Source organism: Eschrichtius robustus, chromosome 17, assembly GCF_028021215.1.
Source record: "Eschrichtius robustus isolate mEscRob2 chromosome 17, mEscRob2.pri, whole genome shotgun sequence".
Classification (NCBI taxonomy): Eukaryota; Metazoa; Chordata; class Mammalia; order Artiodactyla; family Eschrichtiidae; genus Eschrichtius; species Eschrichtius robustus.
In genome coordinates, this window is record NC_090840.1 from 40,667,831 (window position 1) to 41,185,378 (window position 517,548).

General features: G+C 36.6%; 4 protein-coding genes across 7 annotated transcripts; 2 read left to right on the plus strand and 2 right to left on the minus strand.

Moving 5' to 3' along the window:
- The first annotated feature begins 23,167 nt into the window (after positions 1-23,167).
- NECAB1 (N-terminal EF-hand calcium binding protein 1) lies at positions 23,168-260,605 on the plus strand. Its single transcript, XM_068525486.1, has 12 exons — positions 23,168-23,249; positions 47,284-47,392; positions 102,988-103,013; positions 143,323-143,420; positions 174,970-175,106; positions 186,834-186,955; positions 197,594-197,670; positions 216,024-216,074; positions 247,250-247,362; positions 254,774-254,851; positions 256,148-256,239; positions 260,580-260,605. Exons 1-12 carry the CDS (start codon positions 23,168-23,170, stop codon positions 260,603-260,605), a joined length of 1,011 nt encoding a protein of 336 aa, XP_068381587.1.
- A 1,614-nt stretch (positions 260,606-262,219) lies between these two features.
- On the minus strand, positions 262,220-310,025 carry C17H8orf88 (chromosome 17 C8orf88 homolog). 2 transcript variants are annotated; one of them, XM_068525673.1, is made up of 6 exons: positions 309,897-310,025; positions 303,149-303,247; positions 300,945-301,018; positions 287,005-287,077; positions 266,151-266,257; positions 262,220-263,981 (listed from the first exon to the last, which is right to left on the minus strand). In XM_068525673.1, the coding sequence occupies exons 2-6, from the start codon at positions 303,219-303,221 to the stop codon at positions 263,958-263,960; spliced, it is 351 nt and encodes a 116-aa protein (XP_068381774.1). In that variant the 5' UTR covers positions 303,222-303,247; positions 309,897-310,025; the 3' UTR covers positions 262,220-263,957. The 2 variants fall into 2 exon arrangements, with proteins under 2 accessions (XP_068381774.1, XP_068381775.1); XM_068525674.1 differs by lacking the exon at positions 309,897-310,025 and adding an exon at positions 309,792-309,885.
- Positions 310,026-322,307: 12,282 nt separating this feature from the next.
- PIP4P2 (phosphatidylinositol-4,5-bisphosphate 4-phosphatase 2) lies at positions 322,308-412,938 on the minus strand. Its single transcript, XM_068525832.1, has 7 exons — positions 412,806-412,938; positions 383,784-383,932; positions 368,396-368,502; positions 359,732-359,855; positions 344,715-344,767; positions 323,267-323,357; positions 322,308-322,587 (listed from the first exon to the last, which is right to left on the minus strand). Exons 1-7 carry the CDS (start codon positions 412,909-412,911, stop codon positions 322,444-322,446), a joined length of 774 nt encoding a protein of 257 aa, XP_068381933.1. The 5' UTR covers positions 412,912-412,938; the 3' UTR covers positions 322,308-322,443.
- An 81,565-nt stretch (positions 412,939-494,503) lies between these two features.
- On the plus strand, positions 494,504-508,814 carry OTUD6B (OTU deubiquitinase 6B). 3 transcript variants are annotated; one of them, XM_068525878.1, is made up of 7 exons: positions 494,504-494,694; positions 495,363-495,514; positions 498,109-498,189; positions 502,683-502,995; positions 504,604-504,665; positions 507,263-507,369; positions 508,159-508,814. In XM_068525878.1, the coding sequence occupies exons 1-7, from the start codon at positions 494,613-494,615 to the stop codon at positions 508,241-508,243; spliced, it is 882 nt and encodes a 293-aa protein (XP_068381979.1). In that variant the 5' UTR covers positions 494,504-494,612; the 3' UTR covers positions 508,244-508,814. The 3 variants fall into 3 exon arrangements, with proteins under 3 accessions (XP_068381979.1, XP_068381980.1, XP_068381981.1); XM_068525879.1 differs by having other exon boundaries at positions 494,665-494,740; XM_068525880.1 differs by lacking the exons at positions 494,504-494,694; positions 495,363-495,514; positions 498,109-498,189 and adding an exon at positions 499,522-500,982.
- Positions 508,815-517,548: the final 8,734 nt, after the last annotated feature.

The window sequence follows — 517,548 nt, forward strand, 5'->3', positions numbered from 1 at the left end:
ATATCAAAGCAGTAGGCATTGATTTTTAAAGTAGTTCTGTCATATGCAAGTTGTATAACTTTGGGTAGGTATTTATACCTTTATGCCTGGCTTATAGGGTTGTTGTGATAATTAATTAAATCACACAATTAAAGTACCTTACATGTGACAAATACATAACCAATAAATATTTTGCCTGAGTACCCACCACTCTCTCCAATTACCACATTATACTGAATAGTTTGTGGGTATGCTCCCCTACCTTCTATGAGATTGTAAGCTCTTTGAGGTCAGGGACTATACATCTTTACATAATTAGTGAGTAATGCTTGATTCATGGTTAGTATTTCATAAACATTACTAAATTCCTATGGGGAAATAGAGGAATATAAGTCTAATTCTACCTGGGATGTTGTGGAAACCTCCAGTTGAGTTGTAATTCATTCGAGTAAGTGTGGGTTAGGCAGGGATCAGGTAATTCCAGGTAAAGGGAAAAGCAAGTACAAAGGCACACAACTTGAACAAATTCATGGGAATTTGTTACTGAACTCAATTTCAAAATTTGTAAAAATATATATTGAATACCTACCATGCTCGTATCTCAAACAACACTCTTAATCCCAACTGCTTGACTTGCTCCTTCAGCAGCACCCTCCATCTCAGGAAACGGCACCACCATTCAGCAATTGCTCCAACCAAAAAGTTTCAGAGGCTTCCATGATTATTCTCTTTCTCTGATAACTACACATCTAATCCCTTTTGTCTCTCTGTTAAAGTATCTTCAAAATCTAATCACTTTTCACTACTTCCAAATCTCCACCCTATTAAAGCCTCCATAATCTTGCATCTGAACTACTGCAAAACCCTCCATGTTAGAGCTATTGAAGGCTTCAATTAAGTCATGATAAAGGTAAAAACCAAATTTGATATTATTTGTTGTATAATTAGCAAAAACTTGGAAAGTAATTGGAACTATTTAATGAATAAGATGAAGGTATTTAATGGCATGCATTTAAATGGGGAGGAGGGAGTCAGATTTCTAGTTTCTGGCTTGGGTAAATGCATGAGTAATGAGACTGTTAAATTCTTTATGTTGGGAGTGTTTTATGTATTAATAGCTTATTTTTTTGTAATATTGAGGTCACTTTTAGTTATGAGAACTTGCTTATGAATATCTGTTGCTCTGGTGACATTTCTGTCTTTTCCCTTAATATTCTAAATCACTCCTAAATTGTTAAAAATATAATAGCTTGTACATTACCAAGACTTATATGGCCGTGAGAAAATTGATTCAGACTTCAAAAGAAAATAATATTATAGTAATAAGAGTAAATAACCCTAACAAAGGATTACAATAGGCCAGATGATATACTAGGCATACTTTCATTTAATCTCCATAATAATCTTTCAAGGGAGATGATATCATTATCTCAGTTTTATCAATGAATAATTTGAGACATAAGTAACTTGTTCAGTGCCCTACAGTAAGTAAATAGAATTTATATCCAGATTCCCCTCTAACCCCAAAGTCCTAGTATTTAACCCAGGATGCTTCATTTATTGTGGCTCATCTCTGTAGTAGGGTTATGCTGTTGAAATCTAGAAATATCAGTCTTTCCACATAAATAACACTAAGTGATTCAATGTAATTTAGAAACAAAAGACAAAAATATATGGAATTGTTTTGGCTATGATCCAGTTTGAAGGAAGCACGGCATAATGGAGATTTGAAACCAAAATGGGCAATCTTTAATCTTAGCTCTACCATTCATTATTTCACTTATTCATTTGCCTAGTATTTTATAAGTGTCTTTTATATGCCAGACACTGTGTTAGGTGGAGAGATTAAAAAACAAACAAAATAAAACAGCTTCCCTGGTGGTGCAGTGGATAAGAATCTGCCTGCCAATGCAGGGGACACGAGTTTGATCCCTGGTCCGGGAAGATCCCCATGCCGCGGAGCAACTAAGCCCGTGCACCACAACTACTGAGCCTGCACTCTAGAGCCCATGAGCCACAACTACTGAAGCCTACGCACCTAGAGCCCATGCTCCACAACAAGAGAAGCCACTGCAATGAGAAGTCCGTGCACCGCAACGAAGAGTAGCCCACGTTTGCCGCAACTAGAGAAAGCCTGTGTGCAGCAATGAAGACCCAACACAGCCAAAAATAAATAAATAAAAATTAAAATTAAAAAAAATTTAGTATACATTGATTAGGATGTGATCTTGGACAAATTAAACCCCCTGAGCTTATTTTCTCATTTTTAAAGTAGGAATAATAAGGCTAAATTAACACAATAGGTAAGGATTAAGCAAGGTAAATACATTTAAAGCCCCAAGGACTTTGTTTAGTATATTATGAATAATCAAAACATATCAGTTCCATTTTGCCTTTGTTAATTTCGTGCAGGTCCTAAAGATATGATTTCTTCACTTGTGGATCAATTATGGAAGGCTGACTGAAAACTGTGAGCCCTTACAATGCTTTGTGTTACTAGGACAAATTACATGTTTGTGTAATGAAAGTAACTACCCTTAGATTTTTGCACATAGATCTGGAGAACACTTAATTGATCACCTCTAAACTCTTAGGGACCTGAGGTGGGGAAGAGATATAGGACATGTTGTCCTCTGAGAGCTTAGCATCTTATTGATAAATGAGTGGTAAACACAGAGAAAATTGAATGATAATGTCATCAACAATGCAAAAGGTATCACTATGTTGAATGGTAAATAACTAATGTATAAGAGTTCAGAGGAACAGGTCTCTGGGCTTTGGGTGGCCTAGGTAATCTTATGGAATAATTGTCCTCAACTAAATCTCTGAAGATGAGTGAAAATTGAGATAGCTATTAAAAAAGAAAGATGGTTATCAATCAGGACCAATTCACTTTAAAGTGACAAAACTCCAATTCAGATTAGTTTAAGTAAAGTTGGGAGTTTGCTGGCTCTTGTAATTGAAATACTCAGGAAATGGTATAGCTTCAGGCCCAGCTATATCTGGGTGTTCAGGAATCACTCTTTTCCTGTCTCCCTCCCTCTTTCTCCATCTCCGTTTTGGTTTTCCTCTGGTTGGTTTTACTTTCAGGTAGGTTTTCTTACTAGGAGTGACAATATGGCTTCTGGAGTGGCTCCTACCAATTCAACAAGTCAGAATAGAGAGAGAGCATCTCTTTTAAAATGATTTTTGCAAAAGTCTCAAGATTTTCTCTGAGTGATCATCTAGAGTCATATGCTTATCCTTGAAGCAATAACTGAGAGATGGAATGAACTGATTTTCCAGGCTTGGATTACATACACCCCCAGAGTAGGATGGGGTGCATAAATCCTCACATAAAATACTTAGAGTGAGAGAGAGGGCAGGTGATATCTCAAGTGAAAATCAAAGTATTTTAACCAAAATAAGGGAAATTAGATGTTGATCAGGCAGAAAAAACAGATAATCTTATTTTGGAAGTTAAATTAACTTGGAAAGCAGTGATTACCCACTGGGAATGAAGGTATAGAGGAGGGGGAAAGAAAGCAATTCAGTTATGTATTGTATTCCTTTTTCTATATCTAACACCGTATTAAAACATTTAATTTTTTATTTTGTAGCAAAATTTGCCTACAAATGGAGTATTCTTTACATTGCTAATTTTGAATCTACATTCTTTATAAATGACTAAAAGTTCCTCCAACAAACGTTTCCTCTGTCATTCTACGAAGAGGCTGAGTAAATGGGGGTATGTTTTCTTGTTGTCTTTCTCCCAGTCTCGCATAAAATATTATTGTTAACTCTCCATGGAAGTGACATTAAACATATATATATATATATATATATATATATATTTTTTTTTTACTAAGTTAGGAGCACATCCTTTCCAGTCATGAAAAACTAATAGACACTCATTTCCTCAAGGTGAAGACAGGTTTTTTTCATATTCAGAGCACAATTCTGAGTGACAAAACTATTTTGATGAAAGAAATAAGCCTTCCTGATAAACTGTCTAAATATTTGGTATCAAGTCAGTGAAGAGCCAGACATTTGACTCAATTATTTGATTTTCTACCCAATTTCTGGGTACTTGGTATATTTTAAACTGAAGACAGCTTTAACGATCAGCTTCCAGAAATGTGTCACAGGAATATGCTTTCAGGGTCCATGTTTAACCTAGTTGTATTTGTTTTCTTATGCTCCTAAAAAGAAAAGTTATAATATGAAACTACTTCAGGAAATTATTGTGGTGGATATAGTCAATAAAATTTAGAGTAAAATCCTTTTCAAGATAACAGGTCAACATTGTTTACTAGTATAACTCTGATACATAAAGCACAATTTATTCCCCCAAATACTCTGTAGAGAACATGGCAACCAGGGTAGATGTCTAGAGTTAAGAAAATTAATCTGTTGAGTTGATTGAGTTAAATGTGTTAGATTTCAAGATGTAATATGAATAAACATAACTGATTTTATCATGTTGATAACATGACAAGTCAGTTTTTAATAAAGTATTTTAATTCTATATAACTTATATTCTATCATATATATTTTTTTAAATAAACTTTTTATTTTAGAATAGTTTTATATTTACAGAGAAACTGTGAAGCTAGCATAGAGAATTATTGTATATCTGACATCCAGTTTCCCTTAATATTGTAACATTTTATGTTAGTGTGGTACCTTTGTTGCAATCAATGTGCCAATATTGATACATTAATTAAAGTCCATACTTTATTAGATTCCCTTTGCTTTTACCTAATGTCCTTTTTCTGTTTCAGGATCCCATCCAGGATGCCATATTACATTTAGTAGCCATATCTCCTTAGATTCCTCTTGGTTGAAACAGTTTCTCAGACTTTCCTCATTCTTGAGATCTTGACAATTTTAAGGAGTAGTAGTCTGGCATTTTGTAGAATGTCTCTTGATTGGGGTTTGTCTCATGTTTTTCTCATGATTAGACTGGGGATATATGTTGTAGGGAGGAAGGTCACAGAAATAAAGTGCCATCACATCATATCAAAGGTATACACTATCAACATGATTTATGATCACTTAGCTGAGGTAGAGTTTGTCAGGTTTCTCCACTGTAGAGTTTACTCTTTCCTCCCCATTCCATGACTTGACTCTTTGAAAGGAAGTTATTTTGGGCAGCCCACATGTAGGGAGTGGGTAGTTGTGCTCTACCTCCTTGAAGACTTAGCATCTGCATGAATTATTTAGAATTCTGCATGGTTTTTTTTTCTATTTTTTCTATTTATTGATTGATTAAATATTTACTTATAACATTATGGACATATGGATTTTTATTATGAACATTGTATTGTAATCCAATACTACTCAAATTATTTTGTTGTTCAAATATTTCCTATATTGGCCATTGGGAGCTATTTCAGTTGACTCCTATGTGCCTTTGACATACCTTCATAATTTGAGTGTTTTTTAAGCACTTCCTTACTTTCTGGAACTGTAAGAAGCTCCAGACTCATCTTTTATAAGTCCTGCCCCAGTCCTAGAATCAGCCACTTCTCCCAGGAGCTCTGATCTTTTTTATTGGAGAATGGCATTAGAAACCAAGATCTGAGTGATAGATGTGCTCATTGTTACTGGGGTGCTTCTAAGCTCTCTCAGCTGATGGAGCAAAGAAATATATGTATATACTAACCCATATATATGTACATTTCTATAAATATTTCCATTGAACCCATATACCCATATGTATCTATATTAAGGTAAACATGAGTTCATATCAATATCTCAGACTCTGAACGATTACCACATGAATTATTCTAGCCTCCTCTCTTTGCTTATCAGTAATGTCTCTCTCCAACAGTGAGAACACTGACTCCCCTATTCAGCCATTTATTTACACCTTTTCAGACTGGCTTTTTTCAGTTAGCAATACACATTTAAGATTCAGCTTTTTTTTTTTTTTTTTTTTTTTTTTTTTGGCTGCATTAGGTCTTTGTTGCTGCACACAGGCTTTCTCTAGTTGCAGCAAGCCGGGGCTACTCTTCGTTGCAGTGCACAGGCTTCTCATTGCGGTGGATTCTCTCATTATGGAGCACAGGCTCTAGGCACGTAGGCTTCAGTAGTTGCAGCATGCAGGCCCTAGAGCACACGGGCTTCAGCAGTTGTGGCACGTGGACTCAGTAGTTGCAGCATGCAGGCTCTAGGGCACGTGGTCAGCCATTTCTTTCCATGGCTCGATAGCTCATTTTTCCTTTTTAATTTTTATTCAAGTATAATTGATTTACAATGTTGTGCTAGTTTCAGGTGTACAGCAGTGAATCAGTTATACATATACATATACCCACGCTTTTTAAGATTATTTTCCCACATAGGCCATTACAGAATATTGAGTAGAGTTCCCTGTGCTATACAGTAGGTCCCTATTAGTTATCTATTTTATATATAGTAGTGTGTATATGCCCATCCCAATCTCTCAATTTATCCTCCCCCCACTTATCCCATGGTAACCATAAATATGTTTTCTACATCTGTAACTCTATTTCTGTTTTGTAGATAAATTAATTTGTACCCTTTTTCTAGATTCCACATGTAAGAGATATCATGTGATATTTGTCTTTCTGTGTCTGACTTACTTCACTCAGTACGACAATCTCTAGATCCACCCATGTTGCTGTAAATGACATTATTTCATTATTTTTAATGGCTGAGTAGTATTCCATTGTATTGGTTAGGCCAAAGAGTTCATTCAGTTAGTGAACACGTTGTTCAATAAAGTTCTTTGTGAAAATGAAAAATGTGTCCTTTATTTTTACTTAAAACCAAACGACCTTTTTGTCCAACCCAATATATATGTACAACATCTTCTCTATCCATTCCCTTGTTGATAGATGTTTAGGTTGCTTCTGTGTCCTGGTTGTTGTAAATAGTACTGCAATGAACAATGGAGTGCATGTATCTTTTTGAATTATGGATTTCTCCAGATATATGACCAGGAGAGGGATTGCTGAATCATATGCTAGCTCTATTTTTAGTTTTTTAAGGAAACTCCATACTCCTTAGTGGCTGACCAATTTGCATTCCCACCAACAGTGCAGGAGGGTTCCCTTTCTCCATACCCTCTCATGTATTCATTGTTTGTAGATTTTTTGATGATGGCCATTCTGACCAGTGTGAGGTGATACCTCATTTTGGTTTTGATTTGCATTTCTCTAATAATTAGTGATGTTGAGCATCTTTTCATGTGACTCTTGGCCATCTGTATGTCTTCTTTGGAGAAATGTCTATTGAGGTCTTCTGCTCATTTTTTGATTGGGTTGTTATTATTTTTATTGATATTGAGCTTCATGAGCTGTTTGTATATTTTGGAGATTAATCCCTCGTTGGTTGGTCCATTTGCAAATATATTCTCCTATTCCAAGGGTTGTCTTCTTGTTTTGTTTATGGTTCCCTTTGCTGTGCAAAAACTTTTAAGTTTCATTAGGTCCCATTTGTTTATTTTTGTTTTTATTTTCATTACTCTGGGAGACAGACGAAAAAGACATTGCTGCACCTTATGTCAGATAGTGTTCTGCCAATGTTCTCCTCTAAGAGTTTTATAGTATCCGACTTTACATTTAGGTCTTTAATCCATTTTGAGTTTATTTTCATGTATGGTGTTAGGGAGTGTTCTAATTTTATTCTTTTACATGTAGCTGTCCAGTTTTCCCAGCATCACTTATTGAAGAGACTGTCTTTTCTCCATTGTATATTGTTGCCTCCTTTGTCATAGATTTGGTGACCATAGGTGCATAGGTTTATCTCTGGACTTTCTACCCTGTTCCATTGATCTATATTTCTGTTTTTGTGCCAGTACCATACAGTTTTGATGACTGTATGTTTGTAGTATACTCCGAAGTTAGGGAGCCTGATTCCTCCAGCTCCATTTTTCTTTCTCAATATTTATTTGGCTATTCATCGTCTTTTGTGTTTCCATGCAAATTGGAAAATATTTTGTTCTAATTATGTGAAAAATGCCATTGGTAATTTCATAAGGATAGCACTGAAACTGTAGATTACTTTGGGTAGTATAGTCATTTTCACAATATTGATTCTTCCAATCCAAGAACATGGTATATCTCTCCATCTGTTTGTGTCATCTTTGATTTCTTTCATCAGTATCTTATAGTTTAGTGAGTATAGGTCATTTGCCTCCTTAGGTAGGTTTATTCCTAGCTATTTTATTCTTTTTGATGCAATGGTAAATGGGATTGTTTTTATAATTTCTCTTTATGATCGTTTGTTGTTAGTTTATAGGAATGCAAGAGATTTCTGTGTATTAATTTTTCATCCTGCAACTTTACCAGATTCATTGATAAGCTCTAGTAGTTTTCCGGTAGCATCTTTAGGATTGTCTATGTATAGTATCATGTCATCTGCAAAGAGAGACAGATTTACTTCTTCTTTTCCAATTTAGATTCCCTTTATTTCTTTTTCTTCTCTGATTGGCATGGCTAGGACTCCCAAAACTATGTTAAATAAAAGTGGTGAGAGTGGACATCTTTGTCTTGTTCCTGATTTTGGAGGAAATGCTTTCAGCTCTTCACCATTGAAAATGATATTTGCTGTGGGTTTGTTGTATATGGCCTATATTATGTTGAGGTAGGTTCCCTCTATGTTCGCTTTCAGGAGAGTTTTTATCACAAATGGGTGTTGAATTTTGTCAAAAGCTTTTTCTGCATCTATTGAAGATGATCATGTCGTTTGTATTCTTCAGTTTGTTAATATGGTGTATCACATTGATTGATTTACATATATTGAAGAATCCTTGCACCCCTGGAATAAATCCCACTTGTTCATGGTGCATGATCCTTTTAATGTGTTGTTGGATTCTGTTTGCTAGTATTTTCTTGAGGATTTTTGTATCTTTGTTCATGAGTAATATTGGCCTGTAATTTTCTTTTTTGTTATATCTTTGTCTGGTTTTGGTATCAGGGTGATGATGGCCTCGTTGAATGAGCTTGGGCGTATTCCTTCCTCTGCAATTTTTTGGAAGAGTTTCAGAAGGGTAGGTTTAACTCTTCTTAAATGTTTGATAGAATTGTCCTGTGAAACCATCTGGTCCTGGATTGCTGTTTTTTGGAAGATTTTTAATCACAGTTTCCATTTCAGTCCTTGTTCACATTTTCTATTTTTTCCTGGTTCATTCTTGGAAGGTTGAACCTTTCTAAGAATTTGTCCATTTCTTCCAGGTTGTCCATTTTATTGGCATATAGTTATTTGTAGTAGATTTTTATGATCCTTCGTATATCTGTGGTGTCAGGTGTAACTTCTTTTTCATGTGTAATTTTATTGATTTGAGCCTCCTCCCTTTTTTCTTAATGAGTCTGGCTAAAGATTTATCCATTTTGTTTATCTTTTAAAAGAACCAGCTTTAGTTTCATTGACCTTTTCTGTTGCTTTCTTCATCTCTATTTCATTTATTTTTGCTCTGATATTTATTACTTTCTTCTAATAACTTTGGGTTTTATTTGTTGTACTTTCGTTAGTTCCTTTAGGTGTAATGTTAGGTTGTTTATTTGAAATTTTTCTTGTTTCTTGAGGTAAGATTTTATTGCTATAAACTTCCCTCTTAGAACTACTTTTGCTGCATCCCAAAGGTTTTGGATCATCGTGTTTTCATTGTCATTTTTCTCTAGGAATTTTTTGATTTCCTCTTTGAGTTCTTCAGTGATCTCTTGATTATTTAGTGACATATTGTTTAGCCTCTATGTGTTTGGGTTTTTTACCTTTTTTCCCCTGTAATTTATTTCTAATCTCATTGTGTTGTGGTCAGAAAAGATGCTTGATAAGATTTCAATTTTCTAAATTTACCAAGGCTTGATTTGTCACCCAAGATGTGATCTATCCTGGAGAATGTTCTGTGTGCTGTTGAGAAAAAAGTGTATTCTGCTGCTTTCAGATGGCATGCTCTATAAATATCAATTAAGTCTATCTGGTCTAATGTGTCATTAAGCTTTGTGTTTCCTTATTAATTTTCTGTCTGGATGATCTGTCCATTGGTGTAAGTGGGGTGTTAATGTCCCCCATTATTATTGTGCTACTGTCAATTTCCCCTTTTATGGCAGTTAACATTTGCCTAATATATTGACGTGCATATATATTTACAATTGTTATATCTTCCTCTTCCTTGATCATTATATAGTGTCCTTCTTTGTTTCTTGAAACAGTCTTTAATTTAAAGTCTATTTTGTCTGATGTGAGTATTGCTACTCCAGCTTTCTTTTGATTCCCATTTGCATGGAATATATTTTTCCATCCCCTCACTTTCAGTCTGTATGTGTCACTAGGTCTGAAGTGTGTCTCTTGTAGACAGCATATATACTGGTCTTGTTTTTGTATCCATTCTGCCCATCTATGTCTTTTGGTTGGCTCATTTATTCCTTTTACAGTTAAAGTAATTATCGCTATGTATGTTCCTATTGCCATTTTCTTAACTGTTTGCGTTTGTTTTTGTAGGTAGTTTTTCTGCCCTTCCTATTTTATTCTCTGCTCTTGCTGTCTGATGACCATCTTTATTGTTGTGTTTAGGTTGCTTTTTCTTTTTTTGAGTGTGTATCTATTGTAGTTTTTTTGTTTGCATTTCCTATGAGCTTTTGATAAAGCAGCATGTATATACAAGGTTGTTTTAAGTTGCTGGTCTCTTAATTTCACATGCAAACCCCATTTCCTGCATTTGTACTCTCCTCGTCTCATGGTTGCTTGTTTTTTGTTTGTTTGTTTGTTTTTAAATTTTACTTATTTATTTATTTATTTATGGCTGTGTTGGGTCTTCGTTTCTGTGCGAGGGCTTTCTCTACTTGCGGCAAGTGGGGGTCACTCTTCATCGTGGTGCACGGGCCTCTCACTATCGCGGCCTCTCTTGTTGTGGAGCACAGGCTCCAGACGCGCAGGCTCAGCAATTGTGGCTCACGGGCCTAGTCGCTCCGCGGCATGTGGGATCTTCCCAGACCAGAGCTCGAACCCGTGTCCCCTGCATTGGCAGGCAGATTCTCAACCACTGCACCACCAGGGAAGCCTGGTTGCTTGTTTTGATATCATATTTGTGTATGGATGATTTCCTGCTTTTACTGTTTCATTGATCTTTTTTACCTTTACCAGTGAGCTTTCCCTTTAGTGATTTTCTTGTTTCTAGTTGTGTCCCCTTTTTTCCCTCTTCCTAGAGAAGTTCCTTTAACATTTGTTGTAAATCTGGTTTGGTGGTGCTGAATTCTCTCAGCTTTTGCTTGTCTGTAAATCTTTTGGTTTTCTATCAAATCCGAATGACAGCCTTGCTGGGTAGAGTATTCTTAGTTGCAGGTTTTTCCCTTTCATCACTTTAAGTATATCCTGTCACTCTTTTCTGGCCTGCAGAGTTTCTGCTGAAAAATCAGCTGATAACCTTATGGGGATTCCCTTGTATGTTATTTGTTTTTTTCCCTTGTTGCTTTTAATATTTTTTCTTAGTATTTAGTTTTTGTAATTTTGATTAATATATGTCTTGGCATGTTCCTCCTTGGTTTATCCTGCCTGGAACTCTCTGTGCTTCCTGGACTTGGGTGACTATTTCCTTTCCTGTGTTAGGGAATTTTTTGACTATAATCTCTTCAAATATTTTCTCAGGCCCATTCTCTTTCTCTTCTTCTTCTGGGGCCCTTATAATTCAAATGTTGGTGCATTTAATGTTGTCCCAGAGGTCTCTGTGACTACCCTCATTTCCTTCTTTTTTCTATATTATGTTCCATGGCAGTGATTTCCACCATTCAGTCTTCCAGGTCACTTATGCATTCTTCTGCCTCAGTTATTCTGCTATTGATTCCTTCTAGTGTATTTTTCATTTCAGTTATTGTATTGTTGATCTGTTTATTTGTTCTTCATTTCTTCTATGTCTTTGTTAAACATTCCTTCTATCTTCTTGATCCATACCTCCATTCTTTTTCCAAGATCTTGGATCATCTTTACTATCATTACTCTGAATTCTTTTTCAGGTAGACTGCTTATCTCCTTCATTTAGTTGTTCTTGTAGGTTTTTATCTTGTTCCTTCATCCACAACATATTTCTCTGTCCTCTCATTTTGTTTAACTTACTGTCTTTGTGGTCTCCTGTCCACAGGCTGTAGGACTGTAGTTCCTCTTGCTTCTGGTGTCTGCCCACAGTGGGTGAGGTTGGTCCAGAGGCTTGTGCCGTTATCACCTCGATAGGGGGTTTGACTGGTGTTTTGTTGACCAGAACCTGCCCTATATAGTGAGCCAGGCCTCCCCTTTGCTCTGTGGTTGTCACTGCTCTGTCAGGGGTGGAGTCTGCTCCCTCGTTTTTGGAGTAGAGTCCCCCAGATATGTTTCTTAGCTGTGTTTCTGATCTGTGATGCAATATAGGCAGGACTGGAACACTCCCACTGGGAGAGAAGCCCCTGAGTATTCCTCCTCTGGAGCTGTTTACCTGTGACTGTGCTCTGTTGTGCCCCCTTTCTCCTGTTGTGCAGGCTCACAAAGTACACTATTGTTGGTGCTTGGCCCCACCTTAACTATGAGTATGCCAGCAGTTGGCCCTGGTATTTCTCAGGCATTGTCTTCACCAGGCCACCAGTGCAGATCCACTGAGGTCAGGTCCCAGGACAGCAGTAGTCATGCACCTTGACCTGCTGTTGGAGCTATGGAGGAAGCTCAGACTCTTGTCTGGCCCAATCTCCATGTGTACGTGCCCACAAACCTACAGCTGCTAAAGCCAGATGCATCTCTACTGCAGGAGCACTTATTGTCTGTACAGATGTTCTGCAGGCACTGAATTTAGGAAGCCGTCAGCAGAGGTGTAACTCCACGGTTCACACAGCTGTGAGGAGAGATTTCAGCTCTTCTTCCTTAGTCACAGCTCAGCTTAGCTCAGCTGTGGTTTCCACCTCAATTCTGCATGTGTTCCTCACACTGGAGTCTGCTCCAGAGGTTGCTGGGACACATGAGTTCATCAGGTGGGAGGGGGCTAAGGTGGTGATCAGAGCGAATGGGCTGTCCAGGCGGTAGCATGCGGGGGTGGTGATCCAGACATGCTTGTCCTTTAGGCGGGAAGAAGCCAAAGTGGGGATTGGGGTAAATGGGTTGCCCAGGCAGGGATGGGTGCAGAGGAGGCATTGGTGGTGTTGCATGAGCTAGCTCCAGCCTGAGCTCTTTCTAGTGCCCAAGGAGGCTGGGGCCAGTGTGTGAGGAGAGAGGCTGCAATGGCGGCCCCGCCCTTTGTGTGTCACTCAACAAAGGTGCTTCACTTCTATGGCGGTCTCCACTTCTGCCATGAGCTTTCACATTTGCAGAGCTCCTCACTCCCATCCCCTCAGGCTGTCTCCTTGCAGCCAACAGCAGTCCCCTCCCTGGGTCTGCTCTCCAAACCCCATGTTCCAGCCCCCAGCCCCCATGCACACTGGCAGACAGCCATTTCAGGCTGCTGCATACAGGGCTGTGGCATGGACCATCTGTGTAGGTCTCGGTCTGTCCTACCTGCCACTGACAAGTTGCTGCACTCTCTTCTGAGCCCCCCGAAGCTCCCCTTCTGTCCCAGCTGGTCTCCCTGCCAGTGAGGGGGCTTCCCCAGAGCAGAAACCTCTCCTCACCTTCAGCTCCCCACCAATGGGTCCCATCCCACTTCCTCTCCTCTTCCTTCTCCCTTCTTCCTTCTTTCATCCTACCTGGCTACATGGGGATCTTTCTTGTCCTTTTAGGTTTCTGAAGTCCTTTACTAGTGTTCAGCAGGTGCTCTGTAAGAATTGTTCCATTAGTAGATGTATTCTTGAGGCGTTTGTTGGAGAGATGAGCTCCACATCTTCCTACTCCACCATGTTGAGAATCTCTTCTTTCAACTTTAATAAGCCATTTTTATTTGGGTGTGTCTCAGGGAGGACACATCCAAGGTCTTGTCTGAAGCAAGGTTTAATTCCAATTTTCACAAAATAGAGAGGCTGAGTCCGCTGATCCCAGCCCCCACTGGAACAGCCTCAGGAGCTGGAACAGCCTTGGGCTTTCAGGAGCTCAGCTGCAAGGAGTTGAGGGAGAAAATGAAGTCAGAGAATTTGTGGTGGTAAAACAGCTACCATTCTCCCCCCCCCACCCCTTTTTTTAAACTAACTTTTCTTTTCTTTTTATGATATGGTAAAAGTTTCCATCTCCTTGATAGCTCATTTTAAAATCACTGAATAATATTCCATTATGTGGATGCACCCAAATTACTTTTTCCATGTGCCTAATTAAGGATATCTTGGTCACTTCCATTTTTGGTGATTATGAATGAAGTTGTTTAAACATTCATATGATGGTTTTTGTATGGTCATAAGTTTTTAATCAGTTGGGTAAGTATGATTGCTGTATAAGAAAATGCCAAAATGTCTTCCAAAGCAGCTGTACAATTTTATTTTCCCACCAGCAATGAATGATGTTCCTGTTGCCCCAGATCCTAGCCAGGGATTGGTGTAGTCAATTTTGTTTTGGGTGGGAGGGGTGAATTTTAACTACTATAATGGGTATGTACTAGTATCTCATTAAAATTTAAATTATTAACTCCCTATGACAAGCTATTAAAATATTTTCAAATGATTATTTAACATCTGTATATCGTCTTTACTTTTTGTTATATTCACTAGTTTGTTGTATCTTTTAGATTCCACATATAAGTGATATCATACAGTATTTCTCATACATATGTACATCTTTATCCATTCATGTCTTGATGGCACTTATGTTGCTTCCATATCTTGGCTATTATAAATAATTCTGACATTGGGATGCACAAATGTTTCTGAATTGGTGTTTTTGTTGTCCTTGGATATATAACCAGGAGGTAGGTTGTCTTTTCAGTTTCTCAATGGTTTCCTTTGCTGTGCAAAAGTTTTTAAGTTTAATTAGGTCCCATTTGTTTATTTTTGCTGTTGTTTCCTTTGGCTTAGGAGACAGATCCAAAAATTATTGCTATGATTTATGTCAGAGAGTGTTCCACCTATGTTTTCTTCTAGGAGTATTATTCAAGAGACTGTCTTTTCTCCATTATATATTCTTACATGTTTTGTTGTAGATTAATTGATCATAAGTGCATGGATTTATTTCTGAGCTCTCTATTCTGTTCCACTGATCTATGTGTCTGCTTTTGTGCCAGTACTATGCTGTTTTAATTACTGTAGCTGTAGTTTTGTAGTTTAGTCTGAAGTCAGGGAGCATGATACCTCCAGCTCTGTTCTGCTTTCTCAAGGTAGTTTCAGCTATTCAGCCTTCTCTGTTTCCATAAATAAAATAATTCCAAAAATTATTTCTTCTAATTTTGTGAAAAATGCCACTGGTATTTTGATGGGGATTGCACTGAGTCTGTAGATTGCCTTGCGTAGTATGGTCATTTTAAAAATATTAATTCTTTTAATCCACAAACCTTTCCATCTGTTTGTGTGGTCATCAATTTCTTTCATCAGTGTCTTATAGTTTTCTGAGTACAGGTCTTTTACCTCCTTAGATAGGTTTATTCTAAGCTATTTTATTCTTTTTGATGTAATTGTAAATGAGATTGTTTCATTAATTTCTATTTCTGATAGTTTGTTGTTAGCATATAGATATGCAACAGAATTCTGTGTATTAATTTTGTATCCTGCAGCTTTACCAAATTTATTGATAAGATCTAGTAGTTTTTTGGTAGCATCTTTAGCATCTTCTATGTATAGTGTCATGTCATCTGCAAACAGGGATGTTTTAATTCTTTATTTCCAATTCGAATTCCTTCTATTTCTTTTTATTGTCTGATTGCTGTCGCTAGGACTTCCAAAACTATGTTGAGTGGTGAGAATGGGCATCCTTGTCTTGTTCCTGATTTTAGAGGAAATGCTTTCAGCTTTTCACCATTAAGTATAATGCTAGCTGTGGGATTGTCATATATAACCTTTATTATCATGAGGTTTGTTCCCTCTGTACCCCCTTTGTTGAGAGTTTTTATCACAAATTGATGTTGACTTTTGTCAAAAGCTTTTTCTACATCTATCAAGATGATCATATGGCTTTTATTCTTCAGTTTGTTAATGTGGTGTATCACATGGATTGATTTGTGGACAATGAACCATCCTTGCATCCATGGGGTAAATCCCACTTGATTATGATATATTCTTCTTTTATTGTACTGTTGGATTTGGTTTCCTAACATTTCGTTGAGGATTTTTGCTTCTTTGTTTATTAGTGATATTGGCCTCTAATTTTTTTTGTGTGTGATATCTTTGTCTGGTTTTGGTATCAGGGTGATGGTGACCTCGTTGAATGAGCTTTGGAGAACTCCTTCCTCTGCAATTTTCTGGAAGAGTTTCAGAAGTGTAGGTGTTAACTCTTCTTTCAATGTTTGATGGAATTCTCCTGTGAAGCCATCTGGTCCTGGACTGTTGTTTGTTGGTAGGTTTTAATTACTGATTGAATTTCATTAGTAATAATCGGTCTATTCATATTTTCTGTTTCTTCCTAGTTCAGTCTTAGGACATTGTACATTTCTAGAAATCTGTCCTTTCTTTAAGGTTTTCCATTTTATTGGCAATTGTTCATAGTAATGTCTTATGATCCTTTCTATTTCTTCAGTGTCTGTTGTAACTTCTCCTCTTCCACTTCTGAGTTTATTAATTTGGGCCCTCTCTCCTTTTTTCTTGATGATTCTGGCTAAATATTTTTTCAATTTTGTTAAATTCTTTTCGAAGAACCAGCTCTTAGTCTCATTAATCTTTTTTTTTTTTTACTTTTGTTTTGAATGATTTAATTTCATTCCATTACTACTGAGTAGATGACAACCAATCTAGAATACCCTGTTTTGCCTCATTCCTATATTGTTTCCCTTCTGACTTGTCACAGTTTTATAGCAAAAGTTAAGTATACCTGTACAGGTTAATATGGCCTGTTGAAAACATCTCTCACAATAAAATCTGTAATAAGCATATGAAGTTATAAAATCTTTTCAAGCATTCAACCAAAACACGAAATACAGAAAAACAAATATTAAACTTTCAGTTCCTGATAATAAAATTTTCAAAAAGATATTTATAGCTCTACATTTTAAAAATTCAAGGTAGGTTTTAGTCTTTGGTAACAGAATTTTTTTTTTAAACATCTTTATTGGAGTATAATTGCTTTACAATGGTGTGTTAGTTTCTGCTTTATAACAAAGTGAATCAGTTATACATATACATATGTTCTCATATCTCTTCCCTCTTGCATCTCCCTCTCTCCCACCCTCCCTATCCCATCCCTCTGGTGGTCACAAAGCACCAAGCTGATCTTCCTGTGCTATGTGGCTGCTTCTCACTAGCTATCTATTTTACATTTGGTAGTGTATATATGTCCATGCCACTCTCTCACCCTGTCACATCTCACCCCTCCCCCTCCCATATACTCAAGTCCATTCTCTAGTAGGTCTGTGTCTTTATTCCCGTCTTGCCACTAGGTTCTTCATGACCTTTTTTTTTCTCCTTAGATTCCATATATATATGTTAGCATACTGTATTTGTTTTTCTCTTTCTGACTTACTTCACTCTGTATGACAGACTCTAACTCCATCCACCTCACTACAAATACCTCCATTTCATTTCTTTTTATGGCTGAGTAATATTCCATTGTATATATGTGCCACATCTTCTTTATCCATTCATCGGATGATGGACACTTAGGTTGCTTCCATGTCCTGGCTATTGTAAATAGAGCTGCAATGAACATTTTGGTACCTGACTCTTTTTGACCTATGGTTTTCTCAGGGTATATGCCCAGTAGTGGAATTGCTGGGTCATATGGTAGTTCTATTTTTAGTTTTTTAAGGAACCTCCATACTGTTCTCCATAGTGGCTGTATCAATTTACATTCCCACCAACAGTGCAAGAGTGTTCCCTTTCCTCCACACCCTCTCTAGCATTTATTGTTTCTAGATTTTTTGATGATGGCCATTCTGACTGGTGTGAGATGATATCTCATTGCAGTTTTGATTTGCATTTCTCTAATGATTAATGATGTTGAGCATTTTTTCATGTGTTTATTGGCAATGTGTAAATCTTCTTTGGAGAAATGTCTGTTTAGGTCTTCTGCCCATTTTTGGATTGGGTTGTTTGTTTTTTTGATGTTGAGCTGCATGAGTTGCTTGTATGTTCTGGAGATTAATCCTTTGTCAGTTGCTTCATTTGCAAATATTTTGTCCCATTCTAAGTGTTGTCTTTTCGTATTGTTTATGGTTTCCTTTGCTGTGCAAAAGCTTTTAAGTTTCATTAGGTCCCTTTTGTTTATTTTTGTTTTTATTTCCATTTCTCTAGGGGCTGGGTCAAAAAGGATCTTGTTGTGATTTATGTCATAGAGGGTTCTGCCTATGTTTTCCTCTAAGAGTTTGATGGTGCCTGGCCTTACATTTAGGTCTTTAATCCATTTTTAGTTTATTTTTGTGTATGGTGTTAAGGAGTGTTCTAATTTCATTCTTTTACATGTAGCTGTCCAGTTTTCCCAGCACCACTTATTGAAGAGGCTATCGTTTCTCCACTGTATATTCTTGCCTCCTTTATCAAAGATAAGGTGAACATATGTGCATGGGTTTATCTCTGGGCTTTCTATCCTGTTCCATTGATCTATATTTCTGTTTTTGTGCCACTACCATACTGTCTTGATTACTGTAGTTTTGTAGTATAGTCTGAAGTCTGGGAACCTGATTCCTCCAGCTCCGTTTTTCTTTCTCAAGATTGCTTTGGCTATTCGGGGTCTTTTGTGTTTCCATACAAATTGTGAATTTTTTTGTTCTAGTTCTGTGAAAAATGCCATTGGTAGTTTGATAGGGATTGCATTGAATCTGTAGATTGCTTTGGGTAGTAAAGTCATTTTCACAATGTTGATTCTTCCAATCCAAGAACATGGTATATCTCTCCATCTATTTGTATCATCTTTAATTTCTTTCATCGGTGACTTATAATTTTCTGCATACAGGTCTTTTGTCCCCTTAAGTAGGCTTATTCCTAGATATTTTATTCTTTTTGTTGCAATGGTAAATGGGAGTGTTTTCTTAATTTCTCTTTCAGATTTTTCATCATTAGTGTATAGGAATGCAAGCGACTTCTGTGCATTAATTTTGTTTCCTGCTGCTTTACCAAATTCCTTGATTAGCTCTAGTAGTTTTCTGGTAGCATCTTTAGGATTCTCTATATATAGTATCATGTCATCTGCAAACTGTGACAGCTTTACTTCCTTTCCAATTTGGATTCCTTTTACTTCTTTTTCTTCTGTGATGGCTGTGACTAAAACTTCCAAAACTATGTTGAATAATAGTGGTGAGAGTGGGCAACCTTGTCTTGTTCCTGATCTTAGTGGAAATGCTTTCAGTTTTTCACCATTGAGGACGATGTTGGCTGTGGGTTTGTCATATATGACCTTTATTATGTTGAGGAAAGTTCCCTCTATGCCTACTTTCTGGAGGGTTTTTATCATAAATCGGTGTTGAATCTTGTCAAAATCTTTCTCTGCATCTCATGAGATGATCATATGGTTTTTCTCCTTCAATTTGTTAATATGGTGTATCACATTGATTGATTTGTGTATATTGAAGTATCCTTGCATTCCTGGGATAAACCCCACTTGATCATGGTGTATGATCCTTTTAATGTGCTGTTGGATTCTGTTTGCTAGTATTTTGTTGAGGATTTTTGCATCTATGTTCATCAATGATATTGGCGTGTAGTTTTCTTACTTTGTGACATCTTTGTCTGGTTTTGGTATCGGAGTGATGGTGGCCTCATAGAATGAGTTTGGGAGAGTTCCTCCCTCTGGTATATTTTGGAAGAGTTTGAGAAGGATAGGTGTTAGATCTTCTCTAAATGTTTGATAGAATTCGCCTGTGAAGCCATCTGGTCCTGGGCTTTTGTTTGTTGGAAGATTTTTAATCACAGTTTCAGTTTCAGTGTTTGTCATTGGTCTGTTCATATTTTCTATTTCTTCCTGGTTCAGTCTTGGAAGGTTGTGCATTTCTAAGAATTTGTCCATGTCTTCCAGGTTGTCCATTTTATTTACATATACTTGCTTATAGTAATCTCTCATGATCCTTTGTATTTCTGCAGCGTCAGTTGTTACTTCTCCTTTTTCATTTCTAATTCTGTTGATTTGAGTCTTCTCCCTTTATTTCTTCATAAGTTTTGCTAATGGTTTAACAATTTTGTTTATCTTCTCAAAGAACCAGCTTTTACTTTTATTGATCTTTGCTATCGTTTCCTTCAATTCTTTTCTTTTTCATTTATTTCTGATCTGATCTTTATGATTTCTTTCCTTCTGCCCACTTTGGGGTTTTTTTGTTCTTCTTTCTCTAATTGCCTTAGATGTACGGTTAGGTTGTTTATTTGAGACTTTTCTTGTTTCTTAAAGTAGGCTTGTATAGCTATAAACTTCCCTCTTAGAACTGTGTTTGCTGCATCCCATAGGATTTGGGTCGTTCTGTTTTAATTGTCATTTGTTTCTAGGTATTTTTTTGATTTCCTCTTTGATTTCTTCAGTGATCTCTTGGTTATTAAGTAGTGTGTTGTGTGACCGCCATGTGTTTGTATTTCTTACAGATTTTTTCCTGTAATTGATATCTAGTCTCATAGCGTTGTGTTCGGAAAAGATACTTGATATGATTTCAACTTTCTTAAATTTACCAAGGCTTGATTTGTGACCCAAGTTATGATCTATCCTGAAGAATGTTCCATGAGCAGTTGAGAAGAATGTGTACTCTTTTGTTTTGGATGGAATGTCTTATAAATATCAATTAAGTCCATCTTTTTTAATGTATCATTTAAAGCTTGTGTTTCCTTATTTATTTTCATTTTGGATGATCTGTCCATTGGTGAAAGTGGAGTGTTAAAGTCGTCTACTATGTTTGTGTTACTGTCGATTTCCCCTTTTATGGCTGTTAGTATTTGCCTTAAGTATTGAGTGCTCTTATGTTAGGTGCATAAATATTTACAATTGTTATATCTTCTTCTTGGATTGATCCCTTGATCATTATGTAGTGTCTTTCTTTGTCTCTTGTAATAGTCTTTACTTTAAAATGTATTTCGTCTGATATGAGTATTGTTACTCCAGTTAACTGTTTGGCACTAGCCCCCTTCAGGTTATGTTCACACAGCCAACCCCAGTCATCTCCCTGGGATCCGACCGAAGCCCAAGCCTCAGCTCCCAGCCCCCACCCATCTCGGTGGGTGAGCAGACAAGCCTCTCGGGCTGGTGAGTGCAGGTCGGCACCGATCCTCTGTGCGGGAATCTGTCCACTTTGCCCTCCGCCCCCCTGTTCCTGTGCTCTCTTTCATGGCTCTGAAGCTCTGCCCTCTGCCACCAGCAGTCTCCCCCTGCAAAGGGGCTTCCTAGTGTATGGAAAGTTTTCCTCCTTCACAGCTCCCTCCCCCTGGTGCAGGTCCCGTCCCTATTCTTTGTCTCTGTTTTTTCTTTTTTCTTTTACCCTACCCAGGTATGTGGGGAGTTTCTTGCCTTTTGGGAGGTCTAGGTCTTCTGCCAGCATTCAGTAGGTGTTCTGTAGGAGTTGTTCCACATGTAGATGTATTTCTGATATGTTTGTGGGGAGGAAGGTGATCTCTGCTTCTTACTCTTCCTCTATCTTGAAGCTCCTCTCACTTGATATGATTTTAATTTTCTTAAATTTACTGAAGATTGTTTTATGGTCCAGTATCTTGGAGACCATAAAAAGATCATAAAAGTGCACTTGAAACGAATACATATTCTGCTGCTTTTGGATGGAATGTAGTATATACATATTCAGTCCATCTGGAATTGAATGTCTGTTTCTTTTCCCAGGTTAGGGAATTTTCCAGCTATTATTTCTTCAAATATGTTTTCTGCCTCTTCCTCTCTCTCTCCTTCTGCTGGGACCTCTATAAAGTGAATGTTAGTATGTTTGATGTTGTCCCAGATTTCTCTTAAACTGTCCTCATTTCTTTTTATTCTTTTTTTCTGTTCAGCTTTAGTGATTTCCACTATTGTCTTCGAACTTGCTGATTCATTCCTCTGTATCATTTAGTCTACTGTTGATTTCTTCTAGTGTAGTTTTCATTTCAGTTATTGTATTCTTCATCTGTTTGGTTGTTCTTTATATTTTATAACTCTCTGTTAAAAACATCTAACTTCTCATTCTGTTCTTCCATTCTTCTCTCAAGTTCTTTGATCATCATTACAATCATTACATTGTACTCTTTCTTGGATAGATTGGCTCTCTCCACTTCATGTAGTTCTTCTGGATTTTATCTTGTTCCTTCACTTGGAACATGTTCCTTTGTCTCTTCATTTTGCCTAACTTACTATTTTTATTTTTGTGGATTTGGTAGGTTGGTTACATTTCCTGACATTGGAGAAGTGGCCTTTTGTAGGATACCTCTTATGTGTCTCAGCAGTGCACTCCCCTCTGGTTGCTAGAGCTTTATGTTCTAGGGGTTCCACCTATTTCAGCTGCTTGGGTCCTTCTGTTGTTTCAGGCTGATTATTGTGAACACTCTTATAGGCTTGGCTGGCCCCTGGTCTGGTTGCTTGCTGGGCCCTGCCTTGTGCGGAGGCTGCTAGACACTGCTTGGGGGTGCTGGGTCACAAGGCAGCTGGCTGCAGAACTCCAGGGTCTAGAGCTGGCTAATTGGCAGGGAAAGCTGGGTCCTGGGATTTGGATGCAGGGCTGAGGGGTACCAGAGCTTGTGTTGGACCACTGGTGGGTGTGGCCAGTTCCAGATACAGCTGGCTGCAGGGTCTGGGGTTCTCAAAGTTTCTGTTGGTCTGCTGGTGGGCAGGGCTGTCGTCCAGCCAGTCCCAGGGCTAGTGCTGGTCTGCTGGTGACTAGACTGCATTTGCAGGCTGCGAAGCTGTGATTTTCCTGGGGCTGGTGTCTGCCTGCTTGTGGGTAGATCTGAGTCCTAGGGTCTCTGGCTGCAGAGCCCTGAGGGTCCTGCATCTAGTTCCTGCACACTGGTATGTGGGGCCTGGTCCTTGCCCCTCTAGTGGGCAGTGCTGTGTCCAGGGGTGGATGGTGGCTCAGGTCATCTTAAGGTAGCCTGTCTGCTAGTGGGTGGGGGCTGAGTCCCTGTCCAGTTAGTTGTTTGGCTTGAGGTATCCCAGTACTCGTACCTAGGGGCTGGTGGGCATGGGTGGGGCTGGGTCCTGAGGCTAGTAAACTAGAGGGAGGCTTCCAAAATGACACTTGCCAGCACCAGAGTCCACATGGTAGAACAAGCTCCCAAAAATGGCTGCCACTAGTGTCTGTGTTCCCAAGGGTGACCTCTATTTGCCCCCTGCCTCTCTGGGAGACTATCCAAGATCAGCAGGTACGTCTGACCCAGACTCCTTTCAAATTACTGCTTCTTCCATGGGTTCTGGAGCATGTGAGATTTTGTGTGTGCCCTTTAAGAGTGGAGACTATTTCCCATGGTTCTCTGGCTCTTCTGAAATTAAGCTCCTCTGGCTTTCAAAGCCAAACATTCTGGGGGCTTGTCTTCCTGGTGCAGGACCCCCATGCTGGGGATCATGATGTGGAGCTCAGATCCCTCACTCTGTGGGCAGAATCCCTCTAATTGGAATTATTCTTCCATTTGTGGGTCACCCAACTGGGGGTATGGGTCTTGACTATACTGTGACTCTCCCCCTTCCACCTGACTGATGGTTTCTTCTTAATATTTTTAGTTGTAGCAGATCTTTTCTGGTGGGTTCTGGTCTTTTCATTGATAGGTGTTCTGTAAATTGTAATTTTGGTGTGCCTGTGAAAGGGGGTGGGCTCAGGGTTTTTCTACTCCATGATCTTGGCCCATCAGTGTATATCTTCTTTAAAGTAGTGTCTATTCAGACTTTTTCCCCACTTCTTAATTGGCTTTTTTTCCCCTTGTTGTTGAGTTTTAAGAGTTCTTTGTATATTAAGGCTACAGTTCCTTAATTAGATACATGTTTTGCAAATATTTTCTTCCACTGTGTGACTTCTCTTTAATTCTTTTAAAAGTAATTTTTTTCCCACAGAGCCATTTTTAAAAATTTTAATAAAGTCTACTTATCCGTATTTTTTCTTTTGTGGATTGTAATTTTGATGTTGTATCTAAAAAGTCATTATACAACCCAAAGCAGCATAGATTTTCTCTTTCTTTGCATTTTACACTTAGGTCTATATTCTATTTTGCATTAATTTTTATTATATTTCAAAAGATCAAGGTCTGTATCTAAGTTTATATTTTTGCATATGAGCAGGCAATAATTCCTGTGTCATATGTTTGAAATGACTAGTCTTTCTCTATTTAATTGCCTCTGCTCCTTTGTCAAAGATCTTGACTCTATTTGTTTGGGTATCTTTCTGGGTTCTTCATTCTGTTTCACTGATGTATACATGTATACTTTTGCTAATACAATACTGACTTAATCACTGTAGCTTTATAGTAAGCCTTGAAATTCTGTAGTGTATGTCTTTTGTTTATCCTCTAAATTATTGTTTTTGTTATCAAGGTCTTTTGTCTTTCATATAAAAACACGATACTACAAAGTATCTTGCTTAGATTTTGATAGATATTGCATTAATAAACAGACAAAGATGAAATGAATTGACATCTTAATATTGAGTCTTCCAATCCATGAACATGGAATCTCACTTCATTTATAAATAAATCTTAGAGCCAAAATTCAAGATGGCAGAGGAGTAAGACATAGAGATCACCTTCCTCCCCACAAATACATCAGAAATACATCTACATGTGGAACAACTCCTACAGAACACCTACTGAAAGCTGGCAGAAGACCTCAGACATCCCAAAAGGCAATAAACTCCTTACGTACTGGGTAGGGCAAAAAGAAAAAGAAAAAACAGAGACAAAAGAATAAGGACAGGATCTGCACCTCCAGGAGGAAGCTGTGAAGGAGGAAAAGTTTCCAAACTCTAAGAAGTCTCTGCAATGGCAGAGACAGGGGGTGGTGGTGGGGAAGCTTCATAGCCATGGAGGAGAGTGCAGCAATAGGGGTGTAGAGGGCAAAGTGAAGAGATTCCTACACAGAGGATCGGTGCCAACCAACACTCACCAGCCTGAGAGGATTGCTCACCTGCCTGGGCAGGTGGGGGTTAGGAGTTGAGGCTCTGGCTTTGGAGGTCAGATCCCAGGGAGAGGACTGGGGTTAGCTGCCTAAACACAGCCTTAAGGGGACTAGAGTGCCACAGCTAGCCGGGAGGGAGTCCAGCAAAAAGTTTGGAACTGCCTAAGAGGCAACAGACAATTGTTTCATGGTGCATGAGGAGAGGGGATTCAGAGCACCACCTAAACGAGCTCCAGAGATGGGCATGAGCCACAGCTATTAGCGTGGACATGAGAGACAGGCCTGAAATGCTAAGGCTGCTGCTGCAGCCATCAAGAAGCTTGTGTGCAAGCACAGGTCACTAGGCACACTTCCGCTCCTGGGAGCCTGTGTAGCCCACCACTGTCAGGTTCCCATAATCCAGGGACAATTTCCCTGGAAGAACGCACGATGTGCTTCAGGCTGTTGCAACGTCATGTTGGCCTCTGCCACCACAGGCTTGCTCCCCATTCTGTACCCCTCCTCCCCCCACGGCCTGAGTGAGCCAGGGCCCCTTAATCAGCAGCTCCTTGAACCCTGTCCTGTCTGAGTGAAGAATAGACACCTTCAGGCGACCTACATGAGAGGTGGGGCCAAATCCAAACCTGAACCCCAGGAACTGTGCGAACAAAGAAGAGAAAGGGAAATCTCCCATTAGCCTCAGGAGCAGTGGATTAAAGCTCCACAATCAACTTGATGTACATTGCATATCTGGAATACCTGAATAGACAATGAATCATCCCAAAATTGAGGCAGTGGACTTTGGGAGCAACTGTAAACTTGGGGTTTCCTTTTTGCATCTAAATTGTTTCTGGTTTTATGTTTATCTTAGTTTGGTATTTAGAGTTTATTATCATTGTTAGATTTGTTTGTTGATTTGGTTGCTCTCTTCCTTTTTTATATATAGATATATATTTTTATTCATTTTTCTCTTTTTATCAGTGTGTATGTGGATGCTTTTGTCTTTGATTTTGTCTGTATAGCTTTGCTTTTACCATTTGTCCTAGGGTTTTGCCTGTCCGTTTTTTGTTTTTTATTTGTTTGTTTTTTAGTATAGTTTTTAGTGCTTCTTATCATTGGTGAATTTGTTTTTTGGTTTGGTTGCTCTCTTCCTTCTTTCCTTTTTTAAATTACTTTTTATTTTTTTAAATAATTTTTTAAATTTTTTATTTTGTAATAACTTTTTTATTTTATTTTAATTATTTTTTCTTTCATTTTTTCACACTTTTCTTCTGGGCGATGTGGCTGACAGTGTCTTGGTCCTCCAGCTGGGTGTCAGGTCTGTGCCTCTGAGGTGGGAGAGCCTAGTTAATGACATTGGTCCACCAGAGACCTCCCAGCTCCATGTAGTATCAAACAGTGAAAGCTCTCCTAGAGATCTCCATCTCAACACTAAGAGCCAGCTCCATTCAACGACCAGCATCCTACAGTGCTGGACACCCTATCCCAAACAAGTAGCAAGACAGGAACACAAAACCACCCATTAGCAAACAGGCTGCCTAAAATCAAAATAAGGTCACAGACACCTCAAAACAAACCGCCGTACACAGTCCTGCCCACCAGAAAGCCAAGATCCAGCCTCATCCACCAGAACACAGGCACCAGTCCCCTCCACCAGGAAGCCTACAGAACCCAATGAACCAATAAGAACCTGCAGCCTGAGAAAAAGAGACCCCAAACACAGTAAGTTAAGCAAAATGAGAAGACAGAGAAATACGAAGCAGATGAAGGAGCAGAGTAAAAACCCACCAGACCAAAAAATGAAGAGGAAATAGGCAGTCTACTTGAAAAAGAATTCAGAGTAATGATCCAAAATCTTTGAAAAAGAATGGAGAAAATACAAGAAACGTTTAACAAGGACATAGAAGAACTAAAGAATAAACAAACAATGATAAACAATAAATGAAATTTAAAATTCTCTAGAAGGAATCAATAGCAGAATAACTGAGGCAGAAGAAAGGATAAGTGACCTGGAAGATAAAATAGTGGAAATAACTACCACAGAGCAGAATAAAGAAAAAAGAATGAAAAGAATTGAGGACTGTCTCAGAGACCTCTGGGACAACATTAAACACACCAACATTAGAATTATAATGGTCCCAGAAGAAGAAGAGAAAAGGAAAGGGACTAGGAAAATATTTGAAGAGATTATAGTTGAAAACTTCCCTAATATGAGAAAGGAAATTGTCATTCAAGTCCAGGAAGTGCAGAGTCCCATACAGGATAAATCCAAGGTGAAATGCACCAAGACACATATTAATCCAACTATCAAAAATTAAATACAAAGGAAAAATATTAAAAGTAGTAAGGAAAAAGAAACAAATAACATACAAGGGAATCCCTATAAGGTTAACAGATGATCTTTCAGCAGAAACACTGAAAGCCAAAAGGGAGGGGCAGGACATATTTAAAATGATGAAAGAGAAAAACCTACAACCAAGATTACTCTAACCTGCAAGGGTCTCATTCAGTATTGATGGAGAAATTAAAATCTTTACAGCCAAGCAAATGTTAAGAAAATTCAAAACTACCAAACCAGCTTTACAACGAATGGTAAAGGAACTTCTCTAGGCAGGAAACACAAGAGAAGGAAAAGACCTACAATAACAAACCCGAAACAATTAAGAAAATGGTAATACGAACATACATATCAATGACTACCTTAAATGTAAATGGATAAAATGTTCCAGCCAAAAGACATAGATTAGCTGAATGGATAAAAAAACAAGACCCGTATATATGCTGTCTAGAGGAGACCCACTTCAGACTTAGGTACACATACAGACTGAAAGGGAGGGGATGGAAAAAGATATTCCATGCAAAGGGAAATCAAAAGAAAGCTGGAGTAGCAATTCTCATATCAGACAAAATAGACTTTAAAATAAAGACTAATAGAAGAGCCAAAGAAGGATTGATCCAGGGATCAATCCAAGAAGATATAACAATTGTAAATATTTATCCACCCAACATAGGAGCACCTCAATACATAGGCAAATGTTAACAGCCATAAAAGGGGAAATCGACAGTAACACAATCATAGTAGGGGCCTTTAATACCCCACTTTCACCAATGGGCAGATCATCCAAAATGAAAATAAATAAGGAAACACAACCTTAAAATGATACATTAAACAAGGTGCACTTACTTGATATTTATGGGACATTCCATCCAAAAACAACAGAATACACTTTCTTCTCAAGTGCTCATAGAACATTCTCCAGGATACATCATATCTTGGTTCACAAATCAAGTCATGATAAATATAAGAAAATTGAATTCGTATCAAGTATCATATCTGACCACAATGCTGAGACTAGATATCAATTACAGGAAAAATCTGTAAAAAATACAAACACATGGAGGTTAAGCAATATGCTACTAAATAACTAAGAGATCACTGAAGAAATCAAAAAGGAAATAAAAAAATACCTAGAAACAAATGACAATGAAAACACAATGACCCAAAACCTATGAGATGCAGCAAAAGCAGTTTGAAGAGGAAAGTTTAGAGCAAAACAATGCTACCTCAGGAAACAAGAAACATCTCAAATAAACAGCCTAAACTTACAGCTAAAGCAACTAGAGAAAGATGAACCAAAAAACCCCCAAAGTTAGCAGAAGGAAAGAAATCATAAATCTCAATCAGAAATAAATGAAAAAGAAATGAAGGAAACAATAGCAAAGATCAGTAAAACTAAAAGCTGGTTCTTTAAGAAGATAAACAAAATTGATAAACCATTAGCCAGATTCATCAAGAAAAAAAGGGAGAGGACTCAAATCAATAGAATTAGAAATGAAAAAGGAAAACTAACAACTGACACTGCAGAAGTACAAAGGATCATGAGAGATCACTACAAGCAACTATATGCCAATAAAATGGACAACCTAGAAGAAATGGACAAATTCTTAGAAAAGCACAACCTTCTGAGGCTGAATGAGGAAGAAATAGAAAATATAAACCGACAAATCACAAGCATTGTAATTGAGACTGTGATTAAAAATTTTCCAAAAAACAAAGCCAAGGACCAAGTGGCTTCACAGGCGAATTCTACCAAACATTTAGAGAAGAGCTAACACCTATCCTTCTCAAACTCTTCCAAAATATAGCAGAGGGAGGAACACTCCCAAACTCATTCTATGAGGCCACATTCTCCCTGATACCAAAACCAGATAAAGATTTTACAAAAAAAAAAAAACAAAAAAAAAAACTATAGGCCAATATCACTGATGATCATACATGCAAAAATCCTGAACAAAATACTCACAAACAGGATCCAAGAGCACATTAAAATGATCATACACCATGATCAAGTAGGGTTTATCACAGGAATGGAAGGATTCTTCAGTATACTCAAATCAATCAATGTGATGCACAGTATTAACAAATTGAAGAAGAAAAACCATATGATCATCTCAATAGATGCAGAAAAAGATTCTGGCAAAATTCAATACCCATTTATGATAACAACCCTCCAGAAGAAAGGAATAGAAGGAACTTACCACAACATAATAAAGGCCATATATGACAAACCCACAGCCAACATCGTTCTCAATGGTGAAAAACTGAAACCATTTCCTCTAAGATCAGGAAAAAGACAAGGTTTTCCAGAGTCACCACTATCGTTTAACATAGTTTTGGAAGTTTTAGCCACAGCAATCAGAATAGAAAAGAAATAAGAGGAATCCAAATCTGAAAAGAAGAAGTAAAGCTGTCCCTGTTTGCAGATGACATGATACTATACATAGAGAATCCTAAAGATGCTACCAGAAAACTACTAGAGCTAATCAATGAATTTGGTAAAGTAGCAGGATACAATATTAATGCACAGAAATCTCTTGTATTCCTATACACTAATGATGAAAAATCTGAAAGAGAAATTAAGGAAACACTCCCATTTACCATTGCAACAAAAAGAATAAAATACCTAGGAATAAACCTACCTAAGGAGACAAAAGACCTGTATGCAGAAAACTATAAGACACTGATGAAAGAAATTAAAGATGATACAAAGAGATGGAGAGATATACCATGTTCTTGGATTGGAAGAATCAACACTGAGAAAATGACTATATTACCCAAAGCAATCTACAGATTCAATGCAATCCCTATCCAACTACCAATGGCATTTTTCACAGAACTAGAACAAAAAAATTCACAATTTGTATGCAAACACAAAAGACCCCGAATAGCCAAAGCAATCTTGAGAACGAAAAATGGAACTGGAGGAATCAGGTTCCCGGACTTCAGCCTAGAGTACAAAGCTACAGTAATCAAGACAGTATGGTAGTGGCACAAAAACAGAAATATAGATCAATGGAACAGGATGGATGGCTCAGAGATAAACCCATGCACATATGGTCACCTTATCTTTGATACAGGAGGCAAGAATATACAATGGAGAAAAGACAGCCTCTTCAATAAGTGGTGCTGGGAAAACTGGACAGCTACATGTAAAAGAATGAAATTAGAACACTCCCTAACACCATACACAAAAATAAACTCAAAATGGATTAAAGACCTAAATGTAAGGCCAGACACCATCAAACTCTTAGAGGAAAACATGGGCAGAACCTTCTATGATATAAATCACAGCAAGATCCTTTTTGACCCAGCTCCTAGAGAAATGGAAATAAAAACAAAAATAAACAAAGGGGACCTAATGAAACTCAATAGCTTTTGCACAAGAGCAAGATGAAAAGACAACCCTGAGAATGGGAGAAAATATTTGCAAATGAAGCAACTGACAAAGGGTTAATCTCCAAAATTTACAAACAGCTCATGCAGCTCAATATCAAAAAAACAAACAACCCCATCCAGAAATGGGCAGAAGACCTAAATAGACATTTCTCCAAAGCAGATATACAGATTGCCAAGAAACACATGAAAGGATGCTCAACATCACTAATCATTAGAGAAATGCAAATCAAAACTACAATGAGGTATCACCTACCCCAGTCAGAATGGCCATCATCAGAAAATCTACAAGCAATAAATGCTGGAGTGGGTGTGAAGAAAAGGGAACCCTATTGCACTGTTGGTGGGAATGTAAATTGATACAGCCACTATGGAGAACAGTAAGGAGGTTCCTTCAAAAACTACAAATAGAACTACCATACCACCCAGCAATCCCACTACTGGGCATATACCCTGAAAGAACCGTAATTCAAAAAGAGTCATGTACCACAATGTTCATTGCAGCTCTATTTCCAATAGCCAGGACATGGAAGCAACCTAAGTGTCGATTGACTGATGAATGGATAAAGAAGATGTGGCACATATATACAATGGAATATTAGCCATATAAGGAAACAAAATTGAGTTATTTGTAGTGAGTGGATGGATCTAGAGTCTGTCATACAGAGTGAAGTAAGTCAGAAAGAGAAAAACAAATACCACATACTAATACATATATATGGAATCTAAAAAAAAAATAAAATGGTTCCAAAGAACCTAGGGGCAAGACAGTAATAAAGACGCAGACATAGGGAATGGACTTGAGGACATGGGGAGGGTGTAGGGTAAGCTGGGACGAAGTGAGAGTCTGGCATGGACATATATACAGTACCAAATGTGAAATAGCTAGCTACTGGGAAGCAGCTGCATAGCACAGGGAGATCAGCTCAGTGCTTTGTGACCACCTAGAGGGGTGGGATAGGGAGGATAGGAGGGAGAAACAAGAGGGTGGAGAGGAAGGAGATATTGGGTTATATGTATATGTATAGCTGAGTCACTTTGTTATACAGCAGAAACTAACACCATTGTAAAGCAATTATAGTCCAATGAAGATGTTAAAATACACACATAAATAAATAAATAAATAAATAAATAAATAAATACGAAACAAATCTTAGATCTTTTTTTTTTTTTTTAATGTCTGAAACATTTATATTAACATATTTCCATGCAAATAACCCAATGAAAGTTTAGTATTAGTTGTTTTCTTTGTTTTTTTATACTGCAGGTTCTTATTAGGCATCAATTTTATACACATCAGTGTATACATGTCAATCCCAATCGCCCAATTCAGCACACCACCATCCCCACCCCACCGCAGTTTTCCCCCCTTGGTGTCCATATGTCCATTCTCTACATCTGTGTCTCAACTTCTGCCCTGCAAACTGGCTCATCTGTACCATTTTTCTAGGTTCCACATACATGCATTAATATACGATATTTGTTTTTCTCTTTCTGACTTACTTCACTCTGTATGACAGTCTCTAGATCCATCCACGTCTCAACAAATGACTCAATTTCGTTCCTTTTTATGGCTGAGTAATATTCCATTGTATATATGTACCACAACTTCTTTATCCATTCGTCTGTCGATGGGCATTTAGGTTGCTTCCATGTCCTGGCTATTGTAAATAGTGCTGCAATGAACATTGGGGTGCATGTGTCTTTTTGAATTATGGTTTTCTCTGGGTATACGCCCAGTAGTGGGATTGCTGGATCATATGGTAAATCTATTTTTAGTTTTTAAAGGAACCTCCATACTGTTCTCCATAGTGGCTGTATCAATTTACAGAATAGCCATCATCAAAAAGACTACAAATAATAAATGCTGGAGAGGGTGTGGAGAAAAAACCCTCCTACACTGTTGGTGAGAATGTAAATTGGTGCAGCCACTATGGAGAGCAGTATGGAAGTCACTTAGAAAACTAAAAAGAGAGTTATCATATGACCTAGCAATCCCACTCCTGGGCATATATCTGGAAAAGATGAAAACTCTAATTCGAAAGGATACATGCACCCCAATGTTCATAGCAGCACTATTTACAATAATGAAGACATGGAAGCAGCCTAAATGTCCATCAACAGATAAATGGATAAAAAGTTGTGGTATATATATACAATGGAATATTACTCAGCCATAAAAAATGAAATAATGCTGTTGCTGAGTCCAAGCTCACTCTGCTTGCCACACGAAAGGCCAATGAATCGGAGTTGAGATGTTGAGGCAAGGAATAGGACTTTATTTCGAAAGCCAGCAGATGGAGAAGATGGCAGACTAATGCCTCTGAAAAACCATCTTTTCAGGGTCTGGATGCCATTTTCTTTTATATAATCAGAGAGGGAGAGGCAGTGAGGAAGTAAAGTAAAAAGGCAGAATAGAGAGGGAGAGGAGGTGAGGAAGTAAAGTAAAAAGGCCATCAGTCTTGCAAAACATGTCCTGGAATGACCAGCCTTGGTGAGGGGATGTGTTAGTTTCTTTTTTCTTTCAACCATCCACAGGTGAGCAGGGTCAGATTGTCTCCCTGTAAGCTGAACAGCAGAGGGGCAGGGTTCCCTGTGGCAGGCCATTATGTATGATTATAATGACAAAAGCAACAAAAAGCAAAGGTTAAAGTCAAACAAACAGATCCAACGTGGAGTCTGATTTAACTCTTCCCTGTTAACAATGCCATTTGCAGCAACGTGGGTGGACCTAGAGATCATCATACTAAGTGAAGTAAATCAGACAAAGACAAATATCATATGATATCACTTATATGTGGAATGTAAAAAAGATACAAATGAATTTACTTATAAAACAGAAATAGACTCACAGACATAGAAGCCAAACTGATGGTTACCAAAGAGGATAGTGGGGGTGGTGGGGGGAGACAAATTAGGAGTTTATGATTAACATACACACACTACTATATATAAAATACGTAAACAACAGGACAGGGACCTAGTGTAAAGCACAGGGAACTAAATATCTTGTAGTAACCTACGATGGAAAAGAATCTGAAAAAGAATATATACATATAACAATTTTGCTGTACACTTGAAACTAACACAATATTGTAAGTTAACTATACTTCAATAAAAAAAAAAGAAAAAGAAATCCTCAAAGATTTCCAAGGAGCTATGCCTAGTGTGTCAGAATATTAACCCTTTGATCTTTGTGTTGAATTTTATAAACTTTCAATCAACAATAAATCTTATTCACTTCCATATTATTTCCTAGGATGGCACGGGCACTAGGTTTTTATAATGTAGTCTTACTTATGATGTAAATATTTTCAGTGTCTCTTAAGTCAATAAAATATAATGTTAAGAAAAAGAAGCATCTACTTTCCCACTGTTTAGTATGTTGTTAGCTGTAGGGTTTTTGTAGATATTCTTTATCAGGTTGAGGAAATTCCTTTTTATTACTAGTTTGCTGAGAGTTTTTTTTATTATTAATAGGTGTTTGATTTCATCAGATGCTTTTTCTTCAACTGATATGATCAAATGATTTTTTCTTCTTTAGCATGTTGATATTGTGAATTATATTGATTGATTTTTGAATATTGGCCCCACCTTGCACAACTGAACTAAATCCCACTTGGTTTTGATGTATAATTTTTTAAAACATTGTTGGAATAGGTTTGCTAATCTTTTGTTGAGAATTTTTGCATCCATGTTCCTGAGCAATATTCGTAGAGAGTTTTCCTTTCTTTTATGTCTTTGTCTAGTTTTGGTGTTAGGATGATTCTGGATTCATAGAATGAGTTAGTAATGTTATTTTTGCTTCTATTTTCTGGAAAAGATTGCAGAGAATTGGTGTCATTTGTTGCTTAAAAGTTTGATAGAATTTACCAGTGAATCCATCAGAGCCTGGTGCTTTACTTTCTGTGAGGCTATTAATTATTGATTCCATTGCTTTAGTAGATATAGACCTCTTGTGATTAACTGTTTTTCCTTGGGTGAGTTTTGGCAGTTCGTGTCTTTCAATTAATAGTTCCATTGTATGTAAGTTATCGAATTTGTGGGCATAGAGTTTTTCATAGTACTTCATTATTTTCCTTTCGCTGTTCGCAGGAGTAACAGTGATAACTTCTTCATTTTTGATGTGGGTAATGTGTGTCTTCTCTCTTGTTTTCTTGCTTAGCTTGGTTAAAGCTTTATTTTATTGATCTTTTCAAGGAATCACTTTTTTACTTCTGCTGATTTTCTCTATTGTTTTTCTGGATTCAATTTCATTGATTTGTGCTCTAATTATTGTTGTTTACCTTACATTTATTTTCTCCTGCTTGTTTTAGGCTCAAATTACTCTTCTCTTTCTAGTTTCCTAAGGTGGAGGCTTAGATATTGATTTTAGATCTTTCTTCTTTTATAATATATGCATTTAATAGTATAAATTTCTAAGCACTGCTCTCACTGCATCCTATAAATTTTGATTTGTTGTATTTTCGTGTTCATTTAGTTCAAAATATTTAAACATTTTTTCTTGACACTTCTTAACTCATGTATTATTTAGCAAGGTGATATTTAATTTCCAAATACTGGCAGATTTTCAGCTATCTTTTAATTATAGATCTCTAGTTTACTTCTATTGTGGTCTGAGAACATACTTTGTATGACTTCTATACTTTAAATGTGTTAATGTGTATTTTATGGCCTGCACCTTAACAAGATATGTGGCATCTCTTGGTGAATGTTCCATGTGTGTTTGAGCAGATTACATATACTGCTGTTGTTGGAAGCAGTATTCTATAAATAAATATAGATGAAGTAATTGATAGTGGTGTTCAGGTCAACTGTATCCTTGCTGATTTTCTACATGTTTGATCTATCAATTATTTAAAGAGGCATGTTAAAGTCTCCAACTATAATAGTGGAGTTCCTGTTTTTATTTTCATTTCTATCAGTATTTGCCTCATGTATTTTGACGTTTTATGGTTAGATAAAAACACGCTTAGAATTGTCTTTTAGAAGTATTGACCCCTTTATAATTGGGTAATGTGCCTCTTTATACTTCATTATTTTGCTTGTTTTGAAGCCTACTTTGTCTGAAATTAATATATCTACTTCAGCTTTCTTTTAATTAGCATTATTATGGTATTTTTTTAAAGGGAAAGAAAAAGTATCTTGTTCTATCCTTTTAGCTTTAACCTGTATGAGTGTTCATATTTAAAGTGGGTTTCTTGTAGACAACATAGTTGGCTTTTTCTTTTTTTTACTGACTTTCACAGTCTCTATCTTTTAATTGCTGTATTTAAACCATTCACATTCAGAGTAATTTTTGATATTGTTGGATTAATATCTACCATGTTAGTAGTTGTTCTGTATTAGTTGTACTTGTTCTTCCCCCCCTCCCCTTTTTCTGCCTTATCTGGTTTTAAACAGTATTTTATCTAATTCTAGTTTACTGTCTCTCTTAGTAAATTAATTATATATATTTTTTTAAAAATAGTGGTTACTATATACATTTTTCCCTAATGTAAACTTGCGATATTCATTTTTCCCTAATCTAAATCTACCTTCAAATAACACTGTACCACTTCATGGGTAATACAGGTACCTTATAACAGAATATTTCCAATGTCTCCTTCTGTTCTTTATGAAATTGGCATAATTTATTTCACTTATCCATATGCTATAATTACCAATATGTTGTTTGTATTATTACTTTATACTGTTATCTCTTAATTAATTCAGAATAAGAAAAATAAAATATTTTATTTTACTTTTATTTATTCTTTCTCTGACATTCATCTTTTCTTATGTGGATCTGTGTTTCTGACCTATATCACTTTCCTTCTCCCTAAAGAGTTTCTTTTAACATTTATTGCAGAGCAGTTCTGGCAATGAATTCCTTCAGTTTTGTTTGAAAAAGTATTTATTTCTACTTTATTTTGAAGAATTATTTCATGGATATGAAATTCTGGATTGTGGTGTACTTTCTTTCAACAATAAATATTTCACTCCACCTTTTTCTTGCTTGCCTGGTTTCCAATGAGAAGTCCACTGTAATTGTAATTCTTATTCGTGGCCCTATATAGATGATATTTTTCCTCTACCTCTTTCTAAATTTCCTCTTTGTCTTTGGTATTCTGCAGTTTGGATATGATATGCCAAGATACAGAGTTGCTTTGGGTGTGGGTGTAGAGGGGAGAATTTATCCTGTTGGGTGCTGTCTGAGCTTCCTGGTTCTGTGTTTTGGTTTCTGACCTTTGGAAAGTTCCTGGTCATTATTATTTCAAATATTTCTTCTGCTCTATTCTCTCTTTCTTCTTCTGGTATTCTAATTATGTGTATGTAACACCTTCTGAAATTTCTCAGAGTTCTTAGATTTTTTTTTTTTTTTTTTTTTTTACTATGTACTTCAGCTTGAGACGTTTCTATTGACCTAGCTCAAGCTTACTGCTTCTTTCCTTAAGCTGTATCCTCCACTGATGAGCCCATCAAAGGCATTCATTTATGTTAGTGTCTTTTATTTCTAGCGTTTTATTTCAAGTTGTTTTAGAGTTCCATCTGTCAGCTTACATTACCCATCTCTTCTGCATATTGTCTACTTTTTCCATTATTGTCTATGTTTTCCATTATTCCCATAACATATTAATCATAGTTATTATAAATTTCTTGTTTGATAATTCCAATATCTGTGTCATAGGTGAGTCTGGTTCTTATGCTTTTTTGTCTCATTAGACTGTGCTTTTCTTGCATTTTATCATACCTTGTAATTTTTGTGTGAAAGCCAGATGTGATGTATCAGGTAATAAGAAGTGAGATAAGTACTTAGGCCTCTAGCGTGAGGATTTATGTTAACCTGACTAGGAGTTGGGCTGTATTTAATGTTTTCTCTACTAGTAGGTGCCAGAGGCTTTAAATTTCTCTTGTCTTTTTTATTGACTTTGGCCTTCCCTAAGCACTCTTTCTCTGGAAGCATGACAGTTCTTTCAGCTGTCATGTACTATTATTATATGGCAGTCCTGTTGGTGTGATGGTAAAGAATGGGGGAGCAGATGTGTTCTATACTATTATGATTAAATGCAAGTTTTTCAGTGGTCCTGTGTCCCTGGGCTGTGACCTTCCCAATGCTTTTTAGTTCCTCCTACTCTTAGTTGAGACAGGTAGGCTAGAGGGGACTGCAGTGGGGAAATGCCCTTCCCCCAGGTGGGATATGTCTCTGGTAAAATCTTTGCCCCTGGAGAGTAGACCATTGTCATGGAAAACACTCATGTACATTTCACAATTACTCTTCCCCTTCCACTTCCAGATCTTTCTTGTCTCCTCAGTAAGAGCCTGGTAGGGCTCTTGGAGGTAAAACCCATTAAAGTATGGAGGCTCCCCAAAGACTAAAGCCCCAAAGAGTTTCCTCCTCTCATGCTAGTTTACACTCGGTCTCCAGCATTTCATCAAAACTACCGTTTAACTGTTCCTATCAGTATATGGCTCCCATAGCTTCTGCTCTGGGGAAACAGATCTTGGCTGTGATTCTCTGGTTTTGCCTATTTTTCCAGATTTTGACTAGTAGTTTGCCCTTGACCTCACTTCTCCAAAGAGTCCAAGAAAAGTAATTGATTTTGAGTTTGTTCAGCTTTTTGTTGTTTTAAGGACAGAAGTGATGATGTCTAAGGTCTTTATATATCAGAGCTGAAATTGGAAGAGTTTCTATTTTATTTTTATTTATATAATGGCAGTAAATCATTTTAAATATATATATATATATATATATATATATATATAAAACTAGAAGGTTGGAATAATAGAGGCTTTCATTCAAAGATGAGGAAGTTAATGCATAATGATACTAAATGACTTGTGCAAGGTGACATGTACATTTAACAGAAAGTATTTAATCTTTAAATTTAACAAAATAATAATATATTATTAATTTTTCTGAATTTACAATTTAAGAACTTCATTTTAGAATTGAGGTTGGTATTTTTAATTTCTGCCTCTAAAATTTGCATCCACATGCAAAGTATATGCTGTCCTTTGTGTATTAAACCCAGTAATGCTTTCCAGGTGTTCATTTTGTACCAGGATGCTGTTATTATTGAAGATGATCATTTTTTTTGTATTTTAATCTTGACAAACTAAAATATTTAGAGTGTTCAGAAATGTTGTAATACATGAAAGAAAAGCCAGTGTTTTGAGAGAATAGTCATTTTAAATACAAAGACGATATTTAGCTTGCAATAGAAGGAGGGGAAATACTGAGATTAGAACTCTAGTTGTTGGCATATTTGTGGACATGAAACTTGAAGGAGAAATTAAATGAGTGTTTAAAGAATCTCTTTTCACAGAAGTACCAATTTTAGGATTTTCAAAACCTGATTACTTAAGAAAATAAATAGAAATTTCTATTTTTAAACAAACATGTTAAATATCGATTATCTGTGTAAGGACTTTTCAAGGAAGAGAAGAAAATGGGAATTAAAAACACATAGATGATTTTCACTTACCAAGACTGAACTAGTAAACCTGTTCCCCAGATCACTATTGTTGAACTAAGTGTTAGTTACCATGCTAAATGTTTTGTATATAGCCTCTCAGTTAATCCTTGCAACAGTTAAACATTTATACAATCTGAAACAAAGAATTTAGTTGATATTTCCAAAGTCTGTTCTGGGGCTTTTTCTTCCTCACTGTAGAAATTCTTCTTGGGAGAATGAATTCCCTTACTTCCAGGACCTTAATTCCTATGCATTGATAGCTCCCAAGCATACCTTCCAGTCGGCCTTTCTCTTTCTTTCTCTCTACCTCTCTCTCTCCCCCTTCTTTTCCTCCCTCCTCCTCCTTCCCTCACTCCTTCTTTCCTTTACTCCTTCCATCCCTGCCCCATCCTCTCCTTTTCTAGACTTGTATGATCCTTCTGCTCACTGGGTGCCTCTACTTATTCCACAGATACATCTAATTTTAACATGTCCAAAACAGCAGTTTACTTCACCCCACACTTTTTGCCCTGTGTTCTCTTTTACAATGGTGATATCGTCCATGTGATTGCTCAGTCCTGGAAAATGGGTATAATTCTGTATTTATTGTTCCCTCTTACCCATCACCTCTAACTGATCATCAGTTCCTGTTGATTCTTTTTCCTAAACAGATTGTAAATCTGTCTACTTCTCTTTGTTTTTACTATCACCACCAAAGTTTATGCCAAATTGATTCTTGTAGGAATTACTACAATGTCCTCTTATGGGTATTCTCTTCTAGTGTCTTACCTCTGCACTCCATTTTACTCACTGTAGCCACAGTAAGCTTTCCACTATGACAGTGGCTCTTTGGGTAAATTCAAAACTCTACCATGATTTTTAAGGTTTTTCATGACATTGACTCTCTGTGTCTAACTCTCTGGCTTCTCCTCCTCTCCTTCCAATATATATTCATTCTCTTCCCCCACCACCCCCAGCTTTATTGAGGTAGAGTTGACAGTTTAAAATCATATAAAGTATGCAACTTGATGATTTGATATACATATACATTGTAAAATATTCATCACTATCAAGCTACTTAACATACACATCACCTCACATAGTTACCATTTTCTTTTTTTGTGTGTAGTGAGAACACAATCTCTGCCCTCTTAGCAAATTTCAAGTATACAATACAATATTGTTAAGTATAGTTGCGTTGTTTACTTTAGATCTCCAGAACTTATACATCTTGCATATCTGAAATTTTGTACCCCTTGAACAACATCTCCCCATTTCCCCTTCCCTCCAGCCCCTGGTAACCACAATTCTACTCCAATATATATTCTTTGAGTACACTGATTTTTCTTTTCAGTTTTCAACCCATATTCTTTCTTGCCTCCTACCTTTGTAGCTGGCATTTCCTCTGCCTGGAATACTCTTCCTCTTTACAGATCTTACCTCACTAACCCTTATTTTTCACTTGTGTCTCAGTAGAAATGTCACTTCTTCTAAGAAGCCTTCACTTCTTCCAAGAAGGTTTCCCTATGTCCCTATTCCCCTAATATGTGGATTAGTTTTCTTTTCTACATTCTCTCACATCACCCTATGTCCCCTAGAATTGCCCTCATCATACTGTATTTGGCTGTTCAATTGCTACATCCTCCATCAAAATTATAAGATCAATAAGGAGTTGTCTACATATATTCTTAACACAAAACTGTATGGGCACATAGTAGGATCTTGATAAATATTTGATGAAAGAATGGATGAAACCGTTATATGTTAAATGGCAAGTCATTTTTTTTTTTAACTGAAGTATAGTTGATTTACAATATTGTTAGTGTCAGGTGTATAGCAAGCAAAGTGATTCAGATATAGATAGATAGATAGATAGATAGATAGATAGATAGATAGATAGATAGATTCTTTTCTGTTATAGGTTATTACCAGACATTAAATATAGTTCCCTGTGCTATACAGTAAATCTTTGTTGTTTATTTTATGTATGGTAGTGTGTATGTGTTAATTCTGTACTCCTAATTTATCCCTCACCCCCAATTTCCCCTTTGGTAACCATAAGTTTGTTTTCTATGTTTGTGAGTCTATTTCTGTTTTATAAATAATTTCATTTGTACTATTTTTTAGATTCCACATATGTTATATAATATATAATATTTTTCTCTGTCTGACTTAGTATGATAATCTGTAGGTCCATCCATATTGCTGCAGATTAACTTATTTCATTCTTTTTTATGGCTAACATTCCATTTTATATATATATACACACACACAATATCGTCTTTATTCATTCATCTGTCAATGGACATTTAGGTTGCTTCCATGTCTTGGCTATTGTAAATAGTGCTGCTATGAACATTTGGCATGCATGTATCTTTTCAAATTAAAGTTTTCATCTTTTCCAGATATATCCCCAGGAGTGGGATTGCTAGGTCATATGATAGCTTTATTTTTAGTTTTCTAAGGGACTTCCATACTGTTCTCCTTAGTAGCTGCACCAAGTTACAGTCCCACCAACAGTGTAGGAGGGTTCCTTTTCTCCACACCCTCTCCTGCATTGATTGTTTGTAAACTTTTTAATGATGGTTATTCTGACCAGTATGAGGTGATACCTCATTGTAGTTTTGATTTGCATTTCTCTAATAATTAGCAATAATGAGCATTTTTTATGTGCCTGTTGCCCATCTGTATGCTTTCTTTGGAAAATTGTCTCTTTAGGTCTTCCTCCCATTTTATGATTGGGTTGTTTCTGTAAAATTGAGTTGTATGAGCTGTTTATATATTTTGGAAATTAAGCCCTTGTCAGTTGCATCATTTGCAAATATTTTCTCCCATTCTGTAGGTTGTCTTTTCATTTTGTTTATGATTTCCTTTGCTGTGGAAAAGTCTTTAAATTTGATAAGGTCTCATTTGTTTATTTTTGCTTTCATTTCTATTGCCTTGGGAGACTGACCCAAGAAAATGTTTGTACGATTTATGTCAGGGAATGGTTTGCCTATGTTTTCTTCTAGGAGTTTTATGGTGTCATGTCTTATGTTTAAGTCTTTAAGCCATTTTGAGTTTATTTTTGTGTATGGTGAGAGGCTGTGTTCTAACTTCATTGATTTACATACAGCTGTCCAACTTTCCCAACACCCTTTGCTGAAAAGATTGTCCTTTCCCATTGTACTTTCTTGTCTCCTTTTTTGAACATTAATTGACTGTGGTGTGTGGGTTTATTTCTGGGCTCTCTTTCTGTTCCATTGATCCATATGTCTGTTTTTGTGCCAGGACCACACTGTTTTATTACTGTAGCTATGTAGTATTCTCTGAAGTCTGGGATGGTTATGCCTCCTGCTTGGTTCTTTATCAAGATTGCTTCGGCAGTTCTGAGTCTTTTATGGTTCCAGATGAATTTCAGGGTTACTTGTCCTAGTTCTGTGAAAAGTGCCATTGGTAATTTGATAGGGATTGTGTTAAATCTGTAGATTGCTTTGGGTACTATTGCCATTTTAACAATATTAATTCTTCCAATCCAAGAGCATGTGATATCTTTCCATTTCTTTGAATCATCTTCAATTTCTTTTATTAATGTTTTATAGTTCTCAGCTTCTGAGTCTTTCACCTCCTTGGTGAGGTTTATTCCTAAATATTTTATTTTTAGGGTTGTGATTTTAGAAAGTATTGTTTTTTGGTTTTCTTTTTTTTACATTCTTTCTGATATTTCATTGTTGTTGTAAAGAAATGCAACTGACTTCTGTATGTTAATCTTGTATCCTGCTACATTATCGAATTCATTTATCAGTTCTAATAGTTTTTGTGTGGAGTCTTTAGGGTATCATACAGTGTATCATCTGTATATAATTATAATTTTACCTCTTCCCTTCCAATTTGGATATATTTTATTTCTTTTTTTTTTTGTCTGATTGCTGTGGCTAGGACTTCCAATACTGTGTTGAATAGAAAAGGTGAGAATGGGCAACATTGTCTTGTTCCAGATTTTAGCAGGAAGGCTTTCAGCTTTTCACCTTTGACTATTATTTTGGCTGTGGGTTTGTCATAAATAGTTTTTACTATTTTGAGATATGTTCCCTCTCCATTCACTTTGGTAAGAGTTTTTATCATGAATGGATGTTGAATTTTGTCAAATGCTTTTTCTGCATCTATTGAGATGATCATGTGGTTTTTGTTTTTTCTTTTGTTTATGTGGTGTATCACATTGATTGATTTGTGTGTGTTGAACCATCCTTGTAAACTTGGGATGAATCCCACTTGGTCACGGTGTATGATCATTTTCATGTGTTGTTGGATTTGGTTTGTTAATATTTTGTTGAGAAGTTTCACATCTATATTCATCAAAGATATTGGCCTGTAATTTTTTTTTTTTCTGGTGGTGTCTTAGTCTGGTTTTATTATCAGGGTTATGGTGGCTTCATTAAAATGGCCTTGGGAGTGTTCCCTGCTCTTCAATTTTCTGTAAGAGTTTGAGAAGAATTGGTATAAATTCTTCTTTGTATGTTTGCTAGAATTCACCTGTGAAGCCATCTGGTGCTGGACTTTTATTTGTAGGGAGTTTTTAAATTACAGATTCTATTTCAGTTCTAGTGATCAGTCTGTTCAAATTATCTATTTCTTCTTGATTCAATTTTGGAGGGCTTTATGTTTCTAGAAACTTGTCCATTTCTTCTAGGTCACCGAATTTTTGACATATAATTATTCATAGTATTCCCTATTTTTTTTGTTATTCTGTAGTATCAATTGTTATGTCTCCTTTTTCATTTCTTATTTTGTTTATTTGGGTTTTCTCTCTTTTCTTCTTGGTGAGTCTGGTCAGAGGTTTGTCAATCTTGTTTATCTTATCAATGAATGAACTCCTGGTTTTACTGATTTTTTCCTATTTTTAAAATTTCTATTTCATTCATTTCCTCTCTAGTTTTTATTATTTCCTTCCTTCTTCTGACTTCAGGTTTTGTTTTTCTTCTTTTTCTAATTCTTTTAAGTGGTTGGTTATGTTGTTTATTTGAGATTTTTCTTCTTTTTGGAGGAAGGTCTGTATTGCTATAAACCTCCCTCTAAGAACTGCTTTTGCTGTATCCCATAGATTTTGTATGGCTGTGCTTTCATTGTCATTTGTCTCAAGGTATTTTTAAATTTCCTCTTTGATTTCATCATTGACCCATTGGTTTTTTAGAAGCATGTTGTTTAGTCTCCATGTAATCATTTTTTTTCTCATTTCCTTTTCTGTTGTTAATTTCTAGTTTCATGTTGTTGTGGTCAGAAAAGATTCTTGAGATAATTTCTATAGTCTTAAATTTGTAGAGGCTTGTTTTGTGCCCTAGTATGTGGTTAATTCTAGAGAATGTTCCATGTGCACTTGAAAAGAATGTGTAATCTGGTTTTTTGGATGTAATGTTGTGAAAATATCAATTAAGTCTAACTGTTCTATTGTATCACTTAGGACTTCTGTTGCCTTATTGAGTCTCTGTCTGGAAGATTTGTCCATTGATGTGAGTGGGGTGTTAAAGTCTCCTACTATTATTGTATTCCTGTCAATCTCTCCCTTTATGTCCGTTAGTATTTGTTTATATATTTGGGTGCTCCTATATTAGGTACATATATGTTTATAAGTGTAAAATCCTCTTGTATTGATCCTTTTATCATTTATAGTGTCCCTTCTTTATCTTTCTTTATGGCCTTTGTTATAAAGTCTATTTTGTCTGATATGAGTATTGGAACCCCCACTTTCTTGTCATTTCCATTTGCATGAAATATCTTTTTCCATCCCCTGGCTTTCAATCTATTTGTGTTCTTTGCCCTAAAGTGCATCTCTTGTAAGCAGCATACTGTACACTCTTGTTTTTTATCCAACCTGCCACTCTGTCTTTTGACTGGAGCACTTAGTCCATTAACATTTAAGGTAATTATTGATAGATATATATTTATTGCCATTTAAAACCTTATTTTTCCATTGATCTTATATTTCATCTTTGTCCGTTTCTTTTTCCTTTTGTTTTTCCTTTCATCATTTGATGATTTTCCTTTTGTATTATACTTATGTTCTCTTTTTGGTTTTTGTGAATTTATTGTGTGTTTCTGACTTGTGGTTACACAGTTTTTCAAGTATGTGAACCTCTTCCTATACATACTTGCCTTCGACTGGTAGTCATATAGGCTCCAAAACATTCTAGGGAAAAAAATCCACATTTTCTTACTCTCCTCCCCCACATTTTATGATTTTGATGTCCTCTCTTACATCTTCATGTTCTTCCTTTTGCTATTCATTGTGGTTGTCATCACTTTCACAGAAAATGTTTTTGATTTTAAAATATTTTGATTAAAATTTAAAACATTCTGATTAATTTTGATTAAACATTTCATTAAAATGTTTTAATCTGTGTACTTTAAGTGTACTTCTTTAAGTGATTTATTTTCCAATTGTAATTCACTTTTGGAAATAAATCACTTCTTAAATAAATCACTTCTTAAATAAATCACTTCTTTAAGTGATTTATTTTCCAATTGTAATTTTCTTTTTCTTATAGATTCTTACTTCTTTTCTATTTAGAGAAGAGCTTTCAATATTTCCTTTAGGATAAGTTTAATATTGCTGTATTCTTTTAGTTTTTGCTTGTCTGGGAAGTTTATTATCTCTCCTCTTCTAAAGGATAATCTTGCTGGGTAGAGTATTCTAGTTTGCAGATTTTTCCCTTCCAGGACTTTAAATATATCTTGGCACTTGCTTTTGGCCTGCAACTTTTCTGTAGAGGAATCAACTGATAGTGTTATGGGGGTTCCCTTGTAATTAACTCTTTGATTTCTCTTACTGCCTTTAGAATCTTCTCTTTGTCTTTAGCTTTTCCTATTTTTAATGTAGAATGTCTTAGTGTAGGTCTGTTTGGGTTTATCTTGTTTGGGACCCTCTGTGCTTCCTGTACCTGGATATCTGTTTCCTTCTTTAGGTTTGGGAAGTTTTCAGCCATAATTTCTTCAAACACGTTTTTGATCCCCTTTTTGCTGTCTTTCCCTCCTGGAATCCCTATTTTGCATAGGTTGGCATAGTTTATATTATGCCATAGGTCTCTTGTATTACTTTCTTCTTCTTTTTTTAATTTGGCTTTCTGTCTTCTGTCTTGATTGGATGATTTCCATTATTCAGTATTCCATTATTCCAGGTCACTTATTTGTTCTTCTGCATTACTCATTTTGCTATTCATTGACTTTAGCTCAGCTTTCATCTCGGTGAATGAGTTTTCTAATTTTTCTTTGTTCCTCTTTCTAGTTTTTAGTTTCTTTTTTCTCTACTCTGTATTTCCATTGATACCCCTTCTTAATTCCTTCAGTATTTTCATTATCTCCTGTTTGAAATCAGTGTCTATCATATTGAAGAGGTCTGCTTCATTGTTTGTTCTTTCAGGGGAATGCTCTTGGTCTTTTAACAGAGAGTGGTTCCTCTGCTTCATTTTACTTTTATTTCTCTCTGTGAGTTTAGGAGAAGCAATTATGTACTCTGGTCTTGGAGGGCTATTTATAAGTGGGAGCATCCCTGTGTAGCTTGTATGGATTTAGAATATTTAGTCTGAGGGCTATTTTTAGTATGCATGCCTGGCACCTCCTTCCTCAGCATGTGCTGGTCATTATCCCCTTGATAGGGGGTATGCAGATGTGGCTGCTGGTGCCTAGTCCTGGGGTTCTCAGTGGTGGCAATGGCTCAGGAATGGCCCTGGGACACAGGATGGGAGCAGAGGTGGCTCACAACCACTCCTGGAGTTTGGGCAGGTGGCAGTGGGGGCTCTCAACCACTCCTGGGGACTGCAAGGGTGGCAGTGGTGGCTTGCAACCACTCTTGGCTTGCAATAACTCCTGGTATCTGGAAGGGAGGTGGCAGGGGCCCACAACTACTTCTGGATTCCAAGAGGGAGACAGCAGAGACCCATGGCCACTCCTTGGGTCTGGGAGGGAGGAGGTGGGGGCCTGTGACCATTCTTGGGTCTGGGTGGGTAACTTTTTATTTTAAACACCTGAAATTGTTCTTCCTTTTTGAATACATGTATGTATGCACAGACAAACCTGTTCAAGCATTTGAGCAAAATGTTAAAAATTAAAAGATATAATAACATACAAAATTGAAATGATTTGCTTCTCTTTTGTTTGCTCTTACCATTTTAGATGATGGAAAATTGTCCTCTGAAGAATTCAAAACATATTTTGCAGATGGTGTTCTGAGTGGAGAAGAGTTATGTGAGCTCTTTCATACCATTGATACACATAATACCAAGTAAGGAACTTTTTTTAATCACTAGATTCTGTAAACAAAGTAGAGAGGGCATAAACAAGAACATACCAATGAAACAGAGAGGGAGTAAAGGTGCAGAGGACACATTTTGTAACACACCTATGTTCAGTTCTGAGATAGCTTCTAACAATTGAAATGCTGTGAAAAACTGAATTTTGAACTGGAAAATAAAGATCTTCTGTAAGAAGTTCTCATAAAGAGTTTGCAGAATTAAAACAAAGCATAGGTTATAAATAATTCTAATTCTATCATTAATAAGAAAGTAGAGGGGCTTCCCTGGTGGCACAGTGGTTGAGAATCTGCCTGCCAATGCAGGGGATACGGGTTCGAGCCCTGGTCTGGGAAGATCCCACATGCCGTGGAGCAACTAGGCCCGTGAGCCACAATTGCTGAGCCTGCGTGTCTGGAGCCTGTGCTCCACAACAAGAGAGGCCATGATGATGAGAGGCCCGCGCACCACGATGAAGAGTGGCCCCCACTTGCCACAACTGGAGAAAGCCCTCACACAGAAATGAAGACCCAACACAGCCATAAATAAATAAATAAATAAAACTTTAAAAAAAAAAAAAACAATTAGGAATTTCTTAAAAAAAAATAAAGTAGAATTTAACCTTGTTTCTTAGATTTCATCTCAGTTTGCTTCATTTAAAAATTGTCCTAAGGCCATTTTTATATAACTGTAGTAAAATAGGAAACTGCAGCAATTATCTGGACAATTCAGATGTGCTGAACTCCAAATCAGTGTTACCTGAGAGATGTAGGCAATGTAGGAAACAGAATTTTCTCTGAACAATCAATGTATATAGTGATCTACTTGATTTATTTTCAAATCTAGCAAAATAAAATATGAGCTCTGAAAATTTGTAGGTTTAGCTGATGGATTTTTTGAATCATTTTGCAAGAAATGATTTACTTAATTTTTGAAATTTAAAGTGCTTTATTATGTTGCACTATAGGCACAGCTATGATTACATTTCTAAAAAATATTTGCTTCTCATGATCAAGCAAAACATTTTAAGAATATTATTTATGTGACGAAAGAGGAAAATTTAACTTGTAAGTTAAAGAGGAAAATTTAACCAACAAGATACATTTTCAATGTTTTCCTTCTTTCTTTCCAAATATTTTCAAAGCGGTTATGTCACTATATTTAAAGTGACAAAAGGAAAAAGTATATAATGAAAAATATTCTACCTAACCAGGGCAACATTCAGATTTGAAGGAGAGATAGTTTTAAGACAAGCAAAATCTAAAAGAGTTTGGTACCACTAAAATGGCTGTACAATAAATGTTAAAGGGAGTTCTCTAAGTGGAAAAGAAAGACTACAACCAGAAATATGAAAATTATGAAGGTAAAGATCTCATCAGTAAAGGAAAATACACAGTAAATGTGGTATATCAATCACTCACAAAACTAGTAGGCAGTTTAAAAGACAAAAATAATAAAATCATCTAATCCACCATAAGTAGTTAAGGGATATTTTTTAAAATGCAAAATGTGAAATAAAAAATATTAAATGAGGAGTGGGGGTGCAGGATTGTTAGAATGCATTTGAACTTAAGAGATCAATAAAGTATAATAATCATGTGTGTGTGTGTGTGTGTGTGTGTGTGTGTATATATATATATATATATATATATATATATATACACACACATATATTGTTATATATAAACCTCATGGTAACCACAAACACAAATCTATAATAGATACACACAGAAAATAGAGAAAGGAATCCAAAAATAACACTAAACATAGCATCAAATCACATTGGAAGAGTGCAAAAGAAAAAGGAAAGAACAATAAAGAACTATAAAAATGAACTGAAAACAATTAACAAAATGGCAATTGATACATACTTATCAATAACTACTTAACACACTAAACGTAAATGGATGAAATGCTCCAATCAAACAACACAGAGTGCCTGAATGGATACAAAAATAAGACCCATATCTATGCTGCCTACAAGAGACTCACTTCAAATCTAAAGACACACAAAGACTGAAAGTGAGGGGATGCAAAAAGGTATTCCATGCAAGAGGAAATGAAAAGAAAGCCAGGGTAGCAATATTTATATCAGATAAAATAGACTTTTAAACAAAGACTTTAACAAGAGACAAAGTAGGACATTTCATAATGATAAAGAGATAAATCCAATAAGGAGATATAACATTCATAAATATATTTAAATCCAACATGGGAGCACCTAAATATATACAGTTATATATACTAAGTAACTAATGAGCCACTGAAGAAATCAAAGAGGAAATCACACAAATGAAAATAGAAACACAACAATCCACAATCTATGGGACACAGCAAAAACAGTTCTAAGAGGGAAGTTTATAGAGATACAAGCCTACCTCAGGAAAGAATAAAAATCCCAGATAAACAGCCTAATCTTACACCTAAAGGAACTAGAAAAAGAAATGCCAACAAAATCTAATGTTAGTATGAAGAAAGCAATAATAATGATCATAGGAGAAATAAAGGAAATAGAGACTAAAAAAGAGACAAAAAAAGTCAATGAAACTAAGAGCTGATTCTTTGAAAAGATAAACAAAATTTATAAAACTTTAGACAGAGTCATGAAGAAAAAAAGAGAGAGGTCCCAAGTCAATAAAATAAGAAATGAAAGTTACAGCCCATGTTATAGAAATAGAAAGGATCATAAGAGATTGCTATGAACAATTATACACCAATAAAATGGACAACCTAGAAGAAATGGATGAGTTCCTAGAAACATAAATCTCCCAAGACTGAATCAGGAAGAAATAGAAAATATTAACAGACCTATTACCAGTAATGAAAAATAATCAGTAAAAAACAAACAGAAGTTCAGGACCAGATGGCTTCACAGGTGAATTCTCTCAAACATTTAGAAGAGTTAATGCCTATCCTTCTCAAACTATTCCAAAAAAAAAAAAAAATTGAAGGGGAAGGAATGCTTCTGAACTCATCCCAAGAGGCCAGCATTACCCTGATACCAAAACTAGACAAAGACCCCACAGAAAAAGAAAATGATAAGCCCATATCTCTGGTGAACATAGGTGCAAAAATCCTCAACAAAATTTTAGCACATTGAATTCAACAATACATTAAAAGGATCAAACACCATGACAAGTGGTATTCATCCCAGATTTATCCCCAGGATGCAAGGATGGTTCAATATCTGCAAATCAATTAATAGGATACATCATGTTAACAAATGGAAGAATAAAAATCATATGATCATCTAAACAGATGGAGAAAAACTTTTGACAAAATTCAACACCAATTTATGATTTTAAAAACTCTCAACAAAATAGGTATAGAAGGAATATACCTAAACATAATAAAGGCATAAATAACTAATGCACAGCTAACATCATATTCAACAGTGAAAGGTTGAAACTTTTCCCACAAAGATCAGTAACAAGAAAGGCATGCTCACTCTACCACTCCTATTCAACATAGTACTGGAAGTCCTAGCCACAGCAATTAGACTAGCAAAGGAAATAAAAGAATCCAGATTGGAAGGAATAATTACAACTGTCGTTGTTTGCAGATGACATGATACTACATATAGAAAATTCTATATAGTATAGACACTATATATAGAAAATTCTAAAGACACCACCAAAAAACTACTAGAACTTTCAATGAATTCAGTAAAGTTGTAGGATAAAAAATTAACATACAGAAATCTGTTGCATTTCTGTACACTAAGAACAAACTATCAGAAAGAGAAATTAAGAAAACTATCTCATTGACAGTTGCATCAAAACTAATAAAATACCTAGGTATAAATCTAACCAAGGAGGTAAAAGACCCACTTGGAAAACTATAAAACATTGATGAAAGAAATTGAAGATAACAACGTACAAAGGGAAATATATCCTGTGCTAAGGGATTGGAAGAATTAATATTGTTAAAATGTCCATACCACCCAAAGCAATCTACAGTTTTAGTGTAATCCCTATCAAAATACCAATGGCCATTTCCACAGAACTAGAACAAATAATTCTAAAATTTGCCTGGAAACACAAAAGACCCTGAAAAATCTAAACAATTTTGAGAAAGAAAAACAACACTGTTTGTATCCCACTCCCTCATTTCAAACTATACTACAACTTACAGTAATCAAAATAGTATGGTACTGGCATGAAAACATAGATCAGGGGAACAGAATTAAGAGCCCAGAAATAAACCCATGTTTATATGTTCAATTAGTCTACAACAAAGGAGGCAAGAACATACAATGGAGAAAAGACAGCTTCTTCAATAAATGGTGTTGGGAGAACTGGACAGCTACTTGCAAAATAATCAAACTGGACTACTTTCTCATGCCATATAAAAAATATACTCAAAATGGATTAAAAACATAAATGTAAGGCCTTAAACCATAAAACCCTTAGAAGATAACACAGGCAGTATGCTATTTGACATTGGTCTTAGCATTATTTTTTTGGATTTGTCTCCTCAGGCAAGGGAAACAAAAGCAAAAATAAATAAATAAGACTACATCAAACCAAAAAGCTTTTACACAGTGAAAGAAACTATCATCAAAATGAAAAGGCAGTCTACTGAATGTGAGAAGATATTTTCAAACTATATATCGGAAAAGGAGTTAGTATCCAAAATATACAAGGAACTCATACAACTTAACCTCAAAAAAACAACCAAATAAAAAAGGGCAGAGGACTTGAATAGATATTTTTCCAAAGAAGAAATAAAGATGGCCATCAGACACATGAAAATATGCTCAAGGTCACTAATTATCAGCAAACTGCAAATGAAAACCACAATGAGAGATCACCTCACACCTGTCAGAATGGGTACTATCAAAAATACAACCAATAGCAAATGTTGGTCAGGATGTGGAGAAAAGGGAAACCTTATGCACTCTTGGTGGGAATGCAATTTGGTACAGCTACTATGGAAAACATAGTGTAGAGGTTCCTCAAACAATTAATGATAGAACTACCATACAATCTAGCTATTTCACTTCTGAGTATTTTTCTGAAGAAAACAAAATCAAAAAGATACATGCACCCCACCATGTTCACTGTAGCATTATTTACAATAGCCAAGATTTGGAAGCAACCTAAGAGTCCATCAATAGATGGATGAATAAGGAAGATGTGGTATATACATACAATATAATACTATTCAGCCACAAAAAGAATAAAATTTTGCCATTTGCAACAACATGGATGGACTTTTGGAGGATATAATGCTAGGTGAAATAAGTAAAATAAGAAAGACGAATACTGTGTGATATCACTTATATGTGGAATCTAAAAAATACAACAAACTAGTGAATATAACAAAAAAGAAGCAGACTTACAGATGTAAAGAAAATAGTGGTTACCAATGGGGAGAAAGAGGGGAGAGGGTCAATATAGGGTTGGGGGACTAAGAGGTACAAAATACTATGTATAAAATGAATAAGCTACAAGGATATGTTGACAGCACAGGGAATATAGCTAATATTTTATAATAACTGCAAATATTGTTAAAAATTGTGAATTGCTATGAGTCATGGGGATGAATTGTACTGCATGGGGAATACAGTCAATAATATTGTAATAACATTGTATGATGATAAATGGTAACTTGATTTACTATGATCATTTTGTAATGTATAGCAATATTGAATCACTATGTTGTACACCTGCAACTAATCTAGTCAATTATTCTTCAACATTAAAAGAAGTGTTTTCACTCATCAGAAAGCCAGCTTGTCTACATTTTTCAGTCAGTTAGAGGAATACATGAAGAAATTAGCATAATTCCTTGTAGAAGAGATTCACAGCACAGGCAGGGGGAAAGATCCCCTGGAGGCAAAAATGATTCTTCCAGTATAGCAATTTGGAGTTCCAGATTGTCAGGATAGACCAAAGAGTAGACCAGACGGAAGTTTTGCTGTTATATCAGACAGTGAACACACAGGAAATTTTCCCGGGGCCTGCAAATGGGAGCCTGTGATAGAGATGGACAACTGATGTCTTCAGATCAAGTGTTCCTTATTCCAGACTAAAATAATTTTTTTGGATGCTGAGCACTGGGATTTCAACCCAGTACTTGTTAAATCACTGAAGCACACCAAAGCAAAAAATAAAAAATAAAAAAGAAATTACCACCTACGAAAAAATCGTAGTCCATCTTGAGCTAGATTTGAAAGTTTAAAATTCTCTTTCTTAACCTAAACTGAAATTTTTCTCTCTAAAGTTTCCCTTAATATGTTCTATTTCTTAGGGCCATGCAGAATATGAATATTTTATGTCTTTCTAATATTTGAAGGCAGTTTTTATGCACCAATAATGAGATAAAGCCCCATAATAATTGGAGAGTAATAATATCAAAGGGTTTGTTTTAGATGACAGAATTTTATTCCTTCTGAAACAGGAAAATTCGTTCATCTTGTATTTGTGCATAACAGTTAAATTTTAAAGTTTGATTAGTTGGTTGGCGAAACTGCCTTCTCCCTTGAGTTATCCATTGCCCTCCTTAAGTAGACACATTTTATGGGCATTAGGAAAAGAAAGCAGGATCAGTAACCAAGGAATAAGTATTTAGTAGGTTGGTCTGAAGACCGAAGCCTGCACTGCATTATGACTAGAAAGGTCATTGCAATTCCAATAGTTCCAATAGTGGGTAAGAGAGATCTCCCTATTAACGTAGCCTATACATCTTCAACTAGCACTGAACACTAAGAGAGCAGCACCAAGTGCCTGGAGGATAGGGCAGACCACAATCCCAAGTGCTAAGCTAAGGAAGTATGGCATGACTTAGAGTCATGAAATCAGAAAATGGAAAAAGGTGGTGTAGCTGTATGTCAAGAGAGCACAGTGAAAATCAAAGTCCAGAGAATAACAGGCTAAAGTGTGATGGACACACTGTGTGTGTCAGGGTTGAGTTTTAAGCAATATAGATTGGGCAAAGGAACACTGGCAGAAGAGTACTCCAAGTATTCAGACAAAGCCCAAACTGCCCATGAGCAAACTCACAGAGAACAAAGAGTCCAGATGGAGCATTTTATGATCAAGACTTACCTGTTAGAACTAGATGGCAGGCTGACCTCTGTCCAGGCATTAAGTTGCCTCTTTGGCATAAGAAGACAAAGCCCAACAGATGTACACTGTTTTCCACAGAGAAGCACAAGTTAGCTGACACATGTGGTCAATGATGTTAGTTTAGCATGCTTATATGCCAAATGAGGCATGGAGCCAGAGGAGCCAAGGATACTAAGGAGGGAGAGAATAACATTCTTTTTATAGATTTTCCTCAACTTCTCCTAAGCCTTACTTAGCAGAATTCACAGCAGGGTAGAAGATGCACTAGGCAGGACTTTACTAGTTGTGAGTGACAGAAACATATATTAAGCTGACTTAAAGAAATAATTATCTGGTTCATGTATCTGAAAAGTCCAGAGGTAGGCTTCATGTGTGTTGGAGCAAAGTGCTCCAACAGTGGTGCTAGGAATCTGTCTATCATCTCTCACCTCTTCTTTCTCTATGTTGGCTATTCTCTTGTGCAGACTCTCTTGCTGAGAGGTCAAGATGGTTACGAGATGCTCAAGGTTCATATTGCCACCACCTTGGAAAACCCCAAGAGACTGGTTTTCTTTCAGAGTAGTACCAGCAAAATTCTGGTCTTGAATTATGTTAGCCTGGCTTGGAGCTCATGCACATCTCTGGAAAATCACTGTTTTCAAGGAAAAAATAAAGTGAAAGGGAACCAGGATGCTGTTATCAAAATAGGGGGGAATAAATTCTGGGCAGGCAAAACTTGAGTCCCCTGTAGATCAAATAACCACCTACTCAGCCTCAAAGACTTCCACTTACCATCTCATATTTTAGAGGACAAGGGGCTTGGTAGAGTTTGAACTCCAGAGAGTTCCTACAAAGTGTGGAGTCAATCCGGAAAATCTGAAGCTATCTATATGGGAAAAGATTGAAGCCAGGGAGAAGTCTTTGTTTTAATAGGTATCCTATCCAGGGACCTAGCCCTCTACACCTGCCTCTCTTCTTGACCATCTGATTGTGTCTATTCTCAATGTTCCTGTTTTCCCATACTCCACTAGAATCATGCCTATAATCCCCCTTCTTTTTCCTTATGGTCCTACAAAGTCTCTGTATTTGCAGATACTGCAAAAAACTTAGGCAGACTTAGTAAGTAACACCTGGTCTTTATTCTCTTAGTATTTCTCCATAATCACCTAATATAGATTTTCTGGGCAGTTCTCACATATCACATTATCCTTATTTATTTTTAATTTAAAAATTAGAAAGAACTGAGTATATAACTAAGAGAAGCACTATTTTATTACATCCTATAGAGGTACACTTTTTGCCACATCCTTAGAGACTGAAAATAGAAGTCTTACGACCTTACCAGGACTCACTCTAATCTATAACCAGTTCTCCAGTTATTGATTCCATTTCATCATTGGAACTAACCTGTAGCCATCAAACTTCCTTATTATTCACTCAATTTTTAAATGTGCCTTTCACTCCAATAATTTCTGAAATCCATTTATTTTCTTTGAGCATATCTAGCTCATGAAGATATGGAGAGAATAAAACAGGCTATTTCCTAAGAGTTACATTTAAAATTCTTTTCTTTCCGATGAAGGCATTTCATTGGCACCACCACAATTTCCTCCTAAATCAGAGCATTCCACAATTTGCATTGCTGATTGGGGCTGAGGACTCTTCCTTGTAGGGAGAGTGAGGAATCAACAAAGTCTACTTTATAATTAAGAAGATTAGCATAGTTTGGGGGATTTATAAAGAAGACAATTTTAAGGAGATTTTCTTTAAAGTGACAGGAAATGGTTTCTCCTTAGTTATAATTGCTGAAAAAATAATTGGTTCTAATTTTCTCTGACAAAGATGATAGACAAGCCAAATTTTGTATCAAGACAGTATGTACATAATTTCTAAAAAATATGTAATTTCTAAAGGAAATGTTTAATTTTTAATTAAATAGGGAAATACATTTATTGAATGACTATATGGCAGGCACTTACTTGCATCATCTTATTTAATCTTCACAAAAAACAAAAACAAAAAACAAAAAGCATTATTATTAGTCACAGCTTACAGTTAAGGAATCTGATACAGAAAGTTAAATGATTTGACCAAGGTTACACAGACAGTAGTGTAAGGCCTGGAGATTATTTCATGGCGGCCTGAAAACAAAACTCAAATCTCTTTCCATTGTCATGCCACCTCAGTAAATTTTCAGATTTTTAGCTATTTATTTTGTATATCAGAAATCAAAAGTTTCCAAGGCCAGTTTTTAAATTCACTTTCAGGTGTTTCATTCTTGATGAAAAGGTGCTTGATTCTTTCCAGCAGTAGAATATATTTGGATGTACAGTATAGAGGTAATTGCTTTAATTGCTGCCTTTATCTCTCCTCTTTTTATATCCATTATGTAGGATTTTTACAGTGTGGGAGTTGCTACAATGTAGCAATGTTATTCTTTTTCTCTGTGGACATTATTTTCTTTCTTGGAACATTTCCCTCCCTCCATCCTACCTTTACGTTTGGAATTCATCTTGTGCTTTTGGACTTACTCCTCTTACTACTCTCCATCCCATCACTCTGCACTTGCCTCATTTTCTCCATTGTTCTTCAGAGCACTCACAGAGTTTTACTGTTTCAATTAGTCATTTTTATTAAAGACCTTTGCTTCCAAATTTTTTCAGATATTTTATATTTTTAATATTATCTAGAGAATTATTCTCTGCTTGTCATCTCTTCCTCCCAATAAAGAACTTGAATTCTCTTTTTATCTTTTGTTTTTTTAATAAATTTATTTATTTATTTATTTATGGCTGTGTTGGGTCTTCGTTGCTGCACGTGGGCTTTCTCTATTTGCGAAGAGCGGGGACTACTCTTCGTTGCGGTGCGCGGGCTTCTCATTGCAGTGGCTTCTTTTGTTCTGGAGCACGGGCTCTAGGCGCGTGGGCTTCAGTAGTTGTGGCATGCAGGCTCAGTAGTTGTGGCTCGTGGGCTCTGGAGCTCAGGCTCAGTAGTTGCCGCGCACAGGCTTAGTTACTCCTCGGCATGTGGGATCTTCCCGGACCAGGGGTCGAACCCATGTCCCTTGAATTTGCAGGTAGATTCTTAACCATTGCACCACCAGGGAAGTCCCCTCTTTCAATCTTAACTGTATTCTGTCTTCCCATCAGCCATGATAAAATTGCTAATGGTGAAGAAAAATCTATTACTGCTTAAAATAAAAATTGTCTACTGAGGAATCAAGGCGAATTATTTATTCACCTAACTGCAGTGTTCTTTCTTACCTTGCCAATACCCAACAAGTGGGTGAAATCAAATCAGTAAAATGTTAACCCCAATCTTTAAAAAATACATGATGCTCACTTGTTGGACAAGTCTCCCTCTCTCATCTCCCATGTCCAATGCACCAATAAATTCTGTCCTTATTCCCCTCCAGTTTATTTATCCTATGAATCCATCTATTCCCTTTATTGTCACCACATTCCTTAAGTACCTGCTTTCTCTCTTTTACAACTATATTATGCCCAAAATGATCTGTTTGATGGAACAGTTACAATTGTTTTTCTCTATGACATCTTGAGATTTTAAAATTCTTGAAATAAATACAAATAACCTGAAAGTCATTGCTTACTTCTTACATGAATATTTTTAAAGAGCAATTTCTTTAGGAAAATACTTTCCCTCCACAATAAAAATTATATAAATAGCATATGCTTCCTATAAAAAAGAATTCAAACAATATAGAAATCATAAGAAAGAGCAGGAAAAAACACCTGAAATTTCATCACCTTGAGATAACTACCCATAGCATTTGGTTACCATTACTTCTAATGTGTGCATTCAGTTTGTTTTTTTTTTTCCAAAAATGACTTTATTTTTTTTAACGTCTTTATTGGAGCATAATTGCTTTACAATGGTGTGTTAGTTTCTGCTGTACAACAAAGTGAATCAGCTATACATATACATTTATCCCTATTTCTCCTCCCTCTTGTGTCTCCCTACCACACTCCCTATCCCACTCCTCTAGGTGGACACAAAGCACCGAGCTGATCTCCCTGTGCCATGTGACTGCTTCCCACTAGCTATCTATTTTACATTTGGTAGTGTATATATGTCCATGTCACTCTCTAACTTCGCCCCAGCTTACCCTTCCCCCTCCCCTTGTCCTCAAGTCCATTCTCTACAACTGCATCTTTATTCCTGTCCTTCCCCTAGGTTCTTCAGAACCTTTTTTTTTTCTTTTTTTAGATTCCATATATATGTGTTAGCATACGGTATTTGTTTTTCTTTTTCTGACTTACTTCACTCCGTATGTCAGTCTCAAAGTCCACCCACCTCACTGCACATAACTCAATTTTGTTTCCTTTTATGGCTGAGTAATATTCCATTGTATATATGTGTGATATCTTCTTTATCCATTCATCTGTTGATGGACACTTAGGTTGCTTCCGTGTCCTGACTATTGTAAACAATACTGCAATGAACATTGTGGTACATGACACTTTTTGAATTATGGTTTTCTCAGGGTATATGCCCAGTAATGGGATTGCTGGCTCGTATGGTAGATCTATTTTTAGTTTCTGAAGGACCCTCCATACTGTTCTCCATAGTGGCTGTATCAGTTTACATTCCCACGAACAGTGCAAGAGGGTTCCCTTTTCTCCACACCCTCTCCAGCATTGACTGCTTGTAGATTTTTTGATGATGGCCATTCTGACTGGTGTGAGGTGTTACCTCATTGTAGTTTTGATTTGCATTTCTCTAATGATTAGTGATGTGGAGCATCCTTTCATATGCTTGTTGGCAATCTGTATGTATTCTTTGGAGAAATGTCTATTTAGGTGTTCGGCCCATTTTTGGATTGGGTTGTTTGTTTTTTTGATATTGAGCTGCATGAGCTGCTTGTAAATTTTGGAGATTAATCCTTTGTCAGTTGCTTCATTTGCAAATATTTTCTCCCATTCTGAGGGTTGTCTTTTCATCTTGTTTATGGTTTCCTTTGCTGTGCAAAAGCTTTTAAGTTTCATTAGGTCCCATTTGTTTATTTTGGATCTTGCTGTGATTTATGTCATAGAGTGTTCTGCCTATGTTTTCCTGTAAGAGATTTCTAGTGTATGGCCTTACACTTAGGTCTTTAATCCATTTTGAGTTTATTTTTCTGTATGGTGTTAGGGAGTGTTCTAATTTCATTCTTTTACATGTAGCTGTCCAGTTTTCCCAGCACCACTTATTGAAGAGGCTGTCTTTTCTCCATTGTATATTCTTGTCTCCTGTATCAAAGATAAGGTGACCATATATGCATGGGTTTATCTCTGGGCTTTCTATCCTGTTCCATTGATCTATATTTCTGTTTTTGTGCCAGTACCATACTGTCTTGATTACTGTAGCTTTGTAGTATAAGCTGAAGTCAGGGAGCCTGATTCCTCCAGGTCCGTTTTTCTTTCTTAAGATTGCTTTGGCTATTCAGGGTCTTTTGTGTTTCCATATAAATTGTGAAATTTTTTGTTCTAATTCTGTGAAAAATGCCATTGGTAGTTTGATAAGGATTGCATTCAATTTGTAGGTTGCTTTGGGTAGTATAGTCATTTTCACAATGTTGATTCTTCCAATCCAAGAGCATGCTATATCTCTCCATCTGTTTATCATCTTTAATTTCTTTCATCAGTGTCTTATACTTTTCTGCATACAGGTCTTTTGTCTCTTCAGGTAGGTTTATTCCTAGGTATTTTATTCTTTTTGTTGCAATGGTAAATGGGAGTGTTTCCTTAATTTCTCTTTCAGATTTTTCATCGTTAGTGCATAGGAATGCAAGTGCATTCTGTTTTAATCACAGAGAACTACTTTCTTTTGACTTTCTTCTCTTCCACTGTCTACCCCTAACCCACTCTCCATAACCAATCTTCACCAGCACCTAAAGTGTGATCTTCTGCATCTTTTTTCCATGCTTGTGTAATTGTATATATATCTATATGTCTCATGAAAGCATTCCCTGACCTTCATTATTAGGTTAAATTTCTCATTCTGCCTTCTCATTGTAATATGTATCTCTTCTCTTCAGCTCTTGAATCAGCTACAATATTATATTTGTTTTGTGTTTGATTAATACTCATGTCGCCTGGCCTAAACTTCATGAAGGCAGAGGTCATTACTCTTTTGCTTTCCACTGATTCCCAGGACCTAGCATAGCATCTAGCACATATTACAAGTTCAGTGAGAAGGGAGAGATTTCTCCTACCCCATACCTTATACTATGCATTTTGCTTGATTAGCCCTGCCCCTCCCCTCTGCCTAGTAAAGTTGTCCAGGCATCAAGGTCCACTGAACTCCACGAAAAGCAATACTGCAACATGGAAAGAACTTAGGAACTGGCCAAGGTTAAATCCCTTGACTATCCAGCTATGAAGACTATGGGTGGTCATTGTTCTTCATTGAACCCTAATTTCATTGGCTGTAAAATAGAGCCAATATAAAAACCCAGCTTTCAAAGTTTAGCAGTAATGTATATAAACACCACAAAATAATAATTACTATTATGATGTAATCACTCACCTTTTCTTCTTTCCTGTTCATCTTTTTTCTCCAAATTTCTATAAGTATGGTTTATACTTTCATAAGGTACCACTTAATTATATGCCATCTCTTATATTTTGCTAATTGTTTCACTAGCATATTAATCTTGTCTCCAAATCTAAACTATAAACTCCTCTGAGGCAAGGACATTTTTCTCACTACTGCAGCAATTACTGGAATACATTCAATACGTACTTGGTTACTTGATGGATTGTTATAGAAGTCGGATATATTGATTAGCTATAAGAAAGGCATGCAAAGGTACATTGCTTGTGACTTTTAGACTTTAGAACCTGGCTGACTGACCACAGAAAGTGTGATGCCCCTGACAAATCCTGTTGAATAAAAAAGGAGAACTGACTCTTCTCGTTGGGGACAGAGTAAATGATAAATCTGGCTTTGGACTCTCAGTTAAACAGTTTCAAAAGTTGTTTCTTTTTAAAAATAGTTATCTACTCCTATGAATTAAAAAACATGAAATACAGTATTAAGATGTAAATGTGGATTATTTCCTTACTCTAACAGATTCAGAATATGTTCAAATTAAGAATTTTTTTTGTCCCAGTATATTTAATACATTTATATGTAAAAAAAGTTTTCAATGCTTAAAAAGAATCTCCTACTACATAAAATAGTATATTCTCTTTTATGATCTTAGAAGGTTTCTCATGGAGAAAAAATAGACTAAATAGCAATAGCTTTTAGCAGTTAAACTGTAATAGGAAGAAAGCTGAGCATGGGTATCAGCTGAACATTATTGTTCTTTTTCATTCACTAATGGATTTAATGGTTTAATTTTATTTTTAAGTTTCCCTGGGAACCTATTTTTAATCAACTTTAGATTAAAAACAGTGATTCAGAATAATTAGCAGTCTACTTATGGAGGGCCATAGAATTGTGATCATTTGCACAAATAATTTTTCCTCTATCATCCCATCCTCACTGCCATCAGGTAGAAATTAGTAGATATAGACTTGAGACTGGCAAAAAGAGTTTCTCTTTTCTCTCTTTCTTTCTTTGAATTGTGAATAGTTACTAAGTGAAAACTCGGATTATCAAACATGACAATTTTATTCCAGTTGAGATCATTGCTTCCAAGAAATTAGTCATTTTTTACCTACTTATTCATTTTTTTTTAGATTCCATATATATGTGTTAGCATGTGGTATTTGTTTTTCTCTTTCTGACTTTACTCTGTATGACAGACTCTAGGTCCACCACGTCACTACAAATAACTGAATTTCATTTCTTTTTATGGCTGAGTAATATTCCATTGTATATATGTGCCACATCTTCTTTATCCATTCATCTGTCGATGGACACTTAGGTTGCTTCCATGTCCTGGCTACTGTAAATAGTGCTGCAGTGAACATTGTGGTACATGACTCTTTTTGAATTATGGTTTTCTCAGGGTATATGCCCAGTAGTGGGATTGCTGGGTCATATGGTAGTTCTATTTTTAGTTTTTGAAGGAACCTCCATACTGTTCTCCATAGTGGCTGTATCAATTTACATTCCCACCAACAGTGCAAGAGTGTCCCTTTTCTCCACACCCTTGCCAGCACTGATGGTTTGTAGATATTTTGATGATGGGCATTCTGACTGGTGTGAGGTGAAACTTCATTGTCGTGTTTTTTTTTTTTAATCTCATTAATAGGTTTTTTCAATATGATTTTTTAAAATTAATTAATTAATTTATTTTATTTTATTTATTTATTTATTTATTTATTTATTTATTTATTTATTTATTTATTTTGGGTTGCGTTGGCTCTTCCTTGCTGCGTGCGTGCTTTCTCTAGTTGTGGCGAGCGGGGGCTACTCTTCATTGCTGTGCGTGGGCTTCTCATTGCAGTGGCTTCTCTTGTTGCAGAGCACGGGCTCTAGGCACGCGGGTGTCCGTAGTTGTGGCTCACAGGCTCTAGAGCACAGGCTCAGTAGTTGTGGTGCATGGGCTTTGTTGCTCCACGGTGTGTAGGAACTTCCCGGACCAGGGCTTGAACCCTTGTCCCCTGCATTGGCAGGCAGATTCTTAACAACTGTGCCACCAGGGAAACCCCATTGTAGTTTTGATTTGCATTTCTCTAATGATTAATGATGTTGAGCATTCTTTCATGTGTGTCTTAGCAATCTGTATATCTTCTTTAGAGAAATGTCTATTTAGGTCCTCTGCCCATTTTTGGATTGGGTTGGTTGTTTTTTGATATTGAGTTGCATGAGCTTTTTGTAAATTTTGGAGGTTAATCCTTTGTCAGTTGCTTCATTTGCAAATATTATCTCCCATTCTGAGGGTTGTCTTTTTGTCTTGTTTATGGTTTCCTTTGCTGTGCAAAAGCTTTTAAGTTTCATTAGGTCCCATTTGTTTATTTCTGTTTTTATTTCCATTTCTCTAGGAGCTGGGTCAAAAAATATCTTGCTGTGATTTATGTCAGAGTGTTCTGCCTATGTTTTCCTCTAAGAATTTTATAGTGTCTGGCCTTACATTTAGGTCTTTAATACATTTTGAGTTTATTTTAGTGTATGGAGTTAGGGAGTGTTCTAATTTCACTCTTTTACATGTAGCTGTCCAGTTTTCTCAGCACCACTTATTGAAGAGGCTGTCTTTTCTCCATTGTATATTCTTGCCTCCTTTGTCAAAAATAAGGTGACCATATGCACGTGGGTTTATCTCTGGGCTATCCATCCTGTTCCATTGATCTATATTTCTGTTTTTGTGCCAGTACCATACTGTCTTGATTACTGTAGCTTTGTAGTATAGGCTGAAGTCAGGGAGCCTGATTCCTCCAGGTCCGTTTTTCTTTCTTAAGATTGCTTTGGCTATTCAGGGTCTTTTGTGTTTCCATTCAAATTGTGAAATTTTTTGTTCTAGTTCTGTGAAAAATGCCAGTGGTAGTTTGATAGGGATTGCATTGAATCTGTAGATTGCTTTGGGTAGTAGAATCATTTTCACAATGTTGATTCTTCCAATCCAAAAACGTGGTATATCTCTCCATCTGTTTGTATCATGTTTAATTTCTTTCATCAGTGTCTTATACTTTTCTGCATACAGGTCTTTTGTCTCCTCAGGTAGGTTTATTCCTAGGTATTTTATTCTTTTTGTTGCAATGGTAAATGGGAGTGTTTCCTTAATTTCTCTTTCAGATTTTTCATCATTAGTGCATAGGAATGCAAGAGATTTCTGTACATTAATTTTGTGTCCTGCTACACTACCAGATTCATTGATTAGCTCTAGTAGTTTTCTGGTAGAGTCTTTAGGATTCTCTATGTATAGTATCATGTCATCTGCAAACAGTGACAGCTTTATTTCTTATTTTCTGATCTTGATTTCTTTTATTTCTTTTTACTCTCTGATAGCTGTGGCTAAATCATCCAAAACTATATTGAATAATACTGGTGAGGGTGGACAACCTTGTCTTGTTCCTGATCTTAGTGGAATTTTTTCAATTTTTCACCATTAAGAACGATATTGGCCGTGGGTTTGTCATATATGATCTTTATTATGTTGACGTAAGTTCTCTCTATGCCTACTTGCTGGAGGGTTTTTTTTTTCATAAATCGCTGTTGAATTCTGTCGGAAGCTTTTTCTGCATCTATTGAGATGATCATGTTGTTTTTCTCCTTCAATTTTTTAATATGGTTTATCACACCTCTTGATTTGCATATATTGAAGAATCCTTGCATTCCTGTGATAAACCCCACTTGATCATGGTGTATGATCCTTTTAATGTGCTGTTTGATTCTGTTTGCTAGTATTTTGTTAAGGATTTTTACATCTGTGTTCCTCAGGCACTTCTACTTGTATTTAGTTTTCTTAATAACAGATTTTTGTTTTTTATAGTTTATATTTCAAATATAGTTTATATTTTATATTTAACTTTGTTGCCCATGAAGCTAAATGTGTTTATGTCCTGGGTGGTCATGAACACTCAATGGGATTATGTCTTTAAAATAGTGTGTATTCAGAGCGACCAGTCCAATAAAAAAAATCAGGGTGTGTTTTTCCTTTACTTTTGATAAATGTATGAAAAGTCATTATTGTCATTGTATTTGATTAGAACTCTTCTTTAGTGTGAAGAAAATAATTGGATTTCAAAGCCCACAATAGAAATCCCCCTGTCATAGACCACATAACAAATTTCTGTCCTGGATTTATTACTTAAAGTTTTTGGCACAATATTTCTTAATCCAGGTAACATTAATCCCTGAAAATTTAGTATAAAATTTTATAGATATAAAGTATTTTTATTTTGGTAGGAAGGAAAGTGGGATGATTGATGCATTGTATCACACATTCAATGTCCAGTGCCAAAACAGCAAAGAAATCCTACATGAGATTCATCATCCCTCTTAATTTCTAAATCAGATGTCATCAGTTTTTTGAAAATAATTTTATATCAACCTTGATACAGTAAAAAGAAGAGTTTAGGTATTGTAAGAGGCTACCACAAAAAACCACTAAATGTTCTTGGGAATTCTAGGAAGGAGGATCCTGGAGATTAGGGCGAAAAGCCTATTAAGTTGAACTCTGAAGTCAACCCATGTCTAAGGTTCTGTCTTGCCCATGCAAACTGAGCTTGCGTTCTTTCAACAGAGTAACTGAGTGTTTACTAAGTGCTAGATATTGTGCTAGGTACTGGGGATATAGTGGTGAACAAGAGATTTGTAGTTTAGCAGCAACATAGAAAAGTAATAGCTTGATTAATTTTGACAGGGAAATACAACTGTCTTGGGGTTGGGGAGTTAGGGCAGACCTGGTCTAAAAGGTCAGTCAAGACCTCATGGAAGAAGTGACTTCTAAACTAAGTCATGAAATATTATCAAGAAGAGGTGTGGACATCAATGGGGATGCAGATGAGAGAAGTTTCTAGCCAAAGAAAATGGCATATGTGGAAGTCTTTAGGTGAGAGATAGTGTGGCATGTTGGAACAACTGAACACATTCAGCATGCCCATAACATCAAATTCAAGAGGGTGATGGTAAGAGGAGCTAGAGAGACAAGCAAGGAGCCGAGTTGTGAAAGTCCTTGTAAACCAGTGGGGCTTGTGAATTTCCACCCTCAGGTCAGTGTGAAGTTGTCAAAAGGTCTTAAACATGGAAGTGACTGGATTAGGTTTATGTTTTATAATAGAAAATTGGATCCCCTCAAAATGAAGAGAATTGATGACAGCTGACAAGTCTGGAGACAGAAACACCAATTAAGAGGCAGCTGCAGCTGTACTTGAAAAGTGTTTATATGAACCATCATTTTGGGAGTCTGTACTCTAGTCTTTCTGAGTTGGCTTAAATCTTCCTGATCCAGAAAGATTTTGGATGATATTTACCCTGATGCTACAGAGCAATAACAAACCTATGATTGAGCCCATTTTGCACATGAGGAAACTGAAACACAGAGAGATCAAGTAAGTGTCCCAAAGTCACACAGAGAGTAAGGGGTAAGGCTAGCCACTCTAGCTCTTAACCACTGCACTATACAGCCCCCTGTTAAATCAGTCTTTGTATGTACACTGCCTTGGTGTCTGGCAGAGTGGTAATCTTCATTTTGTTTCCAAAGTCCCTGGCCAAGCAAACTTTTCAGTGTTTTACCATCTTTGAATATTAAGTGGGGCTAATAATATTTTCTGGCAGTAAATTGTAAAAAATTCATGACACAAATGTTAAGAAACAGTTTAGTCTGCCATCCAAGGAAGGTTCTACATAAATATGTGAAGTTTGTTTGACTTGGGTTAGTAGTACTTGTGAGTACAGAAGTACTTGTGAGTGCAGAACCACATGAAGCACCAATTCATTGCTCATTGCCACTTCCTGGGATTTAGACAGGAGAAAAATGATGGCAGCTGTGAAGCTACACTTTCATTCAGTTCTCTGCACACTGCCCTAACTCTTCTTTGGGAGATATTGCTGATATCTGTGGTGGGGGCACTCTCAATAAATAGAAATCTAATATTTCAAGAGGTGTTACCAAAATGGTGGTGATGAACCTATCAATTTAGTGACCAAGTAGCTGAAATAGCTGGCTGGAAAATGTGTGTAGAAATGAACTATCTTTGGGAGAGAGCCTTTTGAGATTAACATCTCTCTTTCTGAAGAGCCTTAGTAATGTGAACTCCTGTTGACAGGAGTTACTTTTTTCCTAATCATGGTTTCAGGATGTGATAGTAGCTTGGAAAATATCTTTTGAAAAAAAGATATTAGCATGGTATAGAGATAGATGGGGGTCAAAAAGACGTTGACTTAGTAATAATAGAATACTGGAGGCCACTTCAGCCTCTGGGTATCATCTAAGAAAGGGATTTAAAAACTGTTTGGGACTGTGCCTCCATCTCTCTTCTCTTAGTGTTTAATTTCTCAGCTGTGAAAATAGTCTGGGGACTTGTTTTCAAAGATTGCAAGGAAAGGAGGGGAACTGAGCAGACCAAAACTGGGTTTTGATCTTGAGAAAGAAGAAACTTCTTGGTGGATAATGGGGTTGTGGCAGTTCTGAGAATTAAAGGAAAACAGTCTGGGTAGCTCAGGCCTGAGAAGTAATTTGGGACACTTAACAGTCAGGACCCCATGCAATTCTCTAAAAGGTAGAGACTAAGGAATTCCACAAGGTGGGCCACAGGGAGCCTCCTAAAAAGTCCATCCACCCTGACCTCAAAGGCCAAATTTTGTCCTTGAGCTTGAAGTTATATCCAGTACAAATCTATATGTCTAACAAATACATGCAATGCTACTTTTAAAGTTTTTCCATTGTTTCTAATCCCTTAAATACAAGTGCTAGGTAGGAGAGAAGATTGGTTAAGCTGCACCTCACATTGTAGAAGCTGTCTGCAGTGGAAACACATCAGCAGGCTCTCCAGGGCCTGGCTGTGTGTGGGGGGTTGCTTGGTTGCTGTTCACTATTTGTTTGATGTAGGCTGGAACAACTTGTCTGCTAGAGCTCTTTGCTCTTCATACAAGTCCTAGGCTGTCTAGCCCTGCATTGTGCATGATTAGAGCTTTTTAACCACACTCAGAGGCTTTTCTAATGTAGGAATTTTCTATAAAGCCACAGAATGCTGAGACGATGCTATCACTTAGATGGCTAGAGGATTTCTTTGTTGTCTTGCTCGATGGATCTCAGAACTTTACACCTGATTTTTATGGTATGTGCTTTAAGAGTTTTGTTAAAGGTGCTAATGCCTTTGGGGGCAGTATAAATGGTACATGACTGTAAGTGCTAGAAAAGTTGCCTTGGAATGTGGCAGATGAGGATAGACAGAAACATGTACATTTTACTGGTTTGTACCCCTTCCAGAATCATTCCTTTGGTTGAATGAGTGGATAATTACTGGTCTTCTTTTCTCTTTCATATCCAAGAGAGATATAGGTAAATACTTCCCTAATTAAAAGAAGGAGGAAAAATCTTTCTATGTTTCCTCCTTGCATTCTTTTTTATAATTTATTTCTGAAGCAGCTAAGATTTGCAGGATCGTGAGTAGAAAATCTTTAATATTTTCTCAGCATATAGCAGAAAAAATGAATTTGATGATTTTTCAATGGTCCTGTTGTCTATTGTTAGTGGAAACTATTTACATGCTCACCAATCAGAACAGTGACAAGACCCTGAGGATAATTTAAACACTGAACCCTGGAAATTGTTTTATTTCACTCAAACAGATGTTTATCAGTACTGACTATGGGCCAGGAACTATACAAATGCAAAATCTCGCATATTTTTGGACAGAAGTGCTTCCTTCTGAGCTGGATGTTTCCTCTTACATTTTTAGATCACTGACAATGTATGTCAAGGAAAAGAAAAAAAAAAAAAAAACTTGCTTCTGCAGGGAACTTCTAGTCTAACTCTTTCATTTTACTTTCAAGGAAACTGAGTTCAAGGAAGATAATTATGACTGAATAAGCCTGGACTAGAACACATGTCTCCTGAACCCATCCCTCCCTCTTCTCTATTCTCTACCGCCTCCCTAGCAGACTATGAAACCCAGGTGGATGGGAAATGTAAGGGGTTTTTTCCTATGACTTAATTTCTATTTTGAGCATCCATTCTGCCAGGTGGTAGAAATTTAATGTCAGTCAGTACAGGGTAATTCTCTTCCATTTCTGGGTGCTGTGCAAAAGTCTGGGGCCTTACCTAGTGCAAAATCACGAGTGAAGAAGGGCATCTCTTCCTCTCTGTGTTCACCTTTCCATGATTCATCTGTAGTATTATCTTCCTTTCCACCTGATTTTTGTTCATTAGTCAGGAAGGTCCCCTGCATTCTCTCTTTTTCTCACCCCTAACCCTTTTCATATCTGCCAGCTCTCTGGGCCATGTCTCTGCTGCTTTCAAATCCTGGGAGTCTCTGTAGTATTCCAAAATCAGTCTCTATGCAGGTAATTCTGTGAAACTCTTTCAGATGATTCTGCTCAAACATACCACGTAGGTGTGTTGGCTTGATGCTTCCCACCATGCCAATCAAGGAGAACACGGACTTTCTATCTGGAGATACTAGATCTCAAACTTCTCTATGGTTCTACCACCAAACCACCTTTTTCACCTTACAGACTTAGCCTTGAGGAGAAGACAGGGTAAATGACCTCAGGGAAGATGGCCCCTGAATCACTTTCCCTATGTCTCTTTTCCTCTTCTACTCTAGGGAATCTTATCCAGTTAGGGGGTGGGGAGGATTAACTATTAATGAGTTGTAGTCTTCTAAATCTTTCATCTTACCTAGGTCTAGACTTTTGAATTTCAAAAGTCAAGAGTCTGATCCCTTGTATTAGTCAGGGTTCTCCAGAGAAGCAGAACCAATAGGATATATATTAATATAGAGATTTCTTTTGAGGAATTGGCTCTTGCAATTATGGATGCCAGTGAGTCCAAAATCTGCAGGGTGGGCTGGAGGCCCAGGAAAAGCTGATGTTGCAGTTCAAGTCAAAAGGCCACCTGCTAGAGAATTCACTCATGTTTGGGAGACGTCAGTCTTTTTTTTTTTTCTATTCAGGCCTTTAGCTGATTGGATGAGGCCCACCCACATTATGGACGGTAAACTGTTTTACTCACAGATTATTGATTTAAATATTAATCTCATCCAAAAACTGTCTCACAGAAATATCCAGAATAATGATTGATCACATATCTGAGTACTGTGGCCCAGCCAAGTTGACACATAAAATTAATTCTCACACCCTCTCTTATTTATGGTCTGCCTTGTCCTTGCTTCTTCAAGACAATAGAAGCTTAGTCAGTAGGAAGAAATAATGGCAGGTACTGTGGAGGTAGAAGCAGATCGTGAGACTGTTTCATATTTTTAAAATACCTACCTTGCATAGTTTTAGTATTTATATATTTACTTTGACTGTTATTAATTAGAATTTTTCAATATGCTACTTCATAAGTACATTTTCATTTTCACATACACTGGTTTATCTTCAGTTGATTATAAATTTTTTGTATGTTTCATCAATAGACAATTAATGAATTCCATTAATTTAAAAAAAATTGTTTTTAAACCACAAGGTAGGGCACTATATATTTAAGTGGAAACTATGCAATTTTTCATTAATATTTGTCACTGAGAAAATTGAAGCATAATTTCTTTCACTTAACTTGATTTTTAAAATTTTTCTTGAGGTTTGCATATTTTGTCTTTATGCAAAATCAAAGGACACTAGTCTGGTAAAAGTTCTAGGCAAAATCTAAACTGAGCAATGTTTTTTGCTCCAAACAGCTGGGTGTTTTTTTTTTTTTCTTTGAGTGTCATCTATGTTCTAATTTTTCAGTAGATTTTCCCTGAGTGATTTTTGAAAGCCAGCAAAGTAATGCTTGTGACTCCCTTTGAGCTTCTGGGAGACCACAGGGTTTTCCAGAAGTTCCACTGGGTACATCCTAAGTTCTGTGAAGTGGAGATCAAGCTGGGCTAAGTGAACAAAAATGACATATCCTTAATTACCACAAAATGATACCTAATTACCTTCCTGCCAGATTTAATGTAACACTGAATATAGCTAAGATGGTGTTTGCTTTCAATGTCTCTTACAAAAGATAATCTTTTAGAACTGGAATGACTTCACCAATTTTACAACTTGCATTTTAATAGGTGTCCTTTGGGTATGCATGCTATTGATTACATTTTGGCCACTGATATCTAATGCTTTCCTAAGACTGTTATTACAACAAAATAGCTTTTTGTTTAACACCGAAATTGCAGGAGCAATTATTTTACTATGTCTTTAAACTTGCTTTTGATACCTTAAAACGAAAGAAAATAACAGACATTTTAGTGTCATCAAAATGGAAACTGCAGTAATTATTTCATAATAGATTTATTCTATGAACTTTGCTTGATCTCTATTTAGATGGAACTATGATAGTTGTAGAAGCCTCAAAAAGCTTCTTCAGTGAATGTTTTAGAGTGTTCTTATTATAAGAGACTAGCTATGACTGGTCTTCCATCTTTTAGAGCAAAAGATTCAAGACAGAAAATTTAGTTTTAAGTACTTTCAATGATGAGAATGCTTCGATCAAACATCAAGTATTTTTTTCAGTTTATGCTATTTTCTACTTGTTCATTTATTCTACAATTATGTGAATGCTTACCAGAACCCAAACTGTCCAGACTAGAATTGACCTATAGTTTAAAATAATATAATAATTTATTTATAATTATTTTTTCTTCCAACTTTATTGAAATATAATAGACATAATTGGCATACAGCACAGTATAAGTTTAAGGTGTTCAGCATAAAGATTTGACTTACATATATCATGAAGTGATTATCGTAATAAGGTTAGTGAATATCCATTATTTTATATAGATACAAAATTAAAGAAATAGAAAAAAATTTTTTCCTTGTGATGAAAGTTCTTAGAATTTACTCTTAACAACTTTTACACATAACATACAGCAGTGTTAATTATAGTTATCATGTTGTACATCACATCCCTAGTACTTATATATCTTATAACTGAAAGTGTGTACATTTTGACTGCCTTCCTCCAATTCCCCCAGACCCCACCCTCCACCTCTGGTAACTACAAATCTAATCTTGTTCTATAAGTTTGTTTGTTGGTTGGTTGGTTTATGAAGTATAATTGACCTACAACACTATGTTACTTCCTATTACACAATATAGTGATTTGATATTTCTGTATATTTCAAAATGATCACCACAATAAGTCTAGTAAAGATCTGTCACCATACTAAGATATTGTTTATTGACTATATTCCACACACTGTACATTATGACTCATTTAAATATTTTGTAACTGTAAGTTTGTACTTTTTAATCTCCCTCACCTATTTCTTTCCTCTTGCCATCCCACTCTCCTCTGCAACTACCTGTTTGTTCTCTGCATCTATAGTTCTGTTTCTGTTTTGCTTATATTGCTTATATTACATATAAGTGAAATTATGTAGTGTTTGTATTTCTCTGTCTGACTTATTTTACTTAGCATAATGCCCTCTAGGTACATCCATGTTGTTGCAAATGGCAAAATTTCATTTTTCATGTCTGAGTAATGTTCCAGTGTGTGTGTGTGTGTGTGTGTGTGTGTGTGTGTGTGTGTCTCACATATTCTTTTTTTAACATCTTTATAGGAGTATAATTGTTTTACAATGGTGTGTTAGTCTCTGCTTTGTAACAAAGTGAATCAGCTATACATATACATACATCCCCATATCTCCTCCTTCTTGCATCTCTCTCCCATCCTCCCTATCCCACTCTTCTAGGTGGTCACAAAGCACCGAGTTGATCTCCCTGTGCTATCTCACATATTCTTTATCCATTCAGCTACTGCTGAGCACTTAGGTTGTCTCTGTATCTGGGCTATTGGAAATAATACTGTAATGAACATAGGGGTGCACATATCTTTTCAAATTAGTGTTTTCTTTTTCTTCATATATATATACTCAAGAGTGGAATTACTGAATAATATGATAGTTCTATTTATAATTTTTGAGATTTATCCATATTGTTTTCCATAGTGGCTGGACCAAATTACTTTTCCACAAACAGTATACAAGGATTCCCTTTTCTCCACGTTCTTGAAAATACTTGTATTCATTGTCTTATTGGTTATAGCTATTCTGAATGATGTGAGGTGATATCTCATTGTGGTCGTCATTTGCATTTCCCTAATGATTAGTAATATTGAACATCTTTTTATGTGCTTGTTGGCCATCTGTCTGTTTTCTTTGGAAATTTTCTATTCAGATTCTCTGCCCACTTTTTAATCAGGTTATTCTGATATTGAGTTGCATGAGTTCTTTGTATATTTTGGATATTAACCCCTTATCAGATATATCATTTGCATATATTTTCTCTCATTGAGTAGTCTGCCATTTCATTTAATTGATAGTTTCCTTCACTGTGCAAAAGATTTTTAGCTTGAAGTAGTCCCATTTGTTTATTTTTGCTTTTGTTTCCCTTGCCTGAGAAAACAGAGTCCCCCAAAATTACTAAGATGAATGTCAAAGACCATACCATCTATGTTTTCTTCTAGGAGCTTTATGGTTTCAGGTATTACATTTAAGTCTTTAATCCATTTTGAATTTATTTTTGTGCATGGTCTGAGAGAGCAATCCATTTTGATTCTTTTGCATGTAGCTGTCCAGTTTTCTCAACACCATTTATTGAAGAGGTTGTCTTTTGTTCATTGTGTATTCTTGCTTACTTTGTTATAGATTAATTGCCCATGTAAGTGTGGGTTCAGTTCTGAGCTCTCAATTCTGTTCCATTGTTTTTGTGTCTGTTTTTGTGCTAGTATTATAATGTTTTGATTACTTAGCTTTGAAGTATACTTTGAAATCAGGGGACATGATACCCCCAACTTTGTTCTTCTTTTTCAAGATTGTTTTGACAATTCAGGGTCTTTTGTATTTCCATACAAAATTTAGAATTATTTGCTCTAGTTCTGTGAAAAAGGCCGTTGGTAATTTGATAGGGATTGCATTGAATCTGTAGTTTGCCTTGAGTAATATGGTTGTTTTAATAATATTAATACTTTCAGTCAACAAGAACATTGTATCTTTCCATCTGTTTGTATCATTGTCAATTTCTTTCATCAGTGTCTTTTAGTTTTGCAAGTGCAGGTCTTTACCTGCTTAGTTAGATTTATCCCTAGCTGTTTTATTCTTTTTGATGTGACTGTAAATGGTATTGTTTTCTTAATTTCTCTTTCTGATAGTTCATTGTTAGGGTATAGAAATGCAACAGATTTCTGTATATTAATTTTGTGTCCTGCAACTTTACTGAATACATTGATGAGTTCTAGTAACATTTTGGTGGCATTGTTAGGATTTTCTATGTATAGAATCATGTCATCTGCAAACAATGACAGTTTTACTTCTTTCTATCCATTTTGGATTCCTTTCATTTCTTTTTCTTGTGTGACTGCTGTGGCTAGGTCTTCCAATACTATGTTAAATTAAAATGGTGAGAGTGGGCATCCTTGATTTGTTCCTGATCTTAGAGGAAATACTTTCTACGTTTCACCATTGAGTATGATGTAGGTGGGATTGTCATGTATGGCCCTTTATTATGTTGAGGTATGCTCACTCTATATCTACATTGTTCAGAGTTTTTATCATAAATGGCTGTTGAATTTTGTCAAAAAGTTTTTATGCATCTATTAAGATGATCATATTTCATTCTTCTATTTGTTAATGTGGTATATCACATTGATCAATTTGCAGTTATTGAACCTTCCTTACATACTGGGATAAATCCCACTTGATCATGGTATGTAATCCTTTTATGTATTGTTGAATTCTGTGAATTCCATGTGCTAAAATTTTGTTGAGGATTTTTGCATCTATGTTCTTCAGTTATATGGGCCTGTAATTTTATGGTTTTTGTGATATTTTGGCCTGGTTTGGTATCAGGCTGATGCTGGCCTCATAGAATGAGTTTGGAAGTATTCCTTCCTCTGCAATTTTTTGGAATTGTTTTAGAAGGATAGGTTTTAACTCTTCTCTAAAATGTTGGCTAGAATTCTCCTGTGAGGCCATCTGGTTCTGGACTTTTGTTTGTTGGGGATTGTTTTATTACTGATTCAATTTCTTTTTTAAAAAAATATTTATTTATTTATTTAGGCTGTGCTGGGTCTTAACTGAGGCAACTGGGATCTTCACTGCAGCATGCAGGATCTTTTAGTTGCAACATGTGGGCTTCTTAGTTGTGGCATGCAAACTCTCAGTTGCAGCATGCATGCTGGCTCTAGTTCTCCAACCAAGGATCAAACCTGGGCCGCCTGCATAAGGAGCATGGAGTCTTACCAAATGAACCACCAGGGAAGTTCTCCTCAACCTCATTAAAAGTAATTAGTCTGTTCATATTTTCTATTTCTTCCTGGTTCATTCTTGGGAAATTGTACATTTCTAGGAATGTGTCCATATTTTGTGTCCATTTAATTGGCATTTAATTGTTTTTATTGATATCTTATGATTCTTTGTATTTCTGTGGTGTTGGTTGTAACTTCTATTTCATTCCTGATTTTATTTATTTATGCCCTCTCTCTTTTTTTCTTGATGAGTCTGGCTAGAGGTTCATCAGTTTTGCTTCTCTTTTCAAAGAACCTGCTCTAGGTTCACTGATCTTTTCTATTGTTTCTTTTAGTGTCTAGTTCTTTATTTTTTTTTTTTTCTGCTCTGACCTTTATGATTTATTTCCTTCTAACTTTAGGTTTCCTTTGTTCTTCTTTCTCTAGTTGCTTTAGGTGTAAGATTAGGTTGTTTATTTGAGATTTTTCTTTTGTTGTATCACTATAATCATCCCTCTTAGAACTGCTTTTGCTGCATCCTGTAGATTTTGGATTGGTGTGTTTCCATATTTAGTTGTCTACAGCTATTTTTAAATTTTTAAACTTTCTTTTATGATTTTTCAGTGGTTCATTGGTTGCTTAGCAGCATACTGTTTAGCATCCATGTGTTTATGTTTTTTTTGTAGTTTTTTCTTGTAGTTGATTTCTAGTCTCAGAGCATTATTGTCCAAAAAGGTTCTTGATGTGATTTCAGTTTTCTTAAATTTACTGAGACTTGCTTTGTGATCAAGCATGTGATCTATCCTGGAGAATGTTCCATGTGCACTTGAAAAGAATGTGTATTCTGCTGCTTTTGGATGAAATGTTAAAATATATATGATCATGATGTAATGTCCTTCTTTGTCTCTTGTTACAGTCTTTGTTTTAAATCCATTTTGTCGAAATAAGTATTGCTACCCTGGCTTTCTTTTCATTTCCATTCTCATGGAATGCCTTTTCCCATCCCCTCACTTTCAGTGTGTGTGTCTTTAGATCTGAAGTGAGTCTCTTGTAGGGAGCATATATATCAGTCTTGGGTTTGTATCCATTCAGGCTCTCTGTGTCTTTTGATTGGAGGATTTAGTCCATTTACATTTAAAGTAATTTTGGATAGGTATGTAATTATTGCCATTTTGTCAGTTGTTTTGGTTTATTTTCATAGTTCTTTATTGTTCTCTTCATCTTTTGCTCTCTTTGTGATGGATGAATATATTTAATGTTATTTTTGGATTCCTTTTTCTTTTTTGTGTCTGTATCTATTATAGACTTTTGATTTATGGTCACTGTGAGGTTTATGAGAAGCATTATATATATAATATATATATGATTATTTTAAGTTGCTGATCTCTTAATTTCAAATATATTTTAATAACCATTCATTTTTACTCCCCTCCCCCAGCCAGGTTTACTGTTTGACATCATATTTTACATCTTTTTGTCTTGTGTATCCCTTAACTACTTATTGTGGATATAGATGATTATACTAATTTTGTTCTTTAACCTTCCTATTAGCTTTATATCTGGTTGATTTACTAACTTTATTGTATATTTGCCTTTACCAATGAGATTTTCTTTTCCTATTTCATATTTCTAGTTGTGGCTATTGTTTTTCACGTAGAGAAGTTCCTTTAACATTTCTTGTAAAACTGGTTTGGTGGTGCTGAACTGTTTTTGCATTTTTTTATCTGTAAAACTTTTCATGTCTCCTTCAAATCTGGTTGAAACCCTGGCCAGATAGAGTATTCTTGTTTTAGGTTTTTCCCTTTCATCACTTAAAATATATCATGTCACTCCCTCTGGCCTGCAGTGTTTCTGCTCAAAAGTGAGCTGATAGATTTGTGGGAGTTCCCTTGTATGCAACTTATTACTTTTTCCTTGCTGCTTTTATAGTGTCTCTTTACCTTTAATTTTTGCCATTCTAATTACAATGTGTCTTGGTGTAGTCCTCATGGGTTGATCCTGTTTTGGACGCTGTGCTTCCTGGACCTGGATGTCTGTTACCTTTCCAAGTTAGGGAAGTTTTCAGCTATTATGTCTGCAAATATATTCTCTGCCCCTTTCTCTCTCTCTCTGTTCTCCTTCTGGGACAGCTAAATGTGAATGTTAGTATATTTGATGTTGTCCTAGAGGTGTCTTACACTGTCCTCATTCTTTTTATCCTTTTTTTTTCTTATGTTCGCCTTTAGCAATTTCCATTACTCTGTGTTTCAACTCACTGATCCATTCCTCTGCATCATCTAAACTACTGTTGATTCCTTCTAGTGTATGTTTATTTCAGTTATTGTATTCTTCATCTCTGAGCGTTCCTTATATATTCCAACTCTTTGTTTAAAACCTGTAACTTCACATTCTGTGCATCCTTTCTTCTCCCCAGTTTTTTGATCATTTTTACCATCATTATCCTGAACTCTTTCTCTGTAGACTGCAAATCTCCATTCACTTAGTTCATCTTCTTGGGTTTTAATTTGCTCTTTCATTTGGAATATGTTCCTCTGTCACCTCATTTTGCCTAAGTTGCTGTTTTTATTTCTGTGTATCTGGTAGGTTGCTTATGTTTCTTGACCTTCAAGAAGTTGCCTTTTGTAGGAGATATTCCATGTGTCCCAGTAGTACAGTCCCCTCTGATCACCAGAGCTATATGCTTTAGGGGTGTCCCCTATGTGGGCTGCATGGGTACTTCTGTTGTGGTGGGCTGACTACTGTAAGCAGTCTGGTAGGTGTGGCTGGCCCCTTGTCTGGTTGGTTCAGGTCATGTGTTGTGCAGAGGCTGCAGGACAATGGTGGGCATTGGTGGGTCACAAGGTGGCTCTTTTTTTATTATCACTTTTATTTTATTTTTAATTTGGTTTTATTTTAATATAAATTTTTAAAGGTTACTTTCCATTTACAGTTATTACAAAATATTGGCTGTGTTGTACAATACATCCTTGGGCTTATCATATACCCAGTAATGTGTACCTCCCACTCCCTCATTCCTATATTGCCCCTAACCACCTCACATTGGTAACCACTATTTAGTTCTCTATATCTGTAAGTCTGCTTATTTTTTGTTATATTCACTAGTTTGTTGTATTTTTAAGATTCCACATATAAGTGATATCATACATTATTTGTCTCTCTCTTCTGAGGTATTTCACTCAGCATAATGTCCACCAAATCCATCCATGTTACTGCAAACAGCAAAATTCCATTCTTTTTTATGGCTGAGTAGTATTCCACTGTGTGTATATGTGTGTGTGTGTGTGTGTGTGTGTGTGTGTATGCCCCATCTTATTTACCCATTCATCTCTTAATGGACACTTAGGTTGCTTCTGTATCTTAGGATTTGTAAATAATGCTGCTATGAACATTGGGCTGCATGTATCTTCCTGAATTAGTGTTTTTGTTTTTTTCAGATATATAAATAGGAGTGGAATTGCTGAATCATATGGTTATTCTCTTTTTTTAAAAAAATCTTTATTGGAGTATAATTGCTTTACAATGGTGTGTTAGTTTCTGTTTTATAACAAAGTGAATCAGCTATACATATATGTATATACCCATATACCCTCCCCCTGTGACTCTTTCCCATCATCCCAATCCCACCCCCCCCCAGGTGGTCAAAAAGCACCGAGCTGATCTCCCTGTGTTATGTGGCTGCTTCCCACTAGCTATCTATATTATATTTGGTAGTGTATATATGTCCATGCTGGTCTCTCACTTCATCCCAGCTTACCCTTCCCCATCCCTGTGTCCTCAAGTCCATTATCTACGTCTGCATCTTTACTCCTGTCCTGCCCCTAGGTTTTTCAGAAACTTTTTTTTTTTGATTCCATATATATGTGTTAGCATAAAATATATGTTCTTCTCTTTCTGACTTACTTCACTCTGTATGACAGACTCTAGTTCCATCCACCTCAGTACAAATAACTCAATTTCATTTCTTCTTATGGCTGAGTAATATTCCATTGTATATATGTGCCACATCTTCTTTATCCATTCATCTGTCAATGGACACTTAGGATGCTTCCATGTCCTGGCTATTGTAAACAGAGCTGCAATGAACATTGTGGTACATGACTCTTTTTAAATTATGATTTTCTTTGGGTATATGCCCAGTAGTGGGATTGCTGCGTCATATGGTAGTTCTATTTTTAGTTTTTGAAGGAACCTCCATACTGTTCACCATAGTGGCTGTATCAATTTACATTCCCACTAACAACGCAAGAGGGTTCCCTTTTCTCCACACCCTCTCCAGCAATGATTGTTTGTAGATTTTTTGATGATAGCCATTCTGACTGGTGTGAGGTGATACCTCATTGTAGTTTTGATTTGCATTTCTCTAATGATTAGTTGAGCGTCCTTTCATGTGTTTCTTGGCAATCTGTATGTCTTCTTTGGAGAAATGTCTATTTAGGTCTTCTGCCCATTTATAGATTACATTCTTATTGTTGTTGCTGTTTTGAGCTACATAAGCTGCTTGTAAACTTTGGGGTTTAATCCTCTGTCAGTTGTTTCATTGGCAAATATTTTCTCCCATTCTGAGGGTTGCTTGTTATGGCTCTGGTCTTGTTTATGGCTTCCTTTGCTGTGCAAAAGCTTTTAAGTTTCATTAGGTCCCATTTGTTTATTTTTGTTTCTATTTCCATTTCTCTAGGAGGTGGGTCAAAAAGGATCTTGTTGTGATTTATGTCATAGAGTGTTCTGCCTAGGTTTTCCTCTAAGAGTTTTATAGTTTCTGGCCTCACATTTAGGTCTTTCATCCATTTTGAGTTTATTTTTGTGTATGGTGTTACGGAGTGTTCTAATTTCATTCTTTTACATGTAGCTGTCCAGTTGTCCCAGCACCACTTATTGAAGAGGCTCTCTTTTCTCCATTGTATATTCTTGCCTCCTTTATCAAACATAAGTTGACCATATGTTCATGGGTTTATCTCTGGGCTTTCTATCCTGTTCCATTTATCTATACTTCTGTTTTTGTGCCAGTGCCATACCGTCTTGATTACTGTAGCTTTGTAGTATAGGCTGAAGTCAGGGAGCCTGATTCCTCCAGCTCCGTTTTTCTTTCTCATGATTGCTTTGGCTATTCGGGGTCTTTTGTGTTTCCATTCAAATTGTGAAATTTTGTGTTCTAGTTCTGTGAAAATTGCCATTGGTAGTTTGATAGGGATTGCATTAAATCTGTAGATTGCTTTGGGTATTATAGTCATTTTCACAATGTTGATTCTTCCAATACAAGAACATGGTATGTCTCTCCATCTGTGAAATTAACCATCCTTAATTTCTTTCATCAGTGTCTTATAGTTTTCTGCATACAGGTCTTTTGTATACTTAAATAGATTTATTCCTATGTATTTTATTCTTTTTGTTGCAATGGTAAATGGGAGTGTTTCCATAATTTCTCTTTCAGATTTTTCGTCATTAGTGTATAGAAATGCAAGAGATTTCTGTGCATTAATTTTGTATCCTGCTACTTTACGAAATTCATTGATTAGCTCTAGTAGTTTTCTGGTACAGTCTTTAGGATTCTCTATGTATAGTATCATGTCATCTGCAAACAGTGACAGCTTTACTTCTTTTCCAATTTGTATTCCTTTTATTTCTTTCTCTTCTCTGATTGCTGTGGCTAAAACTTCCCATACTATCTTGAATAATAGTGGTGAGAGTGGAGGTCATCTTCCTGATCTTAGAGGAAATGGTTTCAGTTTTTCACCATTGAGAATGATGTTGGCTGTGGGTTTGTCATATATGGCCTTTATTATGTTGAGGAAAGTTCGCTCTATGCCTACTTTCTGGAGAGTTTTTATAATAAATGGTTGTTGAATTTTGTCAAAAGCTTTTTCTGCATCTATTGAGATGCTCATATGGTTTTTCTCCTTCAATTTGTTAATACGGTGTACCACATTGATTGATTTGCGTATATTGAAGAATCCTTGCATTCCTGGGATAAACCACACTTGATAATGTTGTATGATCCTTTTAATAGGCTATTGGAGTCTGTTTGCTAGTATTTTGTTGAGGATTATTCCATCTATGTTCATCAGTGATATTGGCCTGTAGTTTTCTTTCTTTGTGACATCTTTGTCTGGTTTTGTTATCAGGGTAATTGTGGCCTCATAGAATGAGTTTGGGAGTGTTTTTCCCTCTGCTATATTTTGGGAGAGTTTGAGAAGGATAGCTGTTAGCTCTTCTCTAAATGTTTGACAAAATTCTCCTGTGAAGCTATCTGGTCCTGGACTTTTGTTTGCTGGAAGATTTTTAAACACAGTCTCAACTTCAGTGCTTGTGATTGGTCTGTTTTATATTTTCTGTTTCTTCCTTCTTCAGGCTCGGATGTTTGTGCTTTACTAAGCATTTTTCCATTTCTTCCAGGTTGTCCATTTTATTGCCATATAGTTGCTTGTAGTAATTGCCCATGATCCTTTGTATCTCTGCAGTTTCTGTTGTTTCTTCTCCTTTTTCATTTCTAACTCTATTGATCTGAGTCTTCTCCCTTTTTTTCTTGATGAGTCTGTCTAATGGTTTATCAATTTTGTTTATCTTCTCAAAGAACCAGCTTTAAGTTTTATTAATCTTTGTTATTGTTTCCTTCATTTCTTTTTCATTTATTTCTCATCTGATCAATATGATTTCTTTCCTTCTGCTAACTTTTGGGTTTTTTTTTTTTTTTGGTTCTTCTTTCTCTAATTGCTTTAGGTGTAAGGTTAGGTTGTTTATTTGAGATGCCTCTTGTTTTTTGAGAAAGGATGTTATTGCTATGAACTTCCCACTTATAACTGCTTTTGCTTTATCCCATAGGTTTTGGGTCATCGTGTTTTCATTGTCATTTGTTTCTAGGTATTTTTTGATTTCCTCTTTGATTTCTTCAGTGATTGCTTGGTTATTTAGTAGTGTATTTTTTATCCTCTATGTATTTGTATTTTTTACAGGTTGTTTCCTGTAATTGATATCTAGTCTCATAGCGTTGTTGTTGGAAAAGATACTTGATACGATTTTAATTTTCTTAAATTTACCAAGGTTTGTTTTGTGACCCATGATATGATCTGTCCTGGAGAATGTTCCATGAGCACTTGAGAAGAATGTGTATTCTGTTGTTTTTGGATGGAATGTCCCACAAATATCAATTAAGTCCATCTTGTTTAATGTATCGTTTAAAGCTTGTGTTTCCTTATTTATTTTCAGTTTGGATGATCTGTCCATTGGTGAAAGTGGGGTGTTAAAGTCCCCTAATATGATTGTGTTACTATCGATTTCCCCTTTTATGGCTGTTAGCATTTGCCTTATGTATTGAGGTGCTCCTATGTTGGGTGCATAAATATTTACAATTGTTATATCTTCTTCTTGGATTGATCCCTTGATTATTATGTAGTGTCCTTCTTTGTCTCTTGTAATAGTCTTTATTTTAAAGTCTATTTTGAATTATATGAGAATTGCTATTCCAGATTTCTTTTCATTTCCATTTACATGGAATATCTTTTTCCATCCCCTCACTTTCAATCTGTATGTTTCCCTAGGTCTTAAGTGGGTCTCTTGTAGACAGCACATATACAGGCCTTGTTTTTGTATCCATTCATCCAGTGTATGTCTTTCGGTTGGAGCATTTAATCTGTTTACATTTAACGTAGTTATCGATATGTATGTTCCTTTTACCATTTTCTTAATTGCTTTGGGTTTGTTATTGTAGGTCTTTTCCTTCTCTTGTGTTTCCTGCCTAGAGAAGTTCCTTTAGCATTTGTTGTGAAGCTGGTTTGGTGGTGCTGAATTCTCTTAGCTTTTGCTTTTTTGTAGAGATTTTAATTTCTCCGTTGAATCTGAATAAGGTCCTTGCAGGGTAGAGTAATCTTGGTTGTAGGTTTTTCCCTTTCATCACTTAAAATATGTCCTGCCACTCCCTTCTGGCTTGCAGAGTTTCTGCTGAAAGATCTGCTGCTAACCTTATGGGGATTCCCTTGTATGTTATCCGTTGTTTTTTTTTTACCCTTGCTGCTTTTAATATTTTTTTCTTTGTATTTAATTTTTGATATTTTGATTAACATGTGTCTTGGCGTGTTTCTCCTTGGATTTTTCTTGTATGGGAGTCTCTCTGATTCCTGGACTTGACTATTTCCTTTCCCATATTAGGGAAATTTTCAACTATAATCTCTTCAAATATTTTCTCAGTCCGTTTCTTTTCCTCTTCTTCTTCTGGAACCCTATAATTTGAATGTTTGTGCCTTTAATGTTGTCCAAGAGTCCTCTGAGACTGTCCTCTATTCTTTTCATTCTTTTTTCTTTATTCTGCTCTGCAGTAGTTATTTCCACTCTTTTATCGTCCAGGGCATTTATCCATTCTTCTGCCTCATTTATTCTGCTGTTGATTCCTTCTAGAGAATTTTTCATTTCATTTATTGTTTTTTCATCCTTGTTTGGTTGCTCTTTAGTTCTTCTAGATCCTTGTTAAATGTTTCTCGTATTTTCTCCATTCTATTTCCAAGATTTTGGATTATCTTTACTATCATTACTCTGAATTGTTTTTCAGGTAGACTGCCTATTTCCACTTCATTTGTTTGGTATGGTGGGTTTTTAACCTTACTCTTTCATCTGCTATGTGTTTCTTTGTCTTCTTATTTTGCTTAACTTACTCTGTTTGTTTTCTCCTTTTAGCAGGCTGCAGGTTCGTAGTTCCCATTCTTTTTGGTCTGCCCCCAGTGGCTAATATTGGTTCAGTGGGTTGTGTAGGCTTCTTGGTGGAGGGTACTGGTGCCTGTGTTCTGGTGGATGAGGCTGGATCTTGGCTTTCTGGTGGGCAAGACCACATCTGGTGGTGTGTTTTGGCATGTCTGTGACCTTATTATGATTTTAGGCAGCCTCTCTGTTAATGGGTAGTGTTGTGTTCCTGTCTTGCTAGTTGTTTGGCGTATATTGTCCAGCACTGTAGCTTGCTGGTCATTGAGTGGAGCTGGGTCTTAATGTTGAGTTGGAGATCTCTGGGGGAGCTTTCACCATTTGATATTACATTGAGCCGGGATGTCTCTGGTGGACCAATGTCCTGAATTCTGCTCTTCCACCTCAGAGGCACAAGCCTAACACCTGGCTGGAGCACCAAGACTGTGTCAGCCACACGGCTCAGAAGAAAAGGGAGAAACAAAGAAAGAAATAATGAAAAAATAAAATAAAATAAAGTTATTAAAATAAAAAATAAAAAATAGTCTTAAAAAATAAAAAAAATTAAAAAGTAATTTTTAAAATGGACAGGCAGAACCCTAGGACAAATGGTAAAAGCAAGGCTATGCTGACAAAATCACACAAAGAAGCATACACATACCCACTCACAAAAAGAGAAAAAGGAAAAAGTATATACATATGTATACACAGAAAATAAAGGAAGAGAGCAACCAATTCAGTAAACAAATCTCCCAATGATAATAAACTCTAAATACTAAACGAAAGTAAACATAAAACCAAAAACAGATTAGATGCAGAAAGCAAATCTCAAGTCTAGATTCGCTCCCAAAGTCCACTGCCTCAATTTTGGGATGATTCATTTTCTATTCAGGTATTCCAGAGATGCAGGGTACATCAAGTTGATTGCGGTGTTTAATCCACTGCTCCTGAGGCTGCTGGGATTGATTTCCCTTTCTCTTCTTTGTTCTCACAGCTCCTGGGGTTCAACTTTGGATTTGGCCCTGCCTCCATGTGTAGTTGCCTGAGGGCATCTGTCAAAGTAGCAGCTGATTAGAGGCCTCTGGCTCAGTCAGGCCAGGTGGAGGGAGGGGTACAGAATGCAGAGTGAGCCTGCGGCGGCAGAGGCCAACGTGACGTTACAACAGCTTGAGGCATGCCGTGTGTTCTCCTGGGGAAGTTGTCCCTGGATCACGGGACCCTGGTAGTGGTGGGCTGCACAGGCTCCTGGGAGGGGAGGTGTGGATAGTGACCTGTGCTTGTACACAGGCTTCTTGGTGGCTGCAGCATCAGCCTTCCCATTTCATGCCTATCTCTGGTGTCTGCACTGATAGGCGGAGCTTGCGCCCACCTCTGGAGCTCTTTTAGGTGGTGCTCTGAATCCCCTCTCCTCACGCACCCTGAAACAATGGTCTCTTGCCTCTTAGGCAGTTCCCAACATTTTCCCAGACACCCTCCAGGCTAGCTGTGGTGCACTAGCCCCCTTCAGGCTGTGTTCATGCAGCCAACCCCAGTCCTCTCCCTGGGATCTGACCTCCGAAGCTCAAGCCTCAGCTCCTAGCCCCCACCCGTCCCTGCTGGTGAGCAGACAAGCCTCTCAGGCTGGTGAGTGCTGGTTGGCACCGATTCTCTGTGTGGGAATCTCTCCACTTTGCCCTCTGCACCCCTATTACTGTGCTCTCCTCTGTGCCTCCAAAGCTTCCCCCCTGCCACTCCCCTCACTGCCGGTGAAGGGGCTTCCTAGTTTGTGGAAACTTTTCCTCCTTCACAGCTCCCTCTCAGAGGTGCAGGTCATGTCCCTATTCTTTTGTCTCTGTTTTTTCTTTTGCCCTACCCATGTACGAGGGGAGTTTCTTGACTTTTGGGAAGTCTGAGGTCTTCTGCCAGCATTCAGTAGGTGTTCTGTAGGAGTTGTTCCACATGTAGATGTGTTTCTGATGTATTTGTGGGGAGGAAAGTGATCTCCACGTCTTAATCCTCTGCCATCTTGAAGGTGTCTCCAACATGGTTGTTATATTTTTTGCTTTCTGAGAAACTTCCATACTGTTTTCCACAGTGGCTGCAAGAATTTATATTCCCACCAACAGTGTTCCATTTTCTCCCCATCCTTGCCAGCATTTGTTATTTGTGGTCTTTTTGATGAAAGCCATTCTGACAGGAGTCAGGTAATATCTCATGGTTATTTTGATTTGCATTTACCTGATAATTAGCAATGTTGAGTGTCTTTTCATGTGCCTGTTGGATGTCTACATTTCGTCTTTGGAAAAATGTCTATTCAGTTCTTCTCCCATTTTTTAATTGGGTTGTTTGTTTTTTTGATGTTGAGTTGTGTGAGCTGTTTATATATGTTGGATGTTAATCCTTTATTGGTCATATCATTTGCAAATGTTTTCTCAAGTAGGGCTACTTCTGACTCACTGGTGAGTGGAACTGAGTTCTGGGGTTGATGTTTGTGGGGTTGAGGGTCCCATGTGTAGTGTTGGCCTGCTGGCTGGTAGGGTGGTTCCTGACACTGCTAGCTGCGGGGTCCATGGTGTCTCAGAGCTGTTGTTTGCCTGCTGTTGAGTGAGGCTGGATCCCTAGTTGACTGACTGATTGGTCCAAGTTGTCCTAGAGCAGGTATTGGCCTGCTGGTAGGCAGGGTTGGGGTTCTTGGGTCCAGGAGCTATTGCCAGCTCACTGATTGGTGGACCAGGTCCTGGGGTCTTGGCTACAGGGCCCTGGGTGTCTAGGAGCTGGAATTGATCCTTTGGTGGGCAGGACCAGTTTTGTACAAGGCTGGCTGCAGGGTCCAGGGTTTCCCAAAGCTGGTGTTGGCTCACTGGTGTGTGGGGTTGAATCATGGGTAGCTGGCTGAGGTGCCTAAGGTATCCCAAAGTTGGTATTGGCCTGCTGATTGTCCCTGCTGTGGTCCAGATGGTCCTGGTGCTGGTACCTGCACACTGGTTTGTGAGGCTGACCCTGGAGATAGTGCCAGCCCACTGGTGGGTGAGGAGGGGTCTCAGTGGCTGGCTGTGTGGCTCCAGGTGCCCTGGGGATAGTGCCAGTGAACTAGTATGAGGGGCTAGGTCCTGGGCCCTCTGGTAGCCTGGACTGGGCTCCAGGGTGGCTGTGGACTCAGGGGATCTTAAGGCAGCTAACCTGCTCTGGGTGGGGCTGTGTCCCCACCTAGCTATCTTCTTGGTCTGAGGCATCCCAGTATTGGTGCCCACAGGCTGGTCAGTGGGGCCAGATCCCAGTGCTAATAGGCTAGATGGAGGATTCCAAAAGGGCACTTGCCAGCACCAGTGTCCTCATTGTAGTATGAGCTCCCCAAAATAACTTTGGCCAGTGTCTATATACCCAGGATGAGCTCCAGTTTCCTCTTGTCTCTCCAGAGGCTGTCCAAGAGCAGCAGGTGGGTTTGTCCCAGTCTTCTTTCAAATTACTCCTTCTGTCCTGGGTCCCAGGGCATGTGAGGTTTTTGTGTACCCCTTTTAAGAGTGGAGTTTCTATTTCAAACAGCCTTTTGACTCTCCCGAAAATAAGCCTCATTGGCGTTCAAAGCCAAGTGTTCTTGGGGGTTCATCTTTCTGGTACAAAGTTCCCAGTATGGGGGGCTCTTTGTGAGGCTGACTCCTTGTTCCTTGAGGGGAACTTCTGTAATTGTAATTATCTTCCCATTTGTGGGTCACTTACTCAGGGATTGAGTCTTGACTATATTGTGTCTCCACCCCTCATATCCATCTTCTTGTAGTTCCTTCTTTACATCTTTAGTTGTAGAATATCTTTTCTAGTCTTCAGTCTTTCTCATCAATAGTAGCTCTGCAAATAGTTGTAATTTTGGTGTGCACATGGAGGAGGTGAGCTCAAGGTCTTCTTAAGCCTCCACCTTTGGCCACTTCTCTTTAGAATAATTTAGATTATTACTCAGATTTGTTATTTTATGGTAGAATACTCAAAAAACAAGTTAAAATTTCCCTGTATTATTCATTTTTAATAAAGCTTTTAACAAAACAGCCATAGTTGATCATTGCGTGTAGTAATAATTTCCATCTTTGTAATAAAATTATTTTCTTTTGTGTTTGAACTCTCCAAAGCAGAGAGAGAAGGGACTAGAATGAACCATAGTCTAGAATTGATTTAATATGCCAAAATTATACAAGGAAAAAGGGAATTCAGTGTGACCTGTCAAATAAAGTAGTTGCTAATTCACTTCAAATCATTTAAATTTTCTCTTATGGATGTCAGAAAGGAACAGAGAGAGGAAGATAAAAATGGAGATGTGGAAGGGAGAAACTAGATGGTTTAAAAGAAAGGTAAGTAAGGTAAGAAAGGGATAGGAAAAGCAATGCCCCTTGATATTTATTTCAATAACTTAAATATGGCTTTGTGCACAAAGCAGCACATTTCCCCAAAGCATGTTATAAATTAATGGAGAATAGGAAGAAGATTTAAGCTTGAAGAAATCTGGCATAATGTCAAAGAGGCCGGGGGAACTGACAGTCTGGAGCAGATAGTGAATCCTGGAGAGAAGGGAAAAATGAATCATGTAAAGATCATTTGTTATAAATACAGAGAGCTGATAAATGTGTAATACATGATACAGAAACACCATAAAAATCACAATGTATGCTTTATTGGACAGCTCAGAGGAAAGAGCACTGGATTAGGAAACAGGAGATCTTGGGTTTTGTTACTTTGTCTATATCTTATTAGTGGAGTTCAAGTCTCTTTTTTCCATTGAAATCATTAAATTCTTATTTATTTTTTAATTGTGTTTATTTCTTTCCTTCCCCAGTACACAAGATCCAGTGTCGCCTTCATTAAATTTAGTTAAAATGAATGAATATACTTTCGTTGTTGTTTATAGTTTTATTGCTGGGGAAGGAGTGTTCTGAGAGAAATGTATCCATTAAAGTCTCTCCTGGATTCCTTACTTGCATTGTGGAGAAATATCTGATTTCACCTTAAATGAATGTTTGTCAGGAAGAGTACAAGCTAAAATTTGGCAAATTCCTACTTTTTGCAAAGCACTGTTTTAAATGTTTTATGCTTTTACCTCCTTTTAAATTACCACCGCTTATCAAGGCCCTGAAAAGTTCAATGTGACCTTCAAAAGTTCAAGGGTCACATAACTTGTAAAGGATGGATCAGGGAATCAAACCAGAACTTCGTGGTTTCAAAATTTAAATTTTCTCATAATAACATGCTTTCCCACTCATCCCTCACTTAACCATTTTAAACAGAAAATACTAAGGCTGTGAATGATTGACTAATTTGCCTAAGCCATGTTCTTTCATTCATAGCAAGACACTGATACTTCTTAGAGTATTTTTTAAAGTTTTTTGGGGAGGGGATACAAGATTAAAAACCATACTTGATTTTATTATTTATTTTTTTATTTATATTTTAAGATTTAATTTTATTTATTTTTGGCTGCGTTGGGTCTTCATCACTGCGCATGGGCTTTCTCGAGTTGTGGCGAGCAGGGGTTACTCTTCTTTGCGGTGCACATGCTTCTCCTTGCGGTGGCTTCTCTTGCTGCGGAGCACAGGCTCTAGGCACACAGGCTCAGTAGTTGTGGTGCACAGGCTTAGTTGCTCTGCAGCATGTGGGATTTCCTGGACCAGGGATTGAACCTCTGTGCCCTGCATTGGCAGGCAGATTCTTATCTACTGCACCACCAGGGAAGTCCCTGATTTTATTTTTTAAATTACATCTATAAAGAAAGCTATTAGGAAACTAGCATCATTCAACCCAACTGAAACAAAGATCACATTTTTTTCTAATGATGTGTGTATTTAATATATTATTTCTTTGTCTGTTCAAATTTGCAATTATCCTAAAACATAGTACCATTTGAAGCTGAGAAAAACATAGTTATACATGGATTATTATTGCACAAAAATGTTCCCAAGGAATTAATCTCCCCTGAAGCCAAACTCCCACAGCAAAATGCTTAAAGGAGGAATCTCAGAGAGCGCTATGAAGGCATGTGCTCCGTGAATACACCTGCTGAAGTTCATTTGGTGGTATCATCAAGTCAAAGATGCTAACTCAGATAGACCATTACAGTCTATATTGTACCTGTCCCAGCTTCTTTCACTTATTATCTCCATTGGAGCTTTCTCTGCTGTTTCTACTGCCTCACCCAGAAACAGGATCTTATGATATAGCTGAGCTGTAGCACAAAAACATGGAAACAGCTCTCTGGGAATAATGGCTAGAAGGATGGCACTTATAATTAAATGGGAACCACCTGTGTTGTTTCCAAGAGGGTAAGGCACTTAGGTCTTTGTTGTGAGGTGTATACCAAAGTATCTGTGTGTGTATGTTTATTATTTAAAGTAATAGTAGCAGCTGATATCTATTGAGTGCTTACTCTTTGCCTGACCCTGTCAAATGTTTCAAGATTTATCTCCTTTAATTCTCAGAACAACCTGTAAGGCTAAATTTATCATTATCTTCACTTTACAATTGAGTAAACTGAGCCTCAGAGCAGTTAAGTAACTTGGCTAAGATCATGCAGCTACAATGTGTAAGAGTTCGATTCAAACCTAATCAGTCTGATTCAGGAGAGTTTACTATTAGTCACCTACTGGTGGATCTCAACCTTGTCTGCCTATTAGAATTACCCTGGAAGCTTTTTAAAAAATTACTAGGCCAAGGCTGTACCCAAGACCAAATAAATAAGAACCGGTGGAAGGGCTTTGGCATCAGTATTTTTTAAGCTTTCTAGGTGATACTAATGTGCAGCCAAGGGTGAGAATCACTGCACAATGACCCATTGCTGTTCCTGATATGCCACTCCCTTCTGGGAGGCACCTCTATTTGAGATATTTATAGAACACTGAGAATGATACCAATAAGTTAAGAATTTTACTACCCATGTGCTCAAGAATTTACTAACCTAAGAGGGAGATAATACATGCATTACATTTACCAGCTAAATAACAATACAAGGCAGTACCAAGTGGGTTGATTCGGAGAAAAATGCTAAGAACCTAGGATTGCAAGGATAGGTCTTGAGGGTTCTCAAACTACCAATCTAGTTTTGCGTATATTTATATGCCATTTCTAGGTGGCTAAGTAGTTGGAGATGGTTCCTGGTTTTAAAGATTCTCAATAGGGTCAGTATGCAGAAAAGGCTAAGAACGACAGTTGACGGTTCAGAAGAGTGAAAGTCAAAGATTGGCTGGAGTGGTCAAAAACAGCATTGTAAAGAAGATAGAACACACGCAGGGCATTGCAGGGTCTAACATGATGATATGAGAGGAAGAAAGTTGTCTTTCCAGGTCCAGGGAAGAGAAGGAAAAATTATGGAAGTAGGAATATGTCTGCTAGTAGAAGAGTATTACAAGAGAAGTTAGGCTTTGGGCTCTTCGGGAGAATTTTTTAATTAAACATCAAGGATGATTTTTTTTCTTCCTTATAGATCTCGAACTAATTAATAGCTTCCATTTATGAGACTGTGAGTAAAAATTTCAGAATTCTAAGAAGATGCCGTCAGTCAGCCCACAGGGGTTTCTACAAATCCCTTTATTTTCTGTTCAAGATAGCATTCAGTAACAATCAGGTATCACCCTGACTGGCTCTTCAGATTTCTACGATGGTGAGGTCTCTGTTGGAGCTGTTTTTATGCCCAAGGAGAATTGAGTACACTCCCCACAATGTCTTCTCTGATCTTAGGAGAGACAGTCAAGGAGAGTTTCACCCACAGGCAAGCTCTGAAAACAGGAACTTCTCTCCCTCAAGGTAACCCAATGTGACTGACAATGATGACATACAATTACACCTTTCTCTTCTTCATTTGAGCTTCTGGCAAATAAACAAGCATGGAAAATTTCCCTGACATAGGGAAAGATATAAAGTCTAAAGAGTATCTCATGCATTTATCCTCTTTCCCTTGTCATAATATCATAATATTACTTGGAAATAGAAAGACCCAGCCCTTTAAAATGGTGTCATTCTCTCCTAATAATAGGTAATCAGTTCTATATGGTTAAGGGTAAAGGAAATGCTGGCACATGGTAAATGACTAAGATCCTTCACCCCTTTGGTCTGCTAAAGCATAATTATCTAAGTGCCCCTTGGAATGAGAGCTACCACTTTGGGGGATACTAGTTATGTGCCAGGCAAGGGGCTAAAGGCATTATATATATTAGGTTATTCAATCTTCACAAACAATCTATTGAGAAAGGTATAATTATTTCTATCCCTAATTTATACATGAGGGAACTCTAGCTTAGAAATCTAAGCAACTTATTTAAGTTCAGTAGCACATCTAGTCAATGGTGGATCCAAGCAAAAACTCACATCTCCTGATTCTCTGCTGCTACAAGATACAGTCTCACAGTACAGAGTTAAACCCAGGTTTCAAACATGAGACTATATATTGAGAATGGGATGTCATCTGATAGCAATGAATTGGAGAGGGAATTGCCTGGACTTAGGAGGAGTAGTTAGAGATGAGCGCACTGATGTGGGACTTCTTTATACGTAAAATTACCTTTCAGTTAGTTTGGAGGTAGCCTGTCTTAACAGTTATACTCATTGAGTAGGGCTTTCATAAATAATTTACTGTACGTTCATTTGGTAGAAAACCACTATAATAAAATAGTGAGACAACACTATAAATAATGAGACAACACTATATATATGGATAAGAAAGTTGTCCAAGATATATTGTCATTAAATCAGCAACATATAGAATAACCTGTACAGTATGCTACTTTTTGATTAAAAAAGAAAAAAAAAATATGCATGAGTTTGTTAGTTAATATAAGAATATTCTTGGAAAGATACACGTGAAACTGGAAATAATATATGCCCTACCAGAAGTGAGCTGTGTGGCTAGGGGTTGAGGTAGGAGGAAGACAGACTTTTCACTGGCGAATCCATTTTACCTTTTGAATGTTATGTCTTGTACGTATAATTATTACCTGTCTAAACAAACAAGGACACTGCCTGCATGATGACAAAGACAAAGTTCTCAATGGCAACAGGGATATTTGAAATAAGCTTGCAAATTTGAGTTTTAGGAATCTTATTAAAATGAAATATTTTATAAGGCAAACCAGTGAAACAAGTTCATGTACTGGTCCTGAAGGGGGATAAGCAGGCCATTGAAGGAATATATTGCTCAGCACATGTATGCAGACATTTACATGTGATTCTGTTTAAATTTGTATGGATTTTCTTTGAGTCTGATTTTTTAAAATATAGGATCACTACCCAGACATGTTTTTGAGTGGTTAAATTAATCAGTGGAATGGAAGAGATTATATTGGATATAGGTGATATAAAATGTATGCAAAGTCCAAAATATTTCTACAAAGTATTTATTTTCCCTCCCCTAACTCACATAGAAAATTCAGAACATCATATAATTGCTAATAGTACCTCAGAATGTTGGAATAGATCCCATATGTCTTGGTTCCACATAATAACCTCCCTCTTTTTTCACTTATAATTAACATTTTGCTTAATTTTTGTAATTTCTGCCCTTTCCAATAACATAAATATATATGAACTCCAAAACAACTTATTTTCCCCTCATGTCCATATCAAGCACTTGAATATATTTTGATGAAAACACAATATTGATTTTAAGAAAAAGAAAAAAGAAAAAAGGGAAGAATTCATTTTTCACTAATAAAGCTTTCTCCACTGTATTGAACAATTTTCTGGAATGTTTCTTCTTGCCTTTCTTATACTGTCTGTCTGATGGCAAAGACTGAATTCTCAAAGCAAAGTGATATTTGAAATAAGCACTCAAGATTGAATTTTAGAAATATTAGTAGAAAGATCAAGGATTTTATGAGGCATGCTAGAATTATGCATAACAATGCATTTCATTGCATAAAAAGAAAGGTATAAACATGCTCCAAACCCATCATTTATCCTACTCTCCAAAGTAACCATTCTTTCTCTCTGAATTTTTTTTTTCATTTTTTGAGAATATTGAAACATTGCTAGTTATAACAAACTTTCTTAAATTTGGACCATTTCCCAATGTTTTGTATATTTACAAAAAAGCGTGTGCTAGTTTTCTAAGAAATAGTTTATTTGATTTGAGAGAAAGTGTTAAAGGTAGAGTATTGAGAGGGAAGGACTGACTACCAAAATCACCTTGGCAACTTCTTTAAAGAGATTCCTAAGTCACACCTTGAACTTTAAGGGTTTGGCCTGGAAATCTGCATTTTAAAAATTCCTCATGTGGTCCAAATGCTCAGCCAGATTTAGAAAACTCTAAACTAGAAAATAGACATGGTTATGAACTGATTAGATTTCTGCCTTTAAAAAAAGTTTTTTTAGGCTAGGAGAAAGGACTATGCCTTCTCGGCTTTGAGGTTACAGCTGTGCTTCAAACCCCTCCTTCCTGTCTCTGCTTGGCGTCTCTCCATCTGTTACCTCCTCTTTCCTCTCAGTGTCTTGGTTCCAGTCTGTAAATATAACTTCCTCCCTTCATTTGACTCCATCTCCCTATGTCTCCACAACCCTACATTATTTCTTCCTTTCATGCCACATTTCTCCAGAGAGTGATGGTTATACTATGTTTGCATTGCCCTGGCTCCAATTTCAGGAAAGGACTGAAACTATTGTTTCAAAAGTTGCCAAAGACAGTAAGTGTAAATTGCAGTGGTTCTTCTTCATACCTTATTGTGCTTTTCTTCAGTATAGTGAACTCCTGGAACTCTCTTCTCCTTGACTTCTGAGACAACAATCTCCTCTGGCCATTCTACTTAGGCTACTTCCCAGTAGATCTTCCACTGAGGATTTGTTTGTTTGTTTGTTTTAATCACCATAGCTCATTTTTCCCCAGTTTTATAGAGAAATAATTGACACACAACATTGTATTTGTCCAAGATGTATAACATATTGGTTTGATATGTGTATATATTGCAAAATGATTACCATAAGTTTAGTTGACGTCTATCACCTCGCATCATTACACTCTTTTTTTCTTGGGTATAATTTCAAATATACAATACATTTTTGTTAACTACAGTCACTGTGCTATATGTTACATCCCCTTAACTTAAATCTTAACTGGAAGTTTTTACCTTTTGACCCCCTTCACCCATTTCCCCCACCCCACACCGCTCACTCTGGCAACCACCAATCTGCTCTCTGTATCTAAGAGTTTGGGTTTTTTTTTAGATCCCACATATAAGCAGGTATTTGTCTTTCTCTATCTGACCTATTTCACTTAGCTTAATGCCATCAAGGTTCATCCATGTTTTTGCAAATGGCAGGATTTCTTCTTCTTATAGTTGAATAATATTCATATATATATGTATGTATACATACACACACACATCACACTTTCTTTTTTCATCCTTCTACAGGCACTTAGGGTGTTTCCATATCTTGGCTATTGTAAATAATGCTAAATTGAACATGGAGGTGCAGATATCTTTTCAAGATAGTGATTTCATTTCCTTTGGATATATACCCAGAAGTAGAATTGCTAGATTATATAGCAGTTCTATTTTTAATTTTTTGAAGAACCTCCATTATGTTTTCCATAATGGTTGTACCAGTTTACATTCCTACCAACAATGCACAAGGATTCCCTTCTCTCCATATCTTCATCAACACTTATTTCTTGTTTTTTTGATGACAGCCATTCTGATGGTATGAGGTGATATCTCATTGTGATTTTGACTTGATTTCCCTGATTAGTGAGGTTTAGTACCTTTCATGTACCTGCTGGCCATACGTGTGTCTTCTGTGGAAAAATGTAAAAGTCCTTTGATGACATTTTAAACAGATTTTTTTTTTTTTTTTTTTTTTGCTGTTGACTTGTATAAATTCTTCATATATTTTGGATATTAACCCCTTATGTATATACGATTATATATAATATATCATGATACACGATTTACAAATATCTTCTCCCATTGTGTAGATTGACTTTTCATTTTTTCATGGTTTCCTTTGCTCTGCAGAAGTTTTTTAGTTTAATGTAGCTCCATTTTTTTCCTCTTTTTTTCTTTTGTTGTCTTTGCATTTGCATTTTTTAATTTGTCAAATTAAAAAAAATCATTGCCAAGACCAGTGTTTAGGAGTTTACCCCGTATGTTTTCTTGCTGGAGTTTTATGGTTTCAGGCTTATATTCCAGTCTTTAATACATTTTGAGTTGATTTTTGTGTATGGTCTAAGATAGTGGTCTGGTTTTGTTCTTCAGCATGCCATTGTCCAGCTTTCCCAACATCATTTATTGAAGAGACTGTTGTTTCCTCTTGTATATTCTTAAACTCCTTTATCACAACTTAATTGACCATATGTGCACGGGTTTATTTCTGGGTTCTCTATTCTGTTTCATTGATCTACATGTTTGTTTTTATGACAATACCATACTGCTTTGATAACTATAGCTTTGTAATATAGTTTGAAATCAGGAAGTGTGATACCTCTAACTTTGTTCTGTCTCAAGATTGTTTTGGCTATTCAGAGTCTTTTGTGGGTCTATACAAATTTTAAAATTGTTTGTTCTATTTCTGTGAAAAATGCCATTGGAATTTTGATAGTGATTGCACGAATCTTTTTTCCCCCTTTTTAACATCTTTATTGCAGTATAATTGTTTTACATTGTTGTATTAGTTTCTGCTGTGCAAAAAAGTGAATCACCTATACATATACATAAATCCCCATATCCCCTCCCTCTTGTATCTCCCACCCACTCTCTCAATCCCACCTCTCTAGGTGGTCACAAAGCACAAAGCTGATCTTCCTGTGCTATGCAGCTGCTTCCTACTAGCTATCTATTTTATATTTGGTAATTTATATATGTCAATGCCACTCTCTCATTGCTTCCCAGCTTACACTTCCCCCCCCGCCCCCGTGTCCTCAAGACCATTCTCTACGTCTGTGTCTTTATTCCTGTTCTGCCCTTAGGTTCTGGAGAACCATTTTTTCTTTAGATTCCATATATATGTATTAGCATGCAGTATTTGTTTTTCTCTTTCTAACTTACTTCACTCTGTATGACAGACTCTAGGTCCATCCACGTCACTACAAATAACTCAGTTTCGTTTCTTTTTATGGCTGACTAATATTCCATTGTATACATGTGCCACATCTTCTTTATCCATTCATCTGTTGATGGACACTTTGGTTACTTCCGTGTCCTGACTATTGTAAACAATACTGCAATGAACATTGTGGTACATGTCTCTTTTTGAATTATGGTTTTCTCAGGGTATATGCCCAGTAGTGGGATTGCTGGGTCATATGGTAGTTCTATTTTTAGTTTTTGAAGGAACCTCCATACTGTTCTCCATAGTAGCTCTATAAATTTACATTCCCACCAGCAGTGCAAGAGGGTTCCCTTTTCTCCACACCCTCTCCAGCATTTATTTTTTGTAGATTTTTTGATGTTGGTCATTCTGACTGGTATGAAGTGATACCTCATTGCAGTTTTGATCTGCATTTCTCTAATGAATAGTGATGTTGAGCATCCTTTCATGTGTTTGTTGGCAATCTGTATGTCTTCTTTGGAGAAATGTCTATTTAGGTATTCTGCCCATTTTTGGATTGGGTTGTTTGCTTTTTTGATATTAAGCTGTATGAGCTGCTTGTAAATTATGGAGATTAATCCTTTGTCAGTTTCTTCATTTGCAAATATTTTCTCCCATTCTGAGGGTTGTCTTTTGGTCTTGTGTATGGTTTCCTTTGCTGTGCAAAAGCTTTTAAGTTTCATTAGGTCCCATTTGTTTATTTTGGATCTTGCTGTGATTTATGTCATAGAGTGTTCTGCCTATGTTTCCTCTAAGAGTTTTATAATGTCTGGCCTTACATTTAGCTCTTTAATCCATTTTGAGTTTACTTTTGATATGGTTTTAGGGAATGTTCTTATTTCATTCTTTTACATGTAGCTGTCCAGTTTTCCCAGCACCACTTATTGAAGAGGCTGCCATTTCTCCATTGTATATTCTTGCCTACTTTGTCAAAGGTAAGGTGACCAAATGTGTGTAGGTTTATCTCTTAGCTTTCTATCCTGTTCCATTGATCTATATTTCTTTTTTTGTGCCAGTGCCATATTGTCTTGATTACTGTAGCTTTGTAGTATAGTCTGAAGTCAGGGACCCTGATTCCTCCAGCTCCATTTTTCTTTCTCAAGATTGCTTTGGCTGTTCGGGGTCTTTTTTTGTATTCATACAAATTGTGAAATTTTTTGTTCTAGTTCTGTGAAAAATGCCATTCGTAATTTGATAGGGATTGCAGGGAATTTGTAGATTGCTTTGGGTAATATAGTCATTTTCACAATGTTGATTCTTCCAATCCAAAAACATGATATATCTCTCCATCTGTTTGTATCATCTTTAATTTCTTTCATCAGTGTCTTATAGTTTTCTGCATACAGGGCTTTTGTCTCCTTAGGTAGGTTCATTTTAGGTATTTTATCCTTTTTGTTGAAATGGTAAATGGGAGAGTTTCCTTTGCACTGAATCTTTATATGGCTTAGGTAAACAGCTCAATAAGGTAATGTTTTAGGTGAGAAACACTTTAGTACTTTAATAGTATTTTAGTATGGAACCATTGGGGACCTAGATATTGGCTGCAGCCTTTTCTTGGAGCCCATTCTACCACAAAGTGCTGGCAAGAGCCCTCTTGGAATCCTCTGTCTAGCTTTTTAGCAATGGGACCTGACCCACTGTCAAGTCTGTGGCACCAGTACTAGCAGATCTCAAGAAAAAAAAAAATATCCAGTTGGAGAAACAGCCCCACCTACCAGGAGGCTGGTTGCATTAGGACACACACCAAGACACGTAATTAAAATGACAAAAATTAAGAGATACTATTAAAAGCAGCAAGGAAAAAGCAACAAGTTACATACAAGGGAACTCCCATAAGTCTATCAATCAGTTCACTTTTAAGGAGGAACACTGCATGCCAGAAGGGAGTGGCATGATATATTTTAAGTGATGAAAGGGAAAAACCTACAACAAGAAACTCTATCTGGCCAGGCTTACTCCAGATTTGAAGGAGAGATGAAAATTTTTAGAGACAAGCAAATGCAAAAAGAGTTCAGCACCACCAAACCAGTTTTATAAGAAATGTTAAAGGAACTTCTGATAAGGGCTTAATATCCAAAATAACAAAGAATTCATACAACTCAACATCAAAAGAGCAAACAACCCAATTAATAATAGGCAGAGTATCTGAATCGACATTTTTCCAAAGAAGACATACAGATCACCAACTTGTACATGAAAAATATTCAACATCAAATCATCAGGGAAATGCAAAGCATAACCACAACGAGATATCACCTCACCCCTGTCAGAATGGTTATTATCAAAAATACAATAAATAACATGTATTGGTGAGGATGTGGAGAAAAGGGAACCTTCATGCACTGTTTGTGGAAATGTAAACTGGTGCCGCCACTGTAGAATACAGTATGGAGATTCTTCAAAAAATTAAAAATAGAACTAACTCCACTCCTGAAGAAAACAAAAACACCAATTAGAAAAGATATATGCATGGTCTCCCAGACCCACCCTGGTGTAACGTGTGAGGGCACTTACACAAAATGTGAATACCAGGAGGCAGGGGTCAGGGGCCACCTTGGAGGCTGGCCATTAGACTCCAGGGTTTGAATCACTCAATAACATTTGCCTCAGTTTACACATATGTAAAATGGGAATAATAGTAGTATCTGCTTTTGATGACTAAAATAGCTAATATATTTTAAAAGTTAAGAATGTATTTAAGATATTTATGAGTGAATTATAGGACATCTGGCATTTGCTTTAAATACTCCAGAAAAAAAAATTGAGGGAGGAGAATGATGGTGGTTAATAAAACATATATGGCAAAATGTTAAAATGTTGATGATAATGATTTAAAGTGGGCAATGCATACATAAAGTTTTTTTTTAATGATCTTTAATTTTTAAAAAAATTTATTGATGTATGGTTGATTTACAATGCTGTGTTAATTTCTGCTGTACAACAAAGTGACTCAGTTATAGATATATATATATATTCTTTTTCAGATTCTTTTCCATTATGGTTTATCACAGGATATTGAATATAGTTTCCTGTCCTATACAGGAGGATCTTGTTGTTTATCCATAATGATCTTTCCTTTATTTCTTAAGTTTAAAATTTCCCATAATAAAAAGTTACATAATTTTTTACATAAAATGTTTATAGCAGTACCTGGAACATAGTAAACAGTCAATAAATGCTGGTTATTATTTTTGGAAAAAAGAAAAGATATATGCATCCTTATGTTCATTGCAGCATTATTTACAATAGTTAAGATATGGAAGCAACCTGAGTGTCTATTGATAGACGAATGGATAAAGGATGTGACATATATACATAAATATACATGAATATTAGCCATTTAAAAAGAATAAAGTCTTGCCATTTGAGACAACATGAATGGACCTAGAGAGTATTATCCTAAGTGAAGTAAGCAGACAGAGAAAGACAAATGTATGGTTTCACTTATATGTGGAATGTAAGAAACAAAACAAATGAACAAACATAATGAAACAGAAACAGAAACAGATGCAGAGAACAAACCGGTGATTGCCAGGGGGAGGGAGTGGGGGGAGGAAAGAAATAGGTGAGGGAGATTAGGAGGTATAAACTTCCAGTTGCAAAATTAATGAGTCACATGTATGAAATGTATAGCGTGGGATATATAGTCATTACTTATATAATATCTTTGTATGGTGACAGAACTTAACTGGACTTATGGTGGTGATTATTCTAAATGTATAGAAATACTGAATCACTATGTTGTGTAACAGGAACTAACATAGTGTTGTAGGTCAATTATACTCCCAAAACAAACAAACTCATAGAAAGAGAGATCAGTTTTGTGGTTACAGAGGCAGGGTGTTGGGGAAGGGGGAATTGGAGGAAGTCAGTCAAAAAGTACAAACTTTCAGTTACAAGGTATATAAGTACTAGGGATGTAATGTACTACATGATAAATATAATTAACACTGTATATTATATATGAAATTTTTTAAGAGAGTAAATTCTGAGTTCTCATCACAAGGAAAAAATTTTAGTTTCTTTAATTTTGTATCTGTATGAGATGATGGATGTTCACCAAACATATTATGATAATCATGCCCTGATGTATATAAGTGAAATCATTATTCTGTATACCTTAAATTTATACAGTGCTATATGTCAGTTATATCTCAATGAAACTCTAGGAAAATAAATAAATAAATAAAATACATTTTTCCAGAAAAATAAAAAGTATTTCTTCTTGCCCCCGTGGATGGTCTTGAGCACTCCTTGCCACATTCTTGCCCAGACTGTAGTTCATACCATTCACCTTTAAATTCTTTGATTCCAAATAGACAAAAAGAAAAAGTAGAAATTTCTTAGACTATCACATGAGGCTTTTCATTTTTTAGTTTGATTTTTTTTCATAATGAGCTATGTTCTAGCCACAGGAATTACTCAGTTTTCTGAGCAGTTTAGTAATTTAGAAATTTTGTAACATACTCTTAACACTTCAAATTTTTATTGCAAATGGTATTTCTCTAACTGGAATTTTCCTCCTTTCTTTGTCTTTTTTACTTGTATTTAACCTTTGAGAATTAGTCTTCAAATTTTATCCTCTATTATATAGTCCCTGATAACTTTTGCCAGTTAACCACTTCCCCCCTGACTATTTTATTGCATTTTATCTATTTATTGCATAAGTCTACCTCTAAGTTGAGCTGCTAGAGACTAGTGATCTGAGATATTCATCTCAGTAGTTCTTGCAACCTATTTATCTATGGCAGTTAGAACAATGCCTGACACATAGCAGTATATGTTTGTGAGATAAATAAACGAACAAAGAGGAGTCCACACCAAAGCTATTACAGAAGGCTTTGCATATTCTATCTGATGGCAAATACTACTCTACAAAAAGACTTACTCTAGTATGGAGATGTCATTTGCCCAGGATCAAATATTCAATGTCCTAAGATAAAGTCCTGAATTTAAAATTATATAACAAATTTAGTGATGGAACTGGTAAAAGGACTGGTGTTTGAAATGCTTACACCAGTGTCCCTCTTGTCTATCAACCTGACTACTTCTTAAAGGAAGACTGAATTATGAAGTTTATTTACATTGAGTTTTGACATGTACCATCTGTGTGTAGTCAAAGATTTTCAGTTAACTGTTGTTTGCAGTTGGTTTTTATTAGTCTTCATCTTCAAAAGGTTTACTTGTATTCCTATTTCACTTAAACTTTAAAAAATAGGAATGAATGTTGAATTTTATTAAATTCCCATTTAGTATTTGTTAATATGATGTTTTTTCTCCTTTAAATTATGATGTAGTGTTATATTGATGTATTGCTTGATATTAGACCATTCTTGAATTCCTGTACCATATCTTCCTTGGTCAAGACATTATTTTTCTGATAGTAATGTATTATATCTGCTAACAGTTCATCTGGCTCTTTTGAAGTTATTTTCATTATAGTAATGTGTTTCTATTGTTTACATGTAAATATTAAGCAATGTAACTCTTCATTATATTTTAGAAATCATTTGAAATAAGCATTGAATCAAACTTAACCCAGAAGTTGAATTTAGATATGGAAGTTCTAGCAGTTCTACCAAGTCAGGAATATGACAGCTAACATTTATTAAGTGTTTAATTTGTGCCAATTACCTTTTAACTGCTTTATATTTATTAACCAATTTAAATACTATGACATTCCTATGAAACAGAAATTATTATTATCCCCGTATTGGGACTGAGGAACTGAGACACATAGATGAAAAGTACTCAGGGTCACATAGATGGTAAATGGTGGAGTTAGGATTTCAACTCAAGCGTTCTGGCTTCAGAGCCTACATTCTTTAAAATTATGCAGTATTCCCCCAGCATGACCTGGGGGAAACACAAATCCCAAGAATTATCTGTTTAAAGACAAAATCTGATAATCATTGCTAATATTTGGTTGACTACTTAAACAGTGTAGAATCTATAAGAGAAAATACCATAACTACATATCATCTATTAATATAACAATACAGATTGGGGAATAACTGTATTTAACTATTTAAAAACTTAAATATTACCTAAATAATAATACTTTTTTTCATCTTTTCAGCAATCTTGACACAGAAGAACTATGTGGTAAGTTTATTTAAAGCCAATCAAACCCATTACTTGCTTTAGAATAAAAAAGAACACTGTCTTACATATTTCTACAAACCCTGAAATTAATGTCATAGATTAGGAGTTCTGGAATAACATAAAAGATAGTTGAGATCTCAAGGAATTTATCTTTATCCATGAGTTTTGCTCAAGCATGTATTTCACTGATGAAAGAGTTGGCCCTTATTAATTTGTTCATAGCATGAGAATTGTAATTAGTACAATAAGTTTCACAAGAATATATTCCACCAGCTTGAATATATTTTTAAATTGTTGTTTAATACAACTTCATTATTGACTTCAAATATACTGTGCAGAGACTTTGATTATTTTATTGCAAAGCTGATCCCTTGGTATGTAAAAACAACTTTGTCCCATACCTTGCCTAAACCATTCTGGAATGTCACTTGCAAAACAAGTGATTCAGTGGGGAGAGATGTCTTAACAAATTCCTGATTTAGTGGCCTCTTCATTTATTTTCTTCGTTTTTGTGGGTGGAAACAAAAGTAATAGGCTAGAAATATGAAAAGGCAAATACTTTTGAGGTTTATTCTTCGTTCTCAAAAATGTGTCTTCTCTAATAATAGAACAAGATTAAGGACCTACTCTATATTTATTTTAAAAGCTTTGACTATGATTTTCCTGCATAATTTTAGTTAGGGAACTAGTTAAGGGGTTTTAATTCAACAGAATTGCTCTATATTTTTAAACCCAGTGATTGTACTCCTAATTGTGTGTTGTAATACTTCCCCTCTGTTCAAGAATATGCATTTTAATTTCCAGAGTGAAGTTTCATTTTTCATTATTTTGTGAATATAAAGTAAACATATTCTAATCAAAATGGATTCTAATTAAAACCAAAATTTTCAGTGTTAGCAAATGAAATATGTAGACTCACACCCAGCAAAAATACTCCCTTTTATGTGGGAGGGGCAGTGTTTGACATGGAAAATGGATTTCTTGTGCTCTTTAGTAGAAGCCAATTAACGGGTCCAAGTATCTAAAACTTTCATTCTGTTGCTTTTATTTAGTTTGTCAGTTTACTAAATTATAGACCTAGTATTCAAAATACTTTAATAAATCCTTTATTAAAATAAAGTATAGATATTTCTTATTTTATTTATGGAAGTAATATTTAACTATTTTTTAAAATTTAGCAACACAGAATTATATAGGTGTATAAGAGAAAATGTCAAAGGCTCTCACTCACTTCTCTTTCCCCTGATACTGATCTCCACTGCTAATTTCTTGGAATGTATCCTTCCAAACATATTTACACATGTAATGACATTGGTATATATGTGTATGTTTCTTTCCAACAATGTGTATACTATATGATCAATACAAGTGCACACTGTTCTATATCATTTTATTAAAAAGGCTGCATAGTGCCCCATTTACCTTAAAATTTCTAACCAAATCCCTTTCAGTTGTTTTGGATTTTCAGGTTGTTTCCAAATTTCCACTGGGACAAACAGCACTGAAGTAAACATCCTTGTTTGTATTCTCTTTGCGCTCTTATACAAGTAGTTCTGTAAGATAGATTCCCAAAAGTGTAGTTAGTCAAAGATTCTTCCAGTGTGCACGCCCAGCAGCCGTATATAGGCAAGTCAAGATTACTCACTTTCCTAAATAGCAGCTTTAGGCCATAACTTATTCCTACCAGTCAATACATAACTTGACTTTAATTAGGTAATTGTGTATGAACTTTAGCATTGAGTCTTTGGTTTCCTATTTGTGCCATCTTTAGCTATTATCTAATATCTATTGAGAGCAAAATTATTACTTTCCTAATCTTATGCAGCTTATAACTGTTTTTGTACTCTTACTCAATTTTTTATTAGCGTATAATTGCTTTACAATGTTGTGTTAGTTTCTGCTGTACAAAGAAGTGAATCAGCTATATATACACATATATCCGCTCCCTCTTGGACCTCCCTCTCACCCCGGCATCCCACTCATCTAGGTCATCACAGAGCACCGAGCTGAGCTTCCTGTGCTATGCAGCAGGCTTCCACTAGCTATCTATTTTACATATGGTAGTGTATATATGTCAGTCCTAATCTCCCAATTCATCCCACCCTCCCCTTCCCCCTCTGTGTCCACATGTCCATTCTCTATGTCTGCAACTGTATTCCTGACATGGAAATAGGTTCTTCTGTACCATTTTTCTAGATTCCACATATATGCATTTATATACGATATATGTTTTTCTCTTCCTGACTTACTTCACTCTGTATGACAGACTCTAAGTCCACCCACATCTCTACAAATGACCCAATTTCATTCCTTTTTATGGCTGAGTAATATTCCATTGTATATGTGTACCACATCTTCTTTATCCATTCATTTGTTGTTGGACATTTAGGTTGCTTCCATGTCCTGGCCATTGTAAATATTGCTGCAATGAACATTGAGGTACATGTGTCTTTTGAATTATGGTTTTCTCACGGTATATGCTTATACTGGGTCATATGCTAGTTCTATTTTTAGTTTTTAAAAGGAACTTCCATACTGTTCTCCACAGTGGCTGTATCGGTTTACATTCCCACTAACAGTGCAAGAGGGTTCCCTTTTCTCCACACCATCTCCAGCATTTATTGTTTGTAGATTTATTGATGATGGCCATTCTGACCTGTGTGAGGTGATAACTCATTGTAGTTTTGATTTGCATTTCTCTAAACATCAGTGATATTAGCATCTTTTCATGCGCCTTTTGGCCATCTGTATGTCTTCTTTGGAGAAATGTCTATTTAGGTCTTCTGCCCATTTTTGGATTGGGTTGTTTTTTTTTAGATATTGAGCTGCATGAGCTCTTTGTATATTTTAGAGATTAATCCTTTGTCCGTTGCTTCGTTTGCAAATATTTTTTTCCCATTCTGAGGGTTGTCTTTTTGTCTTGTTTATAGTTTCCTTTGCGTGCAAAAGTTTTTAATTTTAATTACGGCTCATTTGTTTATTTTTGTTTTTACTTTCATTACTCTAGGAGGTGGGTCATAAAACATCTTGCTGTGGTTTATCTCAGAGAGTGTTTTTCCTGTGTTTTCCTCTAAGCATTTTATAGTGTCCAGTCCTACATTTAGCACTTTAATCCATTATGCGTTTCTTGTGTATGGTGTTAAGTAATGTTCTAATTTCATTCTTTTACATGTAGCTCTCCAGTTTTCCCAGCACCACTTATTGAAGAGGCTGTCTTTTCTCCATTGTATATTCTTGCCTCCTTTGTCAAAGATAAGGTGACCACATGTGCATGGGTTTATCTCTGGGCTTTCTATCCTGTTCCATTAATCTATGTTTCTGTTTTTGTGCCAGTACCATACTGTCTTGATTGCTGTAGGTTTGTAGTATAGTCTGAAGTGAGGAAGTCTGATTCCTCCAGATACATTTTTCTTTCTCAAGATTGCTTTGGCTATTCGAGGTCTTTTGTGTTTCCATACAAGTTGTAAAATTTTTTGTTCTAATTCTGTGAAGAATGCCATTCGTAATTTGATAGGGATTGCAGGGAATTTGTAGATTGCTTTGGGTGGTATAGTCATTTTCACATTATTGATTCTTCCAATCCAAGAACATGTCATATTTCTCCATCTGTTTGTGTCATCTTTGATTTCTTGCACCAGTGTTTTATATTTTTCTGCATACAGGTCTTTTGCCTCCTTAGGTAGGTTTATTCCTAGCTGTTTTTTTCTTTTTGTTGCAGTAGTAAATGGGATTGTTTCCTTAATTTCTCCTTCTGATCTTTTGTTGTTAGTGTATAGGAATGTGAGAGATTTCTGCACATTAATTTCATATCCTGCAACTTTACCAAATTCATTGATTAGTTCTCATAATTTTCTTTGGCATCTTTAGGATTTTCTATGTATAGTATCACGTCACCTGCAAACAGTGACAGTTTTACTTCTTCTTTTCCGATTTGTATTCCTTTTATTTCTTTTTCTTCTCTGATTTGCATGACTAGGACTTCTAAAAATATGTTGAATAAGAGTGGCGAGAGTGGTCATCCTTGTCTTGTTCCTGATCTTAGAGGAAGTGATTTCAGTTTTTCAGCATTGAGAATGATGTTTGCTGTGGGTTTTTCTTATATGGCCTTTACTGTGTTGAGGTATGTTCCCTCTATGCCCAGTTTTCTGGAGAGTTTTTATCATAAATGGGTGTTGAATTTTGTCAAAAGTTTTTCTGCATCTATTGACATGATCGTATGGTTTTCATTCTTTAATTTGTTAATATGGTGTATCATATTGTTTGATTTGCATATATTGAATAATCCTTGCATTCCTGAGATAAATCCCACTTGATCATGGTGTATGATCATTTTAACGTGTTGTTGGATTCTGTTTGCTAGTGTTTTGTGCAGGATTGTTGTGTCTATGTTCATCAGTAATATGGATCTGTAATTTTCTTTTTTGTGATATCTTTGTCTGGTTTTGGTATCAGGGTGTTGGTGGCCTTGTGGAATGAGTTCAGAAGTGCTCCTCCCTCTGCAATATTTTGGAAGAGTTTGAGAAGAAAAGGTGTTAGCTCTTCTCTAAATGCTTGGTAAAATTTGCCTGTGAAGACATCTGATCCTGGACTCTTGTTTGTTGGAAGATTTTTAATTACAGTTTCAATTTCATTACTTGTGATTGACCTGTTTATATTTTGTCATTCTTCCTTGTTCACGTTTGGAAAGTTGTACCTTTCCAAGAATTTGTCCATTTCTTCCATGTTGTCCATTTTATTGGCATATAGTTGCTTGTAGTAGTCTCTTATGATCTTTTGTATTTCTGCTGTGTCCATTGTAATTTCTCCTTTTTCATTTCTAATTTTATTGATTTGAGTCCTCTCCCTTTTTTTCTTGATGAGTTTGGCTAAAGGTTTATCAATTTTTTTTTAATCTTCTCAAAGAACCAACTTTTAGTCTTAGTGATTGTTGTTATTGTTTTCTTTGTCTCTATTTCATTTATTTTTCTCTGATCTTTATGATTTCTTTCCTTCTACTACCATTGGGTTTTGTTTGTTCTTCTTTCTCTAGTGGCTTTAGCTGTAAGGTTAGACTGTTTATTTGAGATTTTTCTTGTTTCTTAAGATGAGGTTGAATTTCTATAAACTTCCCTCTTAGAACTTCCTTTGCTGGATCTGATAAGTTTTCAGTCATTGTCTTTTCATTGTCATTTGTTTCTATGTATTTTTTTTTTGTTTGTTTCCTCTTTGATTTCTTCAGTTATCTCTTGGTTATTTAGCAGCACACTGTTTAGCCTCCTTGTGTTTGTGATTTTTACAGGTTTTTCCTGTAATTGATTTCTAACCTCATAGTGTTGTGGTCAGAAAAGATGCTTGATATGATTTCAATTTTCTTAAGTTTTCTGAAGCTTGATTTGCGACCCAAGATGTGATCTATCCTGGAGAATGTTCTGTGTGCACTGAGGTGAAAATGTCTTCTGCTGCTTTTTTGTGGAACGTCTATAAATACCAATTAAATCTATCTGGTCTATTGTGTCATTTAAAACTGTGTTTCCTTATTTATTTTCTGTCTGAATGATCTGTCTTTTGGTGTAAGTGGGGTGTTAAAGTCCCCCACTACTACTGTGTTACTGTTAATTTCCTCTTTTATGGCTGTTAGCATTTGCATTATGTATTTAGGTGATGCTATGTTGGGTGCATATTCATAATTGTTATATCTTCTTCTTGGATTGATCCCTTGATCATTATGTAGTGTCCTCATTTGTCTCTTGTAAAATTCTTTATTTTAAAGTCTATTGTCTCTGATATGAGAATTGCTACTCCAGCTTTCTTTTGATTTGCATAGAATATCTTTTTCTGTCCCCTCACTTTCAGTCTGTATGTGTCCCTAGGTCTAAAGTGGGTCTCTTGTAGACAGCATATATATGAGTCTTGTTTTTGTGTCCATTCAGCCAGCCTGGGTCTTTTGGTTGGAGCATTTAATCCATTTACATTCAAGGTAACTATTGATATGTATGTTCCTCTTACCATTTTATTAATTTCTTTGAGTTTGTTTTTGTGGGTCTTTTTCTTCTCTTGTTTCCTGCTTAGATAATTCCCTTTAGCATTTGTTGTAAAGCTGGTATGGTGGTGCTGAATTCTCTGATTTTGCCTGTCTGTGAAGTTTTTGATTGCTCTGTCGAATGTCAGTAAGATCCTTGCTGGGTAGAGTAATCTTGGTTACAGGTTTTTCCCTTTTAACACTGTAAATATATCCTGTCACTCCTTCCGGCTGCTGAAAAATCTGCTGATAACCTTATGGGGATTCCCTTGTATGTTATTTTTTGCTTTTCTTTGCTGCTTTTAATATTTTTTCTTTGAATTTAATTTTTGTTAGTTTGATTAATATGTGTCTTGGTGTGTTTCACCAAGGGTTTATACTGTTTGAGACTCTCTGCACTTACTTGACTTGGGTGGCTATTTCCTTTCCCATGTTATGGAAGTTTTTGACTATAATCTTTTCAAATATTTTCTCATACCCTTTCTCTTTCTCTTCTTCTGGGACCCCTGTAATTCGAATGTTTGTGCATTTAATATTGTCCCAGAAGTCACTGAGACTGTCTTCAATTCTTTTCATTCTTTTTTCTTAATCTATTCCTCAGCAGTTATTTCTACCATTCTATCTTTCAGCTAACTTATTTGTTCTTTTTCCTCAGTTATTCTGCTATTGATTCCTTCTAGTGTATTTTTCATTTCAGTTATTGTTTTGTTCACCCCTATTTGTTTGTTCTTTATTTCTTCTAGTTCTCTGTGAAACATTTCTTGTAATTTTTTTATCCATGTCTCCATTGTATTTCTGAGATTTTGGATCACCTTTACTCTCATTACTGTGAATTCTTTTTCAGGTAGGTTGCCTATTTTCTTTTCATTTATTTGGCCTTGTATGTTTTTACCTTGCTCGTTCGTCTGTAACATATATTTTTGTTGTCTCATTTTTTTGATGAGTGGGGCTGTGTTTCTTCTTATTGGTTGTTTGGCCTGAGGCCTTCCTCACTGGAGTTTGCAGGCAGTTGACTAGAGCCAGGTCTTGGTGCTGAGATGAGGACCTCCAGGAGACCTCCCTCCAATTAATATCCCCTGGGGTCTGAGGTTCTCTGTTAGTCCAGCAGCTTGGACTCAGCGCTCCCACCAAAGGAGCTCAGGCACTACCCCTGGCTTGCTTATCATTGAATTCCTTAACTGAGAGTTGCCACTTTATTTTCACCTTGCAGAGTTATTCTCAGAAGACACATAGAATGTAGTTTCAGACTCTCTTGAGTGATTGTTTTAAAATCTTGAATATCTTCTGTTCATAAACCAGTGCAGTTGCACTTCTCTCTCAACCAAAAAGTTCTCTCTACTCTTACTCATTTTTATTGAACTATTTTGCAAATCTTCAACTTGGTACCTGAGTATTTTAAGATACTTATGGATGGGTGATGAATAATTGCAATGAAAGTTCATGTAGCTAGAGTGCTTGATCTGAAAGCATATAGAAAGCTTTATGAGCAAGTTTGAGTATATTCAGTAGTCTAAGTTTTCATCTAGTTAGTTTTTGCCAATTACCAATTACTTTAAAAGTTAGCTAAATTCTGTAAATAAGATTGATAAAACTGAGGAAACTCCCATAAAAATTGTATAAGCCTTATATGCAAGGTTTCTTTAAGTTGCTGTGCCCAAATTCCCCCTAGTCAGACTGTATAGGAGCACCACCTTACATTGCCAGATCCTGGGCAGTGCTGAGGGACTTGTGCCAGCTGAGTCTGGGTACTAGAAAATGAAGTCTCTACTCCAGACTTTTAGAGCTGTGACTACTTGGCACATTTATAAAATCACCTAAAAGAGTTGTAAAACAGTTTGAGTGACACTGATCTGTAGCCCCTCAAAATAACTCATTCTTAGATCACCAACTGATGCCTTTATTCACAACATGGGTGTTCTAACTCTCTCTTTTTATCTTGGTCATCTCAGTTATTTTCTTTCCTATCTAATACAATTCTTGGGAAGTTACAGCAAGGTACACACTGTGGGCCTCATCTAAACTCATGAAAATGCTTTGTGAGATCAGTTCCCAGTGTGATCTTTGTGGCAGCTAGTTCTCTGGTTCTGACTTGGAATTCTTGGGTCAGATCCCAAAACTCAACAACTTGGAGGACTGAGATGCAGAATAGAAGAAAACTCTGTAATCTGGTGATGTGACACAACCAATTAAGTACAGTAGTGGAGGAGGAAGGGAGAAACTAACCTTTGGTTAGCATTTCTTTTTTTTTTTTTTTTTTTGGCCACGCAGCTTGTGAGATTTTAGTTCTCTGACCAGGGATTGAACCCATGTTCTCAACAGTGAAAGCGCAGAGTCCTAACCACTGGACCACCAGGGAATTCCCTTGTCAACATTTTAATAGAGAAGATGTTGCATTGAACATCCATGAGGAGAAAATTTCCTTTCTTACAGATAATTTATTAAATGCATCTGTTTATAACTCTTGCTCTAGTTTTTAATTATACTCAATATCCAGACTCTTACTTTTCAGAACCTCTTCACTTAAACTGAGGAGAATTGGTTCTCAAACATTTCCATATGTGCTATACAGTTCTGTTTTGCTCCTGCCCATGAAACCCTATTGGTTTGCAAATTGGCCCTTGTACACAGAGGGCACAGGGAAACCAAAGAAAGAGGCAAACCACTCCACATTGGTAGGAGGCAGGTTTAGTAGACAAGGGAACTTACCCTTCCATACAAGGTTTACATACAAGGCTTGTCTTGGGCAGCTAGAAAACGAGTAGATCTCTGCACCCTTCCACCAGAATCTTAAGTTTATATAGAGGTCTTAACTGGATTCAGTCACATACAACGTCCAGATTGCTCTCTCAAGGTAGTGTCCTTGAAAATGTCTCCCACTGTGGGAATGTTGGGGAAAGCATACATTCCAAGGACAAGAAAGTGGATGAGGAGCCTCCAATTGCCTAGGTATAACTTGCAGTTCAACCAGTGGTCACGTCCTCTACATGACCTTCTCCAAACCCATATACAGGTTTCAATAAAAGTAGGTCTTTTCTCCTGGAGGTTATCCCAGTTACAAAGGACAAGAGTTTGAAAGAGTAAATATTTGTTCTAAATTTTTCTCTCTCTAATGCTAAACACATTTGCCCAGCTCACATTGGTAAAATGATTCAAATAAGGAACATGAGTCGTAGTAACAGGAATAAAACATTAATTAGTTCAAGCTTAGCCACTTCCAAAGCCATCCCTGACCTTCCCTCCCTGCTTGCCATATCTTGGGGTATACAGATGTACTGCTGAAATTTCAGGCTCCTACCCACTACCACCTCAAAGCTTTGATATAACCTATGGTCCTTTTTCTGTGACTAAATTACTCCTGGCAATTGATTCTACTCTTGTCTCTCCTGATGGTGTATCACTAGTATTCCCCAAACCTTCCATAGTGTGTTCAGATAACACTTTTAATAGAAAAATTTGAGGATGTCATTCTCCTTTTCAAAGTTGCTCCATGGCTCCCCATTTCACATAGTGGTTCTCAAATCTAATATGCCATATAATCTCCTAGTGAGCCTGTAAAAAAAAAAAAAAAGAAAGAAAGAAAAATGATGAGGCCTGGGCCTCAACTGAAAGATTCTGATTTAATAGATGAGAACTATCAATAATATTCATTTCTAACAAGTACATCAAGGCAGTGCTTCTCAAACTTCAATGTGCCTATAACTTACCTGGGGGTTTATTAAAATGCAGATTCTGACTCAGTAGGTCTGAGATGGCATTCTAACAAGTTCCCAGATGATGTTGATGCTGCTGGTCTACAGGCCAAATTTTGAGCAGTGAGGTTCTAGGGAATTCTCTGGAGGATCTGATGAAGATGGTCAAAAACACTGACCTAGACTTCAGGATAAAATTTAGAGTACCTAGCAAGGAATATTTCCAAACATTCAGCTTCCTCTCTCATAACTGATTTGTAGCAACCTGCTTCCTTGCTGTCTCTTCTCCTTAAATATCTCCCAATCCTGTCCCTTATATCTTACCAATGCTGAACAACATATACTCCTACAAACATGAGAAGATATCATCTGCTTCCATGCCTTTGTTTACCCTCCTTCTGATTATCCAGCAGATTACTATTTATCTGTTAATTCAGGCCTTGTTGATGTCTCCTCTGTGAAGCTCTCTCTGACTTACTCCACGTGAACTTGGGCATTCTTTGCTCTGTATTTAGATTGCACACTATACCTGGCTCTTGAACCATTGTCTTGAACAATGATCATGTGTATGACAGTTGCTTGTTGGAGTGTTTATTTCCCCTACCTGATTGTAGGCTTCTTAAAATAGAGGCTCTGTATTTTTATCATTGTATTCCAAGTTCCTAGTATAGCACTTGACACATAGAAGGCACTAAGTGTGTGTGTTAAGTCATAGAATGAGTAAATGAACCCTCGTCATGAAGAAGTGGAGAGGGAATTATCTCCTTTTATCTATGTTAAATGTCTCTGACTTTTTCACCTAACTTCCCTCTTTGAGTTCATTGGACCCCTACTTGCCCTGGCACATGTCCTGCAGTGTGTAACTTTAAAACAGTTTGAATGATACTGCACTGTACCACCTCAAAATAAACATTACAATTAGATTCACAACTTAAGCTCCTGTTCAGAGCTTGGGTGTTGTAATTCTCTCTTCTCAGTTACTTCCTTTGTGATTGGGGAGTGATTTTTTTTTTTTTCCCAGCTACTTTGAATAGGTGAGAAGGACAAATGAAGAAAGGAGGGAAGGAAGGAAGGAAGGAAAGAAGGAAGGAAGGAAGGAAGGAAGGCAGGCTACATAGTCACCTCCGAATCCTCTAATCATTGTCTTCTCATGTGCTTTATCAGTACATGCCTGCATAGATTTGATTTCAAATTGGAAAGGCAACTTATGTTCTTTCCAGGGATCTTTACTGATTGAGTCAAATGTCTTCTATATGAATTGAAATATTTATTTTATTTATGTTTTAATTGAAGTATAGTTGATTTACAATATTGTGTTAGTTTTAGGTGTACAGCATAGAGATTCAGTATTTTTGCAGATTATATTCCGTTATAGGTTATTAGATGATAATGGGTATAATTCCTTGTGCTATATGTCTTTGTTGCTTATCTATTTTATATATAGCAGTTTGTATCTGTTAATACCATAACCTTAGTTTGTCCCTCCCTGCTTCTCTCTCCCCTTTGGTAACCTCAAGTTTGGTTTCTATGTCTGTGAGTCTGTTTCTGTTTTGTATATGGATTCATTTGCATTATTTTATAGATTCTTAAGTAAGTGATATCATATAGTATTTTTCTTTCTCTAACTGACTTATTTCACTAAACATAATATTCTCTAGGTCCATCCACATTGCTGCAAATGTCAGTATTTCATTCTTTTTTATGGCTGAGTAATGTAGTACTGTATATATATGTGTATATGTATATAAATATATATATATATATATATACACACACACACATATACACATATATATATATACACACACATCTTCTTAGGGCAGTTGTCTGTTAATGGGCATTTGGGTTGCTTCCATGAATGAGTTATTGGAGACAGTGCTACCATGAATATTGGGATGCATGCATCTCTTTGAATTAGTGTTTTTGTTTTTTCTGGATGTATATCCAAGAGTGGAATTACTGGAGCACATGGTATTCTATTTTTAGTTTTTTAAGGAACCTCCATACTGTTTTCCATAGTGGCTACACCAATTTACATTCCCACCTGCAATGTATGATGGTTCTCTTTTCTCCACATCCTCTCTAACATTTGTTATTTGAAGACTTATTGATGATAACCATTCTGACAAGTGTGAGGTGATACCTCATTGGGGTTTTGATTTGCATTTCTCTAATAATTAGTGATGTTGAGCATCTTTTTAAATGTTTTTTAACCATCTGTGTGTCTTCTTTGGAGAAATGTCTGTTTGGATATTCTGCCCATTTTTTGATTGGATTGTTTGTTTTTTTGATATTGAACTTCATGAGCTGTTTGTATATTTTGGATATGAACCCCTTGTCAGTTGCATCATTTGAAAATATTTTCTCCCATTCCATAAGTTGTCTTTATGTTTTGTTGCTGGTTTTCTTTGCTATGAAAAAGCTTTTAAGTTTAATTAAGTCCCATTTGTCTATTTTTGCTTTTATTTCTTTTGACTTAGGAAACTGAACCAGGAAAATATTGCTATGATTTATGTCAAAGAATGTTTCGCCTATGCTCTCTTCTAGGAATTTTATGGTTTCATGTCTTACATTTAGGTCTTTAAACCATTTTGAGTTTATTTTTCTATGTAGTGTCAAGAAATATACTAATTTCATTGTTTTACACGTAGTTGTCCAGTTTTCCCAGGACCACTTATTGAAGAGACTGTTTTTCCTTCATTGTATATTCCTGCCTCCTTTGTCATAGATTAATTGACCTCATGTGAGTTTATTTCTGTGCTCTCTATTCTGTTACATTGATCTATGTCTCTGTTTCTGTACCAATACCACACCCTTTTGATTACTATAGCTTTGTAGTATAGTCTGAAGTCTGGGACGGTTATACCTTCAGCTTTGTTCTTTTTTCTCAGGATTGCTTTGTCTCTGGGTGTTTTGTGATTCCATATAAATTTTAGGGTTATTTGTTGCAGTTCTGTGAAAAATGTCCTGGTTATTTTGATAGGAATTGCATTATATCTGTAGATTGATTTGGGTAGTATGGCCATTTTAACAATATTAATTCTTCTAATCTAAAAGCATGGGATATCTTTCCATTTCTTTGAATTATCTTCAATTTTCTTCATCAACTTTTTATAGTTTTCAGAGTATAGGTATTTCACCTCCTTGGTTGAGTTTATTCCTAGTGGTTTTTTTTTGATGTGATTATAAATGGAATTATTTTTTACTTTAACTTCTGTTAGTTCACTATTAGTGTATAGAAACAGAATAGATTTCTGTATATTAATTTTTTATCCTGCTACCTTGCTGAATTCATTTATTAGTTCTAATAGTTTTTGTGTGGAGACTTTACGGTTCTTTAGATAGGGTACAATGTCATCTGCAAATAGTGAGAGTTTTACCTCTTTCCTTCCATCTGAATTCCTTTTATTTCTTTTTCCTGTCTGATTGCTGTAGCTAGGACTTCCAACACTATGTTAAATAGAAGCAGTGCAAGTGGGCATCTTTGTCTTTTTCCTAAATTTAGTGGGAAGGCTTTCAAGCTTTCACCATTGAGTATTATGTTAGCTGTGGGTTTCTCATAAATGGCCTTTATTATGTTGAGACATGTTCCCTCTGTACCTACTTTGATGAGGTACATGAATCATCATGAATGATGTTGAATTTTGTTAGATGTTTTTTCTGTGTCTATTGAGATGATCATGTGGTTTTTGTTTTTCCTTTTGTTAATGTGGTCTATCACATTGATTGATTTATCATTATATAATGCCCTTCTTTGTCTTTTGTTATAGCCTTTGTTTTAAAGTCTATTTTGTCCGATATAAGCATTGCTATCCCCACTTTCTTGTCATTATCATATCTTTTCCCATTCTCTCACTTCAAGTCTGTGTGTGTCTTTCTCCCTGAAGTGAGTCTCTTGTTGGCAGCATAATGGAGGGTCTTGTTTTTTTATTCAATCAACCACCCTGTGTCTTTTGACTGGATCATTTAGTCCATTGACATTTAAAGTAACTGTTTATAGGTATGTACTTACTGCCATTTTTTTTTTAAACATCTTTATTGAAGTATAATTGCCTTACAATGGTGTGTTAGCTTCTGCTTTATAACAAAGTGAATCAGTTATACATATACAGTATGTTCTCATTTCTCTTCCCTCTTGCATCTCCCTCCCTCCCACCCTCCCCATCCCACCCCTCTAGGTGGTCACAAAGCACCGAGCTGATCTCCCTGTGCTATGCGGCTGCTTCCCACTAGTTATCTATTTTACATTTGGTAGTGTATATATGTCCATGACATTCTCTTACCCTGTCACATCTCACCCCACCCCCTCCCCATATCCTCAAGTCCATTCTCTAGTAGGTCTGTGTCTTTATTCCCGTCTTGCCACTAGGTTCTTCATGGCCTTTTTTTTTTTTTCCCCTTAGATTCCGTATATATGTGTGAGCATACTGTATTTGTTTTTCTCTTTCTGACTTACTTCACTCTGTATGACAGACTCTAACTCCATCCACCTCATTACAAATACCTCCATTTCATTTCTTTTTATGGCTGAGTAATATTCCATTGTATATATGTGCCACATCTTCTTTATCCATTCATCTGTCGATGGACATTTACGTTGCTTCCATGTCCTGGCTATTGTAAATAGAGCTGCAATGAACATTTTGGTACATGACTCTTTTTGACCTATGGTTTTCTCAGGGTATATGCCCAGTAGTGGGATTGCTGGGTCATATGGTAGTTCTATTTTTAGTTTTTGAAGGAACCTCCATACTGTTCTCCATAGTGGCTGTATCAATTTACATTCCCACCAACAGTGCAAGAGTGTTCCCTTTCCTCCACACCCTCTCCAGCATTTATTGTTTCTAGATTTTTTGATGATGGCCATTCTGACCGGTGTGAGATGATATCTCATTGTAGTTTTGATTTGCATTTCTCTAATGATTAATGATGTTGACATTCTTTCATGTGTCTGTTGGCCATCTGTATATCTTCTTTGGAGAAATGTCTATTTAGGTCTTCTGCCCATTTTTGGATTGGGTTGTTCGTTTTTTTGTTATTGAGCTGCATGAGCTGCTTGTAAATCTTGGAGATTAATCCTTTGTCAGTTGCTTCATTTGCAAATATTTTCTCCCATTCTGATGGTTGTCTTTTGGTCTTGTTTATGGTTTCCTTTGCTGTGCAAAAGCTTTTAAGTTTCATTAGGTCCCATTTGTTTATTTGTGTTCTTATTTCCATTTCTCTGGGAGCTGGGTCAAAAAGAATCTTGCTGTGATGTATGTCATAGAGTGTTCTGCCTATGTTTTCCTCTAAGAGTTTGATAGTGTCTGCCCTTACACTTAGGTCTTTAATCCATTTTGAGTTTATTTTTGTGCATGGTGTCAGGGAGTGTTCTAATTTCATACTTTTACATGTACCTGTCCAATTTTCCCAGCACCACTTATTGAAGAGGCTGTCTTTTCTCCACTGTATATGCTTGCCTCCTTTATCAAAGATAAGGTGACCATATGTGCGTGGGTTTATCTCTGGGCTTTCTATCCTGTTCCATTGATCTATATTTCTGTTTTTGTGCCAGTACCAAACTGTCTTGATTACTGAAGTTTTGTAATATAGTCTGAAGTCAGGGAGCCTGATTCCGCCAGCTCCATTTTTCATTCTCAAGATTGCTTTGGCTATTCGGGGTCTTTTGTGTTTCCATACAAATTGTGAAATTTTTTGTTCTAGTTCTGTGAAAAATGCCAGTGGTAGTTTGATAGGGATTGCATTGAATCTGTAGATTGCTTTGGGTAGTAGAGTCATTTTCACAATGTTGATTCTTCCAATCCAGGAACATGGTATATCTCTCCATCTATTTGTATCATCTTTAATTTCTTTCATCAGTGTCTTATAATTTTCTGCATACAGGTCTTTTGTCTCCTTAGGTAGGTTTATTCCTAGATATTTTATTCTTTTTGTTGCAATGGTAAATGGGAGTGTTTTCTTAATTTCACTTTCAGATTTTTCGTCATTAGTGTATAGAAATGCAAGAGATTTCTGTGCATTAATTTTGTATCCTGCTACTTTACCAAATTCATTGATTAGCTCTAGGAGTTTTCTGGTAGCATCTTTAGGATTCTCTATGCATAGTATCATATCATCTGCAAATAGTGACAGCTTTACTTCTTCTTTTCCAATTTGGATTCCTTTTATTTCTTTGTCTTCTCTGATTGCTGTGGCTAACACTTCCAAAACTATGTTGAATAATAGTGGTGAGAGTGGGCAACCTTGTCTTGTTCCTGATCTTAGTGGAAATGGTTTCCGTTTTTCACCATTGAGGACAATGTTGGCTGTGGGTTTGTCATATATGGCCTTTATTATGTTGAGGAAAGTTCCCTCTATGCCTACTTTCTGCAGGGCTTTTATCATAAATGGGTGTTGAATTTTGTCAAACGCTTTCTCTGCATCTATTGAGATGATCATATGGTTTTTCTCCTTCAATTTGTTAATATGGTGTATGACATTGATTGATTTGCGTATATTGAAGAATCCTTGCATTCCTGGGATAAACCCCACTTGATCATGGTGTATGATCCTTTTAATGTGCTGTTGGATCCTGTTTGCTAGTATTTTGTTGAGGATTTTTGCATCTATGTTCATCAGTGATATTGGCCTGTAGTTTTCTTTCTTTGTGACATCTTTGTCTGGTTTTGTATCAGGGTGATGGTGGCCTCGTAGAATGAGTTTGGGAGTGTTCCTCCCTCTGCAATATTTTGGAAGAGTTTGAGAAGGATAGGTGTTAGCTCGTCTCTAAATGTTTGGTAGAATTCACCTGTGAAGCCATCTGGACCTGGGCTTTTGTTTGTTGGAAGGTTTTTAATCACAGTTTCAATTTCAGTGCTTGTGATTGGTCTGTTCATATTTTCTATTTCTTCCTGGTTCAGTCTCGGCAGTTTGTGCATTTCCAAGAATCTGTCCATTTCTTCCAGGTTGTCCATTTTATTGGCATAGAGTTGCTTGTAGTAATCTCTCATGATCTTTTGTATTTCTGCAGTGTCAGTGGTTACTTCTCCTTTTTCATTTCTAATTCTATTGATCTGAGTCTCCTCCCTTTTTCTCTTGATGAGTCTGGCTAATGGTTTATCAATTTTGTTTATCTTCTCAAAGAACCAGCTTTTAGTTTCATTGATTTTTGCTATTGTTTCCTTCATTTCTTTTTCATTTATTTCTGACCTGATCTTTATAATTTCTTTCCTTCTGCTGGCTTTGGGGTTTTTTTGTTCTTCTTTCTCTAATTGCTTCAGGTGCAAGGTTACGTTGTTTATTCGAGATGTTTCCTGTTTCTTAAGGTATGCTTGTATTGCTATAAACTTCCCTCTTAGCACTGCTTTTGCTGCGTCCCATAGGTTTTGGGTCATCGTATCTCCATTGTCATTTGTTTCTAGGTATTTTTTGATTTCCCCTTTGATTTCTTCAGTAATCACTTCGTTATTAAGTAATGTATTGTGTAGCCTCCATGTGTTTGTATTTTTTACAGATCTTTTCCTGTAATTGATATCTAGTCTCATAGCGTTGTGGTCAGAAAAGATACTTGATATGATTTCAATTTTCTTAAATTTACCAAGGCTTGATTTGTGACCCAAAATATAATCTATCCTGGAGAATGTTCCATGAGCACTTGAGAAAAATGTGTATTCTGTTGTTTTTGGGTGGAATGTCCTATAAGTATCAATTAAGTCCATCTTGTTTAATGTATCATTTAAAGCTTGTGTTTCCTTATTTATTTTCATTTTGGATGATCTGTCCATTGGTGAAAGTGGGGTGTTAAAGTCCCCTACTATGATTGTGTTGCTGTCGATTTCCCCTTTTATGGCTGTTAGTATTTGCCTTATGTATTGAGGTGCTCCTATGTTGGGTGCATAAATATTTACAATTTTTATAGCTTCCTCTTGGATCAATCCCTTGATCATTATATAGTGTCCTTCTTTGTCTCTTGTAATAGTCTTTATTCTAAAGTCTATTTTGTCTGATATGAGAAGTGCTACTCCAGTTTTCTTTTGATTTCCATTTGCATGGAATATCTTTTTCCATCCCCTCACTTTCAGTCTGTATGTGTCTCTAGGTCTGAAGTGGGTCTCTTGTAGACAGCATATATATGGGTCTTGTTTTTGTATCCATTCAGCCAGTCTGTGTCTTTTGGTGGGAGCATTTAATCCATTTACATTTAAGGTAATTATCGATATGTATGTTCCTATTCCCATTTTCTTAAATGTTTTGGGTTTGTTATTGTAGGTGTTTTCCTTCTCTTGTGTTTCTTGCCTAGAGAAGTTCCCTTAGCATTTGTTGTAAAGCTGGTTTGGTGGTGCTGAACTCTCTCAGCTTTTGCTTGTCTGTAAAGGTTTTAATTTCTCCATCGAATCTGAATGAGATCCTTGCTGGGTAGAGTAATCTTGGTTGTAGGTTTTTCTCCTTCATCACTTTAAGTATATCCTGCCACTCCCTTCTGACTTGCAGAGTTTCTGCTGAAAGATCAGATGTTAACCTTATGGGGATTCCCTTGTGTGTTATTTGTTTTTTTTCCCTTGCTGCCTTTAATATGTTTTCCTTATATTTAATTTTTGACAGTTTGATTAATATGTGTCTTGGCGTGTTTCTCCTTGGGTTTATCCTGTATGGGACTCTCTGTGCTTCCAGGACTTGATTCACTATTTCCTTTCCCATATTAGGGAAGTTTTCAACTATAATCTCTTCAAATATTTTCTCAGTCCCTTTCTTTTTCTCTTCTTCTTCTGGGACCCCTATAATTCGAATGTTGGTGCGTTTAATGTTGTCCCAGAGGTCTCTGAGACTGTCCTCAGTTCTTTTCATTCTTTTTTCTTTATCCTGCTCTGTAGTAGTTATTTCCACCATTTTATCTTCCAGGTCACTTATCCTTTCTTCTGCCTCAGTTATTCTGCTATTGATCCCATCTAGAGTAGTTTTAATTTCATTTATTGTGTTTTTCATCATTGCTTGGTTCCTCTTTAGTTCTTCTACGTCCTTGTTAAATGTTTCTTGCATTTTGTCTATTCTATTTCCAAGATTTTGGATCATCCTTACTATCATTATTCTGAATTCTTTTTCAGGTAGACTACCTATTTCCTCTTCATTTGTTAAGTCTGGTGTGCTTTGACCCTGCTCCTTCATCTGCTGTGTGTTTTTCTGTCGTCTCATTTTGCTTATCTTACTGTGTTTGGGGTCTCCTTTTCACAGACTGCAGGTTTGTAGTTCCCGTTGTTTTTGGTATCTGTCCCCAGGGGCTAAGGTTGGTTCAGTAGGTTGTGTAGGCTTCCTGGTGTAGGGAACTAGTGCCTGAGCTCTGGTGGATGAGGCTGGATCTTGTCTTTCTGGTGGGCACATCCACGTCTGGTGGTGTATTTTGGGGTGTCTGTGGCCTTATTATGATTTTAGGCAGCCTCTCTGCTAATGGATGGGGCTGTGTTCCTGTCTTGCTAATTGTTTGGCATAGGGTGTTCAGCACTGTAGCTTGCTGGTCATTGAGTGATGCTGGGTCTTGATGTTGAGATGGAGATCTCTGAGAGATTTTCACCGTTTGGTATTACGTGGAGCTCGGAGGTCTCTTGTGGACCAGTGTCCTGAAGTTGGCTCTCTCACCTCAGAGGCATGGCCCTGATGCCTGGCTGGAGCACCAAGAGCCTTTCGTCCACACGGCTCAGAGTAAAAGGGAGAAAAAATAGAAAGAAAGAAAGAAAGAAAGAAAGAAAGAAAGAAAGAAAGAAAGAAAGAAAGAAAGAAAGAAAGAAATAAAGAAAGAAAGAAAGAAAGAGGCTATAATATAGTGAAGTAAAATAAAGCTATCGTAAAGCAAAGCTATACAGACAAAATCTCACCCAGAAGCATATACATATACACTCACAAAAAAAAAGGAAAAGGGGAAAAATTAATATATCCTGCTCCCAAAGTCCACCTCCTGAATTTGGGATGATTCGTTGTCTATTCAAGTATTCAACAGATGCAGGCACATCAAGTTGTTTGTGGAGTTTTAATCTGCTGCTTCTGAGGCTGCTGGGAGAGATTTCCCCTTCTCTTCCCTGTTCGCACAGCTCCTGGGGTTCAGCTTTGGATTTGGACCCGCCTCTGCGTGTAGGTCGCCTGAGGGCGTCTGTTCCCCGCCCAGACAGAACGGGGTTAAAGGAGCTGCTGCTTCGGGGGCGCTGGCTCACTCAGGCCGCGGGGAGGGAGGGGTACAGAGGAGGCGGGGAGAGCCTGCAGCGTCAGAGGCCGGCGTGACGTTGCACCAGCCTGAGGCGCGCCGTGCGTTCTCCCGGGGAATTTGTCCCTGGATCATAGGACCCTGGCAGTGGCGGGCTGCACCGGCTCCCAGGAGGGGCGGTGTGGAGAGTGACCTGTGCTCACATACAGGCTTTTTGGAGGCAGCAGCAGCAGCCCCAGCGTCTCATGCCCGTCTCTGTGGTCCGCGCTGATCGCCGCGGCTGGCTCCCTTCTCTGGAGTTCGTTTAGGCGGCGCTCTGAATCCCCTCTCCTCGCGCACCAGGAAACAAAGAGGGAAGAAAAAGTCTCTCGCCTCTTTGGCAGCTGCAGACTTTTTCCCGGGCTCCCTCCCAGCCAGCTGTGGTGCGCTAACCCCTTCAGGCTGTGTTCACGCCGCCAGTCCCAGTCCTCTCCCTGCGATCCGACCGAAGCTGAGCCTCAGCTCCCAGCCCCACCTGCCCCGGCGGGGGAGCAGACAAGCCTCTTGGGCTGGTGAGTGCTGCTGGGCGCCGAGCCTCTGTGTGGGAGTCTCTCCACTTTGCCCTCCGCACCCCTGTGGCTGCGCTCTCCTCCGTGGCTCGGAAGCTTCCCCCCTCTGCTACCCGCAGTCTCCGCCCCCAAAGGGGCTTCCTAGTGCGTGGAACCGTTCCTCCTTCACGGCTCCCTCCCACTGGTGCAGGTCCCGTCCCTATTCTTTTGTCTCTGTTATTTCTTTTTTCTTTTGCCCTACCCAAGTACGGGGGGAGTTTCTTGCCTTTTTGGAGGTCGGACGTTTTCTGCCAGCGTTCAGTGGGTGTTCTGTAGGAGCAGTTCCACCTGTAGATGTATTTCTACTGTATCTGTGGGAAGGAAGGTGATCTCCGCGTCTTACTCTTCCGCCATCTTCTCTCCTCCCTCCTTACTGCCATTTTATTCCTTTTTTCCAGTTGTTTTTGCAGCTCTTCTTTGTTCATTTCTTCTTTTTGAGTTTCTCATTGTGGTTTAATGACTTTCTTTTGTCGTATTCTTGAGGTCCTTTCTTTTTGGTTTTTGTGTACCTATTGTAGGTTACCATGAGTTCCCCATAATTATACCTACTTGCTTTAAACTGATAATCGTTTGGTTCAAGCACATTCTAAATACATTTTGTTCGTTTTTCAATATACCTACTAGCTTATCTAAGTGATCTTCAATCCTTACTACACATTTGCCTTTCCTATTGGAATTTTCCCTTTCCTATAGATTCTTCCTTCTTTTCCATTTAGAGAAGACTCTTCAAAATTTCTTTTATGGTATTTTTAATATTGCTGAATTTTTTTAGTTTTTGCTTGTCTGAGAAATTATTTATTTCTCCTTCTATTCTAAATGATGATCTTGCTAGGTAGAGTATCCTAGGTTGCAGGTTTTTCCCTTTCAGGACTTTGAACGTCACTATCTTCTGACCTGCAAATTTTCTACAGAGAAATCAGCTTATAGCCTTATCGGGGTTCTCTTGTAACTGACTCTTTGTTTTTCTCTTGCTGCCTTTAGAATTCTCTTGTAACTTTTACCATTTTAATTATATGTCTTGGTGTGATCTTTGTGTTCATCTTGTTTGGGATCCTCTGTGCTTCCTGTACCTAGATATCTGTTCCTTCTTTAGGTTTGGGAAGTTTTCAGCCATAATTTCTTCAGATACATTTTTGATCCTTTTTCTCTCTCTTCTCCTTCTGGAACCCCTATTATGTGTATAGTGGCACATTTTATATTACTTCATAGGTCTCATATATTGCTTTTGTTTTTTTCTTTTTCATTTGTCTTTCTGTCTGCTCTTCTGATTGGGTGATTTCCATTATTTCATCTTCCAGATCACTTATGTATTCTTCTGTGTCATTTAGTTGGCTATTCATTACTTCTAGAGTGTTTTTTTATCTCAGAAATTGAATTGTGTATTTTCGATTGGGTCTTCTTTATAGTTTACAGTTCCTTGTTAAAATGGTCTGAGTTTACTCTTTTTTTTTTAATTTAATTTAATTTATTTATTTTTAAACAGCAGGTTCTTATTAGTTATCTATTTTATACATAACAGTGTATATATGTCAATCAAAATCTCCCAATTTACCCCCCACACACACTTTACCCCTGGTAACCATAAGTTTGTTTTCTACATCTGTTACTCTATTTTTGTTTTGTAAATAAGTTCATATGTACCATTTTTTAGCTTCCACATATAAGTGATATCACACATTTGTATTTCTCTCCTGGAGTTTTTTTTTTTTCTTTTTTTTTTTACTCTTAATCAATACTCTTTCTTTATTCAATTAACATTTTTATTACCAACTTTTTAACTCAGTGTATGGTAGACTGATTATCTCTGTTTCATTATTTATTTTTTTCAGGGTTTTCTCTTGCTCTTTCAATTGGAACTAGTTCCTCTGCCTTTTCATTATACTTAACTTTCTCTGTCTTGTGCATTTAGGAGAAACAGTAAACTATTGAGGTGTTGAAGGAGTGTTTTTATGTGGGAGCATCCCTGTGTAGACTCTTTGTGTCCACTGTCTTTTGTGTAAGGGCTGGTTTTGATATGGGTGCCAGCCACATCTTTCCTCAGGGTGTGCTGGCTGCTCTCCCCTTTAGAGAGGGTGTGTTTGGTGTTGGAGTATATAAAGCCTGTGCAGAGTCTGAGGCAGGACTTCCTCTCTGCTCCATGGCTTTCTCTGCCCTGTCAGGGGTGGGGTTTGCTCCCAAGTTGCTGGAGTAGAAGCCTTGAGGTTCAGGCTGGAGCTGGCTCTCTTCCCTTTAAGTGTGTGTTTTTCCTTATCCCTGTACTGAGGCCTTTGCCTCAAAGAAGTGGAGTGCTGAAGTAAGTGGGACTCATGTGCTTATAATGGTCTGGTATGTTGCCTGTGTGTGCATCTGCAGCTCCCCTCATCAACGTGTTAAAGTCACATCTTTTCCCCTGCTGTGGTTATCTCAGATCTAGTGCAAGTTTGTGGTTAGGATTGCATGTGACAGGAGAATTCACTAGGTTAGGACTGGGGGTACGGGCATTGTGGTTAGAGGAATTGAAGTGGCTGAGCTGCTGGTAGAGGTCTGGATTGCTTCTGGGGCACTGTTTGGGTAAGTGGCAATGCTGGCTGCTGCCGTCCCACCTGGACCACACCTCAGGCCCCCAGGCAATCTCTGTGTTGCTAGATCAGGTCTTTACTCAGGACCTGGCTGCCCTAGGAGCCAGGTCCTATACCAAGCTCAGAGCCTGTACCAAGGCTGTGGCATGGAGTGAGTGGGCTGGGATATTCACCTAACTCAGATTGGGGAGTATGGTGAGGCATCAGCTGCTAGGGCAGACTTCTCTCTGACCTGTCTATTGGCAAGCCAGCACACACACCCTCTTTGTGAGTGGAGTCTAGGCTTCTCCAGCCTTTCTATCTGTCCCAATGGCTCTCCCAGCAGCCAAAGGAAGATAAGATGTGCTTATCTCCTCCACATCGGACCCAGGACGGGGACACCCAGTCTGTGGCTTGATCCCCTCACTCCCCAGGGCCAGAGTCTGCCTATGTAGTCTTTCTTTTCCTCTTAAATCCTTCCCAGGGGCACAGGTCACAACCAGATGATATTTTTCCCATCCTACCCAGTTACATGGGACTCTTTCTTGAATCCTTGGTTGTATAAGAGTTCTTCTGCCAGTTTCCAATTAGTTTTTTATGAGAATTTTTCCAAATGTAGGTGTATTTTTGATGTGTTTATGGGGAAGGATGAGTTCCATGTCCTCTTATTCTGCCATATTGATCCTCCTCCCTGAAATATCTATTTTGAAAGATGGTTTCCTTCTTTTTAAAAATAACCATGCCTTTTAGCACCAAATTATTTTTTTGTTTTCACTTTATATATTTCTGCTTGTTTTCATTTAAAATCCCCATTACAATCTTCCTTGAGTCTTTGTATATATTAAAATTAAAATGTGTTAACAACATCACCTTTTCACATTTTTCTTTACACTTGTGCTTGTTTCCATTGAGTATGGACTCTACTATGATAATTATTATTTTTCCAACTTAGGAATACTCTATAGACACATTAACTGCTTACTGGTTTATAAAGAGTTTTGTTCACAGGGACTACATTTATTATGAATAATTGAATGGATAAGGTCAGACATCTTTATCAACACTATCAGAATGTCAACATCATAACCAAGAATTAAAATGTTATTTTAGAGTAGGTATCTGCTTTCTTGTTTATCTTCCAACTAATCCCTTCCTAAAAGATCCTTTATATGAGATATGTACCACAGTGTTTTTTAAGGAATGCATAATCAGGAATGTATTTGCCTTTCTCAAAAACCTGTCATTTGTTTTTAATCCATGTGTACACAGACTATATTTTGACAATCATAATCTAGAATGTATTGCTTGCTTGTTTGTTTGTTTTTTCTTTTTTTCTCAGGAGAAGTCTGAACATTTACTAATAAGTCAAGCAACAGTACTTCTCATTTGTTATTAATATCAATGTTAACAAATAATTCCACCTGCAGTATTAAATAAATTAATTAAGAAAATTTCCCTCAAACATGCTGAAATTTATTCCAGAGATATTCAGTGACTTATATGTGATTATACTAATAATTCTATTTAATTACATAGATACTTAGGGCACACTGAAGAGAGACAATAATAAACTACAGTTCATTCAAAGATGAGTTTACAGAATGGTGAGGGCTATTGATGTTCTAGTAACTGGAAGTTCTACATCTTTTCAATATATGAATTTCTGGTAGCCTAGATCTCTGGTATTTCAGAAAAACATTGATTTCTATAAGCAAATATAAGGTTTTTCATTTATGTCTATTATATTTCAACTTACTACGTTGGGATCAATATGTATTCCATATCTTTAATTTTAATTGTAACATCCAATGTAATATTTATTCTAACCAACTGAAAAATGTGTTAACCATGCCTTTTCCTCTGTCTAAATTATTTAAAAATAATTAGATAATGACAGGAATAATTACATGGAAGGTGCCATAGGAGACTGCCCTTGTGTTTAAATTCTTATCTTTGAAGAGAGCATACCTTTCTAAAATGTCTCCCAGAAGAAGCAATAACATTTTACTTAATTTTTTTAAAAATTACTGTCCTAGAGAAGTTTATAATGATATGCTGTTGGAAACAGCTTTTTTTTTTTTTTTTTTGTCTAACATCTTTACTGGAGTATAATTTCTTTACAATGGTGTGTTACTTTCTGCTTTATAACAAAGTGAATCAGCTTTACATATACATATAACCCCATATCTCCTCCCTCTTGCATCTCCCTCCCATCCTCACTATCCCACCCCTCTAGGTGGTCACAAAGCACTGTGCTGATCTCCCTGTGCTATGCGGCTGTTTCCCACTAGCTATTTATTTTACATTTGGTAGTGTATATATGTCAATGCTACTCTCTCACTTCATCCCAGCTTACCCTTCCCCCTCCCCGTGTCCTCAAGTCCATTCTCTAAGTCTGCGTCTTTATTACTGTCCTTCCCCTAGGTTTTTCAGAAATTTTTTTGTTTGTTTTTTAAGATCCCATATATAGGTGTTAGCATACAGTATTTGTTTATCTCTTGCTGACTTACTTCACTCTGTATGACAGACTCTAGGTCCACCTACCTCTCTCCAAATAACTCAGTTTCGTTTCTTTTTATGGCTGAGTAATATTCCATTGTATGTATGTGCCACATCTTCTTTATCCATTCATCTGTGAATGGACACTTAGGTTGCTTCCATACCCTGGCTATTGTTAATAGTGCTGCAATGAACATTGTGGTACATGTCTCTTTTTCAATTATGGTTTTCTCAGGGTATATGCTCAGTAGTGGGATTACTGGGTCGTATGGTAGTTCTATTTTTAGTTTTTGAAAGAACCTCCATACTCTTCTCCATAGTGGCTGTATCAAATTACATTCCCACCAACAGTGCAAGAGGGTTCCCTCTTCTCCACACCCTCTCCAGCATTTATTGTTTGTAGATTTTTTGATGATGGCCATTCCGACTGGTGTGAGGTGATACCTCATTGAAGTTTTGATTGGCAGTTCTCTAATGATTAGTGATGGTGAGCATCCTTTCATCTGTTTGTTGACCATCTGTATGTCTTCTCTGGAGAAATATCTGTTTAGGTCTTCTGACAATTTTTGGATTGGGTTTTTTGTTTTTTGATATTGAGCTGCATGAGCTGCTTGTAAATTTTGGAGGTTAATCCTTTGCCAGTTGATTCATTTGTAAATATTTTTCCCATTCTGAGTGTTGTCTTTTCACCTTGTTTATGGTTTACTTTGCTGTGCAAAAAATTCTAAGTTTCATTAGGTCCCATTTGTTTATTTTTCTTTTTATTTCCGTTTCTCTAGGAGGTATGTCAGAAAGGATCTTTCTGTGATGTATGTCACAACAAGAGTGTTCTGCCTATGTTTTTCTCTAAGAGTTTAATAGTGTCTGGCCTTATGTTTAGGTTTTTAATCCATTTTGAGTTTATTTTTGTGTATGGTGTTAGGGAGTGTTCTAATTTCATTCTTTTACATGTAGCTGTCAGGTGTTCCAGCACCACTTATTGAAGAGGTTATCTCTTCTCCATTGTATATTCTTGCCTCCTTTATCAAATATAAGGTGACCATATGTGCATGGGTTAATCTCTGGGCTTTCTACCCTGTTCCATTGATCTATATTTCTGTTTTTGTGCCAGTACCATACTGTCTTGATTACTGTAGCCTTGTAGTATAATCTGAGGTCTGAGGCTTGATTCCTCCAGCTCCTTTCTCAAGATTGCTTTGGCTATTCGGGGTCTTTTGTGTTTCCAAAAAAATTGTGAAATTTTTTGTTCTAGTTCTGTTAAAAATGCCATGGGTAGTTTGGTAGGGATTGCACTGAATCTGTAGATTGCTTTGAGTAGTATAGTCATTTTCACAATGTTGATTCTTCCAATCCAAGAACATGGTATATCTCTCCATCTGTTTGTATCATCTTTAATTTCTTTCATCAGTGTCTTATACTTTTCTGCATACAGGTCTTTTGTCTCCTTAAGTAGGTTTATTCCTAGGAATATTATTCTTTTTGTTGCAATGGTAAATGGGAGTGTTCCCTTAATTTCACTTTCAGATTTTTCATCTTTAGTGTATAAGAATGCAAGAGATTTCTGTGCATTAATTTTGTATCCTCCTACTTTACCAAGTTCATTGATTAGTTCTAGTAGTTTTCTGGTAGCATCTTTAGGATTCTCTATGTACATTATCATGTCATCTGCAAACAGTGACACCTTTACTTATTCTTTTCCACTTTGGATTCCTTTTATTTCTTTTTCTTCTCTGATTGCTGTGGCTAACACTTCCAAAACTATGTTGAATAATAGTGGTGAGTCTGGACAACCTTCTTTTTTTCTGATCTTAGAGGAAACGGTTTCAGTTTCTCAACATTGAGAACAATGTTGGCAGTGGGTTCGCCATATCTGGTCTTTATTATGTTGCCATAAGTTCCATCTATGCGTACTTTCTGGAGGGTTTATAATCATAAATAGGTGTTGAATATTGTCAAAAGCTTTCTCTGCATCTATTGAGATGCTCATATGCCTTTTCTACTTCAATTTGTTAATATGGTGTATCACATTGTTTAATTTGCGTATACTGAAGAATCCTTGCATTCCTGGGATAAACCCCACTTGATCATGGTGTATGATCCTTTTAATGTGCTGTTGGATTCTATTTGCTAGTATTTTGTTGATGCTTTTTGCGTCTATGTTCATCAGTGATATTGGAACGTAGTTTTCTTTCTTTGTGACATCTTTGTCTGTCTTTGGTATCAGGGTGGTGGTGGCCTTGTAGAATGAGTTTGGGAATGTTCCTCCCTCTGCTATATTTTGGAAGAGTTTGACAAGGATAGGTGTTACTTCTCTAAATGTTTGATAGAATTCGTCTGTGAAGCCATCTGGTCCTGGGCTTTTGTTTCTTGCAAGATTTTGAATCACAGTCTCAATTTCAGTGCTTGTGATTGGTCTATTTATATTTTCTATTTCTTCCTGGTTCAGTTTTGGAAGGTTGTGCTTTTCTAAGAATTTGTCTATTTCTTCCAGTTTGTCCATTTTATTGCCATATAGTTGCTTGTAATAATCTCTCATGATCCTTTGTATTTCTGCAGTGTCAGTTGTTACTTCTCCTTTCTAATTTCTAATTTTTTTGATTTGAGTCTTCTCCCTTTTTTTCTTGATGTGTCTGGCTAATGGTTGATCAATTTTGTTTATCTTCTCAAAGAACCAGCTTTTAGTTTTATTGATCTTTGCTGTCATTTCCTTCATTTCTTTTTCACTTATATTTCTGATCTGATCGTAATGATTTCTTTCCTTCTGCTAACTTTAGGGTAATTTTGTTCTTTTTCTCTAATTGCTATAGGTGTAAGGTTATGTTGTTTATCTGAGATGTTTCTTGTTTCTTGTGGCAGGATTGTATAGCTATAAACTTCCCTCTTAGAACTGCTTTTGCTGCATCCCATAGGTTTTGGGTCATCGTGTTTTCATTGTCATTTGTTTCTAGTTATTTTTTGATTTCCTCTTTGATTTCTTCAGTGATCTCTTGGTTATTTAGTGATGTATTTTTTATCCTCCATGTGTTTGTATTTTTTACAGGTTATTTTCTGTAATTGACATCTAGTCTCATAGTGTTGTGGTTGGAAAAGATACTTGATATGATTTTAAATTTCTTAAAATTATCAAGGCTTGATTTGTGACCCAAAATATGATCTATCCTGGAGAATATTCCATGAGCACTTGAGAAGAATGTGTACTCTTTTGTTTTGGATGGAATGTCTTATAAATATCAATTAAGTCCATCTTGTTTAATGTATCATTTAAAGCTTGTGTTTCCTTATTTATTTTCAGTTTGGATCTGTCCATTGGTGAAAGTGGGGTGTTAAAGTCCCCTACTATGATTGTGTTACTGTCAATTTCCCCTTTTATGGCTGTTAGCATTTGCCTTATGTATTAGGTGCTCCTATGTTGGGTGCATAAATATTTACAATTGTTATATCTTCTTCTTGGATTGATCCCTTGATCATTATGTATTGTCCTTCTTTGTCTCTTGTAATAGTCTTTATTTTAAAGTCTATTTTGACTGATATGAGAATTGCTATTCCAGCTTTGTTTTGATTTCCATTTGCATGGAATATCTTTTTCCATCCCCTCACTTTCAGTCTGTATGTTTCCCTAGATCTGAAATGGGTCTCTTGTAGACAACATACATACGGGTCTTTTTTTGTATCCATTCATCCAGTCTATGTCTTTCAGTTGGAGCATTTAATCCATTTACATTTAAGGTAGTTATCGGTATGTATGTTCCTATTACCATTTTCTTAATTGCTTTGGATTTGTTATTGTTGGTCTTTTCTTTCTCTTGTGTTTCCTTCGTAGAGAAGTTCCTTTAGAATTTGTTGTAAAGCTGGTTTTGTGGTGCTGAATTCTCTTAGCTTTTGCTTGTCTGTAAAGGTTTTAATTTCTCTGTCGAATCTGAATGAGATCCTTGCTGGGTAGAGTAATCTTGGTTGTAGGTTTTTCCCTTTCATCACTTTAAATATGTCCTGCCACTCCCTTCTTGCTTGCAAAGTTTCTACTGAAAGATCAGCTGTTTACCTTATGGGGATTCCCTTGTATGTTATTTTTCCCTTACTGCTTTTAATACATTTTCTTTGTATTTAACTTTTGGTAGTTTGATTAATACATGTGTTAGCATGTTTCTCCTTGGATTTATCCTGTGTGGGACTCTCTGCACTTCCTGGACTTGATTGACTATATTTCCTTTCCCATATTAGGGAAGTTTTCAGCTCTAATCTCTTCAAATATTTTGTCAGTCTTTTAGTTTCTCTCTTCTTCTTCTGGGAGCCCTATAATTTAAATGTTGTTGCATTAAATGTTGTTCCAGAGTTCTGTGAGACTGTCCTCATATCTTTTCTTTTTTCTTTATTCTGCTCTGAGGTAGTTATTTCCACTGTTTTATCTTCCAGGTCACTTATATGTTCTTCTGCCTCAGTTATTCTGCTATTGATTTCTTTTAGAGAATTTTTAATTTCATTTATTGTGTTTTCATTATTGTTTGTTTGCTCTTTAGTTCTTCTAGGTCCTTGTTAAATGTTTCTTGCATTTTGTCTATTCTATTTCCAAGATTTTGGATCATCTTTACTATCATTACTCTGAATTCTTTTTCAGGTAGACTGCCTTTTTCCTCTTCATTTGTTTGGTGTGGTGGGTTTTTACTTTGCTCCTTCATCTGCTGTGTGTTCCTCTGTGTTTTCATTTTGCTTAACCTAGTATGTTTGGGTTCTCCTTTTCATAGGGTGCAGGTTCGTAGTTCCTATTGTTTTTGGTGTCTGCCCCCAGTTTCTAAGATTGGTTCATTGCGTTCTGTAGGCTTCCTGGTGGAGGGGACTGGTGCCTTTGTTCTGGTGGATGAGGCTGGATCTTGTCTTTCTGGTGGGCAGGACCACGTCCGGTGATGTGTTTTGGTTTGTCTGTCACCTTATTATAATTTTAGGCAACCTCTCTGCTAATGGGTGAGGTTGTATTCCTGTCTTTCTAGTTGTGTGGCATAGGGTGTCCAGCCCTGTAGCTTGCTGGTCGTTGGGTGGAGGTGGGTCTTAGCATTGAGATGGAGATACCTTGGAGAGCTTTTGCCATTTGATATTATGTGGAGCCAGGAGGTCTCTGGTAGACCAATATCATGAACTCAGTTCTCCCACCTCAGAGGCACAGGCCTGATACCCTGGCAGGGCACCAAGACCCTGTGAGCCCCACAGCTCAGAAGAAAAGAGAGAAAGAAGGAAAGAAAAGAAAGAAAGAAAGAAAGAAAGAAAGAAAGAAAGAAAGAAAGAAAGAAAGAAAGAAAGAGTTATTAAAAATAGAAAATTAAAAAATATAAAAATATTAAAAATTTAAAAATTAAAAAGTAATAAAAAAAGGAAAGAAACAAAGAAAGAAGAGAGAAACCAAATGAAACAACAAATCCACCAATGATAACAAGTGCTAAAATCTATACTAGAAAAAAAAAAACAACCAAAAAACAGACAGACAGAATCCTAGGACAAACGGTAAAATCAAAGCTATACAGACAAAATCACACAAAGAAGCAAACACATACACACTCTTAAAAAGAGAAAAAGGAAAATATATATATATATATATATATATATATATATATATATATATATATATATATATATATATATATATATATCTTAAAAAAAAGGAAGAGTGCAACCTAATCAACAAACAAATGTACCAATGATAATAAAGTCTAGATACCAAACTAAGATAAACATAAAACCAGAAAAAATTTAGAGACAGAAAGAAAACCCCAAGTCTACAGTTGCTCCCAAAGTCCACTGCCTCAATTTTTGGATGACTCGTTGTCTATTCAGGTGTTCCAGAGATGCAGGGTACATCAGATTGACTGTGGAGCTTTCATCCACTGCTCCTGAGGCTGCTGGGAGAGATTTCCCTTTCTCTTCTTTGTTCGCACAGCTCCTGGGGTTCAGCTTTGGATTTGGCCCCGCCTCTGTGTGTAGGTCGCCTGAGGGCATCTGTTCTTCACTCAGAGAGGATGGGGTTAAAGGAGCAGCTGATTAAGGGGCTCTGGCTCACTCAGGCCAGGGGGGGAAGGAGGGGTACAGACTGTGGGGTGAGCCTGCGGTGGCAGAGGCACAGCCTGAGGCACGCCATGTGTTCTCCCAGGGAAATTGTCCCTGGATCGGGGGACCCTGGCAGTGGCAGGCTGCACAGGCTCCTGGGAGGGGAGGTGTGGATAGTGACCTGTGCTTGCACCCAGGCTTCTTGGTGGCTGCAGCAGCAGCTTTAGCATTTCATACCCATCTCTGGGGTCCGCACTGATAGCTGCGGCTCATGCCCATCTCTGGAGCTCATTTAGGCAGTGCTCTGAATCCCCTCTCCTCACACACCCTGAAACAATGGTCTCTTCCCTCTTAGGCAGTTTCAGACTTCTTCCTGGAATCCGTCCCGGCTAGCTGTGTTGTACTAACCCCCTTTAGGCTGTGTTCACACAGCTAACCCCCATCTTCTCCCTGGGATCTGACCTCTGAAGCCAGGGCCTCAGCTCCTAGACCCCACAGGCCCCGGTGGGTGAGCAGACAAGTCTCTCAGGCTGGTGAGTGCTGGTCGGCACTGATCTTCTTTGCGGGAATCTCTCCGTTTTGCCTTCTGCACCCCTATTGCTGTGCTCTCCTCCGTGGTTCCAAAGCTTCTCCCCCACCACCCCCCGACTCTGCCCATGAAGGGGCCTCCTAGTGTGGGGAAACTTTTCCTCCTTCACAGCTCCCTCCCAGAGGTGCAGGCCACATCCCTATTCTTTTGTCTCTGTTTTTTCTTTTTTCTTTTGCCCTGCCCAGGTACATGGGGAGTTTCTCGCATTTTGGGAAGTCTGAGGTCTTCTGCCAGCGTTCAATAGGTGTTCTGTAGGAGTTGTTCCACATGTAGATGTATTTTTGATGTATTTGTGGGGAGGAAGGTGATCTCTACATCTTTCTCCTCTGCCATCTTGAAGGTCTCTCTGGAAAAATTTTTATTGAAGCAGTTGTGTAGGTAAATCCAGCTTCATTTTTTCCCCATTTTTGTAAGATAAAAAGAATAATGGTAACCCTCCAGGGTCTTCTTTTTTTTTTTTTTTTTTGGAAGATTTCTTTTTTTTTTTTTTTAAACATCTTTATTGGAGTATAATTGCTTTACAATGGTGTGTTAGTTTCTGCTTTATAACAAACTGAATCTGTTATACATATACATATGTTCCCATATCTCTTCCCTCTTGCATCTCCCTCCCTCCCACCCTCCCCATCCCACCCCTCTAGGTGGTCACAAAACACCGAGCTTATCTCCCTGTGCTATGTGGCTGCTTCCCACTAGCTATCTATTTTACATTTGGTACTGTATATATGTCCATGACACTCTCTCACCCTGTCACATCTCACTCCTCCCCCTCCCCATATCCTCAAATCCATTCTTTAGTAGGTCTGTGTCTTTACTCACATCTTGCCACTAGGTTCTTCATGACCGTTTTTTTCCCTTAGATTCCATTTATATGTGTTAGCATACTGTATTTGTTTTTCTCTTTCTGACTTACTTCACTCTGTATGACAGACTCTAACTCCATCCACCTCACTACAAATACCTCCATTTCATTTCTTTTTATGGCTGAGTAATATTCCATTGTATATATGTGCCACATCTTCTTTATCCATTCATCAGATGATGGACACTTAGGTTGCTTCCATGTCCTGGCTATTGTAAATAGAGCTGCAATGAACATTTTGGTACCTGACTCTTTTTGACCTATGGTTTTCTCAGGGTATATGCCCAGTAGTGGAATTGCTGGGTCATATGGTAGTTCTATTTTTAGTTTTTTAAGGAACCTCCATAAGGTTCTCCATAGTGGCTGTATCAATTTACATTCCCACCAACAGTGCAAGAGTGTTCCCTTTTCTCCACACCCTCTCCAGCATTTATTGTTTCTAGATTTTTTGATGATGGCCATTCTGACCGGTGTGAGATGATACCTCATTGTAGTTTTGATTTGCATTTCTCATGATTAAGGATGTTGAGCATTCTTTCATGTGTCTGTTGGCCATCTGTATATCTTCTTTGGAGAAATGTCTGTTTAGGTCATCGGCCCATTTTTGGATTGGGTTATTTGTTTTTTTGATATTGAGCTGCATGAGCTGCTTGTAAATCTTGGAGATTAATCCTTTGTCAGTTGCTTCATTTGCAAATATTTTCTCCCATTCTGAGGGTTGTCTTTTGGTCTTGCTTATGGTTTCCTTTGCTGTGCAAAAGCTTTTAAGTTTCATTAGGTCCCATTTATTTATTTGTGTTTTTATTTCCATTTCTTTAGGAGCTGGGTCAAAAAGGATCTTGCTGCGATTTATGTCATAGAGTGTTCTGCCTATGTTTTCCTCTAAGAGTTTGATAGTGTCTGGGTTTACACTTAGGTCTTTAATCCATTTTGAGTTTATTTTTGTGTATGGTGTCAGGGAGTGTTCTAATTTCATACTTTTACATGTACCTGTCCAATTTTGCCAGCACCACTTATTGAAGAGGCTGTCTTTTCTCCACTGTAAATGCTTGCCTCCTTTATCAAAGATAAGGTGACCATATGTGCGTGGGTTTATCTCTGGGCTTTCTATCCTGTTCCATTGATCTATATTTCTGTTTTTGTGCCAGTACCAAACTGTCTTGATTACTGTAGCTTTGTAATATAGTCTGAAGTCAGGGAGCCTGATTCCTCCAGCTCCATTTTTTGTTCTCAAGATTGCTTTGGCTATTCGGGGTCTTTTGTGTCTCCATACAAATTGTGAAATTTTTTGTTCTAGTTCTGTGAAAACTGCCTGTGGTAGTCTGATAGGGATTGCATTGAATCTGTAGATTGCTTTGGGTAGTAGAGTCATTTTCACAATGTTGATTCTTCCAATCCAAGAACATGGTATATCTCTCCATGTATTTGTATCATCTTTATTTTCTTTCATCAGTGTCCTATAATTTTCTGCATACAGCTCTTTTGTCTCCTTAGGTCGGTTTATTCCTAGATATTTTATTCTTTTTGTTGCAATGGTAAATGGGAGTGTTTTCTTAATTTAACTTTCAGATTTATCATCATTAATATATAGGAATGCAAGAGATTTCTGTGCATTAATTTTGTATCCTGCTACTTTACGAAATTCATTGATTAGCTCTAGTAGTTTTCTGGTGGCAGTTTTAGGATTCTCTATGTATAGTATCATGTCATCTGGAAACAGTGATAGCTTTACTTCTTCTTTTCCGATTTGGATTCCTTTTATTTCTTTGTCTTCTCTGATTGCTGTGGCTAACACTTCCAAAACTATGTTGAATAATAGTGGTGAGAGTGGGCAACCTTGTGTTGTTCCTGATCTTAGTGGAAATGGTTTCAGTTTTTCACCATTGAGGACAATGTTGGCTGTGGGTTTGTCATATATGGCCTTTATGATGTTGAGGAAAGTTCCCTCTATGCCTACTTTCTGCAGGGCTTTTATCATAAATGGGTGTTGAATTTTGTCAAAAGCTTTCTCTGCATCTATTGAGATGATCATATGGTTTTTCTCCTTCAATTTGTTAATATGATGTATCACGTTGATTGATTTGCGTATATTGAAGAATCCTTGCATTCCTGGAATAAACCCCACTTGATCATGGTGTATAATCCTTTTAATGTGCTGTTGAATTCTGTTTGCTAGTATTTTGTTGAGGATTTTTGCATCTATGTTCATCAGTGCTATTGGCCTGTAGTTTTCTTTGTTTGTGACATCTTTGTCTGGTTTTGGTATCAGGGTAATGGTGGCCTTGTAGAAAGAGTTGGGGAGTGTTCCTCCCTCTGCAATATTTTGGAAGAGTTTGAGAAGGAGAGGTGTTAGCTCTTCTGTAAATGTTTGATAGAATTCGCCTGTGAAGCCATCTGGTCCTGGGCTTTTGTTTGTTGGAAGATTTTTAATCACAGTTTCAATTTCAGTGCTTGTGATTGGTCTGTTCATATTTTGTATTTCTTACTGGTTCAGTCTCGGCAGGTTGTGCATTTCTAAGAATTTGTCCATTTTTTCCAGGTTATCCATTTTATTGGCGTAGAGTTCCTTGTAGTCATCTCTCATGATCGTTTGTATTTCTGCAGTTACTTCTCCTATTTCATTTCTAATTCTATTGATTTGAGTCTTCTCCCTTTTTCTCTTGATGAGTCTGGCTAATAGTTTATCAATTTTGTTTATCTTCTCGAAGAACCAGCTTTTAGTTTCATTGATTTTTGCTATTGTTTCTTTCATTTCTTTTTCATTTATTTCTGATCTGATCTTTATGATTTCTTTCCTTCTGCTGGCTTTGGGGTTTTTTTGCTCTTCTTTCTCTAATTGCTTCAGGTGCAAGGTTAGGTTGTTTATTCGAGATGTTTCCTGTTTCTTGATGTAGGCTTGTATTGCTATAAACTTCCCTCTTAGAACTGCTTTTGCTGCATCCCATAGGTTTTGGGTCGTCGTGTCTCCATTGTCATTTGTTTCTAGGTATTTTTTGATTTCCCCTTTGATTTCTTCAGTGATCACTTCGTTATTAAGTAGTGTATTGTGTAGCCTCCATGTGTTTGTAATTTTTACAGATCTTTTCCTGTAATTTATATCTAGTCTCATAGCGTTGTGTTCAGAAAAGATACTTGATAGGATTTCAATTTTCTTAAATTTACCAAGGCTTGATTTGTGACCCAAAATATAATCTATCCTGGAGAATTTTCCATGAGCACTTGAGAAAAATGTGTATTCTGTTGTTTTTGGGTGGAATGTCCTATAAATATCAATTAAGTCCATCTTGTTTAATGTATCATTTAAAGCTTGTGTTTCCTTATTTATTTTCATTTTGGATGATCTGTCCATTGGTGATAGTCGGGTGTTAAAGTCCCCTACTATGACTGTGTTGCTGTCGATTTCCCCTTTTATGGCTGTTAATATTTGCCTTATGTATTGAGGTGCTCCTATGATGGGTGCATAAATATTTACAATTGTTATACCTTCTTCTTGGATCAATCCCTTAATCATTATATAGTGTCCTTCTTTGTCTCTTGGAATAGTCTTTATTTTAAAGTCTATTTTGTCTGATATCAGAATTGCTACTCCAGCTTTGTTTTGATTTCCATTTGCATGGAATATCTTTTTCCATCCCCTCACTTTCAGTCTGTATGTGTCTCTAGGTCTGAAGTGGGTCTCTTGTAGACAGCATATATATGGGTCTTGTTTTTGTATCCATTCAGGCAGTCTGTGTCTTTTGGTGGGAGCATTTAATCCAATTACATTTAAGGTAATTATCTATATGTATATTCCTATTCCCATTTTCTTAAATATTTTGGGTTTGTTATTGTAGGTGTTTTCCTTCTCTTGTGTTTCTTGCCTAGAGAAGTTCCTTTAGCATTTGTTGTAAAGCTGGTTTGGTGGTGCTGAACTCTCTCAGCTTTTGCTTGTCTATAAAGGTTTTAATTTCTCCATCAAATCTGTATGAGATCCTTGCTGGGTAGAGTAATCTTGGTTGTAGGTTTTTCTCCTTCATCACTTTAAGTATATCCTGCCACAGCCTTCTGGCTTGCAGAGTTTCTGCTGAAAGATCAGCTGTTAACCTTATGGGGATTCCCTTGTGTGTTATTTGTTGTTTTTCCCTTGCTGCTTTTAATATGTTTTCTTTATATTTAATTTTTGATAGTTTGATTTATGTGTGTCTTGGCATGTTTCTCCTTGGATTTATCCTGTATGGGACTCTCTGTGCTTCCAGGACTTGATTCACTATTTCCTTTCCCATATTAGGGAAGTTTTCAACTATAATCTCTTCAAATATTTTTTCAGTCCCTTTCTTTTTTTCTTCTTCTTCTGGGATCCCTATAATTCGAATGTTGGTGTGTTTAACGTTGTCCCAGAGGTCTCTGAGACTGTCCTCAGTTCTTTTCATTCTTTTCTCTTTATTCTGCTCTGCAGTAGTTATTTCCACTATTTTTTCTTCCAGGTCACTTATCCGTTCTTCTGCCTCAGTCATTCTGCTATTGATCCCGTCTAGAGTATTTTTAATTTCATTTATTGTGTTTTTCATCATTGCTTCGTTCCTCTTTAGCTCTTCTACGTCCTTGTTAAATGTTTCTTGCATTTTGTCTATTCTATTTCCAAGATTTTGGATCATCTTTACTATCATTATTCTGAATTCTTTTTCAGGTAGACTGCCTATTTCCTCTTCATTTGTTAGGTCTGGTGTGTTTTGACCCTGCTCCTTCACCTGCTGTGTGTTTTTTTGTCTTCTCATTTTGCTTATCTTACTGTGTTTGGGGTCTCCTTTCACAGGCTGCAGGTTCGTAGTTCCCATTGTTTTTGGTATCTCTCCCCAGTGGCTAAGGTTGGTTCAGTGGGTTGTGTAGGCTTCCTGGTGGAGGGGACTAGTGCCTGTGTTCTGGTGGATGAGGTTGCATCTTGTCTTTCTGGTGGGCACGTCCACGTCTGGTGGTGTGTTTTGAGGTGTCTGTGGCCTTATTATGATTTTAGGCAGCCTCTCTGGTAATGGATGGGGCTGTGTTCCTGTCTTGCTAGTTGTTTGGTATAGGGCGTCCAGCACTGTAGCTTGCTGGTCATTGAATGAAGCTGGGTCTTGATGTTGAGATGGAGATCTCTGAGAGATTTTCGCCGTTTGGTATTACGTGGAGCTGAAAGGTCTCTTGTGGACCAGTGTTCTGAAGTTGGCTCTCCCACCTCAGAGGCACAGCCCTGATGCCTGGCTGGAGCACCAAGAGCCTTTCATCCATACGGCTCAGAATAAAAGGGAGAAAAAAAAATAGAAAGAAAGAAAGAAAGAAAGAGGATAAAATAAAATAAATTGAAACTATTATAATAAAAAATAAGAAAAAAAATTAAGAATAAATTTATTAAGAAAATTTTTTTTTTAATTTTTAAAAATCGGTTTATTAATTTTTTATAATAAAAAATAAGAAAAAAATTAACAAAGAATTTATTAGGAAAAAAATTTTTAATTTTTAAAAATAAAACATATGAAAAAACTTATTAAAATTTTTTTTAAATTTCTATAAATAGGATATAAGGAAAAAATTATTAAGAAAACATTTATTAGGAAAAAAAATTTTTTTAAGTAAAAAAAAGAAAAAACAAAAACGGACGGACCTAACCCTAGGACTAATGGTGAAAGCAAAGCTATACAGACAAAATCTCACCCAGAAGCATACACATATACACTCACATAAAAAGGAAAAGGGGAAAAATTAATATATCCTGCTCCCAAAGTCCACCTCCTGAATTTGGGATGATTCGTTGTCTATTCAGGTATTCAACAAACGCAGGCACATCAAGTTGTTTGTGGAGCTTTAATCCGCTGCTTCTGAGGCTGCTGGGAGATATTTCCCTTTCTCTTCTGTGTTCACACAGCTCCGGGGGTTCAGCTTTGGATTTGGACCCGCCTCTGCATGTAGGTCGCCTGAGGGCGTCTGTTCCCCACCCAGACAGAACGGGGTTAAAGGAGCAGCTGCTTCGGGGGCTCTGGCTCACTCAGGATGGTGGGAGGGAGTGGTACGGAGGAGGCGGGGTGAGCCTGCAGCGGCAGAGGCCAGCGTGACGTTGCAGCAGCCTGAGACGCGCCGTGCGTTCTCCCGGGGAAGTTGTCCCCGGATCACGGGAGCCTGGCAGTGGTGGGCTACACCGGCTCCCGGGAGGGGCGGTATGGAGAGTGACCTGTGCTCGCACACAGGCTTCCTGGTGGCGGCAGCAGCAGCCCTAGCGTCTCCTGTCCGTCTCTGGGGTCCGCGCTGATAGCCGCGGCTCGCGCCCATCTCTGGAGTTGTTTAAGCGGCGCTCTGAATCCCCTCTCCTTGTGCGCCGCGAAACAGAGGCAAGAAAAAGTCTCTTGCCTTTTCGGCAGCTGCAGACTTTTTCCCGGACTCCCTCCCCGCTAGCACCTAAGCCGGAGCCTCAGCTCCCAGCCCCTGCCCGCCCCGGCGGGTGAGCAGACAAGCCTCTCGGGCTGGTGAGTGCTGCTCGGCGCTGAGCCTCCGTGCGGGAATCTCTCCTTTTTTCCCCCTGCGGCCCTGTTGCTGGGGGATCCGCGCTGATAGCCGCAGCTCGCGCCCGTCTCTGGAGCTCGTTTAGGCGGTGCTCTGAATCCCCTCTCCTTGCGCGCCGCCTCACAAAGAGGCAAGAAAAAGTCTCTTGCCTCTTCGGCAGCTGCAGACTTTTTCCCGGACTCCCTCCCGGCTAGCACCGAAGCCGGAGCCTCAGCTCCCAGCCCCCGCCCGCCCCAGCGGCTGAGCAGACAAGCCTCTCGGGCTGGTGAGTGCTACTCGGCACCGATCCTCCATGCGGGAATCTCTCCGCTTTGCCCTCCGCACCCCTGTGGCTGCGCTCTCCTCCATGGCTCTGAAGCTTCCCCCCTCTGCCACCCGCAGTCTCTGCCCGTGAAGGGGCTTCCTAGTGTGTGGAAACCTTTCCTCCTTCACGGCTCCCTCCCACTGGTGCAGGTCCCGTCCCTATTCTTTTGTCTCTGTTATTTCTTTTTTCTTTTGCCCTACCCAAGTACATGGGGATTTTCTTGCCTTTTGGGAGGTCTGACGTCTTCTGCCAGCATTCAGTGGGTGTTCTGTAGGAGCAGTTCCACGTGTAGATGTATTTCTACTGTATCTGTGGGAAGGAAGGTGATCTCCACGTCTTACTCTTCCGCCATCTTGCCTCGTCCTTGTCTCTTTTTTTTAATCAAAGTATATTGATACTTTAGTCTCATTTGAATATTTGTCAGTTTCATCCACTTGTTTTACTCATTTATTGTGTAAATCATCAGTTGATATTTTGTTTTTATCATTACCTAAAGGCAAACTTGTATTTATTTCAATATTTTTACTTTTCAGAATATTTTTCTCAGCATTTGGGCGAGTATGAGAATGTACTCGCAGCACTTGAAGACTTAAATCTTTCCATCCTGAAGGCAATGGGAAAAACAAAAAAGGTAAGGAAATTTGATTATTGTCTATAAAATCTCTTCAAAATATCTTTCTCTTGAAAATCATAACTAGTTCCTAATGTATCATAGAAGTATAGATTTGTTTTTGTGACTGATAATTTATTTTTTTGATATAAATGAGCTATTTTATTCATTCACAATACAATTACAAAAAACTTACCAGATGCCAGATACTGTGCTTCATGCTAAGGATACAAAGAGCTGTTCAAATGGCTTATTCTGATGGGGAGATAAGTGTGTAAACAAGTGATTACAATATAGCACAACAGAGAGAATTACAAGATAGAATACCTTATTCGTGCTGGAGGAGATGACATCTGTGCAATCTGAATTAAAAGAAATAGTTATAGCTAGGCCAAGGAGAACCAGATACAAGTAACATCAGGTACAAAGGCCCTCTGTCAGGAGGGACACAGGGCATTCTCGGAATTGAAGATGGCCAATAAGGCTAAAATACAGAAAATCCAAGAGTGGCAATGTGTGAGGTAAAACTGGTATTGTAGGGAGGGGTCGCATCTTTCACAATGTTGTTGGTAAACCTAAGGATTTAGAGTTGTATCCTAAATGCAAGTAAATTTGCCATTTTAAGCAGAGATATAAAAACTCATGTAGTCTTTTGAAAAGACTGTGTAAGAATTAGCTTGCGATTAGGGTGGAAAATGTGGAAGAACAGAATTAAGAAGATGAGTAGGAGGCTAGTTCACTAATCCAGATGAGAGATGTTGGTAGTTTGGCAGTACTGGCAGAACAAATGGAGAAATATAAGTGAATTGCACATATATTTGAGATCCCATCAATAGAATTTGGAGAAGGGTTGAATATGCGGACTGGGAGAGAAGGAATTGTCAAGAATGAATCTTAGTTTTCAGCTTGTGTTCCTGGACAGTGGCACTATCTAGACAGAGAATGCTAAAAGAGGACCAAGTTTAATGAGATAAGATCATAAGTTATTTTTTAGACATATTGGATCTAAACTACATTTGAGACATCTAAGGAAAGTCAAATAAGCCATTGGATACATAGATATAGACCTGAGAAATGAAGTCTAGACTGGAGATATACAATATGTGAACAGTTAGTGCTTAGGCAAAGAACTTGAGTGATATGTCATCTGAAGAGAGACTATAAAGTAAAAAGAGGAGGGAACCTAACACTGAGCTTTAAGGAACTTCAGCTTTGATGGTGAGTAGAGGGGAAAGAGCTACCAAGAGTGTCTGAGACAGAATGGGAAGAAAGGTAGGAGAAAAGACAGGAGAGTATAGTGTCCAGAGTTGAAGAAGAGAGTTTCATAAAGCAGGAGGTGGACAATAGTGTTGACTTCTATGAAGAGGTCAAGAGAGATGAGAATTATTTCCATTATCGGTAAGTCAAAAAAGACATTTTAGCATATAGAGTGCATAACAAGAAATTTAAAAAATTAAGGAATATACAGAACTTCTGGATAAAGACACCAAAGATTAATACATACAAGTAGTTCAGCTTGCTCTTGAAGCTCCATGAAAAAGACTGAAATTAGATTTTTTAATGGGGAAATTTATAGCAGCAAAATTTGGAAACTGAAAAGCAAATAGACAACCAGTAGTTGATAGAAGGCCTGAGATATTTGACTGCTTGGCCTGGAGTGAGCAAAAGGAGAAACCACCAACTTGATTTGTAGAAAGGCTCAGGAATTAGTGTCACTAGCTGCCACTGGGAAACAAGGGGAATAGTAGGGCTAAAACAAGGTGACCTATTAGAAATCTGAGTAGGAAGCAGTTAGATTCCCCCGATCGCCTGTTCTTCTAAGCAACTGCGTCTTTATCAATCCAGGTAGAAAACATACTCTTGTTCTCTGAAAAGGTAAAAGAGAGCCCTGAGGTGGCGTCCGTCATAGCTGAGGGATTAAATAAAAGTTTATATACTGCATGAAAAGACATCCAGCTCTTTTCCGTAAATTAACTCCGAGTGTGGCAACCAGAAATATATCCTCCTGGCAGAAAGGAAGAAGTTGTCTCTGAGAAGTCTAACCAATACAAGAGAAAAGACCTACGAATCCTCCAGTGATGGAGCTTGACCTGATCTCTCCTCCCATTGTGTAATCAGCTTGTTTGTACACCATCCTTAAATATGCAGTCAGCCAAGTGCCATCAAACTTCTTACAGGAAAGAAAGAGACCAAAACAAACTGAAAAAGAAGAAGGAGGGAGGGAGGGACTAAGACAGTGTTCTATGTAGGAAGATGAAAACTTCAAGGTAATGTCCTCAATCTCTTCCAAGAGATAAGAGAAGATATAGCATTCATGAAGCAAGAATAGTATGACAAACAGTGGGCAGCCAGAAAATAAGAAAGTGCTTTTGGAAATTTAAACAAGAAAGCAGAAATAAAGACAACAGAATTTTGGAAAATAAAGTTTAAAAAGTCTGCCAAAAAGTAGAGCAAAATAGTAGATGAAAAAATGGAATATCAGTCTAGGATGTCCTATATCCAAACAACAAATTTCAGAAAAAGAAAACAGGAGAATGAAAATGAAATCTAAATACTTTTTCTCTTGACCTCTTAAGGAGCACTTGGAAACTGCATAAAATTTTATCCCTTGGGACCTTCTCTCCAGAAATGGTAATTTTTCAAACCTCTGCTTGATATGGCTGGCTTCTCTTTGTTTAGATCTTATCTTAAATGCAATGTTCTCATAAAGGTCTTCTCTATCTTATCTAAGAGAGGCTGTCTTTTTAGAGTAACTCATTTGTTCCTTGCTGGCAATTATCAGCATGATAACTATATATTTTTTTGTTTATTTGCTGTGTATAAGGAGGGAGAAAGGCAGTGTCTTTTTTGAATACCCAGAGTCTAGCAATTGAAATGAACCTGACAAAATGAACTCAATAAAAATTTATTGATTGGCTAAATAATTGATGAAATAGATATTCATACAGCTCCAAAGGCTAAATAATTTTTCTCCTAAAAGAAAAATTGTTCCTAAGTTCATTTCAGAAGCTTTCAAATTTCTACTTAATCAAGAATAAGCTCTTTGGTTTAAAAAAAAAAAGAAAGAAAATCCGAAATAGTCAAAAATAAAATTAGAAAGGTTACTTGCATGATATCTCAAAATGAGTGAAACACAGGAGTATTGACATTTTTCAAGCCACTGTTAAACTGACATTTTCTCCATACTGTCTAGCACAAAGAACGCTTCTGACTGAGAAATCCAGTATTTCTCTTTTGAGAGTCCTTATATATTTTTACCCAGATGAAAAGCCCTGTCTCAGTAGGAAGGGCTGACTGTTCTAGGTTTTTAAGAAAAATGAAATGCAAGCCATTTGTGGTCTATCTTCACTGGCAATACATTTGTCTGCTGTGTGAGAGAATGGACAAAATGGGTTCCAGCTGCTTAACTTAAATTCCAGGAGGTAACTCAGGACAGATATAATCTGTTATCATTATTTTCCCTTCCTCCTCCTCTTCCTTTAACCCCAGGCCTTCAATAGATCCTTAAAGAGTTACCTGGATTATTTTACTTTGCTTATTTTTCTGGAACAAGCACCACAGGTCAAATTTCAAATGGTCTTGAAAGCCTTGAAGGTAGCTAAAACCAGAACTTCCTGAATTTGAATTACACACACACACACACACACACACACACAAATTGGATTTGTCAATTTGTTTTTCTTCTTTATATAGTCGGGTGATAAGTAACTTATACCATCAGTATGTGAAGTGCTTGTAATCTCAAAGCACATGTAGAATTCTGATGCTTAAGCTAAAATTAAAATGGGATATCCTTAAGGCTTATTAGTAAGGCTCAAAAGGAGATTATCATAAGCTAAAATGAAGAAAGGTGTTCTTAAAATAATTATTTAGGGTGTGATGATCATGTTGCTGAGTGAAGTTGCATCTATATATAAAATGCATATATATATTATTTAGTTTTCTCCTAAAAGTTATTTTTCAAATAAGCACATCATCCAATACATCATCAATGATTTTAAGAAAAAATAGACTTGAGCCCTAGCATTGCTGAGCTTCTGTCTCTCCCTTGCTTCTTACATCTGCCTTTGGGATCCAAATTGTTTGTCTCCCTGGCATCTGTAGAAGTCTTCATTTCAACCTTTCTATCTCTCTTCTATCCCTATTTCCTTATATTTAGCATCTGACCCTCCCAGGGCTCCATAATCCTTTCACTAGTTAAAAATTATAATCATTTCCTTTACGAGAAGTCTTATTATAAAAAAAAGAAGAAATAGCAATAGGTCTCAGAATTCCTATCTGGGGAAAACATCATTAATTACTATTTTTATATTGGATTTATCATTATAAATTTCCCTTATTTCAGACAAAGTATAGACGCTGAAATACTACCATGTATGGAATAGTGAAACCCTCTTAAGCTCATAGAAGAAACACCCTCTTAGGTTTATAGAAGGCAGGCACTTCTATTCATCATTATAGTTTCATTACAATCCTTTTAAGTATTCATTAAAAATAAAATGAAAAATATATTCTTAGACGTCAGAGCAACCATAGGAAAACATTTTCCAAAAAGCTTATTTGACATCCCATTTGCTCTATAAAATGATCTTTAGTGTAATGTGTTTAGGGAATGGGAGTAGAGACTCAGGGCATGGAAAATAGGAGAGAAATGTCTTGAAGTTGCAAATTTGGCTCTATAGCAGAGAAGCCCTCTGTCAGGCCTAAGCCTTAGGATCTCTTTCAAACTTGGCCAGATTTTGCCCAGCCTGGCAAAGGGGAATCCCAGGTCCTTGGAAAACCTGCTTCATTAAGTCATGGAGGACAGAGTCCTCTAGGAGACCCAGGTCTCCTGAAGGAGTCTGAAGTATTTCCTGACTTATAGAGTGGGAGTCCTGGGTAGAGGAACTTGCCTTCTCTGTCTGGGGAAGGAGGGGGCAGAACTGAGATCACCTGACCCAGTTCATGTGAGTATGACTTTTGGGGTAATTTAAAGGTGAGATTACAGGTAGGGTACAGACCATGGGGTGGGTGATTAGTTCAGGCAAAGAACATAACAAGGTGGTAGTTAGGAAGGTAAGGGACAAAAGCTCACAGTGAAGTCTGAGCAGGCTCAGAACTTGGATTGGCACCCACTTGACAACCGTATCATTAGTTTTTTCTATTGCTGCAGCCCTGCCAAATTACCTGACCACTGACTGACTTCCCTGAACCAAGTTACCAAAGCCTAATGTGTCTTCTTTCCTGTTAGTTTAAGGCTAGAGTAGCTTTGACCAAAAAGGGAATGAGAATTAACAATAAGTGCCAGCTAACATTTATATAGTGCCTTAGAGTTTTCAGCATCCTTTAATACACATTATTTCATTTATTTTTCATTTATTTTTTGTAACATCCTAGTTATCCTGGAATGTTAGGCAAATGAAAATATACTTATTTCAAAAATGTGGAAACTGAGTCACAAGGTGCTTAGTTGATTTATTAATACCATAAATTAAGTGAGATTTAAGCCAAGTGATTTTCATTTGAAATTTTTTGAGGTTTATGTGGCTCCATATTAAACGTATTACAAACATGTAATTCTAAGTTGTATCATGGCACAAAAAATTTCTGTTGTTAGATAAATTTTCCCTTTGAAACAATTAAACTCTTCAGCATTTGGCTGTGGATCAGCAAAGGCTGGAGACTTCCAGCTTCTCTGATAAAGTTATTTTCAATTTTGAAAGTGAACAAATAGGTGCCCAGAGCTTAGGGTAATATATGAAGAAGGTATGTAAGAAATTATAGTCAAAAAAAAAAAAAAAAAGAAAGAAATTATAGTCAGAAGTAGATGATAATTAAATGCTAAAATAATTAAATGCTAAAATCAAAAGATGAATGATACATATGCAACATTCTAGACAAGGGAGTTCATACATTTTAAAATACATAGTCTAATGTCATCAGAGAAATAGATGGAGCTTTAATTGGAAAACAAGGGAAGTTACATGTCATATTTAGCTTTTTACTTGGAGAATAAATATATCCAAAAGAAAAGCTAATATACCTGAGACCAATAAGCAAAAATATTGGTGGCCCTCTGAGCTCTGGATAGATTTATAAAGGCTCCAATAGCATCCAAGTAGAAGTCCAACTGAGTTTTTTCCAAATAGCCACCTAACTATTTCAACGTTTTTCATTCTTTATCTACTCACTTAAAATACCACATTTACCATTTGCTATATACATATTTATACTTGAGTCTGTGTCCAAGCTAAATGTCCTGTTCCACTGATAAAACTGTATATTCTAGTTTTATTAACACATTGAATTCTTGCTTGAATACTTGGGTATATTTGAAAATGTGAAAGTGCAAGTCTACCCTGGTTGTTCTTCTTTACCAAAGAATTGTCTTTTTTTGGTTTGTTTTGGCATTATATAAGTTTTATATTGTTTTTTTCCAATTCTAAGGAAAAATTTCATGGGAATTTTTATTGGATTTGCATTCCTTTTGTAAAGTGATTTTGAGAGATTGTCATCTTATGCTTTCCTGTGCAGGTACATACATATTTCTTCATTTATCCAAGCTTCCTTTTAGGTCTCATTAAATTTTTGATACTTCATATAGTTTCAAAAAATATCTTGTTCAATCAACTTATAGATATTCTATATTTTTGTCGCTTTTATAAATGGTCTGCCTCTCCATATCCCTACCTTTATATTTGTGGTATATTGGAAAATGATTGATGTTTTTGTATATAAATTTGGTAACTAGGTTAGCTACTATCTTGAGTAGCTGCTCCATCTGTGACAGCCTATTTATCTTCCTTAACTGATATTGCAGGCTTGAACACTGAGATCCATTGCCACTTAGTGAAAGGACCAACCTATCTCATGTGTCTTCCAGAAAAATCTAACCAGTCGCTACATTGTCTTGAGCTTTCTGGCTCACTGTATCCCATTTTTCTAATCTGAACTTTAAAGCTTCACCTTATGCCTATTGTTATTATATAAAGTTTCAAAATCTTCTTCAGTGCCACAGGCCATAATAAGTTGTGACTCTACATTTAAAATCTTATATCTTAGTGGAACGAGATAATTTCCCAGATTATCAAATAAAGCTTTAAAATGGTTTAACAAAATACTACAAATACAAACTTGTAGAAAACATAAATAGATTCTTTATATTTTTATTGGAAGAGGAAAAACAAATAATAAAACAGTGAACAAATAACATATTTAATTAACTGCTAATGCATTAATATAGGCTATGAATAAACTTGATGTTCAAAAACAATAGTCAGGTAAAACTTCAGTGAGTGGAGGTGAGACTTAAGCAAGAAGGTGAGAATGGGCAGAACTTTAATAGAGAAAGAAGCTAGAAGAGCCTGCACGTCTTTGACCCTTTAAGTAGGCAGTTTGAGAGCCTGGTTCTGACAAAGGCCTTCACTCATGTCCAGAAGAGGCTGTGGTTTATCAGTGGATAGGGTCTGGTTATGTTGACTGCAGTTTGTTACATTTTACCTTATTTACTGTTTCCTGAATGAGTGTGTAAACAGCAAGCAGTAACCTTGCATATAATCTTGAGTTGAGAGGACTTGAAAAAAACAACTCAGCAAATTCCTAGAACTGTGACAGTTAGAGGCTCCAGGTAAATCTCTGGTGTAACCCAATGCCATAGCGATCCTTATAAATAATCTCTTTTTTTCATGATCATTTTTTATTTTTAGACAATCTTACCAATCCTTTCAACTCTACTCCCTTTCCTTCACCAAACCAGAAAAAAGATATGGTGAGAAATTATTGTATTTTGTGTCATGTACTTCTTATAGTTTTGGAGCTGTTTATTTCCTTCATGGGAATCTTTTAAAATTTATCTTTATTAAATTGCTGACTGGAACACTTATGTTCTTAATAGAAGTTGGGAGTGAATTTTCTGCCTAACAAAGTAATGAGTACAAAGTATACTACTTTATTTAAACAGAAAAGGAGGTTTGCTTAAGGATATATCTCTGAACTACAGTTGCCTTCATGAAGTAATAGCCCTATTTCTGAGGAACTGATCTTTGAAATGTTCAAAGCTAGATAAGGTAAAGAGAAATTAATACAAACATTTTTAGGGGGTACACAGATCAGCATGTGACTCCTTCTGTCATGATAATAAAATTTGATATGACTCATTTCTTTTGCCTAAAGTGTAAAAGTGCAGAGAGAGAGATTAAAACTTGGTCTGTGTTGTATTTCTCAGATCCAACAAGCATTTGTTATTATCATGTTGAAGTTGTTCTTTCGCTTTCTTGTTTGCTATTGCATACAAAAAATGCTAAATATTATTTGAAGAATATTTACTTTTTCCAAAGTCCTTATTTGAATAGTATATTCAAAAACAAAATAAATATGTGGTACATTATACCTGTGCTTCCTGTGTGGCTACAAGGTAATAAAGCTCATGGCCACATAGTGTTGTATGATGTCCCCTTTGGAATGATTTATTTAGTGATCTGACAGTTGTGTGCTAGCACATGGCCTGTAGCTCTAATGGCCCTACAGAGCTGTAGCATGGTCTGAGATCTCTGGTGTGGTTCAAAAGTGACACACTCTTAGAGTTTCTTTGAACTTGGACAGTATTCAGTTTGAATTTCTGTTATAGATCATATTCACTTTTCAAGACTATCACTGGCCCTGTAAGTGGCTTGACTTCTGACAGTATGGGAAGGAGTTTGTTTTCATTAATTTTACACTTATGTGTCTGAATACTAGCTGTGTGTTTTTACTCTGTGAGATTGAATGTCTATTCATGCAACCTCTTAGCTTTTCTTTTTAAACCAGAATAATAATAATAAAGCTAACATTTATTGAGTAATTACAACTTACCAAAGACTATGCCAACATTTTAGTTTAGTATCTTATTTAATTCTAATATTTTATTAGGTAAGTTCTGCTTTGTTCCTATAGTGAATAAAGAAACTGAGGAAAAAAGTGTTAGGTCATACAGCTAAGATGTAGACAGTAATCTCAAAACTGATGCCCTATGAATTTCTTCCTAGCTTTCTTAGTTTGAATCTACCATGGTTTCTAGTCAATTTCTTGAAAAGATGACAAAAAAATATGATTGGTTAGAGAGAAAAGAAGAACTATTTTAGGACTTGTTAGTTATAACAGTTATCTACTGCTGTGTAACAAATTTTTCCCCTAAATTACCAGATATTTCATGCAGTTTTTGAGGGTCAGGAATTCAGGAGTTGCTTAAATGGGTGATTCTGACTCAGAGCTTATGGTTAAGATTTGAGTTGAGACTGCAGTCATCTGCAGGAACTTGGAGAACTGCTTCTGAACATCTGTTGGCATATTCAGAGGGAATAGAGAGTCAGTCATGTAGCTTTAGTTCCTCATCATGTGAGCCTCTCCTTAGTGCAGCTCATATGACATGGCAGCTGGCTTTCTCCAGAGCAAGACCCAAAAAGAGGAAAAGACAAAGACAGTCAGGCAAAGAGACATACAGAAAGAGATTAAGATGAGAGAGAGACTATGATTATAATATAACCTTGGCAGTAACATCCTATCACTTCTACCACACTCTGTTCATTAGGAGCAAATCATTAAATCTAGCCCTCCTCAAGGGGAGGAGAATTAAACTCCACTTATTCAAGGGTAAGGTATCATAGAGTATGTGTACATATCTTTAAAACCACTGCACTGTAATAGTTAACTTTTAACTGTGTTTGTGTGTGTGTGTGTGTTGCGATGGAGTGGTGAAAGGGAATCTTTCCTAGTTTTTTTCTCTATTAATATTTGCCTCCATTAAAAGAAACCAAATTGATTTTTTAAAACCGACATACATGTCCATTCCTCATCTTAGTTGAGTATTAATAATGCTGAAAGGTAGTGAGAATCAATTACGTTTTTAGAACTGTGCCTCAAGCCACATATACAAATGCATGTATAATGAAATAGGTATCAAAAGAGCCAAAACATGCATAACAAGAAAGGAAATACATTTTTATGTGTTTGAGTCAATATTAAAGATGACTAGTCTAAAATAAGCTTTTAAGGAAGTACTTCATGGGTACCAGCTTTCAAAGAGTGTTTCAGTTTTTTTTTAATAACTGAAAATCCATGTCTTTTAGGAATGAATCCATTCAGTCACTCATTCAGCAGAAATGCTGTGCTAGGAAGTAGAAAGGAATCTAAGTTTTACCACACAATGTCCTCAAGAGGCTTACCATAGAGTAGAATGGGTAATGCAGGACTGTCTGTAATGCAAAACTTTGAACAGATTTGATAAGAATGGTTCAAACCACATGGTAAGAATAGAAAATAGGAATGCATCTCTTTGTCCAGCTAATCTGGAAATTTACCAGGAGTAAATGGCATTTCAGCTGAACTTCAAAGAACAGAAATCTCTGTCTATGGGTAGAGATTGCTGGAGCAATAGTGGGAATGGAATTCACTTTCAGGAAAACAAATAACATAAGCAAATGTGTGAGAAACAGTGTATTTTCATGGAAATACAGGGAATAATGCATGTTTGAAGCATAAGGCTATTTTGGTTGCTAGTGGGTGTTCAGGCTGAAAGGCAAACTGGTTGGAAATTTAGTTTAATTGTTAAGCAGTGGAGGGACATTGAAAATTTAACAGAGGGAATAGTCAGTACAGTGGAGGTCAATTTAGTGAGCTCTTACTTCTCTCATATATATTTATTTGGTTTCTCAGCTGTAACCTCTAAATTCAAGATAATATTTACTCCAGTCATAGTATTGATTTTTATTCTTTTAAAGAAAAGTTACTGTGTCCATTCTGCCATTTTGTGCATATATATGTGTATGTGAATTTAGGTGATTTTTATGAATTCTACAAATTTTTCAACAAGAATTACATACCCACACAGAAAAAATATAATGCAACTATTTTTAAAAATAACTATTTTAAAAAAGTGTTATTCTTGATCTGATTATTTTTTTTGTTGTTAACAGTCAAAATGAATTAAGACAAGGTTGCCAGCACTGTTTTCCTATTTGGGTATATTTTTGTGTGCTCCAAAAGTAGTGGATAAAGACCAAGAATTTTTGGCTTACAACAGCAAACAGTTATGCAAAATATTCAGAAAATATTTATGTGAAGATTTTTCTTTCTTTTCTCAGGAATATCAAAATATGTAAGTGATCATTCTTTCTTCCTCACATGGTCATATCATTTTTCTGTATTACTCTGAAAATCAGTATCTCAATTACATGAAATGCGGGTAGGTGAGGGAGTAACTCACAGGTATTATCTCTATTAAAGCAGAGAAATGCATTTTGATTTGCCTTATGATTCAGTCAAATATGGGCAATAATAACAATCTTATTGTAGTAAATGTGTTAGCATCATGACTTCTATCTTAAGAAAAACATTATATCACTAAATATCACACCTTTCAAATTTTCTTTGTAATATATACAATATTTCAAATGACATTATAACAATAAAAAAATAGTTTAAATGAAAATAAATCACCCATATGACTAACACTCAAATAAAAAGGCTAATTTCAAATTTGTGTCCCCTTCAGTTCTTTGTCACCTTCTACTCTTTCTTTTATCCCCTGTGGTAGAATCAATCACCTAGTCCCACTGATTTAATCTCTTTAATATTGTTCACATCCTCTTCTCTCTCAACTCACTGTCTGGGCCATGGTCGGCGAGTTGCCATGATTCTCACTGGAATTATTTGCCACAGACACCAAATTCATTATTCTGCTCCCAATGTTGTCTTTAGATCATGCTCCATCCTGCAGGATGAGAAATCTTTCTAAAAAATAAGACTTTCCCTCATCTGCCTAAAACCTTGCAATGGCTCTCCACTGCTCTCAGGAAAAAGTCCAGACTCTTTGTCCAGGGCACACAAGACTTGGCCCTCTTGTCCATCTGGCACTGCTGCTCATCTCTCCACGCCCACCTTTAGCCAGTCCTATGTGATTTCTGTCCCAACCATACTCAGCCATTTACTATCTTGAAGTATCTTATAGTGCTAGGGCTAGTTAAGCCACTCAGTAACATTTTTTGAAATATATTAGATCACAGGAAAGGCAAGGATATGCCGCAGGTCACTGCTGATCTTGCATCAGCTGGAAGGAAAGAGGGGCTCAGTGACTGCAATACAGTTCTTGTCTAGCTGGAGGGCCAAAGTGACTGTTCATTCCAAGGAACTAGGGAAAACGTGAGGAGGGAGCAGATTCACAAAATTTCCACCAAAAGCTGTTTCTAAAATTTGGAATGTTTAGCTGCCCAGGGCAGCAACATACTATTTCTGAATTTACCAAAGTGTGAAGTGAGAACTGCCTATCTCTAGCCTGCTTGGGTTCCATTGGTGCCAGAGACATTCAGGGCTCCCTGGCAAGGGGCCAGAGGCATTTTGTAGCCAGCTGGAGAGGACTGAAAAAAAGAAAAGGATTAGCAGTTTTAATTATAGTGCTCATACAGTTTGTATTTTATAAAGGATGCTTTTTTTTTTTTTTTTTAATTAAGTCAACATCAAGTTTTCTCATGGTTGGATTTTTTTCCTTAGTCCATTATGTTGAACATGCCTTTAAAACAGTTTTGTCTATGACACATCTTCAGTTCATGATCTTCTGTTCTGACATTTGAGAACTATAACCAAGATTATAGTGTGGCAGAACAGGATAGGTGCAGGTGAGCAATATTTTTAGAGTTTCTTATAAACAGAAGCCTCATTTTCATGCTGATAAAGAGCAAGGAGGAAAAAGAGACATATAGCATAAATTTCATATAAAGTACATTGATAACATATTTAGTTATATATTTCTTAACAGTTCTAAACACTTTTTTCCCACATAAATATTTTTAATAATGCTGAAGCAAAATGAGCTTGTTTCTGGGAGAACTTCAGTCTGGTGAATGCATAGAAGTGCATGTATATCCCTGAGTGACAGGCCAAACTGCTACTTATGGGTAGAGACGCACATGATTATGTGGAGGCACAAATGTCTGTCAATAACAGAATTATCAAAATCCAACAGAAATTAATTCATAACAATATAGGAGAATAACTGAAAAGGAAGCACAACTCTTAGTCAGCCATCTCTTCATTTATGTGATCAAAACAGATCATTTGCAGTGATAGATTATATACTCCTACAACCCCCTTGGAAGTACAAAGGATATAAATAGCTTCAGGAGCAGAATCCAATGCCTCTGAATCCTAGAGAGAAAACAGGAAAAGTAGCTTCAACAATAGGAAACACAGACTTCTTTTGAAAAGCAATAAGCAAAGAAACAAACAAAAAAAGGGTGTGGTGTGAAGGGCATAAGGATGCTTTCTCAATCCAATTTAATAAGCACACGAAGAGCACATACTACATTCAAGGTGTTACCAGGTCTTAAGCACCAAGAAGACTGTAATAGGAAACAAAAGTTACCCAGGAGTGATGATAACAAAAACTCTTTTATTAATAACTATTCCACTATCTTGATCATTGTGTTGCCAGATTTTTTTGGCTGAGAGAAAAAGTGATTGTTGAGAAAACCATAATTCAAAAAGAGTCATGTACCAAAATGTTCATTGCAGCTCGATTTACAATAGCCAGGACATGGAAGCAACCTAAGTGTCCATCAACAGATGAATGGATAAAGAAGATGTGGCACATGTATACAATGGAATATTACTCAGCCATAAAAAGAAATGAAATTGAGATATTTGTAGTGAGGTGGATGGACCTAGAGTCTGTCATACAGAGTGAAGTAAGTCAGAAAGAGAAAAACAAATACAGTATGCTAACACATGTATATGGAATCTAAGAAAAAAAAAAAAAGGTCATGATGAACCTAGGGGTAAGACGGAAATAAAGACACAGACCTACTAGAGAATGGACTTGAGGATATGGGGAGGGGGAAGGGTAAGCTGTGACAAAGTGAGAAAGTGGCATGGACATATATACACTACCAAACGTAAAATAGATAGCTAGTGGGAAGCAGCCTCATAGCACAGGGAGATCAGCTCGGTGATTTGTGACCACCTAGAGGGGTGGGATAGGGAGGGTGGGAGGGAGGGAGATGCAAGAGGGAAGAGATATGGGAACATATGTATATGTGTAACTGATTCACTTTGTTATAAAGCAGAAACTAACACACTATTGCAAAGCAATTATACTCCAATGATGTTAAAAAAAAAGAAAAAGATTCATCAGAAAAAAAAAAAGTGATTGTTGATCTAATAAAGAGAAACAGTAGGAAATTTTGTAATCCCCCTTCCCTGTGCCACAAAGTATTAATGCAAAATAGTCAACTCTTCAGCCTCTTTGCAAAGATGAGACTACTGTGAGGATGGACCTGTGGCCATAGGAAAAAGGCAGTAACTGGAAGGAGCTGTTTTCTTCCTTTAATTCTTACTCTCCACTCCTTTTTATATTTTCTCATGCATATCAGAGGCACAAGTAAAACTCAATGAGCTGATTATCAGTAAAAGAATAATTCGTCCAAGTTACTCATTTTAGACAAAGCATTATGTAGAGAGTCCATATTTTATGTAGCCTAAGAGAAATTTTGAAAATGAGTCTTATAGAATTAACAGGTAGAAAGCAGCAATAAATGTCCCCTACTTCAATTTCAAGCTAAATTCTTGGCAACTCTTTCTCTTCTGTTCCCACAATCTTCATGGAGAGTGTTTGAGGAGGAGTTAGGATGCAAATTCACTACCACTCCTATTTGCAATTCCAAAATCCACAAAGTTCTGAAAACTGAATGTTTTGGCTTTCTTTTTATTGTTGTTTGTTGCTGATGTTGTTTGATAAGCTTAGTACCTAAATTCACTTGGTAGCAAAACCTATTTTAATATTAAGTATTGTGCTGCAAAAATATCAATATAGTCATTGGGTGCTGGGTGCTGCCCCAGACCCTGATAAGGATCTTATATGATACATGGTATATACTGAGTATTACCTTTCTAGATTCTGAAAATTTCTGAATTTTGAAACACATTTGGCCCTGATAGTTTCAATAAAAGATCAAGTTGAGATGGCTATATCATTGTATATGGTATGGTAATAGATCTCCTAATTAGTCTTTCAGACCACCAGATTGTATATTTCAGCAATGCTGAAATGCAATACTATCTTACATTAAAAACAAACTACCAATTATTTGAGATATTCATTGCATTTCAAGAGCAGCAGAACACATCATGAATAGGCAATTGAAAACTGACCCCTGGGGCATTGGGGAAAGTATGGATGGATTTATTAACCTTTCAAAAATGACACCCTTATGAGACTGGACTAATATTTGTGGCAGGTGTACTGGCATGTAATGAATTAAGAATGCTTTCACTTGTAGGCTTAATTTACTAAGAGGAATCAGGAGCTACCTTCTGAAAGTCACTGATGACAGATCACTTAGATGGCTTTGAGCATAATCAATTGGTCTAAAGAATAATTCCTTTTATATTGCTACAAGATGAGATTAATTATTGCTTCTTTACAACCTTTTTATCCTCTGTAGTGTTCTGGAGGAACTTTTCTACTTATAACCTATATCTTCTTAGGAGGTAAAGAATGTGACCTCAAAATTTTGTCTTACATCTGGAAAGTCTCTTTAATCAAACTACAGTTAAGAAAAGCCCATAATCACACACCTAACTATGGAGTTGCATTTTAAGCAGATGAAAAAGCTTACTGCTAAGCCTTGGAGTTCTCAATGAGAATAAGTTCAGATAGAAAGGAAGTCAAGATTTCACACCAAGGCCCTGTATGCTCTCTCTTCCCCTCTTCCACCCACCACCATTCAGGGCCCCAAATCCAAATTTAAAACTACAGCCTTGTAGGACCACTTATAAATTGATACCAATAGTTCCTCATTCACTGAAATCAGACACTATATTAACCATTTAGGGACCTGCAAAACCACAGAACCCTGAAAAATGAAAAAAAAATTAATATTTGGGGCCACCAAGGGTGAATATCCCCAGAAGACCTAAAACTTCATTAGTAACAGCAGCTCCTAGGGAGTTCTTCTCAGCCATGCCAAGATGACTGATCCCAGATTACTGCTTGGACTATGTTCCCTTCAGATCCCTGACCTCTTTTCTTGCCTGACTCTTTGCCTCTTTCATGATTCTTGATATCTCATACCCACTTGACCTTTTCATACAGAATCTAATGTAATTCTTTATAATAAGGATATCTGCTATTTATTGAGCATTTAATACATATCAGTTACTGAGCATACATTATCTCAACTAATCTTTTAGTCCAACTGCATGAGATTCTCTTACAGCTAAGCACCTGGCAAATGGTAGGTACTCAATCTTGTTTCCTCACTGCTCTCTTCACCTCCTCTAATAGTTCATGTGTTTCATCCTGAGATTCCTTTATCTGACCCAACCAATATTTATGGAGTGCTGTGTCTGCTCAAATCCTCTGGAAAGCAGATGCCAAGATGGATCTAGGAGTGCAAGAAATTTGTTGGGAGAAATGCCTCTGAAGGGTAAAGTGGAGAGGAAGCAGGAATAGTGGGAAGAACCTTTGCACTGTGATGCTTATGTGACATCTGGAGAAAGACATGAAAGTTGAGCAGGAAATACCTCTAAGAAAGCCCTGACCAGGCCAATGGGGAGCCCCAGAGCAAAGCCTGCCCATAAAGGAGTTCCACATCAGGCAGAAATGGCCCAGCTCTTGAACCTTCACTATGTTTAATATTAGTTAGGAATAGCCTGGAGAGAATGTGGCTTCAGCATTAACATTTCAGGGGATTCCTAAGGTATAGTAGCTGGAGGCTGTCAAATAAGTATGTTCTTTTGACAGGTTTTCTCTGATAGCACCTCCATGGCTGCCATAGTACCTACTATATACCAGAATATGATTTCAGGATCATGGGCAAAGATTCACAAATCCTTAAAAATTCACCTTTAATGATCCATTTCTCTAAAGTCTCAAAAGGAAATGTCCATGGGAGGGGAAAGACCTAATGTCTTTGTTATCTAATAACTTAGCAAAGGATAGTGGGAAGCTTGCTAAGAGTGAAAGGATGGGATCCAAAATTTCTGAGCTGGAGAAAGGTGAGAAACTCTGAGACAGAGAGAGATGTGCAGAAAGGGATAGTGACTGCATCAAAAAACAAATTGCCTAGGTCTATATATACTGGTGCTCATATATCATCCTTGGTGTATATAATACTATATAGTACATTTGATTTTTGTGTATATTTATTATACCCTGGTTTGATCCAGAAAGGTTTACAACGCTTTTTTTTCTTTGTCATAGGAAATATGTAACTCAGGTAGGTCCTTATTCTTGATAGAGTTTTATAATGAGGCTGAACATTATAGTTCTTAGAATATTCTGGAAATATTCTGAGACCCAGAGTTGACAGTACGGGAGAAGGAAACCTAACATTCCTCCCTAGAGTCAGATACACTAGTAAGAATAATCAGTGTTGCTACACAAACACTGAGTACCTGATGTGAAACTTTGAAGACAACATTAGTATTTAACTGGGTACTGTAAAGGTATCCTCTCTAATTAAAAGGAATAAAACCTTCCCTGTGCTTTTCTCTGGGATTCTACTGTTTCCACATTTTCATTATTAGAATTATTTTCTTCATTTCATTAAGAAAATAAAAAGTTGCTCATCAGCAAAGCAGCTGACTTTAGTTCTTATTTACCTAAGTGGCAATATTCAAGGATCACGTGAAATATCAAGATGCACGCAGCAGAATGATCATAATTCGGTAAGCTCTGTATCTCCCTGCATTGACCTTTTTTGAGACCATAGAGCAAGAAAAGAAGGGTAGAGTGGGTACCAGAGAATTGCTTCAGCTATGCAAAGAAGAGGAAAAATCGGTTCTTTTCTTTCCAACCAGCATTAGACGAACCAGTGAACACAGACTTAGTCTGTCTGGGGTGGAAGCTGAGCCCAGTGTTCCCATTTCATAGATTTGAGGAAACAAACACATGAGAGTTAATGGACTTACCCAAAGTCACACTATGAGTTCATGGCCAAGCCTGTCAACATGGAATCACATCCTCCATGAGGATCAAAAAATATTATTCAGAATTGGGTAGAAATACTCAAATCAGTTCATTGCAGTCCAATCACTAAACTGTTAACATGGGGCCACTTCTGAGCATAATGAAGGTTATCACTGTAACCTTCCAACTACAGGACTCTACATCGGTTGTCATGGCAAAGGAGCAAACTCTAAGCTTCCGATTAAAATGTATCCTTTTGTAAGAAACCATCAAGATTCTTATGAGTTTCATCACTGTCTTATAGTCTTTTCATTTTCCATAGTACCCCAAGTCTGGAGCTCAAAATGCCTAATCGAAATTTGCTTTTCGTTGTTTACATAAAAAATGAATTAATTTTGCTCTATCAGTTTCTTGATTTTTTTTCAGCAACATAAACATACTTTAATCATTCTAAATATTTAAATGTTTTGATTTCAGTGATGAAAAATAGTTTGATGGATAGTAAGGTTATAACTTATTCATTTCTTCTAAAATCTAAATTTTACCTTCTAATATTAAAGTTTTTGAGTGTTTGATTCAATACAGAACACAGAAAATTTATCTCAAATATGAAAGAAGAATATAAAATTATAATTGAAATAACTGGCAGCCTGGAGATACTCAGTTCAGCATGGACTTTGATGAATCTTTACGTGAAGGTCTTAAATGTTTCTGAGAAAAACCTTCTGAAGATGACATGATTTGTGTCTGTGATCAAGAAAAACTGATTTTCAGAAATTTATGCTGCCTTTTTGCTACTATCAGTTTAAATAGAAGTTCAGCTGCAATTTAGATGACATTTCCCCTCCATTTTAATTGTTCATTCTTTGCTCTGAAAAGCTTTCCTTCCAGAAGTGCCCTTAAGGGCAGTTTTAGAGTCAAGAGCCTCTGCCCTTCACAGCCTCAAGAGGCTGGAAATTGCTGTTTCTCTCCACAGACCCAGAAATGATCAAGAGGATTTTTGTGTTTTAAACACTTTTTGATGTGAAGCAGCAGGAAAAAGACAACTGTATTCTAGTCTACTCTAGGAGGGCTGTGTGAGCTTGAACAAGTATCCTTAATCTATACCTCATTTTGGAAATGAGGAATTTGTATTCAGTGTTCCCTTCTAGCTCTATAATATGTTGTCTTTGATTAGCTGCTTGCCTATGAAATTCAGTGACTTTCTGATACTGAAGTTTGTTTCTCAGATCAACAGACTATAGATACCATGTTCTTGTTAAAAATTAAATACTCTCTGTCATGCCAAGTGAGACTTTTAGTAGTTATATTCATTTTGTAGGGGAATGGAAATGTGTCCCAATTAGTAAACCCTATGTGTATTTAGTGTTTGGCTAAAACCTTATTTGTACTTTATCAGTGTTTTCTGTGTGTTAATGTAAGATAAGTGTTCGTGAAATGAATGCATTTTAACCTATAACAACTGCAAAATCAGGCTGTTTTGTTTTATTTCCTTTTTAAATTCACCTTACACAGTTGTATTTACAAAGGGATATTCAGTAAATAATAGAGTTACTAATCTACAAATTTTATTCTTTTTTTCCCCAAAGTAAAGATTAATCAATGAGCTTGAAAGTAAAGCTTTACTTTTTTAAAAAAAGATGCTCTGTGTGTGATAAAATCAATTTCAAAATAGAGATTTGGAAATGTTTGTTCTTTTTAGTGTTTCTCAGACTTTTAAAAAATGTATCCACTTATTTATCTATTTATTTATTTTATTATGTTAGTAACATGGGATCTATCCTCTAAAATTTTTAAGTACACAGTACATTACCATTGACTATAGGTACAATGTTATACAGCAGAACTCTAGAATTTAATCATCTTGCTTAACTGAAACTTAGGCCTGTTGACTAGTAACCCCCCATTTTCCTCTCCCCCCCTCCAGCTCCTGACAACCACCATTCCACTCTTTCATTATTTTAATTTGCATATTTTAGATACCTCATATACATGGTGTTTAGGAGGAGACAAATTACAAGTGAATGTTACCCTTGAGGTATTTCATGTGCTTAAAAATGACATTCAAAGGAAAGTGTGTGAGCAGTAAGGTGGAAAGCATCCTTTTTTGGGAGAAGAAATTTTGGTTATATTTTATTATCAATATCAACAAACATATTGAGCTCAATTTATGCAGAAATATAGCTCTGGGTTCTTTATACTGAAAAAAAATTGACATTTGTTTCTGTGTTACACTCCAGAAAAATGCAGACCAGAAGTTGAGAAGACAGTATATGAGAACTGATAAAAATTACTAATTTGTATGTGTTTCTACTGCTTGCCAAACAGTCCTGTATTTTACAGCCCATATCTGTCTATTCCCACAACCTCTCAAATATGAGAATAGTGTACCTCCACCAGACTGGTTTGTACACATATCTTAACCTTTTTGTTGTAAAATAAAATGAGAAAGAGAAAAGCCACAGAAATCAAATGTGGAACTTAATAATTATACCCAAACACTCTTAACTACCACTCAGATCAAAAATACAAACTTACCAACCACCCTAGACCTTCCATGTGCCTTGTCGCAGTTATAATCTCCTCCCTCCCCTGTAAATAATGACCAAACTGATCTCTCTAGTAATCATTTCCTTGCATTTTATTATGGTTTCATCATACAAATGTTCATCCCTAAAAACTATAGTTTATTTGTGCCTATTTTTATGTCTGTTACATCTCTTTTAATTTGCAGGTTACCTTGAAATCCTTTAGAGAGATGCTCACCATCTAGACTGCTGTTGCCTTCTCATGGTACAATTCATCATGTTCTTCCGAACTCTGTTTTTACTTCAAATTGTCAGCTGAATCCAAAGTCTCATTTGACAAGACTATACCTGATAGTGTGTTATCTCATCAGGAAGCACATACTATCTGATTGTCTCTTTTGATGTTGGCCGCTTTTGATGTTCAGTGCCCAAATTAGGGGTCAGAAAACTTCAACCATCTGCCAAAATCTGCCAAGCACATGTTTAATATGGTCTACAAACACAGCCAGACTCATTCATTTAATAATTATCTATGTCTGATTTCATGCTATATTGGCAGGATTTGTGGCCTCTTGGTTCATAAAGTTTAAAATATTTACTGTGTAGGCCTCTCCAAAATAGTTTGCCAATACCTGGTCTACATCATTGGTCTCTATGTTGAACACTCTAGTAATTTTGGCTGTATGAAGCTCATTCTCTAGTTGATTCCTCAGGAAGAGCTCATGGGAACAATTTAATCTAAGTTTTTCATATTGACAATTTTTCTGTGCCCCTTACACTTAGAAGTCAATTCTTCCTGATGTAAAATCCTTGGCTTCATTTTCTTATTTTGTATACCTGAAATATGTTTCTGTACTTTCTTCTGGTAAAAAAGCATTGCTTTTGGAAAGCCTCAACATAATCTAGGTTTTTTTTTTAACTCTGGGACTCATTTGCTCTTTATGTGTAAGTGCACAAAGACTTTTTGCTTCGCCTTTTAAAGTCCAGTAATTTTACTAAAATATGTCTTGATGTGTTTGTTCTGAGTTGATATTCTTACACATGTAGTATGGCTTTATACCTAATTTCAAATCTTTTTATTTCAGAAAAGCATTCTTGAATGTTAGAGTCTAGTATTTGTTCTGTTTCTTTGTTGACTTCTATACTTATTCTTTAGGAACTCTATTTTTGGATCTTCTTTGCATATCTACAATATTTGTTACTTCCTCTCAAATCCCTTTTGTTCCTTTTCCTTATTTTCTTTTTTCTTCAATTTTTTATTAATGTATTTTTCTCATTTTAAAATACTTGGTTATACTTTTGATCTGTTTGGTGGGCTTGTCTTTCTGGTGTGCATTCACTATCTACAGGAATGTTATTTTGCTCATATCCCTTTTTTATAATAAAATTATATAGAATTTGACCTTAATAATTTTCTATTGATTATTTTTTTTAAAAAAATACTAATTTTCCTAGATTTTCCAAAGAATGTTGTATTCAGAATAGTTTTTCTGAATTCAAAGACCTCCCTCTTGGTTATCTTGTGGTATTGAAAACTATAGTGTCTTTCCTTCTGAGATTTCTGGCTCTGTACCTCTCCCTGACTTTTATTTGAATCTTCTCTTCTTGATCTCTGTGAACCTGTCCTGCTCAGTTTTGATTTGACTCCCTGCAGTTTATCTTCAGTGTGGGACACTCCTAGCATACCATCTTAGCTAATTAATTTCAAGAGTTCACAGGGGATCATGGTTCCAGCCTCTTTAGACTTTACTAAGATTTTTATGCTCACCTACTTTGGGATAAAAATCCTCCCAGGTTTAGCTGTTCTCAAGCTAGCTAATTATGCTTTCTTGTGAACATTTGTTGGCTGTTTTGGAGTTCTCTCGTCTTCAGGTCTGTCACATATCCCATTGCTTCCCTTTGTTTCTTCCTATACATCCAGCCAGTGATACCGTGCAATGCAGACCTTCTGGCTATCAGTGATTTTGTCCTTAACCACTTGTAACTTGTGGTTCATGATGATACCTTAAACTCTAGTTTTGTTGTTATTTGTTGTCTATGGAGTTTTGCTGTTGTTGTTATCTATTTGCATTATTGGTTTTTATGTAAGAATTCCTGGAGTTTCAAAAACAATGCCACCAACATGGACATCTTCCCCAAATCCTCCTGCTATTATTTTTCTGGTTTCTATGTTCCTATGAAGCAGAATAAAGGAATGGGCCCAGATGAATTGAACCACACTCATAATGACTTGAGGAGAAGGGAAGAAATCTTAGCCAATATACATAAAAAGGTGTGGGAGAGAAAAGAAAAGGAGGGAGTAAAATCACACTAGAGACTGAGAAAGAATTTTGAACAGATTCTGGGAAATGAAATGGTCTGGAAGAGGATATGGTTGACAGAATTCAGAGTAGATAAAAGAGATAATGCACGAAGGGTTGTTTAGATTTATAAATTGGATCTCATATACTATCCTTGATGAGAAACAAGTCAAGGACAGAAACACTTTTAAATTAATTTTGCAGTTGAACTATACATTTGTAACTCTACATTGTAACTCCTCAAAGACCAAATTTCATGGGCCACAGCTTCAATGTGGTAACAAATATGCATGTAAAAATTATACATTTCTGAACAATCAAGGTAACAGATGTGCAGTACTAACTATATGTAGAAAGAACTCAGAAAAAGTAATATTTGTGGAAAACGTGTTACATACCAAACGAACCATATATTTATCCTAGCAATAATTGTGAACTGAACTATTATCACACCATTTAAACCCAGGTCTTGTGAATTTTAGGTCAATGATCTGTTCATTACACTTTGTAATATCCTTCCACCAATGGATTCATAACAATAGTGAACATTCATTTATCAAAAACTACAAGCTAGACATCATACAGTGCACTTTACACGCCATGTATTTTTCATTTACTCCTCACAACAAGCTATGAGATTGATACTGTTCTTATCTTACAGTTAGGAAAACAGGAACTTAGAAATTTTTAATTTTAATTTTTTTTTTTAATTTTAATTTTTCCCAAGTTCACAATGCTGTTAAGTGGTACAAGCACATATTAGAACTTCAGTGTAAATATCTTCAGACCCAGTTTCTTTTTATTATTATTTATTTATTTAATTTATTTTTGGCTGCATCAGGTCTTAGTTGTGGCACACGGGATCTTCTTTGATGCATGTAGGATCTTTCATTGTGTCACACAGGCTCTTTGTTTTGGCTCATGGGCTTCTCTCTAGTTATGGCATGAGAGCTTTCTCTTCTCTAGTTGTGACACACAGGCTCCAGGGTGCATGGGCTCTGTAGTTTGCAGCATGCAGCCTCACTAGTTGAGGTGCGTGAGCTCAGTAGTTGTGGCATGCGGGCTTAGTTGTCCCGTGGCATGTAGGTGTTGAGTTCCCCAACCAGGGATCGAACCTGCGTCTCCGGCATTGTAAGGTGGATTCTTACCACTGGGCCACCAGGGAAGTCCCCAGACCCAGTTTCTTAACTACCACACTATGTTGTTAGATGCACATGAATGTGATCTGTGTCTTCATCTGTTATTAATCTACAAGTTTGGGTTAACTCCATATATGTTCCCATCTTCATACCCATGCATATTTTCCTGAAATTCTACTTTTTTGAAGAGGGTTACTTTGAGATTACTTTGGCATTGTTCTTTGAGCAAAGACATTCAAGGGGCCATATGTTCTTGTTAGGGGCTGCTTGTGTGAGACAGAGCAATAGAAGGAGCCAGAGGAAAGAAATCTACATGAAAAAAATCCTTGACAATTCCAGGATGAGCCCTTTATAATGGAGTTTGTCAACTTAAAAGTCTTAAATAATATAACATCTCTACAGTATTTTCTGATTTCAAACTAGAAAATATCTAGTTATGATAGGATTTAGATTTTTTTAATTTCTTGGTTATTTAATAACATTTTATTACAAAATTAGAGCCTTGTTTCCTCTTTCACTAAACTGCAAAACTATAATTCTCTTAATACACGGGGATCTGCAGTTTGAAAATATTTTAATCTCTTGCTCTGTCTTTAAGCTTTCCAAAGACCTATCTGGAATTAACCTCAGTCCATTTTCAAGACACTTAATTAAGGACCAGTTTTCTTTTTTCTTAATTGTATAAGGATTAAACTTGATATGGTGTTCTCCTAGTTTAAAAAGTGTATCATTTAAAATGAAAGACTACTGCGATTTATGTCTAAGGGTGTTCTGCCCATGTTTTCCTCTAAGAGTTTTATAGTGTCCAATCTTACATTTAGGTCTTTAATCCATTTCGAGTTTATTTTTGTGTATGATGTTAAGGAGTGTTCAAATTTCATTCATTTACATGTAGCTGTCCAGTTTTCCCAGCACCATTTATTGAAGAGGCTATCTTTTCTCCATTGTAGAGTCTTGTCTATTTTGTCACAGATTAGGTGACCATAAGTGTGTGGTTTTACCTCTGGACTTTCTATCCTGTTCCATTGATCTATATTTATTTTTTGTGTGTCTGTACCATAATGTTTGGATGACTGTAGGTTTGTAGCACAGTCTGAAATCAGGGATCCTGATTCCTCCAGCTCCATTTTTCTTTCTCAAGATTGCTTTGACTATTCATCAGCTTTTGTGCTTCCATACAAACTGTAAAATGTTTTATTCTAATTCTGAGAAAAATGCCATTGGTAATTTGATAGGGATTGCATTGAATCTGTAGATTGCTTTGGGTAATATAGTCATTTTCACAATATTGATTCTTCCTATCCAAGAACAGGGTATATCTCTCCATCTGTTTGTGTCATCTTTGATATCTTTCATCAGTGTTTTATAGTTTCCTGAGTACAGGTTTTTGCCTCCTTAGGTAGGTTTATTCCTAGGTATTTTATTCTTTTTGATGGGATGTTAAATGGGATTCCTCGTTCTGATCTTTTGTTGTTGGTGTATAGGAATGCAAGAGATTTCTGTCTATTAATTTTGTATCCTGCAACTTTACTGAATTCATTGATGAGATCTAGTAGTTTTCTGGTAACATCTTTAGGATTTTCTATGTATAGTATCATGTTATTGCAAACGGTGACAGTTTTACTTCTTTTCCAATTTGCATTCCTTCTATTTCTTTTTCTTCTCTGACTGCTGTGGCTAAGACTTCCAAAATTATGTTGAATGATAGTGGTGAGAGTGGACATCCTTGTCTTGTTCCTGATCTTAGAGGAAATGCTTTCAGTTTTCACCATTGAGAATGATGTTTGCTGTGGGTTTGTCATATATGGCCTTTATTATGTTGAGGTAGGTTCCTACCTCATAGAATAATGAAAATAAAAGCAAAAATAAACAAATGGGACCTAATTAAACTTAAAAGCTTTTGCACAGCTAAGGACACCATAAACAAAACAAAAAGACAACTCTCAGAATGGGAGAAAATATTTGCAAATGAAGCAACCAACAAGGGATTAATCTCCAAAATATACAAACAGCACATGCAGCTCAACATCAGAAAAACAAATAACCCAATCAAAAAATGGGTGGCAGATCTAAATAGATATTTCTCCAATGAAGACATACAGATGGCTTAAAACACATGAAAAGATGTTCAACACACTAATTATTAGAGAAATGCAAATCAAAACTACAATGAGGTATCACCTCACACCAGTCAATGGCCATCATCAAAAAATCTACAAACAATAAATGCTGGAGTGTGTGTGGAGAAAGGGAAACCTTCTTGCACTGTTGGTGGGAATGTAAATTGATACAGCCACTATGGAGAACAGTATGGAAGTTCCTTAAAAAACTAAAAATAGAACTACCATGTGATCCAGCAATCCCACTCCTGGGCGTATATCCAGAGAAAACCGTAATTCAAAAAGATACATGCACCCCAATGTTCATTGCAGTTATTGACAATAACAAGGGCATGGCAGCAACCTAAATGTCCATTAACAGAGGAATGGATAAAGAAGATGTGGCACACATATACAATGGAATATTATTCAGCCATAAAGAAGGAAATAATGCCATTTGCAACAACATGGATGGACCTAGACATTGTCATACTGAGTGAAGTAAGTCAGACAGAGAACGACAAATATAATATCACTTATATGTGGAATCTAAAAAAACAGGGTACAAATGAACTTAAGTACAAAACAGAAATAGAGTTACATATGTAGAAAACAAACTTATGGTTACCAGGGGGTAAGGTGGGGAGGGATAAACTGGAAGATTGGGGATGACATATACACACTAATATAAAATAGGTAACAAATAAGGACCTACTATATAGCACAGGGAACTCTACTCAGTACTCTGTAATGGCCTATATGGGAAAAGAATCTAAAAAAAAGCATATATATATATAACTGATTCACTTTGCTGCACACTTGAAACTAACACAACATTGTAAATCAACTATACCCCAATAAAAATTTTTGTTTTTTTAATTCAAACAGAAAGTCACAAAAATTATAATCATCCTCATCAGTTCACTCAGTCCCATGTAATTAATTTTTTTCATCGATCTTTTGTTAGCACTTTTATGAGTTCATCAGTTTTTCATTAGTGTTCTGAAAATGCTTATTCATTCAGTTCAGCAGTACAGTCAGTTACCAGAAACCTGTACTTGTCAGAGCCTTTTCCATGAATTCCTTGAAGATGAAACCCTTTTATACATATTTGCAAAAGCATCACAGTACCCCCAATAAAATTTTTTTTTAAATAAAAATAATAAGATGAAAGCCTAAGAATGTTTAAAGAAATAGGACGTAGGTAATAGTGTAAGCCAGTTAGTATTTAAAAAGTAACAGTTTGGGGGAAAGTAGGAAAAGAGAATAAAACAACATTATATTTGTAAAAGTAAATTTCTTCCTGTTATAGAAGCTGGCACAGATGTCTGACACAACAGGTAGAGCAGCAGGAGCTTAGATTAAAAGGCAGTCAGAAGCAGTATCCCCTGCTAAGTGTGATTGTATCTGATCTCATAAACAAGAAGACACTGAGACTGGTTGTCACTGACTTGATTAATTTTCAAGTAGGGCAAATACAAACAGGGAAGACTATGCTCTTATTTTCATCATAAACTGAGATGATTCATAGTGGGTTAATAGCTAAGATTTCCACTCTTCCATCACCCAGATGGGAAAGAGCTTGCTTTCTGACGATGACCTGACAGTAAAAATGCACAGGCAGTCCTCTAAGGAGCCTGCTTTTCAAAGTACCATGCTTCTAATGCTAAGGATTTTACTTGAATGACTCCTAGCCTTGTTCCAGCTCTACACAAAGGAAATACGTGTATTGAAATATTTACATTCTGACTTTCCAAAGGCACAAATGGAAATATTAATGCTACTTTATTAATAATTTCCACTTAATTATCACTTGAACAATTATCAGTGAATTCAGTGAACATTATTGGAACCTGAGAAACATACTCTAAGCCTTCATTTGCCCATATCCTTTTTTAATATACATGAAAGAATAACCTGTGTTTGGAAAAAGAGGCAGAATCTGGATATCAGGTACCATCTGTACATTATTTTTACTGCTTTATTAGTTCTTTCTACCAATCTCTCAGATTCCAGATTTTGCCCAAAGGAATACATGCCTTAAGCCAATATATCAGTCTTCTGGGAGTTCAGTATGAAAAGATCCCTTTCTGTACCTTCTCAGCCAACACATTTGTTGAGAATAAAAAGGGCCAGGCTTTGACATTTTCCAGCTTGTTATCTATTTAATTTTCCATCTGCTTCTTTTGCCACTGCCTTCCAAAGGAACATCTGCTGCATCTCTGAGGGAAGGAAAGGAAGATTGGATCGAAGCCACCTGGGTCTACAGTCCTAAACCTTGGAATCCAGATTAAGGGAAGGGAAGAAGACGAACAAATGGTCTAGAGAATAAAATGAGGACAATCTGTTAAAAATAAAGCTGTATTTCTCTTTATTCTAGAGCCCACATGACTGGACAAGCTGCACAGCAGCGTCTACCACCAGCAAGGGCTAGATGCAGGGGAAGGCATCTGGTAATTGGGGAGAGGCAAGAACAGTTTCTAGAGCTCAGACACTCCCTCTGGTGCCTGAATCTCCATGTGATTCCCTGTACCTCATGTAGTCTTTAAGCATTTAAGGATCAGCTGCTGTGAGCCAGGCTTTGTTCTGGGTATTCTGGAGGCAGAGATGATCAAGACATGTTAGTAAACAACATATTACAATATAAAATGATAAAATTATACCATAGGTAAGGAAACGTTGTTACAAGAGCACACAGAGCGAAAGGATGTGTGCCTAATCCTGTGAAAAGAAATAGTGGTTCAAGAGGAGGAAAGGCAATACACAGATGATACCATGAGCTGAGTTTGGAATGATAAATATTAGAAAACAAGCTCTTTTTTCTCCTTATCATCAAGGGCAGCACATAACAGCAAATCTTCATAATTGACTCAAAAAACCTAATCCCCCAAAGTCTTAAACCCACCCACCATCCTCTCAATGTCAAGGCACCAACATTTCTGTCAAATGTACCATTTGGGTTGTGCCATCTCTTAATGTTATCTGGAGAGTTACTAATGAGGATAACAAATTCTCAAGGTAAGATGCAAGTCTCAGCATAACAATTTCTTAATTTGCTATGATAGAAAATGACAGAGTAGCCAGTTGACTGATTTTAACTGTCCTCAAAACTCTAACATCACCACAGTCTTTATATGTAAGACCAAAATAACAAACACAATCAATTCTCAGTTAGCTTATCTGCAAACATTCAAGTGTTGGATGAACATTTGCTCTGGGCATCATGGGGCATACAGAAGAGTAGACCTTTGTGTCTCCGAAGCTAAAATCTAATCTCAATGACCAGAGTGTTTAAATTGGATAATCCAAAAAACAAAATCTCCTTTCTATAGATAGTTCTGACATGACAAATATTTAACATTTAAATGAGAAAAGAATAAGGCCAATGTAGTGCTGCATACCTCAATAAATGCATAGTTCCTTCACTTTTACCTGCTGTCCTCAAATAAGTACATTATCATTTGCTTTAGATTAGTGCAATGTATACTGAGGTGCAAATACAATTAGCATGATCTCTGACTATACAATTACATCTTCTCATCGTCTTAATACATTTTATTTTAAAAATATGTTTTAGCAAAATGGAATAACTGTGGGGAATGGATCAAACACAATTTTTTTCTGTCATCACGTTTCTTTTTCATCTCAAAGTAAAGCTTTACTCAATTTTAAAAAACACATTGAGAAATAATTTTTGAATCTTTTATTGCTGCTGAGTGGCAAGCTATTTGATCAAATTAAATATTTTGTATATTTTTTATCTTGAATTAACTCACCAAAAATCCTAATGGTTATTATAGCATGTAATGTTTCATTTTATGGTTAATTTGTTAGATGGAGTTTAAAGACATTAAAATTTTTAATTTTTAAATAAGATATGGTGATAAGAAAATCTCCTGTGTTGTTCAGCTGCAAAAAAAAAAAAATGAACTTAAAAAAGAGGCTGATGATCAAAACCTTTTATGATTTCAAATTAGGAAAGAAATGAAGTTTTCTGCAACATTAGGTTGTTCCGTTAACAGAAGAAAAATAACAAAATAACTTGTATCAGGAGTCCAGAAGCTCAATATTTCCTAATTTAGAATTGATAGAAGTACAGAATATTTTTGAGTTGGAATGTATGCCAGAGTGCTTAGTCTGATTTGTAAGTGAGAAAGCTGAGACCCAGAGAGATTAATTAAATCTTGTTTGCTTGGGTTTGCAACCATGCCCCAAGATTCCCCAGCACGCTGTATTTCCTAGCATTATCTTGTCACCATCATTCCTTTCAGTTTTGTATTTTCAATCATGAAATAATCATTTTGTTTAGGAATGGAGCCAAATAAATCCTTTCCTTGGCTGAACTTTTGTCTATTGTTCCCACCTGAGACTCTAGGAAATCAGGTTTAGCTGGCTGGTCCCACGACCTGAAAAAGTGGTTCTGTCACCATTCCATTCCATGCCAACCTGATTTTATTTTCTGCCTTGGTTCTCTCTGAGACTTTAGAAGACAAGAGTGGGCTTCCCTGCTGGCTCAGTGGTTAAGAATCTGCCTGCCAATGCAGGGGACACGGGTTCGAGCCCTGGTCTGGGAAGATCCCACATGCCGTGGAGCAATTAAGCCCATGCGCCACAACTACTGAGCCTGCGCTCTAGAGCCTGCAAGCCACAACTACTGAGCCCATGTGCCACAACTACTGAAGCCTGCGTGCCTAGATCCCATGCTCCACAACAAGAGAAGCCACCGCAATGAGAAGCCCATGCACCACAACGAAGAGTAGCCCCTGCTCGCCACAACTAGAGAAGGCCCGTGTGCAGCAAAAAAGACCCAATACAGCCAAAAATAAATAAATAAAATAAATAAATTTATAAAATAAAAAAGAAGAAGACAAGAGCAACAAGTAGCACCATCCACAACCCACCTGTATACCTAGACTAAGTTTGGCAGGTATAGTGATTATGTTTCTGATGATCTCTGTGTAGACTTGGGGTTGTTTGAGTGAAGGTGCTTTTGTGGCTGAGGTGTTGTACTAGAAGTTAGATGCAGCTGAGCTTCAGGTAAATTTCCTGAAGGAGGGACGTAAGCAGATTTAGTAAAGTGTTTAAATATTCCAAGCCTAACATTTTCTGAATTTTGAAATAACAACACATAAGTTCCTTTGGCTTCAGTGTAATACAGATCAAGCATAATAAATACATCAAGAGGGAATTAAGCCAATTGTCAACATGTGAGTACATTTAGTTGGTAAGAGAAAAAAAAAAAAAACACCCAGAATTAGTCACATTCCAACCTTTTCTCCAGGTAATTTTTTTCCTTTTCTACAGATGTCTGTTCCATAATTTGACTGGGTTTTGTCCTTTTTTCTAATCTTGAAGCAGGTGCAATTGGAGATGAGATATTCAAGTCATTTCTGCAGCTCTCTTAATTCAACTTCTGGTGGGTAGATAGAGTTCTGCCCCAACTTCCAGGACCCAACATGTTTTCTCTCCTCTTTGTCTATTTTTCTCAAGGATTAATCTGAGATTGATGGGTACATGGGGGAAAAAAAACACTCCTGGCTATTTTTTCCTACCATATTTCTAATTGCATTTGTTTTGTCATCCTTAGGACTACCAAGAGGCCTCCAATTTGGAACAATTTGTAACTCGATTTTTATTGAAAGAGACCTTGAATCAACTGCAGTCTCTCCAGAACTCTCTGGAATGTGCCATGGAAATTACTGAGGAGCAAACTCGCCAAGAAAGGCAAGTTAAATGCTTTCATATGATGTCTCTTTAGTGACTCCATGTTTATGAAAAACCAGTTGAAGGGCATTATACTTAAACTAGTAAAAACCAAAATGAGAATGAATAGATTTAAATGGAATGGCAGGGACCTCCAATGGATACTAGCCTTATATTTGCCTCTAGAAAAGACCATTCTCCTTTTTCTCTTACTATCTATCATTTATTCAACAAATTTTAATTGAGAATTTAGTAGATGGAGAAGACTTTACAAGCCACTGTGATAATGTAAAGATACATTTTACAAAGTCCCAATTCTTAAGGAGGCTAAAGTCTATTACATAAATAAAATATGAACACTAAAACTATAATGCAAGGTACAAGTGATAAATACCACAGAGAAGGGGAAATATATTGCCAAGAGATTTCAGAAAAGTAAAAGATTTAATATAGATAGACATGAAAGACAGTTTCATGGAGTTTCCTGATGACATTTGAGCTAATCTTAATGAGTATACTTGAAAATACAGAAACGATGGGGGAAAATCTTACAGGCTCAGTGAATCTAGATATAGCAGGAGAGTTGAGAATTCAATAAGCCTAATTATTTAAGGAAATAGAGAAAAGTGAATGATGGGAAAAAATTTCAAAATTCAATGCCACCAATTGAGAAGATAAGTAGTGATAATATAGTAGTTGTATAAATAATGGCACTAATGTTAAAGACAAACTTGAATTAGAAATGTGTTAAGCAGACATCAGAATAATTCCAACCAACAGTTGGTAATTTCTTGAGTTATAATTTTTACCTTGCAAGCCAGAGAAGAGCTTGGCAAAACTCTTGCTTATGCAACAACTTTTTGCACATGCAATGGCTTATCTAACTTCTGCATTTTAAGTTATGGAGAACCACACAGTAAGTTTTTTGAACAGGCTGATAAGAGACTGCTCAGTAGGCCAATTTTTTAAGACAAATTAATGGGTACATAATTATTAGGACATCTCAGAAAAACAGTGGAATTTTCAATTTTATGTTTATAATGTCAAAATGAGTGAGCACCACCAAATTCTAACAAAAAAGACTGTAATCTCAGATCTAATGAGCTTGTGCAGCTGAAGAACATTGATATGCACTCTCCAATGGATCTGCGTGGCATTTCACTTATAAACTTAGTATTTTCTTCACTGTATTGGGTGATTCAATATCAAAGGGTAAAGTGTAACAATTGGCTTTAGAGAAGCAACAACCCATCTCGGGTTTGAACAGAGGATAACTGAATGTCTTGAAGCACAATGAAATTGATTTCATGTTCCTGATGAGAAAATGAGGCCTGATTTGTTGTCTTTTGTTCAGGTTTTCTTGACATAAAACGGATTCTCCATTTTTAGACTCAATCATTTGCCACCTGAGAAGAGGCTTGAAAAAGGGTTATGTTCCCTTTCTTCACCTGCACTTTGGTTTTATTTTCACTTTGTACAAACTTGCATTCTGCATTCACCACCATAGAGTGAATGCATAATGAACAACTATTTTTTGTGTTAGGTCACAGGCTAGCCTTGAACTCCTGCTACTGCTGCCAACAGCTGCAGTGCAGCTGTGTTTAATGAGAAGGAGCATGAGAGTTTAAGGAAATTAGAAGACACTAGAGAATTAATGAATCTTTTATTTCTAGGTTTCTAGCTCAAAAACAGCTTGGAAGAATGGAGAACATTACAGGTCTAATATCAGTTTGGGAGAGTGCTATTGAATAGAATTTGGCTAAGGTACCCAGAGATGCCCAAATCCCACCACAAATCCACGATACTCTTCCCAAAGAGGTTTCTAGAAAAAAATACACAAACAAGCAAGTAGAAAACAAGGTTCCACTATGGGTTTGTGTCCATAATATCCAACGTGAAGTCTCTGGTTACTCAGACTGAAGCATGCGAATTAGGCCCAAGCATATAGGGACTATATCTCTGTTCCCAAGACTCCATCTTCCTATCAGCTAGCCACCAGAAACCAAAGTGAAGAGAGCCCCAGGGGCCTCATCATTGGAAAAAAGACAGAGGGAAGAAAGATGGCTGCCCTTTTTCCTATGATATCAAATAAGAAACCAGTGAAGAAGCTTCATGGGGAGATAAGACTTGAATTGGATCTTTTGGGTAGATTTAATGGCAGAATGATATCTCCCTGAAGGGAGGGGTGTCCTCATCTACCCTATATTATCCATCTTCTTTTATCTGGCTAACTCATCCTCAAACAAACTAGGTTTCTAGGAACACAGTTTAATTATATGTGAATTTCTTTTTTATAATGAAATCTGCAAGTTTGTTCTATTTTCCAAAGTTCTTCTTTATTCAGAAAGACAACTAATTCCTTCTGGCTTGGAAGTTATTTTTCTCCTTTTCATGGTTGTTTATTACAGAAGTAAGGGAAGGCTAAAATTTCACATATAGGTGATTATAAAGTTCAGACAACTTAAATTCCCTTAGCTTGAACATAAAGAAGGAATGCTCTAAATCACTTCCTCCTATGTAGTAAAGATTTGGGAGAGAGGAGAAGTCACTAGAAAGTTGATTTTTTTTAATATGCCATAGGAAAATCTAGAGGGAAGGTGTAGTTAGATTGGAGAGCAAACATAGAATATTAGTTTTGCTCCCTCCCTAAACCCTTCAAAAATGGCATTAAGAGAGTCTGGATAAAAAGGAGTCATAAACCCACAAAGATAAGAAGGATAGAAGAAAAATGGTATAGAAGCTTAGAACATGAAAAAAAGGTGAATCTAGCGGTAACTGATTTAGAAGGTCTGAGAAAGCTGAAGCATAAGCAGGTAGTGTAAGAAGCCAAGATGCAATCCAACTGGTATCACAAAACCTCGGAAAGCCTCAAGAATTAGCTTCACCATGTGCAACTGATAGTGGGGATGAAAGTGAGGTTGACATACTGTTGAAAGCTCCACCAAATGCTTTATATTGACTGCCTCTCCCCAACCCTTGAGGAAGCCTGGAGGTATACTCTCTGGAGTAGGTGAACAGATATACACTGGCACAACAGGGTGTCAGAGCACAATACTAAAAAATGAGGCACTAAGTAAAAGTCTCCATACTGAACAGTGAGATTTCAAACCCCCTCAGAATCCTATGTTCCCAGAGGACTGGCAGTTGGGCTTATTCCTTCCAGTTGGGACCTCCTTCTTTTAGCGATCTCATCAGTCTTAGAGAAAAGACTTAAAAGTACTGGGAGTCAGTGTCCTCCAATGAACAGGCCAAGCCAGGCCACCCTACAATGGAGGCTGCAAGTTGGCTGTCCCCAACATACACATACAGATTCCAATCATTCCTGTGGTTCCTTCATCTGAGATAGGCAGGGACAACCAAGAGAACAAGTCAAACACAAGAAACAAAACTTGAAACAGAAATACCCAGGGAGCAGAAAACTTCCAAAAGTAAATCATCAATACCCTCAAAAATCAAAGAGAAGATATTGCATTTATGAATTAAGGACAGGATGTTATTTAAAAAAAAGAATATTGAAAGCACAGAAAACAGTTCTTGGAAATTCTGATTGTAGAAATGAAAACCTATGAGGAAGATTTGGAGATAAAAGTGTGATGACATTTTCTAGAAATAGAACACAGGAGAGACATTATCAAAGAAATAATTTTCAGAACAAGAGCATGAGTTTCCAGGTTGATAGAACAGACTAAGAGCCATTATAATGAATAATAAAAGTCACATGCCAAGGCATGCCATTATGAAATTTCAGAACACTGGAGATGAAGAGAAGTGTCTAAAAACTCCCAGAGAGAAAAACCCAAATGATAAAGAAAACACTGTATTTTTCAATAATGAGACTGGAAGCTAAAATTCAATCAAGCAACTTCTTCAAAATTTGAACGGAAAAGATTTGCAACCTAAAATTCTTTACTCCATAAAACCACTAATAATGCTGGAGGATAAAATTAAAGTATTTTTATACATGCAGTGTCTCAAGAATTTTGCCTCTTATGGTATTCCATTTCTTATGAAGCAATTAGGCATTTTCTCTCCAAAACAAAGGAATAAACTAAGAGAAAAATGAAATCCAGTTTAAAAAAAAAAGAAAGATAAAGGTCAGAGGTGGGGTGGGGAGGGAGAATCCAAAATAAGAGAGGCTAAAGGAATCTTCCACAGCTGATAATAAATTAACATTAAATTTTGGGTGGGGGGGGTTGCATATAACAGAGGGGGAAAAGTGGCTTAATCACATAAGAGCTTATTATTTCCTGCTAAAGAGCCTGGTGGTGGGCAGTCTAAGGCAAGTATGGAAGCTCTACAGATTTATCATAGATTTCCTATCTTTTTCACATCTTCGTACATGACTTTCAATTGCAAGTTTGCCTCATGCCAAAGCTGGTTGTTGGAATTCCAGATACCATGTTCATATTCCAACCAGGAAAGAAGTATAAGGAAAGAATAGGCAGCCTCTCAGCTCAATTCTTCCTTTTAAACAGCCTTCCTGGAAGTTCCTTACATTTCCATGTATATATCTTTGGCCTGAGCTTTTCATATAGGGAATTTGATAGCTAAAGCCTGAAACTGAAAAAGAAAGAGATAGCAAAAAGATCACCACAATAAGTCTAGTTACCATCTGTCACCATACTAAGTTATTACAATATTATTGACTATATTCCCCATGCTGTACATTTCATCCCTGTGACTCATTTATTTTGTAACTGGAAATTAGTAATTCTTAATCTCCCTCACCTATTTCACTCTTCCCATCCCCCCTCCCCTCTGGCAACCACCAGTTTGTTCTCAGTAACTATGAGTCTGATTCTGTTTTGGTATGATTGTTCATTTTGTTTTTGAGATTGCATATATAAGTGAAATCATATGGTCTTTCTCTGACATACTTCACTTAGCATAATTCTTTTCTGATGACTGAGGAATATATTCCATTGTGTGTGTGTGCGTGAATATATATATAAACACACACAAATATATATACATATGTATGTATATATATACACGTATATCATATATGTAAATAGACACACACACAGACACACATACACACACACATATCCATTCATCTACTGATGGACACTTAGGTTGCTTCCATATCATGGCTATTGTAAAAAAAAATACTGCAGTGAACACAGGGGTGTGTATATCTTGTCAACTTTTTAAAAAATTAATTAATTAATTTATATTTTATTTTGGGCTGTGTTGCATCTTCGTTGAGGTGAGTGGGGGCTACTCTTCATTGCAGTGCACAGGCTTCTCATTGCGGTGGCTTCTGTTTTTGTGGAGCATGGGGTCCAGGCATGCAGGCTTCAGTATTTGTGGCTCACGGGCTCAGTAGTTGTGGCTCACGGGCTCTGGAGAACAGGCTCAGTAGTTGTGGTGCATGGGCTTAGTTGCTCCATGGCTTGTGGGATCTTCCTGGACCAGGGCTCGAACCCACCTCCCCTGCATTGGCAGGCAGATTCTTAACCACTGTGCCACCAGGGAAGTCCCTCTTTTCAACTTTTCAAACTATAGATTTTTTTTTCCTTTGGAAAACATTCAGATGTGGAATTGATAGATCATATGTAGTTCTATTTTTAATTTTTTGAGGAGCATCTATAATGTGTTCCATAGTGTCTGTACCAATTTGCATTCCCACCAGCAGTGCACGAGGCCCCCCTTTTCTCAACAACATTACTAACAATTGTTTTTTGTTGCCCTTTTGATAACAGCCATTCTGAAGGGTGGGAGGTGATATCTCATTGTGATTTTGATTTTCATTTCCCTGATGATTAGTGATGTTGAGCATCTTTCCATATGTCTGCTGGCCATTGCTATGTCTTCTTTCAAAAAATGTCTGTTGAGGTCCTCCATGCATTTTTATTGACTTGTTTGTTTTTCTGATGTTGAGGAGTTGTACGAATTCTTTGTGTGTTTTGGATATTAACCCCTTATTAGTTGTATCATTTTCAAATATCTTCTCCCATTCAGTAGGCTGCATTTTCATTTTGTTGATAGTTTCCTTCACTGCAAAAGTTATTTAGCTTGTTGCAGTCCCATTTGTTTATTTTTGGTTTTGTTTCCCTTGCTGAGGATACAGGTATGAAAAATATTGCTAAGACTGATGTCAAAGAACTTACTGCCTATGTTTTCTTCTAGGGGTTTTATAGTTTCGGGTCTTGCATTTAAGACTCTAATCGATTTTCATTTTTCTTTTTTTTTTTTCTTTTTGGTATATGGTGTTATAAAGTAGTCCAGTTTGATTCCTTTGCACATAGCTGTTTTCCCAAAATTTACTGAAGAAGCTGTTTTTTCCCCATTGTATAGTCTTCCCTCCTTTGTCCTAGGTTAATTAATCATGTAAGGGTGAGTTTATTTCTACCTCTCTATTCTGCTCCATTGATCTAGCTATCTGTTTTTGTGCCAGTACAATATTGTTTTGATTACCATAGCTTTGTAGTACATTTTGAATTAAGAGAGCATGACACCTCCAACTTTGTTCTTTCTCAAGATTGTTTAGGTTATTCAGTGTCTTTTGTGTTTCCATACAAATTTTAGAATTATTTATTCTAGCTCTGAGAAAAATACCATTCTTATTTTGATAGAGATTGCACTGAGTCTTTATATTTCCTTGGGTAGTATGGTCACGGTAACAATATTAATTCTTCCAATCATTGAGCACAGTATATCTTTTCATTTGTGTTGTCTTCAGTTCATCAATATCTTACATTTTTCTGACTGTAGTGCTTTTACCTCTTTGGTTAGATTTATTCCTAGAAATTTTAATCTTTTTGATACAATTGTAATAAATGGGCTTGTTTTCTAAATTTCACTTTCTGATAGTTTGTTGTTAGTATATAGAAACATTGTTAGTGTATAGATTTCTGTATTTTTTTTTTTTATCCTGCAAATTTACTAAATTCATTTATTAGTTCTACTAGGTTTTCTGGTGGCATCTTTAGGATTTTCTATATATAGTATCATGTCATCTGCAGTGAAAGTTTTCCTTTTTCCTTTACAATTTGGATTCCCTTTCTTTCTTTCTTTTTTCTTTTTTTTTTTTTTTTTTGTCTGATTGCTTTTGCTAGGATTTCCAATACTATATTGAATAGAAGTCGTGAGAGTGGGCATCCTTGTCTTGCTCTTAATCTTAGAGGAAATACTCTCAGCTTTTCACCATTAAGTATGATGTTAGCTGTGGGTTGTCATATATGACCTTATTTTGTGGAGGAATATTCCCTTTATACCCACTTTCTGGAGAGTTTTTATCATAAATGGATGTTGAATTTTGATAAAAGACTTTTCTGTATCTATGAGATGATTATATGAATTTTATTCTTCAATTTCTTAATGTAGTGTATCACATAGATTGTTTTGATATTGAATTATCCTTGCATACCTGGGATAAATACCACTTGATCATGGTGTATGAGTCTTTTGTTGAATTTAGTTTGCTAATAAGTTGTGAAGGATTTTTGCATCTATGTTCATCAGTGATATTGGCCTGTAATTTTCTTTTTTCAAGGTGTTTTTGGCTGGTTTTGGTATCATGGTGATGCTGGCTTCATAGAATGAGTTCAGAAGCTTAACTTCCTCTGCAAATCTTTAGAATAGTTTGAGAAGGATTGGTGTTGATTCTTCTTTAAGTGTTTGCTAGAATTCACCTGTGAAGCCATGTGCTCCTAGACTTTTGTTATTTGGGAGGTTTTTTTTTTTTTTTTTGATTGCTGATTTAATTTTATTACTGGTAATTGGTATGTTTATATTTTCTATTTTTTCCTGATTCATACTTGGGAGATTGTATGTTTCTAGGAATTTGTCCATTTCTTTTAGGTTTCCCAATTTGTTGGCAAGTATTTGTTCTAGTAATCTCTTATGGTCCTTTGTATTTCAGTGATGTCAGTTGTAGCTTCCCCCCTTCTTTTTCTTCTGATTTTATTGGTTTTATTGATTTGGGCCCTCCCTTTTCTTCTTGATGAGTCTGGATTAAGGTTTATCAATTTTGTTTATCTTTTCAAAGAACCAGCTCTTACAAGTTCCCTAGTATTATTGTATTACTGTCAATTTCTCCCTTTATGTTTGTTAATATTTGCTGTATGTATTTAATTGCTCCTATGTTGGGTGTGTATGCATTTACATTTACTATATCTTTTTTGAATTGATTATTTTATCATTATGTAATGTCCTTCTTTGTCTCTTTTTTATAGTTTGTTTAAAGTCTATTTTGTCTGATGTAAGTACTGCTAACCCAACTATCTTTTCCTTTCCATTTTCATGGAGTACTTTTTCCATCCCTTCACTTTCAGCATCTGTATCTTTAGATATGAAGTGAGTCTCTTGTAGACAGCTTATACAGGTCTTGTTTTTTTTAATCCATTAAGCCACTCTCTGTGTTTTCATTGGAGGATTTAGTTCATTTACATTTAAATTAATTATTGATAGATATGTACTTATTGCCATTTTGTTAATTGTTTGGGGGTTTTGCATAGTTCTTTTTAGTAACTTAGCTCTTTCGCTATTTTCCCTTTTGATTTGATGACTATTTTAATGTTATGTTTGGATTCCTTTCTTTTTTGTGTGTGTATCTCTATTATAGATTTTTGGTTTGTAGTTCCCATGGCATTTATATATAACAACCTATATATATCCGTGATTATTTAAACATGCTGATCTCTTAAGTTGAAACACATTCTAACAACAATGCATTTTTACTCCCCCTGCCACATTTAATGTTTTTGACTTTATATTTTATATCCTTTTCTTTTGTAAATCTCTTAACTACTTATTGTGGTTATAAATGATTTTACTACTTTTGTCTTTTAACCTTCTTACTAGCTTTATAAGTGGTTGATCTACCACGTTTACTGCATATTTTCCTTTACCAATGAGGTTTTCTTTTCATAATTTTCATATTTCTAGTTATAGTCTTTTCTTTTTCACATAGAAAAGTCCCTTTAACATTTATTGTAAAGCTAGATTAGTGATGCTGAACTCTTAGGTTTTGCTTGTCTGTAAAACTCTTTATCTCTCCTTCAAATATGAATAATAGCATTGCCGGGTAGAGTCTGCTTGATTGTAAGTTTTTTCTTTCATCACTTTAAATGTATCTTACCACTTGTTTGTGGCCTGAAAAGTTTCTGCTGAAAAGTCAGCTGATAGTCTTACAGAAGTTCCCCTGTGCATAACTAGTTGCTTTTCTCTGGCTGATTTTAAGATTCTCTTTTTATCTATAATCTTTTGCCATTTAAATTACAATTTGTCTTGGTGTGGATCTCTTTGAGCTCATTTTGTTTGGGATCCTCTATTCTTACTGGACCTGGATGTCTGTTATTTGTCTCAGATTATGGAAGTTTTTAGCCTTTATTTCTTCAAGTAAGTTTTCTTCCTCTGTTTCTCTTTTCCTCTGGGCCCTCTGTAATGGTAATGTTAGTTACCTTGATGTTGTTCCAGAGGTCTCTTAATCTATTTTCATTTTTGAAAATTATTTTTCCTTTTTTCTGTTCAGCCTGGGTGATTTCCACTACTCTGTCTTCCAGGCACTGATCCATTCCTCCTGTATCATCTACTCTACTGTTGATTCCTTCCGTGTATTTCTATTTCAATTATTGTATTCTTCAGCTGTGTTTAGATTTTTTATCTAACTCTGAAATTTCTCACTGTGTTCATCCATTATTCTCCTGAGTTTGTTGAGCCTCTTTATGCTTATTAGCTTTAACTCTTTATTGGGTAGATTGCTTATCTCCACTTTGCTTAGTTCTTCTTCTGGGGTCTTATCTTGTTCCTTCGTTTGGAATATATTCCTCTGTCACCTCATTTTGCCAAATTCTTTGTTTTATTTCTATGTATTAGATAGGTGAGTTATGTTTCCTGATCTTGAGGAAGTGGACTTCTATAGGAGACATCATATTGGGCCTGGCAAAACACTTCCCTCTGTTCACCAGAGCTATATACTCTAGGCATACCCACTATGTGGGCTGCATGGGCCCTTCTGTTATGGTGGGACCAATTACTATGGGTGTGCTGGCAGGTGGGGCTTTTCTCTGGTCCAGTTGGCTACTAAGCCCAGCTTTGTAGTAGCTGATGGGCAGGCCCAGGTCCCAGTGTGGCTAACTGCATGGTCTGGGGAGTCCCAGGGCTGGTGCCAGTCCACTGTTGGGCAGCGTTGGGTTTCAGGGTGGCTAACTGTGGGGTCCAAGGTTCCTGGGACTGGGACAAGCCAGGTCCTGGGGCAGATGGTGGGCAGAGCTGGGTCTCTTGTGGCTAGCTGCTGGGTTTGTGGTTCCCAGGACGAACGCCAATTTGCTAAAGTACAGGTAAACCCCCAGCACTAATATGTGAGAGGGAGAACTCCAAAATGGTGCTTGCCAGCACCAGTGTCCTTGTGGTAGAGTAAGTTCCTAAAAATGGCTGCTACCACTCTCTGTGTCCTCAGGGAGAGTTGCAGTTACCTCCTGCCTCTCTGGGAAGCTCTCCAAGATCAGCTGGAGAGCTTGGGTCTGACCCAGGATTCTTTTAAATTACTCTTTCACTGCACTGTGGATCTCAGATTGTGTGAGATTTTGTTTGTGCCCTTTAAGACTGGAGTCTCTGTTGCCTAGAGCCTTCCAGCTCTCCTGTATGCAAGCCCCACTGGCCTTCAAAGCCAGATGTTCTGGGGGCTCATCTTTCCAGTACAGAACCCTCAGGCTTGGGAGCCCAATGTGGTAGTTGGACCCCTCATTTCTTGGGAATAACCTCTGCAATTGTGGTTTTCTTTCTCTTTGTGGGTTGCCTACCCAAGGGTGTGGATCTTGACTATACTGCATCTCCATTTGTCCTACCCATCTCATTGTGGTTCCTTTAGTGGTGGAAAATCTTTTCTCATAGTCTTCAGGTTGTTGCTCTCAACAGTGGCTCTGTAAATTGTTGTAAGTTTGTTATGCCCATGGGAGGAGGTGAGCTCAGTGTCTCCCTACTTTACCACCTTGGTCACACCTCCCCAAGAGATAGTATTGTTATATATAGATAAACACAAATAAACACTTGTTGAAAAGTGTTGTCTTTGTGTAAGGAGAATGAGGGTACAATATGGTGAAGGGAAGAACCTGTTTGTAGGAATAAGTTTATAGAATTATTTGACTTTTTAACTATTTGGATATTTAGCTTTGATTTAAGCAGTTAAGTTAAAAATTGAATAAAAGGAAAAAAAAAAAACTCCATAGGTGTTCTCAAACTAAACAAAATACAATGGAAGCATACAAATAAACATTCTTTCCACTGATAATTTGGCAATAAAAGAAAGTAGTTTTTTCTTAAATTACAAATCAAGGTATGGTTTTTTACTCAAACTTTTAAATTACAAGAATAAAAAAAGCCCAATGTCTTTTCTTTTTTTTTTCTGCTTAATAACTTTAAAAATAATTTATTGAAGTATAGTTGATTTACAATGTTGTGTTGGTTTCAGGTGTACAGCAAAGTGATTCGGTTTTATATATATATATATTTTTTCTTTCTCAGATTCTTTTCCTTTATAGATTATTACAAAATATTGAGTTTAGTGAGAGGAGGTGAGCTCAAGGTCCTTCTACTCTGCCATGTTCCCCCCTCTTTTCCTTAGTTTCACTTATAATGCCACGTTACCATGTATCTCTAGACCACGTTGCCAAGCCATAGTTCTCATAAGTTTTCATTTCACTACACTAGAAAATCTTTGTGACTGATCTTTGAAGATCTGTTCCTTGAGGTAAAAGACTGAAGCCCTGACATTGAGGTTAAATATTGTCTTTGTTGTTCAAGACAAGGGCCAACCAAACCAGAAGTCCTGTCGATTCAATGGCCTGGAAAACGATCAAGTCGTCGAGTCCAGAGACACAACAGCTTCTCTCCCAACAGCCCTCAGTTTAATGTCTATGGTGCAGGTAATGAAGTTTTGTCATTTTTCTTGAAGTTGACTCAATTGTATCTTCATATTGACTTATTTAAAAAGGACCAAAAGGCAGCTAAAATTATAATCACGGAATGCTTTTCTTACACCAAACAAATTTGTTTGAAAACCAAAGTGGTAAAGAGTCTAAGATATTAAGGACTAGGGTGGTGATCCTAATCATCAGCTCTGTCAGAATCCTAGCAGTTGTGCTTGGGCAGTACGCAGAGACATGATAGGTAGGGAAGAAAGTGACTCAATCACCTAAAATGTGAAAGACTTAAGACCTATAGAAATCATCATCATCTCCAAACAAAGGAGGTGCCCTTTAGTCTGCACCCTAATCCCAGATCCCCAAGCCTGGTTAAGCATACTCTAAATTCATTTTAGGAAAAGGTTATTGGTTCCTTTCATAACAGGACTAAAGTTATGGTGGCTTTTGAAGTTCATAATGTAGTGTATGATTTATGAGACTGAGACCTTAATAATATTCATTAGGTCATCATATTTTAACCATGTAATCTATGTTAATTACTTTAAAATCAGTTTGAAATATGAAAACTTATGTTGCTAAATAGAGTAATTTTTATAAAGTATGAATATATATGCATATGTATGTATATATGTATCTGTATGTACCTGCACATATCACTTGAACATGTCATTTTAACATAAATGAATATTTAAATATCTACCATTTCAGAAAATCAATGTATAGATATAGCCTGTATTTACACAGATTGTATTTGAAAGATTTCAAAGTGCTTTCTTGAACACTGTCTTATTTTATCCTAACACCTTACAAGATAAATGTTAGTATCTCCATCTCCCCAGAAAGTAAAGCTATTTGTCTAGGGGTAATGGATTATTAGTCATTTTTTACAGTGAAACAACCTCAAAATCTCAGTGATTACAACTGGAAATATTTGGTTCTTTTCTCTCATGGGTCTATGTTTGACTGTGATTTGAATGATCTCAGCTGGATGTGGCTCCAGCCTGCAGGTTGGATTCAGCTCTACTCCTCATGTAGTTTCTTAGGATCAGGGACTACTTGGGGCAATATCTTCTCCTGATCAGTATCAAAAGTACAGGAAAAATCATGAAGCTCATTTAGAACCACTGTAGGAGTGACCAAGATGGTGGAATAGGAAGACCCTGAGCTCACCTTCTCCCATGGTCACATCAGAATCACAGTTATTTACAGAGCAACTATTGATGAGAAAGACAAGAAGACTAGCAGAAAAGATATTCTGCAACTAGATACATTGAAAAGGAATCACAGCAAGATGGGTAGGAGGGGCAGAGAAGTGGTATGGTCAAGATCCATATACCTAAGAGGGTGACCCACAAATGAAAGGATAATTACAATCACAGAGCTTCTCCACAAGTGAGCAAGGGGTTCAAGCCCCACATCAGGGTCTACAGCTTGGGGTTCTGCACCAGGAAATCAAACCCCTAGACATTTGACTTTGAAGGCCAACAGGGTTCACCTTGAGGAGAGCCAGAAGGCTGTGGGATATAGAGACTCCACTCTTAAAATGTGCACAAAAATTCTCACATGCTCTGGGATACAGGTAAGAAGTAGTGACTTGGAAAGAGAATGGGTCAGACCTACCTGCTGATCTTAGAGAGCTTCCTGGAGAGGCAGGAAGCAACTGTAACTCATCCTGGGGACATGCACTGGTGGCAGCTATTTTGGGGAGCTCATTCTACCACAAGGACACTGGTGCTGGCAGGCACCATTTTGGAATCCTTCTTCTAGCTAATTAGTGCTGAGACCTGTCCCTGCCCACCAGCTTGTGAGCACTAGTACTAATATGCCTCAAGACAAGCAGCTAGTCAGGTGGGGACACAGGCTCACCCACCAGCAAGCTGGCTGACTTAAGAATCCCTGAGTCCACAGCTGCTCCAGGACCCAACCCTACCCACCAGAGGGCTCAGGACCTGGCCACACCCACCAAAGCACTGGCACTAGCCCCAAGAAACTACAGGGTCCCACAGTCTGCCATCAGGACCCAACCTCACCCACAGTGGGTTGACAACAAATCTGGGATCCCCTCCCCAGGGGTCTTCAGCCAGAGACCCTGAGACACAGTTCTACTGACCAATGGGCTGGCACTAGCCCTAGGACTAGCTTTACCCTCCATTGAGCAGGCACCAGCCCCAGGATCCCCTGGGACTTAGACCCACACACCAACAGGCCTACACATCAACTCTGGTACCCTCAGGACCCAGCATTCAGAGAACCTGGAATCCGGGTCTGCCCACCAGTGAGCTGGCATTAGGATTGGTATGCTCAAGGCCTCAGTGCAGCCCACTAGTAAGCTGTCTCCAACACTTTAGGCCCCGGCTCTGAGACACCAGCTCTGAGACACCTTGAACCCCTCAGCCAGCTGCCCTGGGATCCAGCCCCACTCACGAGCAGGCTGACACCAGCTTTGGGACACCCTGGACCCTGCAGCAAACCATGTCTGGAACTTGCCTCATACACGAGTAGGGCAAGACTAGATCTGGCACCTGTGGCCCTACAGCCACCCACCCCAGCACCAAGATCCACCTGCCACTAATCCAGCACTAGCCCCAGGAATCCCAGGACACTGCAGTCAGCCATGTCATGACCAGCCCTCGCCCACAAGTAGTTGGCATCCTCTGCCCAAGGCAAGACCTGGCACTCAACCAGACAGGGGCTAGCCACACCTACCAGACCAGCCACAGTAGTCAGTCAGCCAAAATGGAAGTACCCACACAACACAAATAGGGGGCACCCCTAAAGCCTGTAGCTCTGGTGACCATAGAGGAGTGCACCACAGGTACACATAGGACACCTCTCCAAAGTCAGGAAATGTAACAAACCTACCAAATACTTAGAAATAAAAACAGCAAATTAGGCAAAATGAGGTGATAGAAGAATTAGTCCCAAATGAAGGAACAAGATAAAACTCCAGAAGAAGAACTAAGTGAAGTGGAGGTTAGTGATGTATCTGATAAAGAGTTCAAGTTAATTATCATAAAGATGTTCAAAGAACCTGAGAGAAGAGTTTGGATAAACAGAGGGAAATATCAGAAGTTTTTAACAAAGAGATAGAAAATATAAAGAAGAACCAAACAGAGATGAAGTATACAAAACTGAAATAAAAAATGCACTAGAAGGAATCAACAATAAATTGGATACTATAGAGGAACAAATCAGCAAGCTGGAAGACGGAGTAGTGAAATCACTCAAGCTGAATGGAAGAAAAGAAAAAAAAGAAATAGAATTATTTATGAGACCACTGGGACTACATCAAGTGTACTAACATTTGCATTATAGGGGTCCCAGAAGAGAATAGAGAGAGAGAAAGAGGCAGAGAACATAGTTGAAGACAGTACTGAAACCTTCCCTAATTTGGGAAAGGAAACAGTAATTCAGGTCCAGGAATGATAGAAAGTGCCAAACAGGTTCAACCCAAAGTGACACACTGAGAAGCATTATAATAAAATGGCAAAAATCAAAGATGAAGAGACAATATTAAAAGCAGCAAGGGAAAAGCAACAAATTACATATAAGGGAACTCCCATAGGCTATCAGCTTACTTATCAGCAGAAACTCTGCGGGCCAGGAAGAGTGGCATGATATATTTAAAGTGATGAAAGGGGAAAACCTGTAAACAAGAATACTCTATACAGCAAAGCTTTCATTCAGATTTGAAGAAGAGATCAAAAGTTTTACAGACAAGAAAAAGCTAAAAGACAGCATCACCACCAAGCCAGCTTCACAAGAAATGTTAAAGGGACTTTTCTAAGCAGAAAAGAAAAAGCCACAACTAGAAATATGAAAATTATGAAAGGAAAAATCTCATTAGTAAAGGGAAATATATAGTAAGATAATAAATCAACTGCATATAAAGCTAGTAGGAAGGTTAATGGATAAAAGTAGTAAAATCATCTATATCCACAACAGTTAGGGGATATAAAAAACAAAAATGTAAAATATGATGTCAAAAACATTAAATGCGGGCATGGGAGTAAAAATGCAGAGTTGTTAAAATGGGTTTGAACTTAAAAGATTAACAACTTTTAATAGTCACCGTTATATATATCAATATACCAGTGTGTGTGTGTATATATATATATATATATATATACACATATATGTATATATATATATAGGTATATATGTATATATATAAAACTCATGGTAACCACAAGCCAAAAATCTATAATAGATGCACAAACAAAAAAAGAGAAAGGAATACAAACATAACATTAAAGATCAAATCACAAGGGAAGTCATCAAATCATAAGGGAAGGGAACAAAAAACAAAGAAGTAAGGAACAAAAAAGAACTTTAAAAATCCCAAAACAATTGACAAAATGGCAATAAGTACACACCGATTGATAATCTCTTTAAATGTCAATAAGTAATTGCTCCAATCAAAAGGCATAGAATGGCTGCTTGGAAACCAAAACAGGATCCATATATATGCTGCCTATAAGAGACTCACTTCAGATCTAAAGACACAGACAGACTAAAAATGAGGGGATGGAAAAAAGATATTCCATGCAAAAGGAAATGCAAAAAAACCTGGGGTAGCAATACTTATATTAGACAAAGTATGCTTCAAAACAAAGACTGTAAAAAGAGAAAAAGGACATTACATAATGATCAAGGGATCAATCCCAGAAGAAGATATAACAAAAGTAAATATATATAAACCCAATGTAGGACACCTAAATATGTAAAGCAAATATTAACAGACATAAAGGGAGAAATTGATGATAACACAATAATACTAGGGGACGACATAAACACCCTATTTACATCAATGGACAGATTATCCAAACAGAAAATCAATAAGGAAACACTGACCTTAAACAACACCTTAGACAAGATGGACTTAACAGATGTATATATGGGACATTCCATCCAAAAGCAGCAGATTACACATTCTTTTCAAGGGCACATGGAACATTTTCCAGGATAGATCACATGCTAGGCCACAAAATAAGTCTCAGTAAATTTAGGAAGACTGAAATAATATTAAGCAACTTTTCAACCACAATGCTATGAGACTAGAAATCAAGAAAAAAAAGTGCAAAAAAACACAAACACATGGAGGCTAAAGAATATGCCTATAAAAACCAATGGGTTGCTGGAAAAATCAAAGAAGAAATCAAAAAATAAATGGAGACAAATTAAAATGGAAACACAATGATCAAAAATCTACAGGATGCAGCAGAAGCAGTTCTAAGAGGAAGTTTATAGCAATACAAGCTTACCTGAGGGAACAAGAAAAATCTCACATAAATAACCTAACCTTACACCTAAAGGAACTAGGAAAGGAAGAAAAGACAAAACCTGAATTTAGTAGAAGGAAAGAAACATAAAGATCAGAGAGGAAATAAACAAAACTGAGACTTAAAAACAGTAAAAACAAAAAGAAAGGACCAATGAAAGCAAGAGCTGGTTCTTTGAAAAGATAAACAAAATTGATAAACCTTTAGCCAGACTCATCAAGGAAAAAAAGAGAGGGTCCAAATCATTAAAATCAGAAATAAAACAGAAGTTATAACTAACACCAGAGAAATACAAATGATCATAAGAGCTTACCATGAACAATTATACACCAATAAAAAGGACAATGTAGAAGAAATGAACATATTCAGAAGAAACAGAAAATATGAACAGACCAAATACCGGTAATGAAATTCAGACAGTAATAAAACAACCCCCAACAAACAAAAGTCCAGGCCCAGTTATCCTCACAGATGAATTCTACCAAATATTTAGAAAAGAGTTACCACCTATTCTTCTCAAGATACTCCAAAATATTGCAGAGGCAGGGACACTTCCAAACTCATTCTATGAGGTCAGCATCACCCTGATACCAAAACCTGAAAAGATATCACACACAAAAAGAAAATTTCAGGTCAATATGAACATAAATGTAAAAATCCCCAATAAAATGTTAGCAAAAATATTGAGCAATACATGAAAGGAATCATGAGTGATGATCAAGTAATATTTACCCCAGGCATGCAAGGATGCTTCAATATCTGCAAAACAATCTATGTCATACATTATATTAAGAAACTGAAGAATAAAATTCATATAATCATCTCAATAACTGTAGAAAAGTTTTTGACAAAATTCAACATCCATTTATGATAAAAACTCTCCAGAAAGTGGGTATAGAGGGAACATTTCTCAACAAAACAAAGGCCATATATGACAACCCACATCATACTCAATGGGGAGAAGCTGAAAGCATTTCCTCTAAGATCAGGAGCAAGACAAGGATGCCCACTCTCACGACTTCTATTTAACGTAGTATTGGAAGTCCTAGTCACAGAAATAAGACTAAAAAAAGAAATAAAAGGAATGCATATTTAAAAGTAAGAAGTAAAACTGTCAATATTTGAAGATGATATGACACTATACATAGGAAATCCTAAAGACACCACCAAAATGCTACCAGAACTCAACAACGAATTTGGTAAGGTTTCAGGTTACAAAACTAATATACAGAAATCTGTTGCATTTCTATACACTAAAAACATAGTATCAGAATAGAAATTAAGAAAACAATTCCATTTATGGTTCCATCAAAAAGAATAAAATATCTAGGAATAAATCTAACTAAGGAGGTACAAGACATGCACTTCGAAAACTGATGAAAGTAATTGAAGATGAGACAAACAGATGGATAGACATTTCTCCAGAAAAGATATACAGATTGCCAACAAACACATGAAAGGATGCTCAACATCACTAATCATTGGAGAAATGCAAATCAAAACTACAATGAGGTATCACCTCACACCAGTCAGAATGTCCATCATCAAAATATCTACAAACAATCAATGCTGGAGAGGGTGTGGAGAAGAGGGAACCCTCTTGCACTGTTGGTGGGAATGTAAATTGATAGAGCCACTATGGAGAACAGTATGGAGTTTCCTTAACAAACTAAAAATAGAACTACCATATGACCCAGCAATCCCACTACTGGTCATATACCCTGAGAAAACCATAATTCAAAAAGAGTCATGTATCACAATGTTCACTGCAGGACTATTTACAATAACCAGGACATGGAAGCAACTGAATTGTCCATCAACAAATGAATGGATAAAGAAGATGTGGCACATGTATACAATGGAATATTACTCAGCCATAAAAAGGAATGAAACTGAGTTATTTGTAGTGAGGTGGATGGGCCTTGAGACTGTCATACAGAGTGAAGTAAGTCAGAAAGAGAAAAATAAATACCATATGATAACACATATATATGGAATCTAAAGAAAAAAAAAATGGTTCTGAAGAACCTAGGTGCAGGACAGGAATAAAGACACAGACGTAGAGAATGGATTTGAGGACATGGGGAGGGGGATGTGTAAGCTGGGACGAAGTGAGAGAGTGGCATGGACATACATACACTACTAAATGTAAAATAGATAGCTAGTGGGAAGCAGCCGCATAGCACAGGGAAATCAGTTTGGTTCTTTGTGACCACCTAGAGGGGTGGGATAGGGAGGGTGGGAGGGAGATGCAAGAGGGAGGAGATATGGGGATATAGAATATGTATAGCTGATTCACTTTGTTATAAAGCAGAAACTAACACACCATTGTAAAGCAATTATACTCCAATAAAGATGTTAAAACAAAGAAAGATATAGAATGTTTGTGGATTAGAAGAATTAATACTGTTAAGATGACCATATTACCCAAGGCAATCTACAGACTCAGTGAAATCCCTATCAAAATATCAGTGACATTTTTCACAGAGCTAGAACAAATAATTCTAAAAGGGGATGGAAACACAAAAGACCGCAAATAACCAAAACAATCTTGAGAAAGAAGAACAAAGCCGGAGGTATCACACTCCCTGATTTCAAACTATGTTACAAATCTACAGTAATCAAAACAGTATGGTACTGGCACAAACCCACACACATAGATTAATGGAACAGAATAGAGAGCCCAGAAATGAACCCACACTTTTATGGGCAAATAATCTTGCCTATGACAAAATAGGCAAGATTATACAGTGGGGAAAATACAGCTTCTTCAATAAATGGTGTTGGGAAAACTGAACAGTTACATGCAAAAGTATTAAACTGGACTACTCTCTCACACCATGCACAAAAATAAATTTAAAGTAGATTAAAAACTTAAATGTAAGACCTTAAGCCATGAGACTTCTGGAGGAAAACACAGGCAGTGTACTCTTTGACATTAGTTTTAATAATTATCTCTCCTCAGGTAAGGGAGACAAAAGCAAATATAAACAAATGGGACTACATCAAACTAAAAATCTTTTGCACTGTGAAGAAAGTTATCAACAAAATCAAAAGTCCATCTACTGACTGGGAGAAAATATTTGCAAATGATGTATCTGATAACAGGTTAAATATGCAAAATATACAAAGAACTCATAAAACTCAACATCAAAAGAAAAAAAAAAAACAAACCCCAACAACCAGATTGAAAAATAGGCAGAAGCCCTGAATAGACATTTTTCCAAAGACGGCATACACGTGAAAAGATGTTCAACATCACTAATCATCAGGGAAATGTAAATCAAAACTGTAATGAGATATCACCTCACACCTTTCAGAACGGCTATTGTCAAAAAAACCCACAAATAACAAATGTTGGCAAGGATGTGGAGAAGAGGGAACTCTAGTGCACCATTAGTGGAAATGTAAATTGGTGCAGCCACTATGGAAAACAGTATGGAGTTTCTTCAAAAAACTAAAAATAAAACTACCAAATGATCCAACAATTTCACTCCTGGGATTATGTCTGAAGAAAATGAAAACACTAATTCAAAAAGGTACATTCAATATTCATAGAAGCATTATTTACTATAGCCAAGATATGGAAGCAAACTAAGTGTCCATCAACAGATGAATAGATAAAGAAGATGTGATATATATATATATACATACACACACATATGTATGTATACAATGGAATATTACTTGGCCATGAAAAAGAATGAAATATTGCCATTTGCAACAACATGGGTGGAATTGGAGTGAAATAAGTCAGAAAGAGAAAGACAAATACTGAATATTATCACTTGTATGTGGCATATAAAAAATTAAACAAGGGATATATGTTTATGTATTGCTGATTCACTTTGTTATACAGCAGAAACTAACACACTATTTAAAAGCAATTATACTCCAATAAAGAGGTTTAAACAATTTTTTTAAAATTAAACCATAGATTGTTCTTTCCATTTTAGTTATTTAGAAAACAGTATTAAGCCCAAAATATCCTTCTGTGGGACTTTGTTGTGATAGCTGCCTTAAATTCTTTTAGGAGCAACCTAGAATGGAAAGATGTTAACTACTTTGCAAATTAAAATATAAACATAAACTTTGTTTACATATTTATAATATTATTTTTATTGTAAAAGCACTCATTTTTAGTAGCCACTTCCTTGTGGCAATGCTACTGCTTCTTTTTGCATCATAATTTATTTGGTGGGGTTTGAGAGGAGCTTCACCGAAGACAGCAGGTGGAGAATTGAATTCTAATGTAAAGTACTACCCCCTTATAATTTAGGTCTTATCTTCCTAACATTCAAAGCTAAAACAAGGTTTTAGAGTCTTAAATTCAATCACATTCTCCTATCAGGAAATATTAAAAAGTATTACTTCAGCAAATGTCTGTGAAAATATTTTGAGCAAGCTGCCATAAGGATACACAAGGATCCCAGGATGTTTGTGCAGGGGCTTAGACCACAACTTACTCCTTCTTGCCTTTGCATAATAACATATATAATAGCAACAATAATAGCAGCAGAACTTACATAATGTTTAACCTGGTGTTAGATAGAGATGTGTGTGTGTATACAGAACATATTAAAAATACTACATACATAGTACATGTACGTTTGTGTGTGTATATATATATCTACACATATGTATGTATGCATATGTGTATATATACACAATCCTCACAGTGAGGCTTGTGATATTATTATGCCCATTTAAAAATAAGAAAAGTGAGACCAGAGATGTTAAGTAATTTGACCAAAATCAGCAGGCTCCAGAGTTTGTACTCTTAACTGCTATGCCATGACCATAGTGTCCACTCAGGTTAGTCCCTAGGGAAGGAGATACCAGCTACCTTGCCCTTATACTTCTTTTTGATTAATAATTTATCCGTTGCTGTGTTCATGGCTGTGATTTCCCTGGCTCCTGCCACTGCCCCAGAAGTAAGTTTAGAATTGTTTCTTGGTGCTTTCCTTTTTCTAAAAGAAAAATCAGCTACATTATGTGGTGGTAAAAATGGCTCAGCAGGATCTGTTCTTTTGAATATCAAAGGCCCGTATAGGCAACAACATAAACAAAATAGACTTGTAAAAATTAACCCACTGGGATACATGGATCTATGGAAATCAATAACTTAGAAAGAACTCATGTAAATATATATATATATATATATATATATATATATATATATATATATATATATATATATATATATATATATATATATTTATTTATTTATTTAAATGTGGTGATTAGCCAATGACACTGTGTTCTTCCTTCAGGGTAAAAGAAAAGCTCTGAGACACCAAAGCATTCCTGATCTGTCTAGAGTTTAATATATTGCCCTCATGGTTTTCCCCTCAAGGCTTATTAGAAGAAGATAACCAATGGATGACCCAGATAAACAGACTCCAGAAATTAATTGATAGACTGGAAAAGAAGGTGAGTGCTTCCTTTTCTTTCTTCTCCCTCTTAGTTTTCAGTAGATTATGACTCATTATTCCTTATTGCCCCAATATTCATGTCTGCCTGTATAGAATAGCAACAAGGATCTCCATTATACTGCTTGATAATTATTTGGGACTTTTGTTAAAGCAAATATAATGTTAATTCTCATCCCCCACCATGCCAATCCCTAATTATAGTTAAAATAGGATATAGGGTTTAAAGTTAAATAAATCTACTGCATTGTCTGACTTTTAGGTTATCAATCATGTAAGGTAGCAGTGTGCTTGAATGATGCAAATGGCAGCTCTTAGGAATGACCTGGTTGATGTCTTGGGAATGTTTCAAAGTGATTCAGGGAAATGGCTGTGTGGTACACTAAAAGATGATATTGCACACTCAACTTCTAGAAATTAGCATCTTAACTGATGATTTTTAGCATGAAAACTACCAAGTTAGCAAGCAAGTTAGGATATGATGAAGAGTTCTTCAGAACTATATTTTATGTTTCCAGTTATTGTATTTTTATTGACTAATTCAATTAGTACCAAGTAGTCCTAATATTATAGTTATATTCCTCTTAAGCAGCTTTAATGGAAGAGGCTGCTTTTGTTAATCAGTAAGAATATGTGTTTTCTGTGCATGCCAAGCACGAAGGAAGGAACGTTTATGCTTGAGAGAGAGTTTCTGACTTTGAAGAACCCAGAGTCTACCCGTAAAAATATTCTATATTCAAAAAATGAGTTAACAGATTTTTAAAAATATGCATTTGCACAAAACCAAGCTCGTTGTTAATGCTCAGTAAATACTTAGTGACTGACTGAAGGAATGGAATGTGACTGCCAAAGGAATGAAGCATATACTAAAACCTACAGTTGCTAACCTGAAGGAATGATCACTGCAAGCTGGGAAAGACCTCTTGTGGCAGGAAGGGCTTAAGGAGCCTTTAAAAATGATGACAATTAGGAATTTTGAGTGCAAGTAACAGAAATTACCTCTTTAATAAAAAAAGAAATCTCTAGAAGGAAATGGGAGTGTTCACAGAATCAACAGACAGTCTAGAATCTAGACTTAGGAAGTCAGTAGACAAGATAAGTCTAGAGATGAAGGTAAGCAAGAAATACTCACCAGTCTTTCAGGTTGTCTCCACTGGAATAAATGAGTTTCAACAATTTCCAGTCTATGGACATTCTGCTCAAGATTCCACTTTCCAGGAGGGAGAGTCTGGTTTGTCTTGTTATGGTTGCATGCTGGTCTCTTAGATAAGGAAGGAGAGAAAACCTTGGTTAACAGTCAAGTATTAAAATGAGATGAGATCATTCACTGAAGGAAATTATATTGTCATTAAAATCAGAATAAATGTTAGTCAGCTAACAAACTAATAAGTATTTGCTATAGGAAAATAAATTTTTAGTAAACAGAGAGCAGTTGGAGAGGGCATTCAGGTAAGGTGATGTCATGAGCAAAGGTTAAGTAGACCAACCTGGTTAGAGTCTTCCATTTAGGGACATAGTGACAAATAAGATTATATGAATGGATGGGGCTGAATTATGGATGGCCTTAAATAACAGACTAAGGAATTTGGACTTGATCTTGGAGACAACACGAGGCATTTATTATTTTTCAATAGATAAGTGACATAAAAAAGATCCTTTAGATAGAAAATTGGACAGTAAGAATATGAAATGGATTCAAAGTCAGAGCCACCAAAGCCAGCTATAACAGTGACATTAAAGGGCAGGCTGTAAACCTGAGCCCACTGGGATCAAGTATAGTAAAAGATGGGCCTGGACTAAGTGACTAAAAAAGAAAATGGTAGATTTGAAAGACTTGAGGTGAAATTAACAGGACTGTTGAATGGGTATGATGAGTAAAAGACAGGGTAGTTTCAAATAGGAGTCTAAGGATTTGAGCCCAAGTGTCTGAGACAATTATACCACTAACAGACAAGGGAGAGACAGTGAGAGATAATTGGTGAGGTGAGGTGAGGAGGTGAACTGGTTTATTAAATTTCAAGATATAATAGGACATCTAAGCAGAAATACCCAGTCAGATTAGTATTTAAGAAGCCAGGACAACAGATTGAGATCTTGAGAGCCATCTCTCAGAGGTGAGACATCAAGTCCTGAGGATGGGTAAGGTCTCTGAAAAGGAGATTCTGTGCAAAGAAGAACCACGTCTAGAGGAAACAACTTTGGAGAGTTCCAGTCCCTCTGCCACCACATCATTGTTCACTAAATTTAAATTGACCACTTATGGGGACAAATAACATAAACTAAGAGTTTGCTGCAAGTCAATTTTCCTCCTTTCTAATTTCATTAATTGATGCGTGAATTGAGACTAAAATGATTGATAATAAAAATAGTGGCCATAAAAATTAGTTTTCCAATGGTGGAAGTCTTGGAAATGCAGGACCCTATTTAAAAACCAAACCTCATTAAAACATAAGGATTCAGCTGTTAAATAAGTTTGGATTCTTTTAAAGAATACAAATACCTCTTTTTTAAATGGTTTGGAAGTCCTTGGCAAAGCTGTCTTTCTTCTGGTGTCATAAATGTATGTCATTCTTTTTAAAGGGGTAGCTCAAACTCAGGTCATGGCTCTTTTTCCAACTGAAAATCAAAGTATTGTCACGTCTCCTTCTTTCCTAGGCTTTTTTCTCCCTTCATTCCTATGAAAGCATTTCATTATGAGAACAGTGGCTGAGAGGTTTGCTGAAAGTACAATGTGATGGTCTTCAACATGGGGATCCAACTGTGTGGGGCTGAGCATGATCTGTCTTAATGAAAGGAGAAGCAGTGCAAGTTGGGTTTTTTTCTACAACTTGTTCTGTACTGTGCTGAATTAGGTTTTTAGAGGAAAAACTATCCAATTGCCAAACAGAAGCTAAGTGCATATTATATTTTACTGCTGGCTGTCTTGTCTAGTTGTTAGCACTAGGTTTGATCTCCACATTAAAAGGGAATGTAGTTACAGTGGAAGCCATACTGTCTTTTCTCACCACTAAGTATCTATGATAAATCTTTCCTGCACTGTAAACCAAGCCCAATACCATTTATGTGGGGGAACAATAACCTTTGAAATTTCTACAAGTTTCTTCAGACATTCATTTTTTCCACTTCAGCCTCTCTGAGTATTTATAGGATATATTGAGATTATATCTCATGTTTTGCTTGAACTCTGCAGAAACCAGTGTTCAATGCTTAAACAAAACAACAACAAAGTCCCTTTAATCTTCATGAAGTCTTAAGTATACCATCAAATCACAGGATATCCATATTTAAAGGGATATAATTAAGAATGTCACACTCATACAACTTGTTTTAAGTTGTTTTACCTTAGGTTAAAAAAGTAGAACTGAAAAGTGTGCCTGAGTTGTTATTAGGGAAACAGCAGTCAAAGAGATCACTATTGTTACAGTTTCTATATGCAGAGTACTTTTAAAGATTCAATTCACATCTATATGCGTTATATAAGTTTGTCTTTACAGAAGAGCTAGGATTTAAATGGGCATTCATTCAGCCCCTTGTTTATTTAACTAACATTTATTGAGTACCCACTTTATGCAAGGTACTACTCTGACAGTGAGAATATAGCAGTGCTCAAAACAGGTAAGGTCCTTGGTCTCTGGAGAGACAGACAAACCCCAAGTAAACAAATTCATGAAATGAAGTAATTTCAGATAGTGTAAAGTACTATGAAGAAAATGTAGGACAATGTGATGAAGATGGAAGGTTGGATACTTAAAGTGAGTAATCTGAGAAGGTCACTTTAAGGATGTGATATTTGAGTTGAAGTTAGAAAAATAAGAAAGAGCCAACTAGAGGAAACCCTAGGGATAGAGAATTTAAGGCAGTGGAAATAGTAAAAGTGAATTGCAGAGAAGTTAAATAACTTGCATAAAGTTCACCCACAAGAGAACAGCAATAAAGACACAGACCTACTAGAGAATGGACTTGAGGATATGGGGAGGGGGAGGGGTGAGACGTGACAGGGTGAGAGAGTGGCATGGACATATATACACTACCAAATGTAAAATAGATAGCTAGTGGGAAGCAGCCGCATAGCACAGGGAGATCAGCTGGTGCTTTGTGACCACCTAGAGGAGTGGGATAGGGAGGGTGGGAGGGAGGGAGACGCAAGAGGGAAGAGATATGGGAACATATGTATATGTATAACTGATTCACTTTGTTATAAAGCAGAAACTAACACACCAGTGTAAAGCAATTATACTCCAAAAAAGATGTTTAAAAAAAAAAAAAAAGAGAACAGCATAGCTAGAGCTATGTAGCTCTGTTATTAACAGGCTTATACTATTTCAGGCAGTCCGGATTTCTATAACTTTCTATTTATTTCTTATCTATTTGAAGGAATTATTGTGCATAATCCTCACTTGTTTTCCAGTTTTGAGAAATAATTGACATACATCACTATTTAAATTTAAAGCATACAGCATGATGGCTTTACTTACATATAAGGTGAAATAATTACCACAAAACGTTCGTTAACATCCATCTTCTCATACAGATAGAATAAAAAGGAAAGGAAGAAAAAAAGAAGGGAAAAATGTTTATCTTCTTAGGATTTACTCTCTTAACTTTCCTACATGCCATACAGCAGTGTTAACTATTATCATGTTGTAACATTACATCGTTAATACTTATTTATCTTATAACTGGAAGTTTGTACCTTTTGACCATCTTCATCCTATTCCCCTCCTCCCACTCTCTACCTCTGGTAACCAAAAATCTGATCTCTTTTTCTATGAGTTTGGGGTTTTTGTTTTTATATTTTTAGATTCCACATATAAATTAAATCATACAGTACAGTATTTGTCTTTCTCTGTCTTATTTCTCTTAGCATAATATTTTCAAGGCTCATCCCTGTTGTCACAAATGGTAGGATTTCCTTGTTTTTTGTGGCTGAATAATATTCCATTATATATGTATATATGTATATATATATATATATATATCTCATAAGTTCTTTATCCATTCACCCATCGATGGACACTTAGGTTGTTTCCATGTCTTCGCCTCTATAAATAATGCTGGTATGAACATAGGGGTGCAGATATATTTTCAACTTAGTGTTTTCATTACCTTTGAATATACTTCCAGAAATGGAATTGTTAGATCATATGGTAGTTCAGTATTTAATTTTTTGAGGAACCTGAGAAAGCCATACTGCTTTCCATAGTGGATGCACCAATTTACAATCTACCAACAGTGCACAAGCATTCCCTTTTGCCACATTCTTGCCATCATGTTATCTCTTGTCTTTTTTGTGATGGTCATTCTAATAGACATGAGTGATATCTCAGGGTGGTTTTAATTTGCTTTTCCCTAATGAGTATTGATGTTGATCATCTTTTCATGTACATGTTGACCTTTCATATATCTTCTTTGGAGAAATGTCTATTCAAGTCCTTTGCCCTTTTTTTTTTTTTTTTTTTTTTTTTGCTATTGAGTTATATGAGTTCTTTATGTATTTTGAACATTAACCCTTATCAGATATATGGTTTTCAAATATTTTGTTCCCTTTCCAAATTTTGTCTTTTCACTTTATTGATGGTTTTTTCCTTTGTTGTTGTTTACTGTGCAGAAGCTTTTTAGTTTGATGTAATCCCACTTGTTTATTTTTCATTTGTTTGTGCTTTAGGAGACATATCCAAAAATCATTACCAAGAATCATGTCTGGGAGCTTTATTACTATGTTTTATTCTAGGAGTTTCATGGTTTCAGGTCTTACATTTAAGTCCTTAGTCCATTTTGAGTTAATTTTTTGATTGGTGTAAGATATGGGTCCAATTTCATTCTTTTACATGTGAATATCCAATTATCCCAGAATCATTTATTAAAAAGACTTTCTTTTCTCCACTGAGTATTCTTCCCTATTAAATATTAGTGGATTGTATATGCTTGGTCTTATTTCTGGGCTCTCAATTCTATTCCATTGTTCTTTTGTGTGTTATTATGCTAGTAGCATACTGTTTGATGGCTTTAGCTTTATAGTATAACTTGAAATCAGGAAGTGTGATCCCTCCTGCTCTTTTCTTCTTTCTCAGCATTTCTTTGGCTATTCAGGGTTTTTTGTGGTTCATATAACTTTTAGGAGTGCTTTTTCTACTTCTGTAAAAGATGCCATTGGAATCTGGATAGGGATTTTATTGAATCTATAGATGGCTTTTGGTAGTATTGATGTTTTAACAATATTAATTCTTCCAATTCATGAATACAGAATACCCTTCTACTTATTTGTATGTTTGTATTTTCTTTGATTTGTTTCATCAATGTCTTTCAGTCTTCAGAGTAGAGAAATTTCACTTGCTTAGTTAAATTTATTCCTAAGTATTTTTTTTATGCTATTGTAAATGGGATTGATTTCTTTATTTTTTTCAGAAAATTCATTGTTAGCATATAGAAATGCTACTGATTTTTGTATGTTAATTTCATATCTTGAAACTTTACTGAATTCCTTGATTAGATCTGACAGTTTTTTTTTGTTTCATCTTTACGATTTTTGTATATAAAACCAAGCCATCTGCAAATAGAGATGGTCTTACTTCTTCATTTACTTTTATTTCTCTTTCTTGCCTTATTTTTTTAGGTAGGATTTCTAGTACTATTTTGAACAGGAGTGGTGAGAATAGACACCCTTGTCTTATTCCTGATCCTTAGAGGAAAAGCTTTCAACCTTTCACCATTAGTATGATGTTGAGGAAGCTGTGGGCTTGTCATATATGACTTTTATTATGTTGAGATATGTTCCTTTTATGACTTTTTGTTAAGGGTTTTTATTATGAATTTATGTTAAATGTTATCAAATGATTTTTCTGTGTCTATTGAGATGATTATATGATTTTTTTCTTTCTGTTAAGGTGATGTATCACACAGATTTATTTGCATATGTTGAACCATCCTTGCATTCCAGGGATAAATCCCACTTGATCATGATAAATGATCCTTTTAATGTACTGCTGAATTTGGTTTGCTAGTATTTTACTGAAATTTTTGCATCTATAATTATCAGGGGTATTGACCTATAGCTCTCATTTCTACTAGTGTCCTTTTCTGGTTTTAGTCTCACGATAATGCTGGCCTCATAAAACGAATTTGGGAGTACTCTCTCCTCTTCTATTTCTGGAAAAATTTGAGAAGGATTGGTGTTAATTCTTCTTTAAATGTTTGGTAAAATTCACTAGTGAAGGCATCTGGTCCTGGACTTTTGTTTGTTGGGAGGTTTTTGATTACTGATTCATTCCCTTTACTAGTAAATTGTCTATTCAGACTTTATATTTCTTCCTAATTCAGTCTTGGTAAATGATATGTTTCTAAGAATTTTTCCATTTATTCTAGGTTGTCCAGTTTGTTAGCATATAGTTGGCTGTTATGATCCTTTGAATTCTGTGGTATCAGTTATAATGTCTGCTTTTTCAATTATAATTTTGTTGATTTGTGTCCTTTCTCTTTTTTCCTTGGTTAGTCTAGCTAAGGGTTTGTCAATTTTTCTTATCTTTTCAAAGAACCAACTCTTAGTTTGGATAATCTTTCCAATTGTTTTTCTGTTCTCTATTTCATTTATTTCTGTTCTAATCTTTATTATTTTCTTTCTTCTGTTAACTTTGTGCTCTATTCTTCTTTTTCTAGTTTTTGAAGCTGTAGAGTTAGGTTGTTTATTTGGGATCTTTCTTACTTCTTAAGTAGGTGTTTATTGCTATGAACCTCCCTCTTAGAACTGCTTTTGCTGCATCCCACAGGTTCTGGTGTATTGTGTTTTCACTTTTGTTTGTCTCAAAAATTTTATTTCCTCTTTAACTTCTTTGATCCATTGGTTGTTTAGGACAGTGTTGTTTAATTTCCTTGTTTTCATGAATTTTTCAGTTTTCTTCTTATTATTGATTCCTACTTTCATGCCATTGTGGTCACAGAAGATACTTGGTATGATTTTAGTCTTCTTTAATTGCTAAGACTTGATTCATGGCCTAACATATGGCCCATTCTAGAATTTTGTTGTACACCTGAGAATATATATTCTGCTATTGAGAGTTAGAATGTTCTATATATGAATATTAGGATCATTTAGTCTTTAATGTTGTTCGAATCTGTTGTTTTCTTACTGATTCTCTGTCTTGATGAAACGTCCATCGACAGATGAATGGATAAAGAAGATGTGGTACATATATACAATGGAATATTACTCAGCCATAAAAAAGGAACAAAATTGGGTCATTTGTAGAGATGTGGATGGAACTAGAGTCTGTCATACGAGTGAAACAATTCAGAAAGAGAAAAACAAATACTGTATATAAACGCATATATGTGGAATCTAGAAAAATGATACAGATGAACCTATTTGCAGAGCAGAAATACAGACACAGACATAGAGAATGGACGTGTGGACATGGGGTGGGGGAAGGGGAGGGTGGGATGAATTGGGAGATTAGGATTGACATATATACACTACCATGTGTAAAATAGATAGCTAGTGGGAACCAGCTGTATAGCACAGGGAGCTCAGCTCTTTGCTTTGTGGTGGCCTAGATGGGTGGGATTGGGGTGGGGGAGTGGGAGGGAGGTCCAAGAGGGAGGACATATATGTATACATATAGTTGATTCACCTCGTTGTGAATCAGTAGAAACTAAAGTAACATTGTAAAGCAATTATACTCCAATACAATAAGTAAATAATTAAAATAAAAGTAGGGTAATAAAGCCCCCAACTAGTATTGTATTACTGTCTATTTCTCCTTTTAGCTCTGTTAGTTGGCTTTATATATTTAGGTACTCCAATGCTGGGTGCATAAATATTTACAGTTGTTATATCTTCTTAATGTATTGATCTTTTTATCATTATATAATAACATCCTTTGTCTTTATTCACCATTTTTCATTTAAAGTCAATTTTGTCTAAGTATAGCTACCTCTGCTTTTTGCTGTTGTTATTATTTGCTTGAAATGTCTCTTTCCATCCCTTAACTCTCAGTCTATATGTGCTTTTAAGGCTAAAGTAAGACTCCTGTAGGCAGCATATTATTAGATCTTGTTTTTCTTTAATCCATTCAGCCATTCGATGTCTTTGCTTTTTTATCAGATTATAATTGGCTTACAATGTTGTGTTAGTTTCTGTTGTACAATGAAGTGAATCAGCTATATGTATACACATATTCCCTCCCCCATGGACCTGCCTCTCACCGCCCCATCCCACCCATCTAGGTCATCATAGAGCACCAAGCTGAGCTCCCTGTGCTATAAAGCAGGTTCCCACTAGCTATCTATTTTACACATGGTAGAATATATTTGTCAATCCTAATCTCCTAATTCATCCCACCCTCCCCTTTCCTGCCTTGGTGTCATATATATGTTGTCTACATCTGTGTCTCTATTTCCGTCTTGCAAACCAGTTGATCTGTATCATTTTTCTAGATTCCACATATATGCATTAATATACGATATTTGTTTTTCCCTTTCTGACTTACTTCACCCTTTATGACAGACTCTAGGTCCATCCACATCTCTACAAATGACCCAATTTCATTCCTTTTTATAGCTGAGTAATATGCCATTGTATATATGTACCACATCTTCTTTATCAATTCATCTGTTCTCCAAAGTGGCTGTATCCATTTACATTCCCACCAACAGTGCAAGAGGGTTCCCTTTTCTCCACACCATCTCCAGCATTTATTGTTTGTAGATTTATTGATGATGGCCATTCTAACCAGTGAGAAGTGATACCTCACTGTAATACTGATTTGCAGTTCTCTAATAATTAGTGAGGTTGAGAATCTTTTAATGTGCCTCTTGGCCATCTGTATGTCTTCTCTGGAGAAATGTCTATTTAGGTCTTCTGCCCATTTTTTGATTGGGTTGTTTGTTTTTTTTTTATATTGAGCTCCATGAGCTGTTTGTATATTTTGGAGATTAATCTTTTGTCTGTTGTTTCATTTACAAATATTTTCTCCCATTCTGAGGTTTGTCTTTTTGTCTTGTTTATTGACTTTGCTGTGCAAAAGTTTTTAAGTTCAGTTAGGTCCCATTTGTTTATTTTTGTTTTTATTTTCATTATTCTAGGAGGTGGGTCAAAAAAGATCTTGCTGTGGTTTATGTCAGAGAGTGTTTTTCCTATGTTTTCCTCTAAGAGTTTTATAGTGTCTGGTCTTATATTTAGGTCTTTAATCGATTTTGAGTTTATTATTGTGTATGGTGTTAGGGAGTGGTCTAACTTCATTCTTTTACATGTAGCTGTCCAGTTTTCCCACCCCTACTTATTGAAGAGACTTTCTTTTCTCCATTGTATATTCTGGCCTCCTTTGTCACAGATTAGGTGACCATAGGTGCGTTGGTTTATCTCTGGGCTTTCTATCCTGTACCATTCATCTATATTTCTCTTTTTGTGCCAGCACCATACTGTCTTGATTACTGTAGCTTTGTAGTATAGTCTGAAGTAAGGGAGCTGATTCCTCCAGCTCCGTTTTTCATTCTCAAGATTGGTTTGGCTATTTGGGGTCTTTTGTGTTTCCATACAGACTGTAAAATTTTATGTTCTAATTTTGTGAAGAATGCCATTGGCAATTTGATAGGGATTGCATTGAATCTGTACATTGCTTTGGGTAGTACAGTTACTTTCACAATACTGATCCTTCCAATCCAAGAACATGGTATATTTCTCCATCTGTTTGTGTCCTTTTTTATTTCTTGCAACAGTGTTTCATAGTTTTCTGACAACAGGTCTTTTGCCTCCGCAGGTAGGTTTATTCCTAGGTGTTTTATCCTTTTTGTTGTGATGGTAAGTGGGAGTGTTTCCTTAATTTCTGTTTCTGATTTTTCATTGTTAGTGTATGAGAATGCAAGAGATTTCTGTGCATCAATTTTGTATCCTGCACTTTACCAAATTCATTGATTAGCTCTAGTAGTTTTCTCGTGGCATCTTTAAGATTTTCTATGTAGAGTATCATGTTATCTGCAAACAGTGACAGTTTTACTTCTTCTTTTCCAATTCATATTGCTTTTATTTCTTTTTCTTCTCTGATTGCCATGCTAGGACTTCCAAAACTATGTTGAATAAGAGTGGTGAGAGTGGACATCCTTGTCTTGTTCCTGTTCTCAGAGGAAATGGTTTCAGTTTTTTACCATTGAGAACAATGTTGGCTGTTGGTTTGTCACATATGACCTTTATATGTTGAGGTAGGTTCCCTCTATGCCCACTTTCTGGAGAGTTTTTATCATAAATGAGTGTTGAAATTTTTCAAAAGCTTTTTCTGCATCTATTGAGATGATCATATGGTTTTCATTCTTTAATTTGTTAATATGGTGTAGCACATTGATTTGCATACATTGAAGAATCCTTGCATTCCTGGGATAAATCCCACTTGATCATGGTGTACGATCCTTTTAATATGTTGTTGGATTCTGTTTGCTAGTATTTTGTTCAGGATTTTTGTGTCTATGTTCATCAGTGATATTGGTCTGTAATTTTGTTTTCTGTGATCTCTTTTTCTGGTTTTGGTATCAGGGTGATGGTGGCCTCGTAGAACAAGTTTGGGCATGCTCCTCCCTCTGCAATTATTTTGGAAGAGTTTAAGAATGATAGTTGATCGCTCTTCTCTCAATGTTTGATAGAATTTGCCTATGTAGCCATCTGGTCCTGGACTTTTGTTTGTTGGAAAATTTTTAATTACAGTTTCAGCTTCATTACTTGTGATTGGTTTGTTTATATTTTCTAATTCTTCCTTGTTCAGGCTTGGAAAGTTGTACCTTTCCAAGAATTTGTCCATGTCTTCCAGGTTGTCCATTTTATTGGCATAGAGTTGCTTGTAGTAATCTCTTATGATCCTTTGTATTTCTGCAGTGTCTGTTGTAATTTCTCCTTTTTCATTTCTAATTTTATTGATTTGAGTCCTCTCCCTTTTTGTCTTATTGAATCTGGCTATAGGCTTATCAATTTCTTTTTCTCAAAGAAGTAACTTTTAGTTTTATTGATCTTTGCTATTGTTTTCTTCATTTCTGTTTCATTTATTCCTGCTCTGATCTTTATGATTTCTTTCCATCTACTAACATTGAGTTTTGTTCGTTCTTCTTTCTCTAGTGGCTTTAGGTGTAAGGTTAGATTGTTTATTTGAGATTTTTCTTGTTTCTTGTATTTTCTTGTATTGCTATAAACTTCCCTTTTAGAACTGCTTTTGCTGAATTCCATAGTTTTTGGGTCATTGTGTTTTCATTGTCATTTGTTTCTGTTTATGTTTTTGGTTCCCTCTTTGATTTCTTCAGTGATCTCTTGGTTATTTAGCAGCACACTGTTTAGCCTCTGTGTGTTTGTGTTTTTTAGTTTTTTATTTTTTTCCTGTAATTAATTTCTAATCTCATAGGGTTGTGGTTGAAAAAGATGCTTGATATGATTTCAATTTTCTTAAAATTTCCAAGGCTTGATATGTGATATATCCTGGAGAATAGTGTGCACTTGAGAAGAAAGTGTATTCCGCCACTTTCAGGTGGAATGTCTTATAAATATCAATTAAATCTACCTGGTCTACTGTATCATTTAAACTTTGTGTTTCCTTACTTATTTTCTGTCTGGAAGATCTGTCCATTTGGTGTAAGTGGGGTGTTAAAGTCCCCCACTGTTTCTGGGTTACTGTTGATTTCCCCTTTTATGGCTGTTAGCCTTTGCCTTATATATTGAGGTGCTCCTATGTTAGGTGCATAAATGTTTGTAATTTTTATGTCTTCTTCTTGGATTGATCCCTTGATCATTATCTAGTGTCCTTCCTTATCTCTTGTAACAATCTTTATTTTAAAATCTATTTTATCTGACATGAGTATTGCTACTCCAGCCTTCTTTTGATTTCCATTTGCATGGAATATCTTTTCCCATCCCCTCACTTTCAGTGTGTCTGTGTCCCTAGGTCTAAAGTGGGTCTCTTGTAGACAGCATGGGTCTTGTTTTTGTATCCATTCAGCAAGCCTGTGTCTTTTGGTTGGAGCATTTAATCCATTTACATTTAAGGTAATTATCGATATGTATGCTCTTATTACCAATTTCTTAATTGTTTTGGATTTGTTTTTGTATGTCTTTTCCTTCTCTTGTGTTTCCTGCCTAGAGAAGTTCCTTTAGCATTTGTTGTAAAGCTGGTTTGGTGGTGCTGAACTCTCTCAGCTTTTGCTTGTCTATAAAGCTTTTGATTTCTCCTTTGAATCTGAATAAGATCCTTACTGGGTAGAGTAATTTTTGTTGTACGTTTTTCCCTTTCATAACTTTAAATATATCCTGCCACTCCCTTCTGGCCTGAAACGTTTCTCCTGAAAAATCTGCTGATAACCTTATGGGGATTTCCTTGTATGTTATTTGTTGCATTTCCCTTGCTGCTTTCAATATTTTTTCTTTGCATTTAATTTTTGTTAGTTTAATTAATATGTGTCTTGGTATGTTTCTCTTAAGGTTTATACTGTTTGGGACTCTCTGCACTTCCTGCACTTGGGTGGCTATTTCCTTTCCATGTTAGGGAAGTTTTTTACTATAATCTCTTCAAATATTTTCTCATATCCTTTCTCTTTCTTTCTTCTTTTAGGACTCCTACAATTCGAATGTTGGTGCATTTAATGTCCCAGAAGTCTCTGAGACTGTCCTCAATTCTCTTCATTCTTTTTTCTTTATTCTGCTCCTCAGCAGTTATTTCCACCATTCTGTCTTCCAGCTCACTTATTCATTCTTTTGCCTCAATTATTCTGCTATTGATTCCTTCTAGTGTATATTTCATTTCAGTTATTGTGTTGTTCATCACTGTTTGCTTGTTCTTTAGTTCTTCTATGTCTTTGTTCAACAGTTCTTGTATTTTCTCGATCCGTGCCTCCATTATATTTCTGAGATTTTAGATCATCTTTACTGTCATTACTGTGAATTCTTTTTCAGGTAGGTTGTCTATTTCCTCTTCATTGGTCTTCTAGGTTTTTCCCTTGCTCCTTCATCTGTAACATAATTTTTTTGTTGTCTCATTTTTTTTGATGGGTGGGGCTATGTTCCTGTCGTACAGGTTGCTTTCCCTGAGGCTTTCCACACTGGAGTTTGCAGGCAGTTGCGTAGAGCTAGGTCTTGGTGCCAAGATGAGTATCTCCAGGAGACTTCACTCAGATTAATATACCCTGGGGTCTAAGGTTCTCTTTCAGCTTAGCAGTTTGGACTCGGTGGTCCTACCACAGGAGCTCAGGCCTGACACCTGGCCTGTGAACCAAGATCCTGCAAGACAAGCAGTGCAGCAAAAAAAGAAAAAAAAAAAGGAGCAGAACAATAACAAAGAATAAAAAATAAAATAAAAATAGAAAAATATATTAGAAAAAATAAAAATATAAATGAAACAACACCACCAAGGGGGGGCGGGGCTTAGGCAGGGCAGGGTTTAGGTGGGGGTGGAGGCTAGTCTCAGAATCCACACAGCCAGAAAAGGCCTTGGGGTTTTGGGGGGCAGGGTTTAGGCTCAGCGTGGTCCATTCTATCTCTTTTCATTGGAGAATTTAATTCACTTACGTTTAACGTAGTTATTGATAGGTAAGGACTTACTATTGCCATTTTGTTAATTGTTTTCTGGTTGTTTTGTAGATTACTGTGCCTTGTTTCTCATGCTGTTGTCTTTTTTTGTGTGTATGTTGTCAGTATGCTTTGACTTTGTCATGTTCTTTTGTGTAATTTCTACAAGATTTTCACTTGTGGTTACCGTGAGGCTTACATAAAATATAACACCATACTTTAAACTGATAACAACTTAACTTCAATAGAATTTGTAAACTTTACACTTTTACCTCCACCTCACTTTTTAGGTTATTGCTGTTACATGTTTTTATATTATGTAACTGACAACAGATTACTACAGTTATGGTTATTTTTGCTATGCCCTTTTATTTTATAAGTTTTAAACAAAAGTTAAGTGAATTATGCATCACTATTACCATATTGCAGAAATAATGACTATATACTTATTACCAGTGAGATTTACACTACCTTTTTATGATGTTATTAACATTCTTTCACTTCCACTCAAAGAACTGCCTTTAGCATTTCTTGTAAGGCAGGTCTGGTGGTAAACTCCCTCAGCTTTTGTTTGTTCAGTGAAGTCTTTACCCTTCCTTTGTTTCTGAAAGAAAACTTCACCAAGTATAGAATTCTTAGTCGGCAGTTTTTTTTTTTTCAATATTTCTAATATGTCAACCCATTCTCTCCTGGTCTGAAAAGTTCTTCTGATAATCTTATGGGGGTTCCCTTGTACGTGACTTCTCTCTTTTCTCTTGCTGCCCTTACAGTTCTTTTGTCTTTGACTTTTGACAATTTAATTAATGTGTCTCAGAGTAGCCCTATTTAGATTCAATCTATTTGAGGTCCTTTGGGCCTCATGGATCTGGATGTTCATATCGCTCCCAAAATTTAGAACGTTTTCAGACATTATTCCTTTAAATAGGCATTCTGTCTCTTTCTCTTTCTCTTCTTCTGGAATTCCCATGATGTGAATACTTTTTCCTTTTCAGTGTCTCCCAAATTCCCATAGGTTTCCTTCACTCTTTTTTCATTCTTGTTTATTTTTGCTCCTCTTCCTGGGTAACTTCCAGTGTTGTACCCTCAAGGTCACTGATTCTTCTGCATGGTTGAGTCTACTATCGAAATTCTTTATTGAATTTTTCAGCTCAGTTATTGTATTTTTCACCTCTAGGAGTTTTGTTTATTTTGGTTTGGTTTTTGATGGTTGTGATTTACTTGTCAAACTTCTCATTATGTTTGTGCTTTGTTTTTCTAACTTTGTGTAGCTGTCTGCTTTTTCTTGCAGTTCCTTAAGAGTAATTTCCTTAAGAGGATTTTATTGAATTCTTTCTCTGGCATTTCATAGGTGTTCATTTTTAGGGCCAGTTATTGAAGTTTTATTAGTTTCTTTTGGTGATGTCATATTTACCTGACTTTTCATAATCTTTGATTCCTTACATTGATATTTGTGCACTTGAGTAATTGGGCTCCCCTTCCAGACTCTACAGGTTGGCTTTGGCAGAGACAGTTCTTCAGCAGTGAGCTCAGTTTGGGTTTTGGGGTATGTCTGCTGGTAATGTTTTTGGGCAGGAGGGGCCTGCTATTATGCTTTATTGAGGGCAGAGTAATTGTTTCAGCTCTGAGGATAGGGATAGGGGTTGTGCCACTGGCTGAGAACTGTTGGATAGTACTACTGGCTTGGTCCCCTACACAAGTGAGGCTGTAGGATGGGCTCCATGGTTGCCTGGATTCTCTGGTCAGACTTACTAGATGGTTGGGACTGGTTACTATATCCAGTAGTAAATGGGACTTCTGTGCCCTGGCATGGCAGCAGTACAGGACCCAGAGCCTATACATCTCATTGTTTGGGGACCCAAGCCAGTCCATAGTGTGTACTGACTTACCTGGTCAGGTGAGGCCACTGGTTTTGCTCTGCAGATGGGGGAAGCCATGGTCTGTGCTCTCTGTTCAAGTGCCACTGCATGTAGGGGAGTTGAATGAGCTGTGTAGCTTCCTGTGTGCTCTAGTTAGGTTCCCTGCTTGGACACGTTGGAGGCTGTACTTGGCAATGAACAGGGCTATGAATTAGAATACTTGCCTAGGTGTAGCAGGACAAGCAGCTCTAAAGCTGGTGAAGCTCTTTGTTGTTTTAACTCAAGCCAACCCACACCCCAAGTTCCCTGACCGAACATGTCTGCTGGCTTTGCTCTGCAAACTATTGGCTCTGCCTGCTTCTTGGCTCAAGTGCCACTGGGATGCACAGCTTCCAGGAGTTGTCACCAGCCCTTCTGATGAGATGGGTTCAGAAGACACTCTCCACAGCGGGTGGGGCTGTGTCTCATCTCCCCTGCCTAGGCAAGAAGGGGAGGTTTAGCTCCAGGCTATTCTCAGTTTCCCAAATAAGGTCTCAGATAGGGAGATGCCAGGTCCTACCCTCAGTTTTGGCTATGAATTAATCCATCTGCTTGTGCATAGCATGGGAGCATTCCACACCTGCTACTGGTTTTGCTTCGTGGGTAATCAGCTTTGCTCACCCACCTCTTGGCTTGAGCACCGCTGGGCCACATTGCTTCCAGGAGTTATTGCCAGCTCCTCTGGCAAGATCGGCATGGAAGACACTCACCACAGTGGGTGGGAATATGATTCAGCTCCTTGTTTGGGCGTGGGCAAACTGGTCTCTAGGGTCAACAAAACTCCTCCTTTGAATATCCGAATCAGGCAGATCTGCTCTCCTCCAAGTTCCCAGCTTGGTTCTGCAGATGAGCAAAGCTGCTGATTGGGATTACTACTTGGGCACTGCAGTATGAGCTTGGTCTGCCAAGATCTGTGTGCTGGTTGTTGCAAGCCGCTTCCCTCTTCTCTGTCACAGTCAGATTCCCTGTGGTTGAGCCCCACAGATTTCCCTGCAATCTTTGTGGTACAAGACCAGAGTAGGGGCTTTCACAAAATGACCCACAATGCTGGGTGGGGCTAGTTGTCTCTCCTGGGATCTCTTTTCCCACTGAGGGAACCAGAGGCTCAGGGAAGATCTGTCCAGGTGGTGCTGTGCTGGCCTGGTGATGGGGCAATGCTGTCAACGTATAGCCACTTCTTTTACCTTCTAATGAAGTCTGTCTTGGTCTCTGTGGTACAGGAGGTTGCTTCAGCCTTGTTCTAGGATTCCCTCAGAGGTGTCTTGTTCTCAATAGTTGTTAGTTGTTGTTCTTGTGAGGGGGAGCAAAGCCAGGAACAACTTATGTCACCATTTTGGTGATGTCACTCTCTAGGATATATATTCTTAGAATGAAGTCCTCAGATATTACATTCTTGGTTTCAATGGGGCCATTAGCATTATACATTGATCACTGTAGAAAACTCTAAGGTCTTTTTGGTAACCCTTCATTTTTAACAAATATCAATATGGTTTCATTTGCTTTTTATTTCACTTCTTAACAAAGCAAAATTAGCAGTAGAGTGTAAATGTCTATCATGATATCTCAAGTATATTGCCATATAACCACAGCAAAAGAAATCAGCCTAGTCATCCTAACTTTTCCTTTTTACTGTTTCTATCCTTTCCCTCTCTGCTTTAATGAATCTTCTCTCCACTTTGTTCTCTTTTAATGGCATCAGTGATGTACACTCAAAGTAATAACAAATTGAACACATCTGAAATGGCTCCTTACAATTGATATAATGGGTAAAAGAATCTTTATTGGAACAGCCCACTTTAAAAATCAGAATTATTTCATCTCCTTTCAGATCATGAAGTTCCTTTGGTAGCAAAAAAGTGCTACCATTCAAATATATGATGTTTTGTTTAATTAACTAATTTCTTGTTTTCTACCCATTTCTTACTGTAACCAAAGGATCTTAAACTTGAACCTCTAGAAGAAGTTATTGAAGGGAATACTAAACCCGTAAGTACTTTCCCTAGGCCAAAATTTTAGAAATATGTACTTTGAAAACATAATTTAATTTCTTCAAAATTAGTTACTATGTCAGTGAAAATTAAAAAAAAAATAATTCATGGGCATATTTCTTTATGTATGGCTAAGTAGGATTTTCTAAATTGTGATTTCTGGAAAACTAACGCCTACTTCACAGGGATTTTCTGAAAGCACCTGTTATGTAATATGTGAAAAGTGAAATTTTTATGCATGTATAAATCAATGAGTTATTGAATAATTGAATGAATATGACTGGCAGAGAAGGGCAACATTCAAATTGTATCATAAACCAGGCTGAAGGGTACACCTGAGCAGAAACTTGGTCCTATTAATTATTGTATTTTCAGCACATAGCCCAGGGACAAGATGCTCAGAAATCATTTTCCAAAGAAAAAAAATGATGTTTAGAGAAAAGTAAACATTTATGCTCGTGGGGAAAAGATACCCATCCAGGAGGGTGGCAACTGATGGAGACGGAAAGAAAATGGACAAAGTGATCCTAATAAGTTCATTATATGCAACAAAAAAGAAATAAATATATAAATTAACTAATTGAAAAGCAGCACATACCATGCTTTATTAATTTATTTTATTTTGAGGCAAATATTTATAGCACATACTGCTTTGGGAAATTGGATGTTTGCATTTACATTTAGTGGAAATTTGGATTTTAAAATCTTGGGTATCTACAGAAAATCACTTTTTTCTTAATACCTTAAATATATTATATATTGTATAGATCTTGTATGATCAGTCACATTTACATGAAACAAGGATAAGAAATACCTTCCATCTCTGTATCATGTAGTTATTCTATAGGCACTGCCTATGTGACAGAAGCTGAGACTCACCTGCATGTCAGCTCCTGTTCATCTGTCCAAACTCATAGCACAAAGGAAATTTTCATAGAGGAAGCTTTTTCTCAGAAAAGTTTAATAATGGCTGTTGTGATTAGAATCCTATAGATGTAGACACATTCCCTAGCTATACTACATGTTCAGTGCTTTTATTACTCCAAAGACAGGGATGTGGTCTGTGTTAATTTATCAGGCACCCAGAATTTTAAAGTGATAGGTTTTGGCATGAAGGTGAGGGGAGAGGGGTGTTGAGCACAGATATTATGCAGGTCTGTGTAGTCCCATAAGCCCAGGATTATGACCTTGAGGTCTTGCATCTGTATCATCTCTTTAGGTTTGCATGTAGAGAAACCTACACTCCAGTCAAGAAAAATGAACATAATTTTTCTAATGTTGGGAGAGGCTATTGTCTATTCTTAAGTAATTTCTTAATGTAAGTATTCTCTCTCACTAGCTATGAAGGAGAAAAGTTTCTAAGGATTGTTTATGAAAAGTGACAGACTCTTCCATTCTCTGGTCTCTGACAGAAAAGAGAGATCTATTTTAAGAGATCTATCAACCCATGCAGCATTGCCAATTCAATAGCGCATGGAAGTACTTTAGAGAAAAAGAACTGGGCAAGGTAGCTCGATAGTCAATATTATTTAAAAGCAGGAAAGAATATTCTTTAACTATTTTTAACCATATGTAAAAGTAAAAGAATTATGCTCTTTGGGAATACACACATAGTAGTAGTCTGAGCTCGTTTGTTTTTTTCATATTTGTCATCAAAAGTTGTATTTTTTACTAGTGGTAGTATATGTATCACTATCAATTCCTATAAAACCTCTATATTCAGAATGACAAAAACAATTTTTCACTGTTATTTCACAACTAGCACACATAATTGTATGTTACTTTTTGATCAGTGATTTATCCTGGTGACCAAAACCAATTTTAGAATTCATTTACTGGAGAGGTATTTTTCCTTTTCCATTAGAGAATGCGTGAGAACTTTGAAAAATAAATCCTACATCAGAATGCAAAAAATAAATTTTTATTACATACTTTATTTTTAAAAGTTAATCTTTATTGAGCCTTTGCTATGTGCAAGTGTTGTGTTAAACCCACACATATGTAACTCAGTCCTCACAATAGCCATATGAGGTGGGGCTGTTATTAGCTCCATTTTACAGATGAAGAAATTAAGTTGTAAAAAGGTTTAAATACCACAGCTGAACTCCAGAAGTTCTATGCCAGACCTACACTACTCACCACATTGTAATATTCCAACTCTAGTGTTTGGTGCACTTTGGGAAGTAGAGTTGTTTTTACTAGTGAGGTTGTGAGCTAATGGATGATTTTTTTTTCCTACCACTAGAGCAGAGCAGATTATCTGGTAGGCTTATTTAAGCACACAGCAAAAGTCCTGAACCCTAGTATCTGCCATACTAGTTTTCTGGTACATGAGCCATTACATAATGATGAGTGTAGCATATAATCTCTTTCTAAGTCCATTTTTTTTCTCAGCCTGGAGTAAGAGAAGTAACATTTATTGAATATCTATCATGGGCAATATCTTTACATACACTATTTCATTCCATTTAACCTTCCTCAAAACTGTGATATAAGTACCTTTATTCCAATTTTGCGTATCAGAAGACTTGAGAAAGATTAAGTAACTTGTTCAAGGCCACAGAGCTAGTGAAAGTGAAACCAATTTACACCTCCTGCTCTAAAAGGAGAAAGAAAAAAGAAAAGAGGGCAAGATGATGGAGGTAGATAAAAGAGCACCTAACAGTGCTCAGGACCACCTCGAATCCTTTTCTGGACTGGATAGTATATGAATAAAATTTACTAAAGGAATTTTAAGAATAGTCAATGGTTAAAAGCAAAAGCACCTTTTATTTTTAACTTGATCACTAACTATGTGCTGGGCCCTGAGGGAGGGTCTGTAGATAAAGTGGTGAATATTACAGACTAGAAGACAGACTAGAAGGAAATATAGGCAAATATAACTAGGATCTACAATAGAATGTGATGAGTATTATTATAGGAAGGTATAGATTTTTCCATAGCTAGGGAGCATGACCTAATTTAGGGGCCAGGAAATGCTTCCAGAATGACATAACATTTAAGATGAAATCAAAAAGGATAAGTAGGAGTTTTTAAAAATGATATTCGTATATCTCTTACAACATTGAATTGTTCTAACCTTGCACTAAAAGAACAATAGGTGCTACATGGGATTATTAAAATATTCCAGATGATTTATATCAAGACAGATATAAAGACAGAAACCTTAGGAATTCACTATTTTATTTTTCCTTAATAAAATAGGAAATAAATGCACATCAGGGCTAAACGCAGATCTAAAGTCCAAGGCCTTGGTTTTATGACTCATTGAAAATTTAGGGATAATTTATTGTCTTCTAGCTCTCAAGTACTAAGAAGTGAGTATAAATCACTGAAAGGTTAATATGATTTTTGAAGGGAATTGCTTCAACCAGACCATACATCCTGGATCTGGCCTGGTGTATTGATCCACCTGAATCCTTTCTGCCTGGTGCAATTGTATGCTTTTTGTGGTACTTCTTCTCAAATGACTATTGGGGGAAAAATGATCATTTTCAGATATTTTCTACTTTCAAAAGGAGTTTTTAAAAAGTCAATATGGGGGGGACCTTCAAGATGGCAGAGGAGTAAGAAGACCTCAGACGTCCAAAAGGGCAAGAATATCCCCATGTACCTGGGTAGGGCAAAAGAAAAAAGAAAAAAACAGAGACAAAAGAATAGTGACTGGACCTGCACCTCTGGGAGGGAGCTGTGAAGGAGGAAAAGTTTCCACACACTAGGAAACCCCTTCACTGGTGGAGACAGGGGTGGGCAGGGGGGAAGCTTCAGAGACACAGATGAAAGTGCAGCAACAGGGGTGCAGAGGGCAAAGTAGAGAGATTCCCTCACAGAAGATCAGTGACGATCAGCACTCACCAGCCTGAGGCACTTGTCTGCTCACCTATAGGACGGGTGGGGGCTGGGAGCTGAGGCTCAGGCTTCGGAGGTCAGATCCCAGGGATAGGACTGGGGTTGGCTGCATGAACACAGCCTGAAGGGGGCTAGTGAGCCACAGCTAGCCGGGAGGGAGTCCGGAAAAAAGTCTGGATCTGCCTAAGATGAAAGAGACCATTGTTTCCGGGTGTGCAAGAAGAGGGGATTCCTTCCCTGTCTGCACACAGAAGGCAGAGCACCGCCTAAATGAGCTACAGAGACGGGCGTGAGCCGCAGCTATCAGCTCGGACACCAGAGATGAGCATGAAACGCTAAGGCTGCTGCTGCAGCCACCAAGAATCCTGTATGCAAGCACAGGTCACTATCCATATTCCCCACCCACCCCCGGGAGCCTGTGCAGCCCACCACTGCCAGTGTCCCATGATACAGGGACAACATCCCCGGGAGAACACACAGCGTGCCTCAAGTTGTTGCAACGTCACACCGACCTCTACCCCCACAGGCTCACTCCGCATTCCAATTATAACTATCGTACTCCTCCCTCCCTGCCCCCCACAGCCTGAGTGAGCCAGAGCCCCCTAATCAGCTGCTGCTTTAACCCCATCCTGTCTGGGTGGGAAGAGATGCCTGAGGACAACCTACATGCAAAGATGGGGCTAAAACCAAAGCTGAAACCCAGGAGCTGTGCAAATAAAGAAGAGAAAGGGAAATTTCTCCATAAAGCCTCAGGAGCCACAGATTAAATCCCCACAAACAATTTGATGTACCCTGCATCTGTGGAATACATGAATAGACAATGAATCGTCCCAAAATTGAGGCGGTGGACTTTGGGAACAACTGTGGACTAGGGGTTTGCTGTCTGTGAATGATTTATTTCTGATTTTTATGTTTATCTTAGCATAGTTTTTCACACCTGTTATCATTGGTGGATTTCTTTATTTGTTTGGTTGCCCTCTTCTTTTTTTTATTATTATTACTTTTTTTTTTAACATCTTTGTTGGAGTATGATTGCTTTACAATGGTGTGTTAGTTTCTGCTTTATAACAAAGTGAATCAGTTATACATATACATATGTCCCCATATCTCTTCCCTCTTGCATCTCCCTCCCTCCCACCCTCCCAATCCCACCCCTCTAGGTGGTCACAAAGCGCCGAGCTGATCTCCCTGTGCTATGAGGCTGCTTCCCACTAGCTATCTATTTTATGTTTGGTAGTGTATATATGTCCATGCCACTCTCCTACTTTGTCCAGGCTTACCTTTCCCCCTCCCCGTATCCTCAAGTCCATTCTCTAGTAGGTCTGCATCTTTATTCCCATCTTGCCCCTAGGTTCTTCATGATCATTTTTTTTTTTTTTAGATTCCATATATATGTGTTAGCATACGGCATTTGTTTTTCTCTTTCTGACTTACTTCACTCTGTATGACAGTCTCAAGGTCCATCCACCTCACTACAAATAACTCAGTTTCATTCCTTTTTATGGCTGAGTAATATTCCATTGTATACATGTGCCACATCTTCTTTTTTTTTTTAAACATCTTTATTGAAGTATAATTGCCTTACAATGGTGTGCCAGTTTCTGCTTTATAACAAAGTGAATCAGTTATACATATACATATGTTCCCATATCTCTTCCCTCTTGCATCTCCCTCCCTCCCACCCTCCCCATCCCACCCCTCTAGGTGGTCACAAAGCACCGAGCTGATCTCCCTGTGCTATGCGGCTGCTTCCCACTAGCTATCTATTTTACATTTGGTAGTGTATATATGTCTATGACACTCTCTCACCCTGTCACATCTCACCCCTCCCCCTCCCCATATCCTCAAGTCCATTCTCTAGTAGGTCTGTGTCTTTTTTTTTTTTAAACATCTTTATTGAAGTATAATTGCCTTACAATGGTGTGTTAACTTCTGCTTTATAACAAAGTGCATCAGTTATACATATACAATATGTTCCCATTTCTCTTCCCTCTTGCATCTCCCTCCCTCCCACCCTCCCCATCCCACCCCTCTAGGTGGTCACAAAGCACCGAGCTGATCTCCCTGTGCTATGTGGCTGCTTCCCACTAGTTATCTATTTTACATTTGGTAGTGTATATATGTCCATGACACTCTCTTACCCTGTCACATCTCACCCCGCCCCCCTCCCCATATCCTCAAGTCCATTCTCTAGTAGGTCTGTGTCTTTATTCCCGTCTTGCCACTAGGTTCTTCATGGCCTTCTTTTTTTTTTTTTCCTTAGATTCCGTATATATGTGTTAGCATACTGTATTTGTTTTTCTCTTTCTGACTTACTTCACTCTGTATGACAGACTCTAACTCCATCCACCTCATTACAAATACCTCCATTTCATTGCTTTTTATGGCTGAGTAATATTCCATTGTATATATGTGCCACATCTTCTTTATCCATTCATTTGTTGATGGACAATTCAGTTGCTTCCATGTCCTGGCTACTGTAAATAGAGCTGCAATGAACATTTTGGTACATGACACTTTTTGAATTATGGTTTTCTCAGGGTATATGCCCAGTAGTGGGATTGCTGGGTCGTATGGTAGTTCTATTTTTAGTTTTTTAAGGAACGTCCACACTGTTCTCCATAGTGGCTGTATCAATTTACATTCCCACCAACAGTGCAAGAGGGTTCCCTTTTCTCCACACCGTCTCCAGCTTTTATTGTTTGTAGATTTTTTGATGATGGCCATTCTGACCGGTGTGAGATGATATCTCATTGTCTTTTTTTTTTTTTTAGTTATTTCTCAGATATACATTTTAAAGTAATAACTAGAATTATGACTTATAACATTATACCAGAACATATAAGATTTTTAGAAATTTCACGTAATGTCTGAAACATTTATATTAACATATTTCCATACAAATAACCCAATGAAAGTTTACTATTAGTTGTTTTGTTTGTTATTTTATACTGCAGGTTCTTATTAGTCATCAATTTTATACACATCAGTGTATACATGTTAATCCCAATCGCCCAATTCAGCACACCACCATCCCCACCCCACCGCAGTTTTCCCCCCTTGGTGTCCATATGTCTGTTCTCTACGTCTGTGTCTCAACTTCTGCCCTGCAAACCGGCTCATCTGTACCATTTTTCTAGGTTCCACATACATGTGTTAATATACGATATTTGTTTTTCTCTTTCTGACTTACTTCACTCTGTATGACAGTCTCAAGGTCCATCCACCTCACTACAAATTACTCAGTTTCATTCCTTTTTATGGCTGAGTAATATTCCATTGTATACATGTGCCACATCTTTTTTTTTTTAAACATCTTTATTGAAGTATAATTGCCTTACAATGGTGTGCCAGTTTCTGCTTTATAACAAAGTGAATCAGTTATACATATACATATGTTCCCATATCTCTTCCCTCTTGCATCTCCCTCCCTCCCACCCTCCCCATCCCACCCCTCTAGGTGGTCACAAAGCACCGAGCTGATCTCCCTGTGCTATGCGGCTGCTTCCCACTAGCTATCTATTTTACATTTGGTAGTGTATATATGTCTATGACACTCTCTCACCCTGTCACATCTCACCCCTCCCCCTCCCCATATCCTCAAGTCCATTCTCTAGTAGGTCTGTGTCTTTTTTTTTTTAAACATCTTTATTGAAGTATAATTGCCTTACAATGGTGTGTTAACTTCTGCTTTATAACAAAGTGCATCAGTTATACATATACAATATGTTCCCATTTCTCTTCCCTCTTGCATCTCCCTCCCTCCCACCCTCCCCATCCCACCCCTCTAGGTGGTCACAAAGCACCGAGCTGATCTCCCTGTGCTATGTGGCTGCTTCCCACTAGCTATCTATTTTACATTTGGTAGTGTATATATGTCCATGACACTCTCTTACCCTGTCACATCTCACCCCCCCCCCCATATCCTCAAGTCCATTCTCTAGTAGGTCTGTGTCTTTATTCCCGTCTTGCCACTAGGTTCTTCATGGCCTTTTTTTTTTTTTTTCCTTAGATTCCGTATATATGTGTTAGCATACTGTATTTGTTTTTCTCTTTCTGACTTACTTCACTCTGTATGACAGACTCTAACTCCATCCACCTCATTACAAATACCTCCATTTCATTGCTTTTTATGGCTGAGTAATATTCCATTGTATATATGTGCCACATCTTCTTTATCCATTCATTTGTTGATGGACAATTCAGTTGCTTCCATGTCCTGGCTACTGTAAATAGAGCTGCAATGAACATTTTGGTACATGACACTTTTTGAATTATGGTTTTCTCAGGGTATATGCCCAGTAGTGGGATTGCTGGGTCGTATGGTAGTTCTATTTTTAGTTTTTTAAGGAACGTCCACACTGTTCTCCATAGTGGCTGTATCAATTTACATTCCCACCAACAGTGCAAGAGGGTTCCCTTTTCTCCACACCGTCTCCAGCTTTTATTGTTTGTAGATTTTTTGATGATGGCCATTCTGACCGGTGTGAGATGATATCTCATTGTCTTTTTTTTTTTTTTAGTTATTTCTCAGATATACATTTTAAAGTAATAACTAGAATTATGACTTATAACATTATACCAGAACATATAAGATTTTTAGAAATTTCATGTAATGTCTGAAACATTTATATTAACATATTTCCATACAAATAACCCAATGAAAGTTTACTATTAGTTGTTTTGTTTGTTATTTTATACTGCAGGTTCTTATTAGTCATCAATTTTATACACATCAGTGTATACATGTTAATCCCAATCGCCCAATTCAGCACACCACCATCCCCACCCCACCGCAGTTTTCCCCCCTTGGTGTCCATATGTCTGTTCTCTACGTCTGTGTCTCAACTTCTGTCCTGCAAAACAGCTCATCTGTACCATTTTTCTAGGTTCCACATACATGCGTTAATATACGATATTTGTTTTTCTCTTTCTGACTTACTTCACTCTGTATGACAGACTCTAGATCCATCCACGTCTCAACAAATGACTCAATTTCGTTCCTTTTTATGGCTGAGTAATATTCCATTGTATATATGTACCACAGCTTCTTTATCCATTCGTCTGTCGATGGGCATTTAGGTTGCTTCCATGACCTGGCTATTGTATATAGTGCTGCAATGAACATTGGGGTGCATGCGTCTTTTTGAATTATGGTTTTCTCTGGGTATATGCCCAGTAGTGGGATTGCTGGATCATATGGTAAATCTATTTTTAGTTTTTTAAGGAACCTCCATACTGTTCTCCATAGTGGCTGTATCAATTTACATTCCCACCAACAGTGCAAGAGCATTCCCTTTTCTCCACACCCTATCCAGCATTTGTTGTTTGTAGATTTTCTGATGATGCCCATTCTAACTGGTGTGAGGTGATACCTCATTGTAGTTTTGATTTGAATTTCTCTGATAATTAGTGATGTTGAGCATCTTTTCTTGTGCTTCTTGGCCATCTGTATGTCTTCTTTGGAGAAATGTCTATTTAGGTCTTCTGCCCATTTTTGGATTGGGTTTTTTGTTTCTTTAATATTGAGCTGAATGAGCTGTTTATATATTTTGGAGATTAATTCTTTGTCCGTTGATTCATTTGCAAATAATTTCTCCCATTCTGAGGGTTGTCTTTTCGTCTTCTTTATGCTTTCCTTTGCTGTGCAAAAGCTTTGAAGTTTCATTAGGTCCCATTTGTTTATTTTTGTTTTTATTTCCATTACTCTAGGAGGTGGATCAAAAAAGATCTTGCTGTGATTTATGTCAAAGAGTGTTCTTCCTATGTTTTCCTCTAAGAGTTTTATAGTGTCCGGTCTTACATTTAGGTCTCGAATCCATTTAGAGTTTATTTTTCTGTATGCTATTAGGGAGTGTTCTAATCTCATTCTTTACATGTAGCTGTCCAGTTTTCCCAGCACCACTTATTGAAGAGGCTGTCTTTTCTCCGTTGTATATCTTTGCCCACTTTGTCATAGATTAGTTGACCATAGGTGTGTGGGTTTATCTCTGGGATTTCTATCTTGTTCCATTGATCTATGTTTCTGTTTTTGTGCCAGTACCATATTGTCTTGATTACTGTAGCTTTGTAGTATAGTCTGAAGTCAGGGAGTCTGATTCCTCCAGCTCCGTTGTTTTCCCTCAAGACTGCTTTTGCTATTCGGGGTCTTTTGTGCCTCCATACAAATTTTAAGATGATTTGTTCTAGTTCCGTAAAAAATGCCATTGGTAACTTGATAGGGATTGCATTGAATCTGTAGATTGCTTTGGGTAGTATAGTCATTTTCACAATATTGATTCTTCCAATCCAAGAATATGGTATATCTCTCCATCTGTTGCTATCATCTGTAATTTCTTTCATCAGTGTCTTATAGTTTTCTGCATATAGGTCTTTTGTCTCCCTAGGTAGATTTATTCCTAGGTATTTTATTCTTTTTGTTGCAATGGTAAATGGGAGTGTTTCCATAATTTCTCTTTCAGATTTTTCATCATTAGTGTATAGGAATGCAAGAGATTTCTGTGCATTAATTTTGTAACCTGCAACTTTACCAAATTCATTGATTAGCTCTAGTAGTTGTCTGGTGGCATTTTTAGGATTCTCTATGTATAGTATCATGTCATCTGCAAACAGTGACAGTTTTACTTCTTCTTTTCCAATTTGTATTCCTTTCATTTATTTTTCTTCTCTGATTGCTGTGGCTAGGACTTCCAAAACTATGTTGAATAATAGTGGTGAGAGTGGACATCCTTGTCTTGTTCCTAATCTTAGAGGAAATGTTTCCAGTTTTTCACCGTTGAGAATGATGTTTGCTGTGGGTTTGTCATACATGGCCTTTATTTTGTCGAGGTAGGTTCCCTCTATACCCACATTCTGAAGAGTTTTTATCATAAATGGGTGTTGAATTTTGTCAAAAGCTTTTTCTGCATCTATTGAGATGATCATATTGTTTTTCTTCTTCAATTTGTTAATATGTTGTATCACATTGCTTGACTTGTGTATGTTGAAGAATCCTTGCATCCCTGGGATAAATCCCACTTGATCATGGTGTGTGATACGTTTAATGTGTTGTTGGATTCTGTTTGCTAGTATTTTGATGAGGATTTTTGCATCTATGTTCATCAGTGATATTGGTCTGTAATTTTCTTTTTTTTAGTATCTTTGTCGGTTTTGGTATCAGGGTGATGGTGGCCTCATAGAATGAGTTTGGGAGTGTTCCTTCCTCTGCAATGTTTTGGAAGAGTTTGAGAAGGATGGGTGTTAGCTCTTCTCTAAATGTTTGATAAAATTCACCTGTGAAGCCATCTGGTCCTGGACTTTTGTTTGTTGGAAAATTTTAAATCACAGTTTCAATTTCATTACTTGTGATTTGGTCTGTTCATATTTTCTGTTTCTTCCTGGTTCAGTCTTGGAAGGTTATAGCTTTCTAAGAATTTGTCCATTTCTTCCAGGTTGTCCATTTTATTGGCATAGAGTTGCTTGTAGTAGTCTCTTAGGATGCTTTGTATTTCTGTGGTGTCTGTTGTAACTTCTCCTTTTTCATTTCTAATTTTATTGATTTGAGTCCTCTCTCTCTTTTTCTTAATGAGTCTGGCTAATGGCTTATCAATTTTGTTTATCTTCTCAAAGAATCAGCTTTTAGTTTTATTGATCTTTGCTATTGTTTTCTTTGTTTCTATTTCATTTATTTCTGCTCTGATCTTTATGATTTCTTTCCTTCTGCTAACTTTGGGTTTTGTTTGTTCTTCTTTCTCTAGTTCCTTTAGGTGTAAGGTTAGATTGTTTACTTGAGATTTTTCTTGTTTCTTGAGGTAAGCTTGTATAGCTAAACATTTCCCTCTTAGAACTGCTTTTGCTGCATCCCATAGGTTTTGGATCGTCGTGTTTTCATTGTCATTTGTCTCTAGGTATTTTTTGATTTCCTCAGTGATCTCTTGGTTATTTAGTAACGTATTGTTTAGCCTCCATGTGTTTGTGTTTTTTACGGTTTTTTCCCTGTAATTCATTTCTAATCTCATAGCGTTGTGGTCAGAAAAGATGTTTGATATGATTTCAATTTTCTTAAATTTACTGAGGCTTGATTTGTGACCCAAGATATGATCTATCCTGGAGAATGTTCCATGTGCACTTGAGAAGAAAGTGTAATCTGCTGTTTTTGGATGGAATATCCTATAGATATCAGTTAAATCTATCTGGTCTATTGTGTCATTTAAAGCTTCTGTTTCCTTATTTATTTTCATTTTGGATGATCTGTCCATTGGTATAAGTGAGGTATTAAAGTCCCCCACTATTATTGTGTTACTGTCAATTTCCTCTTTTATAGCTGTTAGCAGTTGCCTTATGTATTGAGGTGCTCCTGTGTTGGGTGCATATATATTTATAATTATTATATCTTCTTCTTGGATTGATCACTTGATCACTATGTAGTGTCCTTCCTTGTCTCTTGTAACATCCCTTATTTTAAAGTCTATTTTATCTGATATGAGTATAGCTACTCCAGCTTTCTTTTCATTTCCATTTGCATGGAATATCTTTTTCCATCCCCTCACTTTCACTCTGTATGTGTCCCTAGGTTTGAAGTGGGTCTCCTGTAGACAGCATATATATGGGTCTTGTTTTTGCATCCATTCAGCAAGCCTGTGTCTTTTGGTTGGAGCATTTAATCCATTCACGTTTAAGGTAATTATCGATATGTATGTTCCTATGACCATTTTCTTAATTGTTTTGGGTTTGTTTTTGTAGGTCCTTTTCTTCTCTTGTGTTTCCCACTTAGAGAAGTTCCTTTACCATTTGTTGTAGAGCTGGTTTGGTGGTGCTGAATTCTCTTAGCTTTTGCTTGTCTGTAAAGCTTTTGATTTCTTTGTCAAATCTGAATGAGATCCTTGCCGGGTAGAGTACTCTTGGTTGTAGGTTCTTCCCTTTCATCACTTTAAGTATATCATATCACTCCCTTCTGGCTTGTAGAGTTTCTGCTGAGAAATCAGCTGTTAACCTTATGGGAGTTCTCTTGTATGGTATTTGTCATTTTTCCCTTGCTGTTTTCAATAATTTTTCTTTGTCTTTAATTTTTGCCAATTTGATTACTATGCGTCTCGGCGTGTTTCTCCTTGGGTTTATCCTGTATGGGACTCACTGCACTTCCTGGACTTGGGTAGCTATTTCCTTTCCCATGTTAGGGAAGTTTTCGACTATAATCTCTTCAAATATTTTCTCTGGTCCTTTCTCTCTCTCTTCTCCTTCTGGGACCCCCATAATGCGAATGTTGTTGCGTTTAATGTTGTCCCAGAGGTCTCTTAGGCTGTCTTCATTTCTTTTCATTCTTTTTTCTTCAGTCTGTTCCACAGCAGTGAATTCCACCATTCTGTCTTCCAGGTCACTTATCTGTTCTTCTGCCTCAGTTATTCTGCTATTTATTCCTTCTAGTGTAGTTTTCATTTCAGTTATTGTATTGTTCATCTCTGTTTCTTTGTTCTTTATTTCTTCTAGGTCTTTGTTAAACATTTCTTGCATCTTCTCGATCTTTGCCTCCATTCTTATTCCAAGGTTCTGGATCATCTTCACTATCATTATTCTGAATTTTTTTTCTGGAAGGTTGCCTATCTCCATTTCAGTTAGTTGTTTTTCTGGGCTTTTATCTTGTTCCTTCATCTGGTATATAGCCCTCTCCCTTTTCATCTTGTCTATCTTTCTGTGAATGTGGTTTTTGTTCCACAGGCTGCAGGATTATAGTTTTTCTTTCATCTGCTGTCTGCCCTCTGGTGGTTGAGGCTATCTCCCTTGATGGGAGGCTCTGGTGGTGGGTAGAGCTGTCTGTTGCTGTGGTGGTCAGAGCTCAGTAAAACGTTAATCCACTTGACTGTTGATGGGTGGGGCTGTGTTCCCTCCCTTTTGGTTGTTTTGCCGGAGGCAACCCAACACTGGAGCCTACCTGGGCTCTTTGTTGGGGCTAATGACAGACTCTGGGAGGGCTCACGCCAAGGAGTACTTCCCGGAACTTCTGCTGCCAGTGTCCTTGTCCCCACGGTGAAACAGAGCCACCCCCCGCCTCTGCAGGAGACCTTCCAACACTAGCAGGTAGGTCTGGTTCAGTCTCCCCCAAGGTCACTGCTCCTTCCCCTGGGTCCCGATGCGCACACTATTTTGTGTGCGCCCTCCAAGAGTGGAGTCTCTGCTTCCCCCAGTCCTGTCGAAGTCCTGTGATCAATTCCCACTAGGCTTCAAAGTCTGATTCTCTATGAATTCTTCCTCCCGTTGCCAGACCTCCAGGTTGGGAAGCCTGACGTGGGGCTCAGAACCTTCACTCCAGTGGGTGGACTTCTGTGGTATAAGTGTTCACCAGTCTGTGAGTCACCCACCCACCAGTTATGGGATTTGATTTTACTCTGATTGCACCCCTTCTACCGTCTCATTGTGGCTTCTCCTTTGTATTTAGATGTGGAGTATCTTTTTTGGTGAGTTCCAGTGTCTTCCTGTCGATGATTGTCCAGCAGCTAGTTGTGATTCTGGTGTTCTCACAAGAGGGAGTTCTCACTGTAGTTTTGATTTGCATTTGTCTAATGATTAATGATGTTGAGCATTCTTTCATGTGTCTGTTGGCAATCTGTATATCTTCTTTGGAGAAATGTCTATTTAGGTCTTCGGCCCATTTTTGGATTGGGTTGTTTGTTTTTTTAATGTTGAGTTGCATGAGCTGCTTGTAAATTTTGGAGATTAATCCTTTGTCAGTTGCTTCATTTGCAAATATTTTCTCCCATTCTGAGTGTTGTCTTTACGTCTTGTTTATGGTTTCCTATGCTGTGCAAAAGCTTTTAAGTTTCATTAGTTCCCATTTGTTTATTTTTGTTTTTATTTCCATTTCTCTAGGAGGTGGGTCAAAAGGGATCTTGCTGTTATTTATGTCATACAGTGTTCTGCCTGTGTTTTCCTCTAAGAGTTTGATGGTGTCTGGCCTTACATTTAGGTCTTTAATCCATTTTTAGTTTATTTTTGTGTATGGTGTTAGGCAGTGTTCTAATTTCATTCTTTTACATGTAGCTGTCCAGTTTTCCCAGCACCACTTATTGAAGAGGCTGTCTTTTCTCCACAGTATATTCTTGACTCCTTTGTCAAAGAAAAGGTGACCATATATGCTTGGGTTTATCTCAGGGCTTTCTATCCTGTTCCATTGATCTATATTTCTGTTTTTGTGCCAGTACCATACTGTCCTGATTACTGTAGCTTTGTAGTATAGTCTGAAGTCAGGGAGCTGATTCCTCCAGCTCCATTTTCTTTCTCAAGATTGTTTTGGCTATTCGGGGTCTTTTGTGTTTCCATACAAATTGTGAATTTTTTTGTTCTAGTTCTGTGGAAAATGCCAGTGGTACTTTGATAGGGATTGCAACGAATCTGTAGATTGCTTTGGGTAATAGAGTCATTTTCACAATGTTGATACTTCTGATCCAAGAACATTGTAAATCTCTCCATCTATTTGTATCATCTTTAATTTCTTTCATCAGTGTCTTATAATTTTCTGCATACAGGTCTTCTTTCTCCTTAGGTAGGTTTATTCCTAGGTATTTTATTCTTTGTGTTGCAGTGCTAAATGGGAGTGTTTTCTTAATTTCACTTTCAGATTTTTCATCATTAGTGTATAGGAATGCAAGAGATTTCTGTGCATTAATTTTGTATCCTGCTACTTTATCGAATTCATTGATTAGCTCTAGTAGTTTTCTGGTAGCAACTTTAGGATTCTCTATGTATACTATCACATCATTTGGAAACAGTGACACTTTTACTTCTTCCTTTCTGATTTGGATTCCTTTTATTTCATTTTCTTCTCTGATTGCTGTGGCTAAAACTTCCAAATCCATGTTGAATAACAGTGGTGAGAGTGGAAAAACGTGTCTTTTTCCTGATCTTAGTGGAAATGGTTTCAATTTTTCACCATTGAGGACGATGTTGGCTGTGGGTTTGTCACATATGGCCTTTATTATGTGGAGGAAAGTTCCCTCCATGCCTACATTCTGGAGGGTTTTTATCATAAATGGGTGTTGAATTTTGTCAAAAGCTTTCTCTGCATCTCATGAGGTGATCATATGGTTTTTCCCCTTCAGTTTGTTAATATGGTGTATCACATTCATTGATTTGTGTATATTGAAGAATCCTTGCATTCCTGGGATAAACCCCACTTGATCATAGTGTATGTTCCTTTTAATGTGCTGTTCGAGTCTGTTTGCTCGTATTTTGTTGAGGATTTTTGCATCTATGTTCATCAGTGATATTGGCCTGTAGTTTTCTTTCTTTGTGACATCTTTGTCTGGTTTTGATATCAGAGTGATGGTGGCCTTCTAGAATGAGTTTGGGAGTGTTCCTCCCTCTGCTATATTTTGGAAGAGTTTGAGAAGGATAGGTGTTAGCTCTTCTCTAAATGTTTGAGAGAATTCGCCTGTGAGGGCATCTGGTCCTGGGCTTTTGTTTCTTGCAAGATTTTTAATAACAGTTTCAATTTCAGTGCTTGTGACTGGTCTGTTCATATTTTCTATTTCTTCCTGGTTCAGTCTCGGAAGGTTGTGCATTTCTAAGAATTTATCCATTTCTTCCAGGTTGTCCATTTTATTAGCATACAGCTGCTTGTAGTAATCTCTCATGATGCTTTGTATTTCTGCAGTGTCAGTTGTTACTCCTCATTTTTCATTTCTAATTCTATTGATTTGAGTCTTCTCCCTTTTTTTCTTGATAAGTCTGGCTAATGGTTTATCAATTTTTTTTATTTTCTCAAAGAACCAACTTTTATTGATCTTTGCTATCGTTTCCTTCATTTTTTTCCCTTTATTTCTGATCTGATTTTTAAGATGTTTTTCCTTCTGCTAACTTTGGGGGATTTTGTTCTTCTTTCTTTAATTGCTTTAGGTGTAAGGTTAGGTTGTTTATTTGAGATGTTTCTTGTTTCTTAAGGTAGGATTGTATTGCTATAAACTTCCCTCTTAGAACTGCTTTTGCTGCATCCCATAGGTTTTGGGTCATCGTGTGTTCATTGTCATTTGTTTCTAGGTATTTTTTGATTTCCTCTTTGATTTCTTCAAGGATCTCTTGGTTATTTAGTAGAATGTTATTCAGCCTCCGTGTGTTTGTATTTCTTACAGATTTTTTCCTATAATTGATATCTAGTCTCATAGCATTGTGGTCAGAGAAGATACTTGATATGATTTCAATTTTCTTAAATTTACCAATGCTTGATTTGTGACCCAAGATATGATCTGTCCTGGAGAATGTTCCATGAGCACTTGAGAAGAATGTGTATTCTGTTGTTTTTGGATGGAATGTCCTATAAATATCAATTAGGTCCATCTTGTTTAATGTATCATTTAAAGCTTGTGTTTCCTTATTTATTTTCAGTTTGGATGATCTGTCCATTGGTGAAAGTGGGGTGTTAAAGTCCCCTACTATGATTGTGTTGCTCTCGATTTCCCCTTTTCTGGCTGTTAGTATTTGCCTTAAGTATTGAGGTGCTCTTATGTTGGGTGCATAAATTGTTAAAATTGTTATATCTTCTTCTTGGATTGCTCCCTTGATCATTATGTAGTGTTCTTCTTTGTCTCTTGTAATAGTCTTTGTTTTAAAGTCTATTTTGTCTGATATGAGAATTGCTACTCCAGCTTTCTTTTGATTTCCATTTGCATGGAATATCTTTTTCTTCCCTTCACTTTCAGTCTGTATGTGCCCTTAGGTCTGAAGTGTGTCTCTTGTAGACCGCATATATACGGGTCTTGTTTTTTTGTCCATTCAGCCAATCTATGTCTTTTGGTTGGAGCATTTAATCCATTTACATTTGAGGTAATTATTGATATGTATGTTCCTATTCCCATTTTCTTAAATATTTTGGGTTTGTTATTGTAGGTGTTTTCCTTCTCTTGTGTTTCTTGCCTAGAGAAGTTCCTTTAGCATTTGTTCTATAGCTGATTTGGTGGTGCTGAATTCTCCTACCTTTTGCTTGTCTGTAAAGCTTTTAATTTCTCCATCAAATCTGAATGAGATCCTTGCTAGTAGAGTAATCTTGGTTGTAGAGATTTCTCCTTCCACTTTAAATATGTCCTGTCACTCCCTTCTGGCTTGCAGAGTTTCTGCTGAAAGATCAGCTGTTAACCTTATGGGGATTCCCTTATGTGTTAATTTTTTTTTTTCCCTTGCTGCTTTTAATATTTTTTCTCTGTATTTAACTTTTGATTGTTTGATTAATATGTGTCTTGGTGTGTTTCTCCTTGGATTTATCCTGTATGGGATTCCCTGCACTTCCTGGACTTGACTATTTCCTCTCCCATATTAGGGTAGTTTTCAACTATAATCTTCAAATATTTTCTCAGTCCCTTTCTTCTTCTCTTCTTCTTCTGGGACCCCTGTAATTCGAATGTTGGTGCATTTAATGTTTCCCAGATGTCTCTGAGACTGTCCTCAATTATTTTCCTTGTTTTTTCTTTATTCTGCTTTGCAGTAGTTATTTCCACTATTTTATCTTCCACATCACTTATCCATTCTACTGCCTCAGTTATTCTGCTATTGATCCCATCTAGAGAATTTTTAATTTCATTTATTGTGTTGTTCATCACTGTTTGTTTGGTCTTAGTTCTTCTAGGTCCTTGTTAAACGTTTCTTGTATTTTCTCCATTCTATTTCCAAGATTTTGGATCTTCTTTACTATCATTATTCTGAATTCTGTTTCAGGTAAACTGCCTACTTCCTCTTCATTTGTTAGGTCTGATAGGTTTTTGCCTTACTCCTTCATCTGCTGTGTGTTTCTCTGTCTTCTAATTTTGCTTAACTTACTGTGTTTGGGGTCTCCTTTTTGCAGGCTGCAGGATCATAGTTCACATTGTTTTTGGTGTCCATCCTCAATGGCTAAGGTTGGTTCAATGGGTTGTGTAGGCTTCCCGGTGGAAGGGACTAGTGCCTGTGTTCTGGTGGATGAGGCTGGATCTTGTCTTTCTGATGGGCAGGTCCACACCTGGTGTTTTGGGCTGTTTGTGGCCTTGTTATGATTTTAGGCAGCCTCTGTGCTAATGCATGGAGTTTTGTTTTTTTTTTTAAGTGTTTGGTACTTTATTTTATTTATTTATTTATTTATTTTTGGCTGTGTTGGGTCCTCGTTTCCGTGAGAGGGCTTTCTCTAGTTGCGGCAAGCAGGGACCACTCTTCATCGCAGTGCATGGGCCTCTCACTATTGTGGCCTGTCTTGTTGTGGAGCACAGGCTCCAGACGAGCAAGCTCAGTAGTTGTGGCTCACGGGTCCAGTTGCTCCACGGCATGTGGGATCCTCCCAGACCAGGGCTTGAACCCATGTCCCCTGCATTAGCAGGCAGATTCTCAACCACTGCACCACCAGGGAAGCCCATGCATGGCGTTTTGTTCCTGTCTTGCTAGTTGTTTGGCCTATGGTGTCCAGCATTGTAGTTTGCTGGTCATTGAGTGGAGCTGGGTCTTGGTGTTGAGATGGAGATCTCCGGGAGATTTTTGCTGTTTGATATTATGGGGAGATGGGAGATCTCTTGTGGAGCAGTGTCCTGAACTTGGCTCTCCCACCTCAGTGGCACAGCCCTGACGCCTGGCTGGAGCACCAAGTGCCTGTCCTCCACACGGCTCAGAATAAAAGGGAGGAAAAAAAGGAACAAAGAAAGAAGAAGATAAAATAAAATAAAATAAAGTAAAATAAAATAATATAAAGATATTAAAATAAAAAATAATTATTATGACAAAAAAAATTTTAATTAAAAAAAAAAATGGACAGACAGAACCCTAGGACAAATGGTAAAAGCAAAGCTATACAGACAAAATCACACACAGAAGCATACACATACACACTCACAAAAAGAGAAAAAGGAAAAAATATATATATATCGTTGTTCCCAAAGTCCACCTCCTCAATTTGGGATGATTCGTTGTCTGTTCAGGTATTCCACAGATGCAGGGTACATCCAGTTGCTTGTGGAGATTTAATCCGCTGTTCCTGATGCTGCTGGGAGAGATTTCCCTTTCTTTTCTGTGTTTGCACAGCTCCTGGGGTTCAGCTTTGGATTTGGACCCGCCTCTGCGTGTAGGTCACCTGAAGGTGTCTGTTCTTCGCTCAGACAGGACGGGGTTAAAGTAGCAGCTGATTCGGGGCCTCTGGCCTGCTCAGGCTGGGGGGAGGGTGGAGCACGGATGTAGGGCAAAGCTGTGGCGGCAGAGACCAGCATGACTTTGCACCAGCCTGCGGTGCGCGGTGCGTACTCCCGGGGAAGTTGTCCCTGGATCACGGGACCCTGGCAGTGGCAGGCTGCACAGGCTCCCAGGAGGGGAGGTGTGGATAGTGACCTGTGCTTCCACACAGGCATCTTGGTGGCTGCAGCAGCAGCCTTAGCATCTCATGCCCATCTCTGTGGTCCATGCTGATAGCCGTGGCTCGCGCCTGTCTCTGGAGCTCCTTTAAGCGTCGCTCTTAATCCCCTCTCCTCATGCACCAGGAAATAAAGAGGCAAGAAAACGTCTCTTGCCTCTTCGGCAGCTCCATACTTTTTCCCAGACTCCCTCCCAGCTAGCTGTGGTGCACTAGTCCCCTTCAGGCTGTGTTCACACAGCCAACCACAGGCCTCTCCCTGAGATCCGACCGATGCACGAGCCTCAGCTCCCAGCCCCCAACCGTCCCGGCGGGTGAGCAGACAAGCCTCTCAGGCTGGTGAGTGCAGGTCCGCACCGATCCTCTGTGTGGGAATCTCTCCACTTTGTTCTCCACACCCCTCTTGCTGTGCTTTCTTCCATGGCTCTGAAGCTTCCCCCCTCTGCCACCCGCAGTCTCTGCCCGTGAAGGGGCTTCCTAGTGCGTGGAAACCTTTCCTCCTTCACAGCTCCCTCCCACTGGTGCAGGTCCCCTCCCTATTCTTTTGTCTCTGTTTTTTTTCTTTTTTTCTTTTGCCCTACCCAGGTACGTGGGGAGTTTCTTGCCCTTTGGGAGGTCTGAGGTCTTCTGCCAGCATTCAGTAGGTCTTCTGTAGGAGTTGTTCCACATATAGATGTATTTCTGATGTATTTTTGGGGAGGAAGGTGATCTCTGCGTCTTACTCTTCCGCCATCTTGAAGCTCTCTCTATTATTACTACTTTTAAATTTTGTTATTTTAATAACATTATTTATTTTATTTTAATTTTTTTCTCCCTTTTTTCTCCGTTTTCTTCTGAGCTGTGTGGCTGGCAGGGTCTTGATGCTCTGGCCTGATGTCAGGGCTTTCTGAGGGTGGGAGAGCTGAGTTCAGGACACTGGACCACCAGAGACCTCCTGGCCCCATGTAATATCAATCAGTGAGAGCTCTCCCAGAGATCTCCATCTCCACACTAAGCCTTACCTCCACCCAACCACAAGCAAGCTCCAGTGCTGGACTCCTAATGCCAAACAACTAGCAAGATAGCAAAACAACCCCACCCTTTAGCAGAGAGGTAGCCTAAAATCATACTAAGTTCACAGACTCCCAAAACACAATACCAGACACGGTCCTGCCACCAGAAAGACAAGATCCAGCCCCAGCCACCAGAACACAGGCACCAGTCCCCTCCACCAGGAACTCTACACAAACCACTGAATCAACCTTACCCACTGGGGGCAGACACCAAAAACAGCTGGAACTACGAACCTGCAGGCTTCGAAAAGGAGATCCCAAACACAGTAAGTTAAACAAAATGGGAAGACAGAGAAATATGCATCAGATGAAGAAGCAAGGTAAAAACCCACCAGACCAAACAAATGAGGAGGAAATAGTCAGTCTACCTGAAAAAGAATTCAGAGTAAGTATAGGGAAGAAGATCCAAAATCTTGGAAATAGAATGGAGAAAATACAAGAAACTTTTAACAAGGCTTAGAAGAACTAAAGAGCAAACAAACAGTCATGAACAACAAAGTAAATGAAATTAAAAATTCTCTAGAAGGAATCAATAGCAGAATAAATAAGCAGAAGAACAGATAAATGACCTGGAAGATAAAATAGTGGAAATAAATACTGCAGAGCAGAATAAAGGAAAAAGAATGAAAAGAATTGAGGACAGTCTCAGAGACCTCTGGGACAACATTAAATGCACCAACATTCAAATTATAGGGTTCACAGAAGAAAAAGAGAAAAAGAAAGGGACTGAGAAAATATTTGAATAGGTTATAGTTGATAACTTCCCTAACATGGGAAACGAAATAGTCAATCAAGTCCAGGAAGTGCAGAGAGTCCCATATAGGAAAAATCCAAGGAGAAACACACCAAGACACATCTTAATCAAATTATCAAAAATTAATTCAAACAAAAAATATAAAAGCAGCAAGGGAAAAGCAACAAATAACATACAAGGGAATCCCCATAACGTTAACAGCTGGTTCTTCAGCAAAATCTCTGCAAGCCAGAAGAGTGTGGCAGGACGTATTTAAAGTGATGAAAGGGAAAAACCTACAACCAAGATTACTCTACCAGCAAGGGTGTCATTCACATTTGACAGATAAATTAAAACCTTTACAGACAAGCAAAAGTTAAGAGAATTCAGCATCACCAAACCAGGTTTGCAACAAATGCTAAAGGAACTTCTCTAGGCAGGAAACACAAGAGAAGGAAAAGACCTACAGAAACAAACCCAAAACAATTAAGAAATTGGTAATAGGAACATACATATAGATAATTACCTTAAATGTAAATGGATTAAATGCTCGAACCAAAAGACCTAGACTGGCTGAATGGATACAAAAACAAGACCCATATACATGCTGTCTACAAGAGACCCACTTCAAACCTAGGGGTACATACAAACTGAAAGTGAGGGGATGGAAAAAGGTATTCCATGCAATGGAAATCAAAAGAAAGCTGGAGTAGCAATTCTCATATCAGACAAAATAGACTTTAAAATAAAGACTATTACAAGAGACAAAGAAGGACACTTCATAATGATCAAGGGATCATTCCAAGCAGAAGATACAATAATTGTAAATATTTATGCACCCAACATAGGAGCACCTGAATACATAAGGCAAATGCTAACAGCTATAAAAGCGGAAATTGACAGCAACACAATCATAGTAGGAGGTTTTAACACCCCACTTTCACCAATGGAGAGATCATCCAAAATGAAAATAAATAAGGAAACACAAGCTTTAAATGAAACATTAAAAAAGATGGACTTAATTGATATTTATAAGACATTCCATCCAAAAACAACAGGATACACTTTTTTCTCAAGAGCTCATGGAACACTCTTCAGGATAGATCATATCTTGGGTCACAAATCAAGCATTGGTGAATTTAAGAAAACTGAAATCATATCAAGTACCTTTTCTGACCACAATGCTATGAGACTGGATATCAATTATAGGGAAAAAAAAAACGGTAAAAAATATGAAAACATGGAGGCTAAACAATATGCTACTAAATAACCTAGAGATCCCTGAAGAAATCAGAGAGGAAATCAAAAAACATCTAGAAACAAATCACAATGGAAACACAATGACCCGAAACCTATGGTATGCAACAAAAGCAGTTCTAAGAGGGAATTTTATAGCAATGCAATCCTACCTCAAGAAACAAGAAACATCTCAAATAAAAAACCTAACCTTACACCTAAAGCAATTAGAGAAAGAAGAACAAAAAAACAAAAACAAAAACCCAAAGCTATCAGAAGGAAAGTAATCATAAAATCAGATCAGAAATAAATGAAAAGGAAATGAAGAAAACAATAGCAAAGAGCAATAAAACTAAATGTTTGTTCTTTGAGAAGAAAAACAAAATTGATAAACCATTAGCCAGACTCATTAAGAAAAAAAGGGAGAAGACTAAAATTAACAGAATTAGAAATGAAAAAGGAGAAGTAACAACTGACACTGCAGAAATGCAAAGGATCATGAGAGATCACTACAAGCAACTATATGGCAATAAAATGGACAACCTGGAAGAAATAGACAAATTCTTAGAAAAGCACAACCTTCTGAGACTGAACCAGGAAGAAATAGAAAATATAAACAGACCAATCATAGGCACTGAAATTGAAACTGTGATTAAAAAATCTTCCAACAAACAAAAGCCCAGGACCAGATGGCTTCACAGGCAAATTCTATCAAACATTTAGTGGAGAGCTAACACCAATCCTTCTCAAACTCTTCCAAAATATAGCAAAGGGAGGAACACTCCCAAACTCATTCTACGAGGCCACCATCACCCTGATACCAAAACCAGACAAAGATATCATACAAAACAAACTACAGGTCAATATCACTGATGAACATAGATGTCAAAATCCTCAACAAAATACTAGTAAACAGAATCCAACAGCACACTAAAAGATCATACACCATGATCAGGTGGGGTTTATCCCAGGAACGCAGGGATTCTTCAATATACACAAATCTCTCAATATGATACATCATATTAACAAATTTAAGAATTAAAACAATATGATAATCTCAATAAATGCAGAAAAACTATTAACAAAATTCAACACCCATTTATGATAAAAACCCTCCAGAAAGTAGGCATAGAGGGAACTTACCTCAACATAATGAAGGCCATATATGACAAACCCACAGCCAACATCGCTCTCAATGGTGAAAAACTGAAACCATTTCCAATAAGATCAGGAACAAGACAAGGTAGCCCACTCTCATAGCTATTATTCAACATAGCTTTGGAAGTTTTAGACACAGCAATCAGAGATGAAAAGAAATAAAAGGAATCCAAATTGGAAAAGAAGTAAAACTGTCATTGCAGATGACATGATACTATACATAGAGAATCCTAAAGATGCTAGCAGAAAGCAACTAGAGCTAAACAATGAATCTGGTAAAGTAGCAGGATACAAAATTAATGCACAGAAATCTCTTGCATTCCTATACACTAATGATGAAAAATCTGAAAGAGAAATTAAGGAAAGACTCCCATTTACCATTACAACAAAAAGAATAAAATACCTAGGAGTAAACCTACCTAAGGAGACAGAAGACCTGTATGCATAAAACTTATAGTTTATAGACACTGATGAAAGAAATTAAAGATGATACAAACAGATGGAGAGATATACCATGTTCTTGGATTGGAAGAATCCACATTATGAAAGTGACTATACTACCCTAAGCAGTCTACAGGTTCAGTGCAATCCCTATCAAACTACCAATGGCATTTTTCAAAGAACTAGAACAAGAAATTTCACAATTTGTATGGAAACACAAAAGACCCCAAGTACCCAAAACAATCTTGAGAAAAAGAAAAGGAGCTGGAGGAATCAGGCTCCCTGACTTCAGACTATACTACAAAGCTAAAATAATCAAGACAGTATGGTAGTGGCACAAAAACAGAAATATAGATCAATGGAACATGATAGAAAGCCCAGAGGTAAACACATGCACATATGGTCACCTTATCTTTGATAAAGGAGGCAAGAATATACAATGGAGAAAGATAGCATCTTCAATAAGTGGTGCTGGGAAAACTGGACAGCTACATGTAAAAGAATGAAATTAGAACACTGCCTAACACCATACACAAAAATAAACTCAAAATGGATTAAAGACCTAAATATAAGGCCAGACACTATAAAACTCTTAGAGGAAAACATCGGCAGAGCGATCTGTGACATAAATCACAGCAACAGCCTTTTTGACCCAGCTCCTAGAGTAATGGAAATAAAAACAAAAATAAACAAATGGGACCTAATGAAACTTAAAAGCCCAGCAAAGGAAACAATAAACAAGATGAAAAGACAACCCTTGGAATGGGAGAAGATATTTGCAAATGAAAAAACTGACAAAGGATTAATCTCCAAAATATACAATCAGCTCCTGCAGCTCAGTATGAAAAAACAAATAACCCAATTCAAAAATGGGCAGAAGACCTAAACAGACATTTCTCCAAAGAAGACATACTGATTGCCAACAAACAAATGAAAGGATGCACCTAAATAGACATTTCTCCAGAGAAGACATACTGATTGCCAACAAACAAATGAAAGGATGCTCAACATCACTAATCATTAGAGAATGCAAATCAAAACTACAGTGAGGTATCACCCAACACTGGTCAGAATGGCCATCATCAAAAATCTACAAACAATAAATGCTGGAGAGGGTGTGGAGAAAAGGGGACTCTCTCGCACTGTTGGTGGTAATGTAAATTGATACAGCCACTATGGAGTACAGTATGGAGGTTCCTTCAAAAACTAAAAATAGAACTACCATATGACCCAGCAATCCCACTACTGGGCATATACCCTGAGAGAACCATAATTCATAGAGGGTCATGTATCACAATGTTCACTGCAGGACTATTTACAATAACCAGAACATGGAAGCAACCTAAGTGTTCATTGACAGATGTGGCACATATATACAATGGAATATTACTCAGCCATAAAAAGAAACAAAATTGAGTTATTTGTACTGAGGTGGATGGACCTAGAGTCTGTCATACAGAGTGAAGTAAGTCAGAAAAAGAAAAACAAATACCATATGCTAACACATATATATGGAATCTGAAAAAAAAAAAAAAAGAAAAAGGTTCTGATGAACCTAGGGGCAGGACCTGAATAAATTTGTAGATGTAGAGGGTGGACTTGAGGACATGGTGAAGGGGAAGGGGAAGCTGGAACGAAGTGAGAGAGTAGCACTGACATATATACACTACCAAATGTAAAATAGATAGCTAGTTGGAAGTAGCTGCATTGCACAGGGAGATCAGCACATTGCTTTGTGACCACCTAGAGGGGTGGGGTAGGGATGGTGGGAGGGAGATGCAAGAGGTAAGGGTTATGGGGATATAAGGGTACGTATAGCTGATTCACTCTGTTATACAGCAGAAACTAACACAACATTGTAAAGCAATTATACTCCAGTAAAGATGTTAACAAAAAAAGTCAATATAATTTTAAACAAATTTTATCACATTCTGGTGCTTTTCAAAAACTGTTAACTTTTCTTGAGCACATTATTTTTGTATATATACACTAGAATCCTTTTTCATACAATAGGAGTTTACAAATCTAATATCTTTTTTTTTTTTTTTTTTGCTTCTGTATCCTCATTAAACCTATGAACAATATTTTGTGAGTAAATTAATTCTGCCATGCACTTTAATGTGTTTTGTGGGCTATTGCCAACTAATATGTCAGAGACTTTCAAAACATAGTCTTGCTTTGCAGTAGCTGTTAAGAGACTCCAACAAGAGCACACAAGGAAGGTTCTGATGTTTCTGAAGAATGCTTGGAACACAATTGTAAATGTAGTAATAGAGACAGAATAAAATAAAACAAATTGGTTGTGTTTAAAACATTTCTTTGTCTCCAGTTATTTAAAAAGCTGATAGTTCTTGAAATAAAAAGATCCAAGAAATCAGAGGTACATGCAACTGTAACGTAACGTCACTGGGAAATACTATTCAGTAAACCTGGATTAACCTTTCATAATTAGCACTTCTCAGCCCAAGAAAACCCAAATATTCCACCCTAATTCCATTGTAACAAAATCCCTATAAGGTAAGTCATAAAAGCAACATTAACCCCTTCCAAAGCAGAGAAACAAAAATGTAGCACTATTTTCTACCGTGAAAGAAAGTTCTGGGCTGGCCATTTACATTATAGGATCTCAGATTTCAGTAAGGATTAAAGGCTGTATATTTTAAACAAGAGACATATAGAAATATCATGAAGATATTAGGACCCCTTCCCTACTTCTCCCGTACTCCATATACCACATCTTAACATGGCCAGCATAGAAAAATTTAAGGATTTTCTTTGGACCTCAGAAAGTCTACCTTAAATTACCCAAGATTCAAAAAGCTCCACTTGTCACAGTAGTCATAAAATGCAGGCAGATTATCTGGGCCTCTTTATAAACTGATTTCTTTGTGTAAATATCTGAGGAAAAGAGGGGAAAGAAGTGCCTTGTTTGGATTGCAGAGTAAATTTAATTTTTCCAAATCATATTCACATCCATGTATATAAGTGAGTGAACCATTTAGCTATTGCTATATAGCAAACCACCCAAAACTGAATGGCTTAAACCACAATTCTGCATGTAGGCAATTTAGGGCGAGATCATCTTGGTGGTCTCAGCTGGCTCCCTTTTGGCATCTGTAATCAGCTGCATGCCAGCTTTACTGATAATAGCTGGGCTTTCTCACATGTCTAGGACCTCAGCTAGGATGAATCCACTGACTCAGCTTTGTTCTATGTGGTTTTAATCCTCCAGCATAGGGGTTGGCAAAACTACAGTTCACTGCTTGTCTTTATATATAAGGTTTCACTGGAATAGAGTCATACCCATTTGTTTATTTATTGCCTATGTTTGCTTTCACAATAAAACAGGGGAGTTGAGTAGTTGTGACAGGAACCATACGGCCTTCAAAGCCTAAAACCTTTACTATCTGGCCCTTTACATAAAAAGTTTGCTGACCCCTGCTCTAGCAGGGCTCATTTACATGACAATGTCAGGGATCCAAGCGAAAGAGTGGAAACTCACAAGGTCTCTTGGGGCCTAAATTTGAAACCACCACAGCGTCACTTCTGCCACGTTCTGTTGGCCAAAGCAAGTTAGAAGTCCAGCCCAGATCCAAGAAAAGGGGAAATAGAATCCATGTCTAGATGGAGAAGTGAAAAGTCACATTTCAAAGGGCATGGGTTCAGGGAGTAGTGAGGGACTCTGGTCATATTTACAACCTGCCTCACTAGATCGCATAACAATTGCCTTCAGACTAAAAGAATTATGATGGAATAGGTGGATATATTTATAATATTTCATTAGGAAACCCCATAAGAATCATGTGAGTCACTGTTTGTGAAATATCTGATCTGTAGATTTTTGTCAAAAGGATGTATCCATAATTATTTTGGTAGAGATTATCTTTAACTCTTAGTCATTGATATTAAAACTAGGTCCTGGGAGAGTCAGATAGGAGGCTGATTGTTCATTATACAACCTTAGGAGATAGTTATTGACTTTGATTCCTGATCCTGAAGGGAAATAAGATAAAGCTCAATTAAAATTACTGAACTCATTTAGCTGACTAGGTTATGGAAACAAATAGACCCAAGATGTAGGATGATTCCAATGCAATAAAAGTTTTCCTAGTAAATAGTCCTCACAATGATTCAGGGACACAGACTTCTCTCACCTGTGGGCCTGCCAGTCCTAAGGCAGGTCTTCATCTTACTAGCAGAAAAGAGAAAGAGAAGGTGGAGGAGGCTCACATCCTTCCTGAAAGTCTTAGCTCAAAAGTAGTACACAGCACTTCTGCTCATATTCTGTTGGTGAGAACTCGTCAGTTGGCTACACCTAACTTCAAGGGATAATGGAATTTGTAAGTCTAACTCTATACCTAGAAAGAAGAAAGAAATGGATTTTGATGAACAGTTTGGAGTCTGTGCCATAGTCTACCTTCTGGTCATCAGATGTTCATTTGCATCTTTCTTTTCACATTTATAGAACACATTACCTTCACAAGGGAGACCACCCAAAGTCTCCTCCAGTTACTGCTTCTAGCTCAAAATCCAGGATCCCTGGATGATGTTTAGTCTTCTCTGTAAGGTCAGGATGTAGCCCTTTAAGGTCTGAAACCCCCAACCCCTGCACACACACAGATAAAATATACAATGATAAAACTAGGCCAGGATAAATGCCATAAAACTGCCACTCAGAAAACAGATGAATAGGAAATACACAACATTCACGGGTTAGTTGCAACAATGAATTCATACTGGGAAGGTATTTTAATGAAGGAAGTTCCACTATTAGACACCAGATCTCCATTCTGAGATCTAGTTAATGAAGGAAGTTCCACTATTAGACACCAGATCTCCATTCTGAGATCTGGTTAATGAAGGAAGTTCCACTATTAGACACCAGATCTCCATTCTAAGAGGAACTCTGTTTTCTGTTCTTCTTTAAGAGTTTCTTCTTGGTCCATTATCATCCATGACCACACCTGAGTCAGCCCATTGTGGAACATTACCTTTCTTAGGGGTTATGCAGTATTCACAGCCTGCTTCCTGCTCATATGAGTTTGGGGCCCAAATATTATTTTAAGCCTTAAATAGTCAAAGGATTTTAACACAAGGATCAAAATTTATTTGGCAATACAGTTGGTCAAAATTTTAGTAGAATTCTGATCAATTTACATACAATAAGTTTCATGGGCCATACTTAAAATTACTTCTTCGACACAGTGTTCAAGACTTGTTTATTTCTTTGCTAAAACCTATGAAGACAAGAATTCTATCTTAATCCATCACTGTATACTAGAATCCAGCATTTACTAATTCCCTGTAGGAACACAAAGTAGGAACATTTGTTCAATATAAAAAGTGCCTAACATAATACCTACAATATAATCAGTGTTCATCTAATGGTAGCTGTTAACATTAAGAGAGAAGTTCATTGGAATAGGAGATAGCAAACCAGAGGCTTAATTCTAGCTCTACTGCTACATAGCTGGGTAAGATCATGCAAGTTAGTTTCCTCATATTCTAAATCTTTCTCACGTTATTGTTGTTGCTTTGCACTTTTATAATTCACTTCCAATCCTTGTTTTTTTTTTTTGCACTTTTATGATTCACTACCAAAAATTGATGAGGAAAGGACTAATCTTGAGATCAAAATACCATGAGAAGCCCATAGGCAGATCTTTAGGAAAGTATTCAAACTACAGGTGCTATAATGGTAATAGGATTTGTTACAAGAATCAGTTGTCATCTAACCCAGCATGATCCATTAAACACAGGTTTCATCTAATGCCATGAGATTTGAGTAGGGCCTATTATAGGTGGTTAATTGTTTGAGAACCCTGTGATGGTTTATGTAGCTTTGGAAATGCCTCAGTGAACACATATTTTTTGAAATTTGGTTGTAATGAAATTCATAATATGTCTAATATCACAAAATAGCCAAGGAGAAGCTGGAGCTGTGCATTGTGTACAATAGAACTTCTCTTTAAAATCTGGTAAGTGACTTTAGGTCAGTGATCCCAACCCTGGCTGCACATTAAAGTCATTTGGAGAGGTTTTTATAAATACCAGTGCCTGGACCCCACTCCAGAGATTCTGATATAAATGCAATTTTAAAACCTCCCCAGTGATTCTGATGGAGAACCACTGCTTTTAAAAGGGAAATATGTCATCATGAAGGACACCTTTTTTAGTGCCTGTTACTAGAGGCAAGAAAATATCCTGCCTATACTACAGTTTTTATACAGTGTTATTACTTGGACTAGTCATGGCCTTTTTAGTCATTTTTAGATGAAAAATTGTTTGTTTTGTGAGGAGGGATGGGATGAGCAGTAGGGGTTTGGCTTAGGGAGGCTCCATGATAGTCAACACAGTAACACTTGCCCCTTCCTCTGCAGCACATCATGCTTGTGCAGCGTCAGATGTCTGTGATAGAACAGGACTTGGAAGAATTCCAACTCGCTCTGAAACACTATGTGGAGAGTGCTTCCTCCCAAAGTGGTTGCTTGCGGTAAGTGCTCCTGCTCATGTGTCTTAGATGAGGGTGGGGTCTGGAAGACTGTTATTTGAGAATCTTCATCTAAAGTTATGATGGTCATTCTAGCCCTCGGGGTGATGCATTTTGCAGAGTTAAACAGGCTGTTTTCTCTTTTATCCTTGGACTCTGTGTGGATTTGAGCATTAGGAGCACCAATGGAAGTCAAATAGACTGAAATTCCTCCTTTTACATCCAGGCAGACTCACACTCTGATTTAAATCATCTCTGGTATATGAGGCCTCAACTCTAGTGCATCTAGCTCTGATTGCTACCTTGAGAGTGCGCCCTATGGCCTAATAACCACCATTTCAGCCATTCATTATGAAGTTACACCATCTCTGAAGTCTTGATGGCAGGACTTTGTCATTTAAAAAAAAAAGTTATTTCCATGGCCACTCCAGCTCAGCCTTCTGTTATCTCAGGCTACTAAAATATAAACTATACCTCATCTTCAGTTTCTCTACTCCAAGTAGTCCAATAAACAACTACAACAATTATAATTTTCCAGAAACAATTATCATAGAATTCTCTTACTCAGAAACCTGCAATAACTATCTAATGAGTATCTTATCAAATGCCAGAAGTTTATCCTGACCCTACAATTATACTACCAACAGACCCCAGGAATCCATAGCACTGCTACCATTTGTTCTCCCTCACCTGAACACTATGCCTCAACAGTGCCCAGCTGCATATTGCCTTTCCAGCATAATCTATTGTCTTACTGCTGTGCCTTCGATCTGGCCACTCTCCTTCCCAGAAGTGTGCACCCAGCTTCAGGTCTCTGCCAGGCCATGCTCTACCTTAATTCCAAAGATCAAACTCACCTGCTCCTGGAAAACTGCCACAACCAAATCCACCCCTACCTTAGGAGCTTGTTTAAATTGTATTTCACAATACTCTTAGAACATTGGGAAAGCTTTTTAGCACATGTGTGCATGCATGTATGTGCACATAGAAACACATACTTTATGTCTCTTTGGTGTTCCTCCCAGTAATTACTAGTTATATTTTATTCACACTCTGGCAGAATACTTCTGCAGCTAAGAAGTCTGGCTCTGGAATTATACATGGGTTGTATTAACTTTGTGGGTTTAGGAAAGATCCTTACTTGCTCTAAGCCTCAGTTTCCTCATAAAGTGGTTGAGAGGATTAACTGAGTGCCTCTCATCCACTGAGGGCCAGGAAACATGAGCTGGGATTACTGCTGCACTTACTATTCCTTCCTTGTTGTCTGGCTGGCTAACCTCCTTTATAGAGTAGAATAGGACTTGCTCAGTGCCATTAATGTCATACAGCTCCCGATCTTCCCAGTAGTGCCTGATAACAGGCACTACTTTTTTTGCTATTGTTACTATACTTCACGACCGGCCCAAATCAAAACCCCATTTTAGTCTTTTTATTTCAGTGACTTAAAAGAGATTTGCCAAAGTGAGAGTATACGTAGTTTTAAAAAGCCTACTCATTTAAAAATAAAACTGATGTTTTGGAGAATGCAGAAAGAACATATACAGTCCACAGTGTAAACTGCAAAAAGTAGAGCTCAGTAAACTCCTTTTGGTTAGTGAGGCTATAAAGAAAATAAAATCTGGTTTGGGGTATCACAATATCCAGGAATAGAGTAGATATTTTACATTTACAAAAATGGTAAAAAGTTTTACTATTTTTAAGGTTCAGAAACACTGATTTAATGTGTGTTGGGAAAATGACCTAAAGTGACTAGAACAGCCACAGGGTGAGGAAAACAGGCTGTGGGAGAGTAAGAGAGTAGATAGATTTATGTTGCCTGATGCAAACTCTGTTCTCTCAATGAGGAGGAAAAATTGCTCCCTAAGCTCCAGCTGTGAAGTAAAGGGAAGGAGAGTATCCTTTTCCTGTAAGATAAATTGAGACTCTAAGACTCTCCTTTTCCTTTGCAAGACTGCTTTGTTTCTTAACAACTCTTCACTCCTTATTGCGTTTCAGCTTTCTTTCTTTTACTGGAATTACCAAAAAGTAGACTTTATCAGAAGAAATGAGCAGCAGAGAATCACCACAAAGAAATGGAAAATATGTGGAATACATGTTATGCTGGTGTGCCTATCTAAATTCAGTTGTATTAGTTGATCAAATTTAATCTTCTATCTGTATTAATTGATGAACAGTCAAATGGGCCACTCATGTCATCAGTCATGCTCTAATGCACTCAGTGTGATTGCCTGGGGCTTGGCTGAATTATCTGTGAATTATCAGAGTTTTGCAGTTTCTTCTCTCACAATGTTTGGCTCAGCCTCTCCATGGTTAGAGAGGAAATGCTGCCATAAAATAAAGTAGAAATTAAGGATTTATGAGATTAGGCATTTTGTTTCCATTTTCTTATTTAATCTTCACTGCCATCATCTGAGGTTTGTATTACATCCAGTTCAGGAGGAAATAGGCTCAGATGGGTTAAACAATTTGCCTGAGTTTGTCTGACTCCAAAACCCATGTTTAATCTTTCTTGTCAGTACTTGGTCATCCTTGAATTAGAGTTTCCTGGACTTTACATGGTTAACCAGGAATAGAATAGACAACATCCCTTTTGTTCCAATTATAAGGTCTTATTTTCTTAAATTCAAGGCACTGAACTAGTGAGGCTTTGCCCTCTAGGTATTTGACTAGGACACTCAGAGGTTTGGGGGGCTGACAGGGCTTCTGTTAGTCAGTCAACTGAATTTAAAAATGAATTACTCATCACTAATCATTAGAGAAATGCAAATCAAAACTACAATGAGGTATCACCTCACACCTGTTAAAATGGCCACCATCAAAAAATCTACAAACAATAAATGCTGGAGAGGGTGTGGAGAAAAGGGAACCCTCTTGCACTGTTGGTGGGAATGTAAACTGATACAGCCACTATGGAGAACAGTATGGAGGTTCCTCAAAAACCTAAAAATAGAACTACCATATGACCCAGCAATCCCACTATTGGGCATATACCCTGAGAAAACCATAATTCAAAAAGAGTTATGTACCACAGTGTTCATTGCAGCTCTATTTACAATAGCCAGGACATGGAAGCAACCTAAGTGTCCATCGACAGATGAATGGATAAAGAAGATGTGGCACATATATACAATGGAATACTACTCAGCCATAAAAAGAAATGAAATTGAGTTATTTGTAGTGAGGTGGATGGACCTAGAGACTGTCATACAGAGTGAAGTAAATCGGAAAGAGAAAAACAAATACCATATGCTAACACATATATATGGAATCTAAAAAAAAAAAAAAGGTTCTGAAGAACGTAGGGGCAGGACAGGAATAAAGACACAGACGTAGAGAATAGACTTGACGACACAGGGAAGGGGAAGGGGAAGGGGAAGTTGGGATGAAGTGAGAGAGTAGCATTGACATATATACACTAGCAAATGTAAAATAGATAGCTAGTGGGATGCAGCCTCATAGCACAGGGAGATCAGCTCGGTGCTTGTGACCACCAGAGGGATGGGACAGGGAGGGTGGGAGGGAGATGCAAGAGGGAGGAGATATGGGGATGTATGTATACATATAGCTGATTCACTTTGTTATATAGCAGCAACTAACACAACATTGTAAAGCAACTTTGCTCCAACGAAGATGTTAAAAAAGTTACTGAAAAACCCAAGCAGAGCAATTGTGTGACCCACGTATAACACACACACACATTTTTTGATTACTCTTTTCACATATTTTGTAATCATGAAGGCTTATTTAATCCCTGTGTTTGGCACGAGGAGGTACCAACTGAATATATGTGATGTACACAGTGTATTCTCAGAACCATGCTTGACTTCGGGAAGTTGAGAATAGTTTCTGCTTCCAAGGATCTAGGAAACCAGTTGGGAAAATAGGATACTCATTCTTGAACAATTAAAGCCATGTTCTTGGCCTTAATTTCACAGCTGTTAAGTAGAATAAAATGATTTCTGAAGTCACTCTCAGCTACCAAATTCTAGAATTTGTATGTATTCTGAACTCCATGTCAAGGATGTAGGGAACATGAATGTGGAATTGCATTGTAAGAATCAAGCCTGGGAGTTGTACTATGGCCAAAGAAACATCCTTAAGAACTCATGGTACCCTGTGGCACATTGAACCATTAATTTATCAGCATTTTTATATAGACAAAATAAATGCGTCGCTGTAGTGTGGTGGAGAATTGTGGGAACTATCCCTCCTGTGTGCCCTTTACTCCAGTGATTAGGCTCTGTGAGTTAAGGTAGGCCACCTGGGGAACAGAGGAAGCCAAGACGAAGTGTGTCCTGTTCCTGATGAGCCAAGCTACCTTAGGTAAGATGTTTAACCCCAACCGTTCCTGAGCTACATCATTTTTCCCCATTTCACTGACATTTTCCAGCTCCTGGAATGTTCAAGGTCTCCTGGAGCTCAGGGCTGAAGCTCTAAGTGATCTTATCCAGAGACAGCTTAGCCAAAGAACTGTTGCTTTAGCCAGTGAGTTTCTGAGTCCCACAGGAAGTATGAATACATTGAGGAGGAAGACTGAGGGTGTTTAAGTTAGTACAGTCACAAAGCAAAAGCTCAGAGTTACATCATGTAATTTTAAGTTTGCAAATGATTGAAAGCTAATCCTTCAAGCCCTAAGCCCTTTTAACAGAAATATTGCTGGCTGAAATTTCTAAAAATTTTATCATTAACCTTTTCTTGCTGTCTCAGTGTCATCATTGCATATGTATTATTATCTGTATTGTACAGTCTCAAATATCAATGTCCTTAAATGTCATTGCTGTGTATTGGTCGGTTTTGCCCTTAATTGAAAGCACCCAGTCTGTAGAAAAATTTTGATTAGCATTTTCACCCATAGTCCTTTGAGACACAATCTGAACTGGTCTTTCAACTCTTCCATCTGGCTCTTGACCAGATGGCCTACAGTCAGGAAGAAGGAGAAAGGAGCAACACCAACAAGCCATCCTCTCATGTCTGAACCTAAGGACACAAAGTTTCCCAGAAGTCCTTGCTTCTCAGCATACTTCCCTTGGCATCTCATTGGCCCAACTCAAGTCACATGGCCATTCCTGGCTACAGGGGAGGTTAGAAAACAAATATTTAGGTACATTGGATACATTGCAAAATGAACAATGGCAGGGCTTGGTTAGACACAGGGGAATGACAGTTGGGGAGGCAACAGACAGTATCTACCATATGATTCCCAGAGTGACTGTGAAGGTAAAATGACTTAATCCATGGGAAATGCTTAGACTAGGGCCTGAAACAGAGCAATACATGTTAGCAAACATCACCATTGTTATTAGTATGTATAATAATATAATAATTGTTATCATCATTATTATTGGCTTGCTGCTCCTCATTGTTTTTAAAGATTTGTCTTTTTCCCTCAGTTTCTTTTCTGTTCCTTTTAATTCTGTCACGTTTCTCAACTTTGATACCATTAAGGCTTAGCTTTCACTCACCTAAGGAAAGTGCTACTTTGTTTTTCACTATTGAGCTAACAGCTAACACACACACACATATACACACATACAATATAACAATTACTGGGCAAAACATTCTACATGTAATGCCTTATTTAGTACTCACAGTACTATTATTACCACCATTTAACAGGTGAGGAAACAGGTTAAGTAATGGACCCAAGGTGACAAAGCTTTAATACATGGTGGATGAAGGTAAGTCTATATGGCTATACTTCAAACCACTACCTTATCACACTTGTGTTATCTTCTTCAGTCCTTCAAAACTTGAGCATCAGGCTAAAATTTTGTGAATTTCTTGTGGCTAGTCTGGAAAATGGCAGGTTCAGATAGCAGGATAAGTGATTTTTATATGTAATAAGTAATACAAATGAATTAGTTTGTAGGAGGCAGTTCATAGTCATGGATTGAAATTTGACCATTACATTGTCAGATTACATTTGGGGATTACAGATCCTTTTAGACCATGATGAGAACTATGGATTCTCTTCCCAGGAAAAAGTAGATATGCACAGTAATTTGCAGCTCATTTCTGGGATTTCAAGGAACCCCGCCAAGAGCCCATCTATAAACTCCTGGGGTTAGAAAATCTCCAGTTTCACTTTCTGTTCAATTCCTTTGATTATGTTATAAACCTTTCCCCGAGAAAATCTGAAATTGAACTAATAACAATATTTGCTACATCATATCTTAACGGAAGCAAGCTAGATCAATAGCTCTGTGAAAAACACCAAACTACAAGCCAAATAAGTATTACAATTTCTGTGTAGTTACCACCATCTGCTGGCCACACTTAGGTAAATCCTAAATTTACATTGAGCTTGGCTATTTTACTGGTATGTTCTATGTTCTCTGTTAAATCAATATCCTATTCTCCCAATTTCTCCCAATCTCTCAATTTATTGGGATTGAGATATACATACTACTATATATAAAATAGATAGCTAATAAGGACCTACTGTGTAGCACAGGGAAGTCTACTCAATACTCTGAAATGACCTATATGGGAAAAGAATCATAAGAGTGGATATATGTCTACGTATAACTGATTCACTTTGCTGTAAACCCGAAACTAACACAACATTGTAAATCAACTATACTCCAATAAAAATTATTTTAAAAAATTTAAAAACGAGTAGTTTATACAAACTACTATGTATAAAATAGATAAGCAACAAGGATGTATTGTATAGCACAGGGAATTATAACCATTAACTTGTAATAACATTTAATGGAGTATAGCCTGCAAAACTACTGAATCACTATGCTGTATACCTGAAATATAATGTAAATCAACTATACTTCCATTTAAAAAAGCACCACATCTGATTTTTTTTTTTAAAAATCCTTGGGCTTCCCTGGTGGCGCAGTGGTTGAGAATCTGCCTGCCAATGCGGGGGATATGGGTTTGAGCCCTGGTCTGGGAAGATCCCACATGCCGCGGCGTGACTAGGCCCGTGAGCCACAATTGCTGAGCCTGCGCGTCTGGAGCCTGTGCTCCGCAACAAGAGAGGCCGCGATAGTGAGAGGCCTGCGCACCGCGATGAAGAGTGGCCCCCACTTGCCGCAACTAGAGAAAGCCCTCGCACAGAAACGAAGACCCAACACAGCCGTAAATAAATAAAATTTAAAAAAACAAAACAAAACAAAAAAACCAAAACTTTTTGAATGGATATATGAATGAAATTTTACAATGTTATATTTGTGATTTCTAAAATATACTGAGACAGTATTCATGATGCCAAACCAGAAAACTAAAAAAGTATATTAAACAGACATGTTAATCAATTATTAACAAAACTTCAATTTTCATGCAGGAACCATAGGTGTTTCCTATACAAATGGATAAGATTAGAGATGATTAGAAATATTAGTTTATTTCTTGTATTTAATTTCCTGTGGCTAATTACACCTTTCCTTTTCCATTTCAGTATTTCTATACAGAAGCTTTCAAATGAATCTCGCTACACGATTTACGAGTTCTGGGAGAATAGTAGTGTGTGGAATAGGTAAGTTATGAGCAGGCCTTATTTTTATTTTTATTTTTTTGCCAGGGAGGTGGCAATATACATGATATAATTTTAGAACCGGTAGAAAAAACTCCATTCCCTTTACCTCACCTTAAAACCTGTCCCATTTGCTCATTTTCCTAAATCTCACTCTCTTTATGGATTTGAAATCACTTTCCTTTTGAAGCACAAAAACTTTTGATTATGATCACACTTTAAGAATTACCATTTTACTGATGCTTTCAGGTAAACAGATTTAGATGTGGGTCATGGGTGTCTAAGGTGTGCAGGGGTGGGAGACAAAGGATGCAGAAAAAGATGAAAAAAATTTTACTTCCTAATTTTTCTTAAGCTCTGTGGTTTTTATTTTGCAATAAAGCTATATATAATGGTTAAGATCATCATAGCTTAACAGCTTTTTGAAATGTCTTTACTTACTGCAAATAAAAGGGAAATTCAAGACATTGTTTGGAAAAGATTAAAAGCAAGTCAACTTCTCTTGTAATCATTCAGTTTTGAATACATATAATTATATTTGTTAACTATTCCTCGATAAAGTTAAAAAATAAATCAAGTTCTTTGAAATTAAATTAATTATTAATAAGTAACAAATATATAATTAGAAAAATGAGATGAAGGAAATTTTGCTATTCTGAGATTATATAAATAGTTCTAGTTGGCTTTAAATGGCACGGAGAATATAGCTCTCCAATAAGTCCATATTTTGGGGTGTTAAATTATGGTAATGAAACAAATACCTGGAAATTTAGTTGACACATATTTCACCTAAAAATTTTATTTTTGTGGCTATTTTAAACACTGTGCTATAATGCATAATGACATCACTAGAATTTCAGGCACAAAAGGGAGCTTTAAAGGCAACTTATTCAAATCTGTAGTTCCAGGCCTATACTTTTAGATGATTTTTCTTTCTTTTTATCCTCTAGAGATGGAAAATCTATAGTCCTTCTCCTTAGCTATCCTATTTTTTCAACATCCTGATGCCCAAGATAGTCTTCCTTCTGTTTAAACTTCTTGCTGCAATTACAGTTATCTCCTTTTATCTTCTCTAGAGAATTAGTGCTCTCCTGTTTTAAAAAAAATTCTGGTGATACTTGTTAAATTACTCCTTAGTCTTTTTTTTAAGGGTAAATAACCAAGAAAAGAAGTCCGTATTCAGGCACTTAATCAAATCATCCGAAACCTTGCCACCTTGAGTGAATTTGAACTGTGCTACATTCTACTCAGGAAGATCGTAATAAATTGCACAGCCGTAACCTATAATTATTTATACAGCCACCGTCAGATGAATTATAGCAAGACCTTCCAAAGAAGTAATGTGGATTTCTTGGAAACTCCAGAACTCACATCTACTATGCTAGTTCCTGGTAATTATCCTGGGTTCACAATTCTTCTATGTGCTTTTGTATTGCCTTTCTCTGTTTAAAAGACAGTATGTTCTAGCCCCTTCCCCTTAACTGTACTCTATTTTTTATCTATCTTAAAATTTGAGAGTGGGGATAGGAAATAAGAGGTCTATATATTTTTTCTATTGCCTTTAGTCCTTAGTTGACCCTATTTGTATTCCTGGCTGTATTAAACCTAATATTAGTCATTTTCTGGTCACCTTTTAACAATTTGAAGTACAAATATGACATTGCAAAAAATTATTCAAATGCTTTACTATATTATGGTGTATTGAATAAATTTGAAATAGGTGACCCATAGATTGGAGATTAGAATTATGTTAGAAATATCTTTATTATAATAACTGTTAAAATATTTTTTGTAATTGGAAAAAAAGGAGAAGGGAAAAAGAAATTTGAAATGAACTTGTCTGAGAAGTCTGGCCTAGCCAAAGCTTATTTAAGATAATTGAGAACAAAAATTCATTTGTTCATCTACCCATCCATTCAATTACCAATTAAACATACTTTTACTGAATGTTAATAAGTGCTAGGCACTGGGGATACTGGGGTTCCTAGCCTGTTTACTAGCACTGATTGAGCTCCAATTATGAACAAGCACTGTGTTGGGAGCTACAGAGGGTACAAAGTAAAAATACAGCCCCTACCCATAAAATGCTTTCTGTCCAGTAGGAAAGACAATTGTTTGCAGAAAAATAACAAGCTCAGGACATACATAGTAGTTACCCATTAGAGTCATAATGTGCTATTTGAATTTAGAGGAGTGGATTGCCTCTTTAACAGCTTTTAATGAGGAGATGATCCTTGAGCTGGACTTTAAAAAATGAGATTTGGACAAATAAAGATGGAGAATGGTACTTAGATAGAGGTAAATTGTAGACATGAACAAATGCAAGAAATGTTAAATGTGCTGTGTTAATTGGTGCAAAGATATGATTAAAGCATAAGGCTTGTATATGGTACATGTGTAAAGAGAGAAGAGAGTAGGAAATGGGAGTTGAAAATATAATAAGGAATTTTAACTTTCTTCTTACAGTATTATGGAGTCATTAAAGGTTTTTGAGAGGGCTAGTGAATGCTCTAATCAGTAGTAACTGTGGCAGGAGGGAAAAAGGTGAATGTCATTGAGAGGAGAGAAATTGGTCAGGCAGGGCAATAATCTAGGCCAGGAAAAAAAAGCATCTGAACCAAGAAGACACCCATAGAGTTCCCTTGCAGATAAAATTTTCAGTAGTTAACCATAGCAAGATGATGGTTGAAGCCTGGGATTGGTGAGAAAGTGTGTAGGTAAGAAGAAGATATCTCACAGAAGCCTGAGGAACTGCCTTTATTTAAAAGGTTGGGAGAGAAAAGCCTCCTTTCATTAAGGAGACTGAGGGGAACCAGAGATAGGAGAGTCACAGTTGCAGAGTATCAAGGAAACCAAAAGAGGAGTAACATGCAAGGTACAGTGCTCCTCAGAGGGCCTATGTAGTAGAGCATGACTGAAGAGAATGGGACTGAAAATTGGATTTGACAAGAGAAGTTTTAAAAAAGTGGTAGGAATTTTAAAATTAGGGTAGATTTTGATGGATTGGTAATAAATGGAAAATGAAAAAGTCAATTCTGGAATTGAAGCTAGGTGAGGAGATGGGGAGATCAGGTGTGAATGCTTTCAAGTTGGCTGACTCTGACAGTCTCAGCCTGATTTTTAATATGTATTTACTCTAGATCTTAAGGGCAGGTTTATCTGACCTAGAGATGGTAGACTTTTAGAATCTCTCTTGCTATACATCTCAGATTTAACCCTCAATTGAGGAAGCCAAGAATATGGTTGAAATTTCTCGTGATTAACAATTTGACTCATGCGGTTTAAATTAGGATGCACAATAGCTTCTGGAAAGTTGCAAGTGAGTTGGTAGCAAAGGCTGTTAAGGAAGACTTTGATGACTGCCTTAAACTTATCCAAAAAGTTTTAGCTTAACATTATACCAGACTTGAACAGTCTGTTATAAATGAGAAGAAAAGAACTAGTTCTAGTTCAAGTAACTTCTGTAAATATGACTGCTACAGCTTTTGTGCATAGAAATGCAGGAAAGCAAGAGCCACATCTTATTTATCTTCATATCCCCTGCCCTAGTGCAGTATTAGTATAGTGTATGGCATAAGGAAACAAATATTTTCTAAATGAACGAATGAATAAGGACTTTGATATCATCATAAATGCATTGGTATTCAGTCATGAATTTCCCAAGAAGTCCTGACACTTGTAATTTTTGTGTCTGACATCATATCCATTTTCAACTCTCCCAATCTTGAAACCACAGTTTCTACAGTATAGAAGGAAAGAAAGAAACTTGTTCTTATTGATGTCTTGAATCTTTCCAGGAGAGAAAACACTTTGACAGTACAGTAGAAAAGATTACAGAAAGGGAGGCTAACAAGGTAGCAGGAAAAAATATAGTAAGAACAGCACATTTAGAACAATCTGGTAGATTTTTATGGCCTAACTTTACTTAATCATCTTGGATTAACTTTCTATGCACTATTAGTGTCATTGGTACATGCATTCTATTACTCTTTCTCTCTCAGAGCATTTCCTAATTTAGAGAGAAAAACTGAGTACAGATAAAACTGGATCAATTCTTGTTCTCAGAATTCAGAGTGAATACAATTTAATGCCTTTTAATTGCTACCCTATTTTTCATTGATTCTCACATCACATCTAATTTCTACGACCACTGGAATTGATAGAAAAAAAAGTTAGGCTTGATTCTAACACAATTTTAAAAACCTACTTCAAACAAGATTTTTAACATCTATTGGGTCATCCTACTCTATTTTAAACTGAAAGTTTTATCACTGTTAACCGCTGACTTCCCATGGGGACAAACAGCATATATATCTCCCTGGACAAAAAGCTGAAATTAGCTTATAAATATTATTTATGATTTTAATGTTCATATGACTTATATTTTTAATAACTAGTTTTGTTCATTTTATGTAGTTTTGAAATGCTGCATATATTTTGACCTAAAATTAAAATCTGAAACTTATTACAGTTAGAAACACAGAATGAGTGGGTTTGTATTACTAATTCACAAATAATTTCTAATAAGACTGCTTTTTAATTAAGATTTCTAAGTGGTTTAAGATACATCTTAAGAAATAAAGCAGGGACTTCCCTGGTAGCGCAGTGGTTAAGAATCTGCCTGCCAATGCAGGGGACATGGGTTCAAGCCCTGGTCCGGGAAGAGCCCACATGCCATGGAGCAGCTAAGCCCGTGTGCCACAACTACTGAGCCTGGCCTCTAGAGCCTGTGAGCCACAACTACTGAGCCGCGTGCCACACCTACTGAAGCCCATGCACCTAGTGCCCGTGCTCTGTCCACAATAAGAGAAGCCACCTCAGTGGGAAGCCTGAGCACCGCAACGAAGAGTAGACCCCGCTCACCGCAACTAGAGAAAGCCCACGAGCAGCAACAAAGACCCAACACAGCCAAAAATAAAAATAAATAAAACAAATTTATTTAAAAAAATAAATAAAGCAACTAAACCAGTCTGCACCTAGATACAAAAATATAAACCAAAATATATTCCTATGAACTCTCAAATATAAAAATCACTTAAATGAGGCATACTGGAATATGGAGCCTATGCTGATAAGCCATCATAAAACACCCAGACAAAAAGAGCATAAGAATTGGTCTGTGGAGCAGAATATCCCTTGGCAAAGGAGAAAACCCTATGGTTATGGGAAAAAAGGATACATAAGAAAGTAAGATCCTATTGCCAGTAAGTGTATTATTTAAACAGCTTTGAAAACAAATTTTAATCCTTTATATTTGTCTGTTTCTCACCTCATTCCACCAATCTTACTTCTTTGACATGGGTTTGTCTTTGGGATACTTACATTTACTGGGGAAAATATTTCTAATTTTACAATACAGATATACTAAAAAAATATTATTTAAAACACATCCACTTGCTTATACCCAAACTTTCTGAACTGGGTAAATTAAAACAACAACAACATGATTTTATCTTCAGGGCGTTTATAATCTCATTGCCAAGACAAGCTCTATTCATATATAACCAAAACTTTTTAGTTAGACTGCAACCAAGTGCCAAAAGATATGGTACAACTAACAAGTGCACAGGAAAGTTCAATCAAGTCAGGAAATAGTAACTTGAAAGATAAGTAATTATACAGACTAAAGATGAGGGAAAATAGTCTTTTTAAGAATGACTTGCACCTTGAACTAACTTAGCCCTAGCAGTTATTTTCATTATTAAAAAAAACCTCTTTTTTCTCTTTTCAGCTTCATGGTGGATCCTGAACAACTAGCTGTTCCTTAACATTTTCTTTATGGTTCCAAGTAAAAAACAACTGTTCTTATCTAAAATGTGAATTAGAAAATTCTCTGTACTTATTAATCTACTCTCTACTTTTGTTTAAATATATTTACCCTAAAATGTGCACTCTTCTTAAATGTCTTCTATCACTTTATTGTTCATGTAAATTTTAGCTCAACTTTCAAAGTTCACTATTATTCTCAATATTTGCTGCTGTATTGCTACATACAATAAACCTAAAACCCTTTAGTCTCAAAATCATAATATATGAAAAGTATACACATAAAGAAACAAAATTGTTATGATAGAGAAAAAAATATTTAAAGTGAGAGCTTTTAGACTATTACTTCATAGGACAGCTTTTGTAGATCTGTCATAAACTATAAAGGTTAAATCAGTGTTTTGTGATTTTTAAGTATCTGATTTTCCATGGGTGAAATGTATTCTTCAGTAATACCTACTCCATTCCCAACTCACGATCCTATAACTATTCACTTTATGTTACTTAAAAAGCTAATACATGATCCAATATGACTGGTATCCTTATATGCAGAGAGAGAGAGCAGGGATGCATGTGCATCCCTGTTGTTTAAGCTTAAAAAAAAGTTAATACATGAGCATAAACCAATCTTCACTATAACCAGTAGAATCTCTATCCATCTGTCAAGTTATAAACTGGTTTTTCATAAGTTGAGCAATTCTGTGACAGGGTACCATTTAGTAATGTAACACCATTATATCATTTGTTAGCATCATAATTCCATGTATGTAAGTTAAACAAATCAAGAAAAGAGTTTTACTTTAAGAAAATGTGGTCCAGAATTTTTGGCACATGATCCAAAGGTCTAACTTTACTTATGAAAAATAGACATTTGCATTTAAATAATGATTTCAAAATATTTTAAAACCAAAATTTTAACCTAAGTGAACAAAGAATTATAAAACAAGTATAAACTTTAGGGAAATAATAAAATATGTACTGGACAAAAAACATCTATTTTTCAGTTTCAACACTAGAATGACTACAATCCCAGTTTCACTAGAACAACTAAAACTGTGTACCTTATATATTCTGCTGTACAAGCTCATAAATTAAATATTTTTAATAAAATATCTTTTATTCTGATAAATGCTGCCAATGAAAATGCAATGCATATAGAAATTTGTTTATTCTCTAGTCCAAATTCCTCTGAAACCACAGGTCCTCCAGGAAACAAACATAAGGTGAATTTTTCCTTTTTTTTTTTTTAAACTCAGACAAAAAGGAAGGTTGAACTAAAATTTTATTTTTTAAATATAAAAGTTAACCTAATATATTTTCTCAAACTAACTTTTACCAATACCTTTGTGTACTCTCCATCCTCATTCAGTCTAAATAAAATTAAAGAAGTTTTAATAGCTTCTACTAGAAATAGGGAGTAAATGTTGACATACACACGTGTGTGTGTATATGTGTGTGTGTGTGTGTCTGGTCATTTCTAAAGATGACAAACACTATGAAACAACACCTGGCTCAACTCTTTTAATTTATATACAAAGCAAAGAACAACATGAATGGAGATGTACAATGATTATTCAAATAAGCTATACATATGTACAAAGGCAAATAGATAATAAAACAGTCTTTGCAGTCTCACTCTGATTATATACAGTAAGAAAGGATCAAAAGACTTTGAAACCTCGGGGACTTCTAATATACAAACTCTTCTTGAAAATGCTGGTCATAAATGATTCCAAAAATAGAAATTATAGCTAATCAATATGTTGTTCTGGCCAGTCCATTTCTGTATCAGATTCAGGAAGTACATCAAGTCTTTTGGATACTAGGCAGTTTCCAAAGTTAGAATAGTAGTACGACTTTAAAAGGGGTCTGCCCTCAGTAACAGTGCTAAGTGGAAGGGCTCTTTGTATCCCAAATTGGAATAGGTTCGATATTTCTTTTAACTAAAGTCAACAGACTTGGAGAATAGGCAAATAATAAAGCAAACCAATTTAATTATATGGTAATTCTGACCCCAGCTCTTTTTTAATTACGTTTTTATTGAGATGACCCCAGCTCTTATATAAATTACATGTATTTTTGTGTATGTGTGTGTATTCATACACATATAAATACTAGAAGCTATAATATAAAGGGAAATAGTAGGGCAAAAATGAGTGTAAAAAACTGGGCTGTAGGTATAAACTCATTTTTAAGTAACCAATAAATTTATGGCTAGTGAAGGTTCTTTTTTTTTTTTCCTATTTGAAAAGCAATCTTTTTCTGGGGAACAAAGCAATGAAAAGTAATATACTAAAGACCAAGTTGGGAAACCTGCCATGGACTAAAGTTTGAATCTGGGTAACAAGTCTAAAGACCAGTGAAGAAAAAGGTATTGGTTTTAGGAGTTCAGAATTCAGTTTAAGATAAACTTTCTGCCAAATGATGTCCTTGAATGCCTTGCCAATAGACCCAGGGATCTGAGAGAATCTGAGGATAGAACTAGGGAGAGTTTACACTTACCTTTATATGAGCAATTCTTTGTGACACTGTGCTGGAACAAGCTTTTCTTTTTAACAAGAGTGACAAATTGCAGGAGATTTATTGTATAAAATTTCTAGGAGCTAAAAGTTTAAACCTCCAAATTCTTCATCCATACACTTGTTATAAGAAATGACAGCACTGAAACTTAATGCACCTCAATTATTTGCAAATGCCTCAATTATTCCTCTTTTGGAAATAAAAGAATCTTAGACAATGTTGTTATTATCACAAACCTAGAGCACAATCATATATTTGAAAAGAAATACTTCTTAAGATACTCTCCCTCCTGTCACTGAACTATTCATTGAACATCCTGAATCATTCTAAACCTCTAGAGAGATTGTAATAATCCTTTCAAGTGCTGGTATGAAATCAGTGGGAAACAGAACAAAAGCAACTTTAAAAGCAACAAGAAATTATGTATCATATATACATCGTAGCATATACTTTATATTTGAGAATCTTTACAGCTTGCATTTCCATTCCATTATTACAAGTGATGAAAAACAAAAATTGTAAGTAGCATGCAAATTATAAATACAGTCTTCCCATTTCACTAACCAAATTCCTACTTTCCAGTGTTACTCCCAATTTATGCAGGAAACTGCCTGCAAAGCTGAAACTGATTAGAAAATTCTTTAGAGTTTAAAATATCTCTTTCTCATTTTAGGAGAAACCAAATACCCAACCATCAAAATTAAAAATAAATTGAATTGTTACAGTCCATTACAGTTATTGTTACTAGATCTACTTCATTTGCAGGTGTCCAAAATATAAAATTAATAATTCTTTATCTTCAAATACATATGTTCTTAAAATGCTACTTAAAGCTTTGGTTGTTTTCCTGTAATAAAGAAGAAAAAGTTAACTTATCAATTAGATTGAATGAATGTAGCTGTTGCTAATTAGTTTATCAAACCAAATATTGTGACCTATTAAGTGTTTGTAGATCTAAATGCATGTTACTATAGAAACTATTAAGTAACTGGAATTTGTCAAATAAAGCAGTTCTTCTGTGTTTAGTAAAACTTATATAATTCATATATTATATTTAAATATATTAGATTGTATTCCAAACCCGTTGTTCTGTTTTTGTGGTACCTAATTTTTAGAAAATGTTATTAATGCATAAAACAAAAGTAAACTCAAAATAATGCGTATGTCAAACTTTTATTGACAAAATAAAATGTTGTTAGAAGTGGAAAGCCTTCAAATGAGAAAGTGACTATATTTTATATAGCACTGAAGTTTAGATGTATTCTTATAGACCAAGGATTATATGCCCCTAAGATCTCTGAACAGGTAGAAAAATTCAAATATCATCAAGGATGCTTTACCTCATTAAATAGTCCTGTGAGCAAGCTATTATGAAAAAAACTTTTAAATTTATGCTTTAATTTTAAAAAGAATTAGCTGGATGTCTGCAAGGTAGTGAGTTTAAATTAAGAACCACTGATACACTATGAATAAACTAAAATACAAAAAATTGTAATTATGAAAAAAAAGCTATGAATGCCAAAGGGTAAGAAATCCCCCAAATGGAGAACACAGGAAGTATTTTATATCTCATATTTGACCCATTCTGAGCATACCTATGTTCTGAACTCATCTCAGTAGAATACTACAGGCATTCCTTACTTTACTGCTCTTTGTAGATACTGTGTGTTTTACAAATTGTAGGGTTGTGGCAACCTTGCAACAAACAAGCCTATAGGTACCATTTTTCCAACACCATCTGCTCACTTTGCATCTCTGTGTTATATTTTGGTAATTCTCCCAATATTTCAAACATTTTCATTATTATCATTATATTTGTTATAGTGATCTGTGATCAGTTATCTTCAATGTTACATAGCGAAAAGATTACAACTTGCTGAAGGCTCAGATGTTGGTTAGCATTTTTTAGCAATAAATAAATAAAGTGTTTTTTAATTAAGATATGTAAATAGTTTTTCTTTTTTCAGACATAATGCTATTGCACAACTAAGAGCAGTATAGTGTAAACATAACTTTTATATGCACTGGAAAACCAAAACATTTGTGACTCCCTTTATTGCGATATTTGTTTGGAACCAAACTCGCAACATCTCTGAGGTATGCCTGTATACCTTTTATATGCCTTTACCTGTATAAAATGGTGTTTATGAAAACTATAAATAAAAGAAATTCAAATTCCAGTCAAAATGGAAGTAAAGACCATAAAAGATGAAAATCAACACCTACTGAGTACATAATGAGAGATAAGTACCATACTAAAAAAGCAATTTCATACATTTCATTTAATCCTAACAATTAGAAATCATCCCCTTATCACAATTGCAAAACTGAGGCTCAAGAACGTTAAATGACTTGCCTAAGTTTGAACAATATACCAGTACACAGGTGGAGCTACACCTTGAACCCAAGCCTGACATGAAACTCGTCCTTTCCAATCAATATCCTGAAAGGTACATGTATGTATTTACTGTGTGTATTTACTCTGATAGAATTTGATGAGGTGACACAGAAATATAAAGGGCTAAGAAACAGCAAAGACGTGTTGAAGAATAGTTGTGTTGTTTTACTGTATAAAAGGAGTAACTGAACAGAACAGAGCGCCCAGAAACAGACCACATGTAAATATATTGCCGCAAAGGTGGCAGAGGACTATCCTTTCGCTAAATATTGTTAGGATGACTGGATATCCATGCAGAAAAAAATAAAACTTCACCCCTACCTCACACCATATAGTAAAATCAATTTCAGGTGAATTATAAAACTTAATTGAAAAACAAAATAGAAAAATATTTCCTAAAATATGACAATTCCATTCTATTTTTGACCAGAGTGGTAATTACTTACAGTAATTTGTTATAATATACATTTAGATTTATGTACTTTTCTGAATTATATTTCACAATGAGAATGATTAAAAAGGTTTAAAAGACACATATTTTAGAATTAAAACAATACAAAAATCTTTAAAAGATAAATATTTAGAATTAAAACAATACAAAATTAGAAAACTACTTACTGGTTTTTGAAGTACAATGGGATGATCAGGCAGAAAGTCTGGTTTTTTTCTGCAGATGGAAACACTTGAGAGCTTCAACAGGAAATCTCTGCTGTATTTGATTCTCTCTGTAGATATCAAAACATCAAATGTAATGTTATAAAGCACAGAACTCTCACAGAACACTTTTTGGCTCATTTCTTTCTGGATGTCCCTTAACTGTCCATTATTTTATAAAATGGTAAGTAGTTTTTATGTAAAAGAGAAGTGGGGAAAAAGCTCTGACAAACATCTACTGCCTCCAATTTTCCTTTTACATAGAAACAAAGCCAATTCACCAAGGAAACATTTCAGAAACTTGGTAATGCATCGCTTCTTTTATCTGGTTATTCATATCTAGTAAAGAAACCTTCTATTATAAAATATAACAGGTATAACACCTATTGGGCAATTCAGATCCCGATAAGCCTATGGAAATGGAACCCTAATAAGCCTGTCTAGTCTTTATATTAACTTACTAAAAATTTAATACAATCCAATAAATTCAATTCAAGAAACATTTATTGTAGGTAATAGTGAAAAAGGTCCAAAATAGGGTCCCTATCTTCAAGGGGAACAATGATTCAAATATCTGCAGATTTCTCATCAGAGACTATCACCATCTTGGTCTATATTAGACCATTTACTGGGCCAGAAATAGTGGAGCTATAATCTTTAAATTTCTAACAGAAAAGGACTGGCAACCTAGGTTTCCATATTGTGAAATAATAGAAAAATATATATATGGGTTTCTGTCCCTGTTCCTGGCACAGAACTCCTTTCCCTTGTAATTTCCTAAGTGATAAGAGCACTAGGAGCATCTTTTGTTCTAATATTTGTTCCTTGACACTAGTTCCTGACACAGAGCTGCTAAGTCTTTTAAAATTTTCTGGGTGATTTGGTCTTCTGTTCTAATGAGGTGACTCTTGGTGGGCTCCTGGATGGGGGCTGATCACCAGAAAGACCAAGCCATGATTAGAAGATTGGAACATTTCGCCCCACCCCTACATCCTCTGAGAAGGGGAGAGGGGCTGGAGATTGAGTTCATGATCGATGGTGCCTACATGATGAAGCCTCCATAAAAATCACAAAAGTAAAGGGTTTGGAGAGATTCTGGGTGGGTGAATACATCCATGTACCAGAGAGTGGTGTAACTCAACTCCACAGAAGCTCCTGCACTTGGGACCCTACAAAACCCTGCCCTATGTATATCTTCATTTGGCTATTCATCTATATTCTTTATCATACCCTTAATTATGTAATAAACTGGTAAATGTAAGAAAGTGGTTTCCCTAAGTTCTGTAAGCTGTCCTAGAAAATGACAGAATCCAAGAAGGGGGTCTTGGGAACCTTTACTTGTAAATGTCATCGGAAGTGGAGGGTAGTCTTATGTGACCAGGCCATTACCCTGTGGCATCTACATTAATTCCAGTTAATATCAGAATTAACTTGAATTATAGGACACCAAGCTGGTTTCACAATGAATTGCTTGATATTTGGAAAAACCACACATCTAGTGCCAGAAGTGTTGTGAGTATAGTATTGAGAGTAGAGGAAAAACACAGGAGGCGTGTAGTTTTTCCCTTATACATAGCCAGTGAAAAAATCCTTCAGGAATGCATATGAAGTAAAAAACATTTTCAGATGAAAGAAAACTAAAAGAATTTGTCACCAGCAGACCTGATGTATAAGAACACTAAAGGGAGTCCTCCAGGTTGAAGGGAAATGATACCAGAGTCTTTAATCTTAAGATTTAAAGGAGAACAAAAGAGAAATGGCAAATAGCTGAATAAATATAACAGACTCCTTTTTCCCCCCTTATCTAAGTTTTATGAAGATATGTATGATTGTTGAAAAGCAAAACTTCTGACACTGTCTGGTGAGACTTCCAAGGTATGGAGATATAATGCATATAGCTATAGCAAAAAGATCAATGCAGGGGGATAAAGGAAAGGAACTTACATATGGTTGCAAAGTTTTGTCATCACTGTTTTGCATGAAGTACACTATTAACAAGTACACTGAGAAAGTTAGATATTATAATCCCTAGACCAACCACTTAAAAATACAAAGAAATACAGCTAAAAATACAATAGATATAATTAAATACCAAAAATGAAACTTAACAAAATCCAAAAAAAAGAACAGGGGAAAACAAAAACAAACAAAAACGAGGACAAACAGAAAACAAATAATAAAATGATATGTCTAAATTCAACCATATCACATTAAATCTCAATGGTCTAAACCAGGGTCAGCAAAATTTTTCTGTAAATGACCAGAAAGTAAATACTTGAGGAGTTTGGGACATATAGTCTCTGTCACAACTACTCAACTCTGTCTTGTAGCAGAAAAGTAAACACAGATAATAACTAAATAAAGCATGTGGCTGTATTCCAATAAAAGTTAATTTCCAAATTGGGCATTTGGCCTGAGGGCCATAGTATACTCACTCTTAAGATAAACACTGCAATTAAAGGCCATAAATTGACACAACAAATAAAAAAAGACACTTTTACTTGCTGCCTGCAAGAGATACACATTAAACATAAAGACACAGATAGGTTGAAAGTAAATGGGTATAAAAAGATATACCACACAAAGACTAAGAACAAGAAGGCTAGAGTGACTCTTAACATTAGATAAAGAGATAACAATTATCAGTGTGTTGTGCCTAAGGACAGAGTTTCAAAATGCATGAAGCAAAAATTGACAGAAATAAAGGGGGCAACACACAATTCCATAAAAATATTAGGTAATGTAAAAACCCTTCCCTGAGCAACTGATATAACTAGACAAAAAAACAAAAAAAAATCAGAAAAGACACAGATCTTAACAATACTATGGACCACCTCGATTTAACTGACAATTATAAAAGCTACATCAACAACTACAAAATACAAATTATATTCACATAGATATGGTACAGTAACCAAGACAGACTATATGTTGGCTATAAAACAAGTTTCAATAAATTTAAGAGGCTTGGAAAAAAGAGGACTCAAATAAATAAACTCAGAAATGAAAGGGGAGACATTACAATTGATATCACAGAGATACAAAGGATAAGATTATATTATGAACAGTTATACGCAACAAATTTGACAACCTCTAAGAAACTGATAAATTCCTAGAAACATACAACCTACCAAGACTGAATCATGAAGGAATAGAAAATATGAAAGATTGATTACTAGTAAGGAAATTGAATCAGTAATCAAAAACCTCCCAACAAACAGAAGTCCAGGACCATATGGTTTCACTGGTGAATTCTACCAACCATTCAAAGGAAAATCAATACCAATCCTCAAACTCTTCCAAGAAATAGAAGAGGAGGGAACACTCCCAAATTCAATTTATGAGGCCAGTATCACACTGATGCAAAAACCAGAAAAAGATGACATGAGAAAAGAAAATTACAGGCCAATACCCCTGATGAACATAGATGCAAAAATCCTCAACAAAATATTAGCAAACCAAATTCAACAATACATTAAAAGGATCATACAGCATGATCAAGTGGGATTTATTCCAGGGATGCAAGGATGATTCAATATCCACAAATCAATCAATGTGATATACCACATCACAAAATGAAGGACAAAAATCGTATGATATCTCAATAAATATAGAAAAAGCACTGGACAAAATTCAACATCTGTTTATGCTTAATACCCTCAACAAAGTGGATATAAAGGGAATATACCTCAACCTAATAAAGGCCATATATGACAAGCCCACAGCTAACATCATACTCAATTGTGAAAAGCTGAAAGCTTTACTTCTAAGAGTAGGAACAAGACAAGGATGGCCACTCTTACCTCTTTTATTCAATATAGTATTAGAACTCCTAGCCAGAGCAATTTAGCAAAAAAAAGAAAAAGGTATTCAAATTGGAAAGGAAGAAGTAAAACTGTCACTATCTGCAGGTGACATAAAAAAAACGCTAAAGTCTCTACCAAAAACTGTTAGAACTAATAAGTGAATTGAGTGAAGTTGCAGGACACAAAATCAATATACAAAAATTTGTTGTGTTTCTATACACAAATAAACTATCAGAACAAGAAACTAAGAAAACAATCCCAATTACAATTGCAACAAAGAATAAAAAAACCTAGGAATAAATTTAATCAAGGAGGGAAAGAACTGTATGCTTTAAGACATTAATTAAAGAAAATGAAGATGACACAAATAAATGGAAAGATATTCTGTGCTCATGGATCACAAAAATTAATATCATTAAAATGTCCATATTACCCAAAGCAATCTACAGATTCAATGCAATCCCTATAAAAATTCCAATGGCATTTTTCACAGAAATTGAACAAAAAATTCCTAAAATTTGTATGGAATCACAAAAGACCCCAAATAGCCAAAGCAATCTTGAGAAAGGACAACAAAGATGGAGGCAACACACTCCCTGATTTCAAACCATACTACAGAGTTATAGTAATCAAAACAGTAATGGTATGGGCCTAAAAACAGATGTATAGATAAACAGAACAGAATAGAGAGCCCAGAAATAAACCCACTAATATATGGTCAATTAATATACAACAAAGGAACCGAAACTATACAATGGGAAATGGACAGTCTTTTCAATAAATGGTATTGGGAAAACTAAACAGCCACATGCAAAAGAATGAAACTGGACCCTTTACTTTACACTATACACAAAAATTAACTCAAAATGGATTAAATGCCTGAATGTACGACCTGAAACCATAAAACTCCTGGAAGAAAATATAGGCAGTAAGCTCCATGACACTGGTCCTGGCAATGATGTTTTGGATTTGACACCAAAAGCAAAAGCAACAAAAAGTAAAAATAAATCAGTGGGACTACATCAAACTAAAAATCTTCTGTATAGTAAAGGAAAACATCAACAAAATGAAAAGGCAGCCTACTGAATAGGAGAAAATATTTGCAAATCATATATCTGATAAGGGGCTAATCTCCAAAATATATAAAGAACTCATACAATTCAATAGCAAAAAACCCCAAACAACCTGATTAAAAAATGGGCAGAGGATTTGCATAGAAATTTTTCCAAAGAAGACATACAGATGGCCAACATATACAAGAAAGGATGCTCAATATCACTAATCATCAGGGAAATGCAAATCAAAACCACAATGAGATATCACATGTTAGGAAGGCTGTCATCAAAAAGACAAGAAATAACAAGTGTTGGCGAGGATGTGGAGTAAAGGGAACATATGCACTGTTGGTGGAAATGTAAATTTGTGCAACCATTATGGAAAACAGTATGAAGGTTCCTCAAAATCAAAAATAGAACTACCACATGATCCAACAATTTCACTTCTGGGTATTTCTAAAGAAAACAAAAATACTAATTCAAAACCATATATGCACCCCAATGTTGATTGCAGGACATCTACAATAGCCAAGACATGAAAGCAATCTAAGTGTCCACTGATGGATGAACGGATAAAGCAAATGTGGTATATATATATATATATATATATATATATATATATATATACACACATGGAATATTATTCAGCCATAAAAAAAGGAAATCTTGCCACTTGCAACACATGGATAGACCTTGAGGGCATTACGCTAAATCAGACAGAGAAAGACAAATACTGTATGACCTCACTTATATGTGGAATCTTAAAAACAAAACACCCCATAAACTTACAGATGGAGAAAACAGATTGGTGGTTGCCACAGGTGGGGCTAAGGGGTAGGTGAAGTGGGTCAAAAGGTACACATTTCCAGTTATAAAATAAGTCCCAGGGATGTAATGTATACAGCATGTGACTATAGTTAATATTACTGTATTGCATATTTGAAAGTCACTAAGAGAGTAAATCTTAAAAGTTCTCATCACAAGAAAAAGAAAATTTTGTAACTATGTATGGTGACAGATGTTAACTAGACTTACTGAAGTGAACATTTCCCAATATATACAAATATCAAATCATTATGTTGTACACCTGAAACTAATATAATGTATATGTCAACTTTAAAAAAATGCTAAAAGTAAAAAAATAAAAATAAATTTAAGAAGCTTGAAATCATATAGACTATATTCTCTGACAACAAAGTAAATTAAGAAATCTATTAATAAGATATCCAGAAAAATCTCAAATATCTTGGAAATTAAATAACATACTTTATAATAATTCACAAGTCAAAGATAAAATAATAAGGAAGTTAAAAATATTTTAAACTTAATGACAATTAAAATATAATGTAAAAATTGGTCAGTGCAACTAAAGTAGTGCTCCAAGGAAAACATAAATTCTTTATTTTAATTGAAGTATAGTTGATTTATAGTATTGTGTTACTTTCAGGTGATTATATATATATAATACTGTGTATAATATAAAAATATAAGTATATAAATATACAAAATATATATAGTTTCACAGATTAATTTTCATTATAGGTTATTATAAGATACTTAATATAGTTCCCTGTGCTGTAGAATAAATCTTTGTTGCTTATCTATTTTACATATAGTAGTTTGTATCTGTTAATCCCATACTCCTAATTTATCCCTCCTCCCCTTCGTTTCCCCTTTGGTAACCACAAGTTTGTTTTCCATGTCTGTGAGTCTGTTTATGTTTTGTACATAGATTCATTTGTATTATTTTTTAGAATACACATATAAGTGATACATATTTGTCTTTCTCTGTCTGACTTACTTCACTTAGTATGATATTCTCTAGGTCCATTCATGTTGCTGCAAATGGAAATATTTCATGCTTTTTTATGGCTAATATTCCATTGTGTATATATACCATATCTTCTTAAGGCAACCAACTGCTGATGGGCACTTGGGTTATTTGCATGTCTTGGCTATTGTAAATAGTGCTATGAACATTGGGGTGCACATGTATCTTTTTGAATTAGAGTTTTCATCTTTTCCAGATACATACCCAGGAGTGGGATTGCTGGGTCATACAGTAACTATATTTTTAGGTTTTTAAGGAACCTCAATACTATTTTCCACAGTGCCTGCACCAATTTATATTCCCACCAACAGTGTAAGAGAGTTCCCTTTTCTCCACACCCTCTCCAGTGTTTATTATTTGTAGACTTTTTGATGATGGCCATTCTGACCGGTGTGAGGTGATACCTCATTGTGGTTTTGATTTGCATTTCTCTAATAATTAGCGATGTTGAGCATCTTTTCATGTGCCTGTTGGCCATCTGTTATGTCTTCTTTGGAGAAATGTCTGTTTAGGTCTTCTGCCCATTGTTTGATTGGGTTGTTTGTTTTGTTTGTTTGATATTGAGTTGTATGAGCTGTTTGTATACTTTGGGAGTTAAGCCCTTGTCTGTAGCATCATTTGCAAATATCTTCTCCCAGTCCGTAGGCTGTCTTTTTTGCTTTGTTTATGGTTTCCTTTGCTGTGAAAAGCTTTTAAGGTTGACTAGGTTCCATTTGTTTACTTTTGTTTTTACTTCTTTTGCCTTGGGAGACTGATCTAAGAAAATACTGCTATGATTTATGTCCGAGAATGTTTTGCTTATGTTCTCTTCTAGGAGTTTTATGGTGTCATGTCTTATATTTAGGTCTTTGAACCATTTTTGTAAATGCTGTGAAGGAGTATTCTAATTTCACTGACTTACATGTAACTGTCCAGCTTTCCCAACACCACTTGTTGAAGAGATTGTCTTTTCTTCATTGTATATTCTTGTCTCCTTTGTCATGTATTAATTAACCATAGGTGTGTGGGTTTATTTCTTGTCTCCTTTGTCATGTATTAATTAACTGTAGGTGTGTGGGTTTATTTTTGGGCTCTCTATTCTGTTCCATTGATCTATATGTCTGTTTTTGTGACAATACCATGCCGCTTTGATTACTGTAGCTTTTTAGTATTGTCTGAAATCTCACAGGAGGGTTATGCCTTCAGCTTTGTTCTTAAACATTCCATTGTTTTAGGTTTGTAATTTTATTTTTTTTAATTTAAGTACAGTTGACTTACAATGTTGTGCCAATCTCTGCTGTACAGCAAAGTGACTCAGTTATACACATATAGACATTCTTTTTTTATATTCTTTTCCATTATGGTTTATCACAGGATATTGAATATAGTTTCCTGTGCTAGGAAGTAGGGCCTTGTTGTTTATCCATCCTATATATAATACTTTATATCTGCTAATCCCAAACTCCCAGTCCTTCCCTCCCCCACACCCCTCCCCCTTGGCAACCACAAGTCTGTTCTCTATGTCTGTGAGTCTGTTTCTGTTTTGTAGATAGGTTCATTTGTGCCACAGTTTAGATTCTGCGTGTAAGTGATATCATATGGTATTTGTCTTTCTCTTTCTGACTACCTTCACTTGTTCTTATACATTCTTATAATAAGAGAATATCTACAACATATGACCTAACAATCCACCTAAAAATGCTATAAAAAGGAGAGCAAACTAAACCCAAAATAGAAGAAAGGAAGTCATAAAAAGGAAAAATCACCAAAATAGAAAAAACATATAAAATTAAAATGCCAAAAATTGGTTCTTTGAAAAGAGAAACAAAACTGACAATCTCAAGCTAGACTAATTGATAAAGAAAAAGAACACAAATGATCAATATCAAAGATAAGAAAGGGGTTATCACCACAATCCTATAGACATTAAATAGAAAATAAGAGAATACTATGAACAACTTTAAGCCAACATTTGACAACTTGGATGAATTGGATATACTATAAGTTCTTGTGTGGATCTATTTTTTCATTTCCCTTTGGTGGAAGACTAGGAGGGAAACTGCTGGGAGGAAAGGAGAGACTGCTGTTGCACAATGTGGAAGAAGTGAATGAGAATTTTCCAGTGATGGAAATGCCTTGTGGCTTTTAAAAGAACTAATGGCTAACACTCAATTCCAAGTTTACCATTTGCTTTATTTATTCATGCAACATAGGTTACCTAAATATTTATTTACAAATGTTATATCCTCTTGTTGGACTATCATTATGTAATGCCTCTTTTGTTTGGTAACACTGAATACTATGCTATGGACAAAAAAGGCATGCCACTTTTGAAAGACTAGCAGTTCTCTGGACTGTGCTGCCAAATAAAGAAATTGAGGAAGGCTATTAGGAAGTAAACCCGAAAGATGAGAAGATGAAAAATAAGAAATAAAAATAAGAAAATTAGAGAAACAATCAGAGAGTCAAGTAGGCTAATGTTACTAATATATTACTAATATAATAGTTTTAGGAAGAGAACACAAAGGAAATGGAGATAAGAAACATTATTAAAGAAATATCCACAAATTTCCAAATCAGAAGAACCTAAGTCTTGAGATTGAAGAAATTCACCAATTGCTCAGGAGAAAAATTTGAGTTAAAAAAAAAAAAAAGACTACAAAAAGAGACACAACAATAGGAAATTTCAGAAAACCTAAGGTAAACACACAATCCAAAATACTTCCAGAGCAACAATGGCAAAACAAAACAAAACAAAAAACAGAAATAAAAGACAAAGCCATTTGCTAAGGGCCTTGGAGAACTGGGGATCAGAATGGCACTGGACTTCATAGAATTAAGAACCAATTAATATAGACTGCTAGAAAATAAAGCAAAATGCCTTAAAATTTTAGAATGAAAATAATTTTCAATCTGGAAATTTTAAAAATCAAATTCTATATTTAATCAACACAAGGGAAACCCAGCTTGTTCTTGTGAGTTCCCAAAGCACAAGCTCCTGAAGTTGAAGATTCACTCTCTGTGTTTCACTCAGCAGCTTTTGACAGCACTACCAAGCAGAGTTCTACTAATTCTCATTTTCCTCCTCTTCCTCTTCCTCCTCCTCCATAGCTTTACTTAGGTATAATTTACATAGTATAATATTCACTCATTTTGAGTGTACAATTGAATGATTTTTAGTATATTTACAGAGTTGTGCAACCATTGCCACAATCTATTTTTGTTTTTTGGCTCTAGGCAGTGAAGGAAATCTCTGCCAAATCATTAGCTGACCGTGAAGATATCACAAAAGAGACCTGAGTGGCCATAAATGAGAAATATAGAATTTTTACATCAACTATCATCAGATACCTCACTCTCATTTGTTGTCACTCTCCATTCTCAATCCAATCTAAGCAATCATTACTCTGTTTCTACAGATTCGCCTTTTCTAGACACTTTATTTCAGTGGAATCATATGATATCAGATCTTTTGTGTCTGGCTTCCTCACTTAGCATAATGTTTTTAAGGTTCATCCTCAACTCAGCATTTTCTATCCAACCAAACTACCAATCAAGTGTGTAAGTAAATACACAGATTAAAAGAATTCACCAACCCAATGCCCTTTACAATGAAGCTCCTGGAGAATGCACTTGAGCAAAATGAAGAAAGAAGAAAGCAAAGGAATTAAGAAGAGAGTGATGTCAGTGAAAATTGCCAAGTAGGGATCTCTAAAAGTCCTTCCCTCCACAAAAGCAACAAATAAAGTGTCAAAAACTTCTAGAATCAACTTTTTCCTAAATTCTGGAATTTAATCAAAAGCTTGCAAAAAACAGGGGAATGCTTAGTGAAGAAAAAATCAGCTAAATTTGGTAAAGAGTTTTGCGGCATTTTACTTGCCTGGGAACATCTCTGCCAACCCAGCTTAGCTGTGGCCTTGAAAATAACAGGCCTTATTCCTGATTTAGGTTCCCACTACTGGAGAGAGCAATACAGACCAGTCTCAAAGAATAGTGGTGGCGTTTTTTTTTTACCTCTCTGGTGGCTCCCTGAAGAATCATCTCAAAGGACTTGCCTATATTTCACCTAAGAACTCTCCCAGGTCTGAGGCTACTATCTGAATCTATTTGTCAAAACATTTATATGGAAATGTATTAGCCACTTCCACCTAGGACAGGGATAACAACTGGAGCAAACAATAGGCAAAACAAAAAGCTCCAGAGGAAAGGTTAGGGAAAGAGATGTATTGGGGAATAAAGGCACTGAAAGACTCTCAGATGTTCCAAGGAATTTAGAAGGCTACATGCATGCTAAAGGCTAGGCTCATGCTCACAGAAAGGCTTGAGGAGTTCCCAAGCTCTCACCCTTGGCTGACCTTCAGGTTCCTCACAAGCAAGAAGTGAAGGCAAAGGCAGAGCTGTAAACTGCCAGACTGAGTACTAAAGGCACACCCCAACACACACACAGAGGTCATATGCAAAGACTGGGAGAGGGCTTTTTTTTTTTTTTTTTTGGTTCTAGGTATTAAAGGAAATCTGTGCCAAATCATTAGCTGACCATGAAGGTATCAAAAAGATACTTGAATGGCCACACATGACAAATAAAGACTTTATACTATTAGTTCAGAAAAGTCATTAAACAAAAAAAAACAACAATTACAACAAGCAAGAACAACAGACCCTGGGAAGGGGGGAAAATCTGATTTCCACAGTTAGCACATTATAATACTCAAAATATCCAGTTTCAACAACAACAAAAAATACAGGGCATGGAAATAATAAAGTATGGCCCACACACAGGAAAAAAAGAAATTAATAGAGACCTTCCCTGAGGAAGCAGAGATATTGGACTTACTAGAGAAAGACTTCAAACAAACTAATTTAAATATGCCAAAGAGCTAACGGAAACCATGAGAAAAGTGTCTTGCCAAAATATCAATATCAGAAAAATATCAATAAAGAAATGGAAATTATAAAAAGGAGTCAAATAGAAATTCTGGAGAAGAAAATTACAATAACCAAAGTGAAGAATTCACTAGACAGGTTCAACAGTAGATATGACCAGGCAGAAGAAAGAATCGGCAAACTTAAAGATAAGTCAATGACATTATCCAAACTGATGAGTGGAAAGAAAAAAGAATGAAGAAAAATGAACAGAGCCTAAGGTACCTGTGGGACTATACTAAGAATACCAACAAATGCATAATGGAAGATCCAGAAGGATAGGGGAGAGAGAAAGGGCAGAAAAAATATTTGAAGAAATAATAGCAGAAAATTTCCCAAATTTGATGAAATACACACATTGACACATCCAAGAAGCTCAACAAATTACAAGCAAAATACACTCAAAGAGATTCACACTCAGATGCATTATAAGCAAACTGTTAAAAGACTAAGAGAAAATCTTGAAGAAAAGCAGCAACTTATCACTTACAAGGGATTCTCAATTGGAGAAAAGGCTGATTTCTCATCAGAAATCATGGAAGACAGAAAGCAGTGGGATGACAAAGTTACTAAAAGCAAACAACACGTCAACCAAGAAATCTATATCTGGCAATACTACCTTCAAATGAAAAAGAAATTGAGACAGTTGTAGATAAACAAAAACCGAGAGAGTTCATTGTTTGTAAATCTGCCTTACAAGAAATGCTAAAGGAAATCCTCAGGCTGAAATAAAAGGACAGTACACAGTAATTAGAACTCACACGAAGAAATAAAGAACACCAGTAAACATAACTACATAGGTAAATATAAATGTCAGTATCAATGAATTTTTGGATGTAAGTCCTCTTTTTTCCTGTATGATTTAAAAAACAAATACATAAAAATGCATAATTATAAATCTGGGTTGATAGATTATGCAATGTATAAAGACAAAATATGTAGAAATATGTATAAAGACAATAACAACATAAAGGTGGGATGTAGCTATATAAGAGTAAAGTTTTATATAATTTTGAAACTAAATTGATATTAATTCCAACTACATTGTTGTAAATTCAGTTATTCCCCAGTGCAACCACTAGGAAAATAACTAAAATATATATGACAAGGGAATAAAAATAATACACTAGGAAGAATCCATTAAACATAAAAGAAGGCATTAATGGAGGAACTGAAGAATAAAAAAAGATAAAACACGTATAGAAGACAAATAGCAAAATGGGTAGAGCTGTTCTTCCTTATTAGTTATTACATTAAATGTCACAAACAATTAAAAAGCAGAGATTGGCAGAATGGATTAAAAATATGATCCAATTATATGTTGTCTAAAGATATTCACTTTAGATCCAATCACAAAATAAGCTGAAAGTAAAAGAATGAAAAAGATATTTGATGCAGACAATAACCAAAAGAAAGCTGGAGAGGGTATACTAACATTAGATGAAAACGAACTTTAAGACAAAAATTGTTAAAAGGGGAAAAAAAGGATATTATATAATGATAAAGGGGTGAATTCATTAAAAAGATAACAATTATAAACATATATGTACCTAACAACAGAAGGAAAAACTGACAGAGTTGAAAGAAGAAACACACAGCTTAAAAATAACAATTGCAGTCTTCAAAACCCCACTTTCAATAATGAATGAAAAACTAGACAGAAGATCAAAAAGGAAAGAGAGGACATGAACAACACTATAAGCCAAACAGACCTAACAGACTATACAGAACACTTCAGTCAACATCAGCAGAATATACATTCTTCTGAAGTACACATAAAACATCCAGGACAAACTATATGTTAGACCACAGAAGAAGTCTGGAAAAGTTTTAAAACACTGATATGCAAAGTATCCTCTCTGACCACAATGGAATGAAACTACAAATCAGTAACAGAAGTAAAACTGGAAAATTTACAAATATGTGTAAATTAAAAGCATATTCTTAAACAACCGATGGGTCAAAGAGAAAAATAACAGAGGACTGAGAAAACACTTTGAGACGTGAAAACAAGGAGACAACATACCAAAACTTATGGGATGCAGCAAAAGCAGCGCTCAGAGCAAAACATACACCTATCAATGCCTATACTAAAAAAATGGCTCAAATCAATATCTAACATTAAACATTAAAGAACTAGTAAAGATAAGAGCAAACTAAATCAAAAGCTAGCAGGATGAAGGAAATAAAGATTAGAGTGGAGATAAATGAAATAGAGATAAAATAACAACAGAGAAAATCAACAAAACAAAAAGTTGGTTATTTGAAAAGTTCAAAATTGACAAAGACTAAGAAAAAAAAGACTCAAATTACTAAAATCATAATGACAATGATTTTGTATCCTGTAACTTTGCTGAATTCATTAGGTCTAAATTTTTTATGTGGATTCTTTAGGATTTCTACACATAAGACCGTGTCATGTGTGACGGGAGAATACTTTGTCCTTTCCTATTTGAATGTCTTTTATTTCTTTTTCTTGACCAATTGCTCAAGTGAGAGCTTCCATAATGTTAAGTAAAAGTGGTGAGAGTGGGCATCCTTGACTTGTTCTTTATCTTAGAGGGGAAAGCTTTCAGTCTTTCACCAGTGAGTACAATGTTACCTGTGGGTTTTCCATATATACTTTTTATCATGTTGAGGAAGTTCCCTTCTATTCCTTGCTTCTGAGATTTTACCAAGAAAGGGTATTGGGTTTTGCCAAATGCTTTTTCTGCATCAAATGAGATAGTGATGTATCTTCTTTGCCCCTGTCTTCTGTTAATGTGGTGTATTACACTGATTAATTTTCAAATGTTGAACCACCTTTGTATTCTTGGGATTAATCCCACTTAGCCATAGTGCATAATCTTTTACTGTGCTGCTAAATATGGTTTTCAAGTATTTTACTGAGAATTCTTGCAACTATATTTTAAGAGATATTGGTCTGTAGTTTTCTTTTCATGTGATAGCTTTGGCTTTTATATCAGAGTAATATTGGCCTCATAGAAGAGTTGGGAAGTGTCCCTTCCTCTTCAACTTTTTGGAAGAACTTGGGAAGGACTAGTATTAATTCTTCTTTAAATGTTTGGTAGAATTCACCAGTAAGGCCAACAAATCTTTGACTTTTCTCTGTTGGGAGATTTTGTATTACAAATTCAATCTCCTGACTTTTTATAGGTTTACTCAGATATTCTACTTCTTCTTGAGTAAGTTTCAGTAATTTCTGTGTTTCTAGTAATTTTTCTATTGCATATAAATTACCTAATTGGCATACAATTAATTATTCATAATTTTCTCTTATGATCCTTTTATTTCTTTAAGCTCATAGAAATGTCCCCACACAAAATCAGTGGTATTTTATACACAATTAATGAATAACATAAAAAGGAAATTAAGAAAACCAGTTTATTAGCATCAAAAAGAATATGTAGGGATACATTTAACCAAAGAGGTATAAGGCTTGTACACTGAAAACTGTAAGAAACTGCTAAAAGAAATTAAACAATACCTAAATAAATGGAAATATATCCCATGTTCACGGATTGGAAGATTCAATATTGTTAAGATGGCAATACTCCCCCAAAGTGACCTACAAATATAATGCCATCCATATCAAAATTCCAACAGTCTTGTCTTTTTCTCTTTTTTTTGCAGAAATGGAAGCACAGATTCTAAAACTCACATGGAATTGCAAGGGATCTCAAATAACCAAACAACCTGGAAAAAGAACAAAGTTGGAAGACTCATACTTCCCAATTTCAAAACTTAATATAAAGCTATAGTAAACAAAACAGTGTGGTACTGAAATAAGGGTAGACTTACAGATCAAGGGAACAGAACTGAGAGCCCAGAAATAAACACATAAACCTATGGTCAAAGGTTTTCTACAAATGTGCCAAGATTCTTCAATGGAGAAAAAAATTGTCTTTTTAAGAAATGGTGATACCTAATGCAAAAAAATAAAGTTGGTGTCTTACAGTTTTCCAAGTACAGGTCTTTTATCTCCTTAGGTAGGTTTATTCCTAGGTATTTATTCTTGTTGATGCAATTGTAAATGGGACTGTTTCCTCAATTTCTCTTTCTGAGCATTTGTTGTTAGTGTATAGAAATGCAACAGACTTCTGTATATTAATTTTGTATCCTGCAACTTTATCAAATTCATTGATGAGCTCTAGAAGTTTTTTGGTGGCATCTTTAGGGTTTTCTATGAATAGTATCAGGTGATCTTCAAACAGTGACAGTTTTACTTCTTCCTTTCCAATTTGGATTCCTTTTCTTTTTCTTGTCTGACTGCTGTGGCTAGGACTTCCAATACTATGTTGAATAAAACTGGTCAGAGTAGGCATCCTTGTCTTTTTCCTGATCTTAAAGGAAATGCTTTCAGCTTTTCACCATTGAGTATGATGTTAGCTGTGGGCTTGTCATATACAGCCTTTATTATGTTGAGGTATGATCCCTCTATGCCCACTTCCTACAGAGTTTTTATAATAAATGGATGTTGAATTTTGTCAAAAGCTTTTTCTGTGTCTAATGAGATGATCATATAATTTTTATTCTGCAATTTGTTAATGTGGTGTGTCACAGTGATTGATTTGCAGATATTGAAAAATCCTTGCATCCTGGAATAAATCCTACTTGATCATGGTGTATGATTCTTTTGATGTATTGTTGGATTCAGTTTGCTAATATTTTGATGAAAGAAACTGAAGACGACACTAATAGATGCAAAGATATACCTTGTTCATGGACTGGAAGAATTAATATTATTCAAACGACCATTCTGCCCAAGGCAATCTACAGATTCAATGCAATCCTTATGAAAATATCAATGGCATTATTCACAGAACTAGAACAAATAATTTTAAGATTTGTATGGAAACACAAAAGACCCCAAATAGCCAAAACAATCTTGAGAAAGAGGAACAGAACTGGAGGTATCATGCTCCCTGACTTCAGACTATATACAAAGCTACAGTAATCAAAACAGTATGGATAAACAAAAAGGTCTTACTGTATAGTACAGGGAACTATATTCAATATCCTGTAATAAACCATAATGGAAAGAATATGAAAAACAATATATATATGTGTGTATGTGTATGTATAACTGAATCACTTTGCTGTACATCAGAAACTAACACAACATGGTGAATCAACTGTACTTCAATTAAAAAAAAAAATAACAGTAGGATACAAAACATACACATAGATCAATGAAATAGAACAGAGGGCCCATGAAATGAACCCATGAATTTATGGTCATTTAATCTACCACAAAGTAGGCAACAATATACAATGGAGAAAAGAAAGTATCTTCAGTAAGTGGTGCTGGGAAAACTGGATAGCTACATGTAAAAGAATGAAACTAGAACATTCTCTAACACCATATACAAAAATTAGCTCAAGATGGTTTAAAGACCTAAATGTAACACTGGAAACCATAAGATTCCTAGAAGAAAACATGGGTGAAACACTCTTTGACATAAATTGTAGCAATATTTTTTGAATCTGTCTCCTAAAGCAAAGGAAATAAAAGCAAAAATAAACAAATGGGCCCTATTAAACTTAAAAGCTTCTGCATAGCAAAGGAAACCATTGACAAAACAAAATGATAACCTACTGATGGGAGAAAATATTTGCAAATGATATGACCAATAAGGGGTTAATATCTAAAATACATAAACAGCTCATACAACTCAACATCAAAAAAACAAACAACCCAATTAAAAAATGGGAAGAACACCTGAATAGACATTTATCCAAAGAAGACATACAGATGGCCAACTGGTACATGAAAAGATGTTCAACATCGTTAATCATCAGAGAAATGCAAATTAAAATCATAACAAGGTAGCACCTCGCACTTGTCAGAATGGCTATCATGAAAAAGAACACAAATAACAAATGTTGGTGAGGATGTGAAGAAAAGGAAACCCTGATTCACTTTTGTTGGGAATATAAATTAGTGCAGCCACTGTGGAAAACAAAATGGAGATTTAAAAAAAAACTAAAAATAGAACTACCATATGACCCAGCAATTCTATTCCTGGGTATTTATCTGAAAAAAATGAAAACATACATGCATCCCAATGTTCATAGCAGCATTACTTACAATTGCCAAGATATGGAAGCAACCCAAGTGTCCATCAACAAATGAATGGAATTAGAAAATGTGGTATACATATACTATGGAATATCACTCAGCCACTAAAAAGAATGGAAGTTTGTCATTTGTAACAACATGGATGGACTTGGAGGGTATTATGCTAAGTGAAATAAGTCAGAGAAAGACAAAAAATGTATGATATCACTTATATGTGGAATCTAAAAAATAAAAGTAACTATTAAATATAACAAAAAGAAATAGACTCACAGATATAGAGAACAAACCAGTGGTTACCAGTAGGGAGAGGGAAGGGGGAGGGGCAATATGGGGGCAGGGGATTAACAGGTACAAACTACCATGTATAAAATAAATAAGTTACAAGGATATATAGTATAACACAGGGAACATAGCCAACATTTTATAATAACTATAAATGAAATATAACCTTTAAAATTGATTCAGTATTCTGCACACCTGAAACTTATATAATATTGTACATCAACTATACCTCAATTTTAAAAAGTGAATTTTGGCTTATAACTCACACCATATACAAAAGTTAATTCAAAATGGACCTAAATGTAAGAGCTAAAACTGTAAAACTCATAGGGATAAATCTTTATGACCTGAGATTTGGCAATGATTTCTCAGAAATGACATCAAAGGCATGGGCAACAGAAGAAAAAACAGATAAATCGGACTTCAACAAATTAAAAAAATTGTGTACATATAAGTATACTATCAAGAGAATGAAAAGACAAAGGAAAAAGTCCTTGACAATTATATATCTGATAGGAGTATAGTATCTACTATTACACATCTGATAAGCGTTTTATATACACATATCTAATACCTAATAAATATATGTATGTATTTATTACACACACACACACAGACACACACACACACATACATAGGGAGAGAGAAAAGGGGAGGAAGGCAGAAGGGAAGTGGGAGAGAGAGGGAGAGAACAGATGAGGGTCTAGTATCTAGAACTCTTAAAACTCAACAACAAAAAGAAAACAACCTAATTAAAATATGGTCAAAGGACATGAATAGACCTTTCTCCAAAGGAGAAATACAAATGGCCAACAACACATGAAAACACTCAAAATCATTAGTCATTAGAGAAATAAATATCAAAATCACAATGAGATACCACTTCACACCCACTAGATTGGTTATAATGAAAAAAAAAAGATCCTAACAAGGATGTCAAGGAATTGGAACCCTCACACATTGCTATTGGGAATGTAAAGGGGTATAGCCACTGTGGAAAACAAGTTTGGCAGTTCCTCAAAAAGTTAAACACGGAACTACCATATGACCTGTCAAATCTACTCATAGGCATATATCCAAGAGAAATGAAAACAGGTGTTCAAACAGAAATCTGTACACAAATATTCATAGCAACATTATTCATAATAGCCAAAAAGTAAAAACAACTGAATGTCCATTAACTGAGAAATAAATAAACAAAATGTGGCTTATCCATACAATGGAATATTATTCATCCATAAAAAGGAATGAAGTACTGATACATGCTACACATGGATGAACTTTGAATACCTTATGGTAAATAAAAGAAGCCACAAACAAAAGGTCATATATTTTATAATTCTATTAAATGAGATGTCCAGAATAAGTAAATCCATAAAGACAAAAAGCAGATTAGTGTTTGCTGGTGGCTGGGGAGAGGACTGAATGAGGGAGTACTGCTTAATGGGTATGAGGTTTCTTTGGGGTAATAAAAATGTTCTGGAATTAGATAGTGGTGATGGTTGCGTGATACTGTACATTTATAATGGTTTAAATGATGAGTTTTACTTCAATCAAAAAGAAGAAAAAAGAAACCTGAGAATTGCAAGGGGAATATCCCCAGATAACAGTAAAAGTCCATTCCAGGAAAACAGCTTCACAGCAGTACTGAAGAGTAATTAATCCATACTGGAACAGGATAATGGAGGATTCTAAAAGGAAAGTCTCCTTCAGGGGAAATAATGCCAACTGATATATATGACCATAAGGAAAATATATATAAGTGTGGCAGAGTTGTTGGAGCAACTGATGTGCAAAGTTAACAACAGTTGCATAGAAAAACAAGGCAAACGTTAACTCCAGGAAAAAAGATGGATTGTATGAAACGGAGATATGCACCTCTCAGCCAAGCAACTGTATTTATATAGTCATATAATATAAAGAGTGATGATGCTCTAAATGAAATTTAAGTAACTATGTGATGGGGAGGGGGTAGATAGAAGGGTTGAAAAAGTGAGGGGACTGATGTGGAAGACATAAGTTCTCATTTTCCAAAAGAGGCTTTCAAAATATAATATAAAAAATGAGAAATATGGAAACAATTTAAATATTTTCTTTAGAATATGGAGTTAAATACTAGAAGAAAATGCTCATAGAGTATTTTTATAACTTGTAACTTTTAAATTACATACATAGATTGGTTGATAAAAAGTTGGAAACTAAATTAATAAATAATCTTTATTAAAAAGTAGCTGGTGTGTGAAAGACTCTTTATTAAAAAGTAGCTGGTGTGTGAAAGACTATTTGTTCTTCCCAAGAGCAATTCTTCCTTTCTGCTTCAGCAATAGAATTAGCTGGCTGGAAAGCTAAAGATTACATTTTCCAGTCTGCTTTGTACAGCATGACTAAGTTCTGGCCAATGAGCAATTAAATAGAAGTTATACATGCAACTTCTGGGTCATACTTTTTAGAACTTTCTTCCTCCTTACTTCCTTCCTGATGGCTAGAGAGGGGACATGATGGCTGGAGCAGAGGCATTCATCTTGTGCAATAAGATAGAAGCCATGTATTAAGGATGGTAAAGCCATAGGACAGTATAATACAGGGGCTGGTAGCAACTTCACAGACCAGAATGAGTACACCAGCTCAAAATTTTACATGATACAGAAGATACAAAAATAAACTTCTATCTTGTTTCAGTCACTGTTATTGTGGTCTCACCTTTAGAGCAGCCAAACCTATAACCAAATATAGACAGAAGTCAACCAAAAGAATATAATAAAATTTCTTATGTACCTAAGGTTTGCAGCTAAGCAAATATTAACTTTACATGAATGCTAAGACTCCCTTATGAAAGTTGGGAATTATGGTAAAAATTTACCTTTTTTAACTGGAGACTGATGTTGTTGTTCATTAAGACCTTGAGAAAAGGCTTGCATTCCATTCGTCTTACACTATTGAAAGAAGAAAATACACTTTTTATCTAAGGTTTTAGAATTTTATCTAACACTTTGTTTTTTTAATCCATTTTGAGTTTATTTTTGTGTATGGTGTTAGGGAATGTTCCAATTTCACTCTTTTACATGTTTCTGTCCAGTTTTCCCAGCACCACTTATTGAAGAGACTGTCTTTTCTCCATTGTATAGACTTGCCTCCTTTGTCATAGATTAGGTGACCATAGGTGCGTGGATTTATATCTGGACTTTCTATCCTGTTCCATTGATCTATATTTCTGTTTTTGTGCCAGTAGCATACTGTTTTGATTCCTGTAGCTTTGTAGTATAGTCTGAAGTCAGAGCACCTGATTCCTCCATCTCCATTTTTCTTTCTTAAGATTGCTTTGGCTATTCGGGGTCTTTTGTGTTTCCATATAAATTGTGTGCGTTAATTAATTTGATTGTGGTAATCATATCACAATGTGTACGTATATTATATCATCAGGTTGCATAACTTTTTAAAAAAATCATGTTGTACAACCTAAATATATTCAATTTGTATTTGTCAATCATAATAAAGCTGAAAAAAAGTAAATTTACTTTGTCATGCCTGCACATATTAACAACTGAAAATGTAGATTATTTCAAATCTTTCATAGCATGTAAGAAAGTACACCTACTAAAATTTTATAAGGTGATTATGTCTTATCTCATTTAACTGTCATAATCTTACAAGGAAATAAGGCAAGTGTTATGATCACCATGTTACAGGCAAGGGAAATAAGACAAAAAGTGTTTAGTAACAAATCCAAAAGTACATAGATAAGAGGCAGTCGAGCTAGCTTTTGAAACTCAGGGCTACTGCATATAGTTATGAAGAATGTGGATCTAAAGGGGTACCATTCACAGCACAGATGTGGCAGATATCCTAGCAGGTGGCAGCAAAGTATCTTATTGTAACAAAATCCGTATTTTTATATAATTTTTTGTTCTTCTTCTAATTCTTGTAAAGGCACCAAATGGATAGCAGTGGCCCTATTAAACCCACTCATTTAACAAACACAGAGTGCCTACTACATGACTGGCACTGTGCTTTGTATTGGGAATACAAAGATGAACATGACATTCCAGTATATGTTTCTGGAGGGATCACAAACTAAAAGGTAGACAGAAAAATAAAACACTAAATCACAATAAAACTTGAGAAGTTCTATAATAAAGATATGCAGAAGGTGCAATGGAAGGAAGGGGTATCAAATTTGACTTAGAAATTTCAGGAAACACTTTACATAGGAAGTGATGCTTAAACAACACTAATAGGATTAATAGGAGTTAGGCTGGCTGACCAGTGAAAAATGAATGTTTATGGAAGAAAAGCAGCCTTGAGCTGCAAAACATGGGATAATATGGCTAGTTTAGGAAATGAAAAATGTTGACTAGGCTTGAGTAAAGCAAAATAAACACCAGGTTTTTTTTTTTTTTTCAAGTCAAGGTTCTTTGCAATTTGTGGTGAAATACCCAATCTGCATACCCAGATATTCTATTTAGCCTTTTCATTTTTATAGCAAAAATGTTCCCAGACCCTGTCACTTATCTTAAACAAATGTACACCACTAAGATAAGGAAGGAGAACAGGAAGAGACAAATTCATATCAACATCTATTCCTAAGATGAAAATTTAAAGAGTAAGATTTATAAACACTCTCAAAACACAAAATATAAACAGGAAAAATACTGTAACTCATAAAGAACTAATTTCTGTAGTATAAAGGAGCTCCTAGGAAACAATGGGGAAAAAAGCCTATAAAAAAGAATGGTGCATTTAATATTGTCCCAGAGGTCTCTGAGACTGGCACATATATGCAATGGAATATTACTCAGCCATAAAAAGGAACGAAATTGGGTCATTTGTAGAGACGTGGACAGACCTAGAGACTGACATACAGAGTGAAGTAAGTCAGAAAGAGAAAATCTAGAAAAATGGTACAGATGAACCTGTTTCTAAGGCAGAAATAGAGACACAGTCGTAGAGAACAAACGTATGGACACCAAGAGGGGAAGGAGGAGGTGGGATGAATTGGGAGATTGGGATTGACATATATATATATATATACTAATACATATAAAATAGATAACTAATGAGAACCTGATGTATAGCACAGGGAACTCCACTTCGCTCGCTATAAAGCAGAAACTAACACAACATTGTAAAACAACTATACCCCAATAAAAAAAAAATTAATTAAAAAATAAAAATAAATTAATAAATAAATAAAAAGAATGGGTGAAGGCCATGAATTGGTAATACAGATGAAAGGAAATTCATATTACTCTTAAACAGATCAAAGATGGCCACAGATTCTTGACATTCTTTTATCTCCTTCCCTTGAATCTGAGCAAGCTCTGTGACTGCTCAGACCAATCTAATATGACAGGGCCGCCAGGCCTTAGTCTTGAAACCCAGACGTTGTGCTGTAAAGAGCCCAAGCCATTTGGTGAGGTCATTTGTAGGTGCCCGTTCCAGTCTACAGGGGCAGCTAAACTCTAAACCAACAGCCAGCATCAACTACCTGGCATGTGAGTGAGCCATCTGGCCATCCACTCCAGTCAATACTTTAAAGCACACCAGACCTAGATGTTATCTGATTGCAACCACATCTTTGAGAAATGGCCACCTAAGACCAGTCAGCCCACGGACCCATGAAAGATAATAAATTGTTGTTAAGCCAAATTTTTCAAGTGCTTTTTTATGAGGTTAATAATTAAAAAAAAAAAAAAAACAGATTAAAAGAAGTTGTTCAGGCAGAAGAAAGATAATACCAGTAATAAACATGGATTTACACAAAGAAATTAAGAGTGCTGGAGATGGTCTGGGCAACATGGCAGAAGAGAAAGACGCGGAGATCACCTTCCTCCCAACAGATACATCAGAAATACATCTACACGTGGAACTGCTCCTATAGAACACCCACTGAACGCTGGCAGAAGACGTCAGACCTCCCAAAAGGCAAGAAACTCCCTACATACCTGCGTAGGGCAAAAGAAAAAAGAAACAACAGAGACAAAAGAATAGGGACAGGACTTGCACCAGTGGGAGGGGGCTGTGAAGGAGAAAAGGTTTCCACACACCAGGAAGCCCCTTTGCAGGCGGAGACTGCGGGTGGCAGAGGGGGGAAGCTTCGGAGCCACAGAGGAGAGCGCAGCCACAAGGGTGTGGAGGGCAAAGCGGAGAGATTCCTGCACAGAGGATCGGTGCCGAGCAGCACTCACCACCCAGACAGGCTTGTCTGCTCACCTGCTGGGGCGGGCGGGGGCTGGGAGCTGAGGCTCGGGCTTTGGTCAGATCACAGGGAGAGGACTGGGGTTGGTGGCGTGAACACAGCCTGAAGGGGTTAGCGCACCACAACTAGCCGGCAGGGAGTCCGGGAAAAGGTCTGGAGCTGCCGAACAGGCAAGAGACTTTTTCTTGCCTCTTTGTTTCCTGGTGCGCGAGGAGAGGGGATTCAGAGCACCACCTAAATGAGCTCCAGAGACAGGCGCGAGCCGCAGCTATCAGCGCGGAACCCAGAGACGGGCATGAGACGCTAAGGCTGCTGCTGCTGCCACCAAGAAGACTGTGTGCGAGCACAGGTCACTATCCACACTGCCCCTCCTGGGAGCCTGTGCAGCCCGCCACTGCCAGGGTCCCGTGATCCAGGGACAAGTTCCCCCGGCGTGAGTGAGCCAGAGCCCCAGAAGCAGCTGCTCCTTTAACCCTGTCCTGTGTGAGTGAAGAACAGACGCCCTCAGGCGACGTACACACAGAGGCGGGTCCAAATCCAAAGCTGAACCCTGGGAGCTGTACAAACAAAGAAGAGAAAGGGAACAGCAGCCTCAGAAGCAGCGGATTAAAGCTCCACAAACAACTTGATGTACCTGCATCTGTTCAATACCTGAATAGACAACGAATCATCCCAAATTTACGAGGTGGACTTTGGGAGCAAGATATATTATTTTTTTCCCCTTCTCCTCTTTTTGAGAGTGTATATGTGTATGCTTCTGTGTGAGATTTTGTCTATATAGCTTTGCTTTCACTATTTGTCCTAGGGTTTGGTCCATTCGTTTTTTGTTTTGTTTTTTTTTTACTTAAAAAATTTTTTCTTGCTTAATACATTTTTTCTTAATAATTATTTTCTTATTTTTATTTTAAAAAATTAAAGACTTTTTTCTTAATAAATTTTTTCTTAAGTTTTTTCTATTTTTTATTTTAAAAAACTAAAAAATTTTTTTCTTAATAAATTTTTTCCTTAATTTTTTTCTTGGTTTTAATTTTAAAAAATTAAAAAAAATTATTTTAAATAATTAAAAAAATTTTTTTCTTAAGTTTTTTCTTAATAATTTTTTTCTTATTTTTCATTATAATAGCTTTATTTTATTTTATTTTAACCTCTTTCTTTCTTTCTTTCTATTTTTTCTCCCTTTTATTCTGAGCCGTGTGGATAAAAGGCTCTTGGTGCTCCAGCCAGGCATCAGGGCTGTGCCTCTGAGGTGGGAGAGCCAACTTCAGGACACTGGTCCACAAGAGACCTCCCAGCACCAGGTAATACCAAACAGCAAAAATCTCTCAGAGATCTGCATCTCAACACCAAGACCCAGCTTCACTCAACGACCAGCAAGCTACAGTGCTGGACACCTTATGCCAAACAACTAGCAAGACAGGAATATAGTCCCATCCATTAGCAGAGAGGCTGCCTAAAATCATGATAAGGTCACAGACACCCCAAAACACACCACCAGACGTGGACGTGCCTACCAGAAAGACAAGATCCAGCCTCATCCACCAGAACACAGGCACTAGTCCCCTCCACCAGGAAGCCTACACAACCCACTGAACCAACATTAGCCACTGGGGACAGATACCAAAAACAACAGGAACTACGAACCTGCAGCCTGTGAAAAGGAGACCCCAAACACAGTAAGATAAGCAAAATGAGAAGACACAAAAACACACAGCAGATGAAGGAGCAAGGTAAAAACACACCAGACCTAACAAATGAAGAGGAAATAGGCAGTATAACTGAAAAAGAATTCAGAATAATGATAGTAAAGATGATCTAAAATCTTGGAAATAGAATAGACAAAATGCAAGAAACATTTAACAAGGACGTAGAAGAACTAAACAGGAACCAAGCAATGATGCAAAACACAATAAATGAACTTAAAAATACTCTAGAAGGGATCAATAGCAGAATAACTGAGGCAGAAGAACGGGTAAGTGACCTGGAAGATAAAATAGTGGAAATAACTACTGCAGAGCAGAATAAAGAAAAAGGAAAGAAAAGAACTGAGGACAGTCTCAGAGACCTCTGGGAAAACATTAAACGCACCAACATTCAAATTATAGGGGTCCCAGAAGAAGAAGAGAAAAAGAAAGGGACTGAGAAAATATTTGAAGAGATTATAGTTGAAAACTTTCCTAATGTGGGAAAGGAAATAGTTAATCAAGTCCTGGAAGCACAGAGAGTCCCATACAGGATAAATCCAAGGAGAAACACACCAAGAAACATATTAATCAAACTATCAAAAATTAAATATAAAGAAAACATATTAAAAGCAGCAAGGGAAAAACAACAAATAACACACAAGGGAATCCCCATAAGGTTAACAGTTGATCTTTCAGCAGAAACTCTGCAAGCCCGAAGGGAGTGGAAGAACATATTTAAAGTGATGAAGGAGAAAAACCTACAACCAAGATTACTCTACCCAGCAAGCATCTCATTCAGATTTGATGGAGAAATTAAAACCTTTACAGACAAGCAAAAGCTGAGAGAGTTCAGCACCACCAAAACCAGCTTTACAACAAATGCTAAAGGAACTTCTCTAGGCAAGAAACACAAGAGAAGCAAAACACCTACAATAACAAACCCAAAATATTTAAGAAAATGGGAATAGGAACATAAATATCGATAATTACCTTAAATGTAAATGGATTAAATGCTCCCACCAAAAGACACAGACTGGTTGAATGGATACAAAAACAACACCCGTATATATGCTGGCTACAAGAGACCCACTTGAGACCTAGGGACACATACAGAATGAAAGTGAGGGGATGGAAAAAGATATTCCATGCAAATGGAAATCAAAAGAAAGCTGGAGTAGCAATTCTCATATCAGACAAAATAGACTTTAAAACAAAGACTATTACAAGAGACAAAGAAGGACACTACATAATGATCAAGGGATCGATCCAAGAAGAAGATATAAAAATTGTAAATAGTTTTTCACCCAACATAGAAGCACCTCAATACATAAGGCAAATACTAACAGCCATAAAAGGGGAAATCGAGAGCAACACAATCATAGTAGGGGACTTTAACACCCCACTTTCACCAATGGACAGATCATCCAAAATGAAAATAAATAAGGAAACACAAGCTTTAAATGATACATTAAACAAGATGGACTTAATTGATATTTATATGACATTCCGCCCAAAAAACACAGAATACACATTTTTCTCAAGTGCTCATGGAACATTCTCCAGGATAGATCATATCTTGCGTCACAAATCAACCCTTGGTAAATTTAAGATAATTGAAATCGTATCAAGTATCTTTTCTGACCACAACGCTATGAGACTAGATATCAATTACAGGAAAAGATCTGTAAAAAATACAAACACATGGAGGCTACACAATACACTACTTAATAACGAAGTGATCACTGAAGAAATCAAAGGGGAAATCAAAAAGTACCCAGAAACAAATGACAATGGAGACATGACAACACAAAACCTATGGGATGCAGCAAAAGCAGTGCTAAGAGGGAGGTTTATAGCAATACAAGCCTACCTCAAGAATCAGGAAACATCTCGAATAAACCACCTAAACTTGCACCTAAAGCAATTAGAGAAAGAAGAAAAAAAAAAACCCAAAGATAGCAGAAGGAAAGAAATCATAAAGATCACATCAGAAATAAATGAAAAAGAAATGAAGAAAACAATAGCAAAGATCAATAAAACTAAAAGCTGGTTCTTTGAGAAGATAAACAAAATTGATAAACCATTAGCCAGACTCATCAAGAAAAAAAGGGAGAAGACTCAAATCAATAGAATTAGAAATGAAAAAGGAGAAGTAACCACTGACACTGCAGAAATACAAACGATCATGAGAGATTACTACAAGCAACTCTATGCCAATAAAATGGACAACCTGGAAGAAATGGATAAATTCTTAGAAATGCACAACATGCTGAGACTGAACCAGGAAGAAATAGAAAATATGAACAGACCAATCACAAGCACTGAAATTGAAACTGTGATTAAAAATCTTCCACAAACAAAAGCCCAGGACCAGATGGCTTCACAGGCGAATTCTATCAAACATTTAAAGAAGAGCTAACACCTATCCTTCTCAAAATCTTCCAAAATATTGCAGAGGGAGGAACACTCCCAAACTCATTCTACGAGGCCACCATCACCCTGATACCAAAACCAGACAAAGATGTCACAAAGAAAGAAAACTACAGGTCAATATCACTGATGAACATAGATGCAAAAATCCTCAACAAAATACTAACAAACACAATCCAACAGCACATTAAAAGGATCATACACCATGATCAAGTGGGGTTTATCCCAGGAATGCAAGGATTCTTCAATATACGCAAATCAATCAACATTATACACCATATTAACAAACTGAAGGAGAAAAACCATATGATCATCTCAATAGATGCAGAGAAAGCTTTTGACAAAATTCAACACCCATTTATGATAAAAGCCCTGAAGAAAGTAGGCATAGAGGGAACTTTCCTCAACATCATAAAGGCCATATATGACAAACCCACAGCCAACATTGTCCTCAATGGTGAAAAACTGAAACCATTTCCACTAAGATCAGGAACAAGACAAGGTTGCCCACTCTCACCACTATTATTCAACATAGTTTTGGAAGTTTTAGTCACAGCAATCAGAGAAGACAAAGAAATAAAAGGAATCCAAATCGGAAAAGAAGAAGTAAAGCTGTCACTGTTTGCAGATGACATGATACTATACATAGAGAATCCTAAAGATGCTACCAGAAAACTCCTAGAGCTAATCAATGAATTTGGTAAAGTAGCAGGATACAAAATTAATGCACAGAAATCTCTTGCATTTCTATACACTAATGATGAAAAATCTGAAAGTGAAATTAAGAAAACACTCCCGTTTACCATTGCAACAAAAAGAATAAAATACCTAGGAATAAACCTACCTAAGGAGACAAAAGACCTGTATGCAGGAAATTATAAGACACTGATGAAAGAAATTAAAGATGATACAAATAGATGGAGAGATATACCATGTTCTTGGATTGGAAGAATCAACATTGTGAAAATGACTCTATTACCCAAAGCAATCTACAGATTCAATGCAATCCCTACCAAACTACCAGTGGCATTTTTCACAGAACTAGAACAAAAAATTTCACAATTTGTATGGAAACACAAAAGACCCCGAATAGCCAAAGCAATCTTGACAACAAAAAAATGGAGCTGGAGGAAACAGGTTCCCTGACTTCAGACTATACCACAAAGCTACAGTAATCAAGACAGTTTGGTACCGGCACAAAAACAGAAACATAGATCAATGGAGCAGGATAGAAAGCCCAGAGATAAACCCACGCACATATGGTCACCTTATCTTTGATAAAGGAGGCAATCATATACAGTGGAGAAAAGACAGCCTCTTCAATAAGTGGTGCTGGGAAAACTGGACAGCTACATGTAAAAGTATGAAATTAGAACACTCCCTAACACCATACACAAAAATAAACTCAAAATGGATTAAAGACCTAAATGTAAGGCCAGACACTATCAAACTCTTAGAGGAAAACATAGGCAGAACACTCTATGACATAAATCACAGCAAGATCCTTTTTGACCCACCTCCTAGAGAAATGGAAATAAAAACAAAAATAAACAAATGGGACCTAATGAAACTTAAAAGCTTTTGCACAGCAAAGGAAACCATAAACAAGACCAAAAGACAACCCTCAGAATGGGAGAAAATATTTGCAAATGAAGCAACTGACAAAGGATTAATCTCCAAGGTTTACAAGCAGCTCATGCAGCTCAATAACAAAAAAACAAACAACCCAATCCAAAAATGGACAGAAGACCTAAATAGACATTTCTCCAAAGAAGATATACAGATTGCCAAAAAACACATGAAAGAATGCTCAACATCATTAATCATTAGAGAAATGCAAATCAAAACTACAATGAGATACCATCTCACAGTGGTTAGAATGGCCATCATCAAAAAAATCTAGAAACAATAAATGCTGGAGAGGGTGTGGAGAAAAGGGAACACTCTTGCACTGTTGGTGGGAATGTAAATTGATACAGCCACTATGGAGAACAGTATGGAGGTTCCTTAAAAAACTAAAAATAGAGCTACCATACGACCCAGCAATCCCACTACTGGGCATATACCCTGAGAAAAATATAATTCAAAAAGTCATGTACCAAAATGTTCATTGCAGCTCTATTTACAATAGCCAGGACATGGAAGCAACCTAAGTGTCCATCATCGGATGAATGGATAAAGAAGATGTGGCACATATATACAATGGAATATTACTCAGCCATAAAAAGAAATGAAATGGAGGTATTTGTAGTGAGGTGGATGGAGTTAGAGTCTGTCATACAGAGTGAAGTAAGTCAGAAAGAGAAAAACAAATACAGTATGCTAACACATATATATGGAATCCAAGGAAAAACAAAAAAAAGGTCATGAAGAACCTAGTGGCAAGACGGGAATAAAGATACAGACCTACTAGAGAAAGGACTTGAGCACATGGGGAGGGGGAAGGGTAAGATGTGACAAAGAGAGAGAGTGGCATGGACATATATACAGTACCAAACGTAAAATAGATAGCTAGTGGGAAGCAACCGCATAGCACAGGGAGATCAGCTCTGTGCTTTGTGACCACCTAGAGGTGTGGGATAGCAAGGGCAGGAGGGAGGGAGATGCAAGAGGGAAGAGATATGGGAACATATGTATATGTATAACTGATTCACTTTGTTATAAAGCAGAAACTAACACACCATTGTAAAGCAATTATACTCCAATAAAGATGTTTAAAAAAAAAAGTGCTGGAAATGGAATAAATGAAGGTAAAATAAAATTCATTCTTTTATTTTAAACAATTATTTTAAAAGATAATATACAAAAGCAAAAATAGTAGCAATGTACTGTGTATTTATAGCACAAGCTAAAGTAAAATTATGACAATAGAGCAAGAATGGGATGGAATACACTACAAAAAGGCTATGAGATCTAAGAAGTGAGTTTAGCAAGGTCAATATACAAAAATCAACAGTATTTCTATATCTTAGTATCCAAGATGTGGAATTTGAAATTTACAAAAAATACTACTTAACAGTAGTATCAAAAAATACAGAATGCTTACAAATTTGACAAAAGATGTTCAAGACCCCTATGCTGAAAAAAGCAAAGCACAGAGAGAAATGTCATGTTTATGGATCAAAGACTTAAAATTAAGATGTTAATTCTTTTCAAATTAATTTTTAAACTCTATCAAAATTCCAATAGGCTTTTTGTAGAAATTGACAGCCTCATTTAAAACTTATATGGAAATGCAGAGGACCCAGAATAACAAATTTGAAAAAGAATAAAGTTAATGAACTTTCATTACTTGATTTCAAAACTTATCAGAAAGCTACAGCAGTCTGTAAAGTGTGATGTTGACCAAGAGATAGACATATAGGGAATCTAGTATATAGCATGATGGCTATAGTTGACAATACTATCTTGTACATTGAAAGCGGCTAAGAGGGTAAATCTTAATGTTCTCACTATAACAAAACAACAACAACAAAATAGTGATTATGTGAAATGAAGGATATGTTAACTGAACTCATTGTGGTAAACATTTTACAACATACACATGTATCAAATCATCACATTCTATACCCTAAACTTACACATTATATGTCAATTACATCTCAATAAAGCTGGAAAAAAACAGATATATAAATCAGTAGAACATAATAGAGTTTAGAAATAAATTCACACATGTATGATACAGTGATTTCAACAAACTTGTGTGATTCAGTGATAAAAAGACAAACAACCCAAATATTAGAAACATGTAAAAGATTTGAACAGATACTTCACAAAAAAGAAAAAAGAAAAATACAGATGGTAAATAAACTCATGATAAAATGCTCAATCTCATTAATCACTAGGAAAATGCAAATATAAAATACGATGAGATACAACTACTCACACACTAAAATGGCTAAAAATGAAGACTGACTATACCAAGTGTTGGCAAGGTTGTGAAGCAACTGGTACCTCACACACTACTAGTGGGAATGTAAAATGGTACAACCACTTTGGAAAACATTTTGGCAGTTTCTAAACCAACTTAACATATGATCCGTCAATTCCACTCCTGGGTATTGTGTGTATGTCCACACAAAGACGTGAACACAATTATCCACAGCAGCATTATTCATAATATCCCCAAACTAGATACAATCCAATGTCCATCAAGTGAGGAATAAATAAATTGTCCTATATTCACACAGCAGAATAGTATTCCAAATTAAAAACAAACCAACTACTGCTATCTACAAGGACATGGAAGAATCTCAAAAACATTATGCTGAGCAAAAAAAATCTAACACCAAAGAATATAGACTGTGTGATTTCATTTATATGAAATTTTAGAGCAGCCAAAACTAATTTATAGTTAAAGAAAGCAGATCAGTGGATGCCTGGAGGAGGGAGCACTAGGATTAGTGGAAGTGGGGATGGTGAATGACTGTAAAGGAATAAAAGAGTACTTTTGGGGAAGATGAAACTACAGCTCTATAGCTTCATTGTGGGGTTAGTTACGTGAGGTATATATTTATCAAAACTCTTTGAACAAATGGGTTCATTTTTCTGTATGTAAATTATACCTTAACAAAGTTGGTTTAAAAAAATACAGAGAGTTAGTAAAAAGTGTCCTTCATTATAAATTATGTGATATCTCTGACATAGGTTCTGGTCGCTTTTGCATTATAATTGAAGCAGCAGACAAAATTTTTCACTTAGAAGTATATCTAATTAATTGACTTTTCTCTATAAAATTTACCATATTAATATACCCTTTTTACTTATAAAGTTTCTAAAAGAAGGTCAAGAGTTCCAAAGGGAGGTATGAATATTATTATTGTATTAATTAGGGAAATGCTAAGTACTGGAACAGATAAAACAAAACATTACAATGGCTTAAAAAATTAATATAAAGCAAGTGTAATTAAGATATCATGGTACTGACACAGAGATACACAAATAGATCAATGGAAAAGAATTAAGAGTCCAGAAACAGGCCCTATTTATCTGAAAACTTATACAATAAAGATGGCATAAATCTGTATGGAAAGAATAGATCAGTCAATGAATTGTGCTTTACAACTGGTCTTCTATATTAAAAAAATAGATTTCTATCTATATCATACAAAAATTAATTTCAGGTAGACTATACACTTAAATATTAAAGCAAAACTTTAAACCTTTTGGAATAATATGTAGGAAAAATATACTTTGATCTCAGAGATGAGAAAACGTCATAAACAATGACACAAAGAGTGAAATCATAAAAAAATTTAAAATATGACTACATTAAAATTTTAAAGTTTGAAAAAAAAACACACACAAAAAATAAACAATTCTCTCATAGACCAAAAGAAATGGGTACATGATATGAACTGATAATTCACAAAAGAGAAAAACCAAATGGCCAAATTAAACATAAGAAAAGCTGCTGCATCCAAAGTAATAAAGAATTAAAAATTAAAACCGACAAGATACATTTCTCACCCATTAAACATGAAAAAAGAGTGAAAGTCTGACAATAACAAGGTAAGGATGTAGAAAAATCAGAGTACTTATGCATTGCTTGTACAAATCACTTTGGAGAGAAATTTGACAGTATATAGCAACTCTACTCCAGGTTTATACTACAGAGAACCTCTCAAACATGTATAAAACATAACATATAGATGGGTGTTTATTGTAGCATTTATTATAAAATATTTCTATTATAAAACAGAAACAAGTGTCATGCCCGTGACAAAAAATGGAACAAGAAATGTGGTAGCTTAATATATATATATAAAGAGATTATTCCCTATCAGCACATATTGAACTGCTTTACTCATTTCAATAGTTGCCTAGTATTCCATTTATAAATATATTTATGCTTGTCTATGCACAATGTATTTCTGGAAGTTTCTAGATAAGAAAGGGGTACATTGGTTACTTCTGATCAGAGGAAATAGGTGACTGGGGGATAGAGATTGGAGGGAAACTTCACTAAATGTCATTTTATATATTTTGAATTTTTAAATTTGTGACTATTTTATTTAGTCAAAAAATTAAATTAGAAAATTTTAAATATAAACCTAAATGTGAAAAAATACAGCAAAATATGTGTAGGTAAAATATTATTTATATAAAATTGTAGAACAGTTAAAACAATTCTATTTGTTATAGCATAAGTACTAATACATTCACAAAAACAATAATAAATTGAGGATAGTTATCTTGGGGAAGTATAGGAAGGAAATGGGATGGTGCAGGGATATATAGGTTTTTAAAATTTTACCTGTAAGGTTTTTTCTTTAACATTTTCTAAAACAAATAAAACAATATATTTAGATTTGAAAATGGTGAGCAATGGGTATAATAAGTGTTTATTCTCTGTAATATATGCTTGAAATAGATCATAACTTTTAAAAAGTATATAAAGCACTTAGTATAGTACCTGGCACACAATAGCCATCTAACAAATGTTACTTTCCAGTCGTAATGCTTTATTTTATTATAACTGCTAAGACTTACTCTGCTAACTCCACTTTGTAAGTACTGGGTGTTGCATGGATATTCGTTTTGGAAGTTGAAATGGAATACTGTTCCTGTTAGGAGAGAAAAAAAAAAAAAACGTTTTAAATATCTATTACTTCAATAAATGGTATAACACCACCTAAAAACCTTAAGTATCTAGGATATTCTAGGCACTGTTTTGAAATGTTTTCTGATAGTTCATTTACTCAACACAATGAAATGTCAACCACCATGTTAGGAGATGGGTTTATAAGCATGAAAAAAGCTCAGAGGTAAAATAGTTCATAGCTTATTTTTAAAAAAACAAGCTCATAAATAATGACTATAATAAAAATAAGTTATGTGACAGGTACAGAGAAGATACCACGGAAAAAATCGCTTTAGGAAAAAATCTGAGACTTCGCCCTACACAACTGCTTCTTCAGTGCACCAGAAGGATACAGCTTCAGCATTGCTAAACTATGGTCCAGAAGATCCCTTAATTTCATTTTGTCTGTCCTTAGTCACAGCCATCTTCAAAGGAAACATTACCAAAGTAGAGACAATCTTCTTTGTAGGAACCAAAGATAGGAGAACAAATGGAGGACTGAGGAGCTGTGTCATTTCTATCTTTTCTGATTCATCTTTGTACCCAGTAAAAGGGCTATATTTTCCCTTTTCTAAGTAGCCAGTTATTCAGTTGAACCCATGGACTAAACAGAATTCAAATAACTTTTATATTTTATGTATGTGTATAGACAAATATACATAAAATATAAATATATATACTAGTAATGAAAATAATAAAAAGGTCACTATTCCAATTTAGAAATTAAATACCAAGTATTTTAAGAATTTGTCCAAAAGTTTAGTTTTATGGGCAAAAGAAAATATTTTAGAAAATGTAGATTTCCTGAAAAGTTAGATTTTATGTTCCAGCTCAAGCACAGCCTTAATCTGTAAGTGTTGCTTGGTACTAATTTTTTTCAATTAGGTATATTTTTTAAAGGCTAATGCTCTCTCCAGAATGACTGCTCTACAGTGATCATAATCACAGGACACAATTTGTACTGAGAGTATCATTCTGAGCAGAAGCCAGGTGTTAACCATGAAAATGAGACATGAAAAAAAAAGATACACAAGTTGCTCTCAGGCAAAAAAAATCCACGAGTTCTTCCCACCTTTGTTGGTCTGGTAGACCATTAAGAATTTTCTTAATGTAAGTCAAAACCACAATGAGGTATCACCTCACACAGGTCAGAATGGCCATCATCAAAAAGTCTACAAATAATAATTGCTGGATAGGGTGTGGAGAAAAGGAATCCCTCCTACACTGTTGGTGGGAATGTAAATGGGTGCAGCCACTATGGAAAACAGTATGGAGGTTCCTTAAAAAACTAAAAATAGAGTTGACATATGATCCAGCAATCCCACTCCCGGGTATATATCCAGAAGAGACAAAATTTCTAATTCAAAAAGATCCATGCATCCCAATGTTCATAGCAGCACTATTTACAATAGCCAAGATATGGAAACAACCCAAGTTCCCATCAACAGAAGATGTGATATATACACAATGGATTATTAGCCATAAAAAAGCATGAAATAGTGCCATTTGCAGCAACATGAATGGACCTAGAGAATATTATACTTAGTGAAGTAAATCAGACAAAGACAAATATTATATGATACCATTTACATGTGGAATCTAAAAAATAATACAAATGAATCTATTACAAAACAGACTCACAGACACAGAAAATAAACTTATGATTACCAAATGGGAAAGGGAGGAGCAGAGGGATAAATTAGGAGTATGGGATTAACAGATACAAACTACTATACACAAAATAGATAAGCAACAAAGATTTGCTGTATAGCACAATTAACTATATTCAGTATCTTATAATAACCTATAATGGAAATAATCTGAAGATATATATATATATATATATGTATATAACTGAATCATTACTGTACACCTGAAACTAACACAATATTGTAAATCAACTATATTTCAATAAAAAAAAAGAATCCTTCTCTTTGGTAATACTTCTAAATTCTTCAAACAGTGGAGATCATTGGTTTTCATTATTTTTAAAATATCCACCATTTATATATTTATTTATTTATGTATTTTATACATATATTATTTGGCCTTTCAAATACTAATTAGCCATTAACCAATTAATTTTTTTAAATGTGTACCCTAGATTACTCACCAGGGGGAGAAGTCAGATGACGAACAGGTCTTGCTGGTTGAAGTGGTTTACCAATCAATTTTTTGGTTTCCATTATCTCAAAGACCTTGAGGTTCCATACTTTTGGTGGGAAAAATACATTTTATTTTCTGGACAAGATAATCAAGTTGCCTTAACATATATACAAATAACCACGACATTCATTTGAAGATAACTATTTTATAAGTTAAGGTGGAAAACACAAAACAAAGCATTTAAAATAACATGTAACAACCATAGACCCCTTTACAGCATCTGTCACAATTAAATATTCCCTCTTTAAAACATTTTCCTCCCTTAACTCCCCTGACTCTTTTCTTTAAGTTTTGTTTCCTATTTCTTTGATTGTCCCTTCTAACTTCCTTAGCTGATTCCTACCTTTCTCCAATTAAATTTAGGGATTCGTCCAAATTTGGCTTTGGTCCTCTTAGCTACTCTCATCTATTCTTATGATTGCAACTACCTATCTGCATGATAAATATGCCCTAATTTACACATCCAGCAGCTACCTCTCTTTTAAATTCCAGTTTCATCTTTCTAATTGCCAAAAGATATTTCCATTTATATCTTACTATAGGTACCTCAAATTCAACATATCCAAAATTGCAGCACTACTTACAACAGCCAAGACGTGGAAGCAACCTGAGCATCCATCAACAGAAGAATAGATAAAGAAGATGTGGTACATATATACAATGGAATATTACTCAGCCATAAAAAAGAAATGAAATTGAGTTATTTGTAGTGAGGTGGACAGACCTAGAGTCTGTCATACAGAGTGAAGTAAGTCAGAAAGAGAAAAATACCATATGCTAACACATATATATGGAATCTTAAAAAAAGGTTCTGAAGAACCTAGGGGCAGGACAGGAATAAAGATGCAGATGTAGAGAATGGACTTGAAGATACGGGGAGGGGGAAGGGTAAACTGGGACAAAGTGAGAGAGTGGCATTGACACATATACACTACCAAATGTAAAACAGATAGCTAGTGGGAAGCAGCCACATAGCACAGGGAGATCAGCTCAGTGCTTTGTGTCCCCCTAGAGGGGTGGGATAGGGAGGGTGGGTGGGAGATGCAAGAGGGAGGGGATACGGGGACATATGTATACGTATAGCTGATTCACTTTGTTATACAGCAGAAACTAACACAACAATGTAAAGCAATTATACTCCAATAAAGATGTTAAAAAAAAAAAGACTACTTGGCACAAGGCAAGTGCTAAATAAATGCTATTATTATAAAAAAAAATCAGATTCATTACTTTGACTCCAAAGTTGTCCCTCCTCCTGTATTCCTTAAAGTCATCACCAACTCCCTCATATCACCCTCAGTTAAAGACACCTTAAATTTGTCTATATTAGAGCCCCCACACCATAATCAGTCTCTAATTCCTATCCATTCTACTTCCAAAATGTCTCTCAAATATATTTTCTTTACTCCCACCATTACTCTTTTAGTCCCACAGTAGTTCTTAATTCATCTCCCTGAACACCTAGACTGATTTAAATACTCCCTCTCCCTATGTACCTATGTACCTATGTACCTGGGACACAGTGAATATGCCCATATCATGGCACTTAGAGAACACTGTACTATACTATACTATATACCACACTATAATGGCTGATTTGTCTTTCATACTAGGCAAAAGTGAGGAACAGAGTCTTCTTAAAGTGAAGAACAATATTTTCATTCCTCCTGTGTCCCCTACAACTAACTCAGTACTTGGACTGGATCCAAAGTAGGCGTAAAGCAAGCATCTGCTGAACAAATGGGTGAATATAGTCTCTTTTCTCTCCAAAATATGATCTCCTTACACACATACCTGCTTAAAAAACTTCAGTACCCCATCACCTCCTGAATTATTAACAGAAACAGGACCCAACATCCATGTGTCATGCACAGTAAACCACTTACCTATGTCTCATTATTTAATATTCAGAACAACTTTATAAATTAGGCACTATTAACAGTTAGAGCTCAGGTCTTGGGTCAGCCTACCTAGGCTCATATCATAGCTCCACCACTTAGTTATGCAATTATGGAAAACAATAACCCCTATCTCCTAAGTTTGATGTGAAGACTAAAAAAGAAAATCTGTATAAAGCATTAGCACAATAACTGGTACACAGTAAAAGTTCAATAAATGTTAATTTTATCATTTTGTTATCCTCATTTTAGAGAGAAGGCTTAGAGAAATTAGGTAACTTGCCCAAGGTCATGAGTCTAAAAAGTGATGGGTATGCTCATCCCCATGCTTTTGGCCAACATGCTATGATCAAGCTATAGCCCCATACTCTCTTTCCACCTCCCACACAGGCAGAACTGTCCAAGTTTCATTAAGTACCCTTCTTATGTGCTCATAAATCACCCCTGTATCCTCTTCCTGTGCGGTATTTATTGCATTAGTTTCAATTACCTATTATCTGACTATAAAATTATAGCTCTATCATTCAGGTATATCTCTAATGGCTAGCACAGTGTCTAATACACAGTACATGTTCAATAAGATGTTGAATTCATAAATGTTATTTTGTTTCACCATATACATTCAGGTGCTCTGTTTGGAGTTCCCTCACTCTCCCTGCTGCTCTTCTCCCAAATTGCTATTCATCCTTCAAAACCAAGGTCAAGTTCTCTCTACTTCCTTGGAAAGTATCCTCATGTCTCAATGCTAACATTAAATAAAATAGTTCACATGAAGTTCTCTAGTTCCTAACAAATAGTTGATAGTAAAATAACAATAATGGTAGCAACAATATGATTTTTCTTTCTTCCTCCAGTGGTCCATATTGTATTGGGTTGGCCAAAAAGTTCATTCGGGTTTTTCCATGACTTCTTATGAAAAAGCTGAACGAATTTTTGACCAACCCAATATTTTGCCTATTAATTTTTCTAAAATGTATCATACAAAAAATCTATTATATGCCTAACTGGTTAGACTGTGAGTTAGCTGAAGCCAAAAAAACTAGACTTTATTTATCTTTGTATCTTAGTAGCTGCAACATAATTAGTTTTACTAAATAAATCTATAAATTTAAATACCTCCTGTTTAATGAAAATCTTGTGATGCCTGAATGGACCAAAAGCTTTCCAAATTTTGATACCTATCAAGACAAAGTCAAAAGTAAAACTCCACCTGATTTTGCACTTGCTCATCCAGAAACTGATTGTAACCCATGATCTTAAGCAGAGGTTGGTCTAAGTGACTGTTTCCCTAAGTATAAAATAGGGTTAATCACTTTCTTTATGCTCCAAAGAAATGCTTTCATCTTAAAAAAATGCCTTTGGACATAATTCAAGTGTTAAAATCATAAATTTATAAACAATCTCTCAAAGTTAGCAATGGTAACTAAGCACAAAATAGTTACTTTTTCTTGAAATTCGGAGATATGCAAGCCAGTACTCTAAGTTAACACCCATCTAGATTTGTAATGTGTATGTTAACTGGTATTTCAGCACAGTTATTAACAACCTTCTAAACAAAACTAATGTACTACTTTGATATAATAGGAAACAAAAAAAGTTATAAGCATATGTAGCAAAAAACCTCACTTCAAATATTTATTGAATATTTTCTATGTGGAAGGGAATATTCTAATATGGACCAAAGAGCAGTCTAATATTGCATTATTTAATGTTATCCTAGCCATTTTAATTAGGACCCTAATACTAGTAGTAGTAACTTTCCATCCTGTTTCCCATATGAAAAGAATACAATAGAGTACTTTGGCACACACTTTTTTATTTTTCATTGCTCAGCTGAAATCGAGTTGGTAGGTTGTAAAAGTCTTTCCAGTTGCTGAGCAATGCAAATCCCCAGTATTCAATGCAAATCCACAGTTTTCAAGCGTTGGGGAGTTACAGAACTCTTATATGATTTTACAACACATGTAAATAAACAAACAAAAAGATTTTTCAGTACCACCTACCCTTTCAATTTGTAGCATGAAAACTACAGCAAAGTCCCCAGATACATAAATCCACATCAGTTAAGGAAATTAGAAATGATGATGCCATGCAATACTCTATTCAATATGATGTTTTTTTTTAAAGTAAACTATGTCTGCATAGAGACAGTGACATTATAGGGAATAAGTTTGGGATGCATACTACATAACAGCATCATGTCTTAAACAGTGTTATTAATGGAAAAATATTTACCTTATACAATAATAAGCAATTATTACTGTAAAACTGATCCAGGATCATAATCTATGAAGGACAGGGCTCCAGAAACCAAAGCCTAATTCTCAGTTTGGGTTACAAATAAAGACAGCTGAACTACACAGTCAGCATATAAAATAACTTCAATCTTAAACTCTAATGTCTGCTCACTCATTGAATGTAGAACTCCAAAAGTTTCCTTTGAAGCTACATAGGTTAGGCATTTATGATATCAAGTGTTACAAAGAACAGTTGCAAAAAAAACATAACCCTACCTACAACATTGGGTAGCAAGCAGTGGGCCTGTCATAAAGTTGTCTTTGAAATGTAAATATATAGTTTTATGGTATAAATATTTTGTAAAGGACATTTTGATCCAATGTCTCAAAAATTCATTATATTAACACATGCTGAGAAATGGTTACTAACTAAAGTTTTTTTTCAAGTTTACACAAATCATCTTAAAATGCCAAGTGGTATGAACAGAACACTGGTTTGCAAGTCAGGAAACCTGTGTAGGTGCTATTCTTCATCTAGAATATGAACTATATCTTAGGTTATTTATTTGTTTAAAAAAATATATCAAACTAAATATAAGGGCCCACCGATTCTGAAATTACAAATTAACCTAAAATTTTCTAAAATATAGCACCATGAGATAAGCATATATACTGATCAATTGGGGCAAAATTTCATTACCCAACATATCCTATCCTTTTTTAATTAAAATGCCATTTTTTGAGATCTTACTACATGTTAAATGCTTTACATATACTATCTCATTTAATTTTGAGCCATACATTAACTGTTGTAGAAAATCATTATTAGCTACTTTACAGAGAAGAAACCTGAGGCTAAGAAAAATAAGAGACGTGCTCAAGTTCACACAGTTAGTAATTGGTAGAAATGAGGTTCTGACTATAAAGTTCACGCCCTTGTCTCTAAACTTGTGTGTCTGGTAAGTAAAAGACACCTGACTCTCCACTATTCCATGTGGACACTGCTTGTATGGAAAAAAAATTAATTATGAGAAGGAACATTTATGTATAAAACCTTGCTGAATAAATTGGTGTGTGCTAATAATTTTCATTTCCTCAATTTTCAATTTTTCTTCAACTACTAAATAAATTGTGGGATTACTATGCTTTCCTCACTCTGCAGACATGGTACACTGCCATTCTAATCCACAGAATGGATTAGATATATGAAACGTAATATGTATTATACTTAGAAGCTGAATATTATACTTAAAATTTACAACTTAAATTCTAGATTTCTTTAGAAACTGCTGATGGTTCTGCTGCAATTAAGAAATAAGAGCATATAAAATTAAAGAAATAAGCTGAGAGAAGAAGTGAAAAGACCACGCTTTCATTTACCTCATGTATATTTCCCATATAGGATTATACCAGATAGGATTTAATCTTAATTTTCAACTTCAAAATATCTCTTTTACAAAGTTAGGATTCCTTAAAGCCAACTGCTGCTTGTAAGTAAACAGCACAAACTGATAACCTGATAGATGAAAAATAACATAAAGGAAATATAGAGGAGTACAGGATAAACTAATTATGACTTACATGAGGAAAGACACTTTATACTCCACAAATCGGGTTGCCATATGCAGGAAAAATTAAAACTAAAATATCAAAAAGTTGTAAGCCCAGAGTGTCCCCTTATATTTTCCATTTCATGCTTTCTGACCAAAAAAAATTTTTTCTCTGTGAAGCATCTTTCAATACAAGCACAATTTAACATTGAGGTGGGATAAAACTGTCCAGGTAATGGGTGTTGGTGGTTGTCATAACTGATGTAACTGTCCTTTTTCAGGTTTGTTTGGTTTTTTTTAGTTTTGCTTTAATATCAGCAATTATAAACTTTTGATACAAATATGTTGTACACCTGAAACTATTATAATGTTATATGTCAACTTTTGTAAAACAGCATACCCTTACATACAAGTTGCATAGAACATCTTCAAATACGTTCATTAACCATTTGATTTCCTTCTGTGAAGTGACCACATATGTCTTTTGCTTCTTTATTCTTACTGGGTTTTCTTTTCTTATTGAATTTAATTTATTATTAATAAAAACAACTACAGTAATCTCAAAACCAAAAACAAACTGCTGTCCAAAATTAGTAAGGATGATTCTAGGGCATGGGAAACAGTCTTCAAACCATACCACTACCTAGGACCAGGTCCTGGGACAGCGGGCGATGTGCACTTCCTTTTTGGGGCTTTTTATGTGTTTGTTTTGTTTTTGTTTTATCAATATCCCTTCAGCAGTGTAATTCCCTTGGCCACTTGCCCCTCGCCCGCTTTTCCACACCGGCCCCCACCCCTTTCCTTCCGACTTCCTCGCTCCCTTCGCTCTCTAAGAACCACCTTGGGGACCCTGTGGAGGCCCTGCCTGATTTGCGCCGACTGACCCCAGAGCTTCACTCCCTCACCTCAACTTCCCCCGTGTCCGCCCTCGGAGACGGCGTCCACCGGCCTCCTCACACCCCGGGGCCTGACTTCTGTCCCCGTGTGGCTCGTCATCCCCGGCCACCTACCGCCTTAAGATCCGGGAGGATTTCGGGTCAAGCAGCCGCGTCGCGGCGCTCAGCCCTAGACGCGGCAGCCGAGCACCCGACTGCCCGTCCGGGAACGGTTGCAGCCGCGAGTCTGCTCCAGGCCCCGGGTGGCGGCGACGGGGGCGGGGCAGACGGCGGCTCCCAGGGGCGTAGGGCGGGTGCGGGGCGGGGCCTCGGGCGCCTGGGGCCCAGAGCGCGGCGCAGCCCGGCGGGAGCAGAACCGTTAAACCGGCGGTGTGCGTTTCCCGGGATGTGCGGGGCGCGAGGGGCGGGCGCAGCGTCTCGGGAGCCGCGCGTGGTGCGGAGGAGGCCGCGGGAGGCCTCGCCGAGGTGCTGACAGGCTCTCCCTGGACGGGGCGCGCCCGCATGAACAGCCTTTGGGACCCCAGCTGGCGGTCTTGCTTGCCCGACACGGGGAGGCGCGAGACGAGACGTCTGCGCGGTGCCGGGCGGCGGACTCCAGGCAGCGTCTGTGAGCTAGGCCGCCTCTGTGAGCGAGGCCTCCCGTGAGCTGACGACTGAGCCCCTCCCGCGTCAGAGCTGCCGGCGGATCCCGCAGGCTCTGGCCTCTGTCCCTGGCCTGAGTCTAAGTGGTGCTAGGATTCGGGCTGTCATGGAGTAAGGGAAATGGTTAACTTCAGACAGGAATACATATCTCACACAGACTGCCGTCCTGAAAGGAACAAAATTGGTTGAAGCGACTCCATCTGAATCCGAATCCTTTATTTTTAATTTTCACTTTTACTCAATTTTTCACTGTTATTTTTGAGAGTCCCCACTTGGTACTACCACTATACTAGGAGACGTGGAGGCGGAACACGGGTGAACACGGGTGTAATTACAGGGCTCAGAATCCAGTGGGCCCCTGGGCTGGTGAACAAATTCTGTGGGCTGTGCTAAGTATTGCGATAGGGGAATAGATTTAAGTTGGGAGCATAGTGTAAGGAATGCCTAAACTGATCCTTAGGCTTGGAATGTTAGAGCCGTTTTCGGAACAGCTTATGCTTGGTTTCTTCCAGCTGGCTGGAGGAAGAAGGCAAGAAAGAAGAGACGGTGCAAAGGGAAAAGAAAACTTGTCTGGCGTACAGTAGTTAGAGTAGGGGAAACAGCAGTGTGGAAAGGAAACAGGAGAAGTGGACATGAATCAAAAGTTTGAATCTTTCATAACTTATCTTTTTGAATATTGGAAGGGTCATTCTCACAGCACTATGGAGGGCAGATTGTGTTGGGGGTGGTGTAAGATATAGCAATATTAAACAGGCCACAGAAGGCTTCCTTTGGGGTGTCTGCAATAACTCCAATAAAAAATAATGATGTCTGAGATAAGTACTGAAGAAGAAGGGATAGATCTGAGAGATGCTGCTGAAGTGAAACCAATAGTTTTGTGACAGACTGGGTGGAAGGAGTGAATAAGAAGAGAATCTAGGGTGACTCGGGGTTTCTGAATTGGGTGAACAAGTGAATAGGTGGTGATGACATAAGATAGGGAACACAAGAGGCAGAACAGGTTTGAGGAGGGAAATGATGAGTTCAAATTGGGACTTGTAAATATGAGGTTATAAAAGAATATTTAAGTTGAGGTTTTCAAACAGCTTTTTTATGTACACAAACAGAAAATATGTACCCATACATATATAACATATACATACACGTTATAGATAAGTTGGAACACTAGGAAAGGGATGCTGATTAAGAAAACTTACCCATTCCAGAAAGTATTTATAAAGAGGACTCTAAAGGCGAGTAACCTGCAAAGGAGGCTGTGTAAAGGCAAAGAAAGCTTGACTGGAATGGGATAACTGAAGATGGAATGCCTCTTTGAAAAGGGATCATCTAAGCTAGGCCTGAATGCTGATGTAGAATAGGAAAAAGGTATTTAGGGAAAGGGAACTGTAGGTATTAATGCCCTGGGGTGAGAAAAAACAAAGTTTAGCATATTTCAGAAACTGATTAAGACCAGTATGGTTGAATAGAAAGCAAGAAGAGAATGCTGAAGATGAGTTTGGAGAGACAGGAAAAGCTGAAATCCTACAGTGTTTTGTAGGCTCCAGTAAGGAGACTGAATTTTATTTTAAGAGCAATGGGAAGCATTGAAGGGTTTAAGTGGGACAGTAATATGGTAGGATTTACCATTTTAAAAGGTGTGGAGTTTCACAATCACTTCCATGCATAGTCAAGTTATTGCTAGCTATTTAGGTGTAGTAAAGGCTTCCAGCAACATTCTTACCTTCCACTGAGACAGCTCACCTGGCTTCAGAGACTAAAGTGCAGGTCAGAGGAGGTGTCATGATAAGAACATGTCCTGTGGCATGAGACCCCAGAAGTCTGTGGATAATGAAGTCAGTAAATTCTTTCAACCCCCAGATGTAAAAATTGTAGGTGTAGGATTCAGTTCTCATTAATCTAGTCAAAATAGAAGTTTTCTTCTTGAGGAATATGTTTAACAATGTAACATATACAATTATATATACATCATACAATAAAATTATTTTTTTACATATGAAAATTATTTTTTACATATGAAATTATCTTTTTACAAATGAAATCAATAGAAATTATGATAAAAAAATGAGTTGGAAGAAAAAATTTTTTTCAAATAAAACCAAAATCAGTAATCTATTTCAAGGTGTAAATAAATTTTAAATATAGTTAATAAGCAGACTCCTAATTTTTTGATAATTGATGAAGAATAAATTATATAAACACATTGAAATTTTAAAAAATCCCTTGTTGATTTGGTAAGAAATATTGGCATCTACAAGGATAATCCAGAACTCATAATATACATCTACAAAAAGAGCTTAACAACACGTTAGTGAGCAATTTAAATACTATTTAAGATTAATTACACTACCCAAGAAAACTTGAAATGCCCTGAAAACATTGAGCTCACATAAGAAACTCATGACAAGTTTTCCCAAATTTAACAACACTAAAAATTGACACTACCAAACAAGTTGTTACTGAAATTAACTTTTCTAAACTTTCAATAATAAAAATAAATTTTGATTGCCTATCCTGGAGAAAATACCAAATTATTTATTCTCACAAAGAAAATGCACTACAAAATTGTTTTCAAATGAAGAGGCAATCAAAAAACTAAAAACTAAAAATACAGGCAGTTAATTTAAAATATTTTTATGGATTTTTTGATGTTTGTGGTATTTGTCAGCTTTTTAAATTTGTTGTCATTGCATTGTTTTTCTCATTCTAAATAAATATTTACTTTGGTTCAAAAAAAAAAAGGTTTGGAGACTGTATCGAGGAAAATACAAAAGTGGAAATAGGAATCCCAGTTCCCAATTAGAAGGATAATAATTAAGAGTTAAATGTGTCTTACTACTTGTAAGTAGAGGTTTTATTTACAATTGTATTTTCTTAGCTTATTTAACTTTACCTTCACAATACCTTACATTTAGTTAATAAAACCTTGTATGAGCACAAGTAACACGCACACAAACTGGTTTCTTGTTCTCATGGTAGGTACTGTCTAGTTAGGGTGCAGTTACACAGAGACAATTCCAATTCAATAGCTAATTGTTAAGATAAAGGCACTCACGTTGTGCCTGTGTGTTTCTACTGAAAGCCTGGGAGTTAGGAAAAGCTGAAGAGGTAGCATTACCTAGCGTTTACCAAATGATCTCCTTACCAACCTCCTGTCAGTATTTTTCCTCTGATTATTCCACAAACATCTACAAAGCATTTTATGGTAGATACACATACACACACCCCCACATACAGATAATCATTGAAACAATGCATGAAAAGCTATAATAGAGATTTGGTTCCACTCAGCTTAGTTCAGAAAAAAAAAAAAAAAAAACAGTTTTGAAAGTCTATGCCTGTTATGTGCCAGTCACTGAGGATATAAAAAACAAACTGAAATACGACTAGCATGACTGAGGCACAACTAGTAAGAAGAGATCAATAGTCTAAGAGTACCTATAAACTGGTAAGTAAAATAGAGGGTAGTATATGTGGCAGAAGTATTTACATGGAATAGAAGTAGTACAAGGAAAGAATTCTGTCTGTGGGTAGAAAGGAGGAGAGGAAGGATCATGGAAGAGTTTACAGGGGAGGTAATGCCTAAGCAGGATTTTCAAGGATAGAAAGGAGTTTACCAAGTTAGACAGGGATATTCCTTGCAGGCAGAAGGACATGTCCAAAGGCATATAGAAATAAAACAGCAGTCAATTCCAAAAAATATCAGTAATTCAGTACTGCAGAAACACAAAATACGAGACACTGCTTGGGTAGTGGTTCAATATTAGGCTAAAGAAGAATGAAGAGCCTTTTATCTCCCTTATAAGGATGTGGAGAGATGCTGAAGGACTTTAGGTAGGGTATGATAAGATCTTATGTGCATCTAAAAAATAATCACTTAGGTGACTAATGTGGAAAATGGATTGAGGAGAGGTACAGGCAGCAGGCAAGGCAAAAATAGAAGCAGAGGGACCAGTTCATAGCCTTTTACAGGAAATGTTGATGAGAGCCACAATTAAGATAGGGAGGAACCATGAAGAGACATGCATGTACTTCAGAGAATAGGGAGAACTGATGGATTGTAGAGGGTGTGAGATGAGAAATAAAAATGGTGATGCCAGTTATCGATTTAGGCAGCCAGATGAATCTCAGAAACAATGAAAAGATATTGTGAGTTCCCTGAGGAGGAATGAGGGAAAGAAATGAGTCTAGAGTGTAGGTGGAGGAATGGAACAAAGGTAAGAATAGGTGAAATAAGAAAACAACCACTGTAAGAGGAAGGGGGTCTCTGTGAAAAGTGTGGTAAGGGGCTTTAGGACTAAAGTTTTCATATGGTATCTGTGGGAAATTTGCAGAGAGAGCTGAAGACAGGTAAACAATGTTGAGGTGCAATTGACGGTAAAGATCAAAAATATGTAGTGGCATTAATCTTTGTGGTTATGGGATTAATTGGTAAATATAGAAGATGATAGATTGGAATAATCAAGAAATTAGAAGTGTTGAAGGTGATATTCAGGAATGGCAGTACAAAGAGAGTCAGAATTTTGGATAGAGGAAGCATATATTCAGAGAGTGGATATCTGAATATGAGTTTGGAGATGGAGTGGTTCTAACTATGGGTGCCCAGAGTGCAGCTACAGTGGTGAATAGCAGATGTGTAATGGAGGTAAAAGTCACTGGACTTGAAGGAATCAAAGAACTGAGTCCAGACCAGAGTATTAGAGAGGCCATTCACATTGACATTTAAATCAATGGCATGTGATAAGAATGAAAACCAGATACTGAAGTCTGCATTAATTATGGGGGAGTAAAAGAAGACTGTGGATGGCAGATGGTAGGCAGAGAGGAACTTTTCAAGGAAGGAGTCATACAGCAGGTGTGTAGGAAGAGGCCAGGAAAAAAATAAGGCATTACATAACCTAAGGAATTCTCTACAAATCTCCTAAGCTTATTCTTGCTAAAGGCTTAATGACTAATGAAAATTTAATGCATTTTCTCCAAGATTATTTGAATATCAAATATCTTAAGCCAATGGTATATTTGACATAGAGTAGACACTGTGGCAAGGTTTTTCAGAAAATTTTATTTAAACACTGGGAACCTACAATAGTTCTATATCCAAACATTACACATACACATAAGACACTTAAAAACTTCAGAGCAATGTGTGTGATCACTTCCTTTTTAGCAAGTTACCTTAAATGAGTTTTAGTTACATTTACAAAACTGAAGACTATCTCTGTGGAGGATCAAAGACTCTCACCTGTTAAATTACAAACTGTACTCAGATCTTTAGCCTTGCCTAAAAACTTATTTGGGGGGCAGTCCCAAAAGAATATAGGCTTCTCATTTTTGTTTTTCACATGGTATTCCACCTAAGGTCAAATACATGCTCATTTATCAAACATAAAGAACCTTAGTATTTATTTAAATTTGTAACTGAACATGTAAAATAAATTTAAAAATTAAAAGCCTTTACAAACCTTTTTTAGCATTTTGTGCTATTTAACAATCATTTTAATAAATATTGCTATTATAAGAAAAAGAAGTTATATTAATTAAAATTCATTGTATGTCAATTTCCTTATATTTGATATGAAATATTCCTACTTATTTCCTATGATTTCGTTAATTATAAAAAAGAAAATAAATACATGTAATAATATTTAAGATAACATGCTATAAAATTAATAAAGTCTGATATAATAAAATCAAAAAATGTTTTTTAAACTAGAGTATTCTATTCTTTGTGAAATGAATACTTAGGACAAATATTTTATTTTCTTCCCAGAGATGAGTTACACACAATGAAGAGCAAGGGGCACAAAAATTCAGAAGTTATTCTCTACAATGCAAAGCACAATAAAATCTCAAGTTGTAGTGGAAAGCAGATAAATTTTGGAGGCAGACAGACTGATTACAACTGGCTCCATCACATATAAGCTGAGTGACCTTTAATAACATTAAGGTTTTTTCTTCAGTGCTTACTACATAAATATGTACATGTGTACCAAAACCACACTGAATAAATGCAAATTTAGATTTTATAGTAATTTTTGCAGACCATGAACATGGTAGTGGCTGTAGAGTTTCATGATAGCATAGAAGCACAAGTATAGCTAGATCAAAAATAAACAAAAGCTAAACAAAAGAAATGGTGTTATTACTCAAAAACAATCAAAGCTTTTTCTATATTAGAAAATGTAAATGCCAGAGAAAGTGCATGTGAACATGTGTTGTGTATATTTTCAGCATGGTTTAGTACAGTGTTTCTCAGAGTATGGCTCAGGAAAAACCAACATCAGAATCATTAGTGCTTGTTTTGAATGCAGATGCCTGTTCTATGCAAAATCTTCTTCAGATCTATGGGAGTGGCACCTCAATTTCCTCTGGCAAAGCAGAAACAAGAATCCTTGTTTCTTAGGATTCCTGTGAATATTAAATAGCACATGTTGTAAGGTTAGCACCATACTTGCCACCTATCATTATTAGGATTCTTTCTTTTCTGCCAAAATGACATATGTACACTCACAAATGACTTGCTCAAGAATACCGGATCATGGTTCTATTTTTCTCTTTTCTAAGAACTAAGCCTTTTTTTTTTCCTACCTTGGACCACAAGGGACAAATAAATCCTTCCTTTTCTGATGAGTGGATATGTTATATTCTTTCCACTAATGTTTTCCCAGCACTTTCTGTGTTCTACTTCTGTACTAGTCACTGGAAGGCTAAGTATAAACTGTCATAAGTTTGGATGTAGTTAATTAAAAATTTATGGTAATTCATATAAGACTAAGCTTAAATATACAACATGTTAACTTTAAAACTTAAGGTTTTATGGATGAAATTCATTGGTTTGGGTTTTAATAAATTTATTTTAAAACTCCTCAAGAATCAAATGACAATGCAACAAATACTGATGTGATCATCACTTAACATTCTTATCTGTTTATCAAAAGGAAACGTAACACTTTCCAACTATTAGTTAATCTAGCACAGAAATAAAGTAAAAATCATTTATCTTCTATCACTCATAGATAACTATTCTTAATGTTTAGTGCTTAATTTTCCTTAGTTTTTTCAACACATAACATGTAAAATCATTTTTTTAAAAGAAGTGAATTATACTCTACATATTGATTTGTGATCTGATTTTGTCCCACAATATTTTGTAAACCATTCCAGTTGAACAGATGAAAAATTTCATCGTATTTTTAATGACTGCCTGTTGTTTTACAGTATAGGTATACCATAATTTATTTCACCTACTCCACATTATTGAATTTTTAGACATTTTTTCTTTTTAACCCCCATTATAAATAAAAATGTGATAAACATTGTTGTACATATATATTTATTATCTTATCCATAACACCTTTAGGATAAATTCTTAGAGACAGAACAACTAGGTCAAAGAATGTGTGTGTGTGTGTGTGTGTGTGTGTGTGTGTGTGTGTGTGTGTGTACTTTCCCATATCTTCAAAATTGCAGGAATATTACTGCTTTTTAACTTTTGTTAATATGGTAGGTGAAATTGTTTTTTCATAGTTTTTAACATATAGTCTTTCATTATTAGCAAATTTTTTAAAAAGATGATGTTTATTAATTATTGTATTTCTTCTTTTGTGAATTGCTTTTTCATGCCTTTAGTCTCTTCCCATATTAAAAACAGTAATTCTTTATACTATTTTGAAAAGATCTTCACCAGTTTGTCTTTTGGCTTTACTTATGATTTTTTTCTTTTAATCATACAATCTATTAATCCTTTCCTATTAATGTATTTTTTTTAAATTGAAGTATAACTGACTTACAATATGGCATTTCAGGTGTACAACATAATGATTCGGTATTTTAATACATCACAAAATGATCACCATGATAAATCTAGTTACCACTTATCACTATATTATTAAACATTATTTACAATATTCCCTATGTTATACATTACGTCCCTGTGGCTTATTAATTTTCTAATGGGAAGTTTGTACCTCTTAATCTCCCTCATCTATTTCACTCATCCCCCCACAAACCTACCTTTTTGTTCTCTGTATCTGTGCATCTGTTTCTGTTTTGTTATGTTTGTTTTGTTTTTTAGATTTCACATATAAGTGAAATGACATGGCATTTGTCTTTCTCTGTCTGACTTATTTCACTTAGCATAATACTCTCTAGATCTATCCCTGTTGTCACAAATGGCAAGATTTCATTCTTTTTATGGCTAAGTAATATTCCATTGAATATATATGCCACATCTTCTTTATCCATTCATCTGTTGATAGACATTTAGGTTGCATCCATGTCCTGGCTATCGTAAATAATGCTCGACTGAAGATAGGGTTGCCTATACCTTTTGAATTAATGTTTTTGTTTCCTCCACAAAAATACCCAGAAGTGAAATTGCAGCAACCTATGGTAGTTCTATTTTTAGTTTTTTTGAGAAACCTCCATACTGTGTTCCATGGTATCTGTACCAATTTGCATTCATGCCAATAGTGCTCAAGGGTTCTCTTTGCTCCACATCCTCACCAACACTTGCTATTTGTTGTGTTTTTTATAATAAACATTCTGACAGATGTGAGGTGATGTCCTGTAGTTTTCCCTGATATTAGTGATGTTGAGCATCTCTTCATATGTCTGTTGACCATCCACATGTCTTCTTTGGAAAAATGTCTGTTCAGGTCCTCTGCCCAATTTTTAATTTTTTTTTTTTTTTTTTTGGTGTTGAGTAGTATGAGGTTTTTTTTTGTATATTTTGGATATTAACTTATTATCAGATATATTGTTTGCAAATATCTTCTCCCATTCACTAGGTTGCCTTTTGTTCTGTTGATAGTTTCGTTTGCCATGAAAAAGTTTTTAGCTTGATGTAGTCCCATTTGTTCATTTTTGATTTTGTTTCCCTTGCCTGAGGAGACATATCCATAAAAACATTGCTAAGACTGATGTCAAAGAGCATACTGCCTATGTTCTCTTCCAGGAGTTTTATGGTTTGGGGTCTTACATTTAAGTCTTTAATCGATTTTGAGTTTATTTTTGTATGTGGTGTGAGAAAGTAGTCCAGTTTGATTCTTTTGCATCTAGCTGTTCACCATTTATTGAAGTGGCTGTCTTTCCCCATTGTATATTCTTGCCTTCCTTGTTGTAGATTAATTGAACATATACATGTGGGTTTATTTCTGGCTCTTGGTTCTTTTTTTTTTTTTTTTTTTGGCTCTTGATTTTTGATTCCATTGATAATGTGTGTCTGTTTTTGTGCCAGCACCACACTGTTTTGATTACTGCAGCTTTGTAGTATAGTTTGAAGTCAGGGAGCATGATATCTCCAGTTTTGTTCTTCTTTTGCAAGATACTTTTGGCTATTTGGGATCTTTTCTGTTTCCATACAAATTTTAGAATAATTTGTTCTAGTTCTGTGAAAAATGCCATTGGTATTTTGATAGGGATTACACTGAATCTGTGGTCATTTTAATAGTATTAATTCTTCCAATACATGAGCATGATATATCTTTTCATTTGTTGTGTTGTCTTCAATTTCTTTCATTAATGTCATAGTTTAATGAGTATAAGTCTTTTACCCTCTGTAAAAGATTGGTTAGATTTAGTCCTAGGTATTTTATTCTGTTTGATGCAATTGTAAATGGACTGTTTTCTTTCTGATAGTTTGTTGTTAGTGTATAAAATTCAACAGATTTCTGTATATTAATTTTGTATCCTGCAACTTACTGAATTCATTTATTCTAATAGTTTATTGGTGGTGTCTTTAAGATTTTTTATATATATAGTATCATGTCACTGGCAAAGTGACTGCTGTAGCCAGGACTTCCAATACTATGTTGAAAAGAAGTGTGAGAGTGGACATCCTTGTCCTTTTCCTGATCTTTGAGGAAATGCTTTCAGCTTTTTGCTGTTGTGTATGATGTTGCTGTAGGTTTGTCATATATGGCTTTTATTATGTTGAGGTATGTTCCCTCTATACTCACTTTGTTGAGAGTTTTTATCATAAATGGATGTTGAATTTCTTTCTTATTAATATCTGCTTTGGGGTTCTACTTGGAAAGTTTTTCATTAGCATAAGATTATATAAACATTTAGCTATACATTCTGGAACAAATGTAAAATCCAGACCAAAGCGCATTTAAGAATTTAACATACCAATTCATTCAATCATTTATTCATTCATGCAACAAGTATCTATTGAACACATACGCACTAGGCATTCTTCTAAATGCTGGAAATAAAGCAGCAAATAAGACCAAGGTTCCTGCTTTCATGGAGTTATATTGCAAAAGGAATATGATCATGTAGCATATAATTTAATGTGGGATTTCAAGTTAATGGGGAAATAATGTATTACTCAATATACAATGCTGCTACAACTAATCAACCATTAAGAAAATAAACAAATTAGATTCTCATTTCATACATCAAGTGTATTACAAATGGATTAAAAATCTTTATTTTTAAAATAAAAGCATGAAAATACTGGAAAAAACATAAGCAAATATTATATAAAGGAACATTATATGCATTCTTGAACATGAAAACTTTAGAGTAAGATCTGAAGGCAATTTTAGAAAGACCTCTTATTTTTTAAAAATGGAATAGAACAAGGTAATTTTTGAACAATAATCTTTATTAGTATATTTTTAAAGATACATATAATCCTGAGCAACTGCATTTATACATTTATCATTTACTCTTTGAAATTTATGTGTAGTTTGTTCCAAACTCTCTGATGAGTACATTTTTATACTAATTAGGAACATAAATAATCTTATCCATGGAATAGCCAATTAATTTACTCAGAGCATCTCATTATCTAATTCTACTACTTCAAAAGCTTTAGAATATTACCTCTCAGTTAAGCAATTTCTTTTTCAAAACTGCAAAGATGGGCAGTGCAAGAGCTGATTCCTTAAATCCTAGTGAATTCTTAGAAAACTATGTTGCTTTTTGTCTTTGATCTGTATTTTGAATAAATTTGGTAATTATTTAACCAGCTATATTTGAGAAGAATGGTAAAAGTAACTGCATCTCATCTCAATATTTTAGCCAGTGTAAAATGTTACAGGCTCCCTGCACATATAAGTATTCCATAATTATCCCAATAAGAAAAATTTACCATGATCTAATGAAAAGGAGGACAACCTAATATAGATACATCTTTGTAAATGGTTAAATATTATGAAATATGTTATGTGAAATACCTCCTTCAGGCTCCATAAAGGAATACATAGAGATGATTAACATTAAATTTCAAAAATCTAGGCCAGAACTTTTATAATTAGTAAATTTAAAAATGACAAAAATAAAAGACAAAAAGATCCTGTGACAAAGGCAAAGATCCTGTGATCTTTGAGAAAAAAGCATTTACCCAACATATCTCCAGCTGTGGACAAATAAATATTTTTATTCTTGTATTTTAAATTACTACCAAAATATTATATCTTTCTACAAACAACATAAAACAAGCATACAGTATCTAGAAATGGTCTTTATCTGACAAGAATGTCAAGTCTTTGAAGGTACACTAAATTTTTTTTTTTTCCTGAATAAGGTCACTATGATCTTAGTTAAAGTTACAGTAAGCAGTTTAAGCAAAATGCATATTGCTTAGATTTTAAAGCAAGCAATTGTGTTACTGTTCAATTAAAATATAAGTATAAATGTGAAGCTATTATACCAACATTTATAAACACTTCTTGGAAATATAGATCAGCAAGTAATGGAATAACTGATTTAAAAATAATGAAAGGTTGATGTTATATGTAAAGTTTGGGAACAAATCAAAAATATATTTAAGAGATGTAAAAGAACATGAAGACCAAGATTTATTATTTGGAGCTTGAAAACTTAGCAGCAAAACAACCTATTTGCATATAATGTAGTACAATGAGCATTTGTTCATAAAAGACTCCCAAAGTCTTAAAACTTCATACATAAACCAGAATGAAATCCATTAGGTAAATGATTTAAAGATGCCAGAGTAGTTTATCGAGAACTGCTAGATACTCTCACCTGCATTATCAAATCATAAACAAGCTTATGCAAAACTGTGTTCTGGATAACTCACTCTTATAGCTCCCCAATAACAAGCTCGGATAAGGCAGATCAAACCTAAGAGATAAGCAACTGCCCAAGAAACATAGGTTGCATGAAATCGCCTTGCAAAACCTTGGGTGCCAACCTAAAATAAAAAGCAATATAAAAATAAAAGGTTAGAAACTGAGAACTTGTATTGGCTTACATGCAATTTTTATGAAATATATTCCTGAGATGACAAAACCCCGACAAATTATGAGTTGCTGCATTTGTTGGCTACCACTAACAGAGTAAAATTTAATAAAATGACATTGTTAGTTACATTAACTATAAACCTTATGAAGTAAACAAAAATTCCATTAAAATTTCTTATTTATAAAAGGAATTTAATCTATATAACCCCAATGCCATCCCCATATTGATAATAAATCTCTGTTTGACTTGAATAAAAAGAAGAATGGTTTTTCAGACCTTCATAGCTGAATGAGTATTGCTTCAGCTTTGGCCATGACAAAATTGGTTCTGGCACTAAATAAAAACAAATGGGCTTTTGTTAAATGGGAGGTAAAATTCCCAATGTCAAGGACCTTCAGAGGGATCCCAAGACATGATTTCACCTGCATGGGCAAGCTCCAGGCCCATGGATTGGCTTCAGATTGCTCATAGTTTTTCAGAAGCTTCTGGGCCTGGTATGCGAGGGAGACAGGTTCTTCAGGGATCAATGAAGGCTGTTCCAGACCTCACCATTTACTACTGAAAAAAGTTATTACTACTGAATAAAGTTAAGAAGAAAGAATTCTAACAGTGAGTAGAGTAATACTCACAGTTAATCCAACTCCAATGAAAATACATATCATTCCAATGGTAATATATGCACAGCAACGTCTTCGAGGAAGTGCACTACCCACAGAGGAACTGCAAATTCATGAGAACAAAAAAGAATATTAAGTATTTACATGAAGATTCTCCATTTCATCTTTGTGAATACTTATCTACGGCTTTAATAACACATATATTTCCATTTATTTATTCAACTTGAGAAACAAAAACGTACATAATAATATTTTTAATGAGTGATCTAAATCATACCTGGTGAATTTGTATGTGAATTATTGTGGCTTTAAACAAAATTCAAGTCTTGGTCATTGACAAAGTCCACAAAAACCCACTATGGTCAATAATGATCATCCAAGATAAAAATTTATTTCCAAAACAATCTATTCCAGAATGGAAAAATCAGTGCTATCTTACAAATAGAAATTGATTTTTTTTTTTTACATTTATAACCATTGCTATACGTTTAGTGTAGAAAATTTGGAAAATAAGAATAAAGAATAGAAAGGAAAAGGAAAATTACCTGTAATTCCACTACCATAAATACCGCTATTTTTCTCCAGCCATTTTTTACAACTTACCAATTTAGCATAAACATTTTCTTACATCATTAACTATTCTCAAACTGGAATTCTGATAGATGAATATAACATAACTTAACAAATTCCCTAGTACTGAACACCTTTTCCTTCTTGGAAATAATGCCAGCTAAGCAACATCTAAAAGTATTGTGCTTATTTCTTTTAATGAAAGTATAGTTGATTTACAATGTGTTAATTTCTGCTGTACAGCAAAGTGATTCAGTTATACATATATATACATTCTTTTTTATATTCTTTTCCATTATGGTTTAACACAGGATATTGAATATAGTTCCCTGTGCTACACAGTAGGACCTTGTTGTTTATCCATTCTATATATAACAGTTTGCTTCTGCTAACCCCAAACTCCCAATCTATCCCTCCCCCCCACCAACTACCTTGGCAATCACAAGTGTGTTTCTGTTTCATAGATAGGTTCATTTGTGTCATATTTTAGATTCCACACATAAGTAATATCATATGGTATTTGTCTTTCTCTTTCTGACTTACTTCACTTAGTATGATAATCACTAGTTGCATCCATGTTGCTGCAAATGGCATTATTTCATTCTTTTTTATGGCTGAGTAGTATTCCATTGTATATATGTACCACATCTTCTTTATCCATTCATCTGTTGATAGACATTTAGGTTGTTTCCATGTCTTGGCTATTGTGAATAGAGCTATGAACACAGGAGTGCATGTATCTTTTTGAATTATAGTTTTGTCTGTACATATGCCCAGGAGTGGGATTGCTGGATCATACAGCAATTCTATTTTTAGTTTTTTGAGAACCTCCATACTGTTTTCCACAATGGCTGCACCAACTTACATTCTCACCAACAGTGTAGGAGACTTCCCTTTTCTCCATACCCTCTCCAGCATTTATTTGTAGACTTTTTAATGATGGCCATTCTGACAGGCATGAGGTGGTACCTCATTGTAGTTTTGATTTGCATTTCTCTAATAATTAGTGACATTGAGCATCTTTTCATGTGCCTGTTGTCTATTTGTATGTCTTCTTTGGAAAAATGTCTATTTAGGTCTTCTGCCCATTTTTCAATTTGAGTTGTTTGTGTTTTTGTTGTTGAGTTGTATGAGCTGTTCGTATATTTTGGAAATTAAGCCCTTATCAGTCACATCATTTGCAAATATTTTCTCCCAGTCTGTAAGGTTTCTTTTCATTTCCTGTATGGTTTCCTTTGCTGTACAAAAGCTTGTAGGGTTGATTAGTCCCAATTGTTTATTTTTGCTTTTATTTCTATTGCCTTGGGAAACTGACCTAAGAAAATATTGGTACAATTTATGTCAGAGAATGTTTTGCCCCTGTTCTATTCTAGGAGTTTTACAGTGTCATATCTTATGTTTAAGTCTTTAAGCCATTTTGAGTTTATTTTTGTGAATGGTGTGAGAGTGTGTTCTAACTTCACTGATTTACATGCAGCTGTCCAAATTTCCCAACACCCCTTGCTAAAGATACTGTCTTTTTACCTATTAGTATATTCTTGCCTCCTTTGTCAAAGATTAATTGACCATAGGTGTGTGGGTTTATTTCTGGGCTCTCTATGCTGTTCCATTGATCCATATGTCTGTTTTTGTGCCAGTATCATGCTGTTTTGATCACTGTAGCTTTGTAGTATTGCCTGAAGTCTGAGATGGTTGTGCCTCCAGCTTTGTTCTTTTTCTGCAGGATTGCTTTGGCAATTCTGGGTCTTTTATGGTTCCATATGAATTTTAGGATTATTTGTTCTAGTTCTGTGAAGAAGGTCATGGGTAATTTGATAGGGACCACATTAAATCTGTAGATTGCTTTGGGTAGTATGGCCATTTTAACAATATTAATTCTTCCCATTGTGCTTATTTTTCATTGTTTTCTTATGATAAATTTTTAGAATCAGAATTACAAAATTAAAGAGATTAAACTTTTAAAAATCTTTTAATACATACTGCAAGAAGCCTATGGGAAATTCATAAAATATATTTCTCAATTGAAATTCCAAATCCAATAGTTTTCACTTCTCTCTACTTCTAATTTTTTAAATTTTCAAAATGATAAAAGTATAGCAAAGATCAAAAAGCCAATTAGCACTTCCTTCTCTTCCTAAACAAACATATATTAACACATATCATATATCACACAATGTGTTAGTGGATGATATAATTATCTGATTTGTTTGTGTATGGCCAGTGTCCACATTATGCCTACCACATGGTAAATTACTCATGGAATGTCTATTGAATAAATGAAACACAGAAATGCATCATTTACTAGGCATAATTTAGAAGTGTGCTATTCCAAAAGGTTAATTTTGCATAACAGAAAAATAGCTTCAAGTCCCAAATCTTTTTTAAAATTGATGACTATTATTGCAAATATGTATCATAAAAATTCCTGAATACTTGAACAAAAACAGAAACATGTGGATGACCTGGGGGGTCATCATTAATTGCAGTAGTGTACAGCCTGTTATCTGGAGTTGTTAGGGCATCTGTGATTCATTGCCTTTATGTTACATTTAGCCTTAGGTTGCTTTTAGTTTTAATAACTATGTCTGCATTTGGTGATTTTTCCTGCCTTATATCTCATAGCTGGCCACCATTTCTCATTTACCTATGTATCTGCCTCTGGCAGTCTAATCTACCATGGATTAGAAGGCAACTAAATTTGCTAGAATATACTCAATAAGTCAAAATGTTCTAAGTGAATATCAGAGCAGTTTTGCTGTGAGCCAAAGGAACACACTTTAGTATATTAATTTCAGTGCATGAATTCTACTTAGAAAACCCATGCTCATTTTTCATCACTCAACTTAAATAGTCACTACCTCTGGAAAATCTTCCCAGGAAAGAAATAACCTACTGCTACTCTACAACCCAAGTGTCATCTTATCATAGGGAGAAGGCAATGACAAAACACCTATCACATGCATAATAAAATCTCTTATACATTTAATACAAATATGGTATCTGTATGCAATATATAGTATTGTTTTGCAAGTGTTAAAACTTTACACGTACATGTGTTAAACTGTATGCTTCTGTGACTTGCTTTTTTTTCCCTCAATACTCTACATGAGACTCTTCCATAGTCATATGTGGAAACTTACTTCATTCATTTGCACAACTATCTTCCATTATATGGAATAACACACCTTACTCATTCTCCCTGTTGATGGGCAGTCAGGGTTTTGTTTTGTTTTGTTTTAAATGTTTTTGCTATTATAACAAGGCTACTTTGAATTTGCTTTTACATGTTTCCTTATGTACATATGCAGGAATTTCTCAAACATATACCTAGGAATAGAATTGCTGGGTAGTACTGTAGACATGTTTTTAATTTTAACAAATGCCAAATTTATATCCCCACCAACATTATTTGAGAGCTTCCACTGCTCCACCTACATCCTCATTAACCCTTCAACACTTGGTATTGTTCTCATGTTTGACAATTTCACGAGTGTGAATGGTATTTCATTGTGATTTTATTATGTATATCCATAATTTGCAGTGAGGTTAGACATCTTTTCAAATGCAGGTTGACTACTGGTTTTCTTTTTCTATTAATTGCTTGTTCATACCTATTGTCTCTGTCTTGGGCTGTCTTTAACTTACTGATTCATAGATGACATTTATATAATCTGCATACTATTCCATGCAGCTATATATACTGCACATATCTTCTTATAGTCTGTTTTTATAAATTCAACTTTAATAACATATTTTGATCATGAGTATTTACTAATGATACCAATGTAACACAAAGTACTTCTAATATAGTCAAAACTATCAATCTTTTCCTCTAAGGTTAGTACTTTTTTATGCCTTGTCTAGGAAATTCTTTCCTACTTTTGTCATAAAAATATTTTTCTATCTTTTCTTCTAAAAATATTACAGTTTTGCTTTTTGTATTGCCAACTACAAATTGGCACTTGTCATCTACCTCTACAAGGATTAAATCATGAGCCACTGCAGCTGCTGACCTTCAACATCCCCTGAAAGGAGTTCAGGGTGGAGTTCAGGAATGAGGCACTTTGTCCTCTGGGAAAAACTGGCAGAACAGGTCTTCAGATAGTTAGATATTTTCAGATTTTATGACCCCAATTCTTCTATCTCCTTGTATCTAGAAAAGCACTAAAATCCTTCATGGTGATGTCTGCTCCTTGTGACTAGTGGTAATCTTCATGAGACTAGCAGCAACCTACTGCAAAAAATATGTGCTTGCCTGCGTGTACTCCCCCATTGCCAAAATCACATTATACTGACCTTCCACCCTCCCTCTTTGGAGCAGTTTCTCAGGGCTATCTGAAATGCAGTCTCCCGGGCTATAGTCCTCATTATGCCCCCAATAAAAACTCACAACTCTCAGATTGTGCATTTTTTTTCAGTCAATAGTATTTATGTCGATCTACAAGAGCAGATTCCTTATAATTATCTATTTTTATTTTACATATTTCAAAGTTAGATTATTTTTTGCACTCAAGTTCAAAATTTATATTTCTGATGAAGTGACCATAATGACAATAATTCTTTTTACATCTGTTCTATGATTGCCATTGACTCAATATGGTAACAAGTCTTCTGCTACAGTTGCCTTTTCCAAGTAATTGGAGGAAGAGAGAGAAAAGGAGGCCGAACAGTTTTTGTCTTTAAGGAGAGTATCAGGAAGATGTATTCATCACTTTGTTCATATTCCATTGGCCCTAACATAAACACATGGTCACAACTATCTGCAAGAGAGGTTAGGAAATGCAGTCTCCAGCTGGGTGTCCATTAAGACTGACAGTTCTACTGCAAGGAAAAAGAGAACAGCAGTCTTTACTATTTTAACTAATATTACTATTGCTATTTTATTGTTGGTTAGTGTTTGCCTGGTATATCTTTCCTTTTGGTTAGTGTTTCATGGTTTCACCTTTTACTTTCATTCTATGTTCTCATATTTCATGTGTTTCTTCTTCAAATTGCATACAGATGTACTTAAATCTAGTCTGATAATTTCTCGCAAGTTTTATTGACAAGTTTAGTCTAATTATATATATTCTGACAACTAATATATATTGATTATCCCTTCTATGTTATTTTGGTTTTCTATTGTTTCTCTATCTGCTTTTCTACCCCCTTTTCTGGACTTCTTTTGGATTGACTATGATTCTGTTATTTCATTTTCTACCTACTATTTAGAAAGTTTTACAATTTATTTTTATTTATTTAGCACTTGCACTTAAATTTTTAATATGCATACCTTTTAAAAACTAAAATCATTTGGTAAATCTATCTTCCCAATAAATGCAAAGATCTTAGAAAGCTTTAACTCTAAACATTCCACTCCCATCTTACATGTTCTTGTTCTTCAATATTTCAGTTCAATTCTTTTATTTATCTATCTATCTATCTATCTATTTATTTATTTATTTATTTATTTATTTATTTAATTTTGGCTGTGTTGTGTCTTTGTTGCTGCGTGTGGGCTTTCTCTAGTTGAGGCAAGCGGGAGTTACTCTTTGTTGCAGTGCACGGACTTCTCATTGCAGTGGTTTCTCTTGTTGTGGAGCACAGGCTCTAGGGGGCGCATGCAGGCTTTGGCAGTTGTGGCATGTGGGCTCAGCAGTTGTGGCTCGCAGGTTTAGTTGCTCCACATGTGGGACCTTCCTGGACCAGGGTTTGAACCCGTGTCCCCTGCATTGGCAGGTGGATTCTTAACCACTGTGTCACCAGGGAAGTCCCAATATTTCAATTCAATTCTATTTTTGTTTCTCCCAATTTGTTAGCATTAATACTATTACTGTTATGTTTTTGGTATTTTATATAGTTAGTGTTCCTGATGAATGTTTAGAATTTCTTGGTTTATACTTTCTTATTCTTGCAGAGCAGAAATTTCTTCAGGGATATTTTCCCTAAATTCATCTTTTATCAATTTTTTAGTGAGGGTATCAGAATGGTAACCAGTCTGTTTTGGTTGTTACTGCTGGTTAGTTGGTTCTGCATTTGCAAATATCTTTATTTTACCTTCATTAGTCTGTGATGGTTTCAACAATTTGACAGTTAATTTCTCTTAGAACTTTGAAGTATTTTTAAACTTTTTGGCTTCCATTGTTGCAGTTGAGACATTTGCTGCTATCTTTTTCACACTAAAAATCTGACTTTTAATATGTTCTATTTATTTTAGGTTGTCTGTAATCTCACTATAACATATTTGTTTATTCTGCTTGGATTTCATTGTTCCTTTTGAATCTACAGGTTCATATCTTTCATAGATCTGAAAATCCTTGGGGATTATCTCTTCAAAATGCCTCTATCCCATTCTCTAGTTTTTCCTTCTAGATCAGAAATATATCAGATGCTCTTATATTTATTTCTTTTAATATTATTTTCATCTTTGCCTCTCTGATGGATTTAGGTAATTTACTTTATCTTCCAATCCACAACTTTAGTTGTCAACTTAATCTGATCTGCTGTTTAGCTTGTTCCACTGTATTTTCATTTCTGTAATTTTTAATTTCCAGAAGTTTTATTGTATCTTTCAAAACCTGCCTGCTTATTGTTTGGGTTAATTAATTTTTTATTTTTAAATAATTGTAGACTCAAAATCAGTTATAAGAAATAATACAGAGCACACTCATTCATCCTCTACCCAATTTCCCCCAGTGGTAACATCTTGCAAACTACAGTACAATATTATAACCAGCGTATTAACATTAATACAATCCACTGATATTCATATTTCCTGTTTTACTTATATTCATTTGTGTGTATGTGTATATTTAATTCTGTACAATTTATCCCATGTGGAGGTTCATGTACCCACCACCACAGTTAAGATACAGAAGAGTTCCATCACTGCAAGGATCCTTTTATAACGACACTCACCTCCCTCTTGCCTACCCACCCCCTGTACTCACCACACCATCATGCAACTGTTCTCCATTCCTAAAATTCTGTCATTTCAAAACTGTTATATAAAAGGAATCATGCTGTAGGCCACCTTGTGTGACTGGTTTTCACTCAGCATAAATTCCCAAAGATTCACCTAAACGGTTGCATAGATGAACAATAGTTCATTCCTTTGACTGTTGAATAGTATGTCAAGGTCTGGGTAAATCAGTTTGTTTAACAATTCAGCCATGGAAGGACATCTAGGTTGTCTCCAGTTTCAGGCTATTAAGAATAAAGTTGCTATGAACATTCATGTACAGGTTTTTGTATGTGCCCAGGTCATTTCTTATAGACTCTTATCTGTCTTCTCTTAATTCTATTAAAAAAAAAAAAAAAAAATTTTAGACATGGTTATAACATATTCTATACCTAACATTATAATATCTGAAGTTCCTAGAAGTCTAATTATGCTGTTTGTTATCAATGTCAATTCTGCTTATTGTATCTTGTTTCCTCATGTTGGTATTTTTGTTGAGAACTTATTTTGACAGACCTTAATATAAGAAATCCTAGCAGGCATGGTTTAGGAATGTCTTCATCCACAGAGAATTTTCATTTGCTTTTCCCAGGCCCCCTCGAATGATACCAATCTTAAACCACTTTAAAATGATTTCTGGGACTGGGTTTTCTTATACCATATAAACCTGGTAAAATATAAACCTGAAATTCACTGTTCTTATAAAAATTTCCATGTGTATTCTTCCTTTTCTGGTGGACATTTTCCTTGACCTACTCTATTCATGAAGAATAGTCCTTTATTGGGGGTGGGGAGGGATGGTATTCCAAATCTCCACCTTCTGCAAGACCAAGACCTTCTCTCTCATTCTTCATTTGAACACTGAAACCCTAGTCTCTGGGTCCCTAGTATTGATAAATACCCTAGGACAGCGCTGGTGGTCATCTGCTCTCCATTTTTGTTCCCTGGGGATGTTCTTAACTTTCATATGAGCTGAACAATGCATTTAAAAGGATATTTGTAATAGTTAACTAGTCTTTCATATTATTGGATGTGAAAGTCAAGGGCCTCTAATATACAAAAATGTGGACACTGACTATCCAAGAGGAAAAGATCATGCAAGTTTTCTCAAACATCTGATTATTCACCCTTCAAATTATTTACCTCCCCCTTCATAACACTCCCCTGTGAAACACTAGCGTTGTGAAGGACACCAGGAAAATAAAGATGGTGCCAAGCAGTGTTATTTAAGCACAATTTTCAGATAAGGTAGCCAGGGAAGGCTTTATTAGGTGAAGCTTAAGGACAGGGTAAGATGTGAATAGATGGGAGAGTAAGTCATCTTAGCTGCTAACAGTAGCATTGTTCAGCTAGAAAAAATAATACTTTTGTTCAAGGAACAAGCAGCAAAATAACCTTTCTTCCAGAGAAGGTTTCTGTAAGTGAGTAAAATTAAAGGGATTTTTCAGCTAATCTGTGAGGTTAAGTAGTTGTTTTCCAAGTAAACAGGAATGAGAAAGGGATGAGCCAGGTCACTCCAGGCCTAGCAGGAGATTAAGGGACAAAAGCAAGAAACTCTCTTGTATATTTATGGAAGTAGAAGAATTTGTTGAGGCTGGTGGTGTGTGTAGAGGTAGAAGAAACCATAATAAAGATACCACTAGAGAAGTTAGGCAAATATCTAAACTTGGAGGGTTGTATAAATCTTGATAAGAAGTTTAGAGTTTGATTTTGGATTTTAGGCAATGGGCCTGTAATAGTCTATATGATGCATTTATGTCAATAAGTAGAAAATATCTTTCCTTAGCATACTTCATATGGCACTAATAGAAAAACCTAAAATAGCAATGGCAACGGCACCTCCTTGGGTTGTGCAATATACAACCTACACAGCTGTATGCTATGGCCATGAATTTGGGAGCTACTAAAAGGTTTGAAGCCAGAGAGTTTGAAATCATATTTTCACTTGGAGACCTTTACTCTAATAAACTGGAAGAGAACTATAAGGCTGAAGACCAAGAGATAAATTAGAAAGCTATTGCAGTAGTCCTGGTGAGAGATCCTGAATGCTTGAACTATATATAATAGAAATAGTAAGAATAGGAGAGCAGAATTGAAATGTCAAGAGACAGAATTGACAGGACCTGTTTCCATTTGGATATTGTGAATAAAGACACACTCAGATTTCTGGCTTGGTCAGCTGAGCAGATAGCAAAACATTCATTAATGTAAGTTATTCATCAATACACAAGGACAATTAGTGTGCAGAGTGGGGTGGGCAAGTTGGATATATTCTGTTTGAGATGCCTATGGTACACCAGGTTGAAATAACTACAGGCAAATGGTGAATACAGATTGTATATTTACATCTGAAGGTCTGAAGAGAGGTCTGGGGTGATTTAATGGTATATTGGTTGTGATTTAGTGGCATATAAATTATATAAAAACATATGAGAAAGCACAGATATATTGTGATTAGGTTCCAATCCTGGAGAATAGCAATATTTAATGACTTGGAAGAGAAAGTGGAGCCAAGAAAGGAGATAGCAAATGAATGTTCTGAGAAGTGGGAGAAAACCAGGAGAAAGTGACGTCTGAAACCAAAAGAAGAACAAATTTTAAGGAAAAAAAGCAGGGTAATCAACAGAACCAAATACTAAAGAGAAAACAAGAAAATGAAGATTGAACAGATCTATTAAAATTTGCAAGTGGGGAGAGCAATCAAGATGGCAAAGTACTCAGACATGAAGCTCACCCTCTCTCACAAATACAACAAAAATACATCTACACATGGAAGGATTCTCACAGAATATCTACTGAATGCTGGCAGAAAACCTCAAACTGCTGAAAGGGCAAGAAAATCTCCATGTAACCGGGTGGGAAAAAAGAAAACAGAAAAAAAAAAAAAAAAGAAAGAAGAAAGTGAAAAAGGAATCAGGACCAGACCTGTGCCCCTGGGAGGGAGCTGTGAACGAGGAAAGATTCCTGCACCCTGGGAAGCCCTTTCAGCAGTGGGGAGATCAGCCGGGACGGAAGGGGAGCTTCAGAGCCTCCAAGGACAACACTAGTAGCCGGTTTGCAGCAGCCCAGCCTGGCACGCCCATCTTCTGGTTCTGGCAGGGACTGTGTGCTGGAATTCGTGCTTTGGAGATCAGAACCAGGGAGAAGACTGGGGTTGGCTGTGTAGAAACAGACTGGGGGGGCTGGAATCCAGTGTGATGACTGCTGGGGGTGTACGCCAAGGAAGCCTGGGCCACCTTAGAGGCCAGTCGCCATTGTTTGGGGACTGCACTAGGGAGGGACGGGACCTGGATTGTAGCTTTTTTCCCTGTGCACATGCTCGCAGAGGCAGGATACTGCCTGCACAGGCTCCAGGGGTGGTCCTGAGCCTCCACTGCAGCCTGCCCAGACACCAGGAGCGGTCGCTGGGCCCCTGCCAACACCCTCCCGGACCCCAGGGGTGGTTACCACCCCCTGCTGACTCCCCTCTGGACCACAGGAATGGTCGTGGGCCCCTGCTGATGCCCTTCCGGACTCCAGGAGTGGTCATGGTCCCCCTACTGATGCCCTCCCAGACCCCAAGAGTAGTTGTGGGCTCCCACTACCACCCATCTGAACTCCAGGAGTGGTTGTAAGCCACCTCCATTCCCATCGCATGCCCCAGGGGGTGTGCCTGAGCCACCCCCTGCTGCCAAAAACCCCAAGATCAGAAACCAGCAACCTAAACCAGCACCCCCTGTCAAGGAAATAACAACCAGCACACACTGAAGAAAGAAGTAACAGGCATCCATATTAAAAACAGCCCTTGCACCAAACATACTAAACCCACACAAGCTACACAGGGACAACCCTACATATAAATAGCCCTCCAAGACCACAGTAGATAATTGTTTCTCCTAAATTCACAGAGTAAGAGAAATATAAGTAAAACAAAAAAGCAGAGGAACCACTTCCAGTTAAAAGACCAAGAGTATACCCCTGAAAGAACAAACAATGAAGCAGATCTCTTCAGTCTAATAGATACAAATTTCAAAGAGAAGATAATGAAAATACTGAAGGAATTAAGAATGGCTATCAACAGAAATGCAGAGTATTGTAAAAAGGAACTAGAAACTATAAAGAAGAACCAAGAAAAATTAGAACACTCATTTGCAGAGACAAGAGCTGAGCTAAAGGTAATACATAACACAATAATGCAGAACGAATAAGTGACCCGGAAGATAGAATAATGGAAATCATGCAATCAGGACAGAAGACAGAAAGCCAAATGAAAAAAAAATGAAAGCAATGTAAGAGACCTATGGGATAATATAAAGCATGCCAACCTATGCATAATAAGGATTCCAGAAGGGGAAGAAAGAGAAAAGGGGATCAAAAATGTATTTGAAGAAATTATGGCTGAAAACTTCCCAAACTTAAAGAAGGAAACAGACATCCAGGTACAGGAAGCAGAGAGGGTCCCAAACAAGATAAACCCAAACAGACCTACATCAAGACATAACAAAAATGGCAAAAGTTAAAGATAGAGGATTCTAAAGGCAGAAAGAGAAAAGCAAAGAGTTAATTACAAGGCAACCCAAAAAAGGCTGATTTCTCTACAGAAGTGATGCAGGCCAAAAGCAAGTGTCAAGATATACTCAAAGTCCTGAAAGGGAAAAATCTGCAAACTGGTATACTCTACCCAGCGAGATTATCATTTAGAATAGAAGATGAGACAAAGAATTTCTCAGGCAAGCAAAAGCTAAAAGAATACAGCAATACTAAACCTATCCTAAAGGAAATATTGAAAGGTCTTCTCTAAATAGAAAAGAAGTAAGAATCTATAGAAAAGAGAAAATCACAATTGGAAAATAAATTACTTAAATAAGCCAGTACACAGATTAAAAAAAAATCAAAAAATTTTTATGTGAAAGTTATGATAACCACAATGAACAGCAAAAGGATGAACATGACGATGTAAAAGAGGACATCAAAATCATAAAATGTGGGGGAGGATAGTAAGAAAATGTAGATTTTTTTCCCTAGAATGTGTTTGAGCCAATATGACTACCAGTCTAAGGCAAGTAGATATAGGAAGGGGTTAACATAGTTGATAAACAGGGTAACCACAAATCAAAAACATACCATAGGTTTACAAAAACCAAAAAGAAGAGAACATAAGTATAATACAAAAGAAAATCATCAAGCTACAAAAGTAAAAACAAAAAGAAAAAGAAAGGGATAAAGAAGAAATATGAAATCAATGGGAAAACAAAGTTTAAAATTGCAATAAATACATATCTATCAAGAAGTACCTTAAAAATCAATGCACTCAATGCTGCAATCAAAAGACACAGAGTGGCAGATTGGATAAAAAAAAACAAGAGCTTATGATATGCTGCCTACAAGAGACTCACTTTAGGGCAAAGAACACAATAGATTGAAAGTGAGGGGATGGAAAAAGATATTCCATGCAAACTGAAATGACAAGAAAGTGGGGGTCACAATACTTAGACTAAATAGAACTTAAAACAAAGCCATAAAGAAACATAAAGAAGGACACTATATAATGATAAAAGGACCACTACAAGAAGAGGATTTTACACTCATCAACGTATATGTACCTAATACAGGATCACCCAAATACATAAAACAAATACTAACAGACATAAAGGGAGAAATTGACAGGAATACAATAATAGCAGGAGACTTTAACACCCCAGTCACATCAATGGACAGATCTTCCAGACAAAGAATCAATAAGGCAACAGAGATAATAGATGATACAGTAGAACAGTTAGACTTAATTGATATTTTCAGGACATGACATCCAAAAAAAACAAGGGCACATGTAACATTCTCAAGGATTGATCACATACTAGGGCCAAAACAAGCCTCAACGAATTTAAGAGTATAGAAATTATCTCAAGCATCTTTTCTGACTATAATGGCATGAAACTACAAATTAACCACAGAAAAAGAAATGAGAACAAAATGATTACATGGAGACTAAACAACATGCTACTAAAAAACCAATGGGTCAATGATGACATCAGAGATGAAATTTAAACAAAATACCTATATAGAACTACCATATGACCCAGCAATCTCACTACTGGGCATATTCCCAAAGAAAACCATAATTCAAACAGACACATGTACCCTAATGATCATTGCAACACTATTTACAATAGCCAGGACATGGAAGCAACCTAAATGACCATCAACAGAGGAATGGATAAAGAAGATGTGGTACATATATACAATGGAATATTACTCAGCCATGAAAAGGAACGAAACTGGATAATTTGTAGAGAAGTGGATGGACCTAGAGTAAAGTAAGTTAGAAGGAGAAAAACAAATATTGTATATTAATGCACATATGTGGAATCTAGAAAAATGGTATAGATGATCTTATTTGCAAAGCAGAAATAGAGACACGGACATAGGGAACAAATGTATGGATACCAAGGGGGAAAGAGGGGGTTGGGGGGAATTAGGAGATTGGGATTGACATAGATACACTATTGATACTATGTATAGAATAGATAACTAATATGAACCTACTGTATAGCTCAGGGAACTCTGTGCTCTGTGGTGGCCTAAAGGGGAAGGAAATCCAAAAAAGAGGGGATATATGTATAGCTGATTCACTTTGTTATACAGTAGAAACTAATACAACATTGTAAAGCAACTATACTCCAATAAAAATTAATTTAAAAATAAGTAAAAAATAAAAAAATACCTTGAGGCAAATGACGATGAAAACACAACCATACAAAACCTATCGGATACAGCAAAAGCAGTTATCAGAGGAAAGTTCATAGAGATACAGGCCTTCCTCAGAAAACAAGAAAAATCTCAAATAAACAACCTAACATACCACTTAAAAAAATTAGAAAAAGAACAAACAAAACCTAGAGTCAGCAGAAGAAAGGAAATAATAAAGATCAGATAGGAAATAAACAAAACAGAGATTTAAAAAAAAAGAAAAATTAATAAAACCAGGAGTTGATTCTTTGAAAGGATAAACAAGACTGACAAACCTCTGGCCAGGCTCACCAAGAAGAAAAGAGAGAGAATACAAATAAACAAGAAATGAAATAGGAGACATAAAAACTGATACCACAGAAATACAAAAAGCCACAAGGGAATACTATGAACAATTATAGGCCAACAAATTGAAAGACCTAGAAGAAATGAACATTCTTCTAAAAACATACAGACCAGTCACTAGAAATGAAATAGAATCTGGAATTTAAAAACTCCCTACAAACAAAAGTCCAGAACCAGATGGCTTCACAGGTGAATTCTACCAAACATACAAAGAAGAACTTATACTGATCCTTCTCAAACTCTTCCAAAAAGCTAAAGAGGAAGGAACACTCTGAAGGACATTCTATGAAGCCACCATCACCCTGATACCAAAACAAGACAAAGACACCATGAAAAAAGAAAATTACAGACCAATATCTTTGATGAATGTAGATGCAAAAATTCTCAACAAAATATTAGCAAACCAAATCCAGCCACACATAAAAAAGATCATAAACCACGACCAAGTGGGATTCATCCCAAGTTCACAAGGATGGTTCAACATATGCAAATCAATGTAATATACCACACAAACAAAAGAAAGGACAAAAACCACATGATCATATCAATAGATACAGAAAAAGCATTTGACAAAATTCAACATCCATTCATGATAAACATTATTACCAAAGTGGGTACAGAGGTAACATATCTCAAAATAGTAAAAGCTATTCATGACAAACCCACAGCCAATATAAAATGAAATGGCAAAAAGTTGAAAGGCTTCTTGCTAAAATCTGGAACAAGACAAGGATGCCACTCTCACACTTCTCTTCAACATAGTATTAGAAGTCCTAGCAACAGCAATCAGACAAGAAAAAGAAATAAAAGTATCCAAATTGGAAGAGAAGAGGTAAAATTGTCATTATATGCAGATGATATGATTCTATATATAGAAAACACTAAAGACTCCACACAAAAACTACTAGAACTGATAAACGAATTCAGAGAGATATCAGAATATAAGATTAACATACAGAAACCAGTTGCATTTCTTTATGCCAACAATGAATTACCAGAAAGAGAATGTAAAAAAACAATACCTTTTAAAATCACAACCCAAAAAATAAATACTTAGGAATAAACCTCACCAAGGAGGTGAAAGACATACATGCTGAGAAGTATAAAACATTAATAAAGAAAACTGAAGGTGATTCAAAGAAATGGAAAGCAATCTACAGGTTTAATGTGATCCCTATCAAATTACCCATGACCTTTTTCACAGAACTAGAACAAATAATCCTAAAATTCATATGGAACCATAAAAGACCCAGAATTGCCAAAGCAATCCTGAAGAAAAAGAACAAAGCTGGAAGCACAACCATCCCAGACTTCAGGCAATACTACAAAGCTACAGTAATCAAAACAGCATGATATTGGCACAAAAACAGACATATGGAACAATGGAACAGACTAGACAGCCCAGAAATAAACCCACACACCTACAGGCAATTAATTTTCAACTAAGGAGTCAAGAACATACAATAGGAAAAAGTCTCTTCAGCAAGGGGTGTTGGGAAAGTTGGACGGCTGCATGTAAATCAATGAAGTTAGAACATACCCTTACCCTGTACACAAAAATAAATTCAAAATGGCTTAAAGACTTAAACGTAAGACATGACACCATAAAACTCCTAGAAGAAAGCATAGGCAAAACATTCTCTGAAGTAAATGGTACAAATGTTTTCTTAGGTCAGTCTCCCAAGGCAATAGAAATAAAAACAAAAATAAACAAATAAGATGTAATCAAATTAACAAGCTTTTACACAACAAAGTAAACCATAAACAAAACAAAGAGACAACTTACAGAATGGGAGAAAATATTTGCAAACGATGCGACTGACAGGGACTTAATTTCCAAAATATACAAACAGCTCATACAACTCAACAACAAAAAAACAAACCCAACTGAAAAATGGGGAGAAGACCTAAAGAGACATTTCTCCACAGAAGCCATACAGATGGCCAATAGGCACATGAAAAGATGCTCAACATCGCTAATTATTAGAGAAATGCAAATCAAAACTACAATGAGGTACCACCTCACATCAGTCAGAATGGCCATCATTAAAAAGTCTACAAGTAACAAATGCTGGAGAGGGTGTGGAGAAAAGGGAACCCTCCTACACTGTTGGTGGGAATGTAATTTGGTGCAGCCACTTTGGAAAACATTATGGAGGCTCCTCAGAAAACTAAAAATAGAACTACCATATGATCCAGCAATCCCACTTCTGGCATATATCCTGACAAAACTGTATGTCAAAAAGATATATGCATGTCTATGTTCATAGCAGCACTATTCACAATAGCCAAGACATGGAAACAACCTAAGTGTACGTTGACAGATGAATGGATAAAGAAGATGTGGTACAGGGACTTCCCTGGTGGTCCAGTGGTTAATAATCCACCTTCCAATGAAGGGGACACAAGTTCAATCCCTGGTCGGGGAACTAAGATCCCACATGCTGCAAAGCGCTCTAGAGCCTGCGCACCACAACTAAGACCTGACACAGCCTAATAAATAAATATTAAAAAAAAAAAGATTTAAAGAAAAAGATGTGGTACATATATACAATGGAATACTGCTCAGCCATAGAAAAGAATGAAATAATGCCATTTGCAGCAACATGGATGCAACTAGGGATTATCATACTAAGTGAAGTATACCAGAAAGAGAAAGACAAATACCATATGATATCACTTATATGTGGAATCTAAAATATGACATAAATGAACCTATCTATGAAACAGAAACAGAATCAGGGACATAGAGAATAGACTGGTGGTTGCCAAGTGGTGAGAGGGTTGGATTGGGAGTTTGGATTAGCAGATGCAAACTGATATATATAGAATGGATAAACAACAAGGTCCTACTGTATAGCACAGAGAACTATATTCAATATCTTGGGATAAACCATAATGAAAAAGAATATGAAAAAGAATGTATATATATGTATGTGAGTCACTTTGCTGTACAGCAGTAATAACACAACATTGTAATTCGACTAAACTTCAATTAAAAGTAAACTTAAAAAATAAAAAATAAAATTTGCAATTGGGGCATGAATTTTGTCAGAGCAAATTCAGTGGCCTAGTGGGGACTGACGCTAATTCTACTTTACTCCTGGAGGAATGCGGTGCCAAGATGAACTAAAGAGATATGCCTTGAAAGGAAGAGACATGCATCCCTCTGAGAAGAAGAAATAAAGTGAGCATAGATATAAAAAATGTTTATAGGTAGGAAGTGTGAAGATGAGGGAGGTCACAGATAGCCTCAAATATTTGAGAGAGACAGGAAGAAGGCAACTCATTTGCTGAGATAGAGAAGAGGGTATGAGGGATGGGGGTTTAAGAGGAACAGAAAATATCTGGAGATAACCACTTTGAGGAATGGGGGAGAGAGTTAATCAAGGACACTTAAATAGGGAATATCAAGCAAGGGTTTAGCTGAAATGTAAAGCTCTACATTTGTAAAGAGCTAATCAACATAGAATTTTTTCAGCTCTCAGTTGTCTTGGTAAAGGAAGGAAGAAGCCATGACCATATTGATGCAAGATTGGTGGTTTGAAAAGCAGGTAGATGGATCTGAATTTCAAGGGATGATGATCTAGCCAATCTAGAAAACCTAAGAGTCTCTCTATACCTACATTCATAATGAGCTTATCATCTCTCTGCTGGACACAGTTCTTCTAGATCTTTCATTCACTATCTTAGTGAATGGTTCTACAGCCTCTCAGATACAAGGTCATTCTTGACCCCAATCTCTCTTTTGTCCCTTCACATTAAACCCTATCTATTCCATTTCCTTCATAGCACACCTATACTTTGACTCTTCTGTACCTCTATACCTTTGCACAGGTTGCTCCTTCTACAAGGAACCATTGGCCCTTTTTTTCATATCATTCCCAGTCATCTTTAACATCCCTCCTTCCTGGAAGCCTTCATTCACATTCCCTTTCCCTCCAGTCTGGATTAGGGGCTCTTCAGAGCAGAGCATGCTGGGTATACCCTTCCAAAGCACTTAAAACTTTATTGTAGTTGTCTATTCTCTTCTGTATACCCACAAGACTAAGTCCCTTGAAGGCAAGGTTATATCTTTATTTTGAGCACCTAGTACCTAGCACAGGACGTTGAATTAATGAATAATTATAAAAGAAAGCACTAAACAGAAAAATAAAAGGATAACTTCTGAGAATGAGTCTGCTATTGATTAAAATGACAGGAAGAGATCCCCAAAGTGCCTCAGTGATGTAGGAGAAATGATATTCATTGATAATTATCATGGATTAAATCATCATGTCTACTAATCTTAAGTCCATTAAAACATCTTCATGGAAATATCGTCCAAGTTGTCATTTCAGAATGCTAGGACTACATCTCCTGCCCAGCAGTAGCTACAAGCTGCCCAATTGAAAGAGAAACCTCACCTTCAGCTACAATAGCCTCAGTGATTGCATGAATAAAAAACAGTGAGATAAAAAATGCTTCTTGGTCTCTGGAGCCCTGGGGGAAGGTATTCCCCACTTGTTTTGTGAGATATAAAAATAACACGCTAGTTTCATAGCAATGATTTAGTAACTTCTATAACTTAAAAATAATTTTAGGACATTTGCTATTTGAGTTTAAAGAAATAAAAATCTCAGAATCTTACTTCAAGAGATGACTCATCAGTTTGTTAAGAAAAACATTCAAAAAGAAAAGAAATCTAGATATGACCCATGAGTGTTCATGTAATAACAGCATCTTTGCTCAAATAAGTAATGAATGCCCTAAGTCCTTCCAAGCTCAGCATGTGATTCCAATTCTATACACAGTCCTCTAAGAATGATATTTAAGCTGATTTATTTCATGTGAATTTCAAAGCAAGTTGTTTCTTAAGTAATTGATAAATTCTTCTCCACATTAATACAGTCTTGTGATACCTTAACCAATGGTAGAATATCTAGACATTCAATACTTCTTTATTATTAGCAAAATATTGCCATTGTTCTAAAATAATTAACCAACCAAGCAAATCACTTGAGCAAAATCCTTATCCTTTCTAACAGTTCCTCATCTATAAAATGAGGATAATAATTCTTGCTATCCAGGGTTTTTGTAAAGATTACAGCTAATATATATGTGTACACAAAGCAACAATCACTGTGCTTAGCACACAATCTGCTAATCATTAGAAGTTTTTTTATTTTCTAAAAGATTTTTTAAATCCAATTTAATGTTCTTCGTAAAGATATATGAAATTTAATTGCCTTCATTTTTGTGAAAATACAGATAACATACAGAAATATGGATTATTCACAGACATATTCACACACACATGTACTTGGTATGTCCCTGAAGTATATATTTTTCTGTGCACTTATTTGGGGTTATCCACTTTGCTTCTCCATGTACAGACTTGTCCTGGATTCAGCTAAGTTAAGCATTCATATGATTAATTTCACAAATAAATATAAAGGGAAATATCTGTTCCTTTGAAGCTAGAAATGTGCTGTAAAGAAGTTATTCTCACAGGATTATATTTAGTTGGAATCAGATCTAGCACAAATAAATGGTGATATTTTATTACATATATTCTACTTTGCAGACACTTTTAAATTCTTTCCTCCTATAAACCACTCTTAGGATTACTTTACTCTCAAAATAGATATAGTATTTATATTATTCTAAGGATCACAAAAATGTAACTATGAGCTGATATTTTTTATTTTAAATACTAATTATCAAAACATTCCAGTCTAATATCCTTTGCTTACTTTCCACACATGCAAGTGGAAAACAGTAATTTTTGAATTTTATTATCAAAATAGATGCTGTGCAGAAAAGAGCAGAGCAGGCCTAACACTGCTATCCTTAGACAAGTTGGCTTGTAAGGTAAGCCCTTGGCTGACACCTGGGAACTTAGATTTCAAAAAAGTTCTAACTATTCCCTTACTGATAAGAGTGGGTTGCTATGCCTAAATTACTTGTACAACCAATATGGCTTATGCCAAATACCTGCTTTCCTTCTGGGAGTATGGAATTGTGGCATGTGCTATGCGGCAGGTGCCTATGTGACCAGCTCCAATTAGACCTAATAAGCTTCTCTGGTCAAAAACATTTCACATATGTTGTAACAATTCATTGCTGGAGGAATGAAGTCCTGTTATGACTCCACTGGGAGAGGACTCTTAGAAGCTTGCTCTTGGTTTCCTCCAGATTTTGCCCCACATGCCTTTTTCTTTTGCTGATTTTGCTTTGCATACTTTCACCATAAAGCTGTGAGTACAACTGTATACTAAGTCCTATTAGTTCTCCTAGAAAGTCAAAAAATCTTAGGGTGACTTGGGGTCTCTCAACATAGATGGCATAAAATGTCTTTAATCAAAATGTCTTCTAGTTTCTCCCATTTGTATATTGCCTTTTGTTATTTTCCTTAGGTACACCATTTAGGAATACAGAGAAATTGACTGAAGAGAGATAAATAATTATAAAAACTTTGCCATCCAACTTCCTAATTATAAACCCCCCAAAATTTGGTTTTCTTCAAGATTACAGTCCATTTTTTTATACAGTCCATTTTAAAAATATAAATTTTAGATTATTTGCAACAGATTATAACCACTTAGAACATTTGAAAATCATTACCAGGTTACTGATAATTTTAGTAATTTTCACTTTGTCTAAAGGTAAGTTGATTTACCTTTAGAGAATAGATCCAATCATTTCAATTTCAAAATGGAATAGATTAATCAGTTCAAAGATGTCTTTTTTTAGTCTTGAAAAGCATAAATATATTAACCATGCATTCATCCCATTGTATGTCTTAACATCAAAATTTACTTAAGTGAGAATTCTGAACTCTTTAAATTGTTCTCAAATATTTCCCAACAGTATTTCCAGTGGTACAGAACTTACATTTTTTTGCAGTGTGGGCATTTTGCCAGAGTGTTGAACCTCAGTTCCATCCACTGTAAAACAAATAAGAAGAGAGGTTGAAAACAAAAACTGAAAACTATCCAATCTGATAAGACGTTTCTTTTAGTTCAAATGTCCTCAGGGATCACAGCAGAAGCCATCAACCTTTTCATAGTTATATGAGCTTTTCCCCTCCAACACATCTCCCCCTCCCTTAAAATAAAGGTTGGGATTCCCCTCTGAAACAGTTCCCATGATTTTTTCAAGGTTCTGATGCAATCTAGGTTTGCTTTACAATGAAAACTGGATGTAATGTTGTAATTTGGGTCATTTCATTCAGCTTTATGTTTCAGTCCACTGCCAGAAAATAAAAACATATTTCATGTACCTTCAATGTTGTTTTCCCTCTAAATATTGATGATTAGCTTTTTAAATACATGAGTATTTAGACTCATTACTAAAAATGCAACTATTCTATTTATGTAGAAAATGCACAAAGTAAATAAACTAAACAAATTAGTTACAGGTAGAACTAATGTCAGGAAGCTGCTTTCTGTTCTATAGTTGCTTATTCTATGTAACAAAATACATTCCTTCTACAGACAACTTTCTTTCCATTTTCTTCCCTGCAATGTAGGTAATAAAATGGGCTACCTTCCTCACAGTATTGTTATTCAGTTGCTTGAAACAGCTTACTGGTAGTAAAGTCTTTGAAAGGAGGTACAATATACATTTAAAGTAAAACTTAAAAATTAAAAAAAAAAAATAAAGTAACTCTTTACCACAAAACATATATTTCAAAATACCTTCTTCCCCTTCCATTTTTTTGCTTTTCTATATATCTTCTTGTAAAGTGTATATTTCTTTTGTATAATTCCGTTAAGTACATTAGCAGTTTTATCATCAAAATAAATTTTCTTTCACTAAAATTAATTTTTGCTTAGGATTCCAGGTCACTCAGTTTTCTTCATAACTCTCAAGTTCTAGGTATAGTAGGGCTTCAATAAGTTATGCATATTCAAATGTTTTCCACATAATAGAGGAAAACTTTCAGAAAGTATCTGATACTTGACTATTTTTTCTTTTTAATTTTTTAATGATTAGCTTTTAAAAAAGAACAAATAAATCTGAGTTTGTTTGGACTTCTTTTTCTTCATTTTTATTTCAAACCTCCTGAAAGTTACTTAACCTTGAAATAATCTCTCTCAATCACAGTAGGAATATAGAGTCCCAAGGTAAATAAACTAGAAATGAAACTTTACATGAATGTTCACTCTTTTCACAATGATTATTTTTCAATATCTGAGAATGCCAAACGAAGGCTACATTTTTTTTCAAGCAGCATTAACTGTTCCTTTTATTATTTATTTTATAACAAGTTAATTTATTCTTAATAGTAAAAATGTTTAAATTAATGTGCTAAATAGATTTACATAGATTTCTACAGAAATTGGCATAGAACATTAAGAAGTGAAGAATACAGAAATCTTACTAAGTACTTTTTCATGTTTTTGAAATTAGTTTTAGGATAGTTGTTGAACTTGTAATGCCATTTCAAATTTTATTCATAAATAACAAACTTAAGTTTTTCATTGTTAAGAGAAGCAAAGTGGCTGAGGAAGCAATTATGAAACCCTTAAGAGAAGAGTAACTCAAAATCCAAGCTTGAAGGCTAACACACTGGCACAGAAAATCTAGAATTTTAGATGACCAACCTACGGGAGATTATTTAGTCCAATTTTATCATTTTAGCACAGATTATATATGATAAATTCAATTATTACTAACAAACAACTAAGACTCTATTGTATGATTAGTAAGTTATACAGCCAGCAACCTAACACATCTGGTTTTGTTGTTATCTGTAAGTACTCACTTAAATGCAGCAAACTAAGAATAGAAAAATATTTATTATTAGAAATAATTTTGCCATAATCTATTTGAATGAATGCAAATACCTGGGATTTTGAAAGGATTTACTACTATTCTCTTGTCTAAAATGCAGCCTCTGCACTCTTAAAATTTTACTACCAAACCTTGAAGTGTCAATAGAAAAAAAAAAAATCTAATTTTTCCTGTTTTTTTAATTGAATAAATTTGATATGTAACACTGTACAAATTTAATGTATATAGTCTATTACTTTGATATATATATATCTTGTAACATGGTTGCCTCTGTAGTGATATTTATCAATTACATAATTATAGTACAATATTATTGTCTCTATTCATTATTCTGTGCATTAGATCCCTGTCACTTATTTATTGTTACAAGTTTGTACTATCAATCTTATCCTCCACCTCCCATTCTCTGGTAGCCACCATTTTCCTGTTTTTCACAGGTTTGAAGTTTTTCTATTCTAGATATAAGGGGTATCATACAGTACTCATCTTTCTCTGACTGACTCATCTCCCTTAGCAAAATGTGCTCAAGGTCCCTCTATGTTGTCACAAATGGTAGGATATCCTCCTTTCCCATGGCTGAATAATATTGCATTGTGTATATATGTACCACATCTTTTTTATCCATTTATCCATTGTGGACATTTGCGCTGTTTCCATATTTTGGTTATTGTGAAAAATAGATATTTTCTATAAGAACGATTAAAAGCAACTTCTCTAAAACCCAATTATTTTTAGTAGAGGTCTTCCAATATTTGGCTTATTTCTAACCATTCTGTATAACAGATAAACTTAGTTTCCCCGAGGTATATTTTTAAATTGATTTTAGAAGGCACGTAAGAAAGTTATACTGCTAAAACTAGTCATTTGATAGTACCCTACTAGGTTTTATTTTTTAATGGATACAATAGGCAACTGGTGTGATTATTTTAAAGTATGTTCAAGTTAAAACTGCTGCCACTCTTTGCTAAGCCACCAAACCATAGAACCCTATGAACTAGTGAAGAAAATCTGAACCTGTCTGAAGGTACTACACTGGCCCACTTCAGGGCAAAGTTTGAGCCATCATCTATTATTCAGGCACATATTGTAGATTTTATTGGAAAATGTCAACCCTACACAGAATGTGGACCTGCCTTTCAACAGCAACAGTGAATACCTGCCCCACATAGATGCAATATTAAACTCTCTGTTGTTCAGTTGTCTTAAGAAACTTCTTTACATTCATGGAGGACTAGCTTGTATTACCTTTATTCTTCTGGAAAATTATTTTCTAAACAATGTCTCCTAAAACATTGGTCTGGCTAGACAATCCCCTCAAAATTGTTTGCAAATACTACATAAAACTTCCTCTTGGACTTTAACATTATTTATTTATTATAAGAAATTAAGTTTAATTCATTTAATTATAATAATTAAGTTAATTATTATTTAATCATTTAACATCGTTTAATTATTATTATTTTAACATATTACATAATAAAAGTGCTAAAGAATATAACTATAAAAATTCTGCTTGATTTTTTAATCTTAGAAATTCCCAATGATCCTGGAACTCTTTACTGGCATAACACTTATTATTATCCTATAAAATGAGTGTTCTGATGAATACACTTTGGAAAGCACAAATCTAGCTTTTCTCAACATTATCCATGGTTCCAGCCAGGCTGTTAAATGAATACTGTGAATAGTGTGAATTCCTAGTAAATTTAATTTTAGCATTAGAACAGTGATATTATATTACATTGTATTATGTTATTATAAATCAAGAATATTGTTGAGGACACAGTCCATTATAGTGTTGTTTTATCTTAATCCATGGGAATAATTCTCTCATAGGTCTCAGTATTCCAGTAAAAGCGCCTATGTGAACTTTTACGAAAACTTCACAAATATCTTGTAATACAGCAGTCCCCAACCTTTTTGGCACCAGGGACCGGTTTCATGGAAGACAATTTTTCCATGGACCGGGGGAAGGGGGTAAGGGATGGTTTCAGTATGATTCAAGCACATTATATTTATTGTGCATTTTATTTCTATTATCATTACATTGTAATATATAATGAAGTAATTATACAACTCACCATAATGCAGAATCAGTGGGAGCCCTGAGCTTGTTTTCCTGCAAATAGATGGTCCCATCGGGGGCTGATGGGAGACAATGACACCGGAAGTGTGTTGCTTATGTCCAGTCTACTCTGTAATCTCGTTTTGGTTGCTGTCACTGCAGAAAACCCTGCTTCACAAAGACAGGATGTTGGAAATGGAAGCAGGCTTTACAGTGCTTTTGTGGCAATCTCAGGATATTCTGCCTTGACTGTAATCCAGAACGTATGGAGATTTGAAGTTGTCTCAAACATACTTTTAAGGCCACCATCATCCTCAGTCTCAAGCAGTTGATCCTCTTCTAGCACGGACAAAGTTGATTCACCTGGCTTATTCACAAATGGGTCGCAGATCCATTCCTTCCCAATTCAGGGGTCTTTTCTGGTTGGGAAGTAATGCTCAAACTCTTTTGATCATTTTGAGATAGGTGATCATGCACCAGCTGGGAAAAAGAAGGCCCTGGCTCAGTCTCTTTCAAAATCTCTGCTAATGTTTGAAACTTGACAAAAACCCCAATGTTCACTTGTCGCCCCCATAATTTCATTTTGGCTTTGAATGTAGCCACTTTATCTGCCGAATTGAACACAGTTGTCATTCTCCCCTGAAGTGACAGATTGAGTTCATTGAGCAGGTTGAATATGTCACACAAGTAAGCAAGTTTTGCAACCCATTCTGTGTCACTGAAATGTGCGGCCAGTGGTGACTGTTTTTCTAAAAGAAATCTCTGGAGCGGGTCTCGTAACTCAGAAACTCTGGTCAGTGATCTACCTTTAGAAAGCCATCTCGCTTCTGTGTATAAGGGAAGATGTGTGTGCTCTGTGTCCATCTCCTCACAGAGTCACGCAAACAGATGTGAGTTAAGAGCATGTACTTTAATGTGGTTGATAATTTTAATCACATTCTGCAAAACGTTGTTAAGTTCAGGTGACATTTTTCAGCTAGCCAGCATTTCTCTATGGATGACACAGTGTGTAGACTCACATTCAGAAGCGACCTCCTTGACCAGAGTAGTGAAACCAGAAAGCCATCCAGTCACGGCAGCTGCTCCGTCTGCATATCCCGACACAAAATGACCAATTCAGTTTTCCTGATATATAGTCATTCAAAGATTTGAATAGTTCTACAGCTGTGATGTTGGTTGGCAACAAAATTGCACATAACATATACTCATGCACATCCTCCTGAAAAATATATCACACAAAAGCAAGCATTGTTGCCTTGTTGTCAACATCGGTAGACTCGTCAACCTGGATTGCATACCACGGTGACTCATTAATTCTCTTTGACTATTGTGCCTCAATATCCTCTGCTAATTCATCTAGTTATGGTATTAGCCGAAAGAGGAACACGTATCACCTTCTGAACTGCAGCCTCTCCTAAAAGTTCACGACAAACATCCTTATCAGCAGGCAGGATCAACTCTTCACTAATAGTAAAGGGCTTCTTAGCTTTAGCAATGCAGTTAGCCACTAAGAATGATGCTCTCAATGCAGACACATTTGATGAAGTGGTGGCCTTCAATAATTGCTTCTGTTCTTCATGTTCACATTTTTTTCTTTTGAAAAACTCCAAAGACTTGTCTTTTAATGCAGGGTGCTTGGTCTCCATGTGGCGAAGCAGTTTTGAAGGTTTCATGGCTTCATTGGCTAGCCGGTCGCCACATTTTATACAAGGCAGACTTGCAGAATGTGAATCACCTGTGGCAATGAACCTATAATTTAAGTAGGACACTTGGTATTTTCTTTTAACTGCAGCTTTCTTTTCGTTAGCAGTCTTAGAGTCTTAGAGTCTTCTGCTGTCTAATCATTGGGTCTCTCCCCCTTTTCAAAGAAGCTCTCCAGCAACGTTTGTTTTTTACTCATTTTGGCTAGGGTTAGCTTGTGGGCTTATCAAAACTGTGACTGAGACAAGTGCGCAGTGCGGGAAAGAGGCGCGGATGGAAGTGGTAGACAAAATAATGGGCGGGCCATGCGTGAACTAAAATAAGTGTCGGATTCTGACTTAAAGCCTGCCATTAGATGCAGCTGTACAACTGAAGTACATCAACTCACTTGCCACTATAAAGCCTGCCACCAAATGCAGTTTAATTTTCACTCGCCACTCACTGATAGGGTTTTGATATGAGTCTGCAAGCAATTGATTTATTATGATCTTTATGCCGTCAAACCTCTCTGCTAATGATAATCTGTATTTGCAGCCACTCCCCAGCACTAGCATCGCCGCCTTAGCTCCACCTCAGATCATCAGGCATTAGATTCTCATAAGGAATGCGCAACCCAGATCCCTCGCGTGCGCAGTTCATAGTAGGGTTTGCACTCCCATGAGAATCTAATGCTGCTGCTGATCTGACAGGACGCAGAGCTCAGGCAGTAATGCGAGCAATGGGGAGCAGCTGTAAATACAGATGAAGCTTCGCTCGCTCGCCTGCTGCTCACTTCCTGCTGTAAGGCCCAGTTCCTAACAGGCCACAGATGACTATCTGTCCATGGCCTGGGAGTTGGGGACCCCTGTTGTAATAGATTATGTTTTCCTCTTTTCATTAACCATAGAAGGCTCATAGCTAACATTCAGTAAAATTTTAACAACTGCACAGGAATAAATATTATGCATACTTATATACTTATGCATGACTTCATCATATTTCTGTCCTATTTTTCATTCTCCCTGACCATTTCATATTTTATTTTTCAATGCTATTGGACTTTGTAACTTTTCTCAATTGCTTTTGGGCCTTGTAAGCCAAGGCTGAAACAAAGTGTGGAATAAGTAGATGAATTATCCTATTAGTTAAAAACTTGAAGGGCAAAGAATACTACAAAGGATATAAGATTACTTGGATCAGCATAATAACAAGGATAAGGTGAAGTTCTCTAGTCAAAACTAAGAGTTTCCAGGTCTGTTTATTTTTTGTAACACTCAGTATCTCTCATTAGTCTGAAACTCTCCAAGGTAATAGCCACCCTAAAGGTATGTACTCTGTTCTAGTCACCAAAAACTTTGTTTTCTGGAAATTTTGAAATAATCTTTAAATACCATATGTTAATCCAAAACACCCTTTCCTGCCAAAAACTTAAAGTTTTAAAATCATAATTACTATGCTAATATGATTCACGTGCCTGCACTGAATATTAAGTAAGAAGGAGCTTACTTTTAGAAGTTCATTTCTGACTTGCAAATTACTTTAGTAATTTTCTTCTGTGGAGAAAATATCTAAATGCATAAATTTTAATAAAAGCCATGTTACACACATCTATCTAACCTCTCAACTTGGATCATTCTCTAGAATTCACTTCCAGATGATTTCAAAAAATTAAATCTAAACCTTTGTAACAGTTGTTTTTAATTTTACTTTTTTCCTCATTCCCTTGTCTACACTAATATCAGTATGGCCAATTCTCTCTCAAATTCTTTATGCTATTCATGACCATCATCATCACTTTTCTGAATAATAAAACCTAAATATCTGGTCTTGTGTTTCTTCAGGCTTGCCCATATGCAATCTATTATAGACATAGCATCCATATACACAGAATTAATTATAAAGCTCTGCTTTAGCTTTCCATTACTCTTAGGATAATGTCACTTCCTCTAGGCTAGATGCTTCCGTATGTACACTAAGAACACTCTGTATTTCTCTGCTTTAGCCTAACTAGATTTCATATAATTCTTGTTTTAATTGTCTTTCTCCTATTAGACTGGAAAAATCCCATGAGGGCAGGGACTTCCTGTTTCCCCAGCATGTAGCCCAGTATCTGGTACACGCTCAATATATATTTTTGAAAAAATGAAATCAGCTCACTTATAATGTGTCTTACAAGGACTATCCATGCCAAGGATTTGGAATATAAAACATAACTGGGCAAAAATGCAAATGCAAGGTAATTGTGGAAGGGAACTCACTGAAGTAAACTGAAAAAATCTATTTTGAAGATTTTTAAATGATATTTCAAACTAAATATGCTTGCATATAAGAAAGAAAAGGATAGTAAATATATTTTATTTATATTTAAATTAGTCAATTAATTTCATATATATCAATACATACAGAGGGAGTAATCCTATAGTAAATCAATAGTGATTTCTTTTTCTTTTTTTAACATCTAAATACTTTCCTTTTATTTATTTATTTATTTTTAAACACCTTTATTGGAGTATAATTGCTTTACAATGGTGTGTTAGTTTCTGCTTTATAACAAAGTGAATTAGCTATATATATACATATATCCCCATACCTCTTCCATCTTGTGTCTCCCTCCCACCCTCTCTATCCCACCCCTCTAGGTGGTCACAAAGCACTGAGCTAATCCCCCTGTCCTATGTGGCTGCTTTCCACTAGCTATCTATTTTACATTTGGTAGTGTATATATGTCCATGCCACTCTCTTCATCCCAGCTTACCCTTCCCACTCCCCGTGTCCTCAAGTCCACTCTCTACGTCTGTGTCTTTCTTCCTCTCCTGCCCCTAGGTTCTTCACAATCAATTTTTTTTTTTTTTTTTTTTAGATTCCATATATATGTGTTAGCATACAGTATTTGTTTTTCTCTTTCTGACTTACTTCACTCTGCATGACAGACTCTAGGTCCATCCACCTCACTACAAATAACTCAATTTCATTTCTTTTTATGGCTGAGTAATATTCCATTGTATATATGTGCCACATCTTCTTTATCCATTCATCTGTCGACACTTAGGTTGCTTCCATGTCCTGGCTATTGTAAATAGAGCTGCAATGAACATTGTGGTACATGACACTTTATGAATTATAGTTTTCTCAGGGTATATGCCCAGTAGTGGAATTGCTGGGTCGTATGGTAGTTTTATTTTTAGTTTTTTAAGGAACCTCTATACTGTTCTCCATAGTGTCTGTATCAATTTACATTCCCACCAACAGTGCAAGAGGGTTCCCTTTTCTCCACACCCTCTCCAACATTTATTGTTTAGGTTTTTTGATGATGGCCATTCTGATTGGTGTGAGGTCATACCTCACTGTAGTTTTGATTTGCATTTCTCTAATGATTACTGATGTTGAGCATCCTATCATGTGTTTGTTGGCCATCTGTATGTCTTCTTTGGAGAAATGTCTGTTTAGGTCTTCTGCCCATTTTTGGATTGGTTTGTTTGTTTTCTTGATATTGAGCTGCATGAGCTGCTTGTAAATCTTGGAGATTAATCCTTTGTCAATTGCTTCATTTGTAAATATTTTTCCCATTCTGAGGGTTGTCTTTTCACCTTGTTTATCTTTTCCTTTGCTGTGCAAAAGCATTTAAGTTTCATTAGGTCCCATTTGTTTATTTTTGTTTTTATTTCCATTTCTCTAAGAGATAGTTCAAAAAGGACCTTGCTGTGATTTATATCATAGAGTGTTCTGCCTGTGTTTGCCTGTAAGAGTTCTATAGTGACTGGCCTTACATTTAGGTCTTTAATCCATTATGAGTTTATTTTTGTGTATGGTGTTAAGGAGTGTCTAATTTCATTCTCTTACCATGTAGCTGTCCATTTTTTCCAGCACCACTTATTGAAGAGGCTATCTTTTCTCCATCGTATATTCTTGTCTCCTTATCAAAGATAAGGTGACCATATGTGCGTGGGTTTATCTCTGGGCTTTCTATCCTGTTCCATTGATCTATATTTCTGTTTTTGTGCCAGTACCATACTGTCTTGATTACTGCTTTAGTATAGCCTGAAGTCCAGGAGCCTGATTCCTCCAGCTCCATGTTTTTCTCAAGTTTGCTTTGGCTATTCTGGGTCTTTTGTGTTTCCATACAAATTGTGAAATTTTTTGTTCTAGTTCTGTGAAAAATGCCATTGATAGTTTGATAGGGATTGCATTGAATCTGTATGTTGCTTTGGGTGGTAGAGTCATTTTCACAATGTTGATTCTTCCAATCCAAGAATATGGTATATCTCTCTATCTGTTTGTATCATCTTTAATTTCTTTCATCAGTGTCTTATAGTTTTCTGCATACAGGTCTTTTGTCTCCTTATGTAGGTTTATTCCTAGGTATTTTATTCTCCTTTCATCACTTTAAATATGTCCTGCCACAACCTTGTGGCTTGCAGAGTTTCTGCTGAAAGATCAGCTGTTAACCTTATGGGATTCCCTTGTATGTCATTTGTTGTTTTTCCCTTGCTGCTTTTAATATTTTTTCTTTGTATTTAATTTTTGATAGCTTGATTAATATTTGTCTTGGCATGTTTCTCCTTGGATTTATCCTGTATGGCACTGTCTGCTCTTCCTGGACTTGATTGGCTATTTCATTTCCCATATTAAGGAAGTTTTCAACTATAATCTCTTCAAATATTTTCTCAGTCCCTTTCTTTTTCTCTTCTTCTTCTGGGACCCCTATAATTCGAATGTTGGTGCATTTAATGTTGTCCCAGAGGTCTCTGAGACTGTCCTCAATTCTTTTCATTCTTTTTTTCTTTATTCTGCTCTGTAGTAGTTATTTCCGCTATTTTATCTTCCAGGTCACTTATCCGTTCTTCTGCCTCAGTTTCTTGTATTTTCTCCATTCTATTTCAAAGATTTTGGATCATCTTTACTATCCTTACTCTGAATTCTTTTTCAGGTAGACTACATATTTCCTCTTCATTTGTTTGGTCTGGTGGGTTTTTACCTTGCTACTTCATCTGCGGTGTTTTCCTCTGTCTTCTCATTTTGCTTAACTTATGTGTTTGGGTCTCCTTTTTGCAGGCTGCAGGTTCATAGTTCCCGTTGCTTTTGGTGTCAGCCTCAAGTGGATAAGGTTGGTTCAGTGGGTTGTGTAGGCTTCCTGGTGGAGGGGACTGGCGCCTGTGTTCTGGTGGATGAGGCTGGATCTTGGCTTTCTGGTGGCAGGACCGCATCTTGTGGTGTGTTTTGGGGTGTCTGTGACCTTATTATGATTTTTGGCAGCCTCTCTGCTAATGGGTGGGGTTGTGTTCCTGTCTTGCTAGTTGTTTGGCATAGGACGTCCAGCACTATAGCTTGCTGGTTGTTGAGTGCAGCTGGGTCTTAGTGTTGAGATGGAGATCTCTGGGAGAGTTCTTGCCATTTGATATTACATGGTACCAGAAGGTCTCTGGTGGACCAATGTCCTGAACGTGGCTCTCCCACCTCAGAGACACAGATCTGACACCCAGCTGGTGCACCAAGACCCTGTCAGCCACAAGGCCAGCTTCCACTGTCACAAATTTTGGACAAATGTCTTTACTACTGCTCTCAGAAATCTTGTGAGGATGCAAATATTCTCCCCATTTTCAGATGAGGAAACCAGAATTTGGCAAAGTTACATAACTTGCCCAGCATCACATAGTCAGGCTTTAGTATGGCCATGACCCAAATCCAAACCTAATTCTCAATAGTGAATTTTTAAAAAGAAATTTTTAAAAAAGAAAACTTTTCACTATCCCCACCAAATATATCCCCTAAGTGATGCACTTGGTCACTGACTTAATCAATAAAATATAAATGCAAGGAAGAAGATTTATCTTATCCTAGTAGATCAGAAAAATCATAGAAAGTCTGGTTAAATGTAATAAATTGGACAAATGCATGCATTTTTATTTCCTTTTCCAAACCTGACTAAAATGACAGTAAATTGTATTTACAAATGTATAATACCATAAGGACAAATAGAATCTGAAGAGAAATGACCTTGAATTTTCAGACAATGGAAAGCTGATGGAGACTTGGTAACACACTGAAAGGGATGCTGAAACCTGATTGCCTAAAGAGAGATATCCAATGAAAAGCAGGCTGATTCAACTGAAGAACTACAAAATAGTTCAGACCTTGGGACTACAAGGTGCTTTCAAAAATGGGAGTTAGGGGTAATGATAAAAACAGGAGTATCAGTTCTAGACTCTTCCCTCCATATCACAAAACCAAAAATCCCTCCCTCCCCAACACATGCAAGAGAAGAGTGATTTATTCTCTCAAAGAAACTGAACTAGAAGGACTGTGAACTTAGGAACACCAGGCACAGGAGAAGGCAAGAATAAAACACCATTCTAAAAACAAAGGAGTTAAATAAGTCTACAGTCTGAACAGTAGATGAGACCTTCATCCCTATTATCCTTTCTTAGCTCCTAGAATGCTGTCTCCCAGATATACCTCTTACAAGAGGTCAGAGGATTATTCCCCAGAGAAACTTGCCCTAAAAAAAAAAAGACTTATTGATACTAATAGTTGGCAGTTCTTCAAGAAAAGAAAACAATGAGAAGAGAAAGAAGAAAGATGAGGACGAGGAGGAGAGAGAAGAAGAAAGGAAAAAGGGAGGGAGGGAGGGAAGGGAGGGAGGGAGGAAGGAAGGAAGGAAGGAGAAAATGTTTAGCCCCTGCTGCATACTTAGAGATTCCAATCAGTAACTTGCTCTCATATATAAATGAGCTTCTCATTAAAACCTCTATCAGAAAAGAAAAACAAATAGAAACAATGGAGAGAAAATAGAGACAAGGCATAAAGAAGAATAATACCTAAGAAAACATATAATTAATAGCTTCAGAAAGATGCCATAAAGAAGAGAATGTGGGCTTCCCTGGTGGCACAGTGGTTGAGAATCTGCCTACCAATGTAGGGGACATGGGTTCGAGCCCTGGTCTGGGAAGATCCCACATGCTACGGAGCAACTAGGCCCGTGAGCCACAAGTACTGAGCCTGCGCATCTGGAGCCTGTGATCCACAAGAAAGGCCGCGATAGTGAGAGGCCCGTGCACCGCGATGAAGAGTGGCCCCCACTTGCCGCAACTAGAGAAAGCCCTCACACAGAAATGAAGACCCAACACAGCCAAAAATCAATCAATAAATAAATAATAAATAAGTAAGTAAATAAAGGAGTTTCTTTAAAAAAAAAAAAAAAGAAGAGAATGTGATTTAGAAAAAATAAAAATTAATCAGAGAACACAGGACAACTCTTAGAAATTAAAAATTAATTTAGATCATCTGAAATTTAAAATTTTAATTAAGTTTAGAAGATATAGATGAGGAAATTTCCCTGTAAGCAAAAGAAAAAGCCAAAACTGAAAAATATGTTTAAAAAAAATGAGAGAGAAAGAGAGAGAGTGTGTATGTCAATTCAGGTGATCTAATCTCAGGGGTTGTAGAAAGATGGAAGAAAGAAAATGGAGTGGACTATAAAAGGATTCACTGAGTACCCAGACAATGAGGTCAAAAAGATCCTCCCTAAGGCACATTCTAGTACTATTTCAGAACCTTGGAGAAATGAAAGAGGAAAGAGGAAAATAAGAGAAAATAAAGAGAGAAAAATAGGTCACATGGAAAGGGTCAGGAGCCACAACAGCAGTTGATCTTCACATCAACAGTGGAACAAAGTCCTCAAATTTCTGAGGAAAGAATTGGCAACCTATAATTCTACATCTGGACAAATTATAACGTGAAAATAGGGTTAGATTAAAAACTGTTTAAGAAGTAAAAGGGTTCAAATTTATTTCTCTGCATCTTTTCTCAGAAAGCTAAGAGAGGATGTGCTCCAACAAAATAAAGTAATAAACCAAGAACTGTAAGGATGGCAGAGGATCCAACACAGAAAAGAGGTAATAGGAATTCCTAGGATAAGGTGAAGGGAAGTCACAGGATGACAGCTGTGTAGGAGGAAGTCTAAATAATAGATTCCCTGACCCATTTGACTATATTGACAGGAATTCTGTAGTTCTATGAAAGAATATGAGAAGAGCTAGTGATTTGTACATAAAAAATTAAAACAAATTTAAAAGGGGGAGGGGCAATTATTGACAAATCCAAGAAAAATTTAAGAGCCATACAGGAGAGGAATGTAACATATTACTTGGCTCAGCTGTGAACATAATTTACTTAATCATAAAAAATGTAAAGACTAAGTATTAATCATATAAAATATTATAACTCTACTGGGAGTATGAAAGTGGAGAAAGGACTATGAGAGCAGGCAGGGTGGTAAGAGTGCTAAATCTTCAACCTGCGTTTTACAAAGTAATAGGTAATATCTAAAACTGCTTAATCAAAAAGAAAAAAATAAGCAAACAATTTAAACACATGGAAGTACATACCAGAAGAGCAGCTGAAAGAGTTGAAAGTATTTGGGGGATGAAAATTGGGGTTGTGTTAGGTAAAGAGATGACCACTATTTTCCCTTTAAGCTTTACAGTCCTATTTGACATTTGAAATTATTATACATGAATTACTTTATCAAAAATAAAAATTAGAAGGGAAAAAGAGCAAACAGTCTACACTTTCTTAAGCACATTCATCCCTTAGTGACAGCAGGTCTTGTTTATAAACCACTGCAACCTCAGCTCTCCCCATGCCTACACTCTGGAAGATTCCTTTAGTACTTAGGTTCTAAGGAAAATCTTTTGTCTCCTTTGGATGCTAAATAACAAAAGAAAACCTGTTCTTATTCTTCCTGATGGGGTAAGTCATTATGAAATTAACATTTAAAAATCAAGCTTAGGGTTAAAGTTAAAAGTAGTAAAACAAGAACTCCTATAACTTTTGTTCATGTCAAACTACTTATACTATATTTTTTATCCAATAATTTATCTAATTACAGATACCACAGTTAATTCCTGTTACTCCAAGTTTCATATATAAAAATCAGAAAAATTTTGATAAATTATAATGAGAATATTTCTTGAATCCAGAACCATGAAACAAGGCCACTGCATGAGTGTGCATTTTGCGCTCTGCTGAGGAGATGAGGGTAGGAGGTAGATTCAGTTGCTAACTAAGCCAGGATACCCAAGTTGCTCTGCCTGGAGGACAGGGTTCTTGTTTGTTATTAGCCTACCCAGAGAGGTCCTTTTTGCAAATGAATCAGTCAGGGGGTGCACCTTATATGTAATTCACAAACAATGCAGTACATCCTAGTTGCAGCTCTGATTAACTGGCTTTCTAAAAAAGGCTCTATTTTAATCTTTTGATCAATTTGCACTCGAACAAAACTATAAGACTATGAGCAGTGGTCAAATCTGTGTGATCAAGACCTACATTTACAGATTGATGTCCCTGTCACAAATGTCTTGTTACGTACCAAGAACGTGTTTCCACAGTGCCCGCACACGACTCTTGTACCTTCTGGTTGGACTGGCAATGCAGGTTGAGCTGGCTGTTCTTCAGAAATAAGCATTACTGGGCCAAGGTTAATTATGCGTCTACTGTGGAAACAGAAAGGAAACAACTTCATTATCCCACAAAAGGACTGAGAGCAAAACCTACACTGTGGGGCCAAAAACATGGAATATAACATTGAAAATAGGTTATACTTGTTTTATAAATTAAGTGAATTAAATGTCAGCCTTTAGAGCCAAAATCACAGAAAACAGCAATAGTCAATATTTCAAAAGCAAAAAGATTAGTTGGAATTGGACCTAATCAAATCACCTTGGGAACCATTTAACTACTGTTTCCAAGTTCTTATAAGTTCAAATCTTATCATTCCTTATCTTATCTTATCCTATCTAGGAAGACAACCTGAGTAAAAGACTAAATAAGTTAAAATATTGTACATTAACAGATATATGTGTGCCATGAATGTACCAAAGTGCTGAGTCACAACCAAATTTCTCTCGGTAGGCTGGTAATCCTTAATGTCTCTTTAATTGGAGTTGGACAGAAAGGACAATGGTAGGCTCCTTTCCTTTCTGTTTCCCAGGTTACCATCAGATGGGGTTGCAAATGATTCACATAACAGTCAAAAAGACAGAAAACACAGAAACAAAACACAGTTAAGGTTTTGATATACTCCTATCTGGGCACTTCCATACGTCATTTGGCAGAGGCACATGACTACAGAATTTATTGCATAGCTTATACTCAGCAAAGACTAGTGTAATAACACAATTTAAAGTATACAATGATTACTAAAACACTTCCAACTTAAGGTGAAATATGTCAAAGATAAACTAATTGGTTATTTTTAATAAAACACAATGAGTCACTGATTTATTACAATCTATTAAGTAGTTATGTAACCTCAGGAAAACTTTCATTGCTTATTCAAGAATATTAGTTTACAAATAACTGTAACCAGAGGGGATTCAAGATGGCGGAAGAGCAAGACGTAGAGATCACCTTCCTCCCCGCAAATACATCAGAAATACATCTACATGTGGAACAACCCCTACAGAACACGTACTGAACGCTGGCAGAAGACCTCAGACATCCCAAAACGCAAGAAACTCCCAACATACCTGGGTAGGGCAAAAGAAAAAAGAAAAAACAGAGACAAAAGAATAGGGACAGGACCTGCACCAGTGGGAGAGAGCTGTAAAGGAGGAAAGGTTTCCACACACTAGGAAGACCCTTCATGGATGGAGACTGTGGGTGGCGGAGGGGGGAGCTTCAGAGACATAGAGGAGAGCGCAGCAACAGGGGTTCAGAGGGCAAAGTGGAGAGATTTCCACACAGAGGACTGGTGCCAACCAGCACTCAACAGCTTCGGTCAGATCCCAGGGAGAGGACTGGGGTTGGCTGCATGAACACAGCCTGAAGGGGGCTAGTGTGCCACAGCTAGCCAGGAGGGAGTCTGGGAAAAGGTCTGGAGCCACTGAAGAGGCAAGAGACTTTTTCTTGCCTCTTTGTTTTGTGGTGCATGAGGAGAAGGGATTAAGAGCGACACTTAAAGGAGCTCCAGAGACGAGCGTGAGTCACGGCTATCAGCGCGAACCCCAGAGACGGGCATGAGACACTAAGGCTAATGCTGCATCCACCAAGAAGCCTGTGTGCAAGCACAGGTCACTATCTACACCTCCCCTCCTGGGAGCCTGTGCAGCCCGCCACTGCCAGGGTCCTGTGACTCAGGGACAACTTCCCCGGGAGAACACACGGCATGCCTCAGGCTATTGCAACGTCATGCCGGCCTCTGCCGCCAAAGGCTCACCCCGCATTCCATACCCCTCCCTCCCCTGGCCTGAGTGAGCCAGAGCCCCTGAATCAGCTGCTCCTTTAACACCGTCCTGTCTGAGCGAAGAATAAATGCCCTCAGGTGACCTACACTCAGAAGCTGAAGACCAGGAGCTGTGCAAACAAAGAAGAGAAAGGGAAATCTCTCCCAGCAGCATCAGGAGCAGCAAATTAAATCTCGACAGTCAACTTGATGTACCCTGCATCTGTGGAATACCTGAATAGACAATGAATCACACCAAATTGAGGAGGTGGACATTGGGAGAAACGATATATATATATTTTTTTTTTCCATTTTTCACCTCTTGTGAGTCTGTATGTGTATGCTTCTGTGAGTGATTTTGTCTGTATAGCTCTGCTTTTATCATAAGTCCTAGGGTTCTGTCTCTCCATTTTTCTTTTTTTTCTTTTCTTTTTTTAGTGTAGTTTTTAGCGATTGTTATCATTGGTGGATTTGTTTTTTGGTTTGGTTGCTCTCTTCCTTCTTTCTTTATTTTTTATTACTTTTTAAATTTTTAAAATATTTTTTAAATTTTAATAACTTTATTTTATTTTATTTCATTTTATTCGACCTTTTTCTTTCTTTCTTTCTTTCTTTCTTTCTTTCTTTCTTTCTTTCTTTCTTTCTTTCTTTCTTTCTTTCTCCCTTTTATTATGAGCTGTGTGGATAACAGGCTCTTGGTGCTCTGGCCAGGCATCGGGGCAGTGCCTCTGAGTTGGGAGAGCAAAGTTCAGGACATTGGTCCACCAGAGACCACCCAGCTCCAAGTAATATCAAACGGGGAAAATCTCCCACGGATCTCCATCTCAATGCCAAGACCCAGCTCCACTCAACGACCAGCAAGCTACAGTGCTGGACACCTTATGCCAAACAAATAGCAAGATAGGAACACAACCCATGAGCAGAGAGGCTGCCAAAAATCATAATAAGGTCACAGACACCCCAAAACACACCACCAGATGTGGACCTGCCCACCAGAAAGACAAGATCCAGCCTCTTCCACCAGAACACAGGTGCTAGTCCCCTCCACCAGGAAGCCTACACAACACACTGAACCAACCTTAGCCACTTGGGGCAGACACCAAAAACAACGGGAACTATGAACCTGCAGCCTGCGAAAGGGAGACCCCAAACACAGTAACTTAAGCAAAATGAGAAGACAGGGAAACACAGAGTAGATGAAGGGGCAAGGTACAAACCCACCAGGCCTAACAAATGAAAAGGAATTAGGCAGTCTACTTGAAAAAGAATTCAGAATAATGATAGTAAAGATGATCTAAAATCTTGGAAATAGAATAGACAAAATGCAAGAAACATTTAACAAGGACCTAGAAGAACTAAAGACCAAACAAACAATGATGAACAACACAATAAATGAAACTAAAAATTCTCTAGAAGGGATCAATAGCAGAATAACTGAGGCAGAAGAACGGATAAGTGACCTGGAAAAAAAAATAGTGGAAATAACTACTGCAGAGCAGAATAAAGAAAAAATAAGGAAAAGAACTGAGGACAGTCTCAGAGACCTCTGGGACAACGGTAAATGCACCAACATTCGAATTATAGGGGTCCCAGAAGAAGAAGAGAAGAAGAAAGGGACTGAGAAAATATTTGAAGAGATTATAGTTGAAAACTTCCCTAATATGGGAAAGGAAATAGTTAATCAAGTCCTGGAAGCACAGAGAGTCCCATACAGGATAAATCCAAGGAGAAAGATGCCAAGACACATATTAGTCAAACAATCAAAAATTACATACAAACAAAAAAGATTAAAAGCAACAAAGGAAAAACAACAAATAACATACAAGGGAATCCCCATAAGGTTAACAGCTGATCTTTCAGCAGAAACTCTGCAAGCCAGAAGGGAGTGACAAGACATAGTTAAAGTGATGAAAGGGAAAAATGTACAACTAAGATTATTCTACACAGTAAGGATCTCATTCAGATTTGATGGAGAAATTAAAATCTTTACAAACAAGCACAAGCTAAGAGAATTCAGCACCACCAAACCAGCTTCACAACAAATGCTAAAGGAACTTCTCTAGGCAAGAAACACAACAGAAGGATAAGACCTACACGAGCAAACTCAAAACAATTAAGAAAATGGTAATAGGAACATACATATCAATAATTACCTTAAATGTAAATGTATTAAATGCTCCCACCAAGAGACAGAGACTGGATGAATAGATAAAAAAATAAGACCCATATATATGCGGTCTACAAGAGACCCAATTCAGACTTAAGGACACATACAGACTGAAAGTGAGGGGATGGACAAAGATATTCCATGCAAATGGAAATCAAAACAAAGCTAGAGTAGCAATTCTCATATCAGACAAAATAGACTTTAAAATAAAGACTATTACAAGAGACAAAGAAGCACACTTCATAATGATCAAAGATCAATCCAAGAAGGAGATATCACAATTGTAAATATTTATGCACCCAAGATAGGAGCACCTCAATACATAAGGCAAATGCTAACAGCCGTAGAAGGGGAAATCAACAGTAACGCAATATAGTAGGGGAATTTAACACCCCACTTTCACCATTGGACAGATCATCCAAAATCAAAATAAATAAGGAAACACAAGCTTTAAATGACACATTAAACAAGATGGACTTAATTGATACTTTTAGGACATTCCATACAAAAACAACAGAATACACTTTCTTCTCAAGTGCTCATGGAACATTCTCCAGGATAGATCATATCTTGTGTCACAAATCAACGTTTGGTAAATTTAAGAAAATTGAAATCGTATCAAGTTTCTTTTCTGACCACATCACTATGAGACTAGATATCAATTACAGGAAAAAATCTGTAAAAAATACAAACACATGGAGGCTAAGCAATACACTACTTCATAACCAAGAGATCACTGAAGAAATCAAAGAGGAGATCAAAAATACCTAGAAACAAATGACAATGAAAACACAACAAGCCAAAACCTATGGGATGGAGCAAAAGCAGTTCTAAGAAGGAAGTTTATAGCAATACAATCCTACCTTAAGAAACAAGAAGCATCTCAAATAAACAACCTAACCTTACACCTAAAACAATTAGAGAAAGAAGAACAAAAAAACCCAAAAGTTAGCAGAAGGAAAGAAATGACATAGATCAGATCAGAAATAAATGAAAAAGAAATGAAGGAAATGATAGCAAAGATCAATAAAACTAAAAGCTGGTTCTTTGACAAGATAAACAAAATTGATAAACCATTAGTCAGACACATCAAGAAAAAAAGGGAGAAGACGCAAATCAATAGAATTAGATATCAAAAAGGAGAAGTAAAAACTGACACAGTAGAAATACAAAGGATCATGAGAGATTATTACAAGCAACTATATGCCAATAAAATGGACAACCTGGAAGAAATGGACAAATTCTTACAAACACACAACTTCTGAGGCTGAACCAGGAAGAAATAGAAAATATAAACAGACCAATCACAAACACTGAATTGAAACTGTGATTAAAAATCTTCCAATAAACAAAAGTCCAGGACCAGATGCCTTCAAAGGCGAATTCTATCAAAGATTTAGAGAAGAGTTAACACCTGTCTTTCTCAAACTTTTCCAAAATATAGCAGAGGGAGGAACACTCCCAAACTCATTGTATGAGGCCACCACCACCCTGATAACAAAACCAGACAAAGATGTCACAAAGAAAGAAAACTAGAGGCCAATATCACTGATGAACATAGATGCAAAAATCCTCAACAAAATACTAGCAAACAGAATCCAGCACCACATTAAAAGGATCATACACCATGATTAAGTGGGGTTTATCCCAGGAATTCAAGGATTCTTCAATATATGCAAATCAATCAATGTGATACACAATATTAACAAACTGAAGGAGAAAAACCATATGATCATTTCAATCGATGCAGAGAAAGCTTTCGACAAAATTCAACACCCATTTATGATAAAAACCCTCCAGAAAGTAGGCATAGAGGGAACTTACTGCAGCATAATAAAGGCCATATATGACAAACCCACAGCCAACATCATCCTCAATGGTGAAAAACTGAAACCATTTCCACTAAGATCAGGAATAAGACAAGGTTGCCCACTCTCACCTCTATTATTCAACATAGTTTTGGAAGTTTTAGCCACAGCAATCAGAGAAGAAAAAGAAATAAAAGTAATGCAAATTGGAAAAGAAGAAGTAAAACTGTCACTGTTTGCAGATGACATGATACTCTACATAAAGAATCCTAAAGATGCTACCAGAAAACTACTAGAGCTGATCAATGAATTTGGTAAAGTAGCAGGATACAAAATTAATGCACAGAAATCTCTTGCATTCCTATACACTAATGATGAAAAATCTGAAAGTGAAACTAAGAAAACACTCCCATTTACCACTGCAACACAAAGAATAAAATACCTAGGAATAAACCTACCTAAGGAGACAAAAGTCCTGTATGCAGAAAATTATAAAACACTGATGAAAGAAATTAAAGATGATACAAATAGATGGAGAGATATACCATGTTTTTGGATTGGAAGAATCAACATTCTGAAAATGACTATATTACCCAAAGCAATCTACAGATTCAGTGCAATCCCTATCAAACTACCAATTGCATTTTTCACAGAACTGGAAGAAAAAAATTTCACAATTTGTATGGAAACACAAAAGACCCCGAATAGAGAAAGCAATATTGAGAAAGAAAAACGGAGCTGGAGGAATCAGGTTCCCGGACTTCGGGCTACACTACAAAGCTACAGTAATCAAGACAGTAAGGTACTGGCACAAAAACAGAAACATAGATCAATGGAACAGGATAGAAAGCCCAGACATATACCCACGCACATATGGTCACCTTATCTTTGATAAAGGAGGCAAGAATATACAATGGAGAAAAGACAGCCTCTTCAATAAGTGGTGCTGGGAAAACTGGACAGCTACATGTAAAAGAATGAAATTAGAACACTCCCTAACACCATACACAAAAATAAACTCAAAATGGATTAAAGACCTAAATGTAAGGCCAGACACTATCAAACACTTAGAGGAAAACACAGGCAGAACACTCTATGATATAAATCACAGCAAGATCTTTTTTGACCCACCTCCTAGAGAAATGGAAATAAAAACAAAAATAAACAAATGGGACCTAATGAAACTTAAAAGCTTTTGCACAGCAAAGGAAACCATAAACAAGACCAAAAGACAACCCTCAGAATGGGAGAAAATATTTGCAAATGAAGCAACTGACAAAGGATTAATCTCCAAAATTTACAAGCAGCTCATTATCAAAAAAAAAACAAACAACCCAATCCAAAAATGGGCAGAAGACCTAAACAGACATTTCTCCAAAGACATACAGATTGCCAACAAACACAGGAAAGAATGCTCAAGATCATTAATCATTAGAGAAATACAAATCAAAACTACAATGAGATATCATCTCACACCAGACAGAATGGCCATCATCAAAAAATCTACAAACAATAAATGCTGGAGAGGGTGTGGAGAAAAGGGAACCCTCTTATACTGTTGGTGGGAATGTAAATTGATACAGCCACTATGGAGAACAGTATGGAGGTTCCTTAAAAAACTAAAAATAGAACTACCATATGACCCAGCAATCCCCCTACTGGACATATACCCTGAGAAAACCATAATTCAAAAAGAGACATGTACCACAATGTTCATTGCAGCTGTATGTACAATAGCCAGGACATGGAAGTAACCTAAGTGTCCATCAACAGATGAATGGGTAAAGAAGATGTGGCACATATATTCAGTGGAATATTGCTCAGCCATAAAAACAAACGAAATTGAGTTATTTGTAATGAGGTGGATGGACCTAGAGTCTGTCATACAGATTGAAGTTAAGTCAGAAAGAGAAAAACAAATACTGTATGCTAACACATATATACGGAATCTAAAAAAAAAAAAAAAATGGTCATGAAGAACCTAGGGGCAAGACAGGAATAGATGCAGACCTAGTAGAGAATGGACTTGAGGACACGGGGAGGGTGAAGGGTAAGCTGGGAGAAAGTGAGAGATTGGCATGGACATATATACACTACCAAATGTAAAATAGATGGCTAGTGGGAAGCAGCCACGTAGCACAGGGAGATCAGCTCTGTGCTTTGTGACGACCTAGAGGGGTGGAATAGGGAGTGTGGGAGGGAGGCAGAAGCAAGAGGGAAGAGATATGGGAATATATGTATATGCATATCTGATTCACTTTGTTATAAAGCAGAAACTAACACACCATTGTAAAGCAATTATACCCCAATAAATATGTTTAAAAAAAAAGAAAGAAAAAAAAGATAAATAGACAGAAACAGAGTAAGTAAAATACGAAAAAATCTAAGTGCACTGCATATAGCAAAAGTAAATTTCCTTTGTGAAGCTTTTGTTTAAAATATATGAGTGTGTGTATGTACGTATGTATATGAATACATATGAATTTTCGGTTGTAAAATAAAATGTATTTTACACTTGGCATCAGAGCCAAAAGTTTAAAAAGTGTGAAAAGCACTGATTTGAACTATTTATTTTCTCTCTCAGAGCTTCAGATTTCTCATCTATAAGCTGGAAATAAAAATAACAGCAAATAAAAAAACCAAACAAACAAATAACTGTAACCATTAATTTCAAACTAAGCAGTATTATTCCTTTAACAAAGAAAAAAATACTGTAGTTCGTATAATTACTTTGAGGAGAAAGACTGTTTAGAATAGAACCTGCCACATAATGAATCTTTAATAAGTACTTGTTGAATGAACAAATGAATGAATGAATGAATCTTTATGTCTTACCAGTTGGGTCTTGGACATCCTATTCGCCGTGATGTGTCCTTACAAATGAGGAGACAATTACAAGGGCATCTAACATACTTCTTCCCTGTTGGGGGGTTTTTGATTGGCTAAATAAGAGAAGAAAATATAAACACAGCAAATTAACCAAAGTACAGATTGCCAAAACTTGTTTGTATATAAAATGGAAATGATTCTTAAAATCTAAGGCTCCCCATAGCGCTACCAAAGTACACATTAAGGAAAAGTGCATCGTAAGTGATTTTTTAAATTTTATTGAAGTATTGTTGATTTACAATGCCGTGTTAATTTCTGCTGTACAGCAAAATGACTCGGTTATACATATACATATTCTTTTTCATATTCTTTTCCATTATGGTTTATCACAGGATATTGAATATAGTTCCCTGTGCTATAAAATAGGACCTTGTTGTTTATCCATCCTATATATAATAGTTTGCATCTGCTAGTCCCAACCTCCCAATCCTTCCCTCACCAATCCCTCTGCCCCTTGGCAGCCACAGGTCTGTTCTCTACGTCTGTGAGTCTGTTTCTGTTTCATAGATAGTATCATATTTTAGATTCCACATATAAGTGATAGCATATGGTATTTGTCTTTCTCTTTCTGACTTACTTCGCTTAGTATGATAATCTCTAGTTGCATCCATATTGCTACAAATGGCATTATTTCATTCTTTTCAATGGCTGAGTAATATTCCATTGTATATACATATATATATATATAATACATACATATATATATATATAATATATATATATATATATATATATATATATATATATATATATATATATATATATATATATATATATATATACCACATTTTCTTTATCCATTCATCTGTCAATGGACACTTAGGTTGTTTCCATGTCTTGGTTATTGTAAATAGTGCTGCTATGAACATAGAGGTGCATGTACCTTTTCGAACTAAAGTCTTTTCTGGGTATATGCCCAAGAGTAGGATTGCTGAATCATATGGTAACTCTGTTTTTAGTTTTCTGGGGAACCTCCATACTGTTTTCCATAGTGGCTGCACCATATTACGTTCTCACCAACAGTGTAGGAGGGTTCCTTTTCCTCCACACTCTCTCTAGCATTTATTATTTGTAGACTTTTTAATGATGGCCATCCTGACCGGTGTGAGGTGGAGCCTCATTGTAGTTTAGATTTGCCTTTCTCTAATAATTAATGATGAATCATAGGTGATTTTAAATAGCTCAAATGTTGGTAAACACTCTATAAAATTTGGGGGACTGTAGAGATTTAATTATGAAGGGCATATTTCAAAATTAGTTTGTATTGGCCTGGAGTTGTTTTCCATTTAAAGTTCACAAGACAAGGTTATTTATCTGCCTGGCCAGGGGCAAACATTCACTGAGGGTTCTTGCACATGTCTGAGAAAAGCAAGCTCAAAAAGAATAGTAGGGAAAGAGGAGTATATCAGAAATCTGAATTTTTCTTAAACTTTACTCACTAGAATACAAGTGGTTAATTTTATGGCATCTTTTAGCTTAAAAAAAACCTATTATAGTTCCTAATGCTAGCATTTCCTTTTTCTTTAACTTTACAGTAAATTTAAAAGCTGGAATAAATAACACCAAAGAAAACACTCCTCTCATTACTAGGACTTAAGCTTGTTAAAGCAAATAAGCTCTGATGCACTGAGAGGAATAGAACACCACTCCTGTGGCATGCTTGCCAAAATGTATAACCTGAATTTAATCACAAGATAACATCAGACAAACCCAAATGAGGAACAGTCTACAAAATATCTTACCTGTACTCTTCAAAACTGTCAAGGCAATAGAAGACAAAGACTAAATTTCAGATTAAGGCAGATTAAAGAAACATGATAATCAAATGCAACATGTAATTCTTAATTGATTCCTGGACCAGATTTTTTTTTTAATGGAACAATTGGGCAAACATGAATTAAGTCAAAAGATTAAATAACAGTATTGTATCAATGTTAATTTCCTGAATTTGATAACTGTACTGTGATTGTATAAGTGAATGTCCTTTTTTTTTTTTTTTGGAAAGTTTACACTAAATTTTAGGAAATTTACACTAAAATGTTTAGGGGTAGAAGAGCACCATGTCCACAATTACCTTAAAAGGTTCTGAGAAAAATATTTATTTATTTAGAGAGAGAAAGCTACTTTGGCAAAATGTCAATGTTTGTGGAATGTGGGTGAGGGGCCCACATGGGAATTCTTTATACTATGTACTATTATTTTTCTAACTTTCTGTAAGTCTGCAACATATTTTTTTTTAAGATTTAAGAATTTTAAGTAAATAACCTTGGTAGAAATACATATAAGTTAGCAATAAGCCATCTGCAATTTATTAAACTATTTTATAAATAGAATCTGACAATCTAAAATTCACAAACATCCAGAATGTATTCCTATATAATCTAAAGTATCAAGAACCGGAATTTGTCTTAATTTCTCTGTATTCATATTTTACCATTAAGTAAATGTGTGTTTGGCAAATGACAAGATTTATTTTTATACAGACATACCTCATTTTACTGTGCTGTGCTTTATTGTGCTTTGCAGATACTGTGCTATTTTACAAATTGAAGGTTTGTGGCAATCTTGCATCAAGCAAGTCTATCAGCATCATTTTTCAAATAGCATTTGCTCACCTTGTGTCTCTGTGTCACAATTTTGGTAACTCTCACAATTTTGGAATCTTCTTCATTATTATAATGTTTGTTATGTTGATCTGTGATCAGTGAACTTTGATGTTAGTACTGTGATTGTTTTGGAGTGCCACAAATTTTGCCCATATAAGACAGCAAACTTAATCGATGAATGTTGTATCTGTTCCGACTGCTCCACCTAGTGACCCCTTCTCTCTCCCTCGCCTTGGGTCTCCCTATTCCTTGAGACACAACAATATTGAAATTAGGCCAGTTAATAACCCTACAATGGCCTCTAAGTATTGAAGTGAAAGGAAGATTCGCACATCTCTCGCTTTAAATCAAAAGCTAGAAATGATTAAACTTAGTGAGGAAGGCTTGTCCAAAGCTGAGACAGGCCAAAAGCTAAGCCTCTTGCACAAAATAGCCAAGTTGTAAATGCAAAGGAAAAGTTCTCAAAGGAAACTAAAAGCGCTACTCCAGTAAACATACAAATGATAAGAAAGCAAAACGGTCATATTGCAGATATGGAGAAAGTTTTAGTGGTCTGGATAGACGATCAAACCAGATACAACATTCCCTTAAGCCAAAGCCTAATCCAGAGCAAGACCCTAACTCTATTCAATTCTATGAAGGCTAAGAGGTGACAAAACTGTAGAAGAAAAGTTCAAAGCTAGCAAAGGTTAGTTTATGAAGTTTAAAGAAAGGAGCCATCTCCATAAAATAAAATGGCAGGGTGAACTGCCAATGGCCCAGCACGCAAATTCCAGATATCAGGAGCAGCTCTGAGCTGGGAACTCTAATCCAAACTAATCTAATTCATTAGGTGCAAGTCCTCTGCACACGGTCCCTGAAGCTAGACTAAGGGTGAAAGAGGAGGTATAAATTCCATGAAAATAGAGACATTAGCTGTCAATCACATAGAGGTTAAAGGAAAGAATCTGAATCTGAATCCCAGCAGTCTGACTCCAGGGCTTGTGTGCTTAACTGCATAACAAACAGTATGTGTCATGCAAAACTGCAGAATTTTTCAATTCCTGTCCAAGATGGCAGAGTAGAAGGGCCTTCAGCTTACTTCTTCTCGTGAGCAAACCAAAATCACAACTAACTGCTGAACAACCATTGATTAAGAAGACTGGAACCTACTAAAAAAGATATTTTACATCCAAAGACATAAGAAGAACCAAAATAAGACAGTAGAAGGGGTGCACTCCTGATATAATCAAATTCCATACCCCCCCAGGTGTGTGGCCCACAAACTGGAGAACAATTATATCACAGAAGTTCTCCCATAGGAGTGAGAGTTCTAAGCCCCACATCAGGCTCCACAGCCTAGGGGTCTGGCATTGGAGGAGGAGCCCTCAGACCATTTGGCTTTGAAGGCCAGCAGGACTTGATTGCAGGAGCTCCATAAGACTCCTGCAGAGACTTTGGAGACTCAGAAAAAGAGACTCCACTCTTAGAGGGTGCATACAAGGTCCTGTGTGCACTGGTAGCCAGGGTAAAAGCAATGACTTCATAGGAGCCTGGGGCAGACCCACCTGCTGGTCTTGAAGGGTATTCTGGGGAGGTGGGAGGGTGGCTGTGGCTCACTCTGGGGACAACAACACTGGTGACAGTGTTACCAGGGGACATTTCATTGGTGTGAGCTCTCCTAGAGGCCAACATTTTGGCATCAAGTCCTGGTCCCACCCAACAGCCTGTAGGCTCCAGTGTTGGGATGTCTCAGGCCAAACAGGGTGGGAACACAGCTTCACCCATCAGCAAACAGGCTGCCTAAAGAATTCCTGAGCACACAGCTGCCTCTAGACACACCCCTTGATACGGCCCTACCCATCAGAAAGCCAAGACCCAGCTCCACCCACCAGTGGGCAGGCACTGGCCCCACCCACCAGGAAGCCTGCATAAGCCTCTAGACCAGCCTCACCCATAAGGAGGCAGACACCAGAAGCAAGAAACAACAATCCAGCAGCCAGTGGAACTGAGTCTACAAACACAGGTCAGAATCTACCCTGGGACCAGCTGGCCCCTAGCCCTCAGTGATGAGAGGGGACTGTACTACTGGGACACACAGGAAATCCCCTACAGATGGCTACTTCTCCAAGGTTGAGAAACATAACTAACCTTCCACATACATAAAAATACAAACAGAATTTTAGACAAAATGAGAAGACAGAGGAATATGTTCCAGACAAAGAAACAAGATAAAACCCAAGAAGAACAACTAAGTGAAGTAGAGATAGGCAAACTATCTCTAGAGCTACCCAAGAAAGAGTTCAGAGTAATGATAGTAAAGATGATCCAAGAACTCAGGAAAAGAATGGATGCTCAAGCAAGAACTTACAAGAACTTTTTAACAAAGAGTTAGAAAATATAAAGAACAACCAAACAGAGTTGAAGAAATCAAAAATGAAAAACACACTAGAAAGAATCAATAGCAGAATAAATGAGGCAGAAGAACAGACAAGTGAGCTGGAAGACAGAATGGTGGAAATCACTGCTGTGGAACAGAATAAAGAAAATAGAATGAAAAGAAATAAAGACAGTTTAAGAGATCTCTGGGGCAACATCAAATGTACCAACACTTGCAATATTGAGGTCCCAGAAGGAGAAGACAGAGACAATGGGCCTGAGAAAATATTTGATGAGATAATAGCTGAAGACTTCCCTAACATAGGACAGGAAACAGGAGCCCAAGTCCATAAAACCACAGAGAGTCCCATACAGGATTAACCCAAGGAGGAACACACCAAGACACATAATAACTGAACTGATAAAAGTTACAGATAAAGAGAAAATATTAAAAGCAACAAGGGAAAAGCAATAAATATCATACAAGGGAATCCCCAAAAGACTATCAGCTGATTTTTCAGTGAAAACACTACAGGCCAGAAGGGAGTGGCATGATATATTTAAAGTGATGAAAGGGGAAAAACCTACAACCAAGAACACTCTACCCAGCAAGGGTCTCATTCAGATTTGACAGAGAAATCAAAAGCTTTACAGACAAGCAAAGTTAAAAGAATTCAGCACCACCAAAACCAATTTTACAACAAAAGCTAAAGGAACTTCCCTAGGCAGAAAAGAAAAGCCCACAACTAGAAACAAGAAAATTATGAAATGGGAAAGCTCACTGGTAAAGGCAAGCATAAAGTAAAGGCAGAAAATTATCCACACGCAAATATGATATCAAGACAAGTAATCATAAGAGGAGAGTACAAATGCAGGATATTTGTAATGCATTTAAAATTAAGAGACCAGCAACTTAAAACAATCATGTATATATAGAGAGACTGCTATATCAAAACCTCATAGTAACCACAAATCAAACATCTATAATAGAAATACATACCAAAAAGGAAAAGAAATCCAACAAACACTAAAGTTAGTCATCAAATCACAAGAGAAGAGAACAAAAGAGGAAAGGAAGAAAAAAGACTTAAAAAAAAATCCAAAACAATGAACAAAATGGCAATAAGAACATATATATTGATAATTACCTAAAATGTAAACAGATTAAATGCTCCAACCAAAAGACGTACACTGCCTGAATGGATAAAAAACAAGACCCATATATATGTTGTCTACAACAGAGACCCACTTCAGATCTAGGGACAAATACAGACTGAAAGTGAGGGGATGGCAAAAGGTATTCCATGCAAATGGAAATCAAAAGAAAGATGGAGTAGCAATACTCACATCAGACAAAATTAGACTTTAAAATAAAGACTGCTACAAGAGACAAAGAAGGACACTACATAATGATCAAGGGATCATTGTAAGAAGAAGATATAACAATTTTAAATATATATTCACCTAACACAGGAGCACCTCAATATATAAGACATATGCTAACAGCCATAAAAGGAGAAATTGACAGTAATACAATAATAGTGGGAGACTTTAACACCCCAGTTTCATCAATGGACAGCTCATCCAGAAAGAAAATCAATAAAGAAACACAGGCCTTAAATGACACATTAGACCAGATGCACTTAATTGATATCTATGGAGCATTCCATCCAAAAACAGCAGAATACATTCTTTTCAAGTGCACATGGAACATTCCCCAGGATAGATCAAATGCTGGGCCACAAAGCAAGACTTGGTAAAGTTAAGAAAATTGAAATCATTTCAAGCCTCTTTTCCAACCACAACACTATGAGATTAGAAATCAACTACAAGAAAAATACTGCAGAAACCACAAATACATGGAGGCTAAACAATAGGCTACTAAACAACCAATGGATCACTGATGAAAAAAAGAAGAAATCAAAAAATACCTAGAGATAAATGAAAACCAAGACACAATGATCTAAAATCTATGGGATGCAACAAAAGCAGTTCTAAGAGGGAAGTTTATAGAGATACAAGCTTATCTCAGGAAAAATCTCAAACAAACAACCTAACCTTACACTTAAAGCAACTAGAGAAAGAACAAACAAAACCCATAGTTAGTAGAGGAAAGAAATCAAAGAGATCAGAGCAGAAATAAATGAAATAGAGATGAAGAAAACAATAGAAAAGATCAATGAAACTAAAATCTGATTCTTTGAAAAGATAAAATTGATAAACCTTTAGCCAGACTCATCAAGAAAAGAAGGAAGAGAGGCCAAATCAATAAAATTAGAAATGAAAAACAGAAGTTACAATGGACACCACAGAAATACAAAGGACCGTAAGAGACTAGTACAAGCAATTATATGCCAAGAAAATGGAAACTTAGAAGAAACAGACACATTCTTAGAAAGGTACAATCTTCCAAGACTGAACCCGGAAGAAATAGAAAATATAAACAGACCAATTACAACTACTGAGGTTGAATCTGTGGTTTAAAAACTCCCAACAGACAAAAGTCCAGGACCAGATGGCTTCACAGGCAAATTATATCAAACATTTACAGAAAAGTTAACACTATCCTTCTGAAACTGTTCCAAAAAACTGCAGAGGAAAGAACACTTCCAAACATTCTATGATGCCACCATCACCCTGATACGAAAACCAGACAAAGATACCACAAAAAAAGAAAATTACCCGCCAATATCACTGATGAACTTAGACACAAAAATTCTTAACAAAATATTAGCAAACTGAATCCAACAATACATTTAAAGGATCATACCCCATGATCAAGTGGGATTTATCCCAGGGATGCAGGGATTTTGAATACACACAAATGAATCACTGTGATACACCACATGAACAAATTGAAGAATAAAAACCATATGATCATCTCAATAGATGCAGAAAAAGCTTTAGACAAAATCCAACACCCAGTTGTGATAAAAACTCTCCAGAAAGTGGGCATAGAGGAAACATACCTCAACATAATAAAGACCAAATATGACAAACCTACAGCTAACATCATACTCAACGGCGAAAGCTGAAAGCATTTCCTCTAAGATCAGGAACAAGACAAGGATGTCCACTCTCATCAGTTTTTTTTCAATATAGTTTTGGAAGTCCTAGCCATGGCAATCAGAGAAGAAAAAGAAAGAAAAGGAATCCAAATTGGAAAGGAAGAAGTAAAACTGTTACTGCAGATGACAAGATACTATACAAAGAAAATCCTAGATATGCTACCAGAAAACTATCAGAGCTCATTAATGAATTCGGTGAAGTTGCAGGATACAGAATTAAAACACAGAAATCTGTTGAATTTTTAGACACTAACAATGAAAAATCAGAAAGAGAAATTAAGGAAACAATTCCATTTACCACTGCATCAAAAGGAATAAAATACCTAGGCATAAACCTATCTAAGGAGGCAAAAGACCTGTACTCTGAAAACTCTAAGATACTAAAGAAAGAAATCAAAGATGACACAAACAGATGGAAAGATATACCATATTTTTGGATTAGAAGAATTTATATTTTCAAAATGACTATACTACCCAAAGCAATCTACAGATTCAATGAAATCCCCATCAAATTACCAATGGCATTTTTCACAAAACTAGAACAAAAAATTTTTTAATTTGTATGGAAACACAAAAGACCCCAAATAGTCAAAGAAATCTTGAGAAAGAAAAATAGAGCTGGAGGAATCAGGCTTCCTGAATTCAGAGTATACTACAAAGCTATGGTAATCAAGACAGTATAGTACTGGCACAGAAACAGAAATTTAGATCAATGGAACAGGATAGAAAGCCCAGAAATAAACCCATGCACCTATGGTCAATTAATCTATGACAAAGGAGGCAAGGCTATACAACGGAGGAAAGACTGTCTCTTCAATAAATGGTGCTTGGAAAACTGGACAGCTACATTTAAAAAAAAATGAAATTAGGACATTCTTTAACACCACACAGAAAAATAAACTCAAAATGGATTAAAGACCTCAATGTAACAACAGATACTATAAAACTCTTAGAGGAAAACATAGGCAGAACACTCTGACATAAATTGCAGCAATATCTTTTCTGAGCCGACTCTTAGAGTAATGGAAATAAAAACAAAAATAAATAAATGGGACCTAATTAAACTTAAAAGCTTTTGCACAGCAAAGGAAATCATAGACAAAATTAAAAGACAACCCACAGAATGGGAGAAAATATTTGCAAATGATGCAACAGACAAGGGATTAGTCTCCAAAATTTACAAACAGCTCATGTGGCTCAATATCAAAAAACAAACAACCCAGTCAAGAAATGGGCAGAAGACCTAAATAGACATTTCTCCACAAAAGACATACAGATGGCCAAGAGGCACATGAAAAGATGCTCAACATCACTAATTACTAGAGAAATGCAAGTCAAAACTACAATGAGATATCACCCCACACATGTCAGAATGGCCATTATCTAATGTAATTATTATTTTTTTATCTTGATCTTTTGTTAGCACTTTTATGAGTTCATCAGTTTTTCATTAGAGTTCTGAGAATGCTTATTCATTCAGTTCAGCAGTACAGTTATCAGAAACCTGTACTTGTCAGAGTCTTTTCTATGAATTCCTTGAAGATGAACCCCTTTTATAGGAACATATTTGCAAAAGCATCAGAGTACACCCAGAACTGTCTGTAAATGACAAAAGACTTAAAAATGACCACAGTTAAAGATTTGATGAAAGTTCATAATAGTGCAATTGACAAGGAAATTTAGTTATTTCTGAGACATACATTTTAAAGTAATAACTAGAATTATGACTTATAACATTATACCAGAACATATAAGATTTTTAGAAATTTCATGTAATGTCTGAAACATTTATATTAACATATTTCCATACAAATAACCCAATGAAAGTTTAGTATTAGTTGTTTTGTTTGTTTGTTTATACTGCAGGTTCTTATTAGTCATCAATTTTATACACATCAGTGTATACATGTCAATCCCAATCGCCCAATTCAGCACACCACCATCCCCACCCCACCGCAGTTTTCCCCCCTTGGTGTCCATATGTCTGTTCTCTACGTCTGTGTCTCAACTTCTGCCCTGCAAACCGGCTCATCTGTACCATTTTTCTAGGTTCCACATACATGTGTTAATATACGATATTTGTTTTTCTCTTTTTGACTTACTTCACTCTGTATGACAGTCTCTAGATCCATCCACGTCTCAACAAATGACTCAATTTCATCCCTTTTTATGGCTGAGTAATATTCCATTGTATATATGTACCACGACTTCTTTATCCATTCGTCTGTCGATGGGCATTTAGGTTGCTTCCATGTCCTGGCTATTGTAAATAGTGCTGCAATGAACATTGGGGTGCATGTGTCTTTTTGAATTATGGTTTTCTCTGGGTATACGCCCAGTAGTGGGATTGCTGGATCATATGGTAAATCTATTTTTAGTTTTTAAAGGAACCTCCATACTGTTCTCCATAGTGGCTGTATCAATTTACAGAATAGCCATCATCAAAAAGACTACAAATAATAAATGCTGGAGAGGGTGTGGAGAAAAAACCCTCCTACACTGTTAAAGGGAATGTAAATTGGTGAAGCCACTATGGAGAACAGTATGGAGATTCACTTAAAACTAAAAGTAGAGCTACCACATGATCCTGCAATCCCACCCCTGGGCATATATCCAGAGAAGACCATAATTTGGAAAGATATATGCACCCCAATGTTCATTTCAGCACTATTTACAACAGCCAAGACATGGAAGTAATCTAATTGTCCATCAGATGACAGATGAATGGATAAAGAAAATGTTGTATATTGGAATGGAATGTTACTCAGCCATTAAAAAGAATGAAATAATGCCATTTGCAGCAACATGGATGGCCCTAGAGATTATCATACTAAAGTGAATAAGTCAGACAGAGAAAGACCCATAGCATATAATATTGCTTATATGTGGAATCTAAAAGAAAAGAACTTATATACAAAATATAATTAGACCCACAGACATAGAAAACAAACTTATGGTTTCCAAAGTGGAAACGGGGATGAGGGATAAATTAGGAGTTTGGGATTAACATACACATACATACTAATCATAAAATAACCAACAAGGACCAACTATATAGCACAGGGAACTATATTCAATATTTTGTAATAACTTATAAGGTAAATGAATCCAAAAAGGAATATATATATGTGTGTGTGTGTTTGTGTGTGTGTGTGTGTACATATGAATCACTTTGCTGTACACCTGAAACTAACACAACATTGTAAATCAACTATACTTCAATTAAAAAAAAAATTGCAAGGTGAAATTGCAAGTTCTGATGTTGAAGCTGCAGCGAGTTATTCAGAAAATCTAGCTATGCTAATTAAGAAAGGTGGCTACACTAAATATTTTCAGTGTAGATGAAAAGCCTTTTAGTGGAAGAAAATGCCATCTAGGACCTTCATAGTTAAAGAGGAGAAGTCAATGTCTAGTTTCAAAGCTTCAAAGGACAGGCTGACTCTCTTGTTAGGGGCTGATGCAGCTGGTGACTTTAAGTTGAAGCTAATGCTCATTTACCATTCTAAAAATCCTAGGGCCCTTAAAGAATTATGCTAAACTACTCTGCCACTACACTATAAATAGAGAAACAAAGTCTGGATGACAGCACATCTGTTTACAATATGGTTTACTGAGCATTTTAAGGCCACTGTTGAGACCTACCGCTGAGAAAAAAAAATTCCTTTCAAAATATTACTGCTCATTGATAATGCACCTGGTGACCCAAGAGCTCTTATGGAGATATACAATGAGATTAATGTTTTCACGCCTGCTAACACAACATTCATTCTGCAACCCATGGATCAAGGAGTAATTTTGACTTTCAGGTTTCATTTTTTATGAAATAGATTTCATAAGGCTGCCATAGATAGTGATCCCTCTGATAGATCTGTGCAAAGTAAACTGAAAACCTTCTGGAAAGGATTCACCATTCTAGATACATTAAGAACATTCGTGATTCATGGGAAGAAGTCAAAATACCAAAATTAACAGGAGTTTGAAGAAGTTTATTCTAACCCTCACGGATGACTTTGAGGTGTTCAATTTCAGTGGAGGAAGAAAATGCAGAAGTGGTGGAAATAGCAAGAGAACTAGAATTAGAAGTGGAATCTGAAGATGTGACTGAATTGCTGCCATCTGATGATAAAACTTTAACGGATAGGAGTTGCTTTTTATGGATAAGCAAATAAAATTGGTTTCTTGACATGTAATCTATTCCTGGTGAAGATGTTGTGAAGATTGTTAAAATGACAACCAAGTATTTAGAATATTACATAAATTTAGTTGATAAAGCAGCCACAGGGTTTGAAAGGATCGACTCCAATTTTGTAAGAAGTTCTACTGTGGGTAAAATGCTACCAAACTGCATTGTGTGTTACAGAGAAATGGTTCATGAAAGGAAGAATTGATTGATGCAGTGAACTTCACTGTTGTCTTATTTTAAGTAATTACCACAGACACCCCAACCTTCAGCAAGCACCTCCATGATCAGTCAGCAGCCATCAAAAGGGAGTCAAGATGCTTCACCAGCAAAAAGATTATGACTTGCTGAAGGCTCAGATGATGGTTAACATTTTTTAGCAATAAAGTATTTTTTAATTAAGATATATCCTTTTTTTAGACATAATGCTATTGCACACTTACAGAATAGTGTAAACATAACTTTTATTTGCACTGGAAACCAAAAAATTTGTGTGACTTGCTTTATTGCAATATTTGCTTTATTGCAGTAGTCTGGAACTGACCCTGTAATGTCTCTGAGGTAGCCTGTATTTTATTCCCACCATACTTCTAGACCTCAATTCTGTCATTTGTAAAACAAGATGATTGAACTGGAAGATTTCAAGCACTGGTCCTCAGTGCCAGCCCACACCATGTCATGTCTGGTCTACAGTAAAACGATGGGGTGGGGGGCAGCAGGGGAGATGACATTGTCCATATGCATAAGTTTTAATAGTCTTACTTGGCAAAATAAGCTTACATGTTCCAGGAACTGTGCTGGGCACTTTACCTCTGTAATCCCAACAGCAACCCTAAGAGGTAGGTATTATTACTATTATACCTCTTTACATGAAGAACCACAGTTTAGAGAAGTCCCCAAGGATATATAGCTACTAAGTGGCAGATTCAAACCCCAGTCTATTAGTCTCCAAATCTCAGACTCAATCAAGTATGCAGCCAACTAGCTCCACTCTTTCTCCAGGACTTCTCAAATTTTCCACTAACTAGTCATAGATATTGCTTCTCCTTTTAACCTTAAATTCTGTGTTCTCCAAGTGTTGCTAAAATTTGTCCATATTCTTTCTCTCTCTCTCTCTCATATACAGACACACACACACAGACACACACACACACACACACAACACACACCTTACTTCCCTTCCTAATTCTATCTACTGAAGTAAAAAGGACTTTTATTAACCTTGATTTTTTTTTGTTTTGTTATGTTTTATTTCTTTCAATCTCCACAGGAATGTCCAGTTCCTGTTAAAGGTGGCTACCCAAGAGAATAGACACACTGGCATCCTGTTTTAGGTGACATGAGGAGAATGAATAACAGTTAAATTGAGTAGGAAACAGTGATAGTGAACATAAGAGAATTGTTCTCTTGTGCCCTGGTCCACTATATCTGTCTATTATATCTGTTCTTTTCAACATAGAATTTCTCCAGAGAAGCTGCCAGTTGCCTAACACCTACCTCTTCATTCATAAATTTAAGATCACATTACACTTTAAACATTAGCAGGTCATATGTTACAGCATTCCTCAAAGGCTTTTTTTTTTCAATTTTTTCTTCCCTTGTAATGTTACTAATTCCATACAAGGCAATCTGATTAAATACTATTCATATTCTCTAGAATATTCACAATTTTTTACATGTCTTTACTTAACAGGGGTAGTAATGATATAAAAATTTCAGCACAATTTTCTTTATGTCCAAAAGTAGCTAGCTTATTTGTAGCCAAATTTTATTGACCCTATATTAACTCATCACTTCTAAGTAACCAGATTGAGGCTGCTGGCTAAATCCATAGTGACTTTGAGATTCTTGCATAATTGATCTACTCTGTTCTGTTTACTTCCACATGTAAATATAAAGCTTAAATCTCCTTTCTTTCTTCTCATTAAAGAACAAAGTTTGTATGGGTGAAGGAAGAGGTGAAAAAATTCAACACTAATGCCAAATCCAAGGAAGCCTTTAAGACACTGGTATTTTTTTTTAAAATGCTATTTGTGTCTAACAATTCTTATTTGCATGCCAACTCTAAAAGGAGCACTAAGGAAGTTGATATTAATGAAACTTACTATTTAAGTGTTCAACTGAAAAAGAAAATAGCTAGTTTTGCAGGTATCACCTATTTACACAATAAAGTTCTCTAAAAGATGTCCCTTATAGAAAAAGTATTTACAATGATATATATTGCTTCATGACTTAAGGTTTTATCTTATGATTTTTCCATAAAACATATAATAAAGCCCCCAGTATTTATCTTTCAAGGTTCTTAGAGATACAGTAATCATTGGCTGACTTTTCTTTTAGGCTTTTTCTAAAGAGGAAAAACTACAAATACCAAAAATTAAATTAATATTTAATTTCAAGTTTTGAGACAGATTGAATTTTTTAAAATAAAGCCTAACCATGAAAGTAGAAATATATTTAATTTAACCAGTATACTCTTTACCAGTTTATTACTTAAAATTGTAAAAATCCTACTTAAAATTTAGTTGCTCTTCTCAAAGTTCAGTAAAAAAATATGCCCTTCAAATTTTTTTGAATATTTCACTGAATTAATATCAAATCAATGGAATAATATACCAAGCTGTTAATAAACACTTCGACACAAATGTCAATAATAAATGCACAATCACGAAAGCCCAGAAAAAACTATACCGACATCCTACAGACGTAAAACAAGTTTAAATAATTTTCTACATAATAAGTACAAAGTCCACATTTGTAGTGAACTTCAGTATATTTCATTTTAGTGAAAATCAGAATGGATTTCGTTGAGATGAGGACAGACACTGAAGATAATTGTAAATAACTGTCCATGGTCAGTCTCATTTTAGAAAGTAAAGAGCCAAATGGCATTACATGTAAATTCATCATGAAATTTTCATAATGAAGTTAGCTTTAAACACCTGGAGGCATCCTTGTATGATAAAAGAGAAATAGCCAGAGGGAAGAAAGAAAGGATAAAAAAAATGGCCATTTCTGTATCCAGCCCACATCTACTTGTAAGTAACATTATTGGAATACTTTTTTAGGGAGAAGATGTCAGATAATAATTTCTGCTTTTATTAATGAATATCTCCACTTACCGTAGCTTCATTGCAAACCGTGCACTTAACCACATGCTGGTGAAGCTTGCCATCCAAATTGATGAGAGATTGGCACACGCGGCAGTTTATTACTGGAATACCACTGGCATCTGGACTGGCAATGGCTGTGTACGGAGGTGGGAGTTCCGCTAAAAAGATATTAGCCACTGAATCAGAGTCTCAGAGATATTACGGCTGGTTTCAGCAAACAAGCAATAGAAGTAAAGTAGGAAAACTATCAAAATTTCTCCTGTTCTTTATGTTTTTAAAGCTGGCCAACATAATATAGTTTCAGAGCAGAAACACATATAGGACTATATTGTGAAGTAGAGTAATTCTTAGCTCCTAAAATCTAAATCACACCTGCCTAGGTTTACACATGTTATTAACCTATACTCAAAATATCCACTCCATTTCTATGTGCAAATTCATAGAGTTTGTAATAGGAAGGTGATAATTTATGCCTAAAATAAAAATCTTACACTAATGATCTGACTCTCAAGAAATAGAAATAGTCAATGAGGACAAAGCTTTAAAATCACTTACATATATACATATACATACATTGTGTAGTTGTCGTGCTCTGTTTATACTAGAACCAGTGTAAAACTGCTGAGTATGACAAGAACAAAATAGGGTTTTGGTGGCAGTCAAGGAGAGACAAAAACGAACCCAGGAAATCTAAACATATCAACATGGAACATGTTCTAATTAGAATGGAATTATGCTAATTTCAGACAAAAAACAAGAATGAAGTAAATTTAACAATTTTTGTCTCAAACTTTCACCTAACATTAAAAATCTAGGAAATGTATCAAAGTATTTATGGGTAAAAAATATATTGTCTGGAATTTAATTTAAATACTCCAAGAAAAAAATGGGTTAATAGATGCAACAAGAGTAGCAAAATGCCTATATTTATGAATATAAAGACACAGAAGGTCATTTTGTTCTTACTACTTTTGTGTATGTTTGAAAATTCTGAGAATACAAAGATACACACACACACACACACACACACACACACACACACTGCTTTTTGAGAGTCCTTAAGTCGACTGATTGGGTGATTGGGTAGAGGGTAGAAGCCCAATTTCGGAATTGTGTTCATCTACCAGAAGTATATATTTGTTACAAAAGTTAGAGAAAAAGAATCTAGATATACTATTCCAGAATGGGATTTCTAAAGGGGACTGCCTAGCCTCATTTTGTAGCTATCTTATTTACAGGCATAGGAGCCCCTTTCAAGGTAAGATATTGTCATAGGCCATCTAGAAAAAGCTACACCTCAACACATGATTGAATCCCCACTAAAGAGAACTGATAGTTCAAGGGTCACTGCTGTGACGCTATAAAATACAATAACAATACCTAATCATGAAAAGAGCTATTTTTGAAATAGAGATTTTTCTATCCACTGGATTAGATTCTGAACTCTATGATAGTCTGAAATGAGTTAGAGCACAACACATTATGGTATATTTAAAATCCACATATTACCACCTGGCATCCTTGGGGTATATCATGTAGATTTTTTAGACTTGCAAAGAATTAGCAACAAATGTTATCCATTCAAATATTCATAATAAACCAAATTTCTGCAGCAGCCAAGGCTCTGAAAGAGGCCACATTGAAATGACAATATGCACACATCCCTGGGAGTCTTATACCAGAACACTGTCAAACACTGAACTTAAAAAGAAGCTATAGATGTCTAAATTATAAAAATAGTTTTATAATTTATAAAACTATAAATTAGGCACATGAAAAACTGCTCAACATCACTAATTATTAGAGAAATGCAAATCAAAACTACAGTGAGGTATCACCTCACACCAGTTAGAATGGGCATCATCAGAAAATCTACAAACAACAAATGCTGGAGAGGGTGTGGAGAAAAGGAAACCCTCTTGCACTGTTGGTGGGAATGTAAATTGATACAGCCACTATGGAGAACAGTATGGAGGTTCCTTAAAAAGCTAAAAATGGAATTACCATATGACCCAGCAATCCCACTACTGGGCATATACCCAGAGAAAACCATAATTCAAAAAGACACATGCACCCCAATGTTCAATTGCAGCACTATTTACAATAGCCAGGTCATGGAAGCAACCTAAATGCCCATCGACAGACGAATGGATAAAGAAGTTGTGGTACATATATACAATGGAATATTACTCAGCCAAAAAAAATTGGGTCATTTGTAGAGACATGGACGGCCATAGAGACTGCCATACAGAGTGAAGTAAGTCAGAAAGAGAAAAATACCGTATATTAATGCATATATGTGGAATCTAGAAAAATGGTACAGGTGAACCGGTTTGCAAGGCAGAAATAGAGACACAGATGTAGAGAACAAATGTATGGACACCAAGGGTGGTGGGGGTGGGATGAATTGGGAGACTGTGATTGACATATATACACTAATATGTATAAAACAGACAAGTAATAAGAATGTGCTGTATAAAAAATAATAAATGAAATTCAAAAAACAAAAAACAAACAAACAAAAGATAGTTTTAAATCCTTGAAAGAATTTAAGGTTGATACAGAATTACCTGTAATGTATTAATCAAGAAGTAAAAACAGGTTAAAGGATCAATGTGTCAAAATACATTTGAGCCTGTGCAATTTGCAGATTATCAGATCTCAGTAAAGAAGGTATTGTTCTGGGAAAAAGCATACACACCTCACTAGAAGTTCAAGACACACTGCCTGGTGTGTAATAATAAATACTTTTAAAAATAATTATTAGCAATAGCATTATTAATAAAAGTTTCTTCTTTTGCCTTTTCCTTGAGTCATAAAGTAACATGAAGTAGGTCTCCCATTAATTCCAGGTTTCCACCTTACATAGTGTGATAGAAAAGAAATTTAAAGACAAGACAATTTCACAAAGAAAACAAGGGCATTGAGGGTGAGGGGAAGAGGCCACACATTGCAGCTACATATAAGGATGGTAAAACCCATTCACTCCAACAGGCAAAAGTTTTGCTCAATGGAATCTCCTAAAGATTTTAATGGTTGATCTTATTTAGTTCTGATACATTTGAAGTGTATCAGAACAAACAAAACCTTGTGAACTTTTCCTCTAAAATTTGTACTATGTAATTTTTAACCTGTTAAAAAAGAAAAGCTTTCAATGACAAAAATATGCCACAATCTTCTGGAGGCTTGGGAAGTGGAAGGAGGGGGAAAGAATGAGTGAGGATTAGAAGTCTAAAATGGGAGAGACTATAAGCTCCATGAGGCCAAGGTCCTGTTTGGCTTGTTCAGGACTGATACAGCACTTGTTATAGTGCTTGGTCTATGACAGATGCTCATTCAATATTTATTGAATGGATGATGGATGAATAAATGAATGAATAAGTGAATCACTGAAATTTATCAGGCTCATCTATTTCTCCTGGGAAAATGATACTAAGTATATTACCACTACTCTCCTTGAAGAGGAGCTAGGGTCCTAGCAGGGGAGCACAGCATGACTGAAAAAAAGGCTCTCTTCTATATATAGAATACCCTCTCCAAATCATGCACTGAGAGAGGGAAGTGGACAGGGGACACTGGCCTGGCCCACCAGATAAGTACAATCAATCCAAGAGATCAGTAGAATGACAGATGTTGCAGCCTAACTGCTCCACTAAACAGTGCTTTCAGGCCTATAATTTCAATTTTCTGTCCATTAATTACTTTAGCACTAAACTGATTTAGAGATATTTCTTGTACTTTTATCCCAAGGAAACCTTGACCTACAACTCCATCTCCTCTTGTAAAGGACTTGTAATTCCAGAAATTTATTTCACTGCCAGTAAACCTGCAATAATTAGCAACTTAGATTGTTCATTTTGTCTCTTTTCACTTTAAAACAGTCAACAGATCACCTCTATTACACCTATTTTAAATTTCTGCCCTGGATAAAAAGTCCACTGTAGTCTCAGAACTTGGGATCATTGGATATTAAGAGTCACAAAAGTTCTTCATTTTGGAAGAGTCTTGTTATTTAAACAATGATCATTTTCTCTATGGGGTTTGCCTAAGTGAAAAATCTTTTTTCTCCATGTGAGCAGTATTTGTTAGACCAGTAGTCCTCAAACCTGAAAAACCCCCTCAAAGTTCCAGAATTATACAGTGTTAGAAATTCAAGCAATCTTAGTCTAGTATTTAGTCTAATTTCTTCATTTTATGGAAGAGAAAACTGAAGACCAGAGATTCTGACTTCTTAGTAGACTTTTATACAGCACTTCAGCAAAGCCAAGAGCTGACTCTTCTCCCAGAGGTCACTCCATAATGACAGCTGCCTCTCTTAATGAATAATGATTTAATATAGGGAAAAGATGTAAGGACTAATGGGGATTCTGCACAAATACTTAGACAAGAATCAGATCTGAGTTAAAGGGGATTAGGAGGAGGAGAAAGAATAGTCAGGGAAAATGAAAATTAGAATATAATATGAAGAAAGAATTAGTTCATGATAAAAAATTCACAGAAAAACTGAGACTCGTAAAAGAGACAAGACAAAATAACATAGATCACAAGGCATACATAATGGTCTTCCTTAAAACACTCAAAAGGAACCATTATTATTCTATAAACCCACAAGTGATCAAATTACACTTTCCCATCATAAACATCAACCTAATTTATCTATTTTATGCCCAAAAGCCCCTCTTTCCTGCTAATTCATCCTGGTGTAATAATCCATACTTCATTTTTTACCAGATATACCCAGATATAGCATTTTAAAGGTTGAAAATGTTTTGCTGGATAGCTCTGCTCTTTATTATCTCAGTTATTCCTTTATAAATCTCTGCAGTGACAATATTTTCCAGTTTAATTTGCTTACTTCACTAATACAGCCTTTATATGCAGTCCTTCTGGCCCTTGACAAAGATGTACCAAAATTGAAAAATGACATCAGATTAAAATGAGAGATAATTTAGAACACTATGATTATAGGATGAGCAAGAAAAGTATAAAGGACCAGCCTGTGAGGAAAGCTTTGGCTTTTTCTCCTCCATAGGATTTTTGTGGAGAGTATGGTTAGGGACAGGTTGTGCTTGGCTGCTATGGGATATCTACTTCCTGTGTAAAACCTCTCCAGTCCAGTTCAACACAAAGAAAGGGAAGACCACCTTCTGTTCCTCCCCTCTCTGAAACCAAAGAAATAAAACTATTCCAGGAGACTCTTGGATTCTTCTAGAACCATTATACCCTCATAAGGATCTATCTCGCTAAAGTCAGTTTGGAAGATAAATGTGCCAGCTATTAGGCTACCAACTCTCAGCTCCAAATCCACCCTTCTATGCTTTGTCATGCTGGAGCTAAAACTCTCCAAACCACATTTTTTCTTTGCCAGCTGGCTGCAGGTTATGTTTTGTTAATAGGAGGTGATAAACAGAACCTGCAAGGTTGAAGGAGGAAGAAGGGACTTGTAGCCCTTTCTCCAGGTGTACAAAATCTTTCTCCAGGGCTCAGAGACATCACCACCAGTGGGCTGGTGCCTCTGAGAATTCATGTTTCAGTTATGTTCCTCTAAACTGCTAAATTTTAATAATCCTAATCTCTTCCCTTTGTTCTCACAGCCCTAGAGGTAATAGCTGCTTCCTGCATTTAATACCTATTTGATAAGTTAGAGTAATATCTTTACCTTTTAGTTACCTAGTTAACAACTTTATACCGAATTAATTCTTTCTGTTATATTATATTTTTTGGTTTCTATCTTCACGTCCTAACTGTTATAAAACTCATACCAGGTGTAATCCCAGGAAACAGACCCTCAAAAATGGGACTGGAGAAATGGGTGGGTCATGCCTTGGGCTTGAATGCAGTGCTGAGCTCCTTTACCAGTGAGACATGGTATGGTAGTGATTGATGGCATGCAGTGGCATCCTGGTGAATCAGATTATCTCCTGTAGATGATTGTGATATTTGAGGCTCCTTTACTTGACCATTATGGCAGTAATAATTACTGTGTGGATTGTGATATGGGGTAAAATGAGAAGCTCAGGTCTTTAAACTCTCAGCACAAGTCATGGTCAGAGAACTTCTATTGCAGCCCTAAAAATATTGCTTATTTCTAATTGTCACAGGGCTTATATTGCTGAAAATCAAACACAAAATTTAATTGTATAGATAGCTAAATTATAAGGTCAGGGAAACCCACAGCCTTACCAAGTCTGCCATGTGAAACTTAGGACACTGATTGCAAAGAAGTGGAACTCTGAAACTTGGAATGGGGCCATCTAGTTGTACCCAAACAGAGCTGAGAATCTTACACTCCTGAGTCACTCTGAGCCTCCCCTGTGAGTGGAACACAACATTTCTTCTTATGTCTGAGAATATGAGCCTCCTTTTAATGGAAAACCGTAATAAGCTCACCTGAAGTGGTTGTCTTACAAGGAGACGACCATTTTCCTTAAGACCCATCATCAAACCCCTTGTTGCCTCAAGACCCATAAACTAGGATCAGATCTCAACAAGCTTTAGGAGGACAAGTACAAAGTGTGACTCAGAAAGAAGCAACTAATACATCAAGAGAATTGCAATGTTTTGATAATATATATTGTCAGAAACCTGGAGAATATGTGTGGGAGTGAATCTTATGGGGGTTAAAGCAAAGAGGATGGAATATAACACTGAGTTGAGCCAAATTTAATAATCCAGGTGTACTTGACAAATGTTCTGGTTTCAATGTTTGTTTTAAATCTGGAAGTGGCTCTATCAGTTTACTTGTTGGTTTGATGAGACTTGGCCTTACATTCAATGAGGTTGAAATGTCAAAACATCCCTAGCATGATGCAGAAGAAGCAATCAAAGGTTTAAGGAGTCAGGAATGTTAGAGTGAGTTTATCATATGAAATCTCCATCCCACACCCCACTACATCCCCTGAGAGGACCCAGAGGATATGCCTTTAACTAAGGCATTGATTTATACATTATTTAGGGGAACACAAGCATTCTACTGTGGTGGCTCTCCTACATAGACCAGGCATTACAGTGCAGGATGACTCCAACTGAGATCATGGAATCCCAGAGTAACAGAGGCCAAATGGCAGCACTTAAAAGTCAAAGAGAGGGGAGGAGAGAAGATGGCGGAAGAGTAAGACGCGGAGATCACCTTCCTTCCCACAGATACAGTAGAAATACATCTACACGTGGAACTGCTCCTACAGAACACCCACTGAACGCTGGCAGAAAACGTCCGACCTCCAAAAAGGCAAGAAACTCCCCCCGTACTTGGGTAGGGCAAAAGAGAAAAAAGAAATAACAGAGACAAAAGAATAGGGACGGCACCTGCGCCAGTGGGAGGGAGCTGTGAAGGAGGAAAGATTTCCACGCACTAGGAGCCCCTTCGCGGGCAGAGACTGCGGGTGGCAGAAGGGGGAAACTTCGGAGCCACGGAGGAGAGCGCAGCCACAGGGGTGCGGAGGGCAAAGCGGAGAGGCTCCCGCACGGAGGAGCGGTGCCGACCAGCACTCACCAGCCCGAGAGGCTTGTCTGCTCCCCCGCCGGGGCGGGCGGGGGCTGGGAGCTGAGGCTCGGGCTTCAGTCGGATCGCAGGTAGAGGACTGGGATTGGCGGCGTGAACACAGCCTGAAGGGGTTAGCGCACCACAGCTAGCCGGGAGGGAGTCCGAGAAAAAGTCTGCAGCTGCCGAAGAGGCAAGAGACTTTTTCTTCCCTCTTTGTTTCCTGGTGCGCGAGGAGAGGGGATTCAGAGCGCCGCCTAAACAAACTTCAGAGACGGGCGCGAGCCGCAGCTAACAGCGCGGATCCCACAGAAACAGGGGCGCAGAGGAAAAAGCGGAGAGACTCCCGCACAGAGGCTCGGCGCCGAGCAGCGCTCACCAGCCCGAGAGGCTTGTCTGCTCACCCGCCGGGGCGGGCGGGGCTGGGAGCTGAGGCTCGGGCTTCGGTCGGATCGCAGGGAGAGGACTGGGGTTGACGGCGTGAACACAGCCTGAAGGGTTTAGCGCACCACAGCTGGCTGGGAGGGAGACCGGGAAAAAGTCTGCAGCTGCCGAAGAGGCAAGAGGCTTTTTCTTGCCTCTTTGTTTCGCTGCGCGCAAGGAGAGGGGATTCAGAGCGCCGCCTAAACGAACTCCAGAGAAAGGCGCGAGCCGCGGCGATCAGCGCGGACCCCAGAGACGGGCGTGAGACGCTGGGGCTGCTGCTGCCGCCTCCAAAAAGCCTGTGTGTGAGCACAGGTCACTCTCCACACCGCCCCTCCCGGGAGCCGGTGCAGCCCGCCACTGCCAGGGTCCCGTGATCCCCGGACAAATTCCCCGGGAGAACGCACTGCGCGCCTCAGGCTGGTGCAACGTCACGCCGGCCTCTGACGCCGCAGGCTCGCCCCGCCTCCTCCGTACTCCTCCCTCCCCGCGGCCTGAGTGAGCCAGCGCCCCCGAAGCAGCTGCTCCTTTAACCCCGTTCTGTCTGGGCGGGGAATAGACGCCCTCAGGTGACCTACACGCAGAGGCGGGTCCAAATCCAAAGCTGAACCCCAGGAGCTGTGTGAACAGGGAAGAGAAGGGGAAATCTCTCCCAGCAGCCTCAGAAGTAGCGGATTAAAACTCCACAAACAACTTGACGTGCCTGCATCTGCTGAATACCTGAATAGACAACGATTCATCCCAAATTCAGGAGGTGGACTTTGGGAGCAGGATATATTAATTTTTCCCCTGTTCCTTTTTTTTTGTGAGTGTATATGTATATGCTTCTGGGTGAGATTTTGTCTGTATAGCTTTGCTTTACAATAGCTTTATTTTGCTTCACTATATTATAGCTCCTTTCTTTCTTTCTTTCTTTCTTTCTTTCTTTCTTTCTTTCTTTCTTTCTTTCTTTCTTTCTTTCTTTCTTTCTTTCTTTCTTTCTATTTTTTCTCCCTTTTACTCTGAGCCGTGTGGACGAAAGGATCTTGGTGCTCCAGCCAGGCATCAGGGCCGTGCCTCTGAGGTGGGAGAGCCAACTTCAGGACACTGGTCCACAAGAGACCTCCGAGCTCCACGTAATACCAAACGGTAAAAATCTCTCAGAGATCTCCATCTCAACATCAAGACCCAGCATCACTCAATGACCAGCAAGCTACAGTGCTGAACACCCTATGCCAAACAACTAGCAAGACAGGAACACAGCCCCATCCATTAGCAGAGAGGCTGCCTAAAATCATAATAAGGCCACAGACACCCCCAAAATACACCACCAGACGTGGATGTGCCCACCAGAAAGACAAGATCCAGCCTCATCCACCAGAGCTCAGGCACTAGTTCCCTACACCAGGAAGCCTACACAACCCACTGAACAAACTTAGCCACTGGGGACAGATACCAAAAACAACGGGAACTACAAACCTGCAGTCTGTGAAAAGGAGACCCCAAACACAGTAAGATAAGCAAAATGAGATGACAGAAAAACACACAGCAGATGAAGGAGCAGGGTCAAAGCACACTAGACTTAACAAATGAAGAGGAAATAGGTAGTCTACCTGAAAAAGAATTCAGAATAATGATAGTAAGGATGATCCAAAATCTTGGCAATAGAATAGACAAAATGCAAGAAACATTTAACAAGGACGTAGAAGAACTAAAGAGGAACCAAGCAATGATGAAAAACACAATAAATGAAATTAAAAATACTCTAGATGGGATCAATAGCAGAATAACTGAGGCAGAAGAAAGGATAAGTGACCTGGAAGATAAAATGGTGGAAATAACTACTACAGAGCAGGATAAAGAAAAAAGAATGAAAAGAACTGAGGACAGTCTCAGAGACCTCTGGGACAACATTAAACGCACCAACATTCGAATTATAGGGGTCCCAGAAGAAGAAGAGAAAAAGAAAGGGACTGAGAAAATATTTGAAGAGATTATAGTTGAAAACTTCCCTAATATGGGAAAGGAAATAGTTAATCAAGTCCTGAAAGCACAGAGAGTCCCATACAGGATAAACCCAAGGAGAAACACGCCAAGACACATATTAATCAAACTGTCAAAAATTAAATATAAGGAAAACATATTAAAGGCAGCAAGGGAAAAAAAACAAATAACACACAAGGGAATCCCCATAAGGTTAACATCTGATCTTTCAGCAGAAACTCTGCAAGCCAGAAGGGAGTGGCAGGATATACTTAAAGTGATGAAGGAGAAAAACCTACAACCAAGATTACTCTACCCAGCAAGGATCTCATTCAGATTCGATGGAGAAATTAAAACCTTTACAGACAAGCAAAAGCTGAGAGCGTTCAGCACCACCAAACCAGCTTTACAACAAATGCTAAAGGAACTTCTCTAGGCAAGAAACACAAGAGAAGGAAAACACCTACAATAACAAACCCAAAACATTTAAGAAAATGGGAATAGGAACATACATATCGATAATTACCTTGAATGTAAATGGATTAAATGCTCCCACCAAAAGACACAGGCTGGCTGAATGGATACAAAAACAAGACCCATATATATGCTGTCTACAAGAGACCCACTTCAGACCTAGAGACACATACAGACTGAAAGTGAGGGGATGGAAAAAGATATTCCATGCAAATGGAAATCAAAAGAAAGCTGGAGTAGCAATTCTCATATCAGACAAAATAGACTTTAAAATAAAGACTATTACAAGAGACAAAGAAGGACACTATATAATGATCAAGGGATTGATCCAAGAGGAAGCTATAACAATTGTAAATATTTATGCACCCAACATAGGAGCACCTCAATACATAAGGCAAATACTAACAGCCATAAAAGGGGAAATCGACAGCAACACAATCATAGTAGGGGACTTTAACACCCCACTTTCACCAATGGACAGATCATCCAAAATGAAAATAAATAAGGAAACACAAGCTTTAAATGATACATTAAACAAGATGGACTTAATTGATATTTATAGGACATTCTACCCAAAAACAACAGAATACACATTTTTCTCAAGTGCTCATGGAACATTCTCCAGGATAGATCATATCTTGGGTCATAAATCAAGCCTTGGTAAATTTAAGAAAATTGAAATCGTATCAAGTATCTTTTCCGACCACAACACTATGAGACTAGATATCAATTACAGGAAAAGATCTGTAAAAAATACAAACACATGGAGGCTACACAATACACTACTTAATAACGAAGTGATTACTGAAGTAATCAAAGGGGAAATCAAAAAATACCTAGAAACAAATGACAATGGAGATACGACGACCCAAAACCTATGGGACGCAGCAAAAGCAGTGCTAAGAGGGAAGTTTATAGCAATACAAGCCTACCTCAAGAAACAGGAAACATCTCGAATAAACAACCTAACCTTGCACCTGAAGCAATTAGAGAAAGAAGAACAAAAAAACCCCAAAGCCAGCAGAAGGAAAGAAATTATAAAGATCAGGTCAGAAATAAATGAAAAAGAAATGAAGGAAACAATAGCAAAAATCAATGAAACTAAAAGCTGGTTCTTTGAGAAGATAAACAAAATTGATAAACCATTAGCCAGACTCATCAAGAGAAAAAGGGAGAAGACTCAAATCAATAGAATTAGAAATGAAAAAGGAGAAGTAACCACTGACACTGCAGAAATACAAAAGATCATGAGAGATTACTACAAGCAACTCTATGCCAATAAAATGGACAACCTGGAAGAAATGGACAGATTCTTAGAAATGCACAAACTGCCGAGACTGAACCAGGAAGAAATAGAAAATATGAACAGACCAATCACAAGCACTGAAATTGAAACTGTGATTAAAAACCTTCCAACAAACAAAAGCCCAGGACCAGATGGCTTCACAGGTGAATTCTATCAAACATTTAGAGACGAGCTAACACCTATCCTTCTCAAACTCTTCCAAAATATTGCAGAGGGAGGAACACTCCCAAACTCATTCTACGAGGCCACCATCACCCTGATACCAAAACCAGACAAAGATGTCACAAAGAAAGAAAACTACAGGCCAATATCACTGATGAACATAGATGCAAAAATCCTCAACAAAATACTAGCAAACAGAATCCAACAGCACATTAAAAGGATCATACACCATGATCAAGTGGGGTTTATCCCAGGAATGCAAGGATTCTTCAATATACGCAAATCAATCAATGTGATACACCATATTAACAAATTGAAGGAGAAAAACCATATAATCATCTCAATAGATGCAGAGAAAGCTTTCGACAAAATTCAACATCCATTTATGATAAAATCCCTGCAGAAAGTAGGCATAGAGGGAACTTTCCTCAACATAATAAAGGCCATATATGACAAACCCACAGCCAACATTGTCCTCAATGGTGAAAAACTGAAACCATTTCCACTAAGATCAGGAACAAGACAAGGTTGCCCACTCTCACCACTATTATTCAACATAGTTTTGGAAGTGCTAGCCACAGCAATCAGAGAAGACAAAGAAATAAAAGGAATCCAAATAGGAAAAGAAGAAGTAAAGCTGTCACTATTTGCAGATGACATGATACTATACATAGAGAATCCTAAAGATGCTACCAGAAAACTCCTAGAGCTAATCAATGAATTTGGTAAAGTAGCAGGATACAAAATAAATGCACAGAAATCTCTTGCATTTCTATACAGTAATGACGAAAAATCTGAAAGTGAAATTAAGAAAACACTCCCATTTACCATTGCAACAAAAAGAATAAAATATCTAGGAATAAACCTACCTAAGGAGACAAAAGACCTGTATGCAGAAAATTATAAGACACTGATGAAAGAAATTAAAGATGATACAAATAGATGGAGAGATATACCATGTTCCTGGATTGGAAGAATCAACATTGTGAAAATGACTCTACTACCCAAAGCAATCTACAGATTCAATGCAATCCCTATCAAACTACCACTGGCATTTTTCACAGAACTAGAACAAAAAATTTCACAATTTGTATGGAAACACAAAAGACCCCGAATAGCCAAAGCAATCTTGAGAACGAAAAATGGAGCTGGGGGAATCAGGCTCCCTGACTTCAGACTATATTACAAAGCTTCAGTAATCAAGACAGTTTGGTACTGGCACAAAAACAGAAATATAGATCAATGGAACAGGATAGAAAGCCCAGAGATAAACCCACACACATATGGTCACCTTATCTTTGATAAAGGTGGCAAGAATATACAGTGGAGAAAAGACAGCCTCTTCAATAAGTGGTGCTGGGAAAATTGGACAGGTACATGTAAAAGTATGAAATTAGAACACTCCCTGACACCATGCACAAAAATAAACTCAAAATGGATTAAAGACCTAAGTGTAAGGGCAGACACTATCAAACTCTTAGAGGAAAACATAGGCAGAACACTCTATGACATACATCACAGCAAGATTCTTTTTGACCCAGCTCCCAGAGAAATGGAAATGAGAACACAAATAAACAAATGGGACCTAATGAAACTTAAAAGCTTTTGCACAGCAAAGGAAACCATAAACAAGACCAAAAGACAACCATCAGAATGGGAGAAAATATTTGCAAATGAAGCAACTGACAAAGGATTAATCTCCAAGATTTACAAGCAGCTCATGCAGCTCAATAACAAAAAAACCAACAACCCAATCCAAAAATGGGCAGAAGACCTAAATAGACATTTCTCCAAAGAAGATATACAGATGGCCTACAGACACATGAAAGAATGCTCAACATCATTAATCATTAGAGAAATGCAAATCAAAACTACAATGAGATATCATCTCACACCGGTCAGAATGGCCATCATCAAAAAATCTAGAAACAATAAATGCTGGAGAGGGTGTGGAGGAAAGGGAACACTCTTGCACTGTTGGTGGGAATGTAAATTGATACAGCCACTATGGAGAACAGTATGGAGGTTCCTGAAAAAACTACAAATAGAACTACCATACGACCCAGCAATCCCAATACTGGGCATATACCCTGAGAAAACCATAGGTCAAAAAGAGTCATGTACCAAAATGTTCATTGCAGCTCTATTTACAATAGCCAGGACATGGAAGCAACGTAAATGTCCATCGACAGATGAATGGATAAAGAAGATGTGGCACATATATACAATGGAATATTACTCAGCCATAAAAAGAAATGAAATGGAGGTATTTGTAATGAGGTGGATGGAGTTAGAGTCTGTCATACAGAGTGAAGTAAGTCAGAAAGAGAAAAACAAATACAGCATGCTAACACATATATACGGAATCTAAGGAAAAAAAGGCCATGAAGAACCTAGTGGCAAGACGGGAATAAAGACACAGACCTACTAGAGAATGGACTTGAGGATATGGGGAGGGGGTGGGGTGAGATGTGACAGGGTAAGAGAGTGTCATGGACATATATACACTACCAAATGTAAAATAGATAACTAGTGGAAAGCAGCCGCATAGCACAGGGAGATCAGCTCGGTGCTTTTTGACCACCTAGAGGGGTGGGATGGGGAGGGTGGGAGGGAGGGAGATGCAAGAGGGAAGAGAAATGGGAACATATTGTATATGTATAACTGATTCACTTTGTTATAAAGCAGAAGCTAACACACCATTGTAAGGCAATTATACTTCAATAAAGATGTTTAAAAAAAAAAAAAGTCAAAGAAAAAGTGGGTACATTTAATGTAATGGGAAATAGTGGATATTAGAAAATTTTGATCCATAAGGACATTTGGCAGAGGCTCATTGAAATAAGCCTAAGAATGAAATGGATGGGTAACCTACACAAATGTTACTTGGTTATATATAAAATCTAGGTCTTAAAACCAGCAACCTGACTTGAGTAGCCACAGTGATGAGTCATAGTTTTTCAACCAGTTTCCAACAAAGCCAAGTTCACAGACCCAGAGCATCTTTATTGAGGGTTTGTTGATGCCTCTGACGAATGATCCAGCGACATTACTATAAGTATATATTATAAATCTCCAAGTCTCCCCTAAAGACCTGAGATCATTTACTAGAGTGACTATTCACTGGGGAAAAAGAAAATACCCAGATATTTCAGGTATCGCTAGAAACTGGCTCGTAAATGGTGCTAATTCCTGACTCAAAACTCCAATGTGGGCGACCTGTCAGAGAAGTTATAGATGGCCATCAGGTTACAGATGGAGTCTTGCCCCAGATCCACCCATAGTGGTCCCAGTAAATCTGGGTACCCACGCTGAAGTTATTTCCCCAGTTTCTGAATATATTATTGGAACAGACATTCTTGTCAACCAGCAAATACCTAAATTGGTTCTCTGGCCCATAGATTAAGGTAGGAAGGGTCACATAGAGGGTCCCTGGATCTTCTAACAAGAGCAGCTCCACATTATCTGGGAGGACTACAGAGACAGTTCTACTATGAAAGATGTAGGAGTGGTAATAACTGTCACATCTTCATTCAACTCACTCATTTTCTAAGTTTGACTGCTGCTCCAGGGAAATTCTAGTTTTGTAACTGAGGAGATGTGATATAAGCCCCCTCTATGAGCTCTGATGACAGAGGAAGTCAAGAGGCCTTCAGCTATAATTAGGCAAAAAGCAGCAGCCAGCCAGGCCCTCTATGGTGGATTTCCAAGAGTTAGTTAGCACTCAGTCACAAGTACTTAGCATCTGTTCTGTACCAGGTACTGTACTGGATGTATGTCAGGGATACTATGGAGAAGGAGGCATATCCCAGGGCTCAAAGAGCTCACATTCTTAACATGTAGAAAGACAGTAAAACTACAAGTATAATTTGGTGTGGTAAGTGCTCTAACAAGGATGTGCACACATGGGACTTTGGGAGTACAGAGGAGGGCATATAAATCTGACTAAGGCGCAGTGTGTCAGGAGCGAGGAGTAGGGGAGGGAAGAGAAGAGTCACTCTAGCACAATTTAGCATTCAAGTACTGCAATCTTTCTATATATTTTAACCATTAACTCCTTTCTCCAAACTGCAGCTCTAGAAAAACAGCTATACCTTATTAAGTTTGGTCATGAAATCAGCTTGGCACCAATACCAGTCTACATCCTAGTGCCTCTAGTATTGCTTGTAGGAGCTTATGTGGGTTCATGGTAGACCCCAAGGCAACAACAAACTAGGTATTCTTATACAGCTGGTGATGATGAGTACTGAATTCCACTATGGGCAGTTTATCTGCTATTTTTCCCTCCCTTAGTGGTCTTAGGAATTTGGGTTGTATCAAAATGCTGCCATATAACTGGAGATACTGGCAAGAAATGCCCAGTGACCTGCCAATGACAAATTCCCTGATGACAAAAACTTCTGCTCTGTCTTTTCTATTTCTCATTAGGCAATATTTTTACCTCATTCTAGTGTATTTCATTTGTGGTACTAGTACTTCCTTCCAGTATTGGCAGTTAATAAGTTACATATTCTTCTCTCATTTTATCAACTACTGTGTTTATTTTTATTGAAAAAAATACAATTTTTTCTGACATGATTTATGTGAAATCATATTGTTTGTACATGCATGGCTCCATTCTTAATTTTTTATTTACAATATTGCTTCCAAGAAAGCATGTGTTTCAAGAAAAATATAGAGATACTAATTTTTAGTGCAGAAAAAAATTGTTTCCAAGGCAAAAAATGTACCTCCCTAGAAATTTAGAAACTCCTCCTATAGCCAGAGGAGGTAACAGATTCCTACTCTGTCACTCCTCCTAGACAGCTCATTTTCACTCTTACAGACTTGCTTTTTCTAAGAGCAAAACTTTGCATATAACTAGGTGTACACACTAAATGATAACTTGCAAGTTACAAGTATTCATGAATCATAGTTATAAAATATACTTAAATATAACTGAACCCAAAATTTGTTTTAAGACATTTTAGATGAGAAAATATGAGGGGGGAAATTACCTCAGTATATGGGAAAGGGAAAAAGTTCAACTGGATTTGCAATGTTTTATTTGCTTCAATATATGAAACAGTATGGCATAATGTTAAGGTCTGATAGAATTAGATGATGATATATGAATGATTATATTATACTCAGTATTTTTCTATCTTGAAATATTTCACTCATTTTTTTTTAAATGACCTAGGGATTAATAGATTATAGATAAAAGTCACCAGTTTAGTAATTTTAGAATTTGGGACATATTCACCATAAATCTAAGCAAAATCAGATACAATATATGGAGTGAACTGAGCCTCTTAGAAACAATATTTATTTTTTAAGCATATTTAGTGAATAAATCCCTTAAATTCTAGTGCTTAGATATTTCTACCCCATGGGTCAATTAAATTTTATTTTAAAATATAGCGATTAATAAAAAAAATCCAGAAGTTAATCCATTAAGAGGAGAGTTCCTCATTGTAGCCAGCAGGAAGTATAGTGATGGAGATCCTTCCTTTGCTATGTTTTGTTCTCATGTTCTTCTGTAAACCTGTAAAACCTTCACTCTCTAAGTGACTTCAAAATCACCATGATGGCATCCTTCTTTGTTTTCTCACTCATTCATTCATATGACGGATCCTTGTTGAGTACCTAGAAATATAAGATCAAGTGCAAGAGACTATGTAGGACTCACAGATAAAAGATACAAGAATCCTGTCTCCCTCCTTGCCTTCCTTGATAAGGTCATGTACACAAATAAGTATTAAAATATATAGTAGAAATGTTAAGAGATATTGCTTTGGGAACATATATCATCCAGTAACAGAGATTAGAAAGGATTACATGGAAAGAAAGGACTTTGACAAATGGATAGAATTTGAATGTTTCAGTTTCCAAAATCCCTTTCCTACTTATCTACCCATAGGAATCAAAAAGTAAATCCTCATCTAGAGAAGACCAGAAGTGCCTAATAAATGATACTGGTATGAGGCAATGAGCATGGTCTTAGGAAAAAGCAGATACACATAGTGATACATTTCCCATATCAAAACAGGATTCTTCCTATTAAGATCTTGACAAGTGGGAGTAATGGACCAAATCAAACACAATGAAATATAAGGTTCCACTGCAAGGATCTGTATAGAGATGTGGGGACATGGTCTAAAACATAGCATTTGTTACATTGTTCAGGGTCCTAGTCAAGGATAAACTCTACAAGGATCAATAACATAATGTGGCCAAAGTGCTTTCTGATACATTAAATTTTTATTAGTAACATATTTCCATGGCTCAAAAATCAATATTAATGTAAAAAAATATATGCTTCGAATTGTTACTCCAATTTCTGTGCCAATCTACCTTGCCTCACTTCAGAGACTTCCACTTAAATTATTATTTTTTTAATCCTTCCAGTGTTTCTTTAGCCTAGTACAGGTAATATATACCTGTAATATGTAATACACATATTCTCTTTTCTCCATCTTTCATACAAAAAAAGGGAATATGCCTTCCTCATTCTTCATCTTGCTTTTTCACTTTATTTTATATCTTGGCAACCTTTCCACAATGGTACATAGAGTTTCCTCATTTCTTTTCCAGCTGCACAGTGTTCCAGTTTGTGGGTATATCACAGCTTATTGTGGTGGTTTTAAAATATGGCTGCAAATTCTTTGATACTCATCCCATTAGAATTGAAGTCTATGTTCCTTCACCTTACGTGCAGGTGGTTTATAACTGTTTTGACCAATAGAGCATGGCAGAAGTGACACCATATTTGACTTCCAAGACTAGGTCATAAAAGACCATATGGCTTTCACTTAGGTCACCTTGTGTTCAGGCATGTCTGATAGTTTTAATAATAACCTATGTCCTCATTAGGTACTGGCAATAAATATAAATACTACTTTTGTTGAGCAAGGCAAAGCATTCTATATAGAGAACCAGAATAGGATCCCTGAATTCTGTAAACTTGGAAAATGGTTTTCTTATAAATAACTTTGTATTAATTGGCAGAATCCATACAGCTCAGTAGAAATCAATGTTTATTTGGGAGATTCCTATGGCCTAAGATTAATAACAACTCAGGCGTCTGTGAAAGTCTTCTATTTAAATCTGCTTACTATCCCTTCTAGGTATTGCTGTTCCTCTGGATGGTGAATCTTAGCACTTTAATCTCTGAAACTTTAAAACTTCACATGTTCAAATGATGAACTATTAGAGGCTTTCTTGTATACTGGTTTTAAATCCATATTATTGATCTGCGAAGCTCAACTATCTCAACTTGACAAAGCATAGGAAGAAAAAATATTTTGCCATTGCCTTTAGAAATACATGCTTTGAATAGAATGCCCTGACTGGTCATGTGGCACATACAAATACTTCCTATGGAAGAAAAAAATATTGCACGCTAGTTGGTCTTCTGATGCTTAAAAGAGCCATGTAACACTCCTTAATGTTCAATAATACTGTCTTGAAAATTTTCAAAAAGGTACTGGAAGAAATAGAAATTTAAGTAAAAAAGGGACATTGGAAGTAAAAGAATGAGGTAAAAAAAGATAATAATCATCTGTATTTTAAAGTCACAGATATATTCTCTTAGGTGTATCCAGATTCCTTACCAAGAACAACTGTGTTATGGAATATAAAAGTAAAAGGGAACACACTATACCACTCTTTCTCAGGTGGAAAACTGAGGCCCAGAGATGTAAAGTAGCTACTCTGAGGTCAACAGCTAGTAACTGGAAGAAAGAATTCAAGTGTCAGGTCCCCCAGGGCAAACTACACCTGGTGGCAGATCATTTCTGAGACTATACAGGGATTTAGTTATATAATGCTTGAGAAACTTACCTGAAGACCAGGAAGAGGAGGTACACTTTTCACTTCTTTTTCACATATTTATTTTTATTCTTACAAAGAAAAAGAAGTTCACTTTATAACAGCAACCAGGGAAAGGAAAAAAATCTAGAAAAGTGCCAAAGCAACACAAACTCTGATGCACGCCCTACTCAATCCACCAAAAAAAAGTATGGAAGTTCTCTTGAAAGAAGAATAGCAGACAGAATGTGTTCCCTTTTAAGAACTATTAAAGCGTTGTCATTCTCAGGTTATGCAATATCTCTTCATCCTCATAAAAATGAAACTCATAACAGCTGAGCATAAAGCTGTACTCAGGGTTGTCTGCTTTTCCCCAAAATGGAAGGATTAGCATTTCCACTGATCACTTCCCAGATAGTTGCTTACTGCCTTCAAATATAGTTATGAACATCCATCCTGCTAACTCTCCTCTCTAACATCTGAGCTATCTAGCTAACATCTGTATGCATCTGGCAAATCTTGCAAGATTTTTGCAGAATGCTCTGTCCTAGAAGTTTGACATTCCTGAAAAGAGTTTGAAGAATCCTTGGAAATAAATGAGAAGCCGAAAGCATCATCTCCCACTACAGTGAAGTATTACCATACATATAATAAATAATTGTTGAATGAAATGTACTCCTCGGGCCTGATCTCTCCCAGACTCCAGACTTGTACATCCAACTGCATACTGGACATTTCTAATTGAATGATGACTAAAGGTATTTCAAACTCCACTTGTCTGAAACAAAATATTTATTTCCACTGTCCTTCTCCTCACCACCCCCCCCAACACACACCCAACTCCTTCTGTTTGCCCATTTTAGAAAAAAGTGCAATTTTTTACCTAGCTGTTTAGGTCATTTTTGAGATTTGTGATTCCTTTCTTTCCACTGATTCAATCCATCAGCAAGTCCTGCTGCTCTATGGATGAAATATGTCCTGAATCTAACCACATTTCACTGCTTCCATCACCCCTACCCTGGTTCAGAACAACATTACCTCTTGCCTATTCCACTGTAACAGCCTCCTGATTAGTTTCATGTCTTATTAGCCTCTTATTTTTCACCCAATAATTCATTCTCCAAACACCAACCAGGATGATCTACTTAAATGTAAAGCATTTAATATCTCGTGTCTCTCATCTGCTCCAAGCCCTTCATGGCCTCCCATTATCCTCCGCACACAATCCCATTTCTGATGATGGCCTACAAAGCTGCCATAAAACTTGTCACCCGCCATCTGCCTCTACAAGGATGAAGTACTAGCCACTGCAGTTGCTGACCTTCAACACACTCTGAAAGGAGTTCACGGCGGAGATCAGGAAGGAGGCACTGTGTTCTCCAGGAAAACCTGGCAGAACAGGTCTTCAGAGAGTTAGATGTTTTTCAGGAGAAGATATTACGAGCCCAATTTCTTGCATCTTCTCATATCTAGAAAAGCACTAAAATCATTAAAGGAGACATCTGCTCCTCATGACTAGCAGCAACCTTCTGCCAAAATGTGTGCTTGATTGCACATATACCCCTTTCACTAAAATCACATATATACTGACCTCCCACCTTACCTCCTTGGAACAGAACCTCAGAGGTATCTGAGGGGCTGTCTCCCAGCCTATATTTCTCATTTTGCCCCAAATAAAACTTAACTCATAACTCTCACATTGTACATTTTTTCAGTTGACAAAGCTCTCCTGGACTTCCTAGTCTAGTCCTCTAACTTCTTCTACCACACTCCCCTAAGTCACCACACTCTAAACAACTGTCCTCCTTGTTTTATAACAGCATGTTTTGTGCCTGTTGTTCCAGCTGCCTGACACACTCCTCCCCTAAATCTTCCAACAGCTGATTCCGACTCATTTTTTGCGTCTCTGAGCAATTATCATATCTGAGATATCTTTCCTGAACACACTACCTGAAATACTCCCCGCACCACCATTTACTCTATCCTCATGCCCTGCTTTATTCTCTTCACTCTCTGGAGTTATAATCCTTACCAAATGTATCTCTCACTGAAATGTAAACTCCCTAGCATCTGGAACAGGTGCTCAAATATTTGAAATGATAACTGACTGAATAAAACATTTCTTGGTTAATGTTTTAAAGATGATTGGTAGAGTCAGGAGGAAATGTGGGCATTATAAAATAGAATAAAAGAATCATAGAGCTTGATGCCTGCTGAATAACAGAAAAGGATTATAATAGGAAATGGGCTTGCCATAATATTGGAAAATTGGAAGCAGATGTACTTCAGCAACGTTTGGGCTCTATTTTCCCTTCATAAGGATGTGGTCTCACTGAAGGAGATTTTGATTCACGAACCATTTTGTACAACAAGGATCTACTGTACAGCACAGGGAACTATATTCAATATCTTGTAATAAACTATAATGGAGAAGAATCTTAAAAAGACTATATATATATATATATATATATATATATATATATGTATAGTATAACTGAATCACTTAGCTGTACACCTGAAACAACATTGTAAATCATTTGTACTTCAGTAAAAAACAAACAAAAAAGAACCATTTTGAAAAAAAACTCCCTTAAATGGAGCATCAGCTTTAGCACACAGCACAATATCAAGTTTCCCTACTTTCTCAGTATCACAGCAGGTCCACACCCATACTGGGACCTTCACGGAGCTTCAGGTAGCTGCTGTCAAATATGCTGCATCTATTTCCACTCATTGTGACAAACAGGTTTCTAGTGGGTTTCAGAAACCTTGGCAAATATTGATAAAATGAGAATTTAATTTAATCTTACAGTTGGTTGTGCATATGGTGTGGGTCTCTGGGTCTACATCATCTCTTCCTGCCGGTCCACAGCCAACCTTAAACTCTGCAAGGATGCAAGGAGGTTCCGAAATTTAAAAGACTGCCCAAATAGATTCAAAGACTAACTCAGTGCAATGGACTGAATGTTGTGTCCCCTCAAAATTCATATGTTGAATCCTAACCCCCCAATGTGATGGTATTAGGAGGTGGGATCTTTGGGAGGTAATTAGGTCATGAGAGTGGAGACCTCATGAATGAGACTAGTGCTCTTATGAAAAGAACCCAAAAGAGCTCTCTTGCCCTCCTTCTGTCACATGAGGATACAAGGAGAGGTTGGGGGTCTGCAACCCACGAGTTCTCACTAGACACCAAATCTGCTGGCACCTCCATCCTGGACGTCCCAGACTCCAGAACTGTGAGAAATAAATGTTCGCTGTTTAAGCCACCCAGTCCATGGTATTCTGTTATAACAGTCTGAACCAAGACTCTCTAGTGCCTAGTAAAACTCTAGTCTAGTGTAGAACATAGTTCCAAGTGAAATAAAACTTTGCCTCACTTTAAAGTAAGGCACCATTTTTAACTTTAGATTTCTTCAGGTAGAGGATCACTAAAAATATACTTTATTTATTGTACAATTTCTAAGTAAGAAGTATAAAAGTTCATATTAAATAACTTATCTCTCACACCAGGAGTCAACTTATTTTCTAGTCACTGAAAACATTTCCTCAAGCAACTTCGAATTTACACACTTTTTAAAGTGAAACAAGGTAAAAAGGAAATGGCAATGCCTTCTAAAATGCAATTATGTTTCATACGAAATCTAAGCATGTTTCAGAATAAAGGAATATTAACCTCCTCATTGAAGTTAAGTTGCTTTGAGGTAATTTTACAATTAAAATAAATGCACATTAGAGTATTACATTAGATGGAAATGAACAGTTCTTCAATTCTTTAAAAAGGATTTGAATATAAACATATCTTTCTTTTTGAATTTTTGAATTTTATTTTATTTATTGTTTTATACAGCAGGTTCTTATTAGTTATCCATTTTATACATATTAGGGTATATATGTCAATCCCAATCTTCCAATTCATCACACCACTACCCCCACCCCCACCCCCCTGCCACTTCTAAACAAACTCTCACTAAGGTCACTAATAACCTCCATGGCACTAAGTTCAAATGACATTTTTTTAGACCTTATCTATTTGCTCTTTCTTGTAGCTTTTGACATGTTTGACCACCCCTTACTCGAAGTGTTTTCTTCCCCTTGATTCTGTGATATTACAGTCCCCTGGCTTTCATCCTACTTCACTGGAAGACACTTATCAGCCTTTTTGCAGGCTCTTCTTAATCTGACTGCTCATTAAATTTGGGAGTTTCTCAAAGCTTTGTCCTAAGCTCTCTCCTCCTTTTATGTTATTCTTTCTCCCTGAGTGGTCTCATATAAAGCTTCCCAAACTTTTTCACATTTTGGTACACAGAGAAAACAACAGTATTTGTATAGCTACTCAGAGCTGGAGGCCACTGGACTAAAGGCTTCTGCTACTCCAAGGACTGAGGATAATCCATATCTTAACACATGTATGTTCTATCTCGTTACATTCCATGGCACACTGGTGGGGCTTTGGGAAACTCTAAATCAAGATCCATGTATTTGGCTATCACCACTATGTAAATAACACAATTTTATATTTCCAGCCCAGATCTCATTTCTTAGCCCTACACCTGTAAATCCAATTGCTTATCTGACATCGCTTCTTGGATATTTGAAAGCACCTTAAATGTATCATGTCTAAAACTAAGCTCATGATCTGTATTCTTCAAAACCTGGTCTTCTTCTGGTGTTTTGCCTCAGTGTAGGCAATCACACCAAGTTGTAGAAGCCAGAATTCTAGGAAATATCCTTGCCACCTCCCTCTCATTCCTACATTCAATCTATCATCAACCCCTCTTCAGTAATTCCTAACATCTACTTATCTCTCCACTTCTACCACCACCTGAGTCCAAGTTATCATCACAGTTTATCAGATTTGTCCAAATCATTATAGTAGCCACTCAAAGTCATCTATCCTCATCTACTCTGGCCCTTCTCTAATTCATTCTCTGATCCATAGATAGAGTAATTAAAAAATAATAAAAGATCTAACCAGATCATCCCTTTGCTTAAGGCAAAATTCTTCAACATGACCAATCATCCCTGCATGCACTGATTAATACTTATTGTTCTGGTCATCTGTTGCTGCAGAACAAATCACCCAAAAACTTAGGGCTTAAAACAACAATTTAATATTAGCTTTCATGATTCTGTAGATTGTTCAGACTCAGTTGGGATGTTAATCACCTAGAATCTGTCATGCAGGTGCAGTAAGAATTTGACTTGGCTTGGAGTCATCTGAAGGCTCAAATGGGCATCCAAGATGGCTTCTTCACTCACATGTCTGAGGGCTGGTCAGGCATCCCTCTCTCCATATAGCCTCTGCAGGTGGCTAGTTAAGGGTTCCTCAAAGCATGGCAGTCTCAGGATGTTCAAATTCTTACGTAAGTTACTTTCCTCAGAGTGTACTTTATAAGAGACCAAGGCAAAAGCTGCAAGACCTCTTGTGACCTAGTCTCCAAAGTCATTCAGCTCTCTATTACCTTATTCTATAGGCCAAAATCAATCACAATGTCAGCCCAGATTCAAGGAGAAGAATTATCTAAGGACTTGAATATCAAAAAGCATAGTTCTAAGGAGAGTCTCTGGAGAATATGAACCACACCAACCTCTCCACTCCCATTTTGCAGCACATTCCCTATTGCTGTTTCTACGTTCACCACACTGGCCTTCTTTCAGTTCCTAGTACTTACCATACTCTATCCTGCTAAAGGCTTTTGCACATACTTTTTTTTTTGCTTAGAGTGTTCTAATCTCCTCCTTGCCAAGTTAACTACTGCTCAGCTTTCAGACCTAAATCAAGTCTCAGGAAAGCCTTTCCTGACCAGGTTAAATCTTTTCATTATATACTCTCACAGCACTGGATATATTTTTAGCATTGTCCTCATCCCCACTGCACTTTTGTATTTGTTTGAATGATTATGTAATTTATGTCTCAATATCCCCCACTAGACTGGAAGAGGAGCCATGTCTGTTTTTCCCTTCTTACCACAGAGCTTGGCTAGTACTCCAATATTTATTTGCTGAATGAATAACAGAAACAAACTAAGCAAATGAAACTATCTCTGTATAACAAAGTACTCTTTTCCCTATAGAATTATAGTGAAGTAGATAATCACATTCCCATATTCAATACATAATTAGACAACACAAATATAAACCATTTTTCACAGATGATGTCTCATAAATTTAGAGGTCATATTCATTTGCCACATCTTACCTATAAAATTAGCAGGTGTATAAAGAAAGCAAACAAATATAGCCAAATTGTATGTTTTGTGGTATTTTTTCCAACCTCCTTTCAAATGAGCCTAAAACTCTCTTTGATTTTAATTTCTATGATTTAACAAAAGCTGACAAATATACCAAATGGGGCACTGTAATCACAGGAGAGGTGATGTCCTCCTACTCTATGCAGGAATCCAATACTGACAGCAAAGACCACTAGAAGCATTCCACTTAGAAACCCAGGAGGATTTGTTACACAAATGAAACCAGATGCAAAATACTAACTGCTCCCCCACTACATTATCGATAACATGTCTGTAAATAAACACTCCATCAACTTTCAATTTGAAATGGAATATTTCATCTTGGGGTGGGATCTCACATTCCTGTTTTTAGAAGGTTACACAAATAGCGAAGGGTTGAATTGGAGAAAATAGTCACTAGTTATAGCTATTAACCACTTCTACGAAAATTTTTTAATGTCTGGGTAATTATAGATGGTAATTATCATAAACCAAAGTTCTTTACCAAAAAGTACATTCTATTTCTGGTCTTTTGAATCCCAAGCTTCAACTCTACTGTTGTCAACTCCTGAAAATATTTGGTCTAGTGACAGACTCTTTCTTACAATCTGAAATGATTCAACCATGTCTTTACTTATTCTTTCTCCTCATGTTCCATGAGGGCATGGATTTGGTTACTCTTGTTTACCTAGAGCAGTCTCTGGCACGTTGTCCCGCCCGATGAATTACTGAATGAGTAATTAGCACTGTTCTTCTAGAATCAGATCTTGTGTATTTACTCAAAATAGTTATCAAGATTCTTATTTGTTATTTATTAAGAAAAGATATTTTGTCAAAAATGCAAAAAAAAAAATGCCTTTTACTTCTCATTTATGCTTCTTGCTTCCTAGGTATTATGCCGTATGAAATTAGTGTTTCTAATTATCTAACCTGTCTCATTCACCAGTTAAGAAAAAAAAAAAAAAATTCTACAATAAGCAGAAAGAGCTTTTTGCTAAAAAATTGTTACAAACAAGACAACAGGCCCAAAATGGAGTCACTTATGCCTCTCTCAAAAATGGACTCAACCCATTCAATCAGGAATCTCCTGATCAGCACTAGTGAGGTCATCTGCCTGATAGGCCCCTGCCATCCCCTAAAGAAAAGTGACCTTGCCACAACCAATCCACATTTTGCTAGTATAACTTCCTTGTCCCACTCCCTTCTGCCTATATGAGTCTTTAATTTTGTACAGTTCCTTAGAGCTCCTTTTTATCTGCTAGGCGGGATTCTGCCTGATTCATGAATCACTAAATAAAGCCAATAAGATCTTTAAAATGTACTCAGTTGAATTTTGTTTTATAACACATTGAATTTCTTTGGTTGTTAAAAGTTTTCTGGAATGAAACTTCTTTTTCTTAGTGGCTGAGCTGAAACTTGTACCATATTTTGTGCTTTGAGAAGTCTTATCAGAATAACAACTATTTGGCAAATGATAAAGAAGTCTACAAGCAGGTACGTGAGTACGACCATTTTTGTGGGATAATTTAGCCACTCTTGGACTAAAAATAAAAAACATAGATGCAAGATAGAGAGCATGAAAATCTGTTATGGGACAGTTTCTTAAATCTAAATTCTGTCTCTCAATAAATCATCAAATATTTTGTCTTAAAAGGGTGAATTGATGAAATTGAAACAGTCATTAATAAGTGTTTAAACCTGTTGTAGACCATACAGTTTAGATAACAGTAAACACATTACCATCAAATTTGCCTTTTAAGGAAATTCCCCCAAGAGGTGTCCTCTGACACGTGTTTAATGCTGACCAACAAACATGACTTGTGGGTTTTCTATGGGTGAGTATCTGTACCATTTTGCACCTTATTTCTCAACTCATTAAACACACTAAATTATTCACTGCTAAACATCCTTTTCTTTTGTCCTGCTTCTTGTTAAGTGTGGATTAAGCTCTAGATTATTGCTTTTCAAGTTATAAAGTATTAAATGGAAATTTTAAATGCTTGACAATTTCGACCTGCTCTACAGCTGCTCCAATTCCAGACTTGAACGTAGAAAAAGTTGTGTTACAGGAAACAGGATCCACCCACATTTTCAAAGGCATTAATGTTTGCCTCCTTGGGTTTTTAAATGTCTCAAATTCAGCCAAAAAGGAAAGATGCACTTAACCTACATTTGCAAGTGCCATATTTGACCAATCTTTTCACTACTCTAAGTGGTTTTTTAAAGTCTTGCCTTCCATTTTCTATAACTACTGACTCCGCCTTATTTCTACTATAGGAATCAACTAAAAGGCTTAGAACAAGGATAGATCTTGGAATAAATTGAATAGTTTGGTAAATAGATTTCCCCCTTCTTTCTTCAGACCCCATTGCCATCAAATCTTTCTTGACTCCATCTTACGAAGAGAAATAAATAGAAATATTTATTTTATTAACTTGGGTTACTTTTAAAAGTCAATTTCAATCTCACTCAGATATGCATCAAAAATATTTCATCTTCTCTTCTATTCCTCTTCATTTACCACTAAAACTAACACATACTCCTTACAGGTAGAAGCAATAAGGAAGGGCAGAGATTTCAGACATGTTAGGAATATTGATTAACTCTTCTCCTTTTGCTAAGGCAATTCCCTGATTGAACAGACCACTGGTGGGTGAATGGTAGGAAATGCATATTTTTCAAGCTAAGCCCTTTCAAGGACAGATGCCAAGGTGAGCAGTACTCCTGGTTTCTCAGCAACCTGAAAGAATTTGTGAATGACTGTGAAAGATTTGCACCACCATCCAGCTGCACTTAGGAGCTGCTCTAAAACAGCAAAGCCCAACCTGGGCAATTCATGTCACATCCTGTACCCCTGGGTCAGAAGTGGTGAAATACACACACACACACACATACACACACACACACACACACCCCAACAGCAGTGGATAAGACAGGGTGCACACACACACACACACACACATCCCATACCCGTGGGTAAGAAGGGGCGAAATACACACACACGCACACACTCACACACCTCACACTACACCACGAGAAAGCCCTGCGGTGAAGCTCTCAGGCAGGCAGGCTCTGCTTCAGAAGGCACAGTCAGCATCCCTCTCTCCCAGCCCAAGTGAGAGGCTGGCCTCCGCCTCAGAACTCCCTGGTCTTTACATCCTAGGCTTTTTCGTACAAAGTAGAAAGATCTATGCTGGCCTTACCTCTGGGGCTGCTTTCTTGTAAGTATGGTGGGGCCGTGGGAGTGACATTTCCAGAATGGGATGCGGAGAGCAGAGGCGAGCGTTCGTCCACCCCATCAGCAGCCATGACTGCAGCAGTGGCGCCGGGGCCGGGGTGGAGGCTGAGTCTGGGGTTGCGGCTCCGGTTGGAGGCGCTGTTAGTGCTACTGCCGCTGCAGCCGCCTCCGGGAGGACCCGGGATGTGTCACAAGGTAGGAGGCGGGCAGGGAGGGGGGTTGCGGGATCGAGAGGCGGGGAAGGGAAGCGCGCTGGGAAGCACGCCTAGGGGAGGGGAGCGGATAAAGAAAAAAAAAGGAAAGGGCCCGGGAGAGCTGGGGGAGGGGAGAATGGGAGGAGCAGGAGCCCTGGGAACATAGTAGGGCTGACTAGGAAACGCTGGGAAGGGAAGGTGCCAAGTAACCGAAAGCAGAGAAGAGGTAAGTGGGAGGGAGGGGTTACAACTCTTTCTTCTTTGTACTTCACGTTTCCTTAACTAAGGAAAAAGAAGAGTAAAGAGCAGCCTGAAAGGGGGCAAAAGGCTTGATTACAGGAAAACTACACCGATCACAAATCCAAGTTTAACTCCTCAAGGGAGGAAGAGGAGTTCTTTGCTGTCAAACTTTGCAGCAATTATATAAAGAAAACTTATTCCGAGGGTTATCAATTCCTTCTCGAGGGCTGCTGCTTTTGTTAGGAAATCATTTTTCAACATCTGTTGTCTAAGAGGAAGTAGATTTTTGTATGAGCAGTGCCATTTCCTGCTTTTCCTTGTTAATTTTTAAATATCTGTTTGGCACTCTAGTAACTGTACCTTATTGAAACTATGCATAGTGTGTTGGTTTTTACAAGTTTAATTTAACAAAATAGGTTGTCATTTTAGTTTTGTTTTTGTACTGTATTGTCCCTGACACATATATGATAATAAAGTTATGAATAATGTAAGGCAAATAACTATTTTCTTTAGCTGATGTCTTAAAATAATCATTCACATGTAAAACAGTATTAAAAACAAGCTAAGCACAGATCTCATCTTGCTTTTTGTGTTTATTTTTTTCTTTTCTTTTTTTGGTGGCTTGCTAGAGTGGTTTTAAAATCAAAGTTTTGAACATGCCCAGATAAAAAAATGCAATGGGAAAATAGTCATGGTCTCAAACCGATCATTTTTCTGCAACAGTTCTTTGAGTCATTCATCACATATTATCATGTGACTACTGGTCTACACATATGAATAGAGGATGGTCTTGGTCTTCAAGATGTCTGTCAGATAGCACAGTCAAAAACAAACCAAAAATGAGGCTGGTATTCTTTAAAGGGGCTGGAGATTTAAAGGGGCATGAGTGAAAGCAAACTGTAGACATTTGAAACTACCTCTTGTATTACATGCCCTCTGAAGATACTATTTATTCTGAAAGTTCCATTTAGGCACCAGCTGGAAATCCTAAGGGAAAATCAAAGAATAATGTTTCCTATGATGCAGCATCCTTTGTGGATCAGTAGTATCAGGAGACAACACAATATAAGGATTCCCAGGGACTTCCCTAGTGGTTCAGTGGTTAAGACTCCACACTCCCATGCAGGGGGCCCAGGTTTGATCCCTGGTCGGGGAACTAAGACCTCACGTTTGGCAACTAAGCCCATGCGCAGCAACTACTGAGCATGCGTGCGTTCTAGACCCGCCCCCCCACACTCCGCAACTAGAGAAGCCGGCACACCGCAACAAAGAGCCCTTGCCCCGCCACAAAGACCCAGTGAAGACAAAAATAAATAAATAAATAGGATTCCCATAGGATATAATCCAAGGGCATTTATAGGTCTCTAGGGACTTGGAATGTGAGGGGTAAAGATGTAGCACCCCCTGCAAAAGTGAACAATTTACAAAAGAAACAACAGTGTTTTTACAGTTGCAGCCTAGAAGCTATTGAGATAAAGAAACTTTTAAAAAGAATCAACAAAATCCTATTTCTATACAGTTAGCCCTCCGTATACATGGGTTTCCGCATCCACAGACTCAACCACAGGTGAAAATTTTTTGCAAGAAACAATTTCAGAAAGTTGCAAAAAGCAAAACGTAAATTTGCCATGCTCAGGCAATTATTTACATATCATTTACATTGTATTAAGTATTATAAGTAATCTAGAGATGATTTAAAGTATACAGGAAGATATGCATAGGTCATATGCAATACTGTGTAATACTACGCTATTTTATGGAAGGGCATCCAAAGATTTTGGTATCTGTTGGGGGTGGCAGGGAGATGGTGGTCTGGAACCAATCCCCCATGGATACAGAAAGACAAGGGGCGACTTTAGTGTCTTATCCTGTCACCTATCACACTTTATTGTAGCAGTGTATTTACATTTCCATTACCCACCCACCTTTTATCCCCAACTGACTTTATGAGGTCAGAAACCAAATCTATCTCATTCACTATTATATCTCCAGTATCTGACACAATGCATGGCACATTAATAAGCACTTGATAAATGTTTGCCAAATATATAACAAATGAGTATATGAACAAATCCTACACAGTCCCAGAATCTTACTAAAACAAATTGTTAACGGGAAAAAAGTTAAGAGCATTTCTTGACTGTTTGATGAAGATGAGAGTTTTGCCACCTATTTTATTGTTCCATTTTATCTTTACAGCTAGACTTTCTTTATTGCCCAGGTAATAATGGTATAAAGGTTTTTTTTTTTTTTTTTTTTCATTCTTTACTTCTTTATATGACTTCTCTATTAATTTCAGAATTCAATTGAGGGTGATACAGTTAATGGGTATATTGAGATTATATTTGCAACAATGCCAAATTTCACAAAAAGTAAAAAACTTTTATTAGAAGAGTATCACTTCATTCTAGTTTAAAGATAATTCTATAGTTTATGGTTACTCAGTAAATGTTAAATAATACTGATCAATCTAAGGCATTTTATGATTATGATACTTTGCCATCACTATTCATTTTCACTTTTGGAATAATTGTATGGTTAAACAGATAATGTATGAACTAGTAAGAGATATATCTTACTACTTACTTAAGCGCTTAAGCTACAGTTCCAGTTATCTACTACTAAGTAACAAATTATATCAAAGCCCAGTGGCTTAAAATAATGTGATTTGTTATTTTTCATGATTCTGTTGGTTGACTGAGTAGACATTCTGTTGGTCTTGCCTAGCCTTACTTAGGCAGCTGCATTCAGCTAGCAGGTTGGCTGGGGGCTGGGCTCAGCTGATGAGACAGCTGGCATGGCCATGAGTCTCTCTCCCTATAGTCATTCAAACAAGGCTTCTTCACGTGCTTAGTAGTCTCAGAGCAGTGTTCTAAGAGGACAATTGTGGAAGCTGGAGCCTCTTAAGATCTAGGCTCTGGACCTCAAATAATGTTACTTTCACCACATTCTTCCACCTCCTTCAGGCTGCCTCCTGCCCAAAGAAAGTTGGAGGCCCAGAGATCTCTTTTCATGGTCAAATGTAGTCACAAGGCCAGTGGAGGAATAGATTTCATATCTTCATGGATGGAGTGACAATGTCACAGTGCAAAGGGCTGTGGAACACAGGAAGGCATGATTCATTGCAGGCCATTATATAGCAAGCTACCATAGTCTATCCTCTGGCCACAATGGTTCATGTCCCTCTCACAGGCAAACTACATTTGTCCATTCCTAAGACCCCAAAGTCTCATTTAATCACCAAAGTCATCTTTGTATATCTTGTAAATCAAGTCCAGGTGCAGACAAAGTTCCTTGGGTATGATTCCATAGGTTCAGCTCCTTGGGTACATCACCTGTTGATTCAGAGAGCTGTGAACTAAAAAGACAAATTATGTGACTTCCTCATCTCCCCCTGCCCCAGCCTCCAACATTTAACAGTGAAACACGAACAGCATAACAGCAATAAACACTCCAATTTCATAAGGTGAGGGGAGGGAGCTGATGTGCATTTAGAATGGAAAGAACATAGTGTACACTGAACCACAGAATTCTGAAATCCAGTTGAGCATATGTCACTAGCACCCTTGACACTAGAGCCAGGGAACGCTCCTTTATTAGGGCATAGTTCTGCTCTTAGTGTTACTGGGTTTCCTCATCTATTGCTGTCCTTGGCTCTCTGCCCTGCCACTGAGTCCTTTCTTTTCTATAACGTACAACTCCTGTTTGTAGCTGAGTAGCTTTCCCAGTCTGCCTCCTGCCCAAAAAAAGTTGGAGGCCCAGAGGCCTTTTTAAAATTTTGAACTGTCTCTGTTCCTTTTAATCCAAGTTAATATAATTCCCTTAAAAACTTTGCAGGCTTCTTATAAATCTGATTGGGGTTTACTTCCTGCGGCCAAAGCCACAGACATAATTCTTTTTGAGATAGGCATCTCTATACATAGGGCCACATTTGAGACCCTTCAGATTTGTAGAAACCCCTTTGTTTTACCTAAGGAAGTCTTCAAATCACTGCTTGAATCTTTCAGAGGTCTTAACAAGGAGTTTTATAGCCATCCCCTTGGATTAAAATTTTATCCTGAGGCCATTTCTTATGTTAAAAATCTTTTACTGGACTGTTCTGAGTCCTCTATATTTCCTCTAAATTCTGTTGTAAACTGAAAGTTCTTTTTTAGTTCATCTCTGTGGTAGGGAAAATAATGACCCCCAAAAGATGTCTACACCTAATCCCTAGAACCTAGGAAACCTTACATAGCAAAAGGGATTTAGAAGATGTGATTAAGGGTTGCAGATCTTACGATGGGGAGGTTATCCTGGGTAATCCAGGTGGGCCAATGAGTCTTTAAAAGCTGAGAACCTTCCTGGCTGTAGTTAGTGATATTCACACAAGAAGAAGGAGGAGAGATTAGAAGTGTGAGGAGGACACAACCTACCATTGTTGACTTTGAAGGTGGAGGAAGGGAACCAAAGAGTGTGGGTGGCCTTTAGAGCTAGGGGTGACTCTCAGCTGACAGCAGCAAGGAAAGGAGGATTTCAGCCCCACAAACACAAAGAACTGGATTCTATAAACAACTTTAATGAGCAAAGAAATTGTGAGCAAAGAAGAACGTAGAGCATCACTCATCACCCAGCTATACAAGGGTTAAGTTGAAACCCACTGCAGTCTCCCCTGAGAGGAATTCAAGATGAAAAACAGGATGAGGCACTCTGTGCTTTCAATAAACAGGCCCCTAGATAGATTCATGTCTCAGGAAGAATTTCAATGACTCCAGATTCTTGCATCTTCCATACATAGAAAAGCACTAAAATCATTAACTCGAGATGTCTGTTCTTTGTAATTAGCAGTCATCTTTTACCAAGGTATATGCATGACTACATGTATTTTCTGGCCAAAAAATCATGTATTCTGGCTCCTCCCCTAGCTCTTTGGAGCACTTCCTCAGAGCTGTCTCCCAGGCTATACTCCTCAGTAAGACCCTGAATAAAACTTAAACTCACAACCCTTTATGTTGTGTGTTTTATTTTCAAGTCAACAAATAGATCTTCCCCTAGAGCTTATAGGCAGAACACAGCCTTGCTGATCTCTTGATTCTGGTCCAGTGAGAATTATTGGACTTCTGACCTATGGAAATGTTAAAATAAAATAAAATAGAGGCCAGGCTTGAAAATCCTACAAGCAGACAAAGTCATTTAAGTTACCTAAAGAAAATAAATCTAGCTTATTTCATGAACATAAGTAAAAATCAACGTAGGTTTTTTCTTCTAAGTGCCTCTGATAATCATCTTCCTAAAATGGTACAAGTTAATTTTAATGAATCTCCTACCATCTGGAAACCCCCATTGTAATACCTGATCATTGTAAAGGTTAAACAGCTTTCTTACTTCTACTATACAAAGTCATCCTGTGACATCATGCCTCTGAATTTCATCTCAGTGTTGGATTTGAAGACTCTCAGTTTGCAAACTATCCTTTTGTACACCATAAACTCTTACTTAATACTATTTTACTGATCTAGTTTTAATTTTTACTATCTCTAAATTTTGACAGAACTATAAAATAATAAACTTACGTTGTTTAAACTGCTAAGTTTGTGATAATTTTTTTATGGCAGCAATATAAAATACCACCTCTCATCAGACAAAGCTGAAAGAAGCTAATTGTTATTTTCTATACCCTACATGGAAATTAGTGAAATCAATAAGTTCATTAGGTGCATTTTCTACCTTCCAAGTTGCCATAAGCAATAGTTAATTGGTAGACCTCTCTTCTCTGGTCTCCCATAGCAATTTCCTCTCTGCTTTTTAGCTTCTACTAACAGTTTCCTCTCTATTCCTTTCAGCATTCTCAGGCTGCCTAGTCCTGAAGACAATGCCATACACTTGGGTTTTTTTAGAGCAATACTAATTGCTATTATATTTATCTATTGCTTTGTACTTTCAGTACCAATTTCTGTTGGATTTACCTATTGCTTTGTACTTCCAGTACCACTTTCTGCTTTTTTATTGCTTTTTAAGAATCCATCATCTTGAATGCGGTAGGGGCAAGATGGTGGAAGAGTAAGACGCGGAGATCACCTTCCCTCCCACAGATACAGTAGAAATACATCTACACGTGGAACTGCTCCTACAGAACACCCACTGAACGCTGGCAGAAAACGTCCGACCTCCAAAAAGGCAAGAAAATCCCCACGTACTTGGGTAGGGCAAAAGAAAAAAGAAATAACAGAGACAAAAGAATAGGGACGGGACCTGCACGAGTGGGAGAGAGCCGTGAAGGAGGAAAGGTTTCCAGGCACTAGGAAGCCCCTTTGCGGGCAGAGACTGCGGGTGGCAGAGGGGGGAAGCTTCGGAGCCGCGGAGGAGAGCGCAGCCACAGGGGTGCGGAGGGCAAAGCGGAGAGACTCCCACACAGAGGCTCGGCGCCGACCAGCACTCACCAGCCCGAGAAGCTTGTCTGCTCACCCGCCGGGGCGGGCGGGGGCAGGGAGCTGAGGCTCGGGCTTCGGTGCTAGCCGGGAGGGAGTCCGGGAAAAAGTCTGCAGCCGCCGAAGAGGCAAGAGACTTTTTCTTGCCTCTTTGTTTCGCGGCGCGCAAGGAAAGGGGATTCAGAGCGCCGCCTAAACGAAATCCAGAGACGGGCGCGAGCCGCGGCTATCAGCGTGGATCCCACAGCAACAGGGGCGCAGAGGGAAAAACGGAGAGATTCCCGCACAGAGGCTCAGCGCCGAGCAGCGCTCACCAGCCCGAGAGGCTTGTCTGCTCACCCGCCGGGGCGGGCGGGGCTGGGAGCTGAGGCGCGGGCAGAGAGAGGACTGGGGTTGGCGGCGTAAACACAGCCTGAAGGGGTTGACGCGCCGGCGGCGAGCCGGGAGGGAGCCGGAGAGGAAGTCTGCAGCCTCCGAAGAGGCAAGAGACTTTTTCTTGCCTCTTTGTTTCGCGGCACGCAAGGAGAGGGGATTCAGAGCGCCGCCTAGACGAACTCCAGAGGCGGGCGCGAGCCGTGGCTATCAGCGCGGACCCCAGAGACTGGTAGGAGACGCTAAGGTTGCTGCTGCCGCCACCAAGAAGCCTGTGTGCGAGCACAGGTCACTCTCCACACCGCCCCTCCCGGAAGCCGGTGAAGCTCGCCACTGCCAGGCTCCCGTGATCCAGGGACAACTTCCCCGGGAGAACACACGGCGCGCCTCAGGCTGCTGCAACGTCACGACGCCTCTGACGCCGCAGGCGTGCCCCGCCTCCTCCGTACCGCTCCCTCCCCCTGGCCTGAGTGAGCCAGAGCCCCCGAAGCAGCTGCTCCTTTAACCCCGTCCTGTCTGGGTGGGGAGCGGACGCCCTCAGGCGACGTACATGCAGAGGCGGGTCCAAATCCAAAGCTGAACGCTGGGAGCTGTACGAACAAAGAAGAGAAAGGGAAATCTCTCCCAGCAGCCTCAGAAGCAGCGGATTAAAGCTCCAGAAACAACTTGATGTGCCTGCATCTGTTGAATACCTGAATAGACAACGAATCATCCCAAATTCAAAAGGTGGACTTTAGGAACAGGATATATTAATTTCCCCTTTTCCTTTTTTTGTGAGTGTATATGTGTATGCTTCTGGGTGAGATTTTGTCTGTATAGCTTTGCTTTCACCATTAGTCCTAGGGTTAGGTCCGTCCGTTTTTTTTTTTTTACTTAAAAAAAAGTTTCTTCCTAATATATGTTTTCTTAATAATTTTTTCCGTATTTTTTTATTTTTAGAAATTAAAAAAAATTTTCATAAGTTTTTTCATATTTTTTATTTTAAAAAATTAAAATTTTTTTTCTTAATAAATTTTTTTCTTAAAAATTTTTTTCTTATTTTTTACTATAAAAAATTAATAAATCTATTTTTAAAAATTAAAAAAAAATTTTTCTGAATACATTCACTCTTAATAATTTTTTTCTTATTTTTTATTATAATAGCTTTATTTTATTTTATTTTATCCTCTTTCTTTCTTTCTATTTTTTTCTCCCTTATATTTTGAGCTGTGTGGATGAAAGGCTCTTGGTGCTCCAGCCAGGCATCAGGGCTGTGCCTCTGAGGTGGGAGAGCCAACTTCAGGACACTGGTCCACAAGAGACCTACCAGCTCCACGTAATACCAAACGGCAAAAATCTCTCAGAGATCTCCATCTCAACATCAAGACCCAGCTTCACTCAACGACCAGCAAGCTACAGTGCTGGACACCCTATGCCAAACAACTAGCAAGACAGGAACACAGCCCCATCCATCAGCAGGGAGGCTGCCTAAAATCATAAGGCCACAGACACCCCAAAACACACCACCTGACGTGGACGTGCCCACCAGAAAGACAAGATTCAACCTCATCCACCAGAACACAGGCAATAGTCCCCTCCACCAGGAAGCCTACTCAACCCACTGAACCAACCTTACCCACTGGGGACAGATACCAAAAACAACGGGAACTACGAACCTGCAGCCTGTGAAAAGGAGACCCCAAACACAGTAAGATAAACAAAATGAGATGACAGAAAAACACACAGCAAATGAAGGAGCAGGGTCAAAACACACCAGACCTAACAAATGAAGAGGAAATAGGTAGTCTACCTGAAAAAGAATTCAGAATAATGATAGTAAGGATGATCCAAAATCTTGGAAATAGAATAGACAAAATGCAAGAAACATTTAACAAGGATGTAGAAGAACTAAAGAGGAACCAAGCAACGATGAAAAACACAATAAATGAAATTAAAAACACTCTAGATGGGATCAATAGCAGAATAACTGAGGCAGAAGAAAGGATAAGTGACCTGGAAGATAAAATGGTGGAAATAACTACTGCAGAGCAGGATAAAGAAAAAAGAATGAAAAGAACTGAGGACAGTCTCAGAGACCTCTGGGACAACATTAAACGCACCAACATTCGAATTATAGGAGTACCAGAAGAAGAAGAGAAAAAGAAAGGGACTGAGAAAATATTTGAAGAGATTATAGTTGAAAACTTCCCTAACATGGGAAAGGAAATAGTTAATCAAGTCCAGGAAGCACAGAGAGTCCCATACAGGATAAACCCAAGGAGAAACACGCCAAGACACATATTAATCAAACTGTCAAAAATTAAATATAAAGTATACATATTAAAAGCAGCAAGGGAAAAACAACAAATAACACACAAGGGAATCCCCATAAGGTTAACATCTGATCTTTCAGCAGAAACTCTGCAAGCCAGAAAGGAGTGGCAGGATATACTTAAAGTCATGAAGGAGAAAAACCTACAACCAAGATTACTCTACCCAGCAAGGATCTCATTCAGATGTGATGGAGAAATTAAAACCTTTCCAGACAAGCAAAAGCTGAGAGAGTTCAGCACCACCAAACCAGCTTTACAACAAATGCTAAAGGAACTTCTCTAGGCAAGAAACACAAGAGAAGGAAAACACCTACAATAACAAACCCAAAACATTTAAGAAAATGGGAATAGGAACATACATATCGATAATTACCTTGAATGTAAATGGATTAAATGCTCCCACCAAAAGACACAGGCTGGCTGAATGGATACAAAAACAAGACGCATATATATGCTGTCTACAAGAGACCCACTTCAGACCTAGGGACACATACAGACTGAAAGTGAGGGGATGGAAAAAGATATTCCATGCAAATGGAAATCAAAAGAAAGCTGGAGTAGCAATTCTCATATCAGACAAAATAGACTTTAAAATAAAGACTATTACAAGAGACAAAGAAGGACACTATATAATGATCAAGGGATCGATCCAAGAGGAAGGTATAACAATTGTAAATATTTATGCACCCAACATAGGAGCACCTCAATACATAAGGCAAATACTAACAGCCATAAAAGGGGAAATCGACAGCAACACAATCATAGTAGGGGACTTTAACACCCCACTTTCACCAATGGACAGATCATCCAAAATGAAAATAAATAAGGAAACACAAGCTTTAAATGATACATTAAACAAGATGGACTTAATCGATATTTATAGGACATTCCACCCAAAAACAACAGAATACACATTTTTCTCAAGTGCTCATGGAACATTCTCCAGGATACATCATATCTTGGGTCACAAATCAAGCCTTGGTAAATTTAAGAAAATTGAAATCGTATCAAGTATCCTTTCCAACCACAACGCTATGAGACTAGATATCAATTACAGGAAAAGATCTGTAAAAAATACAAACACATGGAGGCTACACAATACACTACTTAATAACGAAGTGATCACTGAAGAAATCAAAGGGGAAATCAAAAAATACCTAGAAACAAATGACAATGGAGATACGACGACCCAAAACCTATGGGACGCAGCAAAAGCAGTGCTAAGAGGGAAGTTTATAGCAATACAAGCCTACCTCAAGAAACAGGAAACATCTCGAATAAACAACCTAACCTTGCCCCTAAAGCAATTAGAGAAAGAAGAGCAAAAAAACCCCAAAGCTAGCAGAAGGAAAGAAATCATAAAGATCAGGTCAGAAATAAATGAAAAAGAAATGAAGGAAACAATAGCAAAAATCAATAAAACTAAAAGCTGGTTCTTTGAGAAGATAAACAAAATTGATAAACCATTAGCCAGACTCATCAAGAGAAAAAGGGAGAAGACTCAAATCAATAGAATTAGAAATGAAAAAGGAGAAGTAACCACTGACACTGCAGAAATACAAAAGATCATGAGAGATTACTACAAGCAACTCTACGCCAATAAAATGGACAACCTGGAAGAGATGGACAGATTCTTAGAAATGCACAAACTGCCGAGACTGAACCAGGAAGAAATAGAAAATATGAACAGACCAATCACAAGCACTGAAAATGAAACTGTGATTAAAAACCTTCCAACAAACAAAAGCCCAGGACCAGATGGCTTCACAGGTGAATTCTATCAAACATTTAGAGATGAGCTAACACCTATCCTTCTCAAACTCTTCCAAAATATTGCAGAGGGAGGAACACTCCCAAACTCATTCTACGAGGCCACCATCACCCTGATACCAAAACCAGGCAAAGATGTCACAAAGAAAGAAAACTACAGGCCAATATCACTGATGAACATAGATGCAAAAATCCTCAACAAAATACTAGCAAACAGAATCCAACAGCACATTAAAAGGATCATACACCATGATCAAGTGGGGTTTATCCCAGGAATGCAAGGATTCTTCAATATACGCAAATCAATCAATGTGATACACCACATTAACAAATTGAAGGAGAAAAACCATATGATCATCTCAATAGATGCAGAGAAAGCTTTCGACAAAATTCAACACCCATTTATGATAAAAGCCCTGCAGAAAGTAGGCATAGAGGGAACTTTCCTCAACATAATAAAGGCCATATATGACAAACCCACAGCCAACATTGTCCTCAATGGTGAAAAACTGAAACCATTTCCACTAAGATCAGGAACAAGACAAGGTTGCCCACTCTCACCACTATTATTCAACATAGTTTTGGAAGTTTTAGTCACAGCAATCAGAGAAGACAAAGAAATAAAAGGAATCCAAATCAGAAAAGAAGAAGTAAAGCTGTCACTGTTTGCAGATGACATGATACTATACATAGAGAATCCTAAAGATGCTACCAGAAAACTCCTAGAGCTAATCAATGAATTTGGTAAAGTAGCAGGATACAAAATTAATGCACAGAAATCTCTTGCATTTCTATACACTAATGATGGAAAATCTGAAAGTGAAATTAAGAAAACACTCCCGTTTACCATTGCAACAAAAAGAATAAAATATCTAGGAATAAACCTACCTAAGGAGACAAAAGACCTGTATGCAGAAAACTATAAGACACTGATGAAAGAAATTAAAGATGATACAAATAGATGGAAAGATATACCATGTTCCTGGATTGGAAGAATCAACATTGTGAAAATGACTCTACTACCCAAAGCAATCTACAGATTCAATGCAATCCCTATCAAACTACCACTGGCATTTTTCACAGAACTAGAACAAAAAATTTCACAATTTGTATGGAAACACAAAAGACCCCGAATAGCCAAAGCAATCTTGAGAACGAAAAATGGAGCTGGGGGAATCAGCCTCCCTGACTTCAGACTATATTACAAAGCTACAGTAATCAAGACAGTTTGGTACTGGCACAAAAACAGAAATATAGATCAATGGAACAGGATAGAAAGCCCAGAGATAAACCCATGCACATATGGTCACCTTATCTTTGATAAAGGAGGCAAGCATATACATTGGAGAAAAGACAGCCTCTTCAATAAGTGGTGCTGGGAAAATTGGACAGCTACATGTAAAAGTATGAAATTAGAACACTCCCTGACACCATGCACAAAAATAAACTCAAAATGGATTAAAGACCTAAGTGTAAGGGCAGACACTATCAAACTCTTAGAGGAAAACATAGGCAGAACACTCTATGACATACATCACAGCAAGATTCTTTTTGACCCAGCTCCCAGAGAAATGGAAATAAGAACACAAATAAACAAATGGGACCTAATGAAACTTAAAAGCTTTTGCACAGCAAAGGAAACCATAAACAAGACCAAAAGACAACCCTCAGAATGGGAGAAAATATTTGCAATTGAAGCAACTGACAAAGGATTAATCTCCAAGGTTTACAAGCAGCTCATGCAGCTCAATAACAAAAAAACCAACAACCCAATCCAAAAATGGGCAGAAGACCTAAATAGACATTTCTCTAAAGAAGATATACAGATGGCCTACAGACACATGAAAGAATGCTCAACATCATTAATCATTAGAGAAATGCAAATCAAAACTACAATGAGATACCATCTCACAGTGGTTAGAATGGCCATCATCAAAAAATCTAGAAACAATAAATGCTGGAGAGGGTGTGGAGAAAAGGGAACACTCTTGCACTGTTCGTGGGAATGTAAATTGATACAGCCACTATGGAGAACAGTATGGAGGTTCCTTAAAAAACTAAAAATAGAGCTACCATACGACCCAGCAATCCCACTACTGGGCATATACCCTGAGAAAACCATAATTCAAAAAGTCATGTACCAAAATGTTCATTGCAGCTCTATTTACAATAGCTAGGACATGGAAGCATCCTAAGTGTCCATCATCGGATGAATGGATAAAGAAGATGTGGCACATATATACAATGGAATATTACTCAGCCATAAAAAGAAATGAAATGGAGGTATTTGTAGTGAGGTGGATGGAGTTAGAGTCTGTCATACAGAGTGAAGTAAGTCAGAAAGAGAAAAACAAATACAGTATGCTAACACATATATACGGAATCTAAGGAAAAAAAAAAAAAAAAAGGGCATGAAGAACCTAGTGGCAAGACAGGAATAAAGACACAGACCTACTAGAGAATGGACTTGAGGATATGGGGAGGGGGTGGGGTGAGATGTGACAGGGTGAGAGAGTGTCATGGACATATATACACTACCAAATGTAAAATAGATAGCTAGTGGGAAGCAGCCGCATAGCACAGGGAGATCAGCTCGGTGCTTTTTGACCACCTAGAGGGGTGGGATGGGGAGGGTGGGAGGGAGGGAGATGCAAGAGGGAAGAGATATGGGAACATATGTATATGTATAACTGATTCACTTTGTTATAAAGCAGAAACTAACACACCATTGTAAGGCAATTATACTTCAATAAAGATGTTTAAAAAAATTAAAAAAAAAATAAAAGAATCCATCATCTTACAACTTAGTGGATTAAAACAACAATGTATTATTTTTCAGAAAGATGCATTCAGCTGGTGGATCAGCTGGGGACTGAGATCAGCTGAGAAAGCTGCATTGGCTGAACCACTGTCTCCAAATGCACTTTTACCCTGGGCTTCCTCTTTGCATGTCAGTCTCAGAATAGTACACTTAGAGGGCAAAGGCAGATGCTTCCAAGGCCTTATAATATTACGGGGAAGAACAAAATTTGACCTCATGTTGGATCTGTTTCTTTTACCTTAACCTTTTCTTCCAGTTGCTTTTGTTCACTAAGAGGATACTGTCTATACATAATGGCCTGCCTCCGGGAACCCTGCCCCTCTGCCTGAATGTTAAACCAAAGTGCTTTTGTTCTGGGAAACATCCTGACCCTGTCCACCTGTGGACGGCTAGGAGAAAGAAGAAATTAACACATCCCCTCCCTGAGGCTGGCCATTCCAGGAGATATTTGCAAAACTTATGGCCTTTTTACTTTATTCCCTAACCTCCTCCCCATCTCTGTTCTTTAAAAGAAACTGGCATCCAGACTCCAATAAGCTGGTTCTTTTGAGACACTAGTCTGCCATCTTCTCGGTATGCCGGCTTTCAGAATAAAGTCATTATTCCTTGCCTCAACACCTCATCTCTTGATTTACTGGCCTGTCATGCAGTGAGCAGAACGAGCTTGGACTCAGTAACAATAAGCCCAAGATTTTGGAACATGTACAAGTTTACTTCTACCACATTCTATTTGTCAGAGCAAATCACAAGGCCAGGTCACATTCAAACAGGCAGAGGGATAAATTCAGTCTCTTGATGGAAGATGTGACAGTTTCATATGCAGAGGATCATAGATGCAGGGAGGTGTGATTCATTGGAGGTCACTTTATAATGATTTATGACAACCACAAACGATATTTTGTGTAAAAAAAGGCATAAAGACAAAGGAGAGTTCTTCAAGGGACATGATGTTTTGGGGAAGTTTAATTTGAAATGCTAAAGTCCATCTGAGAAGGCTATTTTATGAATATCTATGCAAAATATCTATGATATTTAATGAATATCTATCATAGATTTCATGAATATCTATGAATATTTTATGAACCTCTATGTAAAGTATGTTCATATTAAATATGTACTCTTAAGAGTTATAACTGCTTTCCTTAGCACATACCAGGATACCACCTCTACTCTCTTAACCTGACCTCTGTTTCTCTACTCTGTGCCAAGAGAGCCCAGGCTTGGAAATCAGATAAAATTATACTTGAATTCACTACCTCTGAGTAGTGATCTTATTTAAGTTAGTTTAACATCTCAAAACCTCAGTTGTCTAATTAGTCTGTAAAACAGAGTAATAATACCTACCTTATGGAGTATTTATTATAATTTAATGAGAAAATATATGGAATGTAACTATCAGTGACTGGCACATAGACTTGCCATAAACATAAGCTTTTTTATCACTCTCCCCTTTTAGCTCTATTGGAAGGAAAACTAGGGGACAGGCATCACTGAACTAAGCTAGAAGCACAATGGGCCAGAACATGTTTGTATTTTTAACTCATTAATTCATCTACATTCACCTTACAGTTATTATATAGTACATCTCAGGTGTGTAGTCTGTATGCTTAATGCAAGAAATCTAGGGTATCTCAGCAGGCCTGAGGGAGTTGTATTTATGCATGAATGGGGACTTCCCTGGCAGTCCAGTGATTAAGACTCAGCGCTGCCAATGCAGAGGACACAGGTTCAATCCCTGGTCGGGGAACTAAGATCCCACATGCCACGTGACATGGCCAAAAGAATAAAAAAAAATTCATGAATGTTCCTAAGGCTTTTGGAAATGCCCAGTAAAAAGGACTTTGAGGAAATAGGGATTTAGATTTCACATGAAGGTTGAAATATGAATGCCCCTTCGTTATATGCATACCCTGAAAAAGCAGGAAACTGGTTCTTAAGTGAGGAAAACTTGAAGGATGGGTACACACTCTGCTAAGACTAGGGTAAATAGGTTTACCTTCAGCTCTGAGGGATTTTTTTACTTCTCCAGCAAACAGAATTATAACTCTGAGAAAATAAGGTCATGTTCTAAAGTTGAAAAAGTTGCAGCATTTTGCAAAAACAATAGAGGAGGGTTGAAGTCTTGACTATAGTCATGGAAGAGTTGGTTTTTTTCAATTAATTAGTCCTAGATTTCCTCTTATTGTCTCAGTTTCATCAGCAAAATGGGGGATAGCTGTCCTACATCTCACAGGATGCTAATAAGAGTAAACTAAGGTCCAAGCTCTATAAGCACACCCCAACAGAACAGAGTGAAATGCAAAGTTCCATAGACAAAATGTGACTTGAAGTTGTGTGGAACTTTTCTTGTTGATCCAAAACTGATAGTTAGGGTCCAAAACTGAGGCCAAAAAAAAGGCAGTAAGTATCTCCACCTACTAAATCAGCAGAACTGGCCCCTCAATAACCACAATTACCCCAATCCATATAAACAGGAGAATGAGAAGGAAGAAAATGGAAATTATTGAAGTCATGAATTGTTGGTTTAGGGAATTCTTCTGTGGCTTCCCCCTGCCCTTTTCTGAAAAGTCAAGTGAGAAGTGCTCTAAGAATAATTTGCAAAGTTTGGATGTATCTGCATAAAAGGAAAACTAACACCTCATTTTCAAATTAGGACACAGACTACCTGCTCTTCCCAAAGTCTGTGTGAACAGGAAAAAAAGAATTGCTGTATTATGGCAGGGCAAACAGAAAGGCCTGTGGTGTAGCTCAGCTGTCACTTCTGCTTTGATGAGAATGTGAGTTTCTTGTAGGCCAAAGTAGCACCACAAAAATTAGCTAGGGGGCTTCCCTGGTGGCGCAGTGGTTAAGAATCCGCCTGCCAATGCAGGAGACACAAGTTCGAGCCCTGGTCCGGGAAGATCCCACATGCTGCAGAGCAACTAAGCCCGTGCGCCACAACTACTGAGCCTGCGCTCTAGAGCCCACGAGCCACAGCTACTGAGGCCCGCGCGCCTAGAGCCTGTGCTCCGCAACAAGAGAAACCACCACGATGAGAAGCCGGCGCACCGCAACGAAGAGTAGCCCCTGCTCGCCGCAACTAGAGAAAGCCACGCACAGCAACAAAGACCCAACACAGCCAAAAATAAATAAATAAATAAATTTATTAAAAAAAAAAATTAGCTGGACTTGTGCCATCATGATGGCAGCAACAAAAGAAGCTAACTGCTGGGTGAAAAAACCCCAGCAACCAGAGCCCATGGGGTATTCCACTGAGTACAAGAGCTGAGGAGGACTGGAAGAAGTTAAGCAGGACACCATAGATTGGGAAGGCCCTAAAGAACTCACATTTGTGCCTCTTCTAGAAATCCAGTATTTGAGTGCCTGCTGTGGAGAAAGTATTGTCTGTCAATGACCGGTCAGTGTTGGCCCAAGAATTAGTATTAAAGAACACAAGGAAGACTACGACAGCCCTTTGACTGCCTCCAACTCCTCCTTGTGTCCACTTCTTGGAGGAGGTAGAAACTAGAAAAGGGAAGAAGGACCTGAAACCCAGAGGTAAACTACATTCTTTCCCCCAAGGTGGAAAGTGGGAAAGAGGCAAAAGGAAGACCATACCCCTCCCCATTTCAGGTCCTTCAAGCCACAATACTAGTAGATGACAGAAAAGAAGAAATCTTTGATTTGGATATGAAATTGGAGTTTTAGACTGGATGGATTTTTAATCACTGAAATTGACAAGGAAGTTATAGAATCTACCCAAGATGTGATGATGTGATAAGATATCTGTTACAGGAGGCAAGTGAGAATTTAAAATGGCCCTATTAGGGGCAGTATCTGTAGGAAACTATAACTGTTTCTTATCTGTACCTTGCTAAGTTCTGTTTGTTTAATAACTTGTAGAGATAGATAGATGATTAGATCGATAGATAGATATGGATAAATGTAGAAATATATATGACTGTTGCCTCAAATTCAAGCTTTTCCTTGATTCAAATATTTTTGATTAATAAATACAAGAATTTGGTACTAAATTCTGGGGCTACAAAGATGACAGGGCATTTAAGAGGTAATTGAGGTTAGCTCTTCCCTGTTAGTCCAGTGGCTAAGACTCTGTATACCCAGTGCAGGGGACCCAGGTTCGATCCCTGGTCAGGGAACTAGATCCCACATGCCACAATTAAAGATTCTGCATGTCGCAACTGAAAGATTCCACATGCCGCAACTAAAAGTTGCTACAACAAAGATCCCTCACGCAGCAAGGAAGATCCCATGTACCACAACTAAGACCTGGCACAGCCGAATAAATAAATACTTTTTTTAAAAAAGAGGTAATTGATGTTAAATGAAGTCCTAATGGTGGGACCCTAATCCAATGACATTCATATCCTTATAAGAAGAGCCACCAGAGAGCTAGCTCGCTCCCTCTTTCTTTCTCTTTCTCTCTCTGTCTCTCTCTTTCTCTCCATGATTCTGCACTGAGGAAAGACCATGTGAGGATACAATGAGAAGACAGCCATCTGCAAGCCAGGAAGAGAGTCCTCACCAGAAACTGAGCCCTTGATCTTAGACTTCCAGCCTTCAGAACTGTGAGGAAATAAACTTCTGCTGTTTAAATCATCTGTGGTATTTTGTTATGGCAGCTTGAGCTAATACAATCTACATAGAATAAGATTGCTTTTTAAAAATCCTTTTAGCCCTTGGAGGTACACATACACACATCTCATGGATAAACCTATTTGAGACCATAGAAGCAGTTGATTAATGTAAAAACACATTTTTATGATAAGAAACCTACTTTTCCTATGGTTTCAGAAAACAGTTGGGTAAGAAAAATACCTATTACCTCTTTAGAAGTTGGTATTCCCAGCATTTCCTCCTGTGAGATACAGAACCACATTCTAGTTTTCATTTCCACACTTCTAGGCTTTTGAAGGGTCTATCTGCCTGTTACTTAAGTGCAACATCCCATTTTATTTAACCAGTGCTCTATTTTTTAATTTTTCAGAATTGTTGCAGTATTTTTCTATTCATTCATTCAGCAAATGTTTATTAGGCACCTTCTATGTGCCAGGCACTGTTTAAGGAGTTACAATATCCCTGACCTCATTATAACGAAAAATATAGGTAACAGTTTAACAAGGATATATAATATATCAGATGGTGATAAATATTATAAAAGAAATAAAGCAGAGTAAGGGAAAATGGCAAAGATGGGTGGAGGAAGCACATTGCTTTTTTACATGGAGGAGCTAGGATAGGCTTCACTGACATTTAAACAGGTATGTGGACAGTGAACAGCAAGGCCCTGAGAAGGGAGCATGCTTGGTATATGCAGGAACAGCAAGGAAGCCTGAGCAAACTGAGCTGGGGGGTTGGGGATGGGGGGTGGGGGAGTAAAAGATGAGATCAGAGAAGTTTGGCATGTACCCCAGATGGGGCAGATCGTATGAGGCCAGTTTGGTATATCTTCTGAGTTGAGAAAACTTTGGAACTCTTGTTGGCTTTTGAGCAGAGGAGTAATGATATTGTAACTGAGCAGAACCCTATAAGGCCTTCCCAAGACAGACCTTCCCCCATATCCTCTGCTTTAGCTCCTCTCTGAAGTACCTAGATAACATTATTTGATGCTCATTTCCTGAGTTGTTTTACAGGTGTGAAAACCCCCCACCAAATGGAAGATATTAACTACTTGATGACCATGAGCACATAGCTCCAGGCCTCTTGGAGCCAAAAGATTGATAATGTTAACCCCTGTGACACCACCCTGTTCCCTCACCATCAGCCAGTCAGAGACTTGTGCACAAGCTGATCACATACCCTGCAACCATCTCCCTCACCTGGCTTTTAAAAATGCTTTCCAAAATTTGAGGGAGCTCAGGGCTTTTTTAGGGCAGGAGCCACCTGTCTCCTTACAGGGCCCTGCAATAAACCTTTCTCTGCTCCAAACTCCAACATTTTGGTTTGTTTAGCCTCACTGTGCGTTGGGCACACGAACTTGTGCTAACAATATGACATAGACTCTATTTTTTTTATTATTTATTTATTTTTATTTGGTTGTGCCAGGTCTTAGTTGTGGTAGACAGGCTCCTTAGTTGCAGCTTGCCATCTCCTTAGTTGTGGCACGTGGGCTCCTCAGTTGTGGTATACGAACTCTTAGTTGCAACATGCATGTGGGATCTAGTTCCCCAACCAGGGATCGAACTCAGGCCCTCTGCATTGGGAGCGCAGAGTTTTAACCACTGCACCACCAGGGAAGTCCCAACATAGACTTTAAAAGGATCACAAGGGCTACTATGTTAAAATTGGACTATAGGTAAGAAAGACAGAAGCAGTGGAAGTGGAAAAAAAGGGATCAGATTCTGGATAGCTTATGAAAGCAAATCTAACATGATTTCCTTATGGATTTCACATAGTTTATGAAAAAGAGAAGTTAAGGATGACATCAATCAATCTTAGAACACTTTTCTGATTATTTATTCCTGATAAAGGTTTTGAAGTGGTAGGCTGGATCAAAGGATATGCACATTTTATTTTATTTTTTAAATATTTATTTATTTATTTGGTTGTGCCAGGTCTTCTTTGCGGCACACAGGATCTTCATTGCCGCATGCAAGATCTTCATTGTGGCATGTGGGATCTTTAGTTGTGGCACGCAAACTCTTAGTTGCAGCATGTGAGATCTAGTTCCCTGACCAGAGATTGAACCTGGGTCCCCTGCATTGGGAGCATGGAGTCTTAGCCCCTGGACCACCAGGGAAGTCCTCAAAGACTATGCACATTTTAAAATCTTTGGATATATATTGTCAGTTGCTCTTTAGAACCTGAGAACAATTTTTTACCCTCACTTGTGGTGTCTGACACTGTACATTTTTCAGCAGCCAAGGAAAATAACATTATTTTTACTGTGGATAGTTTAATAGGAAATATGTTATTTTTTGTAATTTACTTTATTCTTGATGATTCTGAATATTATTTTTGATCATTGGTATTGGACATTTTTCCACTGGGGAGTTCATCTTTTTGTTATCATTTATAGTTTTATTTATAAATTTAATATACATTTTATTGATTGATTAATAAAACCCATTCCCTTTTCCTCCTGGGAATCGAGCTAAACTATATTTCCCAGCCATCTTTGCATTTAGAGGTCTTCATATGTCCAAATTTTGGCCAATGGAAGGTTGGTAGAAGTGTTATAGACTACTTTTAAACCAGGCCATAAAAACCTCCCTTACATCATCCTCCATGCTCTTTTCCCCTCTAAGATAGAATGTAGGAGATGATTCCCAAGGAGACTGGGGAGTCACATGTTGAAAATGGCACAAGGAAGGAAGGATCTTGAGATACTACATCACTGCATATAGGAGAGTTGCCCACAAAGACACCAGTTTTGCAGTGTTTTATGAGCAAGAACTATACTTCATTGTGTTAAGCCACTGAAATTTCAGAGTTTATTTATTACAGCAGGAGGTGTTTTTCTTAATTAATAAAGATATATATATTAAAGAGTTATAAAGAATTTATCTTCATATAGTAAATATATTTATCTTTTGCCTGTGTGAAGAAATGTAAAATTTTCTTCTCTGAATGTATACTGACATCCATGCTCCCTCATACTGAGAGACTAATCCATTCCTCTAAATTCTTTCTTTGAGTTGACAATTCCAAGAATAGGACACAATGGACTGAAATTGGCCAAATGCTCTCATGCATGCACACACATGCACACACGCATGTGCATGCACACACACACATTTTCTGAAAGACTACCACACCTGCTTGACTGGTCACCAGAACTGCAACTGGAGCTCTGCTACTTTTGTTTCTTTGCCATATAAAACCCCTATTGTTTCCTATTTTCCAGGAAACACTCCCTTTGGTTATTCGTCCTATTGCAACAGCCTGAATAACATACCCATCCTTGAGTCACGGACAACTTTTAAAAGTTAGACACGTAGTAAATACAGTATATATTTTTCCTAGCTTATTGTTTGTCTTTTGATTTTGCCTGTGTTGAAAATATGTTTAATGGTTGTCTAATTTTCCACTATAAGCTGTCTTTGTATATGATCTTTCTTTATATTCTCTGTAATTTAGAGCCCATGAAATATCAAACTGTCTTCTTTTGCTGGTAGAACTCCTATCCTCATTCTTTCTCAATTCGGTTACACCCAGAATATAGGATGCATGAGTGAACAATGTGCCATTTCTTGCTTTGTCCCTCTCATGCCTCATTCACTCTCAAGACTACTCTCCTTTTTGGTTATCTAACTCTTAAGGTTATGCTTCAGGTCACTCAGTCTTTCAGAGGGATCCTGCCTTGTCTGGCTGGTCAGTTTGTCATTGACCTCACTTGTCACATATTCTCACTGATCACCCTGTCCATGCTAGTCAACACTAACAGGTCAAGCTAGTTAAACTCATCACAAAAGCTGCCTGCATGAAGTATAAAATGGCTTTCACTAGGCTAAAATAAAGCTGTCAGCAATACTGCATTTCTTTGTGAAGGCTCCAGGGGAGAATCCAGTTTCTTACCTTTTCCAGCTTTAAGAGACCACCAGCATTCCTTGCTTGTGTTCCTTTCTTCCCTCTTCAAAGCCATCATCTTCAAATCTGTCCCTGACTTTCCTGCCTTCTTTCACTTACAAGGACCCTTGTGATTATTCACATGGCTAATACAGGATAACCTTTCCATCTCAGTATCCTTAATTTGATCATATCTGTAAAGTCCTAATTGTCATGTAAGGTAATATATTCATAGGTTCCGGGGTTTATTATATGGGCAGACATCTTTGGTGGGCCATTATTCTACATCTCACAGGAGAATTTCAACACACCGTAATGCAAAGCCTTCTCCATGATCTCTTCCTGACTCTGAAATGGTGTCTAGTCATGGACCACTCAGTGTAGAAATTTTTTCAGACAAAAATCTCACTTCTTTACTTCTTCATTTTTTCCCCTAATTGCTATGAGTTGGTTAACATAAGTTAAAAAAAAAACAACAAAAACTAGCAGAACCTAAAATATATAAAAACAAAAGTCAGACTGTTGCACAAGAAATAACCCCTTGATAGAAACATTAACTTCAATTCAGAGTTATAATTAGAGATAAATAGGTAACTTTTGGTTGGGCTGATGATACAAGAAATATCTGTACTTACATATGATTTACTTTTGGTTTCTTAAAGTTTTAAAGTCTCTCTTGAAGATAATAGTATAAATTTCCATTTAGGAAACATTGATTAAAAGAAAACATATAAACTCTAAATAAAATTTCCTCCATTTTGTTTTCTCCTATTTCAAATGAACCAGAGAATCAGAAACATAAATCAATATTATATTTGCAGGATCAGTACAACAATATAAAATTTTAAAATATTAGAAATATTAGAAATTCTTTCATTAAAAATAATATTAGAGAGAGTTTCAAATTCAACCATATAGTTTGTTTTCTCCTAGAAGCTATTGTTATCATCTACCCTTTTCTACATTTATAAAAATCACTTATTGATTGCTTACTTAGTACCAAGCACTATCATTAGTGTGGGTACATGAAAATGGATAGAGCATGAGTTCTAATTATGAGAAGTTTACAGTCTAGTGTGACATATACTTTAAAAATTAAATATTTCTGCACTGATGGATACATGAAGAAAACACCATGGAAACACAGTTAAGGGAACATCTAATTCTTAAGCAATCATACCTTAGAAAATAATGTACTCAGTCTCAGCTAAAATTCCTATTACTAATAAGGAAAAGAACAATGAAGAGAATGTACCTATATGTATTATATAGCCAGTAGTGGAATGAAGGAATATTTAGGAAAGAAAAATGAATTGTAAGCACAGACTGCAGTAAAATTATTGTTGTTGATACCAATAATTTGATTACTAACCTTATCTCTTTCAAAAAGATATGATTGCTCCTTTGACCAACAGGTATCTTCTTATCCAAAAGGTTTTTACTTACACCAATCTGGATGACTAGAAGGATTTATTTGACTGAATTTAACTTCCATGTTTAATTTGAACAAATATGAACTACATATAGGGAAAAGAACTTCTTAGAGCAGGCAGTTGCATGCTTGCCTTTTGCAAATTTGCTGTGTAATTTCTAAGCTAAATGTGCCTTTTAATGCATCATTACTCAAAAACATTTAAGAATGGGCCTACTTTTAAACAAAACATACTCTAAACAAGTTTATACTTGAGAGGTAAGGAATTAGTGTAATGATACTCTTGTAATTGGAAAAGTTATATCTCTATGAAGAACATACCAAGTCTACTCAACAAGCCTAACAGCAGCCATTTATTACCATAAGAGTTATTAACTAAGCAAGAGAAAACGTACAACAGACTTCTTTAGAAAACTCAGCTGAGGAGAGTAAAGACAGATGACAGAAGGGCAGGTAGGCAGACATACATAAATGGAAGATAGAGAGACAGACAAGTGGTCAAATAGATGATAGATAGTGAAATAGCTAGACAGATAGAGTTAATTTAAGAAAATATATACTGGTTGGCAAGATGGTGGACTAGACAGACACGAGTTCACCCCTTCTTACAAAAACACCAAAATCAAAACTAACTGCTGGGACTTCTCAGCTGGCACAGTGGTTAAGAATCTGCCTGCCAATGCAGGGCACATGGGTTCCATCCCTGTTCTGGGAAGATCCCACATGCCATGGAGCAACTAAGCCCATGCATCACAACTACTGAGCCTGCGCTCTAGAGCCTGTGTGCCACAACTACTGAAGCCTGTACACCTAGAGCCCGTGCTCTGCAACAAGAGAAGCCACCACAATAAGCCCGCAGACCACAATGAAGAGTAGCCCCTGCTCGCTGCAACTAAAGAAAGCCCAAGTGCAGCAACGAAGACCCAACACAGCCAAAAAAAAAAAAAAAAAAAAAGGAATTAAAAAAAACTAACTGATGAACAACTATTGACAGAAAAAAAAAATGCTGGGACCTACCAAAAAAGATACCCTAACACTCAAATACAGAAAAGAAGCCACAATGAGATGGTAGGAGGGATGCAATCATGATAAAATCAAATCCCATTCCCACCAGGTGGGCAACCCAAAATCTGGAAAATAATTATACCACAGAAGTTATCCCACAGGAGTGAAAGTCCTGAGCCCCACATCAGGCTTCCCAGACTGGGGGTCTGGCCGTGGGAGGAGAAGCCCCCAGAGAATCTGGCTTTGAAGTCCAGTGGGGTTTGATCGCAGGAATACTATAGGACTGAGGGAAACAGAAACTTTACTCTTGGAGGGCCCTCACAATGTCTTATGTGCAAAAGGACACAGGGGGAAAAGCAATGACTTCATAAGAGACTGGGCCAGACCTACTTGTTAGTATTGGAGGGCCTCCTGCAGAGGTGAGGGGTGGCTGTGGCTCACTGTGGGGACAAAGACACTGGCGGCGGCAGCTCTGGTGAGTATTCATTGACATCAGCCCTCCTGGAGGCAGCCATTTCCTTCCCAAGACCTAGTCCCACCCAAAAGCCTGTAGGCTCCAGTGCTGGGAAGCCTCAGGCCAAATCACCAACAGGGCGGGAACACTGCCTCACCCATCCGCATACAGGCTGCTTAAAGTCTTCCTGAGCACAGCCCTGCCCACCAGAGGGACAAGACCCGGCTCCACACACCAGTGAGCAGGAACCAGACACTCCCACCAGGGAGCATGCACAAGCCTCTTAGCCTCATCCACCAAAGGGCAGAGAGCAGAAGCAAGAAGAAATACTATCCAACAGTCTGCAGAACAGAAACAGATCTGAGGTAGAAGAACAGAAAAGTGAGCTGGAAGACAGAATGGTGGAAATAATTGCCATGGAACAGAATAAAGAATAAAGAATGAAAAGAAATTAAGGCAGTCTAAGAGACCTCTGGGACAATATTAAATGCACCAACATTTGCATTATAGGGGTCCCAGAAGGAGAAGAAAGAGAGAAAGGACCTGAGAAAACACTGGAAGATATAATAGCTGAAAAATTCCCTAACGTGGGAAAGGAAACAGTCACCCAAGTCCAGGAAGCACAAAGAGTCCCAGGCAGAATAAACCCAAGGAGGAACACACTGAGACACATAGTAATCAAATTAACAAAAATTAAAGACAAAGAAAAAATATTAAAAGCAACGAGGGAAAAGCAACAAATAACATACAAGGGAACTCCCATAAGGTTATCGGCCAATTTATCAGCAGAAACTCTGCAGGCCAGAAGGGAGTGGCACGATATAAAGTTATGAAAGGGAAGAACCTACAACCAACCCAGCAAGACTCTCATTCAGATTCAACAGAGAAATCAAAAGCTTTACAGACAGCAAAAGCTAAGAGAATTTAGCACCACCCAACCAGCTGTACAACAAATGCTAAAGGAACTTCTCTAAGTGGAAAAGAAAAGGCTGCTACTAGAAACAAGAAAATTATGAATGGAAAAGCTCACCAGTAAAGGCAAATATAAAGTAAATGTAGAAAATCAACTGAACACAAATATTATATCAAAACAAGCAATTGTGAGAAGAGGAGAGCACCAATGCAGGATATTGGAAGTGCGCTTGAAATTAAAAGACCTGCAACTTAAAACAATCTTCTTCATATATAGACTGCTATATCAAAACCTCATGGTAACTGCAACCCAAAAATCTACAGTAGCTACACACACAAAAAAGAAAAAGGAATCCAAACACAACACAAAAGTTAGTCATCAAATCGCAAGAGAAGAGAACAAAAGAGAAAGGGAAAAATAAAGACCTACAAAAACAAATCCAAAACAATTAACAACATGGCATTATGAACATACATATTAATAATTACCTTAAATGTAAATGAATTAAATGCTCCAACCAAAGACATAGACTACAAGAGACCCACTTAAGATCTAGGGACACATACAGACTGAAAGTGAGGGGATGGAAAAAGATACTCCATGCAAATGGAAATCAAAAGAAAGCTGGAGTAGCAATACTCATATCAAACAAATAGACTTTAAAATAAAGACTATTACAAGAGACAAAGAAGGACACTACATAATGATCAAGGGATCAATCCAAGAAGAAGATATAACAATTGTAAATATGTATGCACCCAGCATAGGAGCACCCCAATATATAAGGCAAATACTAACAGCCATAAAAGGAGAAATTGACAGTAACACAGTAATAGTGTGGGACTTTAACACCCCACTTTCATCAATGGACAGATCCTCTAGACAGAAGATCAGTAAAGAAACACAGGCCTTAAATGACACATTAGACCAGATGGACTTAATATTTATAGAGCATTCCATCCAAGAGCAGCAGAACACACATTCTTCTCAAGTGCACATGGAACATTCTCCAGGATTGATCTCATTATGGGCCACAAAGTGAGCCTCAGTAAATTTTTTAAAAATTGACATCATATCAAGCATGATTTCTGACCACAATGCTATGAGATTAAAAATCAACTATGAGAAAAAAACTATAAAAAACACAAATACGTGGAGGCTAAACAATATGCTAGTAAACAATGAATGGATAACTTAAGAAATCAAAGAGGAAATAAAAAAATATCTAGAGACACATGAAAATGAAAGTTGGATGATCCAAAACCTATGCAACAAGGCAAAAACAGTTCTAAGAGGGTAGTTTATAGCAATAAAATCTTACCTCAGGAAACAAGAAAAATCTCAAATAAACAACCTAACATTACACCTAAATCAATTAGAGAAAGAAGAACAAACAAAACCCGAAGTTAGTAGAAGGAAAGAAATCATAAAGGTCAGAGCAGAAATAAAAAAATAAAGACAAAGAAAACAGTAGCAAAGATCAATGAAACTAAAAGCTGGTTCTTTGAAAAGATAAACAAAATTGATAAGCCTTTTGCCAGACTTATCAAGAAAAAAAGGAGAGAGAACAGATCAATAAAATTGGAAATGAAAATGGAGAAGGTACAACAGCCACCACAGAAATACAAAGGATCATTAGAAACTACTACAAGCAACTATATACCAGTAAAGTGGGCAAACTGGAAGAAATGGACAAATTCTTAGAAAGGTACAATCTCCCAAGGCTGAAACAAGAAGAAATAGAAAATATGAACAGACCAATCACAAGTAATGAAATTGAAACTGTGATTTAAAAACCCCCAACAAACAAAAGTTTAGGACCAGATGGCTTCACAGGCGATTTCTATCAAACATTTAGAGAAGAGTTAACACCTACCTTTCTGAAACTCTTCCAAAAAATTGCAGAGGAAGGAATACTCCCAAACTCATTCTATGATGCCATCATCACCCTGATACCAAAACCAGACAAAGATATCACAAAAAAAGAAAATTACCTGCCAATATCACTGATGAACAAAGACACAAAAATCCTCAGCAAAATACTAGCAATCCAAATCCAACAATACATTAAAAGGATCATAACCCAAGATCAAGTGGGATTTATCCCAATGTTGCAAGGATGTTTCAATATCCACAAATCAATCACTGTGATACACCACATCGAGAAATTGAAGAATTAAAACCATATGATCATCTCGATAGATGCAGAAAAATCTTTTACTAAAATTCAACACCCATTTATGATAAAAAAAAAAAAAAAAACTCTCCAGAAAGTGGACATAGAGGAAACTTTTGGACAGCAAAGGAAACCATAAACAAAATGAAAAGACAACCCTCAGAATGAGAGAAAATATTTGCAAACAAAACAACCAACAAGGGATTAATCTCCAGAATATACAAACAGCTCATGCAGCTCAATATCTAAAAACAACCAACCCAATCAAAAAATGAGCAAAAGATGTAAATTGACATTTCTCCAAAGAAGACATACAGATGGCTAAAAAGCACATGAAAAGATGCTCAACATCACTAGTTATTAGAGAAATGCAAATCAAAACTACAATGAGGTATCACCTCACACTGGTTAGAATGGCCGTCATCAAAAAATCTACAAACAATAAATACGTGAGAGGGTGTGGATAAAAGGCAACCCTCCTACACTGTTGGTGGGAATGTAAACTGGTATAAACACTCTGGAGAACAGTATGGAGTTTCCTTTAAAACTAAAAGTAGAGCTAACTTATGATCCTGCAATCCCACTCCTGAGCATATATGCAGAGGAAATATTTATTCAAAAATCTACATGCACCCCAATGTTCATTTCAGTACTATTTACAATAGCCAAGACATGAAGGCAACCTAATTGTCCATCAACAGAGGAATGGATAAAGAAGATGTGGTATATATATATATATATATATATATATATATATATATACACAATGGAATATTACTCAGCCATTAAAAAGAATGAAATAATGCCATCTGCAACAACATGGATGGACCTGGAGATTATCATACTAAGTGAAGTAAGTCAGAGAGACAAAGACAAATATCATATGATATTGCTTATATGTGGAATCTAAAAAAATGATACAAATGAACTTATTTACAAAACAGAAACAGACTAACAGAGAACAAACTTATGGTTACCAGAGGGGAGGAGTGGGTTGGGGGAGGGATAGATTGAGAGTTTGGGATTGACATGCACACACTGCTATATTTGAAATAGATAAACAACAAGGACCTACTGTATAGCAGCAGGAAACTCTACTCAGTATTCTGTAATAACCTAAGTGGGAAAAGAATTTGAAAAAGAATAGATACATGTATATGTATAACTGAATCACTCTGCTGTACACCTGAAACTAACACAACATTGTTAATCAACTATTGCTCCAATATAAAATAAAAATTTTAAAAAGAGAAAATATATTTACTTTAAGATATGGAAACCAGCCATGCGTTAAAAAATAAGAAAAGTGAAACTTCTAAGGAACTAAGCTCAACTGAACCCCTGAATTTTTGGAAAAATGTTTTTTTTATTTTAATAACATTTTCTAATTTATTATTATAGAAGAATGTGTTTTCATATTTTAACATTTAGATAATGGAGAAAGGACAGAGAAGACAACATAAATCACCTTAATCTCATTACTCAGTGATATCCACTCCAAACACTTTCATGTACTTCCTTCATTATTTGTCTATGCAAATGTGTCTTACACATGAGCAAAGTTAAGATCCTTCTGTAAAATTTGTTTCGTAACTTGATTTTTTGTTTAAACATTTGTTATTACATTTCCCATGTCATTAAATAGAGTTCAAAAATTTAACTTTAGTATCTGTACTTTATGTCTGATTGTGGATATTCCTTGATTTATTTACCTAATTTCTTAATGTTGGAATTATTTCCATTTTTTTGCTATTAAAATATTATAAGTATATTGTAATAATTATATGAAATTTATTTCTTCAGTATAAAATTTTTATTAATAAAAGTGGAATTACTGAGTCAAATAACCTTGACTCTTTTAAAAGACTCTAAATGGTGTCAATTTGTTTAGCCTTCCCTACAACAAAGGTAATACATGAGGCATGTATATCCCTTTTTTTAAAACATAAATTGAATAATTCTACATACATTTTTCTGTATTTTGTTTTTACCTTGATAATCTACTTTGCAGATTTTTCTATATCAACATATAAAAATAAGTTTCACTCTTTTTAGATTTGCATTTATTTCCATTGTATGAATACACCCACTATGTCCCAAGCCTTGACTTGTCCCATCCCATCATGTGCGAGTTCTCCTGGAACGGCACAGAAATTCATCATCGGGTACAATAGGAGATAGTGTAAAAGCCCATCTGAGAGAGGCACTAACATCTCCCCACTCCCTGCAAGAAATAGGAGCCTATTGGATGAAAATAAAAAAGTATAAAGGACATGAGGGGTGAAGGGAGTGGAAGGTAAGAAAGAAAGAGGAAAAAGGAAAAAGAAAGTGAGGGAGACGAAATGTAATGAGGTAGCCATATCAGGGAAACAAAGACATGACAAGAAAGGCAGAGGAAGGGAGAGCTGGAAACAAAAAAGGAACTTCTGTCCATTATCATTATAGTGTTATAATTTAGATTTTAAAATATGCTTTGTGTATAGACTTTCATTTTACAGTAAACCTGTGAAATAAATAAGTAGGACAGTTAATACCATTGAGCCATATGACATCCAAATCCCAATTTCTTACTTTATGAAACATCTCCATGTTTTCTATACCACAATTCAGACTAGCTTGGCATTGATGCATCCTGGGAAATACTAATTATTTTGAAAGGTAAAGGTGAGGTATCAGAAGTAAGAATAAATAGGCGAATTGATATGAGCATAGGGTAGGCTCCTGCAATATAGGTTAACACTGTCAAAATGGCCAGGGAAAACTGAAGCTTGTTCCAAATCAAATCAGTACCAATGGGCTTCTGACCTATCTGTTAAGGTATAGCAGCAAGAGAATCTAGGAAGAACTGAAATTCTATATTAGGAGAGCAGTGATCTAGCTGACGAAGGGTTAGAAACTAATCAGAGGCACATGTTCAGTTCCTACGGAGAAAGGGCTAGCATCGGCTCTGTAGGTTGTTGAGTACTAGTAAAGCAGGCTTAAATTCAAGGAAGCGCTACTGTATCAGCAACAGAAATCAGAAGGCTAATCAAGAGCTGGGGGCAAGTACTCTGTCATACTGATAAATATAATATACTGGCAAATATAGGGGAAGCCTGCAGCTTGGAGGACACAGTATTATAAGCTCAGAGTTCATAAGCAGATGTTTGATGGTATCCTAACCACAGCCCTGGTTGATGTTGGTTTTTTAATCTATTTCTTGCCCTGGTCAGGAATGGCAGAGATACAAAAATAAGCCAACTTGGAAAGTCAGGGTTAATTTATTTCTACCTCAAGTGAAAACGTTTCTAACATTAAAGTGGGGTATATTTGATAATGATAGTAGTTAGCATTCTTAAATGAGGGCTATTTCTTTATGTTGAATTATCCCAATTTATCCTCAAAACAACCCTTGAAGCAGGTACTACTATTATACACATTTTACAGAGGTAGACACTGAAACTCTTAAGAGATCGGATTGCTCACTCATGATATTACTAGCCTTAAATGTTAGAACTGGAATCTCTGCCTAAGTAATCTGATTCCAAATCCTTTGTTTTTAGACATAACTGCCTCCTTTGTACAGAGGTTGCATATGTTGAGACATATGAAGCTGTATACAGATGGAAGTAGCTACTACAAAACTTTAATCTATTTTTAGCCATAGTCTGCCAAAGTTTATCTTTTTTAATCCTATTAATATGATCTGCTCCTGAATCTGAAAACTAGGCTGTTCACTTTGACCATTTACCTCAATTCTACACTACCACTCCTCTCTCACCCCCAACCCCAAGGTTATTTGCATCTGATCATTTCTCTTAACTGTATTCCTTTTCTTTGTTGTCTTCTCCCAAAGGTTTTTTTTTTTACCTGTTATCTGAATCATTTATTTCAGTCTCTCCATATGGAGGATTAACATAATAAGGATTCTTATCTTCACTAAAAACACAACTTTTGAAAAGAGCTCTTCTAATTAAATTGATTATATCTAATAAAATAAATGTTTCCACCTCCTGAGTTAATTACAGATTTTTTATATTTTAAAAGTGTGCATTACAATTTCATTTTTTAAACAATACAGAATTTCACCTCTGAATTTTAAGTTTAAAATTGGAAGATAATCATTCTGTTCTAAGAATTTCATGCACTACTATAATGGTTTCTATAGTAAACTTTAAAATTTCAGTTACCACTGCCTAACAACAGCATTTTAAGCTGGTAGTGTTAATGATGTTTCATATATTTCTTTAATTATTAGAGTCTCTGCTCTAATAATTATACATTTTCTGATTTAGTTTCCAGGTAAAACTAATTAAAAATTTTTAGGAATATAGGAAGAATTTCTGTCAGATAGAAATCAGTCCTTGGGAATTTACTTTCAAGGGCCTCCTAATGCTGGGTGAGGCATTATAGGACTTGATATCAGGAGGTGGAAGGTATCAGGAGAAATCAGAAAACTGCTCTTCATGAGTAAAGGAAAGACACATTTTTCCCTCTGACAAGGGTGTGGGAGAAGAATGAGAAATAAAGACATAAGAGTTGAAGAAATATGAGCCAAGAAGAGAGAAAGGAGCTAGAAAGACCAGTAATTTTTTGTAAACCAGCAATAACAAGATAGAAAATATAATCAAAAAACATACTTTTACATTAACAGCAAAGCAAAAAGTGTACAAATATTAACCTCACAAAGCAGTACCTAAGACCCTAAACCCTTACTAACAAAATTATAAAATGTATATTACACTATAACTAAAGATATATTCCAGGAAGGGCTACTGTATCAGCATCAGAAATCAGAAGGTTAATCAAGAGCATTTAAAGAACATTTAAAAGAGCCAGAACAAATGCATAGATGAAGAAATATAATACGTTCAAGAACAAAAGAAGTTTGGAAGGAGTTAAGGTGAGGTAGTGACTATGAAGGGGCAGCACAAGGAGTTTCTTTGATATGATGGAGCAGTTCTGTGCCCTGATTTTAGTGGTGGTCAAATAAATCTGTACATGTAGTAAATTTTATAGATACAAAAAGAGTGATTGTAAAACTGGTAAAATCCAAATAAGGTCTATGGTTAACGGTATTGTAACAACAGCAATTTCCTGGTTTTTATAAAATTCTATGAAGCTGGCAGAAGGGTACACAGGAACTCTATATTATTTTTGCAACTTCTAAGTGAGTCTAAAATTAAATCAAAATAAAAAGTTTTTATTTTTTATTTTTATAAATGACTTTATTTTTTGGCTGCGTTGGGTCTTCGTTGCTGCGCGTGGGCTTTCTCTAGCTGTGGCGAGCGGGGGCTACTCTTCATTGCAGTGCACAGGCTTCTCATTGTGGTGGCTTCTCTTTGTTGTGGAGCATGGGCTCTAAGGTCGCAGGCTTCAGTAGTTGTGGCACGTGGGCTCAGAAGTTGTGACTCATGGGCTCTAGAGCACAGGCTCAGTAGTTGTGGCACATGGGCTTAGTTGCTCCGTGGCATGTGAGATCTTCCCGGCCCAGGGATCGAACTCATGTCCCCTGCATTGGCAGGCGGATTCTTAACCACTGTGCCACCAGGGAAGTCCCATAAAAAGTTTTTAAAAAGTCAAATTCTAAATGACTCATGAGTGAAAGAACTCAAAGAAGAAATTAGAAAGTACTTTGAATCGAAAAAAAACCAAAAACACAATGTAAAATTTGTGGGATACTCTAGAGCAATCCTCAGAGAAAAAATTATCACATAAAATCTCTATATTAGAAAAGGAGTTCTTATACCAATAGTCTCAGCTTCCACCCTAAGAAACTAGAAACAAAAGAGCAAATAAAATCTCAAGTAAGCAGAAGAAAGAAAATGATAAAACTAAGAGCCCTAGTGCCTTCAGCAGGAGAATAGCCCTGGCTGACACCTAGATTTCAGACTTCTAGCCTTCAGAACTATAGGACAATACATTCCTGTTGTTTCAAGCCATCTGCTTTTGCTACTTTTTTATTGCAGTCTGAGTAAACTAGTACAGCTGGTAAGAATCAAGTTGGTGCTATTCCTAAAATGTTATCAACAGTAAGTGGCTTGATTAACAGTAGTCCCATCTGGGAACTGGAGTTGATTAGAGGAACTTTTTAATATACTTGTTACCGACCAAGGTTCTTGACCTTCCTTAATCAATAGAACTTGATAAGAGGACAGACAATAAATTCAGGCAAGGCTTTATTGGGGCTCCTGCTGCAGCAGGAGGGAGTGAAAACAAGTTACAGGTTCCCTTGCTCGCTCACCAAAGTGCAGGCAAACTGGTTCCCTATATGGAGTGAGGGTAGGGACGGGTCCAGGGTTTGGGCCGGAGGGGTGGCTTAGCTAGTTCACCCACCCCTTGATGGTGCTGTGTGCAGGGTGCATGTGCAGTACCCTGATGTTGCTCCCGGCTCTTCAGAAGTGGCAGTTGGGTTTTTGGTCTTTTTGTATCTTGTTGTCCATAATTAGCCCCAACCGCACATGTCCTCAGCTATTTTTAGTCCCATATAATTTCTTTGTATTTTGTTGTTTGAGGAGACATTTGTCCAGTTGCAAGCACTGCAGCAAAGGGTCCCACGTTCCAGATCCTAGCCTGTCTCATTCCCCATTGAGAGATTCTACACTCCTTATTCTTTAGGGGTAAGGGGCAGAAGGTCGCTTCTGAAACTTCTTCCTGTTGGATGGGAGCCACAGACCTTAGCCTACCCTAGAGGTGTAGAAGTCCCTTGCTGACTGTTCCAAGGACCTATAGGGACCTGAGCCATCTTCCACTGGAATGGGATGAATTCCTTGGGCCATCATAAGCCTTACTTGAAACTGATAGAGCCTAGAAGACACAAACTTAACCAAAAGGTTAAACAAACAAGGACCAAAATGGAGAACAACAATAGCCATTAAAAGACCTAGAAAGGGAAGGAACCAGGTTAACCTTGGGAGAGCTTCCTTAATTGTTGACCATACAGTAGAGGCAATATCGCCCTTGTCAAAATTGTGAAGCCATTCTGCTTGAGTGTATATTTTTGTTAATCTCAGGTTTAAAGTTTAACATGTTTCTCTATTTTTAAAATGGAAGGTCTGGACCTGTTTGTCCTAGGTCTCCTTCTTGGACCGAAAAGTCTTAGTCACAGATTTACAACAGTGGGGAAGACAATGGAGTACTAGACAAAATATAGCATAAATCAGTATAACTGAAAAGAGAAGGGTTATAAGAAATGAAGGGCAAAACCTCCTGCCAGAAAGTTTTTTATTCCTTGTGGGGTGCAAGAGAACAAACTAGATAAACAGTTTTCAATTTCCCCACTCATATTGAATAGCGAGGATTGGTAGTTAGTTGTAAACCACTGCCATCAGTAAACCATTCCTCTTCAGGGTTTTCTATGGCCTGGTCTGTTAGATCAGGCCTACAGGCATAAACCCGGTCAAGGGTTTCGCGGCAGGAATGTGTTAGTTTGGGACTTTCAGTGGGCATCAGTGTAGCCAGGTTAAGGCTGTGGCAAGTTTTCAGGGTTACCTCTGGGGAGTCAAGGAGAAAAGCCTGGTATTTAGTAAGACAGCCTCCAGTTAGTCAGTGGTAGCCTTTAATCTCCAGAATCCCTTGTACTTGATGAGGGGTCTGGAATTGCAGTGACTGTCCAAGGATAAGCTTGTTAGCTTCTTCTACTAATAAAGTGGTGGTAGCTGCCACTGGGAGGCAGCCAGGCCAACCTCAGGCCACAGAATCTAGTTGTTTGGAAAAATAGCCTATAGGCGGAAGAACTTCTCCTAGCTTCTGTATAAGGACCCCCCAGAGCTGTCCCCTGCTTTTCAGCTACATATAAGATGAATGGCATTTTTTAATTGGGGAGACCCAGAGCAGGAGCTCTGGTGAGGGCCTGTTTGATAGTATTAGATGCCTTTTCTTGTCCCCCAGTCCAAAGTGATTGTTCTGCATCTGGGCCTTTAGTGGCTTCGTATAGGGATTTAGCCATTAGTTCAAATCCTGGAATCCAAATTCTGCAAAATCCTGCCATGCCTAAGAAGGTACAAAGATGTTTCTTTGTCTTTAGGGTGCTTAGGCCCAATATAGCTTGTTTTTTATCTGGAGATAAATGTCTTCTACTTCCAGGGTTTATAATATATCCCAGATATTTAACTTGTTGTTTTGAGATTTGTGCATTTTTGGGAGACACTGTAGCCCTGGGCCCCAAGGAAATTAAGGACTTTAATGATATTTTGATCTGAGTCCTCCATAGTGGGGCTACATATTGATACATCATGTACATAATGTAGAATAACCCCTTCTTTTAGGTGTATTTCCCTTAGTTCTTTTCCTAGGGTCTGGGCAAAAAAGTGTGGGCTGTCCTGAAACCCCTGAGGCAATACTCTCCAGGTATATTGTTGCATTTGGCCCAAGTGGGGGTTAGTCCACTTGAAGGCAAACAGATATTGAGATGAGGGATGTACTGGGATGCAAAAGAAGGCATCCTTGAGGTCAAGCACAGTAAACCATTTGGCATCTCCAGGAACCTGGACTAATATAAGGATTGACCACAAGGGGATGTGGTTGGGCATGGACCAGGGAAGCTCTTTCTGGCATTAACGAACCCAGTGGCTGGTTGGCTTGCATTTGAAGCATTCCCCCTTACTGGTTTCACCTCTAGACAGATGGTTAAAACTTCTTGGCCCCCTTGGGTTGTCCTGAGGTTGCAAGGCATGGCTGACAGCAATGGCTATCAGTTTAGCATGAGCCCTGGCCTGCCTGTTTTCACATTGGATTCTCTCTTCCTCCTCAGCTTGATCTCTGTTATTAAATACCCAAAAGGCCACCTCTATGAGTTGGGGCATAGGGGTTTGAGGGCCTAATTGTAACTTTTGGTGTTTCCAGTTTCCACCTAATATCAGGGGCAAACTGGCTGATAAAATGTTTTCCCAGCAGTGATTGACCCTCAGGGATGGAGGTATCAGTGTTAGTAAATTTTCTAAAAGCCTCCACAAGCCATCTCTAAAAGAGGGCTGGATTTTCTTTTTCTTCTGGGTCACTCCTTTACCCTTTTCATAGTTAACTGGCTATTTGATACACTTTCTCATCCCTTCTAATACATATTGGATCATGTGGTTCCCGGCTTCTGTTTCCTCCAGGGAATTATAACCCCAGTAGAGTTCCTGATTTGGGACTGCGTTTCCACCCATAACAAAATGTTGGTGTTGGTCCCTGGCAAGCTGTTTGCCATGCCCCTGAGCTGCTGCTCAAATTCTCTGTTTTTCCTCATGACTAGAGCAGGTAAATAGGACTATTTGGACATCCTTCCAAGTTAAATCAAAGGACAGAGCTAGGGCCTGAAATCCTTCACCAAACTTCAGAAGATCAACCCAGTGTCTGTTTGGTTAAAGAGAAGGGCACATGTACTCTGATTGCCCCTTCACCATTTGCTACTTCCCTAAGAGGGCATATTTTCCCTGATCCTGGGTGATAAGAAGTTCCACTACAGGTTACCCCAGAGGGACTAGTCTCTCTCTCCTGGGGCAATGGAGGATATAAAGGGACATAGGGAGGTGGAGTTTGGGATCAGTTAGAGGAATCTGGAAAACTAGGTGGCTCCACAGAGACAGGGGAAGCATGGTTTCCCCCGTGAGAGATGTAAAGTTTAAAAGGGATTGTTTTCTGATTCCCTAGGCTTTTGATTACAAAAGCCGCATAGGGCAGGATTTTGGTAAGGGACCATGAAGACTTGAACATAGGGAACCTCAGTCCATTTTCTCATCTTGTTACAGTAAAGATCCAATTGCAGGATGATATTATAATTTAGGGACCCATTTTCAGGCCATGCTTTCCATGCCCCCAACTTATATAAAGACCAAGCAGTGTTTCAGTAAAATTTAAGTTTTTCCTTTTTCATCCCATCTATTTTTTAAAATTTCCAATTTTTTTTAAACATCTTTATTGGAACATAATTGCTTTACAATGTTGTGTTAGTTTCTGCTTTATAATAAAGTGAATCAGGTATACATATACATATGTTCCCATATCTCTTCCCTCTTGCATCTCCCTCCCTCCGACCCTCCCTATCCCACCCCTCACAGAGCTGATCTCCCTGTGCTATGCGGTTGCTTCCCACTAGCTATCTATTTTACGTTTGGTAGTGTATATATGTCCATGCCACTCTCTCACTTTGTCATATCTTACCCTTCCTCCTCCTCATATACTCAAGTCCATTCTCTAGTAGGTCTGTGTCTTTATTCCCGTCTTGCCACTAGGTCCTTCATGACATTTTTTTTCCCCTTAGATTCCATATATATGTGTTAGCATACTGTATTTGTTTTTCTCTTTCTGACTTACTTCACTCTGTATGACTGACTCTAACTCCATCCACCTCACTACAAATAACTCCATTTTGTTTCTTTTTATGGCTGAGTAATATTCCATTGTATATATGTGCCACATATTCTTTATCCATTCATCTGATGATGGACATTTAGGTTGCTTCCATGTCCTGGCTGTTGTAAATAGAGCTGCAATGAACATTTTGGTATATGACTCTTTTTGAATTATGGTTTTCTCAGGGTATATGCCCAGTAGTGGGATTGCTGGGTCGTATGATGGTTCTATTTTTAGTTTTTTAAGGAACCTCCATACTGTTCTCCATAGTGGCTGTGTCAATTTACATTCCCACCAACAGTGCAAGAGTGTTCCCTTTTCTCCACACCCTCTCCAGCATTTATTGTTTCTAGATTTTTTGATGATGGCCATTCTGACCGGTTTGAGATGATATCTCATTGTAGTTTTGATTTGCATTTGTCTAATGATTAATGATGTTGAGCATTCTTTCATGTGTCTGTTGGCAATCTGTATATCTTCTTTGGAGAACTGTCTATTTAGGTCTTCTGCCCATTTTTGGATTGGGTTGTTTGTTTTTTTGTTATTGAGCTACATGAGCTGCTTGTAAATCTTGGAGATTAATCCTTTGTCAGTTTCTTCATTTGCAAATATTTTCTCCCATTCTGAGGGTTGTCTTTTGGTCTTGTTTATGGTTTCCTTTGCTGTGCAAAAGCTTTTAAGTTTCATTAGGTCCCATTTGTTTATTTGTGTTTTTATTTCCATTTCTCTAGGAGCTGGTCAAAAAGGATCTTGCTGTAATTTATGTCATACAGTGTTCTGCCTATGTTTTCCTCTATGAGTTTGATAGTGTCTGGCCTTACATTTAGGTCTTTAATCCATTTGGAGTTTATTTTTGTGTACGGTGTTAGGAAGTGTTCTAATTTCATACGTTTACATGTACCTGTCCAGTTTTCCCAGCACCACTTATTGAAGAGGCTGTCTTTTCTCCACTGTATATGCTTGCCTCCTTTATCAAAGATAAGGTGACCATATGTGTGTGGGTTTATCTCTAAGCTTTCTATCCTGATCCATTGATCTATATTTCTGTTTCCGTGCCAGTACCATACTCTTTTGATTACTGTAGCTTTGTAACGTAGTCTGAAGACAGGGAGCCTGATTCCTCCAGCTGCATTTTTCGATCTCAAGATTGTTTTGGCTATTCGGGGTCTTTTGTGTTTCCATACAAATTGTGAAATTTTTTGTTCTAGTTCTGTGAAAAATGCCAGTGGTAGTTTGACAGGCATTGCATTGAATCTGTAGATTGCTTTGGGTAGTAGAGTCATTTTCACAATGTTGATTCTTCCAATCCAAGAACATGGTATATCTCTCCATCTATTTGTATCATCTTTACTTTCTTTCATCAGTGTCCTATAATTTTCTGCATACAGGTGTTTTGTCTCCTTAGGTAGGTTTATTCCTAGATATTTTATTCTTTTTGTTGCAATGGTAAACAGGAGTGTTTTCTTAATTTCACTATCAGATTATTCATCATTAGTGTATAGAAATGCAAGAGATTTCTGTGCATTAATTTTGTATCCTGCTACTTTACCAAATTCATTGATTAGCTCTAGTAGTTTTCTCGTAGCATTTTTGGGATTTTCTATGTAGAGTATCATGTCATCTGCAAACTGTGACAGCTTTACTTCTTCTTTTCCGATTTGGATTCCTTTTATTTCTTTTTCTTCTCTGATTGCTGTGGCTAAAACTTCCAAAACTATGTTGAATAATAGTGGTGAGAGTGGGCAACCTTGTCTTGTTCCTGATCTTAGTGGAAATGGTTTCAGTTTTTCACCATTGAGGACAATGTTGGCTGTGGGTTTGTCATATATGGCCTTTATTATGTTGAGGAAAGTTCCCTCTATGCCTACTTTCTGCAGGGCTTTTATCATAAATGGGTGTTGAATGTTGTTGAAAGCTTTCTCTGCATCTATTGAGATGATCATATGGTTTTTCTCCTTCAGTTTGTTAGTATGGTGTATCACGTTGATTGATTTGTGTATATTGAAGAATCCTTGCATTCCTGGAATAAACCCCACTTGATCATGGTGTTTGATCCTTTTAATGTGCTGTTGGATTCTGTTTGCTAGTATTTTGTTGAGGATTTTTGCATCTATGTTCATCAGTGATATTGGCCTGTAGTTTTCTTTCTTTGTGACATCTTTGTCTGGTTTTGGTATCAGGGTGATGGTGGCCTCTTAGAATGAGTTTGGGTGTGTTCCTCCCTCTGCAATATTTTGGAAGAGTTTGAGAAGGATAGGTGTTAGCTCTTCTTTAAATGTTTGATAGAATTCGCCTGTGAAGCCATCTGGTCCTGGGCTTTTGTTTGTGGAAGATTTTTAATCACAGTTTCAATTTCAGTGCTTGTGATTGGTCTGTTCATATTTTCTATTTCTTCCTGGTTCAGTCTCAGCATGTTGTGCATTTCTAAGAATTTGTCCATTTCTTCCAGGTTGTCCATTTTATTGGCATAGAGTTGCTTGTAGTAATCTCTCATGATCGTTTGTATTTCTGCCGTGTCCATTGTTACTTCTCCTTTTTCATTTCTAATTCTATTGATTTGAGTCTTCCTTTTTTTCTTGATGTGTCTGGCTAATGGTTTATCAATTTTGTTTATCTTCTCAAAGAACCAGCTTTTAGTTTTTCTGATCTTTGCTATCGTTTCCTTCATTTCTTTTTCATTTATTTCTGATCTGATCTTTATGATTTCTTTCCTTCTGCTATCTTTGGGGTTTTTTGTTCTTCTTTCTCTAATTGCTTTAGGTGGAAGGTTAGGTTGTTTATTCGAGATGTTTCCTGTTTCTTGAGGTAGGCTTGTATTGCTATAAACTTCCCTCTTAGAACTGCTTTTGCTGCCTCCCATAGGTTTTGGGTCGTCCTGTCTCCATTGTCATTTGTTTCTAGGTATTTTTTGATTTCCCCTTTGATTTCTTCAGTGATCACTTCGTTATTAAGTAGTGTATTGTGTAGCCTCCATGTGTTTGTATTTTTTACAGATCTTTTCCTGTAATTGATATCTAGTCTCATAGCATTGTGGTCAGAAAAGATACTTGATATGATTTCAATTTTCTTAAATTTACCAAGGCTTGATTTGTGACCCAAGATATGATCTATCCTGGAGAATGTTCCATGAGCACTTGAGAAAATGTGTATTCTGTTGTTTTTGGGTGGAATGTCCTATAAATATCAATTAAGTCCATCTTGTTTCATGTATCATTTAAAGCTTGTGTCTCCTTATTTGTTTTCATTTTGGATGATCTGTCCATTGGTGAAAGTGGGGTGTTAAAGTCCCCTACTATGATTGTGTTGCTGTCAATTTCCCCTTTTATGGCTGTTAGTATTTACCTTAGGTATTGAGGTACTCCTATGTTGCGTGCATAAATATTTACAATTTTTATATCTTCTTCTTGGATCGATCCCTTGATCATTATATGGTGTCCTTCTTTGTCTCTTTTAATAGTCTTTATTTTAAAGTCTATTTTGTCTGATATGAGAATTGCTACTGCATCTTTCTTTTGATTTCCATTTGCATGGAATATCTTCTTCCATCCCCTCACTTTCAGTCTGTATGTGTCCCTAGGTCTGAAGTGGGTCTCTTGTAGACAGCATATATACAGGCCTTGTTTTTGTATCCATTCAGCCAGTCTGTGTCTTTTGGTGGAAGCATTTAATCCATTTACATTTAAGGCAATAATCGATATGTATGTTCCTATTCCCATTTTCTTAAATGTTTTGGGTTTGTTATTGTAGGTGTTTTGCTTCTCTTGTTTTTCTTGCCTAGAGAAGTTCCTTTAGCATTTGTTGTAAAGCTGGTTTGGTGGTGCTGAACTCTCTCAGCTTTTGCTTGTCTGTAAAGGTTTTAATTTCTCCTTCAAATCTGAACAAGATGCTTGCTGGGTATAGTAATCTTGGTTGTAGGTTTTTCTCCTTCATCACTTTAAATATGTTCTGCCACTCCCTTCTGGCTTGCAGAGTTTCTGCTGAAAGATCAGCTGTTAGCCGCGGCTCGTGCCCGTCTCTGGAGTTCATTTAGGTGGTGCTCTGAATCCCCTCTCCTCGCGCACCAGGAAACAAAGAGGCAAGAAAAATTCTCTGCCTCTTCGGCAGCTCCAGACCTTTTCCCGGACTCCCTCCCGGCTAGCTGTGTTGCGCTAACCCCTTCAGGCTGTGTTCACGCCGCCAACCCCAGTCCTCTCCCTGGGATCTGACCAAAGCCCGAGCCTCAGCTCCCAGCCCCCGCCCGCCCCAGCGGCTGAGCAGACAAGCCTCTCGGGCTGGTGAGTGCTGCTCGGCGCCAATCCTCTGTGCGGGAATCTCTCCACTTTGCCCTCCGCACCCCTGTTGCTGAGCTCTCCTCCGTGGCTCCGAAGCTTCCCCCCTCTGCCACCCGCAGTCTCCACCCGCGAAGGGGCTTCCTGGTGTGTGGAAACCTTTCCTCCTTCACAGCTCCCTCCCACTGGTGCAGGTCCCGCCCCTATTCTTTTGTCTCTGTTGCTTCTTTTTTCTTTTGCCCTACCCAGGTACGTGGGGAGTTTCTTGCCTTTTGGGAGGTCTGACGTCTTCTGCCAGCGTTCAGTGGGTGTTCTATAGGAGCAGTTCCACGTGTATATGTATTTCTGATGTATCTGTGGGGAGGAAGGTGATCTCCGCATCTTACTCTTCCATCATCTTCTCCACTCTCCAGAATTTCCAATTTTTAAGGATACACTCCAGAGTGTTTCTTCTGGCTTAGAAGAGGATCCTCCCATGTTGAGAAACCTGCAACTGAAAACAAGAGAGCTCTCCTAGAAATGGAATCCAGCGTCCTGGAAACATTCAGGGGGCTTTAACCTGAAGGGGTCGAAGTGTCCTCTGAACTCCCTTCAAACCTAATCAGATTTTGAGTGTCCTCTATTCTCCCATTGCCTAACCAGATGGACTTGGTTGACCCAGTCCCTTATGCAAGTCTGGGGTAGAGGGGAGAAAGTTTGAACGACTGCCAGTGCATTGCCAGGACTCTCCTTGAGGGAAATCTGTTGTCTATAAAGTTTATGTGCTATAATAAGTTTCCCTATGCTGTTGTGTATTCCTTGAGATTGACCATCTATAAAGCCTAGGATGTGGGCTGCTTGGAAGTAGCCAGCCCAATAGGTAGTCTGTAGTAGTGTATGGGCTGCCAACGCCTGAGGTGAAGGGTGTCCCAGAGGTGCAAAAAGGAACTCCTAGAAGAATTGGAGTTGGGAATTATAGAAGGTAGCATGGGGTTCAAGACTTGAGGGCCAGGAAATGGAGAAATTCTCATAGTATATTTTTGGACATTAGGTGAGATGAGTGAGAGACTAGACAGCAGAAGAACCCCAAATCCTTCACCTTATCCATGTTTGGTGGCTACGATACAATTGAAGAGAGCCTGATGATTCCACATGACACAAGCAACAGTGAATTTGGACAATGTTTCCCATGTAATTTAACATACCAAATGATCCCAATTAGTTTAAGATTTATCTTTGGGATGCTCCAGGGGCGATTTGAGGCACCCCAATGTTAGCTGGAGGTCAAAAGAACATTAATTAGAGTTTGATATTTGGGAAGTTTGTCAAAAATTTCAAAAAATTTTAAAACATTTGGTCAGATAGGATCATAGTTTGCTGTGGAAACATACTTATTCCTTTAACCAAAGTGACAATAAAAGATTTCAAAGGGCAAATAGGAAATAGAACATTCTTTTTAACACCTTCTTGGAGTATAGTTGCTTTAAAATGTTGTGTTAGTTTCTGCTGTTTAACAAAGTGAATCAGCCATATGTATACATATATCCCCATATCCCCTCCCTCTTACATCTCCCTTCCAACCTCCCTATCCCACCCCTCTAGGTGGTCACAAAGCACCGAGCTGATCTCCCTGTGTGATGAAGCTAGTGTTTCCACTAGCTATATATTTTACATTTGGTAGTGTATATATGTCAATGCTACTCTCCCATTTAGTCCCAGCTTACACTTCCCCATCCCCATGTCCTCAAGTCCATTCTCTACACCATGTCTTTATTCCTGTCCTGCAACTAGGTTCATCAGAACCATTTTTTTTTAAGATTCCATATATATATATTTTTTAAAGAGCTGTTTACTTCTTTTTTTAAAATTTATTTATTGATTTATTTATGTTTGGCTGTGTTGGGTCTTCATTTCTGTGCGAGGGCTTTCTCTAGTTGCAGCAAGTGGGAGCCACTCTTCATCGCAGTGCGTGGGCCTCCCACTATTGTGGCCTCTCTTGTTGCAGAGCATAGGCTCCAGACGCGCAGGCCCAGTAGTTGTGGCTCACAGGCCTAGTTGCTCCGTGGCATGTGGGATCTTCCCAGACCAGGGCTCGAACCCATGTCCCCTGCATTGGCAGGTAGATTCTCAACCACTGCGCCACCAGGGAAGCCCAAGATTCCATATATATTTGTTAGCATATGGTATTTGTTTTTCTCTTTCTGACTTACTTCACTCTGTATGACTGACTCTAACTCCATCCACCTCACTACAAATAACTCAATTTCGTTTCTTTATATGGCTGTGTAATATTCCATCGCATATATGTGTCACATCTCCGTTATCCATTCATCTGTCGATGGACACTTAGGCTGCTTCCATGTCCTGACTATTGTAAATAGAGCTGCAATGAACATTGTGGTACATGATTCTTTTTGAATTATGGTTTTCCCAGAGTATATGCCCAGTAGTGGGATTGCTGGGTTGTATGGTAGTTCTATTTTTAGATTTGGAAGGAACCTCCATACTGTTCTCCATAGAGGCTGTATCAATTTACATTCCCACCAACAGTGCAAGAGGGTTCCCTTTTCTCCACACCCTCTCCAGCATTTATTGTTTGTAGGTTTTTGATGATGGCCACTCTGACCAGTTTGAGGTGATACCTCATTGTAGTTTTGATTTGTATTTCTCTAATGATTAGTGATGTTGAGCATCCTTTCATGTGTTTGTTGGCAATCTGTATGTCTTCTTTGGAGAAATGTCTATTTCGGCTTTTTGCCCATTTTGGATTGAGTTGTTTGTTTTTTTGATATTGAGCTGCATGAGCTGCTTGTATATTTTAGAGATTAATCCTCTGTCAGTTGCTTCCTTTGCAAATGTTTTCTCCCATTTTGAGGGTTGTCTTTTCATCTGGTTTATGGTTTCCTTTGCTGTGCAAAAGATTTTAAGTTTCATTAGGTCCCATTTGTTTATTTGTGTTTTTATTTCCATTTCTCTAGGAGCTGGTCAAAAAGGATCTTGCTGTAATTTATGTCATACAGTGTTCTGCCTATGTTTTCCTCTAAGAGATTTATACTGTCTGGCCTTACATTTAGGTCTTTAATCCATTTTGAGTTTATTTTTGTGTATGATGTTAGGAAGTGTTCTAATTTCATTCTTTTACATGTAGCTGTTCAGTTCTCCCAGCACCATTTATTGAAGAGGCTGTCTTTTCTCCACTGTATATGATTGCCTCATTTATCAAAGATAAAGTGACCATATGTGCATGGGTTTATCTCTGGGCTTTCTCTCCTGTTCCATTGATCTATATTTCTGTCTTTGTGCCAGTACCATACTGTCTTGATTACTGTAGCTTTGTATTATAGTCTGAAGTCAGGGAGACGGATACTCCAGCTCTGTTTTTCTTTCTCAAGATTGCTTTGGCTATTTGGGATCTTTTGTGCTTCCATACAAATTGTGAATTTTTTTGTTCTAGTTCTGTGAAAAATGCCATTGGTAGTTTGATAGGGATTGCATTGAATCTGTAGATTGCCTTGGGTAGTATAGTCATTTTCACAATGTTCATTATTCCAATCCAAGAACATGGTATTTCTCTCCATCTGTTTGTATCATCTTTAATTTCTTTCATCAGTGTCTTATAGTCTTCTGCATACAGGTCTTTTGTCTCCTTAGGTAAGTTTATTCCTAGGTATTTTGTTCTTTTTGCTGCAATGGTAAATGGGAGTGTTTCCTTAATTTCTCTTTCAGATTTTTCATGATTAGTGTATAGAAATGCAAGAGATTTCTGTGCATTAATTTTGTATCCTGCTACTTTACCAAAGTCATTGATTAGCTCTAGTAGTTTTCTGGTAGCATCTTTAGGATTCTCTATGTATAGTATCATGTCATCTACAAACAGTGACAACTTTACTTCTTCTCTTCCGATTTGGATTCCTTTTATTACTTTTTCTTCTCTGATTGCTGTGGCTAAAACTTACAAAACTATGTTGAATAATAGTGGTGAGAGTGGGCAGTCTTGTCTTGTTCTTGATTTTAGAGTAAATGGTTTCAGTTTTCCACTATTGAGAATGATGTTGGCTGTGGCTTTGTCATATATGACCTTCATTATGTTGAGGTAAGTTTCCTCTATGCATAGTTTCTGGAGAGTTTTAATCATAAAATGGTGTTGAATTTTGTTGAAAGCTTTTTCTGCATCGATTGAGATGATCGTATAGTTTATATCCTTCAGTTTGTTAATATGGTGTATCAAATTGATTTATTTGCATATATTGAAGAATCCTTGTATTCCTGAGATAAACCCCACTTGATCAAGGTGTATGATCCTTTTAATAAGCTGCTGAATTCTGTTTGCTAGTATTTTGTTGAGGAACTTTGCATCTATGTTTATCAGTGATATTGGCCTGTAGTTTTCTTTTTTTGTGAAATCTTGTTCTGGTCTTGATATCAGGGTGATGGTGGCCTCATAGAGAGAGTTTGGGAGTGTTCCTCCCTATGCTATATTTTGGAAGAGTTTGAGAAGGATAGGTGTTAGCTCTTCTCTAAATGTTAGATAGAATTCGCCTGTGAATCCATCTGCTCCTGGGCTTTTGTTTGTTGGAAGATATTTAATCACAGTCTGAATTTCAGTGCTTGTGATTGGTCTGTGTATATTTCCTATTTCTTCCTGGTTCAGTCTCGGAAGGTGGTGCTTTTGTAAGAATTTGTCCATTTCTTCCAGGTTGTCCATTTTATTGGCATATAGTTGCTTGTAGCAATCTCTCATGACCCTTTGTATTTCTGCACTGTCAGTTGTTACTTCTCCTTTTTCGTTTCTAATTCTATTGATTTGAGTCTTCTCCCTTTTTTTCTTGATAAGGCTGGCTAATGGTTTATCAATTTTGTTTGTCTTCTCAAAGAACCAGCTTTTCGTTTTATTGATCTTTGCTATCGCTTCTTTCATTGCTTTTTCATTTATTTCTGATCTGATCATAATTATTTCTTTCCTTCTGCTAACTTTGGGGTTTTTTTGTTCTTCTTTCTCTAATTGCTCTATGTGTGAGGTTAGGTTGTTCATTTCAGATGTTTCTTGTTTCTTGAGGTACGATTGCATTGCTATAAACTTCCCTCTTAGAACTGCTTTTGCTCCGTCCCATAGGTTTTGGGTTGTCGTGTCTCCATTGTCATTTGTTTCTAGGTATTTTTTGATTTCCTGTTTGATTTCTTCAGTGTTCTCTTGGTTATTTAGTAGGATATCATTTCACCTCCATGTGCTTGTATTTTTTACAGTTTTTTTCCTGTAATTGATATCTAGTCTCATAGCGTTGTGGTCAGAAAAGAAACTTGATACGATTTCAATTTTCTTAAATTTACCAAGGCTTGATTTGTGACCCAAGATATGATCTATCCTGGAGAATGTTCCATGAGCACTTGAGAAGAAAGTGTATTCTGTTGTTTTTGGATGGAATGTCCTAAAAGTATCAATTAAGTCCATCTTGTTTAATGTGTCATTTAAAGCTTGTGTTTCCTTATTTATTTTGATTTTGGATGATCTGTCCAATGGTGAAAGTGGGGTGTTAAAGTCCCCTACTATATTGTGTTACTGTTGATTTCCCCTTCTATGGCTGTTAGCATTTGCCTTATGTAATGAGGTGCTCCTATGTTGGGTGCATAAATATTTACAATTGTTATATCTTCTTCTTGGATTGATCCCTTGATCATTATGTAGTGTCCTTCTTTGTCTCTTGTAATAGTCTTTATTTTAAAGTCTATTTTGTCTGATATGAGAATTGCTACTCCAGCTTTCTTTTGATTTCCATTTGCATGGAATATCTTTTTCCATCCCCTCACTTTCAGTCTGTATGTGTCCTTAAGTCTGAATTGGGTCTCTTGTAGACAGCATATATATGGGTCTTGTTTTTGTATCCATTCATCCAGTCTATGTATTTTGGTGGGAACATTTAATACATTTACATTTAAGGTAATTATCAATATGTATGTTCCATTTACCATTTTCTTAATTGTTCTGGGTTTGTTATTGTAGGCCTTTTGCTTGTCTTATGTTTATTGCCTAGAGAAGTTCCTTTAACATTTGTTGTAGAGCTGGTTTGCTGGTGCTTAATTCTCTTAGCTTTTGCTTGTCTGTAAAGGTTTTAATTTCTCTTTCGAATCTTAATGAGATCCTTGCTGGGTAGAGTAATCTTGGTTGTAAGTTTTCCCATTCCATCATTTTAAATATGTCCTGCCACTCCCTTCTGACTTGCAGAGTTTCTGCTGAAAGATCAGCTGTTAACCTTATGGGGATTCCCTTGCATGTTATTTGTTGTTTTTCCCCTGCTGCATTAATATTTTTTCTTTGTATTTAACTTTTGATCGTTTGATTAATATGTGTTTTGTTGTGTTTCTCCTTGGATTTATGCTGTATGGGTCTCTCTGTGCTTCCTGGACTTGATTGGTTATATCCTTTCCCATATTAGGGAAGTTTTCAACTATAATCTCTTCAAATATTTTCTCAGTCCCTTTCTTTTTCTCTTCTTCTTCTGGGACCCCTATAATTCGAATGTTGGGGTATTTAATGTTGTCCCAGAGGTCTCTGTGACTGTCCTCAATGCTTTTCTTTTTTTTTTTTTCTTTATTCCTCTCTGTGGTAGTTATTTCCACTATTTTTTCTTCCTGGTCACTTATCTGTTCTTCTGCGTCAGTTATTCTTCTATTGATTCTTTCTAGAGAATTTTTAATTTCCTTTATTGTGTTGTTCATCATTGTTTGCTTGCTCTTTATTTCTTCTAGGTCCTTGTTAAACGTTTCTTGTATTTTCTCCATTCTATTTCCAAGATTTTGGATCATCTTTCCCATCATTAGTTTGAAATCTTTTTCAGGTAGACTGCCTATCTCCTCTTCATTTGTTTGGTCTGGTGTGTTTTTACCTTGCTCCTTCATCTGCTGCATATCTCTCTTTCTTACCATTTTGCTTAACTTACTGCGTTTGGGGTCTCCTTTTCACAGGCTGCCGGTTCGTAGTTCCCATTGTTTTTGGTGTCTGCCCCCCAGTGGGTAAGTTTGGTTCAGTGGGTTGTGTAGGCTTCCAGGTCGAGGGGACTGGTGCTTGTTTTCTTTGTGTTGGGGCTGGATCTTGTCCTTATGGTGGGCAGGGCTGCATCCGGTGGTGTGTTTTTGGGTGTCTGTGAACTTAGTATTATTTTAGGCAGCCTTTCTGCTAATGGGTGGGGTTGTGTGCCTGTCTTCTAGTTGTTTGGCATGGGCCATCCAGCCCTGGAATTTGCTGGCCGTTTGGTGGAGCTGAGTCTTAGCACTGAGACGCAGATATCTGGGAGGGCTCTCGCTGATTGATATTACATGGTCCCGGGAGGTCTCTGGTGGTCCAATGTCCTGACCTCGGCTCTCCCACCTCAGAGGCTCTGTCCCTGGCCTGACCCCAGGCCGGAGCACCAAGACCCTTTCAGACACATGGCAGATGAGTGGTTTATTACCAAGGATATTATACCACTGGAACCAAGAGCCAGATGAAGAGATTCATAGGGTAAGGTCGAGAACAAAGTAACTTCAGTCCTCTTGGAGTTTGGAGTCCAGCACAGTGGCACATAGAGTCATTATGCTTCACCAACCTGGGAGCTCTCTGAAACCCCTCCTTTTGGATTGTAATGGTGGCTTCATTACGCAGGCATGTTTGATTAAATCCTTAGGCCTGATTGTCTTTTTTAAAGATCTTTTTAAATTCTTTTTTTTCCTGGCTGGCATATCTCCTGTGGTCTCTCCTCCTATAGCACCACCCTGTTCTCTCCTGGCTCTTTAAAGTTATCGAGAATTCAAGTAGGGAAGGCAGGTTGAATGGGTCACCTGTATAATACCAGTCATAGCAAAACCAAAGCCTCAGTACAGCCTGAACTGCCTCAGACTTGCCCCAGAGGCAGGACTGCCAAAATAGATCCTTTAAAGGAAGGAAATTCACACAATCTGCTATCAAAAGCAGCATTTCAAGAAAACTTTGTTCTCTTAAGAGAGAGAACCAAATTTAGTCTTGCACCTGCTTACTTTTAACAACAGAATTAATTTTACTGAATTAAATTCAATCTAAACCTAACCAATCCCAACCATGCACAAACCTTCCATCACTTTCTGTATCCATATTCATTTGTCCCTTATTTTTTCCATCCAGAAACAATCAGCTTTATGAGAAACCTACTTTCTTTTCCCTTAATAAATGCAATTCCATTCCTTATGCCTTCTTTACTGAAAACAGACATCCTAATTTCCTTAAGCAACCATGAACTGTCTTATTGGTAGAAAACATCTCAGGGTGTCACCAAACATGTACATTAATAGTTCTATATCTCTTTAGTTTTTCTGGTTAGTAATTGATGTCTCAGTATCTTATTTGGGAATGACCTAGCTATTCAACAAACTTGTATCATTTAACTTAATACAGCTTCAAGTTACCAAAATCTGAAGAAGCTATTTTAGATGGACATTTCCAAAACAGCATTATTCCCATAGAGTTTACCAAAAATCTCTTATCTCAGTTACATTTACTTAAAAGTTTAATCATATCTGGTTATTTTCCTTGTTGACAAACTTCATAACAGAAACAATGTGCACTTATTGACTTTCAGTAACCCTTGGTACAATAAAAGTATTATACTTGATGTTGATGACTATAAAGACAGGTCTGTATTAATTAACCCACAAGTTTAAGCTAGATTTAATACCAGATATAAATTCAATATTATTTCCCAGATCACATGAACCTGAAATGTATTCTGGTAAGTTTCTTTTGTATTTCTGAGAATGTATATAAGTGGCCAATTTCCTTTAAGCCAGTTAAATACAGCTCATTTTCAAGCTAATTTTTACATAAAGACAGACAGAACCAAAGATCTCATAGTTTTCCTGCCTGAGTTTAATAAGGTCTCTTTCTTTCCCCCTTTGTCTGGGGGACTACAGATGGATCAAATATTTCCTGAGAGCCCAGGCAGAATAGTTACATTGCAAAGGCAGTGGAGAGAAATGCAAGCTCCTCCCTCTCTCTCTCTCTCTCTCTCTCTCATTTTTCTCTTTAAAATTCCACTAAGTAGCCCAAGGCTGGAGTCTCAGGCAATGTGGACTGTGTTTTTATTTCAACACTTAATGCTTAAGTGTTCCACCATGCCCACAATTTTGGCAGAGACTTGCAGGAGCAGTTAGACAGACAAAACTACATAAGACAAAGATCATTTTACTCAACATGTACCAATGACAGAAACTTAAAGGCACAAACAAGAAGTTTTCAGGATAAAGGGGATGTATGGGAGTACAAGCCTAAAGATCAAGGGAGAGGTAAAGGGAGGAGGGACAAAAAAGACTGAAAAAAAGAAAGAGACAGGAGAAAAATCAAGGTGAGAATACTGGGACTATCAGACTTCCAGCCACTACACAATATGCGGATAAACATGTATCACTCTCATAAATCTCCCATCAGGGAGAGCCCGCTGGACTAAGATCTGCATGGTGTGAGGCAAGCCTCTCCCACCTCTGCTTGTCACTCATCAAGGTGAGCCATTGCCAGCCAGAGGGAGTAGTTCTCACAAGCTGAGAGGAGAGATGCTGTAGCTGCCTGACATCCACTCTCTCGGAAGGATAGGACAGGGAAGTAGGAGAGGACAGAGAAAGGAGAAGGAAACAGATAGTAGGAGAGGGAAAGGGACAAAGGGGAGGGGAAATCTTTGCTTGAGAGAGGGTACCGAGGCCCTCAGGCACCAGGAGGGCAGACTTACTAAACGTGGTGATGCTGAAACAAGAGGTTCAGGTGGACGTTTGTCACCCACAGGGAAGCCTCATTCAGTGGTCCCAGATGTACCCAGATCCTCTCCCAGGAAGGAGACAAATGCCCCACGTTGGGTGCCACAAAGTCTGTTATTGACCAAGGTTCTTGGCCTTCCTTAATCCACAGAAAGTAATAAGAGGCCAGATAAGAAATTCAGGCAAAGATTTACTGGGGTTCCTGCTGCAGCAGGAGGGTATGAAAACAAGTAACACGTTCCCTTGCTCACTCCCCAAGGTGGGGGTTGGGGGGAGCTGGTTCCTTATATAGGGAAAGGGTAGGGGCGGGTCCATGGGTCAGGCCAGATGTGTGGCTTAGCTGGTTTGCCTATCCCCTTGATGGTGCTGTGTGCAGGGTTCATGCACAGTACCCTGCTTTTGCTCCCAACACCCTGATTTTGCTCCTGTCTCTTCAGAAATGACAGTTGGATTTTTCGTCTTTTTGTATCTTGTTGTCCATAATTCACCCCAACTGCACATGCCCGCAGCTATTTTCAATCCCATATACTTTCTTGATATTTTCTTGTTTGAGGAGACATTTGTCCAGTTGCAAGCACTGCAGCAAAGGGTCCCAGGTCCCACAACCAGCCTGTCTCATACACATTTTAATTTATAAATATATTTTTTAAATTTTTAATTAATATTAAAATTTTTAATACACTTTTTGGTATGTCTCAATAGAAGGCATACAATGGCCAACAGGTACACAAAAAGATGCTCAACATCACTAATTGTCAAGGAAATGCAAGTCAAAACAACAATGAGATATATCATCTCACACTCTTAGGATGGCTTTTATTTTAAAAATAAGGCAAGGAATAACAAGTGTTCTTAATGATGTAGAGAAAGGAAACCCTTTTTCATTATTGGGAAGTTAGTTGGTAGTGCCACTATGGAAAACATGATGGAGGTTCCTTAAAAAATTAAAAATAGAACTACAAGATGATCCAGCAATCCCACTTCTGAATATATATCTGTAGGAAAAAAATCAGTGTCTCAAAGAGATATCTGCACTCCCAAGTCCACTGCAGCATTGTTCACAAAAGCCAAGATATGGAAACAACCTAATTGTCCAGGATAAAGAAGATATGATACACACACACACACACACACACACACACACAAATAGAATATTATTCAGCCATGAGAAAGGAGGACATCCTGCCATTTGTGACAAAATGACCATAGAGGATGTTATACTAAGGGAAATAAGCCAGACACACAAAAAATTACTGAATGATTGTATTTACATGTGAAATGTAGAATATATAAAAAGAACTCTTAGAAATAGAGAGTAGAATGGTGGGTACAAGCCTTCAATTATAAGATGAATAAGTTGTGGGGATCAAATACACAGCATGGTGACTATAGTTAGTAATACTGTATTCTATGCTTGAAATTGGCTAAGAGTGGACCTCAAAAGTTTTCAACACACACACACATAAATATGTGAGGTGACAGATGTATTAATTACCATGATTGTGGCAATCATTTAACAATGTATATATATATCCATTCCTCATATTTTGTACTTTAAATATATACAATTTTATTTGACAGTTGTACCTCAATAAAGGTGATAAAAATCATGAATGTTGTTATTAAAAATAAATACTATATGGTAAAACAGTTTCATATAATGTTTTAAAGATGACTTCAATATTGAAAAATTAAACTATTATACAATGATAACAGAGTGGAATTGTCTGAGGAAATATGTAAATAGAGTAGAATTAACTGGACAAATTGTTATAGGAGAAATTTTAATAGAGCTAAAAAGTAATACTATAATTTTCTTTTAAATGTTTTATTGGTGTATCGTTGATTTAAGATGTTGCGTTGGTTTCAGATGTACAGCAAAGTGAATTGATTATACATTTGCATATATCCACTCTTTTTTAGATTCTTTACCCATAGTGTCTGTCAATGGACACTTAGGTTGCTTCCATGCCCTGGCTATTGTAAATAGTGCTGCAATGAGCACTGTGGTACATGTCACTTTTTGAATTATGGTTTTCTCAGAGTATATGCCCAGTAGTGGGATTGGTGGGTCACATGGTAGTTCTATTTTTAGTTTTTTAGGAAACCTCCATACTGTTCTCCATAGTGGCTATATCAAGTTATATTCCCACCAACAATGCAAGAGGGTTGTCTTTTCTCCACACCCTCACCAGCATTTATTGTTTGTAGATATTTTGATGATGGCCATTCTGACTAGTGTGAGGTGATACTTCATTGGAGTTTTGATTTGCATTTCTCTAATGATTAGTGATGTTGAGCATCCTTTCATGTGTTTGTTGGCAATCTGTATGTCTTCTTTGGAGAAACGTCTATTTAGGTCTTCTGCCCATTTTAGATTGGGTTTTTTGTTCTTTTAATATTGAGCTGCATGAGCTGCTTGTATATTTTGGAGATTAAACCTTTGTCAGTTGCTTCATTTGCAAATATTTTCTCCCATTCTGTGGACTGTCTTTTTGTCTTATTTATGGTTTTCTTTGCTGTACAAGAGCTTTTAAGTTTCATTAGGTCCCATTTGTTTATTTTTGTTTTTATTTCCATTTCTCTAGGAGGTGGGTCAAAAAGGATCTTGCTGTGATTTATGTCATAGAGTGTTCTGCCTATGTTTTCCTATAAGAGTGTTATAATGTCTGACCTTACACTGAGGTCTTTAACCCATTTTGAGTTTATTTTTGGGTATGGTGTTAGGAAGTGTTCTAATTTCATTTTTTTACATGTAGACGTCCAGTTTTCCCAGCACCACTTGTTGAAGAGGATGTCTTTTATCCATTGTATATTCTTGCCTCTTTTATCAAAAATAAGGTGACCATATGTGCGTGGGTTTATCTCTGGGCTATCTATCCTGTTCCATTAATCTATATTTCTGTTTTTGTGCCAGTACTGTCCTGATTACTGTAGCTTTGTAGTATATTCTGAAGTCATGGAGCTTGACTCTTCCAGCTCAGTTTTCTTTCTCAAGATTGCTTTGGCTATTTGGGGTGTTTTGTGTTTCCATACAAATTGTGAATTTTTTTGTTCTAGTTCTGTGAAAAATGCCATTGGTAGTTTGACAAGGATTTCATTGAATCTGTAGATTGCTTTCAGTAGTATAGTCATTTTCACAATGTTGATTCCTCCAATCCAAGAACCTGGTATATCTCTTCAACTGTTTGTATCGTCTTTAATTTCTTTCATCAGTGTCTTATAGTTTTCTGCATACAGGTCTTTTGTCTACTTAGGCAGGTTTATTCCTAGGTATTTTATTCTTTATGTTGCAATGGTAAACGGCAGTGTTTCCTTATTTCTTTTCTGATTTTTTGTTGTTAGTGTATAGGAATTCAAGGGATTTCTGTGCATTAATTTTGTATCCTGCTACTTTACCAAATTCCTTGATTAGTCCTAGTAGTTTTCTGGTAGCATCTTTAGGATTCTCTATGAATAGTATCATGTCATCTGTGAAAAGTGACAGTTTACTTCTTCTCTGCCAATTTGCATTACTTTATTTCTTTTTCTCCTCTGATTGCCATAGCTACAACTTCCAAAACTATGTTGAATAATAGTGGTGAGAGTGGGCAACCTTGTCTTGTTCCTGAACTTAGGATAAATGTTTTCACTTTTTCACCATTGAGAACAATGTTGGCTGTGGGTTTGTCATATGTGGCCTTTATTATGTTGAGGTAGGTTCCCTCTATGCCTACATTCTGGAGGGTTTTTATCATAAATGGGTGTTGAATTTTGTCAAAAGCTTTTTCTGCATCTACTGAGATGATCATATAGTTTTTATCCTTCAATTGGTTAATATGGTTTATCACACTGATTGATTTGCATATATTGAAGAATCCTTGCATTCGTGGGATAAACTCCACTTGATCATGGTGTATGATCCCTTTAATGTGCTGTTGGATTCTGTTTGCTAGTATTTTGTTGAGGATTTTGCATCTATGTTCATCAGTGATATTTTGTATTGTATTTCTGCTATGACAGCTGTTATTTCTCCTTTTTCATTTCCAATTCTATTGATTTGAGTCTTCTCCCTTTTTTTCTTGATGAGTCTGGCTAATGGTTTATCAATTTTATTTATCTTCTCAAAGAACCAGCTTTTAATTTTATTGATCTATCATTTCCTTCATTTCTTTATCATTTATTTCGGATCTAATCTTTATGATTTCTTTCCTTCTGCTAATTGGGTTTTTTTGTTGTTCTTCTTCTTTCTTTAATTGCTTTAGGTATAGGGTTAGCTTATTTATTTGAGGTGTTTCTTGTTTCTTGAGGTATGAATGTATTGCTATAAACTTCCCTCTTAGAACTGCTTTTGTTGCATCCCATAGGTTTTGGGTCATTGTGTTTTCATTGTTATTTGTTTCTAGGTATTTTTTGATTCCCTCTTTGATTTCTTCAGTGATCTCTTGGTTATTTAGTAATGTATTGTTTAACCTCCATGTGTTTGTATTTTTTACAGATTTTTTTCCTGTAATTGATATCTAGTCTCATAGTGTTGTGGTCAGAGAAGATACTTGATACAATTTCAATTTTCTTAAATTTACCAAGGCTTGATTTGTGACCCAAGATATGATCTATCCTGGAGAATGTTCCATGAGCACTTGAGAAGAATGTGTATTCTGTTGTTTTTGGTTGGAATGTCCTATAAATATCAATTAAGTCCATCTTGTTTAATGTATCATTTAAAGCTTGTGTTTCTTATTTATTTTCATTTTGGGTGATCTATCCAATGGTGAAAATGGGGTGTTAAAGTCCCCTTCTATGATTGTGCTACTGTCAATTTCCCCTTTTATGGCTGTTAGCATTTGCTTTATGTATTGAGGTGCTCCTTTGTTGGGTGCATATATATTTACAATTTTTATATCTTCCTCTTGGATTGATCCCTTGATCATTATGTAGTGTCCTTCTTTGTCTCTTGTAACAGTCTTTATTTTAAAGTCTATTTTGTCTGATATAAGAATTGCTACTGCAGCTTTCTTTTGATTTTCATCTGTATGGAATATCTTTTTCCACCCCTCACTTTCAGTTGTATGTGTCCCTACTTCTGAAGTGGGTCTGCTGTAGACAGCATATCTATGGGTCTTGTTTTTGTATCCATTCGTTCAGTCTATGTCTTTTGGTTAGAGCATTTAATCTATTTACATTTAAGGTAATTATCGATATGTATGTTCCTACTACCATTTTCTCAATTGTTCTTGGTTTGTTATTGTAGGTCTTTTCCTTCTCCTGTGTTTCCTGCCTAGAGAAGTTCCTTTAGCATTTGTTGTAAAGCTGTTTTGCTGGTGCTGAGTTCTCTTAGGTTTTGCTTGTCTGTAAAGGTTTTAATTTTTCTGTCAAATCTGAATGAGACCCTTGTTGCGTAGAGTAATCCTGGTTGTAAGTTTTTCCCTTTCATCATTTTAAATATGTCCTGCCACTCCCTTTTGGCTTGCAGAGTTTCTGCTGAAAGATCAGCTGTTAACCTTATGGGGATTCCCTTGTATGTTATTTGTTGTTTTTCCCTTGCTGTTTTTAATATTTTTTCTTTGTATTTAATTTTTGATAGTTTGATGAATATGTGTCTTGGTGTGTTTCTCCTTGGATTTATCCTGTATGGGACTCTCTGTCCTTCCTGCACTTGATTGACTATATCCTTTCCCATATTAGGGAAGTTTTCAACTATAATCTCTTCAAATATTTTCTCAGTCCCTTTCTTTTTCACTTTTTGTTCCCGGACCCCTATAATTAGAATGTTGGTGCATTTAATGTTGCCCCAGATGTCTCTGAGACTGTCCTCAATTCTTTTCATTCTTTTTTCCTTATTCTGCTCTGTGGTAGTTATTTCCACTATTTTATCTTCCAGGTCACTAATCCTTTCTTATGCCTCAGTTATTCTGCTGTTGATTCTTTCTAGAGAATTTTTAATTTCATTTATTGTGTTGTTCATCATTGTCTGTTTGCTATTTAGTTCTTGTAGGTCCTTGTTAAACGTTTCTTGTATTTTCTCCATTCTATTTCCAAGACTTTCGATCATCTTTAGTATCATTACTCTGAATTCTTTTTCAGGTAAACTGCCTTTTTCCTGTTCATTTGTTTGGTCTGGTGTGTTTTTACCTTGTTCCTTCATCTGCTTTGTGTTTCTCTGTCTTCTCATTTTGCTTAACTTACTGTGTTTGGGGTCTCTTTTTGCAGGCTGCAGGTTCGTAATTCCCGTTGCTTTTGGTGTCTGCCCCCAGTGGGTAAGGTTGGTTCAGTGGGTTGTGTAGGCTTCCAGGTCGAAGGGTCTGCTGCCTGTGTTCTTGCGGATGATGCTGGATCTTGTCTTTCTGGTGTGCAGGATCACATACAGTGGTGTTTTTGGGGTGTCTGTTACCTTATTATGATTCTAGGCAGCCTCTCTGCCAATGGGTGAGGTTGTGTACCTGTATTGCTAGTTGTTTGGCATAGGGTGTCCATCACGGTAGCTTGCTGGTTCTTGAGTGGAGCTGGCTCTTAGCACTGAGATGGAGATCTCTGGGAGAGCTTTTGCTGTTTGATATTATGTGCAGCCGGGAGGTATCTGGTGGACCAATGTCTTGAACTTGGCTCTCTCACCTCAGAGCCACAGGCCTGACACCCAGCCAGAGCATGAAGACACTGTCAGCCACATGACTCAGCAGAAAAGGGAAAAGAAAAGAAAGAAAGAAAGAAAGAAAGAAAGAAAGAAAGAAAGAAAGAAAGAGAGAAAAGAAAAGTTGTTAAAATAAAAAATTATTATAAATAAAAATATTAAAAGGTAATAAAAGCAGAAAGAAAGAAGAGAGCATCCAAACCAAAAAACACATCCACCACTGATAACAAGTGCTAAAAACTATACTAAAAAAACAAAACAAACAAAAAGGACAGACAGAACCCTAGGACAAATGGTAAATGCAAAACTATACAGACAAATTCATACAGAGAAGCATACACATACACACTCACAAAAAGGGAAAAAGGAAAAAAAAAATCTTTTGGGAAATCTGAGGTCTTCTGCCAGCGTTCAGTAGGTGTTCTGTAGGAGTTGTTCCACATGTAGATGTATTTCTGATGTATTTGTGGGGAGCAAGGTGATCTCCACGTTTTAATCCTCTGCCATCTTGAAGGTCTCCTCCATGTATCTTTTTGGATAACAGTTTTCTCTGGATATATTCTCAGGAGTGGGATTGCAGGATCATATGTTAGCTCTACTTTTAGTTTTAAAGAAACCTCCATACTCTTCTCCAGAACATTTGTACCAGTTTACATTCCCACCAACAATGTAGGAGGGTTGCCTTTTCTCCACACCCTCTCACGCATTTACTCTTTGTAGGGTTTTTGATGATAACCATTCTGGCTGGTGTGAGGTGATACCTCATTGTAGTTTTGATTTGCATTTCTCTTATAACTAGCGATGTTGAGCACCTTTTCATGTGCTTTTCAGCCATCTGTATGTCTTCTATGGAGAAATGTCTATTTATATTTTTGCCCATTTTTTGATTGGGTTCACTGTTTTTTAGATATTGAGCTGCATGAGCTGTTTGTATAGTTTGGAGATTAATCCCTTGTTGGTTGTTTCATTTGCAAATATTTTCTATCATTCTGAGGGTTGTCTTTTCATTTCGTTAATGGTTTCCTTTGCTGTGCAAAAGCTTTTAAGTTTAATTAGGCCCCATTTGTTTATTTTTATTTTCATTACTCAAGGAGGTGGATTGAAAAAGATCTTGCTGTGATTTATGTCAGAATGTTCTACCTATGTTTTCCTCTTAGAGTTTTAGAGTGTCTGGTCTTACATTTAGGTCTTATTCCTTTTTGAGTTTATTTTTATGTATGGTTTTAGGGAGTGTTCTAATTTCTTTCTTTTACATATAGCTCTCCAGTTTTCCAAGCACCATTTATTGAAGAGACCGTCTTTTCTCCATTGTATATTTTTGCCTCTTTTGACATAGATTAGGTGAGTGCATGGGTTATCTCTAGCCTTTCTATCCTGTTCCATTGATGAGTATTTGTGTTTTCGTGCCAGTACCATGACTGTACGTTTGTAGAATAGTCTGAAGTCAGGGAGCCTGATTCCTCCAACTCCATTTTTCTTTCTCAAGATTGCTTTGGCAATTCATGGTCTTTAGCGTTTCCATACAAATTGTAAAATATTTTGTTCTTATTCTGTGAAAAATGCCATTGGTAATTTGATAGGGATTGCATTGAATCTGTAGATTGCTTTAGGTAGTATAGTCATTTTCACAATATTGATCCTTCCAATCCAGAAACATGGTATATCTCTCCATCTGTTTGTGTCATCTTTTATTTCTTTCATCAGTACCTTGTAGTTTTTTGAGTGTAGGTCTTTTGACTCCTTAGGAAGGTATTCCTAGGTATTTTATTCTTTTAGATGTGATTTTAAATGTGATTGTTTCCTTGATTTCTCTTTCTGATCCTTCTTTGTTAGTGTATAGGAATGTGAGATTTCTGTGTATTAATTTTGTATCCTGCAGCTTTACCAAATTCATTGATGAGCTCTAGTAGTTTTCTGGTAGCATCTTTAGGTTTTTCTGTGTATAATATCATATCATCTGCAAACAGTGACAGTTTTACTTCTTCTTTACCAGTTTGGATTCCTTTTATTTCTTTTTCTTTTCTGATTGCTGTTGCTAGGACTTCCTAAAATATTTTGAATAAGAGTGGCAAGAGTGGATATCCTTGTCTTCTTCCTGATCTTAGAGAAAATGCTTTCTGTTTTTCACCACTGAGAATGATGTTTGCTGTGGGTTTGTCGTATATGGCCTTTATTATGTTTGAGGGAAGTTCTCTCTATACCCAGTTTCTGGAGTTTTGAATTATAACTGGTTGTTGAATTTTGTCAAAAACTTTTTCTGCATCTATTGCGATGATTATATAGTTTTTATTCTTCAGTTTCTTGATGTGGTGTATCACAGTGATTGACTTGCGAATACTGAAACATCCTTGCATACCTGGGATAAATCCCACTTGATCATTATGTTTGATCCTTTTAATGTGTTGTTGGATTTGGTTTCCTAGTATTTTGTTTACGATTTTCGCATCTATGTTCATCAGTGATATTGGGCTGTAGTTTTCTTTTTTTGTGATATCTTTGTCTGGTTTTGGTATCAGGGTGATGGTGGCCTCGTAGAATAAGCTTGGGTGTGTTCCTTCCTCTGCTTTTTTTTGGAAGAGTTTCAGAAGGATAAGGATTAACTCTTCTCTAAATGTTTGATAGAATTCGCCTGTGATGCCATCTGCTCCTGGACTTTTGTTTGCTGGAAGATTTTAAATCACAGTTTCAATTTCAGCACTTGTGATTAGTTTGTTCATATTTTCTATTTCTGCCTGCTTCAGTCTTGGAATGTTGTACCTTTCTAAGAATTTGTCCATTTCTTCCAGGTTGTCCATTTTATTCATGTATAGTTGCTTGTACTAGTCTCTTATGATCCTTTGTATTTCTGTGGTGTCTGTTGCCACTTCTTTTTCATTTCTAATTTTATTGATTTGGACCCTTTCCTTTTTTTCTTGATGAGTCTGGTTAAAGTTTCATCAATTTTGGTAATCTTCTCAAAGAACCAGCTTTTAGTTTCATTGATCTTTGCTATTGTTTTCTTCATCTCTATTTCATTTATTTCTGCTCTGATTTTTGTGATTTCTTTCCTTCTACAAAGTTTTTTTTTTCTTCTTCTTTCTCTAGTTGCTTTAGGTGTAAGCTTAGTTTGTTTATTTGTGATTTTTCTTGTTTCTTGAGGTGAGATTGTATTGCTATAAATTTCCCTCTTAGAACTGCTTTTGCTGCATTCCATAGGTTCTGGATCTCTGTGTTTTCATCGTCATTTGTCTCTAGGCGTTTTTTGATTTGCTCTTTGATTTATTCAGTGATCCATTTGTCATTTAATAACATATTGTTTAGCCTCCATGTATTTGTGTCTTTTACATTTTTTTTCCGGTAATTGATTTGTAATCTCATAGCACTTTGGTTGGAAAAAATGCTTGGTATGATTTCAATTTTCTTAAATTTACTGAGGCTTGATTTGTGATACATGATATGATCTACCATGAAGAATGTTCTGTGTGCACTTGAGAAGAAAGTGTGTTCTGCTGCTTTCAGATGTAATGACCTATAAATATAAATTAAGTCTATTTGGTCTAAAGTGTCATTTAAGGCTTGTGTTTCCTTATTAATTTTCTGTCCTGATGATCTGTCCATTGATGTAAGTGGGCTGTTAAAGTCCCCCACTATTGTGTTACCATCAATTTCCCCTTTTATGGTCATCAGCAGTTGCCTTATATCATGAGGTGTTCCTATGTTGGGCGCATATATATTTACAATTGCTATGCCTTCTTCTTGGATTGATCCCTTGATCATTATGTAGTGTCCTTCCTTGTCTCTTGTAACAGTCTTTATTCTAAAGCCTGTTTTTGCTGATATGAGTATTACTACTCCAGCTTTCTTTTGATTTCCATTTGCATGGAATACCTTTTTCCATCCCCTCACTTTCAGACTGTATGTGTCCCTAGGTCTGAAGTGGGTCTCTTGTAGATAGCATATTTATGGGTCTTATTTTTGTATCCATTCAACTAGTCTGTGTCTTTTGTTCAGAGCATTTAACGCATTTACATTTAAGGTAATTATTGATACATATGTTCTTATTGCCCTTTTCTTATGAAACTACCAAATCCCTATGTTGTACACCTGAAACTAATATAATATTGTAAGTCAATTATACTTTAATTAAAAATATGTGGCTGTCAACTATATTTCAAAAAAATAAAACATAAAAATAATAAAAACATTCTTACTGGTTGCCTAAAAAATAAATATGTGGAAATACTGTGTAGGTCAAACACATATTCTATTACATTAGATGCATCCCTCATAATGTATGTTTCCTCCATCCTAATGGATATTTCTCAGTTTCAGCTGATAGAACCTTTGATCACGTATACTTGGGATATTTAAAGAGAGAATGACTATTGAGTTCCTTTCACATTACATAACAGGTACTTAATAAATTTTGTTGACTAGGCAAAATGAAGAAATCATCCACACTATGTTATATGGTTCAAAATTCAGAGTTATTGTGGTGGGATGAATTGGGAGATTGGGATTGACATATATCCATTATATGTATAAAATAGATAACTAATAATAACCTGCTGTATAAAAATAAATAAATAAAATACAAAAAAATTCAGTTATTAAATTATATGTAGAGAGAAAACTGAATACATTTACTGACATATTTGGTAACCGTAATAGTTTTTTTTTAATTGATGTATAGTTGATTTATAATATTAGTTTCAGTTGTACATCATAGTGATTTGTTATTCTTACAGATTATAATCTATTAAAAGTTATTACAAGATAATGGCTATAATTCCCTGTACTGTCTTATATATCTTTGTTGCTTATTTATTTTATACATAGTAGCTTGTATCTCAATCCCATACCCCATCTTTCTCCCCTTTCCTATTCCCAGTGGTAACCACAAGTTTGTTTTGTATATCTGTTTCTGTTTTGTTATGTATATTTGTTTTATTTTTTAGATTCCACATACAAGTGAAATCATATGGTATTTGTTATTCTCTGTCTGACTCTTTTTCACTTAGCACAATATTTTCTAGGTCTATCCATGCTGCTGCAAATGGCACTATTTCATTCTATTTTATGGCTGAGTAATATTCCATACCACATCTTATTTATTCACCTGTTGATGGACATGTGGCTTGCTTCCATATCTTGGTTATTGTAAATAGTGCTATGAGCTTTGGGGTGTATGTGTCTTTTGGAAGTAGTGGTTTCATTTTTTCTGGATATATATCTAGGATTGTAATTGCTGGATCATATGGTATTCCAATTTTTGAGGAACCTCCATATTGTTTTCCACAGTGGCTTCACCAATTTACATTTCCTCCAGTGGTGTACAAGGATTCCCTTTTCTCCATATCCTTGCCAACATTTGTTATTTTTAGTCTTTTTGATGATAGCCATTCTGATAGATGTGAGGTGGTATCTCATTGTCGTTTTGATTCACTTTTCTCTATATAATTAGCAATGTTGAGCATCATTTCATGTGTCTGATAGCCATCTACAGGTTTTTTTTTTAAGTATCTCTTTAGTTCTTCTGCCCTTTTTTTGATTGGGGTTGTTTGTTTTTTTGATATTGAGTTGTATGAGCTGTTTATATATTTATCTTTATATGACCTTGTTGGTTATATCATTTGTAAATATTTTCTCCCATTCCATAGGTTGTCTTTTCATTTTGTTGATGGTTTTCGTTGCTGTGTAAAATCTTTTGAGTTTAATTAGGTCCCATTTGTTCATTTTTGCTTTTATTTATTTTGCCTTAGGAGACAGATCAAAAAGGTATTGTTACAGTGTATGTCAAAGAATGTTCTGCCTGTGTCCTCTTCTAGGAGATTTATGGTTTAAGGTCTCACACATATGTCTTTAATCCACTTTATTTTTGCATACAGTGTGAAGAATATTCTAATCTCATTCTTTTACAAGTAGCTGTCCTGTTTTCCTAGCACCAGTAATTGAAGGGACTGTCTTTTCTCCATTGTATATTGTTGCCTCCTCTGTTGTAGATTAACTGACTGTAGGTGTGAGGGTTCATTTCTGGTTCTATATTGTCTTCCACTGAGCTATGTGTACCAGTACCATGCTGTTTTGAGAACCGTAGCTTTGTAGTGTAGTCTGAATTCTAGGAGGGTGATACCTCCAGCTTTGTTCTCTTTTTTCAAGATTTCTTTGGCAATTTGGGGTCTTTGTGGTTCCATATGAATTTTAGGATTATTTATTCAAGTTTGTTAAAAATGTTATGGGTATTTTTACAGGGATGGCACTAAATGTGTAACTTTTTTTGGGTAGTATGGCAATTTTAGCATTATTAATTCTTTCAATTCAAGAGCGTAGGTTAGCTTTCCATTTCTTTGTATTATCTTCTTTCATCAATGTTTTATAGTTTTCAAAGTATAGGTCTTTCACTTCTTTAGTTAAGTTTATTCATAGATATTTTATTCTTTGATGTGCTTTTAAACAGGATTTCTTTTTTTACTTTATCTTTCTGTTAGTTCATTACTAGTGTATAGAAAAGTAACAGATTTCTGTATATTAATCTTATATCCTGCAATACTGCTGAATTCATTTACTAGTTTTAATAGTTTTGTGGTGGATACTTTAGGAGTATCATGTCATCTGCAAATAGAGACAGTTTTACTTCTTCCCTTCCAATTTGAATATGTTTTATTTCTTTTTCTTGTGTGATTGCTATGGTTACGACTTTCAATACTATATTGAATAGAAATGGCAAAAGTGGGCATCCTTTTCTTCTTCCTGAATTTAGTGGAAAGGCTTTCAGCTTTTCACCACTGAGTATGATGTTAGCTGTGTGTTTGTCATTAATGACCTTTATTATGTTGAGATATGTTCCTTCTACATCCACTTCAATGAGAGTTTTTATCATGAATTGATAAGGAAATTTTTCAAATGCTTTTCCTGCATCTATTGAAATAATCATGTGATTTTTATCCTTCCTTTTGTTAATGTGGTGTATCACATTGATTTGTGAATATTAAAACATTGTTGCATCCCTGGAATAAATCCAACTTGATCATGGTGTATGTTTTATATATTGTTGGATTTGGTCTGCTAACATTTTGTTGAAGATGTTTCAGTAAAAGATATTGACCTGTAATTTTTTCTTTAAGTGTCTTTGTTTTGGTATTAGAGTAATGGGGTATGCTGGAATGAATTTAGGAGTGTTCTGTCCTCTTCAATTTTTTGAATAGTTTGAGAAGGATATGTATTTGCTCTTCTTTATATGTTTGGTAGAATTTCCCTGTGAAGCCATCCAGTCCTGGACATTTTTTTGGTGGGAATTTTTTTTTAACATCTTTATTGGAGTATAATTGCTTTACAATGTTGTGTTACTTTCTGCTGTATAAAAAAGTGAATCAGCTATATGTACACATATATCCCCATTTCCCCTCCCTCTTGCATCTCCCTCCCACTCTCCCTATCCCACCCCTCTAGGTGGTCACAAAGCACAGAGCTGATCTCCCTGTGCTATGCGGCTGCTTCCCACTAGCTATCTATTTTACGTTTGGTATATATGTGTATATATGTCAATGTTACTCTCTCACTTCGTCCCAGCTTACCCTTCCCCATCCCTGTGTCCTCAAGTCCGTTCTCTACGTCTGCATCCTTATTCCTGTCCTGCCCGTAGGTTCATCAGAACCATTTTTTTTTTAGATTCCATATATATGTGTTAGCATATGGTATTTGTTTTTCTCTTTCTGACTTACTTCACTCTCTATGACAGTCTCTAGGTCTATCCACCTCACTACACATAACAATTTCATTTCTTTTTATGGCTGAGCAATATTCCATTGTATATATGTGCCACATCTTCTTTATCCATTCATCTGTTGATGGACACTTAGGTTGCTTTCATGTCCTGGCTATTGTAAATAGTGCTGCAATGAACATTGTGGTACATGGCTCTTTTTGAATTATGGTTTTCTCAGGGTATATGCCCAGTAGTGGGGTTCCTGGGTCATAGTCCTATTTTTAGCTTTTTGAAGAATATCCATACTGTTCTCCATAGTGGATGTATCAATTTACATTCCCACCAATAGTGGAAGAGGGTTTGGTGGGAATTTTTTTATTAAAAATTCGGTTTCAATTCTAGTAATTGGTCTGTTAAGATTATCTGTTGCTTCTTGATTCAGTCTTAGTAGGTTGTATGTTTCTAGAATTTTGCTCATTTCTTCTAGGTTGCCTAATTTGTTGGTAAATAACTGTTCATATTATTCTCATGATTTTTTGTATCTCTGTGGTATTGGTTGTTATTTCTCCTCTTTCATTTTTTATTTTGTTTATTTGGGTCCTCTCTTTTCTTCTTAATGAGCCTGGCTAAAGATTTATTAATTTTTTTTATCCTTTCAAAAAACCAGCTCTTGTTTTCTTTGATCTATTCTATTGCCTTTTGGGTCTCTAGTTCATTTATTTACTCTCTGGTCTTCATTATTTCCTTTCTTCTTCTGACTTTGATCTTGTTTGTTATTTTTCTAATTTCTTTAGGTGGTAGGTTAGCTTGTTTGAGATTTCTTATTTCTTTCTTTCTTTCTTTCTTTTTTTTTTTTTTTGAGATTTCCTTATTTCTTGATGAAGGCTTATATTGCTATAAACTTCCCTCTTAGAACTGCTTTCTGTGAATGTCATAGATTTTGGAGTTATTTTTGACATATTTTCTGATTTTGTCTTTTATTTCTTCATTGATCCATTGGTTTTTTGATAACATGCTGTTTCGTTTCTGCGTTTATTCTTTTCCCATTTTTCATTCTGTAATTCATTTCTAGTTTCATACAGTTCTGGTTGGAAAAATGCTTGATATAATTTTAATCCTCTTAAATTTGTTGAGACATGTTTTGTGGCCCATCATGTGATCTATCCTTGAGAGTGTTCCATGTACCCTTGAAAAGAATGTATTCTGCTGTTTTTGGATTGAATGTCCTGTAGCTATCTATTAAGTCCATCTGTTCTCTTGTGTTATTTAAGGCCACTTGTGCCTTATTGATTTCCTGTCTGGATGATCTGTCTATTAATGTAAATGGGGTGTTAAAGTCCCCTTTTACTTTTGTATTATTTTCAATTTTTCCCTTTATGTCTATTAACATTCACCTTATATACTTAGGTGCTCCTGTATTGGGTACATACATGTTAACAAGTGTAATATCCTCTTCTGGTATTGATTCCTTTATAGTTATATAATGCCCTTCTTTGTCTTCTGTTACAGCCTTTGTTTTAAAGTCTATTTTGTCTGATATCAGTATTGCTACCCCTGCTTTCCTGTTATTTCTGTTTGGATAAAATATCTTTTCTATCTCCACACTTTCAGTCTGTGTGTGTCTTTAGCTCTGAAGTGAGTCTCTTTTATGCAGCATAGAGAAGGGTCTTGTTTTTTTTATTCCAATCAGACACCCTTTGTCTTTTTTTTTTTTTTTCACCCTCTGTCTTTTGATTGGAGCATTTAGTATGGGAACCACTGTTAACAATCTGAGCACTTTCTATGTGCTAGTCACCATGCAAACAATTTGTAGGCCTCACCCTACCAAATTATTATGATAATTCTATGTAGTAATACTATCACTTTTCCCTAACTTGTCCAAAGTGTTAGTAAGTTTTAGAGTTAATATGGGGAAGAGATATAAAATAACTCAACTCTGACTCAAAGGCTCATCTTCCAATCATTAAATAATTATTCTATGTATTCGTATGAAGAACAACAGCTTGTAATAAAGCCTAGGAAACAGTGTTTTGTTTTGGAATATGATGCTGGTTTGGGATAAGTTAGGTAACAAAGAATAGAGGTATAATGGAATATAAGAATTTGGGGAAATCCAAGGACTTTTGGAGAAGTTGTAGGTGGAGGAAACAAAATAAGGACCCAGATTGAGATGAGAGACTTGCCTTAATGAAAATCAGTGAAAAGACAAGCACTCAGAATCAGGAAAACTCTATCCAGAGACATTATTTCCAATCCCATTAGTCACTGGAGAGTTTCTTAAAAGAATATACCTGCCTGTTCTCAATAGCTGACTTTTTGGGAGAGAGACCAGGACATCAGTATTAGAAATAAAACTAATCAAAGCAAAGCTCTTCATTTGATTCCAAAGTACAGCCGATTAAAAACTTCTGCCTTAGATGTACCCAGTGATATTCAAACTAAACTTCTATAGTTTCCACAAGGTGCCTGAAGTTTATCGAAGAGTAGGTAGGAGTCCACACTATTCTTTCTTTTTAGTTTCATTGGCTCCATTTTAATCTGTTTTAAATGGAGAAAATAACCTGGTTGTGAGGAACGACTACAAGTTCAGCTTTTCTCTTCCCCATATCTCCCTCTCACCATCACCAAATTTATATTGGACCTCTGCATAAGATTTCATTTGAAAAAATAGTTTTATATTTAAAAATAATTCAAAACAGATGGCTTTTCTTCTTTCTACCCCCTCAGTTTAAAATAGGAAACTGAGGTGTAAAGAGGCTAATACAGAGGCTGCCACAAGATATGTTCAATTTAAGAACATATAGTTGTGGCTTTGATCAGAGACCCTAAAGATACCTAGAGATGAGGCTAAAGCACTGGACACTGCAACACTGTTGCAGTTCCACCCAAGTTTTCCATAAATGTTCTAATTAGTAATGACAGCTGAAATAACAGAAAAAAGAGCACACCTCATTTAGTCTTGGGCTAGTGTCTCTAATAGATGTAAATTTGCATCCAGAAGCCTATACGAGAAGAAGTACAGTATTTAACTTTCAAGTCTTTGAAAACTTCTTTCACATCTAAGGAGAAGATGGAATGGATGCTAAGTACACGTTTGCCATATCCACCACACCAGATTCCACCATATTACGATTCTTGCTCAATGTCACATAATTTTTTATAACAGGCAAAAAAAGATTCATGAAAAAAGAAGAAAAATAACTTAGCAAAAAGGATTTGGAAATGGGTGAGAAAACAAAAATTAGAGATTTTAAAACATTGCAACTGAAAATATTTGAAGAAAGTGAAACAGAATATAAATTAAGAGACATACTAGAAAGTTAAAAGGGCAAAAGAGAAAGTTCTGTAAGGTGTTTATTTTCATTTACTGGTATTCTGTTATTTGCCATTGGGTAAAACCTCATTGCAGGGACAAGATCTGATCTTTCATCTTATAATTACCACTGAGAAATATTGAAGATAAAATATAAGACAATATTTCCATAACTGTATAGTTCAAAGATGAAATGAACCTTAAATGTTCTTTTATCTGCCTTTACTATTGTTAAATGATTATCCTGTCCATGCTTGATTTATTTAAATGTTTACTGAAGGAATTCTATATGCTAAGCACCATATTAGGTATTCAGGACAGAAATGTGAAGAAGACAGATCTAGTTAGTACTTGCTTCGTGGAAGTATATTCAAGTGCAGGAAACAGAGAAGACAAGTAAAAGTATTACAAAGGAGAAAAATAGGGTACTTCCAATAGAGAATGAATGGATAAGAATTGTGAATTACTTTAGATAGTGTGGTCGGGGAGTGATGACAGATCAATATTTGCAGTGGTGAGAAATCACTGTTTCCAAATGTATCCCATTCCTTGTAAAAAAAAGTGTGGGAGTTCAAGATACCAAAATCCAGATGGCTTAAACAGATTATAACAGAGTGTGGCATGGGATGAGACTGGAGATGGCCTTGAGAAGCATATTAAGAAGTATACACTTACTGGAAAAGTAGTTAAGAGTTGAATCTTAAATTTGGCTTGAGTTTTTAAGGATAACTCTTACTGTGTTATAGAGAATAAACTTGAGAGAGGCATGTTTTTGTAATACAGGTGAATAATGATTCTGGTTTGGACCTAGAGTGGTGCCAGTGGAACTGGAGGTAAGTGGATTGATATGAGATATATTTAAAAGGTAGGACTTAATTATTTGTTGCAAGTAAAGGGTAAGGGAAAAAAAGTAGTCGAGAATGATACCCAGGTTTCTGATGTAAGCAACTGTCCTCTCGACAGTGGTGCCATTTATTGGTTGATTGGTTGTAATTTATTGTATGTCAATTATACCTCAATAGATAAAACTTTAAAAAGATAAAAGGTTAAAAGAAGATGCTATTAGAGAGTAATTAGGGCTATGCCAGTGATATAGCAGGTAAAGTGATTGCAGTGCCTTGAGAGAGGTGCTATATACTTGATGGCAGGGGTGCCATATAGGTTGTTGAGTAGTTGAGGTAACTTTGATAAAGTGAAACATATGAATTTTTACCTGAATGATGATAAAAGGCCAGTTTTACAAAATTTGGTGAGTATTTTCCCCAAGTTGAAAAAGCACCTAGGGAAAAACTCCTGTGGCAAGAAGAAACAGAAAAAAAGACCAAAATTGCTGAAGTCTGGGGTTGGGAGTAGATGAAATCAGACATAAATGCAGGAACAAAAACAGGTGGGGTCTTCTAGGATGTGGAGTGATGCCGTTTACTGAGATTAAAAAAAAAAATTCTGTAAATATGTAAATTTTTTCAAAAAAAGAACAAAAACCAAAACAAACAAAAAATCTGGAGAACAAATTTAGATCAGTTTAATCATGTTAAATCTGAAGTAACTGAGGGGCAATCCAAGTGAAGTCACCCAGGGGGCTGTATATGTACATATGACCCTGCTGACACTTGGAAGAAAGGTCCAATTGGCAAATAGATGTAGTAATTAAACCATGGGAATTGAAATTGGCAGAAAGTGTATAGAGTGACAAACGTGCCTGGGACAGAGCCCTGAGGGATCCAGCAAATTTCAGTGAGTGATAGAGGAACAGCCAAAATCAAAGGAGAAAAAGCAGGAGAGGGTGTGTCATGGAAGCTAAGGGAGGAAAAAGACAACACTCAAGAAGAATACATATATCAAATGGTGATAACTGTTATGGAGAGACATTAAGCAGGTTAAAGAGGGAAATAGGAAAGCTGGGTGGGGAGAGCACATTGTTTTCTTTTTATATGCAGGGACAAGGTAGGCTTCACTCACGTTTGAGTAGAAATGTGGATAGAAGGGATAGTCAATAGTGTCCAATATTACTGAGAAATTAAGCAAGTTATAGGTTGAAAAGTGGTGATTTTGACAGCTGTTTTATGTGATGGGAAAATATGCAGCAGTTAAAAATGTTTTTGAAGAGTAAATGACTTAGAGAAATTACTATAATTGCAAGTGAACAAAAAGCAGAAATTTATATATAGTATTATTCTAAATATGAAAAGTAATTTAATTTCCAGAAAGAAATATCCTGTTCTCAGGACATCTCTGCATGGTGGGATAATGGATAACACTTATCATCATCTATACTTTGTTCAAAATTTCTGCAGAAATGTTTTAATTAAAAAGAGTAAAATAGCTTTATTTTTCTGTTAACAAGAACATGCTAATGAAAGATAAAGAAAAAAATAATTATCCAAAAAGCTACCACTCAGATGTAAGTACTGTTAACATTGCAATATCCAAATATTTTTCTACATTTTCTAGATAGATGGAGAGACAAAGATATATGAACACACAAAAAAATGTAAAAAATGTATTATTATATTTGCTGTTAACTGGCTTTTTTCCTTCCTACATGTCATGAGGCCCTTTCCATTATCAATCAGTATAGATCTTACTCTTTTTAATGATTATACATTAATGTATTTAACTAAGTCCTTATAACTGGACATAAACATTGTTTCCAATTTTTCCAAATTTTGTATATTCTTTTATTGTTTTCCAGGATAAATTTCTAGAAATTAAATTGTTGGTTTTGGTATGATTATTAAGCTGCCTTCATAAAATGTAAAAGGTTAATCACATTGAATGAATTTATTGATCATTTCATCACTGTTATATTATTTGCTCCATTTTGAACCTCTTGGACCTTATTTTCTTTATCTCTAACATAGGGTTGATGATGGTAGTAGTTTTTTCTTATCTTAATGAATTGAGGTTTTAAAATAGTAATAATATATAAGGATTTTATAATCATAAAGCACTGTGTCCATTTTAGGAATCGTAGAAGGCATATTATGGCAATAAATTGAATATTTCAGCTCTTCTTTAAAACAAAACAATGTAGAAGTCCAGTTAAAATAATTTTTTTTTCTAGAAGCCAAAAAACTCTTAAACTCACGCTTCCAAGTTGATTTTCATTCAACATTTTATTATTATAAAATATTTAGCATATAATAGCTGAGTAAAAAGGTGCTGCCTAAGAGCTCAGTGTTGGTAAACTAGCAGTTGTTTTAGGCTTCATGTCTCAAAATGTATTATTGCCTTCCCATATTTCTGTAGGTTGAATTGTGTCTCCCCCAAAATTCATATATTGAAGCTCTAACACCAGTATGGCTGCATAAGGATGTAATTAAGGTTAAATGAGGTCATAAGGGTGGAACCCTAATTCAATAGAATTAGTATCCTCCTAAGAAGATGCCAGAGAGCACTCTCTCTCCCATTCCCACACCTTGCCCTCCCTGCCCCCCCACTCCCAAACATATGAGGAAACAATGAGAAGGCAACTGTCTACAAGCGAGGAAGAGAGCCCTCATCGGAAACAGAATCTGTTGGCATCTTGACCTTGGACTTCTCAGCCTCCAGAACAGTGAGAAATAAATGTATGTTGTTTAAGCTACCCAATCAATGGTATTTTGTTATGGCAGCCCACATAAGAAACATATTTCTTTTTTTATCATTATGATAGCCTTTAGGATGAGAGGCTCAAAATTGCCAGTTAATCAAAACTGAGGCCCGATTTTCTTCTGCTGTGTGTGTAACCCTGCTGAGGTAACTTGTGGCTCTTGAATATCAATCTTTTTTCATAAATGGTAGCATGATATCTCTCAAATATGCAGTCTTGTCAACCAAACAGAAAATGGAAACCCTCAATTTTCCTGTATCTTTTTCGGCATATGGGTTTGTACCATCCTTTAGTCTTGTTGAGAGTTCTTTGAAATTAACATTTGGGACAGGTATTCTAGATTTAAATTTGTCCTGTTTTTTTTTTTTTTTAATATATTTTTTTAAATTTTTATTTATTTATTTATTTTTTTATGGCTGTGTTGGGTCTCCATTTCTGTGCAAGGGCTTTCTCCAGTTGTGGCAAGCGGGGGCCACTCCTCATCGCGGTGCGCGGGCCTCTCACCGTCGCAGCCTCTCCTGTCGCGGAGCACAGGCTCCAGACGCGCAGGCTCAGTAATTGTGGCTCACGGGCCCAGCCGCTCCGTGGCATGTGGGATCCTCCCAGACCAGGGCTCGAACCCGTGTCCCCTGCATCGGCAGGCAGACTCCCAACCACTGCGCCACCAGGGAAGCCCTGTCCTGTTTTATGTTGGGAATATTCTTCTCCTTCTGTCTCAGAGAGGACAACAAAATAATGGTTACTAGGAATCTAGACTTTCTGGCTCAGGGCCAACAGAAAGGAACACAGCAGAGTCTTCTGAGCAGTTCATGGTAACCGTGTATAAGTCCTTCAGAACCTTTGTGGCAATCCTTAATTCTGTGGGAGTCATCAGTGTTGTATGCTCTCAAAAAAAAAAAGCCAGAATTCTTAGGCTTCATTAGTGGAAACATGGCTTCCCAAACTCAAGTTGGAAAAATTCTGAACAAAACACATTGAATGAATTAGTCCATACTTGTTTTTCACAGATTCTGTATCTGTGAATTCGCTTACTAAGATTAGTAACCCCCAAATCAAAACTAATGGCCCGTTCATGGGTATGTGCATGTGCAGAGCAGCAAAAAAAATTTGTCATCTGACATGTATAATCCCTGATGAAGTGGAACAAGGTGACACCCTATCTTGTCTCAGTTCTCATACTGTAAACTAGTGTCCTTTTCAGGATATATTTAGTGTGTTTTTTTGCAATTTTGTGCTTTTTATGGGTGATTTTGCTCTTTAAAATGGTCCCTAAGTATAGTGCTGTGTATTGTTCTTAAGTACCTTACAGAGAAAATATGTGTTAGGTAAGATTCATTCAGGCTATGAGTTATAGTTCTGTTGGCCATGAGTTCAATGTTAGTGAATGAACGACAGATATTAAATAAGGTATCTTAAAATAAGGTGACACCCTAAGGTTATGTATTCATCAGTTGGTGACAGTAATGTGATCAGAGGTTTGCAGAAACCTAATTCTGTATTTCTCCTAGGGACAATGATATAGTATTCACTAATTCAGTGTTTGAGAAACTTTAAAGAACATAACTACCACCAGTAACAAAAATCAACTAGATGTAGATATGTAGCAGTGAACTAAAAAATTAGAATCTATAATGGAATAATGTGTTATTACAGATTTTTTTATAGTTTGCAAATTATAAGTTAAAAAAATTTAGTACAAAGATAAAAGGCCCTCCTGCTCATTATTCAACTCAAAGTATAGGGTTGACTGTAGTGCTTTTTGTTTTTAGACCAAATTAAAATTTAATATGACACCAAGTTGCCACCAAACATGCAAATATCAGTTATTTAATTAACACCCAAACCTGATTAGACAGAGCTACTGAGAGAAATACTCCAGAAGACAGGCATACAACTCAAGTTCACAACAATGACCTCACTGAAGGGTGAATGAGCTCTGCTGTAAAGCTCCTGCAACTGGTCACTGGTAGGTCCAGTCACAGGGGAGAAAGCAGCTGGGTCTCTGGCTGGTTCCCATCCCTTGGACAAGTCCTGTTTCTGGGTGTCTGGACAGGAGATTGGAAAGGAGAGGGAGCCAGAGAGAGAGACAGTGACAGAAACAGACATAAAGGGAGAGGGAGAAGGGGAGAGAGAGAGAGAAATAGACTGAGAACCTAATGCCTAAATAGAGTCAAAGAAGCAGAAATACAGACAGGAAGACATCAAGCAGGAAGAAAGAACATACAGAAGAAGATAGAGTCAACAGAGAGAGACAGAGAAAGAATGAGGAAGCCAGACTTATTTTTAAAAAGAGAGAGAGTTAATCCAGGAGAGAAGACGACAGCTAAGGACACAGAAAGAAATAAAAACCAACAGAACAGGGAGATGGCAAGACAGATCAAGAGATACAGAGAGGTAGACAGAGAGTCAAAGAGAAATACAGAAGGAGAGGCATCCCTCTGACCCAGGGATGCCTACTGTCAACATCCTGCGGTGCTCCGGGCTCCCTGGAGGACCACTGTCCCATTCACACCTGGAACTAAGTGCTCTCTGACTGGCCAGCCAAGGCTGAGTCACCTGAGCCCCAGCACTGGGGCCCATCCTTACCCAGCCCCGTTTAAGCTGCATTTCCAGGGCTCTTCCAGGTATCTGGCATGTAATAGATACTCAACAGACACGTGTTGGGAAGAAAGGGGGAGAGAGCGGGATAGAGAAATAGAGGAACACAAAGAAAAGGGATTCTCACAAACTCCTGGGTGGGAGGCCACTTGTCCATCCCACTTTGTGAAGGAGCTGAGGTTCAGAGGGGCTTGATTATCTGTCCCCAAGTCATATGGTGGGTGAGTCACACACATTCCAATCCTTGGGCAGATGAGATGCACACACTTTCTTCAACCATTCATGTTTCGTTAGATTTCTCTCTCTTTCCAGACACTTCTTCTCGGAAGTGCCTTATTTTTGATGTTTAATTCAGTTGGAACTATAAATCTAAATATTCCATTCCTCTGTAATACTTACCCATCAAATATAGGTGTGTCCCTTAAGGTTTAACCTCCTTTCCTTTTTTCTTCTATTTCCTATCATTCTTTCCAGGGTGATTTCTCATGGCCTCAAATACCACCTTCAAGTCAGAAAACTAAAACCAAAATTTCCAATCATGATATCTCTTCTGGCTCTGGACCTGAATCTCTAAATACCTGTCTGACTTATCCACAAATGTCCCTGTCACAAATCATGCTCAACATGTTACAAACAAAACTCATTTTCCCCTGCATGAGCCATTGTTTTCTGCAATATGTAACTTACCTGAAGTAATGAGCTTTCTTCCTTATTATATAAAGTTTACCCACACAACAATCTTCTAAGTAGGTGCTGTAGTATGGATGAGGGCAGGATTGTACAGATGACATGAATTAGTCTTGAAATCATATTTGGTTCTGATACTGACTATGTGGTCTTAAGCCAATTACTTTTTTTTTGAGCCTCACCTTCATGGACAGTAGATATAACATAGGTTTTATTATTGTTCTACTTGAAAGTACGGTAGGTACCCAAAGTGGCAGCATCAACAACCCACAGGGACTTGCAAGAAATACAGAATCTCAACTTTACCCTAAACTTGGTGAATCAATATCTGCAACTTAATATGATCTTCCCAGGCAAATGGTTTGCATATTTATATTTGAGCATCGCTGGTTTTGCCCACCCTTGCTAATACAAGGGTGTCATCACCTTCAGGGGAGTAGATCATTCAAGAATAGAAAAAGTCCTGTCTATAACTTACTAGAGCTACTGTTCCAAGTATTGCCAATGCTCCTATTTATCCACCCATTATCAACTATATATAGCTGCTGTAAATGGATCTTTGATTTTATCCAGAAACCTTGAAATATCTAATTTAAATCTACTCCATGGTTATTTTATTCACTAGAGAAAGGCTCATTCTTCCTTTACCATTTTAAATTGTACTCCCTCAACATTTTAAAGTTTGGATTGTTCAATCTGAAGTTTTCTTTGTGTCCCATCCTTACAAGGAAAAATAGAAGTACCAGTTCTCACCTGAAATATTTGGAAAATGCAACCAAATTTTTGATTCAAATAGGGATGCTGCAATAGCTTACAACTCAAGCACAAAATCTCTCATACAATAGCACTGCTTAAGCAAACCTGTTTCTAGATTCTAACACTACTTAACATTTATTAAACATTCATAATATACAATGCACTGTGTGAACTGAGAAGGCTTATAGATGCTTAATAATACATTTTATAATCTAATCCTGTGTTGCTATTACCCTGACATACCACATTTCTAACAAGCTCCCAGGCAATGCTTATGCTGCTTTTCTGAGGATGATACTTTTCAATAAAAAGATTGTGGAGCAAGAAGTATTACATGGAAGTCTGAGAAAGGAAGAATAAAAACAGTGACGGGGAGGAGGGCAGTAGGTGATGGTGAGAGAAGAGAATTTGGCTTCTCTCTGAGAGTCAACTGTTAGCTCCTTAGAATCCATTATGGTAAAATTCAGTTGGGAAAAATCTGTCACTAAGAAGCTAACCATGGCACTTAGAATAGCTTATATTGAAGTAAATCCACTACTTAGAATTGGAAGGTAGCAAAATTTAGAAAGTCCAGTAACTATGTCTTTCCTAGGTGCATATTCCATTCTTCATCTAGTGTTTTCATTCTTAGTTCCTTGACTTTTGTACATCCATCCCATAACATATAACTCATAATGTCCTTATTGTTTCAGATCCTAAATTATCACATTTATTATAATCTCCTCTTTGACCCAAAGGTAATTCATAACATTAAAAAAATTCCAAATATGTGATTTTTCACATTTGAACATAGTTCCTAGGTTTTTTTGCAATGTGATCATTTGTGCTTTCTAGAAATATATTAAAGTTTTCCCTGCACCTTAGTATAAGTCACTTAGAAATAAAGTCACTTTTCAGGACAATCTGAAAAGAACTCAAAAACACACACACCTCTGAACTACTTAACTACTCCTTAACTATCTCAACTTTTCATTTACTTGACTTATTAAAGATTGTAAGTACTGAAGTCATAGTCCAACAATTTTTGCCATGTGTACTTTCTTTAATTAAAGGATTACTTTATTAATTTTAAGTACATAAAATGTACTAATTTTAAATACAATTTTTAAAAACATATATACATCAGTAAAACTATCATTCACATGAAGGTATTGAACATTTATTTTACATATGAATGCCATGTTATTTGCCACATAAAGCCTCTTAAATGTTACCACCTGTACTGTATGTTTTATAAATATGTTATAGCTTGAGTTCTAATAAAAATATTGCTCCCTACTTCCATTTCTATGACTTATCATTTCCATTATCTTTAAACTCTTTTATCCTTTGCTTTATACAAATGTGAGTATCCAGGGTTATAGATTGATTTTTGACCCAATTTTAATCTCTTTAAATAGGACTATTTAACCAGTTTACGAGTGTGATGACTCATCAGTACCTGTGTCAATCTATCTTATGCCAATTTTAATGCTTCCTTGTTGTTTTTCACCACTTCCTCTACAACCCAATTGGAATATGTGCTCTATTTTTATTTGTAACACATCTCATTGTCAAATTTACTTACAATGATCTACTACTACATGAAGCAGTAGGTATTGATTTTCTGTAGGCAAGATGCACATAAAACAAGGTTTTAATTCACGATCTCTCCAATGAGTAATTAAAAAATTTTCTTTTTACACTACCAGTATTAGCATTACAGACAAATTTGCTACTTTTCCCCCTTCTATAATTAAAACTAGGGAAAACAAAACTGTACTGACTGGTTTTCCCATTTTGCCAGATTAACATTTGGTATGCCTTTATTCTACAGGTTCTGTGCACAGTGACAAAGTCCTTTTATTTTACTTATGTTTGGCTTAAGAACATGAGTATCTTTGTCTACATTGCATGCTAAAAATAAAACAGTATTTATTTGCTCTATATATTGAACGTTTAGCATGCCTTTTCACAGTTTATAAACTGAAATTTTAGACCCAACTTACAAATTTTAGCATTTAGTTTTATAACTCTACCTAACAATGTAACCTTAATGCTGTTTAACTAATGTTTACCACTAATTTTTTTCATACAATTGCCTCCTTACTTTTAAGTTATTTTAATCCATGTTCTTTGTTGGCTGCAGTACATTATTCAGCAAATTTTTCAAGGATGGTACTTGAAAGATATACTTTCTCAACCCCTGCGTATCTGTGAATGTCTTCCAGTTGCCTTGGTAAAATAAGGCAAATAATTTGGCAGGGTATATAATTGGTTTAAAATTATTTTCCCTTAAAACTGTAGATATTGTTCCACTGTTTTCTGGCATTTACAGTTGCAAGAGAAAAATGTGAGGTCAGCCTAACTTTGCCCCTTTATAAGTAACTTGCCTTCTCTGTCTGGGATACTTGTAGAATTTTTTATTTATCCTTCCAATTAAAAAATATTACCAGGATATGTCTGGGGGTTGCTTTCTTTTCATTAAATTTTAATGGTACCCTGTGAACTTTTTCAATTTGCAGATCTAGTTCCTTCTTCAACTCCGGACATTTTTCTTCAGTTAGTTCCTTATAGTTTCAGCTTCATTTGCTTTGTCCTCTGTTTCAGGTATTCCTATTCTGCGTAGATTTTATCTCCTGGGCAGGTGCTCTAGGTCTCTCTTCTTCACTTTACTTTACTTGATTTCTTTTCTTTTTTTTTCTGCATGAAAATTTCTCTTGTTTTGCGTTAACTTCAGTAATTCCATTTAGTGCCCTATGAGGTTTGCACATTTCTGTTATCTCTGTCAGCTTCCTGATACTTTTCAATCTCTCTGGCAATAGCCTCTTTATCATTGAGCATAGGTCTTTAGGCTCCTGTGTGATATGATACTCAATCCTTACTACCTCATCTATTTCCACCGCTATATTCAAGAGGCGGCATTTTCTCAATTACTTAGTTGTCTTTCTTCCGAACTGCGGTATTACGACCTTGAAAATAATAAACAGAACTTAATTCCCTACTGTTTGATTGGATCAGCACAAAGATTCTCACTGATAATTATTCACGGTTTTATTGAAATGTTTTATGTTTTCCTTCTTACCTTTTGAATAGTACTTCCTAGCAATGGGACCAAAAGCGGTCCCATTAAAGTAGATGTTCCGAAGTACCGAACAAAACAAACGTCCAAAACAGTTCCCGCTACGTCATCTCTGCCCGCCTCACGTCAGGGCCAATAGACTGGCGTAGCTTTACTGCTGAACGGGGTGTAGCGCGGATCAATTGCAAGGCTGCAAACTTCAGCCGGCTAAGCCAAACCCCAGCACGCCATCGTGCTCCACCCGCGCCCCGCCCCGCCCCGCCGCGCCCCGCCCCGCCCCGCCGCGCCCCGCCGCGCCCCGCCGCGCCCCGCCGCGCCCCGCCGCGCCGCGCCGCGCCCGGCCGCGCCGTATTAGCGCGGGTCACGGGAGTGCGCACGCGCAGCATCCGGTTCTTCTTCCTCCTCTCTCCGATGACTCAGCTTAGATCCGGTACCGCCTTGAAGGCGGGGCTGGATCCTAGCTGCGGCCAATGGCGCACGGGGTGAGGGTTGAAGGGTGGAAGGTGCTCCTAGCCGCTTGTGCTGGTTCCTTTCAACAACTGTGCTGGGTTACCTGGTAGTCATGGAGGCAGTCTTGACTGAGGAGCTTGATGAGGAGGAGCAGCTGGTGAGAAGGCATCGCAAAGAGAAGAAGGAGTTGCAAGGTGACGGGGGAATGGGAACCTAGAAGTCGCCAGGACCCAGGGAAGGGTGCGTGGCGGGTCGCTTCTGGGAAATCTTGAGGGGTTTCTGATCTGGATCTTCCTAGGCGTCTCCAAAGTAGCCAGTGGTCTCTTCCCTACCGCCTTTCCAACGTCCCTTAATGCCCCAAACCTTCAGAAGCTTCCTCTTCTCCGGTCCGCCGCGTTCCCCCTACCCCGCGCCACCGCCCGGGTGTGGGTTTCTGAAAACACCGGGAAGCCACCGTCTTGGACCCAGACCCCCTTTCCTGTCTCCCCTTCCTGTTCCTGCCCGACTTGCCGACACTTGCCCTACTCGGTGCGTTTTGAAATATCTCACCTAAATTTTGAGGACTCGGAAGGGGTACTTGAAAGATTTAAAAATTTACGTTTTTTTTTTTTTTAAGTTTTTCCTCCTCCCACACCAAACAAACTCACGGTTATGTTAATAAAATTTTTCTTTTTTTTTTTTGAGGGGGTGTCTTAGCTTCATCTGGACCCTTCTCTGTAACTATCTGTTGTGTAATTACTCTTCTTGCTTTCATAATTACTTTTTCTATACCCTTCTCCGTTTACCATCCCCTTATTGTTACTATTTCATATTTCTTCTTAATCCCTGGGTTTATGACTTAATGGTTTTGGTGGCTTTTCAGCCAAAATTCAGGGTATGAAGAATGCTGTCCCCAAGAATGACAAAAAGAGGAGGAAGCAACTTACTGAAGATGTTGCTAAGTTAGAAGCAGAAATGGAACAGAAACATAAAGAGGAGCTGGAGCAATTGAAGCTGACTTCTAAGGAGAGTAAAGTAGGTGAAGTAATGTTTCTCTTTGTCTACCTTTGAAAGCAACTGCCACTTCTACTACACTATTATATAAAATCATAAAATCGGAGGGAAAGAAGTCACTTAGTCACGCTCATGCCATCACCTTTCATTGATATTTTTCCGACCAGGTTTATATGGTAGTGTGTTTTTTAAGGAAGGCCAGCAAAGAAAAGTCCCCTATCTTAACTATTGCCCCAAAGATGAACAGATTGATAAAATGGACTAAAGGAAGCTTTACCAAATGAAAGTTGGAAGACCAGTCTCCTAGTCTCAGAATTGCCATTAAATAGGATTGTAACCTGGGCAAATTTACTTAATCTTGAGCATAAGTTCTTCACATATCATATGATACAAATACTACTGCTGTTTAAGCACAGATTTTTTTTAAGAAATGGGATAACAAATGTGAAATCATTTTTTAAGTTAAAAGTGCTTTATGAACAAGTTGTAATAAATGGAAATTTACTGATGTTTCTTGGGTAGATTGTAGCATGTTAACTGTCATCATTTTAGCTAATATTTATTTCATCATTGTAGCCATACACAATGTGTTGTATGCCACACACTTCGTTTAACATATTACATTAATTTTCTCATAATTCTCATAATAACACACTATGAAGTATTACCTCTGAAGTAAGTGTAGATAATCCCATTTTTCAAATGGGAAACAGACTCAGAGAGATTTAAAGCTTTGTTCTAAATTTATAACAGCCATTGAGTACCAAAGCCTGAATTCAAAATGAGAGCTGTCTTACTCCAGAATGTGAATACTGAAATCTGTTATAATTTTATCTAGAGTGGTAGCTTATTGCATGGGTTTTAGATACCAAAGATGATAGACTACATAACCTCATTCTCATTATTGATAGTTAGAAAGTTCTTATGTCTATGCAAAATTTTATCTACCATAAATAAATTTTATTTTATTTGGTTCATTTTTGGTCTGCTGTTGACAGGGAAAACAGCTTGTCTGTACTGATTTACAGTTATTAAACATAGTTTTATTTTCTTTAACTTTTTTTTCAAGAGCCTGGCTTTCCATGCCTTTTATTTCCAAGTAACAAGGCATGATGCTCTAGGTGTTTGTGTTTTACAATCATGGTATTCCTAATTGTCTCCCTATCTTTTCTATTAGTGAGGTAGTTTTGTTTCCTCTCTCAGGCCTTTCAATTTTGAGATTTCTTTCCTAGGTTTCCAAGGACAAAAATGTTTAATTGTTAAGCTACATATTGTCCAACTGTTAAAATACAAACTCTCATTTTACTTGATCTTCTTTTTCTTAAACTGAAGCCTGTTTTCTTTCTGAATGTCACCTGAATTCTTTTGTCACTGCTTTCTCTTTTTTTTTTCCAGATGTTTTTTTGTATCTCGCCTGTTGTCAGTATGGCAGTTTGTAAAATTAGCACATTCCTCTGAAAAATATAAGAATCCCAATTTCACTAAAGTTGATAAACATTCTTTGAAGTCTTAATCTGATTTTGATATTTTGATCATTTGGTCCATAGCCTTAGGGACTGCTGACTCTGGTATTAGAGGTCTTGATATGTTTCATGTATGTGTCATACTAAAAACTAGCTTAACTTATACTTGTGGTAATAAAATACTAGCTACTAATCCTGATAGTTGTAAGTCTAGCATTTTGTTCTTTAGCAAACACATAACAGCCATTTGGTGATTAAGATTAGTTGTAATGGGCTTCCTTGGTGGCACAGTGGTTGAGAATCTGCCTGCCAATGCAGGGGACATGGGTTCGAGCCCTGGTCTGGGAAGATCCCACATGCCGCGGAGCAACTGGGCCCGTTGAGCCACAATTACTGAGCCTGCATGTCTGGAGCCTGTGCTCCGCAACAAGAGAGGCCGCCATAGTGAGAGGCCCGCGCACCGCGATGAAGAGTGGCCCCCGCTTTCCGCAACTGGAGAAAGCCCTCGCATAGAAACGAAGACCCAACACAGACATAAAAAAAATAAATAAATTTAAAAAAAAAAGTAATAAAAAAAAAAGATTAGTTGTAATATCTTAACAATAATTATAAATTAAATTTTCTGCCTATAAGTTTTTCAGTTTGTAGATGGGAAAGGATAGAAAAATCTCAACTGCCTACCAGGGTCAAGAAGCAGTGCTCATCAGGTTCTGGCTAATTAAGATAGAGAAAGGCCTTTGCCACCACATTTGAGGTTATGAAAGTAGTAATGACAGAACCTTACATATTCTATAAGTATAACATTTAGAGAAGGGAAGGGTGGAATGCTGAATGAGTTGTGGCCCTTATAGGAAGTATTTAGATGAATGGAGTAGGCATTCTAAGAAAGAAGGAAACCATGCAGGAATGAGCATTGTCTTTGAAGAGCTGTAAGGAAAGTTCTTGGGAATCTGACAATTCTCCCTTAAATACAGAGAAAGTAGACAGAACCATGTCTCGTTTAGTATTGTATCTAGTGCTGTTATTCAAATTTGAATCGTGGGATGACACATATTTGTGACTTTCGATAATAATTTAATAATAATCTAATACTTTGAATAATAACTTAAAGGTATTTTTCATTAACTTTTTAATGTTTTTTGTTTCCCTCAGATAGATTCTGTTGCTGTCAATATTTCAAACTTGGTTCTTGAGAATCAGCCGTTTCGGATATCAAAAGCACAAAAGAGACGGGTATGAGAGTCACCTAGTATTTGTTAGCGCTGTGTGTGTAATACTATCTTAGGTGTTGTATTGGAAGTGAATAGAAAAAAAATGGAGTTCCTTGCCAGAGGACCTGAACTAACATTTATTAGGCTTTAGATTATATGAAATCTCATTTAGTCCTGACAGTAATCCTGTGAAGTAGGATTTCTTATCCCCAGTTTCTAGAGAAGAAAATAGCCCTGAGGCAGTATAAAATAACATGTCCAATTTGCAGTTCTCATAGGAGGGTGGGGCTAGGAAAGGGGGTGTGCAAAGGATATTTTTTACAAATATATTATTCCAGACTTAATAATTCAGAATTTGAAGAGTGTGAGCCCAGGTGATACTGATGTACAGCTTTGGTTAAAAACTTTGGTATTAAGTGGTAAAATAAGAATTTGAATCTAGAAGTTAAGCAAGATATATAGATGTACAAAATATCAGAATTATGTAGTTATATATGTATTGGTTAGTTGTGATGAAAATTCAGAGAAGGAAAAACTCATTGTGCTAAGTGTTAAATAGTTGGTATTTAAGGAAATATAGTTATTTAGTTAGGATATTTAAAGTCAGTGAAACAGCATGCACAAAAACAAATATGGGAATGAAAAGAGCTGTAAGGAAACTGATTTATTGGACGTAATAAGTTTATGATATCAAAATTATGGGCGTGAGATTAGATAGGTAAGGGCTTTTCACTTTGAAAAAGAACAAGGGGTTTAAATCCAATCTTTCTTTCCCAAATATTGTTTTATTAACACTTGATGTTTTCTAGGATTTAAATGTTTAAACTAGCTTTGCATCTTATAATTTAGTAGTACATAATTTAATAGAGCATGGAATTTGCTGTCAGTCAGATGGAGGTTTTAATCCCATTGTGGTGGCTTTGGGTAAGATTCTTAACCTTTTTAAGCCTCAGTTTCACATGTATAAAATGGGGGAAAATAATACCTACTTCATAGAGTTATTGTGAATATTAAATAATTTACTGTTTCCAAAGCCCTAAAACAAGGCCTGGAGAACTACTGGGTCAACAAATGATAGTATTGTTCACTGTGTTAAGTACTGCATAGTACACCTCTTAAGAAATTCAACCTAAGACAAGTTTTTTTGTTTGTTTGCTTGAAAGTTGCTTAAGTTGCAAATTATCAAACATTTCTCATACTATTGTAAAATTTTGTTTTTGAGTAATTATTATAATTGTGAATTTCATAGACTGATGAAATTTAGGTTTCATGGTATTTTGGAGGTTATTTAGTTCACCAAATCTCTACTTATGATACGTATTCTGTTATAGCCTTATTATTGTCATCTATCTTCTATAGATGAAAAGTGAAGGGCAGAAGTTTTGCTTGGCAGAAACATAACAAAATATTTGTTGGATTTGCCTCTACTTAGTAATTGCTATATCTTAGAGTAGCAACTATTTAATTCTGGAAAACATGACACAACTCTTTCCTGTCTTTATCAACACTTGTTCACCCTACCTCGTCCCTTAGGCAACAAAACAAACTAATTCCCTTACCTTTCTCAAACATTTTGTTACTTTTCTCCTAAAATATTGCATAGCTGAAATGCATACCTTTTCCAGCTATACCCTCAAAAAATGTAGTATCTTTTATAGTCAGCTGCTTGGCAACACTTCTCTGCTGAGTCAACACTTGGCGGAGAAAACACCCTATAAGTAATGCCCAAAGTTTCTTATTGCTTTGTTATATTAATAGGATTTTGGGACAGAAAACACTGAAAGTTTATAGTATTTAAGAAAATGGAACCTGAAGACAGGGTAGATAATTGGGTATTAGACTTATGCCGAACCACTTTTTTTTTTCCCCAGAGGCACCAAGGAATAAAAAGTCAATTAACTAATGATGTCATCTTTGGGAGAGATACAACTGTCTGGTAGAAAAACATGACAAAACTTTATGAAGATTTATCATTGGAATATTGTAGAGCAAATCCCGTATTTTCAATCTAGAAAAGCATAGGGAGTATTTTATTTACTTCAAAGGACTTCAGTGAAAACTTACTGGTATGGTGGAAAGACCCCAAAGTAGAACTTAGAAGAACTGGGTTCCAAAAATAGGAAATTTGAGAGCAGGAATGAGATCTAGTTCAATTTCTTTATTTTATAAATGAGAAAGCTGAGGCCCAGGTTGTCTCAGTGGCATGCTGAAAGTTTAATACAACCCCTGCACTAGTACCCAGCTCTTAAGATTTCTCTTCAGAGTTGTTTTTGCTGTATTACTATACTATTACTACATGACTCTAGTTTTACTGACAATGTATTTATGATTTATGTGCTATTTTCATCGTACATACATTTTCATTAGAATTTATTGGTGCCATTCTACCTCCAGGACTAGGGTTGTAGAAAGGAAAGTGCCTCATGCCACTGGAAAACTCTGCCTGGTTGGGAAAACAATCCAGTGTGTTTCCTACCTAGTGCCCTGAAAAGGAAATACAATTGCTTTGTAATATTGAAGCAGAGCATGAGGGAAAAAATGAAATGATTGGATTGGTATTTTAGAGGCTTAAATTAAGGTTTTACAGAGAGTATAAAGTTCCAGTCTTCCAGTAACTAGTACATGACGTCATTAACTCCAGCTCCCATCTACTCCAACTTTTATTCTGATTCAGGTGCCTGGATAGAAGGAGCTCTCTGTGTTGTCCTTGGTCCCTGCTCTGCTTCTAACCAGCTGTATGGCCTTTGGAAATCTTTCTGCGTGCTGTTTCCTCAGAAGAGGAAAATGAGGGGTTTTGGATTAGATGATATTCAAGGTGCTTATCCTTCCTCTCCCCTCTGAAAATGTTTTTTATAGTCTTTTAAAAAGTAATAGTGCCATCTTGTGTTTTAAGATTTTATGCCACTGTGATCCGCAGTTGTAGGTATGCAGTGAAATAAATTGTTTCATGGTATTTCTGGCATGGTTGGAGTTGGGAAGAAAAAGCAAATAGATTTATGTTTTATTAAGAAGATAATACTGCTTTTGATTCAGGTAACTTAGACATCACTTTAGGTTTATCTGGCATGGCACATAACAGGCATGTAGTAGAAGCAGGTGGCATTAAGTGAAATTGAAATTTGCCTTTCCATTCACATCTTCTGTCCTAAGGAAAGGTTAGAGCTGGGGACATAAAAATCTTTACCTTCTCCTTCTTTTTCTTGGTTTATCTAAATCCTTCACTGTAGTTTGCTACCAATATCAAGATTTATATTGATAGAATGTAGTTTAACTATTTTTATTCTCTTAAATTGAAAAGCACTTGCTCCCAGTATACAAGTAAAACATACCATAGAGAGTTAGAAAGATGTTCACACACACACATGCAGGCACACACACAAAGCAGAATAAAACTTATTTTGTAATCCTACCATCCAGAGAAAAGCACTGTAAATATTTTGTGTATCTCCTTCTAGTGTTGTTGTTTTTTAAACTATGTATGCATAGACTTAATATATATTAACTATATACCATCTTTTTTGCCCCCCAACCTCATCTCTTGACACTTTTCTCTGGTACTCTACTCTAGCTATGTGAACTGTGTTCAGCTATGAAACATATAGTGCTTTCTGTCTTTTGATCCTTGCTATTCCAAGTGTGAGGAGTTTTTTCTCTTTTTTCCCAACCTTCCCATTCTACTTCTTATCCACCCTTCATGTCACAAATCTCTCATTACCCTCTCCCCCTCCCATTATAACATTTGAATAAGGAAAGCAAGTTGCAGAGTGTAATGTATGATGGGACTTTTGTTAAAATACTGTTTTCTGTACATTCTCTATGAGTACATCTGTATTTATTAAAATACATAGAAAAAAATCTAGAAGGATACACATCAGAACTCTAGAGCAGGCACTGGGATTGGCAGGGGAACTTTAGATTATCTGTAATATTTTAACTTTTTTATAAAGAAGAATGCTTTTATCTGTTACTTTAGTTAAATGTGCGTGTGTTTGTATGTACACATTTTTTTTTTTAAAGCTGGATAAATAGAGCTCCTATACCCTTCTAAAGACCTTAGCCAGTTAATGCCTCACTGGTGAGCTGGTGATTTAGCACATTAAGACCTCACTGGTGGAGTGATAAGTTAAAAAGTTTGGATTAGCTTGGACTTAAGTATGACAATGATGTTGCTTTAAGCCCTAGGACAACTCAGTCCTAAGATAGTACTTTGAAATCGGTAAGTAAAGTTTTTAGATACTTGGCATGTAGTTATTAAATAGACTTCAAAGAAAAATTTGAGGGCTTTCTTTGTCCTAGTACAGAGCTAGGTGCTGTACACACAGATGAAAAATAATATTTGCCTTTAAAGGAGTTCACAATATAGAAAATTCTACAAGTGATGAGATCATCAATATGATAGTGCTTGTGGGAGAAGGGAGAAAAATGTTTTTGAGAATCTTATATTTCATCCCCATAATAAATGTAAATTAGTCCCAATTATTAGGAATTAACTTTCCTACACTGTCCTCTTCATAGGACAAAAAAGCTGCACTGGAAAAGGAGCGGGAAGAAAGGATAGCTGAAGCTGAAATTGAAAGCTTAACTGGAGCTAGACATGTAGAAAGTGAAAAACTTGCTCAAATATTGGCAACTAGACAGTTGGAAATTAAACAGATTCCATCTGATGGCCACTGTATGTATAGAGCCATTGAAGATCAACTGAAAGAACAGGACTGCAGTCTGACTGTAGCTGCCTTAAGATGTCAGACTGCTGACTATATGCAAAGCCACATGGAAGACTTTCTGCCATTTTTAACAAATGCTAATACAGGAGATATGTATACTTCAGGTAATTTATTTTTCTTTACTATGTTTTGTCGTGGTTGTGGTGGTTGTTAAATAAAATGCTTCCTGGAACTGATAATAAAAATAACCTGAATGGTCCTTATGGGGGAAAATATCTCAACATTTAGGCAAAATTATTTTCTATAACTTTAATAGATACTAGCACATTTTGGTTTATTAAGATCTTTTAAGTACTTAACTATTTTGTAGTTAAAATATATTAATCTTTTATATAAGATAGGAATAGGATTCATCATTACTATTTTTAAAAGTGTGTTAATAAGTTCTGTTTCACAAAGTTAAGCCTTGACTAGTCTCTGGAAGTATAGGGCCTGAAAACCACCAGTATAGAATGATTAGGAAAACTAATTCCTCCTTTTATCCTGTAGTTTGGGAGATTTAATTTTATTCTCAATAAGCCATAATATTCAGGCAAAATTTGACTTTGCAAAACCAAAAACAAATGAGTTAATAACCTGCCTTATTATTCTCTATAATACCTTTGATAGTTGGGAAGGTAAAAAAATGTACAACTAGCAAATAAAGGAGAGAGCAAGTGAAAATCTGAAAAAGTTTCTTAAAGAGAAAGGGAAGTAAGGGAGAAAGTTAGTCCTTGAGATAAGACAGCAGGTGTGTCAGTATCCACTGGGAGCAAGTCATATGGCCAGGATGTATTGAAGAGGGAGGGGATGGTTAAGGTTGACTTGTTTAATGGAGTCCCCAACTGCTAGTTGTAGGGAAGTGGAGAGGAGGTGGCAACTCAGCATGGTGAATCAGAGAAAAAGACAAAAGACTTAATTACCTTCATTCCTTTAGACAATATTTATTGAAGGCCACAGTGTGCCAAGAACTACTCTAGGCACTGTTCTGAGCACTGGATATGAGACAGTGAATGAGACAGATACACGGGACATATTTTCTTCTAGATGCCCATAATTCTTTCCCCTTCCTCTAAACAGGAAGTTAGAGGTGTTAGTTTCCCATTTTAACTTTCTGTGTAAAAGTGTGTATGCTCAAGATATGCCATTAAACTCTGAAATTAGGTCTTTTATGTCCTCTCAGGACTGATCTAGGAAGACCTTTCTTTGGCTAGAACTGATACTGATACAAATAAATTAAACGTTTCTAAAATAAGTGAAGGCACTATTTGATGCTATCACTGGGAAAGGAGTTTCATCTCATTTTACTTTTACTCTGATTCTCTTCTCACATTTCTTACAGGGTCTTATAGTGAACCTGATATTATAAAGGATGCATTTTTTAGTCTTTCAGCATATACTTTCAGATGCAGATTTGGACTTTAAAACGTGAATATGGTGGCAATTTTGGGGTCATTGCTTGGGTCAAGAGAGAGGTAGGCTTGTAATGTAGTTGAGGTCCCTGGGCCTTAGGCTGAGGGAGAGAAGCAGAGATGAATTGCTTTGCTCTTCGATGGAAAGTTTGAGTGAATTAAGTTTGGATTGGGAAGTGGATTAAATTCTGGAGAATATAGGTAGAGAAGGAGGAAGTTCATAACTTGGGCAGTTTCATCAGAAATTGTGGGAGGTATAAAAGGGATCTAACATGAGTTCTAAAAATTATTAAGTGCTGTATTCTGATCTATTTTCTACAGAAGAGTTTAGAAAGTACTGTGATGATATCATAAACACCGCTGCATGGGGAGGTCAGCTTGAGGTAAGTTTGTTATTATTCATAGTGGCATTGTTAAATTATTTTTAAAAATCCCTTCTGTAGTTTTCAGACATATTTTTCAGATGATCCAAATTTCCCTTTCAAGATTCCTTTTCTTTATATATTTCCTGTTTCTCTACTGATGAAGCATTGAAAAAGGGAGTTAATATTCTTAGGCCTTTAATTTAAGTATGTACCTTTGGGAACTGAAGCACTATTTCATTTTAAATAGCCCAGTGTTTGATCAGTGTGTTGGTGAGGCTAGTGTTGCATCTGCGTATTTCCATTTGTGATATTGCTACTGGCCATATATTTGAATTTTTGGACCTATGAAAGTGAAGAGTTTACTCAAGTACAGTAAAATTTACCCAAGTGGCTCAACTGATGAAAATCACTGTTGGAAAAGTAACATCTCTTACATTAGAAATAGAAAACAATATTTTAATGTGAGAATACACGTCAAATCCTCCCACAATACATCAATTACAATTGTGTCTTGAGTTCCTAGTTGAGACTGACTGACTTGAAAGCAGTATTTGATGCATTAAAATTCACTTGTAAGAAAACAATATATTTAGTCACTTGTAGGGAGTTAATCATGATTTTTTTAAGCTCTAATTATTTATCTTACTGTTAACTTTGTTTCATTAAAGCAAAATAAAACACCTAAGTGGTCCAAGTGGTGATGAGATAGCCTGGGGTATTAGAAGTCAGGGAGTAAGAGGGAAAGACTTGGGGCTAGGTCGTGGTTTTTCCTTGTACTTCTCAGTTTTGTGACTTTGGGGGAGTCAGCCAACCTCCTGAGCTCCATTTTCCTTATTGAATGGGGATAATAAAACCCCTATATGTACATGGTAGGCCATTTGTGGATATTAAATAAGGCAAAGAGTATATGCATAGAAGTTTGTAAGCTAAAGTGCCAGATAGATGAATCTAGCAATATAATTAATATTATTGTGTAATTATGATTAGTCATCTTAAATAGTTTGTGGCTCTATTTCACTTCAAGAACTATGTTGTTTGGAGATATGACATAATTGCTTCTTCGAAGTCTTTTTCTTAGCAGTGCTATATTTGTACCTCTTCTGAGCCACCAGAGGGAACTGTGTCCACTTGTTTTGTATGCCTCTCCTGGGTCTCTGAAACTCCGGAAGCTTAGCTTTGTGACTGCATTAGGGGTAATTAAAGATGCTTGAACTTTTTAATAAGAATCTCAAATTAATTTGAGTTCTAGAGACCTAAGTGACTCTTTTTAAATTGAGAAAAACCTTTTAAAACATCTTTTGAAGGACATTTTCTCATAAATTGTTTGTGAATTCATTTGAACTAAGAGTTGCTGTTTTCACATTGGGGTAAATTTAAATTATTAAAGAGAAATTCTTTGTATGATTTCTGAAGACTTAGATGGGATGTTAAGATTTCCAGAGCTTGTTTTGCACCCTCCATTCCATGCTAGCTTTTAAAAAATGTTATTTTAGGTATAAGAAAAAAGTGCCTCAAAGGAATATTTTACAAGATGGAACATGGGATTAAATTTGCTACTGTGTAGCACAGAACCTTTTCCATATTCTTGAATTAATTTCTTACCTTTGTTTAAAATTTCCTAAAAGGTCCATGTTCTGTTATAATGGGGCAAATAAACAGATCAGGGCATTATGACTGAAAACTGTTAAATGACTAATTTGTTTATGAACTTGAGCTCTAGAGTCAGACTTCTCAGTTCAGTTGCAAGTCATTTTGTTTCCTTGTGCTTGACTTCTCTTAACCTTTCTCTACCTGTAATTATAGTCTTTAAAATGTATAACAGTAGTACCTATCATGTAAGGTTATTGTGAGGATTGAATGAATTAATACACATAAAGCACTTAGAGTGCTTGGTTAAAGTAAGTCTAAAAAAATGTTACTACCAGTATTCATTATTAACTATTATTCATCCAACTTTAAGCTCTAATTTTATATCATGTGGCATGAACTTAAAATTGTATGTTAATCAGTTGGAAATTCCATGAAAGGATAGTACAGTTCATAACCTAACTCATTCTACTCATGCCTTGAAAATTATAGAGCAGTTCTCAACATTAGTACAATAGAGTCATCTGAAAAGCTTTTAAAAAAATAAACCTCCTATTCTTTCCTGCTTCCTCTGTCCTTCCCCCAGCCCCTCTCAATTGTAATTGATTTGATCTGGTGCCTGAGTAATGGTATTTTTAAAAATCCTTTATTATGGAAATTTTCAAGGCATATTCAAAAGTAGAGAGACTAGTATAATGAACTCAATTTACTCATCCCCTTCATTAACTATGGCATAGATATTTCCAAAAAGCTGTTGTACATCCAGGACTTGAAACTTATGCATTTGATTTAGTAAACATTATATTTATTTGATTTTTAACAAATATGTATTAAGTGCCCACTATGTGCCGGGCTCTTGGTGTACATTAAGGAACAAGAGTAGATCCCTGCTCTGACTGGTTGCCCTATTCATGGATAAATTCAGTAGTTTATGATTTGAATAAGATTTACCCCTTTATTTCCCTTACTAATATATACATATTTGTTTGTTTGTCTGTTTTTTTGGTTTTACATTTTCTCTTTTATAGCTAAGAGCCCTGTCTCACATTTTACGAACACCAATAGAGATAATACAGGCAGATTCTCCTCCTCTTGTAGTTGGTGAAGAATATCCAAAAAACCCATTAATACTTGTGTAAGTACCTAGAAATTCCTACTGTTAATATTTTTCATGATTAAGACAAAAGGATTATGAAAAAATTTTAGGTTATATATGTTGATTAATCAAAACAAATCCATCTTCAGCAGCATTAATTCTGCTTATTTTATGTAAAAGGCAATTACAGAATTAGAAAACATTGTCAAAATATGTGATTTAGATAATTGTTTAAACCTCTAGTGATTTAATCTTGTATATGAGTTAAGAATAAAGTCATTTCTAAAGGTTACAAAATTTTAGGATTAGTTCTCATGTTGTTCTGGTTTGACATTAATAATGCTAAAAGTTTCAACAGGTGTAAAAGCTGAAATACATTCATGTTGCCTGATTGTTTATTCCTTAGAGATTTTTTTCTTCATATTGTAAAAACATGTTACATAATTGAGAGTTCTCTGAAACACAGCATGGAGAATTTGCCATTAGCTTTAGTGTTCATTAGCTAAGCCTACTAAGGTAGTCATTAATGGCTTGGGTTTAGGTAATAATTTAAGCTTGTTGAGCACTCAGCATCTCAGTTTTTCCTTTTTCGCTCCAATGATTGTGTTTTACCTGACAAACTCAGCAGACAGAGTTATTGAACCAGATCTTACTGACTGCTGATGCTTTTCAAATGGTGTTGAACTTTTAAGTAATGAAGTCTATTGAATGATACCCTGTGAAGTGATTAATTCAGAGTACTTGGTTTTATATACATAATAAACATTTATATACAGTGAATTGAATTACTTTTATCTAAATTACTTATTTCTCCTTTTTTTATTTCAGTTATATGAGACATGCATATGGCTTAGGAGAACACTACAATTCTGTTAAACGGTTGGTGAACACAGCTAGTGAAAATTGCAGCTAGTCTATAAAATGTTGCTGTTATGTTTTAGTACAGTGTGCTGACCTGAGTATTAATACCAAGTGTTGGATTGTTCTAAATGTTTCCGAAATAAAACAACTACCTTAAATCAGTTTTATGGCAAAGCTACTAACAGGTTTTTTAAAAATGTGTCAAAGATAAACTTTCACCAATGTCCCCTTAGTGGTGTTTTAAAAACACTTGTAAGTCCCTTGTGGAGAACATCATTTATAGACCAAGATGGTACCCTGTTTGCTGATATTTTTATTAAATATAGAATCCTGAACATTCTGTTCTGTGTTGAAATAATTAAAATTCTTTTTTTCTCCCTATTACTGAAAGCTTTCAGTAACCGTGTCAGTGTAATTTTTCTTGAAGAAGTGAAATGACTCAGTCTTTTTGACATTGCAATAATGTGGTGATGGTGATAGCAAATTTAATGAATGCTTATAAATGAACGTGATTGCAGTAACTTTGGTGTTGATGGGATTAATGCTGTGACACTTTTTATATAACCCCATCAAAGTGCAGCTAAGAAGCTTGCTTTAATAAAGAATTTAAAAATATTTATTCAGATGGGAATCAGTTGTTATGTTTTAAGAAATGAGACAAATTCATAGGTCAATATGTTTCCAATCAGATTTAAACCTCTAAAGAAGTACAGATGTCTTTTATTTGTATATAACTTAAAAAGACTCAGCAGATTATTGCCTTTCTAATTCATTTGTTATTCCTTTCTGTTTCTTAACTTCAGAATGGTTGTACCATCATTTCTTATCTTCTTAACTATAAATTTTTATATTCTTTGTTGTGTTTTCTCCATCACTACTCAGCTACTTTGCTTTCCTTGCAGTCTTTTCCACTAAGAAATAGTTTTTAGTCTCTCTTATTCTTTAACTTGTGCAAATTGAAGGGGTAGCAATATAAAAGGGTCCAAGGCCAAATTTACTTCAAATTCTTCCTCTTTTACAATTTGTCTTACAAGATCTCTCCCTTTGCTTCATTCTCTAGGATTAGAGAATGCCTTTGTTAACTTGTTATTTTGTTAGCCTTATTAATGTCACCTTTCCTCAAATATTTGAGAATATTTGTCTCAAGTATTTGGGCATTTTTTATGTGGCTGAAAGCCACTGTTGAGCCAACACTGTATAATAAAATCAGTACAATACTTTTCAGTTGAATGATTTGTCTAGCTCAGATTTTAGGTTACTTGTAACAATATTCTAAGAAGATAGTACCCATATGTACAAATGTGTCTGATAATTTGTTATGTAAGGGGGTATTATAAAAATGAGACCTTTCTGGTTTGATCTGTTTTTCTCAAATAAGAAAATAACTAGTAAGATTTTGCATCAAGTTTATAAAATTTGAATTTTTTTCTCCATGAATGCAACTAATTTTTATAAGTAAATATTGGGTTTTATAATATTAAAAACAGGGTATCAGAATCACATGCCCAGCAGGTGACTGTGTGGGAACCTGACAGGAGCTGTTGTGGTCATCTAGAGCAAATAAGTACTACATGAAGGTATTCAACTGCCAAAGATTAAAACCATTCTGCCTGCCAAACAAAATATATTCTGAAGGCTGCTTGTTTTGTAATCCTTGATCTGAATTTTTTTGGGGGTCTGAAATTTATAAAAGAATAAAATTGTAAAATACTAAGCAGCTTGGCTTTATTTTGAAGTAATCTGTTACTTTAAAAGAGAAGCATTAAGAAGTAATAAAACAAGATACAAAGAAATCTAGTTATTATAAATTCCATCTATATTTAAAGTATTCTAAAATAACTTATTGGTAGCTATTTTTTTCTAGCAGGATGAGTAGAATTTTCTTGATTGTAGGTATATTTTTTAATTTTTATTATTTTTTATTTTTTAAATGACCAATATGGTAATGAACAGGATTTGTATGGTCAGCTTCTCTTCTTTCTTAAAACTTGAGATAAAAATTATTTTAGCTGTAACCTAAAGACTAAAATTAAAGTCTTTAAAAAATGGCAGATGTTAATAGCAGCATATACTAATTTAATTTGCTGTATGATGCTGGTCTCTTAGGGAAGTTTGATAAGCTTTCTTTTGTCCTAACTCAGAAAAGTATATGTTAGAGTTCTGGAATATGTCTTTAGCCAAGAATTTTATCCACTTAAATATGTTTTCTAACTTATATAAAGCAAAAAAGAGTGTGTGTAACTATAGTGAGCAATAAAATTTTGTTCATATTATCTGATGTTTGCTAAAAGAAAAATAAAAGATGAATGATTAAATCAACATTTGTTCAAATTGTTATTTTTTAATAATTTTAGAATTTAGAAGTAGAGAAAACTTTTGTTTTAGAATTTTATTCAGCCTTTATTTTGTCCTCATATATAATTGAAAGTAATAGTCACAGATTCTAATATTTATAACATTTATATTATTTTATTATTTTAAAATAATGAAAGGCAAATTAATTAGAAAAATATCTAAAACTCTTGGGTGTTAAAGAAGAAAAGAAAAATGAATAAACATTTGTGTGTAAGAATATGAAGCAGTAAGAAGGAAATCTGTGCAAATTAGTGTTGCCACGTATTTGTCAATACATTGTCTTGGTATAGTTTGTCATGAACTAGCTGAAGGACAGTTTTTTTCTGAAAATTTAGTTTGTAATTTCATACTGTTTTTACTTTTACTGAACAAATGAGAGAGAGATGTTTCTTCATGTCCGTGTGTTTTTACATACATTGATTTCTTCTAAGTCTTGTTTGAAATATATCTTTCTCTATCTTATGGAAAAAGTAGAACTCACAGGGTTTCTAATTCATTTTTTAAAGTAAGTTTTAGAAACATCAGTTCTTGTTCTTTACCCCATCTTGTTCCCTCCTGTAAGGCCTTTGGACTGACATTCGGAGTTGGGTGCAACCTGCTTCACCTAGCTTACTGTCCTGGTCTCAGCTTAAATAGCACCGATCTAGCTCCCCAGAGTTCTCCTACCTGGGCTGGGTTAGGTACCCCACTTGATGCATGTTGCTTTCTAGTAACTATACACTTATAATTAGTTATTTACATTTAGTTGTTTATTATTATTATTGTTGTTATTATTTCCCCTTAGTCTTTAAGTGCTTAGAAACAAGGACTTGCTGATTACTATTAAAATATCTAGCACATTGCTTGGCCTATATATTAATTGCTTAATGTTTGTTGATAGTTGTAAGATCAGCTGAGAGGATAGGATATGACTGAGGAGTTTCATTAGGCTAATGGGCCGTTAGGAATAGAACAAGATAGTGGCTTAGAATTCTGCTTGCTCACAGAAGGGCTGAGAATTCTGCTTGCTCACAGAAGGGCTGCTTTCTAATTTATATTACCCTTGGATGAATTCTTAAGTCTTCTGGTTAGTTGAAAGGAAGAATGGAACCCAAGAGAGCTTTCTTTTTTCTTAACTTCTGATAGTGTGTTACAGTTAATTTACCTTCATGTGTCAATTAGGACAATTTGATTTTAATGAATCTAAAAAATATAATGGTCCTCTAAAATAAGTATACAGACCAAAAAAAAAAAAAAAAGAAAAGAAAACCTTGGTTAATATGCTGACCAGGAAGAAGTTTACAGTTGTCTTATTTCAGTGTAATCAGGATGACTAGTATACCTTACTGAAACAAATTACTGCCTTTGTACAAGCCTGCTGAATTTATTATTTTTCTGAACAGGAATGACTTATAATCTTTCTCCTGATTTTGCTTAAAATACCAACCCCTGCCTTCTGTAAGGACTAAATAAGTCCACTTATATAAAGAATTTAGTACACTGCCTGACACAGTAAATTCTCAGTAAAGGTAGTTATGTTTTCTTTTGTACAGCTTCACATAGACATTTAAATCAAGATCTTCACCTTTTGTTAAATCTAAAGTGTGCAAGCACTACTCTTGGAACTGATAGAAGGTGCTAACATACGCCTGTTGCACCAAGGACTTGTCTCCCTGCTGTGTGTTAGGTTGAAGTAGTGATGGATAAGGAAGAGGATAGTGGAGCTAAGGTCCAGCAGGGGTTGGTATGCCCAATACCCTGTTTTCATAGATAATGGGGATGAGACTTGAAGAGGTTAAGAATGAATAACTTGCTAAACCATACGGCTAGTAAATGGCAAGGCTGACTATAGAAGGCAGGCCTTTGAGAATCCAAAACCCTTTAAATCAAAACTTCCATTTCCATATTTAAACAGAAAACCAAGAGAAATAAAATACCCTTGTTTATTACAGAAGAGAGAATTTCTACAGTAGATTTCTAGTACATGAAGCATCTGCTTATGTTTGGAAACTTTTACCTTGGGGCTATCTGTGCCCCAAGTCTCAGACCACATTTTAATCACAAAATAAGCTTGCCAAAACAAATCAAATAAGTGTATTGGTTTCTGCCATAACCTGTATTTATGAACTACAGTTTTCCATGCATTTTTGTAGCATTCAAAGCCTTTTTAATTTGTCATAGGGACCCCTATAAGAGTAGGAATTACCCAGGTTCTCTATTATATAGTATTAATAAATGGAACAAGCCCTCTCTGTGTTAATAAAATTAGTGATTTTTTTTACTTTAAGGTCCTTGAGATTCTAGAATGCTAGTTTAGCATTCTTATAGCACTTTATACTTCCACAGTAGTTTACAGTCATTAGTTAGATATTTCTCACACATCTCAGTGGAATAGTTTGGTATTCTGTCTTGTTGTTTTACTGATGACAAGACAGATATAGCTTAGTTTGACTGACTTATTTAAGTTTCCATAATAAGTCAATTGCTCCGTTTGGATTAACATTCAATTTAAGGTTCCTTGTCCTGTGCTGAATTCACAGGATGATGCTGTCTAAAAACCTGGTGATTTTTCATCAGATTATCCTGCCAAATAGATTGATTTCTGGTTGCTAGGAAAGCTCTGGATGCTGACATTCCACAAAGCTAACGCATACAGCAAAGAGATTAGCAACCCTTTCATCTGGGCATCCATAGGGAATGCATTTAAGATGCAGGTCAAAACTCAAAACGTTGAAATGGTAAACCCCATCTCCTTTTTTACTTTTCTCTTCCTATGTCTTCATAAAGCTGGACCTGTGCCACAGCCTGACCCTGCCCAACTCTCATTTCCCCACTCACATCCTAAATTATGGTTCATCCCATCTAATGTACCTATGAGATCAGGTTCTAGTCACAATCTTACCCACATTATGCTTTATCATTTCCTCTCTATCCCTTTTCTCTTTCACCTAGAATAGTACAGAAGCCTCATAATTGCTGTCCCTCCTCCAGTCTTAACTCTCATAAACTCTCCCTTCATGCTGCTGTGAACTGCCAGAAATGCTAATCTGGCTACTGTTTTCCCTACCTAAACTTTCCAGTGGCTCCCCATTCCTATGGGATGAAGTCCACATTCCTTATTGTGGCTTTTAAAGGAGGTCCTTCACAACTGGTCCTACATACCTCTCCAGCATCAACTTCCATCACTCCTTTCTATAGACTTACGCACTAGAATTATTTATATTCCCCATGGCCCTGTGTATTTCATGCCATGAACATTTTTTTCATGCTCCTTTTTAAATTCTTTCCCCCCTCACATTTATTTCATCAACTAGTTAGTCCTTTTAAACACATTATGACTGGGCTCAGCAGTCAACAGCAGGAAATCTTCCTTGAACCAACAAAATCAGGTTCTTTGCCACTTTGTGTATTTATTTAAATTAGCATTTATTATATTGAAATGTTGGCTTCATGAAAGAAATGACCTATCTTGTTCCTTACTATGTCCCCCGTGCCGCAGTGCTATAATGCTGCCTAGGCATGTAATGGGCACTTGATAAATATGTGATTATTGTAATATTTGCAGCATATACATATACCAAAGCATTATGTTGTACACCTTAAACTAATACAATGTTAACTGGAAAAAACTGGAGGCATGTAGTGTTAATATCACGCATCCTGTTGCTAGTCTACTGGCTCACTTCACTAGTGTGAATTAACAGTTGAGCCTGTAGCTTCTCCCACTTCAGTTGGATTTTTTCCTTAAGCATCTCAATTCTGGGACAGGCATAGCACCAGACACAAAAGCAACAGACCTACACAGATGGTTTAACCAGCTTCTATAATTACCTAAGGTCAAAGTCTATATGATTCCTCGTTGGTCTTTTTCTCTGATTGAACCCTGATACAGAATTTGCTGTTATAACAAATTATCTAAACCATGTAATGGGCTTTGGGACTGGACCTCAGGTGTAAGTAAGAAAGGCCTTGAAGAGATTGTTAGCAGGAGCCTGTTGTCAGTCCAGGAGGCTGTTGGTGAGGGTTTAAAGGAATATGAGGAAAATGTTATTGGAACCTGGAAGAAAGGTGACTTCTCTTACATAGTAGAAGAAAGTTTAGCAGTGATGCCAGCAGCATTAACATGGAAAATAAGAAGTATATCTCATCAACTGGATGATCTACCTAAGGAACTATCTGGATTCTTCTAGCTGCCTATAGTAAATGACGGGGGAAAGGCAAGCAAGAGGACAAATTATTAAATATAAATGAGCCATGAATTTTGGGGTTTGAAAAACAAAACAAAACTTTCTCATTCCTAGCCTCTCCAGACAGTAAATGATGCTAAAATTAAGGAATGAATTCCAGATAGGGAACTGTCACGAAAATGAACTCCAAAGATGAAGCCAAAGGCATGACTGTAAAACGCTTTGTTAAGACCTCAGGAAGATTAAAGACATTTTCTAAACAACAGATGAGAGAGCTTCTAAAATTCTTAAGGCTATTGTCTCATAGTAGTTTCACATGGGAACCCAAAATAGAGAAGGGCTATTGCAAAGAGATTTTTGGGTGTTGCTTTTGTCTGATGGAGTGAATTATGAACTGTTTCAAGGCAAACATACAAAGTTTTTAAAGGGATTGTATGAGTTTGGGTCAAAAGTGACAGTATAAAGTGAAAAGATGAACCCTCATACATTGCTGGTAGGAATATAAACTGATGCAGCCACTTTGGGAAACAGTCTGGCAGTTCCTCAAAGGGTACCATATGACCTCTCCTATATATATGCCCAAGAGAATTGTACACAAATATTCATAGCATTATTTGTAATAGCCAAAAAGTAGAAACAATTTAAATGTAAGTCAACTGATAAGTGGATAAATATAGTATAGCCATATGATTGAATATTTTTAGTCAATAAAAAGGACTGAAGTACTGGTACATGCTATAACATGGATGAACCTTGACAACATTATGTTGAATAAAAGACACATATTATATGATTCATCTATATAAAATGTCCAGAATAGGCAAATCTATAGAGACAGAAAGGAGAGTAGTGGTTACTAGGGCTGGGTGGATGGGAAAGTGATTGCTAAAGGATCCAGGGTTTCTTTTTGGAGTAATAAGAATATTCTAAAACTGATTGTGGTGATGGTTGAATAACTTGGTGAATATACTTAAACCAGTGAATTATACATTTAAATGGCTGAATTGTATGATATGTGAATTATAATGCAAAGTTGTTACCAAAAAAGAAAAAAATGAAGAGAGGCCTTTGGACTCTTCTATGGACAGGAAGCAGTCTGAGGAAATTCAGCAAACATGGGCTGTGTTTTATGGAAAGAGAAAGACAAATTCAAGAGCCCAGAAAGGGGAACCAAGAGCTAGTCCCAGGCAGTAGGACTGAACACTAATCAAGGAACTGACAACATATATCTAGCTGGGTTCCAGAATTGCTATGATCCAGTGGCTGCTTTGTGCCTCTAATTTTCTACTTTTTTGGGTGGAACTGTCTATTGCCTGTTCCATGTTTCACCAGTTGTTAAATTCTGGGTATGTGGGGACAGATATCTTGTCTCTTTAGCTCATAGGTCTTCAGATCAAGATGAACTGTACTTGAGCTGGACTTAAGGAACTGCCCCTGAGAAGCCACATTCACTTTTTACCTGATTTAGATGACAAGATTTTGGGATCTGATGCTCTAAATAACTGAAACTTTTGGGGAGGTGGGCTCTTGGTAGAAGGCAACTCTATTTTGTGTGTTGGAGGAATGTATGTAACTCATGGCCAGGGGATAGACTGTTGTGGGTTTTAAGACATGTCTACTTACCATCAAGAGGTTGGGTCTAATTCTTCTTCCTTTGAATGAATATGGGCTGGCCTCAGTGACTTGTTTCTAATGAATAGAATGTGGCAGAAGTGATGCTGCATGACTTCTGAAGCTAGGGCAATATAACTTCTGCTCCACTTTGTCTCTTGGGATGCTCTCCATTAGAACCAAGCCACTGTGTTGGGAGGAAGCTCAGGCCACATAGGAGAGGCTACAGGTAGGTGTTCTGGCTAACTGCCCTAAAGTTCCAGCCAACAACCAGCACCTACCACCAGATATGGGTGAATGAGCCTTTAATTTCTGCCCCAGACCCCAGCTGTCACCAAGAGAAACATTGACAAGCTGTCCCCATTGAGCCCTGCCTAAATTGTAATTTGTGAATAAAATAAATGTTTTAAGCCATTAAGTTTCACAGTAGTTTGTTACTCAGCAATAAATAACTGGAAAAGGCAGTATTAGTAGAATTGATTGCATATTGGAAGTAAGACAGGAGGGGGAATTAAGAATGTTTACCAGATTTTCTATGTTAAGCAAATTAATAAAAAAGCAGTATTCGATTGTGGTGGCCTCTTTACACATTTAAAGCAGGAAGAAATCACCAGTGTTTAGATAGTGTCATCTGGGGTACAGGCCATACAGCGTTACTTTAGAGGAGATGAGTGTCCATGAGACTTTTTTTTAAAAAAAAAGAACCAAAGCTTTATGATCACTTTGTTTAGATAGTAACAGCATGATTGTTCTTAGGAAACTAAAACAATATCAAAAGACATTGGAAGATAGGTTTGGAAGAGATAAAAAGAGCAGTGATTAAGTAGCTGAAAAATGATTTTATCATTCTAGCAATTGGAAATCTATTAATCAGCACCTCTTTTTTTTGGTATTGATGTTCATTATAATAGCCTTTTATAAATTTAATGATTCTTCTTTAGGACTTTGGCACTTGCTTTGCCCTCTTATTGGAAAAGCTCCTGTCTCTAATAGTACCCTCGCAGTAAAGCCTTCTCAGGTCATCCTAAAATTGCGAACTCCTCACTCCCACACTTCCTAGTTTTTTTAACCTGTTTTTATTATTTTTTCCTAAGCACCCAATGCCATCTAATGTACTAAGTTTACTTATTTATCTTGCTTGCTTTTCTCCCCCTTCTAGAATGTAATTTCATTGAGAGAGGGGTTTTTGTCATTTTAATTCACTCCTCTATCCCCAGTGCCTGGA

Coding starts and splice junctions, on each gene's coding strand:
- NECAB1 (XM_068525486.1), top strand. CDS start 23,168: ATGGCTGCCACTAGTGTCTGTGTTCCCAAGGGTGACCTCTATTTGCCC. Junction 175,107..186,833: donor GAGCAAACTCGCCAAGAAAG/GCAAGTTAAATG, acceptor TTGTTGTTCAAG/ACAAGGGCCAACCAAACCAG. Junction 254,852..256,147: donor AATAGTAGTGTGTGGAATAG/GTAAGTTATGAG, acceptor TTATTTATACAG/CCACCGTCAGATGAATTATA.
- C17H8orf88 (XM_068525673.1), bottom strand. CDS start 303,221: ATGGAAACCAAAAAATTGATTGGTAAACCACTTCAACCAGCAAGACCT. Junction 266,258..287,004: donor TCAGTCTCCAGTTAAAAAAG/GTAAATTTTTAC, acceptor TGATATCTACAG/AGAGAATCAAATACAGCAGA. Junction 263,982..266,150: donor CCATTGTACTTCAAAAACCA/GTAAGTAGTTTT, acceptor TCTTTATTACAG/GAAAACAACCAAAGCTTTAA.
- PIP4P2 (XM_068525832.1), bottom strand. CDS start 412,911: ATGGCTGCTGATGGGGTGGACGAACGCTCGCCTCTGCTCTCCGCATCC. Junction 344,768..359,731: donor ACTGTGGAAACACGTTCTTG/GTACGTAACAAG, acceptor TTTGTTTTACAG/TGGATGGAACTGAGGTTCAA. Junction 322,588..323,266: donor TCATTGGAGTTGGATTAACT/GTGAGTATTACT, acceptor TTTTTATTTTAG/GTTGGCACCCAAGGTTTTGC.
- OTUD6B (XM_068525878.1), top strand. CDS start 494,613: ATGGAGGCAGTCTTGACTGAGGAGCTTGATGAGGAGGAGCAGCTGGTG. Junction 498,190..502,682: donor CAAAAGCACAAAAGAGACGG/GTATGAGAGTCA, acceptor TCCTCTTCATAG/GACAAAAAAGCTGCACTGGA. Junction 504,666..507,262: donor CATGGGGAGGTCAGCTTGAG/GTAAGTTTGTTA, acceptor TCTCTTTTATAG/CTAAGAGCCCTGTCTCACAT.